Raw genomic sequence first — 420,027 nt, 5'->3', positions numbered from 1 at the left:
GGGCCTCTTCCAATCTGCTCTGGAGGAAAATTCCTTCCCGACCCCAAATATGGCGATCAGCTAAACCCTGAGCATATGGGCAAGATTCACCAGCCAGATACCCAGGAAAGAATTCTCTGTAGTAACTCAGATCCCACCCCATCTAACATCCCATCACAGGCCATTGGGCCTATTTACCATGAATATTTAAAGATCAATTAATTGCCAAAATCATGTTATCCCATCATACCATCTCCTCCATAAACTTATCGAGTTTAATCTTAAAGCCAGATAGGTCTTTTGCCCCTACTGCTTCCCTTGGAAGGCTATTCCAAAACTTCACTCCTCTGATGGTTAGAAACCTTCATCTAATTTCAAGTCTAAACTTCCCAATGACCAGTAAAGTAGGGGTGTTCGCTTCTTAAAATAAAAGGATAGCCAGTAAATTCAGGAGCAACAATGCAGAGATTATTAACTGAGAAAGAAATATTACAATGAGTTATAGACTAATCTACCTCATGCCCCAGATATAGTTATGGGCACAGTATAAAAGCACAGGTAGACGAGGTAAAATATATAAGAGGTAAGGGTGCTGTATCAGAAGGGGTGTAAACACCATACTTACTTCTTATAGTGCTTTTCATCTCAAAGGATCCCAATGTACTTTACGTCTATACAGAACGTTGTTCAAAGAGCTCACAAATTAGTGCCTGTTATTTTTCCATGCACAGTTATTTGTATGAACATCCCTGCAAATCTTTATGTGTAAACAGCACTTGCTCAGGCAAATCCAAGAGGTTGATGTCTTACTACTAGTTTTGGATGTGCAAGTGCTGTTTGCAGGCACGAAGCTAGGTTTTTGCCAGTGCAAGTTGCTCAAGGTGCAAATTTACAGTCTGGTCCCTATGTGCGGAAATATTTCATAATTTCTTATTATCTCTCTGCTATGCTACCACCATTACATTTTGGGCCTGAGCCAAAGCCGATAAGTATCACTTAATTAACTTCAGTATATTTTGGATCAAGCCCTTTCTGATAACTTCATAATGTGAATTAGCCAAATACACTGAAATGTTACCTTCACAACCAAAGGCCTTGAGAGAAAATCCAGAAGACAAGTGCTAGGCACTCAGAAAGGGACTTCTACCACCTGTTTCAACATGATTCTGTGAATCCTGCAGTTCCAGCAAAAAGAAAATGCTTTCCACCAGACAGCTTTTCTCCCCAACACTTTATTGTTTAGAGCTAAAGCAGTGGCTCTCAGCCTTTCCAGACTACTGTACCCCTTTCAGAAGTCTGATTTGTCTTGCGTACCCCCAAGTTTCACCTCACTTAAAAACTACCTGCTTACAAAATTAGACATAAAATTACAAAAGTGTCACAGCACAGCTATGCCATGCCACTATTACTGAAAAATTGCTTACTTTCTCATTGTTACCATATAATTATAAAATAAATTTCAATTGGAATATGAATATTGTACTTACATTTCAGTGTATAGTATATAGAGCAGCATAAACACATCATTATGCGTATAAAATTTTAGTTTGCACTGACTTTGCTAATGCTTTTTATGTAGCCTGTTGTAGAACTAGGCAAATATCTAGATGAGTTCATGTATGCCCTAGAAGGCATCTGCATAACCCCAGGGGTATGTGTACCCCTGGTTGAGAACCACTGGGCTAAAGAACCAGAAAGGTTTTCATAAGAATAGAAAGAGCTCAGTTTACACTATACAATCCAGCTCTCTAACAACTGGAACTTCCTCAGAGGCCTCTCTCCCTCTGACCCCCAGAATGTCAGTTTTGTAGGGTTCTCTAGGTTTACTGTAAGTGTCAGTTTGGCTCTTCACTCCCCAGCCCTGCTGCCTTACTCCAGCTTGTGCATCTGCCTGAGAGCTAAGCCTGGAGCTCATTTGCTGCCTCCTGGGAATCAGACAGGGCCTCTGAAGCCTGCTGCACCGCCTCTCTGCAGGGAACGATGGGTTTTACTGCATATTTCAGGGATTCTCTGTCAGATCTCACAAGCACATCCCTATGAGGAGTCTTGCTTTCCAGTGGCCTGCCCTGAACAAATTCCCCGTGATATAAACTCAATGAAGGCTGCTGTTGTGGGCTGGAAATGAGAGAGCTGTGTACAGTGACTCATGCAGTCCCTCAGATTAATTTCTAAGACCACACTAAGGTCCAGTCCGGAGCAGGGGGAAAGATGGAAATCTTGAAAATCACGAGCAAATGATACATTAATGAGTGCAACCATTTGTACATAATCTGGTTGCAAATATCATTTCCTTTTTTTAAAAGTAATTTTGATGCTGGATGGAAAAACCTAGAGACCAAAATCCTCTATGTATCCAGAGAAAAGGAAAAGCATTGGCCAGGGCAGTGTCAATAGATGCAACACACTGCACCACCAATGCACCTCAACTCCATCCTGAAAGGACCACCTCCAGGAATACGAGTTTGGTCTCCAGGATCCAGTCTATCCCCAGTCTATCTTTGCTGAGTTTGCTAGTTATGACATAGGCACCTACTCACATGGAGCCGGACTGATATGACTCTCTGTTCACATAGGTTCGCAAACTTAGAATGTAAAGCCTATCAGATCCTATAAATCTAGGCTGGATTCAACGTGTGTCCTAAAAATAAAAGATTCCAGCTTTCAGACCATTACTATGACCCTTGGCCATCCACTGCACCTCAGACATTGCTTCTGTCCTATCAAGCTGAGAAGGTGACCCATATTCACTATGGAAAACTGCATGAATGTTTGATGGATTTCCATCCTTATAAAACTCTATATTAAGGTCTTTTATTTAAGGCCATGTTAGTTATAAATTCTGTTTTCAGCAGTAAATTATATTAAAAAATGTAGATTAAACTTTACATTTAAAATAAATAGCTAAGAGTCTCTTAAAATACTTAAGATGTAAATGAACAGGCAAATCCTATTCCTTATGTCAAGTGTGATAAAGTGGAATTGGTACATAGGTGTCCCATGACAGACTCCCCCCCCCCGGGCTGTGGTACCACTTTATTGCCATTGCTGAAGTGTTATGGCAACAGCATCTGCAGTAGTGCCTGAATTTGCTGCACTCCTGCTCATAGGCAGCCGGAGGGAACAACATGGGAAGAATGGTTGGTTGATCTACATTGTTGCAGATCCACAGACCCCACCCCCTTTTGCTTTATGCCATACCAAACCCACCTTCATGAGGCCCAGAGGAAGCTTTGCAGAGTACAATTCCACAGGATACAGACCCTGTTTGAGACCTCATATAGTCTTGTTCCTAACACAATGGAACTGGTGTCCTCTCTGCCTGAGGCGGGGGTGGGGGGAGAAGGAGCAGGAATTTCCCCTTTTTAAAACAGACCTAAATTATAACAATACAACCTGCCCAGAAGTGTACTGAGTGCACAAGCTTTTGAGGAGAAGTTCATCCCTATGCAGAAGGCCAATACAAGGCCCATTGCCAGGAGTGAGTGCTCACAGCTAGCTTGCTTACCTGCAAGCTTACCTTAACACCCTAGACAGTTTAATGAGTGCAGCTGGGCCTGATTTAGCTGTGTGATTGGGGGATCAGCAGACCAGCTCTTAACACCAGCAGCAGGCTACCGGCTGTTGAGCGCGTTTGCCTGGGGCTATGCTAGTTCCTGCTTTGGACCCAGCCCTGCTCCTGTCTTCCCTGCCTCTAACCCTTGGTTCAGATTCCTAATTCTGACTCTGGCTTGACCCCGGCTCTCATTCTGACCCTTGGTTCTGTTTCCTGCTCTGGCTACTAGGCCAGACCACCCATGTCTCAGTCCCTAACACTGCTGCATCACTTATACTCTCAAAAATAGAGCTTAAGCAAGGTTTGGCTGGTGCACAGGCCTCAAGCTGGCACTCTGCGTAGGGGTGAATTTCACCACTGGTGAATACTCACAAATGATGTCATCCCTTCTGCAGTTTATTTTGCAGACTCTTAGACCATAATGTACAGCAGGTTTTTTTTTAAACTAAAACATAAAAACTACCATATATCTAGATATTGCTATTGAAATATTGACTACTTGGCCTACACAGCAACTTTCAAAACAAGGCTCACCTCTGCAGTGACATCCTGACAGCTCCCCCAGGAGTAAATATAGTCTCTCTTCAACAGCATCATGACTGTAAAAAAACTTTTTATTTTCCTTGCAGACAAAATTGTGCAAATGAGCAAGTAAACAGTCCACAACAATTCCATCAGGGGCATGTGTTATGCATTTTAAAGTCTGCCTCAATATGCATACACATGATTGGCTGCAGGGGTTTATTGTGTCAGCCTTTTGGTGGTACAGAACAAGGGGCGGGGGGAGGGGGGAACCAAAGGAAATTAAATCGCAAAGCCTACTTTCAAATATTATCGGTGCTGCCATTGTGGAGCATCATTGGCCTCCCTTGTCTGGTATGCTGCCTCCAGCAGTAGTTAAATACCTGGTGATTCAGAGCAAGGAGAACAGAGAACACAGTGAACCTGGCAGTTGTGGGATGGAATATTATATAGAGAAAAGGGGGAAGAATTCTTCTCTTCCCTTCCCCCCCCCCCCCCCAGTTGATCAGTTTACACTCTGAAGCATGAGGTTTGAGATGCTGGGTTTCTTGCTCTAGCTGGCATAGCTGTGGATGTTATTTCTGTTTATAATTCAGTTTGGAAACCTACCAGGTTTCACTCAAATCCACATAAGTCAGGAAATGCAGAGTTATGGCATATGGTAGCGAGCATAGGGCACTCAAAAGCCTGCACAGAGCTTTCCATTTATTCTCGGAAGCACAAGGTGTTGGCCATGGTCAAATGTATATACTGGAGACGGAAGGTGGAAATTCCAGCTCATGCTAGCTCTGATTGAGCTAAAAATAGAAGTGTCCCATGGTGGTAGGAGCAGCAGGAGGAGCTAGCCGTCTTGAATACCTCCAGTTTCTCAGATGGGATTGTACTCAGGGCAGCTAGCATGTCCCCCCACTCGTATTGCTGTGGCTACCCTTCTTCTGATTGAACTACTGCAGCTATGTCTACCTGAGCTACAAAGTACACCTCCAGCTCCAGGGTAAAGGGAGTCTCTGGTGCACAAGGTTCTTTGCGATGAGCTTCGCAAGCCAGAGGCACAGAAGGCTTCCACGCTTGCATATTCAACAGCCAAAGTCTGATTCTCCACTGCCCTGCACCTTGTGTTGCCATTTATACCTGGGCAAAATGGGTGCAAAAGGAATCAGAATGGTAGAGTTTTATACACACTTTGCTCAGGTGTAAATGTCAGCAAAAAAGGTGAAAGGTAGTGGAGAGACCCATTGACTTTAATGGAGTTATTTCTGATTAACATCCTTGGTATAAGTGAGGCCAAAGTCTCTGCAGCACCTAAAAGAAGTTGGGCTCACCCGGGGGTCGGCAATGTCAGGTAACTGGCTACAGCTCCCTGATTGTGAGGCCAATTTTATACCATCCCCAGCTCTGGTTGACTCAAGACCAGGGGTTCTCAAACTTCATTGCACTGCGGCCCCCTTCTGATAACAAAAATTACTACATGACCCCACTAGGGGGGACCAAAGCCTGAGCCCACTCAAGCCCTGCTGTGCCAGGTGGTGGGACTAAAGCCCGAGCGCCACTGTCCTGTGCGGGGAGGCCAAAGTTGAAGACCAGTGACTTCAGCCCCAGGCAGGGGGCCTGGAACCTGAGCCCTGCTGCCCAGGGCTGAAGCCCTCAGGCCGTGGGGCTTGGGCTTTGGCTTCTGCCCCGGGCCCCAGCAAGTCTAACGCCGGCCCACAGTTTGAGAGCCACTGACTTAAAAGCAGCTTGAGGAAAGCCAGAGTACAGCACACTCCAGCCATTACCCCTACATGGCAGGTAGGTGGTGTAGCAGCCAGCTGTCAGCTCTGTCCCGGCAAGGGAATTGTAGCTAGGCTCTGATGCATTTGCCTCACTTGAGCATTGCAAAGGGAACCAAGTGGCTCACAGAATCTGGATCCCTGTGTTCCACTACAAATTAAAATTATCCTGCACAGATAACATCAGAACTAAACAGCATTTTTGTAATACATCCCAATTCATCCAGTTATTCCTCAAATTAACTGAGCTTTGTGTGCTTTTCCACAGAAAACTAGAGAGAGCATTCAGAGTGGCCAGAGTCCTATGAGAACTTTGTGGGACATCAGCCTCTTGGCTTCCATGGCACACAGACTGAATTAAGTGCTCTCAAAGCAAAGATGTTAAAAACATGTTAGAGAAATGGCTTGAGAAAAAATCATGAAGGAAAACCAGGCAGATGTAGGTGCCATTACTGACATGCCAAGTTAACTATGATTCATTATATGTTACACAATATCGGAGGAGCTAGGGTTGGATGGATAATTTGAATCCTTTGGACCATATCAGATTTAATTATTCTCAACTGCACAGTGTCTTTTTCTCTCTCTTGACTTTCTTCTTGCAGAGGATTTATTTTCAAAAGACTCCAGGAAGCCAACACAGCTTATTAGACTAGCTATTATCCTGAGTCACTTCCTACAATAGTCTAATACGACTTTTAAGACAACCTCTTCTGTGGGTGTAGGTCTGAGTCTATCAATAGTTAGTGAAGCTGTATCAACATACCTGAAAGGAGTATCTGTTGATAACTAGTTATATTATATACACACAAAACCCACATAAAAAAAATCAAGGTTGCAAAGTCAACGATTGAAAAATTAGGTCTCAGATTTATAGCTGCCCATGCAAACTTATGTCAGGCTCATTATGATACAGTTTTATCCAGCTCCACGTAGGAAGCCTGTAGCAGACTCAAGAATAGAACCCAGCTCTCTTGGTGTCAGACCAAGGCTTTAATCACAAATCCACCCTTTCACTTCTTGCAGCCTTTTGCCACATTTGGTATTCATTCTGTGCACTAAATGAGGCAGGACTTCTGTAGAAAAAATGACATGTGATCAACCTGAGACTGTGCCATAATGTGAGGGGACAGCTTTAAAGTTGTGTGGGCAACTTTAATTCTGGCATTTCCATACTCTTGAGTGCTTGGCTTAGCACCCTTAGTGTTCTTTTACCATAGTGTTTTGTATGTAACTTGTTAGGTTTTTAAAAAGAAAACAGACCCACTATCAAAATTCTATCATGTGCAATAAAAAAACTGCACTTATTGGTCATCAGCCCCAGGACCTTTAGAGTCACCACACAAACTTTTACCATTTGAGCAAAAGGAGCAATGGCTAACAATAGGAGGCTGCTGTGCACTATGTGGATCAGCCATTACATGGTGATGTGACATACCCTTTGGCAATGAGTTTTAGAACTATTTGTTAGACAACATAAGAACATCGGGAATCAGGATTTCTGGGTTCTATTTCTGGCTGTGCAGGAGAGTGTGGTCTACTGGTTACAGTCAGCATAGCCAATCACATATATTTGGCATATCCATTCTGAAAGACATTGCAACTAACTGAATGAGACTTGACTCTGGCATATTAGAGATTTAGGTTTAATTACCAGGAATTTAATTACCAAATTCACTGAATTTGTGAAATCTTAGTTACTCCACCTGCAAAGTGGGGCAATTATACTTGCCTGCCTCCTATGACAGGAGCATGAGACCTTGATCAATATTAATTATGTGCACTTCACAACATTTACAAACACCAGTCAATAGAAGAAGATATGATATCAGGGCCTCCTAGCTCCCAGCCCAACACTCCTATTACACATCACATGTGAAGAAGTGATATCCATAAATGTATTTGTTATGTATAAGGCTATGATTTAAACATGGTTATTTTTAGTAAAAGTCATGGACAGGTCAGGGGCAAGAAACAAAAAAGTGACCTGTCCATGACTTATACCATAAATACCCCTGATTGAATCTTATGGCGGCGTGCCAAGGGGAGCCTTGAGGGACCCATGGCACCAGCTGCGAGGGGGAAGCCCAGGTGGGCCCGCTGCCAGGGGGGACCCTGGGGCCCAGCGGTTGCTCCAGTGGTTGCCAGGGGCAGTGAGTTCTGGGGGACCAGCAGCTCCCCTGGCCGACGACAGGGGCGGGGAACCCCGAGGGGCCAGCAGCTGCTCTGGCCACCTAGGGACTACTGCCAGGAGCCTCTGAGCTGCAGCTGCTCCTGGCTCCCTGGGACCGCTGCTCAGGTGGTCCCCGGAGCCAGCCACATCGACCGTTGCTCAGGTGGTCCCTGGAGCCAGCTGCCAGGGACTGCCAGAGGGCCTCCCAAGCAGCTGGCCACAGAGCTGTTTCAGCAGCAGCCAGTGTGGCTGTCAGCCACACTGGCCACTGCAGAAGTCATGGAGATCGCAGGAAGTCATGGAATCTGTGACTTCCGCAACCTCCGTGACAAACACGGGGCCCTAATCATGTACCTTTAACCTCCTCATCTGCCATCTGCCCAATAATCTACTTACATGAGTAATGGTTTGAAGGATCAACCTTAAAACCTTTGAACTCTGGGATATTTGTCTCTTCAGGTGGATGAAACCCAGGCCTACAAGGTAAATGAAGGGTTGAGGCTTTGGCAGTAGGGTAAGAACTTGCAGAATACAAGTTTGGATTCTGGACTCCCTGGATACAGACTAACATGGCTAACCCCTGATACTGGACTCCCTGGGAAGCAAGTACCTGGGATCAGCACCATCAGACCACTTGAGAGGAGACACAAGAATAACAGATCTAAAAGTGTACAGTAAGGCTCAAACCACAGATGTTCTGAGCACCTTCAACTCCTATTGATGTCTGTTATATTTGAGGATGCTCAGTACTTCATAGGGTAAGGTCTCTTATGTTTAAGGCCAGCCCTGATTATTTCCTAGCAGACAGAAGAAGAAAAAAAGACACTGCACAGCAGGTTGTGATAGGACTCCCAGGGAGGCTAATTATATCATTGAACTGTTATTACCACTTTTGTACTGGGACTGCACAGCTGCAAGATTTGAGCCTCCTGGGGGACAAGAAGGAGCATGTGTTCATAGCCTCCTGAAGAAAGAGTGAGACAGCTACTGAAAAATGTATCACAGGTAGCCACAAGTATGTGCTACAAGCCTTCCTGGAGACACCAAGATAAAAAGCATAAAAGTTCATGGGTTAAATTCAGAATCAGTAAGTGGGAGTAATGCCCATTGACTTCAGTAGAATGGTACCCATTTACATCAGGTCTGAATTTGGCCTTACTGATCAAAGTTTCTTTAGCCAGAAGTTGGTGCTTAAGGAACTGAAAGAGGGGGAACAAGAGAGGTGTTAAAACCAGACTGCAGCACGAAGAGCAAGAGGCATATTCCAGAATGAGTGTGGGTGTATGTATGCACTTATTCAAACTGGTTTGAAAAAGAACATATCCAAATCTATACCTTAAACTTGACTGGGTCCTTGTAAGTTTCAAAAATGTTTTGACAAATTGTATTTATTATGATTCAATTTCATTAACCTATGCCTGATGATGCGCCCCTTGGGTCTTAGGGCTTTGCTCCTGTGAGATCCTAAGCATCCACTGAGACAGGCTGAAGTCAATAGGAATTGGTGCACTTATCACTTTCTAAGATCAATCCCTAATATATTTTCCATTGTGCTTATGAATCTCTTTTGTGCTAATGTTGCAGTTTCTAGCAGAACCAGAGCCATTTATAAAATTGAGGGATGTGTGAACTTGGTCAGGTAACATAGACTCACCTCAAACATTTTCACTACAATCATGCATCCATCTTCTCAGGGTCAAATATGGTTAGTTAACTCTTCCCTGATTTCCTTGCACTTTTTCCTGCTGAGATGGGAAGTGGGGAGTGCTGAAATATTATGAAACAGGGTTCTTAGAAGATTTCTAGCCTGACCAGACACAGGAAGATCCAGAGATTTGGTAGGCTGGTTCCTGCAATTTTTCCAGCCCAATTTTGTGAATTTAGGAGGTTCAAGCAGATGAGATGAATTTGGTACCGTGGTCAAAGCACAGGATTAGGATAAATTAGTTCTGCCATGGAGTTACTGTGTTTTCTTGGGCAGGCCACTTAACCCCTCTGTGCCTCCGTTTCTTCATGTACAAAATAGGTATAACAACACTAACTTACTCAACAAGGGTGTTGTGAGGATAAATTAATTAATGTTGATAAAGTTTTCTAATATCCACAGATTGAAGGTGCTAGAAGACAGTAAATTACTCTTAATACTTAAGCTTTGGGGTGCTTTGCTTCTCTGAACCAAGCCTAAAAGTTACAAAATCACTAACAAAATACATGTATACTGCTGAGAAGTTAAAAAAGTAAACTTATAACAAGTCTCCTCACTCTGTGCATGTTTCCAAATTACCCTATTTTACAGGGTTTCAGACAGTTTGTTTCTAATGGGCCAAAGCCAACAACAACCAAGTAATCATTTGTTACTCTCCTTTGCCTTCATTAACATCTTGATCGTATAAACCGTTCCGTAATCTAAAGAAAATAGCTAGAGTCTCTGCAAATACCTTTCTCTGTGCACGTCACTAGAAAACCAGAAGTATGTTAACTAACTCACAGTGCCTCACATTAGTTTATAGAAAAGGGGGATCACTTATATCACTCCAAACATTAGCATCATGTGCAATTGTGCATGCCTCTCTACTCTGTTCTGTTTTGGGATGCTGATTCAATTGGTTTTCAGGAAAACATTGATGTGCGCACAGGGGAAAGGTCAGTGAAGGCCAGAGTAGTCAAAGCAGACAAGGCAAGAATAAAATGTTGATTTCCAGGAATTAGATTTGTTTAGGAAAATACCAAGAACACATGCACAGAAGGTAATAACTGCAAGCCCCCATGACATCCTAACTCTGAGAAGGAACTGGAGGTTTTAACGTTGAAAAGAGTAAATAAATTACTACATTTTTAAAGTCAATCTTGACAATTTAAATTCATTGTAGAACTAGCATTCAGATTAAATATGGAACCTTCCTTGGACTATTTTATAAATGGCCATATGTGTTGCTGTTTAAAGGACTTTGCATGAAACTCATAATGACACCAATAAGTCATCCGTCAAGGGTTGGCTGTGTACTCTGAGGCATAACACCTAATGGTGAGAGTTCTAGGGTTGATTTATCTGGCTATTACAACCCAAGATAGCACTGCCCGCTGGCAAGAGTCCAAAGGCTGTTCTGCCTAGCTGCTACAGTTCAGGGGTAGCATTGCCTCTTAGCAAGAGTGGGGAGGAATAGGGGAACTAAGGCCTACCCTAATCCACCGGGTTCTGACCCACAGCCTTTCAAAACAGTTGCCTTCATAGAGGGCTCAGGGTCTTATACCCCAAAGCCCACTCTCTAGGTCACTCCCTACACTTGTTCAATCCCTCCAGCATCCTCATGGGCTGAACGTGGGATCCCTCCTGTGTTTCCCTCCAGTGTGTCTCCATATTCTCTCCCACTGGCCCTGGTGAGTCATCACCCTTGACTCTTGTGGTCGGCTGGCTCCCGGGGCTTTGCAGTGAGGCTCAGTCCTAGCAGTGTGGAGCCCTGGCAGCTTCCCAGTAGCAGTCTGCTGCACTCAACTGCTCTGCTCCCTGGTCGACCCAGATGAGCTGAGTCATTCCTTTTTAAATGCTCCTTCCATTGGGAGCATGCCCAGCAGAGGTGAGGGGGTGTGGCCACTTAGACCCAGAGCAGCTCCTTAACCCTTGCTTCACTAGTACGGGGTTGGTACACCCCATCACAGCATCTATGTGTAGGACAAGGTAAGAGGGAAAGAATACCACTCATGGCACTTTCTTATAAGAGAGGTACAGTACGCTGAGGTACAACTCTTATAAGAGTAGTTTTTTCCTTAATGTCCCTGACCTAAATGTCTAATCCTCCCATCCACCTGGCTGCTGCCCTCCATCTCAAAGATGACTGAATTTCAGTGTTATTATCCATAGAAGGTGAAATCCTTCCAGGCACCTTTGGATGCAAACTACAGAAAGGCCACACCCCCTAAAAGTGTGTGAAAAAGACACCCCTCCCGCCCGAGCGATGCAAGTTACAGCAATGTAAGCGCTGTCCACACTGGTGCTATGTCACTGACATAGCTTCTACCTCTCACAGAAGTGGAGTAATTATGCTGAATGCAGAGAGCGCTCCCATTGGCATACAGCGTCTTCACCAGATACACTACAGCAGCGCAGCTGCATCAGCACAGCTGTGTCCATGTAGCTGTGTCCATGTAGCACTTCAGTGTAGGCCTGCCCTGAGGAACAGACTCTGTAAACACAATTTCTGATGCAATTTTAACTGTGGTCTCGCTATTGTGAGACCATAATAATGTAATACAAATACTGAATCCTGGTATTTTTAGAGGGATAGAATCATAGAAGCATAGGGTGAGAAGGGATCGCAAGGGTCATCTACTCTAACTCTCTGCCAAGATGCAGGATTTGTTATGTCTAAACCATCCAAGACAGATGACTATCCAGCCTCCTTTTGAAAGTGTCCAGTGACGGAGCTTCCACAACCTCCCTAGACAGGTTGTGTTTTGCTAAATCTTCAATAGTTTTTCATCACTGCTTTTTTTCTTTTGCATCCTTGATTTTCTGTTGAATTGTGCATGGAAGGAAAGGAGGGAGACAGAAGATCTAGATTCTGTTCCTACATCTGTCACAGGCAAACCTTAGACAAGTGTCTTAACTGTTCAGCTCTGTTTCCACACCCTTAAGGACAGACATTTTCTACTATGGAGTGAATAGTTGGGGAATGTATCTCCAAGCCTATCTGTGAACTCTGAATCAGATTTTCATTTGTATGTATTATTTTGTTAACTTCTCATGCAAGCAAAACTGTGCTCATGAAAATTTTCAGAGAAAGTAAATTTCAGGCCTGTAGATGAGGTGTAATCAAGAAATGTGGTTAGTTTTGAGATGAAACAAAATCTATTTTGACTGGAGGCAGAAGTAGTTAATAAAGGTTAAGTCAGCCAATGAGGTAATATATATACTCTGTGACTGAGGTGACCGGTTGAAAAGCTTGAATGGTGAATTTTGATGACTGAATAATTAACTGAATTCTTGCTACAAACAACTCACTAAAATTTGCAAACAAAAATAAAGGGCTAAAGTCATTGAATGTACTGAGCCAGATTCTAGGCTATTCTGGTGCTGTGCTTGACAGCTTAGAGAGTGAAAAGGTAAGGTGGCATTAAGCTACTCTTACATCCCTCCCAATCCTGAGGCCAGCTGAGGGCAGCTCTAAATTACATCCAGCTGCAAGAGCCATTCCAGCAGCCTGAATTACTGGGCAGAGTGATGCTCCAGGACGGGGGTCACAAGAGAAGGTACGTAATCTTGAGGAAGCTGGTTATGTCAGTTTTTCAGATTTGTGATGCTAGGGAGCAGGGGCAGGGAGAAACAAAGACCTGACCCTTTGTTGGCAACAAATATTTTGACTAGCATCTTTCCCTGATAGGGGTTATAAGTCTGATTTCATTAACCTTTATCAATCTCTTTGAGATCTCTCAATCGATGTCCCTATGCAAGTTGAACAAAATATTATATAAAGCAAAAATTACAATGCCAGAGTATATACAATGGCTATATGGGAAATAATCATTCTTCTCTCTTTGAAGAATTGTTTGACAAGCCTTTACATTATTTCCCTAGGAATTGGTTTGGCTTAAGTGTGTTTATCCTTTTGCCTTCTTTTAGCTTATGTTTGCATTTACTGCCAATTAATAACAGACAAACACAACATAGGGTTGTTAGATTATTTTATGAACTGTGGATATTTCCATACTTCACTTCTACATAACATCAACAGTATAGGGAAAAGGGAATGTGGCAAGAAGCCCATGGAAAAGGTGGGTTGGACTGCGAGCTGGATGTGAAGATAACAAACATGCAAGCTGATCTTCATTAAGTAATTTTATATGCATTGGAGGAGAATTCTGATATACACATATCCCTGGGATGCTTTTGGTTAACAGGAATATTTCAATAATTTTTACTTTACAGAATCAATTAAGATATAATAGCAATAAGAAATAATTTTATTTCTAAAGTGCCTCATCCCACTGTGATCCAATTTCATCAGTTACGTTCTAGAGCTTCATTCCATAATGTGCACAGTGAATAATCATCTAGTCTAATCCTCTTCCAAGATGCTAGGCAGCCCCTTCTACCATTGTTTGTCACTGTACGTTATTAAGGGCCTGATCCTGCTATTTAGGGTGAATGGTGAAATTCCCACTGATTGCTATGGTGCAGGATCAAGCCCTAAGCTCATTAACAACTGTCCACATCTACTGAACTACTGCCCCTCTCGCTTATGTACTGGACCCAAATAGCATATCCTTGGACTCCCTTTTTATCTTCCCTCACCACATTATACTCTGCACCACCTCCTTCTGGATCATGCTCCACAACAACTTGTCTTTTAGGGAAAATATTTTATAGGAAAAACATGACAGCCCTGCTCTAGGCCATGAATGGATATAATGGTTTGGCTCATGCAATAATGCATCTGTAATATTTTGCCCCAAGGTCACTTCATTTTTAACCACATCATGCACTTGTTATCCCTGGCTACTTCACAAGCCATTGTTTATTAGAGTAGTGACAGGGACCAGCCATGCGGAATCATGGTTCTAAGATTCTAAGATCCTAAGATCAAGGTCCCATTGTCCTTGGCACTGTACTAAAGAGCTTAGTATAAATAGACAAGACAACAGGAAGGGCAAAGGGCACAGTAATCAATATGACTGGTGACCAACAAATCTGTTAGTTCCATTATTTTTATTTATTTATTTTAGTTGGATTTAGTGGGGGGCGGGATTAGCTAAATAGTAAGACAAAGGAAGGGAGAAGGGTGAGAGGGAGAGAGCAGAGGAGAAAGGGAAGGGATGGAAGTCAGGAGGGGTAGGAGCAGGATGAGGCCGAGGTGAACAGTCTGTGTGATGAGGATGGGAGATGGTCGGAGAAAACAGACTATCAGCACAGGGCAGAGACAGCACAGTCAAAACGGTAGAAAATATAATCAGTATCAGCCCTTGCTTAAGGTACTTCTGCAGTTGCTCTGCTGGCTTCAGTCTCTAGCTGCCTCCTCTCTGGCAGAGGAAAGGGGGATACTCCCATACAGTTTTGGGCCAGGGCACACTGGACATATGTTGATGTTTGTTCTTCAGTGGCTCTATTCCCTCCTCTCTGTAGAAATCTCAGAGCGTGATCATGAGCAGCTGTTCAACCACACCAAGGATCCTCTCTTGTCAATTCCCACAGGGTCCTACTCAGTCAGTCATCACCCTCAAAGTGTATATGACACTGCTAAGGGAAATTGCAAAGGTACTTTGGGCTGTAGTACCACCAGTATGCTAATGACTCTTCTCCTTTGCACCTGTTCTGTATTATCTGACTTCTTTGCTTTCCCACTGCTTGGTCAGAGGGACCAGAAAGAGAATGTCTTTATTTGATGATGGGGACATCATCTCTAATTATTCTCTACACAGGTGTTCTCTAATTCCCAGGGACCTTGGGGAGCAGAATGTAAATTAGAGCAGCCGTGAGGGTGCTGTAACTTATGCCAGGACCTGGAAAGTGTTCTCCCCAGAAATCAGGGTGTGCAAAGGTGACCCAACTGCAGGAGAAAAATCATTAAGAATCAGGCAACAACAATAACAATAATTGAAACCAATAAGTTTAAGCCAGTTTAACTTGTTCCTAATTAACTTGAGCTACGCCAGAAAAAGCCACTCTTAAACCAAAGTAAGAATGTCCACACTGGGATTCACATGCGTTTAACTATATCAGTGACACTGGTGCAGGTTTCCTCTATATAGAAAGCTGACATTAGTACAACCACATGTATCTATTACTAAATGCATCTATTTAAAAGAAAAGAGATCCACTTAAACACTGTGACTTCAGGAATGTTTGCTGTATAACATTTTGTTTTGTTCAACTATGCATATAATTCACCTAAAGAGAGGATTATAGAAGTGATCATTCTCTTTAAGGTGACATTGCCTACTACACTCGTGCAATATACCATGTAAAAAAGCATAAAACCCTACTCTACATATTTGTATTTACGGAGAACATTTATGTTCAACAATAACAAAAGGGCATGTGATGGGGTGTTCTATTCATTGCTGGACAGCGCTTCCTCCTGGCAGTTCCAGGGGATTGGCTCTGCACGGAGGATGCCCTTCCCTGCAGTTGTACTCCGTCTCGCTGTCTCAGTCTATAACCTTTCTTTCACTCCAGGAGCTGCTGCAGCCTCGTTGTGACTCTGCCCTCTGGCCAGGTCACTCAGTGGTTTCCCTTTCCAGGGTAGAGTCCTTCAAAGTCTCTTCTCTTCAAGGGGCATCCAGCAGTCCTCAGGCCCAGTGCCATGACCCAATCACTCCTCAGTCTTCCGGTTCACTGCCCTAACAGTGCCATTTCCCCAGGTAAGGAAACCCTGATAAAGCACTGGGAGGGAGTGTTTGTGTGTTCTGCTCACCACTCTACTATTAAGATGTCAAGTGGTCTTGAGCAAGTTACTTCACCTCTGCATTCTTCAGTTTACTCATATATCAAATATGTAGCTATAACAATACATACCTAATGTACTTCACTGGGATTCTTCAAAGCCTAGTGAGCCAAATTCAGCCCTAAAATGGAAGGGATGTAATTCCACTTATACCAGGGCTAAAACTGACCAATTTGGAAAGTGCTTTGGGATACTTGAAAAGAGATACTATGTAAGCACAGGTCATTATTAAATATGTGATCAGTTATATTATATTAAATACTAAATCAGTGATAGTATTTAGAATGAATGCACTAAAGCCCAGTTTTTTAAAGGTATTTAGGTTTTGCTGTGCTCAGCATCACAATGCCGAATTCATTTAGGAACCTACATCTCTCTTCTTTTCAAGTACCCAAATCCCTTTTGAAAATGAGCTTTAGGCTCCTAAAGCAGTAAAGTGTTGCAACACTGAACGCAGCATTACAAAATACCTTTACAACCCTTGGCCTAATGACTCATATACAGTATAAGCACCCTGGACAACAAACAGAGTTTCCTCCTGGGGGGAATTCTGCGCCACTGTGCAATGCAGAATTTTGCAGAAATTAATGTTGTGTGTGCAGAATTTCCTTTCCCCCACAGAAATGGGCTGCAGTGCTCCTAGCCACCACTAGGGGCCACTGGACTCAGCAGAGCCCAGCTTGCACGCAGATGACACTTCTGCGGGGAAGGAGGGGGAGCTAGAGGGTTCCTGGCAGCTGTAGTTCCCGGCATGCCCTGAGGGTAGGAGAGGGTGGCACGCAGGAAACTCCGTGCAAGCCTGGGAACAAGCATCAGGCTGTTTCTGCCTCTGGATCCCTGGTCTCTGGGGAAGGAGTGTCTGGGCAAGGGGGGGCCTGCAGTTGGGCTCAGGGGGGGACAACACGATGTGGGTCTCTGGATTGGGGGGGCCCTGAGGTGGGGCTCTGGGGACAAGGGGGTTAGGGTGTATTGGCTGGGGGGAGCCCCACAGCTGGACTCTGGGGGGCAAGAAGAGGGCAGAGAAACAGGAACTGAGTTGTCATAGGGGTTTCTTTAACTCTCTACTCCTGGGGAATTTTTGTCTGTGTCTGTATTGTTACAGGCATACTTGCTGACAGGTATTTTGAAATAAATTACCAAAATAATTGAAACTGGTGTGATTAAGTACTATTATTTTGACAAATAAAATTTGCTGAATTTTGCAGAATTTTAAAATATTGTGTGCATAATTTTTAATTTTTTAGCACAGAATTTTTAATTTTTTGGTGCAGAATGCCCCCAGGAGTAAGAGTTCTTAGCAGGGACTGGGTGCCCAGTTGGGCACCCTCCTGCTGTCTTTCTGAAGGAAAGTTAGTGGTCAGGATAGACATGCAAAGTCAAAGTTAGGTAAATAAATGAATATTTTTTTAAAGAAGTCTTTTTTACCACTGGTGAATCAGACAGAAAGTCTGCCTCTGCACAGTGGCAAGCAAATGATGTCTGCAGCCGCTGACTATCAACTGTTACCCATTTATAGGATTTCTCAACTACCAGACTGGGCACACAAGTACTAGCATATGACAAAATCACTCAGCACCAAATATACTTGGCACTTGGGGCCTGAATGAGCTACATTAGTTGGTTTATTTTAAACGAAAAGTTGGAAGCTGCCAAATAAACAAATCTGAAAACCTAATTCTTTTTTCCTCATTATTTTAAAATATGTAGCCTCATTAAAAAAATTAGATTGCATAAACACTGTTGGAAAATGCCTTAATAAAAAGTCTTCTATTTTGTTTCAAAGAGTCTGAGAACGTTTCTAATTTGCACATTTCTTTTATGCTGATGTTCCCCTAGGTCTGTTTTAGAGTATGGTAAGAATTATTTTCAGGAGCCATTAAGACTCTGTGTGCTTCAGTAACAAAATGTATGTATCATACACACTCACAGAATTATGAAATAAATTAAAGCAACACTCTGGCTTAGGAAAACCCAGTTCCCCCCAGAATACCTCCATTTCCTCCTCTTTGCAATGAGGTAAGCACCCTCTGTGAGGCTAATTTGTTAATATTCAACATCCTGGACGGAAGGTACTAGAGATGCACAAGGAGCTATTATTAAATCCATGCAATGGCCCCAACAAGCATACATGTATACTCATGTTTTCATTGCAACTGATGCTCTAGGTCAAATTTTAAGTGGGGTGCATATCTCTCCGTAGGTTCAATTGTGTTCTTATAGCAGGGACATCTCTGAATATCTGCTCCTTCAGTTCTGCCATCTTCTTAGTGCAACAACTTTGCTTCTTCAATTTAATTGAATCCCATGCTCACTATCCCAGCTGCCTTTGACTCAAACCCTCCCCTCTTCCTCCCTCCACATTTTTCCCAGCACAGCATCTCACCAAGTTCTTCCAAGAGAAAACTGGCAAAATATGTGACCTTCCTCTGCCCCTCTGTGCCTTCCCTTCCCCTCCTACAACTCTCTCCTCCTCCACTGTCACAGATGCAGAAGTTTCTTATCTGCTCTCATCTAACACTTTTACTTGCCCTACTGGACCCCATCCCATCTCCTGAACTCCCTTGCACCCACTCTCAATCCTCTCCCTTACTCTTTTCCTTACCCACTCACTCTCCTCTGGGTCGTTCCCCTTATAATACAAACTAGCTCTAGTCTCTCCCATCTTTTGCTTCTCCAGCAACCAGGCCTTCTCCTTTTCATCTCTAAGCTCATTGAATGCACTGTCTACAACTGCTGGCTGGAATTCTCCTCCAATTCCATCCTAGACCCTCTCCAGTCTGGCTTCCCCCACTTTCACTCCACTGAAACCACTCTCGCTAAAGTCTTAAAGTATTAATTGTATTGATTACTTAAGAATTTCCAGTTAATGCTCTGAGTTTTGATAGGTTCTTGTCCTAAGATCAAGCCCAGGAATATTAGAATTACTGTTAAATTGGGAACCCCAACCTGCATGGTTGCAACACTCAGACTTCGGAAAAACCTTCTATGCTTGTAATAGTTTTATTAATAATTAACAAAGTTATAAACACTCCAAACCAGCAAGGCAGATAAAGATAATTCAAAATGTGCACCTGAGCATCTGTATACTTGCAACATCCCTTACAGAATAATCTGAAGTGTTAGTCATTATCCATCATCATCATCTTACTTGTCACCATCACCAGTGGTTGTCATCCTGGCATCTCCCATCAACTACAACTTCCAAAGCAAACAGGCAGGGATACAGCTTTTATAATGTGTTATATTGATACAACTATGCTTACTGCATATTCAGTAGAGGGTTTCATGCCCTTTTCCTTATTTATATTTCCTAACCCTACTAATATTGGGGTGCCCTTCTCCCAGACGTTACCAGTCTATTTACCTCCATCTTATTAGCATATATGTTAATCAGTTACCATGATATTCTTGTGGTCTGACATCTACAGATGTTCCTAACTTTAAAATATCACAAGCTGGTATCATCTAGCATCTTGTGGTGTCCTGTCAGCAGTTCAGTTATTACAACTTTCTCTTTTGTGATACCTTATTATCTAGAGTTACTCCTGATTAACTACTTATGCTAAGGTTTTGGGGGTCTTATACCTTGATTAGTTTAGCTAAGCTATTGTTTTACAGATGTTGAAGCTTGTAGGCTCATTGCATTACTGCCTCAATTTATGCCTATTTCTTATCTATAGGCTACATCGCAAATGACCTTTTCTTAGACAAAGTTCAGAACTAGTGCTCCATCCTCACCCTCCTTGACCTGCCAACTGCCTTTGACACCATTGATCATGCTCTTCTTCCTGAAATTTTGTCCTCCCTTGGCTTCCATGAATCTGTCCTCTCCTGATTCTCCCATCTCTTTAATCGCTCCTTCAGCATGTCCGTTGGAGGATCCTCCTCATACTCCTCTAACTTTCTGTGGTGGTCCCCTATCTCATCTCCTTTTACACCTTATCTCTGGATAATCTCATTGACAAACTAAAATTCAACTACTGTCTGTATGCTGATAACTCACCAATCTACCTCTCTACTCCAAAGCTGCCTCCTTCTGTCCAAACTACAATCTCAAGCTCTCTCTCTAACATATCCCTGTGGATGTCTAGCCATCAGCTCAAGCACAACATGGCTAAAACAGAGTTCCTAATCTTCTCTCCACCAGGCACTCTCCACTACCTCCTTTCTTGATCACTGTGAACACCACCACCACCTAGGGCTCCTAGATGCTATAATATTCAAAATAATAAATACAGAATAATAACATTCCTCAGTCCTTTGCTGAGACTGATAGATTGTCTTTTTCATGGAAGAGAAGAGACAGATTTGTCTTGTAATGAATATAAAATGGATTATTTATTGAGGCCACTGGACACAGACAGAAACGTGCGGGTCTCTTTGGTTCTCAGACTGACAAATATAGCCTTTACTGCCCAGGGTCACCCCGCACTAGAGTTGCCCCAAGGAAGGAGAAGGTTCAGGACAGGGGATTGGAATGGGAAGGTTCACGAAGAGATATTGATTTTAGAAATTGGTCCCCATTAGGAAATAGCTGAGAACCACTGTTAAAAATGTGCATGGGGTAGAGAGCTTGAGTTGAGGATTCAATACAGATACCATCAGCACTGCAGTAAAAGTGTGTTAATCTAAGCCTACTATCAATGTAGTTTCCAACAAGGGACTCAGTTGATCATTTAGAAAAAAAAATTCTTCAGCCAAAAATGTATTGGCTGCTGAAGCAGAGTCCTAGGAGTCCCTTATTTTGCTCCATATTATTTCATGTGTTTTTCATTTATTTTATAAAAATTCCAAAATGAATAAAAATAAAAAAGCACTTAGGAGAGTATTTTAAGATTTTCCCATTCTTGGCTTTGTCTAACAATACATAAATTTTTAGAAAAATATAAATGTGTTTGGTAAGAATGACATGGAATGGACAAAAGAGGAGGGATATTTCAAGATACTTGCCAAGTTTAACCATTACAGGAGCAGGGATGTAGCTTTGTCTTCAAAGAGACAGCATGTAACAATAGTTTGACAAGGGGGGTGGATTATCCCATTTCCTCTCAGTGGGCTCTTAATACCAGACTCTGCTATTGACAATTTAAATGTCAATGCTGTTAACTATTTCACTGATGAACATTTAGGCTAAAACACCTAAATATTCTGGGATGGTGAGTGGAGGTTGGGATTATGAGTGGAACTTGTGTAGAGTATGTGTACTGCTTCACCCTCCACCTGCTCCCACCCCCAAATTTTCAAGTCTGTTCTACAAATACAGATTGTAGTCCCTGATAGAGTTTGTATCAGATGCTAAACTTGTTGCATTTGAACTTTAATCCAAAGGCCAAGTTTCATATTTTAAATACTGTTCATTTAAAAAGGGACAAGAAGTTGTCTGGCCATGTGGAAGACCCACAAATAGCACCAGGTTTCCCAGGAGTTGGATGATGAGACAAATTCAGTCTTTGACAGAAGAGCTTTGGCCCTGCATCCATCCTTCTGATCCATGGAAAGATTTTAGTGTTCTAGCTTCTAATCATCATCCCAGACAAAGAGTCATGGTAGCTGCCAAGAATAAGTAAAGCCTATGAAATGTAAAACTTAAAAAAAAATAAAAATAAAAGTTTGGGCTACTCTGAAACTTACAAGGCTGTTTATTTGGAGGCACATTAGGTTGCTAGGTGACATCATGGAATATCATCCCTGAACTTCCAGTTTCCATTATATATTGTGATCCAGATTACTTTTTAATCAGATGAAAAATAGAGGAGCCAAAGGGATGATTAGTTATAATATTTAAACTACTCGTTCAAAATTCTCTGGGCAATTTTTAACATAAAATTACCAGAAATTGGAACTTACATATAAGCTGCAACTCTATAATATCCTCATCTGATGGAGTGAACTTTTTCAAAAACAGTAGCTGATAGTATGATAGGTGTACCCAAACTCATAAGCAAGAGCTGAAGGCTCTTCACCTACTAGGCTTAGTTATGTGGTACATTCCCAAATAAGCAGTCTGGCACATACCTCAAACAAAAGGATGATTTACTACAGAAAGAAAGCCCTAAATTCCCCTACACACGAAGTTAGCATCAGTCCACAGGAGAGCTAGGGCTTCTTGGGCCTACTGTCTAGGGTGCTGCAGCTACCTGAGGAAAATTATTTTGAGGAAAATTAGGTATCACCTAAAGGTTCCCCTGGGCAAGATTCAGTTCCATAGTCTGTTGGCTCATTAGAACTCTCTACACTGTCATCCTGATGCTGAAAAAGCTTCTTTTCATATAGTCACAATTAGGGCGTAAGCCCCACCTCAGAGTCCCTGCAGTTTCCCCACAGGCTTTGTGCACCTATATCTAGCAGCAGGCTCCTCTTCCAACTCTAATTCTGCTTCCTCCTATTGCATCACCAGAGGGTCAGATCACTTCTTTCGACAGACTGTGGGTTTCCATTCCAATCCCCTCATCTTCTTGTCCAGGACTGAGGGCTGTATCTATTCTTCCCCACTCTTGTTGACCTATGACCTTGTAGTGGTAGAAGGAGAAAAGTAGTGAATCTGCTGCTCAGCAGACTCGTCACAGTTGTCTCTTTTTCACATTCTGCCTCATGTCATCTTAAAGGGTGAAAATCTGCTGTTCCCTCCCCAAAATTGCACATATAGTTGCAGATATTTTTAAGTTCCCCATTGAATTCAAGTCTGGTGAATCCTGCCACTGATATGATAAATTGGTAGCATGATGAGGCATGCAGACTCAGCTCAATGGGGAAAGTGAAAGCGTTATCTCCTCCCCCTAAACAGACACCTTGCTCTTCTACAATGAAAAAAATGAGGTTCCACCTGGGGATAATTTCTCATTGAGAGGATAAAAGCTACTGGGGGAGGGTTATATCAAGTAGTGTATTCTAAGAGCTTTTTCAGGAGGCTGGGTTAGACATTATAACAGCCTTTTTTCCTCTAATGAAGGAGACAGGAGTGTCTGTTGCTTCTTTACTCTGAGATCCACTTTTGCAACTTCAAAGAAAGGGATTTCTTTAACTAGCTATTAAAGATACAGGACCAGTTCTATCCTCATGTGCATCTATGCACTTTTATTGAAGTCAATGAGGTTGTACGCATGTAATTTAAGGGAGAATCTAACCCATTTTTTATCACTTGATGATGCAGTTGTAAAAGGAATTTATTTCTCCTCTCTTGCCCCCAATCCCCTTTTGCCTGATGTGTCCTATTCCACAGTTTTAGCTTTTTGGACTCAGCTTAGACCAAAACCGTTTTACACAGGGAATGTACATTTAGTCTCAATAATGTGCTACACATAAACATGATGCTATGTACAAATTTTATTCTTAGAAATAAGAGTTTTGTTTTTTCCTAAGGGGGTGTTTAAAATTGTTTTGATAGTGGGCTGCTTCTTCAACATACTGTTTACTATTACAGGTGTCCCATCTGACCCTATGCACAACTCCTTTCAAAGGAACATTGAGAGAAGAAATAGATTTCTGCTTACTGGTCCAGCGCTAGTGCTTGAGGAAGTTTACTGCTCCTACAAACATGTGTACTTCTCTGCCAAAGTGTTTCCAGGCCATGGAGCTCTTGGGAAATGCTAAACCGCAAAAGGTGGGTGTCCTCTAACTCAGTGTTTTTCAATGACTAGTTCATGGACCAGCGCCAGTCCCTGAGATCTCCCTGACACAGCTTAGGAAGACAGCAAGCGGTTCCTGGTATTAAAAAGGTTGAGAAACACTGCTAACCTTCAAGGTTCTTTGTTCATGAATGTTAGCTTCTCAAAAATTACAAAAAACTTAAATAATATGGATCTGTGCCATGGTTCTATTTACCAAAAGAAGGCCTGATTCTCCATTGCCTTGAACCTTTGGGTTGTTAGGTACATCATGCAAAGTGAGTGTAAAATGCTATCAGTCTGAGCTGGTAAAAATTTCCACAAGTGTTTGTGATGATAGAAGAGTACAAGGAAGTGGAGAATCATAGATTTTAAGGTCAGGAGGAACCACTATGATTATCTAGTCTGATCTGAATAATACTAGCCATAGAATTTTGGCCAGCAATTCCTACAAGTGGGTCATTTCTGGTTGAGCTACAGCATATCTTTTGAAAAATATCCAATCATAAAATTGCGACTAAGGCTTCTTGAATCAGGTAATGTTGTCATGAGGAATGCCTGTTTCTAAGCACAAGAGAAATGAGAATGATGCTTTGAAAGTAAGGGGAAAAGATACCTGACTTACAACAAAGTCATTTAAATGACCTAAACCAGTAGGCAATATGGTGAGGGCTTCATAGTCTTCCTCCATGAGTTAGTTTTCCCTTGTGAGCACTGTCTGAATTTAGCTGTGTGGCTGTTTCTCTATCCAGATACTGTGGATACACATCATACATACCACTATGCCTCCCCCCCGACACACACACAGTCTTCAAAGGGTCTTCTGGGGTGTGCCAGTTTTACTGACAATTTTAAAATCCAGGACTACATGTTTTTCTAAAAGATCTACTCTAGGAATTATTTTGGGGAAGTTCTATACCCTGTGTTATACAGGAGGTCAGATGGATGATCACAATAGTCCCTTCTGGCCTTGGAATCTATGAATGATGGTTGCTAGATCTGTTACATATTATATCACAACAGACACCATCTGCCTAGTCAAACCACCTACAGCAGATATCAATATAAAACTTGTCATAAAGATAAAGAGGGAATGTGAGTCCTATTTGAGATTACTATTTTCAAGGCAAACATTTTTGATGTTTCAGTTCAGTAATTTGAATTAGAGAGACAAGGTTTTCCCAGACCTGGAGAAGAGCTTGTGTAAACTCAAAATCTGGTCTCTCTCACCAACAAAAGTTGGTCCAATAAAAGATATTACTTCACCCACCTTGTCTCTCTAATATCCTGGGACCAACAGAGCTCCAACACCACTGTTTTTTCAGTAATTTCAATGGTCAGTTTCATCAAACATGGACAGTCTAAATTAAGAGCAAGTTTCTTTTTTCTTTAAAGAGATCCTGTATAGTACAAGTAAGAATTATGTGTTGAGGAATAAAATAATGTAACAAAATGGCTACAGTGTGTATATTTAATGCAAATTCCTCCTTTACGATGGAAGGGAGCAATGTAGAAAAGTCCATTAAGAACTTCACCATGAGAGTTAAACATACTTAGGAAGCACTTAGATAGTATGGTGATGGTCACACTATAAAAAAACCTTAGGTCAAGAGATGTGCTACTGTGCTCCAATGGGTAAAATTGGAACTGCTCATTTGTATGTAATTGGCCAGATACTACTAATAGTTAAAGGGAATTCTCTTTTAGCTTCAATCATAGGAGTCTGTAGTCTTGGATCAGAAGGATCTTGAGTTCTACCCTACCTGCTTCTATGAGATGAGACTTTTTAAATAGCCATAGTGATAGTTACAATATCATCATGTAGACACAAAACTTCCCACTTATCATAGCTCATTATCTCTTCAATTTTCTCAGAATAGTTCTATCCCTGTAATACTTATACATATACGCCTACAATTAACATAAGAACATAACATAAGAATGGCAATACTGGGTCAGACCAAAGGTCCATCCAGCCCAGTATCCTGTCTACCGACAGCGGCCAATGCCAGGTGCCCCAGAGGGAGTGAACCTAACAAGTAATGATCTCGTGATCTCTCCTGCCATCCATCTCCACCCTCTGACAAACAGGGGCTAGGGACACCATTCCTTACCCATCCTGGCTAATAGCCATTAATGGACTTAATCTCCATGAATTTATCCAGTTCTCTTTTAAACCGTTATAGTCCTAGCCTTCACAACCTCCTCAGGCAAGGAGTTCCACAGGTTGACTGTGTGCTGAGTGAAAAAGAACTTCCTTTTATTGGTTTTAAACCTGATACCCATTAATTTCATTTGGTGGCCCCTAGTTCTTATATTATGGGAATAAGTAAGTAACTTTTCCTTATTCACTTTCTCCACACCACTCATGATTGTATATACTGCTATCATATCCCCCCTTAGTCTCCTCTTTTCCAAGATGAAAAGTCCTAGCCTCTTTAATCTCTCCTCATATGGGACCCGTTCCAAACCCCTAGTAATTTTAGTTGCCCTTTTCTGAACCTTTTCTAATGCCAGTATATCTTTTTTGAGATGAGGGGACCACATCTGTATGCAGTATTCAAGATGTGGGCGTACTATGGATTTATATAAGGGCAATAAGATATTCTCCGCCTTTGTGTTGATGCTATTTGTTACCTTATTTCGCTGTAAACTCATCTAATTTGCTGTTTTCCCGAAGAAAGCAGTAATGCTTTCTCTCTTTCTCTTGAGTGTATTTGAGATTACTTGTATGATTCTACATCCATTCTTATTACCTGACCACATTTCTAATCTCTCTCCCTTTTATGTTGTTGCTCCATCTTTACAGGTGTTAGTGGCATTTTGTACTTTCATATCAGCTGCAGCTATAATTATTGAAGCATACTGCTTCCTTCCTCTTAACAGCCTGTTAGCGAATACAGTAAACATGACCAGATCTAAAGTGGAATCCTGTGTGCCACACCGTTAGACCTGCCCTAACCCAATTTGCTGTAATTTATCATTGCTCTTTCCGATCCTCCACACACTCTTCAGTCCATGTTTCAGAGTAGCAGCCGTGTTAGTCTGTATCCGCAAAAAGAAAAGGAGGACTTGTGGCACCTTAGAGACTAACCAATTTATTTGAGCATGAGCTTTTGTGAGCTACAGCTCACTTCATCGGCTGCATTCAGTGGAAAATACAGTGGGGAGATTTATATACACAGAGAACATGAAACAATGGGTGTTACCATACACACTGTAACCAGAGTGATCAGATAAGGTGAGCTATTACCAGCGGGGGCGGGGGGGCACCTTTTGCAGTGATAATCAAGGTGGGCCATTTCCAGCAGTTGACAAGAACGTCTTCAGTCCCTGCATCAGTGTTCCTGTACCTGACAATTTTTCCCTCAAAAGAAGATACAGTATTAATTGTAGGGTTACCCACGCTAAGATTAAAAACACTTGAGTCTGTTTCCCAAAACAATGAAATTCATTTAAACAGCGTGAGACTTATTTTAAATAAATACACGGTATGTCTCGTTTGTCTGATTGGTGGTTCAGCTTCTCTCCGCCATGAGGGCTAGAGACCTTTTTTTAACGCCAAGTCCCATGTAGCTACATGACCGCTGGGGCTGTAAGGCAAACGCCGTGGGACTCCTGCTCTCGCACACAGGGCATGGCCACTCTTACGCCAGGAGCAGCGGGCAACATTTACATTCAACTCCGCGGTGCCGGTGAGGCGGGACTCGGCGCCCCCTGCACGACCACAGCGGGGGCGGGGCAGCTCACCGCCTCTGTACGGGTCGGGGAGCGCGCGGGGCACCACCGCGTTCCGCAGGGGGGGCCGGGTAGGCGCCCCAGAGAATTAACGCCACTCGCTGATTGGAGCGGGGGAAGTCGGACGAAATCACACGCAGGCGGCAGGCAGCCTCTCCGGCATGCGCATGCGTAGCTCGCTGCGCCGGCACCGCCCCCTCTCGCCCCCCCCCGGCGTAGAGCATGCTGGGTAGTGTTCCTTGGTTACCGTTGCTATGGCAGGGCCTAGTCTCCCCCTCCCCCCTTGATGAGCGGAGAGATGGTGAAGCAAACGATCCAGATCTATGCCCGGGTGAAGCCCCTGGCCAGGCGGCAGCAGGCGGGGGTACGTGCCCGCGGGGAAAGTAGCCGGGCTGCAGCCAACCTGGGAAGCACATGGTGGCGTGGTGCAGCCCGGGGTGGAGCGGGGTGCCTGGGGCAGGGGGCAGCCCGGGGCGCCCCGCTGGGGGCGGGGGTTGATAGGAGCTGTTTGAGGGTCCCTGTCATGATTCCTCGTTTATGAGGCTGGTTGCCCGTGTAGCGAAGGGCAGGACTTGTTGCAGCGCCGGGATGATTTTAAGTGGCCCAGTGCAGAGTAGAAAGCCCTAGACATTGAGTGTTAAAGGGACCCTTAAAACACGAAATTATGCTCTAGTAAAGCTGGTGACCTTTGGGGGCAAGGAGCTGATTTTCTACATGCTTACAGGAAGCTTGTTTAATGAAATCATCATTGTGGATATTGGAAGTGAATGCTTGAGTTGAAATACTTCACCTTCATTGAAATGAAAAATAAAAAGTTTAAGGAAAACATTTTCATAAATGGTATGTAAAAAACAACAACACCCCCCCCCCCCAATAAACCCCAAGCTCCTTAAATTGTGGTCCAAAAACTACCTGATGAGTGCCTTATTAGTCTCACACAATAAACACTTCTTCAGGTTTTCTTTTTTTTTTAAATAAATCTTTGGTCAGATATTTGAAAGTGGTTTTATTAAGCAAATTCTGTCAAGGGATTTGGTGTCTAACTGCATTTAGATATTTTGAAATCTTATTTTGGGGTAGGTGGGTGAAAGAGACAGTTGTCTACTGTGTAATGCAGAATCCTCTGGAGCTCAAATGGCAAGGGCTATATTTTTGAAGGAGGGCAAACTGGGCTTTCTCCCTTTTGTCACCATGGAATTGTGATTAGTCTACATTCCTGTGTATGATCTTAATGAGATCATGCAGTTAAACACATCAAGATGATAGAGCCATGGTACAAACCACTGTTCTATTGCTGAAGTAATTTTGTTTTGCAGATTTATTCAGTTGGTGAAGATGAGAAATCAGCCTCCAGTTTAGAGATTATTGTACCACGTGACTTGGCAGATGGATTTGTCAATAATAAACGAGAAAGCTACAAGTTTAAGTAAGTTTATTTTGTTCTGATTTTTTCCTCATGCAATTTATACTAAGATCACTTTCAACATTACCAGATCTGTGTTATAGCCCAGCTTATTATTTTTCCTCCTGTTAAAGAGAGTCCATTTTCTATACTCAGTATCACCATTGCCTACAGAGAAGATAATTGTGTAAGGATCAGCCACTAGATTCAGTGTGCCAGTCCCGTGGAGAGTCAGTAAAAGTTTCTTATTAATCTCTGATCCACACAATACAGTTTTGGTATATTTAGTAAGATTTTTAAAAAGACTTTTTAACAAGAGGAATCTTTCAGTGCTACAGTACATTATTGTCTATCATGATTTCAGGGCAAGACATGATAAAACTAGAAAAGTTTAATAGCTGAACTTGTACGCTTCATCAAACTATTACATGACATTGTGGTAAAAATGCCTGACTCCTGTTTACAGGCCTGCACCCAAGCAGCTGGCTATAAAGTTTTAGTGTAGACAAGGCCAGAGTGAGAGAGGGACCTTATGCTCCTGCAGAAGCTAATGAGCCAGCATAGGGTGGATAGTGACTTTAGCCAAAGATTTGTTGACAAAAAGCACTTTCTAACTGGAATTTTTTGATTTCAGGCCTAATCAGAACACAGTGAAGAAAATTATAGTTTGTCAAATGAAAAGGGAAACTATCATCTTAGAAAAAACATTTATACATTTGTAAGAAGATATTACAAATGATGAGAAATAAAAACAATTACTTGATAGCATCCTTTGTATGGAAAATTTGGATGCAACATTTTGTATGGAATTTCATATCAATTGAAATTTGATGCTGAAGAAAATCTAAAATCTGCTGTAGAGTAGGACTCCAAACAAACATCTGTAACTCATGCTGATGTCACTGGACAGGCTCTATGCAACACCAGTTTAGGTTGCAGATGCCCATGTCAGCTTAATGGATGCTGACATTTTCGGTGTCTTTATTGTTCTTATGGGAGTCTGTGAAAATGAATTCTGAGAAATACTGAGCATTGTGATCCTTAAGGAAATGCTCTTTGTTTTTAATCTTTTATCATAAAGCCATACATACAAAAGGAATGCTACATGCCAAATACTTTCTCTTTCCTCCCTAAAACTCACTATTTTTTGGTGAAGACTTCCTACACTGGTCATCTCACCAACTATGGGCCTGATCCTGCAATTCTATACTCCTGTGCGCAGTGTCATTAAGATTAAACAAATTCAGTACAACTACTCATCTGAATAAAGGTTTACAAGATAGGGACCTATGTCTCCATACCTCATGCACTGAATATTTCCCCATGTATTGCATTTGTCTGAGTAACTGTACACTGTAAACCCTTGGAGGCCCAGACCACGTTTTTTATATGTTCTGTGAAGAAAGAACTATGTAAACTTATAGTGCCAAACAGAACAACTGCAGGTGTTGGCTTATAGTAAGTGATAGAAGCTTAGATTTTTTTTTTTTGATGTTCATCTATTGATTACAATGTTTCCTAGTTGCTACATTTCATTGTAGTCTAAAAATTGAGAGCCTGACTGTACTGTTTATATGTGCTGCTTGGTTATAGGATAATTAATTTATCCAGTTTTCAGTGTGATGCCAGTTGCAAACACTGATCCCCTTGATAGCTGTAAAATACAGGTTTTCCCCCTTAAATTGCCTCATTTTATCAGAGGGTTTTATTGTACAGATCTTGTCAAAGCAGTACTGTTTACAATCTATTTGTATACGATAGCACAACAGGACACTGGTTATTAAGGCTACAGGGAAAACATTGTACTAGGTTATGTAAGCCCAATGACGTAAACATGGACTAGTTACAAACAGAAAAAACAAAAATTATAAATCAAGTAGTGTTTTAAGATACTGCATGATTATTTGTTTATTATTTTCAGATTTCAGAAAATTTTTGATCAGGAGACAAAACAAGATGCAGTTTTTGAAAGCATTGCCAAACCAGTTGCGGAATGGTAGGTTTTAATCTTGTAAATAATCAGCAGTTACATGGGGTCACTGGTAACTTTCATTATACTATTTGAAGGCAATCTGGTAATCATTTGCCATGGTGATTTAAAAATGGATTGTGCTTTTATCCTCTAAATGCTGATCCATCTGAATCTGATAGGCATGCAAGAATTCCATGGAATTTCTGCTTATAGAAAGGGGCTGATGATGGAGCCTAACTTAGCATTGCTATGATTGCCTGTTTTGTTGATGTTATATGGGGAATCCATATTAGGTTAGTTCTTCCTATTCTGCTGATTTATCTCCACTGGTCCTTCAGAAAAGTTAATTTCATAGCCCTCACATTATGCAACTCTAAAGAAAAGGGGTTTGCATGAGGAAATTTAATCTCCCTGTTTAGTTTTTATTAACTTTAATAAGATTTAAGGACAATTATGAATGGGCCTCCAGTGTTGTCCTTACTACTTTCTGATTAATGTACATACTCATGATGGTGCTGGTGGCACTGCATCTTGACTCCTCATTATAATAACTAAAGAATGTTAATGTTGTAGAATGAAGCTCTCAGAAGTGTGGAAATCCCAAAGTTCAGATTGCTGTAGGACCGCTGCTTCATTTAGTGTGCAAGTTGGATACTACTCTGTGAATGATTGTGGGTTTTTTTTATATTTATTCTCGTTACTCAACTTGTGGCCCCATGGTAATATGCTTCCCACCATGCATCCCGTACACTGAATGAAGCAAGGGCGCTGTGTACTGTTGTTTACTGTGTATTGTTGTCTCATTTGTTTCTCAGTCTTCCTTATTCACTGCACACAATCCAAATTATTTAGTGAATGTGGAAATACCATTTCAGATTCACTACACAAGCTTATTCCATTCATTTTCTAACCTACACACTGAATCAGGCTGTGGCCCTGAAGGAAAAAGGAGTATGCATTCAGATAATTAATGATTGTATTATAATGCATATGCACAAGTGGAAGAGTTATTCTTGTGCAGGCTACAGAAAATATTATGATTGTTTAATGCGCTTTGATGTGTTTTCAAATATATTTGAAAGGACATCATCAGCATGAAACGTAGTCCATTTCAAAATATTAGTTGAAGGTCGTTTCAGGTAGTACACATGGCCATGAATCCCTCTGTTAATTTTTGTGGCTTTACAATCACAATTTCCTGTTTGTTCAAATACGTTTTTCTCCTCCCTGTTGTTGCATGAAACTCGGGAAGTCATCGCCTCTGCTGAACATCTCTGCTCAAAATGGAATTTCCTAATTTAGCTATAGGAGGAGAGAGTTGTGTTTCCCAATTCTGTGCTTAAGAACTTGCTCTTTAGGATTGTAAATTGGTAGTATTGCAATTTTGTATGCATCAGACAAAAGGATGATGCAATTGTCTCACACTTACGATAGGTGAGACTTTACTCAGTAAATGTCTTGAACTGTATCAGGGCTCACCACATTGCTGTTCCCTGTAAAATGTAATTATGAGCATTTCCCTTATTTTATAGTGATGTGGATTTGTTTGCTCATGAAGCCTTTTAAACAATATCTTCAGTTTAACTATACTATGAATGCACTGATTCCTTCATTTATAACTAAAATTAAGACTTTGGTTTTAAATTTTATTGGTTGTATTGATATCTTCAGCAAAAGACTTTGATAGGATAGATGAACCTGGGCTGTGCCTGGCAAGTAGAGAGTTAAACTGTCTTGAGCATGCCAGAGCTTGGATTATCAGCATTCTGAGGAAACTCAAGTTACCAAAGCTAATTGGCAACAAGCATCTATTTTTTTCTAGAGAGTGGGGCTACACAGGGAGTTTGCTGGAAGATATGATGACCAGCTGGGTGTGTTCCATAGCTCACCTATGCAGTGCTTCTGAGCTGTGGGAATCTACACCCTTTTTCTTTTTTTATTTGAACCTATGCTGGTGTGAGTTGTATTCTTCATCCATCTTGTTTGACCTTTGGCTAGAAGAAGCCCTGGTTTTACATTAGGAATAAAAAGTGCAGATTCCTTTTACCAATGTGACTACCTGCTACTCTGACCCACTTTCATATGGGTTTTATCTTCAAGTGATAAAAGCCTAATTATGTATTCATTCTAATCAAATCAAGGCTATCTGACTTCCTTCTTTGATTGTTATAAAGGTGATAATGCTTGTTTTCAAATGGTTAAATATGTGCTCTTATTGTTGATAAAACTACAGAATATTTCCAGTTGGTGATAACTGCATTTGCATTGTCACAAAGCCAATTATCTGAACAAATGTTTTGTAAGCACGGTTAAAACTTTCTCCTCCTCCACTCACTGCTCTTTCAAGGCAAAAATATATTTACAAATGTGTTCTTACTCACTCGATTCCTTAATTCATCCAGCACCCTCCCCCCGCCCCTCAGTTTCTGTTGATTTTAATTACATATCAGTCTGTGATTAGCATGCCAAAATTCCTTTCCATTGTGGCAAAATAAGAGCCACCATTGTTACTCCTGGAACACCTCAGTTGTTCATAAGAAACTTGTTTTCATTATATTAAAAAATAATTAAGCTGAAAGCTATAGTCTACATATTTCTGAAGAGGGAGTCATTTTATTAAATGAACAGACTTTGGTTGTGTTCTGCCACAGAAAATAAAACACAAAAAGATCAATGAAACACATCAGCAATATTCCAAGACTGTTTGTCATGTAATCACATGGAAACATGATTGAATATTTGAAAATAAACAAAAAAATTGAGGACACTGTCAAAATTTTAAAAAGGAATAGAAGCATAGGATATGCATGATATTAAGATCTTTTTTTAACTTGCTAGATAGGTGACGATTGGGCTTACTTTCCTATTTGTATCTTTATGTAAATCCACTTTCTTCATTGTTAGATTACTCTTTTTTTCTCTGTCATTAAAAAATCTGGTCTTCCTGTCAAATTGCCTCTGGTCACAGACACTCCTTCAGCATCATGTTGTTTTACATGGTTAGTATGGTCAATTTTCAAAGCTATTGCAGCATATGTTTTGATTTATTATTATGGGTGAGTCATCTCTTGATTTTTTTCTTTTCTTCCCCCCTTTTTTTCTTTTTCTTTTCAATAATTAGGGTATTCAACAGTCTTTAAAATGTATTCTGTACTCTTTCTATGGAGGGGCCATCTTAACCTCTAATTGTAATAACTAATACCCTGATGCCTGAGACCTGAAGCATTATCATAACACTCATTGTTCTGCTGTTACCTTAAAGAATTGCAGGTCACAGAGACTTGGTCACATCCTTTATCTATCAGTTAACCTGTCTCTGTTTCAGGTATCACAGTGTTGGTGTCAGGATTTAAAGATCTAGAGTGAAATCATAGCCCCACTGAAGTCAATGGTAGTTTTGCTGTTGACTCTAGTGGGACCACAATTTCTCACCTAGTTTATTAAAGACTTCTCTGATGTTCTTGAATGACTGGTGTTCCCTTGGGAACTTCACAAAAAAGATGTGTATTGTGACAATTCAGCATCCATAAACACTACTGACCCTTTACTATCCATCTTTTTCTGAATATAGCTCCTTGAGTACATATTGTCCACCTTCCTCCCCAACCTCTCTATCACCCATTAATGATATTGCTTTAAAACTGGGTGTTATTTCACTTCATGTTACACACTATACAACTCATGATGCACAAAGATCCCTGCAATTAGATTTTCTGGCTGTGAGTGTGTAAAATCCTTGAGAAATATATTTGGTTTCAATATGAGTCTGTTGAATGGCTGTTTTTAAAGCAGATATTTTATAAAAATCTACCTCTTGCCCAACGCACTAAGTAAATACTACATGATAATCTGGTCAGGAAATTGAAATAATGGGCCACTTCACCCTAAATTTTCTTTATGAACCATATTAAAATATACTGAAAGTAATATATTGTGAAACACGTACACCAATCACTGAGGTCTGTTGACTCCCATATGCTGAAGGAGCTATGTTCTTAACAGAATAATCCAAAACCTTACAAGTCTGGTTTGAAATAGGTTTGTAAATTCCATTCCCCACCCCCGTCCTGCCCCCCCAAAAAAACCCAATAGTTTTGGCTTTGAAATTAACCCCATTTTTCCTATGATCAAATTTCATGTGCAGGTTTGCAGCTGCCTGAGTTCCCAGCATAAGTGGAAATGGGGCTGTCTGCCATATTGGAAGACGGCAGGGCTCTGGTGGAGTGAGAAAGTGTTGGAGAAAGGCAGGATAGAGTTCCTTTCCCTTCACTGTTGTCTCTTTTAGGATCTGTGTGCCCATCTTTATACAATACCTCTCAGTTTAGCTGAACTGAGAGGTATCGCATAAAGATAGGTGCATAGCTCAGGGGAGCTGAACAGACCCTTCTGATCACATGGGACTCATTTAACTAGTTTGTTATTTATATCTCTTTGTTCAGTGCAGAACTGAACACGGTGGTGGTGCCAAATAAAGAAATTATAAACTCTGTTTCTGAATGATTAGAAGATAAAGGAAACATGGCATGTTCCCAAATTCTGTATATTCTTATTTTTACACTTTTAAAGCCCTGCGCCAGTTTTAAAATTCTCCCTCCCCATTAGAGACAGATGGAAGTCTCCTTCCTTTGAAACATCAGAGATAGCCACAGCTGGAGATGAGACAATGGGCAGGGTGAGCTGGTGCTCTGAGGTGACACTGAGCATTATCTCAGTCAGGTGCTTGGCTAGCTGGTTCTAGCTCACATGCCCAGGGTCTAACTGCTTGTTATATGTGGGGTCAGGAAGGAATTTTCCCACATGTCAGATTGGCAGTGACTTTGGGGGCAGCGGCTTGCTTTCTTCTGCAGCATGGGATGCAGGTCACTTGCCAGGATCATCTGGGTATATCTCATTTAATCAATTTCCTGCTGTTGCAGGGGCTCTTATTCTCTGCCTGAGGCACTTCTGAGGAAAAAATCATTATTGTGTCTCCAAGTGTTTCTCATTTACATCATTTTACTTCTCTACATAATCTGAAATAAAATACCTTGTTTTCAGTACTTAATAACAATGACTGACTATACAGTACCATGAATATGTAACACTTCATGTATTTAAAAACTATTTACAAGGTATAAACAGTGAGCTAGCTGCTTCACAGCTGAGTATGAAGATGGAAATTTTAAAATATAGACAATGCATATATAGAACAGGGGAACATGAAATCAGCAGCCAAATGTGGTTGTTGTTGTTTGTATCACCCAGAAACTGCAGGCACATTGGATATCCATTATGCTGGACAAAAACCTTTCAAGAGACATCTCCTATCCTGGGGATCTTACAATTTAAAAGGCTAAATTGAGTCTTTAGGCTCATCCTTTTATAAGGGGCAGTTCACTGCTGCACTGGCCCAGGAGTTGCTCTCTTGTTACTCACTGTCCAAATTCCCTCCCTTCTCCCAGGCTTGCTTCCGTGGGGAAGTAACTAATTGCAGGCCTTCAGAAGGTAGTATCGTTTCCACTGGCTGGCGCAAAGCAATGGGTAGAAATAGAGTTCCACCTATTCCCCATAACTCTACATCTCCATCCCACCCACCTATTTTGAAACTTGCAGTTCCTGCCCTCTCCTCATGCCCACCCTAAAGCCATGATGCAAGGACCACTTATGCACCAGAGCAGGAGGGTGGGAAGATCCATTCCTTATATTAGCCTGAGTCACAATCTGGACGTAAAATAAGACTAGACAAAATAAGTGGGTGTAACAAACCAAGGAGGAAATGGCAGAAAGAGGGTGAAGTCAACAGAGGCAGGATCACGTGGTTATGTACAATGGCTATGTGCACACTTTGCAGATTTGAATCTTTATATATAAAGGAGACATTAATGTTATCAGTGATCACAGGTAGCCATTCACCTGGCCGTCAGACATCATGGTTTATATACATATTACCAGTTCCACAATTATTTTAAAAGAATGTTTCCTCTTCCCTTTCTTTTATTCCTCCCTCCCTCCCTTTCCTCCCTCCCTTATCACCAGTTTAGTTAATTCTTGTTTTATGGGGAGGGAGGTGGGGGGGGCACTTGGGTTTACAGGCTTCCTGAAGGGTGTTTTAAGGAAAGGCTTGGATGGGAGGATGGAGGTAGGGCAGGCCATGTCAGGAGTGGGGTTCAGGAGGCACATTGGGGTGCATGGAAGAAGGTACGGGACTGAGTGGTAGGAGGACACAAAGAGTCAGATAGTTGTGCACCATGACTGGAGCAAAGGCAACAGGAAATGACAAAATGAAATTTTATGTAGATGTTTTGCTAACTTTCTCCAGAACTCAGAAATAAGTATACCTGTTATTCACCCAGGCACAAACTGCATTGTCAATGTGACAGTCTGTTTTGATCTAGATAAGTTCAGATGTGTGCCAAAATCCAGTTAAGGTATTGGAAATGTCTTCCTGCTTATATGAAAATTGATTAAATGTTAACAAATAGTGATGCAAGGGGATTTCCTCCCAAAGAGGGAATACTTGCAATCTTGCTGACCTCTGAAGCAGAAGCTGCTATGTAGCTGCTATATTAACCAAACTAGAACTGACCATTGTCCCTTTCATTTGCTCTTAAGTTTTGTAAATGCTTAACCATTTATTTTTCACCAGAGGTAAAAATTAATGTTAATCTTAGAGAAATGAAGGACCCAAAGAATAGCTATTAGAAGACACGCATGCACTGAGAAAAACATATCTAAAAATGAGAAACTTCTCTGCAATTCCAACGGTCCTTAAAACAGCGTCATATTCTCAAGGGCGCATATTAATTTTTGCAAGTATGAGACAATTGCCGAATTTTTATGTATTGTACATTTTTTGTGCATAAATGCTGTATGAATTTGTCAGCTTTTTGTTCTTCAAGTTACATAGGGGACTCTCTCTCCCCAAAAGAATTAATTGCCCATTATTCTTTGTTCATTGTCCCCATCACTCAGCTGCGGTGTAACATAACACATTTTCCATCTTCTTGGTCTTGTTTTGTGGCACTACTTGGTGCAGCTGCAGCATGTTGATTCTGGACTTGTAGGTAGTATTGGCTGGTAAAGTAGGTTGCTGGGTGATTTAACTGGCAGACAGAATTGTTTCCAACACAGTGGCCTCATAAAGGAAAGTCTTTCTTATATATTTATACTACTGGGATTCTGAAAATAAAGATATTGTCAGCTCTCTTGTTACAAACTATTAATCAGTCTTGTCTTTTAGATTGTATGATCCTTGGGGAAGGGAGTATCATTAACATTTTTACAGTGCCTAGCGCAATGGGTCCCGGATGTCTCTAGGTCTCATTGATGTGATATGATATATTAATAATGAGTCATTGGCACAGAGCTTCATAAATGGTTCCTTGAGCTTTATGGTAATGTGGCTAAGTTAAAGAATACATAACCACACTAGCTATGTTTATAACACAATTTGTTCTCTCTGGAATTCTAGAAATTAAGGTGTAAATATCTGGCATGATTATTTATGGTTCTAAATGGTAGGCTCGAATGAATGATTGTCAATTCCTTAGCAGTTTATATTCCTGAATCAGTGTGGTGAGCAGTGGCTGAGCTCTTCTTTAGACAAACTTCGATCATAGCTTTGTTATTACTAATGTGGTTGGCTTTGGCACAAAAGGGCTGTGGGATCACTTTCCTTTTGGATGCCAGTTTGACACAACCCAGTTTAAAAATTGTGCTAAATTGAAGAATCAGACAGTAATGATTAAGGCCTCTTCTTGAAATGGTTGCAACCATGGGGCATATGAAGTGCAAGGATTCATTAACATTTCATCAAACCACTATTATAGGGCACAGTATCTGTAAGATTTATTCTGACACAAATTGCAGATTTTCAAACTGTTAAAGAAATCTGCTTATTATAGGTTATGATGTGACTGTTTGGGTGGGTGCATAGAGCATCTTTTTCAATAAAATACCATTTTTATGCAATGTTCATGGCTGAACTTGTTGGAGTAATGCAGGAAATAATGTTGCACTTCCTTTTTCAGGAAAATTGTTGTCAATTTCTAAAGAAACTGATTTGTGCAGTAAGCTCTTGAAAAAAACAGTGCTGTTATAGGTATGTTTGGGAGTTGGACATATCTATGAAATGTGAGGTATCACCAAATTAGATTTATACCACAATTCTGGCAAAGATATAAAGAGAAGATGTCGTGTTGAGATATTTTGTTTATTTTAATTAAAAGGAACTTTTATCTGTGCTCCAGACAAGAAGGGATATTTAAGTACTGAGCTTCTCCAAAGGCAAATCCTCCTTCAAAATTGCTTTCCCAAAGTTTAAAAATAAAATAAAGTTCACAAGTCTCTTAATCATAAACATAAATACCTGAGAGTTGGATGTGCCAGGAGTGTGTTGAGTTTTATTGTGAGTTGAGTATGGATTAAGGGCTTCTGAAATAGATAGAGGGAAAGTGCAGGGACATCAGGAAAATAATCAAGGGTAGTGAGATTTGAAATGACGAGAGAGACAAGATGTTAGCAAAAGATCAAAGATACTGAAGTCTTCCTAGTTTCTTCATTAGTTTAGTATTTGCATAGGTGTTGAATGGCCACCTACATTTAGATGACCAACTAACTCGTCAAAACTCATGTTAGAATAATGAGTGACATAAACCAATAAAGTACGGTAATTTAGAGTTAGAGCTAAAATTGTTCCTTAGTGCCAAATACTTCTCTTGGCTACACATACGCATCCATGGACAGAACTTATTCCTTAATCAGTTCCTTTGTTCATAGGTATTAGCATGTGGTTTGTTGGAGTATGGTGCTTACACACAGTATACTTAGTTAAAGGATAGAGTTTCTGAACTTCTGAGGGTTTTTTAATGGCACTAAATATGTGCCTGCCTGCAAGATTTACTTTTCTTTTTAATCTTTTAGAAGACTGAGCAGTATGTCTAGAACCATGGATGCAGCAAGATATGGCAAAACGTCTTTGTGCTAGTTTCATAAGTACTCTTATTGATCATGCTTCTGGATCTAATGGGTAGGCTTCACTTAATCATTTGTAAGGTGGGCCATATCCCTTTATCACTAGTAAATGCGAGTGGTGAACAGTTGAGAATAAGAATTTCACAACTGGTTTGGATCCTTTATCCTGGGTAAAAGGATAGGCGTGGCATAAAGGGGACCTAAAAACCCTGTATCTGGCATCGGAAGGATTTCATGGGCAGAGACACTGTGGAAGACTGCCATAAGGCTGCCTTCCGAGAACCCCATCGTAAGCTCTGGCATAGGTCAGAGGTTCTCAACCTGGGGGATGGACACCACTGGAGGGGAGTGCAGAATGTATTTTGGGTGTGTGTGTGAGAAGCTTTAGGGGGAAAAAAACTTACTGCACACATTTTACCCACTGCAATGAATAAGTAGCAAAGCTGATTCCTCCAGACATAGACTCATAGGACTGGAAGGGACCTCGAGAGGCCATCTAGTCCAGTTCCCTGCACTCATGGCAGGACTAAGTATTATCTATACCATCCCTGACAGGTGTTTGTCTAACCTACTCTTAAAAATCTCTGATGATGGATATTCCACAACCTCCCTAGGCAATTTATTCCAGTGCTTAACCACCCTGACAGTTAGGAAGTTTTTCCTAATGTCCAACCTAAACCTTCCTTGCTGCAATTTAAGACCATTGCTTCTTGTCCTATCCTCAGAAGTTAAGAAGAACAATTTTTCTCCCTCCTCCTTGTAACAATCTTTTCTGTACTTGAAAATGGTTATCATGTACCCTCTCTGTCTTCTCTTTTCCAGACTAAACAAACCCAATTTTTTCAATCTTTCCTCACAGGTCTTGTTTTCTAGACCTTTGATCATTTTTGTTGCTCTTCTCTGGACTTTCTGTAATTTGTCCTCATCTGTCCACAGATGGCACTGTGCATTTGACTCTAGATGGCACTGTGCATTTTGATGGATTTCTGTTAAGCATGCATAGCATTATACAAAGTCTTTGCCATTTGTACATTAACCTGTTTGCTATGATGTGGTGTGCACATTTAATTGTAAGCATTGACCACAATTGCAGTTTTGCTTTTGCTCTTGTTACAATGGATCATTGGCTTTGTTTGAATCAATGCCTTAGTGTTTTTAATATTTAGTGAGAGTTGCATGTTGATTTATTTATTGGTATATATACTTGTGTGGCGGGAGGGGTGTGTGTAAACTACTACAGACACAAAGAAGGGGGCTGGGATCAAATAAGTTTGAGAATCACTGGCATAGGTGGTACGGTAGGAGTTATGAATGGTATGTTGGGGGTGGGACCACAGCATGTAATGCTTCAAAGATTTCAAGTAGTGCTGCTGCCCATAGGGCAGCTCCAGGAGGCTACTGTAAACTAGGCAATCCCCTCCAACCCACTGGACTGCCTAAATTATACTGCGGGCCTCTCCAATACATGGAGCAGTCTAGGATCAGGCGGGCATAAAGATGTCTTAAAGCCACATTGGCCTCTATCCCGTTGACTGCGAGTTCTGTATTGTGCTTCTTAGAGGCACAGTACAGAAACTCACCCTGGGTCTCTTATTTCTTGAATATGTTAATTATTATCTTTGTAAGGACGTTTACTATCCTAATGCAATTAATAGTCAGGCTTTTGTTCAAGAAACTCTCTCTTAACATTTGTCACCTCCCTAATTTTTGACCTGTTTAAAACCCTTTCTTTCTGGGAGAGATTGAGAAGGTAAAGGTACACCAACTCCAGCTACACCTAAGGATCAGGGAAAGTTGGTGAATTTATCATTCTGGCTTTATGCCTGGCTATGGCAGAGATTGCTCTGATGTCTTTGATCTACTTATGTCAATAGAAAAAGGTCATTTGTTCTGTCATAGACTACATAACAAAAAAGTATGCCCTTGGAGTTTGTGAACAGAAATTTCCTACACTGTGGCCTCTGCATATTTCCACTTGTAGGATGTGCCCACATCCAGTCAATCCAAAAGCGTGTGATTTAATGTATAGCAAATGCAATGTAATGTGTAACTGTATATAAAAAAGAGGATGTCTGTGTAACTTTGGGTGTGTGGTATGCCCTATACCCACCCCATACCCACCCCCCACGCTTGAGTCTGATCAACTCAGCATAGCTTTGCTGTATGCCAAATAAAGCAACTTGAGTGACAAAATTCAGAGTCAAAATGAGTGTTTTGGATCCCAGAGAACTGGATGAAGTGTTCTCTCAGAACTTGACAAGGTATTCTGGATAAGCCAAGTGGAAAAGGTCTTGGAGGGAATCCCAGTGCTGCCTAAAGTTGGCCAAAAGAGATTACAAGCATTACGCTAACCTTTGTCAGCAAATCAAATCTCTCAAATCACAGTTGGAGATAAAGTATAGCTGTCAATATAATACCTTGACTCTACCTGGCCTTCAGGAAGTTTATTTACCTATATCTTGATCCATTCCGGGTCATTCAACAGATCAGCCATGTGGCCTTCAAACTCCAACTGCATAGCATGATGAAAATTCAACCAGTATTCCATGTCTCCTTGCTGAAAAAGCTTACCATCTACTTCCCTGGATGAATACAATCACCACTGCCACCTGTCAGGTCCAGGGGCATGAGGAATACCTTGTGAGGCAGATCTTGGACTCCAAAATTCTGAGAGGAAAGCTCTGGTTATGGTCCAGCTGATTGTTTGTGGGAGCCAGCCAAAAACATGCAAGCATGTGACCTGATTCAAGAATTCTATCAGTCACACCCTGATATACCTGCCCAAAGACATTTGGTAGGTGTCTTTTAAGGGGGGAGGGATAATGTAATGAGTCATAACTGAGCCTGATGAGTACTCTCTGAGCCTGAACCTGACAAGTTCTGTTAAGCCTGATGAGTCAACCCTCAGCCTGAGCCAGCTGATACAGTGTACTTGGACTTTCAGAAAGCCTTTGACAAGGCCCCACGCCAAAGGCTCTTAAGCAAAGTACACAGTCATGGGATGAGAGAAGGTGCTCTCATGGATAAAAGATAGGAGACAAACGGTACAAATAAATGATCAGTTTTCACAGTGGAGAGAGGTAAATAGTGGGGTCCTCCAAGGATCTGGACTGGAACCAGTGCTGTTCAACATTCATAAATGATCTGCAAAAAGGGGTAAAAGTGAGGTGGAAAAGTTTTCAGATAATATAAAATTAACCGAGATAGTTATGTTCAAAGCTAACTGTGAAGAGTTACGAAGGGATCTCACAAAACTGGGTGACTGGGCAAAAAAAAAAAAAAAGGCAGATGAAATTCAGTGTTGATAAGTGTAAAGTAATGCACATTGGAAAACATAATCCCAATTGTACATACAAAATACTGGGGTATAATTTAGCTATTACCACTCAAGAAAGAGATCTTGGAGTCATCCTGGATAGTTCTGTGAAAACATCTGTTCAATGTACAGTGGCAGTCAAAAAAGATAATGTTAGGATCCATTAGGAAAGAGATATTTTCTGTCTTATTATCTATCATAATGCCATTATATAAATCCATGGTATGTCCACATCTTGAATACTGTGTGTAGTTCTGGTTGCCCCATCTCAAAAAAGATACATTAGAAATGGAAAAGGTACAGAGAAAGGCAACAAAAATTGTTAGGGGTAGGGAACAGTTTCTATATGAGGAGAGATTAAAAAGACTGAAACTGTTCAGTTTAAAAAAGAGATGACTAAAGGGGGATATGATAGAGGTCTATAAAATCATGAATGATGTGGAAAAACTCTCGAGTAGAACCTTACCTGGGAATGACAGGGTCTCCCGGCATTTCCAATTGCTCCTGCAATTGCAGATCTTGGGGGAGGCAGGACAGATTCCTCTGCTGCTGATGATGATAGACACTGGGGTTGCTCCCAACTTTATAGATGCTAAGGCAGCCCAAACCCTCCAGATCCTTCTCTCGGGAAAACCCACACCATACCTGGCTGACGATAGATGGATCGCTCCTATCATCAGGACTGGTGACTCAAGAGACCATCTCCCTAGAGGCCTGGGAAATAATATGCTCTGATGTGATCTGCTCTCCATTCTTCATGGTAATCGGCATTCCTTGGTTGGAGCGGCATGACTTGTGTATTTCCTCGTGGAGGAGGAACATTATCTTCTCCTCTGAATATTGCCAGAAATCTTGCTTCCAACAAATCAACCAACCTCCATTGGAATCACATTGACAAGAATGGAGCTGCACCTCACCCCCTCCCTCAGGGTGTTGCTATGTAAGAATCTGCGTGACTAGAACTTCAGACCATGGGGGTTCCAGGCTGCTGACACTTCTGCATCACCACCAGAAGTCCAGGCTGGCTTTCCTCTGGGGAACCCTGTAAAGTTAGACACTGCAGGAAGTATTGCCCAGCAAGACTGCAGTGGTGGCTCCTGACAGCCTACTGATTGGCCCATGCTGGTATATAAACAAATAATTCATCACAGGGAGCTGTCTGAGCAACAACGCAGACAGACTTCTTGCTTCCGCTTCAGTCCTTGCCTTGCTGTGAACCCCAGACTCTGGCTCCTGACCCTGGCTCAACCCCAACTCCACCACTTGCCTCCTGTCTGCACTTCACCACCTGACCCTGAATTTCTGGCATCCTGATCCAGCATGACCCCGACTCTGCTACTCATCTCCTGACCGCAACTTAGTGACCGACCCTTGCATGCAGGTTGCCCACAGCCTGACCCTGACAATACTTCTCTATAGTCAAACCTACTATTATCCATCAGGGCTTTCAGTCCTCCCACAGCACTTTGTCTCCTTACCTCAGTTTTCTTGATGTTAGGAAATATCATCACTACTTCAAAATCTCAAAGATATATCCTTTTTCTCCCCATTTAAAGGAGACTCTAGCCAGAAACTAAACAAATCCTTTAGCCCCATGGGTCTGAACACTTGCTTCACTTACAATTTTTTTAAGAAAAACTAAGTTACTGTATAATCAGGTAATATTGCTTCCTCCCCACCCCTTAAGTTTCCAAGGGACCTGAAATTCTGCTGGTTTTAAGGATCTTACTCTTAGAATCTGTTACAAAAATTAAGAATATATTTATTATGCATGGGTGCTTTCATTTTCTTGCAGTTTTTGAGTATCTTCAGTCTCCTGTGATCCTTACCTACAAAAAGCATCTGGAAGGGCCAGTATTTCTATAAACTAACAAACACAAAATGCTGTAAATCAATAAGCCTTATGTTCAAATCAAACTCCCTGATCCTATTACTAGGTCTTTATGATCAATATTTCTGTAATCAGCTCTTTGTGAACTTGCAACATTGTGTTCAGTATCAATTACATGGATTTTCACATTCTCAACAAACTCTGCTATGGTTTTCAATAGTAACCAATTATTCCTACATCCTTTACCAATCTAAACATACATCCACTGGTTCTAGACTTCATGATACAGCCTTTTATAGTCCTATATGATACACTGAAATTTGTGCCCGTAGACCTCTACTTTTGAAGAATGATGCCATCTTTATTCTTGGAAGAATAATGCCTGAAAAAGTCCTCTTTGAGGGCTCAGTTGGGTAAAGTTGCCAATCACTCTCACCTCCTACTGAAGTCAAACAAAAGAAAATTGAAGTTAATAGGAGAAGTCTTTACTCTTCACTTCTCAAGACAGGGACCTAAGTGAGGAGTTTCTAGTTTAGGGTTTTTTGTTTGTTTGTTTTTGCAGAAGAATCTGAGGCAGATCTTATAGTTTAAATCTTGCATTTCGGAGAGCCAGTTTGATGTATTCCTCAACAAAGTTAAATCTAACATCAGAGCTAGCTCAGAATGTTCTTATCATAGCTCAAGCACAAGAGTCCCTGCACTCTCTCTAACAATGAGCATAAGAAGCAAAAATACATTTCTGTGTCCTTAAACTTAAGACAGAGAAAATGCTCATCATAAATTAGAACAAAATGTAGTCAGAAAAACAGCCACAATAAAACCACCTCAACCTGCTTTCGAGAAGGAAAAAGTGTATTTTTACTGTTTGCTTTTATTGGATTCTAAACTACTCTTTATACTAATCCTTTACATTTTGAAGAGGAAGTTACTGAGCTATATTCTAGAAGATCTCCAGAAATTGTCTACTCTGTATAGCTGTTTTACCTGAGGCATTCTAAACATTTGAAAACATTTGTTGTGCATATTTCCCAAATAAAGGGCCTCAAGGTGAAAATAAGTGTCTACTGGAGATGAGATAAATCAGCTGATCTACCAAAAATACAAATACAGTAATATGTATGACAGCTATTTTCTACACAGGTATCTAAATTGAGACCTTTAATGAAATAATTTAGAAGTGTATGTATGGTAAGAAATAATCATTATTATTGCTAATTAGTATTATAACCCATCACTAGAGTATCAGGACACTAAGAAAAGAAAAGAAATTGATAAAGGATTTATATGAGATTAGGAAAACATTGTAAAAGAAAAAATACGTATACACAACCTTGCTGATCTGTGAATAAATTACACAGATTAGTCCCTAACTGGAGAGGATAGTTTTCGTCCCTTTCATAAATCAATATGCATATTGTATGCACAGCATTTATATTAATCTTCTAGTATTGGTAATTAGTCTTTATATACTGATCTTTTGGTGTTAACAATTGCTGAATTTTTCTCAAAGAGTAGGTTTTAAAAAAATAATAGCTATTCTATAATTGGTAAGTGATTTTTAAAATATTAAACCTTTGTTCACATAAAAATGTTTTCTCAAAAATGTGTTTTTACAAGAAGTCTTATGAACTAAAAATCAGAAAAGTTAGGATATTGTAACTCATTTTTTCTCAAGTCAAAAGTTTCTATTTTAGAGAAAATACATATACAATACACAGCAATGAGCAGTATTCAGGTTACGTGCCAAAAGTTGAATGAAATGTGTGAAAATGTGTAAAACACAAGTTGACATTGCATTATATTTTAAAGATGAAATTTACCAAATGTAGAAACTTGCCAGTACAGTACATTTTTCTTCATCTGATAATGTACACAGGTAAAAACTTAGTCATTTTTATATTTAAGGTGGAATGGGTATTTGAAAATGTAATTCGATATAGTTAGAACTAAAAAAACCCTATATCTTGTATCTCATCCTCAGAAAAAAGTAGGTTTTAAATTCTACATTGTTTTCCAAATTATTAGTTGATACTCAAAATGTATCATGAAGATGTGTATTAGTAGTGCTGTAAATATAACAAAAGAACTGCTGATATACAGATATGTTTAATTACTGTATTATGGTTAAAATACATGACTATCAAAGTGTCTAGTGTGCTAATGCATTCTTACACCTTATATGTTTTTGACTTTATCCAAACCCTAAGGAAGTCACCGAAAAGACTCCCATTGAGTTTAATGAGCTTTGACTCAGACTCTTGTTTAATGATGCTTAGTAGTTTAGTATGATTTTTTCCTCAAAGCCTGAACACCATTTTGTGGCAAATATTGTAAGTAATATCTCAATTTTATGTATGGGGCTACTGAGTCAGAGATGGACATTTGTCCATAGCCATGGAGAGAGTCTGTGTCAGAGCTGGGACTAGAACTCATAAACTCCTGGCTTCTGCTCCTGTCTTCGGGTCACTAGACAATGCTTCCTGGGACCTGAATGAGTATAAACATCAATATGATTATGTTAATTTCATTAATTTGATGCTGATCCCATGTATGTGTGCATAATTTGTCACCTGCTTTGGAAAAACTGTTACTTCAATTGTGCACAGTACAATGAAGACAGTCTGTACCCTATTTATACTGAAAAATGTTGCTGACTCATTTTGTCAAGTCAAATAAGAACTGCTAGGATTTCAAAAGTCAGCAGGAGTGGTTTATACAGTTAATCAGAAGGCAAGGATGTAATTCTATTGATAAAATGTAACAAGAAAAATAGATTCATGTATAAAAAAAAAAGAGGTAAGTAATTAGCCTAGAAATGGTATCACACATTCCTGTGACTTAATAAACTGAGTAATAGGACAACATAGGCATGTGCCTATGCTAAAATAATTACTGGGGATTAAGAAGTTATTTGGCTGCAACTCAGGCTGCTATTCCAATAAAATGGGTATATTCATGCTAACAATACCCCCTCTTGAATTGCTTTATTGGTACTATTTTTTTTCAAAGTCTTATATCCATGATGAATATTTGTTAGTATGTTCTGCAACTTTGGATTATTGGATGGTATGAACTCTTTACAGCTGAGCTGCTTAGTTCATAAACATTTATTTAACTCTTTAAAGTGTTCATTTGATAACCATAATGTTTCCTTGAGCCAGTGATTTGTTTTATAATGGCCTTTCCTCCTAATCTGATAAAAACAAGCAATCTTAAATGATCAAAACCAAACACAGAAATATATATATACACACACACGCGCATTATACATAACATTTCAAGTAATTTATGTAGGAACCATGAAACAAAAAGTGTTGGTGGCACTTTTTTCTTTTTGGTATTATATACAGCCATATAGAATGGGTTCACGTTATATCAAGTGACTAAGTCAGGGGTGGGCAAACTTTTTGGCCCAAGGGCCACATCGGGGAATAGTAAGTGTATGGCAGGCCATGAATGCTCACAAAATTGGAGTTGGGGTGCGGGAGGAGGTGCAAGTTCTGGCTGGGGGTGCAGGCTCTGGGGTGGGGCTGGGGATGAGAGGTTTGGGGTGCAGGAGGGTGCTCCAGGCTGGGACTGAGGGGTTTAGAGAGCGGGAGGGGGATCAGGTCTGGGGCAAGGGTGTGGGAAGGGGTGCAGGTTCCGGCTGGGGGTGCGGGCTCTGGGGTGGGGGTGGGGCTGGGGCTGAGAGGTTTGGGGTACAAGAGAGTGCTCTGGGCTGGGATCAAGAGGTTTGGAGAGCGGGAGGGGGATCAGGCCTGGGGCAGGGCGTTGGTGCATGGGGAGAGGCTCAGAGGGTCCAGGCTCCGAATGGTGCTTACCTCAAGCAGCTCCTGGAAGCGGTGGCATGTCCCTTCTCCGACTCCTGTGCAGAGGTGTGGCCAGGCGGCTCTGCGTGCTGCCCCATCCGCAGGCACCGCCCTGTAGCTCCCATTGGATCACGTAGAAACCAGAGCAGGGCCATGCCGTGGCTTCCAGGAGCCGTGTATTGCAGCCCCCGATCCCTTGCCCTGACTGGAGCGCCATAGCGGGGCGAAGCCGCGTGGTGCAGCCCCGACCCAGCGACCTAGCTGGAGCGCCGAAGCAGGCCGAGCCACTGGTGCTGCCCTCAATCCAGCACCCCGGCCGGAGCGGGACTGAGCCGCGTGGTGCGGCCCCGACCAAGCACCCCGGCCAGAGCAGGGCCGAGCCGCATGATGCGGCCCTGACCCAGTGCCCCAGCTTGAGCAGGGCCGAGTCACGTGGTGCGGCCCTGACCCAGAGCCCCAGCCAGAGTGGGGCTGAGCTGTGTGGTGAGGCTTGCGGGCCGGCTTAAAATTGCGGGCCAGATCTGGCCCACGGGCTATAGTTTGCTCACCCCTGGACTAAGTAGGTTTTCATTGTAACTTAAATTTATATTCTGTGATGCAAAATTTAGTTGTTACACAGTACTGACAAAATTATTATTTTTTACTATTGCCAAACCCAAACATTTAAAAATCATGAGATATTAAAGAAAAAATATGTTTTGATTTCTTTTGGTTCTGAGTCTTTAGGAGGCACTTAGGTCACATTTCCAAGCTTTTCTCCGTAACCATGAGGCCTAGAAACTTTTTTTTTTTTAATTAAAACTGATAGTCTCATATGGTTGTATTCTTGGAACTAGGGCTTCAAGGAAAACACCAAACATATGAGACTCCCCATAAAATTATGAGAGTGAGCATCACTGATGTAGACGCCCATTCGAAGATTAGGACCACATTGTGATAGCCTTTTACAAACATACTGGATGTTTTTCTAAAATATATTCTCTGCGAAATATTTTGAGGACGTTCTATGGCCTATGTTATATAGGAGGTCAGATTGGATGATCACAATGCTCCCTTCTGGCCTATGAATCTATACATAAATAAAAAAGTCCTTGACCCAGAGTGCTCAGGCTAGAATAATGACAAGAAATGAATACTGTTCCATATTCTAAATGAGATCACAAAAGAGAAATTTAAGTGGTTTGTGTTTAGCAGTAGAAGCAAAATCAAATGAATGCTTCATTTACTTGCTGAGTAATTGTTATAAAGTCCTTTGTCATGACCACTGTCTGTATTTGTTTAGTTGAATTAAATAGGGGCCAAAACCTTACACAGATAAAATTCCCATTGAAATCGATGGAAACTTTGCTTGAGTAAAGACTGCAGGATTTGGTCTTTGGTGAATGAAACAGTGTTTTCTGTTCTTATATAAATGAAAAGAAATTTATCTCTCAATTCTACAAATAAATGCTGTTACATTCTAGCCTTTAAGTAAAATGTATCTTATCAAAAAACAGACTACTTGGGAATAGAGGAATTTACAAATTTGGACATATTTAGGTCATCCCATTTTACAATTTTTTCATTCTCTGTAGACTCTGTTGTTCTGTACTTGATATTTATTATTAAGGAGAGATGTCCCTCCAAAAACCTGGAAAATCATAAACATCAGTAATTTTGTTAAAGTATACTGGAGACAGATCTCTTCAGCAACATCCTGGCCAATCTGCCTGGAATTAGTCCATGAGCTTCTGAACATGAAGTCATGCAACATTTCTTAAACTCACTAAAGATCATTTCAGCAAGACCTCGTCTCTTGGATAATGTGTCTTTGATGTGTTTTGTTTGAAGTAGTTAAGAGACAATTCATTGAACAAAGCATCTTTTTAACCATGCCAAAGCTCAACTGCTCAAGAGAAAAACATGCAGGGTTTTCTGGTGATTCTGATGTCACTTTAATATTTAGTGTAAGGAGATGCACATTACACCTCCCTCTGCTAGCCTAGCTTCCTGCATAATCGGATATTTGCTCCAAGAGAGGTCTGTTGGTATTTCCCTACTGTTTTCCCTTGATGTTTCTACTTTTTTTGAAGACAGCTTTAGTTTGTGGTTGAGGTCTTCAGGAGTCCCTCTAGTGGAAACTTCTAAGGAAATCCATCTTGGTTGTGCCCCCTTCCCAAATAGCAATTTTTGGGTTGCAGAGGCCATCTACAGCCACCACCTTTGAAGTTGAATGAGATGTTGTGGTTTCTTTTTTGGGATAGATCCCACAAAAGGACTAAATATTTCAACACCTAACTTTTAGGTACCTTGCCATCCAGTAGCATGCACAGCCCCAAGTTAACACATTCATACTACAATATGCAGACCTTCTGACCTGTATCCACACTGCTAAAATGACAGGACTTAGATCAGACTTCCGGCAGGACTCAGGCTCTGACCCACCACCATTAGTAAGGTCCTAGGACCTGGATTCTGAGTGCTTGCTGATCTGAGTCGAACCAATCTTAGTGTGGACAGAAGAGGGGTTTGGGCTCAGACCTGAATCAGAGCCTGGGCCTAGAGTGCAGTGTACACATACAAAGGCCTTTCACCTGCACTAACACTACAGGCATGGCTATACTTGCGAGTTAGAGCGCATTAAAGCAGCCCCGTGCGCTCTAACTCACAACGCGGCCACACTGGCAAGGCATGGAGAGCGCCTGGACTCCGCGGCTAGAGCGTTCCTGGTAATCCACCTCGGTGGGTGGAATAACATTTGATGTGCCTCCGCTGGAGCGCCGACGCACCAGTGTGGACATCCTCATCTGTCAATGCACTCTGATCGGCCTCGAGAAGTGTCTCACAGTGCCTGTTCTAGCCACTCTGGTCATCATGAGCCGCGGGGTGTCCAAGGATCACAATGGGCATTTCGACTTCCCCTACTGTGTTCTGGTCCGGGAAAAAAGTCCTGGCTTGCAGCTTCCTGAACAGGTCAGTGTTCCGAAAGATGCATGCATCATGCACCTTTCTGGGCCAGCCTGCGTTAATGTAAATTAAACGCCCACAGCGATCCACGAGTGCCTGGAGAACCATAGAGAAATACCCCTTCCGATTAACGTACTCTGAGGCTAGGTGGGCTGGTGCCAGAATTGGAATATGCGTCCCATCTATCGACCCTCCGCAGTTAGGGAAACCCATATGTGCAAAGCCAGCCACAGTGTCATGCACATTTCCCAGAGTCACGGTTCTTCTGAGCAGGATGCGATTAATGGCCCTGCAAACTTGCATCAACATGATTCCGACGGTCAATTTTCCCACTCCAAACTGGTTAGCGACCAATTGGTAGCTGTCTGGAGTTGCCAGCTTCCAGATTTCAATAGCCACACACTTCTCCACTGTCAGGGCAGCTCTCAATCTTGTGTTCTTGCACCGCAGGATGGAGGCGAGCTCATCACACGGTCCCATGAAAGTGGCTGTTCTCATCTGAAAGTTCTGCAGCCACTGCTCATCATCCCAGACTTGCATGACGATGTGATCCCACCACTCAGTGCTTGTTTCCCAAGCCCAAAAGTGGCATTCCATGGTGGTGAGCGTGTCCGTGAATGCCACAAGCCATCTCATGTTGTATGCTTTACTTGCATCGATGTCATCGTTGTAGTCCTCACTGTCAGTTTGGATCTTAAGGAGTAACTCAACTGCCAAACGTGATGTGCTGGCGAGACTTGTCAGCATATTCCTCAGCAGTTCGGGCTCCATTCCCACAGACCGAAAGGGAAGACAGAGCACGCAGTACAAAAAACATTGAAAGATGGCACCAAATGTGGACAGAAGCACAGGGATTGCTGGGATGTGAACCAATGCATCACAGGGCATTGGGACAGGACCCAGAATGCCCCACCCGCTTCTCACAAGCCACAGCGCCAGAATGGGAAGAGGTGCTCTGTGGGATAGCTGCCCATAATGTACCGCTCCCAATGCCACTACAAGTACTGCAAATGTGGCCACCACAGTGCGCTTGCAGCTATCAGTGTGGACAGACTGCAGCGCTTTCCCTACTGCGCTCTCCAAAGGCTGGTTTAACTTAAAGGACTCTACATCTGCAAGTGTAGCCATGCCCTAAGTGTGGCCTTCTTTTCTTTAGAAAGTTGTACACTGACTGGCACAGTAGTGCTGAAAAGTTTAGAGAAGCATTCTCCCTCCTATGTATTTGTCTTTAACAAAATAAATTGTGTACCTTAAAGTTGAAACAAATATTTCATACCTTGAACTTTTCAAGTATTCCGTGTTCAGCAAATAACCATTTATTTTGCCCATCTTCTAAGTGCCCATATACAAGCTTATAAAGCTACGGTTTAAATTTAGAATTTGTTCTCTCAAGAACAAACTAAAACAAGATGCAGGTTAAGTAAGCAATTTGGGAATTGATTTTTACTTTGAAAATGAAGATACAGCATATTTAAATGAACAAAGATCAAGTTTCATCCCTAAGCAGCATTTATTATGTTAACAATTACTAGGTCAGATTCATTGCCAAATTACACTGCAGTCTCATCGATTTCAATAGTCCTTATTTAGCAGGAGTATGGGTTAGCAAGATTAGACCTATATCCTGTAGTTCCTTATAGATCTTAAATAATGCAGAGAGAAATAATGGGCCACATTTTCAAAAATGCCCTTGACTGTTACTCACACTTTTGAGTATACAGGGTTTTGTAGGCACATTTTTACTTCTGAGATTTTGTTCATTCATAAACTCACGTCTACACATAAGCTGCTTTTTTGCAGTCAAATGTAGTTTCCATTAATATATCTGTTGATGGGGGGATGAGGGAGCTAGTGTGTCCTTGTAAAACTTAGCTAGAGAAAAATGTGACCAGGCTGAAGACCCTTTGAAAATGTAACCCAATAAATAGTCATTGGAAAAAAGAGAAATTAAGAGGCATGGCCAAGAGGAAAAAGATCTTTGTAGATGAGCTATCAATTCTGTGATGTTGCACTCTATATGATTTTATGAAAATATGCTAATAAGCGTGAATATAATGTAACTGGAATATGCTTCATGCAAAAGGTCTCTTGTAAGGTATCATTACAAAGCTTATAATCTACTGAGTGTGGTCATCCTATTTGTATAAATGTATCACTCTTGTATCTGAAACTAGAAATATAACTCTGAGGTCCTATTGTAATTATGCAAAGTGTGGGCAATTAATGGTGGTTTGGAATCTTGATGGCTCCCATCAACCAGGACAATTGACTGTGGATGGCTCTGTTTGCTTGCAGGCCTTCCTGTGAGTCAGTCTGGGAGGAATGAGGGCTTGAAGTCTTACAGTGACATGTGATCATGTCACCTGAACTGGGATCCATCTTTAACCTGGTGCTTTTCCATTTAGAAGGAGGGGTGGGAACCCAGAGAGGGACAAAGGATTCTCGCCTTATGCAAAAGATATATAAGGGAGTGGAACAGAACAAAGGGGGCTGCAATCATGAGAAATTCCCTAGCTACACCTGAGCTGGAACAAGGGCTGTACCAGGGGAAATGATTGTGCCCAGATTAGGAAGGCATCCAGTCTGTGATAGAAGCTTATTGAAACATCTCTGAGGGTGAGATTTCATCTGTAGTTGCTTTCTTGAGCCAGACAAGTATTAGGTTTAGACTTGCATGTTTTATTTTATTTTGCTTGGTAATTCACTTTGTTCTGTCTGTTATTACTTGGAACCACTTAAATCCTACTTTTTGTATTTAATAAAATCACTTTTTACTTATTAATTAACCCAGAGTATGTATTAATACCTGGAGGGGCAAACAGCTGTGCATATCTCTCTATCAGTGTTATAGAGGGTGAACAATTTATGAGTTTATCCTCTAAGTTTTATACAGGGTAAAACAGATTTATTTGGGGTTTGGACCACATCGGGAGCTGGGCATCTGTGTTAGAGACAGGAACACTTCTTAAGCTGTTTTTAGTTAAGCCTGCGGCTTTTGGGGGACGTTGTTCAGACCTGAAACTGGGTTTGTAGCAAGCTAGCATGTCTCGCTCAAACCAGGCAGGGCACTGAACCCTCAAGCTGGCAGGGAAAACGAGTTAGAAGTAGTTTCAGCACATCAGTTGGCAGTTCCCAAGGGGGTTTCTGTGATCCAACCCATCACAAATGCTCCATCGTTTGAAGAGGCAAAGAGAGAAGAATGGGTTATTTAGGTAGCAGTATGTTTGAATATGTAAGTGAACTAAAATGTAACACGGCATATGCTTTATCAAATTGTAAATCATGACTTTGTAATTAACAATGTAAGATTCTTCGCACTGGATCGTATCCATGTATGTGAGAGTAGGGGAATATTGAGTAGAAGAAAGAAGTGTGTGGAGCCAAGTTAACACTACTGTCGGAAATCTTGCAAGCACTGATGCCTAAGTTAACATACAGCCACAGAATATTTAAAGATCAGTGACAGTTGGGCCAAGCAATCTAACATTGAGAACACTTCCACAGGAGTATAGTCCCCCTCATACCATTGACTCATTGGTGGCAAATAGAAACATTGCATGCACATTAACGGCAGGGGAAGAGTGATGACTGGTTGAGTTACGTCTAGTGTCCCCACTTACAAGTTACCTGAGCTGATGACCTGACCCTGTTGAAGCCTATTGTAATTAGATATAAAAATCATTAATAACTTAGCTTAATTACTGCCTAATTTCCTCAAATATAGCCTATGCAAGAAATTTCAGTGAACTGTACAGGAAGTTTGAAGAGTGTGTGTTATTCTGTTGTTAAGATGATTGGAGACAATGAAAAGACTGACAAGGATGCTAAATTTCTTAAAGGTTTTAGTTCTTAATTTAACTCTTCAATTAATTAATGGATTTACTTGAAAATTCTCCATTTATTCTGTACTAAAAAAATAAGTGCTGTACATTTGGGGAAGATGCACTGTATTTTTCATACAAAACAAAGGGTTTGAATCCCTGCTTTAATTGCAAAACAGAACTCAGCCTTAACTAGGGAGTCATAACCAGCATTTCTGTACAGTGTCCGACACAGTGGGGCCTTTGAGCTGGGTTGGGCTCTCTGGGTGCTCCTGTCATTAACTATAAAAATAACAACATGGAACTGGAACCTTTTTTTACTGACCTTGGTTCAGAGCTGGCACTAGGCATAAGCAGACTAAGCAATGGCTTAGGATCCTGAGCAGCTCAAGGGGGCCCCCATTTGCTTTTTATTGTGTGTTGTGGGGGGCAAAAATATTCCTCCTTAAGGCCCCCAGTTGGCTAGCACTGCCTCTACCTTCATTTGTCCACAGTCTGTGTAGAATCTTTTTGCAGATCATTCAGAAGGTAGATCAATATGTTCTAGTATTTACTTCAAACTTACGGCCAAATCCTGTATGCCTTACACAAAAAACTCCCATTTGTTTGCAGTGGGAGTTTTCCCCAAGTAAGGAGTGTGAAATTTGGCTCTTTGTATGCAGTTGTGGTAATTCTTAGTCTGATGCTTTTGTGCTGGAAAGAGTACTCCTGAAGGCATTCTGCACCAAAAAATAAAAAATTCTGTACACAGTATTTTAAAATTCTGCAGAATTCTGAAAATGTTATTTATCAAATAAATGTGGAGGCTCCAGCATGGCATTGGGGAGCACAGGCCACTGGCTGCAGAGAGGTGGTAGATCACTGTGCAGCTCGCCCCCTGGGACACGGACTCAGCGGTGAGGCTGCACCCAACCCTGACACAGTGCAAGGACTGGACCTGCCTCAGAAACACCCGAGGGTCCTGTCCCTCTGTGCCAGGTGCGGGCAGGCAGGCTCAGCATGGCAGGATCCAACTGTGGAGGGGATTAGTATGGGTGTGGGTTGAGAGGGTTCTGTGTGGGGCAATCTGGGTGCGGGCGGCTCAATGGGGGATCTGGGTGCAGGGGGGACCTGGATGCACAGGGGCTTGTTGGGGGATTCTGGGTGTAATGGTAATGGGACTGTGCAGGGGGGGTCCAGGTGAAAGGAGGTTGGGGCTCAGCAGAGGGGTCTGAGTGTGGGGTGGGGGATAGAGCTCAGCAGGGGGTTCTGGGGAGATCAGTGGGAGGGATCCAGATGCTGGGGGAGTGGGGCTCAGTGGGGTGGGGATCCAGGTGCAGATGGTTGGGGCTTGGTAGGGTGGGGATCTGGGTGGCTTGTCAGTATGGTCCAGGTGTAGAGGGAATGGGGCTCACTGTGGGGGGTTCTGGGTGTGTGTGTGGGGGGCATGAGGCTCAGCAGGGCTTGGTAGGGTGGGGATCCAGGTGTGGGTAGCTTGTTGGCGTGGTCCAGGTGCAGAGGGAGTGGGGCTCGTCAGGTGGGTTCTGGGTGGGGCGGGGAAGGTGAGGCTCAGCAGGAGGGTCTGGGTATGAGGAGGTCTGGATGCACGGGGGTTGGGCGGATGAGGGAGCAGCTTCCTGTACAGTGATCCCTCCCCCTGCAGCTGAGGAGCGATGGATGCAGAAAACATGTGGGGGGGAGGGGCAATTTGCAAAGCTTTCTACAGCTGGGGGAGAAATCTGGGGATAGCTCTGAGATGCCATGCAGGGGCAGAGAAAGAGGAAGTCCCGTCCTCTCCAGCCCAGCTGGGACTAGCAGCTGAGTCCGGCACAGGGTAGGAGCCACAAGCTGGGTCTTCCCCAGTCGTGCCCCACAGTGATTTACCTCTCTGCTGGCTGCCCTGGGCACCCGAAATATACTGTTGGGAAGAGTTGTATGACTGCTCTTGTGGCTTCCCTTTGTTTCACCATAAGAAAGTCATTTTTCCGTGGGAAGCAAAGAAATCTGTGGGGGACATAAAGTCTGTGCATGTGCAGTGGTGCAGAATTCCCCCAGGAGTAAAAGAGACACCAGGGGAAGATAATACTGTAAGGCTAAGTGTGACCATATCCAGACTACACTGCAAAGTACACCTTTTTGCAGACGCCTCAGCACAATAACTGAAGTTGTGGAACTACGACAACTGTGAAGAAGAACAGGAAAGGAAGGAAGATCAGTAAGATCCCAAACCTAGAAGAGGCAAGAAGCAGATTCACTTAAGGGCAGCTCTGTGATTCACCATTATTGTACTGAGCACTCAGATACTGTGTTGATAGGTACTCTACAAATTCCTTGAGTAGATGGATTGGGCGTTTCCTAATCTTGATGCTGTTTGTATTGGCTTTTTAACATCTGGAAGCTAAAATCCAACTATTCCCTGACTTCATGGGGTATTTTTGGTCATTAGGAGCAGATGTTGGCTGTAGTTGCTGTCAGTATACTTCTGTTTGTTTTTCTTTGATATCCTAGTGTAGTGGATTAAACTGAGCAATTTGGCAATCTCTCAGGTTTTCAAATAAGCTTTATTAAGGTGGAGACCCTTTGCATCTCTCATGGTGCCAGACCAGCAGCCTATCTATACATGGTCCCTTCCTCTTAGACAAGAAAGAAACATTTTTTCTTATCTTGGCTTATCACTTTATCTATAAACAAAAAATGCACAAGAATATTTTTGCTCTTTTTCGTTTATGCAAAGTTGGTAGGGTCTTTAGACTAAATATATTAAATCTACTTTTGGGGTCTGTAAATCTTATCAGGAGGATAATTCTTCCCTAATTAATTTATCCCTTTTATTGCTCCCTTTGAATTTATTGTAAGAGGAGTTTGAAATGTGGAAAAACAGTTTATGACATGTATAAATTTAGGGGAAGTCTTTATAAACTACAGTTGCTGAAAGAAAAAAGAGGAATTTGGCATTCCTGAATCCAGAGATTTTATAATCTGTCCTGTCAAATGCAGACTGTCGAGTCCTAGTTCAATTGGCCATATGAATATTGTAGTAAAAAGTAGGGTGAATACTTATCCAGTTTCTAATTTTAACTACTTTTGGGTGATTGTTTCCAATTATCTGTGTTTTACAGAAAAGTGAAGATACAAAGTAATGACCACAATTTCTGCCTTGAGTCAATCACCATAGAATGTAGGAGCTGATATACGGCTGGTAGCAAAGTACTTGTTTTCCAGGAGTATTCTGGGGCAGTTTACCATAATTAATCTGAAATGAAGTTAAAAATGGCAAAAAAAAATAGTCTTAAGTCTTTACCCCCAAGGTAAACTTGGACAAATAAAACATATACACTAATATGCCCAGTAAAATCAATATAGACTTTAAAATGTATACATGAAATTAAGAAAAGAAAAGCATAATTCATATATCCATATACCTACATATATATTATCTCAGGGAGGTCTGGGCAAATATCCAAAACTTGCATTCATATCTCAGACATTCCGTCCTCAAGGTCTTATTTAACAAAAAGTATGAATCTCTGCTGGTAAGTAGTGAAGGAACGTTTGCCATGTATTAATAAAAAAACCATTAGCCATATTTTTATATACAAATAGTTCCATTAAACTATACCACCTTAGCAGTAATGAAATCCAGATCTCCATAGTTAAAGAGAATGCTCTTTGTTCATTGCATTAAAACTCTCTCTCTACAAACAAAACCAGGACCAGAAACCTTCAAATACATACTCTCATATCCTGTAAATTATCTAAATTCATTAATAAAAAATGTCTCAGTTGATCACGGAAGTGGGATGACACACAGCTCAATCTGTCCTTCACAATATACAGCAATATCACTGTTCTCATGATTGTCCATGCTTGGTCAAAATCAGTTTATGGATGAACAGTTGGTTGAAGTTACATTCAAATATGACAGAGGTTATTGTGGTTGGCAGCTGAGTTTCCAGCCACGGTGCAGTCTCCTGGTCAGATCAGTTTGCAGTTTGGGAATGCTCCTGGATTCATGAGTGATGTGTTCTGCCATTGACAGCGAACTAGGAGACTGTGTGCCATCATTTGGGCTCTTGGATTCATGAGTGACCTAAACTCTCACGTAGCAGTGTCCACATTCTATCATCTACATTTACCTAGGAGAGTGCATCCTAACTTTTCAAAAGGTGATCCAGCCTTATTAATATTTGCCTTGACTACCTCTTAGTGGGACAACAGCAGTGCAGTCTACCTGAGCATGAAACAGTTATTCCAGGGTAAATTATAATTAGTACAGAGTTCAGCAGTGCACCTCCACAGAAGCACAGGGTTCTGGAAGTATGCAAGGTCCACTGTCATCTCACTACACTGAGTCCCGCTAAAATACTGTGTCAGATTCAAGTCTCAGTCCTTATCTTCAAGATTTTTAAGGGTCTGGGCCCAGGCTTACCTTAAAGGTTGCCTAAAGTTCCAGAATGAGGACCATAATCAACAACTCTGCTCCTCTGTCACAATAAAACTGTCTATCATAATAGTAACTTTCATTTATGCAAGAGACAAGAGCCTTTTTTGTAGCCAGTCCAAGGCTGTAGAAAGAACTACTTTAGGATCCATGAACCACCACAACACTCATTCCAATTTTTCATTCCAATTGCAAACTTGACCTACTCTTCACTCTTAAAAGTAAATAGCATGAGCAATTTTTTTTAAAAATCCACATACAGTTTCGTTCCTGGGAAAAGGAAGGGAAAAAGAGAGACCAACACATGACTACTGCTAGTCATGTCACCATGCACTTCTGGAAGGTACTAGGATACCTTGGTGAGTGACACAGTATAAGAACCTGAATAGAATAGAATCTATGAACTGTTTTCCGATTCTTTACTGTTTCCCCAAAATTTTGGACATACTTACTTTCCCTAAAAGAGTGTTCATATGTGTCACTGGATCTGCTTTTACATCTAGATTAGTTTGCCCAAGAGAAACTTATAAAAACAAAGGACCATCTTGTGCTGTATATGAGGAGATACCATAATGATGAGCATTATTAGAAATATTAATGGATTTGACACTGAAATTTCTGTTTATGGAATTTCCTACACATTGTTCAGTTGCGGAGAGGGTGGGCAGTAAGCTTAGCCTTCCAAATATGTGGATATTGTAAGGAGCATGAGGAAAACCCAGGGATCTTGCTTTGGTTGGTCCTGCTTTTAACAGGGGATTAGACTAGATGATCTCCTGAGGTCTCTTCCAACCATAATATTCAGTGATTCTAGGATCTCAGGCCACTTGTGGAGAACTGAGTTATGATGGGTGGGACACTTCAGTGCCTCCACACTATTTCATGGGTTCTCGGCCTTTCCGCGGCAGCACAAACTGTCTTAGTTGCCTCACAGTATAGCCAGCAAGGCATCTAGCTTGCTCCCAAACTGATGCTGTGATACTGGGTTACCAGATCATGAATTTAATTCTTCTGATAACCTTCCAACATTTTTTTAAAGACCAGTCTCTGTGGTAAGCACTCATTAAAGGTGCAGATTGGTATTTCTGGAGGCTTATGTTTCTTATTTATGCACATATAAAGCACAGTATGGACAGCAGCAATGGGAGCTTTAAACACATTGGCACCTCAATGTGCTTTAGCCCTGACTTCGTGGACCCACGTCTAAGGATAAGAGGACAGTTGGCTTTTTGGCTTCTCTGCTGAGACTGTCAACAAGATTAATGGATGATTGTGATTTTTTTGTGATTTGCACAACTTTTCCACTAGAAACTGGACTGGGATTATCAAACTCACTTCACACAGGCTATTGAATGGCTATCATGTGCTGCCTATTTTAGTCACCACCAAGCGACTGAATTCAGGCTGGGTTGGATAAGAGATTAAAGATTCTCTATAGCCCATTACCAACTCTTCATTTTCACTTAAATAGTATGGTGATAGGGACACAAAGTATGTACATAATAATAAACTTTGTTAGAATCTAATGGTAATTCGGATATTTAATTATGGAATGAGTCAGAACATAATTGCTTTCTATTGAGGTCATGAAAATCTTGAAACTCCATCTGATCTAAAATAAATTTGTTTGAGCCTGATCCAAATGCCCACTGAAGACAATTGAAACATTCCCATTGACTACAATGGGCATTGGATCAGGTTCTTGATGAAGCTATAAGAGATAACCATGGAAAAGGTACTGTATGCAACTTGTGTTATCTATTCCTTCATTTTTTAGTGCTCTAGCAGGATATAATGGCACTATCTTTGCATATGGGCAGACGGGCAGTGGAAAGACTTTTACCATCACTGGGGGAGCAGAGCGTTACAGTGATCGAGGCATCATTCCCAGGACTCTGTCTTACATTTTTCAGCAGTTGGAGAAGGTACAGATCTTTGTCCTTTCATTTTCTTTAAAAAAAATCTGATTTACTAATACTGCATTGAATCACAGGAAACAATTTTAGTGGTAATGTTACAATAAGACCTGACTTGAACCCACCAAACGAAAGAAATGCATATTAGCGTGAAATCTAGCCTGACACTGTAGCCTTACCATAAAGTCATCATGTGTGGTGGATGACCAGGTTATTGCCAGACACTGAAAAATAGTGGACACCATTAGAATTATTCCAATGTCTTATTTTTTGAGAGTACTGCTTTCAGGCTCGCCCAGAGTGGTGTCTGGTCAAATATTTGGCTGTGTCATCATCCACTATTATTATGCCTATGATAAGTGTTGCAATGCACAGATGAAGTATGAAAATTCGTAATCCTATATAACCTTAGGCCAAGAAGAGCAAATAGAAGATGAACCATCAACCAGTATTTTAACCCATCATTTGAACTACCTTGCTTTTTGTGTGTTTGAGTGAAGCTCATAATATTAACTTCATGCAGTATTTGTAAAATTCATAATACAACTTGATTTTCTTGGATAAACTTTAATGAAGGTCTTTAAAAAATTAGGTTACTTACTTAACAGGATTATTTTACTAGATTATACTAATCCATGTTAATTGCATGGTCACAGTATATAGTATGACCACTTAAATCTCACAGGTCCATAATCACAACTATTTAGTAAAATATTGTGGGGAAACAGTTTCAAATTTCAATATCTCAGCCAGTTTAATTTTTCAAAAGCAAAGACATCCAAACCGCAATAATCCTTTTTGTATGTGTGTCTCTTCTTTAACTTTAAATATGTATGTAATACACTTATACATGCTAATATGAGTAAGAGACTCATTTGGTGACTGAAGTCTGGCATAGAGTGGGCAGACATTATGCAAGTTTCTCGACATAGCTACACATGTATGCCACATGAACAAGTAAAGCTGTAAATAGTAAAAAGATGTGATGAAAGTTTTTGCCCATAATGCATTTTTCTCATGATGCACTTGTATGGCATCTGTTACATATTTAACTTTTTAATAGTGTCTTCAGATCTGCTTTAAAAAGGTACCTAGACCTAAAAGACTAGTTAAAAATTGTAAATAGAATACTTTCAAAGGTAGTAAATTATACTCATAGGGCCAGTTTTGCCGATGTTCCACTTGCAGCACTTCTGTTGAAGCTAGTGGAAGTTCTTTGTGTGACGAGATCATGGATTTGATTTCAGTGTAAGACAGAAAGTGGTTAATATTAAATAATGAAAGGTTAACCACAATTTCTCCATCTCTTCCCTGTGCCCTTAATTTGGAGTCCTTCTAATTCACCACTCCTACTCTACCTCTTTTTCTAACCTTACCTGTTATTCCATTTTCTAATTTTTTCCTGAGCAGAGGCTGCCCCTAATAATAATTTTCAGACAAAAACTGCATTAAGATGGAGTTGCATCTGAGAGCACATATTAGATAGTTAAGGTAAAATACATTACATAAATGTTAGTTATTTGGAAGCCTAGTGTTTATAAATCCAGTTAATTCAGAGTTAAGGTTAAATTTAAAAGAAATCTAGCCATGTCAAGATATTGAAATGTGATTGGGCCACCCAAGTAACATTACCTTGGCCCTGTAGTGACAACATGAAGGGACGAAAAGAAGCAATCTAATATTTCTTTAAAATTCAGCATAATATAATCTGCAGTCACAAAAACTTAATCATATGGTTTTGCATGGTGTCACTGCAGAGTGAAGTTAAGGTTGTTTTGGTGCCCTAACTGTGCATTTCTGTTTGGATTTCTTTTGAGTTTAACCTTAACTGAATTTCCTGGGTTTATAATGTGTTGTTTAAGGATTAAATACAACATCCATATAATGTGGGAATGTAAACTATTTATATTGTTATTTATTATTTGTATTGTGGTAGCAACTAGAATCCTCAATCAGGTAGCAGACTCCCACTCTACTAGGCTCTGTACAGCCGTAACACAAGGGCAGCCCAAACCCTGAAGAGTTTACAATCACAGTCAATATACTTTCAGCTGTAATTTAATCTTAAAGTAGCATTTTCTGGAAATATACGTGGGTTTCTAAATTTAAAATTTCATATAGGATCACTAAACAAGAAATTCAAAGAATGTTACCAAATGATATTTTCAATGATTTTAAGATCTTAACCTTAAATAATTTTTTAAAATTTAATTTTTATTGCCAGTTTCACCAGTACGCTTGGCTACTTATGTACAAGAGAGCAGTGCATGGCAGCGACAGCATACTTGCCAATCCAGCTGGGTTTACAGCTGCTTTGTTTTTGCTAGTGTATCACAAAGAAGCTGGAGTGTATACCCTAGTTTTCCCCTGCCTCCTTCATTCCCAGCTTTCCCGTGCACATGCATGTGGACAGTTCTTGTGGGCTTCTCTGTAAAAGAGTATTATTCTTCATCCTCTGATGAAGAAGAAACATTCATTTATGAAGAATAACAGGCTCATTCATCTGCCCATAATTAAAAATCTTCCATTGTAGTTTATACACAAGATTTTAGTGAGTTTAAACAACATGGGAGGTTTGACGCATCTGCATTGTTCTGTTAAGTTCATTCAGGACAATAACAACAACAACAGTCTGACAGTAATGTCTACATTTTTTAAAGAAGCCATTTTAAAATTAATTTTAACTCCTAAATTATTTAAGTGATTTACTTGTAAATTCCTAGAAATACCATTCTATATTTAAAAAGTAAATGCTGTAATTTTGGGGGGACTAAATGCTGTATTTTTCATACATAGAGGTTGAGTCCTTGCTTTTAAGTGCAAAAACACTACTCAGTCTTAATTATGGAGTACAACTGGTATCTCTAATAATTCTTCCCAGTATTTAGTTCTTTTATACTACTTTTCATCCATAGATCTTAAACTGCTTTACGAAGGAGTTTAAGTACCATTATTTGCATGTTACAGATGAGGAAACACGGGCACTTATGAATTATGCAAGATACTTTTCTGGTTAATGGTGGGTTTGTGGGAAATCACTAGGTTGGAAACCTTGCAATATATTTCACTTGTGACCAAAGAAAGTTGGAAGCTTGCCTCCGTAGCCAAAGGCATTATGCCAGCTGTTTGTATTTTAGTAAGAGAAAAATTGCCAAATTTAATTCTTGTTAATTTTGGTACTTTTTTTAAATCTTGCCTGACCTTTTATGCCATAATCAGCCTTGCATAAATTTTTACAGAGGAGTTAAAACTTGAAATGCTTATATATAGAGTAAAATGGAAATGTTGACTGATTAACGGAGGAACATGAATGATGTTAATAATGCCTGAAGCTCTTGAGTCTCCCTATGGCAGTTCTGAAGGGGGCTTCCTAATTTTTTGAGTATGGAATTCATACCTCTTCACAAAGCATGAATATTCAGTCTTTTTGCAGGGAACTAAGCATGTGTGGGTGGAAATAGATTCCAAGACCCTGCTAGTGGGCCAATTCCTCCAATTTGCAGGCTTGCTGTGGAGTTGTAGTGTGCTACCTCTCCAAAGCTACTATTCCAGCCTAGGATGAGTTTTGGACTGGTAACAGGGCGTAGCACAGCCCCCCTTGGTCCTGCCTCTTCTCTGCTCCAACAATCACAAAGAGACCTTCTGGCTCAGCAGTCCCCGGTGCAGTTTATTTACACAGTGCAAACCCACCAACTCTCACCACATATTGCTGGAGGTCCCACCTTAGGGGCTTCTCTGTCTAGTAGCCAGGAGGGGAGAGCTACCCCTCTTCTTCCACTCTCTGGCTTCTCCCCTCCACCTTTGCTTCCTTCCTCTGTGCCTGTATATAGCCCCAGGCTAGTCAGACTGGCAGCTGTTGCAGCTCTGCCAGTCAGGCTCAGGTTCCTCTAGTCAGCTCCTATTCTCCCTTACTTGGAGCTGGAGTGACAGAAGGCTGGCTCAGCAGTTCCTGGTCAGCACCCTGTAACACACCTCCCCCCCTTACTGAACCTCCAGGTTTGTCCTTGCCTCTCCCCTCTTCTCTCTACCGGATGGGGCAGTGCGGGGGAGTTCTCCTTCTACCTTCTAGTGAGCCTTGGGGTCTTCCTTGTGGGGTTCCTGTATCCCCCACCCACAGAATTTACATTGTGTAAGGGGTGGATGCCCCTATAGGTCTATCACTACCCACAGGTCCTCACACCATTCACACCCCAATGGGTGCCCCCCCTCTTTTTCCTCTTTCCCTTCTTGCAGGGTTTTGGGATTGATCTTTATCTCCCCCTAGACATGCAGGGCCTCCGGTTCCACCAGCCTGGCACACAGGGCCTATGTCCGTTCTCCTGGGGGTTGCCTTGAAGGGGGCTCCGTCGGGCCTGTCTCCTTTGATAAGGGTCCTGGGCCGGAGGCCTCCCCTTCCCTGTTTCCTTCCCCCCTCGGGCTCTGTTGTTTAAGGGTTTGTACCTCATTCTCCAGAGGAGATTGGTCTCACTCCTTACCAAGGATCTGTGCCTTGGATGGTTCCACCCACTTCTTCAGGGGACCTCCCATTTTCCCCACGTTGGGCTTCTTTCCACTGCCTCCTGTCCCTCATGGGAAGGGCTCCCAGTCTGTGCCCACCACCACCGGGTAAGGCAGCCCTTCGACTACCCCGACTTGTTTCCACTGAAACTTGCCCTGGACCTTGAGGGGCACCTGGGCCATAGGGCACTGTCTTTTATCCCCGTGGACACACTCAAGGTCCATCCTGGCTCCGGGAATCAGCCATCGTGGCTTTACTAGCTACCGCTGGATAAGCAAGCAGGCTGAGGCCGTATCTACTAATTCCCCCCGCCTGGGTTCCCTCCCCACCATCACAGGTATGGTGGACAGTTTCTGCCCCTACCCCTGCCCTCCAGCATTAGTCCAGCTGCAGAACTCGCACTCCATGTATGGGCAGTTCCCCTTGTTATGTCCTGGTTGCCCACACTGCCAACAAGTCATCGGTCAGGCCCCCGGAGGAGCCGCTCAGGCCTCTTCTGCTCCAGGCCCTTTCTCCCAGACTCTATGTCCTCATAGGGCCACCCCTCTTTCCTGGGGAAGTCGGCCTCTGCGTATTCCTCAGTCAGTTTCACAGCCCTCCTCTACCATACTTGGTTGATGCCTAACCCATACCTGTATGTTCTCAGGGATGCTCTGTAAAAACTTTTCTAGGACCAACACGTCCATTATCTCCCCCAATGTCTGGATGCTGGGTCTCAGCCAGCGGGTGGCTCAGGCCATCAACCTCTGGGCAAACTCCTGGAGCCGCAAATCCCATGTCCACCTTGCCAAACGGACCTTCTGCTGGTATTTCTCTGAAGACAGCCCCACCCAATCTAGGATGGCCTCCTGAACTGCATTGTAGTTACTGGCCTGTTCTTCGCTCAGGGCCATGTAGGCTGCTTGAGCTTCTTTGGTGTGGTAGGGAGCCAGCCTCAGGGCCCAGGTTGCCCTATCTACTCAAACATGCAGAGGAACACGTGTGGGTCATCCACAGGGCCCATTTTACATAGTCCTAGGCCGGGTGCCCACGAGCCATCCCTCCCGTAGGACTCACCATCCTCTGCAGGAGCTGCTGTTGGATGCTGGTCTGCTCCTGTATAAAGTCCTGCAGGTTCCTTTGCTGCTCAGCCTGCCAAGTAAGCAAGACCTGCCTCTCTACATGGTGGGCATGCTAAAAATCTTGCATAGCCTTCTGCATTTCTTCCTGCTGCTTTACCAGCCACTGCTGGGTCTCCTCTATCTCTGGGCCACCAAACTCTTGCACTGGCTCAGGTCCTGGACAAGCCCCCACATGTAACAGGGCGTAGCAGGGCCTCTCTTGGTCCTGTCTCTGCTCTGTTCCAAAAATCACTCAGAGACCTTTTGGCTCAGCAGTCACCGGTGCAGTTTATTTACACAGTGCAAACCCACCAACTCTCATCACATATTGCTGGGGGTCCCAGCCTTAGGGGCTTCTCTTTCTGCAGCCAGGAGGGGAGAGCTACCCCTCTCTTTCCACTCTCTTGGCTTCTCCCCACCACCCTTGCTTCCTTCCTTCCTCTATGCCTGTGTATAACCTCAGGCTAATCAGGCTGGCAGCTGTTGCGGCTCTGCCAATCAGACTCAGGTTCCTCTAGTCAGTCCAATTCACCTCCCTTACTTGGAGCTGGAGTGACAGAGGGCTTGCTCAGCAGTTCCTGGTCAGCACCCTGTCATAGGACCCATGTAACCCCATAGATGTTGAATCAGTAGCTCCTCCCCCAACTGTGCTAGCGCACTTGGGCCTGGCATAAAGTCCTACTCTGTAACAAGCAAAGAGTACAGTACCCCTCCAAGCCTGCATGGCTGCTCAGCCTGTTCCTCCCCCTCTCACAGAGGAGGGCCATTGTGGGATTTGAGTGTTGCAGTGAGCATTGTATGGACCCTATTCATCTGGTGAATTTTTTCTCCTTAAAAAAGGAGATTAGCATCCCAACACCTGTGCGCTTCATTAGAGATGCGAAAACAGTCTAGAAAAATCTCGAGTGGCTTAAAACTTGCTTTTTCATTCTCCCATCTTAATTAAAATTATGCTGTAGCTCACGAAAGCTCATGCTCAAATAAATTGGTTAGTCTCTAAGGTGCCACAAGTACTCCTTTTCTTAGCTGGAAAAGTTATTATATGGTTTAGATAAGAAATTAAAATTGTGTTCAACCAGCAAGCAACAGGTTTCTTTTCATTCTGTACTAAAGTTATTTTTAAATCAGTGACTCTTAAATAGGAATTGTTTTTGGTGACCCACAGAAGGGAAAAAAGTTTGAGAACCAAGCACTGTTGCCATGGATAAGGTATGGGATTGCGGGGAGGCCATCGAAGGATCTTATGAAGTGGTCCTTGACATCAAAAGTGTAAAAACTTCCGCTAAAAGTTAGTTTTCACTTCAACCAAAACACAGCAAAATGATCTACTTTCCCATTGGGCAGAAACAAAAACAGTCAGGAGATAAATATTATTGTCAGGTTTCTAAGACGTTGTGAGAGAGAGTGACGTTGATAGTCATTCATTACATCTGAAAAAGAGAAAAATAAATTAAATATTCTTGGCAATTTTATATCAGTGTTCCCCAAAATAGAAATGAAATTTTGTTTACATACTGTAATAATTCTGAACCAATATAAGTCATTCATTCTACCATTCCATCAACCATGTGAAGCAAAGCCAAGAAAATAAAAGTAAAAGTTGAATATTGTCTGTCTGACTTCATGTGTTCTTTGTCCCTCTTTACTCCATAAGATCCATGAGTGAATTAAACTTTATTTCTTTAATTTAGCAACTTTATGCAAATGTGAAAATGAAATATATGTGAAAATAGGTAAGTTGATCAAATAGCTTACTGTTATGTCCTGGTTATCGTCTGGTCAGCCATTCCATGTTATGTTTGTACTGTATTTAGAGCTGTATCCTACCAATCCTTATTCATAAGACTAGATTTTAGTCACATGAACACCTACATGAGTAAGAGTGTATAAGATGGAGCCCCTAGAATAACTCCTGGAGACTAGGACTTTGTCTTCCTCTGTCTGGTACTGTGCTGATTAAATAATAATGTAGGATGAAGAAATAACCATCTGATTTGTTGTATTTGCATATTTATTTCTATCAAGAGTGCATGCAGGAACATTTGATTTTTCAGACTTGTTTCTGGCACTTAAAGTAACTGGAGCTTTGTAGTATTAGCTAGCCACACATTTACGGACACTGCTTCCTCTCTGCTCTCAGATTGGCCACTTTTATTTTCCTCCCTTATCTCTTCTTGTTTCTTCCTCCTTTCATCTTTGTCTCTTTCCATACCTTCCTCTTCTCTCATTTCCTCTTGTCTTTTATAGTGGGCCCTTTTTAAAAAGCTGACAGGGGAAAATTTCCATATATTCGTGCACTAGTCAAAATTACATTTAAATATATTTAAAATATGTTATACAAATATCTTTGTTATTGTTTCTTTACTATGTTTGTGGTGAAATGTCAACTTCCCTCTTGGTTCATGAAGTAGACTCAGAAGTGGGGTGAAGTATCATTAGAGGAAATGTAGTTTAGCAGGATTGGAGATGGTGGAGACAGAATCATAGAAGTGTAGGGCTGGAAGTGACGTTGAGAAACCATCAAGTTCAGCCCCTGCGCTGAGGCAGGACCATGTAAACCTGGACCATCCCTGACAGGTGTTTGTCCAACCTGTTCTTTAAAACCTCCAGGGTTCCTGTCGAGGCCCAGAGGCATTATAAGTGTTTAGCAGTACATGGCATGTTTCTGTTAAGGTGGTTTCATTGTAAAACAGGTATTGGTATGCAGACATCTGCAAGAGCAATTAGCTTTTCAAATAGGGATACAGTAGACTCTTTAGTGAAGGATCTCACTAATACAGGGTGAAATTCACTTCTCCCCATTCAAAGCTTGAGTAAATGGGCTTGTGTGGATCTAGGTAGTGGTTCAGGAGGAATAGGGAGGATAATGTTAATCCACCGAACCAAGTGATAAGGCATGTGGCTACAGTACTATGCAGCGAAGGCCTGCAGCTCCGTGGGTTGAAAGAGTTGCCGCTGTGCCTGTAGCTATGTGTTGGTTCTTCCATTAAATTCACATAAGTGCCAGTCTAATGGTCTCTTCCCAGCATGCCCCCCAAAACCATCTATGGTGCACCAGAGGCACAGGTGCCCCTTTCATGATGGCAGGTGTTCCACCCACCCACACCTAAGCTCCAATGGTGGGAGCTCAACTGACATAAAGGGTTTTTTCACATGCCCCTGGGTGAAGATGAATTACACCCATAGAAAGTGACATCTGTTTTACTGTCCCTTCTTTCCATGGTGTAAATTACCTCTGTTGGGGGAGATTTATTACCTGTGTAAATTGCAATCCCAGTAAACTCTGTCTCATTTTTTATTTTTTTCATCTACCCATAATGTGCCTTTTAAAACAGTTTTCCCTGAAACACTCTTCTGCCACAATCAATAAAAATCTCATCCTAGAAATATTTTATGCCGTGACAATGAAAGGTTCATGTCTCAAGATAGCTTTTTAAATAAAATTAGCAAATTGGATTAGAAAACTGCCTCTGTTAGTGTGATAATGAGTGCTTTCCCAGTGATTTCATCCAATTAAATAAATTAATTCACTTTTACTTTGGAAATCGCAGTTCATTATTTTGAGGTTTACATTGTTTGGCTTTGGCTTTGTGGGAGGAGAGAATTCTGTCTGCAGAGACCAGTTGGATTATTTTACATTCTGGCAATACAGAATACAGAAAGAAAGTAGGGCTACAAAGGATAGCTGACAGCATACGCAGTGTTTAGGTATTTTGGTAAAGAACATGGAAAGCAATGTGCCACTGGAGTTTCTAAAATGAAGTAAATCTTCGGTTTTTGGTTGTTTTTTTTAGGGATCATCTCTTTATCCAAAACATGAGGGTATACCTCTTTATAGTAACATGTTTTTTTGTCAGAGAAGTGAAAAATGGTATGTTATACAGTTCTGTAACCAAGTTGCCACATTCTAAGTGTATGCAGACTTTTTTAGATATATGGAACCAATAAAAAAAAAACAGACTGAACTTGCTTCTAATCATGGGCATAGGTCTTTTTTTTTTTTTTTGGTCTTCATGCATATGGCAATGGACAGACTTGAAAGTGTCACGAATTGAAAATGTAAAACATATCCAGCAAAAGAATGAGAGAGAGGGTGAGGAGGCAGCGTGGAAGCTATAGTGATAAATTTGTCCATTTTCCCTAGGGCTCTGGCTGCTATTTATAGCCCTTTTAATTTTCTTTCCTATTCAGGACAGCAGCAAAGTGTACACAACCCATGTTTCCTACTTGGAAATCTACAATGAATGTGGTTATGATCTTTTGAACCCAAGACATGAAGCCTCCAGATTGGAAGATTTGCCGTGAGTAACAAAACTACAAAGAATCAGCAGGGATAAAAAAATCACTTTCAGATGCCCTGTTTCCTTGTTTTCATTTGAAACTGTATGATACTGACCTCAGACTTAATTAACTCAAAATAGTTCATTTTTATCAACATTTTCAAAAGCTTCCATTATTATATTTTGTATGTGTAGACATTGTGAAAAATGGATAAGAATAATTGAAGGTGAAGGTGTACAAGACTGATATTATTGGGGGGAAAGGTTCACAGGAGCCAGTACAAGAAAAAAGAAAAGGAGTACTTGTGGCATTTTAGAGACTAACCAATTTATTTGAGCATAAGCTTTCGTGAGCTCGATGAAGTGAGCTGTAGCTCACGAAAGCTTATGCTCAAATAAATTGGTTAGTCTCTAAGATGCCACAAGTACTCCTTTTCTTTTTGTGAATACAGACTAACACGGCTGTTACTCTGAAACCTGTCATAGTACAAGAAAAGAGAAGGAGTAATTGTTCTTCCTCTTGACAATTCATCCACTTCACCCTATGCTGTAGGAGTGACAAGGCAGATAGAATAGGGCAGCATTGCCTTGAAACTAGTACACAGAAACCTATTTCAGTTATGCGCCTTTTCCTTCAGGAGTAATTATTTTTTAAATGCAGGACCTTGTGGAATGTAATGTGATAGTAAAGGAGATAAAGGCCAAGAGGGATTCCAAAACGCAGTACAGTTTTTCAGAACAGATGATCATCAAAGTACAGTTTCTGCTGATGAAATATTTAGTGCACTATTAAAATTTGCCTGAGCTGAGTAAATCATGGTATGTACAGACCCTAAACTCAGTCTAGCAAAACCCATTCAGACCCCATTCTGAAACATTTGAAGAGTAAGCAATTTTGATAATCGGTTTATCCCAGTATTGAAGAGCATATGGAGGCTATATGAAACACTGATTTGTGTGTGTGTGTGTAACATTGTCACAGCTCTCATATATTCTTCAGTTATGTGGTTGTGGAATGTATAGTGGTTGTGAAGGTAACCTTGAATATGGGAGTCAAGTGTAAACTAATGCACTGTTGAGTTCCTGAATTTGTTCCTGCTAGCCTGAAATAATAGCTCTGAGAAGTGTGAACTGCTCCATACATCTCAGTGAAATGTTAGCTCTGATATAGGACAACTTAGGTGCTGTCAGTAAAAATGTGTGGCATATTGAAACGTGAAGATGTGGCAACATCATAAATTCAATATAAAAATAAATTACTTGTTTTCATATTAACACACAAATAAATCATTTTTAAATGTATGCAAAACTGCTATAAAATTTCCAATAGTGTACCACAGAGTCTAGAGATTTTGCTGCAGAATTTAGATTCAGCTTGTCACACCCTACATAGGTCTTTGGACAAAGTGCACCCTGCAAAGACTAGAGTTGTTCCTCATCAGTCATATAAAATATGGACCTTTTAAAAATCCATTGCTATGACTGCATTGCCTCCATTATGAGGTAGCGTAGTCCAGAAGATAATGGAGTCAGGTGACTGATTAGATGTGTTGGTAGTCAAGTCTCTTAACCTCTCTGTGCCTCACTTTCCTCCTTTGGAAAATGGGGATAATTATACTTACCTCTCATTGTACAAAAAGAACGAGGAGTACTAGTGGCACCTTAGAGACTAACAAATTTAGTCTCTAAGGTGCCACTAGTACTCCTCGTTCTTTTTGCTGATACAAACTAACACGGCTACCACTCTGAAACCTCTCATTGTACAGTTCTTTGAGTTCTATGGCCAAAAGTACTACTGCATATTATTTATTTATTTAGACATCAGTTTCTTAAACTCTGCAGAAAAATCAGAGTCTAATTTTGAAAAGAACCTCATTCTGATGTCCATTCTTGCAGGTGTAAATATCTGTGCCTGCAATTGGTTGGGGGGTGCAAATGCTATCACATAGCTATCCAATTCCTTGAATTGTGGACACAGTTATTTGTAGCCTAGGGTGTGCCTGGAAAAAGAGAGGTCACTATTAAAAATTGAGTTCTCAGTGTTTATTAATATAATGAATTGTACAATATCAAAACTGGTTTCTATTTTGCATCTAGATTAAGATAGAGTAGAAAATCTCTTGTGGTTGGTATTAGGGTATTGTAAGAAAAAATTACAAGGAGATTTGATTGTGGAATTAAGGCTGAAATGCACTGGGATTGATAATGGAGTTGCCTAGTAAGCCATATACAGTAGTTTGTGTCAGTATGAGTAATATAGAGAGAATCAAATTATTTGCTGTACAATAACTAGTTTTCAAAGATAGATTAGTAACTATTTTACTATATATATATTTATTAAACATGTTTTGTGTGTTACATTGGCCAAAAAGTAGTATTTATGCAATAGACTTGACAACACTTTTAAAGCCCTTCATTGGTTATTTTGTATCAAGAATCTTTTATTAAAAAAAAATCCTAACTGTAGACTCACCTAATGATCACATCAACATGGAAGGAGCTATTTCAAACTTATCAAGAAAGTTATTCAGGCTTTCATAATTTTTAAATATATAAAAACTGTGACAAAGTTCCTCCTCTACCTTGGTGGGTCTTGTGCTTATTGGCAGATTTGCTCACCTTGGAGCTTCACGGCAGCCCTCAGTTTGGCCGTTTTTGTGAACCCACAGTCCAGGTCAACTCCTCCTGTGTCTGACCAGGAGTTGGGAGGTTTCGGGGAACCTGGGCTCGCCCTCTACTCTGGGTTCCAGCCCAGGGCCCTGTGGAAAGCCTCCTAGAGTGCCTCCTGGAACAGCCGTGCAACAGCTACAATTCCCTGGGCTACTTCCCCATGGCCTCCTCCCAACACCTTCTTTATCCTCACCATAGGACCTTCCTTCTGGTGTCTGATAATGCTTGTACTCCTCAGTCCTCCAACAGTATGCAATCTCACTCTCAGCTCCGAGTGCCTCTTGCTCTCAGCTCCTTACACGTGCACCACAAAGTGAAGTGAGCTGCTTTTTAAACCCAGGTGCCCTGATTATCCTGCCTTAATTGATTCTAGCAGCTTCTTGATTGGCTGCAGGTGTTCTAATCAGCCTGTCTGTCTTAATTGTCTCCAAAAGGTTCCTGATTGTTCTGGAACCTTCCCTGTTACCTTACCCAGGGAAAAGGGACCTACTTAACCTGGGGCTAATAGATCTGTCTTCTATTACTCTCCTGTAGCCATCCGGTCCGACCCTGTCACAATACTTACATTTTAAGGGCTAAAAAGGAGTATAAATTGTGCATAAATGATTTATTGCACATGGAAATGACTATTCTATATAGTTTGCCATTGCACAAGTAATTACCCCTTATATGTGTACAACTTAGATGCAATTTTTGTAAAACCTGTGATGTGTTCAGCATTTGTGACTTCTCTCACTTTCTTGGAATTATAGTTGCTCCACACATTTTTGGAGCCAATCAATAATAAGCAAATATTTAGGGAAGGGAAAAATCCTAGACAAACCTATTCAAGTGTGATAGAAAAAATGTATCCAATGAGGTACTTCAGAACTGAAAGGTGATGTTCATCCCATTTCAGAAGGATCACACAGAGCCTAACACATCAGTTAAACCCTATGTAAGCCTTTGATGTGGAGTTGAGGTGTCATATAGAGCCTTGTGCAGGCTCTCTGCTCTCGGATGAAATTCACCCATGTGAGCAAGAATAAATGAGGTGAAGAAAAATGTCACTTTGGAACAGGAAGCAAAGGATCAAATAAGCTGGTAAATATGCCATTTGTTTTTAAAGTAGTATCAACAAAAAGATTCTTAAAGAAGAAAGTGAACCATTGTGAAACAAAGAAAGAGTCTGACTTTATTCTAACAAGTCATGTATTATTCATGACATTTTACGCCACTTTCCAGTTCAACACAAGGAATAACCACAGAATGATGACATGCAAGATCATTCAGTTTAACATAATAAACACAAACCATGGAAAGTGCACAATTGTTTCACTGATAGTACTTGAAAAGCTAAATGTGAGGGCAGCATCTAATGAATGTGAAGAAAATAATTCAGGTTTTGACCAAAATATATTAAAAGAAGACCTGATAGAAAGTGATAAAAGGAGATGGTAGGTACAAAATTGACTTTGCTTGATATGCTAACATGTACGTTACACCTGTCTTGATTTACCATTTCCTCTTTTGTCTACATTTAAACTTGACACTTAATATTGTTATACAACTAAAATAATAATTGCAAACCGCCACCATCCAAAGAATTTATTGGCTGACATTTAAATCAGTGACTTAGAAAAGGTCTTAGATTCCCCCTGGTAGATGGCAAGACTGTATATAAGATCTACTATGATAATGGTGCACTTAAAAAAAGAATTACATTCTCCAGTAGGGGAACAGATCCTCCCTCCAGCAACCCATAATCCTCCAAGGAAGGCCATGGTTGCTTAAACCATAGATCAGAATAAACTACTCTTTTAATCCCTAATTCCATAACAAGGGAAAGGCTAAAGACTAAGAACAAAATATGTATCTGCCCAAAACCTCTGTAATGACAACTTGTCTCATCACACAACCAATGTACAGAATTTAGGCTCTAGGCTCCATTGGGGAATCTAGAGTATTTTTTGTCTTGAAAAATATTGTTCATAATCACTGAGTTCTGGAAATTACTTCAAAAGAGTTCCCAATCCTGTTTATTTCTCTACTGCCCTCCAAGGGTTTAAGGGTTCACCAGACTGCTGACACACAAGACTAAACCAAATATTATAACAAGAACTCATAGATCACTTTACAAAGAAGCCACAGGAAAAAAAGCTACACACAGGATAAATGACATTTTTTCTTCCATCTCATTTATAATGCAAAGAAACCAACAGGCTATCTCCTGATTCTAGGCTAAACAATGTGTGTGTCAGCCATTCCCTCTTTCAGTGGTTATACAAGCTATATAATCTGGAGACTGGCTACTATCCATAGATATACAAGACCCATACTTTTACATACCAGTAATTCTTAGTACACTGAAAATTCCTGAGGTTCACAATATTAGGTCAGACCTTTCACTAGAAAGTTCATCTGTTTGGAATGAAGAGTGCTCAATTTATATTTTAATTTACACCATGAATGTCTGTTACTACTGCACACGAAAGGTTAAAAGGATATCTAGGTTTGACAATCAATGTTTTTCTGGATCCTAATAGAAAGAGCCAGACAGGAAATGATATTGGGGATAAATGGTTCTGATTCATTCTTTCAAAGATTGGATTTGATATAATTCATAAAAATATTACAACTGGAACTAACCCAGACCTTGGAATGTGAAAGAGCTAATTTGAGCATAGGGTATGAAATATTCCTTACCATTCAGAAAGGATATCTTCATTGTATCTATTAACCCATCTCACCAAAATAAGGAAGGATCAGTCAGTGACACCTTTTCTGAAGCCACTACTTCAAATCACAGTATTAACTCATCGGCATCATCAAGCGAGACTCCATATGTGACCACTGAAATCACTCAACTCATCTTATTCCTGTGTTCTTTTTAGGAAAGCTTTACTTTACAGTATCGGAGTAGTGTACTAAATAAACAAGGACATATGAGTGAAGTATGAGAAGCAAAGGTGTATTAAGTCCCCGCTATTGTTTGCACTGGTTATTGACTATGTCATAAGAAAAGTGACCGCAGAAGGAAAATGAGGAATTTTGTGGATGTATGATAAAGCACAATAGGGTGACATTGTTTTGTTGATGATAATGTCCTGCTTAGTTCAATTAATTGTTTAATGGAAAAAAAAGCCCAGATTTGGGTTCATACAGCAAAATAAATTAGTTGTTCATCAACAAGGGGAAGATGTAATATATGGTTATCAATGTCCCCAAAGTACCCATTAAAGAGGACAAAGAAACTCTAGAAAAGGTAAACCATTTTACCTATCTAGGGAGTGGGCTCTGCAGTGATGGTAACACCATGCTAGATGTCAAGCAATGAATATTGAAAGCAGCAAACAACTTTCATAAACATGTAAATATTTGGCAAAAGTAGCATGATTGGCACTGATGCAAAAATACAAATGTTTAACAATGGTATCATGTCTTTCCTCTTTTATGGATTAGAGACATGGAAACCTACAACAGACATTGATAAGAAGATGAACTTATTCCAAAGTTAAATGCCTGCAGAAGGTCTTCATGTCTATTGGAAAGAATTTCTTGCAATATCAGAAATTCAAAGTAGAACAAACCAGTCTAAAACATGAAATGTCCTTAAAGACAACAATGGACACATTTAGGACACACTTTAAGGATGCCACTAACTGACTGCAGTGCAGTATGTATATCCTTCCACATCCTTTGCCTGTCTCACAATGGTGAGTTTATAGTTGTTTGTAAAGGTTTTGAGATCTTCAGCTGAAGTGTACTATATATAGTAAGTGCAAGCTATTGCTTGTTTGTTATGATTCCCATTTCTCCAATTTCATGGGTATTGAGGATGGATACTCAAAGAATGGTGGCCTCAAGTTGATTTTCATGTGTTTTCCCCAATCCCTATCACCTTTTGAATTTTACACAATTTATTGAGCTAGTACCAATGTTCCCAAAAGACACAGGTTTATAATACTAAACAAGAATATTTAGAGATACAAGCATTCAGTGTTTGGGGTTATCTTCCTTCACTGACAGCTCTGATGATGCAAGGAAGGATTTAAGTTATTATTGTACAACTTGGCTGATCCTGTTTTACATGTCCTCCAGTCAGCTAGAAAGGAGTCTACAAATTCCATCTATTTATCCAAATGGAAAAGATTGGCTGTTATAGAGAAAACAAAAACCTTGCCTCTGCCTCCCTTCAGTCATTATGGATAACTTAACAGGACTTCTCCACTTCAGGATCAAAGTTAGGAGTTTTTCTTAGAAATTTAAACATTTCATTAAAATACTGGACATTTTTGAGAAACCTATCATAACAATTTTATTAAAATATTTAAAAAAATATTCTGTCACCATCTTGAAGTGTGACTGTTGTTCTGACAGATCTAACAGAAGCCCCAGTAGATGTAGGCATCTCTCTGGAAATCCTTTTGGCCATGTCTATACTACCACGTATGTTGGCAAAACTTATGTCGCTCAGGGGTATGAAAAAATGCACCTGAGTGACATAAGTTTTGCTGGCATAAGTGGTATTGTGCACAGTTCTATGTTGGTGGGAGAGCTTCTCCTGCCAACATAGCTACTACTGCTCATTGGGGGTGATTTAATTATGTGGATAGGAGAGCTCTCTCCCATTGGCATAAAGCAGCTACATGGGAGAACTTACAGTGGCGCAGCTGGATCAGTACAGGTTAAAATGGTTACAGGTTAAAAAAAAGTCTGACAAGGATCAACAAAAGGCAAACACTGAAATAATATCTCAAGTGTGCTACATGATTCAAGCAAATCACATTGTTTCAACAAAGAGCAATGCATGACATTTATCAAACAGTTTCAAAATATCAAAATCAATCAGACACCTCTATGGACTGTGTAACCGTGCCTTCGTGGGTCACAACTGAGAATACCAAATTCAGAACAAACTGCTGAGATATAGGGCAGATACACCCCAAAACTGGAGGTTATTCTCCCATGAGTTATACCAAACCAGCAACAAAAGTAAACTTCTATTTCATCACACCGGCTAACAAGAAGTCAGAACAGCAGTTTCCTTAGGCATTCCAGTCCTTGTATCCCCATCAAAAACACTAGACTTAGAGATGAGTGGAATTTAATCAAATAAAAGGTTCCTCTGATCCCAAAGGAGCAGACACACACGCAGGTCAATGTACAACTGAGATCTTACCAATAATCGTGCTGTTGCCAATCCTTTAGTATCTAAAATCTAAAGGTTTATTTATAAAAAGAAAGAAAGGTGAGAGTTAAAATTGGTTAAAGGAATTAAGTACATACAATATTTGCAAAGTTCTTGGATCAGACTTGTAGCAGTGATGGAATAAACTGCTGGCTTAAGTCAAGTCTCTGGTTGCTTCCAAATCATTGGAAGCTCTTCAGTTCCTTGGTTAGAATGCCCCCATTAGTATAAGTTCATAGTCCAGAGGCTGGAGCAGGAAAGAGACAAAATGGAGATGTTTCCAGTGCCTTCTATCGCTTCTGCCATGTGGAGGGAAACCCACTCTTTCAAACAAAGCTGTGGGCACAGCTAGTGGAAAATTACAGGTTACAAGATAGTGTTTGGAGTCACATGGGCAAGTCACATGTTCACGCATGATTCCGCTTAGTCACAGTAGAAGTCATTACCTGTACCTCAAACAGCACGTTCACAGGAAAGTCCATTCAGGGTATGTGGGCAACTTCCATTGTGAGTTAAATGTTCCTTGATGAGCCACTAATTTGAATCGTCCCTTCAAGATGTGCAGGCTAAATACCTTGTGGGCGTTGCCCCAGGAACAAACATTTGAAATCCAGGTATAGAGCCAATACTCATAGCTTCAAATACAAAAATGATACATGCATACAAATAGCATAATCATAACCAGCAAATGATACCCTTTTTTTAAAGACACCTTGCTTGACACGTTTTGTACAAGATTTGTTGCAATTATTTAACAGCAGTAGCAGCAATGATCTCCATGATCATAGTTTAATCAGATAACGTCACACATTGCAGATCAGTCTGTCATTTTCTAGATTCAGACAGGGTACAATACAGGGAATTTGACGGAAGTATCTGAAGGCAGAATGTAATCTGATTTTATCAGTAAAACATTGCTTTCTAAGGACAAAGTTATGCCTATGAGTCTGAGCTCTGTGTATGAGTGATGAGAGATGTGTCAGGGGTCGGCTGGCAATACTCTGGGGTGTGATGCTACTGGCAAGAGTTAAAAGGGGCCACTTCTCCTAGAGACCATATCAGGGGAAGCATTGCCTAGCGGCGAGAGTCCAAGAAGCTGCTTCACCTAGCAGCAAGAGTGGGGAGGATAGGGGAACTGGGCCAGTCCTACTCACAGGGACCCTCAAAACAAGATACCCTGACACAGGGTTCAGGTCCCAGTACCCCCAAGTGTGTTCCCTGCATCATCTACCCTTGTTTCAGTCTCTCCGGTGGCATCTGCAGGGTTGGACATGAGGTCCCTCTCGTGTCTCTTCTGCTTCGTCTCTGGCAGCTCCTCTGCTGGCAACAGCAAGTCATCCCTTTCAGTTCCTGCAGTCGGTTGCCTTCCTGCAGTGCAGCTTGGAGGCTCGACCCCGGAGGCTTGGAGTCCAGGCATCCCCCAGCAGGAGACTGCTGCACACAACTGCTCTCCTCCTCAGTCAGCCCAGACTGAGCTGAGCTGCTCCCTTTTGAGTGCTCCCGCCACTGGGAGCATGCCCAGCAGGGATGAGGTGGCGTGGCCTCTTGGGCTAAAAATTGCTCTTTAACCCTGGCTTCGCCAATTTGGGGTTGATATAGCCATCACCAGGTGCTGGCCCAATTCAGGCTCCTAGACATCTTAGTGGGGTAAGGCAGGAGAGCTAGGGGTGGGAGAGGATTGCTCTGTGTACTCTGAAGTACAGCTATTACTGCTCCAACAATAAGCATCTTGTGTCTCCTTTTACATGTTCTTGTGACTGCACTTTATGCTAGGGCATGGGTCTCATTATGTCTTCCAACCGAAATATTGAGCATCAGAAGGTAAGCTGTTTTCCTAGTCTAGTTCTCAAGGGACTGCTAGGCTGGAATTCTGCCTACTTGCTATCTGGGTATGCAGAGGGGAAAGAAGAGGCTCTGTATGCTTCTGCCTAGCCTCCTCCCGCCCCACTTACTCTGCTCAATGCTACGATTAATTTGCCTTAACCATATTATCTGTATAGAGAAAGCCTGAGAGGAAGGGAAATAGCATTTGTTACAGGAACCTCTTTTCTTTTTGCAATAACTGTCTCAGGACATATTTCTTGCTCTTATATCCCTCTAGAACTAATTGAATTATATTGCTTTAAAACAAGAAAGTGCTCAACATAGACCTGATCCAAAACCCATTGAAGTTGGTGGAAGGACTCCATTTTCAGTATTATATAGTGTCTTAGCTCACAGAGGCCCTAGAAACCACTAATTCCAGCCAAATTTTAATCTTGATTACTTCAGAAGAAAAAAGGACCTATCTAGGTTGAAGGAGCATTTGAAGAAGTGAAAGATTTCACTGATGGTAAGTTACTGTTTTGCCTCAGAAGTTTTGCCTATCTTCATTCCTCATACCTCACTCACTTTTTTCTGAACTTTCAAGGCTTTAAGAAGAGCAGTTAACAGCATTACATTACACATTCTTGATGAAAATAAATAAATAAATACATCCTGATTGTTTGTTTTTCATCAAAGGAAGACATCATTTTCCTTCATTGCTGGTACTGTTCAAAGGGGATAGAAAAGAGGAATAATCTTGGCGAATGCTGAATTAACAAGGACATGTTGGTTCTGAAATATCCCCTACCTGCTTTTACTCAGTATGATTATACGGCACATTGTTTGTGCTTAAATGATGATGATGGTGGTGAAAAGATCCAAAGTAATTACTCATGAAAATTCATCTGACAAACACCTCCAGGTTTTTCTGACAATCCTCTTGTCCCACTCTCACAAAAAACAAACAGAATCTTCCATGATCGTTACAACTTTTATATATTCCTTTCCTGTGAGAAGATTTGCAATAGAGTGATAGCGCTTGACATATTAATAAGAACATTTTTAAAAGAAAGAGAAATAGGGTTTATCCATGTAATCAGCACATATCACATAGGTGTTGCAGACAGTTAATGTTATTGTGGCACGACTTGGCCAGTGTGAGATTTGTGGGCAGCACTATCCTGGCATCCTTCTTAACCCTACTGTCATAAATATAAAGGGAAGGGTAAACCCCTTTGAAATCCCTCCTGGCCAGGGGAAGCTCCTCTCACCTGTAAAGGGTTAAGAAGCTAAAGGTAACCTCGCTGGCACCTGACCAAAATGACCAATGAGGAGACAAGATACTTTCAAAAGCTGGGAGGAGGGAGAGAAACAAAGGGTTTGTGTGTCTGTCTGTAGTCGTCTTGGCCAGGGACAGAACAGGAATGGAGTCTTAGAACTTTTAGTAAGTAATCTAGCTAGGTATGTGTTAGATTATGATTTCTTTAAATGGCTGAGAAAAGAATTGTGCTGAATAGAATAACTATTTCTGTCTGTGTATCTTTTTTGTAACTTAAGGTTTTGCCTAGAGGGGTTCTCTATGTTTTTTAATCTAATTACCCTGTAAGATATCTACCATCCTGATTTTACAGGGGGGATTTCTTTATTTCTGTTTACTTCTATTTTTTATTAAAAGTCTTCTTGTAAAACACTGAGTGCTTTTTCATTGTTCTAAGATCCAAGGGTCTGGGTCTGTAGTCACCTAGGCAAATTGGTGAGGCTTTTTATCCAACATTTCCCAGGAAAGGGGGAGTGCAAGTGTTGGGAGGATTGTTCATTGTTCTTAAGATCCAAGGGTCTGGGTCTGTAGTCACCTAGGCAAATTGGTGAGGCTTTTTACCAAACCTTGTCCAGGAAGTGGGGTGCAAGGTTTTGGGAAGTATTTTGGGGGGAAGGACGCGTCCAAACAGCTCTTCCCCAGTAACCAGTATTAGTTTGGTGGTGGTAGCGGCCTGTCCAAGGGGTAATATTTTGTACCTTGGGGAAGTTTTGACCTAAGCTGGTAAAGATAAGCTTAGGAGGTTTTTCATGCAGGTCCCCACATCTGTACCCTAGAGTTCAGAGTGGGGGAGGAACCTTGACATGGTGGCAGCGGTGGGATTAACCTGAAATCATTTTGAGATCCAGTTGAGATTTTTTGAACTAGAAATACAGATTTTAAAAAGGAATTTTTAGGAAGTCCAGAAGGCAGCTTTGAAACTGAAAGCAGCTTGGTTTCTCTCTGCTTTGTGGCCAAGCAGAGACAAAAGGGGATTATCTTGTGAATTGCAGGTTTTCTTGCCTGGAGGCAGGGTACTTAACTCCTGCAGGGAAATTCACAGTCTTCCAACCCAGAGGTTTTTTTTTTTCTTTTCTTCCTAAAAGTAAATAGGGGGTGTGTGCTCTACCCATTTGCCTGGAGACAAAAGTGGCAGGGTTTTTTTTTAGGATTTTGATTTTTTTTTGTTTTACAAGGAGCACAGGTTTGAAAAGAAATTTTTTTTTTCTTTGGGCTGGGTAAGCAGTTTTCCAAGTAGTTGGAGGTTTTTTGCTTTAATTTGGGCCCAGAGCAGAGACAAGGGAATTGTCTTTTTCTGTAGGCTGACAATCACTATCAGAGAATAGGTACTCTATTCCAGCACAGCAAAAGTTTACAGCCAAGTTTTGTTTGTTTATTTCTAAACCTCGGGTGTAAAGTTAGTTAAAAACAGAGAGGTTAGAATGGCCAAATCCTCAGCTCGACTACAGCTGGAATTAGCCAAATTGCAGGCTGAGGAAAAACAAAGGGAACATGAAAGACAGATAGAACCCATGCGGCTGAAGGAGGAGGAGAAGGAAAAAGAGAGGAAGCATGTGGAGGAGATGGAGAGGATAAAGGCCCAGCAGAATATACCAACAAACCCTAGCAATCCTTCTCCAGGTACCACTTCCCATCCCAGAAGGTTCCCCACCTACAAGGCAGGTGATGATACTGAGGCCTTCTTAGAAAACTTCGAAAGGGCCTGCCTTGGGTACAACATCTCTACTGACCAATACATGGTAGAGCTGAGGCCGCAGCTCAGTGGACCCTTAGCTGAGGTGGCAGCTGAAATGCCTAAAGAACACATGAACAAGTATGAACTGTTTAAATCCAAGGCGAGAGTCAGAATGGGGATAACACCCGAGCAGTCTCGTCGGAGGTTCAGAGCCCTAAGGTGGAAACCAGACATGTCATTTACCCGACATGCCTACCACATTGTAAAACATTGGGATGCCTGGATATCAGGAGCAAGTGTTGAATCTCCAGTAAATTTGCCCTTCCTAATGCAAATGGAACAATTCTTAGAGGGTGTTCCTGAGGAAATAGAAAGATACATCCTAGATGGGAAACCCAAAACTGTAATTGAGGCAGGAGAGATTGGAGCCAGATGGGTGGAGGTGGCAGAGAAGAAGAAAACTGGTCGCAGTTGGAGCGGAGACCAGAAGGGACCACCCCAGACCACACCCTATTACCGGGGGCCGCCCAAAGCCCCACCTACCTCCCAAAGAACCCTCCAGACCCCTTATCGTCCCACCACCCCGTTCTCCAGCAACCCACCTCGCCCCAGTGACCCGTCAGCTGGACGATGTTTTAAGTGTAACGAGCTGGGGCATGTAAAGGCCAACTGCCCCAAGAACCCCAACAGATTACAGTTCATTGCACCGGAATCACACCAGAGGTCCACAGGCCCAGATACCTCCCAGATACCCTTGGAGCGGAGGGAAACTGTGAGTGTGGGTGGGAAGAAGGTCACCGCGTGGAGGGACACCGGAGCACAAGTGTCAGCTATCCATGCTTCCTTAGTGGACCCCAATTTAATCAACCCAGAGATCCAAGTGACGATTCAACCCTTCAAGTCCAACTCTTTCAATTTGCCTACAGCCAAGTTGCCTGTCCAGTACAAGGGCTGGTCAGGAATGTGGACTTTTGCAGTCTATGATGATTATCCCATCCCCATGCTGTTGGGGGAAGACTTGGCCAATCATGTGAAGCAGGCCAAGAGGGTGGGAATGGTCACCCGCAACCAGGCTAAACAAGCCGTGAGGCCTAGCTCTGTTCCGGAAACTTCTATCAGGACCCAGTCAGAGGTGATGGACCTGGACCCCAGGCCAATGTCTGCAACAGCAGTAGTGGATCCAGTCCCAGAGACCCAGACGGAACCAGTCCCAGAACCGGAACCAGCCAAACAACCAACACCAGACCCCGTGTCAGCACTGAATCCAGTACTTGCAACCTCAACACCAGAGGGCCCCACCGAACCTGAACTGGCAGCAGCCAATAACCCTACACAAGAGGCTCAGCCGGAGCCTGAATCCCAACATAGTGCACCAGCGGAGAGCGGTTCACGGTCAACAGAAACAGCTCCATCCCCTATATCGCTTCCAGAGGGACCAAGCCTAGGTCCACAATCCCATGAGGAACTGATGTCTCCAGCATCAAGGGAACAGTTCCAGACCGAACAGGAAGCAGATGAAAGCCTCCAGAGAGCTTGGACGGCGGCACGGAGCAACCCACCGCCTCTCAGCTCTTCTAATCGATCCAGGTTTGTTGTAGAAAGAGGACTTTTATACAAGGAAACTCTTTCTGGGGGACACCAGGAAGACTGGCATCCTCAGAGACAGTTGGTAGTTCCAACTAAATACCGGGCCAAGCTCTTGAGCTTAGCCCATGATCACCCTAGTGGCCATGCTGGGGTGAACAGGACCAAAGACCGTTTGGGGGGGTCATTCCACTGGGAGGGAATGGGCAAGGATGTTTCTACCTATGTCCAGTCTTGTGAGGTGTGCCAAAGAGTGGGAAAACCCCAAGACCAGGTCAAAGCTCCTCTCCAGCCACTCCCCATCATTGAAGTTCCATTTCAGCGAGTAGCTGTGGATATTCTGGGTCCTTTTCCGAAAAAGACACCCAGAAGAAAGCAGTACATACTGACTTTCATGGATTTTGCCACCCGATGGCCGGAAGCAGTAGCTCTAAGCAACACCAGGGCTAAAAGTGTGTGCCAGGCACTAGCAGACATTTTTGCCAGGGTAGGTTGGCCCTCCGACATCCTCACAGATGCAGGGACTAATTTCCTGGCAGGAACTATGAAAAACCTTTGGGAAGCTCATGGGGTAAATCACTTGGTTGCCACTCCTTACCATCATCAAACAAATGGCATGGTGGAGAAGTTTAATGGAACTTTGGGGGCCATGATACGTAAATTCGTAAATGAGCACTCCAATGATTGGGACCTAGTATTGCAGCAGTTGCTCTTTGCCTACAGAGCTGTACCACATCCCAGTTTAGGGTTTTCCCCATTTGAACTTGTATATGGCCGTGAGGTTAAGGGGCCATTGCAGTTGGTGAAGCAGCAATGGGAGGGATTTACACCTTCTCCAGGAACTAACATTCTGGACTTTGTAACCAACCTACAAAACACCCTCCGAACCTCTTTAGCCCTTGCTAGAGAAAACTTACAGGATGCTCAAAAAGAGCAAAAAGCCTGGTATGATAAACATGCCAGAGAGCGTTCCTTCAAAGTAGGAGACCAGGTCATGGTCTTAAAGGCGCTCCAGGCCCATAAAATGGAAGCATCGTGGGAAGGGCCATTCGTGGTCCAGGAGCGCCTGGGAGCTGTTAATTATCTCATAGCATTCCCCACCTCCAACCGAAAGCCTAAGGTGTACCATATTAATTCTCTAAAGCCCTTTTATTCCAGAGAATTAAAGGTTTGTCAGTTTACAGCCCAGGGAGGAGACGATGCTGAGTGGCCTGAAGGTGTCTACTACGAAGGGAAATGTGCTGGTGGTGTGGAAGAGGTGAACCTCTCCATGACCCTTGGGCGTATGCAGCGACAGCAGATCCAGGAGCTGTGCACTAGCTACGCGCCAACGTTCTCAGCCACCCCAGGACTGACTGAACGGGCATACCACTCCATTGACACAGGTAATGCTCACCCAATTAGGGTCCAACCTTACCGGGTGTCTCCTCAAGCTAAAACTGCTATAGAACGGGAGATCCAGGATATGTTACAGATGGGGGTAATCCGCCCCTCTGAAAGTGCATGGGCATCTCCAGTGGTTCTAGTTCCCAAACCAGATGGGGAAATACGTTTTTGCGTGGATTACCGTAAGCTAAATGCTGTAACTCGCCCAGACAACTATCCCATGCCACGCACAGATGAACTATTAGAGAAACTGGGAAGGGCCCAGTTCATCTCTACCTTGGACTTAACCAAGGGGTACTGGCAGGTACCGCTAGATGAATCTGCCAAGGAAAGGTCAGCCTTCATCACACATCTCGGGCTGTATGAATTTAATGTACTCCCTTTCGGGCTGCGAAATGCACCCGCCACTTTCCAAAGACTTGTAGATGGTCTCCTAGCGGGATTAGGAGAATATGCAGTCGCCTACCTTGACGATGTGGCCATATTTTCGGATTCCTGGGCAGACCACCTGGAACATCTACAAAAAGTCCTTGAGCGCATAAGGGAGGCAGGACTAACTGTTAAGGCTAAGAAGTGTCAAATAGGCCTAAACAGAGTGACTTACCTTGGACACCAGGTGGGTCAAGGAACTATCAGCCCCCTACAGGCCAAAGTGGATGCTATCCAAAAGTGGCCTGTCCCAAAGTCAAAGAAACAGGTTCAATCCTTCTTAGGCTTGGCCGGTTATTACAGACGATTTGTACCGCACTACAGCCAAATCGCTGCCCCACTGACAGACCTAACCAAAAAGAAACAGCCAAATGCTGTTCAGTGGACCGGAAAGTGTCAGAAGGCCTTTAACAAGCTTAAAGCGACACTCATGTCTGACCCTGTACTAAGGGCCCCAGACTTTGACAAACCGTTCCTAGTAACCACAGATGCATCCGAGCGTGGTGTGGGAGCAGTTTTAATGCAGAAAGGACCTGATCAAGAATTCCACCCTGTAGTGTTTCTCAGCAAAAAACTGTCTGAGAGGGAAAGCAACTGGTCAGTCACTGAAAAAGAATGTTATGCCATTGTCTACGCTCTGGAAAAGCTACGCCCATATGTTTGGGGACGGCGTTTCCACCTGCAAACCGACCATGCTGCACTAAAGTGGCTTCACACCGTCAAAGAAACTAACAGAAAACTTCTTCGGTGGAGTTTAGCTCTCCAAGATTTTGATTTCGACATCCAACACATCTCAGGAGCTTCTAACAAAGTGGCTGATGCACTCTCCCGTGAAAGTTTCCCAGAATCAACTGGTTAAAATCGTCCTTGAGATGTGGAAAATATTGTTAGTCTTTATGTACTTGGTAGTATATTTAGAGATGCATGTGTCTTATTAACTCTGTTTTCCTAGAGCTCCAGGAAGAAATCCCAGCCAGTGTTTCACCCTAGCTGAGATTTGGGGGGCGTGTCATAAATATAAAGGGAAGGGTAAACCCCTTTGAAATCCCTCCTGGCCAGGGGAAGCTCCTCTCACCTGTAAAGGGTTAAGAAGCTAAAGGTAACCTCGCTGGCACCTGACCAAAATGACCAATGAGGAGACAAGATACTTTCAAAAGCTGGGAGGAGGGAGAGAAACAAAGGGTTTGTGTGTCTGTCTGTAGTCGTCTTGGCCAGGGACAGAACAGGAATGGAGTCTTAGAACTTTTAGTAAGTAATCTAGCTAGGTATGTGTTAGATTATGATTTCTTTAAATGGCTGAGAAAAGAATTGTGCTGAATAGAATAACTATTTCTGTCTGTGTATCTTTTTTGTAACTTAAGGTTTTGCCTAGAGGGGTTCTCTATGTTTTTTAATCTAATTACCCTGTAAGATATCTACCATCCTGATTTTACAGGGGGGATTTCTTTATTTCTATTTACTTCTATTTTTTATTAAAAGTCTTCTTGTAAAACACTGAGTGCTTTTTCATTGTTCTAAGATCCAAGGGTCTGGGTCTGTAGTCACCTAGGCAAATTGGTGAGGCTTTTTATCCAACATTTCCCAGGAAAGGGGGAGTGCAAGTGTTGGGAGGATTGTTCATTGTTCTTAAGATCCAAGGGTCTGGGTCTGTAGTCACCTAGGCAAATTGGTGAGGCTTTTTACCAAACCTTGTCCAGGAAGTGGGGTGCAAGGTTTTGGGAAGTATTTTGGGGGGAAGGACGCGTCCAAACAGCTCTTCCCCAGTAACCAGTATTAGTTTGGTGGTGGTAGCGGCCTGTCCAAGGGGTAATATTTTGTACCTTGGGGAAGTTTTGACCTAAGCTGGTAAAGATAAGCTTAGGAGGTTTTTCATGCAGGTCCCCACATCTGTACCCTAGAGTTCAGAGTGGGGGAGGAACCTTGACACCTACTAAACAATCAACAAGGAAGTCTGCTAATATTTCTAGGTGAGGCATGCACCATCTAACCATTCCTCTACTACTGTCTATAAATATGTCTTTTATTTATTGTGGCAAGTGGCCCTTTTGCTAAGGAGGGCTGGACGTATCTTCCATCGGAGCCCACTATAACGTTGTGTCATCCTGCAGTGGTTACTTGACTGACATAAGGCATTGTTTCCTTGCTAAAGGATGGAGAGAACTGTCTAAGATGACCAAAAAAACTTATGAAGTTTGGGAAGAGGGATACGATTAAAATATGTACAATTTTATATACATTTTTTCTGTTTTTTCTGAAGTACACATTGACTATATGTGATTTCCCTTCAATCCAGCCATTATTAGTTGGTGAATTTCTTGTAGGCAATCAAGGGAAAGGTGGAATTTGAAGGAATTTGAAAAAAGAAAGGGCTTACGGATCAGTTTGAAGTAGGGTATTCCATTTGTAGGGGGGAGTATGGAATAAAGTATGGAAATAGTTGTGGGAGAAATTAATAAGTAGGTGGTCAAGGCGAGAATCATTGGTAGAGTGCAGAAGGTAAGAGGTGACTAACCAGCTTTATGTATCTGCTCTGAGAATTCTGAAAAGCCTGGAAGTAGAGGACAAGAGATTGATCTTGATGTTATGGAAAAGGAGTTGGAAGATGTTGGACAGGGGAAGAGGGAGCATGATCAGAAAGATGAGAAAGGAAGTTGATCTTAGTAGCTGTCTTTTGAATACATTGAAGAGAGGGGAATGAAGGTGTCAATGAAGCCAGAGAGGGGGAGGTAATAGAAATCAAGACTGGAGATAAGGACCTTTGACATGTTTTAACTATGTAAATAGAAAGAAAAGATTGGATCTCAGAAATGCTGTGGTGGATGGAGCAGCATTTTTGGACAATTTTTGATCTTGATGTGTGGGTCAATGAGATTCAATTTGGCCAGGACAATGAACTAACACTCTTTTTTAAAATTTTGATTCTGGCATTTTTCCTGCATAATCTCAGTTTTCATTTAAAAATATAAATAGGGCTTGTCTACATGAACACTTTGTCTGCTTTGAAACAGGACTTGATCAAAGCATGCTAATGAATTGTTAATGAGTATCAGGAAGGTCCACACAGACAGAGTGCAGCAGGCGAGTGTGGGGTAGATTCACTCCACAACTAGCCATGAACTAGATGTTAATATAGACAAGCCCTAAGTCTCTTAGCCTTATAATTATGAAAATAAATCTTCAAAATGTGATCTGCATGTAACCAGTGCAATCGACACTCTGAAACAACAGCTCTGAGAAGTATGAACTGATCCATTCGTTTCTCTGGTGTGGTGACTCAGATGCCCAATGATAATTTAAATTAGCTATTACATTGCTAATCAAAACATATTAAAAATAAAAAAAGAGAGAAAGAGAGAGGGAGAGTGGAATGATTATATTATGAAGATATGCACAATCTGCTGTGACTGGCATCTCAGTTCGATGCCACAAATGGATGACACTTGGGAGAGTTTCACCAATTTTGTTCTCTAATCTCACCCATGGAACCAAAAGGCAAGAAAGGAGGAGCATATCACAAGGGAGTGTCTTGAGTCCCACTGAAGGTAAGCCAACTGTGCAGAGCCCGGTAGGACATCCAAGCCCTGTTCCCATACCAACAAGATATTGCCTCCCTTTCCCAGAGCAGCAGGGACCTATTCTCCTGTGGTGGTGGGTATGGGGCTAGGTAGCTTCCTCCCTGGCTCTTCTGGCTGCTGCTCCTCACTTTTCTGGAGACTGTCCACAGATTTGGGCAAACATCATGCATTAACACTGTAAGTCAAGCTTTTAAGCTTTTCTCCACTACCATGAAGGCTAGAAATATATATGTATTTATTTAAAAAATGAAAGCTGATAGTGTGATGCCATCACATAACTCTGGGAGCCAGGGACTTAATTACGTGCTTATTGTGTCTATGCCATAATCTGGACTTTCCTCTGGGCATCTCAAATTCCATTTATAGGGAGACAAGCTTGAGAAGACAATCAGAATCCAGTGGAGCACATGTGATAATATTTTGAATATCTGGACAAACTACAGTGAGTAGCATTTCAAGTGAGAAGAGATTAGAGTACTACTACATTTTACTTTCCATCTCAAGCCCTGGTCAAGGGAAAGGGCCTGGAAGATTACTCCCAGGCTAATGAGATCTGATATAGTGATATAGTGGTAACGACAACAGAGAATGTAGGGATGGTGAGGAATTTGGAGGTAAGAGCAAAAGTTCACTGTGGATTCATGTTTAGTTTAAATGGATGGCAAGACATCCAGGAGGAAATGTCAGAGAAATAGGCTGAGAACAAGGTCAGATCAGGAACATAAATAAAGATTTGTGAATCATCTACCTAATTGTATTGTAATTGATGCCTTGTGAGCAAATCACGAAAGATCACCCAGAGGGAGCAAAGGTAGAAGAGGAGGCAAGGATGGAATTCTGTTGGGATCTTTGCTGAGAGGGGTGGAGGAGGATCCATCAAAAGAGACACTGAAGAAACGACCAGAGAACCAGAAGAAGACAGAGTTACAAAAGCTGTGGAAGGACAAGATGTTGAGACAGAGAATACTACTGTGTCAAAAGCAGCAGAGAGGTCCAGGAAAACGAAGATAGAATAGAGGCCCTGAGACTTGCCACAACATGTTTTTTAAATACTTTAATTAGAACAGTGTCCAGTCAAGAAGAGAGTGGGAGACAAACCAGGTTGGAATGGTTCCAATATGGGTTAGGAAGAGATGGCACATTCAGTAGCTTTGAAAATGAGGGGAAGAATGTCAATAGGGCAGTCGTCATAGATGAGTGGTTCTTAACCTATTTACCACTGTGGGCCGCATATGCAGTTCTCTCCATGTTATGTGGGCCACATCCACACAATATATATACTACCTGTATGGCCGTGAGGATGTCACATGGGCTGCCGCTGCGTGCTGATTGGGCCACAGGTTGAGAACTGCTGTCATAGAGATAATTGGGGTCAAAAGATGTGTTTTGTTTTTTCTAAGGATGGTGAGATAAACATGTTTAATTTGTGAGAGGAATGATCTAAAGGAGATCAAAGTCTTGAGAGTAAGGATGAGAAGTCAGGAGGTGGCAGGGAATCAAAAGTACTTATTTGGTATTTATTATTAATGTTAGTATTGTTTTAATCCTTCAAATCTTCAGTGCTTATTTTTACTGTGCTAGGCCTGTTCAAATACCCACTATTTAATATGAAATCTTAATGAAAATATTAAAACAAGGATCACTTGCAAGCAGCTCTGGTATTCTCTTATTCTGTCGGGGTTTTTTGTAGAAAAGTGACAATAATGGAAGACCCTGATCAGAACATTCATCTGAAAAACCTGTCTCTTCAGCAAGCAACCAACGAGGAGGAAGCACTCAACCTTCTTTTTTTGGGAGACACTAATAGGATGATTGCAGAGGTAAGAATCAAGTTTACTGGTACAAATTTTATCTTAAAATAGTTATAAATATTCTCATATAACAACTGCTTAACCAGTGCAGAGGGCTGGCATGAAATGGTGGCTTCTTTTTGAACAGATGTCCATTGTGAAAATGGAATAAGCATGTTTCCATGTTCTGCACTTATGTTTGTCACTTTGTGAAGAGCTTTCAAATGTTTGGACTTTGTTTTTCTAAAGAGTATTTATTTGTTTCACTGTTTCAGAAATACCAGAATACTGTTTTTCTCTGTGCAGTTGGTACCTCACTGTCCAGTAAATATGTGACTCTGATTGGTTGTCAGCTATATAATAATTTATCATTGCAATTAAAACATAAATGCAGCCTTTTTGAATAAAAGCATATAGACTGACTTTTGGATATTATGTGTGTCCCACATGTATGCACATAAAAAGATCTGAACAATCATCATTTTATATGGCATTGTTAAAACTTCTTCCAGACGTACTGGCTTGCATTTGAAGTGGTTACAGTAACAGCTAACAGTCTCTGTATTTTTCCCCCAAATAATATGCATGTGTGGTGTGTATTACATGAGAAAAGAAACAAACACTGGTATGCTCTATGTTTACTGATATACTCTATGTTTACAAAAGTTTTTTTTTCTCCTACTGATAATAGCCCACCTTAATTGATCAGTCTCGTTACAGTTGGTATGGCAACACCATTTTTTTATGTTCTCTGTGTGTATATATCTTCCTACTGTATTTTCCACTGCATGCATCCGATGAAGTGGGTTTTAGCCCACGAAAGCTTATGCCAAAATAAATTTGTTAGTCTCTAAGGTGCCACAAGTACTTCTTGTTGGGTTTTTTTTTTTTTTGCTGATACAGACTAACACGGCTACCACTCTGAAATCTATGTTTAAAGTGAACATTAGTAGATATGCTAAGATGAGGTTGCTTTAATTGATTCTGCAAAATTCATGTAGCATAAGATATTTGTGTACATATTGTGGCCATTCTGAACTCAGAAACCTTCAGTTTTTCTCTCATATTCAGTAGTTGAAAATGAAATGTAGACATTAAAGGCATATTATAGTATCAGGGCACTGTCAACCCCTGAAATTATGAGATGTCTTTTCTGCTTCCTAGCAGCATACTCAACACAGCTATTTGCGTCTTAGGAATTGATAATTTATTCAAGGGGTCTGTTCTGAAAAGAAATCTTAGAATGTCAGAAAGGTACACAGTAAGTTAGTGAGGAGAAAAATAGTGAGAACGTGTTTCACATCAGGAAACATTTAAATATATGAAAAAAATACAAGGTAGCCCTCAACCCCCTTTGACTGATATGTACACACCCACAGACTTAGAAAGGAACACTTAAATCCATAATGTGTTCATTCAAGAAGCTGACACTCTTGACTACAACAATGAGAATACTCTCATCCTGTAATTTGTTATAACATTGAAAAAACGTAGGAGGATCTGTCTTCATAATAATGGCAAATAAAGCTTCTATTTTTTTGGCACCTGAAAAGCAAAATATTTGGGCAGGTTTTTTATCACATGTTTTGGCTTCTGTAAAACAGTATGCTCTGGCCATTTTAAGAGTGTCTGTTTGTGCATGCGTGTGCATGGGTTTTTACCTGACTGACAGAATTAAATTTCTGGGAAGGAAGAGCTTACTGGGGGAAGGGAAAAGGACTTGGTAACCTAGTTTAAAAAAGTGATTACTAACTTCACATTTACAGAGAAAATTCAGAAGCTACTATGGTAACCAGAAAACATTTGCAAAACATAGTCCCAAGACCTGGTATACAAAATCAAGTTTTCCTTAGGGTTTATTTTCATGTACTCTGGTTGCAGCCAGCATTTTCAGGAAAAGTTATTAAGAAAAGATACATACTTGTTAGTCCAGAACATTAGAAACAATCCCCAAACCTCTACCGATATCCTTCATACAACTTAGTGTTTTCTTAAAGCTAGAAATGAGAACTGCATGTTAATTAGTGTTCTTGATCTCATAATTCTAAATGAAAAAGATGAACTGCTCAGAATTACTTGGAAAAATGCCAGCTGTGACTGAACCTCTGCTGGTTGAAATTACAATAAGTATCTTCATGTTACTTGCCGTACTACATATGGGAAGCACAATTTTCAAACTTGAGTGCCTTAATAAGATGTCCACATCTTTCAATGGCTGCTTTTTATCCACACTTTTTATCCTATATCAAGGACCATTTACTTGCACTTCAGTGATGATCTTCATGTCTAAATGTAAGATTTTGATATCCCATTTAGGAACCCAGGTTTGAAAATCAGGCTGTCTATGTTACTTGATGTAATAAACTGCATTGCTTACTCTTTAATTTTAAAGGGGTAGTTCTATTGACTTATTTGTTTATTCATAATCTTTCATTCATCATTGTGAAATGTATACACTGCTTTACAAACAGTGTTAGACATGTTCCCTACCCCAGTATGCTTACAATCTGATCAAGACAACACTCTGGGCAGCAGTTCAGGAAATAGAGCCTGTGTGGAAATTATTTGTGAAGAGAACAAGATAGGAAGGACTCATGGAAGAACTGGTTCTCTGGAAGAATTTGAAGAAAAGAGAGGATGCTTTGTGGAAAGGTTGTGGTAAAGTGTTCCAAGTGTAAAGGCAGCTGGAAGCCCAGAGGAGAAGAATGAGAGTAGCACAGGGGTGAGAAAAAAGAGTAAAGGAAATTGAAACAAAGAGGTAGGCCTGAGCAAGATTGTGTACAACTCTGATGGTGAGGACAGAACTCCAGTTTGATAGAGTAAGAGACTGGAAGCTAGTAAAGGTGTTAAAGGAGAAGGATAACTTGTTCTTAATGGTGAGGGAAGAAATGACTTTAGTAGTGGTATTTTGAGAGGCTGGAAGGAGAACTTACGTAATCAAGGAAAGAGAATTAATCAAGCCATGGTTAAGGCTGTTAGTAGTGGACATGGAAATGAGGAAAGGGTATATTTTTGGTGATATTAAAGAGGAAAATCATCAGGACTTACTAACAGACTGCCTTTAGGGAAAGTAGTACAGACAAGGGTCAACAATGACACTAATGTTGCAACCCTGGGAAACAGAAAGATAATGGTCTTATCAGTGGTGATAGGGAATGTGGTGAAGAAGGATTAGGAGGAAAATTGAGTTCAGTTTTGATGAGACAGAGAATGAGGCAGGACATTTTACCCCTAGAGAGAGGGGTAATGGTGGTGGTTGAGAATTAGGTAGGTCATTGGAATAAAAATAGTCAGTGATGCCACGGGGGCAGAAGATGTCGCCAAGAGAGAAAATATAGACAAAACATTCAGGCTTACAACTGAGAGAGACAGGTGAAGATAAGAAATCACCAAAGGTCATGATGAAGGAGCTAATAATGAAGCTTCATGAAAATCATAAAGAGACAGAGTCATGGAAGCCAAGAGAGGGGAGAAAGCAAAAGAGAAATCAAGGAGGATACAATTATAGGAGTGTCCCTCTGACTTAGCTAGGAGAAGGTCACTAGTGACCTTGGTAAGAATGAATTGTAGTGGGAGGAGGTCAGATTTGGGGACAATCAAAGAGATATTTGCTAGAGAGAAGATCTCAGCCACAAATATAGATATCATGCTCAGGGATTTTGATGACAAGTAGGAAAGAGAAGGGAGATAGGAAGGTAGTTGTTGATGGTGAGGGTTGGGGATGAAGGAAAATATCTCTACTCCTCTAATCTAGGGGATACAAGAACATACCAGAATCTAGAACCAAGACAGAGGAAAAGAGCAATTAAGTATCTTAATTATGGGTATGTCTACACCAGGGATGGGCAAACTTTTTGGCCCGAGGGCCACATCGGGGTTGTGAAACGGTATGGAGGGCCGGGTAGGGAAGGTTGTGCCTCCCCAAACAGCCTGCCCTGCCCATCCACCCACTTCCTGCCCCCTGACTGCCCCCCTTAGAACTCCTGACCCATCCAACCCCCCTGCTCCTTGTCCCCTGACCGCCCCCTCCCGGGACCCCCCACCCCTAACCACCCCCTGGAACCCTACACCCTATCCAACCCCCCCTGCTCCCTGTCCCCTGACTGCCCCAACTCCTATCCACACACCTGCCCCCTGACAGCCCCTCGGGACTTCCACGCCTACCAACACCCCTTGCTCCCTGTCCCCTGACTGCCCCCCGGGACACCCGTCCCTAACTGCTCCCCCAGGACCCCACCCCCATCCAACCGCCCCTGCTCCCTGCCCCCCACAATCCCCTGGGACCCCGCCCCCTATTCAACCCCAACCCCATCCAACCGCCCTGTTCCCTGTCTCCTGACCACCACCGCCCGAAACTCCGCCCCATCCAAACAACCCCATCCCCTGACTGCCCCCTGGGGCCTCCTGCCCCTTATCAAACCCCTCCTCCCCCCTTACCCTTACCCTTACCATGCCGCTCAGAGTGGCAGGACAGGCTTATTTGAAAGTGTGGGAGGTGGGCGGGCGGAAGCCACGCTGCCTGCGCTGTGGCATTGCTGTGAGGGAGGAGGGACAATGGGGGAGGGGTTGGGGTGAGCCTCCCTGGCCAGGAGCTCAGAGGCCGGGCAGGATGGTCCCACGGGCTGGACGTGGCCCGCGGGCCATAGTTTGCCCACCCTTGGTCTACACAACACAGTTGTGAAGTTGGCCCATGCCAGCCAACTTGGGCTCATGGGGCTCTGGCTGTGGGGCTATTTCATTGGCTGTGTGGTCTTCCAAACTCTAGGACCCTGCAGGATAAGAAGGTCCCAGAGTTCCCTCACCAGTGGCTGCATGGAGAAGAAAGTTGATATTTGATTATGAATACAAATTATGGTCCCTGAGTGGTGCCATGAAATTTTTTAATTGAAGTGTTTGAATCAGTCCCATCTTCTCAGCTGTCCTCTCATTACTTCTCCTACATTCCCAAGAGCAATTCTGATATGAACCAGGAGAATGCTGGATAGCTGCTGTCTCTTCTCTACTGCAGCTGCCCAAAAGCTCTCTTTAAGGCCTGCTGCAGCACCAGGATAGAGGAGAGTAGTGCCTGCTTCCCTGACAGTCTGTGTAAGCCCTAGGAAGGGCAGAAGAGCTTGACTGTCTCTGCCAGAGCCTAGAGCAGTATCTGACAAAGGATGCCTCTCTTCCCACACACAGTAACCCAGGGTGCAGCCATGAGAAGGGAAGAAGCTAGATCCCAGTGCAACCAGTTATGGTTCTCTGATTTTCTGCTATAGTCTAGGTTAGAACAACCTTTGAGCTGCTCTAACATGTGCCAACTTGACATACGGTCTCCAAAGTAATAGCCATAGCACAACATGCTCCAGCCATTCTGCCTACTTACCGCTAGACACCCTCTGCACCCAGAGCTGTGGGAAGGGAAATGGAGGAACCATTTATGCCATCTCTATGCATAGGAAGTCCTTAGGTTAGCATAGAGAGCTGGAGGTTAAAGCATAGACCATTCTGGTAATTCCAGAGCAGTCCACCAGCCAAGCTGTTGTGAACTCCATTTTCAGGCTTTCAGCATGTCTCTCTGACTTCCTTTCTTAGTCAGTTCCCAGGTGAGTGAGCCTGCAGCTTCTTCCAGAAGCCAACTCTTATCCCCCCGCCTCACACCTCTCAGTCCTTTGTTCTCAAGCTGGGGTCTCTGCTCTGCTTCCCTCCTCCCTCTGGGTAATTGGTTGCTAGGTGTCAGTGTCTGGTGATTGGGCTTTCCATTGTCTTCTCATATTTTCCATTGATATGCGTTGGCCTCAGCCAGTCCTTTTTAATGACCCATTCAGTCCAGTCAGACAGCTAGGTTACACACACACACATTTGATTTAAATCACTAGTCAGGAAGACTCGATTTAATCATGGATTTCTACATAAAAGTGCATTTTTGTTGGTTATTATAACCTTAATACATATTCTTCACAACTCAGAGATAGATGTAGGTTTCAGTTGTAGAAGGTACACACTATACATTTTTAAAGTGATTTATTTTGAAAACTTTCCAGAGTAGTTTTACAGCTATATCAGAAAATGAATGATTGTTTGGTTATTTCATTTACCAAAGGTAATTGAAGCAGATATTTATGAAGTCATTGGGAGGTGAACTATCTCCAGTTCAACAGGTTAATCATTAATATTTGGAGGATTTTCTTGCCATGCTGTATTAGGAGGAGAACATCACCAGACAGACATTTACATTGCTTTATTTAACTAAAACAACAATGTTATGTATTCTGGAATTTTTTCTTCAACAGCAAACATATAATATTTTAACAAAACAAGCATATGAATTTTTGAATTTAGTCAAACATTCAAGTGTTTTAAAATCAGGTTTGTTTTTTGTTCAACTTGTTTTTAACTAAAATAGTTAAATGAATTTTTTTTTTAAACCAAAAATTAAATCGACTATGTCAGCCAGGTCAACAGGAGAAACTTAAAATAGTGGCTTCTGCAGCTAAATCAGTCATCTTCACTTTCATTTTCTGTTTGTTCATAAGCTGGAAAAGAAAAACAAGCTTTCCTGCTTTTTCAGGTCCCAAACGATTTCTCACTTTGGAATGGATTAGTCCAAAGGAAGAAAATATTCTTTCTACACCGGCAGAAGAAGCTACTGCTGTTAAAAGTGAGATTATCACTTCAACAGTCTCTGAATCCAAGTGCTTAAGTGACTTCCACCAGTTCACTGGTGTGGCTTTCTTTAAAACATCATCAGCAAACATATTTCTTGAATGGTTCTTATTCCCAATCTGGGTCTCTTTTACGGCCTGCTGCCATTATAGGTTTTCCCTTCAAGTGAGAGAATGGTCTGGTAGATCTCAAATCAATGAAGGCTACGCTCAGAAAGACCTCAAGACTTCTGGAATATGCTGCTCAAACAGTTTCACTTTTGTTTCTACTGCCTGTCCCTCCCTCTCCTTGACCTCAGGCGGCTCAACAAATTTATCAAAAAGCAAAAGTTCAAAATGGTTACCCTCACCACCAAAATCCCAGCACTGGAGCAAGGCAATTGGTTTTCAGCCCTTGATGTATAGGACAACTATTTTCATGTGCCTATACATCCGGCCTACAGACATTTCCTTTGTTTTACCCTCGGCTCGACACATTTTCAGTACAGGGTGTTACCCTTCGGCCTATTCACTGTCCCCCGTGTTTTTTCCAAGATCCTAGCCGTAGTCACTGCCTACCGCAGGAAACAAGGGGTCATAATTTTTCCTTACCTCGACAATTGTCTCCTCAAAGCCTCAACGTTCGATGAAGCGCTTTGATTCATGCAGTTCACTGTTGATTGTTTCCTATCCCTCAGCCTACAAATAAACAAAAACAAATCCACATTATATCCTACCCAGCACCTGGAGTTCATAGGAGCACATCTCGATTCTCGGAGGGGAATAGCATCTCTCCTGCCCGATCACTTCAACACCATAAAATTATTGGCAACGAAACTCCGCAATAGTCCTCAGGTCACCGCTCGAGCTGTCTACAACTACTAGGTCACATGGCCTTGTGCACTTTCGTGGTCCAAAACGCTCGACTATACATGAGGTGTTTCCAAGCTTGGCTGACCACGGTGTACAGACCGCATGTGCACACTCTAAACAAGCCTCTATCCATACCTTTCAGAGTCAAAGACTCTCTCTTATGGTAGAAAGTTCCCTCCAACCTCTGTTCTGGAGTCCCCTTTCTTCAGGATGCTCCATCCCTCATAATGACTACTGATGCATACCTCACAGGGTGGGGTGCACACATGTCCCACCACACAGCCCAGGGGCTGTGGTCTTCAACCGAATCCTCCCTGCACATAAATGTCCTAGAACTTGGAGCCATATGCAATGCCTGCCATCACTTCCTCCCATTAATCCGGAACCAAAATATACGGATAATGACAGACAACATTGCCTGCATGTTCTATGTAAACAGGCAGGGAGGGGCTCACTCTCACTCACTTTGCACAGAAGCCATGAAGCTCTGGAATTGGTGCCTTGTGAACAACATTGAGATATCAGCCGCCTATCTTCCCGGAGCTATGAATACCACAGTGGATGAATTAAGCAGACGCTTTCCCTGGGATCACAAATGGGAGATAAATGAGACGATCATCCACAACATATTCCTCATAAGGGGCTACTCAACCATAGACCTTTTCACAACTGCGAAGAACATGAAATGTCCTGAATTTTGCTCCAGAGTGGGACTGGGCAAACATTCCCTGGGAGATGAGTTCTTGATGCCATGGCACCGGGACTTGCTATATGCTTTTCCTCCAATACTGGTTTTCCACAGAGTTCTAACAAAGATACGGACAGATTGTGCCATGGTAATTCTGATTGCCCCGTCGTGGCCCAGACAACCGTGGTTTCTGTTCCTCACCAGAATGTCGGTCCGCCCAACAATCTCGTTGCCCCTAACTCCGAACCTCCTATCGCAGCAACACGGCCGATTTCTTCACCCCAAGCTGTCCATGCTTCACCTCAAAGCGTGGTTCCTACGTTGTTCTCCCAAAACAAACTAGCATGCTCTGGGCAGGTTCAATGAGTGCTCCTACATAGCAGAACACAATCTACTCGCATCACCTATCTCTGTAAGTGGAAGCGATTCACACAGTGGTGTTCACCTAAACAACTTCTTTCTACTTCTGCACCTCTTCCGATCATACTTGATTACCTGTTAGACCTCAAGCAATCGGGCCTTTCTTTCAGCTCCATCAAAGTCCACTTAGCTGCTATTACAACTTTTCATGACAAGATCGACGTTACCTCTGTTTTTGCTCATCCAATCACCAAGCGTTTTCTCAAAGGACTCCAATCGCTATACCCAGACATTAAACCTCCTACCCCTTCGTGGAACCTTCACTTAGTATTATCCTGCCTGACTCAACAACCATTCGAGCCCTTAGCCACTTGCTCCCTCTTACACCTCTCTATGAAAACAGCATTCCTGGTGGCAGTCACCTCCGCCAGATGGGCAGGAGAAATAGCAGCTCTCATGGCAGACCCACCGTATACACTGTTTTTTAAAGACAAGGTTACCCTCCGATTACACCCCAAATTCCTTCTAAAGGTGCATTCGTCATTCCCCATCAATGAGCCTGTCAAGCCTTCCTTCCCCCTCTGAACTCTAGGGTACAGATGTGGGGACCTGCATGAAATACCCCCTAAGCTTATTCTTACCAGCTTAGGTTAAAAACTTCCCCAAGGTACAAATTTTCCCTTGTCCTTGAACCCTATGTTGCCACCACCAAGCGTGTTAAACAAAGAATAGGGAAAGAGCCCACTTGGAGACATCTTCCCCCAAAAAATATCCCCCCAAGCCCTACACCCCTTTTCCTGGGGAAGGCTTGACAAAAATCCTCACCAATTTGTACAGGTGAACACAGACCCAAACCCTTGGATCTTAAGAACAATGAAAAAGCAATCAGGTTCTTAAAAGAAAAAATTTAATTAAAGAAAAAATAAAAGAATCAACTCTGTAAAATCAGAATGGTAAATACCTTACAGGGTAATCAGATTCAAAACATAGAGAATCCCTCTAAGCAAAATCTTTAGTTACAAAAAGATGCAAAAACAGGAATATACATTCCATTCAGCACAGCTATTTTACCAGCCATTAAACAAAAAAAAACCTAACACATATCTAGCTAGATTGCTTACTAACTTTTTACAGGAGTTCTGAAGAGCATTCCTGATCTGTTCCCGGCAAAAGCATCACACAGACAGACAGACCCTTTGTTCCTCTCCCCCTCCAGCTTTGAAAGTATCTTGTCTCCTCATTGGTCATTTTGGTCAGGTGCCAGCGAGGTTATCTTAGCTTCTTAACCCTTTACAGGTGAAGGGGTTTTGCCTGTGGCCAGGAGGGATTTTATAGTTCTGTATTCAGAAAGGTGGATACCCTTCCCTTTATATTTATGACAGAGCTGATACACCTACCAACTTTTTCCTAAACCACATGCAAACTCTTTTGAATTCACCATGTATAAGTTAGACGTACGCAGGGCTTTATCCTTCTATTTGGATAGAACCAAGCCCTTTAGGAACTCTTCTAGACTCTTTGTCTCCATCACGGAGTGTTCCAAAGGGATACCTATTTCTACCCAGAGACTTTCAAATTGGATTTCTGAGTGTATCCGGCTGTGCTATCAGATAAAGAAAGTGACGCCTCCAGCCAGCATCAGAACTCACTCCACTAGATCTATGGCTACCTCCATGGCCTTTCTACGCAAAGTTCCCCTGGCTGACATCTGTAAAGCAGCCACTTGGTCTTCTGAGCACACATTTGTTAAACACTATGCCCTTACTCAAGGACCTCTCTTTGATACACGATTAGGCAGAGCTGTATTATCTACTGCATTCCTACCAAATTCGAAGTCCCTACCTCCTTGAGATACACTGCTTTTCAGTCACCTAGAGTGGAGCACTCACATGGACATCTCTCGAAGAAGGAGAAGAGGTTACTCACCTTGTGCAGTAACTGACATTCTTCGAGATGAGTGTCCCTGTGGGTGCTCCACTCCCCACCCTCCTCCTCTCTACTTTAGAGTTGGGGTAGCCTCTGTTGTAGAGGAGGAACTGAGGAGACCGGTCATGCACGCGTACTATTAAGGTACACTCAGAGCAGGCGGGCAGGCTCTGTGCATGCGTGACCGGTGCGAGTACTGCTGTAAAAATCTCAGAGCAAAGGCACAGGGATGCACCAACACCTAGAGTGGAGCACCCACAGGGACACTCATCTCAAAGAACGTCAGTTACTGCACAGGGTGAGTAACCTCCTCTTTGTAGTCCATGTGGTTGTAAAAGAAAGATTGAAAATAAGTCCTAAATATGACGTGAAGGTTTAAAAAAGGTAAATAAAAGTATATAAAAGCAAAAAAAATTATTATTTTTATAACTCTTAATTAAGCCAATATCATGATCTTCATAGAATATCAGGGTTGGAAGGGACCTCAGGAGATCACCTAGTCCAACCCCCTGCTCAAAGCAGGACCAATCCCCAATTTTTGCCCCAGATCCCTAAATGGCCCCCTCAAGGATTGAATTCACAACCCTAGGTTTAGCAGGCCAATGCTCAAACCACTGAGCTATCCCTCCCCCTCTCCATCTTGGGAGGGGGAGGCATGGCTGAATAATTTCTAAACTCTTAAGGTTGGCAGTTCTTTGATTGCTGTTCCTAGACCTTTTTTAAAATAATACATGTGGCCCTCAGGCTGAAAAGTTTAGACACCACTGGTCTATGTAGTTCTTTATTGGATTTTGTGTTTCTCTAAACTTAAAAAGGCTAAGATAAAGTCAGTAATCTTCCAAGAGCATGCACAAGTTTTAGAAATCTCAATTCTTATTTTGTTAAATTAGATCAATATGCCTAAACGCTGCAATTACAAATAAATCCAACTTTTGTTTTTCTCAAATGAAAAGTTAGTCCACTTTAATAAGGAAGGAAATGTTTCAATACATGGTTTTATTACTCTAACTCTCAGTTGTTTGAATTTGGAAGACAGTACTTACACAGTATTGTTCCATCACTTAACATGTTTGAGGCACCCACGCGGGAGGTGTAAACAGCAGGGGGTTGGCAACGTTCACTTATGTTGTTTCAATAGAAAATAAAGCTTTAAAACATTTAAAGATGGCTGTGGGGACATACTTGTGACATCCGTGTTAGACTCATTCCTCTTCTAGCTAATTTTATTGTCAGTGAATAGTCTCCTCTGGGCCACTACACTGTTGGGAGCACCATCTTTTGAATGAGACATAAATATTGGACCCTGACACTTGATGATCATCTGAGATTAAAGGGCACTTTTGGCAAGAATTGGCATGTTATCCCTGTACTGGCCACATTCCAAACTGAGTTATGACTTTCTGCCTCCCTAAATTCCTCTTTGGCTGGCACAGAATGGCATTCACATGTCAAACAGCCGTGACTTCATTTCAGTGAGTAATAGAACAATTACTGTTACATACATACTGCATTGAACAATCTTGAAAGTGTTTTATGATTTTTATGGATAAAGAGCGCTGTATAAATGTAAAGTTGAATAATAGTCTCCTAGTGGATTAATAAAGATTTTGCATCATGGTCTTACTGTTAAGTCTTATTCTGAATGAGGGCACTACTACATTAAGTATGACAAGGTAATTTTTTTTAAAGCAAAGTGAGGGATTGCTTTAAAAATCAGGAACAAATGAAAAATATATTTGGTCTGATATCTTCATGTCAGATACCTAGAAAGACTCCTTTCAGTCTGCAGCTTCAAATATATCTCCTATATTTAATGGTAAATAAGTGACGTTACCTAGACTTTTCTTACTGATGAACATGTAGCCGAGGTTTACTTATATTTGTTCACAATAATTCATTGTAAGGTTGCAATTACACCTTCAACTGTGTAAGACCACTATTGCCAGTATAACTGCATTCCTTGTTATATGTTGCTGCCGCATAAAATGGGTTTCTTTTCTATTTTAACTGTGGAGAAAATAACAATTTCTTAATAATGAAAAACATCCATTGCTAGTGTGAAATCCTGGGTCCATTGAAGTCAATGACAAAACTCTCATTGCGTCAATAGACCCAGAATTTTACCCATAAGGTCTATTTCTGATTTATATCAAAACCATATTTACATCCACTTTAAGGTTCCTTTCCACTGACAGAGTGGTGTATAGTAGCCGTAGTGAAAATGTAAATTAGGTCCCTAGGGTCTGGAGTCACTTTTTGCTTTATGGTTGGCATAGTGATTTGAAGAATGGTAAGACATTGCAGTCTGTGCAGTTCCAACCTTCATCAGTGAATCAGATATCTTATTTCAGTGATAATTCATTTTGCAAGTATATTATGGCAAGTATAAGTATAAAGAGCAAATTTTTGCTGGATTATACAAGATGTGTGAGAAATCCAGTTCAGCAGTTTTCTTTTATACGAAGAACATGTGCCCACAGCTGATTTTACAACTGCAAAAGCTGTTGATTTGTATTAAGACAGCAAAGTTCAAATATGTTGCTCTACTGTAATATACCACAACAGCTTTTAGACCACCAGCGCATGACTTTAGATGAAGCAAATCCAAGATTCAGTCTCTTGAGCCAGTCCCCATTGCCTATTGAAGCTTTGTTTTCTTTCTGAAATTGAAAATGTTTGAGCTTCCAGTGCCATTTCAGAAACATACACCGCAGAAGGAGCATATCTTTAAGCAATAGCATTGCATGATACTTAGATGCTGACAGAAATGCAGAATACCAGCAAAAGGGAGGAGGCGAAGGGAGGAGGCAAAGTATCAAACAAGAGAGAAAACAATCACATTAATATCTGAGGAACAGATGAAATTATGAATGAGGGCTAAAAAATGACCAAAAACCTGAACTCTTTCTGTTTTCAACAAAACATAAAAACAAGAAACTTCCTCATACTTCCCCAACAAACACATATGTGCATATATGTCAACACTGAATATTTGCTAATGCTCAAATTGTAATTACAGTTATTTGTGTGCTTACCATATATATTCCACTCTTGGTGGACATGCGCCCCATGCATTCAAGATTGGAATCTTTTGACAAGCAGTGTCTTTTGGGGTCATGCATGCACCTAGAGTTTCCTTGTGCCTTCACCAAGGGCATAAAAGGTGGTGTGGCCCCAACCGCTTCTCAGTTCCTTCTTACTGCTAAGTGTCCATCTCGCAACATACTTTCTAAGTCTGTATGGAAATATTTTTGTGTATATTAGTGCAAGTTAGGATTAGTATAGTTAAGGTAGGTTTATTCCTTGATAATTTTTGGTCCCTCATCCAATTCTGTTTTAATTTTCAAGGGAATTTTCCCCCACAATACCGTGACTTTGTTATGGCCAATTCTAAGTCACCAGATTTTAAGAACTGACCCTCCTGTGAAGTTCCCATGTTTCTCAATGATGGCCATACTATGCCTTTTTTGTTAGGGGAGGGACGTATTCCTGATAAATATTCAGTTTCGAAGTTTGTTTCCAAAATGACTCAAAAGACAATTGCGGCATGCCTGAAAAAAATTCTGTTTAAGCTGCTCCATGTAGCCCATCTCCAGGGTAGGAAGGGTAGATACCCTTCCCCCCAGATCAAACTCCACCTTGCTCCAGAAGTGCCCTATTAAACTTTGGATCGACAAGCTTTTGTCTACTATGACTACTGTGGCAGTGGACTGAAGTAGCAATGCTAGATCGTCTGGGAAGCTCTCCCTTCAGGAGTTCCCAGCAAAAAGAGATTTAAATAATCTCATTACTCCCACTTTAAGGAGACTTCATGGCCCAAATTGGGTACCACTGGAGTCCTTTGAGAGGGAGTATGGAACTGGACCTTCAGCATTATCTTGAGAATCGAGACTAACTGCCTCCAGTACCACCAAAGAGTCTTGGAACCACCAAGGAAGCAAGGGTTGGAGAGGTGACCTTTTGCTTTTAAAAAAAAATGTTTTTATTCCTCTTACTTCCTAATACCAAATTCTTGCCTGTGCTATCATTTGAATGAAATGTTCCATTTACCAGTTTTCTTCCTGGAACCACATTCTAACCAAGGGGAGTCTAGGTTACATACTCTGGATGTCCTTAGTGCGTTATCATTCTATCTATATAAGACCAAACCATTTAGAGTCTCCTCAAAACTCTTTGTTTAGTTTGCAGACAGATCAAAGAGCTAAGCTATTTCTACCCAGAGGCTTCCAGAATGGGTGTTTAGCTACATCAAGACTTGTTACATTCTAGCTAGTTTAGATCCTTCAGTGCAGATTAGGACCCAGTCCACTAGGACTCAGGTAGTTTCTGCACCTTTGTTGAGAAACATACCCATCTCAGAGATATGCAAGGCAGCTATTTGTGGTTCAGTCTCTACATTCATGAGACACTATTATTTGGGGTAAGTCCCTATATCTGATGCTTCTTTTGACAGAGCTGTACTTCAATCTTTAAGTAGACTCTGAGCACCTACTTCCTTCCATCAGGTCACTGCCTGTGAGTCATCGAGAGTGGAATATATTTGCACAAGCAGTTGAAGAAGAAGAAACAGTTACTTACCTGATAGCAACTGTGGTTCTTTGAGATGTGTTGTCCATATATATTCCATGAGCTGGCCTCATTCCATACTTTTATGGGGTCCTGTAACACCTGGATTCTAAATGGAACTAAGTGGTTGTTGACGCAGCACCACCCTTCATGACCTTGATTAGGCATAGGCACAGCCCCAGGAACATCGCTGGCCAGATTCCGATCTCAAGCACATGGGATGCACGGGCACTGAGTGGACTATGTATGGACAGCACATCTTGAAGAACCATAGTTACTATAAGGTAAGTGACCAACTCTTTTGCATTACACTGTGAAGAAAATTAAGTTGGAAGTAGAAGGAAGTGTTTTGTGAAGATGTAGAGTCTGTCATGGGCAATGTGAATATGCTACATGCATACTATGGGACACCTTTTAATCATACTCTGACTAGACCTTTTCTTGCTTTGAGGGATTTACATTGTGGGCAATGTCACATTTAACTAATCTTAATTCCCTTTAAACATGTATTTTATTGAGTAAGTGACAAGTTATAGTAGGTCGCCATTTCCCAAAGTGTGGAGTGCTCCTATAGGGCGAGAGGGCACGAACGACTAGCTGATGTGGAGGGGTAGATGGCAGATGTATAAATTAAGGTGGGTATGCCTTTAACAACACATGGTGGATTTGCAGGGGGACACAATTGATTTCATTTTTCTGAAGGGGGGCTCAGCTTTCAAAAGTTTGGGAAATACTTCAGTATGTATACAGAATGGTATAAACATTACATCAATAATTTCTGTTTACCCATTCATTGCATATAGCCCATCTTTTCTCAAATAGTTCTGTTAATTTAATACAGGCAGTACATCATTCCATTTCTTCTAATTCTTTTATTCTGGTCAACCACATTTCTATAGATGGTATTTGTTCCTGCAACCATAATGATGAAATACACTTAGTGGTTGCAGTCACAAAAATTCTAAATAGGTTTGTTTTAATTTAAACAATGTTAGACATTTTTCCTACCACTATAGTAATAAGAATTTTGGGGGATGTGTGTCTGAAATATTTCTTGTATCCATTTTCTAACATCAGAGCAGAAGCAGATGCTTATTAAAAAATGTTTTTACAAGATATAAACAGTATTGGATCCCTACACTATAGTGCCACAGCTGGATATCGGCATTTGACCTGCAATTAATTCCTTTGTATTTTCACATGACATCATAGAGGACTTGAGCTCTGGTTTTGTGGCTTATGATGTCACAGAATTCCTGGAAGGAATTATTTCTTTGCAAGTCATGTAGCTCATCTATTATTCTATATATAGCTTTCACAATAGCAACCATCTGCTCCGAGCCAGGCCCCTCCCATATTTTCCCCTCCTTCACATAAAGTTAATCTGAAAGAATGACTTCATATATATATATATTGAAGGAGTGTTGCCAACAAAACCAAGATCAACTTTGAAAGCCACCAGCAGAATCTTTGTAGTAGGCACTGAGACCCTGTCTAAAATGTTTTTTTTTCATTTCCAAGTTGTCAGAACAGCTGCACGCTGAATACTCAGTGAAGTTTCTTAAGTAAGATGCAAAAAAAGGAACAGGGGCCTTATTGTTTGGCTGGACTTGTTGACAACTACGTTTTTGTTTCTCTTGCTTTGTGCCTATGAGTATCTATGTGTGTGGTAGAAGTAGGAGAGTGAAGAGGAGGAGTGGGATTATGGTTGCAATTAACATTCCATAATCACATCCTATTTAACAGTTTAAATTTTTATTGGCTTACACTTCCTACACCAGCTCTGCAGGAGTTTTCAGTATGTGGGAACACTTTAGCTGAATATATATGAACTGCAAAGTAGAAATATAATCATATTATAAAGTAACGGTATTGGTTAAAACACCATTCTACTCTGAAAAGTGACTTTGTAAAAATGGTATTTGGTGTTTCCACATTTACAGTGTCAATGATTTCCAGATCAGATTTGCTCACTTTATATGTAAGTAGACTGTGAGGGGAGTTCTGACTGCCAGCTCCACAGAGTCTGCCTGGGATATGGCAAGTCAAGCTCTTTTCTTTGTGGCTTGTGCATCACCATCAACAATAGGGACTCTGTAGGCCAAATGCTTCCCTAGCTATACCTATGCTATCCTATACTCTAGAAATTATGCCCTTAGTTATATCTCTGTAACCCTGTTGTCTTCAGTGGGGTAAACAGGTGTTACTGAGAATATAATCTGAAAACAGTGGAGTTCTAGTGGTGGCCCCTCAAATGAAACTTACTTAATAATTCTGTTGATAATGTATGAGACAGAAAAATATCCACTTCGCTCCCAGACCTGTGAGTAGTAAAATCATACTATTTTCACTGAAATAAGTGAATCTGACTCTTCAGTTTTCATAGAAACAGAATTGGTGAAATAAAGAAAGTGCAATTTAACATATTCACTTTTCACATTGTAGTCACACCGTTTAGAAAAATGATATCTATATATAGAGAGATATATATTGATATATATCCATCTGTTTAAGTGTTTATAACACTCTAAATACCATTGGACTTTATTAAGTTGAATACTCCTGTTCTTTATGTGGATACAGACTAACATGGCTACTACTCTGAAATAAGTAAAAATATGTTTTTCTGTGTGTTGAAAAACAGCTACTGTAATGAGGCTCCAGATGAGAAAGAAATACATTATTACGTTTTAATTCATTTTAAATATTTGCAACCCAGTCATGAGTGGATCCCCATGGTGCCATGTGTTGTACTGACATGAACTCTGCTGTGGAAACTCCCTGGTACAATATTTGTGCACCATTCCTACTCTTTAATACCCAAATAAGTTACTTCATCAACTGAGATGAATCATTTTTAAGTACTGTTTCCTTTAGATCTTGCTTGTATAAACTACTATGACATTTTTTCTGATCTTTTTGAATATCAACTGCCATTTTAGGTGCCTAACTCCCAAACTTAGATCCTCAAAACCCCCGTTAAGCTGCTGCTTAACCATGCAGGCACTTAAAAACCCTGGGTATCTAAGTCTCCAATGTGCCAAAAAATCTGTCCATGAATATGCACACAGTTTCTTCGGTCGTGTTATCCAGGCACCTAAACACAAGCATAAGCCTCAGACTAGGCATTCTCCACCTTTCTCGCCTGTGGGTCCCAAAGTCCCAATCTGATGAGGGCTCTCAGAGGCTGCCTAACAGAATGGGCCCCACATAAAACACAGCTAGTGGTGGAGGTGGTGATTTTCTTTCTAATCTTTAGCCCAATGGTTAGGGAACTCATTCAGGGTGTGGGGGCCCCAGTTCAGCTCCCCACACTTCCTGAATTAAAATCTTTGTTCCACATCAGGCAGAGAGGGGAATTGATAGGGTCGCCTACCTCCTGGGTGAGTTCCCTAATCACTGGGCTAAAGGTTATAAAGAAGGTTTTGTCTTCCCCCTCCTACTTTTGTGTGGAGTTAGGCATGCTTTGAGCACATCTCCTGACTGGGCACTGCAAGCAAGATAGGTGGCGCACTGCCTATCTGCCCCGGTCTGAGGATCATCTGGGGCTCAGGCGTTATACAGCGTCCAGACACCTGCCTGGGGCAGTAATCTGTGCTTTAGACACCTACGTCCCTTTGAGGGTCTGGGCCTAAGTAACTCAAAATAAAACAAAATCCAGTCTAAGCCTTGTTGCAAGGCCTGGCTGCTTCTATGGTTCCACTTACAGGAGTGTTCAGTCTAGATTGTCTCTCTGTTCAGAGCCATGCCCACCTTCCTTGTCCTCAGTGGAGTAAACAAGCGCCACCAGCAACAAGCAAGACTCATTTAAAATCTCTTAGCAGGGTCAACACCTGTTAAAAGGTGGGACCAAAGGAGAATACTAGTGCTCTATTATAGTTAATTTAACCATACACAAAGACAATTGCTTTGATTTTTTTTTAAATCCTTAATATAAACATCCAGTTGTATCAAAGACAGGAAGCATAGTCCAGGGGTTAAAGCACAGGAATGTTTTGGCCTCCCTTTTCACAGTCACAAATAATTGAAGGTGGATTTAGCTTGCAAGCTCAAATAAAGGCAATTTTATGTTTAACTACCGTATTGTGCCTACAAATCAGATAGTTATATACCAATGTGCACTTAGTTGCACCTACAGTTATTTGCAGGTAACACCAAATGAAAGCCTATTTAAATATCAGAACTTTAGTCTCACTAACATTCTATAAACTTGAGATAATAATACTTCTTGACAATGATTTTATGAGTCTTACTGTTTGTAATAATAGCTTTGAAGGTGTTTTTAGATGTAAAAGGATATTAGTGAATATACAATAAGAAAACAAACAGATCAAATAGTGGTATCTTACCATTTGGGAAGGTAAGCAATAGTCAAATTTCTAGTTATAAGGTTTTCTATCCTGATTTTCAGAGGTACTGAGCAGCTGTAACTCCACTAAAGTCAGAGGTCAGCTCCTTTGGAAAATTAGGCTATACAGTTCCGCATGTCAGTGTGCCAGTAGTTGGGGAATGATTACAACTGCCATACCAAATATTAAGTTATGAAGTTGCATCCTTTGTAAAATGATTTGTCCAAATTATAGTCCTGTCTGAATCTGCCAAGTCGGACACTTTTGGTAACTAAGGGTATGTCTACACTACGAAATTAGGTCGATATTATAGAAGCTGATTTTTAGAAATCTATTTTATACAGTCGATTGCGTATGTCCACACTAAGCGCATTAAGTTGGCAGAGTGCGTCCTCACTACCATGGCTAGCATCGACTTACCGAGCGGTGCACTGTGGGTAGCTATCCCACAGTTCCCGCAGTCTCCACCACCCATTGGAATTCTGGGTTAAGCTCCCAATGCCTGATGGGGCAAAAACATTGTCATGGGTGGTTTGGGGTACATGTCGTCAGTCTCCCATCCCTCTGTGAAAGCAATGGCAGACAATTGTTTTGCGCCTTTTTTCCGTGCGGACACCATACTGCTTTCAGCAGACGGTGCAGTAGGACCGTCGTCATCCACCGTTTCTGCTGTAACTCTGCTCTGCTGCTATTGTCTCAGTAGCGAATTTCTCCATGTTGTCTGTCAAGGGCTCCTGGGTACTGTGACAAAACTCTGTCCTTGCCTCCGTGGGTCCTGTGTTTCCTGGCAGATTTCGCTTGTCTCAGAGGCTCACTGTTACCCTCCACGTAACCCTTCTCTCTCTAGAGACAAAGGTCACAGTCTACTGAGCCATTTTCATCATAAGCCAATGAGGGAGCTGAGGAGGAGTTATCCTTCCTAGCACAGTCTCTGTTGTCTCCCAGTCTCCGTGATTAATCAGGGGAGAAGACCGGTCCCACCCTCTGCACTGGGCTCCAGCCCAGGGACCCTAATAGTATCAGCTATGGTACCTGACCTTTTAGAAACATGACATACAATTCCCTGGGCTACTTCCCCCACAGCAGCCCTCACTTCCTCAAGCTCCACTTCACCCTTACCTCAGGGCCTCCTTCCTTGTGCCTGATATGGTGTCTACTACTCAGCCTCTCCAGCAGTGCAACTTCCTCCCACAGCTCCTGACATGCACACCCACCTTATTTTAACTAGTTTCAGCCAGCTCCTGATTGGCTTCAGGTGTCCCAATCAACCTAGCCTTCTCCCTGCCTTCTGGAAAATTCTTAATTGGCCCCAGGTGTCTTAATTGACCTGGAGCAGCTGCCATTTCACTTATCCTGGTACCAGGGATTTGTTTAGCCTGGAGCTAATATATCTATCTCCCACTACTTTTCTATAGCCATCTGGCCTTGCCTCGTCACAGTACGTGTGTTCTTCCTGGAGAAATTAGCATGGTCCTTAACGTTGTCATCCACCACTTCCACGGAAACTCTGCTCTCCTGCTCTCATGAATCCACGTCACAGGTTCTCTCGTCATTCTCTATAAATATCTATTCTCGTGGCATCTGTCGTCAGCCACCGCTTCCGCTGCAACTCTCCTCTCCTGCAGACGCCATACAACGGCAAGTATGGAGCCCGCTCAGATCACCGTGGCAGTTATGAGCATTGTAAACACCTCGCGCGTTATCCTGCAGTATGTGTAGAACCAGAACCTGCAAAAGCAGGCGAGGAGGTGACGGCAGCGCGGTGACGAGAGTGATGAGGACATGGACACAGACTTCTCTCAAAATATGGGCCCCAGCAATTTGGACATCCTAGTGGCAATGGGACAGGCTCATACCGTGGAACGCTGATTCTGGGCCCAGGAAACAAGCACAGATTGGTGGTACCACATAGTGTTGCAGCTCTGGGATGATTCCCAGTGGCTGAGAAACTTTCGCATGCGTAAGGGCACATTTGTGGAACTTTGTGACTTGCTTTCCCCTGCCCTGAAGTGCAAGAATACCAAGATGAGAGCAGCCCTCACAGTTCACAAGTGAGTGGCAATAGTCCTCTGGAAGCTTGCAATGCCAGACAGTTACCGGTCAGTCAGGAATCAGTTTGGAGTGGGCAAATCTACTGTGGAGGCTGCTGTAATCCAAGTAGTCAATGCAATCACTAAGCTGCTGCTATCAAGGGTAGTGACTCTGGGAAATATGCAGGTCATAGGTCTATCGCCTAACTGTAGTGGGGCGGTAGACAGAACCTATATCCCTATCTTGGGACCGGACCATCTTGGCAGCCAGTACATAAACTGCAAGGGGTTCTTTTCAATGGTGCTGCAAGCACTGGTGGATCACAAGGGACGTTTCACCGACATCAACGTGGGATGGGCGGGAAAGGTACATGGTGCTCGCATCTTCAGGAACTCTGGTCTGTTTGAACAGCTGCAGGAAGGGACTTACTTCTCAGACCAGAAAACAACTGTTGGGGATGTTGAAATGCCTATAGTTATCCTTGGGGACCCAGCCTACCCCTTAATGCCATGGCTCATGAAGCCATACACAGGCACCCTGTACAGTAGTAAGGAGCAGTTCAACTATAGGCTGAGCAAGTGCAGAATGGTGGTAGAATGTGCTTTTGGATGTTTGAAAGCACGCTGGTGCAGTTTACTGACTTGGTTAGACCTCAGCGAAACCAATATGCCCATTGTTATTGCTGCTTGCTGTGTGCTCCACAATATCTGTAAGAGTTAGGGGGAGACATTTATGGTGGGGTGGGAGGTTGAGGCAAATCACCTGGCCGCTGAATACGTGCAGCCAGACACCAGGGCAATTAGAAGAGCACAGCAGGAAGTGCTGCGCATCAGAGAAGCTTTGAAAGCAGTTTCATGACTGGCCAGGGTACAGTGTGCAAGTTCTGTTTGTTTCTCCTTGATGAAAACCCACCCCCGTGGTTCACTCTACTTTCCAGTAAGCCAACTGCCCTCCCCACTTCAATCACCGCTCGCAGAGGCAATAAAGTCATTGTTGTTTCAAAATCATGCATTCTTTATTAATTCATCACACAAATAGGGGGATAACTGCCAAAGTAGCCCGGGAGGGGTGGGGGAGGAGGGAAGCACCAGGTGGGGTGGTAGATGTGGGGAGGAGGGAAGAACAAGGCCACACTGCACTTCAAAACTTATTGAATGCCAGCCTTCTGTTGCTTGGGCAGTCCTCTGGGGTGGAGTGGTTGAGTGCCCGGAGGGCCCCCCCCCCCGCCAGGTTATTGGGCGTCTGGCTGAGGAGGCTATGGAACTTGGGGAAGAGGGCGGGCGGTTACACAGGGACTGCAGTGGCAGTTTGTGCTCCTGCTACCTTTCCTGCAGCTCCACCAGACGCTGTAGCATATCAGTTTGATCCCCCAGTAACCTCAGCATTGCATCCTACCTCCTCTCATCACATTGCTGCCACCTCTTCTCTTGCTCCCGCAACCTCTCATCTTGCTCGTCCCTCCTGTCCTTGCATTCATTTTCTGCTTTCCTGGACTCTGCCATTGTTTGCCTCCATGCATTCTGCTGAGCTCTTTCAGTGCAGGAGGACTGCATGAGCTCAGAGAACATTTCATCACGAGTGCTTTTTTTCGCCTTCTTATCTGCGCTAGCCTCTGGGACGGACATGATAGGAGGAGCGCTGAAACATTTGCAGCTGCGGGAGGAAAAAAAGGGAGAGTAGTATTTAAAGAGACACATTTTAGAGAACAATGGGTAGATTCTTGCATGGTGCACCAAGCTGTTAACATTACATAGCACATGCGCTTTCGGTACAAGGTCGCATTTTGCCTCTTTTATTGAGGGCCTGCTGGTTTGGTGTGAGAGATCACACATGCAGGGCCGGGCAACAGAATTCGGCTTGCAGGCAGCCATGGTAAGCCAGTCTTTCGGCTTCTTCAACCTTCATAACATGTGGGAATGGTTTCAAACAGCAGCACCCTCCTTTCCCATACCAAGCACCCGTTTGGTTGGCCATTTAAAAGGAGGGCTGCAGTTTTCGGGTTAACATGCAGCACAAACCTAACTAACCCGTGCCCCCCACACACACCCAATTCTCTGGGATGATCGCTTCACCCCTCCTCCCACCGCGTGACTAGTATCAGGGAAGATCCCTGCCAGCCAAACGTGAACAGCTCAGCATGAATGGGCCCCCTGCACCCCGCCAGGCTAAAAGCGGGGATGTTTTTTTTCAGTCACAGGCAAACAGCCCAGCAGGAATGGCCACCTCTGAATGTCCCCTTAATAATGTCCCTGGAGGATTTCTGCTCCATCCCCAGACATGTTAACAGACTTTTCCAGTAGCAGTACTGGCCGCAAATACATCCCAAATCTTCAGGGCAAATAAATGATTAAACACGCTAGCTTTTAAACCATGTATTATATTTACAAAGGTACACTCACCAGGGGTGCCTTCTCCGGCTTCATGGTCTGGGAGCCTGCCTTGGGAGGGTTGGGAGGGTATTGGCTCCAAGGTGATAAACAGTTCCTGGCTGTCGGGGAGAACGATTTCTCCACTTGCCTGTTGTGTGTTATCCTCCTTCTCCTCCTCAGCATCATCATCTTCCTTGTCCCCAAAATCCTTATTTCTGTTGCGTGAGACTCCCCCTTGCAGATGTCCACAGACAGGGGTGGGGTAGTGGTAGGGGCACTTTTTCTGTGTACCTGGCTAGTGCATCTGAGTTGAAAGTGCTGTCCAGAGTGGTCACAGTGGAGCACTGTGGGATAGCTCCCAGAGGCCAATACCGTTGAATTGCGTCCACACTACCCCAAATTCGATCTGGCCATGTCGATTTCGGCCCTAATCCCCTCGTTGGGGAGGAGTACATAAATCAATTTTAAGAGCCCTTTAAGTCGACAAAAATGGCTTTGTCGTGTGGACAGGTGCAGGGTTAAATCGATCTAACGCTGCTAAATTCGACCTAAACTCGTAGTGTAGACCAGGGCTAAGAGTATTGAAAATATAACTGATGGGTAATGTTTATAGAAACATGTACCTGTCTTTGCACAAATTAACTGTATCATTGGTAGAAGTTGTCTTCCAGTATAATGTGACACCCCTTACCCCATTCATGGTGAGGGCTAACCTCTTACCTTCCGCTTCTACCAGAACTGTTAGTACTCCATTTCTAAGTGTTAGTTTCGTTAATATCCGATTCAAAAATTGGATACTAAAGAACCAAATTAAAGGGGGTATTTTGTAAAGCTTCGGAGAGTTTTTACATTCCAAAAATTTTGATGAAAGGGAGCATTTAGAAGTAAGCTCAGCTGTCGTTATTGTGACCTTCAAGATGTGTTAATTAGGTTCATTAGCCTTCCAAGTGATTTGTAATGCTCTTTCTCTCTCAATTAGAATGTGCTAACTGTAGATCATGGCTAATGAAACTAATAATGAAACTTATTTTGGTACTAAAGTAAATGCTTGACATATTTGTTCTAATATAATGAATCCATGTTATAACTATCCAAATTTTACACCAGATTGTGAGCATCTTACTTCCATTGGTGAGCAGCCACTTGCATAAGTAGTCCCAGTGACTTCAGTGGGAATTTTCATGTGTGTTAACAGTTTACAAAGAGGAGCTCTGGGGGGTTACAATCTGGGCCTTTATTTTTGCAGTGACCTCAGTGTAGTGATTTATAAATAAATCTTGTTTAATCAGTCCTGGTGTTAAAGCAGTTATTTTTTGCAATTTTTTTTAGTCAAAATTTAGTAACCTTTTCTTCACAGACTCCAATGAACCAAGCCTCAACTCGTTCCCACTGCATCTTCACCATTCACATCTCAAGCAAGGAACCAGGATCCGCAACCATCCGACGCTCCAAGCTACACTTAGTAGACCTGGCTGGTTCAGAGCGTGTTGCAAAGACTGGAGTTGGAGGCCAACTCCTGACAGAGGCCAAATATATCAATCTGTCATTACACTACTTGGAACAGGTAAAATTAGCAGAGTGTGAAACTCTGTCTTTTACTTATTTATTTATTCTTAGCCATGTATGTTGCTTTTGAAATCTTGATCCCTATCTCATTTAGTTTCAGGACCATGTATTATTGCTGTGTTTCTCAGCCTTTTCAGGTTGGTAACTTCTTATTCAAATTCAAAATTTTCAAATCCTTCCCCCACCCTTCATATTTACATTAAAAGTAAGACTACAAAATGTGTCAGTGCTAACAATGCTAGGCCGTATATAATTTATTTGTATTTTCTTTTGCTATAGAGACTCTTTTAAGGGGAAAATGCATTGCTTGGTACTTTTTCAGATGATATTTCAAACCTTTGTTGGGAAAAGTGGAAGTCATTCATAGGTGGTATTGAGTTTCTGAAGTTCAATACTGTTGTTTTGTTAAAAAAGACTGACTCACAAGGAGAAAGAAAAGAATAGCAGAGGTGAGAAGATGTAGATTCTGTATCTGTCTTTTTTTTTTTTTTAACTAGAAACATAGTTGCTGGAAAATTACAGGCATGGCATTTGGTTTTATTAGCCACTCTGAGGCTGGACAGACCTTTACCAGGTTACTCAGGCATTGTTTTTAGCATCCCTTGTTGGTTATAGCAAATGAGTGCAAGGGTAGTTTCATCCTAGCTGGCATGAGTTTTTATTAGATTGAAGATAAAAAAGAGAGACAGAAAGGAATTAGGTAGTGATGGAAACCTACAAATTAGGGAGAGGAGTAGTAATAAGAACCTTTGGTTCACATCCTAGCTATCACTCATGATTCAGCTGATCCTGTTGAAATGGTGATGTCATTTGATTTCCTTTTCTCAGCTGATTTGGTCAGAATCTCTTTCAGGACCAGAAAAATGATGTGATGGTAAATGTCAGGGTCTCAACAGGCTGAGGGGAAGGGGTGATGACATCCATTATGATGAAGATTCTTGACATTCAGTGGTCCTATGACAGACCCCTGGGTTAAAACCTGGACTGTGGGTCCACTGTGTCCCCTTTTACTCTCTAGATCAGGATACCTCTCACCCTGCTCTGCTAGTGACAAGCAGCCCCTTCAGGCTTTGCTCTAACAGATATTAGCATGTGAAGGCATGCTCAAAGTTGCATGCATGCTCTCTCAGCCTCCCATGAACTATGCGCAGGAAGACACCAGCAAACTCCCCGCAGGCCCAGCCTTGCACCCCAGAAATGTACCATCTTGCACAGCTCAAGACCTCCTCTTGAACAATGTAAGCTCATTAATTGGTTTGCCACTTGATCAAAGGATAGTGGACATGAACCAGCTTTAGTAATCTGATCAGATTCCCCAAGCACTCAGGACAAACTTACTGGTTAAGTTTAAATATTAAAATAAGTTTATTAGCCACAGAAAAATAGATGTCAAGTGATTATAAGTAGTCGGCATAGAGGTCAGGAATAGTTACATAAGAAATAAAAAGAAAATACATATTCTAAATTCTAAACTTTATCAGACCAAGTAAAATTTGAATCAAACAGCTTTTCTCACAAGCTGACAATTCCTAGTACACAGGCTGAATTCCTTTCTCAATCTGGGACCAATCTCCCCAGTTCAAAGTCTTTTTCTTCCCAAACGTATTTGTTGCCTTCAGAATAAGTGGGAGAGGAGAGAGGCATCTCATGATATCACTGTCCCTTATTTTATACCCTCAGCTCATGGGCCTGTAAATATACTGGCTCGAACATGAAGTCAAGTATCACATGTCCTGAGGCCTTGCTAAGTCATGGAGTTAAGCAGTCCCCATTGTGTGGAGCTCAAGCAACTGTCTCTTATTGAATTTTAAATCTCTTGTTTACAATTCCCCTGCTAGTTAATGGCTGGTGATGGTCTCTTGACACCCATCTGGGTGTGGGTCACTCCTTTGTTGCCACTGGAGAGCTAGTTGTGGGCATCTCCCAGACTCTTAAAATATTTCAATAACAACCACATAGTAAATTTTCATAACTCCATATACAATGATGATATACATATTTTGATAGAACAAAGAGTTTCAGCAAACCGTGACCTTTCATATGATACCTTACAAGGCATTCTTTGAACAAAATACCATAACCATATACAAGTAGTGAATATGGGGGTTACAGGATATTATTTTGAGGTACAGTATATCACAGCTACCTTTCTTCTTCCTCCCCTTGTTCCCTCCTTGCAGCAAGCTTACATAATTATCTCATGTTCCCCAGAACAACAGTGTTTTGAAAGAGACTCTCCTCTCACCAATATAAAGATCTGGTGGTTCCATTTATAGACACTTCCTCTCATGTTGTGTTGCTATTACAATATTGTGACCCACCAGGAGTCTCTTCAACTTCAGTTTATGCTTCTTTTGTAAACCATTGTTACATACTATTTCTACATGTCTCCCTGAGTTTTTACTTTTTATCCACTTTGGACAATCCAAAACTCCCACCAAGGATAAAAGAATCAGCAAAATAACATACTGATCAATAAATTACTATTGCTGTATATATATTTTGTTGTTGCTGTGTTAATAAGTTGGAATAATTATAGCTTGGATTTTTTTTCAAAGGCTCATTTTACTGTAGATGCAAGCCCTCACACCTGCTAGAGGACTGAAGGTCTATTTTAATACATAGTATTGTTTCCATAGTCCAGTAAACACTATGCCTGTTGCTAAACTTCAGTTGGTTTTGGATTTCTGCTAGTGAATACAGTACTTCTTTCCAAAAGTTTCATTTAAAACATGTATATGCCACAATAACAGGGTACATCTTAGCCCATGAGGCTGACTGTAGGGAGCCAGGGTGGCTCCCCTCCGAACCAGAGGGTAAAGAGCTACCCTCTGAGCCTAAGTGGGCGGGGCCAGGCCAAGCTTCCGCCAATCCCCGGAAGGGGAAGGGTGGGACAGGAAGCACAAAGGGCGGGGCCCTCTGCCCAGTGAGGAAAGCACCAGGGAGGGAGACAGACACAGGCTGCTGGCTGCTCCCTCGTGATCCTGCTGCTGACCCAGGCGAAGTCTTGGGCAAGGAGGAGCCTGACCGGGGGGAAGGCCTGTGGCAACCAGGGCTGCCGGCCGCTGAATACCCAGAGGACCTGGAGGGGCCTGACTGCAGCCCGGGCCAGCGTGAGTCCGATACCGAGGGGGAGAGCGAGTGGCTCACAGCGGAATACTCGGACGAGATGGAGGGACCGGAGCTGCCCGCAGCGGAATACTCGGAAGAGATGGAGGGACCAGAGCTGCCCACAGCGGAATACCCGGAGGAGATGGAGGGACCAGAGCGAACCGCCTAAGAGACCGGGTAGGAAGTAGCCCAGGGGCCGAACTACACCGTGGGGTGGGTGTGTTTGGTCAGCGGGCGCGGACTGCCCCGCTGACCCAGCGGTGGGACCTTCGCCTCCCGCCACTGTCAGGGCCCTGGGCTGGAATGCAGTGGAGTTGGGTGGGCCTGCGTTCCCCTACCCCGGCACTCCCTTGCCTGAGGGGCGGGCTACCGACTCTTGCCGGCGCTCCCCTGCCTGAGGGGCGCGCTACTGACTCTTGCCGGTGCTCCCCTGCCTGAGGGGCGTGCTATTGACTCTTGCCGGCGCTCACCTGCCTGAGGGGTGCACTACTGACTCCGGCCGGCACACCTTCCCGCTAATTCCCCAACGCCCGGGAGGTGGGGCCGAGGCCTGCCACGAAGACCATTGCTTTCCATCGCCCCTAGGGGCTCGGAGGACCGACCGACGCCTGTCACAAGTGGTGGAGAATGCGGGCAGGCGATCCCAACCCGTGCCGAAAGGGGTGAGTTCGAGGGCGCCTCTGAAGCTCCCCGACTGGATAGATGGAGATGGAAAGGCTTATCAAGTTCCTGGCTGAGAGCCAGCAACAGCAGCAGCACCAACTCGTGCGACAGCTGGGTACCCACCAGCAGCAGTTGCTCCAAACCCTGGGGGCCCAGCACCAGGAACAACAAACCCAGTGCTTCCAGCAGCTTGAAACCCTGTGGTCGGGCCATGGTGGCGCTCAACCGGAGCGGGCAGCCACCCCGACCCCTCCCGCCCCACCGATCCATCTGGCCAAGATGGGGCCTGAGGATGACCCGGAAGCCTACCTAGTGACCTTCGAGCGGGTGGCCTCAGTGGCTGGTTGGGCGCCTGACTAATGGGCGACACTCCTCGCCCCATATCTGACGGGGCTAGCCCAGAAGGCTTACCGGGGGCTCCCAGATGATGAGGCCCACATTTATGCTTGAGTGAAAGCGGCTATCTTGGATGCCTTCGACATTTCCCCGGAAACCTTTTGGTGACGGTTTCGGGAAAAGGTCTACCCACCGGGCGCCAGACCCCGGGCGGTGGCCCAGGAACTGAAGGACGCGGGTACCCGATGGCTCCAACCCAAGCATCGAACCGCAACTGAGATGACAGAACAGGTCATCCTCGAGCAATTCGTGCACATCCTCCCACCCCAGGGGAGGGCTTGGGTGTTAAGGCACCGGCCACAAAGTCTGAGCTCGGCCGTCGCACTTATGGAGGACCTTCTCGAGGCTGAGGCCCCGATAGGACCGGCCACCCGCCCCCCAAACCCTGGACCCAGTGCACAGAAACTTGAACAGAGGGGGCCCACCTCCCAAACCAATGCACCCCACCGTACCCGACGACCAGAAGGCGGCAGGACCGAGTTTTCCCGACGGCCCGAGTCAACACCACTCTCCGGCCCTGGACGCTTAACCCGACCACCAGGCCCCAGCCCACACTGCGGCCACACTGGTGCCCCCACGCGGCCGGCACTCCCAGAGGTAGGACCTTGTTTCCGATGTGGCGAGTATGGGCATCTGCAACGGGGCTGTCCTGCAATGGACTGCAACTTTGGCCTGGTGTGCGGCGGGGAGCGATGGGCCCGTCTGCCCTCCGTGGCCAAACTGACAGCTCCCATGGAAGTCGCCACGGTCCCTGTGGTGGGTCTAGTCGATTCGGGCTGTGGGCAGACCCTTGTCCACCAGGTGCTCTTCTCAGAACCCCAGCAGACCGTCGGGGAAGTACGGATTCAGTGCATCCACGGAGATGTAAAATCGTACCCCACGGTGCGGGTCCCCATTACGGTGCATGGAGTAATGCAGTTAATGAATGTGGTGGTGGCGTCATCCCTCGCCTATCCAGTGATCCTGGGCCGGGACTGGCCAGACTTCGTCGAGGTGCTCCAATCCCTACCCACCAAAGAGGCGTTCGAGGTAGCCCCGCCTGAGAAGAAGACAGGACTTGACTTGAGCTCCAACCCTGGAGCGGAACCAGGCCCCACCCCCAGGCAGGGGGGCCTGGAAATGGCGGGTCCCCCTCCTGACCTGGTGGACTTTAGCCGAGATCAAAGGGAGGATCCTACGCTCCGGTTTGCCTACGAGCAGCTGGCCTGGGTGGATGGTGAGGTCGTGGAGGCGCAGCGCACCACCCAGTGGCCCAGGTTTGAACTCAACCACGAGCAGCTCTACCGCCTTGACCGAGACCCCCCAGACCCAAGAGTTCCGGACCCAACTCGTGGTCCCCCGCATCCATCGTCGGGCTGTCCTGAAGCTTGCACATGACATCCCGGCTGCCGGCCATTTAGGGCAGGAAAAAACTGTGGCCAGGGTCCACCGTGAGGTGAAGTATTGTGCGTCGTGTCCGGACTGCCAACATGCAGCCCCGGCCGGGGTACGGAAGGCCCCCCTGGTCCCGTTACCAGTCGTAGGTGTGCCATTTGAGCGGGTAGCAATGGAACTGGTCGGGCCTTTCCCAAAAAGCAAGGCGGGCCATCAATACATCCTCATCCTGATGGACTACGCCACCTGCTTCCCGGAGGCCATCCCCTTAAGAAGTATCACTGCCTGCACTATCACTGCGGAAGCTCATGAAGATCTTCGCAAGGGTGGGCCTCCCACGGGAGATACTCGCTGATCAAGGGACCAACTTCACATCTAAGCTGTTCCGCCAGGTATGTGCCCTATTGGGGATTAAGAAATTGCAGACCTCGGTCTACCATCCCCAGACTGACGGATTGGTCGAGCGGTTCAACCGGACCCTGAAGGGGATGTTGCGGCGTTTCCCCACCCAGGATCTCCGCCAGTGGGACCAGCTGCTCCCTCCTTTATTACTGGCGATTCGAGAAGTCCCACAGGCGTCCACGAAGTTCTCCCCGTTCGAGCTCCTCTGTGGGCGGCGACCCCGCGGGGTGTTGGACCTCTTGAGGGAGACTTGGGAACACAACCTTTCTACAACACAGGATCTCTTGCAATATGTCTTACAACTGCAGGGGCGGCTGGCGCGGGCGGGCGAGCTCGTGAGGGAGAACTTAAACACCGCCCAAAGAGCCCAGGAGCAACACTACAATCGGGGCACCCAGGCTTGATCATTCGGGCCAGGGGACCAAGTACTTCTCCTGCTCCCCTCGGAGGAATCAAAGCTTTTTGCCCGCTGGCAGGGTCCGTATTGAGGTCCTCCGCCAGGTAGGGCCGGTAACTTATGAGATTCGGCAACCTGGTCGCCGTAAGGAAAAGCAGATTTATCATGTAAACCTCTTAAAACCTTGGCAGGACCGGGAAGGGCTCCTAGTGGCCCCATATCCCCCCAAACCGGAACTGGGGCCCCAACCACCCGAGGAGTCGGATAATGGTGAACCCCAGGTAGCAGAGACACTCACCGTCGAGCAGCGAGAACAGGCACTCTGCTTAGTGAGGGCGTTCCCCAAGACGTTCACCACGAAACCCGGGTGGACTACGCTCACCTACCATGTGATCCAGACGGAACCCGGGGTGGTGGTCCGAGAGACAACCCGGCCATTGCCGAGGCGAATGCGGGAGGCCGTGGAGGAGGAAGTCCAGGCGATGTTGGAGCTGGGTGTTATTGAGCCCTCCCAGAGTGAGTGGTGGAGCCCCGTTGTCCTCGTACCGAAGCCCGATGGGAGCCGGCGATTTTGCATTGACTTCCGGAGGGTCAACGCCATCTCAAAATTTGATGCCTATCCGATGCCCCGCGTCGATGAGCTCCTCGACCGGCTCGGGGAGGCCTGTTATATCACCACTTTAGATCTCACCAAAGGGTACTGGCAGATCCCCTTGGATCCCAGGTCCAAGGAGAAGACTGCGTTTGCCACCCCTTCAGGGTTATACCATTTCACCCGGATGCCTTTCGGCCTACATGGGGCCCCGGCAACCTTCCAGCGGTTGATGGACCAGGTGTTGCAACCACACACGAAATATGCGGTGGCCTACCTGGACGATGTGGTCATCTGTGGCAATAACTGGGAAGAGCATCTTAACCAAGTAGCGGCAGTCCTCCGGGACCTCCGCGCCGCTGGGCTGACGGCCAGCCCGAAAAAATGCCGAATCGGGCGGGAGGAAACCACTTACCTGGGGTACACCTTGGGCCGGGGACAGGTCCGCCCCCTCATCGGGAAGGTCCAAGCACTCCAGGAATGTCCGGTGCTGACCACGAAGAGGCAAGTACGTCAATTTTTGGGCTTAGCTAGTTATTACCGGCAGTTTGTACCCCACTTCGCAAGCATTACGGCCCCGCTAATGGAGCTCTTCACCAAGGACAGTCCCCGCCGGGTGCATTGGTCCAACGAGTGCGAGACGGCCTTTCGAACCATCAAAGAATGGCTGTGTAGCGATCCAATACTCTTCAGCCCCGACTTTCATCGTGACTTTATTGTCCAGACAGATGCCTCAGGCGTTGGGCTTGGGGTGGTCCTCTCGCAGGAGGTGGACGGGGAGGAACACCCGATTGTTTACCTCAGTCGGAAGCTGTTCCCCAGAGAACGGAACTACTCCGTTGTGGAGAAAGAGTCCTAGCCATTAAGTGGGCAGTCGATGCTCTCCGCTACTACCTCCTCGGGGCCCCCTTTATACTGGTTACAGATCACGCACCCCTGAAATGGCTCAATAAGATGAAGGACAATAATGCCAGGCTGATGCGATGGTATCTCGCTCTGCAGCTCTATGCCTTCACGATCCACCATTGGGCGGGACGAGACAACACCAATGCGGATTTCCTATCCCGCCTCGCAGAAGGTGAGGACGCCAGCTCCGAAGATCGGGAGCTGGATTTGAGGGGTGGGGTATGTAGGGAGCCAGGGTGGCTCCCCTCTGAACCAGAGGGTAAAGAGCCACCTTCTGAGCCTGAGTAGGCGGGGCCAGGCCAAGCTTCCGCCAATCCCCAGAAGGGGAAGGGTGGGACAGGAAGCACAAAGGGCGGGGCCCTCTGCCCAGTGAGGAAAGCACCAGGGAGGGAGACAGGCACAGGCTGCTGGCTGCTCCCTCGTGATCCTGCTACTGACCCAGGCGAAGCCCCGGGCAAGGAGGAGCCTGACCGGGGGGAAGGCCTGTGGCAGCCAGGGCTGCCGGCCGCTGAATACTCAGAGGACCTGGAGGGGCCTGACTGCAGCCCGGGCCAGCGTGAGTCCGATACCGAGGGGGAGAGCCAGTGGCCCGCAGCGGAATATTCGGACGAGATGGAGGGACTGGAGCTGCTCACCGCGGAATACTTGGACAAGACGGAAGGACCGGAGCTGCCCGCAGCGGAATACTCGGAAGAGATGGAGGGACAGGAGCTGCCCGAAGCGGAATACTCGGAAGAGATGGAGGGACAGGGGCTGCCCGCAGCGGAATACTCGGAAGAGATGGAGGGACCGGAGCGACCCGCCTAAGAGACCGGGTAGGAAGTAGCCCAGGGGCCGAACTACACCGTGGGGTGGGTGTGTTTGGTCAGCAGGAGTGGACTGCCCCGCTGACCCAGCGGCGGGACCTTCACCTCCCGCCACTGTCAGGGCCCTGGGCTGGAACGCAGTGGAGTTGGGTGGGCCTGTGTTCCCCTACCCCGGCACTCCCCTGCCTGAGGGGCACGCTACTGACTCTTGCCGGCGCTCCCCTGCCTGAGGGGTGCGCTACTGAATCTTGCTGGCGCTCCCCTGCCTGAGGGGCGTGCTATTGACTCTTGCCGGCGCTCCCCTGCCTGAGGGGCGCGCTATTGACTCTTGCCGGCGCTCCCCTGCCTGAGGGGCGCGCTACTGACTCCAGCCGGCACACCTTCCCGCTAATTCCCCAACGCCCGGGAGGTGGGGCCGAGGCCTGCCACGGAGACCATTGCTCTCCATCGCCCCTAGGGGCTCGGAGGACCGACCGACGCCTGTCACACTGACATTCTGTGAGACAAATGGTAAAAAGAATGAAGAAATGAGCAGAGCATACTCTACAGCTTTGTACCTCATGAGATTTTTCTCTTTAATGCGTGGGGACTTATCCCACTGCTTACAGCATTCGGCAAAATGGTCAAGTGAGAAACCTCTTGAAACAGGCTATTTTGTTTTCTGAAGCTGGGAAATATCAGCCAGTTGTTCCACTAATCAGTGAGGAGATTGGGGGGATGGATTTTTTTAAACAAAGGTCTTAGATTCTGTTTAACTTGCAGTGAGAGGCACACATGAAGGCCATTAAAGTAGCTAGCTAGCTAGTAAAAATGATGTTATTGATACTACTGGCTCTTTTCCACCTTCCTGCATTCTGGCCTCCTTTGCTTGGAATTGTGATATTATGAAATACAGCAGTCAAAATCCTTCCTCTAGATCCACTGGATTCTGTTTTATGATTTATTTTATTTAAAGACATTAGAAATAATTGCAGGAACAGAGGGAGAGACGCATCCTTTCAAGGTATCTTAATACTATACTCTAGGGTTTACCTATCTCTACTATTAAGGCACAAGGTGAAAATATACTGATTCTAACCAACCAAGGATTGCAGAAATCCCTTTAAAAGTGTATAATCGTCAGACTTTTAGTGGTGGTATAAATTGAACTTGTACGTGATGTAAAAAGACCAATCAGATATGTGTATTTACTGTACATTCTAAATATGGATTTAGTACACAGGTAGCCAGTCAGAAAACACACAGTCTGTCCAGAATCTGAAAGCTTTTTCATAAGTAAGGAAATTCATGAGCCGGTATATATTCATCAGACAATATGTGGGAAATCTAAGGCATCTTGAGAAAAAGTGCCTACTCTCAATTTATTCCATTCTCCTCTAATCTGTGCTGTTTAAGGTCCTTTCTCACACTCCCAGATCCTTGGAAAGCTTGGGCTGGATTTTAAATAGCCCTTAATATGTTTTTCTGTCTGCTATTGTATAGGTGAGACTCCTTTGAAATGTACAAAACTTGACAGCAGACAACACTAAAATTGAGAACAGATTTTAAAAAAAAAATCCATATCAGTTTAAATTTGACTTAAAGCAGAAAAACTACCTTTTAATTATAGTAACGATTAGATAAGTGACGATGCAAAAACAGGTTTCCTCTAGGGCAACTGAATTGTTCCATGTGTGTATTCAGAGTAATATCTATTTATTTTTCTGACAAAAATAAGTTTTGCCTACTCATCATTCCTATCTCACATGAACTTTTGTGAGGCTAAATTTGCTAATGTATAGAAAGCACTCTGAGATGTTCAGATTGAAGTTTCTATATAAGGACAAAATATGATTATCATCGTTATTATTTTATTACTTTTTTACTCCTGCTAGCACAATTTTGGGTGGTCAAGCTGCATTCTGTTGTGGTTCATACATCATTAATAGAAATGGTTATTAAGGGACTGATCTAAATCCCATTTAATGTAGTGCAAAGATTCCTATTAGGTTCAATGAGAATTGGGCCCTAGAGCCCTGATTTTGCAATGAGCTCTACATAAATGCACATACAGATCTTATTGCAGGCTCAAATTCTCACTGAATTCTGACTACAAAAGCTTTTACTGATGGTTCTAATGCATGAGTCTGAAAGAATTCAGCTTTATTCTCATACTCAAAATTAAGTTTGCAGTCAAATCAATGTATGTCACATCCAAAGGTTTCATATAATAAAATAATGTAAAATTAACATATAATTTTTAAAATTATGCTTGTAAAGATAGGGTATTGTGGATGTGGCATGACATACTGAAGTGGTTGGTTACCATACTGTATAGTCCCAGAGTATGCAGTCATAAGGTAATAATTACATGGTATGGAAGATTTTTCAGCCAAGCAGATAATATTTTTCATAGAAACCATTTTTTAAAATCTGAATGATAAAGGAGTGTTCTTATGCTGATTGCATAATGAGGCTTATTAAAATAATTGGGAGAAGAGCTACTGTACAAATATCTGGACAGATGTACCCTGGAAAGTATTTCGGAGTGAAGTTTCCATTAAGACACTTCATAATGAAAGCGCAAGCCAGTACTTGCTAAGATGTTTAAAATAAGAATAAACTTTGTGCGGGAGGGAAGTGTCTTGACAGCATATTGCACAAATATTGTATATACATCATAATTCTTCTAAACTTAAATCTAAGCGATTTCATTCTGGCTGTTACAAAATAAAAAAGTAAAGTATTTGCATATACGATCAAGATACAAAAGGAGCACTTAAAGACCTAAAGTCATTGCGGAGAAACTAAATGAATTCTTTGCTTCAGTCTTCACGGCTGAGGATGTTAGGGAGATTCCCAAACCTGAGCTGTCCTTTGTAGGAGACAAATCTGAGGAATTGTCACAGATTGAAGTGTCATTAGAGGAAGTTTTGGAATTAATTGATAAACCTAACAGTAACAAGTCACCGGGACCAGATGGCATTCACCCTAGAGTTCTGAAAGAACTCAAATGTGAAATTGCAGAACTATTAACTATGGTTTGTAACCTGTCCTTTAAATCAGCTTCTGTACCCAATGACTGGAAGATAGCTAATATAATGCCAATATTTAAAAAGGGCTCTAGAGGTGATCCCAGCAATTACAGACCGGTAAGTCTAACGTCAGTACTGGGCAAATTAGTTGAAACAATAGTGAAGAATAAAATTGTCAGACACACAGAAGAACATAAGTTTTTGGGCAAAAGTCAACATGGTTTCTGTAAAGCGAAATCATGTCTTACTAATCTATTGGAGTTCTTTGAAGGGGTCAACAAACATGTGGACAAGGGGAATCTAGTGGACATAGTATACTTAGATTTCCAGAAAGCCTTTGACAAAGTCCCTCACCAAAGGCTCTTATGCAAATTAAGTTGTCATGGGATAAGTCAGAAGATCCTTTCATGGGCTGAGAACTGGTTAAAAGACAGGGAACAAAGGGTAGGAATAAATGGTAAATTTTCAGAATGGGGAGGGGTAACTAGTGGTGTTCCCCAAGGGTCAGTTCTAGGAGCAATCCTATTCAACTTATTCATAAATGATCTGGAGAAAGGGGTAAGCAGGGAGGTGGCAAAGTTTGCAGACGATACTAAACTGTTCAAGATAGTTAAGACCAAAGCAGACTGTGAAGAACTTCAAAAAGATCTCACAAAACTAAGTGATTGGGCAACAAAATGGCAAATAAAATGTAATGTGGATAAATGTAAAGTTATGCATATTGGAAAAAATAACCCCAACTATACATACAATATGATGGGGGCTAATTTTGCTACAGCTAATCAGGAAAGAGATCTTGGAGTCATCTTGGATAGTTCTCTGAAGACGTCCACACAGTGTGCAGCGTCAGTGAAAAAAGCAAACAGGATGTCAGGAATCATTAAAAAGGGGATAGAGTAGCATTTCCCAAACTTTTTTTGGCCACGGAACACTTTTTAGTCTGTTATGGAACACTCATATTATTATTTTGTAGTCATGTGGTTTTCAAATAAAAAATTGTGTTATTTATGCTCAAATATATTTCATTTTATAAAACAAAGCAAAAATACAAATTTAAAACAACTTGAACTAACAATTTCTAACTTGAAAGCGCGTATAAAGTAGTACAAAAATCAAGTGCAAGAGTCAAAATTAAATTCTAGATTCTTTCACGGAACACCTATTCACATCTTACAGAACACCAGTGTTCCGCGGAACACAGTTTGGGAAACTCTGGGATAGAGAATAAGACGGAAAGTATCTTATTTCCCTTATATAAATCCATGGTACGCCCACATCTTGAATACTGCATACAGATATGGTCTCCTCATCTCAAAAAAAGATGTACTGGCATTAGAAAAGGTTTAGAGAAGGGCCACTAAAATGATTAGTGGTTTGGAACGGGTCTGTAGTGAGGCGGTGTGGTTCCCTGCCACCCTGGAGAGAGACGAGTCCCTCCAGACACCAGAATGGGCGGAACCAGGGAACTCTGAGCCCGCCCCCCAAAGGGTCAGGCACTGGCCCAGAAGTAGAAAGGCCCGACCTCAGGGCTCAGTGGGGAAGCAGCCGCTGGGGAGGCCAGATGCCTCCAGCTTAGCTCGTGAGTGGGAAAGCCCAGTGGTCTGCGGAAGACCTCAGAACTGGCCAGTCCTGCCCCGCGCCAGCTACCTGGAGGAGTTGCCAAGCCTGCCCCACACCAGGTACCCAGAGGAGGTGCTGAGCCTACCCCATGCCAGCTACCCGGAGAGGGTGCCGAGCCTGCCCTGCGCCAGCTACCAGAAGGAGTTGCTGAGTCTACCCCTGGCCAGCTATCCCGAGGAACCCATGGTGCTGGACCCCCGCGGAGGACACCACCCTGACCCAGATACCTCAAGAGGGGGAGTCTGGAAGTAGCCTGGGGGCAGCTGACCCTAGTCTGGCTGCAGCACTGCCAGAACCCATGTCAGTGTGTTGCGGCCAGGATCCCCATTGACTCAGCAGCAGGTCTTCTGCCACTGCTAGGGCCCTGGGCTAGGACGCAGTGGAGTGGGAGGGCCTGCGTCCCCCCTGCCACCCTACTTGTGGGTGGCAGTCTCCCCCTCTCCCAGGCCCTTTGGAACTTAGGGCCTGGGCTCACTGTTACTATACTCATAGAATATCAGGGTTGGAAGGGACCTCAGGAGGTCATCTAGTCCAACCCCCTGCTCAAAGCAGGACCAATCCCCAACTAAATCATCCCAGTCAGGGCTTTGTCAAGCTTGACCTTAAAAACTTCTAAGGAAGGTGTCAAGGTTCCTCCCCCACTCTGAACTCTAGGGTACAGATGTGGGGACCTGCATGAAACCTCCTAAGCTTACTTTCACCAGCTTAGGTTAAAACTTCCCCAAGGTACAAATTAATTTTATCCTTTGTCCCTGGATCTCCACTGCCACCACCAAACTCTAACTGGGTTTACTGGGAAACGTAGTTTGGACACGTCTTTCCCCCCAAAATCCTCCCAAGCCTTGCACCCCACTTTCTGGGTAAGGTTTGGTAAAAATCCTCACCAATTTGCATAGGTGACCACAGACCCAAACCCTTGGATCTGAGAACAATGAAAAAGCATTCAGTTTTCTTACAAGAAGACTTTTAATAGAAGTAAAGAAATCCCCTCTGTAAAATCAGGATGGTAGATACCTTACAGGGTAATTAGATTCAAAACATAGAGAATCCCTCTAGGCAAAACCTTAAGTTACAAAAAAGACACACAGACAGGAATAGTCATTCTATTCAGCACAGTTCCTTTCTCAGCCATTTAAAGAAATCATAATCTAACACATACCTAGCTAGATTACTTACTAAAAGTTCTAAGACTCCATTCCTGTTCTATCCCTGGCAAAAGCAGCATACAGACACAGACCCTTTTTTTTCTCCCTCCTCCCAGCTTTTGAAAGTATCTTGTCTCCCCATTGGTCATTTTGGTCAGGTGCCAGTGACGTTACCTTTAGCTTCTTAACCCTTTACAGGTGAGAGGATTTTTCCTCTGGCCAGGAGGGATTTTAAAGGGGTTTACCCTTCCCTTTATATTTATGACTGAAGGAGAGTCCACCACCTCCCTAGGTAACGCATTCCAGTGTTTCACCACCCTCCAAGTGAAAAAGTTTTTCCTAATATCCAACCTAAATCTCCCCCACTGCAACTTGAGACCATTACTCCTCATTCTGTCATCTGCTACCACTGAGAACAGTCTAGATCCATCCTCTTTGGAACCCCCTTTCAGGTAGTTGAAAGCAGCTATCAAATACCCGCTCATTCTTCTCTTATGCAGACTAAACAATCCCAGTTCCCTCAGCCTCTCCTCATAAGTCATGTGTTCCAGTCCCCTAATCATTTTTGTTGCCTTCTGTTGGACGTTTTCCAATTTTTCCACATCCTTCTTATACAGTTGTTGCTCAGCCCCTGCCTGAGGGCCTGAGCACCTGACTCACCAGAGCCCCAGCCTGACCCAGGGCCTGGGTCACTGTGTTTATTTGTACCTGCACCAAGACCATAGAGGAAGACTCCCACGGCTGGACTAATTCCCTACAAGAGCTTTTCCCAAAGGGAGTGAGGAGGTGTGGTTCCTTGCCACCCAGGAGAGAGCTGAGCCAGGCTAGCCTTTGTAGGTGTTTGTCTCACCTACAAGATATCTATCAAGTATTCTTACAACTACAGTACCCACCTGCTGAAGTGAAGAAACAGACTGACAGAGCCGAAGAGTACCAGAAGTAACCTACTACAGGACAGGCCCAACAAAGAAAATAACAGAACTCCACTAGCCATCACCTTCAGCCCCCAACTAAAACCTCTCCAACGCATTATCAAGGATCTACAACCTATCCTGAAGGACGACCCATCACTCTCACAGATCTTGGGAGACAGGCCAGTCCTTGCTTACAGACAGCTCCCCAACCTGAAGCAAATACTCACCAGCAACCACACAACAAAAACACTAACCCAGGAACCTATCCTTGCAACAAAGCCCATTGCCAACTGTGTCCACATATCTCTTCAGGGGACACCATCATAGGGCCTAATCACATCAGCCACACAATCAGAGGCTCATTCACCTGCACATCTACCACTGTGATCATAGAATCATAGAATATCAGGGTTGGAAGGGACCTCAGGAGGTCCCACAGTATTCTTGCCAGCAAGTTAAAGAAGTATGGGCTGGATGAATGAACTATAAGGTGGATAGAAAGTTGGCTAGATTGTCGGGCTCAACAGATAGTGATCAATGGCTCCATGTCTAGTTGGCAGCCGGTGATATATGCCATCATGTGCCAGCAGTGCCCCTCTGCCATGTACATTGGCCAAACCGGACAGTCTCTACGTAAAAGAATAAATGAACCCAAATCAGACAACAAGAATTATAACATTCAAAAACCAGTCGAGAACACTTCAATCTCTCTGTTCACTCGATTACAGACCTAAACGTTGCAATTCTTCAACAAAAAAACTTCAAAAACAGACTCCAATGAGAGACTGCTGAATTGGAATTAATTTGAAAACTAGATACAATTAACTTAGGCTTGAATAAAGACTGGGAGTGAATGTGTCATTACACAAAGTAAAACTATTTCCCCATGTTTATTTTCCCGCCCTACTGTTCCTCACACGTTCTTGTCAACTACTGGAAAAGACCCACCTTGATTATAACTACAAAAGGTTTTTTTTCTCTCCTGCTGGTAATAGCTCACCTTACCTGATCACTCTCGTTACAGTGTGTATGGTAACACCCATTGTTTCATGTTCTCAGTGTATATAAAATCTCCCCACTGTATTTTCCACTGCGTGCATCTGATGAAGTGAGCTGTAACTTATGAAAGCTTATGCTCAAATAAATTTGTTAATCTCTAAGGTGCCACAAGTCCTCCTTTTCTTTTTGCGGATACAGACTAACATGGCTGCTACTCTGAATCCTATCCCACCAGTACTCTTCCTTGTAATCCATCGCTACCAAGATTACTAACATTCCAGACTGATAAACAGCTTTCAAACAGCCGCCATTTAAAGAAAAAAAAAGTCAAAAATGTCTCCTCCTTTTACCCCAAATGTGAAATTCCCTCCCATCTCCATATTACTTTGACCCAAGATCCAGGATAGATATTCATTAATATATGGTTCTATAATTTATCACATGGCTGCAGAAAATATGTTGTTTAATATATGGGATATTATTACATGATCAATAGCATATCATTTCTATAAACCAATATAGTGAGAATATCCATATGATGAACTCTGTATTTAGTTCCTTATCCTGGTCCCCTTCAAGTTCATGATTTATTTACATTGACTTAATTGTTGCCCTTGGGCCCTGATTCTGTACACACACTTACACATGTGAGCAACTTTATGCATATAAATACTCCCATTGGCTTTAATAAAGCTGCTCATGTGAATAAAGTTATGTTTTTGCAGGTTCAGGGGCTTGTTTTGAACCTGTATTAATCCTCACCTGCTCTTTGCTCATTGGTTTATATCATATAGGCCTATATTTTATATTCCACACTTTAGAATATATTTTAGACAGCTGCCGTGTCAAAAAAATATATACATATATATTTTAAAAAGTGTCAAATGTTTCTTTCTCCTCAAATATGCAAACTTTCTCCCTTAAATTACAGTGATCCAAGATGACAAATTGCAATCCTGTATTAGTGGCATTTGCATTATTACTGAAGAGATGGAAATGTCCTCTTTGTAATGGTGTAAAGGCAAGGATGATTTTGTGGTTAAGGCATCACACTGCACCTTAAAAGACCTGAGTTCAGTTCCTGGCTTTTCCAAAGACATCTCGTGTGACCTTCTAAAAGTCACTTGGGCTTGTCTACATGAACATTTAGTTCTCGACAAGATGCAATGTGAATCTCCCCCACACCACCCTGCCATGCACTAACTGTCCATATGAACATTGCTGTCATGTAGTAATGGATCATTAGTTCATTTTGGTCTAGTCCTATGTCAAAGAGGACTAGATCAAAGCAAACTAACAAACTGTTAATGTTCATCAGCAGGGTCCACACAGATAGTTTAGTTGGCAAACTAGTGCAGAATAAATTCACACCTCAGCTTGCTGCAAACTAATTGTTTGTGTAAACAAGCCCTTAATTTCTCTGCCCTCCAGATTGTCCTATTTATACTCAAAAGTCTCTTACAACTTGCTGAAGAAGGATGATCTTGTGGTTAAAGGACTACGGTGGGAGTTGAGAGAATTGGGTTCAGTTACCAGCTCTGCCACAGACTTCCGATGTGAGCTTCAGCAAGTTATTGAATTTCTCCTTGGTTCCCCATCTATAAAATGGGGATAATACTTCCTTCCTCTTACCCTTTGCCTGTCTTGCCTGTTTAGAGCATAAGCTGTTTGCAGCAGGGACTGTTTGTTATTATGTGTATATGCGCAGGCACTTCCTAACAAAATGGGGGTTCTAGGAACTTCTGTCATATTAATAATAAAATTAGTTACTTCTATTAGATTGCAAGATACTTAATCTTAAAATCTAGAAAAGCTATTTAAGATAGTTTTTAAAAGTATTAAAATGAATGCTATTTGCCCATCTAAGTCTGCTACCATAAAACTAATGGTAATAAGGAACTTGGGCTTCTTGGGGAGAGGTAATAGATTATAATTATTAATTATAATAATAATTAATAAAAATCAACATGCCAAAATTTTAAAATTACTTTTTCATATAAACAAAATATGTGATGATGTATGTTTTTATATTTTGTGTTGTCATCTGCATAATTGACTCCTGGCTTCACTATTTGTGGGGATAGAACTATGCCAAATTTTTACCAATAAAAACCTTTATACCACCACACACCATCATGGAATCTTTGCTACTTTGTAATAATTAAATCTTTTAATGTAAATATCTGACAAGAGAATCAAGAATGGTAGGTGTATCATTTCCTTTTTGACTATATATCTGTATTTAAACTGAACTATGTCTTATTTTATATTTTTCCAGCAGTACATTACACAGTATCTAGCCTTGGAGGGTTTTTTTTCCACATGCACACGTTTCAAGAGAGGTTACAAAAATACATGAACAAGCCCCATGAAGAGAACAATGGGATTTTGAAAATATCTGATTTTCTTTTTTTATGTAAAGGAAGCCTTTACTTTGGGAATGTCTACATTTCAACTTAGTAGTAGGCTAGAGGAAAATACCTTCTATTAATTTAATTTAGTTCTTCATGAAAGTTGCTGTTATATTAGTGAGATTATAGTAAGATTATATTAGTAAGATTATAAATTTATCATGTGTCCCCGTTTCCTTTTTGCTGAGAAATTGCAAAGCAAAGCTAGAATACAATGAAATCCACTTTTGTTTGTCCTGTTAAGACATACATGTGTGTATGAGTAGTAGATACTTGTGCTTAAAGTTAAACATGTGCATAAGTCTTTGCAACATCAGGGCCTCAGATTGCAGGATAGGTGTTTCCTCCTCTTGTGCATATGGTACATACATGTGCAGATTTAAAAGTCTCATGTATTGCTGCTCTTATTTCAGGTAATAATTGCCCTAGCAGAGAAACATCGATCTCACATTCCCTACAGGAACTCTATGATGACTTCGGTGCTCAGAGACAGCCTGGGAGGAAACTGCATGACCACCATGATTGCAACACTCTCTTTAGACAAAAGAAACATAGATGTATGTCATCCCTTTCTGAATTTGTTAATGTTTTCTTTTCATGTGTGTATGCTTAAATTTCTGACACGCTAAAGTTTTGAAAATCTTTCTTGCCAATGCCTCCAATGTGCAATCTTGTCAATGGAAATTGCAATATGATAGACTAAAATCATCACTTATGTCCACTACATAAGCGATCTATGTGTAACTGACTTCACATTTCAAAGCCAAATTCTAATCTATTATGTGGGTGAATGTAACCTGTCTATAATATTATAGTACCCTTGACAGATCTTACAAGATATGCAGCAGTATTAAACATTAGCTGGGTTCAGAATCAGGCTCTAATGTATCCTTTATTAATTGTGTTATTCTTTAAGTAATCTCAGATGAGGGGGAACAGTTATAGAGGAGATATGCCTAGTGATGAATAGGTGAATACTTAAAACCTGATGATGAAGAAATGTGTGAATTGTGAGTAAGGTTTGGCAAGGAGTTTTCCCAAGGGCATGTTGATAAGGACTGCTGGTGCAGTCCTGCCCCCCTGAAGTCCATATCAGTACTCCCATAGACTTCAGTGAGGCCAGGATTTCACTCTTTGGGTATTGGGGGAGGGTTGTGGGTGGGGTTTGTGGGTGGCTGGGAGGAATGTATGCACATGTTTTGGTTTGTTGGCCTTTCTGTGGATCAAGTTGGTTTATCTATCTGTCTTTCCTATCTGTTTTTTTTTTAATTTAGACATGTTCTAGGTCAGTGGTTCTCAACCTATTTATCATTGTGGGCTGCATGTGCGACCAACAGTGTGTTACTTGGGCTGCAGGTTGAGAACCACAGCGCTCCCCCAACCCTTCCACAGACCCCTATGCCCAGCGCCCCTCTCTTCCCCCATCCAGAGACTCCCCTCTACAGAGTGAGGGCCAGAAGTGGAAGTGTAGGGCAGACGGCAGGGACCCCAGACCCCACACCCTGCCATGCAAGGCCAGGTGGCAGCCCAAGACCCCGTCATGCGGCAGCCCCAGCCCCAGGCCCACCCCGTGCAGCAGCCCCAGGACCCTGCTGTGCAAGGCCGGGCAGCAGCCCTGATCCCGGTGCATGGGGCCTGGCCCGGCAGCCAGGACCCTGGACCCCATTGTGCGGGTCAGGCAGTCTTTAGCACACAGCTGGGCTGCAGCTGTTTGCTAATTGGGCTGCATGTGGCCCACGGATTGAGAACCACTGTTCTAGGTGTTGTGCAGGTTGTGCCTGGACTAGCTACAATCTAGTTAAATCCTAACCTTCCATAAAATCAGAACATTTTAAAATGAACAAAAACCAAGTTATTCTCAGACGTATAGTGGAAAGAACTAATGACCTGTAAAAGGAAAATAAGATGATCTTTTACTAGCTGAAGCACAAGATAGGATACATTTTTAATGTACTTATTAAGAGTTGTGAACAGGTAATTGTGCAGGCATAACTTGTAGCTGCACATGCAAATGCATAGTTCTGTCTATGCAATTATCTGTGTTGTGTGCTGCTGTCACCCATTTTGTACATCCAGTCACCAGTTTGTATCCTGGTGAGTCTATTTTGTATTGGAATTTAGGCTCCTATTTAGAAATATTTGATCCAATCACTGAATCAGCCAGAATGAGCCAGATATTAATGGTACAGTGACAGTTTTCACTTTCTTGCTGCAATATCTACTAGATATTACACTTTATTCATTTGGGCTGAAATTTTCCAAAAAAATTTAGCCCGAGGCAGACATACAACAATAAAATTTCAGCCCAAATGAATAAAGTTTGTCAATGTTATATACAACCTAAAAGAGGATCAACTGCAGTAAGAAGTGTTGAACAACATTAATAATAGGTGGTGCTGCTAGCCCAGTCTATAATATGTAATTTAATAATTACATATGAATCATTGTGATAGGACATTTTTTAGGATTCCTGTCTTGAAAGGAAATGCTTTGGCTTTGCCTAAACATTTATTTTTGAAAAATGCCACAGCATGATTTAGAAGTTGTTTATCCTGTAACTGCTTTTTGTTCTACTGATGTTCCCTTTTATTTAGAGGGCTAGATCCTTAGCTCTTGATATTGAAGTTAGTTGTGAATTTGGCCCATAAATGTTAAGTTTTCTAGTGAGGAGTGTGGAGGTAGGGGGTACTGATATGGTGTTCTCTTTGAAGGTACTTTGACTTTGCAACTTACTTTCCCCTTAGCTCACCAAAGTCTGGATTTGTTAACTTTTTGCTGCAAATCCTACCTCTTTTTTGTGAGTATTGGTGATAGAATGGGTTGACGAGTTGGATATGGGTGTCTTTATTTTGAGAGGTTTATCTGGCAGGTTAATAAGTTGATAGAATAATTGTACTGAATTTTGTTTGGGTTTTTTTAGGGATTTGAAGTGCCAGGAGTGTGAGATTGGTACTGTAAAATGTAAAATTAAAAAAAAAATTCCTCCTTAAAATAGCACTCAGCGTTGAATTTAGCAAAACCATCTATATCAGTGCATGGTAAAGGAGTTATTTTTTTCTTTCCAGGAATCTATATCAACCTGCAGATTTGCACAGCGAGTTGCACTTATTAAGAATGAGGCAGTTCTTAATGAAGAAATTGACCCTAGACTGGTAAGAGGGTTTTTGGGTGGTGGCATTGTTTTTTTGTTTTGTTTAGTTTTAGTAAAAAGGGACAGCCATATGTATGTTGAAGATTTCATGATGCCATTAAGTCATGTTTAGATACAAGTCCCAGCTTTTGCTGTAAAATTGCTGCTGTTGTTTTTATTTGTCCATCTGAGGATAATTACAATTAACCTGACCTCTATTTTATGTCACTGTAAATTATCTCAGGTTAAGTCCACAGCAGCAGTGACTAGTGTTCCGTACATTGTTTCCAGGGAAGGCTCATTACCATGCCATATGAGCTAGATCACTGATAAATATGCAGTGTAAGGTTTGGTAAAAGTAAGGAATATCCACTTTGTGCTTGAGCTAAGAGCATTAAGATGAAGCAAGTTTGAAACTGTTATTCTAGAGTGGGGCCACTTCTCTGTTTGTGCAGAATGAAGACTGGTTAATTCTCAAAAGGAGGACCATATATATGAACATCTCATGGTTTTAACTATTTGCTTTTGAAATTAAAACCTCTGAGAACTGTTCACTGTGTAAACTTATCATTAATAATCCTACTGTACAATAGAGAATTCACTCCTGAAGATGACTTAGCTTGACTCTGACATTTTTTTATACATAGACCATAAATATATTAGAAATCAAACTAAACTTTCAGCATAGAGCAAATGTAGTAAGTACACGATGAAAGATTTCATTCAGTAAGATTTAGATTTAGTAGTATCAGCCAGTGACAAATCTGTTAATGAATTATATTTTTGAATCTACTATTTGTAGATTCCTTATAAGGTATTCTCCTCTTTTCTGCTGATAATATTTCTGCTTCTCAGTTACAGTAAAGAATAAATCTACATTCCAGGAAGTCTCTTTACAATGTGACATTTATATGAGGAAGGCAAACTCATTTGGTTGTTTGAATCTTTTCAAGGATTTGAGTAGGGGCTGTTTTCACTGCCTATTATGAAGGTTGCCTGACACTTCCGATTATAAGACCCTGCGTTCAGTTGCTTATAACTTTGCCAAATCTTAGCGCTGAAATTTTCCATGCAGGATGTCTGTCACAAGCTGAATTATTTATTTATTTATTTATGTATCTGAAAATTTCTGCCAAAATTGTGTAACTGATTCTGAGAAGACCAAGGCTATGGAAAAATGTTGTTTTGTTTTGTGACCTTTTATTTGTACACCTCTAGAGCACCCATGCTTTGGGGCCAGGGATTTGAAATTTGGCAGAGGGGCAGACTGTGTCAGGGATATCTCATCTGTGTGAAAATACAGCCACATGTGGCCAAGTTGTAAGCCTTTGAAAAAATCAGTTTCCATATGCTCAGTAGAGACCACTTAGATTTTAGCAGCTCCATACTCCAGCCCAGGGCTCAGAAGGACTTTCTCTTCAGTTGCAGCTCTGGAATGCTGTGGTGCCCTGCTAGATCTGGAAACCTGAACTAGGAAGGAAGGAGTTTTTTTTTCCTGTGTCCTCAGTGACCCTCTACTGGGCCCAGGCAGTGTGAAGGAAGAAGCTGCCTGATTTGAATGTAGAGGGGACAAGAGCTGGAAGTGCAGGGTGAGGGTAATAGAGGGAGTAGATTGGGACAAGGAGCCTTAGGGGGAAGGGGAGTTGAAAGTAGGATAGGAGGTTGTTGGATGTGGGAAGAGGAAAATTGGGACTGGGAGTTCAGATACTATAATTAGCACAAAAGAAAATCTGATTGAAAAATTAATAATTCTGTCTTCAGAGGAGGATTTGAATAGCGTGCAGTAAGTAAGGCACAGGCCACAAATTGAACTGTTAGTAGAAAATAAAATATTGAATAACTGCTCATCAAGTGAGCACTGTCCATCCTGTGCCCTGAATGCAACAGGGCTCTTGTGGGGAAAAAAAAAACAAACAGTATGTGATCAAGTAATTCAAGAGTGTATCACAGTTCACACACAGAAGGCTGGATTAAGTTTGCACAGGCAACTTTACTTCTGACATTTACTAACTTTTGAGTCTTTGACTTTGTAAACTTAATGTTTTTTAACAGAGTAGTCTTGTATATGTAATATAGACAGTAGCAGGTTCCTGACTGCGTAAGATTTCATTTAAAAAAAACTGAGACAAAACTTAAATGCAAAGAAAGTCCAGCTGCCAGAACAATAACGTTTAAAATTAACATGAAATGGCTTTACAGGTGTTACTTCTACTGGAGTTTTCCAAATGGCTGCCATTGATGTAGTAGCTAAGTCTATGATGTCCAGTAAATACTCTAGCCTGATTGGTTTACTTTCCATATTTCATTGCCAAAATTCCTTTCCACAATAGCACATAGTACTTCTTGTGACGTGTTTCAGTGTGCATATTGCACTTCCTGTGTAGTGTGATACAGCATGGCCAGAAGGCAGCAGGAGAGTGATATAGTAGAGATATGTACGTCCCAGGATGAGGAGAAGCCTTATTCCCTGTAGAGGGAAGAAAGCTTTCTCTAGATTATTTAAAAGCACATGAAGCCAATTAGAGCACCTGAAGGCAGTCACCTGACAACCCCCCCCCTGCTTCAATCAGCCAGGGGAAGGAGATGGAGCAGAGAGCAGTTTGAAGGAGTTGAAGTAGAGGAGAGTTTGGAGAACTGCTGTGGCTGGCTAGAGGACCAAGACCCTAGGTAAAGAGACACCCGGCTTGTGCAGAGAGAGAGAAGGCAGGAAGCCTCACAAGCTGAAGAGCAGGAGAGGGAAGTAGCCCAGGGGAAGGAAGCCCTAGTTCAAGTGGTTTGCCACTATGCTTCTCTGGGTTACTAGTGGGACAGTAGATACCCTAGTTCAGAGACAGGAAACTGTGCCCTGAAACTCCCCCCCTACCCACAAGAAGAGGAAGCGCGGGACCCATCATAATCGTGCCGGCAATTTGCCACAGTAGCTAAAGTAATTTAACTTTCAGTCCCATGCTTTTCTCTACCTTACCTTTCCCAAGTGTGCTGCAGTTGCCTATGTACTGCTTGCCATGTGCTATTGCTTCTTACTGTTCACAAAGTCAGTATGTGTGAATGCTTGTCTATTTTATATTTCTCTTTATTCTAATTTTGTTTTCATCCATAAGTAATAATTTTCTTATTAAAGATGGTTAGGAAGGATAAAAAAGGGAAGAAAAAATAACATCTGGTAGACACAAGAACATTGATAGGATTTGTGTCAGTGGATACTTTATTGTTTCATATTGATGGCTTGAGATCAGAGAATTCTAAATGTAATCCTCATGTATATATCATCATCTGTCTGCCCTGATTAATAATGGCATAATCTAGTAGGAAGATGGTACACCACATTTAGTACCACAAGCATCCTGACATTTTAGCTGAGAAAAACATCTTAATGCAGACATATTTTCCCGTGGCATTAACATTACCATCTTATCATTTTGATTTAATTTTTTTAGACACAATGTGTCTCTTTATGGTATCTGTTAATGCTGAAACTTTGCATTTAAGCCATGTATACAGTTTTGATCCTTTAGAAGTTCAGTTATATAAATACTACAAGAATAGAATTTACTTTTCTATGCTACAGTTAGTGCTATATAAAACTCCTATTACAGGGAAGTGAGGGTTCTTATAGCCCCTTGCACAGTATAATTATCCAAAAAATCAGAAGTCCTGAGCATCCAGCACCTTCAGTGGGCTCTGCTAGGTGCTCAGCGCTTTTGAAAATTAGGACACTTAGACATCTAAGTAAGGATTTAGGAATCTAACTTTCACCATACATTTTTAAATCTTGGCTGTAAGCTTTAATTATTTTTTTATAATCCATTATTGGGTTTTTTTACTAGCATATTAGAAGTTTAAATATAAGTAAAGTTTTTTCCAGCTATCTGAAATAAGAATTTCAGAGTTAGTTCTCCACTTTTCTGTTATAAAAGCAATTCACTGGGTCTCAGGAGAAAGAACAGTGGGCGTGCCATCTACATTTGTCTTGTTTCTTTCAAACACTTGGTCCTTGCACTGGCAGAGATAGCAATGCAAGGTAGAACTCACTATACTTAGGGTGGGCAGAGATGAGAACTTTTACTGAGTTTTAGAAATGAACTATCCTTTCTAAACTTAAATTTGGCTTCCTTTAATCTTGTGTTTTCTGTAACAATAATTATTGATCCATGTTTATTTAGATGGGCTATTTAAAACTTAGAAGCATTCAGCAGAAATGGAAGGGAAAAAGGGTGGCAATAGCTGTCTTAGTGATAAAATAGTTGCGGCTTCATAGCTCTGTAGAAATAAGGTACCCTACTGAGGTGGCATGCTTAATCCAGCGCTTAGTATGATGTAAGGCTTGGAACTGTTTCTTGGAGCAATCTTCACGCAGGTCTGCTGTACTTCTCTCTATCCAGGAAAAGAGGTTCCGCTGCTCCAGTTGCCATTAAGGAAGGAGGAGGAAGACTAAATCGAATAGAAATGGGATTTCTATGATAAAATGTTAGGCAGTAGACCTTGTTCAGCTTCTGAGGGAAGCAGGGAGGATTGAGGAAGAGAGCAGGGGGCTGAGAAGGAAGTTCCAGAAGAGGAGATGAGTAATAATCCACAGTCATAAAGGGAAAGTTTGCCACAAAAAAACTGCTTCCTTTGATGTATGTAACAGAATTAGAATATACACATTTGTCTATTTGACTTGTGGCTACTGTTTCCATTAAAAGATGCTATATGCAACACCCAGATTCACTGCATATTAACTTCATTTGATGAGAAGGTCTGTACTCCTGAAAGTTGGTATATTAGGAAGTAAAATAAAAAGTAATTTTCTGCACTGGTTACATAACCAATAACTTGTTTCCTTTGAAAACTCAGAGAGCATCATTTTAAGGAATGATCAGTTCAATACACTACAGCACATAATAATAGCTGTCTCAGCAAGTGGGCTGCATATTGAACATCAAACGATATTCTCTTCCGACACAGTGCAACATTTGGGTAATGTTACATAAATTTCTCCAGAGGGAGAAAGCTTGGATGCAGTGAGGAAAGAGTGATAGATGTGTTACAGTATATAGAGAACAACAAAGATCTAAGAAGGAATATAAGTTCAAGATAAAATCTCATTGTATTATTTTGTTGATATCCAACTACTAGTATTGGAACCCATAATTCTTAGTGGGCATAAAACTGCAGAAATGGAGGCTATCTTTGAAAACTGGACCATTGCTTTTCATCTTTGAAGAACACAGAATTTAAATGATTCTAGTTGAAACTATTTTGGGTCCCTTTTTTGTTCAGCATAACTTCCGTAATCAATTCTTTTTAATACTCTAAAATAATCATTATAATTTCTGAACTCTGACACAGTTAATTTTAATTGTATATTTTGTATTTCTGTGGACCCATAATTGGTTAATTTAAAAAAATGAAGAAAGGGTTTTATATGACATAGGAGGCAGTTGATTTCTCAGGCATGTTTTTTTCTTTTGATTAATGAGTATCCTAACTCTGACTGACATTTACTGTTATCTAACACATTTCAGCCACCACTGTTAATGGGGTTGTGTTTATTTTAACTTGGTCTTAATGTTCAGAGGGGATAGGAGTGATCCTTGCTGGGTCTTCTCACACTTTGCTATAAATTCTTTCTCCCACAACTCCAGCTATTAAAAAAACTTAAAGTGAGAGGCAAGTTGAAGGATAATAAAAGAAGTTTAACATTGCATGAGATGTTTTTTACCATATAGGGTTAAATCCTGCCACACCCTTTTCATGGCCCCAGAAGTCTTAATTGCAGTGAAACACATGCAGGGCCCCCAACATTTACTACATACTGCAGAGCTTTCCTTCCACATGTTCAGTGTGCTGCCATCTGCAAGGTGGTGTTTGGGGAGCAAAGCTTAGTTGGACTAGGGAGGGTTAGAAATGGAGTTAGTGGATCTGTGATTTTATGAATCGATTGGCCATTCCCTCCCATGGAGTAAGGGGATAAAGCACAGGAATCATAGAGGCTACATGGTTCCATGACCACACTGTGGCCTAAGGGGATTCCTTGTCCTTCATCACTACCACAGTTATCTTCCCAGTGCACAGCTGTGTGTGCTGGGCTTATGATTTGGCACATAAAATTAAACACCATACTAGTTTCATGATTCATCATCTTTACTGTAAGTGCAGGTCATACAAAGGGAGTGCATAACACCTTAGTGCTACTAAGGTAAGTTTGACCCTGAAATGTATTTTATCCCTCACTAAGGAGAGTTACTGTATGTTTTTCACTGTTTATCTCAGCTAAACTGACCAATAGATGTGGAATCTTTTGATGCCCATTTTCTTCTCTTCTTCTTTAAAGCAGTTTAGCTTTGACTACCTCTGTTTCCAGACAAAAGTAGGATTTAGTTCAAACTAAAAACCAAACGCTGAGCTTCAATTGAATCTAGTATACTGTTGGCACTAATCAAAAAAAGATTAATAGTGAGCTGTAGCTCACGAAAGCTTATGCTCAAATAAATTTGTTCGTCTCTAAGGGCGCCTCAAGTACTCCTTTTCTTTTTTTAGAATAATAGTGTGACGTTCCCCTGGTGTTATCTAGACCTGTGATCTGCTAGATCACTCCAATCTTTGATTCTGGGAGCCAGCCTTACCCTGCTCTGCTCTGAGAACCCCCACTCCTGGGCTGTTCACGCACAGCCTCTAGCGTGTAAGCTGCTACCAGCTATGTGAGTGAGCACTTTTGGCCAGCCTCTGCTTGGACTGTGCAACTGAATGACACTAGTCAATATCTCCGGTCCCAGACACAATCCTAGGAACCTCCGTTTTGCAGTGTCCAGTTATGCCTGCTGGATGCTGCAAGCTTATTTGAGTTCGTCAATTTAACAAAGAATTGATATGCACCAGGCTTGTTATCCCAAGGGGAGTCTCTGACACGCTTCAAACCAAACTCACTGCTTCAGGTAGAATAAACAAACAAATGTATTAACTACAAAAGATAGACTTAGTGATTATAAGTCAAAGCACGACGAGTCAGATTTGGTCAAATGAAATAAAAGTAAAACGCATTCTAAGCTGATCTTAACACTTTCAGTGCCCTTACAAATGTAGATGCTTCTCACCACAGGCTCACTGGTTGCGCTTCAGCCAGGCTCTCCCCTTTGTTCAGCGCTTCAGTCGCTTGGTGGTGATGTCTGTAGAGGGAGGTGGAAGAGACAGGAAGAGCATGGCAAACATCTCTCCCTTTTATCATGTTCTTTCTTCCCTCTTGGCTTTGCCTCCCCGCTTCAGGGTCAGGTGAGCATTACCTCATCGTAGTCCCTGACTGACTAAGGGAAGGGGGGTGACTCACTTGAGAGTTCAACAGATCCTTTGTTGCTGCCTAGGCCAGTGTTCTTTGTTCCTGTGAGACTGGGCTGGGTTTGTCCCATACATGCACTGATGAGGTGTGAACTGCCTCTCTGTTCCTGGAGAGTTTTGCCTGGGCTTGTTTTAAGCCATGAGGACACATTTTCAACCTCATAACTATATGCATGAAATTACAACCTATAACATTACTATAACAACAATGCTCAGTGCATCATGAGCCTTCCTAAGACACCCAACATGACAAACTTTGCATTGGATACTGCACAATCATATTATAAGGATGAACATGGGGGTGCAGGGTGTTCCCTATGAGATAAAGAGTGTCACAAATAGTATTTTATAATTATGGTTATTTGGTTATTTTTAACACTGTTTTTAAAAAATCAACATTTTACTCCTACCCTGTAGATTGCATTTCAAATATAGATCAGATAAATGTTAATCATTGTAACATTTGAAATCGCTAACTAAAGGTTCAGAGTCAGCTGCACACACTGCCTTTTTATACTTCCAGCCTAAATTTTCACTTTAAAGTCTGTACCAAGTACTGGATCAGTATCAGAAAGTAACAGTAGAGTAACCAGTCCTAATATCAGATTAAAAATCCTGACATGCCAATGGGAATACAGTACATTTATGGTGGTAATCAGAGAGTTTGTAATGAGACATTTATCAGCATATTTAATTCTCATATAAAATACTTTGTTGAGTTGCAGTAAAACTTCCAAAGTACCTATGGTCCCAGTTATGTAAACATTAAAAAAAACTTTCAACAGTATTTTAGTTATTTTTAAAAAAATCAGAAATGCAGGAAATTCAAAGTTACAGTTAAATTTATGGTTAAGAAATCCATATATCTGAAAGGATTTTAATGCATGATTAGAACACCCAAAGAATCTTAACTGTAGGAGCATATACAATCAGATATGTTTAATTTTGCCTGAAATCCATGCCATGTAACATTTGAAAGGGCTGCCTTTTTAAAGCTATTGTATGTGGAATCAAGGCCTTCATATTTATTAAGGGTTTTGAAAAATAATGTACTTTTGATATTTCTCTAGCCCATCATAAGATGTTAATTCATTTAAAAGGGCCAAATCCGGAGAGGTGCCAAGTACCTGCTGTTCATATTTTAGTCAAGGGGAGTTGCAGGAGGTCAGCACCTCACAGGATTTATTCCTAGGAGGATATTGTATTGCCAGAAGTCTCCTCATACAAACTTTCTGTTTTAAAGCAATGAGATTCAGGTTCCAATAGTGACAAAATTAGGAAACACAATATAGATATTCAGATCACCTCCTCAATTACTTCTACTTATTAATGTGGTTTAATTACTTCTCATTATGTTGATTCATAATACTTGCTGGTTATTGGCTGTATATGAATGAAGCACAGTGTACCTTTATATTGGAGAACATTGATTTTTATATTTTAAAAAACTTCTACATTAAAAATTTAGTTTTCATTTAGAAACTTATTTTGCTAAAGAAGAAAAAAATGATCCAGCTTTGGGGTGTGGTTGTCCAATCTTTTACTCTTTTTGGCAAAGATACAATAACAAGTAAAAGTAATGTCATAAAATTCTCTTCCACGCCAATGACAAATTATTTTTCTTATATATAATCTTTTAAAATCATGCTGTACATCCATGTCTTCTAACACATACAATTTACTGAATTTGGAAGGCTTTTTCCATTTTTATAAATGGAAAAGACAAGTGGAATATATTTAGTCATTTTGGCCTATTTGAAAAAAAGGAAATTGTAAAATGAGAGTGAAAAAAAACCACACACAATGTAATGTTCTATTGATCTCAGGTTTCTAATGCAAAGATCATGGTCTACCCATTAATCAGAAGGTGATGCTTGTTTTATTGCCTTGCCATTTGTAGATGATTATCCAGCTGAAGAAGGTGATCCAGGAACTGAAGGATGAGCTGGCCATGGTAACTGGGGAGCAAAGAACAGAAGAACTCACACAAGAAGAGCTACTTCAGTAATGCTTAATATTTTCTTTTTCTACATTCACAGTGAAAGTTTTTGTTACCTTCTCTGTTGGCATAATGAAGTCCAAGTGACCTCAAAGCGTTAAATTCCCTGGAGACAATAATAAAGTGCAGTTAGGCGCCAGGTTAGAGTGACAACTTTCCATGAAAAGCTGTGCTAGGCTGCTGGCAGTGTTTTCATAGCCTCAGCTTTGAGAAAATAAAGAAAAGAGAATGTGAAGGATGGGAATATCCATCAGATCCCAGCTGAGAACTGTTGTATAATAATGCAAAGTAAAAAAAACCCAAACACTCTCAATACTGGATGTAAGTTCTGAAAAGAATTCAAGAACCGTCCTTTCTGTTGAGAAGTATCTTGCTGCAGTGTGTTTGTCCAGTATCAAAGAAAACTTGCACTACTAATACGTAAAAAGAAAAGGAGTACTCGTGGCACCTTAGAGACTAACAAATTTATTTGAGCATAAGCTTTCATGAGCTGGAGCTGGAGCTCCCGAAAGCTCATGCTCAAATAAATTTGTTAGTCTCTAAGGTGCCACGAGTACTCCTTTTCTTTTTGCGAATACAGACTAACACGGCTGCTACTCTGATACTAATACATAGTACATCTGTGCCTTAAAAGCCAAACATTTAGAATTTTATCAAGCATAGTATTCAAAGAGCATGTTTAATACATATAAGTGTTTTGGGAGCATATAACTTTGCTGTAATAAAACAGTAGAACATAATGTAAGGTAGTTCTGTGCCTGGTCTAGAAATATAGTCTGGAGCCGCTATACTCTATTCCAGTGTTTCTCAACCAGGGGTACGCATACCTTGAGGGTTATGCAGAGGTCTTCCAGGAGATTCATCAACTCACCTACATATTTGCCTAGTTTTACAATAGGCTACATAAAAAGCACTAGAAAAGTCAGTACAAACTAAAATTTCATAGACTATGACAGGTGTAGGCAACCTATGGCACGCGAACTGACTTTCAGTGGCACTCTCACTGCCCGGGTCCCGGGGCCCCAGGGTTTCTGCTGCTGGCCTGGGATACCATCTGCCGGCCCCCTGCCAGCTGGGGTTCCATCCACCAGCCCTGCTAAGCCCGCTGACGGCTCCCGCTCCTGGCCACCGGTCCCAGGGGCTCCACTGTCGGCCTGGGGTACCGGCTGCCGGCCCCACTCAGCCCACTGCCGGCCCCAGGTCCCAGCCCCCAGTCCGGGGGGCTCTGCTGCCGGCCTGGGTTCCCGGACACCAGCCCGGGGCTCTGCAACCACCCCCAGCTGTGGCCCACTGGCCCCAGCCTGGGGCAGTGAGGGGTGCAGACAGGGGCAAGAGGGGCGCAGCTCAGCACCCCCACCTTAAAAATTGTTCTAGCGCCACTATACTGGGATATTTTTAAGTCCTGATTTGCTGCTTACATCACCATCATGCCACGTGGAACAGCGCACTGCGTTTGACGCTGAGATTAGAATGTACGTGCAAGTACTGGAATCAGAATTTTCTGACAGATTTCAAGATTTCCAGTGATTTGGCCCAATGCTTTCTGTTCTAATTAAACCTGAAAAGTTCAATGAAAGCGACTTGGATTTGTCTGTATTTCAGTGGATGGGTGCTGAAGATTTTGAAATGCAGCTCATTCAGTTAAAAAGTTCAGAATTGTAGGCATCAAAGTTTGGAGATCTGTGGAGTGCACTTGAAGCTACCGAGAGAGAACATGGGGCCTCTATTCTGACCTGCTGGACGTCCCTGCCAGTGAAATATAACCGTTTGAAGAAAATTGCATTTGCAATGCTTTCAGCATTTGGATCCACATACCTGTGTGAACAGGTATTTTCACACATGAAATCTGTCCTCTGTCCCTCTCAGAGCTGGTTAACAACTGATCACTCAGAAGCCTGTGTGCCATTTAAAGTATCCAAATACGTGCAAGACACTGGAAAACTCAGCAAGGAAAAGCAAGGACCAGGATCACACTAAACTGATAAGATCTGCATTTTAATTTAATTTTAAATGAAGCTTCTTAAATATTTTAAAAACCTTATTTACTTTTCGTACAACAATAGTTTAGTTATATATTATAGACTTATTGAAAGAGACCTTCTAAAAACATTAAAAGGAATTACTGGCTTACAAAACCTTAAATTAGAGTGCATAAATGAAGACTCGGCACATCACTTCTGAAGGATTGCCGACCCCTGGACTATGACATGTTTATACTGCTCTATATACTGTACACTGAAATGTAATTATAATGTTTATATTCCAATTGATTCATAATTATATGGTAAAAATGAGCAATTAAGCAATTTTTCAGTAATAGTGTACTGTGATACTTTTGTATTCATTTGTCTGATTTTGTAAGCAAGTAGTTTTAAGTGAGGTGAAACCTTGGGGTATGCAAGACAAATCAGACTCCTGAAAGGGGTACAGTAGTCTGGAAATGTTGAGAGCCATTGCTCTATTCCCAGCTTTGATAATGACTATCTATGTGGCTTTGGGCAACTCACTTAATTTCTCTATGCCTCATCTGTAAAAAGAAATTAATACCCATCTTACAAAGTGTCGAGAGGATTAATTAATTATTTAACAGTGAAGTGATTTGATGTTAAATGTTAAATATTTATTACTATTAATATGTAATTAGTACTAAACTCATCCAAAGAAGGATTAGCAGTACTAACAATCTCCATTCAGGAGCAATGGCAAATTTTAGTGGCTTGAACCCTCACCAGAGACATTAATGTGCATTTTGTGGTTGGGTTAGCAATTTTAAAAAAAACCGAAAACTTCAGTCGGTGTGTGTATTGAGGATGAGGAACCAGACAGAAATCTGTAAATGTTAAATCTTGCAAAGTAGATCTGAACCATTCCCAACATGGGCAATTATATTCTGCCTACTTAAAATGTCTCTGCAGTTTTTACTAGATTGTTAATGTATCATTCTGCCAAAAAAAAATGGGAGGTATCCCTTTCCCAACATGATCTGTGCCCCCAAATACCTTAGAAGCTAATATCAGATATGACATAATGAGGAAGTAATAAGATAGTAGGGTTGAAAGACAGGGTTAACATCTGTTGGATACTGTGGTTATTCAAAAAGTGCTAATGGCCAGCATAGTGGAGTAAAGAACTTTTTGTTTGTTAATAGAAGACAGGAATTTCTTTGTTGGCTAATTTCTTGTTGGCATCACAGAAGTGAGTCTTGAAGAAGCTGAATAAAGGAGTCATCTTGTCTACATGTTGACTTTAAAGATTTAAATTTTCTCACTTTTGTCCTTGGGGTCTGTTTTTAGATTCCTTATTAGTTTATGGTTTTTGACATTTGGTAGAATATGACTTGCATGAGAAAACACCAAAATGTTCTTTGTTTGGCAACATTTTGGTATCAAGTAGACATGTGAAATGTTACATGCATTACATCAATTTTTCACTCTCGGCTTGTCTGCTAAAGGGTTTTTGTCGTGTTCTGTGATGCTGATTCTTTTAATTGTTTTTGAGGTCATGATCACAAATCCCACTTATTGAGATTTCCTGCCTCTGCTATCCTCTTCCCCAAGGTTGACTGTCAGTTATGGTGGTACAATATGGTAGTTGTGTGCATCTGGAAAACCTACTTTAAGCAATGTGTGAATACAAATGCACAAGTTTTGAAGGACATGAATTGAAAGAAATTAAGTGTTGTTCTGTTATGTCATTGCTTTTTATCTTAACCCTACAAGGCAGTGGTTCCCCAACTTGTTCCACCGCTTGTGCAGGGAAAGCCCCTGGCAGGCCAAGCCGGTTTGTTTACCTGCCGCATCCGCAGGTTCGGCCAACAGCCGCTCCCAGTGGCCCTGGTTCGCTGCTCCAGTCCAACGGGAGCTGCTGGAAGCAGCGGCCAGTACGTCCTTCGGCCCACGCTGCTTCCAACAGCTCCCATTGGCCAGGAACAGCGAACCGCGGCCAGTGGGAGCTGCGATCGGCCGAACCTGCGGATGCGGCGTGTAAACAAACCGGCCTGGCCTGCCAGGGGCTTTCCCTGCACAAGCGGCGGAACAAGTTTGGGAACCACTGCTATAAGGTATACAAAAGCAGTCCGTTCTGACTTCTCAGAAAAGGTAACATGGCTGCCTCTGAAAGGAGTGGCACGGAATTTCTCATTCTAATCCTTTCAGAGCAAAGTAGGGAGACGATTGTCTGCCATTAATGAACACTGAGTGGCATAAAGCAAAACTCTGAGCAGGACCTTACTTGTATTAAGACAATTCCATTTTTGGAGTATAGACCATAAAATTCTACATTCTCTTAACTTGGTCTTTTAGTTACAATTAGCTCAGAGTTGTGCAATGTGGATATTTGCCTTTTTAAAAATTATTCTTTGATGGAACTAAGAGCTTTGTAATTAAGATAGAGAGCCAAACTTAAGTCCCAATGACTGAGATACAAGACATTTCCTGGCGGTTAATAATCAACAAGGAATGCCTCTGGCCATTAACCCCAGCGAGACATTAACCCCAAAGAATTGCCTTGTTCCAAGGTCATTTACTGCTATTACACACCAAAAATGGCAAACAAAAATAGACATATAGGGTTTTTTTTAATGGTTAATGTCGTTTCAAAGGGTATGTAAAAGGCATTGCTAGAGAATTGATTCCCTGTACACAAGCAAGTCAAATTGCTTGAATCTCAACATTCCATTCAGTTTATAATGATAATAAACCCAAGTTTGGATGATTAAAGTGGGAAAAGTTTCTAATGTCAGGATCTAGTTATTTGTTTAGTTTGTGTGTTTTTCCACATACACTCTGTAGCAAAACAGCTGGAAGTGAACTAAACAGCCAAATGAAAGTTTATAAAGCTTGTGCTTTAGTGAAAATGACTTTCTGTATTTGTTTGAACTTCTACACATTTCTTCTGTTTGTTCTGATAAAATAATAAGTGTAAATAATTGGAGACTATTTAGTATATATTACACTGTAGGAAATAAAATTCTTTAAAAACATATATTGTGAAAAAGATGCAACTGAACTGTATTTGCAGAATATATAGTTGCATAGCCAGTCATGAGTGTAACTATATCTGCAGGTACATGAACACCAAGAAGTGGCATTTAAGAGTACAGCCCTCATTTAGTGTCTATCTGCCCAATACTGCAAACCTCTACTCACAGGATTAATCCCATTTATTGAGACTATCCACATGAGAAGGACTGCTCACATGAGAGAAAGTTTGCAGGAACAACCGTAAACTAGGGAACAAATATAAGTGGACAGTCCTATAGGGGGGTGGCAGCATCATGATCTGCTATTGAGTGTGTGACTGTGAAACCTCTTGTTATAAATTTGCATCAGGTTCTCCTACATTTTAATCTAAATAGGATTACTTAATAGGTTAGGAATGGGGAAGATAGTTATGACATACAGTAGAGGAGAAGAGATGCTGGCCCCACAATATGCCATCATTTTTATGACTGACTTAGAACAACACTTGCTCAGCTCTTGTCCCCTAATGCCCCTACTCTACTTGCGCTATATTGATGACATCTTCATCATCTGGACCCATGGAAAAGAAGCCCTTGAGGAATTCCACCAGGATTTCAACAATTTCCATCCCACCATCAACCTCAGCCTGGACCAGTCCACACAAGAGACCCACTTCCTGGACACTACAGTGCTAATAAGAGATGGTCACATAAACACCACCCTATACCGGAAATCTACTGACCGCTATTCCTACCTGCATGCCTCCAGCTTTCACCCAGACCACACCACACGATCCATTGTCTATAGCCAAGCTCTACGATACAACTGCATTTGCTCCAACCCCTCAGACAGAGACAAACGCCTACAAGATCTCTATCAAGCATTCTTACAACTATAATACCCATCTGCTGAAGTGAAGAAACAGATTGACAGAGCCAGAAGAGTACCCAGAAGTCACCTACTACAGGACAGGCCCAACAAAGAAAATAACAGGCCACTAGCCGTCACCTTCAGCCCCCAACCAAAACCTCTTCAACGCATCATTAAGGATCTACAACCTATCCTGAAGGACGACCCATCGCTTTCACAAATTTTGGGAGACAGGCCAGTCCTTGCCTACAGACAGCCCCCCAACTGGAAGCAAATACTCACCAGAAATCACACACCACACAACAGAACCACTAACCCAGGAACCTATCCTTGCAACAAAGCCCATTGCCAACTGTATCCACATATCTATTCAGGGGACACCATCATAGGGCCTAATCACATCAGCCACACAATCAGAGGCTCGTTCACCTGCACATCTACCAATGGATATATGCCATCATGTGCCAGCAATGCCCCTCTGCCATGTAATTGATCAAACTGGACAGTCTCTACGTAAAAGAATAAATGGACACAAATCAGATGTCAAGAATTATAACATTCATAAACTAGTTGGAGAACACTTCAATCTCTCTGGTCACTCGATTTCTAATTTAAAAGTGGCAATTCTTCAACAAAAAGACTTCAGAAACAGACTCCAACGAGAGACTGCTGAATTGGAATTAATTTTCAAATTGGATACAATTAACTTAGGCTTGAATAGAGACTGGGAGTGGTTGAGTCATTACACAAAGTAAAACTATTTCCCCTTGTTTATTCCCGCTCCCCCCCACACACACTGTTCCTCAGACGTTCTTGTTAACTGCTGGAAATGGCCCACCTTGATTATCACTACAAAGTGTTTTCTTCCCCCCCCCCCCACTCTCCTGCTGGTAATAGCTCATCTTAAGTGATCACTCTCTGTACAGTGTGCATGATAAACACGCATTTTTTCATGTTCTGTGAGTATATAAATCTCCTCCCTGTATTTTCCATTGAATGCATCCGATGAAGTGAGCTGTAGCTCACGAAAGCTTATGCTCAAATAAATTGGTTAGTCTCTAAGGTGCCACAAGTACTCCTTTTCTTTTTGCGAATACAGACTAACACGGCTGCTACTCTGAAACCTGTATATAGGCTGATACAGCATGCAGAGTTGCCCGTAATTAGGAGTCACCTTACAATAATGGCTCTCAGAGGCACAATGAATAATTCTTTTAGAATAGCGGCAGCCTGTTTGGCCTAAAACATTAGGAATCTCTGCCAGACTAGCATTTCTTGTTAGATGTGGCTACTTATCCTATCAAAGGAAATTATAACTAACATCTACTGTGGAGTGCGGATTTATTTGCAAATTTCTACTGTGTTAACACATCTTCCATTGACCTTTAATGATCTGTATCTAAACTATATATTTTGAAATATTCAGAGTATTTGTAGTTCTTTTCCTTCAAAATTCTTAAACTTTAATAGAAGTCTTTCTGTGGTCTTTCCTTAAGGTTTATGTAGTATATTATAAATCAGGAGCAGGTATTTAACTAGAGAAGTGAATAACAAATTTGTCCTGGACATATTTAGACCTTCATATTTTAGCAGTTTCATTGCGTTCCTTCGCCTAAATTTAGGGAAGACCAAAATAAAATTAGATTTTTAAAGGCATTCTGTACTATGTGGTGTAATCAATTTATTATTAGTTTGGTGCTTACAGATACCCAAAAGAAACATTCAAGTACAAAATACCTGAGCTAAAATCTTTCAAGCACTAACCAAGTACTTCATTTGCTATCTTTGTATAATTGTTTATTTCAGTTAGGCTCTTTTCAGTAGAGGAGGGATACAAAAATGTAGCTAGGGCCTGTGGAGAAGCCATGGAGCTCAGAGCCAGGAATAGTTTTCTAATCTAATCAAATTTATAATGTGTCCATGACCATGTATCTTAGCACTAACAAAAATTAAATAAGCATCCAAATAATCAGAAAGATTGTATTCTCTCTCTTTCTCATTAACGGGGTGCACATGGAAAGTGGTGATACTACTTCTCTACCTCTTTACTTCTCCCCTCTTCTCAAGACTAATCAGTAAAATGGGCATAGTGATACTTCTGACTGTTGTCTCCTAGGTTTGCTGTAGGAATTAATTAGTTAATATTCGAGTGTTCTGAAAATATAATTAGCTATACTGTATAACTATTACATTTCATATTACTTGATTCATTACTTTCTGCCAGTAGGCCCAACTGAAGTCAATGGACTATTCACCTGAGTAAAATGAGTAGTGTTTGGCCCAGTACGTGAAAATGTTTCTGTAGCTGGTTCTTTCATTTACTATTTTTATTCAAATAGAGGGAGGATCTTCCAGTTGTTTTTTTAATTAGTGGAAAGGAAAAAAATATCTCTGAGGGAGGCCACATAATGCTACATTGTCACATTGTTTTCACAACATTCAAAACAAAATGAAAAACAAATGAGTTTGACTCTTCTAGTGTATAGTGCATTATTACACAGCACAGGTCTTGAGAATAAAGCTACAACTGCCTCTGGAATTGTAAGCTTAAATTCTATCTTGTGTAGGTAGCATTTACCTTATTTCTTTATATTTAGGGTTGTATTATTTTTATACTTGGTTAAACATGTGAGAGTTCTGCTGCTCTCATTTAGTTTATTTAAATATATAATATTGTCTTCTGCTAGATTGCCTGGTTCAGAATGGAGTTCATAAAATGCTCTCAAAATAGGAGTTGCTTCCTTTGAATCTCACAATCCGCTTCCTTAACTATAATGGGCCGATCCTTAAATGTTCCTTGGAGCTAGAGAATTAGTTCCTTGTTTAGAAAAAATTATTGGAACCCTTTGCACACTTGAAAAAACATGTATAAAATAGCATCATGAGTACACCCACTAGAAGGTAATTGTATACTCACAGGTTTCTGTAATATAATTTTAAATTTAAAAAAAGTTGCATTTAAATGGAATCCTTCTCCTTTTTTCTGTAAGTAGCATGCCTGAAATAAAAGGGAGAGGCCTTTTTGTTTGAATGATGTCGGTATAATTTCTTTCTCCAAGTGAGCTCACTAGCAACCTAAGCTTTATGCCCAGAAAATCAGGATTTCAAATCAAAACGTTTGTGTTCCATAGCACCCACGCTTCCAGAATCCATGCCAGTTGGAACTCTCTACACCCAGGACTGGAAATGCTGGCCTAGCACTTCAGTCTATTAATAACTTTAACTTACTTCTTTCAGGTACACACACTATTGCAAGACCTTTTTATTTTTAACTTAATCAATTATTGTTCATCTTTTTCAAGTGCTGGACTTGTCATTAGTCCCTTCTGGCTTTTATTTTCCCAATTCAACATTTTGACATCTTTATGCTAGCACAGTACTAACAGTATTGCACTGTGTGATAAAACATGGAGCTTTAACAGTCACACAAGGCTTAAGATGGTACACAAACAATGCAGATAGTATTTTCATTCACAAAAAGGGTAATGGAGATCAAGAGCTCATATTGGCTTATATCGAGTCCATATCAACTGCGAGGTGGAGGGGACAAAGGGTATAATTACCTTGTCTCATATCAAGTCAGCTATGAAAGGTCAGAATAACAATGTGCAAAAAAATCTTTACCATATTTTCCCCTGACTGTAACTGAGTGCATAACAGGCTGGTGACATAGCTCTAGGTGTGCAGGAGCTCTGTACTTCCACAAAATTATCCTTGAAAGCTGCATCAGTTTGATGGACAGATTAATTTATATTAGTTTCATACTGCAGCCCTTCACTGTGGTATCTGAGCACCTACATTTAAAATGGCCAGTACATAAGAATAGAAATACGGCAATTCTGGGTCAGACCAATGGTCCATCTACCTCAGTAGCCTGTCTTCCAACAGTGACCAATGCCAGCTGTTTCAGAGGGAATAAACAGAACAGGGCAGTTATCGACTCCAAGTTTCTAGCAGTTAGAGGCTTAGGATACCCAGCACATGAGGTTGCATCCCTGACCATCTTGACTAATAACCATTGATGGACCTATCCTCCATGAACCTGTCTAATGCTTTTTTGAACCCAGTTATACTTTTGGCCTTCACAACATCCCCTGGTAATGAGATCCACAGGCTGTCTATGCATTGTGTTAAGTAGTACTTCCTTTTGTTTGTTTTAAACCTGCTACCTATTAATTTAATTGGGTGACCCATGGTTCTTGTGTTATGTGAAGTGGTAAATAACACTTACTTCCTTATTCACTTTCTCCACACCATTTCTGATTTTTTAGACCTCTGTCATATCCCCCGTACTCTTCTCTTTTCCAAGGTGAATTATCCCAGTCGTTTTAGTCTCTCCTCATATGGAAGCTGTTCCATACCTCTGATCATTTTTGTTGCCCTTCTCTGTACCTTTTCCAACTCTAATATATCTTTTTTGAGATAGGGCGACCAGAGCTGTACACAGTATTCAAGGTATGGGCTTACTAGGGATTGCATGATTATATTTTCTGTCTTATTATCTATCCTTTTCCTAATGGCTCCTAAATTCTGTTCACTTTTTTGACTGATGCTGAACACTGAGTGGATGTTTTCAAAGAACTATCCATAATGACTCCAAGATCTCTTTAGTGGCAACAGCTAATTTAGTCATTGAGGTGTGTGTCTTTTTCAGAGGTAAAAACATTTCAGAAAAATGAAAGCTTTTCTTTTATGGTGAACTGACTTTTTAAAGAGTGTTGGAATGCATGTTAGTGAAGAAAGTGTTACTAATGTGTTTTCCCTGAAATGCTGACATTTCTGAAATGACTGTTTTCAAAGCTGCTTCAAACAATATGTGAGCTTGGTACAAAATGGACTAAAGAACAGTTTTTAATAATGTAACTTATTTCTCGTATGATCAGCAGGGCAAAAAACTGAGTTCTGCTTAATTTCTGTAGATTAAATATATGCTTGGTTTTATTTTAATAGTGTAAAAAATAAAAGAACAGTTTGTTTTTCAGATATGGACACCTAAGAAAAATGGAGAAATTCAGATGCTTAAATTAGAATTTACACATCAAAGTGCCTGTTTGATTGTCCAGTTGTGGGATTTGGACATATATTATTTCTTTTAAATGATTGTTCTACTCTGAACAGCAGTTGTGTAAGAAAATGCCATTTTTACTCATCAGTTCCACTCTCTAGGTGTCAAATCTGCTGCTTCAGTGACTAAGATTTTTACTGGTTTTTACTCCTGTTAGCTCTGTAGAATCAGGGAGTATGTCTACGCTTGAAACAGCTGTGCTGCTGTAGCGCTTTATTGTAGACACTTACAATGGAAGGGGTTCTTCTATCACTGTAGTGAGTACACCTGCCTGAAACGCAGCAGTTAAGTCAATGGAAGGATTCTTCCATCGACCTAGCTCTGTCTACACCAGTCAACCTACAACATTTATGATCATCAACTTAGGGCCATATAAGTTAGGTACGTAAGTGCAACATCCTGTTGACAGTTGATGGGATTTAGACACCTAAGTGCTTAAATAATTTTTGAAAATGAGATTAAAGCTCCTAAATCAGTTAGGTGTTGAAACACTGAGCAAAACAATGCCAAATACCTTTTAAAATCTGGGCCTAAGTCTTATTGACTTTCACTGTAGTTTTATTGACTTAGGCCTGGTCTACAGTACACGGTTATTTTGGAATTAGACAAGTTACCTTGAAATAAAACTGGTTCCGTCCACATGACCAAACCAGCTTTTTCGATTTAAAGGGCTCTTTATTCCGATTTCTGTACTTCACCTCGGCAAGTGGAGTAGCGCTAAAATCGAGATTGCAGTTCCGGGTTACAGGTACTGTGGACACAATTCAACAATATTGGCCTCCGGGAGCAATCCCAGAATGCTCCCTTGTGACTGCTCTGGACAACACTCTGAACTCCGATGCACTAGCCAGGTAGGCAGTAAAAGCCCCGGGAACTTTTGAATTTCCTGTTTGGTCACCATCAGCACAAGTGACCCTCAGCACAGTCCACCATCATAGGCGACCATGCAGAGTCCACCATCTCAAGAGAACACACAGTCCTGGATTCGCAGATGAGCTCCAGCATGGTCCAAATGGGAGGTACTGGATTTCATTGCATGTTGGGGAGGCGAATCTGTTATGGCAGAACTGCGTTCCAAAAAAAGGAATGCAAATATGTACGCTAAAGTCTCCAGGGCCATGACGGAAAGAGGCTACTCCAGGGACACAGAACAGTGTCGTACAAAAATCAAGGCGCTCAGGCAAGCGTACCAAAAAGCCAGGGAGGCAAATGGGCGCTCTAGGTCACAGCCCCATACATGCTGCTTCTACCGTGACCTGCATGCAATTATGGGGGGTGACGACACCACTACCCCACCACTGTCCGTGGACACGTGCAAGGAGGGAGTAAGATGGAGCGAGGAGGATGAGTTTTTGGAGGACGAAGAGGAGGAGGACAGTGCACAGGCGGCAAGGGGGGAATCTGTTTTTCCCCCCTAGCCAGGAATTCTTCTTAATGCTGGAGCCAATAGCCTCCCCCTACTTCCAAAGCATGCTCCTGGACCATGACCCTGGAGAAGGCACTTCTGGTGAGTGAAAGCTCGATCAGACCCACGCGGTGGGGGGTGGGGGGAAACCCAGCAGCGCTGGGCTCTTCGCATTAAGTTTAAAGGGCTCATCCCTGCTCAGAGCCTCATCGGAGCCACGTGGTGTCGGGGGGGGGAGGGGAAGGGTGTTGTGTGAAGCGATCATCCCAGAGAGCCCGCAGGCTGCCTGCAAGCTGAATTCTGTTGCCTGGCCGCTGCCTGCAAGCTGAATTCTGTTGCCTGGCCACATGTGTTGGCTTACTCACATCAAAGTGGCAGGCACTTCAGAACATGTGTTGTGTACTATGAATTGCCTGTTTCACTGACGAACAGTGTCCACTTTGTTCTCTAAAATGTATCTTTTAAAATACTACCCTCCCTTTTTCTCCTCCTGCTGCAGGTGCAAATGTTTCAATGTGGCCCCTATCTACTCCATCCCAGAGGCTGGTCCAGATTAGAAGGCAGAAAAAATGAACTCGGGACGACATGTTTGCTGAGCTCATACAGTCCTCCCGCACTGACAGGACCCAGTTGAATGCGTGGAGGCAAACAATTGCGGAGTCGCATAAAGAGTTACATGAATACGAAGAGAGGAGGGACGTGCACAATGAGAGCAGGCAGGATGCTATGGTCAAGCTCATGGGGGAGCAAACTGACATGCTCCGCTGTATGGTGGTTCTAATACGGGAAAGGCAGCAAGACTACAGACTGCTGCTGCAGCCCCTGAACAACCGCCCTCCCTCCTCCCCAAGTTCCATAGCCTCCTCACCCAGACGTCCAAGAACACGGGGGGGGGAGTGGCTACGGGGACCCACACAGTCAACCCCAGAGGATTGCACAAGCAGCAGAAAGCTCACATATCCTGAATTTTGATTTGGTTTCTGGACTTGTCCTTCCCTCCTCCTCCATGCCCCAACCCAATATCCCAACTCCCCCGTCTAGCTTCTGAGTTCTCTCAGTGTTTTGTGCAACAAATAATAAAGAATGGTTTTTAAACAATTGTGACTTTACTTCCTTCTATACATATATAGGGGCGGGTAACTTTAAGAGAAACAAACACAACTCTCACACTGTACCCTGGCCAGTCATGAAACTGGCTTTCAAAACTTCTCTGATGTGCAGCGCTCCCTGCTGCACGCTTCTAATTGCCCTGTTGTCTGGCTGTGCGAAACTGGCTGCCAAGCGAATTGCCTCAACCTCCCACCCACGATAAATGTCTCCCCCTTACTCTCACAGATATTGTGGTGCACACAGCAAGCAGCAATAACAATGGGCATATTGGTTGTGCTGAGATCTAACCAAGTCAGCAAACTGCGCCAGTGTGCTTTCAAACATCCAAAAGCACATTCTACCACCATTCTACACTTGCTCAGCCTATAGTTGAACTGCTCCTTACTACTGTACAGGGTGCCTGTGTAAGGCTTCATAAGCTATGGCATTAAGGGGTAGGCTGGATCCCTGAGGATAACTTAGGCATTTCAACATCCCCAACAGTAATATTCTGGTCTGGGAAGTAAGTTCCTTCCTGCGGCTATTCAAACAGACCAGAGTTCCTGAAGATGCGAGTGTCATGCACCTTTCCCGGCCATCCCACCTTGATGTCGGTGAAACGTCCCTTGTGATCCACCTGTGCTTGCAGCACCATGGAAAAGTACCCCTTGCAGTTTATGTACTGGCCGCCCCAGTGTTCCGGGGCCAAGATAGGGATATGTGTTCCGTCTATTGCCCCGCTGCAGCTAGGGAACCCCAGCGCATTAAAGCCATTCACAATGGTCTGCACATTTCCCAAAGTCACTACCCTTGATAGCAGCTGGTCAATGATTGCGTTGGCTACTTGCAGCACAGCAGCCCCCACCATATATTTCCCCACTCCAAACTGATTCCTGACTGTCTGGTAGCTGTTGGGTGTTGCAAGCTTCCACAGGGCTATGGCCACTCGCTCCTCACCTGTGAGGGCTGCTCTCATTTTGGTGTCTTTGCGCTTCAGGGCAGGGGACAGCAAGTCACAAAGTTCCATGAAAGTGGAAAGTTTCTCAGCTACTGGGAATCATCCCAAACCTGCAACACTGTGCGGTCCCACCAGTCTGTGCTTGTTTCCCGGGCCCAGAATCGGCGTTCCACAGCATGAACCTGGCCCAACTGCACCATGATCTCCCAGTCGCCACATGCTGTGCCATCTGTGTCCATGTCCCCATCAGTATAGTAATCACGCTGTTGTCGCTTCCTCGCCCGGTTTTGCAGGTACTGCACATACTGTTGGATAATGCGTGAGGTATTTACAATGGTCAAAACTGCAGCGGAGATCTGATCGGGCTCCATGGCTATGGCGCCTGCATGGGTAATCCTGGAAAAAGGGCACGAAATGTAGGAGAGCAGAGTGGCAGTGGAAGCTGTGCTGTTTGGTTCACGGTAGCTGAACAAAGGCTGAAAATGGTTGTCTTCTGTGGCTTTCACAGAGGTGGGAGCCCAGGACAGACAACATGGAGAAGCTCAGAAGTGTGGCAATAGCGGGAGAGCAGAGTTGGTGGCGGAAACTGTGCTGCTCGGCTCACGATGGCCGAGCAGAGCTGGCAGCGGAAGCGTTCGTTGACGAAGAGAAAGAGTAGATAGTAGAGATTACATAGGAAAATAAAAGGAAATAAGAGGTGGATTCATAGTAGCAGGAGAGCAGCAGTGCACCGTCTGCTGAAAGCAGTATGGCGTCTGCGCGCCAAAAAGGCGCGAAATGATTGTCTGCCGTAGCTTTCTGACGACACACACCCAGAAATACCCGCGGGGGAAATTTTTGCCCCATTATGCACTGGGAGCTTAACCCAGAATTCCAATGGGTGGCGGGGACTGCAGGAACTGTGGGATAGCTACCCACAGTGCACCGCTCCGACATTCAATGCTAGCCTTGGTACTATGGATGCAATCCGCCAAATTCATGCACTTTAGTGGGGACACAAAAGACCGAATGTATAAAATAGCTTCTGAAAATTTGAATAGAATAATTTCGAAATAATTTCATACTGTAGAGGTACCCTTAGGCTCCCAACTAATTTAAGGACTTTTGAGGACATATCCCTTATTTTCAGAAGTGCTGAGCACCCATAACTCCCATTGAAATCATGGGAACTACAGGTGCTCAGCCTCTCTGAAAATCAGAGCACGTATTTATAGAGACCTGCGTGGATACACAAATGTGTATCTGCATCTGATCTGCTATCGGCAAAAATTATCCATGCGTTTGCAGGGCTCTATGTTGAGGGCCGGGCTGATGCTCCGAGGCATCCTCCCCGGAGCCCAGTCGGGGACAGCCATGGACAGCTGTGAGGAGATCGCGTGGAGTCACAGACCCTCCACCTGCCCTCGGCCGGGTGGGGAGCCTCAGGGGCGGGGATGCAGCCAGGGGCTGCTCTCAGTCCCCCACCCCCTGCACCGCTGGCAGGTGGAGAGTCCGCTGCTGGTCTGGCAGGAGGAGGGAGACCTGTGGAGCTGCTTGGGGGCTGCTCAGGCCCCCTGCCCAGGGCAGGTGGAAGGTCCACCATGGCTCCACACAGCTGCCCGCCTGGCTCTTATCGTGGCCAGGCTGCGGCTCCAGGCTGCAGCTCCAAGCCACCCCCCTCCCTGGCCAGAGCTGGTTCAGGGAGAGCCACACTGTCAGCTGTGGGGAGCTGCAGTGGACCCTCCACCCGCCCTGGGCAGGGGGCCCGAACAGCCTCCAGAGAGTGTCAGAGTCCCCCACCCAGGGCAGGTGGAGAGACCTCCACCAGGTGGAGAGACCAGCGCAGCTCTCCCAGACCCAGCTCCAGCCGGGGAGGGGAGTGGCTCAGAGCCACAGCCTGGTCATGATAAGAGCTAGGTGGGCAGCTGTGCAGAGCCATGGCTGACCCTCCAGCTGCCCTGGCGGGGAGTCTGAGCAGCCCCCAGCCCGTGTCCCTGCCCCCCACCCCCTTCCCAATGTCCCTGCCCCCGCAACCTCTCCGCCAAATGTCCCAGCCTCCCACTCAGTGTCCATGTCCCCCAGTCCTCCTGCCCAGTGTCGGTGCTCACCAGCCCTTCCACCCAGGGCAGGTGGAGGGACCATGGTAAGAGCCAGGCAGGCAGCTGTGGAGAGCCGCAGCGGACCCTCCACCTGCTTTGGACGTGGAGCCCAAGCAGCCTCCCACCCAGTGTCCCTACCCCCCAGGTCCCGTGCCCAGGACAGGTGAAGGATCTGTGCCGCAGTTCCTCAAGCTGCTTACTTGGCTCTTACCGTCAGAGCCCTGCGTGGATGCAAAATTTGTATCCGCGTTCGCACTGCTATCTGCAGAAATGGTCCATGGATATAAAGCGGATACCCACGGATTTGCAGGGCTCTACATATTTAGGTTCCTAAATAAGCATTTTGGTGCCTAATTTTAGTCATCCAAGTTTCAGAAGTTTGGTTTAAGTTTCTAGTCTAGTCAAGTGCCAAACTTCCTCCATTCATCTTAATTGGATGTTAATTCTAAAGCCTAATTATAGTTGCTTAAGAGTCACATTGTTAGCTTTGGCACTGCTGATTAAGGCCTGATTATGCTCCCAATTAAGTGAATGGGAGTTTGCCATTCTGCTCAAAATGATTAGCAGACTAAAAATATCCAGCTAATATCTTTGTCTATTGTGACTGTACTTATCAGTCACAGTTGGATGTTTCCTTCATTTGGAATGAACTTTCTTTGGGAACAGCAACACAACCTTTGAATATGAAAATAATCAAAAATTATTTCAATTTGGAAAATCTGGAGGCATTTGTTGCTTTACTTAAAAATTAAGATAATAGCAATTGGCCTGAACCTGAAAGGACTGAGCATCTTCAACTCCAGTTAGTTTCACTGGAAGTTGAAGGGACTCAGCACTTCAAAGGATTAGGCCCAAAGTTTGTAGCATTGATAGCTTAAAAATATTGGAGCTTCTGTTTGCGACTTGAGGATTTTGTGTGTTCTCTAGAAAACCAGGTCTAGCTGCCAGGTAGGTGGTTCACATTAATAAACTGATATATAGTAGTAATAATAATATTTAGTGCTTACATAAGGCTTTTCATTCATAGATCTCAAAACGTGTTACAAAAGAAAGCATAATTATCTCTAATTTACAGATAGAGAAACTGAGCCACAGACAGGTGACGTGTCTTGCCCAAGGTCATACAGTGGGTCAGTGTTGGAGCTGAGGATAGAACCCATGTCTCTTGACTTCCAGTCTAGTGTATTATCCACTAGATATATTGAATGAGATCCCATCATCTCTCCACCACTACCGTCTTGTGTCTCATTATAATCTAGTGTGATGGGGCAAGGCCAGATGGCTATAGTAGAGTAGTGGGAGACAGATATATTAGCCACGGGCTAAACAAATCCCTATTACCAGAATAAGCAAATGGCAGCTGCTCCAGGTCAATTAAGACACCTGGGGCCAATTAAGATCTTTCCAGAAGGCAGGGAGGACAGCTAGGTTGATTGGGACACCTGAAGCCAATCACGGGCTGGCTGAAACTTGTTTAAAGCCTCCCAGTTAGTCAGGTGGGTGCGCATGTCAGGAGCTGTAGGAGGAAGTTGTGCTGTTGGAGAGACTGAGCAGTACACACCATATCAGGCACAAGGAAGGAGGCCCTGAGGTAAGGGTGAAGTGGATCTTGAGGAAGTGGGGGCTGCTGTGGGGAAGTAGCCCAGGGAATTGTATGTGTCCTATTTCTAAAAAGTCAGGTACCATAGCTGATACTATTAGGGTCCCTGGGCTTAGGGAGCCCGGAGTAGAGGGCGGGCCCAGGCTCCCCCCCTCCTTTGCCCAGAGACTTTGCAAGGGAGGATAGCTTCTCCTCACCTTCCTCGCTGGCTTATGATGAAAATGGCTCAGTAGGCTGTGACCCTTGCCTCTAGAGAGAGAAGGGGTACGTGGAGGGTCACAGTGAGCCTCTGAGGCTAACAAAATCCACCAGGAAATGCGGGACCCCCAGAGACAAGGACAGAACTTTTTCACACTAGTATTAAAATATAAGAAAAAATGCAAAGGAGAAAAACAAAAAATAGAAGTCCCCTCAGAACTTCCACATATAGCATGGGGCAGGGAAGAAGGGAGATTATCTGTATATTTTATCAGTTTTCAGCAGATTTCTCTTGTTCATGACCTGAGCTTACCCATTGCCTCAGTGACAATTTCAGCTTTTCCTTGCAGGTATCCAGTTAGATAGTTGAAAGATCTACTTAGAACAGAGTAGAAAAACAGAAGGATCAAATCTGTCTTCTTGCTGTCTAACAGGCTACAACACTGAAGCCTGATCCTGAGAGATGTACAGCACATCTCAGAATCTGACATTATGTTTAACAGAGGGGTTGTTTGTGACTTTACGTAGTTAGTAACTATGTTATTAAAAAAGGAAAGAAAAGTTCTCCTTCTAGACATGGATCACCCAATGACCTAGGCCAAAATGAGGGCTAAATCCAGTTTGCCTTAGTCATGCAAGAAGTCTCATTGACTTCAGCAGGACCGCTCTCAGGAGTAAAGCAAGCAGGATTTGGCTTTTTAAACTAAGAACTCTGGCTGGAAAAATCAGGTGCCCTCGGCTTCATCTACACTTAAAAGTTATATCAGCATATCTGTGGTGGTCAGTAGTGTGAAAAACCACACACCTGATGGGTATAGCCGCGCTGATAGAACCCACAGTAAGGATGCAGCTATGTCAATTGAAGAACGCTTCTATTGGCGTAGTTAACATAATTCAGGGTACTGGTGTAGTGTGTTCCTACACCAAAGGAAATCTCCTTCTGTCCATATAGGCTGCATCTACATTCGAGGGCTGTGCCAGCATAGGCTGTGTAGTGTAGACATGCCTTAATACAGAATCATAGAAATGTAGGATTGGAAAGGAGTTCAAGAGGCCACCCAGTCCAATCTCTTGCTAAGACAGGATTAAGTATGCCTAGACTTCTATTTATACTACTAAATAGTCTACCTTTTAAAGAATATAAAGTCACAAGACCTTTAACAAAGCTTGAATATTTCTTTCTAATGTGTTAACATTGTATTGTAGCAAGACTTTGTGTTGTGTATCCGTCTACTTGATAATCATAGTATATTAGGGTTGGAAGAGACCTAAGGAGGTCCTCTAGTCCAATCCCCTGCTCAAAGCAGGACCAACACTTAAACATGGAAGGGTGAAATCCTGATGCCATTAAAGCAACTGGTGTTTTGCCATTGACTTCAATGAAGCCAGGATTTCACTCACATTACTCTTTTAAATCTACCAGTGGCTGTGCTAGCGTAATGCAGTAATTGAATGAAACATGATAATTCACAAGCTCACGTATCACTCATTTTCACTTTACAAGAAATTGGACCTCAGCAACAATTTATGATATATAGTTTACCAATGCTGGGTTTGTTTGCTTTTTTCCATGTCAGAGCAAAGTATAGACAAACTATAACCTGAATAAACAGACTTCTGTGCCAGTCTGGGATGCACTTTGTTATCAGATCTGAATTTCTATCATTCAACAGAAATAGTTAGACAGCAAAGCTACATGAACTCTGTTTTGGGGGGAGGGATAGCTCAGTGGTTTGAGCATTGGCCTGCTAAACCCAGGGTTGTGAGTTCAACCCTTGAAGGGGCCATTTAGGGATCTGGGGCAAAAATTGGGGACTTGGTCCTGCTTTGAGCAGGGGGTTGGACTAGATGACCTCCTGAGGTCCCTTCCAACCCTGATATTCTATGATTCTATGATTTATGTGAAAACATAAAAACTGATACTAGAATGGGGTCTACAGCTTTTATTAATTATATTTTATATTTTTATTGAAGCATTTGAGTACTCAGGACATAATACAATTATCTAAGGTGGCTAAAAAAAGCATGTGTCAGTATATGCAGTAATTAGCACCTATAGTTTTCTATTACAGTAAGGGCCAAATTCTGCTTACCTAAAAAGGAATCATCTACTTGCCTCAGTAAGCCAAGCAATATTTGGATGAGGAAGCTATTTTTACATTAGCCTCTTTTAGGAAATTTATTATTATTATTATTGCTTATTAGTATTAGTATGACCGTAGTACCTAGGCACCCCAATCATAGACCAGGACTTGATTGAGCTATGCACTCTACAAAACGCAGAACAAAAAAACAGCTTCTGCCTCGAAGAGCTTATAAACTGAGTACAACAGAAGAGACAACAAATGCATCCAGATGGATAGGAAAGTACAAAGAAGCAATGAGACAATGTTGTCTACATTGACAAGACAGACACATGGTGGTGGGAGGGACAGAACACACAAGCAGAGTGAACAATGTGATGGTGGAAAATGTCATGTTCTATGATTTATTTATTTGCTTGGTTTTCGATGGAATTTAGGAGAGGATCAGCTAAATGGAAAGAGAACGGAAGGGCAGGGGGGTGAAGGGAACAGGTCAGGGGAGGAGAGGGTAAGAGGGGTAAGTATGCTTTGTGTTAGGGGGCTTATTCCTTCACCCACTTCCTTCCCTGGTCCTTTTCGCATGAACAGAGAGCAACAATACCCAAAGTCCAAAAGTGCAAACAATTAGATGTTTATTGGGGTGAACTTCCAGCAAGCATGATTCCAGTTTCCTTCCTTAGTGTCCGCCTTCCCAGCTCTGACACCACAGAGCCTTACACCTGTGTCCCTGTTCCCATTCCTGCCCTTAGCCAAACATGATTCCAATATCCTTACCTCCATTCCCTGTTCCCATTTCCCCCATTAGCCAAACATGATTCTAATTTCCTCACCCCCATTCCCTGTTCCCATTTCTGCCCTTCACACATACACACCCACTCACTTCCTGATTGACTGCAGACTATATAGTAAAACTTGAGTTCTGCTTAGCTATACCTTAACCAATCATTTTCCTGAAATTTAACTAACCAATCCTAACATATTGTTACATGTTATGTATCCAATTATATCCCACCACCTTAATTAGTTTACACCCAGCAAAATTAATTATACAGCAGACAGAAACAATCACAGAACCAGACAGAGATTATACAGACAAACAATAGCAAAGTGGGAAGTATAATGACAAAACAATACAGAAGTGAGGATTTCACATCCCAGCTATTGATAAGAGAGTTCTTGCCAGATAGGATGCTATCAAAGTAAGTTTCCTTTTACATCTTCTAGGCACTTCCCTTTCTCTGGACGTGATAGGCATTATCAGGACAGGAGTGTATTCCTAACAGCCCAATAGCACCTTCTTTCAACGTGACTAGTTTGGAATGTAAAGATGTGACTGTTTTCTTCCCAGCTTATGGCTGCCTCTGCTGCTTAGCCAAAGGCCTTAGCCTAAGAACAGGGCCTCAGACTGTCACAGTAAGAGAAGGACCTTACACTGGCAGACAGTGATTTTGATTCTTTCTTTTATACCTCTAGAACTAGCCAAGTGATAAGAATACACCTAAATTCTTAGAGTATGGGCCTTTACAGACAGGCCTGAATATCTATATCCTAACACTGTGAAGCTGTGATGAAGAGATTCTGGGGGGGTTGGAGGAGAGAGGGGAGGGTTGGTGCAAACAACAAATCAGCACAGAGTAGAGACAGTCAGAACGGTCCATGCTTTTGACTGGAATGTCCAAAGATCTCTGCCTTGGCTGGTTCTGTTCCTCTCTGCTGGAGTTTCTGGCTGGCTGCTTTTTTCAGTTTTCCCCCAAGACTACATTAGTGGGGGAAGGGAAGGCACCGTCTGGATCCTAGTGCCCCCAGAATGGGGCAGTTTTCCCTGCACAGTTCTGGGTCAGAAGGTCCTGGCAGCAGGGGTGGCCCCAGCTGGGCCCCATTTTACCCCCTGTCTTCCAGTGCAAAAGTCCCTACTTTGGCTGCTTCACCACTGTTGCAGCTCCAGTGGTGGCAGCAAGGTGAGAATGCCGGTGTATACAGCACATTGGTATTTTTACCACCGTGTGGTCTAACTCTGCTCAGAACAAATCTGGATGACACAGAATTGCTGCCGTTTACGCTAGTGCTTCACGCTAGTTCAAAGGTGGAAGACTCCCTCCCCAAATAGTCAAGGGTAGATGAGGCCTAAATGCTTTTAGACTACAAGGTAAAAAATATCTTTTGCAAAAAACATGCTGAGACATTTCATTTGAAACCAGAGCCCACTAAAGGTTATGAATAACAATATAACTCTTATACATAGGGCCTGATCCAACTCCCAGTAAAGTCAATGGAAAGACTCACATGGACTAAAATGGGGTTGAATCAGGCTCATAGCTTATTAATCTCCTTTGTGTTGTTTAATATTAAGAACAGACTGCATTGCTTGAGTGCCTTTTGTTCTGCAGCTTAGTCATAAAGGGATCTTTTGGTATAGATAGTGGCATTTTGCAGCATAAGCTGAGATATATACTATACACTTTATCTCTTTTGTCGTAACGTTAGCAACAATGCCTGGAAGTATTTTCCATTTTCTCACTAGTCTTTCATAAGAACATCCGTTAATTAGCTGGTTAGAGACCCTGGGGGGTTTTATTCTCTTATTGATGCATAGAGAACTTACATGGATAGCTTCTATTAGCTATGATGGCAGTTACGTTTCAATCTCTCATGTACCAATGGATAAATAGATCCCTAGTGTTTAGTGAATGTGTTTACATCCCTAGTGTTTAGTTCAATCACAAACTAAATTACATGGTCAGACTTGAATTCTTGGTTCCTTAAAACATTTTTTAGAAAGAATTCTCTGCCACAGTGGACTAGAAGGGCATAGTATGAGTTAACAATAGCAGGCCAGAGACCCTGCTGCAAAGGTTATAGTGAACAAACTGAATTTCTGCCTTCTCCTCTTAGCAGATTTTGTGAAGATAACCTATTTAATGATCTCAAAAATGTTTCAGTAGCTTCTTTTGTTTACAGCAATTTTTATAGTCTTGGATTTCAGGTTCACATGTCATGGAGTCCACAGCTGACACTAAATTGTGAATTCATTGTTCTTTAACTGAACTCCACTTTTATATGTGATATACGGTACCAGTGGTCTGTGGTTAAAAGGCAAGAGCTCCCATAAATGAATCATCGCACACAAGGCAAGGGCAAAATGAGGGCTTCCAAAATCCCTAGAAGTCTTGAATTCTTGCCCCTGTGTTTCGAGACCCTGCATGCTACATATTGTTGAAAGCTCTAAACTTTAAAAACAAAACATGTAAAAACTGGCTGATGGTGCTTTCTCTGATGTATTTCAGCTGTGTCATTTGCATCCTGGTTCATAAAAACATGCCTTACTGGTTCAGAACTGGAAATGCATATTAAAAATTGTTTAAAGAAGTAAACACTGCAGTATAGCAGATATCAGCTGATCATCTTTCAGTTGGACTGTCATAGAATCTGCCTCCCATCTGAGGTAATATGGATAGGCAGCTTTTGAGGTTTTGTGTGTCGTATGACTAAGGTGTTGATAGGCAGGCTTGAGCATGGACGGTGGTAGAACAGAGGTAAAGTTGGTATTGTAAATCTGTCTGTAACTGCTGGGTGGTTAGAAATGTCTGCATTTACAACATAAGAGCATTATAAAGAAGAGGGTAATAAAAGACCAAAGAGTTACTATGTCTTAATACTTGTAAAAAAATATGGGATTTAGGAATGGCATAAGATGGGAAAAAGGCAAAAGAAAAACAAGACAAGGGGGAAAAGATGAAGTAATTAGAAAGGACTTTCTGTTTCTGTCAAAACTTTCACTTTAGTGCTATCACTTTAGTTATCATGAGAAACAGTTCAAGTCCTTTGAAACCAAACTGAAAAGAAGAGGAAAAAAAGACTGTGCCCCTGTGATGCTCCTTTATGACCTATAAAGACAGTCTCATAACATGTTTTGTTGTTTTTTCTTCACACAAAAAAATCCAAAATAAATCCAAAACTTTCTGCTTTATTTGTACATTCAGAACATCAGATCCAGTCTTCTTTCTATTTTTATTTATGATTTATTTTGGTGTGAGGACAAGGCCTTTTGCAATATTTTTGGAAGACTTCAGTGATCCTCTCACATGAGAGCTGCAGCTCTCCCAAGGCTACGATTCAGCATCCTCTCCACCCTCTGGCTGTGTGTACACTGGGAATTCGTGTTAGAAACCTGCTAAAACCCTACTATAGACAGAGCAATCTGTATTTTAACAAATATTAGCTGGTAGGGGTCTATCCTAGGATTTACCTCCATCAGCTAACTCATGTTAGAACTGCAACTTGCCTGGCCTACACTACAATTTTAACACCACTATTGTTAGATTAACACTAGTGCAGATATACCTACCTGTGCTACAATCACACCTTCATTTGCAGTGTACACATCCCTAAAACTGCTTAATGCTTGACACAGTGCTAAATTAGTCATCTACACAATGTTACTAATACCATTGGAAATACAGTTTGGCAACAGTGAGAAATTTATAAAAAAGGCCAAAGTGAAAAACTAGGACCAGATATTCTTGATACTAAACTGGAAAAAACAAGAACCAGATATAAAAAACAATCCAGGTATAAAAAACAATCTTTATACACCAGGCAGGAGGATTATTTTGTTTATTTTTTGTTTTGCAGTTCACCTTAAAGACAAGTTGTTGTCTCAGTGAAGTATAACCTACTTTTTGTTGTCGCTGCCGCTGTTGTTTTTCGCTGTCTTAAACACTTCATGCCGCATTCCTATGCTTCACTTCATGTATGCTGTCTTGTAACTGGACCAACTTTAAATGAATTTATAAATTGGCCCTAAACTTAATCGCTGCTGAGTGTTTAGAAAGTGATGATTTGAAGGTGGGAGTGGGGGTGGAATTCTTACTAACTTGAGTTTTCTGTTTGTTCATTTTTCTTGGATGATCATTAAGCGAGAGAAACTCTTTCTTGTTTACTGCTGTTTTTCATAAAGAAAAAGGCTATTGTGTGCTACTATTTTTTTCTTCCTCCTCCGGGGAGCTTCTATTGGGGAAAACTATTCTTCCTGAGGCAGCAGAGTTCTGGCAACTGACTTCAGCACACTCTAGCTTCCAACAGTGTGAGCCAGGCCTGCTGCAGTTAGGCCAGAACCCAACAGTCCTGAAGGGAAGACTGCCGTGATTTGAAAATCTCCTTTTGGAGCTGGCCGCAGCTACTAGGTTAGCGGTAACTGGTCGAGTTTTAATAGTTGACAATCCCTTTACTCAACAACAAATGGGGAAAAAATACATAAGGGACACTTCTGGATTTACAGGTGGCTTCACTATAATGTGTCTGCATGGATACCCCTGAAGACCACTTAGAAGCTACAGCTAATGAAGAATGTGGCAGCCTACTTGTTTATTGTATTAATTACAGGGAATCTGTTACCTAAGCTTTAAAGATTGCACTAGCTCCCTATTCGTTTCCAGGTGCAATTCAGTGTGTGTTGATATTGACCCTTAAAACTTAAGAGCTTATGTACACAAGGACTGGAACTGAAATAATGATATTATTTGTATTATCATAAGGCCTAGAAGCTCCAGTCATGGACCAGGTCCCTTTTTATCCTGGAGGGTGTAGAAAGAGCCGCAAAGAGCTTACAATATGAGTATAATACAAGAATCAACTGAGAGATACAGACAAAGAGATGGGGAAGTACAAGGGAAAAAATGACAGTATTGGTCAGCAGGACAGGTAGCTGTCTCAGCACACCAGTAGCCTAGCCATTGTCAAGTTTTTTATAGGCCTCATGGCAAAGGAGAGTCCTAAGAAGGGTTTTGAAGGAGGATATTGAGTAGGATTTGCTGATATTTACAGGGAGCTTTTCCCAGGTGTGAGGGGCAGCATGGGAGAAAGCACATAGGTGTGTGTTTGAAAATTTAATAAGTGGACAATAGAGACTGGCATCATGGGTCAATCACAGGCAGGAGTTGACCTTCCAGTACTGAATGAGAATTGATGGGTAGCGGGAGGATAGGCCATGAAAGGCCTTGAAAGTGAAAACCAGTAGCTTACATTTGGTACAATAGAGAAAGGGAAGCCAGTGAAGGGATGCAGAGAGTGCCGACATGGTCAAAGAGACAGGCTAGGAATATTATCTTAGTAGCAGCATTCTCAGTGGATATCAGCAAGGCAAGACTGTGTTTGTGAAGACCAGAGAAAAGGATCTTACATGATAAATAACTAAGTCAATTGTAAGTCATGCTTTTAGTTATTTCAGTGCAAATCTGGGTGGACACTCTTATTTCAGAATAAGACTGCCCCATTCCAACAAAACTTATCAGATGACCAAATTATATAAAAATAGGACACTTATTTCAGAATATGAGTGTTCTAAGGGTCCTGTTTTGATATAGCTTGGTCACTTTTTTTACTGACAAATGTTGGAATAGGGCACTTTGATTCTGAAATAAGAGTGTTGACATACCAACTTTCATCGAAATAACTAAGGGTGGGAAGTACAACTAATCTAGGTTTTTTCATTTCATTTGCTGGGTAGACAAGCCCTTATATAAGTTGAGTCACAGTTACCTGAGAGTGTCTTTCCTTATCCTTGCTTTGCCATGGGAGTTGAGAGCAGCTGATATACTTGAGCATCCTAAATTTGAACATCAGGCAGGCTATGGGCAATGCGTTTTCAGTGGAGGACTCTCCACTCTGGAATTGACTTCCCCTGTTAATATGAGAAGTCCTCAATTCCTTGGCTTTCAGGGGACAGTAGTAGAGAGCCTATCTCTGACCTCAGGCTTTTGCTTGAATGGGGATCAGAGTAAGAAATTATTGTTGCTATTATTGTATTAGTCTTTGGGGGTTGATTCTCTTTAATTTTAGTTAATGCAAATCAACTGATTTGGTACATTTTTTTTATCATTGATGGAAAAGTGCCCAGAAATTTGTGATTGGCTCATTTTAAAGAAAGAAAGAAAGAAAGAAAGAAAGAAAGAAAGAAAGAAAGAAAGAAAGAAAGAAAGAAAGAATACGGAAAAAAGCAGGAGTTTCTGACAAATCAGTCTCTTACAAAGATAGGAAACATTAAAGTCCTGTACTCCTCGATGGTATCTTGATAAATACAAGTCAAGTATAGAAGAAAAATCTCATTCTGAATGACTCCTGTGCAGAAGAAGTCAGCAACAATGTTATTCCTGAAAAAGATAATGTTCTGACAGTACCTTTTGCCTGATTTGATCTGTTTTATGTCATATGTTTAAAAGCACAGCCTTTTCCCTGGAGTATTGATGAATTGACCAGGAGAGAGATTGCACAGAGATTGCACAAAGACTAAAGGAGCTGTTGGAGGGGACATAGCAGTGGATCAGACATTGTGAAACAGAACAGCTCAATTGCAAAATGTACTTTTTATTTAAAATGTGTTGCATGCCAAGCAACCTCACTCTGCCTTCAAATATATTCTCAAAGCTCTCTTCCTTTGTTTAGCTTTTCACCACTAATCCTTATTCTGACACTTTCTGTTGTCTGGGGCAGCTTGCAGACACTACCCTGACCTGAGCAAATAAGAAGTTAATAAAAATTAGGCTAACCCAGGTGCTCCGCAGAGGGGCTGTAAAAGTTAGCTGCTCCAGGAACAAGAGGACAGAGACTGCCTGGGAGAAGGCTGGTCTCTGAGCCCGGGGCTGAATTAGAAACCCTGAGCTGAGAAACTTTGTTCTCTTTTATATTCTGATGTTTTATTAACTATAATTAACTGACTGAGATCAACTTTGCCCTGAAAAAAGGGACAGGGGTGACTTTCCTTTTGCTTTCTGTGCTAATTCAGCTCAGTCACTTACCTTATGTGGCAGTGGCCAGCTAGGCTGGATTTGCTGGGGGTTTTCCTGCTTGGATGCTAGGGGGATCCTTTCCCTCCTGATGCACCATGGCCCAACTTTGTGTTGGGCTGGGCCATTTTATCTATCTGTCTGTCATACTCATAGCGCCTCCAAATCTTTTAATGTAGTTATCCTTCACAACCCTGTGAACTAGTACAGTGCTATTATGCCCATTTTAGCCCTGGGCAGCTGCGGCACAGCGATTAAGTGACTTGTTCAAGGTCACACAAAGTCTGTAGCTAATTCTCAGGCTAGCACACTAGCCACTGGACCATCCTTCCTTGCTGTCTGCCTTTGGCCACTCTTCTAGCCCTAAGGAGCCTTCTTTATGACCAGAGGACAGCTAGTACCAGCCCCCGTCAAGAATGAGCGTTGCAGGACCAAAAAGCAATTCCGGCTCTCCTCCTACTGCAGCAAGGTTTCCCCTCCCACCCATCTACCTCTGTGCTAGGGGAGTAAGTGGTGTTTTGCATTGAGATTCCATATGGGTATGTAACTGTCACTTGTATGTTATGTTAACTAAATGTTGCATTTTCATTTCTGCTTGGGTCAAGCCAGAATCATGTTCACAAGTTCCATGTTGCATCATGGCTTTGTGGACAGACTCTCTTTGGAGGAGGATAAAATTATTCAGCTGTTGGGGCTAGGCCATAGGGAGGGTATATATCTCCTAGAATTGTAGACTTCAGTGTGTAGCTGGAGCCGAGAGATGCTCCAGCAGAGACATATCCAGGTATAGGATGGGCAAGAGAGTATCTTTGACTAGGTGGCCAGACAAGTGGTGGCTCATGGTTGTATTGAGCAGCTACCGCCACTCTTTGTTGCAAAAACCATATTCATTCCCTTCATTCATTTATTTACATTTTTAATGTTTATTAAATAAAGCTGGAGCTGTTGTGCCATAACTTATCCACTACTTCTGACCCATCTTTTTGGAGATTACCTTGACAAGAGTTACCTTCCAGCTCTTACCTGACAATTTAAACACATACATGTATATCTTTTTTTTAAAAGAAATTTACTGTACAAAAGTTTATTGGTTTAAGGTCAGTATCCCACTCTCTCTCCTTATTTACTCTTGTCTCTTCTCCTCCCTCCTGTTGTCCTGTGCTCTGTTGTCATTATTTGTGTTATCTTTCTCATTTAAACTGTGAGCGCCTTGGGGGGAAGGAATAGCTTTGTTGTCTCCTCTGTAAAGCCTTAAATCATGGCATTATATAACTAGTATTAGAATGTTTAAATTATTTTTGTGATCCCTTCATTGATAAATCCTTCTGAAAGTTTAGCTCAGTGGACTTAAGATATGTTCAGCAGGAAGAGAAATCTCAGACTGTATCTGCATCGCATCATCAATTTATTTTTACCTTTGTTTAATAATTTAATCCACTGGCAGAACTCCCAGAATGTTCTGATTTCAATCCTTTTTGTCATCAGGCTATATGCTTACCTAAGAAGATTGGTCCTTTAATTCTCTCCGGTTAAAAGGTGTCTGTGCTGTGTGCACAGAAATTAATATTCATGATGTTGTTTGTCTTTAATAGTCAGAATATATATCTGAAAGTTTGTTTTAGTTCTTGTGCTTACTTGTGAGTTTTGAGGGCCTTTTCCATTCTTTTTCCCTCTTGGCCAAAAATTCCCTTTCATATTTGGTTCAGGAAATTCTTCCTCTTTGGCATAAAGGTCTATATTAAAACACACTGAAGAAGTACTGTTCTTTAGAAGTGGCAAAAAGGCTTAGTTGGTTAACCACTTCTAATCTAGGTTCTGCTACAGCAAAGTTGAATCAGTCAATCTGGCACTAAAATCCACTTTGGCTCTAGTCAATGTGTGGTCGTCAAGCCACAAAAAATGAATTGGGCAGTTGCGGTTTTCAAAATGCTGGAAATCTCAAGTGGGTGACAGGTAATGAAGGAGGGAGAAAATACCAGCTCACATTCATATTTACTACTCACCTAATTTGTAAATTGGAAACTAAATTAGACAGCCAACAGTCTCTTGGGACAAATTCATGTTCTCTCTTCTTCCTTACCTTACTGTTCTCTTTTCTCCTAAAATATTCTTAGTAACTCCCTGCAATGTTAACTTGACGATAGTCTTGTTGCAAGCTTCTAGCTGACAAATGTTTTTGGATTGATTCCCATAACCTAAGTCTCTGCCAACTGAGGCAATCAGGATATAGCTGAAATGCCTATTCTTTTGTTTATAGTTCAAGGTTACTGCCATGTTGTAGTAGCGTTAAATGACCTCACATGGAGGATCTGACCCTGGTGCTTAAAATGAGGAGAAAATAGTTTTAGAATTTTTCTCTTATTAAATGTGGTTAATGTAATGCTCAGTATAGTGCCAGACTTAGTGCTAGATGCTGAATGCCTCTGTTTATCCGTAGACTAGCTATAGCACTGGCCGTGGCAGTACAGACTTCTCCACATTTCCCAGTCATGACACACAGAGGCCACTTGTAGGTGTGAGGGGATAGTTCCCATGCCCATTTATTCCTTGGCCTATCTGCTGAAATTACCAGCAAGGTTCACACTTGTGGGATTGGATGCTTATTCAATGAGACTGATAAATGTAGCAATAATAAAAACTGATATTCTGGTCTTTATTACCCAATAATCTCTTCTCTGCTCTGCTTCATCTTGAGAAACAAATACCTGTAATTCCAGGGACACTTTTTTTCTAACTAATTTAAATAGACTTTTTAAATGGCCCAATCCTTTAAGCTCTTTGCACATACAATTCACCCTGACTTCAGTGGGTGTTCTGTGAACTTTCAGGATCCTGCCAACATTTTGGTTTAATGGGATCTAAGAGTGTGCCTTACTGTGTCTCAGCATGTATTTGTTAGCAATAAACTGTTCTTTTTCAGGGCACAAACTCTAATTCCATTAACATGGTTGCTTAATTTTATGGATGAGCAGAGGAATTAGAAAAATTTCAGACATACATGAATTTAGAAGAGAAAGTAGCTCTTTCCTGCATTTTTTGAGGCTCTGTTGGTTATTGGTAATTTGATTCAGGTTGAGAATTAAGCTAACAAGAGAACTCTTCTTGCATTTGTAGAGGTCCATTTGCCAAGCATTTGGTGTCAGTGACCATGTATATAATGAATGATATACACTAAATATTCTGCCCATATATTCTCCTCTGATAATGGAAACAGGAAAGAAAAACCTATCTGAAACTGACCAGGCTTACAGAAGTGTTTTGGGAGCAGTGGCTTTAGAGCATGTTGCCCTCTTTCTGCAGACCCCATAAAAACCCTACTGCTCCCACTCCACAGGGTTGAGGCTTTGCTACTATTGAGGAGTCAGGAAGAGGTGGACCTAGGTGACAGTAACTGTCTGTGGTATCTTCCTCAATTTCCACGCCCGCCCCACACCCTGCAAATATTCAGGCATTTACTGCTGAAGCTAATGCTGAATCTGTTCCTGCATGTGTTGTGAACCCCCTTTACTCAGAGGGGGCTCTCGATCAGCCACCAGTAGGAAATCATGGCTGCTCTAAAGCTGTGCTCCTGTATGGAGAGAGAGATTCTAGGTCAGTAGTCCAGGCAGAATCACCGGGTGTCCATGCTGAGATCCTCGTGCTCTTCAATCTTCTGAAGATTCCACACAAAAATCCTGTCTACCTTGGGATACGCACAGAAATATGGGTCTCAGGCATTGCCTGATCTGTAGGAGTGTGGGTGGGTGGGGGGGAGAGGTGTGTGTAAAGCTCATCTGCTGATGCATGGTTATTATAGAAATTCCAAGAATTGTAACTCACAGAGTTTCATTGTCCATATGCTGGTTTTCCTGCCATAGCTCATAATTTGTCTCTAAAAGAGCAATGGAGTGTTTCTGTATCTCAGATGATTTTTTTAAGGGGCCTAGTCCTGCAGTCCTAATGTAGGCAACATACACAGTGACTTCAATGAGTATTTTTCTTGCCTAAAGACTGCAGGCTCAGCCCCCTATCTATAAATGAATAAAATGTTTAATACATTTCAGTAATAGGAAGAGGAATAATGGGTCTTTGGGGTATATAGAGAAGCTGAGATCCAAAAAATGACGTTGCCATACATGATGGTGGGGGCTGAGAATTTTATAATTGCAATCTAAATTATTAAGTGTCATATACTTGCTAGCAAAAATACGGGCACAAAGCATCCAAAGCACTAGTCTTAGAATTATGTCTTTTGAGAAAGCATGGGGAAACTGCTTATGGATAATTTAAATTATGAGAGAAATCAGGAAAACAGAAGATTACTTTTAAACATTTTAGTCCCAGAACTATTTATTAGCATACATAAATCATTATCTGAATCATTTGTGATCCCTCCATGTTAAGCCCAGAGTTTAGCACCAGAAAAAGAAGTTGATTGCTTGTGTTTTCAAGTAGACTAATAGAATGGACCCCAAACCAAGAGTCTACCGGGAAAAGCAGTAATCTGGGCAACTCTGAAACACATTCCTAGCTTGAGTCAATGTTGCCTGTTCTTATGAGATTTTTTATGTTCCCTCAAAGATTATATTTGTTATTTTTGCCTATTATGTCCTTTCAGGCTTAATGAGATCATTAAAACTTTTCTGGAAGATCCTGATCCTGAGAGCACGCTGGATGTTGGAGCTGATATGCGCAAGATCAAGCACTGTTTCAATTACATAAAGGTATATTCTGTACACGTACAAGGAAGTGCAGAGGGCCCTAAGAATGAACAGGAAATATTAGAGGACACAGGGGAGAGAGAACTGAAAAGCAACCATGAAGCTGTGGAGAAGAAGGGAGTGTATACAGGGCCTCAGCAGGTCTGAGAAATGCTTGAAGAACTGGAATGGATTTGAATAATAACCGGAAAATATACAGCAAGAATCTGAAGGAGCTAAAAAGAATGACCAAAGGGTATTAGAGGTGGAGGGAGTGATAGAGAGGACTGAAATTTACAGGAATTGCTGTGCTGAAGTAATCTGTAAATGGATAGAGAGTATATCCAGGTATATATGCAGCTAGTAAGGAGCTTTACATTAGACTAGGGAGAAGTCAGAAAAGAGGGTTTGTGTCACTGAACCAGCTGCATCAACTGTGTTGGTTATATGCTATGCTGGGATATTATGCACACAAGATATATATGGGGTGAGGAGTAGCAAGGGAAGAAATTGAACCTGGGGTATATTTTTGTTTTTGTTTATGCTCTGCTATAAAGGCTTCCGCAATTTTCTAATACAGTAAAGTGTAAAACATTGTCCCTGAATTTGATTTCTAGATGAGGAGGAATTAGTACCCAGTTGATGCTGCTTTTTCCTTACTACAGTGGGAGTTCTTTACCAGAGAGAGATGTGTAGGGCTTAGATATTTTTACTGAGGAAAACTGATCAGTGGAAATTAGGAGATATCTCATAGCTGACTCAGTATTTATTGCTTTGCAGTCTACCAGTGGTGGGATTTTGCTTTTCAGAAATCCTGAAGAGGCTCTCAAATCAGCTAGCATAGGTAAATAGTCACACAGGGATAGGGGGAAATGAATGGGATGAGGAAAGAGTGACAAGGGCCCAGAACTATTTCTATTTTATTTCGTAGCAACTGATAAATCGTACAAACATTCCTGACAGAAGTCTGCTCTCACCAGACATCACTGGAGATGAGAATACTAATACCCCAGAGAAGAAAGAGGAGCTAAAGAAGTTGAGAGACCTTCTGCACCAAAGAGATAATGAAATCAATATCCTTTATGAAACAGGATTTATCTGGATTTTAACTAATCTGGCTGCAATCTGAGGTGTGGGTGTGTATGAAATGGGAGATGGTGATCTGCAAAGAATTTCTTCCTTTTCAGACTGATGTATCAATCCATATTCTTAATCTAAGAGTCTCCTACCACTCTTTATCAGAATCCCATTGTTGCACTTGGTCCCTGTTTCTGTAATAAACTGAACCAAAATCCTGGATCCAAATACCCTGGAGTTTTGGGAAATTCTGATCCAGATCCAAAAGTTGTGGTTCAGGCTCATGTTTAGTAAACTCTCTTCCAGCGAACGGAAAAACTGGATCTAGCATAGAAAACTGTGATGCTATATAAAGAACAGATTATTACCTCACAAAGAATAGAATTTCCTGTGTTGTTATTTTTAGCCAAATGAAATGCTGCTTCAGGGACTACTGGACTCTCTTCTTTTAGATTAAATGTAAAATGTGTGCTTTCGACATCCAACTTTAAATTTTAAATTAAAGCTGAGCCTTTATATTGTATATGTATAACAAAAATTAAACTACTCATATGTGCTGTGTCCATTTTACTGCCTCATGGGAAACATATGAGTAGCTGTAGTTGAGCAAGATGAAGAAAGGGCAGTTATTTTTAGCTGGCTGACAAAACTGCAGGCAGACCACAGCGTCACCATGTCCCTGAGTTTGTGGATGATCTGTGGACAAAACTTGAACAATGGCAGAAAATTGACAAATAGCTTTCAAGTTTATAGAGAGCAGAGATTCTTTAGCATTATTAAAAACAAGATTAACTGCATTCTTTGTGTTCAACAATTATTCAGAGATTTGGTATATTAAGTGTGAATGGGTTGTACTTCAGACTGGTAGCTTGCTTTACCCTGATGAAATCAAGTGGTAGGGAAGCCTTTTAGTCTACTGCATCCATAACAGGAGCCAAGACGTTTATTTTGAAAGGAACACTGTTTAGTTAATTTGGCTATAAAATTGACATATAACACCTTTTAAAAGTTTCTTATTTTAGCTCAACCTTTGGATCCCTCAGAAGAGAGTCTTCTTGAAATAAATCATTAAGTTGATAGAATATTTGTAATAAAACAACAAAATACACAGTTCATAGAGTCCGATGCACTCGCACCAGATATGCATATGTGGCTTTGTTTATGGAAGTGAAAGGAAGGCATTCATTGCATCCATCAATTTTAATTAGAGCTGTATATGGGGAATTGAAATATTAAAAGTTAAAATCAGAACTAGCATGCAAGGAACTGTAAGTGGATTTTGCAGCCTAAATAATTTTACAATTTACTTTTAAAAATTAACATCATGATTGGTGCAATAAAACTACTGAGGACTTGGAGGCTCTCCTGCCATAAACTGTAAGAGATGCTCCTTGTCTTTATGCACGCTATGAGAGATATGATAAGAACCAATTTGTAAGACAAATAGTTTTTGCCACCTAATCAACTTGATAATTCTAATTCCTCACACCTTGCCCACATTTTTTCCATGTCTTTATCAGATAAATTAGACACAAAATGAAAAACATACAGAGAGTATCTCATCATCTTTATGTTACCTCTTTGTTTTTGCTAAATGTGTAGTGAATTCCATCAGAAAACCCCTGTATTTCTTCATTTAAAGTGTTTTTATGTCAAAGGTCTTTCTAAAGAATATGTATGTAATTGGCAGGAATTTCTTTAAAACCTTGTTTTGTGTTTTTATAATCCTTTCTATTGTGGTGTGCTTGACAGTCTTCCTATAAAGTTTAAGATTTCTGACTTATACGATTTAAATTTGACTTGGAAAATTTGCAGGGTCTAATTGGTGTTGTAATGTTACCAAACTTAATAAAGGTAATGTCACCCATTTTGAAAGAGTAACTGGAATTTAACATTTCTGGTTTTGTACAGAACCTCACAGTATTTATTGCTTTTATCCAAACATGGATTGGCCATAGCCTTTTATATCACTCACTAATGTCATCTTACTAGTGCTCAGGACAAATTGAATTGGTTATTTGGAAAGATAAATGTGAATACATAGACATAACATATGGGCCTAACCCTGCAATCCATTTTCACATGAATAGGCCTTCCATATGTGACTAGTTCCATTCAGTTCTACAAGACTACATGTATGAGCAAGTGGCCTAAAGAAAGAGTGGATTATTATTTATGGAAAGGAGATCCCAGTTAATTTCCTTAAAATGTTCTGCAGATATTCTAGTAAGTATGTTAAAGAAAGAAAAAAAGAAAACACAGGATGCCCTTTTTCAGCTCAGCGCTGGATTTAGTGGTCTTTCAGTCTCGGAGAGTTCTCTTTCTATAAGCTTGGAAGAAGGTCAGAGGCCATCTGCCTGTGTTAATGTGAAAGATACACAAGATTTCAGCTCCTCAGTACATAGAACTGCTTTTCTTCCCAGGCAAACAGGTTAGTGAAATGAATTATATGTGCAAGTGTCCAGTTCTCACATTATAACTTTAAATGTATCATTCTTAGGTGTGGACTAGGACAGGGGAGTTTTACTTTCAGCATCAGAATTCTTGTGCTCATTTGCTTTTGTCCTTCACTTCACAAATATAAATACCTTGATTTCAGGCCACCTCAATGCACAGGTAACTTAATATACTGATAGGACTCAAATGTTGGAAATGAAAATGAATGTGGAGGACTTCATTTGTAATATAATCCAGGAGATGACATCCTTCCTATGGAAGCTCAAACTACTGACTTAACTAAAACAGGATAAACAGTTAATATTGGAAGAAGGTTCATTCAGATATGATTAGTGGCAGGGGCCAGAAAGTAGGTTTCAAATTCTCTCTCATTTAGTCCTTCAAAATAGGAAAGTAATCCTCTCTTCAGGTGAAAAGAACATTGATTAGTTCTGTCTCCAGCTATATAGCACCACACAAGATTCAGAGCTTAACCTTTCAAAGTAAATCTCAGTGTTTCACATTATATAGAACATGCTTATTTTTAATGAACCATTGTAATGATTTTTATCATTACAGTGTTAATGGAATCAAACTTGGACCTCTGTTTAGCAAGTTAATTCAGCAGGGAACTAACTTGAAGCATGTGACTAGTTCCACTGAAGTCTTAACAACCTTGCTGAACTGGGACATTGGTTTATAAGAACAAAAGCAGAATGCTTATATTTTCATATGTTGGAGCTTTCTATGAAAAAGCATTTAAATCACCATGGGGAAGGAGGAGTGTTCAAGAATTCAGCTCTTGCCAAAGGAGATTAGGAAACGGCTGAATTCACAAATACTGTATTTGGTTAACATAGCTTGTACACTAAATACAGTTTAAGCATGTGATAGATAATGTCATTTTCAGGAGAAGGGCAGTTTCTGTCCATCTGCACTTATATAGAGTTCAAACCCTTCCTAGTGAAGCTAATTCAATTATTTCCATACTTTCTTCTGGTGAGGAAGTTTTCCAAAGGACTCTTTATACACTCACACCTTAAGGTGTTTCCCTTGGCTATAAGCACATAAAAAGGCAATTACTTTAAAAAAAATACTATTGTTTTACTGGAGGTAGAAGGATGGCATTTAGTTAGGGCATGTGCGTGTCATGAAGGACCAATGTCTTGGGTTTTTTTAATTAATAAAAATAAATATAATTGTTGACTCACTTTTTGTGAGCGTCATAGAAGAATGAGTCTTAAGGAGGCAAATGCCTGAGGAGAGGGTAGTGGTTTGGCATAGGGCCTTTGGTACAAGAATATAAATTACACCATCTAAACACTATTTTCTTCTCCCACAAATGGTTCGGAGCCTGATTCTTTCTTTCCACTCTTCCTCAGACCAAAGACAAACAGCAATCTGGATGTAAAGCATTTTTTTAAATTACAATATTACTATTTTCATAGCGGTTAGAGTATTAGAGGAACAATTGCAAAAGCAAAAATTTAAATTTCCGTGTTCCATTAAGTTTATAACACTACTTTAGAATCAGCAAAATAATGTCAATAATATTGCATGCAACAAAATGGTCAGTGTGAGTTTAGAAAATATCTGTTTTATCCCAGCTTTACATACTGCTATAAATTACCTAAAGAAGAGAAAATATCCCCATTGTTTGCATAGGATGATGAGTATTTTATCCTTCTTTCACCTAGAAACTAGTCAACATATTACTTGGGATTTTAAAAAGTTCTTTTTCTAGTTAACGTATCTTCTTTCAACCTATTTCTGTTGAAAAAGCAAAATGAAATGGAATTCATGGCTCACTGGAGAATTTGTGTAGTGCCTAGGCTCTTTAAAATATTCAACCAAGCCAGAGAAAGGTTAGGGATTTTTTTGTTTTGTTTTTTGGTTAAATGTCTGTTTTTGTTTTATTGAAATAATGAGAAAGCCTGCATGTTCAGTTCTAATGCTGAAAGGGGCCATACTGTTCTCTTTAACATAGCAATGGTCTTAGTGTTTTTATGTTTCTTGAGTGTGTGTTCCAAATAGTCACCTGGAACTATTCAGTTTTCCAGAAGTCCCCAGATGACTCACTGCATCCTTTAACTGTTTGAGATTCTAACAAAACCAAACCATCCTCCGAAGTGATGTCAAAGCAGTTTTTTAAAAGTACATCATGAGCTGAAACTGCGTCAGAGTTGGAAGCTTTCATAAAAATACCCACGCTATTGTGATGCTTGTTGTGTAAATGATAATTAATGGTTCCTCTAAAGCCGCTTGACTTTGAAAATGAACTGAGGGATTAATGCTGCAGTCATTTTATAGTAGTATGAAGAAATGTGTGTGCACATGTGGATTAAAGATAACTTGTGGAGGAAGATTAGTAAAGAATTATAGGAATGAAGTTAGGTCTAGGGGATCCCTTCACTGGTGTTTAGGCTGTGATATAAGCAAAATACTTAATGTACTATCCCAAAATGTTGAAAACTGCAAGAATCATGTGAATATAGTGTATCTGGACTCCATCATGTGTTAAGAAACAATGGTCATATTGTATCCTGCTGTTACAGTTGTTACACTGCTGTTATGGTTCTATCAGCACTTTCATTTTAAACTTTAAGGTTTCTATTTGCAACAAAAATAATAATTTGGCATAGAAAAATGTATGTCTCAGAAGGGATGGGGTTGTATTATAATGTACCTCATGGCTGATTTCAATAATTGTATTTGAGACATTATCTAAAAAGTTTAATCATGCTGTGATCAGAAAATGAGACTCTTTTAATATAACATTAGTATTAATAATATTTGAATACACAGTGTAGTAATTCTGTTTAAAGACCAGCTTTTTAAAGTTAGGTATGCATAACTGCATGCATACATTTACCTCCTGCATGCACCCAATTTATTCACAGATTTCCAGTCTACACTCAGTACAGGAATTTGTGTATACACATGGTGAACTAGGTTTCTAAATACAACATCGGGAATTTTTGCATATGCATGGAAATTTGAGTACAATGCAAGTACCTAAATTTGTAAAACTGGCCCTCAATAACCTTAACTAATATAGTGACTGAGTGACTGACATCTTCAATTTCATTTTAATAGAATTTGTGTTAATAGTTTGAATCAGCTGTAATGTAGTTGAATAGAATGGCACTCTTGTGATTTATGGTGTCATCAAAACTCTTATGGAATTATTTCCTTGTGACCCTCACTAATCTTTTTTTCAGTATGAAGTACTTAAGGATGTTCTGCCATGAACTGGACCACATGAACTGAACCTGCTTAATCTTTTAATGTTGTATTGAAAGATGTCTAGTGCCCTGGAACTGGTTTGGTTTCTTAGGCTGATCCATTTTAATGTCTGGTCTTTAAAGGTTAATGGGAAAAAGCCTCTATGCATTTAATAAGACAAGTTTTCATTACTTTGCTTCATTAGCTATTTTTATTTTGTATTGTAATGAACTGGCTAATGACCAGGTGAGCCACTGCCCTCTCCTAGTTGGTGTCAGAAGTGCTAAATAGTTCCATAGGTCCTTGTAATGGGGCACTCACCTCTGGAGTGCCTCCAAGTAACAGGGTCAAGTATTGTAGTCCTTTTTTCATCTCTAGTGTCCCCTGCAGGCTGCCAGCTGACTTGGCAGGTCTTCCATGGCTGGCCATCCGACTGAGTCACAAAGAACAACTGAACCCCTTGCAGGGTATTAAAGAGTCCAACAAATAAGCAGTCTGTTTCCTCTCTGTAGGGTCTTCAGCCCCAGCTTTCTTCCCTTTACATTCAGACCTTTGTTCTGACTCATAACTAAGGCCTGTCCTCTTCTTGTGATTACACCACTTTACCCATAGCCAGAAGGGGAATCTAGGCCCGCCCACTAATCCGGGTTCCAATCTAGGGACCCTAGGCACAGCAATCACATACTTGTTACTGCAGACTTTGCTGCTTTGCAGGATGTACTAGGACCCTGGGTGTCCTGTAAGTAGCCTCAAAGACCAGATATACCCAGTCACTGTCCTATACTAATATCAGCCAAAAGAGATTTTCCTTTAACTCAGTTGGTGGGGACTTGTGTCGAGATTTTCAAAGCCAACTAGGGGACTTAGCCACACAATTCTCATTGAAATTATTGGGAGTTACATGGCTAAACCCCCAACTTGTTTTTGAAGGTATCAACCATGGGCTTTGGAAGCAGGCAGATCTTGTTCAATGTCCTATGCTTCTGGGAAGTTCCATATAGGTATAGTTAATATCACAGTATCAATCATGAAGTCTTAGAAACCCAAAGTGCTTAAATATGAATGTAGAAGCCTAAATTTAGGCACCCATTTCTGAAAATCTTGACCATCTTGCTGTGGGAGATGGGGGGAGAGAGAGAGAGAGATTGTGGGGAATGTTTTGCTCTATATTTTAGTTTGCACTCTCCCTAAAGTGGTCAGACTTTCTCTCACATGTCCTGCCCAGATAGTAATGTTGGCAGCATTTGGACTTCTACTCTCCTGCTATATACAGCAGTTATAATAATAATATCTTATAGTGGTTTTGTTTTAAGAAGCTTGTGTGTAAATATTGTGCTTCAGAAATGTGCCAGATTGACAGCTCTCAGGAGTTAACAGGGACAGCATGGTTTGTATATTGCCTATACTGCCTTGCCAATATGCCTCAACCGTGACTTGGAGGGTCCACTTAACATAAGCTTATTCCTGAGTATCCATGCTGTTTCGTTCCTTGACCTCTCTACTGAGAATGCCAATGTTGTTTTCTTAAGTGAACTAATCATGGTATTTTGCTTTTACTTTCTTTTGTGTGGATTCTGAAGGTTCCCTTTCTAAGGAGCTTCAGTATTTGGCTCTGTATTAAACTTATATTAAAGGGGACTAAGGAGAATAGACTATGTACAGTATGTTTTTTCAAGTCAGCCCATAGAGATTTCACTGTTGGATTCCCACTTACGTCAGGAAAAGTGGTTTAGCAAAATTCCCCCATATACCACTTTGAAAATGTGCCCAAAGGTTTCATAAGTGGGTGCTGATCAGGATCTATCTGTGTAGTTGTATACAGTGTACATAAAACCAGCAGGTCTTATATATATTTATAGTTCTGTTATAGGATAAGCCCTCTAATGCTAAAATTAAATAAAATTGTACTAGACTGCCTAGAGATTTTTTTGTTACAGCTTTTTTTTGTTCTTTAAGATTATTTAAGATACAATTTGAGATTTAGGAAGAAAATAAAAAAACAAATGGATAACAGATGCTGATCCAAAGGTTGGGGAAAAGAAAACAGCAATTTAAGAACAGGCAGTGGTAGTTTCCAGTGAGGGCCAGAGAGGACTGTCAAGAAGAAAAGGTTCCCTAGGGTCATAAGCAGCACAGAGAAAGCCGGCACCAGGACGAGTGATCCCTGCCAGAGAATATGAGAACAATAAGACTACAAATTACAGTATGGTTGGGTGGATGTCATATGAGCAGAAAGAATGTACCCACATTTATAAGTCAGCCCACCTTCTTCAGAGGGAAGTTATTTGAATTAATTAATGTTTATGAAGTGTTTTGAGATCCTTGGCTGCAAAGATCTATAAAAGTTCAAATTAGGAGTAGTAGTACATTATTTTATTATTCAAGTGTAACAATGCAAAGAGATGTTTGTGCATTCCATGGCAGCAATAAACACCCAATTCCATGTACTAGTAGCTAGAAGATGGCTCCCTTTCCTGTTGGATTCAGACCTGGACACAGTGATCCTGCCTTATTTTTACCCTCCGGGCTCGATTATTCCAACTCATTATGTCTAGGAATGAAGCAACTCACCCTGAAAAAGCTCCAATGGGTACAGAACATAGTAGCCAACCTACTTAGCAAAACAGGTGGCCATGAGCACACCAGCCGAGTACTTTGCTCCCCTCCAAATACGTAGTCTAATTTAAGCTCTCTGTCCTGGCAGTCAGAGCCCTGGATGGGATTGGTCCTAGCTGTCAAGGAGATTGCCTCTCTCCACCATGAGCATGTCTTCCTATGACAGTTAAGGTCCAATGGAATCATGAAACTGTAAAATGACAGGGGAGGCTTATGATCAAAAAAGAAAGAACTTTCATGGGAGCTAGACCTACGCTATGGAACTTACTCCTGCAAGAGTTGATAATTACCATTAACCTCACTACTGTTAGAAGTAAAATGCAAAACTCTTCTCTTTGACTTGCCACATACCCTAAGAGAGTGTATGTCTACATTGCAATAGGGGGTGCAAATGACAACTCCTGTAGATGTACCTAATCCGCACTAGCTGTACTCTAATTAGCTCACTAAACATGGCAATGGGGATGCTGTGGCATAGGCCCCAGCGTGGACTGCACAAGCCTGACACCTCACCCCACCACACAGGCACTTGCTTGTGCAGCCCATGTGATAGCCCGTGCCACAGTTGCTCTCACTTCCACTTTTAGTCATGGATCAAACACTGGCTAGGAGGCAGGAAGCAAAGAGAAGGATTCAATGGTCAATTTTCATTTTGACAAAAGTTAATAGCAGGGTACCTTAAAGGTCTGTTCTAGGCCCTCTGTTGTTTAATTTAATATTTATTAATGATCTGGAAAGGAGGGTGAATACTGAGAAAGCAAAATGTACAGATGACACAAAGTTGTTAAGCAGAGTCAAGACCAGAGAGTACTGTGAAGAACTTCAGAGATACCTTAATAACTAGGTGAATGGGCAATACAATGGCAAATAAAATCCAGTGTTGATAAATGCAGAGTAATGAACATCGGAAGGAGCAATGAGAATAATCAGGTGTCTGGGAAAATTCTTATATGACAAAAGATTGAAAAGATTGTAATTCTTTACTTTAGAAAAAGACAAATAAGTCAAGGAAGCTACTCCAGTGATGTAATGCTTCATTTGCACTGCCTCCCTCCACCCTAGACTCCTCAGCTGTCCTGATCTTATCTCTGTATCTCCTCTGCAGATGAAGATTTCACTCTACACCTTATTTTTACTGTGTTTTTATCACACCCCTCACTTTTAATATAGTAGGAATAATTAACTTGTTTGGTGTCATTATGGCATTAAACACATTGTATAATTCTTTCATAGCACAGAGCTTTTGATTTTCTCAAGTATATGTGGACCCAAAAGAAATATATAGCTATACACTATCAACAGAGGTCTGACAAAGTCACCTTATGCAGTACATTTTATCCTGTGTCCTTTAAATCTTAGAACATCCTCCTAAATTTTAGTAAACTTTGTGCATTAGTTTTCTACTCTTACCCTGCAAGTGTGAGTTGACATGTTTCTGCCTATCTACAGTGGTATGTAAAAGTAGGAGTTGCCATGCCAACTAATATCATTGGTTCATTCAGTCTGATAACCTGTCCTGAGCAGTGGCAAAGGCTTGATGCTTCACAGGAAAATTGGTGAGGGACCTATGTTTCGCCTTGTCAATTGTGCAGCGATCTATCATCGGGGGAGGAGCAGGGGGAGCGGTAGAGAGAGTGTGTGTCTGAGCCTTTGTGCTGCAAATTTTGTGTAAATCTTCTAGCTGCAAATAATATTGATAGTCATAAAGCTATCTAATCCTTTTTTAAAATCTTTCTGAACTATATATACACATATATGTCCTTGTCTATAGATTTTATGGGTTTGATAAAGGTGTGAGAAAGATCTTGTGTTGGAGCCAATAATATAGAACTCCCAAGTAGAGCCTTTAGTATGCTGTGAAAGCCACACTTCACCATTTAAACATTTTCCATACCTCACTCAGTTTATGATTATTTAAATTTACAGTACGTAGTTGATTTCACATGCACTATAACAGTTTTAACAATTTAGTTGGTTTCATTTTTAACTGAGATTTGCATAGTCTCAACTGCATAATTGGCCTTGTTTTAATGCAACACAAAATGACATTGTAACCTTTACAAAGTTTGTTCACTCTAATCATTGCCTCTTTGTGAATAAATTTGATTAAAATTAAGTTTATTTGCCAACATTAATCTCATTTTGATGTGCAGATGAATGCATTATGTTTTCCATTCACCTATCCCGTTGCCTTACCCTGAGAACAATTAAACTAAACCATCAGCAAAAAGGTATATGGAAAAAAAATCTTCAGTTTGGTTGCACATTTGTGGGAGATCTACGGCTACATCTATACTTCTGGTTGTGTGTACAGACACTGCATGCCCAGGTAGCATGAATATAAATAGCAGTGTAGATGGTGAGACACTGCTTAGGAGAGTAGAGTACCCCCAGGGTATGTACCCTACATGGCTCTCTACATTCCCAAGCAGTGCCTCCAATGCAGGAGCAGTAAAAGTGCCCTAAAGATGGGGGGGCCACAGGCACCCAAACCATGGCCCCATCCACCCATGCTCTCCCACCCCCAAGGCCCTGCCCCCACACAGCCCCTTGTCCCTGAGCTCCTGCCACCCATTCCCCTGAGGCCCTGCCCTCATGCTGCCCCTTCCCCCAAGCCCCGCCCTCGCACTACCCCTTCCCCTGAGGCTCTGCTCCCACACTGCCTCTTCCCCTCAAAACCCCACCCCCAGTTCACTCCTCTTTCTCCCCCCCCCAAAAAAAACTGTTCCAGCGCCCCTGCTCCGAAGTCTACTTGCTTCCTCCTAGCTGCCCCAGCTTTTCCCGGCTGCCTTCCCCTGCCAAAGCCTTTCCCTACTGCCTCTCAGTTGCTGGAGCCTTTCACTGCTGCATGTGGCTACACACATAGTTCCTGTATTCAACAGGCCTCCATAAGAGTAGACATAGCCGTAGCTGATACTTGGCTTCATATGGGATATTAATTGAACTTACTACTTTACATTTTTATACACTGGATATGCTGTATAACTATTTGTTCAGAAGCAGACCCTTTCTGTGCAGCCATAGAGGGTATAATAACTTTATTCTCCTCTTTTTGATTCTTGGTTTGATACGCTCTCATTCTGTAAAACCTTCACCAAACCTACTTAGATTGTAACCTTTTTGGGACAGGGACAATCTTTTTGTACTTTTTGTACAGCACCTGTCAAAGTGATGACCCAGACTATAACTCGGGCTCCTAGGCACTACGGTAATACAAGTAATAAATAATATTCAGACACCTTCAAATTCCTCAGAAAATCTCATTTTCTATTGTGAAATCTATGGACAGTGAGGGAAAAGAAAGGCAACACATACATGCGGGTACACAGACAAGATATGTAACTCTTTGTGGTAGCACCTGTCTTTATTCCCCTCCTCTCCCCCCTCACTGTCTGTGTGCCTTACTCATTATGCCATGCTGAACTGGATTTGTATGGGATCATTTCTTTTTTTACGTTTGCACAGCACCTAGAACAATGGAGCCCGAATCCTAACTGGGGGCCTTTGTAGTAATAGTAATAAACTGCTATTGAGTCAGTGCTTAAGTGCTTTCCTAAACAGAGAGAGGCTAACGTACATGCTTAATTTTTTTTCTGAATCAGGCTCTAAATCAGGAGTAACTCTATTAACAATCCACTATCAAGCGAGCTTACAACTGAACGCATGGACTCTTTTACCATCCTTCATATTGTGGTATTCTACATATCTTACTGTCGACTCCAGAGTTTTCTACTTATTATTATTATTAATTGTTATTTGTATTATTGTAGCACTTAGGAGCCCTAGTCATAGTGTCCACAGCTAAGCTGGAGAGCCCAAAGAAAGGATATAGCTGAGAAATACAAAACTGTAATGTCCTAGTTAGACATGGCTAATGACAATGGGGTTAAACGGCGTTGGCGTCTCTAGTTGAAAATTATACCAATTTATGTGCTGACAGATCTGTTATTCTTGGATCTCAAGAGTCCCCTTTTAGGAGGGAATGGTGGGTATCATTCTAACTCTAATTCAGTAAGTCAGCAGCACAATGTTGTCTGTTTATACTGGAGCTTATCCTGCAGCTGACATTTTGGCAGGCTGGCTGCTGTCACTGAGGAACGTTTACAGATTGCATAAGAGAGTCAGTTTAGAGTGAGCACACTAAAACTTTTAGATTAGTCCAACTATTTTACTATTGAAGAGGTTGAGTTTACTATACGATACCTGCTCTAAATACAGCACACTCTAAATCATAAATCTATAAAAACATGAAGACATAGGGGGGTGAACATAACACTTGATCATATTCAACAGCTGTACTGGGTGTCTACTGTTATTTATTGCATTGTAATATCTTTCATAAATCTGAAATACACACACCTTTTGGCTACAAACTTAATTTATGTTTCAGATGAACAATCCATAAAACGCAAAGATACATTACAGACATAAATTGAGATTTACATAGTCTTCAACTTTTTATTTTAAATCAGACAATAAATTAGCACAGTATAAAGCCTATTCTATAGCTTTAGTTATATTTACATTTTATTGCTGATAGATTTCTTATATATGAAGACCTTATTTAAATATAGAGCTGCATAGAACAATTCCCATTGATTATGGGAGCATCAGTATGGTTTGGTGGTTTTAGAGGAGATGGAGCCATGAAAAAACCTGGGAAGCGTAGAGGAAAAGTCAGAGTTCATTATGCATGTCACTATAGTAAGTGATATTGAGTTAAACTTGAATTTTATTATATAAGAACAATACGTTTATTGTATCTTCCTTTTGAAAGGGAACCCAGACTACTGCTTGTTTGCACCATAATTCTGTCATTTTGATTGTTGTTTGATGGCTTTTTTTTTTCCCCTGCTGGATTTGTTTTCCTCTCAAAAAGTAAATAATCTGATTACCAGAAAATAGTGTAAACATTTTGACATTGGACTGAGAAACTAAACTCAAATAGATTAGCATATTCAAATGGTTGAATGTGCTAATCTATTTGGGATAGATTGCTCTGCTCTCACAATGGACCTTATTAGGGCCACTTTTTGACTAAGTTTCCTGTTTCATCAATGCATTTTTTAGAATAAGGCTGTTCTAAAAAAGGAATTTCACACACAGCCTGCCTACCATACATCCAGATCAGGGATAAGGGCCCCATCATGCTTAGTGCTGTTACATACACATAAGAAAATGATGGCCCCTGCCCTAAAGAGCTTACAATCTAAGTATGAGATGAAAGACAACCGATGGGTACAGGAAACAGATGGGATAAGCACAAGGTAGCAACATGATTAACCGAATGAAAAGCAGTGGTCATAGTACACTAGCTGCTATTTGCTCTAAATGTACTCCTCTTTTCATAAGACTTAGTTTTAATGTTTCTCTTGGCTTATTTAATACATTAATGTAATAACTTGGGGGAGAGATTTCCTGCTCCTGAAGAAGAATGCACAGCAAGGTCCCCTAGGACAAAGAAAATTCTTTCAAGTTTGCAGCATTATTTAGTCTACCTTCTTCCATTCAGATAATTTGGGTTTGCAGCCACCAACTGGAAAAATCAGGGGTTCACCACATATGTACCTTGAGAGGTATATGAAACATAAGGATGTGGTGGACGTCCTATACCTCTGCACCATATCTTGGGCCTACAGCTCATCCTTGCTCCCTAACAATGTAGTTCCACTAAACTCAGGAGTTTCTGTGCCCACAGCTGCTCCAGGACCTCCCATAAAAGAGAGTTCCACAGATTTGAGACACTACCTTCAGTAGTTAATACCTCTGGGTTGTGTAGAGGAAAATAGCATGCACAAAGCTCTCCAGTGTGTATTATTTCTGGATGCTTCAGTCACCATGCTCAAGACTTATCATCAACCAAAGATAGCCATTTTATTGGGTCAGATGAAAACAGCTTCTTGGTGATTTAGGGCTTTGACCTTTACTAGATTTTGTGTAGCATTATTACAAGAAGACAGTGAAAGTACATGAGCCACATTCTCAATTCCAGGTCCAGAGGAAGGTTTACATCAAATTCAGACTCCATCTGAACTTCTCCCAATGCTTAGTAGGATACAATGAACATTTTATTTTCTCTGTTATCTTTTGTAATTAACAAAAATGAAGACTATGTGTTTGGTACTATCAATTCTGAGTAACTTGAATTTGCTACAGTATTGAGTACTACAATCAGTTATTTTCTACTAGTGAGTTTCTGCTCTTGTTTACGGACCAGATGGAAATTACCAGACTCTCTACTGCTCTATATAAAGCTCTTCAGGAATGCTCTTCAAAATAAATCAGGCAACTATTGACAGGTCTAAATGTTTTGTTCCTATTTAATTGACAGACATTACAAAGTCCTTTTCTGGTATACCTTTTCTGGTATAAAAAAATTACCACAAAGGCTCTAGTTCTGCAAGGTAGTTAAGCATAGTCTAATTTTAAGCACGTGGATAGTACCATTGACTTAGTGGAACTAATTATGTGCTTAAAGTTATGCACATGCTTAAATAACTTTCTGAACTGAGGCCTACATCTGTCTCCTCTTCCCCAACTCCCCCATTCATTTCCACATTGAATCATAGAATCATAGAAGATTAGCGGTGGAAGACTCTTCAGGAGGTCATCTAGTCCAACTCCTTGCTCAAAGCAAGACCAACCCCAACTAAATCATCCCAGCCAGGGCTTTGTCAAGCTGGGCCTTAAAAACCTCTAAGAATGGAGATTCCACCACCTTCCTAGGTAAAGCATTCCAGTGCTTCACCACCCTCCTAGTGAAATAGTTTTTCCTAATATCCAACCTAGACCTCCCCCACTGCAACTTGAGACCATTGCTTCTTGTTCTGTCATCTGCAACCACTGAGAACAGCCTAGCTCTATCCTCTTTGGAACCCCCCTTCAGGTAGTTGAAGGCTGCTATCACATCCCCCCTCACTCTTCTCTTCTGCAGACTAAATAACCCCAGTTCCCTCAGTCTCTCCTCGTAAACCATATACCCCAGCCTCCTAATCATTTTCATTGCCCTCCACTGGACTGTCTCCAATTTGTCCACATCCTTTCTGTGGTGGGGGGCCCAAAACTGGATGCAGTATTCCAGATGTGGCCTCACCAGTGCCGAATAGAGGGGAATAATCACTTCCCTTGATCTGCTGGCAATGCTCCTACTAGTGCAGCCCAATATGCTGTTAGCCTTCTTGGCAACCAGGGCACACTGTTGACTCATATCCAGTTTCTCATCTACTGTAATCCCCAGGTCCTTTTCTCTAGAACTGCCACTTAGCCAGTAGGTACCCAGCCTATAGCAGTGCATGGGATTCTTCCATCCTAAGTGCAAGACTCTGCACTTGTCCTTGTTGAACCTCATCAGATTTCCTTTGGCCCAATCCTCCAATTTGTCTAGGTCACTCTGGACCATATCCCTACCCTCCAGTATATCTACCTTTCCCCACAACTTAGTGTCATCTGCAAACTTGCTGAGGGTGCAATCCATCCCATCATCCAGATCATTAATGAAGATGTTGAACAAAACCAGCCCCAGGACCAACCCCTGGGGCACTTTGCTTGATACCGGCTGCCAACTAGACATTGAGCCATTGATCACTACCCGTTGAGCCCAACGATCCAGCCAGCTTTCTATCCACCTTATAGTACATTTATCCAATCCATACTTTTTTAACTTGCTGGTAAGAATACTGTGGGAGACTGTATCAAAAGCTTTGCTAAAGTCAAGATATATCAAGTACACCGCTTTCCCCATATCCATAGAGTCAGTTATCTCATCATAGAAGGCAATCAAGTTGGTCAGGCATGACTTGCCCTTGGTGAATCCATGTTGAGTGTTCCTGATCACCTTCCTCTCCTCCAAGTGCTTCAAAATGGATTCCTTGGAGACCTGCTCGATGATTTTTCCAGGGACTAAGGCGAGGCTGACCAGTCCGTAGTTCCCTGGATTCTCCTTTCCTTTTTTTAAAGATGGGCACTATAACTGCCTTTTTCTAATTATCTGGGACCTCCCATGATCACCACGAGTTTTCATAGATAATGGTCAATGGCTCTGAAATTACATCAGCCAACTCCCTTAGCACCCTCGGATGCAGTGCATCCGGTCCCATGGACTTGTGTTCGTCCAGCTTTTCTAAACAGTCCTGAACCACTTCTCCCTCCACAGAGGGCTCATCACCTCCTCCCCATGCTGTGCTGCCCAGTGCAGCAGTCTGGGAGCTGACCTTGTCTGTGAAGACCGAGGCAAAAAAAACATTGAGTTCTTCAGCTTTTTCCACATCATCTATCACTAAGTTGCCTCCCCCATTCAGTAAGGGTCTCACAGTTTCCCTGACTTTCTTCTTGTTGCTAACATACCTGTAGAAACCCTTCTTGTTACCCTTCTCATCCCTTGCTAGCTGCAACTCCAATTGTGCTTTGGCCTTCCTGATTACACCCCTGCATGCTCGAGCAATATTTTTTTTATTCCTCCCTAGTCATCTGTCCAAGTTTCCACTTCTTGTAAGCTTCCTTTTTGTGTTTAAGCTCACCAGAGATTTCCCTGTTAAGCCAAGTTGGTCACCTGCCATATTTGCAATTCTTTCTGCACACTGGGATGATTTGTTCCTGCGCCCTCAAAAAGGCTTCTTTAAAATACAGCCAGCTCTCCTGGACTCCTTTCCCCTTCATATTAGCCTCCCAGAGGATCCTGCTCATCAGTTCCCTGAGGAAGTCAAAGTCTGCTTTTCTGAAGTCCAGGGTCCGTATTCAGCTTTTGTCAGGATCCTGAACTCAACTATCTCATAGTCACTGCTGCCCAGGTTGCCAGTCACTTCTACTTCCACTACCAATTCTTCCCTGTTTGTGATCAGCAGGTCAAGAGGAGCACGGCCCCTAGTTGGTTCCTCCAACACTTGCACCAGGAAGTTGTCCCCAACACTCTCCAAAAACTTCCTGGATTGTCTGTGCACTGCTGTATTGCTCTCCCAGCAGATGTCAGGGTGATTGAAGTCCCCTCTGAGAACCAGGGCCTGCGATCTGGAAACTTCTGTTAGTTGTCTAAAGAAAGCTTCATCTACCTCATCCTCCTGATCTGGTGGTCTATAGCAGACGCCCACCACGACATCATTCTTGTTGCTTTCGCCTCTAAACTTAACCCAAAGACTCTCAACAGGCTTTTCTCCAGTTTCACACTGGAGCCCTGAGCAATCATACTGATCTCATACATAAAGTGCAACTCCTCCACCTTTTCTCCCCCACCTGTCCTTCCTGAACAGTTTATACCCATCCATGGCCGTGCTCCAGTCATGTGAGTTACCCCACCAAGTCTCTGTTATTCCAATCACAGTTGCTTGACTGTGCCAGGACTTCCAATTCTTCCTGCTTGTTTCCCAGGCTTCTTGCGTTCATGTACAGGTACCTAAGATAACTAGCCGATTGCCCTACTTTCTCAGTGTGAATCAGGAGGCCACCCCGTTGCACCCTCCTCCTTGTGTTTCCTCCCAGTATCCCACTTCCCCACTTACCTCTGGGCTTAGGTCACCATCCCCCAGCGAACCTAGTTTAAAGCCCTCCTCACTAGGTTAGCCAGCCCACCTATGAAGATGTTCTTCCCTCTCTTTGTTAGGTGGATCCCATCTCTTCCTAGCAATCCTTCCTGGAACAGCAATTGCTTCTTTGTCCCAGTCTTCCCTGAGATCCTTATCTAATCTCAGTGTTTTTATCCCAGCCAACTGGCTCCTAATCCCAGCCTCACCTCCCTCTGGTCTCAGTCTCCGTGCCCAACAAGTTCAATTCTCCTCTCCTCCCCAACTCCCAGTCCCAGCTTCCCCTTCCCTTACTCACAGTCCTAGTCTCCATGCCCTGACAGATTCTCTCCCTCTCACCCTTCAGGACTCCTTGTCTTTATCTACTCCTTTCACTCCTCCTGGTCTGGCTTTTGTATGCTCTGCATTCAGGTCAGACCGCTTCTTCCTCCACACTGCCCAGTACCAGCAGAGGGATCATTGCTCTCAGCTCCAGTACCTGGCACCACCCTGACTCCAAGCAGCTGGGAGCAGGCGTTACAGGGGAAGTCTGGCTTTGCCCTTGTAGCCCTGGACTGGAACATGCTCAATAACTCTGTGGGGGTGGCACATGCACAGGCTGGTCACGCATAGAGGCTGTGAGGGGATGGATATGCTCCCTGAATACAGAATCTTTGTGGAATTTAGCTGCTATAAACTAATGTCTCTACAGAGCATATGCAAACAGCGATTTTCTCAAAGGCTTATAACATGGGAAGATTTGCATAAGGATAGCAAAAGGCATTTTCCTGACATATAGACCACCCCTCTGCCAAATTTCAAATCCCTGCAACAAAGCATGGGGGTGCTAAAACAGTTGAAAGTAAAAGTCTCCAGAATGTTTTAACATGGGTAAAACAACATATTTCCCCTAGACTTGTTCTCCAAAATGGTTGAACCAATTTGTGTGAAAATGCCTCAGAAAAAAATCAGCCTGACACTTGGCATGGAAAATTTCAGCCTAAACAGTTATAAACAACTTAAAACATGGCCTTATAATGGAAAGTATCAGTGGCAGCCTTAGTAATAGGAAGAGCTACTAGCCCCACCCATAATAGTCACTGATGCATGCAAACTTTGCAGATAGTCTTAGAATTGAATATACTGTATTCTTGTACCCTTTTACCCCATATAATAGACATGCAATTGCTAATACAAACCTTAGCTCAAGAATCTGTCATCCAAAGGAAACCTGCAAAGTTCACACTGCTTCAGTGCAGTACATGCTTGGGTGCTGTAAAGTCACCAATACACCCTTTCTGCCTTCTGTTTGTTTATTTTATATTTTTATTTTGTGTTTATATGTTTATTTAGTTTTTTATATTGTGTATTACTGACAAAAAGAAAAATGGGCCACGGTTCCCCTTTGATACAGAGTTATATCTTTATAGCTAGTAAACTGTTTACTGCACAGTACAGTATGCAGTCTCATGACAGAAATAAAAAGAAAGTATAAAGAGCCTTTTCAGGGAGAACTGTGAATACTAGCAACATCTCCAACCGGCTTAATGATTGCTTGCTTTGTTTCCTGTTTGTACTATCTAAAAATCAAAGTAAAATGAAGAGAGATTCAGGGTATGTCTGCACTGCAATCGGAGGTGTGATGGCAGCACATGTAGACAAACCCAAGCTAGCTTTCATCTAACTAGTACAAGTACCTCTCGCAGTGAAGCCACAGCAGCACAGGCTTCAACTTGGGCTAGCTACCCAAGTAAGTACACAGGGTTTTGGTGAGGCTTGTATGACCCATGCTGAAGTCCATGCCACATGTCTTCTCTACTCTTGGTACTCACACTAACTAGATTAAAGCTAACTTGGTTATGTCTTCATATGTCTGCACAGCTGCACTCACACCTACGATTGCAGTGCAGACATTCCCTTAGTAAAAGGTACAAGGAGAAAGGAACTCGTCTTAGAACTTTACCATCTCTGATGTGGATTTTTTTAAAATATATGTTGGCTTTAATAATTACCTGGAGGCATATCCTGCTATTAGTTTTTAAACTGAACTTCCCACTGAGATCAACCTGCTGTTTTTATTTGTCCTCATTTCTTGTGGGTGCTATTTATAATTTATTTTTCACTCTGGGCCCAATCCAAAGTCTTTACTTAGTCAACTCCCATTGACCTCAGTGGGAGTTTTGCATGTATAAGGACATTGGATTGAGCCCATTGTGATTTATGAATATCGGAAAAAGTAAATGTCCTGAGAAGGAATAAATCGGATACGAAAATCCATCTAAAGAAACTACAGAACAACTGTTCATATTTTTATTAGGAAAAAAATATTAACATATAGACCTGTATTGACTGCATCCAAATTTTAAAGGTAACTGCTCTTGGAATCAGCATTTTAAGAGGAAGCCCTCTGAAAGAATTTTCTACTGTTTTAACTAAGATTCTATAAATATGGACATAAGGCTATTTTTAGGAGATGCAGCCCAGATTGTGCCTTTTGGAGTTAGACCTATATTTGCAACATCAAAGGCTAGTTTTGTAGTTTAGAAGGGTTTGCTGGGGAAAAAATATCATTACAGTACTTCATTATTTTTTCAGAGATGTTGAAACTCAATTATCTCATGTATTGAAAATGTTGTTGTGCAAAAACACTTATTTCTTAAATGGCAATCAACAGCTTTTATTCCACATTTGTTTAGTTTTGCAAAAGTTTTTTGGCTTGTCTGAGATGGCCATCATGTCCTCCTCTCTACTTCTCAGCTGGGAGTCTCTTCTGATGCGTAACGTATGTTTGGAAGCTCGTTAAAAATGGTTTTGGCAGCTTTCGCTGCCTTACTTTTGAGTCAGTTTAAATGGGAAAACTTTCCAGTTCTTTTGTGCTAGTTTACTCTTTTCTTATCCAGATTAGCCTGCTGAATTGTAACCTAGTGTTTCCTGTGAATTCTGTACTGTTTCAGATCTTCCTGGCTTCCTGATTCATTAACCATACTTTGGCCATCTTAAGTAGCTGATGAATTCTGTATACTAACTCCCTTGAGATCATTTTCCTTTTCTGTGAGTGAAAGAAGCCTGGCATTTCTTGATATTCTGGAAGTTTGTGCTTGCTTAAAGGGTGATTGAATTCTGTTATTTATTGACAGTCAGATTTGGCACAGGCATCTGTGAAACTTTTTCCATATTGCTGTGACATAAGCATCTGCCAAAGAGACAGCAGTACCTTCTTGTAGTGCCATTTAGTGCCCTCTGTCTGTGTGTGTAAATAGTTTGGATGATGATGATGATTATTAGGCCCCCCTCTCCTATTAGGTCACTCTTCCGATCTTTCTGAGCAGAGCACTAATGCTGTAAAGTAATGGAAGATTCAGAAGCTGTTTGGTTAACTTTTTATGTTTGTGCCTGTACCCTTGGAAATGCCTTTTTCACTTCCTGGTTTTGAGCAGGTCCAAAAGCAGAAGTCATGTGAGAAGCTAGTCTCAGTGTATTTCAGTATAAGCCAAAACTATAAATTATGGGAAATTTCCCCTGAAAACTTGATTTTATTCGTTTTCTGGAGTAATTTACAAACCAAGCAGGCTAGATACGATTCTGACAAATATTTGGGGCCAGATTTCTGCTGGTGTAATGGAGCCATGGCCATTTATATCAGGAGAGAATTTGGCCCTTGAACTCTTGAGTGCTTCTTCCAGTTAAGACAAAGCTTTTGTAGTTCATTCATCACAATTTTCCCCCTAGGATTTTATATATGAAGTATCTTTTTTAATGGTTCCGCTGTTGTGTTCATTTGTGGCCACTGTTCTGCAGCAGAGCACAGCAGCATTCTTTTAAGTGAATATTAGCATTTCAGTAAGGATGTACCGACACTAGAACATGAGCTCAGGAGAGAAAGCACACAGATTTACTGAGGTTGGTGTGGAGGGAGAGTATTACAAATGATGAGAAGTGGACTATCCCTTGAGTTAACATGGTGCTCGGTCCTACATTAGCCTTTTGCTTTGTCTTATATAATTATTACCTTTCAAAAGATGCTGAAAGCTAAATTCTTCAATTAATTTGGCTCACAACACTGAGGGCTGTACATAGATATGAGGGCAATACTTGATCCTACAATAATAGAACCCAGCTTCTGCAGTCAGTACTCAGGCAGAACTCCGTCGACATAGGTTCCAGGACTCAGCCCTAAGGGGCCATTATGCTATCTAGCTACATGTCTGTGGGCAAATTAGGATTAAATAGAGCCTGGATCTGCCAAAACTTTGAGTTCCCTACCAGGAAAAAAGAAAACCTGCCTTTCTCCCTCAATGTAGACTTAAACCCCTTACTGACATTGATGAGCAGTTACTTACACAAGTCACTTGATTGATTTCAGTAGAACTATTCATGTGAGTAACTGTTAACTATTTTGATCAAAGTGTTCACAGTATGGCCCTTTAAGTTGAGATTGGGTTTTAAATGAGGGCTAATTTGCAGAAACCCAATTTAGGTAAATCTAAGATAATGTTGGTATGTTGGGGAAAGCAACTAGGAGAACTGGGGAGGATTTATGGTAACATCCTTGACTGAGAAAGTGCACCCATAGTTTGTAATGTAGGTTCACAATGTGGGGATTTATTAGATCCCAAGTTGTTCCTGTTTGCTTAGGTTGTAGCTGTTACTGAAAATATTATATATTGTCTGCATTTGACAAGATGAGTGTGATCCTTTCTTTCAGATGTAGGACTTTGCTACAGTGTTCCATGTCTTTCTTGCCTTCAGGTTAGATTACAGTAATGCACTCTGCATTGGGTTAAATCTTGAAAATATTTGGAAAACGAAGCTAGTGTAGAATGCAGCTGCCTGTCTATTAAATGGAGCTGTTTGCTTTGAAGACGTGACATGAGTGTTCCGTGGTCCTCAATGGCTGCCTACTCTACTTTTTTTCTGAGTAAAGCTAAAGGTATTGGTTTTAGGCTATAAATTCCCAAATAGTTTGTAGCCTGTCCATTTGAGAAACCACACTATAACTAGAGCCTCTATCACAAATGAGAAGATGTTGCAGCCAGGCCGTTGTTTGTGAAGGGTCCTCAGTCTTGCAACTTGCTTCCGTCCTTGGCTCACCAAAGCTCAGATTTGTTAACCTTGCAGACATATTGCAAAATCCATCTCAGAGACTCAAGGTGAGGGATGTGGGTGAGGTGAGGGATGTGGGAGGACATAATTAGGATTGGCAATACAATTATAATAGTATTGAATTAATTAATATCTAAGAAATGGTAGAGGTCTTTTGTGTAGTTTGATTTTCATATTGTATATTATGTGTTTTCATTTTTGTGACAGTGCATAGAGCAGTGGAAAATAGAAGAATTTTTTTAAGAAAGGTATTAGACTTTTGGTTTCTTCCTGATTCACTGCCTCTTTGCATCTTCTCATATCACCAGGTCTAGAGGCTAGGATCCCTTAATGGCTTCTGTATTAAGAAGAAAGTTTACATTTGATTACAAATTGCAAATGTATTCTCCAATAACTTTCTTTCAGTAGGGAAGGGGGAGGGAAGCAGTGCAGCCTCTAAACTGCTGTTGCTTTCAGTAGAGGGGAGCAGATAGTGAGAAAGCAGATGACTGGAGCCATCTAGACTTCATATGAAGAGTACAGCAAACAAGCACAGCAGGTAGTTGGTGAAGGAGAAGCTGCAGCTCACAGGAAAAAGAGCACTAGCAAGAGTAGCAGCAGCAACAGGTGTTCCACAAAAACAAGTAGAGGGTGGCATAACTGATTTTAAGAGGACTTGGGGGCCTGAGTAATTAATTAATTCATTTAAGAGAGGGGGAAAAATTGGTTTGGTTCAGGGGCAGAAGGGAAGGATTTGGTGGGACCAGAGACATTCTTGTGGAGCATGGTGGGAAAGGAGGGAAAGGTTTGGGGGTTAGGGTGTGTTCCTGAAAATACTGGGGGTAAAGGCAGGAAGAGATGGACCTAGTTCCTTATCTGGTTGGAGGAAAGCAAGGGTGAGAGTCCCTGGGGAAGGAAACATGTTCTCTTCAGGGACTGGGAACACAGAGTGTGCTTTCACGGAGGATGGTTTGAGGAAAGAGGTAGAGATGGAATGTTTCTGAATTACAAAGGAATAAAATAAAAACAGGAGCTGAAAAAGGAAGGCACCACTTCCATCTCTAAACCTAATTGGTACTCTGAAAAAGCTGCTGAACCTAAACTTTGGTGTCAGGTACTCAATGTTTTAAGTACCCGATGTGGTGTTTCAGGCTCCCAATTCAGTTTCTTAAGAACTTAGAGAGAGGGGGCCGGAGGAGAAAAAGTCCCACCTCTACTGATTGTGGCCCCTTGACAATTTGAAATAATATTTTTGATCTGTAAGATGAAAAGGTTGGACACTAAAGGTCCATGGCAGAGTGGCCAGAATAACTGAAAACAAGTTTCCCTCCAGGTACTTTATAGCCAACTTATATATACATTTTGTGGTCAGCTAGATACTTTTGTGAATATAGAAATTGTTCAGGGCAAAATCTTGTGATCAAGACTCACTGTGAAACACAAAGCATTATGATCCAACTCTTTGAATTACACTTGCTTGCTGCCAGCTAGCGCATTGATCCGTTTTACAGATATCTGGTGTTTCATACTTTTCTTTCACACCAGTTCAGGTGTTTTTTTCTACCTGTTTATGTGGAGAGGCAGTATAGCTCCATTTTTTACAGAGCTTTCTTTCTATCCTTAGCCTCCACTGAACTACTTGTAGTGTATTAATGACAGATATAATGATGACTATGTTAGTATCTGCCATGTTCCAGTCAAAGATCTCTTAAGAGTGCTTTTATAAGTTATTCTTTCCAGATCATGTACATGATTGGCCTTACTGAAAGGAAAAGAAAGGAAGAAGTGAAATACTGAACTGGAGTAATATCTAACACAAGATTAAAAAAAAAAGGCAACAGTCATTCCATTTGTTGTTTGGAACCTGTTGATTGCTATTTTACCTAACAACATGTAAAATTGACTCTAATATTACAGGGCTGCAGTACAATGAGCATTCAAATATATAACTCTGGCATACAGATGGGAGGATAAATTGGGTTTTTATGTTGCTGAATGGAATGCTCATTTTGGTTGGACTGAAAATTGTCATAAGGACTTTTTACCTATACATTTCTGCCAAGTGGGCACAGGAAGTGGCTTTGGCATTGGTATCTAAAGAAGTAATTTCATTTTCTGGAATCTGATTCTTGTAAATGTGTATTGTAGGAAAGAAAACAGTAAAGGGGATGTTAAACGGGGGGAGAGAAGAAGACTCATGCCCAAAAAGTGCGTGAAAACAGTTTGAGACCAACTGTCAAAAGACTTAATCTATTTTCTAAGACTTAATCAAGATAACATAACACTGTTCATTTTTCTAGTTTGTAGATTCCTCAAAAAAAACCCAAAACCCTTTTGAGAATAGTTGGTGCTTACCCTTTCCCGTTATTGTTTTAACCAGGTTCCATCTTAAAATTTGTTAGATGATGTGTGGAGATTTTGATCCTGGAAAAGAGGAAAGTTTGTTTATTGGTAAGGCAACCAGTAAGCAATATATTTATTACCAAAATTGTGGATAAAAGGGGTCAGCCTGTTTGACCTATAGGTTGTACAGGCCTATGACTTGGGCCTAACAACCCTTTATATATAAAGATAATAAGAACCAAGGAAAATGGAAAGAGAATAATAGCATCAGCAATAATTTTGACTCAGAAGGGACACACAGTAATTTTTTGCTTTAAACGTCCTCTATCAGAATTTCATTAGGCTTTTTAAATAATTTAAATTAATAGGATCCCACAGCCTCTAGAATAAGATGCCTTTGTTGTTGTTGTTGTTCCTTTACACTGAAGCTTTTTCCAGTCCATCTTCTTGTTTTCAAATCAGTTGTTGGTTTGTTGCTTGTTTGTTTCTTTTTCTCCTTCTCCCTTTCTCCCCCCTTTTTTTTTAAAGCTAATATCCTGGATATTACAATAACATCCTCTGAAACTTTCCTTACAGTGCTGGGTAATTGCCTGTAATATCATCAGAGCCTTTATGTGCTTGTGCCCTTAATCTTAGGGTCAAATCCTAAATCTTTATCAGATGCCTGAAATGTACTGGTTGGAAAGCTGTTTTACATCAGTTGATTTTAAAGAGTTATTGCAAGTGAAAGCCTGTTTTAAAAATGCTAGAAGAGAAAAACTGGCATTGAACAAAGAACTAACCCCATGAAATGAACCACAGTGTTGTACATCAGGTGGAAAAATTTGAAAAAGTACTGTTTCCTTATAAATTTGGCTGCAGAAATCAGAAGTTTTAGAGAAGAAAGTAAATGCTTTTTAATGCAGAAAAAGTCTTGTATGTAAAAATGATATAAAGTTCACAGGTAATGGACAAATAAAAAATGAATTCTGGTGCTACCTGATGAGAAGTCACTGTTACTGAAAGAATAGAGCATTACCAAATTGTTTAGTCTGAGTATTTATAGTTTTCTCTCAAATCTTTTTCAGGACATTTAAACTCTGTCTTGCTTTTAATAGTTGTACTGTAGACAAGAAAAAATATCTTGGAAACAGTGATTCTTCTAAGCAATAATTAAGGGAAGAATAAACACAGGCAATCATTGTATGCACCTCTTCCAGTTGGCAAAGACTCTCCATATTAAGTCACAAACAGCTGCTGCTATGCTATCAGTCTGCTGTTAGGTGAAGGTCTCATCTTCCATCTTTTGCCTCTTTGTTTACTGTTTCTTCTCTACACCAGCTATGAATTTGTTTTTGTGCTTCACTTTTCATCCTCCAGTGTTCAGTGAAGACTTTACTTTCTTTTTGGTGACCTGTTTTAAGTTTTGTCATTTCTTTTTTGGGGACCTTCATGTTGGTGTGTAGTTTGGTGTCAGATCTACTGACACTTAAAATATATTGTTACATACTGTTGTGCCAAAACTTTTGCCACAGACAAAACTTCCTCTAAGTGGGAATCCTTGGGTCATGAGAACTGCACACTGACTGAGACTATAACTCCTTTAGGGTTTGACCTCTAGCACCCAAGCGCCTGCTGAAAACCCACAACCACCACTGCATTGCAGGTGCTCAACTTCTCTTAGCATTTGTCCCATGATGGTTTTGATTGGTTATGAGTTTTTACTGAATATTAATAATATAGTGTATGACATTAGTGGAAGGATGCACTAACTTGTTAGAAAGTGCTTTTTATTATGTTTGTCATATTCTCTCTTTGATTTCCACTACTGTTGCCTATTGTCGCTCCGTGATTTCCACTCTGATGCTAATCTAAATTATTCCTAAAATAATTGACCTTTGGGATTGCTATGTGCTTAAAGTTAGGCACATGTTGAAGTGCTTTGATTCGTAGATTCAGATTCCAAGCCCAGAAGGGAGTATTACAATAATCTAGCCTGACCTTCTGATAACACATGCCATAGAACTGCCCCAAAATAATACCAAGAGCAGAGTTTTTAGAAAAACATCCAATCTTGATTTAAAAATTGTCAATGATGGAGAATCCACCATGACCCTTGGCAAATTGTTCCAGTGGTTAATTACCCTTACTGTTAAAAATTTATGCCTCATTTCCAGTCTGAATTTATTTAGCTTCAACTGCCAGCCATTGCATTGTGTAATACCTTTTTCTGCTAAATTGAAGAGCCCATTATTAAATATTTGTTCCCCTTGTGAGTACCAATGGACTGTAATCAAGTCACCTCATAACCTCTTCTTTGTTAAGCTAAATAGATTTAGTTCCTGGAGTCTATCACTATAAGACAGGTTTTCTGGTGGATTGGATCCAATGTGCTCAACACCTTGAAGGACTGAGCGAGCTCCAAGAGATGAGTTCAAGTTCTAGGGTTTCTCCTGCAATAGTTGCTGACACCTCTAACACCTAAAGCATTGCAGATAATGCTTCTGTCTTCATTGTTTTGGGTGTTAGTAATGTCATCAATTATAGGAATCCAGAACCCTGAGCTGTTAGATAAAAATGACTCTTAGTACACCTATAAGTTAACTTCTGCAAACTGAATCTTTGGTGTGATAGTGGAAAAGATGTTGCATTCATTGCATTGTTTGAAAAAGTCATTCAGCAGAGCTTTACCATAGGAGGCAGCAACTAGGGACCAGTGCTAAAAAACCTGCAAAGATATGCTAATATTTTATTAGGCAACAAACATCCTTCAGGTTTTGATGAACAAATGGATGCTGCCAAGCCCCAGACTTTATTTTACCACATTGTGGGTATATCAGATTGCTTACTGGCTCTGTTTTGTGGGGGAAGGGTGCTTCACATGAAAAAGAAGAGTGATTATTTTGTTGCATGTGGATATTTATCATTATGGCAGCAAGACACAGTGTTAATGGGATAGACTTCACAAGCCCATAACTACAGGGTAGAAGACGCTTCCTGCCACTAATGTCAATTTAAACTGGAAACCCTATCACAAAGTTGAATTAATTTTACCCTACCATCATTTCATGGATTAATCTCAGAGGTAACATGAGCATTTTTATTTGGAAATTATATTTATAGACCCCAAAGTAAGATTATCTTTAGTGTTGGCTCTGAGCACATAATTTGAAAGTGTTCATGCCCAAATAAGAGACATTTCAGTCTTTAAATACCACAGACCTTTTTGTCAGTTCAGCAGCAACTCTGAAAAAATGTTAGCCAGCTCTTTCACTTCATTCTATCTTGGATGGGACAGGACTATCAGAAGATCTTTGAAACACTAAACAGGGCTTTAGTGGTGCATAGCCCTTGTGATGGCCCACTGCACAGGGGTGAATTTCACACTTAGAGCATAGAAGCTCTACTGGGAGTATTTTTCCCAGTAGTATAGAATGCTTATGTCTTTTACTTTCAAAACTTTTTGTAATTCAAAACATAGTTTATCCCTCCACCCCCCCAGCCCCGCCCCCCCAGATGTTGCATCTATTCTATAATAACATACAGATGGGGAAAAAAATCTTACTTCAGTTGTTTAGCAGCAGTAATAATTAGTATAATGTAGGATATATGTTTTGTTGCTAGCCTCAGGCCTCTGTGGCATGGACCAGTAGAGTTGAAGGATGTTGCAGAGCTGAGGCACTTGGCCTGAAGATGAGAGGGAGATGATTTTTTAATATATGTGTTCCTTCTCGTGATTAACTCATGGAGCAGTGCAGTAGTTAGCCATGGAAAATGCTGCTCAGCCATTATCCTAGAATGGATGATGGGAATCCTAGCAGTGGCTGTACAAGGGGAAACGAGTTCAGGGGAGTTCCCATTATGAGGTGTGGAACCTTTAGAACCTAGTTACTCAGAGCTACTGATGTTGCATTGTGTAGCAAGGAGATCCCCATGTTTGACTACTTAGAGAGGGTGCTAAAAATTCACATTAGAAGGGACAAGAAGTCATTACTTTGACCCTTATCATGTGCAGGCCCTCTCAGAGGTCCAGAGAGGCCTGGGCCACTTCCAGCTTTTGAGGCCCGTAGCCATAATAAAAATAAAAAATGATGATACATGAAAACAAAATAAGGCACCAAAAAAGAGTGAGACATAATTTGAATATTTTTTTATTTAACAAATGCTTTTCTAGCCTTTTTCTGTGCAAATGCACTAATTATTGAGGAAAAATCTAGCTTTCGTGCAATGTCACAGTTGATATTAAGCATGGCAAGCCCATTCAAACACTCTTGTCCCATAGTTGAATGGTGATAGTTCTTTACCTGATTCAACACGTTGAAGGTGCATTCACCTGAAGCCACTGATGAATAGAAACTGACAAAAATATGCAATACAATTGTGATATTAGGAAACACCCCAGAGAGTCCAAGTTCAAGTATTTCTTGAAGCAATTCCTTTGGCTTGCAATCCAATTTAAAGTTTGTGGAATATATTCGTTTGAGAAAGATGACCTCGTCACTGAGATCTTTTGAGGTTTCTTCGTACTGTTGCTGAAATTGTTCATGTGCAGAAAGTAGATCTTCATTACTCAGTCTGTTGAACTGCCAAAGAAACCCAAAAAGGTACAAATTAGTCGCAGTGACTGAAATCGACCTGTAAGACCTGATTGAATAGAATCAATGATGACAAAGAAGATATTGACCCTATAATGCTGCTCAGCATCGGATTCAGTAGGTAAATTGAGATTGGTGGAGAACTCAGATGAAATGTCAATATTCTGTGCTACTACTTTGGATTCAGTCAGGATCACATCCCCTTGTTCATGAATCTGTTGAATGTCATTAATAAGACTTTCAGTGTTATCCCTCTCAACATCAAGTGTAGCATTGTGTGCTTCAGTTACCAGATTAGTAGCTTCATCCACAAAGATGACATCAGAATGCATTCAAATTTGGACTTGTGCTTCTGAATAGACTGAAGTTCAGTTCGAGCCTGTGCAGTGAGATTAAGAGATTCCAGCTCATTTAAAGCCTTTCTCACTGAATTCAAATACTGTGCAACTGGTTGAACACCATCAATCCATGCAGACCATCTAGTTTTGGACATCCCATGCAGTAAAACAGGAAGATATTGCTTCAAATTTCCCACCTTCGTGGACTGCTACTGAAGAGATTGTACATTTGCTGAACAGTTCCAAAGTAAGTAATTGTCTCCTTGAATGATTCAGCACAGTCAACACCTATAAGGTGTTTAGTGTGTGGTTTCCATAGCTGGAGAAAATACAGTTTGAATTATGCTCAAGCAGAACTGCTTGTACACCTTTGTACTTCCCAGCCATATTAGATCCATTGTCATAGGCTTGACCAATGCAGACTTGAAAATCTAACTTAAAACCTTCTAGAATTGCTAGTGTTCGAGCAGCAATTTCTTTTCCAGTTTTTCTCATGAAATTATCAAACAAAATAAACCTGGCTACAATTTTAACATATCGAGTAACCACAGTAGTCTGTTCCTGGTGAGAACAATCTGGAGTGGCATCAACAATGATTGAAAAATACTTGGCATTTCAAATCTCATCAAGAATTGTTGTTTGTACGAATGACCCATATAGCTCAATAAACTCATTTTGTATACATGTGGAGAGATAATGGACTTGCATGTGCTTTTGACTGTCTTGCAATTCTCAAACACGTTTATCATGATCTGATAAAAGTGGGTCATATTTGCTGAGAAGACAACTATGTCTAGAAAGTTTCCATTTGCATGATCACCAATACTTTGACTGGAACCAAAGAAAGTCAATCCCCACTCAGAAAGAAAAAGGATGACATTCAGGATGCGCTCAAGAAGTTTTTTCCAGTTATTAGTTTCTGTAGAGAGTTCAGTGAGTAAATTCTCAACTGAACTTTCAGCTAATGCTGCCCTACTGGCTGATTTTCATGCAACATAGATTTCTTTGTGTGACGTTGAACTGTGTATATATAAAGCCTGCTGCAGTTTCCACGATATGCATCTGAGGAAGTGAGCTGTAGCTCACGAAAGCTTATGCTCTAATAAATTGGTTAGTCTCTAAGGTGCCACAAGTCCTCCTTTTCTGTTTGCGAATACAGACTAACACGGCTGCTACTCTGAAACCTCTCATGTGATGGTATTCGGTCTTTCAACTTCCTCCAACCTCTGTTGATGATTCATCTTGATTGATCAGAGAGATGTATTTGCAGTACTTTTGTTCAAAATGAAGCAGGGTGCACAGTACAGAGATTGTTTTTCCGTACTCCAGCATAACCAGTCTCTTGTGCAGGTCTCACCATTTGGAAGAGTTTTTGTCAGCAGATGAGTAGGGAAAGCATGATTATCTGCATCTTGTAGAATGTTACTTGGAATTTCAAAACAACTAATGTGAAGAAAAGATTGCATTTGGGCAGCATTGCTCTTGTCAATATTTCCAATGTCAGTCACAGTCAAACCTGTAGTACTCATGAATTGCTCTTGCTGCATAAGATCTACATCTTCCTGTTACTGTTGAGTTTCTTGACCATACATAGGATCTTCTGCTGCATCTGTTACTGTTGGCACATCTCCTTCCTGACTACTGTCCTCACGTTCAGGTATTAGCATTGAAATATCACCTGTTGCAGTTGCGGAGTTTTCATTATCTGTAGCATTGTTTGTTGGGTAAGGTGTGTTTTCCAGTGGTTTGAGAAATGAAGTTATTGGCTTTGAGCTCTTAGCTGTTGCTTCGCTCAGTTGTTTTCGCCATCTCTTGCTTGCACCACTTTCAAATCTCCTCTTTATAGTGATCTATCTGGTTAATATGTAGCCTTTCCACACTTGAAATATTCTGTTGTAAATAAGTAGCTTATCTACACTTGAAATCTTCTACTGTAAACATGTACACAAATGCTGAATGGTACCCAAATGCTGAAAAGAGTTAGAACAAAGAAATACTAATTGAGAACACAAAATGAAACAGTCAGACAGGTTATTATCCTTATCACTGAATCAAAACTCAAGCACACAAGGTATAATATAACAGGCTGAGCTGAAGACAAAGGGATGACATATATTAAACACAGACACAAATACAGACAGAAGAATACTGTCCAAAAATTTCAAACTTCTGTCCTCACGAAACTCACTGTACAAGATTGTACTCACAAATTTTCACCTTGAATCTTGGCCTATAGACTATGAAAACCTATGGTGATGGCCCAGCTACCAAGCTAGGGCTCAACCAACCAACCAGTCACCTCTTTTAGCTACCATATGAAGATAATAATGAGGAATTCTCACACAAAAATAATTCCTTAGTCAACTAGACGTAAAACTATAAAGACACTAAATTGTAACAATTCTCTACCTTTCAACACGCACTTGATCCAGCACCAGCCACTAGTAGTGGTTTGTTTATATATAATGAGCTGATCTGAAAAGACACATTCATCACGGTCTAATCTTGTGCCATCAGAACTGATATATTTTAATTAATATTTCTGAACATTTTTAATGCTTTTATATGACAAAATCTATATTAGTTAACAGAAAAATTGTCTTTTACCAAATCACATCTCTTATTTGATTAAATTTGCAGCTCTAAGCTGAGAGAGTGTGTCACATTTTGGTCTGATAGGGATGTGCATAAAAACAAGTTGCAAAACTTATAAAATGCCAAAAAATTAACACGCGTCTAAATTTGACGCCCCCTTTGAGCTTGAGGCCCAGGCCAAATGGCCCTCCTGGCCTCTCCTATGATTGGCCCTGATCGTGTGTTCATTTAGGAGGATGCCTGCACACTGATATTTCTAAATAAAGGATTATATTTCAGTTTTCCATTCTGTTTTTTAGACTCTCCAGATGAAATCCTGGCCCCACTGAAATCAAAGAGAGCTTTGCCATCATTTTCAGTCTGGCCAGCTTTTCACCCTCATTTCTCAGTTCTACATTTTGAGGTGACTCTGCTAGAATTGGACACAGTTAAAATGTAAAATGAAACAAGCATCTTTGAGATCATATTGAGCCTTTTTAAAATGGTAGTCCCCCTCTCTCTGCTGTTTTATATCAATAGACACATGGAAATTCACAGCAATGAAATGTCATGAAAAATGATATATAGAAAATGCACTGAGTTTAAATTAAGATCACATTTCCAAACTCATTGACAATGCATGTTGAGAATATTAAGATCCCTGAACTGGATTTAAAGGTCCCATTTTAAGTTTCAGAGGATTTGAAATACTGGTTTAAAATATGGATTAATTGTTATAGTCCTGTTAGTTGGGGTTTTTTTCCAAATATTTCTAGGTCCTCTGTGATGAGTGCTTTTGCCCAAGAGGAATAATCTGGGACAGTTAATGGAATGCCAGGAATATTTGTGGACATTCATAACATTTCACAAAAACTTCTTGATTATTTCATTTGAACAATTTAAACCAGGGATGTTACATGAGCACAAACATCTTTTTATTATTTTTAGTCTCCAGATGAGCAAGAAGACTTCTTGCTCATGTCATTTTTACATGATTTAATTCACACAGAGTGAAATTCACCCCTATGCAGGGGGCAAACACCAGGCTTACATATCAGCTAAGCCCCACATAAAGCTATATAGGTCTTAAACAGGATTTAATTGGTGCACAGGATTGTATGGACCCTCTGCACAGGACTGAGATTCACACATATTGAATATTACCTTTTCCCAGCTGTGCACCCACACAGCCTAGTTATCTGAAAGTAGTTCAGAACTTGATCTACATTGGTGACAGGCAGTTGTAAATGTTTTGAGCTTTCAATTTGTTTGTTAACTGAAAGAAAAATAATTTTCTTAATTTCCATACAGAAAACTTTCAATTGCACTTTTGCTTTAGATTTGTGAAGGTGTTTTTTTGTTTGTTTGTGTGTTGGTTTTTTGTTTAGTTTGTTTTTTGGTTACTGTTTAGTCTTTGTTGATTGAATTTGCAATGGTAAAATACAACAGACAGTAGAAAGCAGAAACCCCAAAGAGGTGGATCAGTTGATAATTCAGCTGCTAATAGAACTAAGCCAATAGATGTTCTTCTAACATATAAGGAATTGTGAAGCATGTAAGTGGGTATCCTGTAGTTTCCATTCCTTTCTTACGGTTTCAGAGTAACAGCCGTGTTAGTCTGTATTCGCAAAAAGAAAAGGAGTACTTGTGGCACCTTAGAGTATGCATCCGATGAAGTGAGCTGTAGCTCACGAAAGCTCATGCTCAAATAAATTGGTTAGTCTCTAAGGTGCCACAAGTACTCCATTCCTTTCTTAATGATTTACAATATCACCAGAAAAGAAAAAGCACCTGTGTAGGGCCTTAGATGCCTTTGATACATCTTTGAATATAGACTTATAAAACAATAAAATCAGCAGCATCCCCTCATTCTAAACCCAGGAAATATCAACTGGGAAAAAACCCAGAACACAGCCAAATAATAGCCTAGCCTAGGCTACCCCACCCAGAAATACCTGTGCATATTTCACCCTTTAGTCCCCAAAATGTATGCAGCATGTTTGGAAGGTCAACTGATTCAAGCAGTTTTGGCCCTAGAAAAGAGTGAATTCCAAAGTCTAAGGCCCCTTTTGGGATGCATCCTGATACCCCCCCCCCCTTTCTTTTAAACTGGCTCCAGCTTGAATAGTTCTGCTGCCCCCAAGTGGAGCAGTGGAGCACTGGGAGATATATGGGGTCTCTTACTAAGGCATGCCTTTTAGGCCATTGCATGAGAGAGTTTATTAAAATATTGGAACAGAAAAATATTTTAATTGGAAAAGTTTGATTTTTGTTGTGAGCCAATATCTGAAATCAGCATACGTGGCCATTTATCGGCATAGTCTGATGGATACGTAGAGTCTGACAATACATTCTAGTACCCTTTGTCACATGATGTAATTGTAAGCTTGAGGGATTGTGAATGAACTATTATATAAGAAAAGTTAAGGCTCCTTGAGCTGGAGCCATGTTGGAAGCGTGGGAGATGAAGCATACTCTTCACGTGAGCGCCCCTGCAATCACTATGCTAGCTGCAGCCAGGAGTAGGCATGATGCTGTCAGGAGCAGAGTTGGTCAGGAATTATTTTTAACAAAATGGTACCAATTTGTTGAAACTGAAACTTTTTAAGGGAATATATGGCTTTTAATGCAACTGTTGTGGGAAAGTTTCTCAGCTCCATGATGAAATTTCTGGTCAGAGAAAGAGACCCAACCCAGAATAGGCAGTTAGGAAGGGTACTCACTTGGAATGTGGGCAATGCATGTTCAAGTCCCTGCCCTAGCTGATTTGGAGCAGGGATTTAAACCTGAGTTTCCCACCTCCCAGATGAGAGACCTGACCACCATGCTATGGACTCTTTCAGGATTTTTTTGCCCTTTCTTCTGTTATAACTGTTCCACTTGGTATAAATAATAAAATGTTGATGGACCAGAGAGACTGGTGCTATGGTCCAGTGGGTAGGACACTCACTACGGTTGTGGGAGATCCAAGGATGTGTCTTCCACATTACAGATGTGTGCCCTAATCACTGGGCTGTGGCTACTTTGGCATGGGTCTTCCGTTCTTTCTCGGTTTCTTTCTCTTTTCCTAGTACAACTCTGCATCTGCTGGTTTGTTAGCAGGGTGAACATCTGGGGTTAGTGCCTGCTATACAAAACCATGCCCACTCTGGGGCCTAGAACAGTGCAGAAAATGCTTCCCTGCCTCCCTGCTTGTAGTGCTTTGAAGTCAAATTATGAGTGCTTTCTATCAATGGAGGAAAAGGGGTTCCTTGCATCTTCTCTCTCTTCTACAGCTTGATCCTGCATCAAGCCCCTAATGCCTTTGTGCAGGGGAGCCATAATTTTGCCATAGTATTTCTTTAGCCCTAAAATAAATCTTTCATTTTCCTGCCCACTTAAATGTTCATAGTTTAGTATGTTGCATTTAGGGATGTGCTTCTGTCTTTGAAATATTAATCAACGCAAGAGAGCCAAGTACGGCACTGCTCTTGAGCTCTCATGTTTGAGTTGCTTGCTGAGTAAGGGAAAGGGCACAGTGCCACCTCGGGAGAAGCCCCAGAATGGAACTGTCACTCAGATAGTTCCTGTTTGCTTCCTGCTCCCCTTCTGCTCCACGGGGGAAGTAACTGACTGCAGCTGACTGCAGCTAAAATCTACTTCCCCCTCATACTTGCCCAACTGTGTCCAGCATACTGGGGAGTGGGAGGGAATATGGATCCATTGATCTGCCCACTCCATGCCCCCTCCGCCCTCTTCCTCTGAGTTATATATGTCCAGGAGTTTTTGTTTTAAAACTATTTTTAAAACAAAGACAATAAAAATGTATTAGCTCTGTACCAAACTATAAATGCAAGGATTAGGCAAAGTTTGGTGATAAGCATTATAAACATATAAACATCTACCAAGATTTTTCTAAGGCAAAGATTGTGTTGCACCCTCACGTTTTGGGGATAGTTTTTTATGCATTGTATCTACAAGAGAAATGCAGTTTGAATGAGGTTCAAGTAAAATGGCTGATCTGTACAGCTGTCTATCTATCTTGGGTACTTTTATGTCCCCCATCATCACACCATCTGAGCATCTCACAATATTAAGTGTGTTGATCTTCACAACACTCCTGGAGGGTAGGGAACTGCTATTATCTTATGTTACATTTTTACATATGGGGAACTGAGGCATAGAAAGACTAACTTTTAGTTGCCCAAGATCACACAGGAAGCCTATGGCAGAGCACTAATCACTGGGCCCTCCTTTCTGTCCTCCACTCGAGTAACTACATCCTACATGCTTTGGATTAGGAAGAGAGGCAAACTTTCACTTTTATATCTCAGGTCAGAGTACTGTGACTACTAAAGACTAAACCAAAACCATAGTGCAGAAAAAAACTGTACACAAAGCAGCTTTAAATTCTGTGGGGTGAATTTCTTCTCCATAACGCATTTTCACTGATTTCCTGTTTCTCAAGTCAGCATCTCAAATGTAAATATTTTGTAGTAATCAAAAAGGGATCCACATAAGGAGTTAAATTTTGTTCCAAGCTGAGGAACAATTGAAAATCATGTCTGAAAGCCTTAAGTTATTATACAGTTTATATATACTATAACACATTAGCTAATCTGAAGCAGATAGGAGACTTTTTGGGGTCATTTTTTCCAAGTGATGGCTCAGAGTTACATATGCACACAAATCCCATTATCTCTCAGATGAAGTACAGCCAAAGTAAATGTGTTTTAAATTCATACTGGAAATGCAGATGCTCTAAAATTGTCTGGTAGACAATCTCTTTAATAGATGTAACGAATATTTTGTTTTTCCATTACCACTATATAAAAAAGCACTTTATGCTTGCTTTCCTCAACAAAAATCCTACCAATGACTTTTATTAAACTTCCAGGATAACACAGGACCAAGAAAAAGCCGAATATTTATTCTTGATTGTGTCTAGGCTAAACTCCAAGTTTGAAGAGTTTCCAGAATAGACAGGAAAGCCACTAGTCCTTTAAGGAGTGTGGTGACTTTAAAGCATCCTATTAATACTAACAATACTTTGCACTTATATCATTCATCAGATCCAAACAACTGAAAAGTGAATTATCATTCCTCTATTACAGATGTAGAAACTAAAGCATAGAAAGATAAAACTACTTGCCATGGGGTCACACAGTGAATCAATAGTAGAACTCAAGTCTCTGGACTCTCAGTGCCCTGCTCTAACAAGTAGAAACTCTGGCATCACAATGGTTATAGTCATACATCTATCTGTGTGACTCCAAAAATCTTGAGTTAAGACTTGCAAACATGTATCTTAGGAAGAATAAACCCAAAATAATATATGCCATAAACATGGTCTTTTTGATCGCATTGTGGGGTGTTGATTTCAGTGGAACCCATTTCTTAAGTCTCAGTGCTGCATTCTGAAGTTCCATAAGGAGTATGGGACATGACAAATAAGGCCCTGATTCTGTATTAGATTTGCTACTATGGACCCCCATGCACATGGGGAGTCCCACTGAAGGCAGATCTGGTTGTAGGATCAGTTTCTAGATTGCTAAACAATTTTTGTAAATAACATTTTTCCCTAATCCAGATTAGGAAGTTGTTTTACCTGTTTGAAAGATCACATACATTTATGATTTATCAAACTGTTACATTATATGCATTATTTTACATAGTACAATACTGCAGTAAGACACAAAACACATAGTAAGTGATAAGTTAAATGAAAATGTTTGCTTAGTGTATACAAGTTTAATATGTAGTCAATAAGGGTACCAGGTGGTGTCATCATGCAAACAACGATTTCAGTTGGGGGGCAGGGTGGAAGGAAGGTCTTAAAATAGTTTAAAAAGAAAGGGAAAAACTACTTCATTCTCTCCTGCCCAAAGAACAATGAAGCAACTTTGAATAGGAATAATTCGCAACTTCCTTTAAGTCACAGGTTTCAGATGCACCCCAAAGGTCTCCAAATTGCTGAAAGCTATTCAAGACATTTGACCAGCCATTTTGTGTTTTGTTTATCACAAGGGTTGTTACTATTTAAAACACTTTACATTTTGATCAATCAGAAATGATTGCCATGGAGTTGGAACTTCTTATGCTAGAAAGAAGATTTGCTCATGGTTGTGACACAAAGCCAAGTACCTGAATTGAATCTTCTATGGTATCTTCAGTATGTTCAAATTAAAATTAATTTTTAGCTGCAGAATTCTATAGATCTTAAGATTTTATTTGTATAATATAAAAGTACAGTGTGTTGATGTGTTTTGTAATCCCATGTTTAAAATGTAGTATGTCAATACCTTTTTTTCTTGGCTGTAAATAGGATTGGATTACATTTTTGTCCATATGTTCTGGAAAGAATAGTTCATCCTGTTCTCTTTTAGCAAATTGTGTTCTTTTAATAAAGATGTTCTTTAAAAAAAAAAAGTAGGTGTGTCAGGGTTCATCAAACAGTTTGCTAACAAATTGAAACTGTTTGCTTAAAGACAGGTTTCAGAGTAACAGCCGTGTTAGTCTGTATTCGCAAAAAGAAAAGGAGTGGCACCTTAGAGACTAACCAATTTATTAGAGCATAAGCTTTCGTGAGCTACAGCTCACTTCCTCAGATGCATCCACGATATGATGTAGCTCACGAAAGCTTATGCTCTAATAAATTGGTTAGTCTCTAAGGTGCCACAAGTACTCCTTTTCTGTTTGCTTAAAGTTCAGCTGGCTTCTGTCAGATGGTGAGAGCACCATGAATCCTAATTATATGTGGATGAGTACAGAGCACACTTGTTCAAGAATGGGTTGTTAGTAACAGGGTGAAGATGAGGGATAAAAGCGATGTCTATAACATTCAGAATCCATTTATTTTTGACAACATACCAAAGTCTTTTGCGTTCTCTTTAAAATTCCTTTTGTCAGGGGAACAGATTACTGCTTTCAAGATAGCTGGCCAAAAGAGGGTAAAAAAAGAAGGATGGAAAGTTCTTGAGCAGCTGGGGGAGGCCTATGCCAAGACAGCTAAAAGTTGTATAAGAATAGTTAGACTGGGATTTGATATAGTGGCAAATTCAAGACAGCAGTTACCCAGTTTGGATACTTCTTTTATACAGTCAAAGGTACAATCCATGTTCACTTTGTTGATTTGTTGTCATCTTGTCCCCTATTTTTATTATAGCTCCCATTTCATATCCTTTTTAGATAGAAGAGCCAGGTATGTGGTTGCTTTCCAAGTACTGAAAAAACTTGATAATGCAAGGTGCTGAGCTCATTTTATGAGGCACTAAGGGCTACATCCACAAAGGGATGGCCTTACTGCCATTTTAGCTGTAAAAGTCCAACATTTAGGAGCCACCAAGATCCTCAAAAGCCCTACTCCTCAAAAGCCCACTAACCCTGGAAGTGCCTAAATTCCCAAGGCACCTTAGTTTCTGCTGTTGGGCATTCACAAAGCCAATTATGCCCTGATGAAACCAAGCAACTCAGCCCCTGAGTTCACGGCTAACCTCCATCAGGAGTAAGGTACATTTGAGGGGTGCAACTTAGGCCACCCCTCTTTCCTTGGTTTAGGCAGCTCCCCACTCAACTTGCTGGTTTCTGTGAATCCCTTTCTTAGGTGCCTAACTCTCCTTGGGCATTGTAGAGAAAGTCTGGATACCCAGTTTGGGGCTGAGGATTCCATTGGGTGGTGGGGCACCTAAAAGTTACACTAAACATTACCACACCTAAGTCCCTCAGTGCGCTCAACCCCCATTTACTTCAATGGCAATAGAGAATGCTCAGTGCCAAGCAGTAGGCACTCAGCACCTTGCAGGATTAAGCCTCTGGTAGGTGATAGGTCTGCTTTTCAGAATTATTGTGCACCTACTGCTCTCATTGACTTCAGCTGAATCTATGGGTGGCTGGAGCCTCTGAAAAGCAGGCCTTCTGATGTTTATATTAATAGCTAATCAACTTTCTTCTCAGAGGCTAACTCCTGCTTCAACAAATGAACTAATGCTTCAACAAACCAAAGGCCAAAGTTAATTCTCTGGCATTGGGTTTTCCTAGTCTCTTGACCATTGTTTTTCCACAGCCAAAAGGAAGCAGGACTAATTTAGCCTACCTGAAAGGACGCAGTAAATCTTTGAAGTCAGTGAATTTATCACGCACACCTAGGCTGAATTTGACCTAAATATATCTAAATGCTCATCTGAAGACTCATTCATGGCAACTCTGGGTCATGTTCAGCCATAGCATAAGGAGATGAGATTTCCATTGACATCAATGGGTGCATCCAGTTCTTTCCATTCTAATTTGGCCTCTTGTTTCCTGCTCCCACACAAAAATGTGGTACCTCATGTCTGTATTTTCTACATCTACTCTTAACTCCGCAGAGACAGTAGAATCTCCTACAGAAAGCTTTATGTGCTGCTGTCAGCACACGTACAGTATGTCCTCCAAGCTGTCTTTACTTGTCTACCTGAGGTGCAGGACATATAGCATTTCACTGCAGAAGATCTCAATGACCTTAATAAAGAAAAGAGCTGTTGCAAAACAAAATTGTGAGAACAGAAATAATTTGGAATTTAAAGTACAGTGAGTTTCCAAACCCAAATACATATTTATAACAAGTCATTTTTCCTCTGTTAGACTCCAAACTTCTCTGAAGACTAAATACGCCTTTCTGTGGTTTCTAGTGTTACCGGCAAGACTGGTGTTGAAGCCGGCTCTCCAGGCCCCAAAAATACATGCAGATTCATGCAGCTGTCTCTGGGGAAAAACTTAACTTGTCTCTGATCCAATCTGTCATGACTTCATTGATGCAGGCAGTCATTTAGTAGGGCTTCTGAAATACTCTTACCCCATCATTCAGAGTAATCTTCCAGGGATCGAGAGAGATATTATGTGGAAAGGCAGGAGATTAGCCTCATTTGTCATGCAAGTATTTAAAGGCAGTGTTCATTACTTAAACATGACAAAATATATGCAGAATGTCAAAATGTCTATATTTATTTAATTGATAATAGGAATTTTAAACTTTTATCGTACTGCTTTGCTGTCTTCCATTCTTCTAATGGTATGTAGTCTAATACAAGGTGATAGATGGTCCAGCTGACCAGCAAACAACCTTCTTTTAAATTAATGTTAATTATATTCAGAGAGAACAGTCTTAAACTACTTCAGCAGTCACCTATTTTGTGACGCACAGCATTTCCCTTGTGTGATATTCTCTACAATTCTGCTGTTCATGGTCTGAGAGGTAAGGTATAAACTCAAATTAAGCCTTTCAGCTGCAGTTGTAATGGTAAAAATCCCATCATTGCCATGTTAAGAAAAAAACGCAGTGTTCATCTACATCAAAGCCCTGGCTGGGATGATTTAATTGGGGATTGGCCCTGCTTTGAGCAGGGGGTTGGACTAGATGACCTCCTGAGGTCCCTTCCAACCCTAATATTCTATGATTCTATGATCACGTGTGATATAGGTTTAAGTATAGGTCTGCTACTAGAGAAGAAAGAGTCTTACATCCAGATGATATAAAGCCACACCCACATGCATCTCTGATTGGCATTCTTGTAAGTTAAGTAAGAAGGTCCAGTATTGAATAGGCCCAGTACCATGCAAAGGATGAATGTGTCAGATCAGCAGTTATGATGTAGCTTGAACATTAAAGCCCAAAAATATAGTTGAATGGAAACAGGTCAGAATAAACTGAAAAGAGCTCCAGCTTTAACCTTTTCTGGGTCTCATTGGAGAAGTACATGTATGGCTGATGTTAGACTTAGTTTCAGAGGCAGATGAGGTGGAAGACTCAGTTTGCATTTGGAAAAATTGACTGTGATACACTATTGTTCCTCTCACTAGCTGAGGCATGGTGTTGGTTTTCAGTGGTGTGGGACACTGTCTGCCAGCTCATTGTTCAGGGAATAGACATCTAAGTAGGAATTAATTTTGTGTGTCTTCCTTCTTTTATTCCTTTTGAGTGGAATATATTGTTCTTTTGCCAGAACAGTAGACATACAACTGCTTTTTCCATTTACTGTGTCTCTTATCTGAGTAACAAAAGAGTCCCATAGATAGGTGACCAGTTCCCTCTTGCACTAGAGACTGTATGAGCCAGTGTAGTAATGAGGATGGGATTTCCACAAGTTCTCATCTTTTTCAGTTGCACCGTGTTTCTTAAGACTGAAAGCTCTTCACAGGATGGAGAGTGGGGCTTCAGTCTTTATTGGAGCCTCTGGGTATGCCATTATATAAATATTAAATCATTATTTTTAATGGATGATAATCAGCAAGCCCTCAAAATGAGGTTTACATTACGACGCAAACTTTTTTTTCCTTGATGATGCTACGCTACCTGAACGGTAATCAAGGAGCCCTGAATCTGGCCCTACCACCAAATACAAATATTGTGCAAGCTAATTTCTGAGTTGGGCTGCAATAACTCCTGAGAATTTACATAGTAACACCATTGAATAAGATTGATTTACGTTGCTAAGTCTTGCAAGACAATTTGGAAAATAACTTGGGTTGCTACCATATCTTTAAGTGCACCTGCATCTGGCTGCACATAAGTATTAGTTTCACAGGGTCTGAATACACTGGTCTTACACATTAGCTCTCTCTTATTCTGCTCCAGCAAAAACTTTGCAACAGCATCAACAGTGGAGCAAAGCAGACTTAGACTCTGTTACTAAGAAGGAAAAAAACACAACCTGTTTTTAATGTCCAGCCCTTAATATAAACTGAGCAACGTGGTGTGTGATATAGATCCTGTTTGTCAGAAGCTATGTGAAATGTGTGATTTCTGGCACAGGCAAACATGAATCCTTTTTATTTATTTAGATGTGGTAGCACCATTGGGTGGGTCTCCTAAAGTTCTTGTGGGTTTGACTTCAGATTTTCCTTTGTATGCACTCCCCTGAGCCTCTGCCAAGCCTGCCATGCTTTAGCCCAACTCAGTCTTTCTCTGTGTACCTACTAATTAAGGGCTGTCTTTTAGTGTGTGTGTGTGTGTGTGTGTGTGTGTGTGTGTGTGTGTGTGTGTGTGTGTGAAGGCAAGTGTGTAAACTCATAGGCAGCCTTGATCAAGTAATTGATCAGCAGATAATAGATGAAGGGCTTAGTCTGAGTCTTTCATTTAACTCCTTTGAACCGTGCAAACTCTGATGCATGAGAGGTAAAATGTTTCCTTAGTAATAGTTATATCAGAACATAAGAAACATGGTTTGGCCAAACTTGTGTGTACCAACAAATACCCTACTTCACTGTTGACATCTGCAAACGTTTTTTTTTATGGTAAGTGGTTTTTTGATTCTCAGATTCTATGCCCTTACTGTCCCTCCACCCCCACCTCAAATTTGGGAGCTATGCTATCCCTTGGCTCTTTAAAGAAAACATGAAAGCATAGCTAGACAACATTATATATTAACTGTAGCCACACTGTAAATCCTTGATGTTAGAACAGATATTCAGTAGCATCTTGCAGCCATACCACTTCAAGCTGTGAACTTGACAGATCACATAAGCTAATCACAGTCAGACCAAGGTAGTCCTTGGATCAAAGGCCCCTAGGGAAAAATGTAGGGTTCTGCCAGGAAGTAGTTTTGATGATTCATTAGTTATTAAAAACACTTAACATTTATATAGCACTTCTTATTATTGTGCTTTAAAAACTAATTTTTACAATACATCTGTGAGGTAGACAAACTAATATGCCCGTTTTCCAGGTGGGGAAACTGAGACAAAGAGCTGAATTGTCTTCATAACACTTGTCTTTCAGGGCTGATACTAAATTACTATCTTGGGGTGATGTTAAGGAGCACTATGCTAGTAGAGGTGCCAGCATTTAGATGATACATAAAACTGAAGTCCTGGCCCTCTGTGGACATTAAGAATTATGTGATCTTTGTTGCAAGAGTTGTGTTAGGATGTTAAAGAGGTATTGTCTGATTAGTTTCTAAAATAAATTCCCTTAGCAATGACTTAGATTAATAAAACTGAAGGAATTTTAAAAAGATCAAATACGCTTTTCACTGTGAATGCTGTTTGTTTACTTTTTTACAACACTCTCATCTTGGAAAACTAAAAGAGGTTAGTCAGTTTTGCTTTACTTTAAAGTCAGTTTGTGGTCAATTCAACTTTCGGGTTCATAATCACTACAATATTTGGATTACGATCCCTCTGAAGGAATACTCATTGTTTTTTTAAAAATGTTTCTGCTGGAGTTTTTGTAAACAATTTTCATTGAAGCATTTCTATTGATCTTAATCTTTGTAAAAGCTTATTTTTACAAAACCTAATTTTTGTTGCTCATTTAACTGGTGTCTCTTTAATTCTGGTAACCTTGGCCAGATTCCAGCTTGGTTAATCACATGCTGTTCACACAAATTTTTCCATTAGAAATTGTATTTATTCTTCACTTCTTGGATGTTATATACTTTAGTGTCGTCTGCTGACAAATAGCTGCACTGTTTCATTCTGAGGTGGCTTCACTTTGATGGTGGGTTTAATGATTCTTATATATACTAAAGACTTTGGATTGTACAATCAGTTTTGTCTGAGTGTAATGCACCCCAGTGCAAAGGCCTATGCCCCACTTACATCCCACTGAAAGCCTATTTTGAGGGTTTAAGTTGGATTTCAGTTATGCATAGGCCTTGTGCTGGCCCTCTGCAAAGGGAAGACTTTCATCCATTTGTGAAGTGCTTTGGAGCCATTTGTATCAAAGCTGCTATACCAGAATATATGTGATCACAATCTAAAGAAGCTGATCTTTTTTCCCCCCGCTCTGAAATTATCATCACATATGAGCAGATTAAATGCCAATGGTGTCAGTGAAATTAGATTGTGCCCGAGTTTCATTCAGCTCATTGTGTCTGGGCACTGTCATTTGATGCTTTTAACTTTAATAAAGACTCCATGTTCTGCTGTATACCACTTCCGGGGTACCATGGTTCATGTCTTTCCTGTTTTTGAAGTGTAGCCCAGTGAAGGTAACCAGATGTATTACACATGCTCTTCATGCAGAAGCGAGCTGAGATTTACATCAGGGGAATATTTCTGCTAGTTTTTTGTTTTATAAAGTATTTATTTTTTATTGGTTCATTATTCTCCAGCTCAGTAAAACCTTTACTATTTTGCATGCTAAGCAGATAAACATGATAATATCCAAGGGATCCTTGTGGCAATGCAATGAATTATGCTTACATGCAAACATGTCTAACATTACGTGCAAACATGTCTAACACTTTCTGTTTGACTACAAAAGACATTTCAAATTGTCTTCAGCATACTTTGAAAAGTGGCCAGAGTTCCTTTGTTGGTATTTGATAAGTGTAAATGTGTAATGGCAAGAACAGATCCATCACTTGAACTGTCTCCAGAAGGAAGTTTAATGATTTGAAGTGGGCCCCTTCCTGTAATCCTTACTCAGGCAGCGCCCATGTTCCCTACAATGTGTGTTTTGCCTGAATCAAAGGCAAATTATGGTTTTATTAATCTCAGTGAAAACTCAGTGAAACCAGTGAAAACTTTGGCAATCATTGACTTCAAGGATTGGGCAATAGGTAAAAATGGCAAGATTTAGGCTCAAAATATACTTTTCACCCAATTTCCAAAAGGGATGCATGAGCAGATGCCTTTCTCAACCTTCTCTAAACCAAAGTCCACAGTAAATGCATATGAAGAATCAGAAACTCACCCTCTTCCTGGAGTTTGCCTTTCTTAACAAATTAACAACAACATACATTCAAACTTTATCCCCAGTCTTGGCTGCTCCTAGGGTTCCTCCATCAGGATGGCTTAGCCTACACCCAAGAACCTCTCTCCCCAGAGAATCACTTCCATCTCTTTCATATCCAGGCTGGATAATGAGCAACCTGATTCAGAGAGTCTGCAGAACCCACTTCAATTTCTCCTAGCACAATCAATACCTGATGACCAGGTGGGAGGTTTCAAACAAACACTGCCATTCTGTTACATAGCATACTGCAAAAGCAGTGGAGGAGAGTTACAGATATCCATTCTAAATTTCTTTTCTCCTGCCTGTGACCTGAAAATTAAATTGAAATCACTTTTATTATTTTTCTTATTATTATTAATTCTATTACCATATTATTTGTATTGTTGTAGCACCTAGGAGCCCTAATCATGGACCAACATGCCATCATAGTAGGTGTTATACAAATACGGAAATAGAATTGTTAATTTTAACTTGTAAGTAAAAAATATGGATATCCTATTACACCATAAAATATTACATGTGATAGCAATGGGGAAAAGCCTGTTGTGGTTTTTTGTTTGTTTTCTTTGGTGGTGGGTTTTTTTTTTGTTTTATTGGGGTGAATGTTTTGTTTTTCTTATTTATTTTGTTTCCAGCCTAGGAGAGAGGTCTTAAAACTGTAAACTGTTGTTTAAGCATATGATGAAGGCACATTATTTAGTATCTAAATTGAAAACTTTTTTCTGTTGTGCTAGATTTAAAAGCAAGTTCCCCTGGGGCAGTAGATAATTTCATTGCATCTCATTCACTCAATTCCACAACATCTATCCATGTTGTCATTTAGCAAACCTTCCAAATTAGCTAAAGGGGCCTGTAAATGTTTTCTGTTGAATTCACAAATTCAGTTTTATGAAGCTCCTTCTGTTGTGATTATAGAACATAAACTTCTCCTTTTCGTTTTAAAGCTGGATATGACTCAGCATCCTAATGTGCTTCTCTGTTGCTTCTTGAAGTTGCCTTCCTAATTCTGACAATCTTTACAGTCCTATAAGGCAACACTAAAAGAAATTAAACATTTCAAAACCACATTTTCAAACCTGAGCCCTTAAAACTGGCTTCAAAAGGATTTATTAGCATTCAGCACCTTTGCAAGTCAGGCTGCTTATTTAGATGCCTAAATACAGATTTAGAAGCCTAACTTTATTGTCCATATTTAGAAATCTTGGCCATTAACTAGGCATTCAACTCTGTTCACTTTACTCACACACCTACTCACACTTACTCTTTAAATAGTCGCAATGGATACCAGTCAACATGAATAAGGCTGGCAGCTCATTTTGCTCTTAGCACATGGGCACCAGAATGCCCACATTTACAAAGTTGGTGTAACTGTGGTTCTGTAGATCCACTGCTTCACAGCAAGCTGGAGACCAACTGAACAGCCCAAGACATGGCTGCTGCTGCTGCTTTACAAGCATCCACATCTTTTGAACATCCTCCAGCACCATCTATGACACTGTGGGCACTGATGCAGACTGAAGAACACTGGATTGATATTTTCAGTTCTCGTAGTCTTCATCAACTGCTCCATATCAAAAACAAGTGGCAGGACAAGATCAGAAATGAGGATTTAAGAAGCTGAACCCAGCAGCCATCTCCATCAGCACTGGTTCAATTTCAGCTGCTTCCTTGGTATGGAAATTATTAGAACAGAAAACTAACAAATTTCTGAAGCATGTGTATCAAGGAATGCTGTTACATGGCCAGTGATTAGGTGGGAATGAAAAGCTTTGGTGACACAAGAAGATTGCCAGCGATAAATATAAACTGAATTTATAACCAGACCACCTTAAGCACCTTGCCAGAGATTGATCTGGGTGGTGCTCGATTTGCAAGGAGGCTGTGTCCCGTTCGTATTAGCACTGATGATGACTTGCGCATTATTTTAAAACATCTCCCCCACTGGAGGTTGTGATCCATATTTTATTTGACCACGGGGCCAAGTACTTGCTGTTTAGTAGTGCTGTGAGTAGCATTTGATATATGTCGTCATAGCATAAAGAAACTTTGATCTTTAAATTAGTTTCCTGATTGGCAAAACTGGATTTATGTCATCTGAATAAGGCTTTATTGACTAACAGTATTTGTAGAACGCTGACCTATATAGACGTGGCTGAGTGCTGGAATCATTTTTATTGTTTGGCATCACTTCAAGAGATAATGAACCAGCACCTGAGGCCTTACTCAATTTTATTCAGTCTGTTTTGAGGAAGGACTACCATTGACTTCAAGGATTTGTCCCAGGATGAACTAGCATACAGCAAACTTTTCAGTTCTTGTTCAATTCAGTTCTTGTTTCATGTTGTACTCTTAAAGAGGGGAACCCCTTTGGCTGAAAGAATTTGTATTTATGTACCAAACATGTAATTGGATTGCATCAGAAATGTAGATGGGCCAGAACCAACACCCCAAATCCAAATTCCAGATCTGGAACAGTAATGAGCAGAACCAAAACCGTGGACTCGTACACCCCCAATCTTGGGAATTTGAAATCTGGACCCAAGTCTGAACTTCCCCAAATTTCAGAGGAATGTATGATTTTCTTGCTAATAAAAAATGTGTATGAGCTGTGAACCTCAGCTATAGGGCTTAGGCCCATCTCCAAGTGTAAAACATCAAGTCTAAATCATACAGATTAGATGGTTTATGTAAAAACCCCTGAACCAAATTCTGTCCTTAGTCAATGGAACTTTCTCAGTGGAATTACATGGAGATATCTAAGGGCAAATTTTAGACCCTTGTGGGATAATCTCAACCCCTGTTTTTGTTGTTTTCACTGCATAACTCCCATTGGCATTGTAATGATTTGTTCAACATAGGTACAGAGGTTCTCAACCTGTGAGTTGTGACCACCCTCCCTTTCTTTATAGTTCTAAGGGAAAATATCGGGTCATAGTATGAAAAAAGGTTGAGAACAACTGGTCTAGTAACAGTAAAAGAACTTGTTTTCCACATCATCAGTAGTTACAACTGAGCAGTTTAGTTAACTTGTCAGCAATAGTTTACCATTATGGACTGCTTTTTCTCCCAGTTATGTTTTTATTAGTATTGTTATTATACATTGTGCTATAGAGAGACAAGATGGGTGAGGGAATATCTTTTATTGGACCACTTTCTGTTGGTGAAAGAGGCAAGCTGATGAGCTGCACTGACCTCTTTGTAGCTCAAAAGCTTGTCTCTTTCAGCCAACAGAAGCTGGTCCAATAAAAAATATTACCTCACCCACCTTGTCTCTTTAATATTGTGGGATCAATGTGGTTACAACAATATTGCAAACATATTGATATAGACGTACATACCACTTTACATCAGGGAAAAATCTACAAAACAGAAAGCAATGCCTTATGCAGTCTGCAAGCTCAAACAGGGATACCATACCAGCAATGATCGGGTTCTTTTCCTCATGGAAGTGAAAGTAGAGTGGGAGACTGCTTAGTGAAATTGGAGTTCATTCTGAGAATCACAGGTAGCATGGAAGAAGGCACAGAATCAGGAGTGGGAAAAGGAGTCCACTTGGAAACCATATTCATCTTCATTACTGAATAGAACAAAAGCTCAGCCATGAGGGAATAATATCTTTCTACCAGCCCATCAAGCTCCCCATGTTCTTTGCAGTTTCTTGATTTCTTCTGCTGACTCTGCTGTATTTCCCTCACTTCCCTGCCTCCAAAAGTCTTTCCATCATTCTCCTCAGGCCCAGCATTCTTCTGCAGACTGTCTTCTGCTTGCATTATGTCTAGACACTTATTTCCTACACTCCTGGTTTTTCTGTCCAAGCCTTAATGACTTGTCCCATCTCCTAATAGTTCTCTTTGGACACCATTTTCAGAATACAATTATTTACTGTTGAATATATTTCTTTATTTTCTTATGGCAGAATAATCAATAAACCAGAAATTTTGATCTTCCCAAGAATCCTGGGCAACTAGTTTTCACTTATGTTAAAAGAGATTGTCTAACAAGACAGTTTTCCTGCAAATCAGCTCTGTTTAAGAGTCCAGGTGACCATGATGATTCTTTTCATGTGAGTTTGGCAGTGATGGGGTGGGTATACAATCTGGAGCAATGATGGGGGTGTTGCAAGAGGGACTGAGGTCCTTAGGTTGCAGCAGTACCCAACAGTAAGGATGTGGCATTGTTTTTCTTGGACTCAGCTGTGCATGTCATGGAGGCTTGCTGCGCCTAACTCAAGCACACTGAAGCTCTGCACACACACACACGCACAAAAAAAGAGCAGATCTAGCATCCAGTTCAGGTTGCAGGTTAGATTTAGTGCTGGCGATGGGAAGAAAACAATATAAAATCTCACTTGTAAAACTAAACTGCTGCTTCAAGGCAGACATGAAAGAGGAGCAATCATTTCAGGTCACTATCATACAAAATATCCCTTTGTATCCCCTTCTGCTCACTTGGGCTGTACAGATGTGTCGATTGCACTGAGTCTTTCCGTTTTAACTTCTCTTTTTGAAAAAGGTGGTGCATTTCTGCATGCTTTGCCATTCAGATGTTCCTTCTGGGGCTATTTTTTCAAGGCAAATTTTTAAATTAGCAGCAGATGTGCTGTTAATGTTGATTAAAACTTAAGATAATATTCTGGAGTATACTTTTAGTGAAAACTTTATTTTTTTACTTGTTGTCCCGGTTAGGGTGATCAGACAGCAGGTGTGAAAAATCAAGACAAGGGGGCAATAGACGCCTATATAAGACAAAGCCCCAAATATCAGGACTGTCCCAATAAAATCAGGACATTTGGTCACCCTAGTCCTGGTTGTTCATCACTGAGAGGTAGATGCTTTTACCTTCTCTCATGCTAAATAGCGCCTCGGTCTGCAGGCAGTAATCATGGAATAAGGTATACTCAGCATGATTAGGGGTATCAGAATAAGGGCCAGCTAATTTTAATACAAAAGTTTTCCATGCAAGCTGGGCTGGGTTCAAATACACTTAATTCAGCTTGTCTCAAGATCTGTTCAGACTTAAGTTTCAATGATGTCCATCTCTCTTACATTTAAAACAAAGTAACTAACAAAGCATGCAGCCATGATATTTTACATGTGTATATATAATAGGTGATATTAACCCAGTATCATAGGTGTTCTGAAAGACTGCTGTGCAGCAGAACTTCCATACTTCATTGGATGGTATTTGGAACAGGCATTCCAGAAGGCTCCACATCTTCTATACGTAAGAGAGTTGGGCTTCATGCTAGCTTTGTATGACCCACTAAGGAGGAGGAATTGAGGATGGGCCAGAGAAAAGACACAAGTGAAGAGTATCAAGTGGCTACAAGTCTCCCCGTAGGGAATGTATAGGGCTTGTAGCCCCTGTTCCTACCTAGAGGATGGATTAGTAGCGATGTAGAGGTTGCTTAGCTAATCTGTGTCTTTCCCACAGTGTGGGTGCTGGATTCCATCCCCTCCACTTCACCTCCATTCCCTGCACAGTTCTCATGCGCTTCACTGGGAATCTCACCCTGTCTTCATTTGTATTTATTGACACATAAATAAATAAACATAAGATAATTCTGTCAGCTTGGAATCACCTTAAAACTTTGAATTTCTAAATAGGTGATACCAAGCTCAGTAACTGCTTATAGGGAGCTGTGGGCCAATTAGCACTGAGAGCTAATGTGTAATAGCTGTTGCAGATTTGCAGATTATGGCAAAAACTATGGCAGATTTGCAGTTTCTATATGAGACTTTTCCATAGTGTTTATAAAGAAATCAGCTTTGGATGCTAAATTCGTATTGATCCCTCTGATGGACAGACAGGGGAGCATGGTTATTGTATTCAGATACACGTGTAATTGGAGCTATGCTTAGGGGCAAATAGTGTGTGGCAAGTAGTGTAGTAAGTCTCAACCCTCTTGTGTTCCTGCTTTCTTATTCATGAAAGCGTAGGACATATACAAAAAAGGGGGACAAAGTGTTAGAGCAAAGGCAGAGAATGTGCATGTCTGCAGAGACAAGGCATCACGCTATCATGCATAGTTTTCTGGTGTTTTGTGTCCTCCTCTCTTTTCTCCTTACACTTATATACTCAATAGTGCAACTGTGCTGTGCAGGATTCAGCCCATTTCTGTGTGTTCAGTACCTGACCTGTCACTGAAGGAAGTTAACGTTTATGTACAGTTAAATAAAGCCCAAAGTCTCTCTCCACATGTGAACTGAAAATATTCAGTGTGTGGTCTTTGCGCTAAAATGTGACATAACGTGCTCTGTGGCATTGCATAGTAATGGTAACTGGAAACCAGCAATGGGGGATGAAAGAGGAACGCAGAAAAATTTGCAATTTGCCATTATGAAAATACCAGTGTTTTCACTTGCCATTGTTTGCCATGCTTAGTTTTTTTTTTAGACTCTGGTTTTATTTAAGGGAGCATTAAAGTAATTTTGAAAAATTAAGAATTCAGGTTTGAAGATGCCCACATGAAGTAAATCAATGAAATTTGTCAGTAAAAGATTTACCTGCTTCCAAAATACCTTTTTTCTTGGCAGAAGCTGGAGTCTGGTTACTGACTGTTGATTGCTAAAGGACTTGTATGCTGGCTTGCTGTAATATTTGTCTGCAACAGTAATAAAGCAAATGTGAACTATCTTCAGCTGCCACTGAGCCAGTTCTGACTTATTTTGTGGGCAGGATCAGGAGGAGAAATGTCACTTGGACGTCAGGAGGCTTTTGAAATTTTCAAGAGGGATTATGTGGACAGCATAACCATCGAGGACAACAAACAGCTTCTTAAACAGAGGTGAGTGAGTGTCACATTTAGATACAGCCACAGCCATGGCTTTAAGGGCTCACAATGACTCTTGTGAACTATGTTTCAAGCTTCAAACTTAAACTTGGGGCAGCAGCAATCTATGCCTGCGGGAAAGATTTATTGCCCATCAGGTGATTGGGGGCATTATATAAGAACCTGAATAGAATAGAATATAAGGAGCAATCAGGCTGGTCACAGAGCATTACTGTTCTTCTCTCACAAGCCCTAGAGAATATAGATGGCAGGATGGCTTTGATAGTTTTGAATTATGTAAAGGAAGTTGGAGTCATGTGACCACTACTTTCATTAATATAATTTCCATTGTAGGAAAGAGTTTTATAGGCTCAGGCACTGAATTAAGATACCAAAGGGACTCACGAAACCTGTGTTCTAGTCCTCTACTACTGATTTTCTGTGTGTTGTTGGCCAAGTCATTTTAACCTCTCTGTGCCGATCTCTCTCAAATAGAAATAACAATACTTTCCTCCCGCACATATTAATGTTGTAAAGCACTTTGAGCTCTTCGGATGGAAGGGACTAGAGAAGAGCAGCATATTAAAAGTAGTAATCCACAGCAAGGAAGACAGTGATAATCCTGGAAATTATAGCACAATATCAGATAATGCCAACTGGCCAACAGTGTTATGTCATTCCCACTTCTGCATATGGCATATATACACAGCACACCCACAGCGTTCAATGACAAACAAGGCATTTGGGAGGTGATCAGAGGTATGAAGGTGGATCTATAATACCTTTCTCACTTTTTATACTCCTGTGTCTCTCTCCCAACTTTTCCTTTTATCTCCTCCCCTTCCTGGCTTCATCCTTAGAGTGGTCTCCCACCTTCTGTGCACCAAAGGCCTTATATTCAGAGGCACTGAGCACCTGCCATTTCCATTAACTTCAGATTATCTCTGAAAATCAGGCCCCAGGTTATCTCCTTCTCCTCTCTGCATTTTATTCTGAAACTCACTGTTTATTAGTTTTTTGTTCACCTTCTCTGAACTGCATAACTTCATTCTTATGTCTACATCTTCTATTCTCTGGCGCTCAAGTACCAAGATGATGGGAGTGTAAGAAGTAGATAAGTATTTATTTGAACTATCCTGTTTAGAAATGTCTGTATTCTGATGATAAATAGATCAAATTGTTCATTTAATGTGATCATTCCTTGCATCTCTTCCTTTCAAGAACTAATAAAACAGTTTATAAATAAAGATTTCAGTGGCATTACATCAACATAAAATTGGAGTAACACAGTGGTAAATCCGGACCATGATTTCTTGGACTTAATGCATGTTTTTATCAATTTCTCTGACATAAAGCATTGTGAGGGAAAATGCATATTTCCTTTTATATTCTGAATATATAGTAGAGATGGGCCCAAACCACAAAGTTTGGTACCAGATTCATATTTCCCCAAATTTCAAGGGAATTCAGACCCACACTCTTGGGGTACCCCATTTCTAATATATAGCAATTGTCATTATTCACAAGTGCTGTGGGACTCTTGATGCATTTGGAAATCATTTCTCATGCTGTTTGCAGTGGACTTTAGCAAACGAGATTTGAAGCTCAAAGTTTATTACGTTTGTTAAAAATGGATTCATCTCAAGTCTGTAATTTGGAATGCAGCTGCTGAACCACCAGTTGCAAATTGCACAGTAAAGATCTTATGCACAACACATATTTAAAGGTTACCATACCTTTCCTGTATATGCAAGCCTCTCATGCTCATAGTTTTGTGTACAGTAGCATAACCACTTCTGTCATATCATGGCAGCATTTGATTAAATGTATTTATATTTTAATTGCTTTTTTCTTCTCTTTTTTCTCTTGTTTTTCCCCTCTCTTTTACCTTATATTGGGTGAATTTTCTTTTCTTTTCATTTCCATTTTAGTTATATTATTTGTGTTGGTTGTGAGTTAACATAAAATTAAAAGCTCGACTGTAACACTAACTATGACAATTCAAATGTTTTGGGCACTGGGAGCCAGCTATATAGATGCTTTCTAGAGGTGCCTTCGTGTAACTGAAATACAAGAAAAATCAGGTGCTCCTTTAAAACAAGGTGCATAAGGGAAATATGTATTTTAAACTTTGTAAATATTGCTTTTCATCTGTAAACCACAAAGAACTTCCCAGGGGTGTGTCACTATGTCTTTCCCCAGTTTTTACAGTTGGGGAAACTGAGGTACATTAAGGATTCGTTTCTTGATGAAGGTCACACAATGAGTCACTGTTCAAGTGAGAAACTGAATGCAGGGTTTCTTCATTTCAATAGACTTTAGCTGCCCCTTCACTTCAGCTGGCCTTGGGGAACACTAAACAAGTGGCCTCATGAGGTAGAAGGGGCACTCCTGCAGACATGTATGCATCTGGCACAAAACAGTTGCTATTCATTTCTGTCCTCTAAAGTGAAAACTGCTGCTGCCCACTGGCACTGCCTAAATGCCTATATTTGTAACCACACAGAGGCAGAGTTCCGGGCCTTTGACTTCCTACACTAGACCTCCAAAAAGCTTACTAATGTCTGTTCCTTCCAAGGCATTGAGGAGAGGAGAGGCTTTGTTTAGCATCCGTTCCTTGAAGTGAAGAAGAATCTTAAATCTCATTTTCCAGTGAAACATGCATGAAAACTCGTCCCATTTGAACCACTACAATCTAGCCTCCCATGCTGCACCAGACATTCTAAACCCAGCCCCAGCATATGTTTCCAATTACAAGATCTCACTGTAATTTAGAGGTATAATGTAAAGCTGGTCTGAGGGCTTCTCCACATGGTTCATTAATGTGTGCCACAGAGGTGTAAATTCTAGTGCACACTAGTGTGCCCTGCACTGTCTGGGCTGTATGGACCCTGCTGGTGGTCCCGTTTGAAACACACCATGTAGACAAGCTCTCAGTTTCTTCGTTCTCCTACATCAGATTTTCCACTTATTTTCCTCTTTAAGTCTCAATTTTCCAATCTGCCAATTTAGGCCATTTTTGCCTTTTCTCCTCAACTGACAAGCTTTTGTTAATATGCTTTGATACCACAGTGTCAAATTCACTCCTGGTTTAACTGTTGTGGTCAGTACTTACCAAGGGTTGAATTTGGCCCATGGTGATCGAGTCTGGAATAATCCTTAACGGAATCGAGCTGTGCCACCTAATAGCCTGTAATAAATGAGTGCTAAATTAAGTGTGTTCGTTCTCCCATTTGATGGCCTCCAAGAGAGTCAGCTCTTACACTGACTAATTAAACAGAGACTTATATTTCAAAAAAAATTATTTAGGATATGTCATATTTGCATTTTAAGGATGAAATCTTTGCACCATTGAAGTCAGTGGCCAAACTCCCATTCATTTCAATGGGACAAAGATTTCACCCTATGAGTTTTACTTATGATGGCAACTAAAATCCATGTCTCAGCAACAACAGTCTTCTTGAGGGAACTGTGAGTGAGGGAACTCACTCAGGCTACATGTGAATTTCCTATGGACTGCACGAATACAGTTGCTTAACTGACCAGTAAACATTAATGTTCACATACTGATGATCAATCTCCCTTGAGAGCACCCTTATGCTAGATTTCTTCTTGGAAAAAAATCAGAAACTACACTTTTTCCATAATTCAATGAGTGGGTTGACCCCAGAAGTGTTTGTTTTGTTTTTACTCAATCATAGGCGTTTTACCTGAGTACAGATTAAGAAACAGTGAGTAAGGAACTCAGGATTTGGCCCAAGGGTTGGGAGGAGAGAGAGAAAGAGGCCATTTGGAGGTTTCTCTTAGATCTCTGCCCAGACTGCAGGAGATCCCTTTGATTGTATTAAGTCAATGCTCATGGAAATACAGTAGCTTATAAAAACAGAAGATGGCAAGTGAATGTTTCTAAGGCTTCTCCCTACTTGTGTCATAAATAGCAAGTGTCAAGGAACCTTCTCGTAGAGGATACTTATCCATGCTGAATTCAGCTTTAACAGTAAGTGAGCATGAACAAATGTGAATGTGGTGGTCCAAAATACTTAGTCTGAGGGGGAAATTGACTAATTAAGATGGGGCAGTTACCCAAACCACATCTCCCTCGTGGGAAAGCAATATTTCTTAACTCTACACCACTGCTGTTTGAGCTAGTCAGAAATACAACTTGTGGATTTCCGCAGCAGGTTCTGCTAGAGCAGGGCTCATCCAGATCAGCGGAAGGCTCAGTTAACTGTCAAGTACAGTAGTTTTGCCTCCAAACCCTGCAAGGAATCACTATACACATCTAAGTAACCATTCAGAATTTCACAACAAGTCTAGTGCTGCACCACAACAACCTTGATACAGCAAATCACCCCTCTGGTATTTATTTCCTTCTTTGATTATTACAATGGAGTTTTCCTGTAATATACCTCAAATCCCTCAGGACTTTTTCAACTGTTCCATTGAATATAGAGATAATTTCCTTTACCATGAAAATAGAATAAATTTGGTGTTACAGAGTGTATTTTGTATACCATGTACCCTAAATAGCTTTACAAATTGCAGGGTTAGATATTGGCAGGCTAGTGATTCTGTCAACTGATGCAGTAATAGCACAAACAGCCTGGGATACTGCAACCTGTTTAACAGAAAGGGCAAAGGAAGCAGGGGGTAGGAAAATTCTAGCAGCCTCCTAGGGAAGATGGAGAAATTTAGTCCACTTACTGGATCCTATCTTTTGGCTGCTCTTTTTGGGAGGTGCTCAGATATCATGGTGATGGGCACCTTGTAAGGATATAGATGAAGCAAGTTTGTTGAGAATGCTAATTGTTAGTTTTTTGGAAAAGGAATACTGCCTTACATCACATTTCTGGCTGAACAGAAACCACTGCAGATTGCAGAAACCAATTACTGCAGATTATTTTGAATAATACATGAGGATGTGATCCTTAGGGGATAACAAGGAATTTTTCAACTTAGTTAATTTAGAAACATTGTTAGTGTTATTAGTTAAGCATTGCAGTCATCTTTCATGAAATAAGAAATAAGGAAATTGTTTGTTTGTGTCACCATAGTAATTACCTAAAGGCCCCAGTCATGGACCAGAAACCCATTGTGCTATGCATTGCAAACAGAGAACAAAAAGATATCCCCTGCCTCAATGAGCTTACAGTCTCACCTGTCACTCCAACAGTCAACTAATTTTACCACTGTTTACATGACTTAAACTACTACCATTGTACGTTTATGCGGAGAAGCTACTGTGAAGACTACATGAAGACAGGGTGGTATAGATGCTTGAACAAAAGGCTAGGAGCTAGGAACTTATGAATTGCACTACACTCATTGCATGGCGTAGGGCAATTCATGTAACTGCTCTGTGCCTCAGTTTCCCCACCTTTAAAATTGGGGTGCTAATACCTTCCTCCAAAGGGTGTTATAGGGTTTGTTTAGTTAATGTTTGTACAGTGCTTTGGAAATGTACAGCACTAAAAGTGTTATTCATTGTGTTATGATATCACATCCAGAAGGGCCCAAAATAGCTGTACATATGTTACACATGCAGGAATCACTCACCTGCCGCTGAAATGCAGTCATCTTCATGACAGAATAAAGTGACAATTTAAGCAGACATAGAAATACCACACACCAGTTTAGGACTTAAGGTTAAAAACAATTGAAACTTGCTGTAGGAATGTTATTACCAGCTCTAGAACTTGGCCAGGCCACCAGGGTTAACATCCCTACTCTTGCGAAAAGTTCCCTGGGATCTTTAATTACCACAAGTGGTCAAAGCCTCAGTTTTCTTTTTCAACACTCCCTGGAAACATGAGGGTTAATTAGCTCAGTACAAAAACAGAGGGAAAAGCCATTTACTGAATCACCAACACCACTTCCTGCAGCTGGCTGGGTTGTCCTTGGTCTCCTGTCCAAGTATTGACCAAGGTCAATTTTTCCGTCAAACCACTATCCCAAGATGGTAACACTAGAAGACCTCAATCTGTGCCAGTATAAGGAGGGTACAAATGTGCAGTATTAAGTAAAAGGAAAATGTTGTATTACTGGAACAGTGCAAAAGAAAACTAAGGACAAAAATTTGCTTGAAAGAAAAGGTATTTAATTTATGGGTGTTTATCAGTTATAATCCTTGACAGAGTATGAAATAAACTGAGGGAAATGTCACATATTTGAAACCTCTTTTCCAGCTATGCATAGAGCTGGTTGAATGCTACAAAAATAATGTTTCCATACATTGATTTGAATTTTGAAGTCATTGATTCAGTTCCACCATGTTCAGGCCCCTTTTCATTGACTGTGTGAAAGCTTTCATATGGATGGGTTTCAGTTCAACAAATGTTTGGATTCTGGCTGGGTTTTTTGTTTGAATACCTGCATTTGCATACAAAGAAGGGTATCTGTGGACAAACGAGTATTAATAATTTCCACTATTCATCATTTCTTATTCTCCCGTCTAAAATTTTGTTAGGGAGCCTTACTATGTGACTTGGGTGACCAGTTACACATCACAAATAATGAATAGTGATGTCAGCAGTTTGCACACAGCTCATAAGCTGAAAAATTTTCATCCAAACTATTCAGTGAATCTTTACAAATAGACATCGGAATTTCTGTTCCCTAAGATATTCTGACATTTTCGGTTTTTTTTTTTTTTAATTCTTCTGAATTGGAATGAAAAGCTACAATTTCATAACTTCTTATGAAACAAAGAAGCCATAAAATTTCAGTTTGTGACCATCGAATCATTTAGTTTTGATAAGGTAAAAAGCATGTTGTTTCAGTAAGTAAAAACAGTTCAGTTTGACATTGTTTCAGTTCATTTTGTTTATACTTTTGTGTTATATTACCATATTAAATATTGCATGTAATATTAAAAGTAATATTTCCATATAATATAAAAGTCAAAACAAAATTAAATGAAACTTTTTGACACTATCAAAACAAAACAAGAAAGTCATAATGATTAATTTAGACTTTTTTCAGTCAAAAATTTTGTCAAAATTGACACATTCAAGTTGAACAAAATTGCCTTTTGCAATAGAAATCTGTTCCATCTAAAAAAATGTGACCAACTCTACTTACGGATAATAAATTGTTCACAGTAATGAGTTTGCAGCTAATTTGCAAACAGAAATACAGTCTTGATTTGTTAGAAAATTTATTCTCAACAAATACCTCTAGCTGTAGTTTTGAGTAACTCCACCTGTTACTCTGTTTCTGTCATTAGGTTTGCTGAAGCAAAATCTCTCGGAGAAAAAGTAAATGAAGTAAGAAATAAAATAAGTAAGTAGATTTGTTTTAATTTCCTTATCTATCTAAATAATTGTTGGTTTTAACATACATTCATAACACACCAGGGACATGTAACAAGAGTCTGTTTTCTGATTAAAATTAGCCAACCCATTACTAATAAAAGTCCCTTTAAGACTAGTTCCCAGCTGATGACAGGAGATCTGGTCATTTTAAGTACAAACTTTGATTATTAGAAATTTCATAATGTGAAAGCCAAATATATTCTTCATTTGGGGGTTTAGATAATAGCTGTCACTTATCTGAAGTGGAACACAGCCCTGTTGAAAGGTGTTTAGAATTTGCAATCCAGAATCTGATGGGGAAAATATCCAAATACTGTGTGGTTTAGAAAGATTGTAAACTGTGTGGGTCAGGGAGTGCGCTTACCTGTGTGTTTGTAAAGAACATAGCACAGGGGTGGGCAAACTATTTGGCCTGAGGGCCACATCGGGGTTCAAACACTGTATGGAGGCCCAGGTAGGGAAGGCTGTGCATCCCCAGACAGCCTGGCCCCCACCCCCATCCACCTCCTCCTACTTCCCACCCCCTGACTGCCCCCTCAGAACCCCCAACCCATCCACCCACCCCACCCCGCTTCTTGTCCCCTGACCGCCCCCTCCAGGGATCACCTGCTCCTTATCCAACCCACCCCGCTCCCCGCCCACTTACCATGCCGCTCAGAGCACCAGGACAGGCAGCTGCGCCCCCCCGTCCAGAGCCAGCCACACCGACGTGCAGTCTAGAGCACCAGGGCAGGCCTGCACCTCTTGCAGCTGTGCTGCTTGGCAGGAGCTCGCAGCCCCGCAGCCCAGAGCACTGGCAGTGTGGCGAACTGAGGCTGCAGGGTAGGGGGAACAGGAGGGGAGGGGCCAGGGGCTAGCCTCCCCAGCCGGGAGCTCAAGGGCCAGGCAGGACAGTCCCACAGGCCAGATGTGGCCCGCGGGCCGTAGTTTGCCCACCTCTGACCTAGCACAACAGGGCCCCAGTACTGATCGGGCCTTTGTGCACCACCCTTGTACAATTAATAAGTAGGAATGTGAGACTCATATGAGAAGGGTGAGTGGTTAAACAAAAGAACAAAATTAGACAATCTCAGGGTTTCAAGAGAAATCCCTCTGCACCAGGAGGAAAACACCTTTTTGTCTAGCTCTTTTCAGAAGAAACAACACTGTAGGATTCTAATATTCCTGGGGGGCAAATGCTTTCTCTAGTTCTCAGCCCAAACAGCCAGGCTATATTCTGGGAAAATCTTCACTGATCCTGAGAGAAAGAATCCTTTTCTACAGACCGGCAATATAATCACTCAGAGCATTGCCATAGCTTTAAGCTTCAGAGCTTTGGTAGAACTCCCACTTGTAAACTAAGACCACTTTACTTCTGAATGACAGCATCCGCGCTGGGGTTTGGGTGCTTTAAATTCACAACTTTAGTTCATTCAGCTTAAATTTCCTGAGTATTCCCATGTAGCACATGCCCATAGAGTATCTTGCTAGGCAGTATGTACCAGCAAAATGCTGTTTTACAGGCCCAAAATGAGAACCGCACTCTTTGAGTGACTATGTTTAATTTGTTTTAGTGGATCCCAGCAGAATCTAGAGGAAAGTGTTGGCTTTGACTGCAGTATTGTTTGCTTTTCCTTTTCCCAAAACTGTTGACAAAAACACGAACAGAATTGTGATTTTGCCGCTTTTACAAACATTTGTTGTTAAATCATTTTTTAATCAAACCCTGTACTGAGGTAATCAAAATTGCTTTTATTTACTGTTTCAATATTAACACTGAAGAATGTCACCATCACGTGGTGTCCATTATCATGTATAAAGCATAGAAGTGAATGGATCAGTAGCAGAAAATAGCTAGCCCTTCGATCACTGGCTGCCACTATGCACAGATCAGTAGAGCTGTGCTGAACTTGAAGATACATACCTGCAATCCGCAGGTAATTCTGATAATAAACATCCATAAAGATGCCAAAAGGCTCCTTTCAGAAATCAGAACAGAAATCCCTTTTCCCTCTACCTGTTTCCAAGGACACCCTTTAGAATACTTTACTGGTTTGTTTGTTGTTGTTTGTTTTAAATTTCCTGTGACATAGCATGATTTAAACATACAGATTGTGGATTTTTTCATTAAAAAAACCCTTTTCTAAAAGCTTTAATTTTTTCTAAAGCAAGGTCACTGCCATTACTAAAAAGTACAGTCTTGTAAACAAACTTAGTTGCCTAAAGTTTGATTACTGTGAAAATGTTGCTGTTCTAGTGATTAGAGTGGATGACTGGGATGAAGGAGCTGTAGGTTTCTCTTCCTGATTCTACTGCAGTCTCACTGTGATACCTTGGTCAAGACATCTAACTTCTCACCTCAATTTCCCCATCTGTAAAATAGGAATAATAGCCATCTTTGTAGAGTGTTTTGAGATCCTTGAATGAAAGTCCAAGATAGTATTATTATTGTTACTGTTGTTGTTACTGTTTTTATTATTATTATTAGTCTAGAATCTCCTTCCAATTCACTGTAAATGCAGTTTTCTCTAAGATACAACGAACTTTTCCTAATAACTCACTCTGGGCTGAAACTTGGAAATCAAGTCCTCACTTTAGGTGTGTTTTTTGTTGGTTTGGTTTTTTAATAGTATCAATTTGTACTAACTTTAGTTTCAGTTGATCTGGTATTTTTCAAGTGATAGGCAGACAAACTCTCATTTTGTGGTTATAAATGCTTTTCATGTATTGCCTAGGCTTCTAGGAGCCAATCCTATAAAAGGATCTGTGTGAGTGTACACAGCTGAACTCCACGCTGATGGGAGCATCCACCTTCATGGATCGCTTCATAAACTCAGGATCACAGGCTGTAACTTAGGCTACTTTGTTAATAGTTTTAAAATATTAATAGAATGCCGGAGGCTTAAGAGAGAGATTATAGTGCAAAACCACTTTCCCAGAAGGATTTTTTTTTAATAACTACATGCTGGGCATATGAAGTCTAGTACTGTGGTATTATAATGTAGGTTATATTGAGCTATTCCTTCAGCCTATCAGGGCCTTTTCAGATCACCTCTATTAATAAACCTGCCTATTAGCACCTCTCAGACAATTATTAAAACCCTAGGGTCAAGAAAGTTACATTCTGGTTTTTGTAGCTAAATCAGAGCAATTAGGCCACTTTACATAGTTAAGCAGTCTGAAACAATTTTCCAGTTAAGCCTGGCTAATTCATAGTTTGCATATTCAGACAGAACAACATTAATGATGCCACGTAAGGTTACTAACCTGCCAAAATTATACTGAAAAACCTGATAGGGGCAATAATAGTCATCTGGGCCTGCAGCTAGGTCTTTAATTCACTTTTATTGTTGTTTTGGTTTCCTTAAAACATTCCTGGCTGAGCTGATGTGCAAAATGAAGAACAGATCCCATCAATATCAGTTTCTTCTATTTCCAAGTTACACTTAATAATATAAAACTATGCACCACAGAGGTCATTGGGGAAACCTCCTGGTAAGCCACTTGGTGCAATGTAAAACCCATTTCACATGGTTTGATTATATACAGTGATATTGACAGTAGTTGGCTGTAACCTAAATTTGTATCCTGTGTGTCATAACTACCCTCTCATTCTAACTTTCTTTTGGAAGTATTGCAGTATTTTGCAATAGAAGGTATGCAAAATACTGCAACCACTTCCCAAATACATCAGCATTTTGAAAAACACATAAGGCACTTGGAACTGAGCAAAGAAATTCACAATGTGACTTTTGCTGGTAGGCTTTTGTGGTTGCTGTTGTTGATTTCACAAAAAGATAAAGGAAAAACATCCTAGGAGTCAGTGGGAGTTTAACTGCAGAATGACTATAATATCAGTAATAAGATACTGCAGTTAGCATTCCTCTATTTTAATTCCTCTCTGCAGTTGTACCACAGAGAATCAAATCCTGCCGCCCTGATTTATGTTGAATAGTATCTTACTCTGTGAGTAGTTCCACTGATTGCAGGGTGGTACTCAACATGAGGAAAGGAGGCAGAATCTGGACCATCATGAATAATAATAATAATAATTTATAAAACTGTAGGGTATGGTCATATAGTCCAAACCTCTGAGTGCAAGAATCTCTATAAACTTCTAACCTTTTGTTCTTTTACTACTCCATGATCTGCACTGATTTCCAATAAGCTTCCAGGTGGGCTTCAACATGTTGGGTTTTTTAACTCATAAAGCACCAAATGGTTTGGGATCTGGTCACTTGAGAGATTGCCTCTGTGCCTGTAGTATGCTACCACAAATGAGATCAGGAGACGTATTTGAGCTGGAGCTACCTTAATATAAATGAGAAGGAGCTGCTGGCAGGATGCCGTCTGTGAGGGGTCCTTGGCTTTGGAACCTGCTCCCCACTTGGTCTGCCAGAGCCCAGCATTATTAACCTTCTGGGCATGCTGCAAAGGCCATTGATTTTCTCTCCTCTCCAAGGTTGTCGAGGAGAGGCTGATCTAAGGTGGATGTAGTTATGTGCAGTTCCTTGTTTATTCTGATTTTTAACTTATGGATGAGGTGTTCAGGGCATAGGATGAGCACCTATAGTACAGTTTAGGGAGGGAGGGAGGGAGTATCCTCCAGGTCAAGTCTGGAAGCCCTACTAGAAAACCTCAAAGACCAAGATACTATCACAATTCCACTGCACAGGGGATCCTATCCACAGAGAATCCCCACAGCAGGAATTCTCTTTTCCCAGCACACTGAAAAATAGTGCTGCACAACAGTTCTCTCCCACTCTTTTGTGAAAGATTTTCGGGGGCAGGGTGAGAGGGTCTGCAACTGCACAAACTGCTGGTCAGAATCCCCAATCAAGTGGTAGCGAAGAGGCTGGGAGCACTACTTCAGTGGAATTAGAACAGCGAAGAATTTGGCCCTTTCAGGAGACTTTAGAAAATATGCTCTGTACAAGGAAAATTAAGCTGGGTCTATTCTTGCTGAGTTTAGTGATTAAAAGAGCTGCTCACACGCAAGCATGCAATAGGCACATGTACCAGTAGACGCATATAAGATTAGTAAAGATTTCCAGTGCTTCACTATACATGTCTGTTTTACTTGGGATGTTTATACCACTATTTGGTCTAATTTTTCCTGAGGAAAAATTTAGACCAAATGGTATTTGAAAGCCCGAACGGAGGCAGCTGTTCCTTTTAGTCTGTCCAGAAATCAGCTAACGCTATAATTGAAGCTGGGAGAGGAAAGGCAAACTCATGTGGGAGTAATAGCTGTGCAAGCAAACAACAGGCCCTCTAGTAATGAAAAAGGCTAGGTGGGTGGATTATGTGCATGTGATGTTGACTGTGCAACCGTACCCTCAGGAATGTTGTGATGTTTCATTGGTCTGCCTTCTCTGAAACTTCTCTGAAGTTATGGTGAAGCTGATTAATGCATGAGATCGTATGATATCCAAGGCAATCATACTCTTCAGTGAGGCCAAAGTGCTACTATTAGAAAATGAAATTACAGTATAATTAATTTTTATACATAACACATATCATTTTCACAATACATTGTAATACTGCCAATGATAGAGTAAGGCAGTGAGAGTTGTGTGGGGGCAGTAGCACAAGAAGAAGTGTGAAGGGCTAACAATAAGAGGAGGCAAAGAATAAAGTATTGGTCAAGATTGTCCATGCCTTACATTTTACACAGCCTTTTATGTGAGTACAAAGTGGGTGTAAAACACTATCGCCTCAGATCTCTCCACTCACACCAGTGGCAGGGTTTTATACCCACTTTGCACTAGTGAAAATGATGACAGAAGTTGCAAGACAATGGAAAATCAGAACTATTGCTTAGAAAAAGCTTTATTCAACTAATAGTAAGGTTTAGACCCACAAAGAAACAACATTGAAGGTTAAGGCTACTATTCCAGTCAGATTACCCTCGTTCCTGGGTATTGCAATACATAGTCTCATCTGGCAGGAGAACTCCTGCATCCCTTAGCAGATGCAGTACTCTGTCTGAGTTAGGGATGGAGTAATACCGTAATTCTAAAATTTTATGTTGTTGGTTTTAATGGTTTCAAACACTATATTAAGTATATTGTATTTTTATTTTTGGAGCTGCTGTTTCTTAGCCTGAGGTCCATCAGCATATTCATTTTCTCCCTTCTCCCTGCCACTGCACACACACACATATGCACACACATACTCTCACTCAAAGAGAAGATGGTGCTTTATAAGTCAAGGACACCTAAAGAATGAATCCCAGGTGTCCTCATCTGCTATTAATATCCTGTTTGGGGATTGCCAAGACTTCAGTCTCTTTTCATCCACCTGGCACATGAAACATCTGAAGAAAATCATATTTTCTTTAAATCTCTGGTTAGTAATAGTGTCCCTGAAGGGCAGCTTAATCAAGACACAGCAAGTGAATGTGACAAACAAAGAAAGGAAAAGCAAAAAAGAAGTTGAGCGTAATGAAAATAAGCTCAGACAGCTGCGTGATTGCACAGCTCGATGGTGTTTGATGGTACGAAATCATCTCCCCTTTTAAAAAACTTAATAAAATCAGCTATTCCTAATTGCCACATTAACCTAGCCATTATTGTATGGCTGAGTTTTTGTAGATGTCACAAGAGAAGTAAGTCTTTGAAGGGTGATAGAATTGTGGTCTTAAAGTTTTGCTCATGGAAGTTGTGGAAGAAAGCATGGAAACTTGTGGGAGGCTGGCATAGTTATCACAACAGAGGGGGGGGCCTGAAAAACTGTGTTATGATGCATGCTGTGCTTCATGAAGAGAAAATCAGAGTCAAATCCTGGTCCTGTAAGAGTTAATAGGAGTCTAGTCCAAAATGCCTAAAGGTCCTATTCTTATCTTGCTGCATTCGTGCAACTTTCTTGTGGGAGCATCAAGGTAGAGAAGAATAATTTCCTGAATACAGGTTTTAGAGTGGTAGCCCTGTTAGTCAGTATCAGCAAAAACAATGAGGAGTCCTTGTGGCACCTTAGAGACTAACAAATTTATTTGGGCATAAGCTGTCGTGGGCTAGAACCCACTTCATCAGATGCATGGAGTGTAAAATACAGTGGAAAATACCTCACACTTGGTAAGGCAACTGCAATCTTTTCATGTATTTATACCTGCTCCTGTATTTTCCACTCCATGCATCTGATGAAGTGGGTTCTAGCCCATAACAGCTTATGCCCGAATAAATTTGTTAGTCTCTAAGGTGCCACAAGGACTCCTCGTTGTTTTTCCTGAATATATTCACCCTATGTCACCCTGGATGTGTCAAAAAAAATAAAAACCCTACCCAGGTACCAGGATAACTGTCCACTGGAGATGGGAAGAAGGGAAGGGTGCTATACTTATATAACTATATCTCTATAGGTATAGTTATTATACTGGCATAACTGTTGGTATGACTGATAAAATTTTCCTGTGTAGATAAGGCCTTAACTAAGATTAAAACAATCAGATTTCTCAAGACAGAGATTTTGCGAAACACCTCTGAGGCAATGTCTGGAGTTACAGTTGAAGAAATCAATTTTGAGGGTTTTTTAACCTCACTTGCCAGCATAAATTACAGAGTTTGAGAAAGGAGAACTAATTACTTAGTCAACAAAATCCCAAGGAAGATTGTAGGAATGTTATGTTATGTCAATATTATATGGATTTAAATAATTGCGGAAAATCAGGTGTGAGCCAAAAGCATTTTTAACTTCGTAGTGGAAAGGCATATACATTCACAAAGGGTGAAATTCACCCTCTGTTGAGGGACAATACAATGCCTATGGAGCATTGAACTCCTGACATTAAGTGTGACTTAAATGGAGTGTAGTCTTGTGCTGGCTTTCTATACGGGGATGAATTTCACCCAAAGCACCTTACTGCTTTCTAGAAGCTCATTATTAGTATTATTATTTATTGATTGCCTGGTAATGTAAAAGTTCTTAGTCAAAACACTAGCTCACTGGACATAAATTGTTCCAGCCATTTAGGAAGTGAGAATGCAAGCAGGAAAGAATTGTTCAGATTTGGAATGCATATCCAGTCTCTGGCACAGGATTCTGAAATGCATTTTGTTTTATTGAAATAAACATTGAAACTTCATAGCTGCTGATTAGTTGTAATTCACTGTTCTAGTTTCCTTCCAGAAAGTCTCAAGTATTTTTCCAGTGTTATATCTGATGTATATATTCAATGAATTTTATTGGAAGTGACTAGTGCATAACAAAAATTGTAAAATTAGGATTAAAAGGGTACTGGGAAACTCAAAGAGAAAAAAAAAGTTACATTCCAGAGGCAAAACCTAGATCAAATGAGAAGCAAGCAGTTCACAAGTAAATGAATCCAGTATGAAGATTTAATGAACAGATAATTCCACTGAAAATACAACTACACAGTGTTTCCTCCTTCAGGTAGCATAGTATGAATTGTTATCTCTAGCTGAGACTTGTAAATTCCATGGAACAAATCGTGAGATTCTTACTCAAGCAAAACACCTATTGACATTGGCAGGAGTTCTGCTTAATTAAGGATCGAATAAAAACTCTGAAAAGACTTCTGCATTTGGCTCCATGATTACTATTTTAATTGGTAATGAACAGCAAACATTAGGTTTATTAATACAACAAAAAAATTAAAAACTTATTTTGTGAAACATACATATTGCACTGAATTTGCATTCTGATAACTGCAGTCTATCTGCTTGTCTTTCCTGGCTGTAAAAGCTTGGATGGGACTCTGTAGGTCATTCAGACACCTTCACTGCTTTCACGTGATTAGGAGGAGGCAATGCAGATCCCCTGATCTCAGTTCAGTTAAAGCACAGTTTGTCACAAGTATGTTTCTATTCATGGCTGCTTTCCTGCAAAATTCCATTTGCCAGCAGGGCCTGGTTGTTGAACCATATTCAGGCTTTGATCAGGATTTACCCTGAAGAGTTGCCACAGGGATTCTGACAGGTTTCAGAGTGGTAGCCGAGTTAGTCTGTATCAGCAAAACAAAAATGAGGAGTACTTTTGGCACCAGAGAGACTAACAAATTTATTTGGACATAAGCTGTCGTGGGCTAGAACCCACTTCATCGGATGCATGCAGTGGAAAATACACTAGGAAGATATATATACACAGAGATCATGAAAAAATGGGTGTTGCCATACCAACTGTAACAAGACCAATTAATTAAGGTGGGCTATTATCAGCAGGAGAAAAAAACCTTTTGTAGTGATAATCAGGATGGCCCATTTCAAACAGTTGACAAGAAAGTGTGAGTAACAGTGGGGGGAGGGGGCAATTAGCATGGGAAATAGTTTTTACTTTGTGTAATGATCCATCCACTCCCAGTCTTTATTCAAGCCTAATTTAATGGTGTCCAGTTTGCAAATTAATTCCAATTCTGCAGTTTCTCATTGGAGTCTGTTTTTGAAGTTTTTTTCTTGGAGAACTGCAACTTTTAGATCTGAAATTGAGTAACCAGGGAGGTTGAAGTGTTCTCCGACTGGTTTTTGAATGTCATAATTCTTGATATCTGATTTGTGTCCATTTATTCTTTTGCGTAGAGATTGTCCAGTTTGGCCAATGTATATGACAGAGGGGCATTGTTGGCACATGATGGCATATATCACATTGGTGGATGTGCAGGTGAACGAGCCTCTTATGGTCTGGCTGATGTGATTAGGTCCTATGATGGTGTCCCTTGAATAGATATGTGGACAGAGTTGGCAACGCGCTTTGTTGCAAGGATAGGTTCCTGGGTTAGTGTTTTTGTTGTTGCTGGTGAGTATTTGCTTCAGGTTGGGGGCTGTCTGTAAGCAAGGACTGGCCTGTCTCCCAAAATCTGTGAGAGTGAGGGATCGTCCTTCAGGATAGGTTGTAGATCCTTGATGATGCGCTGGAGAGGTTTAAGTTGGGGGCTGAAGGTGCCAGCTAGTGGCATTCTGTTACTTTCTTTGTTGGGCCTGTCCTGTAGTAGGTAACTTCTGGGTATTCTCCTGGCTCTGACAATCTGTTTCTTCACTTCAGCAGGTGGATATTGTAGTTTTAAGAACGCTTGATAGAGATCTTGTAGGTGTTTGTCTCTGTCTGAGGGATTGGAGCAAATGTGATTGTATCTTAGAGCTTGGCTGTAGACAATGGATCGTGTGATGTGGTCTGGATGAAAGCTGGAGGCATGTAGATAAGTATAGCGGTCAGTAGGTTTCCGGTATTGGGTGGGGTGTTTATGTGGCCATCACTTATTAGCACTGTAGTGTCCAGGAAGTGGATCTCTTGTGTGGAGTGGTCCAGGCTGAGGTTGATGGTGGGATGGAAATTGTTGAAATCCTGGTGGAATTCCTCAAGGGCTTCTTTTCCATGGGTCCAGATGATGAAGATGTCATCAATGTAGCGTAAGTAGAGTAGGGGTGTTAGGGGACGAGAGCTGAGGAAGCGTTGTTCTAAGTCAGCCATAAAAATGTTGGCACACTGTGGGGCCATGCGGGTACCCATAGCAGTGCCGCTGACTTGAATGCCCCTCTGCCCACAATCTCTATGCAAAAGAATAAATGGACACAAATCAGACATCAAGAATTATAACATTCAAAAACCAGTTGGAGAACACTTCAACCTCCCTGGTCACTCAATTTCAGCTAAACTAAAAGTTCAACTAAAAGTTGTAATTCTCCAAGAAAAAAACTTCAAAAACAGACTCCAATGAGAAACTGCAGAATTGGAATTAATTTGCAAATTGGACACCATTAAATTAGGCTTGAATAAAGACTGGGAGCGGATGGGTCATTACACAAAGAAAAACTATTTCCCCATGCTAATTTTCCCCCTTACTGTTACTCACACCTTCTTGTCAACTGTTTGAAATGGGCCATCCTGATTATCACTACAAAAGGTTTTTTTTCTCCTGCTGATAATAGCCCACCTTAATTAACTGGTCTCATTACAGTTGGTATGGCAACACCCATTTTTTCATGTTCTCTGTGTATATATATCTTCCTACTGTATTTTCCACTGCATGCATCCGAGGAAGAGGGTTTTAGCCCACGAAAGCTTATGCCCAAATAAATTTGTTAGTCTCTAAGGTGCCACAAGTACTCGTTTTTTTTTTCCACAGGGATTCTGTGATCTTCAATTTGAATCTTACCTCTTTGAAATCATAAAAGTAAACAAAGGCCCAATCCTTCAAATACATTAACACACATGCTTAATTTTACAAACATGAGTAGTCCCATTGATTTGAATGGGACTACTAACGTATATAAAGTTAAACGTGTGTGTTTGCAGGGTTGGGGCCTTCAGTCTCTCTTTGTTGAACTGTGCCCGCTGCTTGCTGGCAATAGGGTGCAACAGCATTGTTTCCTTTTGCCACCATGCAGATAAATAATTTGATCACATTTTTGGTGGTGTTACTGCATTTCTCCCCTCTCTCTTCTCCCATCCCAAAACAAGCAAAGGGGAAATTCAGTCAGCAAAGTAACACACTTAATGTTTCTTAAGGCAGCACGAGAATCCTGTCTTTGTTTGTCAATGAGGTGCTAGCACAATTGCATGAGAGTACAGTAAATTCCTCATCCCTACTCTCATTTTCCTCTCTCCTTTTCCTCATTCTTTTTGTTCGTATGTTTGTTCCTTATGGGGACCACAGTCCTCCATTTCTCTATAGAATACTTAAGCTATGGACGGTGGTATAATAATCCATAAACACTGGGAAAAATGGACTACTTCTGAGGTGGGGGAGGGTTCATTATTTATTTCATTGACTTTATAGTACCGATCATGTGCATCTGTCATTCTGTACAATTTTAAATGATGGTTAAGTTAAACTATTCCAAAGGGGCCCAGCAGTCAGTCACTAAGGATAGTTTAGTCTCCATGCTCATTTAATTATTGGCTTTTCCGCTGAGACTGTTAAGAAGAGTGGCAATTGGAGCCAATTGTGACAGTATTTTTTATTATGTGAACATCTGTCTACAAGCAACTGGACTCAACCCACCAAATTAATTTCACATAGACTACCAGATAGCTTTCCGATAGTAATCTCTTTCACTTACAGTCATCCTGACTGGTACTTAAACTGATGGTCTGGAGGGCAAAGGCTCCCAAGCTACCCAAAACACTGAGGACCTCATCCAACTCCCACTGAAGTTAATTTCAGTGGAAATTTGACTGGGACCAGTGGTTCTCAACCTATTTACTATTATGTGGGTAGCATCCAGTACTACCTGTATGGTCCTGAGGATGTCACATGGCTGCAGCTCTGTACTGATTGGGGCACAAGCAGCCTGCAGGCCACAGGTTGAGAACCACTGGACTGGGACCTTAGATACTCTGGTGATAAATATCATAAATAAGGCCAGATCCCCTCTTCCTTTTTTTCTTTCATTTATTTAATATGAAATATTTCCATCCTTGGTCTTTAAAAACTGATCAGAAAAGACTGATCATTAAAAGGTCACCTCGATCAGCTTTCTAGTGTGAGATTAAATTTGCATTTCTAGAATAAAACAACTATGTTAGTATTTTGATCAGCAGATTCTCTTGGCCCTTTATCTAACGCAGTGGTTCCCAAACTTGTTCCGCCGCTTGTGCAGGTAAAGCCCCTGCCGGGACAACCCGGTTTGTTTACCTGCCGCGTCTGCAGGTTTGGCCGATCGCAGCTCCCACTGGCCATGGTTCACTGCTCCAGGTCAATGGGGGCTGCTGGAAGTGGCGGCCAGTGCGTTCCTCAGCCCGGGCCGCTTCCAGCAGCTCCCATTTGCCTGGAGCAGTGAACCGCGGCCAGTGGGAGCTGCGATCAGCCGAACCTGCGGACACAGCAGGTAAACAAACTGGCCCGGCCTGCCAGGGGATTTCCCTGCACAAGTGGTGGAACAAGTTTGGGATCCACTGCTCTAATGCCATATATACTCTTGCACTAATACTGTTAGCCAGAGCTATAATGAAAGAAAGGAAGGTTAGGACTCTAGACTGGGACTCTAGGTTCAACTCCTAGCTCAGTCACAGACGTGATACATGGTTTTGGGCAAGTCCCTTGATCTCTCTGTGCCTCAGTTTCCATCCATAAAATGAGAATAATAATCCTTCCTTTCTTCTACACTTTGTCTGCCTTGTCTATTTAGATGGTAATCTCCTCAAGGAAATGGTTGTCTCTTCCTTTGTGTTTGTACAGCATCTAGCACAGTAAGGCTTTCATTCCGACTGGTGGGCTCTAGTAATATAGAAAAATAATAACAGCACCATGGTTTCACTGTGCAGCAAAGGCAGGAGTGAACAGTGTAATAAACTTTCTTACAAAATTATGCCATACAGTAGGGCAATCTGAACATGGTTCTAGTTAGCAAACTTCCAGCACTACTATAAATGGCCTTCATAATCAGGCAGAGTCAAAACACCAGAAGGTAAAAACTGTCCTTTTATGGACTGGGGGTTAAAACTATTAATTTCTAATTTATATATAGGAGGGGCCATTGGGTCAGTGAACTTATTGATAAGAAAGATACAGGACAGAGAGTTCAGTGGTAAAGGTGGAAGACTGAAGTTTCTGAGCTGTAAGATCAGTATTTTCCAGAGACTTTCTAATACTCCAGATTCAGCAGAGTTGGTGCTTGCTAATGGTAAGGTAGGTTTTCCCGCATGGCGGTGGTCTCTTCTCTAGCATGCAAGCAAATTTTCAGCCATAGGAAGACATGCCATGTTTTTATTAGGAGTTGTTCAGCAGTGTTCTATGTAGAGGCAGTGGTCCTTGGAGAAGGAGCTTTGTGAGCATCAGGGGAGTTTGCTGTCTGCTTTCGTCTAGAATCAATCTGTGATATGGAATGGCTCTCTGGGAGCCTGGCATTAGTGTAGAACTGAGATTCTTGAAAGAAGAGATTGCCTGCATGCTCTTTGACCAGCTCTTGTTGAGGACTGGTGTGTACGCATAAATAAAGCAAGTTACACTTGGCGTATACCCAGACTGTGCATCACTGATGTCTCCTCCACTGGGGAAGCTAATCTGCAAGGTCCCGGATGTCTGCTACTGCTTGGCAGAGGGGTGACACTGGTGTCAGAACAGAATACTAATGTCAGAAGAAGGGATAATGATAGCATATGTTACCATACATAATCTGAGATAAGCAATGTGCTGTTTGCTCTTCTGGACTATCACTTTTGACTAACATAGTCAAGCATATTATCCCTGAGAAATCTGCTACTATCTGAGAAAAACAAAAGAGACCAATAGGCTACGAAGGCAAATAGTCCCAGATGTAATTTCTCACCTGGGAGTTTATTGAACATGGCCTGGTGCCTGGAAGTCCCAGTCTGTTTCTGATCCCTAGGCTAGTTTCAAAGTCATTTTGTAATAAACCAGACATGTTTATGTGTCCATCAAAAGTAGCAGTAGTCAGTTAGAGTTGAAGTCATTCATGATGGCAGACAATCTTCAGATTTTTTTCTCATTACTTCCTTGGCCTGGTAGTTTCAACATAATGTTGGAAAATATATAGTTCAATGTGTATTTGTTTTGTATAACATTCTAAGTGCCATGCCCTTGTGATTGCAGTTTTGAAGTCTAACTCTAAAATGTTACATCTTGATATTTGAAATGATAGGATTAAAAGCAAAGGAACTTGGGCTGACATAGTTACAGCTCTATGTGGTGTGAAAAATACATATCCCTGAGCACTGTAGCTATGCCCAATTTAACCCCCAGGGTAGCTAGGGGGTTAACATGAAGAATGCTTTCTCCTACCTAGCTTCAGTTGCTTAGGGAGTTGGAGTTCCTACGGTTACAGAAAAAACCCTTCTTTTGTTGAAGTCTGCATTCCTGTTACGGGGTTATAGCGGCAAAGCTACCGTACCATAGCTGTGCCCCTATAGTCTTCGTCATGTAAACAAGCCCTGAATTTCTGCAAAGAGACAAAAGAGACCAATAGGCTACGGAGGCAAATAGTCCCAGATGTAATTTCTCACCTGGGAGTTTATTCAACATGGCCTGGTGCCTAGAAGTCCCAGTGTGCAGAATTGTCTTTAATCAACCAACGCTTTTGGATTTGGGAGAGTTGTTTGTTTGTTTTTTAGTTATATTTATCTCACTATGTGGGAATTTATGCCTAGAATTCCATGTAAAGGACATTACAAAGTAGCTCAGAAGCAGTATTACATGTGGGAACAGTGCTGGAGTTGTGAGGTTACACTCAATTAGCATCTTAATTCTTAGCAACCAGAGGGGCTATTATAATGAAATACTGTTGCTATCCTCAGATAAATGGCTGTATTTAGAAAACTAATAGTAAGCAGAACAACAAGAAAATAGGGAAAACAGACAAGAAAATAGACTCTGTCAGTGTGTAAAGTACTGCTCCACCCTTCTCAAACCAGGAGCAAACTTCAACATCTGTTCTTGCTTTTAATTACCATACACATTGTGGGCCAGATTCTTGGCTCTGCTCTACCCCATTGTGCCACTCAGGTGATGCAAAGGGAAGCAGACTGACCTCAAGCCCCAAGCCTGGGGATTCCCCCAGTACAGGTATCTCCCCAACAGACATAGTCTCCTTCCATGCTTCCTACCTTGCATGGTTGCAGGGGGCATGTTTTGAGGGGATGTCAGAGCAAATAGGAGAAGTCTGGGTGCAGTGTGCTCCATCAGTCCCCAGCTGGCATATGGAGTCCATTATCCTAGCCCGCACCCAGAGCTGGGGCTGGTTACAGAATCAGTGAACCATAACAGGCTTTCTGACAGCCCTTTCCCCCTTTCTGCTGCTCCTAATGGAAGCTGGATGCAGCAGCAAATCTGTCCTGGTATGGAATGTCTTAAGAGCAGCGTCAGGAAAGTCTAGAAGATTTGGGCCTGCTTTGGCCAGTGCAAGTCCTCCAGATTTCAGTAGGAAATGTTCCTTCCTGTACTGAGGCAGAATGTGGTCTGTTAGTTGATTATAGCTTACAGTAAAGTAATTTTAAAATACAAACTTTTACAACTTCTTTCTGACATTTATACAAATGGCGACTCATGTTGGGGACAGTGTGCATGCTGTATGCATTCTTTTAATTAGAAGAAATTATTTGTCAGGTAAATTATTCAGCAAAAAATAGCAAAATGAATTAAATAATGTATCCGACTTGCTCTGCTGTACTTTAAACAGAGGGCCCTTATTAACTTAATACTGCATTGAATTGAATATCCAATCCCAGCCTAAGATTTTTAGTGTTTGTTTCAGATTTGAGTTAGAATGTCATTTCGAGGTTGAGCTACAATCTAATCATAAAAAGAAGCATCTTTGCTTCCTTTTTATTACAAATGATTATCCAGTCTTTACAAACAAAAATGTTTTTTTGGGAAAAAAATAGGCTCAGTAGAAACAACAATGAACAAATTTTTCTTTTAGTTATACTAGTGTAAACCAAGGTAATTGTACCAACATCAATGGATTAACAATGAACTTGGACCAAGACCTTTTAGTAATGGAAAATTTTCTGTTCCTAGGCTAGCTGCAGAATAAAAGACAGAAAAAGTGAAGACAAGGTGGATAAGGTAATATCTTTTATTGGATCAACTTCTGTTGGTGAAAGAGACAAGCTCTTCTTCGGGGTTGAGCTCTATGTAGCTTGAAAGCTTGTCTCTTTCATCAACAGAAGTTGGTCCTGTAAAAGATATTATCTCGCTCACCTTTTCTCTCTAATATCCTGGGACCAACATGACTACAACGCTGCAAATGGAAAAAGTGAAGTCCTTGGTGCATTTTATCACTGTGTTTTGCTGCTTTATTAGGTTAATAATCAAATTCTTGTGTGTTCACAAGCTTAAAAAAAAGCTTAAAAAAGAAGGTTTGACAGGGTAAGGAAACTTTCTGTGCTTGTTTCATTTAAATTAAGATGGTTAAAAGCAGCATTTTTCTTCTGCCTTGGTAAAGTTTCAAAGCTGTATTAAGTCAATGTTCAGTTGTAAACTTTTGAAAGAACCATAACGTTTTGTTCAGTGTTACAAACATTTCAAAGTTACGAACAACCTCCATTCCCGAGGTGTTCATAACTCTGAGGTTCTACAGTAAATGGGAAAAGTGCAGGAATCAAAAAGCATGCCACCCTCGGTCCTTTAATCCTACTTGGCATTGGCTCCCAAATATACTGGGGGCATGTTGGGGGATTCAGGGTCATGTGCCCCCCCTATAATTTTAAATCAAGTTGGTTGAAAGTGAAGTGTATTGCAATAAGGGCCTAGAACTTTTTAGTAATTTTCTACTGGGCAGCTACTGGCCAGACAGGACAGCACAAGATGAAACTAGACTGCAAGTAAGTACACAGATAAAATAATGGCACAAAGCCCTAAATGCAGTGTTTTAACAAAAACTTGCCTTTCTGTCTGGTTTGATTTTGGATGTGGTTACAGTCAACTCAGAATATGAATTGATATCAATATAAGATGACCAGAAATTTGCTCAGAAAAAGAAAATACCTTTATATTTACCTGTCTATGAATTGCTGACCTATTCATGTGTGTATGGTGCTTTTTCAGTTATGACCATTTGAAAAAGTGAGAAGCACAAACCACTACCAGTTCCTCTTAATTTATTTCCTTTACTGTACCTCCTTACATTAATTCCTAAGAATTAGTGAACACACAAACTGCATTTGGTCATGTCTAGAAGCATCCATGCGCATTAAAGACTAGCCTGCAGTATCAGCATTAAGATGGGATTGGTTTATAGGGTATCCATATGGCATTGGTTTGCAACTACAGTAATGGGCCAGCTCTTTATTTAATTCATGGACAAATAGATGCGATAAACAACTGAGTGACAACTTCCAGATGTGCATCAGTTCCCTGCATACCTTCCAACATATGGAGGAAGATAGGTATGCTTACAGTTCGAGCATGCAAAGTAAGTTAGGGCTTTGCAGTGGCAGGGTGAGACCCCAATCTATGTTAAGACAGCAAGTGAAGTCCAAGGGCATGCTCCCACAAGACACTTCTAAAACAATAACCTCAAAATATGCATTTTCTTGCATTCTAGAAAACACACTTTCAAATTTGGACACCAAAAAATGTGTATATTTGTTAACATCTCTAAGCTGGAGTGGGAGTTCAGAGGGCACTGGGAAACGGTAAGGCACCTGAAAATCTCTGTGATTAGTATGCTCAGTGCCTCATTTATTCTGTAACTCTGCAGCCATGGAATTTGCTGTGGAATTCATCATTTGTAATAGGATTGCGCTTCAAAATCTGAGTGTTCATTTACGTCCTGTCTAGGCTAGGAAAACAGGTCATATTTTAGAATGTGTTGGTTAAAGCATGTTAACTAACACATTTTTAAAGACTAGTATGGGCAGGGTTTAACACCTTTAAAAATGTGTTAGTTGGTCGTGGTCAATCCTATGGAGGCGCCTCCAAGGGACTTCTTTAAGTTGTACCTAGTTACCCACAACCCCAAGGGGCTGTTCTGAGAGTTGGGGATTACCGGAGTATGGGGTGCTCTGGCCAAGCAGAAGTGGTGTTGCAGCACTACACCAACTCTATACCGTCAGGAGAATTCTCGCTACAGAGGGACTCCTCTTAGAAATGGTTATTCCATTTTGTGCCCCTTTGCCACCATGATAGCAGTGCAAATGGAATATATGGGGTCAAGGATCTGAACCAGAAAATCTGAGTTATAGAAAGGCAAAATGACTTCCCTGATCCACATTATGGGCTGTTGAGTTAGAGTTTAGTCTATGACCTAAAGACCTTGGTTTTCATTCTGAGTTTGACACTTATTTACTGTGAGATGTAACTGAGGCCAGATTTAAAAGAAAAACCAAAAAACATTACAGCAAACTGTGTCAGCTCTTTTGCAAATCTGACCAGAAGTGTCACACTGAGAATTACTGAATGCTGAGCAGTTTTCAAAATCTGCCCCATGTATAAGGATCTAATGAGAGCTGGGACGTTTTGGAAATCTGGCCCCAGCTGCTGTTCTTGTATAATGCAATACTACTACTGACATGTCATGAAATACTGTAAGAATAATAAAAATGAATATAACAATGAGAAAAGCATAAAACAAAATGAAATTCTGCAACAACATTTTGACATTCCAACACAAAATTTTAAAATTACAAAGCAAAACTTTTCCAAAACTAAAACTTTTGGAAATTCCATTGCATAGGTCAAAGCTTGATTTGTTTGTGGTATTTTGGAACACAGCTCCCTTTATATTTCTGGAAGGATCTGAAGGAACATTATTAAAGACAAAAAATGTTACAGTAGATTTTCACCTTGCGTAAATATTACCCTCCATTAGAAGGGAAATTCCTAAAGAGGTTCCAGATCCTAGCTATAGAAGGTGGCAAGAGGAGTACATAGTACTGTAATTCAGCTGAGATTGTACAAGTTTGGTATTGTATTTAAACTACTACACATCCACGCTGAAAACATTCCCATTTAATAGCACCTTCCTTGGTGAGGGGCTCTCTGACTTACTCATGCAAGCATTTAATAACAGGCTTGCTCAAAATGGAAGCTGAAAGAAAACCTGGCGGAGTACTTTGTTTTCACACTAGTTGCTAGTTAATTACATGTAACTTGAGAAGAGATCTATACCCCTTAAATCACTGAATATGATGTTTAATTAGCAGTATTCTCATGCAAGAAGCTTTTCCCCTGCTTCAGATTATTATTCTTCATTTGGCTTTTCTTTTTCTGTTTGTCTTCTCCATTCCCCTCCATGCCTTTTGACTCCTGTCACAAGGCTGGAGTTTTCTGTTACTGTTCCATCCCTTTTCCATACCTCAGGATGGTACATATGTCCAAAAACAGAGGCCAAAACCAACAGATTTATCTCAGCCCTAATGACAGCGAGCTGCATGCTGAGTGAATTCTTAAATTCCCCAAAACTACTTTTTTGCCAAAACATGTGGAGTTGCAGCATTCAATATTTTATTGGGACTGTTATCTCCAAATGAAGAATGACTCCACTGGAAAAAATGATTTGGTATCCGCTGCAGGGCTATTTTTAGTTGCTTGTTTGGTGAGACTTCAGAAAACATAATTAGCCATATGGAGAGAGATGCGCGCCAAGTCTTAAATTCAATTTTTGCAAACCACATTTAAAAGCTACCTTGTCTGCAAGTTTACATTATTGGGATCAGGAGACATGTTTCTGTGTGAGCATGTGATTCTTCATTGTTCTTCGGGTAAATATTTTTGTTTGTGACGATTATAGAACTGGCAGTACTAGAGGCTGAAATCTTCTGTTTATTTATAGGGAAAGGTTTGTACAAGCAACAGTACTGGACTTGTCCCCTAATTCTGTCACTAATGAACTTTCAGACTTGCCTTAGGATAACCTGTGTTCTAGGGCAGTTATAAGTAGAAGTGGTCAGAATTTTTTTTCACTGAAAATTTAAATGAAAACCAAAGAGAGATCATTTTCATCAAAACTTTTCCACACAAAATTACAACTTTATATCGAAAACCAAGAATTTTCACTTGAAACCCAAAAGTTTCTTTTGGGAAAATCAAAACAAAATATCTAGTTTTTGCTCAGATTGATCAGACTGAAATATTTCAGTTTGTCAAACCAAATCAAAATGCTTCATTTCAGATCAGATCAACATTAAACCATGTCTGCCTGTGCCATCGCAGTGCCTCATGGGAACTGAACTTCGGGTGCCTAATGCCACCATTTTCCCCTATAGGCGAGGCTCCCTGCCAGACTCTCGTCTCCCATGATACACTACAATCTCCCCTCAAAGTTTTCTGCTGCTTGGAGATAAGTTAAACTTTTGCTATTTGAGAAGTCACATGCTGTTTTGGGTCCCTGGAACCAAATGAATTCCACTCTTCCTCTTGCTGTCAATGAGCCATGAAAGAGAATGAAAACTCCTGTGTCTGCTAGGAGAATGAAGAGGATGCTATCACTATTATTAGAGAAATGAAGAACAGATCAGACCATTAGGGGACCTGCCCTAATTAAGTGTCCTTTTCCACCATCTTGATGGGAAGGAGAGAGCAAAGTAAGTGTTACCACAACTATGTCTGGAACTGTTTGAACCCTTTGAAAATAATTTGAAAATATTCATAAAGATTTGAGTGTCTAAAAATCAAATACACCACCATTCTCAGGCCCTGACTTTTGAAAAGGATTGAGTTTGAACAAACCAGCCTTTCTTATGCTCAAGTGCTGTAAATCCATAGGCCAGGTTTAGTTTTAGATGATTTTGTGGGTTTGATGAAACTTGCTGACTATTGGCCATACTGGAAAATACCCTGTGACTTACCCTGTGTGATTTTCCTGGCAGATATGGTTCAGACTCTACATTCAACAATAAATGGCAGCCTGTGAACATACACTGATATCCAGATAGAGTAGGAAAGCTCACCCAAAGCCTTGGTGGATGATTCACCAACACAAAACCTGTTTTAACAAATCAACCTGGTTCGCAATGACAGGTCATTTTCAAACCCAGGTTGATTTTGAACTCTCTTGCAGCTAGAGTTGAACATTTAGCACAGCCCTAAGCTCAGGCTGAATGAGAGGGAAACAAATGAAGTTGTGGCAACCCAGTTTCAAACAGCCTGCCACCAGGCATGATCTCTGCAGCCTCTGTGCAACCGTTCAGGGTGTGTGGCGAAAGGTGGCACCAGCTTGTCCAGTACAGAATCAGGATGGCAGAGTCTGCAAGGTCAGTTGTATCAATTAGAAGGTCATTTGAAGATGCTCCTCAATTGTCCACTGCCTCTTGCCCCTCTTCTGCTTGAAGTGGAGCAGGAAGTTCAGATAGAGCCACCTTCCTACAACCAACAAGAAATCTGGATTGCAGGCCCTAAACTAAAGTCTGGGAAGGCACCAGGAGGTTGTAACATCACCCCTGAGTTGCTGCAGAGAGGTGAGAGTACTGTAGTACCATGGTTGCATAGGCTTTTCGAGACTGTCTAGCACACTAACGTCATCCCTGATGACTGGAAGAAGGGTGTTGTTCTGCCTCTGTTCAAAAAGGTAACAACTGTAGAGGTATTACACTGATGTCAGTCCCAGGAAAAGTGTTTGATTCCATGTAAATGACTCGAATCAGCGATGAATTTTGTGGTAAAGGCTGGATATTCAGCGTGGCTTTAGACCTGTTCATTCCACTGCCAACCAGCTCTTTACCTGGAGACAGCTTTCTGAGAAAATGGCTTGCTATGAGGCTCTGAATCTAAAGAACCAAGGTTATACCAACTTTATTGAATGGGAGTGAAATGTGAGCCTTGAGGAAGGCTGAAGAACAATAGATGGAAGTTTTCAATTCTTGCCAGCTTGCCATCTTAGACAACTATTCCATATTAAGTGGCAGGACAAAATCAGCAATAATAATGTCCATAGCCAAACCCACCAACCACCTCAATCAGAACGGTTTCAGTTTTGGAAGCTTTCTTGGTACTGACATATTATTAGGATGAAAGACCATCATATTATGCCTGTTTACCAAAGAATGCTATTATATGGCAGGTGATTGCCAAAAGCTTCACTGGTGTGATAAGATCACGCGTGATGAACATAGACTGAATAACCAGACAGACTGCCTTAAGGACCTAGTTAGAGATTGATCCACATGGTGCTTGATCTGGAAGAAGTCTACATCTTTTTGGGATTTGCCTTGATGATTATGACAATCAAGGTGGGAGAAAGAACACTGCAAGGAGGAGAAAAGAATACTCAATTCCTCACAGTCCCTGTCCTCTTTTTTATTGGTTAGAAAATCTGATTTTCAAACTGGCATGCCCCAGTGAATATAAACTATGCATCCTGCTCCTCCATTGTTAATCCCTGATAGTTTTTTTAACACCTGGCTCTGGGTCTGTTGAGCTCCAGGACATGGATAAATAGGAAAAAATGCAAGGATTTATATGAACAATATTTATAATTAAAGATCTTGGGCTCAGTCCTTGGCTGCTGTTCCACCCTGCTCTGTGTTGCTAGAAAGCTGCCATAAAGAAGTAGCAAAAGATTCCCCTTAACATAGGAATCATTGTGTGTTGTGAAGTCGATGTAGAAATCTCTGCACCACCTCACCCCAGACCTTCATGCAGGGGTCATATCAGAGGTGGACAGGGGGTGTACTAAGGATGGGAGGGAGTGAGGCAAAGAATATGGCACTCTGCCAGATCCTTGGTTGGCACAAGAGATGATTGCAGCCAGAAAAATTTAGAGCAACCCTAAGGTTCCTCTAAGTTAGGGTATGCCTACACAGCAGCTGAGATATGTAATTTCTCAGTTTAGATAAATTTATACATACACTCACTCTGCTCATGCTATAGGGTGACCATACATCCCATTTAGGCTGGGACACTCCCTTTTTTAAACCCTGTCCCTGACTTCCTGACTTTTTTGGCAAAAACAGGCCTTTGTCCCATTTGCTCTTGCCAACTGATCAAGGAGGGTAAGGAAGGATTCCAGTGTGGGGTGGCCTGGCAGGGTTTGAGCGACCAGCGACAGCCTCAAGCCGGGGTCCAACAGGGTTCGAGTGATCAGCAGGGTAGGGCAGGGTTTGAGTGACCAGTAAGTAGTGACAACCTTGAGCGGGTTGGGGGGGACAGCAGGGATCGAATGACCAGTGACAGCCTTGAGGCGGGGACCAGGCAGGGTTCGAGTAACCACTGACAGCTTCGAGTGGGGGGCCAGCAGCTGGGGCCAGCCCTGTGGGAGGAGGGGGGCACTGGGCCAGCCCCAGAGAGGGAGGGCTTGGGCCAGCCCCACGCGATGTCCTGTTTTTCCTTTGGGAAATATGGTCACCCTACCGTGCTAGCACACTAAAAATAGCAGGGTGACCGCGGAGGCTTGAGCTAGTCACTGGAGTATGTATCCAGGGGTTTGGGAGGGATTGTGCTTGGGCAGCTAGCCTGAGCCGCTGCCCATGCAGCTGTGACTACACTGCTACTTTTAGGCATTAGCTTCAGCAAAGCTAGCACATGTACATCTATTTGTGCTGGAAATCAATCGCTGTTGTGTAGACATTCTCTTAGATGGAGAGCCTCATCGGCCTCTGGCCAACTCAAGATTGGTGACACAGCAAGGTGGTTTAAATCCACCTGATGCCCTTTACCATCCTCCCCCAGCAGTGCTGAAAGTAAACTCAAGATACCTGAAGATTGAGCCCCTTGGCTGCAATTCAAAAACCCATTCTCTGATGTCTTGTACTTGCATTTATTTGTATTGATTTCAGGCTGTCTTCTGCCAATTTGATCTCTACTTCATTGATTTGCTTGCTTGTTTGTTTCAGTTTTTCAATTGACCTCATTGTCACTCCCCTGGTGGCTCTTTAAGGTAGTGCACAGCAGTTTGAATCTTTCTAGTCTGTTTTCAGCAAAGTCAGAGAGTAATTACTGTTCTAAAACCACAAATCAGACATGGGAGTTTGTTTCCTCTTTAATCCCCATTGTCATCAGGACTTTTTATTTTTGCTGATGAACAGTATATTCAAATTGTTTTAGGAGACCTTGTTCATGTTGTGACAACGGAATTATCATTACTAATCTCTGAGTTACCCTTGAGAAAGGAATGCATAGGGTTCTTCTAGGATGATCAGATGTCCCGATTTTATAGGGACAGTCCCAATATTCAGGGCTTTGTCTTACATAGGTGCCTATTTCCCCCTACCCCCATTTTGATTGTTCACACTCTCTATCTGGTCACCATAGGCTCTTCAGATTATATCAGGACAGCAATTAAATCTATACACATCCACAGTTGGTTTCCAGAAACATTTGGATTTAAGGCATTGCTTTGAGTTAATCACATTATAACACGTTAGTCAGATCATATTATAAATTGTGGTATATGTACTGCCTAGCTCAGAACAGTGTGATCAACATCACCTAATAGGACACAATACAGAGCATATGAGTAGTTAAATATTCAAAGTAGTAAAAATTAATTTTTAAAAGCAATTATTTGTTTAATCACATTTCATTGAGAAGTGTCTCCAACGGAGTTGTATTCTAAGGATTTCAAAGCAAAAAAGACTTTTTTTTGAAGAATCATTTAACTGAATCTTTATCCATAACAACCAGTTCACTGTGATCTGCTATCTCTAGTTAAATCAGTATTGAAAATAGCAGCTCACTTGATTGAGGGTTTGGGTTTCTGGGGTGAGGGTTGTTTTGGTGGTTTTTGCATTTCTTTCAATTAATCCGCTTCTCAATACTTAAAGATCTATATTTGTTTGGTAATTTTAAGAAGAATATTTAGTACAGGAAGAGTCTGGGGCCCTTGTCAAATTTGGAAAAACGCTTGCAAAAAAGGGACCAGTCATATATCCTTTGTGTACTGAAAACTTCCATTGGCACTGAACATCACAGTGTGGGCTCTCCTTCCCTCAGCGGCTTCATGTGGAGTTTTGGGCTCACAGGAAACAGACGATCCGTCCCAAGTGCTACTAACTGTCTGAGGGCTTGTCTACACTGGACAGTGTTCTACTTTACCTATATCAGTATAGTTAATGTGGTACAACCTCTTCATTGTGAATGCATTTATAAAGGTGCTTTATACTAGCATAGTTATTCCCATATGAGAAGGGGAATATCTGTATTAGTACAAGATTAGTTTCAAGTCTACTCTTGAAAGGCTTTGCCCGTATAGTTATACTGGTATAATATACTAGCAAAGCCTCCTTGTGTGGATACGCCTAAATGAGCAAAAATGCACTTTCCAGACCCCTCCTGAGTGAAACAAGCTATACCAGCAAATGTACAGTTTTGCGGGGATAAATGTGTCTACACTATGGGCTTTTGCTGGCGCAAATCTGCTAGTCACAAATTATAACCACATCACACTCCTCACTGAAATAGCTATCCAGGCAGAAGTTTGTAATGTTGACCTTGTCTAAGTAACCCTAATACAAGTATAAGAGTGTCCATGCTAGGGCTTTTACTCATATAAATATTTCAGTGGAAAAAAAATCACAGCTTTTACCAACATAGTTATACCAGTAAAACTATTAAATGTAGACCAAACCCAACTAACATAAACACTCCTTTCTGTTCAGCTCTGGGACAAGTCAACTATTTGTTTTTTTCAACAAAAATTTCAAAATTTGATGCTTAGTTCAAAAGAGTTATTAGCATCTTTGAACCTTATTCAAAGTAACCATTACGTATTATACAATCAAATGTACTACAAACTTTTCTCACTGTGATCAGTTGAGGATGGTGGGAGTGGAGTACTGCTAGCTACCATTCTTCCTTTCTACATAAATGTTAAAATATCTTTTTTTAACTACTCCCTTCCCTAGAATCACCACACGTTGACATCCTTGTGGATTGATAACCTTTCTGCTTATAGATTGGTTAGAAAACACTGAAAAAAGTAAAGCTTTGCACGGTACAACAACATAGGAGTCTGACTTCATGGTCTCTCTTGTTCACACAAGGCATGGGAAGGTGTATTTGAAATCCCAAGAAACATATAGGGTATGTCTATACTGCAATCACACCCATGATTGCAGCTTGTGAAGACGTACACACTAGCTTTAATTTAGTTAGCTTGGGTCTCAGAGCAGTGAAGCTGTGGCAGCAGGAACTCCAGCATGACCACCCAAGTAATTACCCAGGGTTCTGGGCAGGTTAGTGCAATCTACTCTGAAACCCATGCTGCCATGGCTTCACTGTTTTGGTATCCAAACTAGCTAGATTAAACCTAGCTTGGGTATGTCTATGCGAGCTGCAGTCACACCCTGTGATTGCAGTGGAGACATACCCACAGAATATATGTTGTAGGTTGGCTGTTATAATCTAAAATATTGCATACAGTGCATACTGTAATAATACTATTAAATGCTTAAGAATTATTATGTTAACTCTCTGAGACATTTCACTTCTTATGGTTCACTGATTCTCAGGCAATGGAGATACCTGGTGCTAAAGATCTTTCACGTTTTGCTTTTTCCTCTGCTAAGACACTCCTCTTATACGCATGACATCTTTAATGGGTTAATTTGCGGCGATTAGCATAGCATATATGTGCACATTTATAAAGAATTGCTTTTAAATTCTAAAGATACGTTTTATCTTGAAATAGATGCAGTCATACTAGACATTATGGTCAGCATGGAAAAACTAAATCCATCCTCAAGTTTGCATTCTCCTTTTCCCAGTATCCAGAGGTACAGCTCAGTAAAGTACATGTTCAAATCTCTGCCGAGAAACTGCTTTAATTTGAAATCTTGGGAAAACAGAAAATCCCTTCTGTTCTCAAAACACACATACTGGCTGAAGTAGCATTTTTTTTAATTGGTTAAACTTTTATCAATGAATAATGGTTATTCATCCAGCAATCTAATTATGGTTTGAAATAATTGTTGCACTAAACCACTGTCACAGGATCAAAGGGCACTTGATAACAGAATCATGAAGGGGAATTGTATAGGGCATGGGAACATAGTTAGGGGTAATGAGATAATGAAATTAAGAAAGGGAAAACTCTGACTGTGAATATGTGACATCTTGATAGTGGGATGTATCAAGGGGTGGAAGTTGTAGAAACTTTATCACATGGGACATTTAAAATTGGTCCAAACAAAACATGAGAAAACCAATGAGGAACCAGTTCTGCACTGGCAGAGAGATGGACTGGATGACCTAAGAGCTCTTTTCCATCTCTAGCATCTCTAAGAATGTTTGGATGAATACTTGGAATTCTCTATCTGCCTTCTTAGGCCTTCTCTTGTATTTAGTAGCAGGAGACCATTATCTGTGACAGTGCTTGACTTCATTGACAGAAGATAGCTTAAGTTCCTGTGTTTCTTATTGAACAAAGTTATGTTTTAGGATATATGGGACCGAAATATACCTGCTCCAGTTTAGCTACAGTAGAGAAGTCGAGGAGGCACTTCCTATCCTGTGGACCAATGTAATTTGACTGGCCTCATGGGAAATTTCAAATGGTGAGAGGCAAGTATGACTTCATTAACCTCTGAGATTTTGAAAGCTCTTTAACCATTTTCACTTTGTGTCTTTCACAGACCATCTGAAAGGAGAGATAACCCAGCAGCACATGCAAAGGGCAGCTCTAGGTAAGAGCAGAATATTCTTGTATGAATAATAAATAGTGCATTTGGAAGAGAGGGCACTTCCCAGTGTTTACACAGAGTGTGTAAGACGCAATGAACCAGATCCTCAGCTAATAAAAGTAGATTCACTTTGTCAAATCTTCAGGTGATGTACATTTACCTAGCTCCATTGCTTTCAGTAGAACTACCGGAGCATCTGACTCAATACGTTGCATTTAAAGTTATTCCAAGGTAACCCATGACACTGCTGTCTATGAGAATTCCTTATGCAGTGTTTCAAAGAGATAAAAAACGTGTACACTCCAACTGTGTGTTCCAGTCTGCATTGTAACATCTGGCCTTGTCTCAAACATTTAATGGCTCCTGATTGTACATAGAAAGTAATGGGGAAAATGCTATTTTAAATAACTATTTAGCTGATTTTCATAAAAAAGGTAAGTATGGACTTTTTTTTAAAGGCCCCAGGGTAAAAAGCACAGCACCGACTCTGCCAGCTACACACAGCATTGTGAATATTCCATCAATTTTCCTCAATGTAATGTTCAGCCAGTGGATTTTGGCTTTTGTTTTGAACATTGCTGCATGCTTATCATCACTAAATCTGGACCACACAAAATATTTTCCAAACTTTTTTTCCTTCATTCTTTGAGCCTTTTAAATATTCTGTGTATTTTGATCTAATGTTTATTCTGTGAATTGGGGCACCTCATTAGCCTGCTTATCTTATTCGACATATATTCTTCCAGAGAATAGCAGGTCTCAACTCTCCTAGAATCTTTCTTGATGACCATAAATCCATCAAGAGCTTTTTGAAGGAAAACTGCTTGGTAGGAAGCCTCATTAAGAGTTGGTAGAAATCCCTATATAAAATAATACATACCATTTCAATTAGAATCCAAGAGTTAACATCTTCCAGCTGCTCTTCTATTTTATTTTATTTTTTACTCAAAGCACTTTTATGATCAGAACTCTTTAAGGAGCTCTTTTAGTTGGATTTTAAACATTGATGATCTGTTTCCCCTAATAGGCTCACTTCAAATGTGGATTTCTCATTGAAGGAAACCTCCCTGCTCAGCCAACTGTTCTTAGCTGTCTCATCTTTTAAATCACCATTTTCTGCATTGACAAAGCACTCAAAGAGACAGATGGGGAGTTTCAGTGGAGACAAAGAACATCAGATTGTTCTGATCTTCTGGTTCTGTAAAGAAGAAAGTGCATTTGCAAAAAGGCCTAATTCTGCCATCCTTACGAGCACTCAGTAGGACTTTACCATGCAAATAATTCCATTCTTTTCAATAGGAACACTCACAGAGTAGGGTATAACTAAGCATGACAAAGGCTGGCAGAATCAAGTCCAAAATCACCAGATTAACATTTCCTTTTCTCTTCTTCCATTCTTCCTGCTTTCTTTTTTCCCTTTCCACCTCTCTGATCGACATAAAAACTACCTTTTCAAGCAGCATAAACTCTCCCAATGACATAGTGCTGTGCACACCAATGCGTATATCGGTGTAACTCATGTCACTCAGTGGGGTGTAATATTCACACCCTGAGCTACATAAATTTTGCCGACATAAGCTGGAGTGTAAACTTAGCATCAGATGACTCCTTTTCCCTCTCCCATTCTTTTTTTTCTCTTTCTTTCTTTTCACCACCCTTTTGCTCTTGTATTTTCTATCTCTCAAGCCCTCTACTGTCTTTCTCTGCTCTACTTTTTCACTCTCTGTTTCATGTTAAATCTCCATTTTTAGATCTGTCTCTTACATGTGGATGCCTTTGTATGAGTGTACACAGGATTACAGTCCTAAAGTAGCACAACCTAGCATGGGACACTAGTATGCTTCTATTACTATAGAAAAAGGAAAAGCATTCCCCTGAGTTCGCTGTGCTGTAGAAGGCATCTGATGTGATTCAGTGGGCAGCCGTATCACAAGATGTTATCAAATGAAATTCCAGTAAAATATAGAGTCTCATTCCCCTCTCTGTTACTCCAGGTTTATACAGCTGTAACTTCCCTGGAGTCAATAAAACCACTGGAGCTGCATTAACATAAAGCTGGAGTAACACAGAGATTCAAGCCCACGGTGACTTATAAAAGCCACAGTGAAACTAGATAATCTTTTAGTCTGTTATTCCAAGATGTTGCGGGTGAAACAATTATAAATAGTGAGCAATGTCAGTTAATGCACAGCAGCTATGAAATAAGTGCTGTCTTCCAACCAGACCTTTTCTGCATGTAAATTTCCTTTTTTTTTTTTTTAAGGCTTGGTACCAATTACATTAGTAAAAGCACCAGTTTCCAAGTGCTTTCTATGACAGTTCAGGGTAGCTGCGCCTGTCTTCCCCCTCTGTGGTCCAGCAAGAGCACCCACTCTCAGCTTCCGGCTCCCCAGCCATTACCTCTTTGGGAGGAGATACCTATCTCTCTCCTTTCTGACTGGGTAATTTCCAGCTGAACAGTTCCTTGACTATACTGTGATCTCCACAGCAAAAGACAGACTGCCTATGCAGGCCTGCTTCACTTCTTTCCTCCAAGATAGGACACAGTGTAGTTGCCACAGTTAAGTTACAAGCCCTTTATAAGCAGGTATATTTATTCTTAAGGCGGGAGCACTGGAACCTTGGTAGAAGTGGGAGGGCCATGAGTTCCTGCTCCTCTCCATGGCCTCACTCCCTGGTCCTCCTCTGCCCCCCTGAAACCCCACCCCTTGGCCAGGTCGGAAGCTGGAACCGGGCCATGGTAAGAGCCACCCAGGGATCCCAGAGTGCCCTGGGGAGCCCCTGACGCTCCACCTGCCCTGGGCAGGGGGCCTGAGTGCAGCCCCAGCCTGTGTCCCTGCACCTGGGGTGTGCTTTCCGGGCAGGTGGAGAGTCCCTGGCTCCCCACAGCGGCCCAGGCTCCCTAGGTGGCTCTTACCATAGCCCGGCTCTGGCTTTTAGCCTGGCCAGGGGTGGGGCCTGAGGGGGAAGAGAAGGAGCAGGGCAGGGCCACGGAGTGGCCAGACCTTGTGGCAAGGAGAGTCTAAGAACAGCCTCGCCTCCCACCCCCTTCAACCAGGAAGAGGCTGGCACCACTGATGGGTTGTGTTTCGCAGTGGATACCCTGCTGCAAAGCACAGCCCCTACTGGCGCCATTCCGTGCCTGCCTGAGGAATGCAGTTTGTGGGGGCAACACTGCTCCCCAAACTATGCCCATATTAAAAAGTGGGCAGGCATTAAAAGCCTTAATGTGAAAGCATTACAGAGAAAACATATTAAAAAAAATAAAACAACCTACACACATACTAATAAGCTTACCAGAGATCACCCCCAAGTCCAGCAAGGGTGATTTAACCCCTCAAACCCCTCACAGGGGTTTTACCTATGATCACAAGTTCAGCATAATGACAGGTTTCAGAGTAACAGCCGTGTTAGTCTGTATTCGCAAAAAGAAAAGGAGTACTTGTGGCACCTTAGAGACTAACCAATTTATTTGAGCATGAGCTTTCGTGAGCTACAGCTCACTTCATCGGATGCATGCCGTGGAAACTGCAGCAGACTTTATTTATACACAGAGAATATGAAAAAATACCTTCTCCCATCCCACTGTCCTGCTGGTAATAGCTTATCTAAAGTGATCATCAGGTGGGCCATTTCCAGCACAAATCCAGGTTTTCTCACCCTCCACCCCCCCACACAAATTCACTCTCCTGCTGGTGATAGCCCATCCAAAGTGACAACTCTTTACACAATGTGCATGATAATAAAGTTGGGCCATTTCCTGCACAAATCCAGGTTCTCTCACCCCCTCACCCCCCTTCAGCTCAGAACCACCGTCCCAGTGAGTTAGTAAGTTTATCCAGTTTGGGCTTTGAAGAGGCCATGAATAGGTAATCAGCCATACAGTGAGTTTCTCTTCAAGGTGCAGCTTCAAGTGGATGTCTCTCAAAGTGAGTAATTTGCATTCCCTTCTTCCTAATATTTCTTAGGAACCCCCACTCAGCTAAAAGCTCAATCTTGTCTGGTCCACTGTTTCAAAAGAGTTCTTTGAAGAACATAATACTTCGCAGTGTTTACAGTAGTCCTGTCTCTTTCCCTTAAAAGACGTTACATACCATTCCACAATAATACATAAATACTTGTGTTTTAATACAATGACCTTCTAAGATACTTTGACTTAATTCACTAAGGTTTGTCCAGGATATTGTCATATATGTCACACCTTCCACCTGTCTCATCCAGCTTTCCCTATAGAGTGTCACACTCATACAGATGCTTTTTTAAATGTTCTCTCTAGATTGCAGTAAAAGGCATATTCTGAGTTTAGGGTTTCAAAGTTTTTGGAGTGACATGGCCCACCGATAGCACTTAGATGTCCACTTAACAAAGAAACACACCAAAAGCAGCTAACTCACTTGCTCAGCTAGCATGGAACCTACTTGTTTCTCTCTCTCCAATACTGGCACGTACAATAAAAGAGTTGACAAGTTCTGTGCATCCTCATTAGCTTCAACCAGCTCCATTTGCTCTCTTTTCTCTCACCTTCTCTTTTCTCCCATTCTTCATCCCAATTTTCTACCTTTGTTTTTTATATATGTTTTTAAATCCCTTCTACCACTGAGCTACCTGTTTTGGTAAGAGCCCGCTGAACATATTAGGAAATAGCAACACTAGTCAGTGAATGAGAAATGCTGCTGCTTCCAGGGATACTCATTCAGGGCCCAATTCCACCACCTTTATGGTCATTATGTAGTATATATCTCTGTGAGTGATACCATTGTTTTCAGTAGGGCTGCTTGCAGAGGAAGGTACAGTTTAATTTGAGGACTTGTGGCACCTTAGAGACTAACAAATTTATTTGAGCATAAGCTTTAGTGAGCTGTAGCTCACAAAAGCTTATGCTCAAATAAATTTGTTAGTCTCTAAGGTGCCACAAGTCCTCCCTTTCTTTTTGCGGATCAGACTAACACGGCTGCTACTCTGAAACCAATTTAATTTGAGTAAGGGTGGCATATTTGGCTATCAGGGAGGAATCTATCTTCAATTTCAGAGTCAAAAAGTGTCTTGTTTTGTGAGCGTTCTTATTACAAAATTCTGTTTTCCCAGGATTTATAACTTAGCTGTCGAAACTAGGTTTGATGAGAAACTTGGTGTTCATGCTCTAGTCTTGAAGGAGGCATGCTCCAATCTCATTGAGCAGCTGAGCAAAACTTTTTTTTTTAAAAGAACCCCACTCCCCACCCTATGTGAAACGGCTCGGGGAGTCAGAGATGGTTAACTCATTTCCCATTGTCTGTTGATCTCCTTGGGTCCCCACAACCAGATGTCAACTGCCATCTCCTATGTTTGATTCAGAGCTCTCAGCTCTGGCATAGGCTGTTAGCAGGAGTCTTTAGTGCAGTTTACTCCTGCATTTGATGAAGATGGGACATGATCATGCAGGTTGGAGTATGTGGCCTTTGCCATAACGCTCTGTAACTTTGCTTACATCATTTTTCCTGGACTTTTGAAAACTGAACATCCCTTTAAGAAAATGAAACCAATTGCACCCCTGTTTTTGTCCTACCATGTAATGCTTAAGGCATATTATGAAGCTGCTTGTCCTTTCATAAATGTTTTGATGGACAGTGAAATAATATACAGTGCTGACATTTAAAGTACTATCATTGATATCTGATTTTAGCACTAGAGCTGGGTGACATTTTTCACATAAAGCTTTTTTTTTTTTGGTGAAAAATGCAGATTTTGCAACCCAGAAACATTTTGCAAATTTGTGTTGATTTCACCAAATTGTTTTGTTCAAAAATGACTTTAAAAATTCCAGATCTTTCATTATGACATTTTTAAACAAAATATTATTACATTTTTTAGGTTCAACGTTATTTTTTGTTTCAAAATTTCCTTTAATTTTATTTATGAAACAACGAAAAACATTTTTAAAAGGTCAAAATGTAAACAAAACATTTAATTTGACCCCCACCTTTATTTTCCACCTTTTTGATTTGCCAATTTATTTAAAAAAAGATTGGTTTTGGTTTTTTGGGTTGTGTGTTTGTGGTTGGTTGGTTGTTGTGGTCATATTGTTTAGTTTTTGTTTGTTCGCTTGCTTGCTTTGTTTTAGGAATTACCCGTGAACCATATGAGTTATACTCCCAGCTGTAATTAGCATCCATTGACATGAATAGGACAGTTCACACCTCAGAGCTATTGTTTCAAGGTCTCTGCAAATTCAGGCAGAGGTTGCTGCTTCAGTTATACTTAGATCATGTTTTGAAGTTTTCTCTGCAGTCATAGCAACTAGAGATAGCCTTAGTTTTTAAATACTCTGGAGAACAGTTGAAAGGTCTGTCCATGACTCTCTCAACTAGTTCTTCCCATACTCCTGTGGCGAAAGGACACTCCACACTTTGGGAAACACTGGTTTACCTCATGCTTATTCCCCCAATCTAACCTGAACTCGGTTTCTTCCATCGCCTTATTTTTCATAACTGAGAAACCATTTTAAATTGTTCATGTGAAGAAACAAGTTCTCTATCTGTACTAATGCCATGACAGAATGACACACAAGTGTTTTCAATCACAAAATGGCAAGAGCTGAGAAAAGTGGTAGTCTGAGTTTTCCCACACAGATCCAAGGCAGTCCATAGAGGATAACAGCTTTAATTGAAATAAAAATGAGCTGATTTAACATAATCATTTCTGGCTCTGAAAGTCAATGTCTTATGAATAAACTATTTAAAGGCTCCTACAGGAACAATCCAACTATTGTCTCCTAAACAGTCCAAAAGTTTAAGTATTATTTTCTCCTCAGTGTCAGGAGATAACCAAAAAAAAGTCTGTCCTGTACAGCTAGGTGTCAGAAGAAGGCCTTGTAATTTGGTACCTCCTATATATTTGGATGTGTGTGTGCATATATTTACACATAACTGAGTTTTTCAGTCTTTAAAGTTCACTGATTTTTAAGCAAAACAGAAGCAGTCTGCTCAGTCAGTGTGTAATGCTACCGAGTGTCCTAGGGATGATGGCATGAATGGAAATGGTACAGAAGAGCAATTTCTCTTAATATTGCACAATTTTGATTATGCTACAATATTACAGTATGTTCTGTTCCTCTGGATATTTGTGTTTGAAAGCTGAAGCAACAACAATCTATTTCTCTAAGAGTTCACAGTTACTACTAGCAGCATGCAGTGTACTGACTTAATTCTTAGAGTGACCTCTAGTGGCGTTAAGGCCACTTCTCTTATGGCTAGATTTCATTTCTCCAGGGTTTCTATTAGTTCCATGGAAAACAATTGGTAATGCTTAGCCTTGAGGGCTGGTTTTGGAATTCTAAGATTGAAAGGAGGTGGATCAGGTTATGTTTGTTTAAAAGCATCCATTTTCCACTAATCCTAGCACAAGGATATCAATAGTAAAGCTGGGCGAACACCTCAGAAAACATTCCATGAATATTCGCTTGGATAAAAAAATAGAATTTATGTTGGCTGTGTTCACGTTCCTTTGGCATTCGCTTTCCTTGGCTGTTGTAGCAAATTAGTTTACTGGCAGGAATGTTTGCAGAAACAGCAACTTTTGAACAGATATTAGAAATATTCATGGAAGGTGAATTTTTAACACACACACACACACATTTCCTCTGCAAATACTGTGTGTTTGTGTTTTATACTTCTCTCATCAGTGTAGTACCGAACATACACTGAAGTCAGTGGAGTTACTCCAGGTTTGCACTAGTGTAAGAGAGACCAGAATTTGGCCTCTGAATATTAGACAATTGTAAAGTTGCACATTGTAACAGACCCACCTTGTTGGATCCACAAACTACTTAGTGTTTCAATTCAGAATGGCTTATAGTTAAAACTCTGAGCTGTTGCCTGTTAAACATCTTGATATCACAACTGCCTATTTTTGTGCAGCTCAACTGTGCTGGCATCCAGCAGCATTTCACTGTCTTTGTAGTGGCCTGCAGTCTCCACAAGCTTTCTTGAAATAGACATTTCTTTTGAAATAGTACAGAAATAGGACGTTCAGTGTGGACTACTTCATTATTCAGTGACGCCCCGGGATGACTGGTAATAGCATTGGTAGATTCTGGAGTTAGAGGCCCTGATTCTTAAGTCCAGTCAAGCTGTGCAGGGTTTGAGCTGCAGAGTGGAAATAAAAGTGGCTCGTTGGCATCTTAGCAGCTCACTGATTCTGGGGCTGGGCAGGTCTGCATTGGCCCCAGTTTAAATCAGAGTATCCTCTGCCCGTAGCCCTGATGAGCTGTAAAAGTAGCCAGGAATAGCTGAAGTACAGGGGTGCTCCAGCTGTATCCCATTCTCCCTAGACTTCACCCTCTTCACTAGAGGCCATAAGTGGTGGGTGTGCACAGCTGCTCTGCTGGCTCTATACCATTGAAGGATTTCCCCTATGCCAGTGTGATGGGCATATGAACTCCATGCTGGGAAACAGGGGGTTAAGGAGCAACTCTGGTCACAGGAGGTTCCACCCAACCTCGTCTGCTGCGTGTGCCGTCGGTGGAGATGGAGTTTAAAGGGCACAACACATCTCAGTCAGGGTGTTCAGTGTGAAGGAGCAGACCTGCATTGGTACTCCTGCAGGAATCCAGCAGGAGCCCCACACAGCCCTGAAGCCAACCTCAACTCAGAGCTGCAACCCCCCGCAGAAGAGATAGTGGAGTAGTTGCTTGTGAGTGGGAAAAGGAATCTCCTGACCCCCTTCCGTGGGGGATGCTTTCTGGGCTGTAAGCCAGGCCTTCACCATGCCTCTGGAGAGGCTGGGATGCTGTAGGAAGTAATCCGGGGAGTAGGCTGGATAATACCCTAGCCCAGGTTGCACATCTGAACTGCCTGCCCCAGGACCCTGAGTTGGATCCCGGAACAACAGGAGGGCCTAGGTTCTCCTACCACCAAACCCCTGGACTTGCACCACAAGGCGCTACTGCCAACCACCCTGGTCTTGATAGACTAGGTGCTGCAGCCAACTCCGGACTTGACCACTAGGTAGCAGAGCTAGCCAGTGTTCTGATCAGTAGGGGACATGGTCTAAGGAGATGATTCCCCATCACAGCCAGTGTACCAGGTAGATGGTTAAGTTGACTGTACAGACCCTTTGCATGCACAGAGCTGTGCAAAGGGTCCATAACATAACAGAAAATGTATCTCGATTGTTTTGGGGCATAAAAAGCCAACAGCTCCCTTCTCCTTCTGTCAAGGTTCCTTCCCCACTCTGAACTCTAGAGTACAGATGTGAGGACCTGCATGAAAGACCCCCTAAGCTTATTCTTACCAGCTTAGGTTAAAAACTTCCCCAAGGTACAAACTTTGCCTTGTCCTTGAACCCTATGCTGCCACCACCAAGCACTTTAACAAAGAACAGGGAAAGAGCCCACTTGGAGACGTTTTCCCCCAAAATATCCCCCCAAGCCCTACACCCCTTTCCTGGGGAAGGCTTGATAAAAATCCTCACCAATTTGTACAAGTGAACACAGACCCAAACCCTTGGATCTGAAGAACAATGAAAAAGCAATCAGGTTCTTCAAAGAAGAATTTTAATGAAAGAAAAGATAAAAGAATCACCTCTGTAAAATCAGGATGGTAAATACCTTACAGGGTAATCAGATTCAAAACATAGAGAATCCCTCTAGGCAAAACTTTAAGTTACAAAAAGACACAAAAACAGGAATATACATTCCATTCAGCACAGCGTATTTTACCAGCCATTAAACAAAAGGAAATCTAACGCATTTCTAGTTAGATTACTTACTAACTTAATTATGCACATTGTAGGGAGAATGGTCACTTTGGATGAGCTATTACCAGCAGGAGAGTGAGTTTGTGTGTGTGGTTTTTGGGAGGGGGGTGAGGGGGTGAGAGAACCTGGATTTGTGCAGGAAATGGCCCAACTTTATTATCATGCACATTGTGTAAAGAGTTGTCACTTTGGATGGGCTATCACCAGCAGGAGAGTGAATTTGTGTGGGGGGGTGGAGGGTGAGAAAACCTGGATTTGTGCTGGAAATGGCCCACCTGATGATCACTTTAGATAAGCTATTACCAGCTGGACAGTGGGGTGGGAGGAGGTATTTTTTCATATTCTCTGTGTATATATAAAGTCTGCTACAGTTTCCACGGCATGCATCCGATGAAGTGAGCTGTAGCTCACGAAAGCTCATGCTCAAATAAATGGGTTAGTCTCTAAGGTGCCACAAGTACTCCTTTTCTTTTTGCGAATACAGACTAACACGGCTGTTACTCTGAAACCTAACTTAACAGAGTTTGTGAGGCTGCATTCTTGATCTGTTCCTGGCAAAAGCATCACACAGACAGACGAACCCTTTGTTCCCGCCCCCTCCCCATTTGAAAGTATCTTGTCTCCTCATTGGTCATTTTGGTCAGGTTCCAGCAAGGTTATCTTAGCTTCTTAACCCTTGACAGGTGAAAGGGTTTTGCCTCTGGCCAGGCGGGATTTTATAGCACTGTATACAGAAAGGTGGTTACCCTTCCCTTTATTTTTATGACACCTTCCATCACTTTAATTGCCCTTATTCCACTTTGGACAGACAAAGCTCTCAGTTGTTCTCTAGAGTCTCAGCTTCAAGTCTTTACTTGCTATGGTTGTGAAGAAAACCTTCAGAACATGACCCAAATGTGACTCAGTGTTTCCCTGAGTCAGCAGAAAGCCTGAAGCAAAAGGTATGAACTACCCCCTTCACTGCAATGGGTGCTAACGCAGGTGCCCATGGTGGTACTTTACATGTTGTTAACCACATCCTCAAAGCACGTAAGTTAAAAAGAGGAAGTATTGCAGGACTTGGTGGTAATGAGGGACTTCAACTACTCAGATATCTATTGGGAAAGTAATACAACAGGGCACAGATTGTCCAACAAGTTCATGGAATGCATTGGAATCAACTTTTTATTACAGAAGGTGGAAAGTGTGATTGGTGGAGAGGTTGTTTTAGATTTGATTCTGACATAGGAACTGGTTGAGAATTTGAAGGGGGAGGGCAGCTTGGGTGAAAGTGATCATGAAATGGTTGAGTTCATGATTGTAAGGAATGATAGGAGGGAAAACAGCAGAATAAAGACAATGGACCTCAAGAAGACAGATGTTAGCAAACTCAGAGATTAGTAGGTAAGATCCATGGGAAGCAAGTCTAAGGGAAAAAAGAGTCCAAGAGAGAGTTGATAGGAAGAGACATTATTAAGGGCACAAAAGCAAACTATCCCAATGCACAGGAAAGATAGTAAGTATGGTAAGAGGCCATCCTGGCTTAACCAGGAGATCTTCAAAGACCGGAAGCTCAAAAAAATCATACAAAAAATGGAAACTAGGTCAAATTCTGAAGGATGAATATAAAATAAACAAAAGCATGTAGGGACAAAATTAGAAAGGTCAAGGCACAAAACAAGATCAAACTACCTAGGGACATAAAGGGTAACAAAAAACATTTTTCAAATACATTAGAAGCAAGCAGAAGACCAAGGACAGAGTAGGCCCATTACTCAGTGAGGAGAGAAAGACAATAACAGAAAATGCAGCAATGGCTGAAGTGTTAAATGACTTCTTTGTTTCAGTTTTCACCAAAAAAAGTTAGCAGTGATTGGACGATTAACATCGTGAACATCAGTATAAGTGGGATAGGATCTGAGGCTAAAATAGGGAAAGAACAAGTAAAGAATTACTTAGATGAGTTAGATGTCTTCAGGTCAGTTGGGCCTAATGAAATACATCCTGGAATACGTAAGGAACTGGCTGAAGAGATCTCTGAGCCATTAGTACGGCCCTACCATGTCATGGCTGTGAAAAAACACGTCACAGACCGTGAAATTAGATCTCCCTCCATGAAATCTAGCTATTGGAGGGGCGGGCTGGGCATGCACCAGGCTCCAACTACTAGTCCGGGCAGGGCTGGGGAAGGAACAGCCCTTCCCCTGCACAGTCGCTCTCGCGGGGGAGGGAGAGATCAAACCCACCTCTGGCTACCTCCCAGGGCTGCAGCAAGCTCCGTGGCTGCTGCCTTCAGAGCCCAGCTCTGCTGCCTTCAAAGCCCAGCCTAGCGCAGAAGTAAGGATAATAATCCTGTGACCCCCCCCAAAAGCTTTGCAAACCCCCAGGATCCCCTTTTGGGTCAGGACCCCCACTGTTAAAACACCTGAAATTTCAGGTGTAAACATCTGCCCATGAAATTGACTAATTTTAAAATCCTATGATCATGAAATTGACCAAAATGGACTGAATTTAGTAGGGCCCTAGCCATTAGTGATTATCTTTGAGAATTCATGGGGGATGAAAGAGATCCCAGAGCACTGGAAAAGGGCATATATAATACCTATCTGTAAAAAGGGGAATAAAGACAACCCAGGGAATTATAGACCAGTCAGCTTAACTTCCATCCCCAGAAAGACAATGGAGCAAATTATCAAACAAATCAATTTGTAAGCACCTAGAAGATAATAAACTGATAAGTAACAGTCAACACAGATTTGTCAAGAATTTGTGGATGAGGGAAGAAGTAGATGTGATATATCTTGACTTTAGTAAAGCTTTTGATACTGTCTCACACGACCTTTTTATAAGCAACCAAGGGAAATACAGCCCAGATTAACATAGTATAAAGTGGGTCTGTTACTAGGGGTTTTGCTGAACCCAATGCTCTTGGTAAATTTGCTCTTTCCAAGGCGGTGGCAGGAAATAAATCAATGGGGACACGGCCAGTCTGACCAATAGATAGTTGTTGCAAGCAGGCAAACAAAAGTGCTTTTACTCAAAGCTTTTACTTTATTTAGTCTCCAGCACATACACACGTCCGCAACAGGTTAGTAGAGCACCCCAAATGAACCCCAGATTAGTATTTACCCAAGGTCTTAAGGAGGTCTTAAGTGGATTTCTGTAGATGTCCAGTCAGCCTTCCATCTGCAGCGGAACTTGAAGGTGTTCAAGTGTCCACTGAGCTCAGGTTTCTTCCTCTTTTTATATGCAATGTGTTAGTATTACATAGCTTGTTCATCAAAAAAACTGCCGGGCAGAAGTTAAGTGTGGAGTTTTCCAGCCTGTTAGGCAGGGAATTTTCCATCAGTTAACCAGCTGTATTTCACATAGTAATAATTAACTATTGCCAGACTTTCCATCTTGCAAAACCGCATGCTTCGGCAAAAAGCTCAAGTCAGGAGGGCACAGGGTCATGTTTACTACTTGTGGTCACTCACTTCCCCGCTCCCCTCCTGGTCTGTTAGTTGTGCTAAGGTTTCAGAAAGGCTTCCTTTTAGCTGCTTTCAGCACTAAGCATAACAATTGGTATTCCTGCTGCTGGCAATGGTCTAGGCATGTTACTGCATTCTGGGCTATCAAAAATTTCCCCATCCTACAGGTGCATAACTGGTTGGAAAACTGTATTTAGAGAAGAGTTAACAATGATTCACAGTCAGACTGGAAGGGCATATTGAGTGAGGTCCAACAAGGATCTGTCCTGTGTCCAGTTCTATTCAATGTCTTCATAAATTATTTGGATAATGGCATAGAGAGTACACTTATAAAGTTTGCAGATGATACCAAACTGGGAGGGATTGCAAGCACATTGGAGGACAGGATAAGAATTCAAAACAATCTTGACAAACTGGAGAAATGGTCTGAAACAAATAGGATGAAATTCAGTAAGGGCAAATACAAAATACTACACTTAGAAAGCAATAATCAGTTGAACAAAAAAATGGGAAATGACTGCCTAGGAAGGAATACTGCAGCAAAGGATCTGGGGGTTATAGTGGATCACAAACTAAATATGAGTCTTCAGTGTAATACTGTTGCAAAAATACCAAACCTTGTTCTGAGATGTATTAGCAGGAAAGATATAACCAAGACACGAGAAGTAATTCGTTTCCTCTAATCGGCACTGATAAGGCCTCAATTGGAGTACTCTGTCCAGATCTGGGCACCAGACTTCAGGAAAGATGTGGCCAAATTCTAGAAAGTCCAGAGGAGAGCAACAAACATGAGTAAAGGTCTAGAAAATATCACCTATGAGGAAAGGGTGAAAAAATTGGATTTGTTTAGTCTGAAGAAGAGAAGATCTGATAACAACCTTCAAGTGCGTAAAAGATTGTTATAAAGAGGATGGTGATAAATTGTTTTCCTTCTCCACTGAGAACAAGACAAGTAGTAATGAGCTTAAATTGCAGCAAGGGAGATTTAGGCTACACATTAAAAAAAAATGTCCTGACTTTAATGGTAGCTAAGCACTGGAACAAATTATTTAGGGAGGTTGTGGAATCTCCATCACTGGAGGTTTTTAAGAACCACTTAGACAAACATCTGTCAGAGATGATCTAGATAATACTTTGTCCTGACTCAGTACCGGGGTCTGGACTAAATGACCTACCAAGATCCCTTTCAGTCCTACATTTCTGAGATTCTGTTATTTTAAGATCTACACCAATGTTTCTTGAAGTAGGCACCCTGAAGGATTAACCAAGGCACACAGAAGGTGTATAAATTAAGATGTGTAGGCCTTTAACAAAACGTGGCTGATTGCCAGGGGTATGCAATCGGTTTCATTCCCCTAAAAGAGGGTTTAGCTTTCTAAAGATTGAAAAACATTGCATTAGAGCAACTGGAAATGTCTGATTATCTGATCATCTGCTTTTCTAAAGTGCCTGTTGTCATAGTAAATAGAATTGTCAGGCATTGACAATGTGAGAGTGTGCTTATTGTCAGTATGAGAGAAGAATAGTCAAAGGTTATTTCCACAGGATGTTTCCCAGTTTTTATTGTCTTGTTAGCTCAGTATGATTCCATGTCTAGAAACAATGTGGTTCCATATAGTCAACCTCAACTGAATTTGATAGTTTTCAGACCTTTTGGAAAGAAGCTATAAAATTGTCTTCCCAACACTTTGTTCGGATCCCTTCCAGCAAAGCGTCTGTTGCTGCCAATGCTGTTGCCACATTCGCTGTCTCATTTTTCTTATTCTGCAAGTATCTGGAAGCCATCTGCTCTTCACTGAGCAGATTTGGATGTCACACACAGTGCAACCCCAAATTCAAAATCTATTGACTTCATCAAGGATGCTGCAATACTAGCAATACTTTTGTCAATCTTCCCCTGTGATGGGTTGGGTCACAGAAACCCCCTTGGGACTGCCAGCTGATGTGCTGAAACTACCCCTGAGCCCATTTTCCCTGGCAGCTTGGGACTGCAGAACCCTGCCTGGTTGTGCCAGACACGCTCGCCTGCTACAACCACAGCCCCAGGTCTGAACCATGTCCCTCAAAAGCTGCAGGCTTAACTGAAAACAGCTTAAGAAGTGTTCCTGTCTCCAACACCCAGATGCCCAGTTCCAATGGGGTCCAAATCCCAAATAAATCCGTTTTACTGTTTTTTAAAGCTTATACAGGGTAAATTCAGAATTGTTCGCCCACTATAACACTGATAGAGAGATATGCACAGCTATTTGCCCCCTCCTCCCACCCCAGGTATTAATACATACGCTGGGTTAGTTAATAAGTAAAAGGTGATTTTATTAAATACAAAAAGTAGGATTTAAGTGGTTCCAGGTAATAACAGACAGAACAAAGTGAATTACCAAGCAAAATAAAATAAAACACGCAAGTCTAAACCTAATACAGTAAGAAAGTGATTACAGATGAAATCTCACCCTCAGATGTTTCAATAAGCTTCTATCACAGACTGGACGCCTTCCTAGTCTGGGCACAACCCTTCCCCCTGGTACAGCTCAGATGGTAGCTAGGGGATTTCTCATGATTGCAGCCCCCTTTGTTCTTTTCTACCCCCTTATGTACCTTTTGCACAAGGCAGGAATCCTTTGTCTCTCTCTGGGTTCCCACCCCTCCTTCTAAATGGAAAAGCACCAAGTTAAAGGTGGATTCCAGTTCAGCTGACATGATCATGTCACTGTAAAACTTCATTACCCACTTACCAGCACACAGGTATACAGGAAGACTTACAAGTAAACATAGCCATCTACAGTCAATTGTCCTAGTTGATGTGAGCCATAAAGATTCCAAACCACCATTAATGGCCCACACTTTGCATAATTACAATAGGCCCTCAGAGTTATATTTCATATTTCTAGTTTCAGGTACAAGAGTGATACATTTATACAAATAGCATGACCACACTCAGTAGATTATAAGGTTTATAATGATACCTTACAAGAGACCTTTTGCATGAAGCATATTCTAGTTACATTATATTCACACTCATTAGCATATTTTCATAAAATCATATAGAGTGCAACATCACATTCCCCTCCCACCATCTTCTTTACTTCTCTTTTGCAGATGGAGAACTCTCCATTAATGCATTACAGCTGACAGCCCCAGCCAGCAGTTTTGACTGATGCTGCTTAGGCATGATCTGACTCCAAAAATGCACTTGTGTTAGTCAAATGATTTCCAAATTTGGAAGTATTCAGCTCTTGATGCAACTCCTTTTGCATGGCCCAAAAGACCTTACGGAAGTTGCATATGAAACCTCTAAAAATGTGTCCAGTTGACTCATAATACCAAAAAAGCTGCAAGCATGGGTGTTTTATTTAATATTCTTTCAACTAACTTCACCATACATTTAGTATAGAGCACAAAATAAACTATCTTGTGCATTTATATGATTATTTGCACTGATATTGCACCCATCCTAACCCTGGCCTCTAATTTAGACTCATAGACTTTAAGGTCAAAGGGACCATTGTGATCATCTCAAACCTCACCCACCCACTCCTGAAATAGACCCCTAACCTCTGGCTGAGTTACTGAAGTCCTCTAATCATGGTTTAAAGACTTCAAGGTACAGAGAACCCACCATTTATAGTACTTTAAACCTGCAACTGACCCATGTCCCATGCTGCAGAGGAAGGCAAAATAACACAGGGTCTCTGTCAATCTGGCCAGGGGGGAAATTCCTTCCCGACCCCAGTTAGACCTTGAGCATGAGGGCAAGACCCACCAGGCAGATACCTGGAAAGAATTCTTTGTAGTAATTCAGAGCCCTCCCCATCTAGTGTCCCTTCTCCAGCTGTTGGGGATTTTTGGTACTGTCAGTCACTGACAGGCCACATGCCATTGTAGGAAATCTCATCATACTACCCCCTCCATAAACTTATCAAGCTCAGTCTTGAAACCAGTTAGGTTTTTTGACCCCACAACTCCCCTTTGAAGGCTGCTCCAGAACTTCACTAATTTTACTGACATCCAGAGCATTTTTGTGGAGGCAAGAAAGCAGCAATTTGGCCAGTGTCTCACTGTCTTTTCTACATGTATACCTCTAAGCATATCACCATTAATTTGAACATGCTGGATAATTGAGAGATTGACCAGTTTTATTTACAGTTGTAGTTGTATTAATGCAAACAGTCAAATAACTTGCATTCCTGATTTCCTTAGTCAAAATCTGTACAACTTATCAATGCTAGTCAACGAAATGATGTAAAATGAGTTTGTCTGAACTAAAAGAACTGTTGATTGCACTTTCCAAGGCTTCTGGTGTGGTTACAAAATGATTATAGTAACAGATAAACGTGTTCTTAAAATAACTGCGCATAAACAGGCATCAGAAATTTGTTCAGAGGGAGCAATTTTGGATCGGACAAGGTTGTCATCCCTTTTGGACATTTCTTTTCTGGGGAGAGCTCAGCATAAGCAGTGAACTTTCAGAGTGGTAGGGGAATTGGAGTCTTCTCAACACTGCTGTTACAGCATCATCCAGCAGCAGCTGTAGGACCAACAACACTCCCAGATTGTAAGAGCTAGTGAAAAAAGGCTAAAAATGTCTACATTAACTCAGTTAAAGGGGTAGATAAAACCTCACCACATCTTCCAGTTACTTTTCCCAACCTATGAAGATTTTCATATTACCGAGATTGAAATTCAGCCACCAAGGTGTCATCCATTCCCCAGTCTCACCCAAACACAGGGTTAAACATTTGATAGTACTGGCTGGATCATATCAGGGAGAGAAATAGATTTGGGTTTCATTGGCTTACTGAAAACATCATGACCTATTCTTTCTCACCATCCAATTTAAAGATCCCATATACACATTAAATGAGAGGGCGGACAATTTGGATCCCTGCAGAACACCTCTTGAAAGCACCTCAGGGCAGAAGAACAATTGCCCCAAAGTACCCTCTGGAATCTCCCCAAGAAATAAGAGCAAAGCCACCAAAAGACTGCACCATTTGTTTGTGTTCGCATTAGCAGATGAACTAACTCCACCTCATAATCAATGGTATTGAAGACAACTGATAAAGCCAACAATATCAACAGGGATACATGGTCTTTATCCAGCACAAGGAGGAAGGCATCTACAAAAGCTTTCTCTGCAGCTCTGTGAAGTACCCAGGGTCATACTCAGAATGACAAGAATCAAGGTGATCTGAAGTGACCAGGTATACTGAGAATGTTTTCACCAATATTGACCTAAAGTCAAGCAGAGAAGACCTGGCATTTGTCTCCTTAAGATATTGCTGTTCACCTATGGATGCAGACAGCTCAGTCCAAACCTACTTCATCTTATCTACATAATGATGTTGAATGTCCTCTACAAGAGGAACGAGTCTCTAATCAGCCATCAAATGAAGACAGGTTGGATTAATTTTAAATAAATCTGCTGATCCAGACTTAAAGATTCTGTTGGGGTGAAAGGGAACTTTTCTTTGCCACCCACACAGCCACCACATGACATTTCAAAAAATCTTTATGATGCATTTGGTAAGAATCAGTGTGGGATTTATACTGCCAGGGCTCTAACTGTCTTCCTTCCCCCTTCACTTGTCTCAGATAATCCATAAACCATGATGACCTGTCAGGATGAAGCTGGGAAAGTGAATATCACTTCACTGATATGGGCCACTTCATTGATGGTTGAGGACAGAAAAATAAAGTCTTACCACTCCCTGGATTGAGTAGTCTGCCGAAGAAACAATACTGTCCCTCCTAATCCTGCAGAAATGCTCGGGTTCCATTAATCTCTGAGGACAGAAATCAAACAGGTCTCTCATCCCATCAGGAGACATGTATCCCAACCTCATATACCAGGCATGATCTGGGCAGAAGCGCTATTAGCCCACCTCCTGTCCCAACCCAAACACAGATAAAAAATCTGGCCAGCTATATGAATTGAGGTAGCAACCAGTGGACATCATGGTAATTGTGAAATCCCGCACCAAAAGAATTGTCATCAACATAGATGTTAAAGTCACTGAGTACTCTCAGCCTTGGTTCCTCCTAGCAGGAATCTCAATACCTCATGCAATGACTTTGCAGTGCTACAGAACAGTTGCAGTACTAACTACCAGTCCTGTCTTAACTTCATCCCAGGACTTTCAGACAAGATCAGCACACTGAGTGAATTCCTGGCTCCATTGAAGTCAATGGCCATTGACTTCATTAGGGCCTGAATTGCACCCACTGTATTTAGTCTAGTTTTGGGGTGGAAGATCTGCATTACAGGCTGGATACAAACAGCATGGCCAGACATCCTCACTCATTTCCTTTTGATTCATATTGAACTGAGCATATGACTAAAGTCAGCTGCACCAAAACTTGGCCAGCACGTGTCTTGCAAATTATAGACAGTTGATGCTTTATTAATCACTAACTTTGCATTGATCAGCATGAAGTGAAGGCCCAAAAACTTGTTCATTGGTATCCCAATCTTCTGATAGCTAATTAAGTGTGAAACCAATGGAACTGAGACTAAATGATCTTGATTTTGGATTATGCTTTACTTTCAATCCTCTCCTTTCTTGTCTCCCCTTGCCTACTACCACAGACATCAAGGGACCCCCACCTTCACCACCAAACACCCTGCCAGATCTCTACAGTTCCAGCATGAGACAATATTGTTCAGCCGTCTCAGCCACCCTTAGGTAGCCATTGAAGAGCTGCAACAGCTGACTGCCCAAATAAGGACTCCCCAGGGCCGGCTACAAAGTTCATCTATAATGTAGATTCCCTAACTCAAACAAGCCCAATTGACAGTTATTCCCCCAAATGTAATAAGTCTCACTTTCCTGCTTTGGGAGACACCACTCCAGCTTAATCCTATACCCTTGCCATTGAGCACAGCTATCTGGGTTTGACCTACATATCAGTGAAGGGAGCCTAATCTTGATTTCACTTTAATTGACCAGTTTATTGGTTACTCTGGCATGTGTCTGTCTCAGTCTCCCCTGTCAGAGATGATGCTGTTTGATAAATAATTGTTTCTGTGAGAAGAGGTTACTTGAACCTGCAACTCCCACATCCCAGCTGAGTGCTATAACTACTATGCCATAAAGTCAATCTTTCATACATTCAATATTTACTTATTTATACAAAGTGGAACAGCACCGACAAGAGAGATTGCAAAAAACTCAATAGCCCAGTGGCTAGGGTATTCACCTGTAATGGGGGAGACCCAACTCCAAATCAGGCATTTGAACCAAGTCCTCGTATTTCCCAGCTTTAGGTCACTGTTCTAAATCAGACTGAGCAAGAATTCTAATATGAGTCACCTACAGCCCAGCAGAGTACTCTAACCTCTGAATTATTGGTTGTTCTATGGTCCCATGTTCTCTCCCTTTGCCCTCTCCCTCCTGTCAAAAAGCTTTAGCAGGACTCAGGTTCATCCTGGTGCAGAAAGGGATTTTTTTGAAATCTCAAAAACTTTCACAGCGTGGGAAATCTTCTCCTCGCTCAGCAGGATAACCTCACACTTTGCCAGATTATGGATGGAAGCAGATTCCAGAACCAAACACTCCATCTTCCACTGAGAACACCCTGCATCAAACCTCAAGACGTTAAGTTCTAGGAGCTGTTGGTGAGAGTGCCCCTGCTGTCTCAACTGTCCAGAAGGTGCACATGGAGAGAGATGGCCTCTATGGTAGTCAGGATCCAACCGTATAGGGCTTTATAGATTGCATTGAAGAGGAAAGGTTACAATGTGCTATCCAAACATACATGGAAAAACCTTTACTAATTACTGCTGCCTCGTCCAGCTGGGCATCCAAGAAGACCACATTATGAAGCTCACAGAGACAAGCAGGCATATCCCATCAAAAGAGGAAGCAGATATCGTGGCCTTTTTTTCTGAATGTTTCCAACCAGCCCATCAACATCACCTCTGTCTCACCCTGACTAAATTTCTGTTACCTTCCTGTCATCCGAGCTCTTATCTTGACCAGGCCACTGGGGGGAAAAAACACTGAACCATTTGGATCCAGCTGTCATTTGCATCCTGATGACACTGCAGTTCAAACATCTCACTCTTCTAACAAGCAAATGAGAAGGCTCAAAAGTAATTTCTGTCACTTTATTTTTGTATTGAAAATGTTTATTCCAAACTTTTCAACTAGACTTTTTCATGGACGTGCTTAGATGTTATTGTAAAGGGCAGTATAGGAACCTTAAAATGGATGGATGACATGCCATGTGCCCATTTAATGGATCTAGAAAGAGAATAATATCATCATTCAACTGTCAAGTGTGGCTCTGGGTAATAAAATGGGCAAGATAACTGATGACAAAAACCTTATGTAATCTAGTGGCAAAATTCAGTTAATAAACTTAGTCGACTTTCTAGATCAGTGAGTGTTTTCTGACCATGTCTCAGGTGTTATATTATTCCCCTAGATAGATTGGCATGTGTGGAACACATTAAATTTGGACTTATTCATCTGCATTTTTCAGTATTTACTACTTGTACATTTGGAAACCATTGGCAAAGTTTTAGTCACATTGGTTTCAGAAATTCCTGTGGCTTGAGTACAGCTGAATTGGAAACACTTTTTGTTCCATGTGCCAGGTATTTTGAGGAGCAACCCAATATGATGACATGTTTCAAACAAGAGTCTTCAATGAGTGGAAAACAAAAATAGAAATCTGTATTTAACCAGAAGAACTCCTAACAGAGATACCAAAGCTAGACCATGTATTCCAGGTATCATGCTACTGAACACAAGTTACACAAACGTGTGAGGCCAATGATAAAATCATACAGAGCAAAGCAACACAATGATGGACGGCCTTACTGGCATCTGTGCTAAAATTCAAAATAAGAGACAACATAATGGATGTGGCTTTTTTTAAAAAAAGCCCCCATAAATTTAATGTTTTCAAAGGTTGAAGATGAGACGAATTGTTTTATTTTAATGCATAGAACTTACCACCTGGTAAAATGTTTTAAACACCATATTAGAAAATAATTAGTGGTATGATTGATTCAAAACCCCCAATCCAAATACTTCAACCTTTGGGAAAGTTTGAATCTAGATCTGCATTTCGCAGTTCTTGTCCATCTCTATTTTTATATAAAATGTGTCCATAATGCCGTCCTGGAGAAAGTCACATCCACTCCTTAATCAAACGAGACAGGTTGAACTGGCCTAGGGGAGGAATCAAAAAATAAGGAGAAAGTCTGAGTAACTCCACTCCCCCTACAAACAAAAAGAAAGGGGGATTCTTTTTAAACCAACCCAAACAGTATTGTAGGCTCCAGCTTAATAGCACAACAACCTCAGGACTGAGTTTGCCAAGAGTAGCAGAACTGATAAATAAAAGCAATATAAAGATTAATTGGACACTGAAGTCAGCTCTAACTGTGATTATTTTAAGTGACTATAAATTTAAGTAGTTAAACACAAGATTGTCTGATGCTGAAATGAAAAGCTTTGACTGCAAAGGTACAGCTGAAGGGCAGGACGTAATGTTAATTGAGGTACTAGGACAATAAATCTCTAGAATGTTTGACTCCTAGAACAAATTCAGGGCCAGTAATATATGGGCTCCCTAGAGAGATTAAAGTTCAAAGTCACAGAGCGTTTCTTTACAAAATTGATCTTCAGTTTGATTGTGGACAAAAATAAGCCAGAATTTTTCAAGTCAGTTGACTATAAAGTCTGCCATGGTAACACTGATGATAACAGTATGTATCACTTACTGAAAATAGTGTTTTTCATCCCTGCTTATCACAATGCTTCACAAAGGTAGGTAAGTATTATCAGTTTCCCCATGAATTCTTTGATTTACTGAACCATGACCAGCAGAACTGCTGACAATGGAGTTGACTGAATGCTACAAATTCCGAAGGGGAGAGAAGGGGTACACAGGGAACACTCACCCTGCACCTCAAGAGCATCAGGAGTCCTTTGCTGCATTTTCTCCAATGTATACCTGTACCTTAATGAAGCAATCTGACCCACTAGATTTGTTCTCCCTACAGTATTTTGGCATAACTCCCATTGGAGATATGGATGGATAAGGGAGGAGACTAGGGGTGCAATCCTGATCCCACTGAAACCAATGGGTGTTTTACTATTTATTTCAATGGGGCCAGGACTTCACCCAAGATCACTAAAGCTTTGTCATTATCTATTGTGTTTTATTGTAGTGTATTCATATAACACCACTAATTTTGATACCTCTTCTGCCATGAATCTGACACTTCTTTTGACTCATATGTTGTTTGTTTTAACATCCAAAAGGGTTTCATTTCTTAATGTGTTTAGAGCACCCACTCCACCACAGACTGCCCCACTAAGCCCTACCCTGCTCTTATAGTCTGCTTATATGGAATGGAAGTTGTGTGTGCAGTTTTTGTTCGCTTTCAGTCTGTATTAACACACTTGACCTTATGTACTTTTGGTGAAATTAAATATGTTTCAATCTCATTTTTGATTAATCTAGAGGGTGTAACAACAAAAGATTAATGGTTTTAGCTGGAGCACTGGCAGGCAAAGAGAGATCATTACTACCCTCGTGTTCCAGCCAGAATTCCATTCCTTGAAGCTAGGGTACACTCCTTAGGCCTAATGAAAGGTTGACATATAATTTATTTTCTTGGCTGAAATAATAATTGAGATGGAAACCAAAGTGTATTGTACAGCAAATCTTTTGTTCCTTGAATTTTTCTTTAGTTACAAAGGCAAAACTTGTTTTTTTGGGAACCTTAAGACACTCCCTAGAAATAGAAAGTGATTTTGTAATTGTTGTGCTTTATTAGTAGGTAACTGGACATTTCCTTTCATTTCTGAACTGAGCCCATTTACTTTAATCCTTGTTGGGAAGGTTGTTTCCCAGAACGAGAAAATATTGTAGTGTGTGGAAGTTCAGTTCTAAGGCCCATTCTGATTGTCAACCTGTCCTGCAATGACTCAAGAGCATGAATACCAAACTCAGGGCAGACTGTTAAGAAGCAGGGCACAAACCCCAAATTGGTTGTGAGTTCTATACTTAGATTTCACCAACCAATTATCTAGTGTAAAGTCCTCAAGCACTATAACAGCCTTAACATGGAGTCACAGACAGTTCCCTTGGGAACTCTGATCTATCTTACCGCCCAGGTAAGCTTACCTTTCTGATAGATGGTCCCGTACATCAAAGATCACAGCAATATTCAGGTTACTCCCAGTCCCAAAGGACCAGTCACTTACCCCAGGTCAATTGCACCTTAGATCTCACACCAAAGACAACACTTGTAATCAATCCTAAAATAAACTATCTAAAGATTTATTAACTAGGAAAAGGAAATAAGAGAGGAAATGGAAATAAGAGAGTTATTTACAAGATTAAAGCAAGTAAATATACACACAAATGAATTCTCATCTTAAGTTTCAAAAAGTAATAGAAGCTTCTATAATAAGCCAGCTCTATATGTCCACTGAGGAATCCCTTGCTTATGCCTAGGAATCTTGCCCCCCAAAAGTCCAAGCAGCAAAGAGATACAGTTCCTCCTTTTTAGGGCTTTTTATTCCTTCCCCCCTTCTGCTTCAAGTTGCAAATTCTGCTGTTGGGACAAATTAACTTGCACATTTCCTCTTCATGGGGAGGAGAGGAGCAATCAACGAAGTTCTGAGTCCCCTGATCTTCCACAATAGTTCATCCGGTGTTGATAGGACTCCTTTGTCAGGCAAGAGTTGCACCTACTGTTGGAAACTAGTATTTCACACTCATTAATACCTCTCCTGTCTGGTGATTTCCAGTTACAAAGCAAACACTTAAATATTACCTTATAACATGTGATACAGATATTTGCATGCAGCAACTTACAACCATTTCATAAACTTTAAACGCTAAACACATTCTTATAATTCTAATACCTATTTTAATAGTATTAACATCCAGGTAAGCTAGACTGGTTCCAGCTTGTATTTGTCAGTATTCAATTGAGACCTAGGGCCTTGGCATGAGCTGGCATCTAGTCTGCCAGCATCACAGTGATCAGACACATTCTGGCATTGTGATGTAGAAACCATCCAGGAACTTGGGCCTCCAGTCTGACCTAATGTATCTTCTACCTCCTGACTTTCAGCAAATGTTGAGAAAACTGCTGCTGAAGCGCAAACATACTGTCTAGCAGCAAGGATCAGGTTAACAAAGTTAAGTGAAGAATAAAAAGATCCTAAGTTGCTTTCCATGCATTTTAGGCTCTATTCTATGGCAGTATTTCCCCTCACATTTCTTTTTGCCTCCTCCAACCTCTTGCAGCACATCAAGTTTCAAGCAGTTCCCCTTGTTTATATTCAGTAGTTGAATTTAGTGCGTATCAAAGTTAATCTTCCCCACAGTTTGTACCTCAATACTCCTTTTTGCTATTCCAGTCCCAGGCTCCTCCACCTCTGCTGTTGGACCTATGTGTAATTCACAGTAAGGGCCAGCTTCTGATCTTGCATTCGTTTAACTCCACTGAAGTCACTGGAGTTACACTCATGTGAGGAAAATCAGAACAAGGCCTAAGTTAGGATTTGGAACCCAGATCCCCAGAGGGAAAGACTAATGCACTACCCCATAGTACTACTTAGCACCTTTCAAGCTGTTCTTATTCTAATTAAAATGCATTTCCCTGCTCTGTATGATCGTTGCTAACCCCTGATAACCTCTACTTGTAGGTGTTGCCAGTCCTTCTGAAGATCTACATGAATCTGATCCCGGGGAAGAGAAGCTTCGAGCACAAATTGAAGAAGAGAAAAAAAGGTGTTGTTTCTGCCTCATCACATACTTCAAATATCAAATTAAAATGACATCTGGATATGTGCAGTGTGTCCCAATAAGACTTCAGTACTCACCACTAACCTCTGCTTTGCTTTGACATTATTACAAATATGCCATCTTTCCGGTTCACTATTAACTTTCCACTTTCAGTCTAAAATGTCAGCTAGTTTCCTGTAAAATATAATAGAACATCAATGGGAAATCTGTAAGCCTGGTCTGGCAGTCTAAACATAGTGCAATATGTTACAGTACTGAGGATCAGAGTTAGCAATTTATTCATTGGGATCAGAGTTAGAAATCTGCTCTTTGGTCCTAAGCTGGCAGGGGCTGGGAGTGCTACCAAGACAACATACTTATCCATCTGTTATTTGCTCCCATGGCCATTTCAGGAGCAATAAATGATTTGCTAGGCTCGGGTTTTTGTATCTGCTGCCCATAGAAGCTCTAATAAAATATGAGATGCTCCCCCATCCCTGGCTTTGAGACATTGTTTTGAAGTTCAGGGTTGGTAACTGCCATGGGTAGCATAAAACTACATTAATGATCTGTCAGCATGTTTTCCCAGAGCCAAAGACAAAACTTCTCTGTTCTGAACAAACCCTCTTCGCCTTTCTCACTGCAGTTATAAAACAATGTTCAATCGCTTGAAAGGGTTGAAGATAGAGATTGAACACTTGCAGCTTCTTATGGAAAAAGCCAAGGTGAAACTGCAAAAAGACTTTGAAGTCTGGTGGTCTGAGGAGGCATCGAATCTGCAGGTATCGGAATGTCTCCTTTAACGCTATGCAAATATAAAATTAAATCTGCACTTGTTGCCTAAAGAAACCATTGATTAGATGGGAAGGGGACTATTATGGTTGAAACTTTGGTCCTGATTTTCCTCACTCTGACTCTGGTGTAAATCAGAACTCGATAGAATTACACTAGTGTAAAATTAGTGCAAGTGAAAGGACTATCAAGCCCTTCCCCCCCCATTGTGTGCCCTAGTTTGGCACCTTCTTAAACATCTTCCAAAGAAGTCATTTTCACATAAAACCTAACTCAGAAACAATACATGTTAATCATGTTTTCAATATCTTTTAACTTTTTTTTAAACGTTTTACTTCAGAAACACTTGTCTGAGGAATTCCAAATGGAATTGAAAGATCTTGGTGACATCTATTGCACCCGCCTGTTCTGAGATGGGGAAAGGCCTGCTCAGGAAGATGTTTACGAGGATACTGAATACATTGGAATGATGCATTCGATTCCAATGAATTTTTAAAGAATGTAAAGTGACCAGGGGAGACTTAGGGCCAGATTATCTCTTATTGCTCACAAAATCTATGCTGCTTTACGATTTACATGGGGTTTGGAAGATGGCAGCCACCACCAGTAGCACATCCATTAAAGCCAACACAGGCAACTGATTTCCAACTTCCCCTGGTTTTGATGACCCCTGTAGCCCTACAGAATTTCTAAGCTCCCTTGTGGTTCACCTATTCTCAGCTCAGAATGCCAGCACATCTCCTGGCTCTCCAGCCAACTTCCACAACTGATACTGTAGCCAACTTTAGGAAATCCACAGAAGCAGAAGCAGAGTCCCCAACTTAATAATTGTAGTTAAAACACACTAAATAGGTTTATTTTAAAATAATATGTTAAAAAGTTTGTACCACAGTGAAACAAGCTAAGATACAGGGCTTCACAATCACAGGAGATATCACAAAGGCAAAAAACATCACAAGAGATATCATTCTCATAGGCTTTCTCATTGTCACTTCTCTAAAAGTCTTTCCTGGCAGGATTTCGCTAAGATATAGATGGTGGTGACAATAACATGTTGAAAGGGAGCCCCATTATGTCTGCTAGTAGAAGATCGTCCCCAAACATTTGAGATCATGTCTGCATGTCGTAACTAATTATAACAATGATAAGATGTGAGCCTAAATTAAAAAGAATGTGGAATCCAAGTATTATGTGACCATGTGGAAGACCATATATACTCCTTGAGTAAAAAATTATAAGTAAATAAAATTTTAACATGTTCAGCCAATATTCCTTTTTGTTCCAAAAAAATCTATATTAATAACTAAACTGTAGTTTTATAAAAACATTGTAAAGAAATGTATTGAACGTACAGTTAACTTCCATGAACTTGTTATCTTGATATGGCATCAGGCAACTTAACTATTTTAAATGCAAGCTTTGGTAGCAAAACACATGTCAAGTGAAAACATTATAACTGTGTGGGTGGCAATGGGGAGGGGATTAATGGCCTTGCTATCTGCAAACACAGCCTTTCAGAGAGCTGTGAAGTATAATCCTTGTACCTACTGGAGGATGTCTTCTGTGTCTGTCCACAGGAGAGGCCCAAGATCAGCCTCTCATGATTCATCAATGGAAGCTTTAGAAATCAGGACTAAATAATTACTTTGATACCTTGAACCTTGACCTATCTATATATCTAAACACACTAAGTAACTCAGGTCAGCTGCTGAGACATTTTGAAAACCTGAAATTTGAGCTAGAAAATTCTTAAACTACTCCTTAAACACTTTCTCAGAATGCCTACAGGAGTTCTTGTGACAACGATAAGATCAGCAGGAGGATGCAGCTAAACTGGAAAGCATTGTTTGGATACAAGGCTTTGGCTGTGATTCTCAAAGGCACTGAGGATTGGCCTAACTCTGTTACCATTGCAGTCAATAATAAAACTCCCATTGACTTTCATGGGAGCAGAATTAGGCAGATGTTGAAAGCTTTTAAAAATTCTACCCTGCACATTTCTGTTTCTCTAGGACCAGCAAGAGAAACTACCAGTGAGCAATTCAGCAAGTGCCTTGAGGGCTTCCCCCCAGTCTCTTGAATCCCAGCAACATCTGTATACTAACAGGTAAGCTGAATGTTTTACTTCCCCATCTATGCAGCCGATAACAGCATTAATTGGAGCTTATTGCCTCTCAGTTCTTCTGTAGGTTGCAGACATTTTCTGTGGAAAACAGCTTCGTAAAAATTGTGTTGCACCTGGGTAATCATGTATTGCTGAGGTACCACAGTGCTGGGCATGAAATGGACTGATGGACAAATAGATACAAAAGAAATATTTTTATCTTTCACTTATTATTTGCAGTAGTATTTAGGGTGGCTAGTTGTAGTGTGAAACCTTGTTTTACTGTGAAAAATCTTCTATTGCTATAGTTATTGTTCTTCACTTGATTTTGATAGCAAATCTGATATCTCAGAATAGGGAATCATTCCCTGTATCTAGAAAAGGCAGCCATCTTCTCCATCCTGTCATTTGTCACTTCTGATTTCACAGCCTACAATTTTAGGCTGAGAAGGTAAATCTCTCATATCCATCCATTTTGTGGAGTGATGTCATTGCACATATGTAGAGAGAGGCTTAGTTCACACATGAATTTACAGTTTTCATGTTCCAAGATTAAACCGATGGAAAAGATTAACCTATTTCTAGTGGCGTTGAGCCCCTTCTCTCATCCCCTGCTAGAGATGGCCTTATTCCCTGGTTTATAAAGATACTGTACGTCAACAATGTACTTAGCTTTGGAACCACCCAAATTACCTCACGTGTGCCATTAAATATTGAATATCGTGGTATGCCCATGGCTGTGAGACAAGTTAATTTGCGTTATGGCTTTATTACAGCTACCTGCAGTAGGTGCCATTAAAATCTTAGCATATATTGTACTATAGGAATACATTTATCATGGTATTGGCAGTATTTAGAATGGGGAATATTACAAATACCACAGTTAATTTAACTGCTGTAAGTGATCAGTGTATGTCTTTGTCAAGGCTGAATCCCCACTCTGTCACTCCAAGTGCAGAAAGTGGGGGCCTGCAAGGATTTTAAAATTAATACTTGCCACTCCAGGCTTGTATTACACTTCCAAGGTTATAGCTTCTCTCTGACCTTGGCTTGGTAAACGCTGCCATCACCCAAATGCAAAAAAAAAACCTTTTGAACCCAGGAAGAAGCACTTGGGAATTCCTCCTTGTGGTGTACCCTCAAGCCCTTTCACCCCCCTACAGGGAAGAGCTGAGAAAGAAAACAAAGGAAATTAGCTGTTGCTACCAGCTAATCAAACAACAGGCACAAACCCATGAGGACACCAAAAATCTAATCCTGTTCTTAAAAAAGGTAAATTTTATTAAAAACAAAAAGAAAGAAAATACATCTGGAACTTAGGCTTTTGCTAGATTTTAAAAGAGCAAATCCAAAAATTAAGCACCCAACATAGCTTTCTTGGGGGTTCAGCTTAAAGGTTACAAGCAAACAAAAGCATCTGGGGTTAGCACAGAGGAGTCCACAATCCAAAAAATAAATAAAAGAAATAACCCTAATTGCATCTTTTTAGACATTCCCTAATTTTACTTACATATCTAAGGCTCCAGATAAGTAGGTTCGAGGTATGAATTGATAATCTGTAATCAGACCTGGCTTAAAGCTGTTTACAATATTACTGCTCCATGTCCCTGCAGCCCGGAGAACAACAGACAAAGGGAAAGTTTCTTTCCCTATTTTAAAAAGTTCTACCTTCCCATTGGCTCTTTTGGTCAGGTGCCCACTCCTTTCCTTTTACCTGTGGGCTTGTTAACCCTTTACAGGTAAAGCAAGCAGAGAACAGACCAAGAGGGATTTTACAGCTAACTGGCTGGCTGGGTGTCCATCAAATGGAGGTACTCCCCTCCTCCCCTCCTTACCCCTTCAAGTCTGCTTACAGCATTTTGTCTTGAGGGTAAAGAAAAAAGGGCTGCTGAAATGAACAAACTGAAGAAAAACAATAGGGAAAACATGATTTCTCCTGCACAAACTTTACCCTTACACTAGACAGTTCCATTGTGCCAGGGTTTAGCTATTTACCGTGGTCCTGGTCCTGGAGTTTTAGGTGATTTTTATGTATCCTAGGCTGAGATTATTAAGCATCTTGAATGTAAGGACAGAGACCTTGAACTGATGTGATGTTCTATGAGGAGCCAGTGTAGTTGTAATTTTGTTTTCCCGTATCTAATTTCACCTTTGAAGTTACTTTTGTAGTGACCTTTTGAAGTCCACTGTTCTTCTTTTCTCATAGTTTCATGGAGAGTTAATCTTATTTTATGTTAAGCTCTTTAAACCAATTTCACACAGGTATATTTTCAGTGTATGCACACACAATTAGAAACACAGCTCTTTTATTGTGAGGGGGAGCTGCAGGCTTAGTATCCCACTGTGCATGAAAATGTACTCTTGCTCTTTGGAACCTGGTTGAGGCTTTAACATTCTAGAGGGAAAGTTTCCAGTTTCACACAGTTTCAGAATATGGAAAAGGAGTACTTGTGGCACCTTAGAGACTAACCAATTTATTTGAGCATAAGCTTTCGTGAGCTACAGCTCACTTCATTGGATGCATCGGATCCACTTTATGCATCTGATGAAGTGAGCTGTAGCTCACGAAAGCTTATGCTCAAATAAATTGGTTAGTCTCTAAGGTGCCACAAGTACTCTTTTATTTTTGCGAATACAGACTAACACGGCTGCTACTCTGAAACCTTTCAGAATATAATAGCAGAATGCTCATTGCCCAAGGATTCCCTTGTACCCAGTAGACTCAGTAACGTTACATTATGTAGGATGAGACCTTGGCTATAACTTCCCCTCTCTGTTACATAGTCCTGGTTCACAGATGGCCCTTTGTTACCCAATCCACCAAGAAACTGGTAATATGTTCATATAAATTGATACTACCATCATCACCCATCCGGCAGACTGGTCACAAGTAGAAGCTGATATGAATTATATACCATAGAAAGTTGTATGTAGATCAGTGGAAACAGGGAGCCATATCCGAGAAGGAATACAGTTAGAAGATATGTTGAATGGACATAAAATCTAACACTTAGTGGGCTCCCTGTCAGAAATGTAAGACTACCACTGACAGAATAAGCACGCACTAAAACCATTCAAACTAGCTCCTTGGTATGAACAGAGGCAAATGCAGACTTCAGGATTAGAAGTAATAGAATGTCTGTCTTGGCACATTTCACCATCCCAGGATACAACTCAGGGATTTGGCTAAGGTAACCTTTCTCAAAATCTATATATTCATTCTAAGAAAACCCTTTGGTCATGAGTTTTGGTTTGAGTGGGAGTTCTGTTGGAGGAGAAGGTATTTGTGTTTGTTTGGTTTTGTATTGGTAGTATCTGTATGTGTAGAGGCTTGTAGGGGCTTTGTGCTGGGAGAGAAGCTGAGCCCTGATTAGGGGGCGGGGCTTCACTGACTAGGGGTCCTATAAAGGTAGCAGCCAGTCGTGCAGCGGCACAGGAGCTAGCACAGAGCTGTAAACAGGGGAGTTTGTCTTGTGGTGCTTGTGTGGGGTTTGGTTTTGCTGTGGGTGGTGGTGTTTTGGTGTGGTTTGTGTTTCCCAGATTAACAGGATTTAGGTGGGAAGGCTATGACAGATTCAGAGGTGGCAGTGGGAGTGACCCATGTAGCAGATGACACAATGAAGATGACTGGATGTGGAAGCTGTGGTATGTACATGATCCTGGAGGGGGCACCTGGTAAGAGTTTTGTCTGCATGAAATGCCGTCTGATAGAGCTGATGGAGGAAAAGATCAGAGGTTTGGAGATGCAGGTGGAAAGTCTGGTAGAGTTTAGGAAGGGGTTTGAGCAGATTATGGAGCAAAGACATGAGGTATCTGAAGGGAAAAGCTCAGACTTGCAGATGGAAGCAGGACTAGGGAATTCTGAGGGGAGACTGGGTGAGGAAAGTGGTCAGTGGAAGCATGTGACTAAAAGAACTAGGCAGAGGAAAAGACGGGCTAGTGAAGGAGAAATAGAGCTTCAGAATAGGTTTGCAGAGTTGGAAAATGAAGAAGGGGCTCAGCAGGTAGTCACTGAAGGTGACAGGGCAAGGAAGAAGAGAAGAGCGGTTAGTCCTATAGGAAAAGGGGAAGAGTTAATGGAGATTACACCAAATATGAGCCCCAGGAGGATACAGGATGGGTTAAAAAGGATTACAAGGGAGAATGGGAATGGAAAGAACTTGCAGCCAGAGGGAACAGGGGATAGACTGGAGAATAGCACCGTCACTAGGAAAAGGCAGGTCTATGTGATTGGGGACTCTTTACTGAGAAGAATAGATAGGCCTGTAACCAGAGCTGATCCAGAAAATAGGAGGGTGTGCTGTCTTCCAGGTGCTAAGATACGGGATGTAGACCTGAGGTTGAAAAGGATTCTAAAGGGAGCGGGAAAGAATCCCCTAATTATCCTTCATGTGGGAACAAATGATACGGCTAGATTCTCGCTGGAAAGTATTAAGGGAGACTATGCTAGGCTGGGGAGGACGCTTAAGGAAATTGAGGCTCAGGTGATCTTTAGTGGGATTCTGCCTGTTCCTAGAGAAGGGCAACAAAGGTGTGACAAGATTATGACTATCAATAGATGGCTTAGGCAGTGGTGCTATAAGGAGGGCTTTGGGATGTATGGTCATTGGGAGGCATTCATGGATAGAGGACAGTTCTCTCGGGATGGACTTCATCTGAGTAGGGAAGGAAATAGACTTCTAGGATGGAGGCTGGCACAACTGATTAAGAGAGCTTTAAACTAGGAATTTGGGGGAGATGGTTGGGAGATGTCCAGGTAATCTCCACGCCAGAATTTAGCATAGAGTGGAAAGAAAATGAAGTAAGAGTGGATACAGCTGTAGGTAGGAGGAAGGGCAGTGTAGATACAAGTCTAATAGGTTATACTGGTAGTAAAATAACCGTGCCTAATAGGGTACAGAATGTGAGTGAGGCCAAACAGCAAAAATTAAGATGTTTGTACACTAATGCAAGGAGCCTAGGTAACAAAATGGAGGAACTAGAGTTACTGGTGCAGGAAGTGAAACCAGATATTATAGGTATAACAGAGACCTGGTGGAATAGTAGTCATGACTGGGCTACAGGTATTGAAGGGTATGTGCTGTTTAGGAAAGACTGAAATAAAGGTAAAGGTGGTGGAGTAGCACTGTATATCAATGATGAGATAGAATGTAAAGAAATAAGAAGCGATGAAATGGATATGACTGAGTCTGTCTGGGCAACAATTAAATTGGGGAAGAAAACTATTAGAGCCTCCCCTGGGATAGTGCTTGGGGTGTGCTATAGACCGCCGGGATCTAATTTGGTTATGGATAGAGCCCTTTTTAATGTTTTTAATAAAGTAAATACTAATGGAAACTGTGTGATCATGGGAGACTTTAACTTCCCAGATATAGACTGGAGGACGAGTGCTAGTAATAATAATAGGGCTCAGATTTTCCTAGATGCGATAGCTGATGGATTCCTTCAGCAAGTAGTTGCTGAACCGACTAGAGGGGATGCCATTTTAGATTTGGTCTTGGTGAGTAATGAGGACCTCATAGAGGAAATGGTTGTAGGGGATAGTCTTGGCTCAAGTGATCATGAGCTAATTCAGTTCAAACTGAATGGAAGGATTAACAAAAATAAATCTGCAACTAGGGTTTTTGATTTCAAAAGGGCTGACTTTCAAAAATTAAGGAAATTAGTTAGGGAAGTGGATTGGACTGAAGAATTTATGGGTTTAAAGGTAGAGGAGGCCTGGGATTATTTTAAATTAAAGCTGCAGAAGCTATCGGAAGCCTGCATCCCAAGAAAGGGGAAAAAATTCATAGGCAGGAGTTGTAGACCAAGCTGGATGAGCAAGCATCTTAGAGAGGTAATTAAGAAAAAGCAGAAAGCATATAGGGAGTGGAAGAAGGGAGGGATCAGTAAGGAAAGCTACCTTATTGAGGTCAGAATATGTAGGGATAAAGTGAGACAGGCTAAAAGTCAAGTAGAGTTGGACCTTGCAAAGGGAATTAAAACCAATAGTAAAAGGTTCTATAGTCATATAAATAGGAAGAAAACAAAGAAAGAAGAAGTGGGACCGCTAAAAACTGAGGATGGAGTGGAGGTCAAGGATAATCTAGGCATGGCCCAATATCTAAACAAATACTTTGCCTCAGTCTTTAATAAGACTAAAGAGGATCTTAGGGATAATGGTAGCATGATAAATGGGAATGAGGATATGGAGGTAGACATCACCATATCTGAGGTAGAAGCGAAACTCAAACAGCTTAATGGGACTAAATCGGGGGGCCCAGATAATCTTCATCCAAGAATATTAAAAGAATTGGCACAAGAAATTGCAAGCCCATTAGCAAGAATTTTTAATGAATCTGTAAACTCAGGGGTTGTACCGTATGATTGGAGAATTGCTAACATAGTTCCTATTTTTAAGAAAGGGGAAAAAAGTGATCCAAGTAATTATAGGCCTGTTAGTTTGACATCTGTAGTATGCAAGGTCTTGGAAAAAATTTTGAAGGAGAAGGTAGTTAAGGACATTGAAGTCAATGGTAAATGGGACAAAATACAACATGGTTTTACAAAAGGTAGATCATGCCAAACCAACCTGATCTCCTTCTTTGAGAGAGTAACAGATTTTTTAGATAAAGGAAACGCAGTGGATCTGATTTACTTAGATTTTAGTAAGGCGTTTGATACTGTGCCACATGGGGAATTATTAGTTAAATTGGATAAGATGGGCATCAATAGGAAAATTGAAAGGTGGATAGGGAATTGGTTAAAGGGGAGACTACAACGGGTCCTACTGAAAGGTGAACTGTCAAGTTGGAGGGAGGTTACCAGTGGAGTTCCTCAAGGATCAGTTTTGGGACCAATCTTATTTAATCTTTTTATTACTGACCTGGGCACAAAAAGTGGGAGTGTGCTAATAAAGTTTGCAGATGATACAAAGCTGGGAGGTATTGCTAATTTAGAGAAGGACAGGGATACCCTACAGGAGGATCTGGATGACCTTGTAAACTGGAGTAACAGGAATAGGATGAAATTTAATAGTGAGAAGTGTAAGGTCATGCATTTAGGGATTAATAACAAGAATTTTAGTTATAAGCTAGGGACGCATCAACTAGAAGTAACGGAGGAGGAAAAGGACCTTGGAGTATTGGTTGATCATAGGATGACTATGAGCTGCCAATGTGATATGGCTGTGAAAAAAGCTAATGTCGTCTTGGGATGCATTAGGAGAGGTATTTCCAGTAGGGATAAGGAGGTTTTAGTACCGTTATATAAGGCACTGGTGAGACCTCACCTGGAATACTGTGTGCAGTTCTGGTCTCCCATGTTTAAGAAGGATGAATTCAAACTGGAACAGGTACAGAGAAGGGCTACTAGGATGATCCGAGGAATGGAAAACTTGTCTTATGAAAGGAGACTCAGGGAGCTTGGCTTGTTTAGCCTAACTAAAAGAAGGTTGAGGGGAGATATGATTGCTCTCTATAAATATATCAGAGGGATAAATACCAGAGAGGGAGAGGAATTATTTAAACTCAGTACCAATGTGGACACAAGAACAAATGGATATAAACTGGCCACTAGGAAATTTAGATTAGAAATTAGACGAAGGTTTCTAACCATCAGAGGAGTGAAGTTTTGGAATAGCCTTCCGAGGGAAGTAGTGGGGGCAAAAGATCTATCTTGCTTTAAGATTAAACTCGATAAGCTTATGGAGGAGATGGTATGATGGGATAACATGGTTTTGGTAATTAAATATTCATGGTAAATAGGCCCAATGGCCTGTGATGGGTTTTTAGATGGCGTAAGATCCAAGTTACCCGGGAAAGAATTTTCTGTAGTATCTGGCTGATGAATCTTGCCCATATGCTCAGGGTTTAGCTGATCGCCATATTTGGGGTCGGGAAGGAATTTTCCTCCAGGGCAGATTGGAAGGCCCTGGAGGTTTTTCGCCTTCCTCTGTAGCATGGGGCACGGGTCACTTGCTGGAGGATTCTCTGCTCCTTGAGGTCTTCAAACTACAATTTGAGGACTTCAATAGCACAGATATAGGTGTGAGGTCTTTTTTAGGAGTGGTGGGTGAAATTCTGTGGCCTGCATTGTGCAAGAGGTCAGACTAGATGATCATAATGGTCCCTTCTGGCCTAAATAAAATATCTATGAATAAGTCTGTAATGCACAGTTTATGTTGACTATTATTGTTTATGGGGCACTTTACAAACATTTTAGAATAATAAAATACTTAATTTGTGCCATGGCTGTTCGGAATGTCATTAATTAGAGGTAGCAGAGATGATCAGGTCTCAGAAAGAGAAGAGATATCCCCAAGTAATACATGATAATCATAGAATATCAGGGTTGGAAGGAACCTCAGGAGGTCATCTAGTCCAACCCCCTGCTCAAAGCAGGACAAATCCCCCAATTTTTGCCCCAGATCCCTAAATGGCCCCTCAAGGATTGAGCTCACAACCCTTGGGTTTAAGCAGGCCAATGCTCAAACCACTGAGCTATCCCTCCCCCCGCATAATGTATCAGGTCAATTTATAACTTAAGTCCAAGAACAGTTTGGTAATCCGTGTTAGGTTTAAATGGACAAAATTAACAAATTTGTGGCCAAATATTTATCTTCCTTTAAATAAAACAGTGTTTCAGCCCTTAGCAACTCACACAGAACTAGTCTGTGTTACTAAGGGGTCAGTTCTATAAAGTGCTAAGCAAGGGAACTTAGAACCTCACAGGATCAGGCCTTAAAGACCCAAAACCACTGGCTTGATCTTTCTTCCACTGAAGTGAATGGCAAAAATCCCATTGATTTCAATAGCAGCAGAACAGAATTTAGTACCTTGTGGTTTGTTTTGTATAAACACACACTTACACACAAGCCATTCTCAATGTATTCTACATGAGATTTACCTTCCTATAGGAAAAGTGCTGTGTTACACAGGTAAGCTAGTGTTGCCTTACTCATATTACCATCTCTGATGTATTTCAGATAGCTGAAATTTATACCAGGCATTTTCTAGAGGCTTAACCAGAAACATTCATTACAAAACGAAACTTGCTTGCTCTGCCATTCTTGGGACAAGGCTTCATGCTAGGTAGTTTTGAATATTTTATAGCCTTCTCTGATCGCAAACAGTAATCTGAAATGTTCAGAAAACATAAGGGCCAAAAGAGATTTCAAATAGTGATTACAATTCTTGGTAGCGATGGGGGTGTACGGGCAACCTATTAAGAAAAAGGTCAACAACATCTGATGAGTTAGAGGAAGAACAGCCAGAGACATCAAAAATAATATTAAATTTTTGTTCCATTTTCTTAGGTTTTGTGTAAGCTTTAATGACGTATAATGAAAATATCCATGCATACAAATAAGAACAAAAAATGTTACCTAATAAGAGCATAAGGCTTCAAATAAGATCTTTAGAGTACATATGAAGTGATACTAATTGTAAATCCTCCTAGATCTTCTAATAAAAGTTTTCAAATCTAAATTAAATTTATCATCTCATATATCCAAAATTTCTAGACTTAGTGCAAATGCAACATGTGAACAGCTCCTAACAAGTGTCATATGAGGCTGTTAGAAGCAGCAAATCCAATCCATTCAAAGGAAATTAATTTAGTCACAATGATGAAAAAGTCCGTAATGGGGAGAAAACAGAGAAAGGCTGATCATCTCTCCAGACTGAAAAAGGTCTATGAATATCTCAACAAACGCAGAGTGAAAATATAATGTGAAGGGGAGAGCAATATGAAATACAGAAAACAAGAGACTATTTTACTAAAAAATATACCTGATGAAATTCCCAAAGCATCAGAAAGAGAATGCACTCACTTATCCACACGGTCGTCAGCATAAAGCTGTGAGTTAATTGCAATTGTGTGGGTGTGCATGTGTCTGTCTGTGGCATCCTACTAACTCTGTAAAACATCTTAAATTGTACAATTCTGGCTCAGTACTCCTTTGCTGCTCCACACCAAAACACAAGGATAGTATTCAGTTCATCCTGGTGGATAGGCATTCCACGATTCCTCTCTCACATTGGTTTTTATTTAGGAAGTTTATCAGATTCTTGTATTATCAACTTTACTCGCTGAATATTTAGATTAACTGCTAGTGAAGGATGGAACTGTTCACATGATGGTGCATTCTCATTGAGTCTAGAAAGTTTTGGTTCTTATACAAATCTTCTCAGAAGCTCTGGAGGGTTCCCTTCTCCCATTTCTGTCTCCACTTCTGTTTCCAGCTCAGTCAGATCTTTGTCTCTTAATGTTATCCAATCCCTTTTGCTTCACCCAACTCCCTTTCTCCAACTCCAACAGACTCCATGGACATCCAAATCTTTCTCTTTGACCTCAACAGACCCTTTAACTCTCTAGCTTTGTCCTTGAGGCCCCCTACTTTCAATTTACATTCCACAGGAGATAATCTCAGGTCCTGCACGTTCTCTGATGACTTCTTACCTGCTATTGTCTTTACATTTCTTTCCCTGGATTGCAGGAGTCATTCGCTGTATAGGTATTGTGTGAAACTGGGGAAATATTTTCACAACGTTTTTGTAGCATTTTCCATTTTGTCCATTTTTCATGCCCTTGAAATGTCACAATTCGGAACATTTGTGGGTATTATAATGTGTCTGCGGAAGAAGACCTCTGTGTAGCTTGAAAGCTTGTCTCTCTCACCAACAGAAGTTGGTCCAATAAAAAATGTTACCTCACCCACCTTGTCTCTGAGGAAAAAATCCTCTGTTGGTGAATTTCCATTTGAGCTCATTTGTGGGGAAAAGACCACCCACAAAACTCAAGTCACTAAAAATGCTCAAATTTCAAGCAGTTTGAATCTTGCTGCAAATATTTTGCCCACTCTACACAGAATACCTCGCTCCCTTCAATTCCCCAGAAACCCTGTAACTCACAAGATTTGAAATCAGCAGTTTGGCCTGTCTGTGCCTTCCAAGACCCTGTCAGAAAGGAGGCTGATAATTTTCTAATGCAACCCAAATAAACCTGAGGTATGTTCAGAGTGAAAACTGTAGGGAACACTTTCAAAAGCACCTAACTGATATAGAAGCCTAAGTTCTATTTTCAAAAGTGACTTAGGAATTTAGGAGCCTAATTCTAGTTGGAAGTCAAAGAGAAGACTCCTAAGTACCTAAGTCACATTTGAAAGTGGGACTTCACCTCTAAGTCACTCAGATGTTTTTGAAAATTTTACTCAAGTTCTAAAGTTCTGTATTGATCTGATAGCTCTGAAGAAAAGTGGAACTCCTTTGTGCCTAGTTATTGCATCACAGTAATAATATGTCATACATTACCCATTCTCTTGAGGCCCTTTTAACACCCAGACACAATGGTGTGAGATAAGCATGAAGTATTAAACACTTATTGAAAGCTGCATTTTGTATTTAATTTAAAGTGAGTGTCATTTCAATGCAGTAGGCAGATACCAATGGTATAGGACTTCAGGAGTTAAAGAGAAATGTTCAACCCCATAACCTATGAGTTTCTCATTTGAAAATAACTTACACTCTTGGGCACAGTATATTCTGCAAAACTGAACCTGGCACGATGTAACACAGTAAAATATTAGTAATAAATTTCTTTCCTTTTTCAAGTTCTCTGCCAGAAATATCAATTCATAAGCCAAAGTGAATGAACTACTGCAGGGTTAAAAAAGCAGGAATACACCAAGCCCACCACCTAGCGGAAACACACTGCTCCTGAATAACACCATGTTGTAATTCTCTCTTAGTACTGACATAAGAAATACTGCTGTATATACTAACCCCATAGACACAGGAAAGCTGCTGGACAAGGTGAAATTGACATCTATGGCAGAAATCTGCCTTCCTAATTGAGAGATCCCTTGATAATGGCATCTCTCCAGGGGCAGAATGTGCTACACCCTTTTGCAATAAGCAAAGCTATGATCAACAAGCCAGATCCGTAGGTCCTTGCTCAGTTTTTATCCAGTCTCCCTTTGATTTCAGTAATAAGTTTGCCTGAGTAAAGGCTGGGTACAAACTGAGTTAAGGCCTCAACGTTTGGCTCAGTATTAATTTAGAGAGTTCACAAAATGTATTTCTAAAATACACCAAAATCCTCCATCGTGAAATTAAAACTCCTTCATAGAAAGTGAAATGGTGCATTGTCCTCTGATTCTTTACCCCCTTGTTTGCCACTCTAAAACATTAAGTCCTAAGAGTGCTTTTTTGTGGCCATATTCACTATGCTAGTGCCATCATCACATAAGTTGGATAGAAAATTCCCTTATTCCTGTAAGCAAGAGGTGTTTTTGGTAGTTAAAACAAAAAAGCAGCATCACTTGCCCCATAACCTTAGCCATGCAGAACACAATGCCATCCACAGCCTCAGAAACAACTCTGACATCATAATCAAAAAGGCTGACAGAGGAGGTGCTGTCGTCATCATGAATAGGTCGGAATATGAACAAGAGGCTGCTAGGCAGCTCTCCAACACCATTTTCTACAAGCCATTACCCTCTGATCCCACTGAGGGTTACCAAAAGAAACTACAGCATTTGCTCAAGAAACTCCCTGAAAAAGCACAAGAACAAATCCGCACAGACACACCCCTGGAACCCTGACCTGGGGTATTCTATCTGCTACCCAAGATCCATAAACCTGGAAATCCTGGGCGCCCCATCATCTCAGGCATTGGCACCCTGACAGCAGGATTGTCTGGCTATGTAGACTCCCTCCTCAGGCCCTACGCTACCAGCACTCCCAGCTATCTTCGAGACACCACCGACTTCCTGAGGAAACTACAATCCATCGGTGATCTTCCTGAAAACACCATCCTGGCCACTATGGATGTAGAAGCCCTCTACACCAACGTTCCACACAAAGATGGACTACAAGCCGTCAGGAACAGTATCCCCAATAACGTCACGGCAAACCTGGTGGCTGAACTTTGTGACTTTGTCCTCACCCATAACTATTTCACATTTGGGGACAATGTATACCTTCAAATCAGCGGCACTGCTATGGGTACCCGCATGGCTCCACAGTATGCCAACATTTTTATGGCTGACTTAGAACAACGCTTCCTCAGCTCTCGTCCCCTAACGCCCCTACTCTACTTGCACTATATTGATGACATCTTCATCATCTGGACCCATGGGAAAGAAGCCCTTGAGGAATTCCACCATGATTTCAACAATTTCCATCCCACCATCAACCTCAGCCTGGACCAGTCCACACAAGAGATCCACTTCCTGGACACTACGGTGCTAATAAGCGATGGTCACATAAACACCACCCTATACCGGAGACCTACTGACCACTATTCCTACCTACATGCTTCCAGCTTTCACCCAGACCACTCCACACAATCCATCGTCTACAGCCAAGCTCTGCGATACAACCGCATTTGCTCCAACCCTCAGACAGAGACAAACACCTACAAGATCTCTTTCAAGCATTCTTACAACTACAGTACCCACCTGCTGAAGTGAAGAAACAAATTGACAGAGCCAGAAGAGTACCCAGAGATCACCTACTACAGGACAGGCCCAACAAAGAAAATAACAGAATGCCACTAGCCATCACCTTCAGCCTCCAACTAAAACCTCTCCAACGCATCATCAAGGATCTACAACCTATCCTGAAGGACGACCCATCACTCTCACAAATCTTGGGAGACAGGCCAGTCCTTGCTTACAGACAGCCCCCCAACCTGGAGCAAATACTCACCAGCAACCACACAACAGAACCACTAACCCAGGAACCTATCCTTGCAACAAAGTCCGTTGCCAACTGTGTCCACATATCTTTGAGGGGACACCATCATAGGGCCTAATCACATCAGCCACACTATCAGAGGCTCGTTCACCTGCACATCTACCAATGTGATATATGCCATCATGTGCCAGCAATGCCCCTCTGCCATGTATGGTGGTCAAACTGGCCAGTCTCTATGTAAAAGAATAAATGGACACAAATCAGATGTCAAGAATTATAACATTCAAAAACTAGTTAGAGAACACTTCAATCTCTCTGGTCACTCGATTACAGACCTAAAAGTCGCAATATTACAACAAAAAGACTTCAGAAACAGACTCCAACAAGAGACTGCTGAATTGGAATTAATTTGCAAACGGGATACAATTAATTTAGGCTTGAATAGAGACTGGGAGTGGATGGGTCATTACACAAAGTAAAACTATTTCCCCATGTTTATTCCCCCCCTCCATCCCCCACTGTTCCTCAGATGTTCTTGTTAACTGCTGGAAATGGCCCACCTTGATTATCACTACAAAGGGTTTTCTCCTCCCCCCCGCCCCCGCTATCCTGCTGGTATTAGCTCATCTTAAGTGATCACTCTCCTTACAGTGTGTATGATAACACCCATTTTTTCATGTTCTGTGAGTATATAAATCTCCTCACTGTATTTTCCACTGAATGCATCCGATGAAGTGAGCTGTAGCTCACGAAAGCTTATGCTCAAATAAATTGGTTAGTCTCGAAGGTGCCACAAGTACTCCTTTTCTTTTTGCGAATACAGACTAACACGGCTGCTACTCTGAAACCATTCTAAAAACCAGCTTCATTGTAGTCATTTCAGATGTATCCAGAAGTTTCCTCCACATAAACTCTTAATTATCCCTCCATTTTCCACCTCCAGTTTTTCAGATACCAGTAGAGTCAACCCCAGTGAAGATCGTGGTAGGAAAAACAACTTGAGCAGGATCAGCAACTCAGCTTCAAATACAAGGTAGGGAGCATGTTGGTGCGATTCAGAGAGTAAGGTAGGCTGGCATTTTGTCTCCAGTGCATTAGAATCCTGAATGTTCCATTGTCATCTCTCCGTGTCTCTTAATAATATACTGAAGCTGCTCATTTTGAATCTGACTTTATAATTAAAGGTAAGGCTTTGTCCTCACTTATACCCCATGCACCCATATTGAGAGGTGACTCCCCACGTTTCGTGCACTTACTGTTTGACTGGAGGCAGTTTTCTGCTGGTTCATATTGTGAAACATATACCATAACAACATAAAAGGCTCTTTTTATATTCTTTTGTTTTTAAATGGGGATCTTAGAATTTGTAGACCAACGTAGGATGCAGAGACCTTAAAATCAAGAGATCCATAATATTTTTCACCACCATGCTTTTCCCCAACCCCAGGTGTTACAGCAGAATTTTTAATAGGATTTTGCTGTGTGTATTTCCTTAAGACATTCACATTATCCTTTGTGCAAATTATGCTAGTAACAACTGAGAACAACAACCCCTGTGTCTGTCAGGCTGGGTAGTGAGTATTTGTATTGTTTTCTCAAAGGAGGCATAGCTGCCTTATGCTCGACGAATTTGTTAGCAGAGGCTACTGAGATTTTTTGGAATCACTTTTGTTTATGTTCACTTCCCCCCCACTCCAAAAAAGAACTAGCTATAACCCTGCTGTGCTTCAAGTTTAACACTTGAGCTGTTTTTTTACTATAGCCGTATCTAAGAAGATGTGGTTAGCATTTATTTATTTATTTATTTATTTACAATAGGAAAAAGAGCAGAAGGTATTTTCCTCAAATTTTCCAAAATAATCCACTTTTGAGAAGAGGCAAAGCATGGAAAATTTCTTCCCAAAAGATCAGTGTTTCAGAAATGTGTGTGTGTGTGTGTGAAATGAGAAAGGAAAAGCGGAATGGAAAAAATGGAAGTTAGGCAGCACCTGGTCTTATGTACTGTACATTTTTCACTGTTAACACTGCTGCTAATCAAAATTTAGCAGAAGGTACAGAAAAGTTAACTTTTATATGAATTAGTTACTATACTATGCTGAATAATTTCTTGATAATGGCTCCTTGATGGCCTACGTCTGAACCCATGAGATGCTGCACAACAGTAACTCCAGGTCATAAAGGAGGACGTTGACTTTCATGTGACAAAGTGTGTTGTAATCTGCTTCCTAAACTGAGAATATCTGACTCTCCCCTGTGGTCCTCAGTTTTTACTCAGTCCTTATAGTTTTTATAGAGATGTCTCCACTAATAGCTACTAGAAAGATCATCCTAAGAAATAGTGCTCTGTTGGAGTTTTAGAATATCCTTGTTAATTAGATAAAAGTAGACATTTTGTGGAGTTTGTAACAATTTCTGTGCAATTGCCATCTTGGTTCTGTGCCAGCAGACCATCACTTACCAGCTAGAGACTTAATTAGCAGGACAGTATCAGACATCTGTTCTATATCAGCCAAGATTATATTCTGCCATAATAGTTACTTAAGTGCTGTCAAGAAAACCAAAATTAGAAAAGAGTTTTTTAAAAAGTAGAATGTCTATATAATCATGATTCCTTTCCATATTTTTATTGTGCTTTGATTATGATAGTTTCTATTTGGAAAATGTTAGTAGTATTTATTATGGTACCAGTTATGGACTAGTTCATCTATTAACCAATGTGAAGGCATAGGGTCAAATCTTCAGCTGGAGTAAATTTACATCAATGGAGCCATGCCATTTTATACTAGCTGAAGATCTGACCCATGATCTTTGTGTCAAAGAATTTATAATGTAAGGTCCTGGCTTAACCACATGGGCACAGGGACTCAGTGCAGGATTGGGACTTAAATAGGCAAAAAGATATTGCAGTAAGCTGTTGTTTATCCCCTAGACTTGTCCTGGTTGCAGTGACTGCTGGCAAATGTCATGAACATCATGTGATCCACAATCTCGTTCTACATGTACATCCATGCTGACATGCTATTCCATGGAATGCTCACTCAGCTTGCCTCTCGGAGGCACAGATGCAACAGATTTGTCCAATGCTAATAGCAGCATCAGTTCTGTAGCAAAGAGTCGCATTGCATAGATACACCCACTATTTCGCTAGTGACCTCATTGCATTATTTAACTCTGCTTGACAGTAATTTTCTGTGGGTTGACATTAAAATATTTTTAACTCTTTGTGTGTGAGAGGAGAGCATGTAATAACTAAACAGGTTGCAGTTTGTTAGATTTATGGGAATCCCGGTGTATTTTAAAAGCGTATACAGATCGGAAAGTTTAAACACCGTGGCCTTGATTTTGCCCTAACTTAGGCTGGCTTCTGCCAACACAACCTCAGGCGAAAGCCCTTAAATCTATCTTTTTTTCAAACAGAAAAAAAGGGGACAGGAATAGAGAACATAGAATCAATCTGCTTACTCAGCTGAGTCCCTGAATATACTTGTTTATTTCAGGACCCCTCGGAGTTCAAGTTCGTCTATCCCACTCACTGGAGACAGCCAGACTGATGCTGACATTCTTGCTTTCATTAAAGCCAGACAGAATCTCCTGCAGAAGAAAGGTAAACTCTGCTAACTGTACTAGGCCAAACTGAGCTCTCTGCTACAGCAGTTTATATATATCAATGCTAATATAAATCTCCTTTGGGTATTTGTCACTAAATCAGAGGGTAAGAGTAGTCATAGGTGGACAGTAAATTTCACTCTCCAGTGTGAGTAAATAAAACTGGCAGTAGGTAGAAGGCAGTAAACACACAGCAGTGGCACCCAGAGGTGGCCTGGAAGTAATTCATCACAATAAAGACAAAAGTTTCTTCTCTGTTTTTTTTTACAACAGTTTTTAATGACAGTAGCAAATTAGAGAGAAGATGAAAGCAGCAGTGATTACTGAAGCAATAACTTTCCATCACCACTCAAGTGCTGATGACAGCATTACTCTGCAAGCTATCAGCCCCTGGCAGATGGTGTTAGCATTATCACAGAGTGGTGCTTTAGTATCACTCTGCTTATCAGGAATAACTCTCAGGTAAATACACACAGGCTGCAAATCCAGCCACCTTATGCCCATCCAAAGCAAACACTCAGCACACTTAGGGTTTAGGTTCCCTTTTGTCTTAATTTAGTAAGGCTGTTGTCAAGCTTCTTCTGGAGACGTTAAAGTTAAATTTGTAGGCAGCTCACCTATGAGCCAGGCTACAGAAAAAAGCAACATTTAAAGCAAACATCTAAGGCTTTTAGAAGGTCCAAGATTCATCCCATTTGTAACATACAAAAAATGAACTTTGAATTACAAGGGCGCAATTTGTCATGAAATAATTTCTGAAAGCCCATCAAGAATGAATCTGTCAGCTGCCTTTCCTAACCTGCTTGTTATTTGTCTATAGGCTATCACGTAGAATCATGTGTGGATCTCAAAGAAGGCTAGGCATTACCAAAACTGATAAACTTAAGTTTCAGGCCCACCTGTGTCTGAAAGAGATGCCTGCAGAACAGAGGATGGTCAACACATTTTAAACTATGTTAAAGTTCAGTTATAAACACTATGGAGATAAGTGTGGTACCACGTGCAGGATGCTTACCACAACCAGCCTGGCAGTGCAGGGTAGGATGACTTAGAAGGTACAGTGTGACTTACAGACATGTACAGCCTGCCAAGCACTGTACATTACAGTATATGCACTGGGGCCTAGCAAAGTTCCTAGCCAGCAGATTGTCCACCAGGTGCAGTAGATGGGTCCCCCTCTGAGCTCTCCTTCAAAAGCCAGGTGGAGGCCTCTGTTCACTTCTCACCCAGGACCAGCACACCCTTCTTACACAGGCTTAATTGATCCTTAAATATTCATGGTAAATAGGCCCAATGGCCTGTGATGGGATGTTAGATGGGGTGGGATCTGTGTTACTACAGAGAATTCTTTCCTGGGTATCTGGCTGGTGAATCTTGCCCATATGGGTTCAGGGTTCAGCTGATCACCATATTTGGGGTTGGGAAAGAATTTTCCTCCGGGGCAGATTGGCAGAGACCCTGGAGGTTTTTCGCCTTCCTCTGTACCATGGGGCAAGGGTCACTTGCTGGAGGATTCTCTGCTCCTTGAAGTCTTTAAACCATGATTTGAGGACTTCAATAGCTCAGACATAGGTGAGAGGTTTATCGCAGGAGTGGGTGGGTGAGATTCTGTGGCCTGCATTGTGCAGGAGGTCAGACTAGATGATCATAATGGTCCCTTCTGACCTTAATATCTATGAATCTATGATTGGATTTGGCCCTAAATGATTTCAGTTCTCCGCATCCCTCAGACACACCCCCAGCTTTCCGACAGCCCCTGGTCTTATGCTCCTGTTATCTCTGTTCTCCATTGCTTCTCGTGACGTTCACCACCAGTGCTTCCCAATACAAAGGAAGTCTTAACCACACATGCATTCAGGCTAAAGGCAGTAGACAGTAATAGTGACTGTTGCAGTAACTGTTCATGGATTAACTAACAGAGGATTTTGAGAGCAGCTGGGCCCAGGGCAAAGGAAAAGGAGAGGGCCCAGAGCAGTGTTTATTAGATAAAGAAATCTCAGGTAAAGTTCAGAGGAAGCTGAGTAGGCAGGACGAGGGAGTTGCTCAAAGTGAGTGCTTTGGGAAAGTGGACAATAATAATAACTAGCTCTTAGATCTCAGACACTTGGCAAAGAAAATCAGTATAATTATTCCCATTTTAGAAATGGGGAAACTGAGTCACAGGGAGGTGAAATGACTTACCCATGGTCACCCAGCAGATGGAACCCAGGTGTTTTGAGTCCCTGCCCAGTGCTCTATCCACTAAGCCATACTGCGTACCCAGAGTCCAAACCTTTTTAGGCTTATCCATTCTGTAAGCATTTGAGCTCCTTTCCATCATGGTGCTTTCTCCAAGACTGTTCCATTTCACTCATGGAGCTTGGTTTTCTTCATGGGAAATCCCTGCAGGTGACTCCAGCAGAAAACATTGTCTGAGCCAAACCAAAGTCTGCTAAGGCCTGGAAAATGTCATCATACTTCCTCTCCCTTCCCTCAATGACCCTGGCCCTTTGAAACTGCTCCATGATATCAATAGCCCAGAAACACATCAAAGGCTCTGCTTTGTATTAGCTGAAAAGAGAGGATAAAATGTGTGCAGAGGCCAATGGTGTGGAAAACAAGTTTCATAAATAGAAAAAGCATCAGCGTGGGAATGCACAACATCCTTAATGAAAGTAATACAGTGGAAAATGGCCTCTTTGAAGGGGTCCCAGGGGGAGATTAGTTAGGCGCTCACAGATCATTGCCATTCATGTCTCTGAGCTTTACAAACAGACATTAATTAAACAGGCACACATGCAGTACTTTTTGCTCGTTTGGATATCTCTCTGTTCATCAAGCCGCCTTGGAGTAGCTTGCTGGGGTTGCTAACATTAAACATAGCTCGTAAAGTTACTTACAAAGGGCTGCTCTGTGAGCATAAACATTTGTTTCACCGTTCATTCTTGGGATATTGAAGTCAAAACAGTTGGCAGGTAAATGATATGCTGGCCTAAAACTCTTGGATTCAGACCTCTTCTTGCCCTGCATCTGTTTTTGTCTGTAGAGTAGCCATTGGTTTAAAATTGATGACAATGTCTTGAACTACAGTCTGATTAACAGTGTCCTTATCTGCTTTCAGGCTTGGGGAACAAGTGAATTTCTTGTTGCACTCCAATACTCCTTCTGTAAATGAAGAAAAATGGACAATTCAAAAATCTCTCCTCTTCCCCCACCTTCTCTCTTTAAGAACCAGGAACAGCTCACCACTTTGGGTCTGCAGCTTGACTGAGAAAAAAGAGTGACTTGTGTATGTCACACCTGTGCAATCATCTCTTCAGCATGGACAAAGATCAAGCCCAACTGAAGCAATGAGACAGGGAAAAAAAACGTTTTGTTTATTGGGAATGTTATGGTTATTTTGTAAAACATCAAAATTAGTTAGCACTTTTTAAAACCACTTTTCCATCACTACTATAAGTGGAACATTTCTTTGCTGCTGATGCAGTTTTTTCTCTTTTTCTGATTGTACTTTGGAAGCCTATGAATATAGTTATATGAAATTCAACAGTTTTGTCCACAGGTGTTTGTACAAACATTGTTGAGTTTGATTCAGGTGGGTTTCACAGTTGTGCTGTGCAAAAATAGTAAATATTTGGGTCATGAAATTTAGTAGTTTTATTCAGGACCATTGATTAATGCCAGCACATCACTTTTATTGTTTTGTTTTGTTTTTTGTGAGAAAGGCAGTTTTCATACAAAATACCTGAAATTTTGAGATCACGAATTATAATATGAAAACTGATCTGCATTGAAGTGAAATTTCATAAATCAAAGTTTCCAGAAATGTTAGGTCTTTCACTTGGATACATTAAATTTAATGTAAAAATGTATCGTCCACAAAATGTCAAGGTTTAAAAAAACCAAAACAACGATATCTTGCAGGTTTAAAGTAAAATCAAGGCAATTTTTGCAGAATCCAAACAAAATATGAAAATGTAAATGTAAAGTTTTAATGTTTTGTTGCAAATACTGTTCTTTGTATAACCTCATTTTGCAACCCCATGTCTCACTTTCAGTTTCAGATTCAAGCAAATCTAAAACATAAAAGCAAAATTTAGTTTCTAAAATGTACATAGTTTCAGACTGAAACCACTGTGTTTCATGCTATTGAGCAACTTGCAGTAATGAAATCTGAAATCTCTTTGTTATTCATGTACAAAATACAGATAACTTGATTGGTAGGAGTCATGTATTCTTTAGGGCATAAACTTCAACTTCAAATGGTACTAAATTTTGCACCAACTGAAAATTATGCAATGAATTGGAAAATACTCAAAGCCACAGGTTTTCATCAAATGAACAATTAAAATATGATCAATAATGTAATCTATTATTTAAAAAAAAGCAGTGTATTTCCATGCATTTCCATTTACTGCAAAAATCAACAGGAGTGCCACAGAAATCAGTATGTTTTGCAAAGAATTTAGCAAGCACCAGCTGAAGTGGGGGTCAAGTCTATGGTTATTCATCATCAGCGAGGAAGTGGGGGGTTGAGGTTTTGATAACTTGTAGCAGAAGGGACATAGTTCTTCCTGCTCTGGAGGACCCAAAACACAAAAAGTTGCACATGTTAAGTGCTTACTCATTAATCCAAAATTACTTGTCCACCATTTTTTCAATGACCACCCCATAAAGACTGCACCTTCTAGATAGCTCCTATTTCTGTATGACAGTTGGGTTGACTGTAGCATACTAATGCTACCTGTCTTGATAGTCCCTCTTCAGATAATCTCCTGAGTCACTGGAAAGGGCCCTGGTGTTTACCAAGAGGAAGGTACAGTCAGTGGCATCCGTTTATATTTGGATTTGAGCCTGCCTAGCCACCTGTTAAACAGTTTTTCTAAGTAAAGAGGTTTTTGTGCATGACTGAGTACTGTCTGTTGACCGTGATATCTAGCCAGTGGTTATGCAAACTTGTAGATATAGTAAATTCTGTTTACTTAACGTCTCCAACCAGAGCAAGCTGTCTTCTAAATCGAAAGACCTTGATTGCAGAGATGTCTTGGGGCAGTAGCAGTACAGTGCTGGGTGCCATGCAGATGTTCCCAGGAGGACCTTGTGCCAAGCACCAGGGGCCACATCATCCCCTCTTGTGGTACAACACAGACATTTTCTACACTCGCATTCCCTTCCACAGGTTTTACCAGAGGAGAAGATGGATCTTCACTGAGCTCCCCAATAGCATCATCACTTCTGGTCGGGCCAAAGTGTGTCCACACATTCATGGAAAGGGTCACAAAGCCTGCTCCCATTTGTGGTGAATCCCCAGGGCTCCACACAGAGGCCAGAGACACCCATGTGGATGCCTTGTGCTCTCCAACTCTTACCCCTGGTCTCCCCCCTTCCACTGCATCCTGGCCACAATAGCTACAGGAACTCTGAGGAAAAGATGATACCACCGCAGGCTTAGCAACTCCTGTAAAGAGGATTGAACCCATGATGACATAGGCCTAGGTATCAAATACTGAGATTCACACATATGGCATCACCAGTATGTATTGTAGCATCCTCTCTCTGTGAGTTGTTACTCTTCTAGTTCAGCCAATCTTAGAATGGAAGTGTTTAGTATCAATAGTATAAATTGAAGCCATTTCAAATAAAGAGTTAAGCTTTTGTAAATGCTAATTGTTCTATCTGCGGAGAATATGGATGTTGACAAGATGAAACTCCAGGCATGACTTGTGCTCGGAGGCACATTTGATGTCTCTATATAGAATGTATTTCTTTTCCATGTTCATTTTATTAATAACCACAAAAAATCCAATTTCTATTTTTAATATTTTACATTAATCATTTTTGGGTTTGGTTTAAATAATTGTAAATGGTCTTTTTCCAATTTTTTCCATTTCACTTCCTCTAATATTTGTTATGGAACCTCACCAGTGTGGCCAGCATCACACAGAATTATAATACTAGTTATTACCAATGACTCGATCTGAGGCCAGCACAATAAAACTAGGAATTCTTAACGTCTACCTCTACTTTTCTTTGTTCTTAGGGGCATTGCAGTTGAGATGGCCCTCTAGACATGTCCTTCAATATCTGAAGCTCTTTACTCAACACAAATGCTATAATAAGCATACTTGCACTTAGGGCTGTTTATTGATGCCTTGCACGAATTGAAGATACTTTGTACTTTTAAGAGTTTATCTCTGTGAGGAATTGAAACAACCTGATCCAATGTTCAGAGACAGAGCAACAGTAAGATTTAAGGAAACAGGTATTTGTTTGTGGAAATTATGTGAGAAAAGCATAATCAAAACTTTGCCACTTCTTTCATCCATTTCTTCGAAAAGAGAGGGTCCTCTTCCCCCCTACCTGCATTGATACATGTCAGTAAATCAAATTGCATGAGTATAAAATTGACGTGAGATCAAAATCCAGGCCAGAGAATTGCCAGAGGACAGTGTCATGCATGAAGAATCAGTATGTTCATGATATTCATGTTTATTGCACCTCAAAGGAGTGCTCTCTAGGTTCTCATACTCCTGCTGTGAAACTTAAGCCTTGTCAACACTTAAAAGTTTTGTCATGATAGCTATGTTGGTTGGGGGTATGACTAAATCAGTGCTTTTGCCACTATAGCTTATTTCGTTTGAGGAACTGGTTTCAGCTATCGTAGCAAAAGCTGGTATAAACTGCATCTACACAAGGAGGGCTTGCCAGTATAGCCCTACCTCTATCGCTGTACCAGCAAACACTTGCTAGTGTAGACAAAGCCTGAGGGAATAAAAACCACTCTAATCATAAAAGGAAAATTGAAACAATTCAACAACTAGATGTGCATAGTTGTTCTGGCCAGAAGCAAAACCCCACTGAACCACTGTATCCTTGCATACAGATTGTCACCTCGTGCTCTGTTCAGAGAAACCTGTGCCAGAAAACTAGTCATAAGCGTCCTGTCACATCAGCAATTTGAGCCACACAGGATCAGCCAACATAACTGTCAGCTGCACCTCATTACTCATTTTAGACCCAAATTTACCTCTGTCCCACACAGGCCTGCTGTTATCCCGCTTTTCATTACAGTATTGCTTTTGGCACTGGAAATGCGGAATCAGGAAAGTGAAGTTATGGGCAGTGTTACTTACCTTAAAGAAACTAACATTAAACATCAATTTAAGCTTCCTTGGCTATTTTTTTTTAGGTGTGTCCTTTATTTTGCAGCTGTCCTATATTTTGAAAGCCTGTGTTCCATGTTTAGGACTTGGAATTTTGAGAGCAATGCCAGAGATGGACTCAGCAGAATTGGGGGATTTGGGGGATTTCATTTGTTTAGTGTAGCTAGTGTAATGTGATTTGTCAAGTGGATCACAACCCTAGAAATCATATAGGTGTCCATGCTTTGCAGAAGATCTCACGATCTCTGTGTCATAGGCTGGGCCACTTGGGGTCAGTGATCCTTCACGCCAAAATGGAACAGCGAAGGTCTATTATTAATAGTAGTTGAGATGAGCCAAGAAGGAAACATTCAGATCTGGATCCAAGTTAGATTTGGGCAAGGATTCAGGGCTCAGAGTCAAGACTGAATCCATGCTTGGGTTCAAGTTTGGACCCACAGCTCTGAAATTGCACGAGTCGTTCTCATGAGATTTCTGCTGGGAGCCTCCCAAGTTCAGTTTTTATGGTAAATGTTTTTGTAAAGCCCTAGAATTTTTCTGAGCTCAGGACCAGATTTTAATGCATTGGCCAGATTAGCGCATCGGCAAACTAGGAACATGCCTTGGGCCCAAATTCATGGGGGGAGTCGGGAGGGAGGAAAGGGGTACATTTTGTTTTAGTTAACCAATGCAGATTTGTTTGCAAACAGAAAGAACTTCACCCACTTGAATGAGCGGTGTTGTGACCTGGCACACAGGGTCGCACCACCACTCAAATTTGGCCCCGGCACCTCTCCATCACGATGGAGGGCTGCCATCCCAAATTTGAATGAGTGACATTGTGACCTAGTGCCCAGAGTCGCACTTCCCCTGACACTCAAATTTGTCCCAGCTGCCCCTCCATCATATTGCGACCCCATGTGCCAGGTCGCAATGCCACTCACATAAGAGAGTGAAGTTCTTTCAGTCTGCACCAGTAGATTGGCTGGCAGAAGTAGTCCTCACACAGAGCTAAGACTCATTTTGCTATTCCAGTCAAAGCCAAGGTGAAAGGAGGACACTGGATGAAGAAACCATTTCCTTCTCCAACAGCAATACGTGGAAAGTCTAGGATGGGAATTTACTGCAGTGGCATGTATGGAAGGGAACATCACTGAAGTGTATTTTCCTCCTTTCAGTTTATCGACTGTTTGTTGTTATTCATAGTAGAAGGTAGAGGCTCAGAAGTGTATGTTTGCCAGTGGTAGGTTAATCTGTTCCCATCCCAGCTAGCTGTCGTTAAAAAAAACATCTGTACACAAAGAACAACAAAAGAAGTGGGATTAGAACTTATACTTCATCTGGTCATCAGAAGGAGGTTTCCAATCTTATTTTAGCACATTCCTTTATTGAATTCTTGTCATGTGGAGGCCTTACAATATTTTGGTCTCACTTGGGGCAAGAGGGTTGTGGTGAGCTCATTCTATCAAACTCAGAACTCACTCAGACATCATGAGTTCTCAGTTTAAACTCCAAAATTGTAGGTTTGAATTCCATTTGGGTCTAGCAAAACATGAGTTCTGAGCTGCTGATTGGGGACTTCTGGTTTGGGTTGGGTTTTTGTTCACCCTGGTGTAACCCAGAACTAGGACTAGAAGACCTTTCCAATGAGACTCTTTACAGTTTCCATTGCATGAGCTTCCCTTGGAAAACAATGGTTTCAATCTAGGAGAAAACTGTATTGAAAAACTCAAAAAACCCAAAAAAACAAACAAAAAAAAAGGGCCACAACTCTCCCCCTCCAAAAAAAAAAAAAAAATCCAGAGGGTTTACTTAGAGATTTAAGCTCTCTAGAGTAAGGACCATCTTTTTGTTGTGTGTTTGTACAGCAACTAGCACAGTGGTGTCCTGACCCGTCACCAGGGCTGCTAGATGCTACGATACTATAACCAATAAATGATAAACACAACTGAGTTCTCCCATCCTTTGTCTCTAATAATGGGAGAAGTTTCAAATCACAGGTTTTCTCACTCCATTTTTAGTCTCTTTAAAACATTTTGAAACTGAAAATCCATGCGTCAGTGGTAACAATTGGTTGGGAACTGGGGAGGTTATTCTGATCAAGGGGAAAAAAGAAATACATTGACATTTACAGATTCTAGAGCAAAAGCAACAAATCCAAGAGGCATTCCTTAAGCCCTACAACTGTCTCTGCTGGGGACAGATCTCTAATCGATTCCTCATCAGAAATGTGATTTTTCCATGGGAGGATATGACAGGGGCAGACACAGCGTGACCATTTTCTCTCGTGTTTTATTCCACAAGTTTCAGAACACACTGTTCTGTTCACTTGCATGGAGCTGTGTATGCATGTGAAAATATCTTTGTTAAATGGCCGCTGTGCAATTTTGTCCTTGCACTTATCTCCAAGCTCATTCAGCCAGAAAGCGCCTCATCCCCAACTGTGTATTTACTCTGCATTTTCTCTCTCGCACACGCAATCGATTTGCTTTTTTCTTTTTCCTACTGAAACCCTCATCCTCAGGACATCTCTTATCATATGTTCCAGGTCTCTTTTCAACTTTGCCACAGCTGCTTGGTATATTTTATTTTCAATTAATTGATTTTTGGTGCCTACTTTTTGGAAATGCTTTTTAAGTAATAGTTAATTATTAAAGATAATATCACCTCCTATCAAAGGCCATTAGAAATCTTTTCATTCGGCCCAACCAAATGGGGTCCATCTCTGATGCACGCATAAGGCAGTTCAGCTACAAGTGTCTCAAGTATTGTGATGAACAAACCTCAACAAATTTGGAGGTTCAGTTTATCAAAGCCCCAGACACTTAAGAGTCTCACCCATAACAGCCATACCTATTTGGACTTTTCCTTCTCATGCGACCATCTTTCCTCCACCAGCATCGCCAGATGTTTCTCCCAGGACATATTGATTTAGGCTTCAAAGTCTGATAATTGGGTCCCCTTGTTGAAAAGAATTCAAGGCCTGTTAGGGAACATGGGTCATTGTCATCTCTGAACTCTTTCTAACCGAAGAAAGGTTCTAGACTGGTTTGGGTAGACCATTTGTTTCATTAGTCATTCATTTAACTAATTTCTGTCACACATTTCACCATGACTTCTTCTTCAATTGTGGGAATTCAACTGAGTTCATCAAATGCTCAGCAAAATAAATGGATTGGCAGCAATCCCAGAAAGCTGCTAACTTTAGGTTTGGATGGCTCTGCCAAGAGGAAGAGCTCCCAGAGGCAAGGGCCCCTCTGGTGAGAGAGCACAGCCTCCTGCTCTGTTGAAGTGAAAGAGCCCAGCTATCAGATATTCAAAGTATGCAGATTTGCAGTAACACGTGCTTTGCAGCCACTCTGACAGGCAATCTCTTACATAATCTGGTCCCAGATCACGTGTGTACAACAGCCCCCACAATCCATAACAAATGGGCTGTGCCTCTCCTGTGTGCAAGTGGAGAAAACACAGCGGTTTTTGCTGTGGGTCATAGAATATCAGGGTTGGAAGGAACCTCAGGAGGTCATCTAGTCCAACCCCCTGCTCAAAGCAGGACCAATCCCCAATTTTTGCCCCAGATCCCTAAATGGCCCCCTCAAGGATTGAACTCACAACCCTGGGTTTAGCAGGCCAATGCTCAAACCACTGAGCTATCCCTCCCCCCATGAGCTATCCCTCCCTAGGACTAAGCCCGGGCCCTCACTGTAGCCACCAGAAGTTCTGCTTCCAGTGGTGGAGCAAGCTAGCGGTTCAGTGTCTCTAGACCATTTGCTTTACCATTGCATTGGGAGGTTTTGTTGTTTTTTGGCAATATCAATCTCACTTCAGTTTCTGGCTCCTCTCTCCCTCTCCTCAGCTGAGGACTCACCAGAGAACTGAGACTCTAACCCTCTGGAGGGTCCTCTAGTGTGGCGTCTCTCTACCAGGCCCCCTCCTCCCCTCTCAGCCACCCAGCAACAGAGCAGCCACCTATGCTCTGAGCCACGTCCAAGAGGTGCTATATTCATAAGGCAGCTTTTCAGGAGCTTCCGAGGCTGAGCTACACCCAGTCTGCTGCCAGTCAGCCAACCCTCATTCTGACACGGGACAACAGGATTTGGCTCTTACAAACAGCCGTTCAAATGAAGCATGTGAAGATTCTCCCAGAAGGGGATGTGACCCGTCACAGCCTTTAGTTTACTTCCCCAAGCACCATTTCAAGGCTGGTGAAAAAACCCTAACCACTAAGCAAAGGAAGGAAACCATTATCCAGAGCATTTGAACAGAAAGGAGGTTTGATAACAAAACCACAGCACCAGACGTGGCTTTCTTGCCTTGGCTGTGTTTTCTTTCAGCCACATTTTGGCCAAGATGCCATTGGCTCTCCTGTAAAATACAAAACTCCAGCTCCCTTCCAGTGCATGAAAATCACTAAGACTCCCATGAGTAAGTCTGTGGGACCGTTTTAGCTAACGATTAACCTTTAGCCCTCCTTCCCCTTGTGCATTTGGATTAAAAGGGCAACCTGGAGAGCGGCAGCAGCAAAGATGAGTGAATCATTCCCTGAAGCTACAGACTAAGGGCTTTTCCAGGCGTGGAGTCCACCGATAAAGAGTTTGGAACCAGCAAGCCAGGCAGTGAGAGGACTGAACTTGCTCGACACTCTGCTTTGTGACCAAGCTTTACTCAGCATGTTTGTGAGCTTCCTCCTGTTGTGTTCAGTGATGCCACCAATGTTTGTATGGTCCAGCCTACAGATACTGACTTTTCAATGCCTTCAGCTCCATGCTCTTCTCTGTTCTGGGGAGTCTCCTCTAACTAGAGAGATTATAGCACTGCCTTGTACTGAAGTCTAGTGGTTAGAGCAAGGTGCTGGAAGTCAAGACTGTGAGAGTCTCTTCCTGGCTCTGCCATCAACTCACTGTGTGACTTTGGGTAAGTCACTTACCACCTCTGGCCTCAGTTCCCTGCTCTAGAAAATGAGGAGAATGCTGCCCACCTCACAGGGGTTTTGTGGGGCTTCAGCCATCAAGAGTTGTAATGCCTGTTGAGATTCTTGGAGGAAAAGATACTTTATAAGGGTAAAGCGTTCTGATTAACATTCGTGTTACCTAGCAAGGGCTCGCCAGTTAGTACACTCCTGGCTGAAGACAAGATGAAGGGGGATGAATGCTGTTTGCACTCGTTTCATTTCATACAGGCCTGATGCCCTTTAGCTGTTTAAACAGACCGTGTGATTCCTCGGTGCTGGGGGTAGTGTCCCTCGCGGCACATTAACCCAGTGAGTGCTCAGAAGGGAGAGCTGCCTGCCACCTCACAGCAGCAGCATGTCCCACCTCGTGGTGCGCGGCCGGCGGATCAACTGGACTCTGGTGCTGGTGCTGGGGTATCTCTTTTACCTCCTCCTGGGGGCCATGGTGTTCCAGCTGCTGGAGAAGCAGGCAGAGGCCCAGTGTCGGGACCAATTCCAGCTGGAGAAACTCAAGTTCCTGCAGAACTACACGTGCTTGGACAAGCAAGCCCTGGAGCAGTTTGTGCAGGTAAGAGGAGCAGGCTGCCCAGCTCTGAGCTCAAGGCTCAGTTTGGTCTTGGAGGGTTTATCCATTTTTACTAAAAATGCGTAGGTCAATTTAACATCTGTGCAATTAAAGAACTAGCTGTCTAAAAAAAGGCAGATGCTCCCTCCACACAGTTCTGCCATTTCAATCCTGACCTACAGCATGTCCTGCTTTTTCCACGGTGAGGCTCCCCAAACACACATTTCTTCTGATGCAACTCAGAGCTGCCTCACCATAATTCCCCTCTCCCAGCCCTGTGCCCAGCTCAGCCCTTTGGTACTGCACTGATAAACACTATTGCAAACCTTAAGGAAGAAAGGCATCTTTGCTGATGCACCTCAGCCCAGACCTGTATCGTCCCTGCATGTCTCTGCCTGTTCCAGCTCTAGCCCTTTCAAATGCCATGAGCTGTGCCATATTGTTCTATGTTTTTGGTGAGTGGGTAAATGTCCACAAGGTACCAGGTTAAGATGTGTAACTCCATTTCATTTGTTATCTCAGGCAGTATTTGACACCAGGTCTACAGAAGTGAAAGCATGTACAGTGAGATCTTTTAACTCATTTACTTTGTCATTTAGAGGAACCAACGCAACATATACTTGCATCTGGTCCAATGTGCACTCTAAATAAATGGTTTTAAACTTAAAACAGTTTCAAGACCAGCTGCAATACCCTCTAAGGTTACTGAAAGCTGTGCTCCTTGGTTGTAGTATGCAATGACAGGGCAATAAGAAATCCTTGAATCAATGAGATCTCTTCTTCGGGCTTGCAATTTCTCCATCCGCAGACTGGGAGCCTTTCCTTCTGCTAACCATTTCAGTAAGGCCATTAAACTACTCCAAACAGGATGCCTGTTTGCACTGTACTCTTGGTCTGATGGGTTTCCACCGATCAATTCCTGGATCAACAAAGAGCCTGGCAGGCATAGTAGATGGACTTGATAGAAGAGTGAAGTACAGATCACAAAGGTAGCACGAAGTGAATGAATCTGCCTGAACCTTGTTCCATTAAGACCACTGAGTAATTACTAATACTATGATGTATTACTTGTTGAGTGCTTCGCACGGCACAGAACATGACACAGAAGAGAGCCCTGATGCCCAGATACAGAGAAATGATGACTCCAGCTCAAATCCCAATTGGTATACTGGGATAATGTGTTACTTAGTTCAGTCCCTAATAACCTAGGATGCTCCCTGGGGGCCAAATTCTCCTGTCTTACACCAATAGAACTATATTCAAACTAAAGGGGTTGCACTGGTGTCATTGAGAGAAGAATTTTGCTGAGCCTCTGGTTGTATTGAACACAAAGAATGTTTCAACTGCTAGCTGTTCTGGAAAGAACCAGCAGAGGGCACCAAAGTATCAGATATCATGTATCAGACTCGAAAGGACTCACTCAGAAACAGCTCACTAGATCACAGGGAGAGCTCTGAAGGACAAGCAGAGAACTGTGTGTCATCCCTCACAACGCCTTTTAGACACATTTCCAGCTATTATTAATAAGAAGGAATAACATTATTCCAAAATTGAATCCCTAGCTCTGAGAGTACTGCTAAGAAGCCATCATCACCTGTCGGTCGTCTTTATTGTCTACCTGTTCAATCATGAGGCACCTGTCTACCCAATCTAAAGTGTTGCACTACTCTGAAAAGTGACTGTGTAAAAGGCATTGTTGCAGCTCCATGCTTAATGTGTGCCAGGGTCACGGGGTTGGCTTTGCTCAGTTAAATTGAAAAGCTGGACTTTCTGACTCCCAGCCCTGCAACTCCACCCCCTGGGATCTGAGAGTCAAAAGTTAGCGTTGCTTCTGGCTCAGACATTATCTCCAGTAACAATGTTTGGACTTGACCTCCATTAACAATTGAGTTGATTCTGCAAGAAGCAGATTCCTGTTGTTCCATCTCCATTAGCGGTGTTGGTTCTGCAGGGCTAGAAGGAGAAACCCTGAGATTGGCCTGATCTGAAGAGCCTAGAACATCGGGAAATTCACATAGAACTTTGTGACCTGGGCCCATCTCTGGTAAAAACGTATTTTGTGTCAGAAAATGAAGTGGAGCTGACCCTAGATACAGACAGGAAGCAGAACAGCTGCATAAAGAGGAGCCATTTTTACAGTCACTTTTCTGCCCAGGCCCACGCTTCCAGCCATTTGTCAGATAAACATCAATCCTGACACACAGGGCCAAACCCTCGGCTATGGCTAAGGAGAATGCAGTGCATGTGGGGAGGAAGGAATAAAAAGTGGTATAAAGTTCACCTTTGCTCTGTTCAGCTCCCGTGATAGCTCTATACAGGGCTGGTCCCCTTACGGAGGGCTGCTCTAATTTACATTGGGTGCTAATGGTCCCAAGAAAACCAAAAAGGCAGCGACAGATTGGTGCAGCATTGGAGCATACCAGCACCTTTTCCCCAGCCACACCCCACTACCCCAGCATCAGGGGTGGAAGGAGGTAGAAGCCATTCTGTTAACGTTTTGTCCCAGAGGATCCTTCTTACACTGGAATGATCCGGCTGGGTCTGGATATGTCGCCGCCACAGCCAGACCCTACAAGCAGGAGTCACAAAGCAGCCAGACCACACCAGAAGATATGACCCACAGTGTCAGGATATGGATGTGATGGCTTAGAGAGGGTGTTTATGGCTGGAGTATTTAAAAGGTGTTTTAAAAATGTATGGCATTTTCCTTCTGCACTTGGCATCTGCATCTTAGTGGAGATTATACTTCTGAGCATTTGTGCTTTGAACTGCGGAGAACAGAGAGTTGCTCCTTGTGGGCCGTGGGTTAGAGCTGAGATTCTTTTAGGCATTCTGAGTGGCAAAGGACTGTGACTGGTACCTCAGTGCAGTCATAGAATCATAGAATCATAGAATATCAGGGTTGGAAGGGACCCCAGAAGGTCAAAATGTCAAAAGTCTGAAATGTCATTCTTCTCTCCTCGTTCCCACTTAAAAACACAGCAGTAATTTTGGATATTTTGATTTGTCAAACTCCTGGAAGAGGTTTTTAATGGCCAGAACAAAGCTATTTGGTAACAGAAGGGAGAAAAGTGTGAATAACACTACTATAAGACAGGTTTCAGAGTAACAGCCATGTTAGTCTGTATTCACAAAAAGAAAAGGAGTACTTGTGGCACCTTAGAGACTAACCAATTTATTTGAGCATGAGCTTTCGTGAGCTACAGCTCACTTCATCGGATGCATACCATGGAAACTGCAGCAGACTTTATATATACACAGAGAATATGAAACAATACCTCCTCCCACCCCACTGTCCTGCTGGTAATAGCTTATCTAAAGTGATCATCAGGTTGGGCTATTTCCAGCACAAATCCAGGTTTTCTCACCCTCCACCCCCCCACACAAATTCACTCTCCTGCTGGTGATAGCCCATCCAAAGTGACAACTCTTTACACAATGTGCATGATAATCAAGTTGGGCCATTTCCTGCACAAATCCAGGTTTTCTCACATCCCCCCCACCCCCATACACACACACTACTATAAGAGAATCGAATGTGGCCAGATGCAGAACAGTCTTAACTGTCTTTGCAGATTCCTGGATGCTGTAAGAATTGTTACTGAAAGAACAATGTAAGGTATTAAATCCCAACCACCAAAAGTTGTATTACTCAGTGTGCATCAGCTCAGCTAACATTTCAGAAGCAGTGCATCCACATTGCCCTGGAATGAGGCATTGTAGAGATAACGCCCCCAGCAGCAGTCAAGGGTTTGGGTTTGGAATGATCATCCCCCAACTTTTAGTGCTGACCTCATGGTTGTTGGGTTGTTGAGGCTGAGATGGCTATTGGGGCAGCACACTCAGCCCCTGTGGATCTTGTGTCACGCTAGAAGCAACCCTTTCTGCTGATTAAGGAGCTGGGTGGTGGGTGCACAAATGAGGTTCATTCAATCACCTGGTGGAAGGGTGAGGGCCAGGACCTTGGAGCTCAAAAGTGGTGAGAGGAAAATAGAACAGATCCTCACAACTCCAACAGATGCCACTGCCCTGGGGAGGGAATATTACAGCAGCCAAGTGACATTCTATTCACCCAGAGGCATTTAGTTGGATATAAGGATCTAGGGGTTATAGTGGATCACAAATTGAATATGAGCCAACAATGTGATGCAGCTGCAATAAAGGCTAATATAATTCTGCAGTGTATGTGTTGTAGGTGAGACACAGGAGGTTGCTGTCCTACACTACTCCGCACTAGTGAGGCCTCAGCTGGAGTACTGCATCCAATTCTGGGCACCGCACTTTAGGAACAATGTGGACAAATTGGAGAGAGTCCAGAAGAGAGCAACAAAAATTATAAAAGAAAACCTGGCCTATGAGGAAATGTTAAAAAAAAGGGGAAGTTTAATCTTGAGAAAAGAAGACCAAGGGGGGACCTGATAACAGTCTTCAAATATGTTAAGGGCTGTTATAAAGAGGACTGTGATCAGTTGTTCTTCATGTCCACTGAAGGTAGGCCAAGAAGTAATGGGTTTAATCTGCAGTAAGGAAGAGTTAGGTTAGATATTAAGAAAACCTTTCTAACATAAGAGTAATTAAGCACTGGAATAGGCTTCCAAGGGAGGTTGTAGAATCCCCATCGTTAGAGCTTTTTAACACCAGGCTAGACAAACACCTGCCAGGAATGGTCGAGGTATAGTTAGTTCTGAGCAGTGCACGGGGATGGACTAGACAAATTCTTGAGGCCCCTTCCAGCCCAAGGATTCTATGATTTTGACAGACAAGTAAAATATTTCACATTACAACTGAATTTGGGGAGCTGCACTCCCTTTGCCCATGTTGACTTTGGCCCACTGCAACACCCAGCAGGTGAGAGCAGTCTAGAGCAGCACAGGATGTCTCATTAGTTAACCCCAAGCTGTCAGACAGAAAGGAAAGGCCTGGAGATGATTGGTGGAGATACTGAGACGCTATAGCTAAAAACTAGGGTGACCAGATGTTCCGATTTTATAGGGACAGTCCCGATTTTTGGGTCTTTTTCTTATATAGGCTCCTATTATCACCCACCCCCGTCCCGATTTTTCACATTTGCTTCTGGTCACCCTACTAAAAACAGAACTCGTCCTCAGGACATTGAGGTGAGCCAGCCACTCCTCCCGCTCCACCCACAAACATGCATGAGTCACACATAAGTCTGGGATGAGATGGAGAGTGGGAGGGATGGAGGAGGAGCAACCTTTGTTTTTATGGTATATCATCACTTTGTTTCCCTAATTCAAGCACTTTCAGTTCCCCCTCCATTCCCTTCCCTTCATCCTCCAGCAAATTATTGAAACATTCATACTTGAGTGCTCCTGTTCTCCTATAAGGAGGGCACAGGCCCCTGGCCAGCTCTACTCCTCAGGCCTTTGCTGAGCCACTGAGAGACCTTTATCAGGTCCTTCTGGTCAAACTCTAATCTGTCTAGAAACTCCATTGCTTATTATACATCTAAGCTTGCTCGAGACATCCATCAACACTCACCTGTCCATCCTTTTACCTGACAATCTCTTTGTCATGAGCCTATACATGCTGCTCACCTGTGCTTCTTCTGCTCTTCTTCTGCTTCAGGTCATCCTGGAAGCATGGGAGAAAGGGGTCAACCCAGAAGGAAATTCTACCAACCCCAGCAACTGGGACTTCAGCAATTCTTTCTTTTTTGCAGGAACCGTTGTCACAACTATAGGTGAGGTAGCCTCTCTTCCTATTAACCTCTTCCTCTGTCAAAAGATGCTTCCTCCAACTGTCCTGTAAAAGACTGAATCACTAGTGACAGCTGGATAGGCTAGACCTGTCAGGAGAGTCTGTATCAGGGTGGGGCATATTTAAAGTGCCACATTTTCAGCCAGCCTCCAATTCTGCATGTTCATTTTGCACACCCAGCTTATTGCACCTTCAAAAGTGGGCACATGCCCATTTTGCACCTGCAAAGCCTTCATTTGCATATGCAGATTGGGTGACTGCGCTGTGTGTGCAAGACAGGTACTGCATCTGCTTGTGCAAACCAAGTTAGTTGCATTCATCACAAAATTGGAGACCTGGGTTGAAAATCAGACCCCTAATGTGGAAGGATAAGACATTTTTAAATAATAATTTTTCATGTCCAGTGTTCTTTTGATAGGGACAAAGATTTGAGGCTCAATCAGCAGCTGTGCCATTTTCTCCAGCCAGAATTCTGTCTGGAAAGGTGTGGATAAGCTGGGCCTTAATGGAACTGAACTAAACTGAGCTTCCAAGCCTTTGGAGGTTCTCCCATGACCATAGACTGACTGTAAAGCCTTTTAATGTAATTGTCCCTTTTTTCTCTCCTTCACTGCAGGTTACGGTAACTTGGCCCCCAGTACGGTGGCTGGGCAGGTGTTCTGTGTGTTTTATGCCTTGTTTGGGGTGCCGCTTAACCTGGCCTTTCTCAATCAGCTGGGGAAAGGACTCAATGCACACCTGATCACTCTGGAGAGATGGGTGCACAAGCCAGGCCGTGCACGGGTACAGTGTTAATTTATTATTGGTCTTCCTCTGTTTTAAAGCTAATTGGTTTTCTGAGACAAGTGGCACCTTCGGCTTTGCTGCTGCCTATTTGTGTGTATCTCCTGGGACATAATAATCATGTGTCCTTTCTATATCAGGAAGTTAACATGTCACATTTATAGATGATGACTTTGAAGTAATTTGCTCTTGTCTGAAGGAAACGATATTTGCCTGTCTTAAGCCTCGATTCCCCAAAACATGGTAGCATGGCCTTAATTTTGAGCATGGGCCCAAGTCCCATTGACTTTGATGGACTACAAGTATGTACTTAAGTGCTGCACTGAATCAGGCCTTTGGTGCCCAGCCCCTAGTAGTTTTAAACTACAGTAGAACCTGAACATTACGCACACCTCGGGAATGGAGGTTGTTCGTAACTCTGAAATGTTCATAACTTTCAAGAAAAGGTTGTGGTTTTCTTTTAAAAGTTTACAACTGAACATTCACTCAATCCATCTTTGAAATTTTGCTATGCAGAAGAAGAATGCTGCTTTCCCTTTATGTTTTTAGTAGTTTACATTTAACATAGTTAAATGCCGCTGGTGCCTGACTGCGTACTTCCGGTTCCAAATGAGGTGTGTGGTTGACCGGTCAGTTCATAATTCAGGCGCTGGTAACTCTAAGGCTCTACTGTATGCCAAGACAATTTCATTTTTTATTGGTCCATTCTAATCTGACATCCCTTCACTAATTGGACCAGCGACTCGGCACTTAATTCTTCTCCCTCTGTTACTCTCTGTTTAAATTAAGATAGATATTCACTCTCTGTGGGTAAGGCCTGTCAGTAGGTTACCCAGTCTGAGTCAATCCATATTTTGGAAAACAAGGTAAATGGAGAAAATTTGTTCTCCATGTTTCTGTATAAAGACTGTGTGGCTGGCCCCTGAAATCAAAGAAAAGAGAGATTAGAGAAGACTCTCAGATACCCGATCTATGAATGCCCCTTTGGTGAATCTATGGCCCATTCAGAGCCTCTCGCACATCCTGTTTTCTCAAAGTGGAGTCTCTATGCCTGTCTGTCTCTCTGGACCGCTCATCTCTAGGACCTGCTTTAACTGCTCATTCACTTTAGAAAGTCACAGACCAGGAAAGTAGGTTAGCTCTAAACTAGTGTTAAGAAATTAATTGATTATTTTTTCTAGACATTCCTGGCTAGTCACCTTCCCCCACCCTATTGGTTTGTGTGATAAAGTTCTTACATCCCAGACCCCCGAATGAATGAACAATAGTAATATTTAGCACTTTTTCTGTTCAAACCTGTCTGCAGACATTATCTTATTAATCCTCACAATACCCCTGGGAGATAGGTAATGAACTATTTTACATTAGGGGGAAACTGAGGCAGAGACAATAAGGCCCACGCTTTCAGACTTGCAAATTCAGTAGTCATGACTGTGAGTTCATTCAAGACAAATGCATGCACAGAATTAGTCATGTATTGGTTCTAAGGTCATTGATGTCAATGGCTGCCAACTCTCACCATTTTATCATGAGCCATACATATTTGGTGCTTTTGTTAAAGGTCCAGCTCCTAGAGTCATGTGAAAATCTCAGCTTTCATTTTAAAAAAATTAGTTCCTAGTCCTCTTGGTTGCAGACAGATGTTTGAAAATGTGATCTGAGCTCCCCCAAAAGGCTCAGAAACTAGAAGGCAAATAAAAAGAACCCCTAATGTATTCTTTTTTAAAACTTCCACAATTTTTTGAGGCCTGAATCATGATTTTTGAATGCTTGGCACTAGCAATACTGCTGATGAATCCATTATTAGAAGTGCTTTAGTATCTCTAGGGAGAGAATATAACCAGGTCAGATTGCAGTTCATAGAAGGGGATGAGCATTTCTCCCTTCCATCTTGTCCACTGGTACCCACAATAATTGGATTCTGTGGGGTACTGTATCTTCTACAATCCAGCAACAATAAAAAAAATCCACCAACCACCCCATGACAGACACTCAATGCCGCTGAGCTGCCATTTTCCTTCTCTCCTACAGGTAGTGCAGACGCTGGCATTGGCCCTTTTTCTGACCGCTGGGACCTTGCTATTTCTAGTATTCCCACCTATGATCTTCAGTTATGTAGAAGGCTGGAGCTATGGAGAAGGCTTCTACTTCACCTTCATCACCCTCAGCACCATTGGATTTGGGGACTATGTAGTAGGTAATGAACAGGGTGGGGTTGGATGAATTTTATAGGCCTGTGTTCTTAGACCACTGTAAATTGGGAGTAACTCTGCAGAAGTTAACAAGTTACACCAGTGCAAGTCTGGCATAAGTGAGATCAGAATCTGGCCCTATGTCTCTACTAAGATTGCCATCAAGGCGGTTAAGTATTGCCAGGTGTGGTGAGGGGTATGGATCCTTGTCCACTGAGAATTAGACTAAGACCCACCAAATTCATTTCACACAGGCCACTGAACACCGATTAGATAGTAACTGTTCTCAATCTGGTTTAGAGTGAGCCACAGACGTAGAGGTGAAAGACTCTATATCCCATTACTAATCCTCCAAGCCATCCAATCCCAATTAGTGTCACCCACGTATGGAGTACACAAGAAACTCTATCAACCATTTTTAGGACTCATGTCTAATACTGAGCTGCCAGCGATTACAATTACAGGGTGAATACTAGTAGCAAGCAGGGGCCCTTACAAGAAAATGTACCAGATGGCAGCATAGAATCCGCAGGGGAACTGGCTGTGCCTTAGAGTCACTGCCAGAGAGGAGGCCTTTCTCTGCACCAGCTCACTTAAGCACTACACTTAACGTATGAGGTATAGAATGTCCACATGTGTAGAAAGAACAACAGGTTCTGTCACTTTCTCTGGGGTTTATCCTCCCCAAACTTCCCAGAAGTTTTGTGTGTGCATTGTGAGAGCCTCTTTGCCATAAGGCCTGGCTGTGACACTGTGGAGATCAGCGATGCATTTGGTCCTTAAAGTCTAAGCAAAGTTTTTGACTGGAGTACTGACTACACTGCTTAGCTGATGCACTGACCATTCATTCACTAGAACTGCCATATGGGTATCAGTGACACCCTCCCACCCCCTACACACGCACATGACACTATTTGCTTGGTAATGTATTCAGCAAATAATATTTGGTCCTCTCTGTTCTGAACTCAGGCATAGTGCATACTACAGAAAAAACCATGGGTGTAATAAACCATGGGTGTGGCTAAAATAATATTCTAACATGTTAGAGAACCAGATGTAGAATAAAACTGCTTTTCTAATATGGTTATAACATGGTTGATTTCCCATCAACATGGGCTAAAATGAATAATTTTACATAGCCCTGGTTAAGGTTAAACACTACATGTTAGTTGAAGTTTGATGAAAGTAACAGCTTGATTGCATGGAGATGCCACAAATTGAGTGAATCAGTCACATCACTTTCTTGTCCTATTTACCAGCTGTATAGCAGGTATAGTCAAGTGGTCATGATAGGGTTAAATGGGTTACCCAGAGTAGTTTAGGATGGAGCTATGCTCCGTGCCACTCTTACTTCTTGTTTAGTCAGTGGGAGTTTTCCCCTCACTGTGTTGTGATGCAGTTAAATAAAGCAGCACGTTCCCAGCCTGCGGTTCTGTGTGCAGATGGGCCTTACAATTTTGATCCCATCTACTCCAAGCCGAACCTCAGACATTGGGGATATGTCTTCACATAAAATGCTACAGCTGTGTTGCTGTAGCACATCAGTGTGGACACTACCTAAGTCGACAGGAGGGGTTCTCCCATCAGCGTAGGTAATCCACTTCCCCGAGAGGCAGTAGTAGGCGGACGGAAGAATTCCTCTGATGGATACACGGGGACTTAGGTCAGCTTAACTACACTGCTCGACGTGTGGCTTTTTCACAGTCCTGAACCACATAGTTATGCCGACTTAATTTTCTAGTGTAGGCCAGGCGTGAGCAAGAAAACAAGTGAATCATTCTAGTACATATGCCCACATACAGTAGATTTCGTATGTGGGATCTGTGTAGCTCACATGACCTCACAGTAGATCTTTGCATGAGATTATGTGTGTTTTGTATCTGGTTGACCTGTTGTTTGCCAGTCCCAGGGGTCCAGTCTAACATGAAGTTTCACATTTTTTTCAGGCACAGATCCTAACAAGCACTACATCTCGATGTACAGGAGCCTGGCAGCAATTTGGATTGTTTTTGGCTTGGCCTGGCTCGCTCTGGTCTTTAACTTGGGAGCTGACCTGATGGAAAAATTCCTTCAGCTAAAGTGGCACAAGCCTGGCACAGCAGAAGAAGCCATTACCAAGATGGAGGATGACCCTGATCAACCCAGAATCCACATACCTAGCTGAGAGAGGCTCATGGAAAACACTTTAGAAAAAGCAAGGCTCCCCTGCTCCTACCTCAGACACACCAAGCAAGCTTTCTGGGTAAGAGATTGCTGGATCTAAACCACAGGTTGCAGACTATCTCCAAGGGAGAAGATATTTTCAGAAGAAAGGAAAGCCCTTCATAGTGTAAAGGCAGCAGCTGAATAAAAACCTTTGAGGGAGTGGGACTGTAAAACAAACATCCCAGTATTCATCACTCACTTTCCACTCAACGACCCCCTGGTGCAAGTTCTCCTGAAATAATTAATTACCATCCCTCTGATTTGATCTTTAGCTACTGGAATTGAATTCTGTTGATCTCTGGCTTTCAGAAATCCATAGCGACTGCCTCACAGCTAGGGTGGGAATATCTGACATCAAGAGAGCTGAGCTGAATTTCACTTCCAAGGAGACACAATGAGAAAAACAGGACTAGGCCTGGCCACCTGTTTAACCACATTAATCAGATGAAGCTTTTTCTGAAACCTCTTGGCAGGCTTTGTCCTATATTGTTCAGTGATTACATTTCTATCATTGTCCAGCTGGGCTGAAAAGCTTCGCCTTAAAATTGTTTAGAAACACTGTGTCCATTCCAGAGCTGTCTGCATTGTAAGAACTTCATCTGGAATAAACAGGCATCTGAGAGCAAATTCTGATCTCCCAAGTCCCTTGATAATACCAGTCCCTTGCTCAGTGACTACTGATGCAAGCAGACTTCCTTATTTCCTGCCAGTTCAGAAATCCTTTGCCAATGTGCGGTACCTGCTTTAGGCCCATTCATTAAGAAACTCTCATGGACTATGTGAAGTCGGTCCTGTCCATTCAGTCCTAAGCAAAACTGGCCGACCCCTCCCATTCCAAATCCTGCTCTCTGTTACATGCATAGCATTAGTTGGTGAGAACAGGGAGTCTGATTTTCTCACAACTGCTTTCAACCAAGAGTAACAGCTCTTACATCAGTCAAGGAGGTGGAAAAGCAAAACAAAAGCCACACATGTCTGGAACAATCCTGTCACTGAACCATAGAAATATGGGTCCCACATACAACAAACTTTATAAAGAGTTAATCAATAACATCTTCTACAGATAAGCTTGTAACCATTATGACATATGCTACTTCTGTATGTGACATTCTAATAACATATATTAATAACTTATTAACCCTTTATAAACCTGTTATAAATGGAACCTTCATGTACAGTGTGCCCAAAATACAACCTGGCTGACAGAGTTAACGAGCAGTGGCCCATGATTTATTGATTACAGTTCACCATATGACAGTCTCTCACCTAGCATTTTGGTATTTCACGGTGGGGAAGATGTCTATAAAATCTGCCACAAATTGTGCTGCCTGGAGAAGGAGTGCACAGGGTGTGAAAGTCATCCCACACATCTGCTCTGCTGGATTCTCTGTTCTCAGGAATCACAACAAAGACTTGATCTTGCATCTTACCTGGTACCTGTTTTTCCCACTGATGGTTGGAACCTGGAGACTCCAGACTGGGTGCTCAAGTCTGAAATGCTGGGAAATAAGAGTGGACAGCTCCCAGTTATTGGGCTTACTCAGTAAGGCCTGAGACATCATCACCCCATCATTCTGATCTTGCTACTTGCCTACCTTACAGCTCTTGTCTATTTCCACTCTCCTAGCACTGATCTCCTCTCTGTCCCTTCACACAATCTCCTAAATGAGTGCAAGAACCATCTGCTCTGTAGCCTCTGCGGTCTGGAACAGCTGCCTTGTACCTCTGTGAGTTAGCTAGCTCTCCATATTTTTGCAACTCTCATCTGAAAATCTCTCTTACCTATATCCAGTCTTTTCCCTCCCTCAGACCAAATGCTCACATGTAGTCATTAGATGCTGTCTTTACACCACTGTCTTTGTAATTTATATTATATTCTGTCTTATATTATCTAGCTCTATGAAACATTGTGGGCTGCAGTTGGTATGAAGGACATGATCAGGTACCAAATAAAGTTGTACTGACTTGTGCATATGATCCAGATTCCATCCAATCCCTCCAGTCTTCCACACCTTCCTAGGCAACACAAACCATGTGTGCCAGACCAGCATGTGTGCCAGACCATGTGTGCCTTTAGCCAGGTGTACAAAATACCTTTCACTGTGCTGCCTGACACACCATGCACTAAACATGTGCAAAGATGACTAGACCGGGGATATAACACGTGCATTACATGTTGGAGAGCTCTCTGCTACTCTATTCCCCCTCTCCCTCCTCCGCCTCCTGGCAGCTTGCAGTTGGAGTCTCCACTTCCTCAACCCAGTCCTCCTATAAGTGTACAGCTCCACTGTCGGCCCTTGGCTTTGCCAAACAGTAGCAGAGCAACACTGACATGATTTTTGTCAGTTTCCAGTGCCACCCACAGGATTTTGAATAGAGCTGGGCAGCAAATGCTTTTCCCATCCCACAAGTATTTTGAAGAATTTGAAAATCTGTATTGTCCCCAATTGGGACAAAATCTCAAAAACGTTCATGAAATGGGGAAAAAAATTGGTTTGGACCAATTGAAACATTTTGCTGCAATGATTTTTTAAACGTTTTGTTTCCTTTTTTCCCCTTTGATTAACTCTTTTTAGTCTTAACAGCTTAAAATTTGAATCAAAAAGTCATTCCGGACCAGTACATTGGAATTCTTTGTTTTGAAAACGTCAAAGAAACGTTTAAACAATTTCAAAACTTTTTTTCAATGTTTTTTCGAGTCAGGAGATTCATCAGAACAGACGCTGCTTCACAAAGAGTTTTGGTTTTGATGACTTTGCATTTTTACACACACACACACACACACACGCACACGCACAAAATGATTCTTCAAAAAATTCCCCACTGACCCTAGTCTGAATAGTAAAAGTGAAAGCATCCAGAGACTTTTTACATTCACAGTGCTGCTGCTGGTGGTTTTGACAATGTTCCAAGTAGCTGCAGAGATGCTGGAGCTGTCTGTCTGCAGACTCAGGAAGATACATTAGTGCTGTATCAGCTCACACTTGAAAGGTTTTCTTAACAACCATAATAGCTAGAAAACAAATTACAAAAGAAAGAAAAATCTTAAATTCTGCAGATGTTGATGGTTTAAGGCTCCTCACACTCACCAGGGGGGAAAATTTCTTTTTCATCACTGTCCAGTGGATTTTTCAAGCCCTGGACAAGAGCCTAGAGATCACAGAGATGCCATAACAGCTCAGTTGTTCAGGTTACATTGTGATTTGCACTTAAAGCAGGGACGAAATCCTTTTTTTATGTATGAATAAGAGTGCAGTGTTTCTCAGTGGGTGCAATTTGAACCTCGGGTGAGTTCTGAGGGGATGGGTGCTGGGGCACAACCTGCCAGCTGAGGAAAATAAAATGGCAGACGCAATGAGATCTACTGCTGAAGAACACTATATAAGAGCCAGGCCAGGCATTATTATGGTATGGTCACTAAGGAGCCAGGAGAGGACAGGAAAGGAGCATTTTGCCCTCTCCCTATTCCTGTTGCTAACAGTGCAATCTCTGCTTCCTGTATAGAGTGGAGGTCTCTCAGCTTCCTGCAAAGTGCTCAGCTCTGGTGCAGGGGAAGCAACACTCCTGAAGTTGTGGAGCTGGCATTGCAGCCTGTGTAAACAGGATTGCCCCAGAGCAGGGCACTGTGTGGATACATGAGCAGAGAATCACCAGCAGCATCCCCAACCAGGCCACCAAGACGGCACCAGGCCTCTAACTAGTAAGTCCACCAACCCACCCATCCCAAAGATCTCCCCCCAGCCTGGCAGTCTCTGCTCCATCCCACCGCAGTATACCACTGAGCACGGAGCACCAATATACCACCCGCAATTTTTTGCCAAGGCCCCAATCTCGGAATCTTGTGGATTGTGGGATGTTAGGTGGATCTTGAAGAGGAAACTGGAAGTGTTTTTTGGGTCCTGAATGGAAGAAGGCTGAAAATCCCTAATACAGTGTATCCTCCCCAAACTTACAATGCTTACTCTTTGAGTGCAGAAAGAATTTGCCGTGGATTTTCATTTTAATCTGTTAATTAGTTTATGAATTATTGGTATTTTAAGTGTCCCCCTTTAGGAGCTTTTGGGGTGAGCCTAATCTTTTTCTTCCCCCCAGTTCCTTCTAACAAAGGAATTCCTGATTTAGATTTGAAAATGGGCTCAGTTCTCGACAGAAAACCTGAATTCTCACCTGTGAAGTTGTTTTATATACCTTATCATTAATATATGTTTTAAATAGCGTAATTAAGTACGTCAGTAATCTTTGTGCATGATTACGTTTTGTAGTATGCATTGTGCAGCTGATCTGGTTTTTATACGGTCATAATGTAAAAATATAGTAGAAATGTATCTGTGTTTTTGATGAGATAGGAAATACAGACTGTAACCATCTTTTCCTCCTTTGTCCTTCTGACATATGGTATCTGGAGACATCTAATTTTAAGATTATAACTCACATGTGATTATTAAAAAACGCTACTTTGGAAAGTAAGAAGTAAGGCTGTGCACTGCAATTTTCAGTTCTTTGACGCATGCATTGCGGGTGACTACTGTTGAACTGAAAGTGAGCATGTGAAAGAGACTATTATACTGCTGGTGTGGTTGAACATCACTGTGGTAGTGATTTAATGCTTGGAGACTGCTTGTATGTTGAATGTGAATGTTGCCTTAACTCATTCCTTTGACGTGTAATATTTGTGTTATGAGGAAATGCATCTGAGCAACTTTAACTGTAAAGGGTTAGATTGCACCTTTAGGCACAGCCCTGAAGCTCTCCTTTCCACCCGCTGTACCAGCAGCAAATTATAACAACCCCTTTGCCAGCTCAGCTGTACTGGTAAATGGTTGCAGCCAAGGATCCATCCACTTTGCTCCTCCACTTCTGCTGCTCTGGGCATTGGGGAGTAAACAGACACAAGGTCTGGGTAGCTTTCTCAGGGATTTAAGGGGTGGCTCTTACTTCCCTGTGTGGTCACAATCTGTCGTTCCCTCCCCATTAACCTTCACTTATCAGCCCTGGGGCAAATTCATCAACCTCTTACATGGAAAAGTCATGTTAAGAAAATATTTTAAATACCTTTTAATGTGATTTAGCAGCAGGAGACAAGGAGGAAAGCCAGTTCTCTGCAGATCACCATAAAGTGCCTGTCGGACCACAGGGCACCTGCCACTGGATTAAACGATCAAGGTCAGTTTCCTCTGGTGGAAGAGGATGATGAGTGGAGTCCCTCAGAAAGTGGCATGGGGCCTGCTGGTTTCATTCCCAAGTATAAAGAACTCAGGGGAAGGTTTCACTACTAGGGGCTCCAGGCTTGTGGATGACACTAGATTGACACTAGAATCATAGGTGGTGAAACACTGGAATGGGTTACCTAGGGAGGTGGTGGAATCTCCTTCCTTAGATGTTTTTAAGGTCAGGCTTGACAAAGCCCTGGCTGGGATGATTTAGTTGGGGATTAGTCCTGCTTTGAGCAGGGGGTTGGACTAGATGACCTCCTGAGGTCCCTTCCAAACCCTGATATTCTATGATTCTATGATTGGCCAACAAATAGAGTAGAGGTAAGGAACCAAGCACAGAAAGACCTGGATAGGTGGGCACTGCTAGGGGACTATCTGTGAAATAACAAGATTGGTGGTCAGGAATAGTCAGATGGGATGCACATTAAACATACTGGTTCTGCGGAACATACCGTAGGACAAGGATGGAAAACCATGAAGAAACTGACTGGTTGAGGGCAACAAGGCACAGAGGGCCAGACCCACTCTTGAAGAGCCTGTTAGTCTGCAGCTGGGGAGCACATGGTGACGCTGCCCTTCCGAAAGGAAACCCAGAGGCACAGCCCAGAAAAGGGCTACAGGGGTGTGGCAAAGAGGGCTCAGGGGACTGGTAAGATCAGCTGGAGCCTTTCCCACCTGGCCCCTGGGAAATTGTGGTGGTGCCCCAGACCTGCTGCTCCTGTGCTGGCCACAGGACAAACGAACGACATCCCCATGGGTCAGGCCTTGGTGGTACCAGAGAGTGGGGGGCACGTGGAGACTGAACTGGGGTCTGGGTGCCCCTGATCCACCACTTCCGGGGGTGCCAGATGCGCCTGATTCCCTCATCACCGGGAGGGGGCTGGGTCCCCCTGATCCCCGCTGGAGGGAGCTGGAGACGGGGTGGCCCCTCTCCCCAGCCCCCTTGGAGCGGGGAGGCCCCTGGGCTGCATGGGAGCCGCCCCCAGCGCCCTTTCTCCGCCTCCCGCCTTGCCTGCCTCCGGTCCCGGCCGGTGCTCGGCCGGAGTCCGGGGAGGCGCGGTGCGATGTGCAGGGCGCAGGGGGAGGCCGTGGCCGGGCGGCGCTGGCGGCTGCCCGGGACCCTGCTGCTGCTGCTGGCCTACGTGGGCTACCTGCTGCTGGGCAGCGCGGCGTTCTGGGCGCTGGAGGGGCCCGCCAGCCGCCAGTCGGCGCAGCAGCTGCTGCAGGACAAGTGGGAGCTGCTGGGCAATTACACGTGCCTGAAGGGGCCGGCCCTGGAGCGCCTCATCCAGGTAGGGGGCTGGGGACGGGGGCAGAGGGTCTGGCGAGCCCCTCCCAAGGGGAGGTGGATGTGCGCGCTTCCCCCCGAAGGGGCAAGTAGCCATAGCCCCTGGGTGGGCACGTGGTCCCTGAGGAGTAGGGGGCAGCTGGGGGAGATGTTGAGTGAGTGGTTCCCCTTCCCTGGGGGAGCTCCTGCAGGAGCAGTACCAATGCATGGGTGGCACCCACCATATACAGCTGGCACTCTCTCTGCTTGAAAAAAGAAAAGGAGTACTTGTGGCACCTTAGAGACTAACCAGTTTATTTGAGCATAAGCTTTCGTGAGCTACAGCTCACTTCATCTCTGCTGGAAGAGATCAGCGTGTCCATCCCTTGGCTGGCAGGCGCCTGGTTAGGATGCAGGCTCTTCCCTCAGATATCTTCTTATCAATCGGCCTTTCTTGGAAAGCTGCTTCTTGGAAGTTTCTTTCTGTGTCCTCTTTTCCTTAGCCTCCTGCTGCCTGTTTGGCTTCGCTGAGCAATTAGCCCTTAAAGTAAGGGTAGTCAATGATTTTTGGTCAAGGTCCAAATGTCTTGCTCAGGATCCAGACTCCAGCGAAACATGTTTCACATCGCAATAACAATTATGATCATAAGTAAATAAAAAGATTTCGGGGTCTGTTCGAAAGTGTTTGGCTGTCTGGATTTGGCCCATAGTCTGTCTATTGACTACTCCTGCCTTAAAGGCTGCAGTGCCTGGCAGGGGGCAGTTTTGTTGAGCCATGTACTTGACTCTGTGGGACTAAACGGATGTGAATCACACCTTCTGTTTCAAAGTGTACCTTTCCCCACCTTCCATCTGCTTACCCATGTGTATCTCACACACCCCCACACCTCACCTGGGAACTTGTCCCTACCTGTGTTACAGATAGCACTGGGTTCCTGTGATGGATGGCGTGTCTTAGGGAGCCCCATTGGTTTCAGTCACATTCCACACGCTATCAGCTGGACCCTAGATTTGTAAATCTGCACATGAATTAGGCAGACCTGTCCAGTGCGAGTAATATCCTATGTATTCTCCAAATCATCAAGGCAACTGTATTCCATTTTATACCTGTACAGAGTCTGTCATATTTAAGTCATTTTATGTCTCTTAAAATGTAGCCATTTCATCCCTCCTTTTCTCAGACTGGTGTGTCATTTTACTTAATTTTGCTCTTTTTCCCCCCATTTGCTTCTGACTGCTGAAAATATTGTTATTAATGAAGTAGATGTTTTGACATTTCCAGTGGCACTTTTAGGAGCAATCTTTGAATTGTGGGGCTGCCTCAATCTTTATTAACATTTATTTTCCCCAGTATGTTTAAATTTAGCCATTCTGTCACCGTAATTTTTCTGCAGTTGCTTTTAACGTGTCTATTGTCCAGGTATCTCTGGCTGTATTTTCTTTATTATGAAAATTCCTAAATATCTTTCTCCCCGCATTTATCCTGAGTAAACTGTCAGTCTTTAAGCCACCTGGCTTGGTAGAATAGAGGCAGTGGTAGAATTTTTCATTATAACAGCCTCGGCCGTTTTCTAAGGGTTACTTGCAGGTTGTATTGCTTCATGTAGCAGCGAATCAGAATGCATTACAGCCTAGACGATCTTACCAGTGATAACAATCATATAATATTTCATACGAAACTTCTTTGCAGAAAGTTTAATTGGCGTCTTCCACCAGTATAATTTTTTTCCGGTTTTCTATTCATTATTTGAAAGAACAAGCGTCAAACAACCCAATCCAAAAAACATGCGTGTAAATGGTGCTGAGGATATTTCCATGACAACTGTGCAAGGCCCAAATTGGGCAAATATGTTCTTGCTGAAACCCCTAGAGGCCACACATGTACAAAAGAGATGGGCAAAACAGGGGCAGTTTTGGTTTTGCAGAACCTCCGCATCAGACAGGTATTGGTTTGGAAAACCCAAAATCCAACCCAGGAGTGATTTGGATGCGAGGCCCACTTGATCTAAATGTCTCTGGTTCAGGAGGGTGTGAGAGACTGGATAAGTGGTTCTTGTTTGGGCCCATCTCTGTTTCAGATAGGTGACTTGGGTTTTGCCAAACCAAATGCTCGTGGTGGTTTGGATGGTAGTGCCATCCTACCTGACCCCAGTGGGGCTTGGGTAAATCTTTGCATTTTTGTTTCATCTGTGCAAAAAAAACCACCATCACAATTGAGCTTTGTTAAGAGTCTTAGCAGAGATTGTGAGGACTGACATGGAAAAGGTAGCTGATAGGGAGGGGACTTTTCAATCTTACTGAGTAAGATATAACAATATCCAGTGGCTGTAATTTGAAGTTAGATAAATTCAACCTTGAAATGAGATGCAATTTCGTAGCAGGAAGAAGCAGCAACACTGGAACAATTCATCAGGAGAGGTGGTGGACTCACCATTGCTTGTAGTCTTTAAGGTGAGATCAGATGAATTTCTCCCAGGAAGCTTACAGCCAAGGGCAGCAGAGAGATGTGGGGAAGTTGGGGTAGTCGGTCATGGTGGTCCCCTCTGGCCTAGGAGGCTGTGAATCTATGAATCCAACTGTTCATCCCTCTCTCCATGTGCCATGGAGGTCTCCATGTTAAGGGCAATGTAGAGCTTCCTGCTCTCTCCATGTGCCATGGAGAGAACAGGAAGCTCTACATTGCCCTTAACATGCTCATAATACTTGCAGCTCTGCATTAAGACAATGCCCATAACCAAACTTCATGCATTAAGACAATGACCGTAACCAAACTTCATGGCCTGCAGGGGTCAGGGGTTGTGAAATTCCTTCCTGACCCCTATTCACAATTGGCCAGATGTATTCTTGGCAGGGATACAGGGGAGTTTCACCTTCCTCTGAGGCATCAGGGATTGGCCATTGCTGTACACAGGACACCAGGTGGACAAGTGTAGTGAGGTGATGCAGAGAATCTGCTTTCTCAGATACTTGGCTGGTGTCAAGTCTTGCTCACGTGATCAGGGTCAAACTGATTGCCAGATTTGGGTCAAGAAGGAATTTTCCCTCAAGTGGAATTGGCAGAGACTTTGGGATTTTTCCTCTTTCCTCTACAGTATGCAGCATGGATCGTCTAGGATCATCTCGGCATATCTCATATAATCAATTACACTGGCCTCTATGCCTGTGGCACAGAACAGTTTAGTCTCTCGAGGACTTGAAATATTTTAGTCTAATCCAAGGTATTGGCCTCAATATAGGGTAAATTGGGTGAAATTTAATAGCCTGTGATATACAGGAGGTCAGACTAGATGATCTAATAGTCCCTTCTGGCCTTAAATGCTGTGAAACACTATTATGCTGATTGTCCCATTCTCTCACCCCCAGAAGCGACAGACTGTAAGCTCTTTGGGGCAGGGACTGTCTTTTTATTATATGCAGTACAGTGACTAGCACAATGGGGCCCTGATACCTACTCTGGCCCCTAGGCAGTACCATCATAGAATGAATAATATCATCCACTTTGTGTGCTAACCGCACAAACAACCTAGTGTAAAATTTGAGTTGAGCTAATTAGCCAGAGGAAGTGCGAAATAAAGCTGACGAGTCCAGTTTTGCATTTCACAGTATATATCCAAGTTCAAAGTCTCACTCTTATCCTTGAGAGAATGAGCAACATCTGACAGATGTCAGTTCCTTTGTTCAAGACTGGAAGGTGCTCCAGTACTAGAGTGATGAGTGCAGTGTAGATAAGCAGCTATATACGAGAAGCATTGCTACATCCCACAATGGGTGCTGGGCGTTTTACAGAATAAATACAAAGCCATGGCCTTTGCTCTGAGGAGCTTACAAGGCAATATTTAGATGAAGGAGAGTAACAAACAGTAATGGGGGATGGGAGAAGAAGGACAAAGTTTACAGTTAAAGGGATCGGTGATAAGCTTGTCACAGAGAACCAAAAGGCCTTTCCGGTGTGTTTTTGCTGATTTGTTTTACCATATGCAGTTACAATGGGAGACCCAGATTCTATTCTGAACTCTGACTTCTCACTATTCGCAGTGGTGCTGAAGGCAGTTTGAGACCCAGTCCCGTCCTCCCTGACCAGAGATTGGCTGCAACAAGCAATGAAGAAGTTTACTGTATGGGCTACAGAGGACCTAGAGGGAGAAGGAAGTTAAAGGGTTTTTTCCTTACTCTTGTTATTAAATTAGAAGGTTATTGTGCTGGCTGGACTTCCTGCTACGTGAAACCCTGGCCTGATCTTGAATAGCCCTATATATTTTTTATTTGTTAGGTTTTCATGATGAATTTAATTAAAAACCCAAACAAATCACACAAGAGCCCCCTTCTCTTTCAATTCCTTTTCCAGTTTCCTTTGTGGCATTGCTTGGATACTGTGTGTGGTGTACATACACACAAATAAAATGACCTGTTCCCTTAGTCATCTGTTCACCCACTGGTTACCTGGCAAAGTCATGATCGGTCCTATCTCACTATCATGTTGGTATTCTAGACACATAATTTGATTACTTGCAAATTAGGAAAGAGCTGGACACAGTGGTTATGAAAAAGCAAAAGCAGTGGCTGGGCTTTTTAATTACTTTGACATATTTCACAGTCTGTGAAGTTCTTTAGCATTGTTTATATACAAAGCTTTTTCATTAGGGTTAACTCTAAACATTATTATTCATTGCATTTATTATAGTAGAGGCTGACAGAGGATGGAGTCTCATTTTGCTAAACACTGTACAAACATCTAATTTAGTACTATTTTTCATCCTGTTTATTATGGTTGTGCATTGTAACCGACCAAGATGGGGGCTCCATTGTGCTAGGCACTGTACAAACACACTAGTAGACAGTCCTGCTCTGATGAGCTTAGTCTAAATAGACAAGACAGACACAGGGTGGGGGGAAAGTAACGTACAAGCAGAGTGAGCAATGCAATGTGGTGGTTGCAAATGTTATGTTAGTGCAGTGATTTTTTTTTTTAATTTTTTATGTACATCATTCAGTGGAATGATGGGAGGAGCCAGATGGAAGGACAAAGGAAGGGAGGGGCAGGAAGGGTAGGAGCAAACAGTCAAAGTGCACAGGGGCAAGAACGTTCAGAAGAGGTCTGATGGCAGCCATTTAGTTTCATAAATTAGGTAGTGTTCATAAAAGGTATTGGATTAACAGCCCTCAAGGCCAACGTTTATTGCATATCCCCAGAACAGGTACAGCTTGGACAACAGCAGAGCAGGCTTTGCCCACATGCTACTCCCTTCCAAAGTGTCTCTGCTGTACCCTGGAGAGACAACCTCTCAGGGGGAGAAACAAGTGCATTGTCCTTGGTCTATTTAATCCTTGGCCATACTTCAGAGACTGTAAGCAAAGGTGCTGTGTGGGATGTGGACACCTGGTCACAAGGAACTGGACTGAGAGCAGCAGCTCATGTTGCACAAACCACCAATCAGCCAATAGATAGAAACAACTTTGGTTGATGGATTCAGACAGATGAGAAAAGCTCTGTAATCAGGAGAGGATGTCTTAGGTGGCTAAGCCTGGTGTTATATAAACTATTAGTTGCTTTCCGGTCCCCTTGATTGTTTTCATTCTGTTGAAAGTGTATTCACCACCTTTTCCAATCCCGTCAGACTACTTCTCTCCCTTCTTCTGCACTACATTTCTCAGCACAAGACAAGCACTGGTGCAATAAAGCTGGGTTGTGTTTGTGGGTCTAATGTATCAGAATCGTGGAGCCCACCCTTTCCTCTCCCACAGACAATAGTTGTCTATTTCTGATCTAAAGCTGTTCCGTGTGCACATCCAACTACCACCACGCCAATCACACACACACGGATCAGACATACATTTTTAATTATTAAAGAGTGGGACAAATCATTATAGCTAAGAGGAAGGTTTCTGTAGAGAGCCATTCAAACCAAGGCCCCAGATCTAAGCATCCTGAACTTTGAAGAAGCCTAGTTTTCCTTCTGGCTTTGAGAACACCTGAAACAAACCTTCTTTCATTTATGGTGCATAAGAAAATCTTTCCCTCAGCGGCTGTTCGCCACGTAGGCTGGATGCGTTGCTCTGCCTGAGCTGAACTCGTTCTCCAGACTCTCTCACTCCCTTTGCTGTGGTGTAGGCCAGGATTGCGGGCTCCGCTGCAGCTACAGTTGTTGAACTTCTTCAGAGTCCCTGGAATATGTAATATACTTAGACTTCTGTCAGGCGTTTGACTTGGTACCACACGATATTTTGATTAAAAAACTAGAATGAGATAAAATAAATATGGTGCACATTAAATGGATTTAAAACTGGCTAACAGACAGGTCTCAAAATATAATTGTCATTGAGTGGGTGTGTTACCAGTGAGTTCCTGCAGTGATCAGTTCTTAGCCCTACACTATTTAACATATTTATCAATGACAGAAGAATGGCCATACTGGATCAGACCAAAGGTCCATCCAGCCCAGTATCCTGTCTACTGACAGTGGCCAATGATATGTGCCCCAGAGGGGGTGAACCTAACAGGTAATGATTTAGTGATCTCTCTCCTGCCATCCATCTCCACCCTCTGACAAGCAGAGGCTAGGGACACTATTCCTTACCCATCCTGGCTAATAGTCATTAATGGACTTACCCTCCATGAATTTATCCAGTTCTCTTTTAAACCCTGTTATAGTCCTAGCCTTCACAACTTCCTCAGGCAAGGAGTTCCACAGGTTGACTCTGCGCTGAGTGAAGAACTTCCTTTTATTTGTTTTAAACCTGCTAACCTGGAAGAAAACATAAAATCACTGATGAATTTTGCAGATGACACAAAAATTGTGGAGTGGTAAATAGTGAAGAGGCAGGTCACTAATACAGGCTGATCTTGATCGTTTGGTAAACTGGGCGCAAGCAAACAATATGCATTTTAATGTGGCTCAATGTAAATGTCTACACCTAGGAACAAAGAATGTAGGCCATACTTAGAGGATGGAGAACTCTGTCCTGGGAAGAAGTGACTCTGAAAAAGATTTGGGGCTTGTGGTGGATAATCCGCTGAACGTGAGCTCCCATTGTGACACTGGGGTCAAAAGAATTAATGTGATCTTTGGCTGCATAAAAGGCGGAATCTTAAGTAGGAGCAGAGAGGTTATTTTACCTCTGTATTTGGCACTGGTGTGACCACTGCTGGAATGCTGTGTCCAGTTCTAGTGTCCACAATACAACAAGGATGTTGATAAATTGGAGAGGTTCAGAGAAGAACCACAAAAATGATTAAACAATTAGAAACCATTCAGTGATAGACTGAAGGTGCTCAATCCATTTAGCTTAACAAAAAGGTTAAAGGGTGACTTGATCGCAGTCTATAAGTACCTACCTGGGATAACAAATATTTAATAATGGGCTCTTCAGTCTATCAGAGATTTTTAAAATCAAAATGGATGTTTTTCTGAAAGATAGGATCTAGGAATTATTTTGGCGCAGTTCCATGGCCTGTGCTATACAGGAGGTCAGACTAGATGATCACAATGGTCCTTTCTGGCCTTGGAATCTATGAATCGGTATCCCAGCCATGGCGCCTGGAGCTTCCTTGTTTGGAGCCTTGCTCCAATGTAAATGTATGATTTCCTAGTGGGGTCACTAGGATGATTCCCTTTTCTCCCCCTCCCCCATCTCTTTGCTCCCCCACCCCTCTCATGTCATACAATGTAGCCCTAATATCTTACTGCAGCTGTTTCCTGTATTTATTGGATTGGCCTGCCCAGTCCCTAGCATTGCTGCAGGGCTGTGTTATTTGAAGCATGTTAATTGCACAAACCATGATAGAGAAGGAGAAAATCAAAGAAGACATAAATAAAATAAATACATCTTGCCTTGTTCCTTGAATCTCACCAGACTGGAGCACTGCGGATCTATGAAAGGGAATTTGGAAAAGGCAGTCATAGACTCACAGTAGCTGGTGCAAGCACCACCTCTGCCCATTCCTCCAATGCTTCCTTCTTAGTAACAAGCATCCCTTTCTTCTCTGGGCTGAGCTACAGCCAATTCACTTTCATCCAGATCCCTATCTTGATCTGCCACTGGGAGGGTAATGAAGCTGTTCATTGAAAAGCTCATTAGTAGTGAGGATTATTTATACATTAATGAGAATGCAGCCTAGTGCACCTGGAATTCTGCTCTGGTGGCCTCCTGTGTACCTTTAAGAGAAGATATGGTGAAGTAAAAATGTGTGGGAACCTACCTATGAAGTCCCTCAGGGAGGACAAGCAATTGCCTAGGACAGCCTTGTGGGACCTTTCTGAAAAGAAGGAGCAGACTCACTGTGGGCTACTCCTTCTTACCCATAAGATCCCACGCATGAGTTCCGTTGTACCTTGTGGTCAGTGGTATTAAAAGCTGCTGATTACTCTAACTGAGTAAGCATGGAAACCGCTTATGCTGACGTCTAACTACAAGATCAGCCACCACAGATGATATTGCAGCCTCGGTTCTGGACTCGGATCTAAATCCAACTATGGAGATTAAATAAATCAAGCAAGCAGGGGTTGGCTCATCACCACTTTCTCAAGGACTTGTCCAACAAAAGGCAGGTCAGAGACAGGATGGGAATTAATGTCCCAAGATGGTTTATTGAGCAGAGGCCTTGTTTAGGTATGGCTTCCCCGAACACCCTGGAAAAAGGCATTAATCCATGTCAAAATCTGGCCTACCATCTCTATATTGTTTTTAAGCAGCTGTGAAGGACATAGTTCCCTCTCACAGATGGTTGGTGGCAACTCCGCATCGCACTCTCAGAAAGTAAAACTGGAAGAAAACTTCTCTCCCTTCCTGTTTTCACACTGACGCCACAAAAGTCATCAGCTCCGACCCGACCCGACTGATCTGTTCTGAAAAATAAATAAATGCTGTTCCTTACAGCAGGGCTTATTCAGCTCTGTTCAGGCACAGGCACTTCGGGGTTTCTCCCACCTCTCAGACCTAGGAACAGTTCCACTGGCCAGAGCAGATGGCCCTGGAGTCAGGGGGCTGCATGGTTTTCCAGGCTGTGTAAGCTCTGTCTGCAGGACCAGCACAAACTGCCTTGATGGAAGGTGAAAATGTTGTTTGTTGCAGCTGGGCCTGGCTCTACCCCTGCCTGGTGCAGAGAGGAGGTCTGGTGGGGGCAGGAGTGAGAGCGAGCCCACCACACAGTGATCCCAGGCAGTGTGGCTCTGCGCCTGTCCTGCTGGGCTGGGAACAGGGGTTAGACTGTGAGCCCAGGCAGTGGTGGCTCTGTTCTGGTCTATAGTGCTGGCCTGGGCCTGGTTCGCTGCTCTGGCCCACTGGCTCTCACTGCTAGGAGGAGGACTGAGGAGACCACGACAGCATCCCGTGGTGTGTGTCATGCTTCACCTGAGAAGCTAGCCATGAGCACAGGAGTGGCAGCTGGGCAGTTGGTGAGCTGATAGGTAGATCTGGTGGATGGGCCTGCCCCTGAGACAGAGACTCTGTGCAAGTGCACCAAGGTCTGGTCAAAAGCCCTTGTGTAGAAACAGTTCTACTGGCATAACAGTGCTTTTTTGTTCAGGGAACTGGTTTAAAATATACCTGCAGAATCACTTTTTTCCCCCCCAGTATGACCAGCGCCACTAGTAGGGTTTGCTGCCATAGCTACATCCATATAGCCACACTGGCAAACATTTTCTAGTGTAGATTAGGCCTAATGTATGCTATTTCAGGTGTGGGAAGGAAGCTACTAGGAAAGTCAATTAATCAGGTCTTGGTTTCTTCTGTGGTACTAATTTGAGGCAGCAGCTGTTTCCTACTCAATTTCTAATCCATCCTACATCGTCTCTGCTTTAGTCAGAATTCAAATACAGGGTCTCCTTCAGCCAGGAACTGGGGCTGTGTGCCAATAAATAACAGTGGGGTGACCTACAGAGCTTTTTTTGTTTTGAAGCTAATTAACCTTTGTCTTCCTAATGTGAGAGTAGCGTGAACCTTATCAATGTTGTCTGATTGCTCCTGTTATCCTGTAAGAACTGTGCAGTTGTACATATTAATCTTAAGAATTTCCAGTATATAGCAGAGAGAAACTCATTTAAAGTTTAATTAATCCCTTATCAGAGGTCCTGTGACTTTGAAATGCCTCTCTCCCACACTGATAATTGGGGAAAGAATGGGAGTTTCTGAGACCAGGTAAACAGTCACCATAGTCTCGGTTTCCTGGACAAGCTGATTTCATGTGAAGGTGTGAAAGCCAACCAACCAAACTGGGAGGTGAGATTCCCCCTTTCCAATCCAATCCTTATACTCATTCTTTTTGCCTTTCCTGAGGACCTCGCTGAGACACTCTCAGTTTTACAGGGAGAAGCAACACTTCATGTTGAAAGAGCACTGGCTAAAATGCCACGATCAGAAAGCACAGGATACTAAAACTGACCCGTGTTTGGGTTTATCGAGGGACGTTACATGTCAGCTTCCACAGTACTTCCATATCCCAACATGTGTAGGCGGATGATTGTCCTTTTCTGGAAATGTGGCCGAAGGACAGCTAAGGTGTAGTCCAATGGAAAGGGTGCTGGCATGGAAGTTAGGAGACCTACTCCTGGTTCTTCCAGTGACTGGCTGTGTGACCTCGGGAAAGTCATTTTTGCCCAATTTTCAAAGGTATTTAGGTTCCTCAGCAGAAGTTAGTGAGAATCTCTGTCCCTCATTCCCCCATTTCTCCCCAGGACTAGAGAAAAGGTGGATTTGAATGAAGAAGAGACTATTCCGATTATCAGTTGTTTATACAAAGTGCTTTGTCCCTTCCTGCTACTGTTAAAGAGGGAAGTAGAAGCTTAGGTGCCTGATAAGGTCATGCTTTTAAGGAAGGCAGCATCTCATACGCATGCACACTCTCTGGTCTTGTTTTCTGGATGCCTTTAGTCAAACACAAGTTACTGGGCTCGCTGCTGGGGTAACTGGGTGAAATTCTGTGCCCTGTGATGCACAGGAGGTCAGACTAGATGATCCAACTTCTTGCCTTAAACTCTATGAATTTATTAAACAGGGAGATCATTATACGTACTCTCCTTTGTATCGCATTTTGAGGTCTACAGATGAAGAGCCCTAGGTGACAACTAAGTAATTCTGGCTTCGGGAGCAAACTTAAGGGCTCAGAGAGAGGGAAAACAGAATCCAAGATGCCGTGTAAAGACTCTTTGTAGCTCTCAGCAATAGGAAGTTGTAGTGAAGCTGGAAACTGATGGTTGAGGCACACAAAAATGACAAGAGAGCCTAAGGGGTGAGTGGAGGGAGCTGTAGAATTGGCTGTTGCTGTGTGCTCAGAAATGATAACCTAGGCTGAAGTTAGCACTAAGAAATACATAGGCTACGTCTACACAGCTCACCGCTGGTGGCAGTGTGTAGGGTATGTGTAGCCACACACAGCCATGAAAAGCAAGCTGCATCCACACTGCGCTGTACATGTCAGTGACAGGCTCTGACGGGGGGAAGGCAGCAGAGAGAGCAATGTCCCCTGTTGCCCCCTCCACCAGAGTCTTTCCCCATTGCCTCTCCGCATCCACCGCCAAAGCCTTTCCCTGCTGCCAGAGTCTTTCCCTGCAGCGGGGCGCTGCTGGAGCCTTTTGCTGCCCCCAGAGCCTTTCTCCACAGCTGTAGTCTTTCCCTGGGATGGGGAAAGGCTCTGACAGCAGGGAAGCAGCAGGACACTATGCTGCTAAAAACAGCAGTGCAGATGGGGGAGGCACTGCTTGGGCCTGTAGAGAGTCATGTAGGGCACATACCCCCAGGGTTCTGACATGTCTTTACTCTCCTTACCTAAGCCGTGCCTCACTGTCTACATTCCTATTACTACCCATGCTGTGGGGCATATAGTGCATGTACTCTACACACCACAATAGGATTTGTGCCGTGTAGATGTGCCGAAAGAGAGAAGGGAGATGAAGACAAGGGGCGCGATCAGGGTTGGAACCTAGAAGACCTCTATAGCTGAAGGAGAGAGTGTGAGTGTGTGTGTTGGGGGGGGGGTTGTACAGCAACCACCAGAAAGGAAAGAAGAGAGCACTGGAGACACCAGCTTCTTACTTGGAAATCTCATGGAGAAATCGTGCTCCATAGTCCAGGTCTACACTAGGGCTTTGTCTACGCTAGAAAGGGTTTGCCAGCATAGCTACGTCGGCAAACCCCCGAAATGGAGATGCAGCTTCTACAGAACTCTTTTGCTGGCATAGCTTTGACCAGTTCCCCAAACGAAATCAGCTCTGTTAGCACAAGGACTTTTTTGCCGGTATAGCTGTGTCTACACTAGGGGCTTTTGCTAGCACAGCTATGTTGTCAGGGATTATACTCATCACATCCCTGACCAGCATAGCTTGGCTGGCAAAAGTTTGTAGTATAGACCTGGGCTCAGTCTCAAAGGCTGGATGAAGACCAAGTCATTAATCCTCTGTGGAAGGGCAGTCTAGGGATATTTCTACACTGCAAGCTTATCCCGGGCTGCCTCCAAGTTTTTAGTCCAATGGACCTCAGCCTTCCTCACACAAAACCCTTATGCTCAGGTTTATATATGCTTTGAAGCCAGGCTTGCTTGCCCTGCTGCAGATATAGGTTATAGCCCAGGTTTCACTTTAAGGTGGGCTCTGACCTTCCCACTTTGCAGTGTGGATGTATCTAACACCTGGGTAGTGGAACTCAGCTTTTGACTGTCCTCCTGTGTCATCCCATGGTTCCCCAGACCTGTATTTTACAGCCCTTCTACCAACTCATTTCCCACTTGCCTCCGGTGCACCAGACGCTACCTGGTTTATATCCACCTGGTCAGTGTTCAACTCTTCATTCCACGCAGCCTGCTCTGTTTCTGCAATATGCAGCTCACCTCAGCCAGACAACCCTATAAGATACCATCCCAGCATGTGCTCGCTGGACAGAGGACCCCACCAGGTTTCTAGTTAACCTCTGGTATGAGTGCAGAAAAGAACATGATTTGGGGAGATGCACCCGAAATCTGTACTGTTATGATAACATCCTGAAGAGGCTGGGGGAGGTGGGGATCAAGCATATGGCTGCCCAGTGTTGGAAGTGCATTAAAATCCTAAAGAGTGCCTACCTGCAATACAAAGGTTCTGGAAACTCTGTCTGCTACAAGGATTTGGACCAGGTGCTTGTCCTCACCTGGTGTACAGAGCCCCCAGTTGTGCCCGACAGGCTTTTGAGAGGGGCTGGTATGATTTTTATACTGGAGTCAGAGAGGACCGGGATAACACCAGAGAAGGCCCCCGTGGCAGAGGAGGTGGAAGAGCAGGAGCAGACCATGGTGCTGGAACAGCTCCGGAGTAGGCCATACGGATGTGGGATGTCTTGGGACCATATTCCGAAGACCTGTTTGGGGACTGTCCCAAGGAACAGCCTGGAGAGGAAGTGGCATTAGACTGGGAGCCGGAGCCACAGCTGGGTAAGTGGCTGTCGCCGCCATCTTTGTCATTATTATGGGGGGAAATTGCACCCTGAATGGGTGGGATTTCTGGCTGATGGCCAATAAAATTATTGCTATGAAGGATATTATGTGCTAGAGGCTGGCCTTAGCTTCAGCTTAGGGCAAAAGCCATGCCATTGTCCTGGCCCCCTTCCTCCACCCTAAGCCCCCAACCACCACGTGTGATCCAAGATGGAGTCCAAGTAGGGGGGAAACAATTAAACATGCAACTAGTGAGTCATTCTTACTAAATTTACGCTGATTATTTAAAATATATATCAAAAGATGGGATTACAGGTTTAGCAAGCAGAAGTGCATATGTCAGCATATACAGCTCTTCGTAATTCTGTCACACAAGTAGCATATTGTAGAATTATAGCGATAGCAGCATTGCAGCGTTGGCCCAAACATCCTGGATTATAAATCCCAGTGGCTGTATTAAGTTGAAAAAGTTCCTTGGTGCAGCAATACTTAGCCTTCCAGGGCTCCCATTTGTAGCACACTTTCCAGGCCAGAGTCAGGGGAACAGTTCTGCTGTTAGCAGGCCTCTGCATCCTGATTCACCATCCTTCTAATGTTCACCTGAATTTCCCCCTGCTCCTGGCTGGTGATGCTTGAGAATTTTTCATATAGGATAAACTCAAGACGGTCAGTGAGATTCCCAGGTAGGACAAACTTCCAACATCTGTCTTGGTAGCTTATAAACCCTCTTCACTCCTTTTCATTCAGCAGATGATGTAAAATTTTCTTTGCGGAGATAGAGAGAATTCCTCCATTAGCCTGGAGAAGTTGCTCTCTCTCCTATTCAGGGAACTCCAGCTGATTAACATCCTCTAAGGATTCCTTGGCCTGGAATAATGTTAAAAGCAATAGTTGTAGCAGGTCCCTAGTCACGCCCCACAGACATACATCCCAGGTCCAAAAAATGTCCTATTCTTTTTAATGCATTAAATCTGGAATTCTTACCATAGTGTATATGTGGGCTGGTAACCTGGCTTGCAGGAGCTTCTGAACTGGCTGAAGTGTAGTGGTGAAATAAAGTCATTCCAAGTAGATAAAAGTATCAAACTGTTGTCTTGCCATGACACAGAACAAAAACGGGGGAATTCTCCTCTTCCTTTCCATGTACAAAAAATATCTTCTTTCCTTTCCTTGGCAGGACCTTCCACCTCTGCTAAACTGAGGCATCCACCCAAGCCTCTTGGGGAGAGGATCCTGAACCAGCTTGGGAAAAGGAAAAGGCTCTGGGGTGACTCACTACATGAATGGTCTGGGTATACTTGTTCCTGCCAGGGTGCAGGGGGCTGGACTCTTGAGGTCCCTTCAGCCTTTCATTTCTATGATTCTATGAAATACATCAAAACTTTGGACATGGATCACACACCAGGCCAATCGGAGAGGGAAAGAAGAGCAGGGTATGGAAAGGAAGAGGCAGAAAGCAGAGGAGGAGGAGAGAATGTTCGCATACTACCTCTGGCATGACTGGAGGATGATGGAGCACGTCCGAGCACAGCAGAAGGAGAAGTTTGAGCAGCTGCTCACCCTAGTGGCTACTAGCCTGCAGCACCCAGTTCCTGCATCAACTCCAGCACCAGCAACAACATGGGCAGACCCTCCTCCATGCTACCACATCCTGTAGCCAGTACAGCCATTGGGCAATTCAAGAGTTGGATAGATTATGAACCACTCCATGACCTGGTATTCGCAGATGTTCCCTGTTCACTCTATGCCTCTACAACCGGGGAGAGGGAGAACAGATACACCTCTGACACCCAGTTCCACTACTAGTGAGACTGAAGTGCTTGCACTTTATTTAATAGCACAGGTTTGCATACTCTTGCACTGTTTTTATTTTCACTGTTGTTTGTTTCCAGGTAGCTGCGATGCCTGCATTGCTTTTCAAATCAGTATTTATTTTAATACTTTTTCTTTTGGTTGTACAGTACGTTGGTACGTGAGTGCTTGGGAAAGAAGGAAGAGTCAGGAAGTTGTATCCAAAGATATTAATAAAGTACCCAACACCCTTATAATCACAGAAAACCAATATCAAACAAACGGATGTGTGTACCACAGCAGTACACCATATCCCATTCCCCCATGCCTGTCACCCTGTGGTGCTAGGGTGTGGGCACACCAGGCAACCCTTATTTCCCTTGCTCACCTGCACCCAGTCCCACATGCACTTTGTGGCTGCTTGTACCAGGCCTGCAAACTAGCAGTGGCTTGAGCTCACTCTTGGCCAAGATTTTCACCCTTATCCTCGCAGGCATGGGTCAGGGCACAGCATGTCTCGATCATACGGGTGGCATTGCCCACACTGGCATCCAGACAATTCTGTATGCAGAGCCATCTTGCCTTCCATTGGTCACATGCACAGTCTACCACTATCCCACAATCACTATGTGTGTAATGAAATGTTCTGCTGAGTGCTCAAATATCAGGGCAGTAGATGCTCAGTGGGGTCTCCTAAAATAACAGTGGGCACAGACAGCCATGTTGTTAACCATGTTATTTAGTGGGAATAAAGTCCCTGCTTGTCTAAGTGGGTAAAAGCCAGATCTCCTCCACACTCTGGCATCATGCGCCTTGCGAGTGAATCCCACACTGGTGTTCATGAACTTGCCTTTGCAGTCGGCCCACCCCAGCACAACCACTTGAGCGGGAGCCTTTGCAGTTGACACCTTCATGTGCTCCTTGTGGAGAGCAAACTATGGGCACATGAGTGCCATTGGTGGTGCAGTGCAGCGTGTGAACCCCATTCTCTCAACGCCAGCTGCTGTTTCAGATGTCTAAGCAGTGTCCATCATGTGTGGGGAAGCTACAGCAAAAAACGCCTCAGAAACCGCATCAGAAACCTCATCGCCAACAGTTGATTTGTCAGCCCCAAACGAGGAGTCGCCAACCTGTTGCAAGCTGGGGTAGCCAGCGTCTAGATGGCTATAGCAGTCTTGTTCTGGACTCCCTCAGCTGTGTGTCCCGGCACTGTAGGATCAGGGCAAGCACCTCACACAACTCTGTGAAGGTGGCCTTCCTCATGCAGGAGTTCTGCAGCTTCTGATGGTCCCCCAGAACTGCATGATGATGTGATCCCACCACTCTGTTCTAGTTGTCCTATACCAGAAGTGCTGGGCTGCATATGGGAAATACCCAGCAGCTGCTGCAGCATGTGTCTCTGCTCTGCTATGTCAGCATCCAGCATGTTCAAGCTTCAAGATCCACTGCCGCTTTCTGAGGGTCAGAAACAGCTGCGAAAATGCCCTCCACCATCTCCCATACCCTCTACTTTTATCCTGCTGTGTTAACAATTCAGCACCAAGCAGGAACAGCTCATCCACCTGTGCTGGACCCCTGGTGTGGCACTGGCTGGAGGGCACGGAAGTGAAAAACGTGCAGAGCTGGAAGTGGCTCCGCTCAATGTGTCGGCAGGCTAAGAACACTTCCACATGGGGGACTGGGAAGGATAGAGAAATTCTGCTCTAACACACTACATCAAAACAGTTTCTTAAGAGATTCAAATTAAGGGCCTCTGGGATACTTCCCCATCCGCCCCCCTCAAAATCCCAGCACCAAACCCAGGTAACTACAGTGCCACTGTGGATACAGCTACACACAGGTATGGATTGTATGTGGCTCTGCAATGTGGACCCTCACAAGTGGCTTGGCAAGCTCAGGTACGCTTGCCTGGGCTCCTGGATCCAGGTACCCTCTGCGGTGTAGAGGTACTCTAAGAAGTGTGACAGGCTGAAAGTCAGACTGGAGCAGTGAAGGTGGCCGTGCTGGGACAGGAGGCCAGAATGCTGCTTTGTTTGGAAGCTTAAGCAGTAAGAGACAACAGGGGCTGTGCTCATTAGTGTTGATTGGGAAGAGAAATGGGGGCTGTACCCTCCAAGTATTCTTTAAGTGAGCGAGCACTAAGGAACACTACCACCCCTCCATGGGCTGCCAGTGGGCTGGAGTTAAAGGAGGTGATGCTGTGGACCGTGATGTGTGGAAGGAGGCACAAGATTGGGCAGTGACTGGTATCAGGAAATAAAGATTTGAAGTACTGCTGGCTTTGATGAGCCGACTGCATGGAGAGCCACTGCTGCCAAGGGCACCAGTTCCCTTTGCAAATTTCTGGCTGCAGAGCTAAGCGAAATGGATGCAGGTCCTTCCCAGGATCACTCACCTCACAGGGCATGGCTTGTGCTGCTGGGCAATGTGGTGTTTGTGAGGCCAGGAAGGCAACGGGACAGAAAGCTGCTTTTAGATAAAGCAATTTGACTGTGAAAGCCACGCCTGCACCTTCCTCATCTGAGAAAACCGGATTGGGACGTCATGGTAGGTTTCGTAAGAGTATGTAAAAGTGGGGTTTGCATCACAGATGGTGCCACGCAGAAACAGATGAGGCTAGGTGGTGAGGAGAAAGCCAGCTTCTAAATAAAGTTACATTTTGATACGTCAGGGTATCGAAATCCAAAAGATCCCACTTGGATGGATGGATGAATCTTTCCATAATCACTTTGCACTTCTACAGAGCTGTCTGTCTGAGGAGCTTAGAGCGACTTACAGACGTTAACGCTTCCCTAGGAGCTAGGGAAAGGTTCTTATCCCGCTGCTACTAGTGGGGAACATGAGGCACAGAGAAGGCAAATGGCTTCCCTGGGGTCACACGGCAAGTCGCTCAGGAGAGACGGGAGCAGAATCTATATCTGACTTTGTTTTTTGGTTTAACCACTAAGGTTCTGCTTTCTCCTTGTACTTCCTCTTTTGATTGATATTGTCCTTTGACTTACACATGTGACCTTTCCAAGCTCTCAAAATATCAGGTTCAAGCACAGCAATTTCATGACTGAGTGTCTTTATTTCATGCAGTTTAGTTGTAGCCGTGTCTGTGCCCAGGATATGAGAGAGAAAAGGTGGGTGAGGAGATATCTTGTATTGGGCCAACTTCTGTCGGTGAGAGAGACAAGCTTTCAAAGAAGAATCATAGAATATCAGGGTTGGAAGGGACCTCAGGAGGTCATCTAGTCCAACCCCCTGCTCAAAACAGGACCAATCCCCAATTTTTGCCCCAGATCCCTAAATGGCCCCATCAAGGATTGAACTCACAGCGCTGGGTTTAGCAGGCCAATGCTCAAACCACTGAGCTATCCCTCTCTGTGTAGCTCAAAAGCTTGTCTCTATCATCAACGGAAGTTGGTTCAATAAAAGGTATTAGCTCACCCACCTTGTCTCCGTATTTATTTCAAGTGTTCTACAAGTAACTTACTCTCCAGGGTTTGATGGTATTGACTGGGCCTGACTGATGTCAACCATTTGAGTTCTTGGACCAGCCTTTGACTCTGAATAACTGGAGGCAGAACACTCATATCTATTAGTCGATCTTAAAAGTGTTGGGTCTTGAAAAAGCTATCTGATAAATGCCTGTTCTAAGTGAGGGCAACAGGAATCCTTAGCCAAAGCTCTGGGCTTTTTTCCTTAAATCTGTAGAATATCTGTGTATGTGGATATTGGGTGAGGTTATTTCTAATTTCTGTTCTCCTTGTCTCTATGTTTTATATGCAGATACCAATAAATCAATCTTATTAAATAAATATTGTCTTATTACAATGAACTCTGGCTGCATCTGGATAGAAAACTTCCTATATCCTGATCTCTGTCCTACCCAAGAATCCTACACATTGGCTACAAAGTAAGCATACCACTTTTGCCTGTAGTTTTAAGGGCAGTCACAAACTCCTGCCATTTGAATAACCAGATATTCTAGCAGAAAGGTTTTGGATTTTCAGGTCTATCCAATAAATGGGACAGCAGGTTGGGACCAGTACAACGGGGCATACCGGAGAGGCATGTCATCTGGATGCTTCTGATAACAAGGCACAACAGGGAAGTGGCTAACCCTGGGCTCTATGCTTAATGGTGCTGAGCACCTCATGCAACGGGGCTGAGTGCCCTAAACTCCCAGGAGGTAAGAGCACTTGGCACCTTGCATGAGCAGGCCCAATGCTTACTTTTGAGTGGTGATTTAGGTTAGAAACTCCCCTGCCCCAGAGATGAATGGAGAAAAGTCACGCTTCAGTGATGATATTTTAGATGGTGTGTTTGCAGAACGGAAGGACAACAGTATATTTTTGTCCTTTCTGATGTGCTGCTTGTTCTCGTCATGTCCTGTCTGGGCTGTTTATTTCCTCTCCCTAAGTGAAGCACTTTCCATTTATTAGTGTAGAATATCCCTTTGTTCCTTGCAGCCTTCTCTGCTCTCATCTCTTCAGGGCTCTTTGCAGGGTGGTTCTGTCCCCGAGTGTTTACTGCTTTCAAAACTTGGTGTCGTGTGCAATTTTGACTACAGCTGAACTTACACCAAAGTGAGGCTTAACAGAGAACAGGAAGTAGGTGTGCAGCATGCAGAGAAGTTGTAATATATTTTCTTTTTAGATTAGCTGAGCAAAAAAAGCCTCCAGACACCTTAAGAGTCCTGGGCTGATACTAGGACTCAGGGCTGTGAGGCATCTCACCACCACCTGCGCTTAGCTTGAAGCAGTTTTGCCTGATGCCTTCTGTAGCTCAGCTCCCTGAAACCAACAGCCTCAGGGCACCAACAAGCACCTATCTGCAGGTCCCCGCAGACCTCGCCATCTCTGTGCAGGCTAGTGACAGACAAATGGCAACCCCTGAGCCCCTCTGCCAGCCTCCCCCTCAGTGGCATCTGGCCCCTGGCATAGCAACTTACAGAAATGACCAGGTAAGTTCTCCCAGAGGACAACACACACACACAAGCTTACTTGAGTCAGCTCTCAGCTCCCTTTTAACAACACAGTGCTGTCATTTATTTATAGTGAAAACAAAAAGGTTTATTAACAAAGGTTATGATTTCAGGAGACAGTGAGCAAGGATAGTAAGAATAACTGGTTACATGTGAAACCGTCCTTTGTGTTCTCTCAATGATGGATGAAGTAGAGTCCTCTTGCCTTCCTCTTGTTATCCAATAAACCTTTGAACTACACCCCTTTGCAGTGCACCCCCAAGGAAAACGCTTCTGCCCCCTTGCTTGTTCTCCAGTGTGCTGACCCCCAGGTTGATTTTGCATCCTCATATTGATTTGGAATGCAGCTGTGGCTCCCATTGTGTATGGCTTACAATGATTAATTCATGTGTCAGTTAGCTAGCTGGACAAACACTTCCAGTCTGAGAGAGAACCTGTCTCTGCTGGTGACTCAGACCTTGATACACTTGCAGCATATAACACATAACTTTTAAACTATCATCTGTGCATGATCTTAATGACCAGTGTGTCACCGGCTTTCATTTGATATCTCACACAACGTTCTTTATAGATAAATACTATGGCAGCCATGTGTTGGGCGTAGTGAGTTTGTCAGACCATTGCCAGTAATGCTGCTTATCCACACCTTTCTTAACCGCAGTTCAAGAGGCCATACATCAGGCATAACAGGGCATATTAAAGATTAGAGCCTAGATCCCTTGCAGCCTGATAAATCCCAACGTTGATGCAGAGAAAGTTAATCCTTTCCCACCGTGCCCTGTCTTCTCCTTTTCTTCACATAAAGCCAGAGCCTACCAACCTTACGCATGCTGAATAGTAATTTATTCTGTGAGCTGTCCATTGAAATTAATGGGACTACTCACAGAGTAAAGACTAATCTACACTTAAAATGTAGGTTGACATAGCTGTGGCACTCAGGGTTGTGCAAAATGCTATAGTTATGTCAACCTAACCCCTGGTGTAGACACAGCTAGGTGGATGGAAGAATGCTTCTGTTGGCCTAGCTACTACTGCTCAGGGAGGCGGAGTTCCTACAGTGACAGAAAAAACCCTTCCATCGATGTAGATGCAGCCTATGCTACAGGGTTACAGCAGCATAGTTATGGCACCATAGCTATGCCTCTTTATTGCCCATAGTGTAAACATAGGTAAGGTACTAAATATGCGAGGACAATGTGGCCCTCAGATTGCAAGCTCTTTGGGACAGGCCCAGGGACTGTCTCCTGCATCTTGTACAGCACAGAGCACGTTGTCAGGGCTTAACAGGTGATCATTGTGACTCACCTGCCTTGAACGAGCTTGAGGTTTGGGTAAACAGAAGACGTGTCTCTGAACATGCTGCTTGTAAGCCACATTTGTGCCGTGGAAACGCAGCTGCATGGATTTGGGAGCTGCTGTTTGTCTACAGTGTGAGAGCTAGTGTGTTCTCTACACTATTACTGCTACCACTGGTTTAAGCATACAGGGCTCATGTGTTGTCAGAATACAGTGGTAGAAATACTTGAACCTTGCACTGTTGCTGGTCTAACCTACACAGTGCTAAATGCGGAGCGGGGCGGGGTGGGAGAGAGCCCACTACACTAGGGCTCCAAGTGCTGCTCACACCAGAGGAACTGAGCCAGCAGGAGCAACAGTGGGGAATTTTTCAAAACTGTCCCTCTTGTAGGTAGGGTCTTAGTGTAAACAAGACCATGGGGGCGAACATGGATGCTTAATGCTGTCTTCGCAGAGAGGGAGGGGCAATCTTTCTTCACACAGGGTTTCACCTTTCAAAGAATCTCTTCTCTGTGTTTTTGTGGGATGGCGTCCCTCTAAAAAGGTGAAAAATTGCCAATCAAATTCCTTACCTTCCATACAAGCAACACAGGAGAGTATTTGCATTCCTGCAGTTTTCAGCACTGAATTTACTGTTCGCCACCTGTTCTGCTTGTTTTCTTTTTTCCTGTTGCTCTCTCCTTAGACAGACAATGGTCACGTGCGGGTCATTTGCGATTTTATTTTCTCCCTAATGTCACTTTTTGGTGCTCGTTCAGTGGCATCATGCTGAGCCATGTTTATTTGTCCGGGGGGGGGAGAGAAAAAGGAATCCTTTTGTCATTTGAAAAAGGATTCAGAAACATTTCTGTTGATCTTAGGGAGGAAGACCTCATGGTTAAGGCACTGGATTGGGACTCAGGAGACCAGGTTATATGTCACAGCCCTGCTGCAGATTTCCTTTGTGGCCTTGGACAAGGCATAGCCCATCTCTGTGCCTCAGTTTCCTTATCTGTAAAATGGGACACTAATACTTCCTTACCTCCCACTCCTTAAATCTGTTGGTCAGTTCTTGGATCCTACAGTGCTGGTGGTCCCTGAAGTACCTCAATGGATTATTAGTTTAAAAGAGTTTATCTTTACAAAACCCAGATTTGGGGGCAAATTCGAGCTGAAAGTGACTCCTTATTGTGAAGGATGAGAGCATTATCACTAGCACCGTGACTGAGCAAGGCAGGGGCTTGTGTTACTAGATATCTGCTTGGCTTTGCTCAGAGGCGATAGGTTCAGTGTGCTCTTGATTCAACTTTGCATTGCAGAATAATTCATCTCCCAGGGGTGCCAGGAGGATTAGTTAAGGTTGTAAAGTGGTTTATGTATGTCCTAAGAATAGTGCAATTTTCAGATCAATTTTTCCACATCAGTGACTTTACTGGTATGACAAAGGGCATGCAGGTGTTGGCACAGTTAACTCACAGTTAGCCCAACTTGATGTAATTCTACTGACTTCAGCATATTTACTCCAGATTTACATTGTTGTAAGTGAGAGCAGAATCAGGCCCCAAGTCTCTGTGCATATGACCAGTTTAACAACAGTGATGAGGCAGGGTCTGTACATCTGGCGCATTGCTCAGTTTCTGATGTGACTGCCCTGGATTATTAGACTGGTCCTGCTATATGGTATGTCTCCTTCTCGCAGTTGTACAGAGCTTTCTTATACTGTATGCATTCCTCCCAAGTGTGGGGAAGGGATCTGGTATGTGTCATCCACATGTAAAGGCTTACTTATTGCTTCATGGATCCTGCAATATGCAGACCCCTTTCAGGAGCTTTTGCTTTGGGGTTAAGTGGATTAACCCTTGTTGGATTCTTATCTGGGAACCTCCTATCTTCCTGTCTCTCTCCCACACAGTCTAGGTAACTTGTGACTGATTTACGGAATGCCGCTGGCCCTAAAATCCTTCCCCAGGCCCTTTGTTCTGTAGGTTCCCTTGGCTTACAGTCAGCATAGTTTCTGTTAGGCCTGGTCTACGCTATAAACTTAGGTGACTCAGGGGTGTGAAAAACCCACCTCTCTACTATGCCATAGCCATGCTGACCTAACCCCTGCTGTAAATGCAGCTAGGTCAATGCATAAACGTATCTGTCGTCCTAGCTACCATCACTCAGTGCGGTGGAGCTCCTACAGTAACAGGAAAATCACTTCCAACATTGTAGTCTGCATCTACTGCATGGGATTACAATAGCATAGCTACCGCTCTGTAGCGCCCATACGTATAGGCCTGGCTAAGGTACTATTCAATGTACCAGGAGAACCCAGGCCTTAGACTGCAAGGTCTTTGGGACGGGGACTGTCTCCTCCAGCTTTTACAGCACAGAGAGAGCCTGTTGTCAGGGTTACCAGATGATAAACAGGCGATGACCTTAGCCTCCCTGACTTCTCAGCCCATGGATCTCCTAACCTCACACTGATGACATCTCCTAAGAGAGAAGCAGGAGGAGGAGTGGGGGTTATAATTTAAATTATCATCACACAGCACTGCAAAGGCCAATTACACAAAGAACAGCTCGAGTTACCTCCTCATGGGCTGATGGTCTCACCTATATTCACTGCCATCTCTTTGCAGGGTATCATCAAGGCCTATAAGAGCGGCCTCACCCTCCAGGGAAACTCTACTAGTCTGGGAAGATGGAACTTTGTTGGCTCTTTCTTCTTCTCCGTCTCTGCGATAACCACCATCGGTAGGAGATCTCTGCTGCTTGTTGTGGGTAACCTGGGTGGAACATGGATGGCATGGGAATAATCACAAGAACACACCTTGCTCCCTCCTTTTGAGACACTGGCTTTCCCAGCCACCGGTATTCAAATAGAAGCAAACTGCATGCAGATTCCAAGCCCATTTGTCTCTCGTGAGCTTCTGCCTGACTCCCAAGCTGAGCTTTGTGGAGGGCCTGCTGATCTGCGTAGCAGTCAAGGACCCACCTGGTTTGGTATTGGTGAAGTCAGTTTGATCTCTAAGCCCCATACTGTGGAGTATCTGGGCTGTGGGTGGAGTGAATGTGGGACTAATGAGGAAATGGGGAATAATGAGGGACTAGGGAATCAGGGAGAGATTTTTTGGAGCCAAATTTTAACGAATCACTTTGGAGCTGGCATGTAAAAATTACCGTGACTTCCTCTGCATTCCAATGATTATTTATTTATATTGTGTTAGTGCCCAAAAGCTCCACTGAGGTCTGGGACCCCTTTGTGCGGGTGCTGTACAAATACTTAGTAAGAGGTGGTCTTTATCCTGAAGAATTTACAGCCTAATTAAGGCAAGCTGCAACAAATGGATGCTCCACAGAAATGAAGGGAATGGAAGGAAGAGAATGGTAACAGTGAAAAGCACATGGGGTTACATGGAGTCGCTCATATATATAATATTAATAAATGCCCGTGGCCCCCTGTCTAGCCATTGTCTAGCCAGTAGCTCTGAAATCTTGTCCTTCGTGTATGTGCCAATATATTAATATCTCTGATATGGGATTTAGAGCATCAGTCACTGAATGTCAAAGGAATTGACTAGGGGTCATTCTAGATTTCCAGCTTTTCAGCCCTCTTTGATCTTTGAGTCATTTTTCAGACCCAAATCTATCTACATGTCGTGCAGACGGCGAATTGTTTTTACTGTTCTGCTTAGTACTGAAAATGCATTGATGTCAGAAATGCTGACCCTGGAAATCAGGAATTATAGCAGTAATAATACAATAGTTAGCTTTTCTACAAGCTGAGAAAAAGAAAAGACACCCACATGACTTTACTGGCTTCTTCCTGGACACCCTGGTTTTCTTTTCATGTGCTTTGAATCTGAGAAAGCTGAGAACCGCTGCACGCACTTGTGTCTGAATAAACCACAGGATGGCGGTGTAGCCTCGTTCTAGAATCTAGACAGAAGATTCTACAGGTGCTCAGTCATCCCAATGGAGCAGAGAAGTTTGGACACTCTAGGTGCTCTGAGCTCTGACTTAAAACCAAACTACTTGCTCAGAGCACATTTGCCTACTCCCATAGTTCATTATACATCCTTTCCAAGCCAACTGGAGTGACTCTGTTTCCCCAAAGTCATTTTAGCCACATTGTGCTTAGCTACACTCCAGGCAAAACTAACTTGTCTTTTAAAAATGATTTCCTAGCAAGGTCTTTTTTTGTAGTGTCAGCAGGGTTTTAGACTCTAGTGCTGTTAAGGCGTATGCCCTGGCTTTGCTGAGGGGTACAACCATGCTAGCTGGAATGTTTTTATAATGGCAGTCCCATCGGGAGACTCAGACTTCAGAGTGCTTTTTTGTTTTTTTCACAATGAAGCCAGTGGCATTGCATGTGCGTGTCTGTCTGTCTCTGTCTTTTCCCTTCCCCACACACATTCCTCAAGGCTTAGAGTTGTCCAGTGGTTTGTGTGGTACCTGAGGACTTGGGAGGTCTGGGTTCTTCAAGCTCTTGCTACCTCAGCTCACCATCTGTAAAATGGAGACGACAGCACTTCTCCAGCTCACCGGGGCATGTGAGGGTAAATGCATTAAAGACTGTGAAGTGCTTAGATGTTATGACGATGGGGGGCATATTACTACCTTAGGTAGATAGACCACGTCAGTGTAGTTCTTCTACTTACAAAACATGGATGGACCACTGTTAAATAGAAACCAAAGCAGTTGGGAGGTGAGCTTGGTATGCATGAACAATTTAAAAAAAAAACCAATCCTTTAACATTTGTTTTAACCTGACTGACCAAAACCAGTTAGTTTAAACTGGCACCTCTTAGGAGGCTAATGCCTTGTAACATTACATTCTGTTTGAAGCACAGAAATACCACTTAAGAGACTGTCTAAAAATCATAGAATCATAGAATATCAGGGTTGGAAGGGACCCCAGAAGGTCATCTAGTCCAACCCCCTGCTCAAAGCAGGACCAATTCCCAGTTAAATCATCCCAGCCAGGGCTTTGTCAAGCCTGACCTTAAAAACCTCTAAGGAAGGAGATTCTACCACCTCCCTAGGTAACGCATTCCAGTGTTTCACCACCCTCTTAGTGAAAAAGTTTTTCCTAATATCCAATCTAAACCTCCCCCACTGCAACTTGAGACCATTACTCCTCGTTCTGTCATCTGCTACCATTGAGAACAGTCTAGAGCCATCCTCTTTGGAACCCCCTTTCAGGTAGTTGAAAGCAGCTATCAAATCCCCCCTCATTCTTCTCTTCTGCAGGCTAAACAATCCCAGCTCCCTCAGCCTCTCCTCATAACTCATGTGTTCCAGTCCCCTAATCATTTTTGTTGCCCTTCGCTGGACTCTCTCCAATTTATCCACATCCTTCTTGAAGTGTGGGGCCCAAAACTGGACACAGTACTCCAGATGAGGCCTCACCAATGTCGAATAGAGGGGAACGATCACGTCCCTCGATCTGCTCGCTATGCCCCTACTTATACATCCCAAAATGCCATTGGCCTTCTTGGCAACAAGGGCACACTGCTGACTCATATCCAGCTTCTCGTCCACTGTCACCCCTAGGTCCTTTTCTGCAGAACTGCTGCCTAGCCATTCGGTCCCTAGTCTGTAGCTGTGCATTGGGTTCTTCCGTCCTAAGTGCAGGACCCTGCACTTATCCTTATTGAACCTCATCAGATTCCTTTTGGCCCAATCTTCCAATTGGTCTAGGTCCTTCTGTATCCTATCCCTCCCCTCCAGCGTATCTACCACTCCTCCCAGTTTAGTATCATCCGCAAATTTGCTGAGAGTGCAATCCACACCATCCTCCAGATCATTTATGAAGATATTGAATAAAACCGGCCCCAGGACCGACCCTTGGGGCACTCCACTTGATACCGGCTGCCAACTAGACATGGAGCCATTGATCACTACCCGTTGAGCCCGACAATTTAGCCAGCTTTCTACCCACCTTATAGTGCATTCATCCAGCCCATACTTCCTTAACTTGCTGACAAGAATACTATGGGAGACCGTGTCAAAAGCTTTGCTAAAGTCAAGAAACAATACATCCACTGCTTTCCCTTCATCCACAGAACCAGTAATCTCATCATAAAAGGCGATTAGATTAGTCAGGCATGACCTTCCCTTGGTGAATCCATGCTGGCTGTTCCTGATCACTTTCCTCTCATGCAAGTGCTTCAGGATTGATTCTTTGAGGACCTGCTCCATGATTTTTCCAGGGACTGAGGTGAGGCTGACTGGCCTGTAGTTCCCAGGATCTTCCTTCTTCCCTTTTTTAAAGATTGGCACTACATTAGCCTTTTTCCAGTCATCCGGGACTTCCCCGGTTCGCCACGAGTTTTCAAAGATAATGGCCAGTGGCTCTGCAATCACAGCCGCCAATTCCTTCAGCACTCTCGGATGCAACTCGTCCGGCCCCATGGACTTGTGCACGTCCAGCTTTTCTAAATAGTCCCTAACCGCCTCTATCTCCACAGAGGGCTGGCCATCTCTTCCCCATTTTGTGATGCCCAGCGCAGCAGTCTGGGAGCTGACCTTGTTAGTGAAGACAGAGGCAAAAAAAATCCAAATCTGCTACCCATTCTCCTTTTATGAATGAGAGTAGAATGACAGAAGAGATGTCCCATCTACAGCCTGGCTGGGGACTGTGGCCTGATGGTGTGGAGGAGCCCCAGGATAAATTCGGGGTGTCCTGCTGGTCATTTTTAATCACGGGGAAGGTTTTATAATTTTGGGGTGGGGGGGCTTTTTTTAATGTCCTAATTCTGCTGTATTTTAAGCAGGTACCTTTTGGGCTTAGTAATGCAGAATTTGGACTGAGCAGTGTCAGAATGTTTCTCCTTTTATTAAAGGTACATTTGCATGGGGCCAATATTATGATAATTGGGGGGCACAGAACTACCAGCATAGCTATGATTGCAGGAAAGCAAGGCAGGTTGTGATTTAGGGTTCAGTAAGTTCCATGTCAGCAGGCTCATGGGACTCGGGCTAAGGGGCTGTTTAATTGCAGTGTAGACGTTTGGACTCAGGCTAGAGCCCAGACTCTTGGACCTGTGAGGTGGGAGGGTCCCAGAGCTCGGGCTGCACCCTGAGCCCAAACATCTACACTGCAATTAAAGAACCCTTAGCCAGAGCCTTGCAAGCCTGAGTCACCTGGAGTGGGCCAGCTGCAAGTGTCTAATACTTAGTCCTGCCTTGAGTTCAGGGGACTGGACTAGATGACTTCTCGAGGTCAGTTCTATGATTCTATGATTTCTACAATTTCTAATTGCAGTGTAGGTACCCATAGATTCCAAGGCCAGAAGGGACCATTGTGATCATCTAGTCTGACCTCCGGTATAGCACAGGCCATAGAACTGCGCCAAAATAATTCCTAGATCCAATCTTTTAGAAGAACATCCAGTCTTGATTTAAAAAATTGCCAGTGATGGAGAATCCACCACAACCCTTGGTAAATAGGTTCAGTGGCTAATTACTTTCCATGTTAAAAATTTATACCTTATTTCCGGCCTGAATTTGTCTAATTTCAACTTCCAGCCATTGGATCATGTTACACCTCTCTCTGCTTGACTGAAGAGCCCATTATTAAATATTTTCTCCATGCCAACTGTAATCAAGTCACCCCTTACCCTTTTCTTTGTTAAGCTAAATCGATCGAGCTCTTTGAATCTGTCACCATAAGGCATGTTTTCTAATCCTTTAATCATTCTCGTGGCTCTTCTCTGAACCCTTTCCAATTTATCAACATCCTTCTTGAATTGTGGGTACCAGAAGTGGACACATTATTCCAGCAGTGGTCATACCAATGCCCAATACAGTGTAAATTAACCTCCCTACTCCTACTTGAGATTCCCCTGTTTATCCATCCCAGGATCTCATGAGCTCTTTTGGCCACAGCATCATACTGGCACCTCATGTTCAGCTGATTATTCACCATTCCCAAAACTTTTTCAGCGTCATTGCTCCCCAGGATAGAGTCCTCCATCCTGTTAGTATGGCCTGCATTCTTTGTTCCTAGATGTATACATTTACATTTAGCCATATTACAATTCATATTGCTTGCTTGTACCCAGTTTCCCAAGCAATACAGATTGCTCCATAACACTGACCTGTCCCCTTCATTATTTACCCTTCCCCAAATTTTTGTGCCATCTGCAAATTTTATCAGTGATGATTTTATGTTTTCATGATTCCCCATTTCCTCTTACATTTTGAGACTTATCAGTCAAAATTTCATGAGTTTTAAGTCAATTTTGTGATTGTTGAATGCTTGGGAATGGCAAGACGGTGAAAGTTACTCACACGAGTGGGGATTTGCAGGATCAAGTGCTTGACATTTAATTCTGTGAATCCTGTTGGTACTGTACATTTTATTCTAGTAATGCCCACTAGATGGCAGTATAGTGTCTAAGGGGAAAATACAGTCATAGAGCCCCTATGTTTGAGAGCCCTGTCCATGTTTATGCAAGTTCTGGAGACATCAGAAGGTGTTACTAGGAAGGAAGCATGGTCCCAGACCTCAGGGCATAGCTAAGAATGAGACTGACTCTTCAAAGCATGTAAAGAGGCAAGGTCCTTTCTCAAAGAACTTGCAGTCAGGCTCAGAGAAATGTGATGTACAGGGTGATGGTTCTGATGCAGGACCATGCTGGGATGCAGTCATGGGAGATCAGTGCAGAGAGGTTTAGGAGTGGTTTGGAAGACAAGAGAGAGGTTGTCCCCAGCATAGGCGGCAGTATGAAAGAAATCATAGGTACAGAGTGAGAGGAGAAGTTGGATGGAATTTACCCCTCATATTCAGGCTGTTGCTTAAAGCCTCCTGCTTCTTCCTCCACAGCTTCTTCACATTCTACCCTTGCTACCCATGCCCTTGTCCTTGCCTTGATTGTCTCCCACCTTGTGATCTTTCTGGCCTTTCCATCAGCTCCCTGGCTTCCCTCCAGTCTGCAAAATGCCACTGCCCTCACCCACAGCTCTGTTCGTTTCGCTCGCTCACACACACACACGTACGTCCCTTCTCTGACTCTGCATCATCTTCACCACCTACTTCAAACACCATGTCCCCCTACGCAAAGTTCTGTCAGCTCAGAACCCTCTGCTTCTCATCCCTGTTGCCCAAAAATCTCCTGTTCAGACCCTGCACGCCAGTGTTATCAGTTCTTAGGATATTTGGTGAGTTCCTTACAGTCTCAGTTCCTGGAGTCACAGGATAATGTGAGACTCTCAACTTTTGTTTAAAAAGACAAAGTAAGTTTCTAGCCCTTCCAGCTGCCGAGAAAAGCTTGAAAGTCTGATCCCTGCCGGCTCAAAGACCAGAGGGAGATAAGAACCACCTCAATTTTTTTCATTTTTAGAATCTCCTGTTCTTAGGCCAATCTTGTGATTTTTATGGCATCTGACTCATAGTTTTTGAATGCTTGTGGTTGAGAGTTTTGGCACTCTGCCAGTTCCACCTCCCCTGTCATCCTTTAGGTCCCTTTGTGTACCTCTGGGCCTTTTCACCTGCTGTCCCTCACATCTGGAATGTCCTTGATCTTCCACAGAGCCTCCATTTCCTTCAGATCCTTTCAAATCCCCTCCCTTTCTCAAAACCCTCCAACAATAATTCTCTAGATCCCTTTAAAAACCGTAGCAGTAAATACATGATCATACAAAAAGGACTAATGCAACAAACCTTATCCCCCAAACAACTCTATAACCTGTTCTGTGTGGTGCATCCTCCCTCCTCATTCATGTTACCCACACCTGCTCCCGCCATGGCCTTTCTTGCCAGGATCAGTATAGACTGTCAGCTCTTCAGGGCAGGGACCTTGTACCTATGGGCTGTATACAAACACTCAAGCAGGTTTGGAATGGGGAAGTGTATTGAAGGTGAAGATGAGATGCTTGAATTTGATGCCGAAGAAGCAAACCAAGCCAGTGAAGGGATTTGAGGAGAGAGTGAATTTTGGGGTACGTCAGCGTCAGCCTTTGTGGCACCTCTTATTCACTGAATGCAGTGAGGGTACCATGTGCCACTGGATCCCAGAGCTCTAGGATGCAGTGCTGTCTCAGGTTGGGGGGCACTTACCCAGGGCTTCCTTTACACTTTCTATTCACAAAGGTAAGCGATGTTATGCATGAGTTTCAGTGAGACATTTTAAACATAAGATGGATGCAGTGAAAGTGCCCCTCGTCCATTCTCCCCACTCCCATCTCAGGCGTCAGGGAAGAGCTGCAAATGTACATCAAAATAAATCCCTTCTGTCCTCCCCTGCTCCCCTCCCAGTGCTCATTGACACAGTGTAATGCCCCAAAGACAGATATAAGAAGCGGGCTGCAGGAAGAGGACAGTCAGAGATGGTATTTTAAGGCTTTGCCACAGACTGTTAAAGGCCAGCTCAGATCTGTGGAATCATGGAATTCCTGGCAGCTCTGGAACACTGTGCCAAGTAAGGTTTCAGAGTAGCAGCCGTGTTAGTCTGTATCCACAAAAAGAAGAGGAGGACTTGTGGCACCGTAGAGACTAACACATTTATTAGAGCATAAGCTTTCGTGAGCTACAGCTCACTTCATCAGATGCATGCAGTGGAAAAAAAAAAGTAAGTGCTCCTCCATGCTTGTCTGTGTATATGTGACTGTTTTCCTGGGGCTTCCCAGCAGGTAGTGGAGTTCCCCAATGAGTGGAAGTATTCCAGTTAGAGCTGGGACTTGTTTTGTCCAAAAAAAAAAGAAAAAAAATTTTGGCCAAAAAAGGCTGATTTGGGTCAACTGAAACGTAAGACCATATGAGCGGCCATACTGGGTCAGACCAATGGTCCATCTAGCTCAGTATCCTGTCTTCCGAAAGTGGCCGGTGCCAGATGGTCAAGGGGGAATGAACAGAACAGGGCAATTTATCAAGTGATCCATCTCCTATTGTCCAGTCCTAGCTTCTGACAGTCAGAGGATTAGGGGCACCCAGAAATGAGGTTACGTCCCTGACCATCTTGGCAAATAAGTTTGTCTTTTGCTAGTTGCTCTTCAAATTCTTTTTTTGGCCTGCCTAATTATACCTTTATACTGATTTACCAGAGTTTATGCTGCTTTTTATTTTCCTCAGTAGGATTTGATTTCCAATTTTTAAAAGATGTCTTTATGTCTCTAACTGGCCATAGTGTCTTTTTTTTGTTTGGTCCTCTGTTTTTTGTTATCTTTTTTAATTTGGGATATACATATAGTTTGAGCCTCTATTGTGGTACTTTTAAAAAGTTTCCATGAATCTTGCAGGCACTTTAATCTTGTGACTTTTCCTTTTAATTTCCATTCAACTAGCTTCCTCCTTTTTGTGCAGTTTCCCTTTTTGAAGCTAAATGCTACCACTGTGTTGGGTTTCTTTGGTATTTCACACACACACACATGGATATTAAAAGCTATTACCAATTAGTTCCGCTATATTCACCTCTTGGGCCAGATCTGTGCTCCACTTAGGACTAAATCAAGAATTGCCTCTCTCCTTGAGGGTTCCAGGACTAGCTGCTCCATGGAGCTGTCATTAATGGTGTCTAGAAACTTTATCTCTGCATCCCATCCTGAGGTGGCATGGTTCCTAGTCAATATGAGAATAGTTGAAATCCTCCATTATTAGGTTTTCTGTTTTGGTACCTCTGTAATCTCCCTGAGCATTTCACAATGACCTTCACCATCCTGGTCAGGTGGTCAGTAGTATATTCCAACTGCTATATTCTTATTATTCAAGCATGGAATTTCTATCTACAGATATTCTATGGTACTGTTTGATTCACTTAGCTTTTTACTGTATTTGACTCTATGCTTTCTTTCACATATAGTGCTGCTTCCCACCAGCGTGAATTACTCTGTCATTCCTATATGCTTTGTACCCTGGAATTACTGTTTCCCATTGATTATCATCATTCCACCAAGTTTCTGTGATGCCTATTAGATCAATACGCTCATTTAATACCAGGCACTCAAGTTCCCCCATCTTAGTTTAGACTTCTGGCATTTGTATACAAGCACTTATAGAATTTGTCAATATTTAGTTGTCTGCCTTCATGTGATGTAACTGAATGGGACTCTTTCATTTGACTGTTTCTCTTCAGCTCCTACTTGTACTTTATTAACTTCTATCCTCTCCTCCTTACTAGGATATAGAGTATCCCCTTTAATAAATCCTCCCCTAAGGGAGGTGTCTGTCTAAACCATGTGCTCCCCACAACTGTCAGCTTTCCCTGAGTTTAAAAAATCCAGTACAATCTTCTTAATTGTACATGTCAGCAGCTTGCCACTAGGGTCCAGTCACTTCACTGCCTTTGTTCCCCACCAATTCCTATACAAGGCGGTAATCACAATTTTCCACCTTTGGCAAACACTTTGAGATCTACATGCTAACTGCTGCTCCTGTTGCTGCAGACTTGGCACAGGTACACACATGGCGAAAAGCCACACAGAAAGCTTTAAAAAATGGTGAGATTGACACTGGGACAGAATTTCAACGGCGCAAAGGAGAGTTAGGCATCCAACTCCCCTAGGCTTTCGGTGGCAGCTGGACAATTAACTGCCCTTTGAGCCTTTGAAAATCAGCCCCATTGTCTGTAAGGAGGCATCCAGGCTAGATTGGGCACACTGATAACTTGTTAGGAGCCTGAAAGCTGCAGCTAGACTACATGAAACAGCCAGCTGCAGCGCCCGTCACCTTCAGGGTGGAGGTGCCACTACCCTGACTGAGCTGGAGCGTGACAAGCTGGTTTGTGCACTGAAGATAAGGGACTTGCATAGCAATGCTCCCGGGGCCACATGTCAGCCTCCCCTTGTGAAAGAGCTCTCAGTTCTTGTGCATTTCTGCGGTCAGTGGGGGAAGGGCACTCAGGAAAGTTAAGCGGGATGAACTGAAAATGTGAATTTAAAATAGATAAATTAGATCACATTAAACCCCTGTGTGGACACTCTCACTCTGAAATGAAGTGGCCTTAGACCACTTCAGTTTAATTCAGGGAATGAAGTGAGTTAAGCTAAAGCCACTTCTGAATGAGAGCTTCCCCATGGCTTTAATATAGGCACTTTAACAGCACACCTTCTTCACTTAGCTTTCCTGAGTATCACTGTGTAATGCATGCCCTAAGCGAGATGACAGCATCAGGTTTGGGTGGCACAAAGGCCCTGTCTAGATTGCAGTTAGGTCTGTTTTTGGAGCCAGTTCAACCCCCATGTAGACGCACTGCTCTGGTGTAAGGCAGAGCTTGCACTAGGGCAACCTGCTTACTGGGGTGAGTCCCAGGGTGCACCATATAACTACATGGCTGTGTTTACACTGATACGATGATGTACTATAATTTGCGTAGTATAGCCAAACCCAGAGGGAAAGGTGGGTCTGATCTCTGTGAACATTGAGATAGGATCAGCCTCCTCTTGGGTTTTGTTTCCCAAAGTGATCCTAACAATAGAGTCCTTTCTTCCTACCTTTGCCAGCTTTTCTTGCCCACGCAGCACTAAGGCTGTGGAAAACTTTAGTGCTGGAATGAGAAATCAGGGAGGAAAAGGAAAAGCAGCCCAAGCCAATACGCAACCTTTGTTCATTTTAAACAGAGGATAGGAGAGGAAACTCATAGCTGGCTGGTTATATAGATACGCGTTGGGTCAGCATGACTCCTGTTTGAGTTTCAGCTTTCCTGGATAAATACCTCCCAGTTCTGTCCCCTCAGGACCAAAGGAACCTGGAAAATGCCCTGAGTCTAATGTCCAGGAGAGAATCTGGAAACAGTCAGAATCCCACAGGAGTGCAACACACCCAGGGAACAGACCCAGCCATAGAAACACCACACATGTTCTCTCATAAGTAGCCTACCCTGCCCAAACTATCCAGCACCCTCTTTTGTCATGTGCCTGGACCTCTTTAACTTCTTACTCCCTTTGCTCTGTACAGAGCTACAACTTGTGCAGGGGACTCTATGGACAATTACATTTAAAAAAATCTCTCTTAAAAGAACATTAAGGTTGCAAAGTCAAGCACCCAAACATTAGGAAATGCCGGTGCAACCTTAATGCAGCACTCATGGGCGTGTGCATTGTGATAGTCGTTAATTAGATGATCACATACTCCTTTTTTTTCTCCAAGACCCCTGCCTCCTGCCAGGGACAGAACTTTAGAGCTAGCCCTTTGAAGAGCTGTTCTTCACGTGAAATATCAGAAGGTGTTAAGTGCGGTGTATATTAGAAGCCAGTCCTGACAAGTGATTCAGGGTCAACAGAGCAAAGTCGTGGATATGGACTTGGGTTGCTAACCCAGGCTGAAGCAGTTGGCTCCACATCTTCACTACTGCTGTTACCTGCACATGCTAGATTAAAGCAAGCATGGGTGTGCTTACCTGTGCTACGTTCACATCTTCATTTGCTGCATAGACCTGTCCTCAGACCAAAAACTATTCCCTAGAGGGGCATGTCCTCCAGATACTAAAGATCAGGGGTGGGGGGGAATATTGGTTGTTTTGCAGGGAGATAAAGACTTTCAATGCCGTTTAGGCTTCTAAGTGACAAGGTCACTTTTGAAAATGGGACATAGGTTCATCAGCCACTTGAGCACTTTTGAAAATGTTACTCTATGCCACCCCATCACTTAACTTAAAGGCATCCTCTAAAGAGAAACAAAAATTGCATGTAATTTTTATTCCTCCTTTTTATAATGTATACGAAGCAAAAAGTGCACAAGCCTAATTGTCAGGTTTCAGAGTAACAGCCGTGTTAGTCTGTATTCGCAAAAAGAAAAGGAGTACTTGTGGCACCTTAGAGACTAACCAATTTATTTGAGCATGAGCTTTCGTGAGCTACAGCTCACTTCATCGGATGCATACCGTGGAAACTGCAGCAGACTTTATATACACACAGAGAATATGAAACAATACCTCCTCCCACCCCACTGTCCTGCTGGTAATAGCTTATCTAAAGTGATCATCAGGTTGGGCCATTTCCAGCACAAATCCAGGTTTTCTCACCCTCCACCCCCCCCACACAAATTCACTGTTTCTGAGTCACCCTTCAAAAGAAAAGACCAACATTTATGTAGTGTCTTAAAGACAAGCAATGTTTTATGGTCTAGATAGTCTTCTACTGGCTATGTATCAGCAGTTGTCTAACAAATCCTATTCCCAGTGCCACACTGACGTCAATAATACTCACTCCAGAACAAAGAAGTAAATATTCCTGTCAAATCCCTGGCTTGGGCAGTGCGTAAGGGGAGGAAATTCAGTGACTGGCAAATGGAAACAGGGAAAAAAATTTGGCAGGGAAAGACATTTTTTCCCCAGCCTCTGAGAGGATGTTACAAACAATGGGGAGTAATTAAAATTATACATGGGGGTGGGGGGACTGGCATTGGCCCTTTTGAGCCGCGACCTCCCCTTCCTAGTGTAAAAAATGGAAGTCTATCTCTGTGGGGGAGGAGGAGTGCATCAGAATTTACCCCTCTCTGTTCCGTTCCTGCCAGGCTATGGGAACCTGAGCCCCAGCACTATGAGTGCTCAGATCTTCTGCATCTTCTTTGCCCTCTTTGGGATTCCTTTGAACCTCATCCTCCTGAACCGGATTGGGCAGCTGATGCTGTCTGGGGTTCAGCGATGTGCCAAGCGCCTGGGGGAGAAGTTGCACTGGCAGGTAAGCAGTCTGGCCATAAGTGTCTGATCCACACGTTAAGATGGAAGGGTTGTCTGCTTGATGGGGTGAATTATCCAATAAGGGAAGCAGTGATTACCTTAACCTTTGGTTTATAGGAGCCGAATCATCTGTACTGATATCACAAAGAGCTGTTAGTTAATTGATAGCTTTACTTACTGTTCTGATGAGCAGCTTCCCCTATAGCAGGGATGGGCAAACTTTTTGGCCCGAGAGCCACAATGTTTTGGGAAATTGCATGCAGGGCCATGAATGTAGGGCGGGGGCAGGGGGTTGGGATGCGGGAGGGAGTGTGGGGTGTGGGAGGCGGTGTGGTGTGCAGGAAGGGGCTCAGGGCAGAGGATTGGGGTGCAGGAGGGGGTGCGGAGTGCGGGAAGGGGCTCAGGGCAGGGGGTTGGGGTGCAGGGAGGGGTGTGGAGTGTGGGAGGGGGCTCAGAAAAGGGGGTTGGAGTGTGGGAGGAGGCTCAGAGTAGGGGGTTGAGGTGCAGGAGGGATGTGGGGTGTGTCAGGGGGTTGGGGTGCAGGTTGCAGGAGCGGTTCAGGGTGCGGGCTCTGGCCTGGCGCCACTTACCTGGAGCAACTCCGGGGTGGCAGCGGCGCAAAGCGGGACTAAGGCAGGCTCCCTGTCTGCCCTGGCCCTGCACTGCTCCCAGAAGCAGCTGGCACCATGTCCCTGCAGCCCCTGGAACAGGGGTGGGCAGAGGGCTCTGCGCTCTGGGTGCTTCGGAGGAGGTACCTGTAGGCGAGGGCAGCACACAGAGCCCTCTGCCCTCCCCTAGGGGCCAGAAAGACGTGGTGTCAGCCACTTCCGGGAGCAGTGCAGGGCCAGGGCAGGCAGGGAGCCTGCCTTAGCCCCACTGTGCCACGGAGCTGGCAATCCCACAGGCCGGATCCGAAGCCCTGATGGGCTGTAGTTTGCTCACCCCTGCCCTATAACAATAAAAATGCCAGATTGTGGGTGCAGTTCACATTGCCTGAACATTTGATCTGCTTGTCATTAGTCTTAGTCAGAATTACACTCCAGAATTACTAGGGAGCATTTGTGGATTAAACCTGAAAACGGCTCTGAATTTAGTGCTCACAGAAGTGAGGTACTGGCTTGAGCCGGGCACTATGCACACAGGTAAAGTGTAGGTCTTCCCTCCACAGCTGTGCTATTGTATCTCAGTCCTGATCTGCAGCAAACCTTGCTATTCCAGACCTGGCCTGATTCTTTCCCCACCTTCCTCTTTTGAGGGTACACCCCATTCCTGACCTGTAGCACCCGCTGCTGTACCTCTCCTCAGCCTCTGTTCTGTAGAGATTGCCCATCATGCTGAAATGCGCCAATATCTATGGTTCAGTGATGTGCACAAATATGAATGAACTGAGATTCCCACCCTCATTTTATCTAAGCTGGGGTATGTGCTGAATATTTTATTTATTTCACGTATGTTGCCTCTGTATGTCTCATTCAGAATTTAGCTAATAGCACCTTTCCATTGAGCGTGTGCAGTTCCAAATACAGTCTGATTCTCTCTATCACAAGAGAGTTCCCTCCACTGTTTCTCTATTCTGTTATTTACTAGCTAATCTCAAAGGAGCACTTCCTCCCTGACATACAGGGACTGTTCACCCTACTGCATTCCTGACATGGAACTCAGAAATATACATTGCATGCCCAGACATTTTTAAATATACAAGATGTATTTTCTTGGAGGTGAGAGAGAATTTCTGTCCGAGACACACGCTACTAACACATTTCAACTTTAGGCTGTTCTGTACGCCCCTGAAAACTGACTGGTAACAGAGGTGCTGATACTGCCTTCTCTACAGGAAAGGTTCTCCACTGGTGTTCAAGGGACATCTGGTGACACACAGCAAGCTGGTTTATCCTGGGCTGTCACCCCTGGTCTTCAGCTGCAATAAAAGAAGCTAGTAATACATTAAACACTTCCATAATTCTAATATCCCATAATAGTAATGGGATGTAATAGCGGTAGTTGCCACAGAGATCTTGGGTGAAATCCTGATCCCGCTGAAGACAATGGGGGGGTTGATATCAGTAGAGTCAGGATTTCACCCATGTGTCTGATCACAAATGGGATGGGAGGTGGTCCACATGACTGTGACCATGAAGGGAGGTGTCCACAAGCTAATCTCTTTATTAACAACTGGTCTCCAAGGAGAGAATGTTTGCAGCTCCTTGCTCTGTAGCTCTGTGAATGGTATCATTGTCATCCTGTAAATAAAAGGAGAAAAATGCCCTAAGAGGTTCTAACCAAGACTTATGGGCAAAGGGCTTGTGATGTCCCTTTGCACAGGGTGAACTTTGCCTGGCCTGGACAAGGCAAAAACCTTTGGTTCTGGCCCAGCCAACTCCACTCATGCCATTGGATGCAGTGCCTGAGCTAGATCATTAATCTTGTCTTGACAGCACGTGTCTGTCAACTCGCAACGTGCTCAAGAAGTGCTGAGCCCTCTGTTTGCTGTCTGCTCTAATCTTCCAGCCTTATATCTGGTGGGTTTTTCTTTTCTGTTTGACTAGGAGGCAGCAACCATATTGACAAGGACCTGTGCGCTGGTGACTGGCTTGTTGCTGTTCCTCCTGCTACCCCCATTTCTGTTCTCTGTGATAGAAGGCTGGACCTATGAAGAAGGATTCTACTATTCCTTCATTACCCTCAGCACAATAGGCTTTGGAGATTATGTGATTGGTAAGTAGCTGGGATTTCATCACTCTCACCTAGTGGAAGCCAATAAAAAGTGTGTGGCATACTGGAGACCCATTTGGCAGTTTTAACCCTTTAATGATTCCCAGGACTGATGACAAATGCACTGGTAGGTTGCTGAGTTGGAGGGGTCATAGAGGTGGAGATGGTTTCTGAGATAGCCAGGTCATGCATGGTGACTCCTCTGTATGGCAGGAAGTGGAAAGCAATCTCTTCAAGTCCTTCTGCATCTAGCCACCCTGCGCCTTGTGAGACCAGAACTAGTCAGAGCATTATAGCCTTCATCGTGAAGTCTGATATTAAAATGTGATGTATTGCGACGTAAAACCTCGACACCTAGAGCATTTTGTCTCGTCCTGATCCTACTCTACAAACAGGTTGTCGCTACTTTCTCCTCTCTCAAATCCAAGAGAGACGCCTAGGTTTTGACTGTCAGACAGCAGGGGAAGAGTGTTCTCAGCTTCCAAAACCCTTTGCCAGAGGAAAACCCTTTGCCAGAGCCCAACCCTGACTGTGTTCATGTTGAAACACAGGGCATGCCTTTTTCATAAAGCTTTTCCCATTGAAAACACGAGATATAGAAACATGCACACCCCTAAAGGCCTGGGAAAGAGAAAGAGGAAAATACCTTTTTATAGACTCTTTCCCTCCCCAACCCCCTTTCTTCATAACTCTTGTTTGGTGCTTAATTACTTTAGTGATGGGCCCCTTAGACATAGCCCTGGTCTACACTAGGACTTTAGGTCGAATTTAGCAGCGTTAAATCGATGTAAACCTGCACCCGTCCACACAATGAAGCCCTTTATTTCGACTTAAAGGGCTCTTAAAATTGATTTCCTTACTCCACCCCTGACAAGTGGATTAGCGCTTAAATCGACGTTGCCGGCTCGAATTTGGGGTACTGTGGACACAATTCGATGGTATTGGCCTCCGGGAGCTATCCCAGAGTGCTCCATTATGACCGCTCTGGACAGCACTCTCAACTCAGATGCACTGGCCAGGTAGACAGGAAAAGAACCACGAACTTTTGAATCTCATTTCCTGTTTGGCCAGCGTGGCAAGCTGCAGGTGACCATGCAGAGCTCATCAGCAGAGGTGACCATGATGGAATCCCAGAATTGTAAAAGAGCTCCAGCATGGACCGAACGGGAGGTACGGGATCTGATCGCTGTTTGGGGAGAGGAATCCGTGCTATCAGAACTCCGTTCCAGTTTTCGAAATGCCAAAACCTTTGTCAAAATCTCCCAGGGCATGAAGGACAGAGGCCATAACAGGGACCCGAAGCAGTGCCGCGTGAAACTGAAGGAGCTGAGGCAAGCCTACCAGAAAACCAGAGAGGCAAACAGCCGCTCTGGGTCAGAGCCCCAAACATGCCGCTTCTATGATGAGCTGCATGCCATTTTAGGGGGTTCAGCCACCACTACCCCAACCGTGTTGTTTGACTCCTTCAATGGAGATGGAGGCAATACGGAAGCAGGTTTTGGGGACGAAGAAGATGATGATGAGGAGGAGGTTGTAGATAGCTCACAGCAAGCAAGCGGAGAAACCGGTTTTCCCGACAGCCAGGAACTGTTTCTCACCCTAGACCTGGAGCCAGTACCCCCCGAACCCACCCAAGGCTGCCTCCTGGACCCAGCAGGCGGAGAAGGGACCTCTGGTGAGTGTACCTTTTAAAATACTATACATGGTTTAAAAGCAAGCATGTGAAAGGATTACTTTGCCCTGGCATTTGCGGTTCTCCTAGATGTAGTCCTAAAGCCTTTGCAAAAGGTTTCTGGGGAGGGCAGCCTTATTGTGTCCTTCATGGTAGGACACTTTACCACTCCAGGCCAGTAACACGTACTCGGGAATCATTGTAGAACAAAGCATTGCAGTGTATGTTTGCTGGCATTCAAACAACATCCGTTCTTTATCTCTCTGTGTTATCCTCAGGAGAGTGAGATATAATTCATGGTCACCTGGTTGAAATAGAGTGCTTTTCTTCAGGGGACACTCAGAGGAGCCCATTCCTGCTGGGCTGTTTGCCTGTGGCTAAACAGAAATGTACCCCGCTGTTAGCCACAGGGAGGGGGGAAGGTTGAGGGGGTAGTCACGCGGTGGGAGGAGGCAAAATGCGACCTTGTAACGAAAGCACATGTGCTATGTATGTAATGTTAACAGCAAGGTTTACCCTGAAAGAGTGTAGCCACTGTTTTATAAAATGTGTCTTTTTAAATACCGTTGTCCCTTTTTTTTTCTCCACCAGCTGCATGTGTTTCAATGATCACAGGATCTTCTCCTTCCCAGAGGCTAGTGAAGCTTAGAAAGAAAAAAAAACGCAATCGCGATGAAATGTTCTCCGAGCTCATGCTGTCCTCCCACACTGACAGAGCACAGACGAATGCGTGGAGGCAAATAATGTCAGAGTGCAGGAAAGCACAAAATGACCGGGAGGAGAGGTGGCGAGCTGAAGAGAGTAAGTGGCGGGCTGAAGACAGGGCTGAAGCTCAAATGTGGCGGCAGCATGATGAGAGGAGGCAGGATTCAATGCTGAGGCTGCTGCAGGACCAAACCAGTATGCTCCAGTGTATGGTTGAGCTGCAGCAAAGGCAGCTGGAGCACAGACTGCCACTGCTGCCCCTCTGTAACCAACCGCCCTCCTCCCCAAGTTCCATAGCAGTTATTTTCTGGTCTGGGAATAAAGTCCCTTCCTGCAGCTTTTGAAACAGACCAGAGTTCCTGAAGATGCGAGCATCATGCACCTTTCCCGGCCATCCCACGCTGATGTTGGTGAAACGTCCCTTGTGATCCACCAGAGCTTGCAGCACTATCGAAAAGTACCCCTTGCGGTTTATGTACTCGGCGGCTTGGTGCTCCGGTGCCAAGATAGGGATATGGGTTCCGTCTATAGCCCCACCACAGTTAGGGAATCCCATTGCAGCAAAGCCATCCACTATGACCTGCACATTTCCCAGGGTCACTACCCTTGATATCAGCAGATCTTTGATTGCGTGGGCTACTTGCATCACAGCAGCCCCCACAGTAGATTTGCCCACTCCAAATTGATTCCCAACTGACCGGTAGCTGTCTGGCGTTGCAAGCTTCCACAGGGCTATCGCCACTCGCTTCTCAACTGTGAGGGCTGCTCTCATCTTGGTATTCATGTGCCTCAGGGCAGGGGAAAGCAAGTCACAAAGTTCTATGAAAGTGCCCTTACGCATGTGAAAGTTTCGCAGCCACTGGGAATCGTCCCAGACCTGCAACACTATGCAGTCCCACCAGTCTGTGCTTGTTTCCCGAGCCCAGAATCGGCGTTCCACAGCATGAACCTGCCCCATTAGCACCATGATGCATGCATTGGCAGGGCCCATGCTTTCAGAGAAATCTGTGTCCATATCCTGATCACTCACGTGACCGCGCTGACGTCGCCTCCTCGCCCGGTATCGCTTTGCCAGGTTCTGGTGCTGCATATACTGCTGGATAATGCGTGTGGTGTTTAATGTGCTCCTAATTGCCAAAGTGAGCTGAGCGGCCTCCATGCTTGCCTATGGCGTCCGCACAGAAAAAAGGCGCGGAACGATTGTCTGCCGTTGCTCTGACGGAGGGAGGGGCGACTGACGACACGGCTTACAGGGTTGGCTTCAGGGAGCTAAAATCAACAAAGGGGGTGCCTGTACATCAAGGAGTATTTCAGGCAGGACTTCACGGAGGGTTCCAATAAGAAATGGTGCACCTAAGTTATCGTTCTTATTGGAACAAGAAGGTTAGCCTGGCCTCTGATTGATACATGGCTAGATTTACCTCGCTGCACCTTCTCTGTGAGTGACTGCAGTGTGATCTAGAAGAATGAGTCCCCTAGACAGGGGAGGGGGGGAAGCAAATGAGTACAAAACAAATCTGGTCTATTTCTTGTTTTGATCCACTCCATCTATCTTTTACATCTTTGGCTGGCAGCAGACGGTGCAGAAGGACTGCATGCCATCCTCATCTCTTGCCTGCCTGGCAGAAGATGGTACAGTACGACTGCTAGCAGTCCGTATCGCCTGCCCGCTCACCATAAGACGGTTCAATAGGACTGACTGCAGGACTAAAGAGAATGACCTGGTCAAGTCACTCCAAATTTAGTCCCTGCGCCCATGTCTGCCCAGGCGCTCCCAGCCGACGTGGCCAGGAGCACCTCGGACATGACGATGACGGCTACCAGTCGTACTGTACCGTCTGCTGCCACAAGGCAAGGGGTTGCTGCTACTGCGTAGCAATGCCGTACCGCGTCTGCCAGCACCCAGGAGACATAGGGTGACGGTTACCTGAGCGGGCTCCATGCTTGCAGTGGTATGGCGTCTGCACAGGTAACTCAGGAAAAAAGGCGCGAAATGATTGTCTGCCCTTGCTTTCACGGAGGGAGGGAGGGAACGGGGGCCTGACGATATGTACCCAGAACCACCCGCGACAATGTTTTAGCCCCATCAGGCATTGCGATCTCAACCCAGAATTCCAATGGGCAGCGGAGACTGCGGGAACTGTGGGATAGCTACCCACAGTGCAACGCTCCGGAAGTCGACTCTAGCCTCGGTACTGTGGAAGCACTCCGCCGAGTTAATGCACTTAATGCACTTAGAGCATTTTCTGTGGGGACACACACACTCGAACATATAAAACCAATTTCTAAAAAACCGACTTCTATAAATTCGACCTTATTCCGTAGTGTAGACATACCCATAGAGACAGACAATCAGATTTTACTCCCCATCTTCTGCAGAGGGTTGACTGCTGAGGAGCTCTGTAAGCTGCCTTCCATAACCAGCCTAATACCATAGAAATATTGGGCTCAATACAGGAGTAACTGGATAAAACTCTATGGCCTGTCTTATACAATAATGGTGTCTTCTGGCCTTAAAATCTATAACTGTACACTCCCGATCAACCCTCCTGCTGTACAGATGCTGCAGCCTGGCTCACATCCTCTCCTCTGTCTAACTGGGTCGTTTCAAACACCTTACCCATCAGGTGAACTCCATGGAGAAAGCTTTCCCTTCCACAGGATCGAATGGTCCATCGCATTGCCATTTTCACTTCTTTTTGTAGAAGCCATTTTGCTAATGGCTGTTAAACCTCAGGATGAAGTTCGCACTGGTGAAAGGTCCCTGACTGACAGCCAAGGAGCCTGCAAGAGTCTCTGGCTGAAATTCACCTTTGTGCAGAAAGCTGGTGTGAAGCCTATGGGTTACTTAAACCCCATGCTTAAGTGGGACGTAGGTGGTGCAAAGGTTTTGTGTTATCTCTGTGTAGGGCTGAAATGCAGCCTTTATGCCCAGAAGGGGAAGAATGTAGGCAAAGTGGCAAGCTTGTTTATTACCAGAATTGGGCTATTTACAAACCAGTGGAGATTACTCACCATTAAATAAATAAGAAGATTATAAATGACCTGGCACCAGGTGAGAGCTGCCTGGCAACTTTGCTGTGCTAGTATGTTTTTTTTAATTCTGCCTTTTGTATCCTTTTCCGTAATGTTTGCACACCCCATGGGTTTTCCGTGGTGAAAATGACAAACATTCCCATTAAAAATGAATGCTAGGAGCCAAGCGGCGATGAATAAAACATTAATGCAAGCACTTTATCTCCTGCTTGTGATTTTTATCTAGTGTATATTTGTGTCACTGAGCAGATGCCTTTCCCAAATTTCTCAACACAGTCCAAGCAGGAGGTGGAAACCAAACTCACCCTCTTTCTGGGGTTTGGCTTTATTATATTACCATAGCAGCTAGGAGCCCTTGACAAACAGATGGTATCTGGCCAAAGAGTTTACAATCTAAGTATGTTGCCTCTGGTTGATTTCTTGGGTAAAGTTCAGTTCAAACCTTCTCCCCAGGCATGTCTGCTCCTAGGGTTTCTCCCAGAGGACTGCTCAGTCCTTACCTTAGATCCCCCTCTCTCTCAGAGGCTCACTTTCACCTCACTCATATGCCAGGTGGCTCAACGTGGCACCTGTGAAGCCCCTTAGCCCTCTCCCAGCCAGGAACACCTATTAACAGGACAGGTTTCAGAGTAGCAGCCGTGTTAGTCTGTATGCGCAAAAAGAAAAGGAGTACTTGTGGCACCTTAGAGACTATCAAATTTATTTGAGCATAAGCTTTTGTGAGCTACATCCGATGAAGTGAGCTGTAGCTCACGAAAGCTTATGCTCAAATAAATTTGTTAGTCTCTAAGATGCCACAAGTACTCCTTTTCTTTTAACAGGATAGGGTATTTCAAGCAAACACTGCCATCCTGTGACAGTATTTTAGTGCTTAGCAAAAAACAGAGGCAAATGGGACTACATAAATGTAACCACATCCATGGGCCTGTCAGCAATTTCATTTTGAAAGTGGATCTAATTTTGGTTTGGTTTTTCTTCTTTACGGTAATATTTACAATTCACCGTGCATTGTGGAGCTGTTGCTGACATAGCCATGAAACAGGTGTGTTTTACAGTGCTGGCATGTCCACGAGATAGCTGGCATGTTCACATTTTGTACAGGGAGCAGTACCATTCTGTGATATTTCCACCAGGCTACACCAGCCAGCATGGAGAGTTATAGCTGTCCCATATTTCTATCTAATCTATTTTATAGCGCACCTGTCTCTGTAGTATCTGAACACCACTCTTGCCGTCACACTCGCTGACTTTTCTAAGTGCCGGGAGGGTGCTTGACCTCAGCTCTGTCCCAGGCTCCGTCCCCACTCCACCCCTTCCCCCAAGGCCCCACCCACACCCCACCTCTTCCCACCCCTGCTCCACTCCTGCCCCGCCCATTTCACCCCCTCCCTCGAGGAGGGCATGTCCTCACTCCTCCCTCTTTCCCCCCAGCCTCCTGCACGCTACAAAACAGCTGTTTGCGGTGGGCGGGAGGCGCTGATCCGTGGGCAGGAGATGCTGAGGGGGAGAGCTGATAGGGGGCTGCCGATGGGTGCTCAGCACCCACCATTTTTTCCCCGTGGGTGCTCCAGCCCCGGTGCACCCATGGAGTCGGCGCTTATGATTGCCATGCCGGAGGGATGTAAAGGATCCATGGCTTTTCCCAGGGTTGCTGATGAGCAGACACCAACAGTCCTCCTCAACCCAAGCCTCTGCTTTAGCTTTAGCTATACAGTTTCTCTTACAGCACTCTTGGCCCAATGTCTGTAAATGTTTGGTGTATTTCTCTTCCAGGGATGAACCCAGACCTCACCTACCCTTGCTGGTACAAGAACCTGGTATCTGTGTGGATCCTCTTTGGGATGGCCTGGCTGGCCCTGGTCATCAACCTGTGCATCACCTTGCTAGAGAACTCTAGTGACCTCTGCCAGTGCGGCAAGAAGAAGAGCAAAGAGCTGGAGCAGGAGTTAATGGACGGCAACAAAAATAGCAGCCCGAGGCCTGATGACGTGGAGAGCTGCAGCAGCAAGGACACAAAACCTGAAGATTCACAAAGTGAATGGTGCGCACAGAGCTTGTCTGAGACAATGTGAACTGTGCAGAAGGAACATCTGATGGGCTAGTCCTCTCTGGCGTGCCAGGAGTTGTAGCACTGTTATGCTTAGAATGCTTGTCGTGGAGTTCAGCCAGACAGCAGAATTGAGTTTGGGGAGACTCTGCTGTGAATCAAGTGATAGAAACAAAATGTTGCCTTTTCATATTTTGAGAGCTGGAAGGGAAAACCAAAAGCACTTTTTAGTGCCAGTGGCTCCAGGGCGTAATTCCATCCCAATGATTACAAAGTCTCCTTTTGATCTGGACACAGACTGGATTGTAAATAGTTTGATAAATGGGAAAATCTGAAAAAGAAAATTGTTGAGAGATTCTCATGGCATAAAGACCACAGTGGTCTGTGTGTTCCTATTAGCCTCCTGGCATGTGCACTAGTACCACCCGATGGATGGAATGCTAGAACTGCTCATGTGGCATTCTGTCAAGCTCATGAGACTGATCAAGGGGTTTCCTGTTGAAATAACTCCCCAGAAATCCTTTGTGCTGCTTTAAAAGAGCTTATGGATTCTAGTGCCTGGTACCCTTCGGATACACATTCCCAGTCTTCTCATTCAGTCTTTTCCTGCTGTGCTACCAGCATCCGAAATCATTCATTCTGAAAATCTGGTCTTTTAGGTCAGGTTTGAGATTTTGGATGAGTCACCCACTATCTGCATGGGACCCATGTTCAAGAAAAGCAACGGGCAGAAGAGAATGTGGTGGATGCAAAAGGTAGTCTTTTGTGGTAGAGGGTTCAGCATTTAGAAATATAGAGGGCCAGGAGCATGACAATACAGACACTTGAGTTGTTCACAGTCTCCCAGGGTCAAAGGTCCTGGAATGCTTCCAAAAAGGGGAAGCCATGCTGTCAAGCGATTAAAAAAAATTAATCGTGATTAATCATGCGATTAAAAAAATGAATTGGGATTAACGCACTGTTAAACAGTAAATAGAATACTATTTATATAAATATTTTTGGATATTTTCCACATTTTGAAATATATTGATTTCAATTACAACACAGAATACAAAGTGTACGGTGCTCACTTTATATTATTTTTATTATAAATATTTGAATTGTAAAAATAAAATAAATAGTATTTTTGAATTCACCTAATACAAGTATTTTTGTTTATCATTTTTGCAGTGCAAATATTTGTAATAAAAGTAATATAAAGTGAGCACTGTACACTTTGTATTCTGTGTTGTAATTGAAAGCAATATATTTGAAAATGTAGAAAACCATCCAAAATATTTAATACATTTCAATTGGTATTCTGTTGTTTAACAGTGTGATTAAAACTGCAATTAATCATGAGTAATTTTTTTTATCGTGAGTAACTTTTTTGAGTTAATCATGTGAGTTAACTGTGATTAATTGACAGCCCTAGTGGAAACCTGGACAAATTGCTAAGGATGACTACAAAAGAATAGTAGAAGTATGCAGGGACAAAATCAGGCTAAGGCACAAAATGAGATACACCTAGAAAGGAACATAAAAGGCTATAAGAAATGGTTCTGTAAATACGTTGAAGAAGCAAGAGACAGACGAAGGAAAGTGTAGGTTCACTACTTAGCATGGAAGGAGAACTAATAACGAATGTCAGCAATAAAGCTGGGGTATTTAATGCCTATTTTGCTTTGCTCTTCACTAAAAAGCTTAATTATCACCAAATGGTTAACACAATACTAACAAGGGAGAAGGAACACAAGCTAGAATAGGGAAAGAACAGGTTAAAGAATATTTAGATAAGTTAGATGTATTCAGGTCAGGAATACCTGATGAAATTCACCCTAGGGTACTTAAGGAAATCACTGATGCAATCTTGGAACCGTTATTATCCTTGAGAACTCCTGGAGGACAAGTGAGGTCCCAGAGGACTGGAGAAGGGAAAACATAGTACCTATCCTTATAAAGGGGAACAAAGAGGATGTGAGGAATTCTAGACTGGTCAGCCTAACTTTGATACCTGGAAAGATACTGGAACAAATTAATCAATTTGTAAACACCTAGAGAATATTAGAAGAATAAGTAATAGCCAACATGGATTTGTCAAGAACAAATCATGCCAAACCAACCTAATTTCCTTCTTCGGCCGGGTTACTGGCCTAGTGGATGTGGCGGAAGCTGTAGATATGATATATCTTGATATTAGTAAGGTTTTTGATACACTCCCACATGAAAATCTCATAAGCAAACTAGGGAAATGTGGTCTAGATGAAATTACTATAAATTGGGTCCAAAACTGGATGACAGACTGCACTAAAAGAGTGCTATCAAACTGAACTAATGTATCTAGTTGGGCTCTCAGGGGTCCGTACTGAGTCTGGTGTTAGTCAATCTTTTCATTAATGACTTGGATAATGGAATGGAGTGTCTGCTTATAAAATCTTTGGGTGACACAAAGTTGGGAGGGGTTGCAAGCACTTTGGAGGACAGAATTAGAATTCAAAATGACCTTGACAAATTGGAGAATTGGTCTGAAATCAACAAGATGAAGTTCAATACAAACAAATGCAAAGTACTACACTTAGGAATGAAAAATTAAGTGCACAAATACAAAATGGGGAATAAATGGATAGGCAGTAGTACAGCTGAAAAGCATCTGGAGGTTATAGTGGATCACAAGTTGAATGAGTCAACCATGTGATGCAGTTGAAAAAAGGCTAACATTATTTTGGAGTGAGTAAAAAGGAGTGTCTTATGTAAGACATGGGAAGTAATTGTACCACTCTACTTGGCACTGTTGAGGTCTGACCTAAAGAACTATGACCAGTTCTTGGCACCACACTGTAAAAAAGATGCAGACAAATTGGAGAGAGTCCAGAAGAGAATGAAGAAATAATAATATAGAAAACTGGACATATGAGGAAACAGTCTTAAAATATTATTAAAGGCTGTTCTAAAGAGGACTGATCAATTATTCTCTATGTCCACTGAAGATAGGATAAGAAGTAATGGGCTTAATCTTCAGCAAGGGAGATTTAGGTTAGATATTAGGAAATACTTTTTAACTATAAAAGTAATTAAGCTCTGGAATAGACTTCCAAGGGAGGTTGTGGAATTCCCATCACTGGAGGGTCTAAGAACAGGTTAGACAAACACCTGTCAGGGATAGTCTAAATTATACTTGGTTCTGCCTCAGCACAGGGGACTAGATGACATCTCAAGGTCCCTTTCTATTATTCTGAGTGTCAGAATAGACAGCTTTACAGTAAGACAGTCAGGAGTGCTGGTATGTGATGGCACCAGTGTCATGAGGAACTTCAGGAAAGGAATCCTTTAGGCTGAACTTGGATTGTTTGGCAGAAGGTTGATGTCCAGAGATTCCATGGCAATGTTCTCTGACGTACTATTTCAACAGGCCGGAGTATCAAGACAGGGGACTGTAAGAAACCTCAATGTATAGTTGGGAATCTGGTGTTGACTGAGTGGGTTCAAATTGATTGGACAGTGGCTAAATATATGGCAGCTTTTGAAGCTGTCTGTCTGACTTTTCTGTGTTGCTCATTTATTTTATCTTATTTATTTATCTTTTCATTGATGAGCGGATGTCGAGGTTTTTGACATTGGCTGAATGTCAAATAGTAAAAGAGTCTGGTCTCCCCCTTCTTCCAAGTGCAGAACTCCCCATATATTTGACTGCTGTTTTTAAAGCCAGATGGGTGGAAGACAATGGGAGGAATCCCACGTGGAAAAGGTTAAGAACCACTGTCCTACCTCTTTCTTGAATCTGGAGTTTCCACCTTTACCCCCATTCCACAGCCTAAGAGAGTTCAGTCTAAAGAGGATTTTCTTGCTATTCATTTTAAATGTCCTTTTTTCTCAGTCTTATCCCATTTTTCCTAGTTATCCTCCTTCACCGCCCCAGAATATTTCCAATCCCTCCTTCAAATCATAACCAACTGGGGGTGAGACTTACAACTAAGAGAGTTAGGCACCCATATCTCACTGAATTTCAATAAGAGTTGGGCACCTCACTCCTTTAGGCACTTTCAGAAATCCCACCTTGTGACTGTATTATGTCCTGCACGCCCATATTCCAAGTCACCATGCAGGCAGGCCAAGCTATTCATATTTAACGCTATTTTAATTTATTTTTGTAAATCATTCTCTTTCTCTCTCGCTCCTCTTTCTTGGTCTTTCTGAACTCCCTCCACGTGTCTTTCTAGTGACAAAGTGCCTGGAAGCGCTCTTCTAATATCACTAATGTAGATATGAGATAACACTGGACCAAATACCATCTACCTGTCTGGGTACGTCTGTGGCTCCCTCCACCAGCATAATACCTGAGCATCTCCCCTTAGCACCCCATTAGATCTCATCCCCCCCAACTCAACATATTGTCACTTATTAGTACTCTTAGTTGACAGTCCTTCAGACAGCTTTCAATGCAGATGAAGTCCATCATCATAGTTTAAAAGTCCCCTGCAAAATACCAAGCCTTTGGCCTTTGCAGCATTCGCTGCAAATCTGTGCTCTGGCCAAATGACATGGATGAATTTGTTCCCAGACAGAAGAGAAGAAGGCGGGGGAGGGAGAGTTTTGTAACAGTGAAAAACATCATCACCAGTGTGTCTAAGAAAACAGACTCCTCTACCAAAATCTGGAAGGTTATCTGTTCAAGGGTAAATAAAAAAAACAAAACCACTGTGCTGTCATCACTCTTGTCACAGCTGACTTGGGATATTCCATAATCTTCATTGGAAAATTACAGATGTTCTTTGCTTTTTTTTTTTTTTTAATTCCACGGAAAGGTCCTGGTGGATCTAACATGCTCGTCTTTGCCCAAATTATTGTACAGTTTCCGTTAGTGATTTCAACCTAGCGCGTCACTATTGTTATTCACCATCCCGAGGTGCCCTGTGTTTTGGGGGAAATAAAGGCCAGATTATTTATATTGTGATTAATGAAGTAGTTATGCTATATCTGTGCCCAGAGATGTCAATCAAGATTGGAGCCCCATTGTGCTAAGCACTTTACAAACACAAGCACTTCCTCAGAGAGCTCACTGTCTAAGAAGCATGACCTATGAAAGGTGGTCTGGAGAGGGTACAACCAAATATATGTAGGGTAGGGCTGCATTCACCAATATGCTCAGACTGCTTTGTGCTGCTCCAGAGATGTAAATCAGCCTTGAACCCAGTTTAATAGCCTGAGTGTACCATTGAATCTGCCCCCACCATTTTTGTGTATGTGTATTGAAGCTCCAGCAAGGGCTCTCAGCACCTCATTTCCGATTGCCTTCAAGTAAGTGTATTCAGCACTCCAGTCAGACTCCCGATCCTGGTTTCAAGTCAGGGTAAGCTTCACCAATGCAAAGCACAGCTTATTGCAGTGTACCCTGTCAATACTAGGGGTTTGCACTCTGCAGCTACACCAATCTCTCGTACTGATGACTGAAATCATGGCAAATTCTCAGAGTATTCAAGGCCTAAGATTTTAAAGTAACAACTGTATAAGGCCTTCATCTTGCCCTGACAAATGGGAGGGACAGATTTGATACTCTAAGCCCTGGTCTACACTAGGACTTTAGGTCGAATTTAGCAGCGTTAAATTGATGTAAACCTGCACCCATCCACACGGGCTCTTAAAATCGATTTCCTTACTCCACCACTGACAAGTGGATTAGCGCTTAAATCGGCCTTGCCGGCTCGAATTTGGGGTACTGTGGACACAATTCGACGGTACTGGCCTCCGGGAGCTATTCCAGAGTGCTCCATTGTGACCGCTCTGGACAGCACTCTCAACTCAGATGCACTGGCCAGGTAGACAGGAAAAGAACCGCGAACTTTTGAATCTCATTTCCTGTTTGGCCAGCGTGGCAAGCTGCAGGTGACCATGCAGAGCTCATCAGCAGAGGTGACCATGATGGAGTCCCAGAATCGCAAAAGAGCTCCAGCATGGACTGAACGGGAGGTACGGGATCTGATCGCTGTATGGGGAGAGGAATCCGTGCTATCAGAACTCTGTTCCAGTTTTCAAAATGCCAAAACCTTTGTCAAAATCTCCCAGGGCATGAAGGACAGAGGCCATAACAGGGACCCGAAGCAGTGCCGGGTGAAACTTAAGGAGCTGAGGCAAGCCTACCAGAAAACCAGAGAGGCGAATGGCCGCTCCGGGTCAGAGCCCCAAACATGCCGCTTCTATGATGAGCTGCATGCCATTTTAGGGGGTTCAGCCACCACTACCCCAGCCGTGTTGTTTGACTCCTTCAATGGAGATGGAGGCAACACGGAAGCAGGTTTTGAGGACGAAGAAGAAGATGATGAGGAGGTTGTAGATAGCTCACAGCAAGCAAGCGGAGAAACCGGTTTTCCCGACGGCCAGGAACTGTTTCTCACCCTGCACCTGGAGCCAGTACCCCCCGAACCCACCCAAGACTGCCTCCTGGACCCGGCAGATGGAGAAGGGACCTCCGGTGAGTGCACCTTTTAAAATACTATACGTGGTTTAAAAGCAAGCATGTGAAAGGATTACTTTGCCCTGGCATTTGCGGCTCTCCTGGATGTAATCCCAAAGCCTTTGCAAAAGGTTTCTGGGGAGGGCAGCCTTATTGCGTCCTCCATGGTAGGACACTTTACCACTCCAGGCCAGTAACACGTACTCGGGAATCATTGTACAACAAAGCATTGCAGTGTATGTTTGCTGGCGTTCAAACAACATCCGTTCTTTATCTCTCTGTGTTATCCTCAGGAGAGTGAGATATCATTCATGGTCACCTGGTTGAAATAGGGTGCTTTTCTTCAGGGGACACTCAGAGGAGCCCGTTCCTGCTGGGCTGTTTGCCTGTGGCTGAACAGAAATGTTCCCCGCTGTTAGCCACGGGGAGGGGGGAGGGTTGAGGAGGTAGCCACGCGGTGTGGGGGAGGCAAAATACGACCTTGTAACAAAAGCACATGTGCTATGTATGTAACGTTAACAGCAAGGTTTACCCTGAAAGAGTGTAGCCACTTTTTTATAAAATGTGTCTTTTTAAATAGCAAAAAGAAAAGGAGTACTTGTGGCACCTTAGAGACTAACCAATTTATTTGAGCATAAGCTTTCATGAGCTACAGCTCACTTCATCGGATGCATACTGTGGAAAGTGTAGAAGATCTTTTTATACACATAAAGCATGAAAAAATACCTCCTCCCACCCCACTCTCCTGCTGGTAATAGCTTATCTATCCTTACAATGTGTATGATAATCAAGGTGGCCAGGAGCACCTCGGACATGACGATGACAGCTACCAGTCCTATTGCACCGTCTGCTGCCAGAAGGCAATGGGTTGCTGCTGTTGTGTAGCAATGCAGTACCGCGTCTGCCAGCACCCAGGAGACATACAGTGACAGTGAGCTGAGCGGGCTCCATGCTTGCCGTGATATGGCGTCTGCACAGGTAACTCAGGAAAAAAGGTGCAAAACGATTGTCTGCCCTTGCTTTCACGGAGGGAGGGAGGGAACGGGGGCCTGACGATATGTACCCAGAACCACCCGCGACAATGTTTTAGCCCCATCAGGCATTGCGATCTCAACCCAGAATTCCAATGGGCAGCGGAGACTGCGGGAACTGTGGGATAGCTACCCACAGTGCAACACTCCGGAACTTGCCTCGGTACTGTGGAAGCACTCCGCCGAGTTAATGCACTTAGAGCATTTTCTGTGGGGACACACACACTCAAATATACAAAACCGATTTCTAAAAAACCGACTTCTATAAATTCGACCTAATTCCGTAGTGTAGACATACCCTAATAGGTCTTTCCCACCACTGAATGACTCAGCAGTTCAAATGGCTACGGTAACATCACTTGCAGTAGTAACACTGGCTACGTGTCAGGTGGTGCTAAGGCAAAAAATTGCCACACCTGCTGCCAAGCACTGTTTTATTTTTTAGAAATCCGGATGTTTCATATAAGTAATTCAAATCCCCCAGATCAAAAGGAAGTTGAACATCTAGGCAGACACCCCAGACTTGCTTCAGGTTGCTGTGGAAAAACACATAGGAAAAAGGTGTCGCAGGTGTCGCAATGGAGTTGTGTCCCTAACTTTGTTGTTTTATTTAGAGCTGCACTGAAATGCATATTTTAAATTAGAACCTTGAAGACAATGTTGATGATCTCTCATCCCTTGTAGTCCAAAGGATCCCAAAGTGTGATACAACAGCTCTTACAGCACAACTGAATTGCAGCCACCTCCAGGGAGGAAGGCAGCAGCCAGCTAGCAACACCGCACACCAGCGTGGGAAGCAATTTTGTCCAAAGAAACTGAATAAAAATGTCCTGAGATCTTTAACTCTGAGCAAACAGGGTTTCTTATTTGAGATCCCAGGTTTAAGGTCCTAATCTAAGTCCTCATTTGAGATACGAAGTCATGGATGGAATTTTTGTCTAGACATGAATGCCAAAGCCTATTTCCTTTTCAGAATTTGAGTTTAGGTACTTGGCGTTCTGTTTATCATGGTTTTCTGGTGTAGGAGACATTCCAGCAAAAAAGGAGATATGGCCAGAGTGTCTCTGTGCTCTGGCTATTCCTAGCCACCAGAATGATCCCTTGTGGTCATAGAGAGCTACGTGCAAGCAGAGCAGCCTTGAGGTTGCTGTAAGTTTGTGGCAGCACAAAGTCACCTTCTTCCATAGTCGCCCCCCCCCCCCACACACACGCACCTATTCTCTGTTCCTGCATGGGTGCTGTGGCTTCATTGGACCCTGTTTTTGCCTGCTTCCTGTACCCAAGTCTGTTCTTGATTCCTGCTCTGCCCCTGCCCCTGTTCTCATCATGCTCTGGCTCTGTGCCTGATCCTTGCCTTAACTTTGGTTCCTGCCCTTATGTCTCACTTCTGACTGTCAGTTACCTGTCTGGCTCTAACCCTTGGCTCTGGTAATTAGCAGTTGACTCTAGTGCTGACTCATGGCTTTGTTCCCCAACCTGGATGCCTGCTGTGCCCACTAGTCCAAACTGCCTATATCCCAGTCCATAACATTGCAGCACTGCCTGCCAGGCAACCTTGGGTGCTTCACAATGCTTTGCTGTTGTAGCTCCAACTTGGGCCATTCACAAACAGCCTGCAGGTCGCGCCCTGAGTGTCTGTGTATAGCTGCAGCCCTGGTCCAGCAGCTCTGACCTCAGCAGCCTGTCAGCAACACTCCAGTCACAATCTGGCTTCCACTAGCTTTGGTTACCACATTCAGGACTGGGAGTGTCCTGGGGTCACCCTGCATGTTCCCAAAAATGTGTGTTGTACAGTGTCCAGCCTGCTCCTGGACAGTTTGTTACTTTAACTGGAGTTACCATACAGTTCAGTTTAAACACAACACTGGATGAGTTTAGATTAAAAATAAAACAAGTTTATTAACAAAAGAAAATAGGATTTTAAGTGAATTCAAGTATAAGAAATAAAGTTAGAAATGTGGAAACATGCATCTAAAAGTTTATAACTCAATCTTGTAAAGTTCTGGTTCAAGGCCTTTGTTCAAGATGGCCTTTCTCACCTACAGTCTTCCAGCAAGGTGGTGACTGACACTTTCCTTGGTCAGGATCTCTCCCAGAGGTGGTGCTTTTGTCTTCCCAGGTGACAGAGAATTTAGGATTTTCTGCCCCTTTCCTTTATAGTCCAGTAAACCTTTGAAGTGGATTCTTCTGAAGATTACCCCTCAAAGCAAAGTTTATTCACACAGCCATGGAGTGTGGTGATGAAGGATGCTCCATGCTCTTTTTTTCCTCACCTGTGTTTCTTGAAATGCAAATTTGCTTTGTCTCCTACCCCTGCTGTCTCAAGGACCCTGTTTACGATTTATATGTAAATTGAGGTAAACACACATTCCTTTGTTTAGGACAGACCTGTTTAACAGCTTTTCCCGAGGCAGGGCTGCGTGGTTTTGAACATGTCCTAATAATACCATACAGGGGGATTTCATAACTGTGCATATAATGGTGATACATACATTTCACCATCAGATTCTTGACCAGTAAGTTATTAGGTTTCAAATGACACCTCACAAGGCAGAGTTTGGACAAAGATTATTACAACAGTGAACAGGGCAGAGGCCCAGGCACACCCTAATGCCCTGAGCTCCGGCTGGGAAGACTGCTCCTCCCTCCTCCCCCGCTGGAGGCTCGGAGGTGGGGGCGGGGGGGGTAGGAGGAGGAAGAGGAGGAGGCTGCAGCAGTTGCAGGCAGCGATGGCAGCAGAGCCCTGTTTACATTGCTGCTGCGCTGCTGGCCCCAGCGGCGTGGGGTGAGTGGAGTTGGCCCAGGGGCCCAGCTCCACCAATATTTGGGGCCCCTGGCCCACCTGCCGCCCTCCCCACGCCCCGTCTTGCTGCCCCCACGCACTTCCCCAGACCCTGGAGCAAAGTGTCCCTGCCTCTTCCATGCAGCTCCATGCCGCCTCCCTGCAGCAACTGCTGCCGCAGGGTCCTAGTGCCACCCCACATCTCCACTGCCAGGGCACACTGACTCTGAGCCTGCCCTTCCAACTCAGACCCTTCACTTTTCCGGCGGGACCCTCCACCAGCACAGGGCTCCCCCCTCCCTTCCACCCACAGTCACCGCTCCTGCCCTACGCTGGGCAAGGAGGCAGCCCCATCCCTCACCCCTAGTGAGGCTACAGTCAGGTCAACAGCAGGGGAGGAGGTGCACGCAGCACCCCCTGGCACCCACCACAGGGGAGGCGAGGGAGATTCCTGGACCTGAGAGGGGCCCTAGGAGCACATGCAGTGACAGTGGTGGGGGTGAGTGTGCTGCTGGGGGGGCAGGAAAGGGGGGCTCCTCCCCCAGAGCTCGCTGCTGCCGGCAGGGAAAGGGCTGGGGGCAGTCCTCCTCTCTGGCTCCTGTCCCGGAGCAGCCTGCCTGCACTCCAAACTCATCTCCAGCCCTGCCCCACTCCAGAGCCCACACCCCCAACCAGAGCTTTCACGCCACCACCGCACCCTCTACCCTAGCCCTGAGCCCCTCCAACACCCCAAACACCTTATTCCCAGTCCCAGCCAGAGCCCTCATCCCCCTGAACTCCAGCCCTCTGCCCCAGCCCTGAGCCCCCTCCAATACCACAAACCCCTCATCTCCAGCCCCAGACAGAGCCCTCACCCCCCACACTCCTACTCTCGCCCTGAGCCCCTCCCACACTCAAACCCCTCATCTGCAGCCACACCTCTCAGCCCTCACCCCACATCCCCACCTCTGCACCCCCTCCCATCACCAAACTCCCTCCCAGAGCCTGCACCCCAATCCCCTGCCCCAGCCTAGGGCCTGCACTCCATACCTCCCCCACCCAAACGCCCTCCCAGATCCTTGGGCACGTGGAGGACAGAGTTTGTTGGGGCGGAGTTTGAGCAGGGGCAGGTTCTGGGCACCACCAACATTTCTACAAACCTGCCACCCCTGGTGACAGGGTCCCTGCCGCCCGCCTGTGCAGGGTGTATTTGTTGCCTGTACAAACTTCCCCAACAGCTGCACAAAGTTGTTGTAATTGTGTCACACAGCAAACCCCACCCTGCTACCGTAACCCCCCCTGGCCACCCGGAGCCACCCAGCCAATCGCCGCCTCCTCAGCGCTACACGTGACCTTTGTTACATCAGTCACAGCGCTCTTCCACCGCTGCGCTCCAGCTTGGTTGGCACTCTGTGTGCCCGCCCCGTAAGTGCCATCACATCATTGGTCAAGGGGATGTCCAGGGGGTGTGTCATAACCATACAGCTAAGGGTAGCCTAGAATCCCTCCTTACCTGTAAGGGGTTAAGAAGCTCAAATAACCTGGTTGACACCTGACCAAAGGGACCAATGGAGAAAGAAGATACTTTCAAATCTTGGGGAAGGCTTTGTGGTGTGTTCTCTGGGGAAAGCAGAGAAGCACCATATAAAAAAAAACCTCCTTCTCCTATAAACCATCCTGTACAAGTCTCTGATATTGCAAAAAGGGTAAGTAAATAAGGCAAGGCACATTAGATTACCTTCTGTTTTCAACTTGTGAATTTTCCCTTTGCTAGAGGGAGGTTTATCCTGGTTTTTTGTAACTTTAAAGTTTTGCCTAGAGGGGAATCCTCTGTGTTTTGAATCTGATTACCCTGTACAGTATTTACCATCCTGATTTTTCAGAGGTGAAACCTTTTATTCAAATAAAATCCTTCTTTTAAGAACCTGACTGATTTTTTCCATTGTTCCAAGACCAAGGTTTGGGTCTTTGAACATTTTGTAACCAATTGGTTAGCATATTATTCTCAAGCCTCCCCAGGAAAGGGGGTGTAAGGGCTTGGGGGGATTGCTGGGGGAAGAGGAACTCCAAATGGTCCTTTTCCCTGGTTCTTTGTTAAAATCACTTGGTGGTGGCAGTGTTACTTAAACCCAAGGTACAAGGGAGAATTTATGCCTGGGGAGTTTTTAACCTAAGCTGGTAGAATAAACTTAGGGGGTCTTTCATGCGGGTCCCCACGTCTGTACCCTAGAGTTCAGAGTGGGGAGGGAACCCTGACAGGGTGGGATTTGGTGGGGACTCTGTTCTGAGCGGCGCTGTGGTAAGGGGGCTGGGCAGGTTGGATACAGGCCAGAGGGTCTCGGGGGCAGACAGGGAACAGGGGTGTTGGATAGGGCGTGGGAGTCCCAGGGGGCCTGTCAGCGGGCAGGGGTGTGGCTAGGGGGTGGGGCAGTTGGGACGGGGGGGTTGGATAGTTGGTGGAGTCCTGGGGGGTGATTATGGGGTCTCTGGAGGAGGTTATCAGGGGATAAGGAGCCAGGGGGAGGGGGTTGGATGGGTCAGGGGTTCTGGGGGGAGCCTGTGGGGGGGGTGTTGAGAGGGGTCGGGGCAGGGCAGGGAGCAGGGGGAGTTGGATGCGTCGAGAGTTCTGGGGGTCCTTTCAGGGGACAGGGAGCAGTTGGATAGGTGTGGGAGACCCAGGGGTCTGTCTGAGGGTGGAGATGTGGATAAGGGTCGGGGCAGTCAGGGGACAGGTAGGGGGTAGGGTCCTAGGGAGGCAGTTACGCGGGGGGGGTCTCAGGAAGGGGCAGTCAGGGGACAAGGAGCAGGGAGACATAGCTGGGGGTGGAGTCCTGGGGGGTAGTTAGGGCAGGGTCCCAGGAAGGGACAGTCAGGGGACAAGGAGCAGGAGGGGTTGGAGGTTTTGAGGGGGGCAGTCAGGGGGCGGAAAGTGGGAGGGAGTGGATGGGGTGGGGCTAGGGCGGGGCTCCCTGGGTGCACACCCTAATGTAATGTGTTGCGCACGCCTGTGGAACAGGGTGTGAATACGGTGTGCCTTCAGTCCCAGGGCCATATCAGAACCTTAGATGGGTGGAAGAGTCGTTCTGGTGAACTAGGAGTGAAGTACCCCAAATATTTTAACAGACATAGAACTGTTGCCAAGGCACAGTGGGCTAAATTCATCTTTGGTGTAATTCCACTGAGTACACTCACTGTAGCTACACTACACGTTAATCTGGCTAGGCATAATGGAGTTAGCTGCCAGCATCCAGTTCAAACAGTTGTGCTGGTCCATCATGCCACATGACTCAAATGGAAAACAGAGGGTAGTGGTGTTCGGCACTATGCGGCTAGGTAAGCAACTTTGTCTATCCACATCCTTCTATACTGTTTGCTCATCAGTCAAAGGGGAGCTGTCAGACTGCACCAATTGGCGCTGAGTCTTGTGGCCTTGCCCTCCCGTATCAAATGCTCAGCAATGCCAAGCTGATTAAGCAGGAGAATCTGAGGTTACTGACCTTACACCTGTTTGAGACAAGAACAGCATTGTATGATGTGTTGAGTTGCTCTCTCTAACAGACACACCTGCTGACCCCAAGTCAGTAACAAGAGGTCCGCTCATTACCAGTCATAAGATTTGTTTTATTTAGAGCACATTTTTAAACTTTAGAGTTGCCACCTCTGTAGTACCAGAAAAGGGAGACATCTGGGATGATCCTGAACCCACAAAACTGGCCAACTGCCAGTGCAGACTGAGCACCCTTTCAGATTTCCCAGGACAGATACCTCAGAAAAAGGGACGATCCTGGGAAAACATGGAGAGGCAGCAACCCTACTCCCTGTAGTGTTCTGGAAGTTCTTGTGAGTGAGAAATGTTTCTCATCAGGCATATGCTGGGTATTATTTGAAATTATACGCACAGGATAATTAGACACAGAGGGTTGGATTCGCAAAGATATGTAGGCACCTAACACCCATTGATTTCTCTTTGCAAATCCCACCCAAATTTACACACCATATCAAATGCAATTCATATCATGTATGGGGGAGACAGTGAAGTCCAGCAGATGGAACACAGGACTGTGTGCTAGGAATCCCTGTTTTTCAGTACCAGCTCTGCAATTGACTCAGGCCTTATCTTCACCAGAAAGGGTTTGCCAGTCTACAATATCAGCTACCCTCCTAGTGCAGGCCCTGTTTATACAGCAACAGAATGTTTTTGCCAGGATAGTTTGTAACAGGTCTCTAAACAAAGTAAGCTATACTACATCTACATGAGAGTTTTGTGGGCATAGCAATGTTGCTTAGGGGTGTGATTTTTTTTTTCATATTACTAACTGATGTAGCTATGCCTGTAACACTTTTAAGACTAGCCCAGACCTCAGTTTATGGCCTTGGGCAAGTCCCTTAACCTCTGTGTCTCAACTTCTCATTATGTAAAATGGAGTTAATTCTTACTTCTCTACCTAATGGTGGAGTTCTAGGGATTCATTAGTTAAGTGTTTGGGGGGTGGTGGTGGTCAGAGATCTCTAAAACACTATATAAGGGCTGCTGAGTATTATTAGCAGGACATAAGAATGGCCATACTGGGTCAGACCAAAGGTCCATCCAGCCCAGCATCCTGTCTACCGACAATAGCCAATGCCAGGTGCCCCAGAGGGAGTGAACCTAACAGGTAATGGTCTAGTGATCTCTCTCCTGCCATCCATCTCCACCCTCTGACAAACAGGGGCTAGGGACACTATTCCTATAAACCATAAACTCCCACACAATCAATTAAACAGGGTATTGTCCCCTATTAGTTACAGTAGCCAACCATCTGCTGAGAAGAAACAGAGACATTTGCATGGCTGCCAGTGTCTGAGATGGTAATCTAGTTTCCACCTGTTTCAATGCTGTAAAAATAAGAGTGCACCAGAAACTTCAGCAGACAGCTGATGTTAAGGTCTATCTAGCCTACATATGCATAGATAGGGAGTCCTAAAGATTGGTACAAAACAGTACCAGTGGCAAATAATGCATAAACAAACCTCTAGAATTATCAGTGACCAAGCAGGGATCTAGACAGAATCATATTCAGCTTTTGCTCACACTTGTCCATCAGCAGAGCTTTTATTGGTCCTGGAAATATTAAAAATCTCACTTTCATTTTATTATTTTTACCAGTTATGTTGTTTTTCTTTCTACATCAGTGGAAATATACCAGTCATTTTCGCTTTTGTTTTAGGTCACTGTCATGTTTTGGTTTTCAGGCACTTACCCAATGCCACAATGTTTAGTTTGCAAATGCTCCAGGGAAGGCTTCAATCCAAGCCAATTATTTTCTTTACAAAATGTTAAAAGCTCAAAAGCAATATTTTAATAATAAGTGTTGTAAAACTTTCTTTTGGCCCACCCCAAAATGCAAACTTCAGGTCTCAGCTACGTTTAACATATTAAAACTCTTTCCTACCACTTTTAACCCAGAACACTTTGATGTTTTTTTCTGTTTGGTTTCTACTGACTTGGGAATTTTTGAACTAAATTACACTAACCCAATCCTCTAGGCATCAGCAGACAACATGGAGCTCATCTGATACTGTTATCACTTCTCTCAATTGCCTTGCAACTTGGAGTGCTGTCCTTTTGAAGTGACTTACATTCTTGAGATGATATCAGCAGGGACTAGTTTAAATCCTGCATTGACTATAAACAAAGCCTAAGTTTAAGAAAAAAGCAGGAAGTCAAACATCAGTGTAACCATTTCCCCATTTAAAAACTCTTAAACAAGCCAGATCTATCTGTGAGGCAGTTCACAGGTGGAATTTGCATACTCTGAAAAAGGGTCTAAAGATTAACATAGGAAAATGATCTTAAACATACAAGCCAGATCCTCAGTTGGTGTGAAATTGAAGTGAACAGGCCAGATCCTTAAGTGGTGTAAATTGCTCTAATGAAGGCTGCACCTACACTGTCATATTACTAAAAAAAGAAGAAGAGGAGGACTTGTGGCACCTTAGAGACTAACCAATTTATTTGAGCTTAAGCTTTCGTGAGCTACAGCTCACTGCATCCGATGAAGTGAGCTGTACTCATGAAAGCTTATGCTCAAATAAATTGGTTAGTCTCTAAGGTGCCACAAGTACTCCTTTTCTTATTACCCAAATAATGATTCACCCATGCTATTGTACAGCTGAGCTGTGATTTTGGAAACTTAAAGATGGTTGATTGTTGCTTGTGGGTGGAATGGGTTTTCTGTGTGCTTTGTGGAAAGTTTTGCCACTGGTTTTTTTTTTTTTTAAATGTGGGCTTATCTTACAGGGAAAAACCCTCAGTGAGGACAAGAAGGCCTTTGAATTTTTCTGTATAGATACGGAAGATGCATTGATGATGGTTCCATGATATGGTAGCGGATATGCATCCGATGAAGTGAGCTGTAGCTCACGAAAGCTCATGCTCAAATAAATTGCTTAGTCTCTAAGGTGCCACAAGTCCTCCTTTTCTTTTTGCGAATACAGACTAACACGGCTGTTACTCTGAAGACTGTCAGAGCAGAGTCAAGCGGCCTTAGTGTAGGTGAGAATCAGCCCCAAGGTGTGAATCTAAACTGATGTGTTTAAACCCTTGCAAACAATCTGGTTTGGGGTTAAGAGTGACTTTTTTGGTTTAATGTAAGTTGGTGGGTGAGTGAACAGGCTGATGAACAGAGGGGTGGGAGGCCAGTTGAGTGAATAGGTGGCTACTTGGGCAGGGGGATGAGTGAGCTGGTGGAAGAGGCAAGGAGCATGCAGACAGCTGTACAACATTCACTGCATTTACATTTAAGTGAACGACTTACAGGGCTGCACTGGAGACTACCAAAGCCCAAAGAACAGTGATTCTCAAACTTTTGTACTGGTGACCTTTTTCACATAGTAAGCCTTTGAGTGCGACCCCCCTTATGAATTAAAAACAAAACTTTTTTATATATTTAACACCATTATAAATACTGGAGGCAAAGTGGGCTTTGGAGGCTGACAGCTTGCAACGCCCCACATAATAACCTCATGACCCCCTGAGGGGTCCCAACCCCCAGTTTGAGAACCCCTGCCATAGAACCTATGACAGATATGCAGGGATACAAAGGACCCACTGGATGGGGGGCACCTGAAACTTTAGACTCCTCCCTCTCAACTTACTGACACTTTTTCCCCTTTACCTGGTGGATACAGGCCCCCTCCCTATAATTGTGGTTGGCGGAAATCCCTGTTAAAAACCTCCAACCCCTAGCATAAATTCTATTTTGCAAGGGCAGACCCTCCTCTCTCCTCAGGATGGGTACTCCCAGCCAAAGAGTCAGCACCACAACACCCCTTTCCTGGCTGAAGCCATGATGCATCCAGTTCTCCCACATCCTGTACCTCCTGAACAGGAGCAGGATGCTTTGCCTTGTGTGAAGCCATCAGCTGTACAGCCATCAGAAGCAGGTGAAGCCAGGACTATGGCAGAGCTCATTAAAGTTCATTTGGCAGTGGCTAGGTCTGGTTCACTCTGACCTCTTGAAGGCTTTAGAAGTTAACTGAGTGGGGAAGGAAAAGGCTGACAGCATTGTCCAGCTGAAGACAAAAGCCAGTGACATTCCTGGATCCCCTTTGAATAGTTCCCATAGTAAATGCCATAAACATACCTCTCATTCCTCGTCACCTAGTTCATCACTGTCAGATTCGGGCTTGCTGTTATCCCATTTTCTTATTGTTCCTGGCCTCAGGGATTCCAAAGCGTGAGAAATGAGGGACAGAAAACACTGTTCATTGGAACAGTAGGTAGGGAAGAGGTTGTTCATCATTTTCAAAATCACTTTCCGTTCTCTCGCTTTAAACTCCCCAGGCCCATGGCCACTAAAGATACTTTGTTAATGAAGAGGCACTCCATCACCTGCAGTTCTTTGTGAAAGCCTGGGAGGAGGATTAAGTACAGCCCTTAGAAGAATCCCAATGGCAGAGCATATTATGTTATGGTAAAAGTGCTTTTGTGGATCTCAGGCTGCACTTGATACAAAAGAGTTGATTCAGCATGTATTGGACACCACAGAAGTTAAACACGGTGGCAGCTTTATCCTCTGGTGTGTGTTGGTGCTGGATGGAACAAAGGAAAAAGGACCCTGGTGCACATGCTATGAGACTGTCCAACAGTCAGGCAGCTGTAGAAAGAAGTGGCCACAAAAATTAAAACAGGGCTCAGCTGCAGCAACCAAAACCTCAGCTGAAAATTATGCCCTTGGTTACCTGGGCTTAATGCCACCACAGAGACTTTGTATCTTGAGAGCTGCAGTGATCACCAAGTGCCTGGTTTTACAAAACTGGAGGAGTAGGCCTCTACCCAGAATAGAACAGCGGTATCTGGACCTAGTAGTATTTGGCGTTAACAGCAGAGGCGCCGACTTTGTAATTTCCTCAGGGATCCTTGACCCTCACTCCGCCCCAGGTCCTACCCCCACTCCACCCCTTCCCCCAAGCTCCCGCCCCACCTCTTCCTGCCCCCACTCCACCCGTCCCCCACAGCACCTCCCGCACATTGCCGAACAACTGGTCACTGGTGGGTAGGAGACACTGGGAGGGGGAGGAGCTGATTGGTGGGGCTGCCAGTGGGTGCTGAACACCCACTATTTTTTTCTGTGGGTGCTCCAGCCCTAGAGCACCCAAGGAGTTGGTGCCTCTGGACAGTCACAGAATGAGTAGCTCATTACCATAGCGAGCAATTATATGAATTTGAAAAAATTTGGAGCCCATTTCTAGATGCGTTTGGATAAAAATGGTGAGATGGCTCAAAGAATGCCAGACTTCCATTCCACTAACCCCACCTCTTCCCTCCCTGTCTCTGCTTTCCCTATTCATGTACACTGTCTCCTATTTTATCACCCGGGATCCTAGAAATCCATTTGCCATGGGAAAAATGTGGAATTTGCCTCTTTACAGCGTTTTAGCTTTTACAGTTTGTGAAAAAATAAAAACATATAATAACTATTGACTACGTTTCACTGAAAATATCCGTGTCACTTATTCCATGTGCGCAAACCCCCCTGCCCCCCACACCCTTTGTGGTTGATTTTTGAATGCGCTTTAAATTTACATAGCTAAACATACTCCATTAAACTGCTGCTGGTGTACAGAGGTTACTCAACGACCTATATGGGATTCGTGTTTTAATGCATCTCAAATTTCACTTCAGCCTCAGAAAGTGAGTAATGTTCATATAAAAGCAATTTTTTTCTTTTTTGTGCATTTAAAAAAACCAGTTTTCTGAAAATATAGTATACAGGTGGAATTATCTGGTATATGTAAGAAACACAAATTGCAGTTCTATTTTTTTTTTTTTTTTTAGTATAATGACTGATGGCAGAGGCAGGGGTTGAGCAGTGACTCAGGGGTTGAGCACCCCCCGGCACACTGGAAAGCTGGTGCCTGTAGATCCAGCCCGGAGTAGGTCCCTATACAAGGAGCGGCATATTAACTTCTGAAGAGCCACATGTGGCTCTGGAGCCATAGGTTGGCCACCCCTGGATTAGACAATTGGCAACCCTAACTAGGAAATAGGAATTACTGCAGGGGGCTGGAAGTGCTGTGAAGGCAGCACGTTTAGTGACCGCGGACTAAGGTGAGCAGCTCACCACTACTGAGCAAACCCTCTGGCCAGTAAAGATGCAGCACTGGTGTGCTGCGTCAGTGCAAGGGAATCCCATCTAGTTCTCCTGGCCTGAAAGAATTATGGCTGCTTTAGAGGGGGAGCCTTAAAGGCAGATGGGAGAAATGGAGGGGAATTTCCTACACTATAGTCCCCTGCCGTCTTGGGATGGAGAGGGATTAAAAAACCAGTCCCAGCCTGAATCCTAGATGAACAGGCCCTTCTCCTCTCCGCTTCTTGGGTGACATTACCTGAGATTGTGGGTCCCAGATTGGGAACTGTGCTATAGTACTGACTCAGTTACTTGTATCCTGTAGGGAAAGACTAGGGGTGCTGGACAAACCAAAATGCTGGTCATGGTAGCACCTCAGACACCATACTGATGTGAGAGGCCTGGGAGACAACTCCCCACATGGTCCTAACCTTGGTCTTCCAAACTGTTCATCACAATAAGCACTCCAGGTGCCAAAGTAATGTGAAGATCCCTCCGGTGTCCAGTGATCACACAGGCCCAGAGCCTCAAAGATATTTAGCAAAAAGAAAAGGCGTACTAGTGGCACCTTAGAGACTAACCAATTTATTTGAGCATAAGCTTTCATGAGCTACAGCTCACTTCATTGGATGCATTCAGTGGAAAATACAGTGGGGAGATTTATATACATATAGAACATGGAACAATGGGTGTTACCATACACACTGTAACCAGAGTGATCACTTAAGATGAGCTATTACCAGCAGGAGAGCGGGGTGGCGGGGAGGGGAAAGAAAACCTTTGTAGTGATAATCAAGGTGGGCCATTTCCAGCAGTTAACAGGAACGTCTGAGGAGCAGTGGAGGGGGGGCGCGCGGGGGATAAACATGGGGAAATATTTTTACTTTGTGTAATGACCCATCCGCTCCCAGTCTCTATTCAAGCCTAAGTTAATTGTATCCAGTTTGCAAATTAATTCCAATTCAGCAGTCTCTAGTTGGAGTCTGTTTTTGAAGTCTTTTTGTTGTAATATTGCAACCTTTAGGTCTGTAATCGAGTGACCAGAGAGATTGAAGTGTTCTCCAACTGGTTTATGAATGTTATAATTCTTGACATCTGATTTGTGTCCTTTTATTCTTTTATGTAGAGACTGTCCAGTTTGACCAATGTACATGGCAGAGGGGCATTGCTGGCACACGATGGCATATATCACATTGGTAGATGTGCAGGTGAACGAGCCTCTGATAGTGTGGCTGATGTGATTAAGCCCTATGATGGTGTTCCCTGAATAGATATGTGGACACAGTTGGCAACGGGCTTTGTTGCAAGGATAGGTTCGTGGGTTTGTGGCTCTGTTGTGTGGTGTGTGGTTTCTGGTGAGTATTTATGGTGAGAATACCTAAAGATATTTAGGTTCCTAACTTCCAGGACTGGGGCCACAGTACTGCAATGACTTACCAGAACCCTGCCCAGACTTTGTCTGGGAAACTCAGCCTCCCACCCCTGCAATACCCCAATTACAAACTGAGATTCTTTCAAGAGGATCCCAACCTGTCCTATGCACCCTGCTGGTCATAGAAGCACTGCTGGCATTGAATCAGTGTGGGAGGAGCATCACTTCCCAGAGACTTTCATCAAAACAAGACTCATCACACAGTGAATTATTTTCTACCTTGTGACCCTTATTTTTGTTTATCTGACTCGACAGAATGTCTCTTTGAAGTTAATTTTTTAATCATTAACTAACTCTCTGGCTGATTCCATTCACTTGGTATTTTTAATTATGTCACTGGACTGGAAAATACTCTCTTGCATTTTTCAGAATTGCTGCCAGGAGGTTGGGCCTGTTCTGTTTGACCTAGCTGATTATTGAAGGGTTTGGGCCTATATGCTGCTCAGTTAGGAGTCAAGCTTTGGGAAGTTGAGTGTTGAGATTATTGTAGAATGATGAAATCATTCAGGTACTGTCTTCTCCATAACTCAGTCAAAGTCCCTTTAACTAAAGGCAACACCTTGTGGTTTCCCTAGCACCATAAATGGAGTCCTAAATAATTCAAGCTACTTTGCATATTAATCTGAGTAATGTTGTGCTCCACCAAGAAAACAAATTTCTATTATTGAGACAAGGGTTGGAGGGATGACTCACTGATGATCTGGGGAATCTGACTACATACAATTTATGTTGTTGTTGTTAAATTGTTGGATCATGGAATGTCTCTCTGTGGATGTGGAATCTAGCATTTGATGACCAGGGCTATAGCACATCTCTGCTAGACCAGATATAGGTCAGCTGGTGTACCTTAAATGGTTACCTATTCAGGTGAAAGCATGTTGGGACAATAGGCTGGGTGAGGCCTAAGGAAACCAGTTGGATCAACTTTCTCTGCAGGGGGCTGCAAAAGCGGGGAATGGAAAATTTCTAGCAGTAGCACAAAGAAACAAAAGTATTGATGCTAGCCTTGAAAAATCACAGGGAAAAGTTCACAGAGCCACACAGGAAACTTTGGATGAGACAGGGGAAGAAACAGGCAGGTTTGTGCCGCCAGGGGGCCTGATTTAACTCCAGGACTAGCCAAGGTCAGAGAAAGCTAGTTGGCCTACAGAAGCTCCATGTTTAGGAAGAGGAATCATGAACTGTAGGAGAAGGATCCTGGATCCCTCAGAGGACTCTGTCCAAGCCCAATGAACTCTCCAGAGGAGTGAGGAACCTGAGGCAGGGAAAAAGCAGGGAGGTATGTTTATTACTTTGTCTAGATCTGTCTATCGCTCATGCTGCTAAGTAAACAGTAATGGTGTTTAGGATCCTGTGCAAAGTCTGTCTCTCTCAGTGCCTCTGAAAAGTTAACCTATGACTCCTAATCATCCACATGGTTGGAGTTCTGGGGGAGGGTGAACTAGTCCCAGGAGATAGGCTGTAGGATCCCAAGGCCCCAGCTCTCAGAAGGGGGTACTAGAGAGAGGATCTGTACCCCAAGAGTGAGCCCAGAGACCCCCCCAACCAAGAATGGAGTTCAGACTCCAGAGGCTTTACAAGCACATTTGGCCCAGAGAAGTAGGCTCCAAACACCTCAGTCTGTGGAGTGTCCAGCCAGAGGGAGAGCTCTACCACAGCTCTGTTTGTGTGACAATCATTCTTTTCAAGGTAATTTGCCCTGGATTATAGTTTAACCGATATCCTGAGTACTTGAACGAGGTCCAGGGAGTTAAGAAAATAAGTGATGTTTCCTCATTCCTTTCCAGGTCTTATTCAGGAAGTTCCCTGGTGGTGTTGGTTTTGTTTGTGTTCTCTGCAGAGAATTCAATCCTCATAGCTTCTATGATGCTAACACCTGTCACAAGCATAGAAGATTTGTGCAAAAAGGGGAAGATGCATAAATGGACTCACTTGCAAAGGACAAGTTGGGTTCTTGACAGATGGTTCCATCTTCCCAGGTATAACCAGCAAATTAACTCTTTGGTGTGGAGAGGCGGTACTCTCCAGCTGTGTTCGTTACTTGTGAAACTGGATGTCCCATGGCCACTGATACCACTGCATTGATTAAGGGAGTATAGTTCCTTAGTCTGGGTCTTAAGGGTTTGTAACTAGGCTACATCTATACTCTGAGGTAGGAGTGTGATTTCCTGCCTCGTGTACACACACTTATGGTAACTCGATGAGAGCTGCCTCAAGTATAAATAGTGGCATAGCCATAGTAACAGAGATGGCACAGCTGAGCCATGCTGGGTACAGCTTGAGCTACAGTTCTGAGTAGCTCATTAAGTTCAGGGGGGCATCAGGACTTATGCCTGGTCTACACTTAAAATTTAGATCAACATAGCTTTTTTTTAAAATAGCTACTTTGTAGCTAAGCTGACCTTACCCCTGGTGTGGACACTGCCAGGTCAATGGAAGAACGCTTCTGTCAACCTAGCTACTGCCGCTGGGAGAGGTGGATTACCCACAGTGACTGTCACTGCAGTACAGCCCCTTCTGTCACTGTAGGAAGCATCTACACTACAGCAGCTTGGCTACAGCTCTGTAGCACCCATAGTATAGATGTGGCCTTAGGCATCTATGCACATGCCCACTGGCAAAAACATCGGCACCAATGGGGTTAGGCAGCAGCAGAGGGGCAGTTTTGAAAATGTCAGGGGTGTCTAAATAGTGGATTTAGGAACTTAGAGGCAGCTAGGCACCTAAATACCTTAAGTCATTTATGAAAATGGGACATAGTCTCCTAAGTCATTTAGGTGTTTTTGAAAATTGTACCCTTTGTGCCTTACCCAGGAACCCTCCCATATCTCTTCACACCTCAGTATATTTCCACTGCACAAATAAATTGGTCACATGTACATGTGCAGTGCAGCCTTCCTTAGCCCCATACAAAGTGTACTTGTGTGGCATGAGATTTTCACAGTGCCATAATTAGCTTGAATGTAAACTAAATTACATTGCAAAGCTCTTAAGTCAGATAGCCTCAAGGAGGGCTAGCACCCTGCTAAACTTCAACTATCTACCCCCAAACATTTCAGTTACTGAGCTGATCCCCAAAAAGTTTGCCACTAAAGATTTTGTTTATTATAGGACGTTTTTCTGGTTTCCAGTCTTACCTTTTTTGCTCATATTTTCAAAAAAATAGGTTACTT

The 420,027-nt window shown here is 42.4% G+C and overlaps 3 protein-coding genes across 3 annotated transcripts; all 3 read left to right on the top strand.

Moving 5' to 3' along the window:
• Window positions 1-28,049: 28,049 nt before the first annotated feature.
• Window positions 28,050-322,274, top strand: KIF6 (kinesin family member 6). The gene is made up of 22 exons (XM_084623973.1): window positions 28,050-28,140; window positions 29,093-29,202; window positions 31,100-31,174; window positions 62,023-62,170; window positions 71,951-72,060; window positions 93,343-93,472; window positions 118,582-118,788; window positions 137,954-138,097; window positions 140,606-140,692; window positions 149,885-149,988; window positions 182,670-182,775; window positions 183,683-183,833; window positions 186,056-186,259; window positions 236,879-236,987; window positions 244,198-244,253; window positions 272,186-272,236; window positions 298,101-298,185; window positions 298,826-298,961; window positions 300,984-301,078; window positions 315,698-315,787; window positions 318,252-318,358; window positions 321,461-322,274. The coding sequence occupies exons 1-22, from the start codon at window positions 28,063-28,065 to the stop codon at window positions 321,475-321,477; spliced, it is 2,400 nt and encodes a 799-aa protein (XP_084480099.1). The 5' UTR covers window positions 28,050-28,062; the 3' UTR covers window positions 321,478-322,274.
• A 7,749-nt stretch (window positions 322,275-330,023) lies between these two features.
• On the top strand, window positions 330,024-344,374 carry KCNK16 (potassium two pore domain channel subfamily K member 16). The gene is made up of 6 exons (XM_084624970.1): window positions 330,024-330,395; window positions 330,661-331,000; window positions 336,587-336,701; window positions 337,335-337,501; window positions 339,533-339,698; window positions 341,640-344,374. Exons 2-6 carry the CDS (start codon window positions 330,788-330,790, stop codon window positions 341,855-341,857), a joined length of 879 nt encoding a protein of 292 aa, XP_084481096.1. The 5' UTR covers window positions 330,024-330,395; window positions 330,661-330,787; the 3' UTR covers window positions 341,858-344,374.
• A 3,758-nt stretch (window positions 344,375-348,132) lies between these two features.
• KCNK17 (potassium two pore domain channel subfamily K member 17) lies at window positions 348,133-396,534 on the top strand. Its single transcript, XM_084624711.1, has 5 exons — window positions 348,133-348,403; window positions 372,440-372,554; window positions 385,255-385,421; window positions 387,967-388,135; window positions 395,319-396,534. Exons 1-5 carry the CDS (start codon window positions 348,176-348,178, stop codon window positions 395,615-395,617), a joined length of 978 nt encoding a protein of 325 aa, XP_084480837.1. The 5' UTR covers window positions 348,133-348,175; the 3' UTR covers window positions 395,618-396,534.
• Window positions 396,535-420,027: the final 23,493 nt, after the last annotated feature.

The sequence above is a fragment of the Lepidochelys olivacea genome, assembly GCF_965140295.1.
Source record: "Lepidochelys olivacea isolate rLepOli2 genome assembly, chromosome: 3".
Classification (NCBI taxonomy): domain Eukaryota; kingdom Metazoa; phylum Chordata; order Testudines; family Cheloniidae; genus Lepidochelys; species Lepidochelys olivacea.
This window is presented reverse-complemented; position numbering and strand designations above follow the sequence as displayed.

Coding starts and splice junctions, on each gene's coding strand:
- KIF6 (XM_084623973.1), top strand. CDS start 28,063: ATGAGCGGAGAGATGGTGAAGCAAACGATCCAGATCTATGCCCGGGTG. Junction 28,141..29,092: donor CCAGGCGGCAGCAGGCGGGG/GTACGTGCCCGC, acceptor TTTGTTTTGCAG/ATTTATTCAGTTGGTGAAGA. Junction 272,237..298,100: donor CATGCAAAGGGCAGCTCTAG/GTAAGAGCAGAA, acceptor CTCTACTTGTAG/GTGTTGCCAGTCCTTCTGAA.
- KCNK16 (XM_084624970.1), top strand. CDS start 330,788: ATGTCCCACCTCGTGGTGCGCGGCCGGCGGATCAACTGGACTCTGGTG. Junction 331,001..336,586: donor CCCTGGAGCAGTTTGTGCAG/GTAAGAGGAGCA, acceptor CTTCTGCTTCAG/GTCATCCTGGAAGCATGGGA. Junction 339,699..341,639: donor ATTTGGGGACTATGTAGTAG/GTAATGAACAGG, acceptor CATTTTTTTCAG/GCACAGATCCTAACAAGCAC.
- KCNK17 (XM_084624711.1), top strand. CDS start 348,176: ATGTGCAGGGCGCAGGGGGAGGCCGTGGCCGGGCGGCGCTGGCGGCTG. Junction 385,422..387,966: donor GGGAGAAGTTGCACTGGCAG/GTAAGCAGTCTG, acceptor CTGTTTGACTAG/GAGGCAGCAACCATATTGAC. Junction 388,136..395,318: donor CTTTGGAGATTATGTGATTG/GTAAGTAGCTGG, acceptor TTTCTCTTCCAG/GGATGAACCCAGACCTCACC.